Source organism: Aquarana catesbeiana, linkage group LG03, assembly GCF_042186555.1.
Source record: "Aquarana catesbeiana isolate 2022-GZ linkage group LG03, ASM4218655v1, whole genome shotgun sequence".
Lineage (NCBI taxonomy): Eukaryota > Metazoa > Chordata > Amphibia > Anura > Ranidae > Aquarana > Aquarana catesbeiana.
In genome coordinates this window covers 537,337,884-537,759,552 of record NC_133326.1, presented here as the reverse complement: position 1 = coordinate 537,759,552, position 421,669 = coordinate 537,337,884, and the positions used below count along the sequence as shown (strand labels likewise).

The 421,669-nt window shown below is 45.9% G+C and overlaps 1 protein-coding gene across 2 annotated transcripts; it reads right to left on the bottom strand.

Annotated features, from left to right (window-relative positions):
* Positions 1–134,835: 134,835 nt before the first annotated feature.
* On the bottom strand, positions 134,836–377,925 carry LOC141132687 (solute carrier organic anion transporter family member 1C1-like). Of its 2 annotated transcripts, XM_073621402.1 has the most exons (14): positions 377,803–377,925; positions 319,339–319,480; positions 319,124–319,256; positions 318,929–319,029; positions 311,076–311,219; positions 296,260–296,358; positions 294,237–294,446; positions 262,939–263,103; positions 209,684–209,879; positions 157,247–157,412; positions 156,982–157,166; positions 156,709–156,773; positions 156,482–156,599; positions 134,836–135,399 (listed from the first exon to the last, which is right to left on the bottom strand). In XM_073621402.1, exons 1-14 carry the CDS (start codon positions 377,914–377,916, stop codon positions 135,195–135,197), a joined length of 2,043 nt encoding a protein of 680 aa, XP_073477503.1. In that variant the 5' UTR covers positions 377,917–377,925; the 3' UTR covers positions 134,836–135,194. The 2 variants fall into 2 exon arrangements, with proteins under 2 accessions (XP_073477503.1, XP_073477506.1); XM_073621405.1 differs by lacking the exons at positions 294,237–294,446; positions 296,260–296,358.
* Between the last annotated feature and the right edge of the window lie 43,744 nt (positions 377,926–421,669).

Genomic DNA, 421,669 nt, shown 5'->3' with positions numbered 1-421,669 from the left:
TATTCAAATAAATTTTCAGAACTCGGATCGGTTGAAAACTGATCTATCGATTCAAATTCTGTGTAAAGCTGGTTGTTAAGCAGCGACCCGAGAATCCGGCCGTCGCAACCCTAACAACTGATGACCCCTGAGCTGTCAGTGGGTTTCCCCACTGACAGCTGAAATGTAAACAAAACAATGCCGGCAATACAAAGATGTTAAAAACCGGTGTGCCCCCCCAATTCATACTATGCCCTTCGGGCCCCTCGCTCCAGTGCACCCCCCATGTTGAGGGCATGTGGCATGGTATGGTTCAGGAGAGGGGGGCACTCACTCGTCCCCCCCAACTTTCCTGGCCTGCCGAGCTGCATGCTCAGATAAGGGTCTGGTATGGATTCTGGAGGGGACCCCACACCGTCTTTTATTTAAATCTTGGTGTGGGGTTCCCCTTAGAATCCATACCAGACCTGAAGGGCCTGGTATGGATTGTGGGGGACCCCACAATGTTTTTTTTTTTTTTTTTGACAGCTAATAAATCATCGGTTGTTAAGGACGCTGCGGCCAGCTTCCTGGCCTGCTGCTTAACAACCAGCTATTCTTCACACAGAATTCAAATTGGTTGATCATTTTTTGACCGATCCGAATTTGAATTGTTCCGAAAATTTGGAATTCATTAGAAAATTAATAAACGAAACAAAATTTAACAAAAAATTAAACTAAACAAATTTCGAACATAAACAAAATTAGTAACATAACGAATATATCTGAAACTAAACACATTTTTCCATTCTGCGTATGTCTAATTGCAAACTCCACATTGATGATGTCGTGACTGAGATTTGAACCAGGGACCCTGGTGCTACAAGTTTTAACCCTTTAATACCTCTGTGTTCACACAACACACTCAATACTTTTTATATTTTGGACCTGTTGTAAAATAATCTCTTTAGAAGGATGACCTCCATCTCTAAACTATTTCTGGGGAATTTCTTGTCAGTGATCTACCTTCACCATATATTGACAAAAAGGGAAAAATTTGGTTAACTCACCTACATACAGTGGCAAGAAAAAGTATGTGAACCCCAAGGAATGAAAGTTTGTAAAGGATGTTTTTTTTTTTTTAATTAACGAATATCTCTATACTTACCTGCTCTGTGCAATGTAAATGGACAGTGCGGCCCAGAACATCCTCTTCTTGGGTCCCCCGCCGGCACTGCTGAGCCCTCCTCTCTGTCCAGTGCCCCCACGGGAAGAAACTTCCCATGGAGGAATAAGTGTGTGATCGCTTCCGAGCCCTGCTGCTACGTTTATTGACACAGACAGGGGGACTTGACCCCGCCCCCAGCTCCCTTATTACTGGTTTTGATTGGCAGCAAAGCCAGCGAGACACGGAAGTGAGGAGAGTGAAGAGATGCAGATGTGCACATCAAATGAGGCCTCAGGTAAGTATTAGGGGGCTTGGGGGGGGGGGGGGGGGAGTGAGGGGCCAAAATCAATGGCTAAACATTTTTTTTACCTTAATGCAAGGACTGCATTAAGGTAAAAAATGTTTAGGCTTTAGAACCACTTTAACTGATTTTCTGCAGTAATTTGCCATAAAATGTTATCTTATCTCATCGAAAGCCGGGTACACACTATTCGTTTTTTTCATTCAACCCCCAACTGTCAGCTCCAGTTAAACCTGCTGTACTAACCACGCAAGGTTAGTTCAGAGGTCTCCCCTGCTAAGCTATTGTGTTCTGACAGGGGGATGCCCCCCCCGCCAGAACACTCCAATCAGCGCTCCCTGCAATTGGCTGAAGGTGCTGATTGGGAGTTGGTCAGCTGCTGGTTTTCCAGCATGCTCATCCGACAGAAGCCGACAAATGTCGGCCATTGTTTCTTGAACCGGCTGTTGTCGTCCGACATTTGGCCCGTGTGTACCTGGCTTTAGTCACAAGAATAGACAAACACAATGTACTTAAACTGATAACACACAAACAATTCTAATTTCTTGTGTCTTTATTGAACACATCCATTAAACATTCACAGTGCTGGAGGAAAGAGTATGTGAACTTTTTCACATTAGACTAATTACTCCAACGAAAGATAATTTGAGTCAGTAGTTTGCACACCTGGTACCCAATAATGAAATGAGTTTGAAGGTGTGGTTTAGAAAGACTTTGAGTGATAAAAGACACGCAAACATTTTTATAAGCATCAGCTGATGTGAAGCATGCCTCGCAAAAAGGAGCAAACTAAAGACATAGGATCAAGGGTAGTAGATCTGCATAAGTGTTTAGGCATCCATTGCTCAACAGTTAGACAAATTGTCTATAAATGGAGACAGTTTACTGTGGCTACTCTTCTTAGAAGTGGGCACCCAGCCGTGATAACTCCCAAGGCACAACACAGAATCTTCAATGAGGCAAAGAAGAATCCACAAGTAATAGCTAAAGTCTTGAAGACATCACTGGAACTGGAAAACATCCCTGTTCAGGAGACTACCATATGTAAGTCTTTGAACAGGTAGGGCATCTGTAGCAGAACACCACAGGGGAAGTTGCTGCTCTCCAAAAAAAAAAAATGCTTTGCACCTAAAGTTTGCCAAACAGCACCGTGGCAAACCGCAATGCTACTGGGAAAATGTTATGTGGAGTGACATAACAAAAGTCGAATTGTTCAGGAAGAAAACTCAATACTATATACGGCACAGCTTACCAACATCTAAAAATCATCCAACGGTGAAGTATGGTGGAGGGAACATCATAATCTGGGCTTGCCTCACTGCCTCAAGGCCTGGATGACTTGCCGTCATCAAGGGTAAAATTAATTCCTAAGTTTGCCAAAATATCCTACAGGATAATTTTAGGGTGTCTGTCCACCAGCTGAAGCTTAGTGGAAGTCGGGTGATGCAGCAGGACAATGACCCTAAGCATCAAAATAAATCCACCACAGACTGCCTTCAGAAAAAGAAAATGCACCTTTTGGAGTAGCCCAGTCCGAGCCCAGACCTTAAACCCCATAGAGATGATGTGGAATGACCATTAGAAAGCTGTTCACACCAGATATCCTACAAATTTGTCTGAGCTGAAGCAGTTTTGTAAATAGGAATGGTCAAAAATTCCTCCTGAACATTATGCAGGTCTGATCCAGGGCTACCGTAAGTGCTTGCTTGAAGTCATTGCTGCCAAACGAGGTTCGACCAGTGATTAACTCCAAGAGTTCACTTAGTTTTCCTCCAGCACTGTAAAGCCCCATACACACTATCAGATTTTCTGCTGAGTTTTTCCTTCAGATTTACCAAAACCATTTAGTGCAAGGGCCTGCCTGATTGCATACACATTGAAACTCCTAAGGTTTGACCTCATATTACATGGTTTTGGTAAATCTGAAGGAAAATCTCAGCATAAAATCTGATAGTGTGTATGGGGCTTTAGCGTTTAATGGGTGTATTTATTAAAGAGATAAGAACGTTGAATTGTCTGGGTATTATAAACCTAAGCACATTGTGTTCTTTTTTATTATGACTTAGATGAGGATCAGATCACATTTTATGACAAATTACTGCAGAAAACCATTTCTTTCTAAGAGATTCACACACTTTTTCTTGCCACTGTATATAACTAGATCCACCGACATGGGAGTGTGCGGTCCATGTGCTCCAGTATGTAATATAATCCCTATGGGACACAGGCTAAAACTTTATTTTACTGACTCTGTTGAAAGAATGTTACACATTTACAGACAGATAAAATTAGGTGTATAGAAAAAGTAATACATATACAAAATTACTTGGAAATAAAATACGCCAATACTTGGAAGAGTTTGGCTAGATTTTAAGCAAACTCAATTTTATGTATGTCAAGTTTATGAACTACATGGGTGGTAATTAGGAGTTTTGTTGATCCATGTCTCTTCCCCCTCCCTCTCCTTATTTTCCTTTCCTATTCCCCCCCCCCTTTTTAAAAAAAAAAATCTTTATTATTATTTATTTTTTTATTTTTATTTTATCTGAAAGAAATATCAAAAGGTTTGGGGATGATATAGTATCACTTATATATATTAGGGCTATAGTGTGGAATTAAGGATAATTCTGATCAGGAATAGGTAATTTGGGAATTATATTAAAATTAAGGGAAATGGTATGGGGCACATTACACTATTAAGTTTGTAAGCTTGTCACAAGGAAAGAAGAATGGGGGAGGAAGTAACCCCCCCCCCCCTTTTTTTTCTTCACTAAGGAGTAATACCATGTTGTTAGAGAGTTGCAACTCTCTCCTATTCAAAATAAACAATAGGTTTGGGAAGAATATTAGGGATATAGTAAGGGATAAAGGTTAAAAACGATTGGGAATAAGTAACAAGGGGGGGGGGGGTCACTAAAGTTTAGGGGAAAGGGTATAGGGACACAAATATATTATAAAGTATGGAGGTTCCTTTTTTTTTTCTCTCTCCCATAGGGGAGGGGAGAGAGGGAGACTATAGAATATCCTTAACATTTTTTTCTGTTAGAAAGGTATTATGAAATTGATCCATGAACTATGATCCATGATGATCCATGATCCATGAACTATGTTGATTGTGTGATTATGTGTTGTGTTTTATATATATGTATGTTAAAGCATGTTTACCTATAAGGTTTTGTAATGAAATGATACGGAATGTTTTTATGTGAAAAATATCTTAATAAAAATAATTGAAAGAATGCTACACTAGGAAACAACTTATTTAGACTCATTCCAGGTCTTGATTACATGCTCCCTTTAATCTTCAGGCTTCTGCAGTCTATAGATTAACATTCTTGCTCACTGGTCATTATGCTGAGAGAACATTCTCAACGTTCATCTACAATCCTTATTTGGTAGCTGGTAGAGTGCATAGGTGTATGCTATCTCTTTAAAAAATTACTAACACTACTACAATCATATAGTGGAGTAACCCTTTAAAGAAGTTTGTAAAGGGAACTTTAAATTATTATTGTTCCATTATCAAGAAAGTAACTGTTAAAGTGTTTCTGAGATTTTATTGTGTTGTGCTTGATTCTGTTACATATACTGATGTATTAGTAAACCTTCTAGTGGTTATCAATATATCAGACAGTGCAACCAGCATTTGAGGAATTTGCACAAGTTGAATCACTAAAGCCTGTCATACATGGATTGAAATTTGGCGGGTTTAGCACGGACCAGCAGAATTTTGTTCCATGTATGGGCAGGCTGGTTGTACAAAAGACGATCTACAGATTGACTTCTGTACAACCAGCCTGCCTGTTTTTTTTCCGATCGACCAGTGCCGCCTATTATAGCCACCATCACTGATAAGTGTATGCTGAAGTCTCTCTGCCATCAGAATACGATAGCTCAGCAGGAGTGATTCCCCCATCCACATAAAGTAATTTGTTTTTTCATACAACCTGCTGGTTGAACGAAAAAAATTATTAATGTATCTGGTGCTCAACCTGCAACCTGCAAAGACCACAGCACTTTGGTACTTGCTATGAGGTCCTTTGCATCCCCTAATGGTGGGAGTGTAACCTACAATTTGCACAAGGGCTGTAAAGACAATGATCCCCAACAGTCTCCCTCCCTTAAGCTGGTATTAAAGGCAAAATCCAAAATGAAATATATGATGCAGTCTTTGTTATTCATACCCATCTATAAATCCCTGTAAAAACGTCCGACATTTGGTCTGAGTGTATGTCGGTCTGTCCGACAGAAGGCTCCTGTCAGACAAGCATGCTGGAAAACCAACTCTCGGGAGGGAGGGGGGGGGTCTAATTGACAGAACACAACAGCTCAGCAGGTGAGATCGCTATACTAACTTTGCATAGTTAGTACAGCGGCTTAACATAGTTTTTTTTTATCTGTTAATCCTGCTGTTATTTGTCAACTCCCTTTAACAGACCACTATGTGCAGCAGAATTGGAAGTTAGAGGGATAAGACAAACTATTTATCACTGACAGGGGTGCTTACAATGATCAACTTTTATTAATTTAGGTAAAACTTTTATCTCAAGAGGAAAATAAACTGTTTTTGTAACTGCTTTAAAAGTGTTAGCCTGTGGGCAGTGCCCATCGGGGGTGGGGAGAAGTGCACGCTCACACCCTTGCAAGCAGAGGCAAATGCTGAAACACGAGTATAACAGTAAGGCGACGCTCTTCACAATGAGCAACACTTTTACACAAGGAGAGTAGTTTAATGCTTTAGATCAGAGGTCCTCAACCCTCGGGCCACGGACTGATACCGGTCCGTGACCTGTTGGGCACCAGGCCACACAGTAGAAGGCTTGATCTGTGTTCACATGGAAATACAGAGGGGCCGGGGCGATTTACCGCTCCAGAACTGCAGAAGTCCAAGTTCAATTTATATCCCCTCACTGCCCTTCTAAAACCGGCTCTCAGGTCTCCTCATTCCTGACAAAAGACATGTGCATGAATGTGCAGGATATATCTACAGTGTGGACACCGCGTGTATACAGAGGACACAGCTGGCACAAGACACTTCTGCTTTACTGCTCCTGAGGACAGAAGTAGAGGCGCCTAGCTCATGCAAAGTGGCAATGTCTGGGGGGTGCACGGCAGATTCCTACCCTGTATTGACAGTAGTTCCTCACCTATAACAGTGCAGGGACTCCACGCCTCCATGTGTGTCACCCCGGGGTTCCATGCTTTTTACCAAGTTTACCCAGCTGGGTACAAGGCATGGTAAGTACATAGCACTTAACTGGGTGCCAGAAGCAGTGAGTACATAGCACATAGCTGGGTACCTCTGTGCTGTAAGTGAGACTTCCTTGTGTGCTGTCCTTTTATGCCAGGCTGCGGGGGGGAACCAGGTATCCAGGGACATGCGATCTCCCCGTTGACTGTGTATGTCCTGTATAATATATACTGTATCCTGTATAATATATACTGTATATCTATATATCTATTTACCATTCCCTGGTACCACAACCCCTCACCAACCCCCCTCCTACCATCTCACCCATCACCATCCTCTTCCATCCCCCCAGTCCCTTCCATGACACCGGACCCTGGTGCGGAAAAGGTTAGGAGTCGCTGCTTTAGATTCTGTGGAACAGTTCTTTAGCTTTATACACTGTACACTATGGTTAATATTCCTCTTTACACTTCTCTCCCTTCCATGCAGCATTTCTGAGCGGGTACCACATGACATGCATGGGACTCCACCAGACCAGTTACCTGTCACCTCATCCCAGTGACACTGAGTATGTTTAACTCTAGACTCTGCTTGCAATTAAACTTGAACCTCAGAAAGCTTGACCCCATGCATAACCCATGCTTACTCTGCCTTGAGGCCTCACTCCATCTTCTGTGACATACCGGTTGAGTCTCTAGGATGCCCTGTACCACAAGTTGGACCAACACTGGGGTACCAATTGCTAGGGAAGGAACCCTAAGCACACAAGCTCCTTCACAACCTTTGCCTTCCATCACCTATGCCAGGTTACATCAGCTTCCCGTCCGGCTGGGTGCTATAAGCACATAGACACTGATACTGTAGTCAGGAGGCCCGGGAACCCATAGATCGCAGTCTACCTATCGACTGCGGGCATGTGATTGGTAGACCACGAACAGGTCCCTGCCTCGCTGAGCCCCGCCTTCTAGGTGACGGTCCGTCTCCATTCCCCCTGCCTCCTCCAACACTTTCATCAGTGTACAGCGGAGAGTGGGAGGTAGTACAGCTCAGAGCAGGAGGAGAAGCTGGCTAAATTAACTTTTCAAGTTAACACACAGGTGATTGGTTGCTAGGACAGGGCGGTCCTAAGCAACCAATTACCAGCTTGTTAATATGAAAAGTCACTCTGGCAACTTCTGCTCCCGCCCTCTGTCCAGAACTGTGTTGCCTTCTGTAACGATATCAAGTACGGGACATGACAAGCTGTAGCTAGCTGCCATCTTGTGTGGAAGTAGCCATGACAGTTTTGCTAACCATGTAACCTCACAGAGAACTCTGAACTCCGTCTTCCCCACCTTAGGAATTCAAAACTTTTTAAGTTCAACAGAAAAGGTTATCTCAACAGAGAAAACAACCAGGTTAAGTCAGTAGAAAAACATTTGTTGTAAGGGCAGTGTTCAGGCCTGTCGTAAAACTGTCACCCTCCCCATTCAGAGACCAAACAGGCCTAGGTCGTAAAGTCTTCTGAATACACCTCACTAGAATAAGTATGAAAATTCAGCATGTTTCATAACTTCTGACTTAGTAATAGCACAGACATAATCTGGACATATTTAGCTTCCTCAGATAATATGGAACGTTTCAAGTCCAGACACCCCTATGTCAGGTCATATGGGAAACCCCTGGGACCACTTATTCCTCCAAAGCAGGCTATACGTTATAGATATGGCATGTTTAGACTTGTTTTGAAGGAAATCTCAAGTTGAATAATAATATGGATATTTGGAGTCTGTCAACACTACAGATGCAGATATATGAATATGTATTAAAGAAATCTACCTGGGACATGGTCATGAGTGTAGACACCTCCCAGCAACCAACCCCTAAAACCAGCTGGCCAGATGATTGGTTACTGGTCGCTGTCAACACCCCCTTTGATTTGACAGAAAAGAGGAGATGCCAAGACAATGGTCAGTTCTCCTTTTACCATCCAAGAAGAAACATCTGCCAAGTCGAGAACCAATTACCTAGCTCATCGATCGAACTCTGATCAACCCTTGGACATTAATTGCAAGTATTCTTTCTTCCCAATTCTACCTTATTGCTTTGTGGCTGTATATTGTCTTTATCTTTTGAAACATCTTTTTTCTGTAAATATTTTATTTGCATCAACTTTGACCTTTTCATAATAAACCCTTATGTTGAAAAGTGTTAACCTTGTCTCTAAAGCTCTTAATGCAAGCTATAAACGAACCTGCCTCTTGAAGGGCGCTACTGTGGTAGAGTAAGACTCTGAGCAGACCTGTCTGTGGTGACAGTGTGTGTGGCAGACGCTTATTCTAAAATTATAATTGGTATTGCAAAATTACGAGTCTCCCCCGGCTCGGTCTTTTAAACGGGGGTGGTGGCAGTTAAAGGGTTAATTGTGTAATTAGCCCAGTGACAATCACTCTCAGGCTGCTCGCACCTAGATTGTGGTCCTGCAAGCTGGAAAATCTTTGTGCTGGGCGCAGCTGAGAGTGGCATTGTTACGTAAGTGACAGCGTGGTGTGAGGTTGGCCGGTCCTTTGTCGCGGGTTAGCGAGGAGGGCAGGGATCTGACACCCGCGTTCGTCACATATTGGTGGCAGCGGTGGGATAGTTTCACATTAAGAGCATTCAGTGCATTGTTAGGAATTAGCTCTGCACTGAAGGATTGTAACCTTTGTGGAAACAGTCCTTAGAGACAAGCTGGTGCATATTTTTTGATTTTTATTTTTTCAAGAGAGACATACAGCAACAGCTCCTTCCTACACCTTCTTCCTATCTCTTCTTTCTGTTCTATCTTTTCTGCTTGCAAAATGTCTGGGTTATCAGCATATAAAAAGATGAGCAAGAATGAACTGACTGTTGAGTGCGCAGAAAGAGGAATTGATGTCGTTGGGAAAAATCGTGAAGGCTTGATACATGCCTTACAGGAGTTTGATATCCGTGCACACCAGAACCTGGGGGAAACTGGACCAGAAAGGGTTTCCACTACTCCAGAGCCCAGTGGTTCAGAGGCGGCCTCACCAGATGGGCAAGCAGAGACTGACACTGGAATACCACGGATTGTTACCTCCAAGCCACCACAAGAGCAGGCTAGCATCAGATTGCCTGAAACCATCATAGACTCTCTTCAAATGCAAGAAACTCTACAAAACCTCAGGGAGACGGATCCTGTGGTGTACTTGCAGTTTCTGGAACGCCAGGCCGAGCGGGAGGAACGCAGGGCTGAGAGGGAGGCTGATCGTCGGCACGAACTGGAGATGGCTAGGCTCCAGCAGCAGCGACAGGCTCAGAACCTCGGATCCCTAGAGCACAGGGATGCCTCTCTGCCAGTGACCCCGGCAGCCAAGTTTCCAGTTATGGAAAAGGACAGTGACATTGACGTGTATCTACTGTCGTTTGAAAAAACTTGCCGTCAGTACCATCTGCCCCCAGCACAATGGGCCCGGTACCTGACACCAGGGCTACGAGGCAAGGCCCTGGATGCTTATGTCGAACTGTCAGAAGAACAGTGCGACGATTATGCGGCCCTAAAAGCTGCAATCATCCAAAAGTTTCAGCTAACCCCGGAAGTGTACCGGAAGCGTTTTAGGTCCTTGCAAAAGGGGCCTGGGGACTCATACATGGATGTGGTAGGTCGCTTACGTACCACATTCCGGCAGTGGACTAAAGGCTTGGAAGCCGATTCTTTTGAATCCCTGGAAGATCTTATGATTGCAGATCAACTTTTGCACATCTGTCCTACAGACGTCAGACAGTTTGTGCTGGAGCGAAAGCCAGCCTCTGCCAAAGCAGCAGCAGAACTGGCAGATACCTATATCCACTCTCGGGTATCTGACCATCGCAAGGCTCCTCTGAATGGCTGGAAAGGAGGGAAATCGCACACGGCAACCCCTCCTTTGCTTACCAAACAAGTTCCTCAGCATGCTACAACTGTGGGGGAGCCGGACATCTCAGGGCGCAGTGCCCTGAGCAGAAGAAGACGATATCACCTGGCCATCCGGCTAGCAAACCTTCCGCTGTGCTGCTCGTCAGTGGGAAACCTCCCGGAACCAATGCCAACTTGCAGCCAGTCATCGTAGGCCACCGGACGGTAACAGGCTTTCGTGACACCGGAGCCGAAGTCACATTGGTCAGACCAGAGGTTATAGAAGAAACAGACATCATCCCAGAGAAGTTCCTTACCCTCACCGGAGTTGGGGGGACCCGTTCCTGTGTACCCCGTGCCTATGTTTTTATTGATTGGGGTGCCGGGAGTGGGATGAGAGAGGTGGGTGTCTCGGAGGAGATCCCCACTGCGGTGTTGTTGGGTTCTGATTTAGGTACCCTTGTTTCATACTATGCCCCTGCTAAAAGCACCCCAGATGCTCCCACGGATCTCTCTGGACCTCCCAAGGTACTGTTTACCGATGTTGGGGTAATATCTGGGCAACCTGTAGATGGACAGAGGGAGGGGGAGGGTGGAGTGGAAGTGCAAGGTCCTCCTTCTTCAGAGACAGGAGAGGAGGCCCCCTTGCCAGTGAAGGTAACTGATGTATGTTCCAATGATGCTGAACTGATAAAGGTTAAATGTGATGATAATGATGATGAGGATAATGATGATGATGATAATGATGATGATGCATTGCCAGTACTGGTGGTCACTCGCAGTGCTGCAAAGGCAGCCGAGGTGCAGGCCCTGGTCGCAGAACAGCAGGAGGAGGTCTCTGGGCCCTCTCCCTGTTCTGACCCAGTGGACTCCACCTCTGTTGAGCCTCAGCAGCTGTCCATGTTTGCCACAGGACTGCTGGCTGGGACCTGTTGTTCCGCCTTTGAAACAGCACTGCAGACAGACCAAACACTAGCACAGCTCAGGAGTCTAGCTGATCGCCCCCCTGCAGAGAATGACAAACAAAAGGTCTATTGGGACAAAGGTAAACTGTACAGAGAAAATATGCCTGCAGAGGGGAATGAGGCTGACCTAGGTAGCAGGCAGCTGGTTGTACCCAGTCAATTTAGGGGACAGCTGCTAAAAGTGGCTCATGAGATTCCCCTCGCAGGGCACTTGGGGATCACTAAGACCCGAGGGCGGTTGATACATAACTTTTATTGGCCTACAATGCTCGCTGACATAGCTGACTACTGTCGGTCCTGTGTTACCTGCCAGCGAGTTGGCAAGGCAGGGGATGTACACAGGGCTCCGCTAAAACCTTTGCCTGTGATTGACGAACCTTTTAAGAGGGTGGCAGTGGATATCATTGGGCCTTTGGCCATCCCTAGCAGTTCAGGCAAACGTTTTATCCTTACAGTTGTCGACTATGCCACGCGTTATCCAGAGGCGGTGGCTCTCTCCTGCGTCCGGGCAGACAAGGTCGCTGATGCTCTGCTGGGAATCTTCACAAGAGTGGGATTCCCGGCTGAGCTCATTAGCGATCAAGGCCCTCAGTTTGTGTCCGACTTGATGCAAGCTCTCTGTCGGAAAATACAGATGACGCATATCATGGCCAGTCCTTATCACCCACAAACGAACGGTTTGTGCGAGCGTTTCAATGGAACCTTGAAACAAATGTTGTGCACTCCCAGGGTAAGGACTGGGAACGATATCTGCCTCATCTGCTGTTTGCTTACAGAGATGTGCCTCAGGAGTCCACAGGCTTTTCGCCATTTGAACTTTTGTACGGACGGAGGGTAAGAGGACCCCTGGACCTAATCCGTGAGAACTGGGAGGGCAAGATTGCCGACTCAAAGGTCTCTGTTGTGGATTATGTCCTAAAATTCAGAGATAAAATGGAGACGCTGGTGGAAATTGTGCGGGAGAACATGACCCAGGCCCAGACTAGGCAGAAAGAGTGGTATGACCGTAACGCTAGGGAGCGGACCTATGACATTGGTCAGAAGGTGTATGTTCTGCTTCCCCTGCGGCAGAACAAACTCCAAGCAGCATGGGAAGGCCCGTACACCATCACCCAGCGTCTGAATGATGTCACCTACTTGGTCAGGTTGGGAGAAGGGCGTAGACGGCAGAAGGCCATTCATGTTAACATGATCAAAGCCCATCATGAGCGCACGGCCTATGTCATGCCGGTCTGCAGCAGGCCAGAGCCCGAGGAGGCTGATCCACTTCTGGACCTGCTAGCAGACACCAGGGAGGTAGACTCAGAACTCCTGATAAACTCCAATCTTACCCCCACCCAGGTACCTGGACTGAGGCGAGTGCTGGCAGTACATGGTAGCAGGTTTACGGGAAAACCTGGGAGGACACACCTCGCTGTCCACCAGGTGGACACCGGGGCACATCCCCCCATCAAACAGTCGGCCTATCGCGTCTCCCTGGAGGTGCTGGCCGACATGAAAAGGGAAGTGGAGGAAATGCTGCAGCTGGGGGTGATTCAGAAGTCCCACAGTGCCTGGGCGTCCCCAGTAGTCTTGGTCCCCAAAAAGGACCAGACGACCAGGTTCTGTGTGGACTACCGGAAACTGAATGCCATCACTACTGCAGATGCCTACCCTATGCCCCGGATTGATGAGTTGTTAGATAGGCTGGCGGCCGCCCGTTATATAACAATCATGGATCTGAGCAGGGGGTACTGGCAAATTCCTCTGGCCCCTGAGGCTCGGGAAAAGTCGGCCTTCATCACCCCATTCGGATTGTTCGAGTTTACCGTCATGCCGTTTGGGATGAAGAATGCCCCAGCTACCTTCCAGAGAGTCATGAATGACTTACTGGAGGGGCTGGAAACCTTTGCCGTAGCCTACCTGGATGACATCGCCGTGTTCAGCCCTACCTGGGAAGAACACCTGGTGCACCTGTCACAGGTCCTAGACCAACTGACAGCTGCCAATCTGACTGTAAAACCCAGTAAGTGTCAGATTGGCATGACTGATGTGCAGTACTTGGGACACCAGGTAGGAGGAGGTACCCTGAAACCCGAGACAGGGAAGGTTGAGGCCATCCTGGCCTGGCCTACCCCTCAAACCAAAAAGCAGGTTATGTCTTTCTTGGGGACCGCTGGCTACTATAGGAAATTTGTATGTAACTATAGTAGCCTGGCCAAACCTTTGACTGACCTAACCAAAAAGAAACTGCCCAAGGTGGTGTCTTGGACACCAGAATGTAAGCAGGCATTTCAGGCCTTGAAGGAGGCGCTGGCCAGTGCCCCTGTGCTGCAGGCTCCAGACTTCACCCGCCGTTTCCTTGTGCAGACGGATGCCTCTGCCTTTGGATTGGGTGCAGTCCTGAGCCAGGTGGACGAGGCCGGAGAGGAGCATCCCATCCTCTACCTGAGCAGGAAGCTGCTTCCCAGGGAAGTAGCATATGCCACGATCGAAAAGGAGTGTCTTGCGATCGTGTGGGTTCTCCAGAAGTTACAAACGTACCTTTATGGACGGCACTTCACTGTGATCACGGATCACAATCCCTTGAGCTGGCTAAATCGTGTTGCTGGGGAGAATGGCAAACTACTTCGGTGGAGCCTGATTCTTCAGCAATACGATTTCACCATCCAGCATAAGAAAGGCAGCGCCCATGGCAATGCTGATGGGCTGTCACGACAAGCCGAGCCCGCAGGAGTCGGTTGCGTCAGGAGGGAAATTGTAGTTCCCTCCCATGCAACCACCTAAGGGGGGAGGTGTAACGATATCAAGTACGGGACATGACAAGCTGTAGCTAGCTGCCATCTTGTGTGGAAGTAGCCATGACAGTTTTGCTAACCATGTAACCTCACAGAGAACTCTGAACTCCGTCTTCCCCACCTTAGGAATTCAAAACTTTTTAAGTTCAACAGAAAAGGTTATCTCAACAGAGAAAACAACCAGGTTAAGTCAGTAGAAAAACATTTGTTGTAAGGGCAGTGTTCAGGCCTGTCGTAAAACTGTCACCCTCCCCATTCAGAGACCAAACAGGCCTAGGTTGTAAAGTCTTCTGAATACACCTCACTAGAATAAGTATGAAAATTCAGCATGTTTCATAACTTCTGACTTAGTAATAGCACAGACATAATCTGGACATATTTAGCTTCCTCAGATAATATGGAACGTTTCAAGTCCAGACACCCCTATGTCAGGTCATATGGGAAACCCCTGGGACCACTTATTCCTCCAAAGCAGGCTATACGTTATAGATATGGCATGTTTAGACTTGTTTTGAAGGAAATCTCAAGTTGAATAATAATATGGATATTTGGAGTCTGTCAACACTACAGATGCAGATATATGAATATGTATTAAAGAAATCTACCTGGGACATGGTCATGAGTGTAGACACCTCCCAGCAACCAACCCCTAAAACCAGCTGGCCAGATGATTGGTTACTGGTCGCTGTCAACACCCCCTTTGATTTGACAGAAAAGAGGAGATGCCAAGACAATGGTCAGTTCTCCTTTTACCATCCAAGAAGAAACATCTGCCAAGTCGAGAACCAATTACCTAGCTCATCGATCGAACTCTGATCAACCCTTGGACATTAATTGCAAGTATTCTTTCTTCCCAATTCTACCTTATTGCTTTGTGGCTGTATATTGTCTTTATCTTTTGAAACATCTTTTTTCTGTAAATATTTTATTTGCATCAACTTTGACCTTTTCATAATAAACCCTTATGTTGAAAAGTGTTAACCTTGTCTCTAAAGCTCTTAATGCAAGCTATAAACGAACCTGCCTCTTGAAGGGCGCTACTGTGGTAGAGTAAGACTCTGAGCAGACCTGTCTGTGGTGACAGTGTGTGTGGCAGACGCTTATTCTAAAATTATAATTGGTATTGCAAAATTACGAGTCTCCCCCGGCTCGGTCTTTTAAACGGGGGTGGTGGCAGTTAAAGGGTTAATTGTGTAATTAGCCCAGTGACAATCACTCTCAGGCTGCTCGCACCTAGATTGTGGTCCTGCAAGCTGGAAAATCTTTGTGCTGGGCGCAGCTGAGAGTGGCATTGTTACGTAAGTGACAGCGTGGTGTGAGGTTGGCCGGTCCTTTGTCGCGGGTTAGCGAGGAGGGCAGGGATCTGACACCCGCGTTCGTCACACCTTCCACTCTCTCCTCTGTGTACACAGGTAGGACACTGCTTATATGTGGGGGCGAATGTTAAAGAAGCAGAGGAAACCGCAGTTCACATCCCCCCCCCCCACAGTAGTTTCCTCAGCCCCCCCTTTCCCCATATCAGTGACCCCTGACCCCCTTTTGCCCCTAGCAGTGTCCTTAGCCCACCATCTTTCCCCCTATAAACAGGTATCCCCATCCACAGTGGCTGGGGATTCTGATTTTACCACCCCCCTACCCTTGCACATAAAGGCGGCTCCTTAGGCACCAGGGTAGGGAAGTGGTAAAATCCTACTCGGAATTCAGATTTTTAAAATACTTGTCTTCCGACGATCCCTTTTATTTTCTTCCTGCAGCAGCTGAAAGCCAGTTTCACCTCCTCTCCCTCCCACCAATGTACAGCTGCTGCAGTCGGAAAACTCAGGGAATCAGATCCAGTAAATGCCCCCCCTGTCCCTCTTTTTTTCTGCTTCCCAGCCCCCATGTGTACCCCTTTCACCAAAGCCTCCCAACAAAGACTCCTAATTTTTTTTATTTTTAATAATAAAAAATAAAATTGTTAAGATTAAAAAGGATGGACACCATTCACTACACTACTGACACCGCCCACTGCCCTGCTGACACTGTTTTACTGACTGACACCATGCGCTGCCTTACTTACACCATCCACTGCTCTATTGATTGACACCTTCCACTGCCCTACTGACGGACACCATCCATTTTAATGTAGGCTACGTTTGTATTTTTACAGTGACATTCGTTTTATTATATTTTTCTAAGTTGTCCTTACTATTTTGGTAAGAAAAAGGTCTGACTAGTTAATTTCTTTAAAAAAAAAATGGCGCTGAACCCCGGTGATCTTTGATCTCTTTCATGTTGTTAAGGTAGATCTCCACCTCTCAAAGGTTATCTACCCCTGCTGTAGTCCTTAACAATGGCAATGTAGCCTTTTCTAGTTAGCTTGACTGTTAATCATGTCCCTTGGCGTGAACCATATACCTCGCCTCTGAAGACATCCGTTTGCGATGAAACATGTTTTCCTCTGATGCATGCATTAGTGATTTTTAACTGTAAGTTACTACAATAAATCTGTTTAATTGTCATTACGGGCTTCACTATTGGTCGCTTATTTTTCCTTCATTGAGCATTGCTGATCGTTTTACTGAGAGCCTGCATTTTGATGTGAGTCCCTGGAGAAGTTTATTGAGTAAGATTATTATCTGGACACTGCTGTTCCAAGCCTTAAGGGTGTATGGAGGAGGCTGATATGTTGGATGAGCCGTGGATTAAATTACATGCCTAGCTTTTTTTGCCTTCTGGTAAGCAGATTATTTTACCATGTGGTGCTGAGTGCTTTCACATCTATGCACTTTAACTGGTGACTGGAACATTCCTTCCTTTACCTTGGACTCACTAAATTTAACATCATCATTTCTAGTGCTGCTTTCATAGACTTTGGACTTTTGTGTTTGGTTATCAACAAACTATGCTGGCTGCTCTTATTTTTACCGGATAGCGCAGATAATTACATTTTTTTATAAACCATATACAGTATCTCACAAAAGTGAGTACACCCCTCACATTTTTGTAAGTATTTTATTATATATTTTCATGTGACAACACTGAAGAAATTACACTTTGCTACAATGTAAAGTAGTGAGTGTACAGCTTGTATAACAGTGTACATTTGCTGTCCCCTCAAAATAACTCAACACACAGCCATTAATGTCTAAACCGCTGGCAACAAAAGTGAGTACACCCCTAAGTGAAAATGTCCAAATTGGGCCCAAAGTGTCAATATTTTGTGTAGCCACCATTCTTTTCCAAAACTGCCTTAACCCTCTTGGACATAGAGTTCACCAGAGCTTCACAGGTTGCCACTGGAGTCCTTTTCCACTCTTCCATGACGACATCACGGAGCTGGTGGATGTTAGAGACCTTGCGCTCCTCCACCTTTCGCTTGAGGATGCCCCACAGATGCTCAATAGGGTTTAGGTCTGGAAACATGCTTGGCCAGTCCATCACCTTTACCCTCAGCTTCTTTAGCAAGGCGGTGGTCGTCTTGGAGGTGTGCTTGGGGTCATTATCATTTTGGAATACTGCTCTGCGGCCCAGTCTCCGAAGGGAGGGGATCATGCTCTGCTTCAGTATGTCACAGTACATGTTGGCATTCATGGTTCCCTCAATGAACTATAGCTTCCCAGTGCCGGCAGCACTCATGCAGCCCCAGACCATGACACTCCCACCACCATGCTTGACTGTAGTCAAGACGCAATTGTTTTTGTACTCCTCACCTGGTTGCCGCCACACACGCTCGACACCATCTGAACCAAATAAGTTTATCTTGGTCTCATCAGACCACAGGACATGGTTCCAGTAATCCATGTCCTTAGTCTGCTTGTCTTCAGCAAACTGTTTGCGGGCTTTCTTGTGCATTATCTTTAGAAGAGGCTTCCTTCTGGGACGACAGCCATGCAGACCCCTTCAACCTCTGCAGCAATGCTGGCAGCACTCAAACGTCTATTTCCCAAAGACAAGCTTTGAATATGGCGCTGAGCACGTGCACTCAACTTCTTTGGTCGACCATGGTGAGGCCTGTTCTGAGTGGAACCTGTCCTGTTAAATTGGTGTATGGTCTTGGCCACCATGCTTCAGCTCAGTTTCAGGGTCTTGGCAATCTTTTTATAGCCAAGGCCATCTTTATGTAGAGGAACAATTCTTTTTTTCAGATCCTCAGAGAGTTCTTTGCCATGAGGTACCATGTTAAACTTCCAGTGACCAGTATGATAGAGTGAGGGCGATAACACCATATTTAACACACCTGCTCCCCATTCACATCTGAGACCTTGTAACACTAACGAGTCACATGACACCGGGGAGGGAAAATGGCTAATTGAGCCCAATTTGGACATTTTCACTTAGAGGTGTACTCGCTTTTGTTGCCAGCAGTTTAGACATTAATGGCAGTGTGTAGAGTTATTTTGAGAGGACAGCAAATTTACACTGTTATACAAGCTGTACACTCACTACTACTACATTGTAGCAAAGTGTAATTTCTTCAGTGTTGTCACATGAAAAGATTAAATAAAATATCTACACAAATATGAGGGTGTACTCACGTTTGTGAGATACTGTATGTGTTGTTTTGCCTTGCATGCACCCCTTTCATGTATGTACTCAAGTACTTCAGACCAGGCAAGGATATGTAACATCAAAGTTCTTTACTAAAGTTGTTTAAATATTAAAAAAAAATTACAGCTCGCTTGTTCGCAGACATCCATCCAAATTACAAGTGCTTTTTTAGTGCTCCTGGTGCCCACTGTTATTGAGGTAGTTAGGCACCGTTCACATTAGGCAATTTAGAATGGCAGGCAGAATTGCGCCAGTGATTCCAAATCGCAGCAAAACACGTGACCCAAGTATGGGTGTCATTATTCTCCAAACACAGTATGATTCTGTGGCAAAAATGGGCCTTTAAAAATCATGCTAAGTTTGTTGCCAAGGAAAGGAGCAGGAACTTTCTCTGAGTGATGGGAGGCCATTGAAGTGCATGGGCTGCCCAATGAATGACATGCAGAAACATATATAAATCCTGCTTTCAGAATCACAAGCGGGAATGCTTGTTCCCACAACACAATATCTGAATGGGGCCATATACCTTTTGGATAGTAAAAAGTGCCTTTAAAAGCATTAAATCCATAAGTCCATATCCCAGGAATCCATATCCTGGAAACCCGACTGGGTTTCCAACAGAGGTAATCTATCAGCAGAGTAGCATTCACATAATAAGCACAGCTCCTACCCCCTTCCTACACATGGGACGGCCTGGGACCGACCCAATTAGAGGTGGTTGCCTTTGCCACAGCAAAGAGCGATACCACCAAAAAGCCTGGGAAAACCTGACCAGCAATGTTAACCCTTGACTTCCAGGAAGCACTACCTAAGCAGAGCAACATAAACCAAACAGTGTAACAGTCATTACATAATTAAAAACAGAAAACACCCAATACAACAACCTTTTTGGAAGCACCTGCTTACAAGCTGAAGTTTGGCTTTCATTTGTTTAGGCACCTATGTAAAGTCCATCTAAATGTATTAACCCATGTAACACTACCTTCCCCAAACCATACTGCTGTCCAACGGTGTCTCTGTTGCTCCTCCATGGAAAGAAAAGCCAGTCTAATGCCTTGTACACACGATCGGACTTTCCGCCAACAAAACCGTGGAATTTTGTCCGAAGGGCTCAAACTTGTCTTGCATACACACGGTCACGCAAATGTTGGCCAATAATTACGAACGTAGTGTTGTACTTGACGTACTACGTGTTTTTTCAGCTCTTTTGTGCCACCCTTTGGGCTCCTTCTGCTAATTTCGTGTTAGTAGAAGTTTGGTGAGTGTTGATTCGTGCTTTTCTTTTCGCGTTTTTCATTTAGCACTTTTCAGTTCACGCTTTTCATTTTGTGCTTTTCAGTTCATTTCTGAATGGCCGTTCGTCAACCAGCCATGTTGCGGAATCGGAGGAGATAACGTGTTATTTATTATTGGCCTTGCAGTTATTGCTTTGACGTTATTTTTTTGGTTGAATATTGATTTGATTTGGTATATTTTCTATATTTTTGGATGCATAGAATGCACTTTTTGGTTAAGTTCCATTGGCAGATAGCATGTCTAATTTTTTTTTTAATGCACAATAAAAAAATTGTGGAGAATAATACTTGGCTATGTGTTTTTACTTCAAATGACAGTTTGGGAGTAGGCAGTTACATTTAAAAAAATACAATGTAAAACTGACAAGGGACACCAACATAGTTGTATCTTTGTTCTTAAAAACTACAGGATAATGGTGTTGTGGTAACTTGCACAAATAAAAAAAAAAAAAACATAATAATATTATTCTTGATATCACTAGAAAAAAAAAGCCTTTGAAAATTAGTTTGCAATAACTCCATCAGTATCACCAGCAAAGCAGCTTCAAGAGAATGTGCACTGCATTTGGAGATTTCATAATTTGCAGCGTCACAAATGTTAATTCTCCAATACGAGCGCTAGTTTACAAGACTGACCGCTTCTGTTTCCATGCATGGGTGTTTGTACTTTGGACTTTTGTCCGACGGACTTGTGTACGCATGATCGAAAAGTCCGCACACATTTGTTGGCAGAAAATTTGAAAACATGCTAGCCAACATTTGTTGGCGGAAAGTCCGACAACAATTGTCTGATGGAGCATACACGTGGTCGGATTGTCCGCTAACAACCTCACATCCAACATTTCCCGTTGGAAAATCCAATCGTGTGTACGGGCCTTAATGCCCTGTACACACGATCAGAATTTCCGTCGGAAAATCCTTGGATGGTTTTTCCGACGGAATTCCGCCCAAGCTTGCCTTGCATACACACGGTCACACAAAAGTTCTCTGAACTTTCGACCGTCAAGAACGCGGTGACGTACAACACTACGATGAGCCTAAAAAATGAAGTTCAATGCTTCCGAGCATGCGTCGAATTGTTTCTGAGCATGCGTAGGAATTGTGCGCGTCAGAATTGCATCACCCTTACCATGTCTGCAGTCTCTGATCATCTCCTGTAGTATGTCTGCAGTTTCTGACAGTCTTTTATAGCAATTCATACATATACTGAATTATGCGAGAAGCCCTCGTAGCTTTCTGGGGCCACAGCTGCAGCTCCCTATACTCCATACATACACTATAGTTTGCAGTGGAAATCTATTAACAGAACTCAGTCCACATCCTTGCATAGAAGAACAGTAAAGTGCAAACACTGTTCAGCATCAATAATAAAGAAGCAGAGCCTGTCTATGCAATGAACAAATATGTCCTCCCTACCTTGGGTACACTATAGATAGAGACAAGACTGTGATAGCATTAATATGTAGATAATGATTACCCCCCTGACCACTCCACTATTCTCCAGTCAGCATATTTATTATCAGGCTGTGTGAACATACTTTTCTGATGTCGCAGCAGAGCCAACACTAGTAAAAACCTCTTCACAAAAAGCAGCTTCCTCTATTTATCATGAGTGGACTGGGGGATACACAATGATTCAGATCGCACTGTGTGTGATGGCCAATATGTTGTCCAGAATGGTTTATCCGAACAAGAACAAAACTTGGGTTAATTATTTTGTGTTTGTATTAGTGATATTACAGTAAATAGTGATTTTACAGTCTGCTTCACATTAAATAGATGGAACCTAAGTATATTAAAGGCCAGTCTTTTTTTTCATTTTGTGAACATGTAAGACCCCCTATGGGGTTTTCTTATTGTCTGTGCCCTTGTTTGGGAGATTCTCTATTTGTTCTAGTGATCATTGTCCCTAAAACATATAGGGGAGTGATAGGAAAGGAAACATTTTAGAATGATATAAACTTTATTTTCGAGTAAATATAGAGGACTTTTTTAGGCACACAGGAAAGACACAAGAAAAAAAATGATAAAAGATTTTTTACAAACTTTATTGCAAAGACCATAAAATATAAAAAAATATATATTCTTGTGTCTTTCTTGGGTGCAAGTTCCCTATATTTATTCTAAAAAAAAAGTTTATTTGATTCCTCTGGCTATGGCACTCCAAGATGAAGCAGATCATGGATTTCTGTTAAAATTTTAGAGTTGTCACTGGAACAGTGTGATCATCTTTGAATGTGTGGACACCTGTTCTGGTGACAATTGTCTAAGATTAAATATACCCTCCCTTTGAAGAGGCCTGCTCTTACATCCTGTTGTGTCTCTGGGACAGGATGCAAAGGGAAATTCCCCCAACAGGACCCAAAACAAAAGTTTGGTTGCAGTCTTAACCATGTCCTACTTTATTCAAAACTAAAAATACCATTTTGTCTTTACATACACTTTCATTTCTGTGATGGAAGTACAGCTGAATCAGAGAGAACAGAAATAAATTCACCTTTTGCCCTTTATAATGTAGAGGTTCCAGTAATAGTGGCAGCTACAGATGTCATCAAACGGGAACAGAACATTTGGGCAGACGCGGTGTTCCTGGTCTCAGCTGGTTGTGACAAGAAAGCAAACTAATTCCTGAACAATGGGGGGGCAGTCAGGCAGTCCTTCACACTGTTTCCTTGGAGTTTAGAGAGTGCAAGGAGGGGGAATAATCTGAAAAATGAGCTGCACGGAACCCACCTTCCCGTAAACACAGTGGGTCCAGAGATGGCTGCTAATTTGAACCAGAAATGTCCTTGTTATGTAATTTTGACAAAATGCCACAGAACTCTGCCTGTTCAAAACAATTATTATCTTTGTTTTTTTCCACTTAAATTAATATTTATCAGAAGCATGGACTGGAATTACACAGCAGAATATATCTTACAAACTAATTGGGTGAGTGCAGACAAAGAGAGAACAGTACTAGCCCAGTCCAGTAAAGTGTGACTGATGAGACTTAGCAGATCAGTATACTGGAAACTGTTTCAACACATTGCCCACTATCTGGCATAGTTTGAATACTTTCCAATTTTCCACTGAATTGTACTGATGACTAGACATAAGCCCCTAGTTTGGTCCAAACCCACGTTCGGTTCAAATGTGGCTTCTTCAAACGGCCAAATGAAATGGTAGTTTGGCCAAGCTGAACCTCCAGCTGCAGTTGGAAGTGATATTTTAGCAGCAATATTACTACTACCACTGCTACATGCTTCGTTGTTAGGTTGCGATGCCCTCAACACAGGGAACGCCCTGGGACAGCACCTTGTCCCCATGTTGATAAGGACAAGGGCCTCCACCCCACAACATTAGCCCAGTGGTTGTGGCGGGCTGTGTCCAAGGGGGCTAATCTGAGTCTGAAAGCCCCCTTTAAAAATAAGAAGCCCCAAGAAGCCCCCAGATTTTGCCCCCCCCCCCCCCCCCCATGTAAATGAGTATCTATCTGTACTTGTTCACAAAAAAAGTAAACAACAAATAAACACACAGGTGCCTTTTTTGACAAGTCCTTTATTTAAAAAATATCCTTGGTGACAGCATTGACCAAATATGGTCATGACTATGTTTGGTAGATGATGTCACCTGGGATACTCTGTGCCTTTTTTAACATTTTACTGGGGTTACTGGGAGTTGTCATTTGCTGCAAATGAGTGATGGAATCGGACATATTCGTGAGTCAGCGGATGTTGTTCATCATAATTGACAAGGCTCTGCATATTTTTTTTTCAATAAAGGGATGTCTGTGTGTTTATTTACTGTTTACTTGTGCTTATTCAGTACTATGTGCCCATTACTAATTCACAAAGGGGGGCAGTATTTCGGGCTTCACTTTTTTTTGAAAGGTTTTTCCAGATTCACATAAGCCCCCCCATCCTCAGACCCCCACGACCACCAGGCCATGGCTAAGGAAAAGAGCTCCTGAGATACGAAACCCTCATCTAGGATCAGACCCAGCCCCCCATGCCATTTGTTTTACAATCCAATGCCAATTAGTCTAGAAAATGGGCACCACAGATTTTTAAGATTTGGTTCCCATTGACTTCAGTGAGATTCATATTCAGCGTCTGAATTTCAGTAAAGTTTGTTAAACCTGCCCTGAACCAAACCCATGTACGTTCGGCTCATCACTACTGATGACAATATTTATTGTCATTCTATGTATTATCAATTATGTTTGCAACTTCCTTATTTCATTGGAGGGTTCTGCCCTTTGTGAGGCTACATTCTGTTTCCTGTGTGCTCAGTGCATACAACAGATTCCATATCTGAATAATCAGCCCTGAACTACTGCTTACAGCATAAGTAAATCCTAATAAATAGATGGCAGTTTCCAGATTTTGACACTAGGAGTAAAAAAGAGCATGAACCATATCTCAGGTTTGACCCCTTCTATAGTTTTGCAATGAAATGCAAACAGGTTCCCCATTGCACACATTGTTTAATGCCCAAACCCCCAGTAGAAACATACTTTTCTCACCACAACAGTCCATGCTTGCACCATTTGCTGTTCCCTCATTGGTGTCCACATCACTGCACACACTCCAGCCGGCTGTGTCCTACCACATTACTTACTGTTTTCACTATCTTCTGTTGTAGCCAGGCCAAAGGGGTATGCAAAAGAGGTGACCGCCTTAGTCACTTCATCAGAAGAGGGTCAGGACCTGCAACCTATACTTCTGAGACAGTTTACAGCTCATGGGGGAGGGTACACTTTGGCCTTTTCGCCTTGGGTGCTAAAGAACCCTGTCCTGGCATCATCCACTAGCTCTTCCTTCGCTATCCACACTACATTCTTTGACTGCTCTTCGCCACTGCCATTCTGCTACATCTCTGGCAACTGTGCCCCCACCATCCACATTACATTCTCCGGCAGCTCTCCTCTACCATCCACATTTTATTTCTAACAGCTCACCTCCCACTATCCACAACATTCTCTAGTAGCACTTTCTCCACTGCCCACGCTACATTTTTTGGTATTCTTCTGCCCAGTGTCCACACTACATTTTCTGACAGCTATTTCCACACAATCTATAGTTCACATTTGTTGACAGTTCTCACTTCCCTATCCACACTACATTCTCTGGTAGCTCTTCCCCACCAGCATCCACATTACCTTCTCTGGCAGCTCTCACCCCAACAACCACACTACATTCTTTGGCAACTGTCCCCCCATTAGCCACATTACATTGAATTCTCTGGCAGCCTTCCCCTCCCCGTTCCTCGTATGTTCTCTGGCAGCTTTCCCCCCCACTACAATCTTTGGTAGCTCTCCGGCCCAATGTCCACACTACATTCTCTGGCAGCTATTCCCTCACAATCTTCACTACATTCTCTGGCAGCTATTCCCTCACAATCTTCACAACATTCTCTGGCAGCTATTCCCTCACAATCTACACTACATTCTCTGGCAGCTGTTTCCCCATACCACCCAACTTTTTACTAAAGGAATGAGGGACAACTATTAGCAATAGTATGTAAGCATAGGACACATCCCTGCCACGCTCCCTTAAAGGAGAATTATACAAAAAAAAATATTAGTTAAACCCACAGATGCTTTTTTTTTAACCACTACTAATTCTTTATACAGGGCTTTTGTAATTTACCAATGTAGAAACTGGATGAATGATTTAGCACCGTGACACTTTTAGAAAAAGTGGGACAGGGGGACTTTGTTCCAAATCAGGGATGGTCCCTTGAAATCAGGGACATTTGGGAGCTATGGTTTCTCCATTGTCCATGCTGAAGTCTCTAGAAGCTGTTGCTTCACCATCCACACCAAGGGCGTAACTAGAAATAGCAGGGCTCCATAGCAAAATGCTGTATGGGGCCCCCCTGCAAACAGCCCTCCCCCCCCCACAGCTGCCCTAGTGTCAATGCAGTGTGACCTGTGCCACATATAGCGTGACCTGTGCCCAATGCAGCGTGACCTGTGCCCAATACAGCGTGACCTGTGCCCATTACAGCGTGACCTGTGCCCCATACAGCGTGACCTGTGCCCAATACAGCCTGGTCTGCCTGTGCCCCATATAGCCCCACCTATGCAGAGGAAGAGGCAAGCCACCCGGATCAGCAGAGAGCGGGATTGCCCTCTGTAATAGCTTTCATTTGAATTTCCTGTCTTCCCGGGGCTCATCGTCACATAGCCCCACCTCTTGGCCCTGACGCCTTTGATGACGTCACATGTTCCGTATTGGATCGGCGTTCTGTCTATCAAAGGTGCCGGGCCAAGAGGTGGAGCTATGTGACGTGAGCCCCGGGAACACTGGAAGTTCTAATGAAAGCTCTTACATCAGGCAATTCAGCTCTCTGCTGATACAGACAGCTCGCCTCTTCCTTTCCTCTCTCTTCCCCTGGCTGGGAGACTGTGCCGGCGGTGCTCTTATCCTCACTGGGCCCCACTCGGCTGCAGGCCCCATAGCGCCCGCATGGGTCGCTATGGTGGTAGTTACGCCCCTGATCCACACTATACTCTTTGATAGTTTTTCCTCTCAATGCCCACATTACATTCCCTGGCAGCTATTCCTCCACAATAAATACTTCATTCTGTGGCAGCTATCCTTCATCCCCCACCCTTCCCCACTGTCCACACTACATTTTCTGGCAGCTTTCAGCTACCACCCACAATACTTTCTCTGGTAGCTCTCCCCCCACCAGCCACACTACATTCTTTGGCAATTCTCCCCCATACTACATACTCTAGCAGCCTTCCCCCCACTGTTCATACTATGTTGACTGGCAGCTTTCCTCCCACTGCTCACACTACATTCTTTGGTAGCTCTCATACCAAATGTCCACACCACATTCTCTGGCAGCTATTCCCTCAAAATCTACACTACATTCTCTGGCAGCTCTCCCCACACAGTAGAAAAACATGTATGTAAAAACTGAGCTAAAACAACTATCCCTACAAAAATATAATAAGCAGCAATAATATTGTGCAATACAATCACAAACAGTGTATAAGAAATAGGTAAAAATTGCGCTATAAAAATCAAGTTAAATTAATGTCCATGTGTGTACCAAACAAATGATACATATGAAAGGTAGTCCGTATTAAACGTGACAAAGTAAATAGTTCCATACCCATGTTTATCATCAAATATCCCAGTGAATCCCCCACCAGCTATGGAACAGCTTACCAGCTCCAGTAGATCCCTTGTCACAGGGGGTCAATAAACACCTGTGGCTTAAACCCAGCCAGGGCCTTTCTCCACACTTCAGGATCACCAGGGCCATCTTTAATATTGATTGGACCCTGGGCTAACGTTTTCTTGCCCCCCCCCCCCCCCCCAATACAATTTTGCTCTCCACATGCTCTGAGACATATAATAAATAGCAGCTAGACTTAAAATCAGTTTACTGTATCAGATCAGGCAGCGATTGCGATTGGTTGCCAGAGGTTATAGTGTATCATTACCGCTTACTGACTGGTTGCTAGAGGTTACAGCACACATTATGGCTCACTAATTAGTTGCTAGATGTTACAGCACATGATTTCTGCTTGTTGATTGGTTGCTAGAGATTACTGTACAGTAATACTGCTCACTAATTGGTTGGTAGAGGTTACAGCACATCATCTCTTTACTGCAGGGGGCATGATATACGGTACATATGAATTTCGCCTTTATTTACATATCTATGCCGCTGGATGCAGCTATTTGCATATGGATGCCGGTTATTTACATGTAAACACAGGGTCTGCAGGTGAGTCATCTGTACACAACAATAGGGCAGAGCTGGGCAGCATTAGTAGCAGCACTTCACACCGAGATATTGGGACACAGCAAGGGACAAAAACTTCAAGGGACAAGGGAATTTAAACTGGGATAGTTGGTAAGTATGAGACAGCTGCTTTGGGTCCCACAACAATGACAGGGCCCAGGGCAGCTGCCCCTTTTGCCCTGCCTTAAAGACGGCCCTGAGGATCACTCTGCACTCCGGATGGTGCCAATGGAAATGGATAGAGGCTTGAAGAAGAAACCAAAATGGCTCCACATAGTGTGAAATATGCTTTAGGTTTAGAGATCTCACTCACAGCAATACACAATGAGCCAACATCCAAAACAGCCGGTGTCAGCTCTACTGAGTGACACCGGGCTACGGGGACACTGTTACAGACAGTGCTCTCATACAGGAGTGGCATGCTAACGTCTCTATCTCTCTTCTCGTGTCCCGACAATTGGGTTTGTTTAGATGTGTGCTGGCCGACACACTAAACTTAAGGCTATTTTGGATGTCGGCTCATTGTGTATTGCTGTGAGTGAGATCTCTAATAAACCTAAAAGGACATTTTACACTATGTGGAGCCGTTTTGGTTTCTTTTTCGGTGGCAACCCTCTATCCATCCGGAGTGCGGAGTGATCCTGAAGGGTGGAGAAAGGCCCTGGCTGCCTTTAAGCCACAGGCGTTCATTAACCCCCTGTGACAAGGAGTCTACTGGAGCTTGTAAGCCTTTCCATAGCTGGTGGTAGATTCACTGGGATATTTGGTGATGGACACGGATATGGAACTATTTACTCCCCACATAGTTTCCACACTGCATTCACTAGTAGCTCTCCCATCGACACCCACACTACATGTTCTGGCAACTCTCTCTTCATCTACATTACATTATCTGATAGCTGTTGCTTCACCATCCACAATACATTCTCTGGCAGCTTTCCCCTAGCTCTCCGACCCAATGTCCACATTACATTCTCTGACAGCTATTACCTCATAATCTACACTACTTTCCTGGCAGATCTCCCCCACTGTCCACACTATCTTCTCTGGCAGCCCCCCCCCCCCCCCATCTACACCACATTCTATTTCAGCATTACTTCAACTACCACACCACTACACCACACTATGTTCTTTTGCAGCTCCTCCCCCCCCATCATCCACAATACATTCTCGTGCAGCTTCCCCCTCACCATCCACACTACATTCTCTTACAGCTTCCCTCCCCCACCATCCACACTACATTTTCCGGCAGCTCTCAACTACCAGCCACACTACATTCCTTGACTTCTGTCCCCCCACCGTCCACACTACATTCTCTTGCAGCTCCCCCCACCATCCACACTATATCCTCTTGCAGCCCCCTCCCCCACCATCCACTCTACATTCTCCAGCAGCTGTCAACCAGGGCTGGACTGGGACAAATATTTGGCCCTGGACTTCATCCAGACCGGCCCACTCTAATTGCAAACATGCACAAAAACAAGGGAACAAGTGAAGTGGGAGGGCTAACGTCATGCAGGAACATTGCTAAAGTCTCATTGGCTGGAATTTCAGAGACTGGCATGAGCTGCACAGCCATTGGCTGCCTTTAAGCAATGCAGCGGTGCTAAGGCTGGGTTGCACACTATGAAGTGAGGTGATGGGCAGTGCGGATGACAGGTCTCTCCCATACCAGCCAGCCGGACTAACCTGTATTTAGAGCAGCACACTCTCCAGTCTCCTGTGTTTTTTTTCTTGACTCTGAGCCCTGTGTTTTCTGCTTTGTCACTGCTTTCATGTTTCAGTGTCTCTGTCATTTTCCATTCTCTTTAATGCTGTTCGTTCTGCAGTATGTTGTCTCTGATTTCTGTGCTGTGCAATAAATTAGGAAAATTTCCAGGCATATATAAAATGTTGTGTATGAAAATAATAATAATATAATATATATATTATAATATAATAAAGCACCCTCTAGTGTGCTAGAAGAGTAGTACATTTTTGTTTTGTTTGGTTGGCAGCCAAGCCTGGGTGTGGTTTGTGATCTGAGAAGGGAGTGACTCAGAGTAGAGCTGGGTTACTCACAGGTGGTGTCACTGGGACCTCCCACTTCTTTCCAGAATCTTCTAGTGCTTTCTGGAAAGAGAGGTGGAGAGGGGAGGTGGAGCCACCTGGGGTATTCCGAGGAGCCCTGACCAATCCCCAACCTGGATTGGCAGGGGGCAGGCCTCCTTAAATGCCTAGGGTCAGCCCAGCTGGGGAGGAGTTAATCGAGTGGAAGATTGAGTGATAGGCTGTCGGGGCCTTTAAGGGAGCATCTCGGTCTGGGGGGGGGGGAAACCTGGGCTCGGGTGCAGACAGGACCCTCTTACAACCCACGGAGGTGTTCTAAACAGGAGGAGCAAGAGAGGACAGCGGGAGAACACTGCTGAGCAAGTCTCAGTCTCTGAGGCATGCCTAAAAGGACTGAGATGTAGCAGTCTGGCATGGTTGCAGAGCAGGGGGCAGTGAAAAGGGGCAGCTGCAGCCAGGAGGGCTGGCAGTGCCTGAAGAAGTGGTACTGGGAGCAGTAGCCACAAGGACAGCTAGCACTGTAACTTTCTAGTTTTGCTACACCATAGGGACCCGCCTGTTAATGGCATATGCTTTAGGCCTGGCTGAGCCAGTGTCTGAGAAGTGCAGCAAGTGATGTGCTGGAGGAGTGAGGCGTTATAGTCTGCAAGCAAGCAAGTGCAGGAGGAGAAGAGGAGATTGTATATACCGAGGTGTATATAGTTGGTCCCAATATTGACTGTTGATTACCTGGGCATCTCATAAGTTTCCCATCCCTATCCAAGTTAAATTTGGGGACGTCTGTTAACAGGTGACCTGCAAGCCGTTGCCACTAACAACCGAAGTTAAACAAGCTGGGGAACTGCACTTGGGGAAGGGGAAGAATTTACGTGCTCTGCCTATATTCAATACTATAGCATCGAGTGACATTGCCCATTGTAAACCAGTGGGAGCCGCTTGCCAAGTTATTGCTCTGCTTACCCAGTTGTCCAACCACGGCTGGGATGGACACTTGTGCTAAAACGTCAATTCAGTAACTTTCTACCATGTGCTGTAAGTCGTGGCAACCACGGCGGGCGATCGCGCCCATGAATTACAACTTATGCTTCAAACTCCTGCTTCAAACAGTAAAATGTGCCTGGAAGTGTCTACTGTTGCCCGGGGCGATCGGGGTCAGCCTGCAGGTGTCTGCGGACTGTGCTAGAAGTGTTCCCTTCAGTGAGGCATGGGCTACAAACTTTATAGTTGCTACCAGCAACCACCGGAAAAGTCAGCGGTCATTTGCTCTCAGTTGCTTGGGTGCAGGCGACATGCCTGGACAAGTCCATCTAGTTTCAGCATGCCTGTGAACTTCAGTTAGTCTAACAAGGGGTTACAGCAGCATGCCAGGGGAGGGGCCTGATATCAGTTTCACAGACGTCAGCCTGTTGAAGCGAGGGGGCGATGCCACGCCCTAGAGGAGACCCAGCATTTCCTGCTAGCAGACATCACAAGGCAGAGGAGCAAGATGGCGGAGGGTGGTTGTGTATTCCCAGCACTGACCTGGTAGCCTGATTTACAGGAGCAGACACTGGTGGACACCGGTGTCCGGTTGGAGCATCGCAAGGGATTCGCCCTCGAGATGATTGATGGGATGGAGCGACTGTGCCTGCTGTGTCCAGAATGCCGGATACCGACCATGGCGGTCAGTGCCTGGATCCGGGGCGGACATTGTGGTGACCCGCTCACCCAGCTTGCATCCAGCCAGCAAGAGCCACGGTACTACAACGTGGACCTGCACTCAGGACTATGTCTCGTGCAGCCGCGGAAATCCATCGGCTGGCCATCATTGCCGAAAGGCGGGGTGGAGTCTGAGCCTCGTAACTCCCCTGCGAAAACAAGCGGAATATAGAACGGGGAGGCTGTCGTGGCCTGCGGCCTGGTCGGGGGGCTGGTAACTGTGAGTACCCTATACCACCCTATACACCCTATGCACCCTATACAAGAGCCTAGTGGTCCAGTAGATGTCCTGGGGGTCCAGTTACATCTTTATACTCCTTAAGTAAACCAGGAGAATAGCATAATTGAACCCCTTCACTTCCTGTCATAAGCAGCCTCAATGCGGCTTTTATGACCACCTCTTCCTTGTCCAGTTGTTGTCCATGATTAGCTGCTATTCTGCCCCTATAACCCCTCCCTTTGGTCAGTTTACACCAGGGGTCTCAAACTGGTGGCCCTCCAGCTGTTGCAAAACTACAAGTCCCATCATTCCTCTGCCTGAGGGAGTCACGCTTGTAACTGTCAGCCTTGCAATGCCTCATGGGACTTGTAGTTTTGCAACAACTGGAGGGCTGCCACTTTGAGGCCCCTGGTTTACACTCTACACTCCCTCATGTGAGATGACACACCTGATTTAATGATACGCATTCAGCAATATTGTTATCAGACTGGCAGGTAATACTTACCTGTTTTCTGAAAGTTGAAAAGAGGCCAAACACCACTCAGCTTAAATGAACCATTCATGAATGGTGAAGATTTGCTAGTATATCTCAATAGAGATTAATTTTAGGTCTCTAACTAAATTCTCTGCACTGGCTTCCCTTTTTCTCTTTTTTAGAAAAGCAATACAAATATTCTGACATTATATGTCAGCAATTATGGGATAAAAAAATGAAGACTTCACTGAACAAGCACGGGACTCCAAGGTATGCAATGGAAAGGACTCCCTGGTCTGCTAAAACTGTTTCCTGTCATTTTGAATGGGGTCTAGGGTGACCTTGTTTGGAGGGAGGTAAAGCAGGTTATTTTGCCTACCTCCCATTCAATGGCAATTGTAGCACTGCCCCCTTGAGGACTGCTTAAATTTACCTGCTCATCTGCACCACCGTGACCCTGGGAACATTCCAACCCACCTGACACTCTGGGTTCAGACATCTTTGCACCACCTTAAAGTAATAAGTCAAACCACTCTATCAGGCTCCTACTTACCAGACCGGCGAGTCCTGTCGGGCAGAGAGTAGGCTCCCTTACCCTCCGACTATCGGCCCCCTGGTAGAGTAAACAGGGGGTGCGACAGTACGGAGTGGTATGAAGGCCTGTATGGCTGTCCTGGTATAGCAGTCCGGGTGTCACAGGGTTAACAGCTGGAAAGACTGGAGTAGGCTGGAGCACCTTCACTGAGCTGAGCAGGCTGGAGTGGACAACAGGCAGGAAGTCTGCAGACAGGCTGATAGGATCCCAGGGAGCAGGCAGATGGATGGTCAGTAGGCAGGCCGGGTTTGGCAACAAGCAGACGGCAGAGGTACAGTGGAACAGGCAAGCGGAAGGTCAGACAAGCAGAGGTCGGTGCAGGCAGAGTTCAGAGAGAGGTCGGGGGACTAGGCCGGGTCAACAGGTATAGCAGGAACAGACAAGGTACACGGTCAGGTTCTGGAACGACTAGCTGTTGATTAGGCAGCACTGGTCACCAGAACTCACTGGCTTAAATGGGGCTTTTGGCGCCAAACGACGTGCACGCGCGCGCCCCGACACACACAGGCACGCGCGCCCGCCAACGCCCGCGCGCGCGCCCCCGCACACCGGCGTGCACAGTGGAACGATCCTGGACACGCACACCGGCGCCGCGAGGAGCCCGCACAGCGAGGTCCGCAGGAACGCGCGCGCCAACGCGCGCCGACGCACCCTGACGCACACCACCGCGGGCGCCCCGCCCGCCGAGGTAAGGACCCTGACAGTGCCCCCCCCTCAAGGGCAGCCTCCGGATGCCCAGCTGGGCCAGCCTGGGTGCATGGGAGTTCTTGAAGGCTCGTAGCAATTCGTTGGCATGTAGGTTACCTTCGGGTTCCCAAGAATTATCCTCGGGTCCATACCCCTTCCACTTAATGAGGTACTGGAGCTGATTCTGCCTCTTCCTACAATCCAAGATTGCCTCGACTTCGAACTCCTCCTCATTGTTGACCAAAACAGCCTCCGGTGGCTTGGCCTTACGGTCAGGAAAAGGATCGTGGATAACTGGTTTCAGTAACGAAACATGGAAGACCGGGTGGATTCTAAGGGACTCTGGCAGACTAAGTTCAAAGGCAACATCATTCACCTTTCTTTTCACCCGAAACGGGCCCAGGAACTTAGGTCCCAACTTCTTGGAGGGACAAGCCAACTTTAGGTTAGTTGTAGAGAGCCACACTTGGTTGCCAGGCTCAAGGACGAGTTCTCCTTGCCTCTTCTTGTCGAACATCCTCTTGAAGGAAGCCTGGGATTGGGCCATGGTTTCCTGCAAGATCTTACAGTTACTAGAAAAGAACTCCATTGTTTCCGTTACTGCGGGTAGAGAACATTCCGGGATAGAACTGGGAAGGAAAGAAGGGTTGAATCCATAATTCGCAAAGAAAGGAGTCTGGTTGATGGCAGAGTGTAGGGAGTTGTTATACGAGAATTCAGCGACTGGTAACAAGGACACCCAGTCGTCTTGCGTAAATACAGAAAAACAACAGAGGTATTGCTCCAGCGTCTGGTTAGTTCTTTCTGTCTGGCCGTTCGTCTGAGGGCGGTAGGCCGAGGAGAACGCCAATTCAATTTCCAAAGCGGCACACAGTGCTCTCCAAAACCGGGAGGTAAATTGAACACCCCGGTCGGATACAATATTCGCGGGCACCCCATGTAACCTTACTATTTCCTTGACGAATATCTTCGCCGTTTCTACGGCTGTGGGAGTACCCTTCATAGGGATGAAGTGTGCCATCTTGGATAGCCTATCGATCACCACAAAGATGGTTGAGAAACCTTCAGAAGGGGGTAACTCCACAATGAAGTCCATTGATAGCATTCTCCAAGGTCTGTCAGGAATCGGTAAGGGTCTCAATAAACCCCAGGCCTTTGAGCGGTTGCATTTATTCCGGGCACAAGTGTGGCAAGAACCCACATACCTCTTACAGTCCTCCAGGAGACATGGCCACCAAAAGGTGCGTAGCACCAATTCTGAGGTTTTCCGGGCTCCGAAGTGACCCGCCAGCTTGTGGTCATGACATAGTTCCAGTACCAGTACCCTACATCTTTCAGGTACAAAAATCTTGCCTTCATGCCAGAGCAACCCATCGCTTAAACTGGTTCCAGTAGGTAGAGGAATTTCAGAGGAGGCCTGTTTAATCCTGGAAATTAAATCTCCCTGGAGAAGTAAGAAACTACCTGCAGGCAAAATAGTATCAGGAGGAGTACTTTCCTTGGAGTCGTGAAACATTAGTGATAGGGCATCAGGTTTTCCATTCTTGGATCCGGGCCTGTACGTGATATGAAAGGAGAAGCGGGAAAAAAAAAGTGCCCATCTAGCCTGTCGTGGTCTGAGTCGCTTGGCTGCTCTTAGGTATTCCAAGTTCTTGTGGTCGGTAAAGATGAGAACCGGATGTACCGCACCCTCTAGTAGATAGCGCCATTCTTCCAAAGCCGCTTTGATGGCCAACAGTTCCCGGTCTCCGACATCATAATTTTTCTCAGATGACGAGAGTTTACGGGAAAAGAATGCTACAGGAAACAAGAGGGCCTTGGGGCCCTGACGTTGAGAAAGTACTGCCCCCACTGCGATCTCAGAAGCGTCCACTTCCAGCACAAACGGTAACGCAGGGTCCGGGTGCTTGAGAATAGAAGCAGAAGTAAACAGTCCCTTTAATTTCTCGAACGCTGCCTGTGCTTGGGACGACCAACAGAATCGTGCCCCCTGTCTAGTAAGTTCCGTTATTGGTGCAATGATCTTAGAGAAGTCTTTAATAAATTTCCTGTAGAAGTTGGAAAATCCTACAAAACGTTGGACCCCTTTCTTGTCTGTAGGAGCAGGCCAGTCCAGGATGGCCGATACTTTTTGTGGGTCCATCTTGATTCCTTCAACAGAAATAATGAGTCCCAAGAACTGGATACTCTGGCGTTCGAACTCACATTTATCCAGTTTAGCGTATAAGCCATGTTGCCTGAGCCGGACGAGAACATTCCTGACGTGCCTGCGATGATCCGCCAAAGAAGAGGAGAAGATGAGTATGTCGTCCAGATAAACGATGACGTAGAGGTCCAGGATATCTCTAAAGATGTCGTTCACAAAGTGCTGGAACGTAGCTGGGGCATTACAAAGACCGAAGGGCATGACCTGGTACTCGAAATGCCCGAAACGAGTGCGAAACGCAGTTTTCCACTCGTCACCCTCTCGGATGCGGATTAAGTTATAAGCACCCCGGAGATCCAATTTAGTAAAGATTCTGGCAGTGCCCAGCCTTTGGAATAACTCAGGTACCAGAGGGAGCGGGTAGCGATTTTTAATCGTTATCTTATTTAATTCGCGGTAATCGATACATGGCCGCAGGGAATGATCCTTCTTTTCCACAAAAAATAAGCCCGCACCGGCCGGGGAGGTGGACGGGCGGATAAATTTCTTTTTCAGATTTTCATCTAAGTACTGCTTCAGGGTGCCCAGCTCCTGCTCAGTCAGGGGGAAGATCCGGCCAAAAGGTACCTCGGTTCCAGGAAGCAGTTCAATTGGGCAGTCGTAGGGCCTGTGTGGAGGTAGCAATTCTGCCCTCTTTTTGCTAAACACATCCGCAAAGTCTCGGTAAGGCTCAGGGATAGCTTGAAGCAGATCAACATCTGGATGTAGACAGAGGAGTTGGGTAACCTCACGGCCTGTCCCTTGCATGCAGTGTTGAAGACAATATCCAGAGCGGAACTCGACATTACCTGAAGCCCAGTTGATTTGGGGGTTGTGCACCTGTAGCCAAGGTATTCCAAGAATGACTGGAAAGAGGGGGGACGAGATGGCGTCCAGACAGAGATATTCATGGTGTTGCTGGCCCATGATGGCTTCTAAGGGGACGGTCTCCTGAGTGACCGGGCCGGAGCGGAGAGCAGAACCGTCAGCAAGATGGACAGCAAGGCTTTGAGTTTTGGTTTGGAGAGGAATGGCATGTTGAGAGGCAAAGGTCCGGTCGATAAAACAGCTGCAGGCTCCAGAATCAATGATAGCTGGGACTTGGATGGCCTTTCCGGGAAGCTGCAAAGTGACAGAAATGGTTAGGTGCGTGCCCATAGTGGGTACAATAGTAGCACAGGTACGAACATCAGAACGACACTTACGCATCTTGTTGGGGCAACCGCTGGCGTAGTGCCCCGATTCCCCGCAGTAGAGGCAGAGGTTGTGTGCCCGCCTACGTGTCTTCTCCTCTGGGGTCAAAGAAGGACGGAATAGACCAAGCTGCATTGGTTCAGGTGCATCATAGGTCGAGGCAGGTGGTGGAGCGGGAGATCTGCTGGGAGGACAGGGTACTTGTGGAATCATCCAGGTGGGACGAAAGGTACTGGTGGTTCTTTCAGTACGTCGTTCTCGCAGTCTACGGTCTATTTGGATGGACAGATTGATAAGCTCTTCCAGGGTCTGTGGTACCCCTACTCGTGCCAACTCATCTTTGAGGGGTTCTGACAACCCCATCCTGAACTGATGGCGCAACGCAGCGTCATTCCATGCCGTGTCAGAACTCCAGCGTCTGAACTCGACGGCATAGTCTTCAGCTGCTCGACGGCCTTGACGAAGGGCCTGTAAGGCGGCTTCCGCGGTGGCAGTGAGCTGGGGGTCTTCGTATAGCTGGGACATGGCTCCAAAGAAGGCCTCCAGACTATCCAAGGCGACTGATTTTTGCTCCAAGAGTCGGTGGGCCCATGTTTGTGGTTCATCAGAAAGTAAAGAAATAACAAAGCCCACCTTAGTGGCTTCCAGGGAGAACGTGCGTGGCTGTAGGGCGAAGTAAAGGTTGTAAGCATTCCGGAAGGCACGATATCTACTTCGGTCTCCGAGAAATCTTTCGGGTACTGGTACTTTTGGCTCAGGAGGTAACATGACCACAGAAGGTGTTGAGGTGGCTGCTGCGGACCCTGGTGGACCGGAAGGTGCGGACAAGGCCTGTACACGTTCTTCCAAGCTGGAATATCCCTCTTGTAGGCTTTTCACAGCCTGGGTTAGACCCGCCAGATGTCGGCAAAGTTCATCCATGGGGGAGGCCCCCTGCCCGGACTCGGTCATGGCTGCCTAATACTATCAGGCTCCTACTTACCAGACCGGCGAGTCCTGTCGGGCAGAGAGTAGGCTCCCTTACCCTCCGACTATCGGCCCCCTGGTAGAGTAAACTGGGGGTGCGACAGTACGGAGTGGTATGAAGGCCTGTATGGCTGTCCTGGTATAGCAGTCCGGGTGTCACAGGGTTAACAGCTGGAAAGACTGGAGTAGGCTGGAGCACCTTCACTGAGCTGAGCAGGCTGGAGTGGACAACAGGCAGGAAGTCTGCAGACAGGCTGATAGGATCCCAGGGAGCAGGCAGATGGATGGTCAGTAGGCAGGCCGGGTTTGGCAACAAGCAGACGGCAGAGGTACAGTGGAACAGGCAAGCGGAAGGTCAGACAAGCAGAGGTCGGTGCAGGCAGAGTTCAGAGAGAGGTCGGGGGACTAGGCCGGGTCAACAGGTATAGCAGGAACAGACAAGGTACACGGTCAGGTTCTGGAACGACTAGCTGTTGATTAGGCAGCACTGGTCACCAGAACTCACTGGCTTAAATGGGGCTTTTGGCGCCAAACGACGTGCACGCGCGCGCCCGGCACACACAGGCACGCGCGCCCGCCAACGCCCGCGCGCGCGCCCCCGCACACCGGCGCGCACAGTGGAACGATCCTGGACACGCACACCGGCGCCGCGAGGAGCCCGCACAGCGAGGTCCGCAGGAACGCGTGCGCCAACGCGCGCCGACGCACCCTGACGCACACCACCGCGGGCGCCCCGCCCGCCGAGGTAAGGACCCTGACACACTCAATGAGTTTATATTCTATTAACAGTTACTGGATAACTCAAAGAAGATCTTTGTTGCACAAAGGAGGTAATAGATCAACTGAACTTCGGATAACAGTCCTAGTTCAGCAGAAGAATTCCTCCACAATAATACATGTAGCACCCTGATGTTTAGGCAGGGCTGCTATTAAATTTAGTTGCCAGGCGATAGTTGCCCTGGCCAATAGTTAGGAGATCAATTGATTTCCCCCCTAATTCTGGAATTGCTGCACTTCTCTCTTCTGTCACTGGGTGGCCGGGTATCTGGTGACATTGGATAAGACAAGGGCATAGCAAGGACAGATTATGAATGAATGGGGTGTCTCAGTCAATGGGCAGGGATTTTCTTAGGTCCCTTGGCCTGCTGGGAGAGTCTATTTATTTGGGTGAAGTCAGGTGATCGGGGGTTCTGTGCCACCTGGATGGCTGTCTGGGTGGACGTGTGTCGTATTGCCCCGGGCTGCTAGGCCAGAAACCTAAGGCCTATCCCGGGGACATCTGGCTGCTAGGCTGTCTGAGGGCCTATCCAGAAGCAGGAGAGCAGCATAGGGTTGGGACTGTGGGCTTGTAGTCCAACCAGAAGTAATGGTTCCGCCGGCCGGGGAACCAGTTGTGGTCAGAGGTAGAGGGGAAGCTGTCGCCACTAAGGGACCATCCACCTTGTTACCGGAGACCACTATGAGTAAGCTGAGGCCCATACCAGAGCAGACTTCTCGCCAACCGGGGACGGTGAAGAAGTGGGAAAGCTTCAGCAAGTGCCAAGTCAGGGACCCAGCGGGACAGCAGAGGTGACGCTTGTGGAGCATCAGTGAGTGCCAAGCCAGGGAAGTGGGGGTGACGCTTGAGGAAGATACTGAGTGCTAACAGTGGAAGAGTTTAGGGGATCCAGTGGCTATTGGATCTGAAGTCTAGTGAGAGAGACTGGGAGCTCATTGAGTGAAGAACCACAGTGAGTGATTGTGGAGTAATCAGTGCTTTTTTATAGCGCTGATCGCTGTATAAATGACAATGGTCCCAAAATAGTGTCAAAAGTGTCCGATGTGTCTGCCATAATGTCACAGCCACAATAAAAATCGCAGATCGTCGCCATAATAATAAAAATGCCATAAAAATATCCCCTATTTTGTAGACGCTATAAATTTTGCGCAAACCAACCAATATACCAAAAATATGTAGAAGAATACACATCGGCCTAAACTGAGGAAAAAAACATATTTTATATATTTTTGGAGGATAGATATTATAGTAAAAAATATTGCTTTTTTTTTTTCAAAATTGTCGCTCTTTTTTTGTTTATAGCGCAAAAAATAAAAATCGCAGAGGCGATCAAATACCACCAAAAGAAAGCTCTATTTGTGGGGGAAAAAGTACATCAATTTTGTTTGGGTACAATGTCGCACGAAAAAGGGCTCTGGTCAGGAAGGGGGCAAATACTTCCGGGACTGAAGTGGTTAAACTTTTAGGAGGGAAGTTTAAGGAAAAAAAACTTACATTTAAATGCCCATCAATGCAGCCTCATCAGTGTTCATCTGCAGCCTTTCCCCAGTGTCCAGTGCAGCCTTGTCAGTGCAGCTTTGCCCCAGTGCAGCCTTGTCAGTGCAGCTTTGCCCCCAGTGCAGCCTTGGCCCCAGTGCAGCCTTGCCCCAGTGCAGCCTTGTCCCCAGTGCAGCTTTGCCCCAGTGCAGCCTTGTCCCCAGTGCAGCTTTTCCCCAGTGCAGCCTTGTCCCCAGTGCAGCTTTTCCCCAGTGCAGCCTTGTCCCCAGTGCAGCCTTGTCCCCAGTGCAGCTTTGCCCCAGTGCAGCCTTGTCCCCAGTGCAGCTTTTCCCCAGTGCAGCCTTGTCCCCAGTGCAGCTTTTCCCCAGTGCAGCCTTGTCCCCAGTGCAGCTTTGCCGCAGTGCAGCTTTGCCCCAGTGCAGCCTTGTCCCCAGTGCAGCCTTGTCCCCAGTGCAGCTTTGCCCCAGTTCAGCTTTGCCCCAGTGCAGCCTTGTCCCCAGTGGTCCGTGCAGCCTTGTCGCCGCCGACATACAAACGTTTAGTTTGTATTTTTAAACATGGCGCCGCGGAGTTCGGAGGGACTCGGGGGCGCTCGTTCAGCTGAACGAGCGCCGCCGAGGACATAGTGACTGGGCGGAGCCGAGATACACATATCCAAGGGTTCTCGGCTATTCTCGGCGCCGTTCACAGTCACGCCCAGTCCCTATGATTGACATAACACAGGTCCAATGGCGGGACTGGGCGTGACTGTGAACGGCGCCGAGAAAAGCCGAGAACCCTCGGCTATGTGTATCTCGGCTCCGCCCAGTCACTGTGTCCTCGGCGGCGCTCGTTCAGCTGAACGAGCGCCCCCGAGTCCCTCCGAACTCCGCGGCGCCATCTTTAAAAATACAAGCTATGTGAATGTCGGCGGCGATCGCGGCGATCGCTCCGACACATCACAAAATAGCGGGGATCGGCGTATAACACGCACCCACGATTTTCCCCTTATTTTAAGGGGAAAAAAGTGCGTGTTATACGCCGATAAATACAGTATATCCCATAAGGTGCAGCAACAAGACAATGGGATCTCTTGGAAAGGTTGATTCGACAGGTGTATATGTACAGTGTTCAAATAGAGATGCAGTAAAGTGTTTTCCCAGGGTAAAGCTGTGTGTGCACAGTGTCCCAGTGAAGCAACAAAGAAAGGTTTGCAAAGATGGGCAATTGCCCTTTCACCAATGACCAGGCCGATTCATTGCCTTCCGAACAGCGATTCCCGAAGAGGCTTCCTCGGAGCGGTTCCACTCTCGACGATCATCCCATGCAAAGCACAAAGCGTGTGTTTTCGGACTATCAGGGTAGTGCTTATGATCACCAAGCATTGATGAATAAAAAGGGGGGGTTGGTGCTGGGTTGGTCTAAGGGGTAGGGTGAACCCACATCCCAAGTTAAACTAGCTAAATGGAAATTGATCCTCTTACGGGACTTTAAAGTGAACACCTACTCATAGGTCATAAAGAGTATGGAGGATGTAAAGATTGTGTTTTGGAGTTCTATGATTGTGAATTGTTTGCATTTTGTATTGCTATCTTTTTGTATGTATCACGTATGCTGCATATTTACCCCATGTACCACAGATCCATTTAAAGATCTATACTATTAATAAACACTTTATCATACAATCTTTACATCCTCCATACTCTTTATGACCTATGAGTAGGTGTTCCCTTTAAAGTCCCGTAAGAGGATCAATTTCCATTTAACCAAGCATTGATGGGCCTTTCTCGCCCGGTTGGAATGTCATACACCACGTGATAGGCCGCAACCTCACCTTCTCTGAACAGAGAGGTCTGTCACACACCAGGAGCAGGAGGAAGAGAGCACAGGGCGCGTCCCTGGTCTCTCTTATGCTCTTCCCAGCAGGGACAATACAGTACATAGAAATGACTGGGAATCGCCATGCTTTGCAATTGTAGTCCACATTGCTACATCCTCCCCCCACCTGAAAGTCTGTGGTCCCTGAAGACAGAACACAACCTGCGGGATCACCCTACTGTATCATAAGAAAATAAATGGTTGATTACGTGACAAACCAGAAGTTGTAATAACCAACAACTGGCCCAAAGAAGGATCTTCTAACAGTAAATTATATATATTGTCAGGCGAAGTCATATTAATCTTGTGACAGGCCAGTAACAAGTCAGTGGCCCACCCAGTAGTGTCAGGGGGTGGAACAAGGTCAATAAATGAGGCGAGAGCTTGACTAGAGCGTTGAGCGCTAGAGATAAGTTCATCAGAAATCTCCCCAAAGGTGTCATATGTCAGTCTTTTTGGAGGGCATATTTTCTGTCTCAACCTGGAGTAAATATTTTCCGGCTCTGGTCCTCGATCTATTCCCCAGAAACTACATCCAGATTCAGGTTCAGGCTCTGAGTCAGGATCTATCTCAGGCCCTCGTTCAGACTCTGGTTGAGGCTCCGGTTCAGACTCTGGTTCAGAAACGGTCTCTCTTTCTGTTTGATTAGTAGAGGAAGTGTGAGTTCCTATCACATCAGATACTTAATCGGATTCCATTTTGAATTCCTCATCTCCCCTTAGTGGGTGAAGATTTTGTACTTCAACCTACCGCAGTGGGAGACGTGTACTCTTTACAAAAGGGTGTCCCCTGACTGTCTTCCTCACTGGTCCCAGGAATGATGGGATTGTCAAGAGTGGTAACCCACAACCAATCAAGACTTAATTCCTCTTCATTGCTCTCCTATTCAGGTGGTATGGGTAGGCAGGTTTTCCCGGCCCTAGGCCTCAATGTAGGGGACTGATAAGTCTCTGAGCAACAGGATGGGGGTACTCCAACAGCCTCGGCTATAGGCAGCAAATGGTTTAGATGCCAAGTCTTCAAAGGGCCAGTCATCCCTTCAGGCCGAACCTGATACACAGGGAGCCTGGGTATATTCTTACAGAAAATGTAGGGTTGAGAGCACCATCAATGAGCCAGCTTATGTTTCCCAGGCACCCCTAGAATGCGCAACAACACTCAGTCTCCAGGTAGTAGATCCTGAACCCTTACTCTGAGATCAAAGTTTTTCTTCCTCTGTTCCCTGATGGTAGAGGCTTCCTTGGCTTTCTCATAGGCCATTTTTAGATTCTTCCAAAGTCTGTCAACATACCCCCGGTAGGAGGCCTGAGAGGTGTGATCTAATGATGTTCCAAAGGCAAAATCCACTGGTAAACGAGCCTCTCTTCCGAACATTAATCTATAGGTGAAGTATCCAGTAGAATCATTTGAGGTGCTAATATAAGCATAAACCCCTGCAGCTATATGGTCTCCCCAATGCTGTTTTTTTTTCCAAGGGAAGGGTTCCCAACATGTTTAGCAGGGCCTGGTTAAAGCGCTCGGGTTGTGGGTCCCCTTGAGGGTGATAAGGAGTATTCCTGGATTTCTTTATATTTAAGATCTCACACATTCTGATCAGCTTGCTCTCAAAATCCCAACCTTGATCCGAATGTAGGCCCTGAGGCAGCCCGTAGTGAACTAATAACTTTTCCACTAGAATTTTTGCTACAGTACTGGCTTGCTGGTCCCTAGTGGGGGAAGCTTGAGCATAACGGGTAAAATGATCTGTCACAACCAAGACATTACTCTGTCCACTCAGGTCAGGTTCCAAGCGCAATAAATCAATGCACACCAACTCCAATGGCCCCTGGCTTTGAAGATGGCCCATTGGGGCTGCCCTTCCTGGTAAAGTTTTTTTCTGAATGCATCTGCTGCTAGAGCGACAGTAGCTCTCCACCTCAGTTTTCATGGATAGCCAATAAACCCAATCTCTGACTAACTTGCAGGTTCTATCTGGGCCTAGGTGACCATGATCATCATGAAGAGCGGTCAGTGTTTCTCAGGGAGGAACAGTTGACAGACACCCTCTAGTTCCTCACATGGACCTCTCCGGTATATGACTTCATCTTCCAACCGCATTCGTTCCCACTCTCTATGGATGACTTTTGCTCCCTCAATGGGGCTACTCAATAGTATCCGAGGGTTCTGGGTGGCTAACAATTTTCTCACAAGATTCCCCAATGGATCTTCGCATTGGTCCCATCTCATGTCTTCTCTTGTCAACTGAGGCAGTTCTTGGCTGCGCACCTGGGTCAAATCACAGTAATATCTTGGTACTCCCACAGGGGTGACTCCCACAGCTTCAGCCCCTATGGCCCCTCAGTGTTTATGATCTACTCCTTGACACACAGCCCGTACTCCTTCCAAGGGTAAAGGGACCCAACTCTTCTGGCCAGCGTTGGTGAAGTGGGGCCTTCAGGAAAGAGCATCAGCATCTCAATTTCCCACTCCTGGTCAGTATTTCAAACTGAACTGGAATTCAGACAGTGTAGCTAACCACCAATGTCCAGTGGCATCCAGCTTGGCAGTGGACAGTAGATAAGGCAAGGGGTTGTTATCAGTCTTCACCACAAAGGTAGCCCCGTACAGATAATCATGTTTTTTTATGTACCACAGCCCACTTGAGTGCCAAGAACTCCAATTTGTGTACAGGAGAGTTCTTCTCAGGGTGGTGAGTAGGGATGAGCCGAACATCCCCCGGTTCGGTTCGCACCAGAACCTGCGAATGGACCGAAAGTTTGCGCGAACTTTAGAACCCCATTAAAGTCTATGGGACTCGAACGTTCAAAATCAAAAGTTCTAATTTTAAAGGCTAATATGCAAGTCATTGTCCTAAAAAGGGTTTGGGGACCCGGGTCCTGCCCCAGGGGACATGTATCAATGCAAAAAAAAGTTTGAAAACGGCCGTTTTTTCGGGAGCAGTGATTTTAATGATGTTTAAAGTAAAAAAAAAAGTGAAATATTCCTTTAAATATCGTACCTGGGGGGTGTCTATAGTATGCCTGTAAAGTGGTACGTGTTTCCCATGCTTAGAACAGTCCCTGCACAAAATGACATTTTTAAAGGAATAAAAGTCATTTATAACTGCTTGCGGCTTTAATGTAATGTCGGGTCCCGGCAATATGGATGAAAATCAGTGAGACAAATGGCATGGGTACCCCCCCCCCCCCCCGTCCATTACCAGGCCCTTTGGGTCTTGTATGGATATTAGGGGAACCCCGCACCCAAATTGAAAAAAGGAAAGGCGTGGGGCCCCCAGGCCCTATATTCTCTGAACAGCTGTATACAGGCGGTGGAAACAAGACAGGGACTGTAGGTTTGTTGTTAAGTAGAATCTGTTTGTAATTTTGATCTGGTACATTTTTAAAGTGTAGCTCCAGCCAAAAAATCTATTTTTAAGCCTTTTGGAAAACATAGGGAAGGGTTATCACCCTTGTAACATTTGTTTTGCTGTCTGTGCACCTCTTCAGAAGATATCACCTTACTTTCTGTCCCAGTGACAAATGTTTTTTGAAAATTTTGGGTTTTTAGTGAAACAAGGATTGCTGATAAAGCATCAGTGAAGAGGAGACATGTTTTTCCCATATTAACATTTACAGGAGAGAATTTCCATTCCTAAGGGTAGATTTCATCTCACTTCCTGTTGTCTCCTTCAGTTTGCAAGTAGGAGTCGTTTGTAAGTTGGATGTTTGAAAGTAGGGGCCTGCCCTATATACTCTGCAGAAATTGGGGCCTTAGGTGTTGGTGTTGCCACAAAACTGTAAGCTCTCACAGTTACTCTTGGTGGGTGCAGGAACGGGCCGTGCTGTAAAATATTAGATCAAGAATTGTAATTACATGCCATTGTTGAACAGTGGTAGAAAAATTGGGCCTTTGGTGGTGGTGGTGGTGTTGCCACAACACTGTAAGCCCTCACAGTTAGTCTTGGTGGGCGCAAGAATGGGCCCTGCTGTGAAATATTAGATCAAGAATTGTAATTACATGTCCCTGTTCAACAGGGGCAGAAAAATTGGGCCTTAGGCACTGGTGCCACAACACTGCAACCCCTCACAGATGCTATAGTTGGAGCGCAGGAATGAGCCCTGCTGCAAAGTATTGCATCAAAAATTGTAATTACAGGCCCCTGTTAAACGGGGGCTGAAAAATTGGGCCTTGGGCACTGGTGCTAGTGCCACAACACTGCAACCCCTCACAGATACTCTAGTTGGTGAGCAGGAATGAGCCCTGCTGCAAAGTATTGCATCAAAAATTGTAATTATATGCCCCTGTTAAACAGGGGCTGAAAAATTGGGCCTTGGGCACTGGTGACGGTGCCCAGAACCAAAAATGTTCTTACAAGCTATCAGCATGAATATTGAGGAGGAAGAGGATTGTATAACAGAATAGTCACTCAGCATCAGTATAGGCAATCTTGAAGGGATCTCACATCAGTTACATCAGCATCAGGTGCTTGGTAGCTGGTGGTGATCCAAGACTGATTCATTTTTATGAAGGTCAGCTGATCAACCGAATTGGTGCACCCTGTGATCGGTTGCAAAGCCTCCAGCAGCACTGAATGTGCGTTCCAAAAGAACGCTAGATGCAGGACAGGCCAGTAGCTCAATTACATACTGTGCAAGCTCTGGCCAGGGATCCATCCTCAAGACCCAGTAACCCAGAGGATTTTCGGTGGGAAAGGTGTCCAAGTCTGATCTTGCCCCTAGGTAATCCATGCACCATGTGAATCAGAGGCTGGCGATGGTTGCTGGAACTGATCAGACCTTGGGGCTGCGGACTAAGAAATTGTCTGAACGCATCAGTCAGATGGCCACCTTCTCCATTGCTCCTTCTGTGACTGACTGAAGCCTCAGCAACACATTGTCCAAGAGGACCAGGAAATTGTAATCTCCCAGGCTCTGGAAACGCGTTGCACAAACCTTTCTGCAAGGCCTCCCGAAGATGTTTCATCCTCTGCTCCCTCTGTGATGGCAAGATAAGGTCCACAACCTTACCCGTGTAACGTGGATCAAGGAGGGTTGGCAGCCAGTAATCATCCCTCCCCTTGATACCACGAATACGAGGATCCTTCCGCAGGCTTTGCAGGATCAGGGAGGCCATGCAGCGTAGGTTTGCTGAGGCATTCGGTCCAGAGTCCTCTGGGTCACTAAGGACGACATTATTCGCAGCCACCTCCTCCCAGCCACATACAAGTCCATGGGTTTCTTTGGACTGTAAATGATGCCTTGAAGCAGCTGCTGATGCTGAGTGTTGGGCTCCACCTCCATGCTGACACAGTCCTCCTCCTCCTCCTCCTCGTCCACTTCCTGTGTGATCGGTGGGCACGCAGGAACACTGTCTGGATAAAGGGGGCCTTGAGAGGTAAGGGAGTCCTCCTCTTCCTCCCTCTGTTCTGCCTCAAGTGCCCTGTCCATTATTCCATACAGCGTGTGCTCCAACAGGTGGACAAGAGGGACAGTGTCACTGATGCATGCATTGTCACTGCTCACCATCCTCGTGGCCTCTTCAAATGGTGACAGGACAGTGCATGCATCCCTGATCATAGCCCACTGGCGTGGGGAAAAAACCAAGGTCCCCTGACCCTATCCTGGTGCCATAGTCGCACAGGTACTCATTTATGGCCCTTTGCTGCGTGTGCAGCCGTTGCAGCATGGCCAAAGTTGAGTTACACCTGGTGGACATGGCACAGATTAGGCAGTTCTTGGGCAGGTTAAATTCCTTTTGGAGGTCAGCCAGCCAAGCACTGGCATTATATGACCTGCGGAAATGCACACAGACTTTTCTGGCCTGCCTCAGGACATCCTGTAAGTACCTGCCCAAGAATCGCTGCACCACCAAGTTAAGGACGTGAGCCAAACAGGGCACATGGGTCAGTTGTCCCTGTCAGAGGGTGGAGAGGAGGTTGGTGCCATTGTCGCCAACCACCATACCTGCCTTAAGCTGGTGTGGCATCAACCACCTCTGAACCTGCCCCTGCAGAGCTGACAGAATCTCTGCCCCAGTGTAGCTCCTGTCCTCCAAGCACACCAGCTCAAGCACCGCATGGCATCTTTTTGCCTGCGTGCTCGCGTAACCCCTTGAACGCCTATGGAGTACCGCTGGTTCCGGGGACAAATCAGTACAGGAAGAGGCCATGGAGGAAGAAAAAGAGGAGGGGGTGGAGGAGAGAGGTGTGGCAGAATCACCACTAGTAGAATTTTGGAGGCATGGTGGCAGAACAACCTCCAACACTATTGCACCCTGTCCTGCATCCTTCCCAGCTACCAGAAGAGTCACCCAGTGCGCGGTGAAAGATAGGCAACGTCCCTGTCCATGCCTGCTGGACCATGAGTCAGCGGAAATATGCACCTTACCGCTGACCGCCCTGTCCAGCGAGGCCAAGACATTGCCTTCCACATGCCAGTAGAGAGCCGGAAGGGGGCAGAGTCTACCAACTGAAAAGGCAGCAGTTGAAGTGCTAGCAATTTAGCCAAGCTAGCATTCAACCGCTGGGCATGTGGGTGGCTGGGAGCGAACTTCTTTCGGCGGTGCAGCAGCTGGGGCAGGGAAATTCGTCTGGTACAATCTGACGTCGGTGTACCGATAGCAGATTTCCCGCAAGTACTTGGCTGTGACACACCTAATTCTACACCTTCATTCCTCTCAGTGCAGGTTTCAGAGAGGACTGAAGGTATACCGGGGTTGGAGATCCCAGCTGATGAGGAGCAAGGAGAGGTCCGCTTTGTTCTTTGGTGTGGGTCTTTTAGGTACGCTTGCCAACGAACTGCATGGCAGGTCGACATATGTCTGGTCAAGCATGTGGTGCCCAAGCAAGTCATGTTTTGGCCACGCGAGATACGCTTGAGACATATGTTGCAAATAGCAGCGGTAGGATCTAATGCACTTGTCTCAAAAAAGGCCCACATCAAAGAACTTTTGGAATAACGCACAGAAACAGCAGCGCCCTGCACATGCGGAGCTCTGCGGTGTGATGCAGTCGGTGTGCTGCCCTTAAGCTGGCCCCTGGAGGGCATCCTGCCTCGTTGGAGATTTGCCTCCTCCTCTCTCCTATCAGGCACCCACGTGGAGTCAGTGACCTCATCATCCCCTCCCTCCTCATCACTGGAGCAAAGCTGGCAGTATGCTGCAGCTGGGGGAACATGACTGCCAGATTGCTGTCCTTCTTGGGCACCCCCTCTCTCTGGGCTCACGTTACTGCCTTCCTCTAGCTGGGTACCATCATCGGAGCCTTCAAAACACTGGGCATCCTCATGGAGCATGTACCCAACACTGTGGTCAAACAGTTCGGGGGACTCCTCAGGAGGACATGGTGGGGCTAGGGAAGGAGTGACTGATGCCATTGAGCCGAGGGAAGAGGCCGCGTTGGCAGCTGCTTTGTCAGACAAAGTACCCTGAGCCTGGGTGAGAGAGGATGAGGAGGATGAGGATGGCTTGGTCATCCACTCTACCAAGTCTTCCACATGTTGCGGCTCAACATGGCCAGCTGCCGAAAAAAAGGACAAGTGTGTCCAACGGCCACGTGCTGATGAGGATGCACCGTCGCCACGACCAGCACTGTTGCCTCTAGACACAGAGCTTGCTTGCCCTCTTTTATTGGCTTGTGACTGTCTGCCTCTCCTTGTTGGCCTTCCAGACATACTAATGGCCTGCAGTGAGATGTAGCTGCACAAAGCTGGGATGTATATATATACTGATACTGCAGCTAGCAGAATCAACTGCCTGCCTGTAGCATTATTAGTATGAGAACACCACCAATTTTCTTCAGGTAGCTTTAGGTGCACATTGTGCAGAGGACACAGTTTACTAGCTGTAAATACTGCAGCTGCTTGCCTGTGCTATTAATAGGATCAGAACAACAGCAATTGTCTTCAGGTAGCAGAATCAACTGCCTGCCTGTAGCATTATTAGTATGAGAACACCACCAATTTTATTCAGGTAGCTTTAGGTGCACACTGTGCAGAGGACACAGTACACTAGCTGTAAATACTGCAGCTGCCAATTTTAATTTTCAGCGCTGTCGCACTTTAAACGACCTTAAATTGTGCGGCCGTGCGGCCGTGCGGCGTTGTACCCAAACAAAATTGACGTCCTTTTTCCACACAAATAGAGCTTTCTTTTGGTGGTATTTGATCACCTCTGCAGTTTTTATTTTTTGTGCTATAAACAAAAGAAGAGCGACAATTTTGAAAAAAACACAATATTTTTTACTTTTTGCTATAATAAATATCCCAATTTTTTTAAAATAAAACTAATTTTTTCCTCAGTTTCGGCCGATACGTATTCTTCTACATATATTTGGTAAAAAAAATCGCAATAAGCATATATTGATTGGTTTGCGCAAAAGTTATAGCGTCTACAAAATACGGGATAGATTTATGGCATTTTTTAAAAAAATGTATTTATTTTTTTTTTTTACTAGTAATAGCGGATATTATTTGGTCTTTGTGAAAGTTAGAGAGTCTACAAGCTATGGTGCAAATCCTTAAAAATTGATCACACCTGATATACTGGCGGCCTATCTCATTTCTTGTGACCCTAACAGGCCAGGAAAGTACAAATACCCCCCAAATTACCCCTTTTTTGAAAGTAGACATTTCAAGGTATTTAGTAAGATGCATGGTGAGGTTTTTGATGTTGTCATTCTTTTCCCACAATTCTTTGCAAAATGAAGATTTTTTTTCCACAAAATTGTCATTGTAATAGGTTATTTCTCTCACATGGCATGTGTATACCACAAATGATGCCCCAAAATACATTCTGCTACTCCTCCTGAGTATTACGATGCCACATGTGTGGGACTTTTTCACAGCCTAGCCACTTAGAGAGGCCCAACATGCAGGGAGCACCATCACGTGTTCTAGGAGCATAAATGACACATCTAACTTGTTGACTACCTATTACACTTTTGAAGGCCCTGGAACACCAGGACAATGACACGTGACACTGATGTGGCACTGATGACAGATGGCACTGATACGTGGCACTGATACGTGGCACTGATGGCACGTGACACTAATACATGGCACTGATGACAGATGGCAGTAATACGTGGCACTGATGACACATGGCACTGATGATAGATGGCACTAATATGTGGCACTGATGACAGATGGCACTAATACATGGCACTGATGACAGATGGCACTAATACGTGGCACTGATGACAGATGACACTAATACGTGGCACTGATGACAGATGGCACTAATACGTGGCACTGATGACAGATGGCACTGGGGACAGATGGCACTGACAGGTGGCACTGGGGACAGGTGGCACTGACAGGTGACACTGGGGACAGGTGGCACTGGGGACAGATGGCACTGGGGACAGATATCACTGACAGATGGCACTGACAGGTACTGTGGGCACTGTATTTTCTTTTCTTTTTACTCACGCTGCAGCCGTTGGCTCTCCCTCCTCACATGCTGTCTCTGTGTGAAGAGAGAGAGCTGGCAATGAGAGATGAGCTCATATGTTTACATATGAGCTCATCTCTCATTGGACACTCAGATCGAGTGCTAAATGGCCGCTGTGATTGGCCATTTAGCACGATCTGTGATTGGCTGTGTCCAAGGGACATGGCCAACACAGAATTTCCCTGATGCGTTCCCCCGGGCGCCCACATCGTGGAAGTAAACATGAGGACGTCCAGGGACGCCGTCCCGGCAATTGGAGTGCGCGCTGTAGCCATCTTTCGGCTATAGCGCGGATGCCTAGTGATTAAAAAAAGTATCGGTATCGGCAAATACTTGGAAAAAAGTATCGGTACTCGTACTCGGTCTTAAAAAAGTGGTATCGGTGCAACCCCAGTGGTGATTAGAGAGAGGGAATGGATGTTAGAGAGGTTGCATGGAGTGCAAAGGTGAGAAAAAACGAGGTCAAGCGTATTGCCTTCGGAGTGAGTAGGAGCATGTATCCACTGCTTCAGGTCAAAGTTGGAGGTTAGACTGAGAAGTTTGGAAGTGGCAGGAGTGTTAGTATTAATAAGGATGTTGAAGTCCCCGAGAATGATTCTGGGGGTTTCAGAAGAAAGAAAGTAGGGTAGCCAGGCCAGAGAAGTCATCAAGAAAGGTTGATACTGGTCCAGGGGGCCTGTAGATCACAGCTATCCTTAAAGAAAATGGAGTGAAAAGACGAATGCAGTGTGCCTCGAAAGAGGAGAGTGACAGAGAGGGAGGTGGGTAAAGTACCTGAAAGGTGCTATGTGGGGCTAGAAGGATTCTGACACCTCCTCCCTTACGTCCGCTGGATCTGGGGGGAGTGAGTCCAGAGAAGACCACTATGGGATAGGGCAGCAGAAGACACAGTGTCAGATTCCTGGAGCCAGGTTTCGGTAATAGCGAGTAGGTTAAATGAGTTGGCGATTAAGAGATGACGGAGAGAGGTGAGTTTGTTGCAGACAGAGCGGGATTTCCAAAGGGCATAAGAGAAAGGGAGTCTGGTCTTGGGAAGAATAGAAATGGGAACTAAATTGTGTGGATTGTGGCTGCAACCAGAGGGTGCAGGGTGATGAGTGCATTGGGTACAGTTAAATGATGGAGGCCCAGTGTTTGGGGATATATCTCTAGAGGTTAGGAGAAGAAGGAGGTTGAGCGAGGTAATATGGGAGTGGGAATTATATGAAAGGACATGGCCCAGGGTCTTGGAGATTTTTAGGGGGTGATTTACTAAAGACCTGCGCCTATGGTGCAGTGGAAAAATTGGAGCAGCTGCACAAAAAACGGGACTCAAGACATTTATCAAAAATTATGGTGCACTTATATGCACCAAACCATATTTACATAGGAAGCGTTATTGCGCACTTGAGCAATCCTTCTCGCCTACCATTAGCAAGCGCAGCCAATGTAATCTTCTACATTTTTGTCTGAATACTGTGGATAACTTTACTACAGTTTACCATCTTCTGTTTCCAGGCTAAAAAGTGTGTATATAATATTGTTTAAATGCACAAATTCTGTCCAGAACATGTAGATTTGTCTTACAACTAATCAAGCCTTTTTACACCCTTCTTTCCGCTTACTCAACTGCACATGCGCATTGTCAAAGCACACCATTTCATCCTCGCCTGACAGGGCGCACACGCTTTAGCTTGTGAAATATGTGTGTTGCACACAGGCGCATCGGCGTTCTCCAGGGTGCACAACTGCTTATACTTGTACATTGGGCACTTGCTCATTGTAGTTCTAATCATGTTAATGAGCTTTTCCTTATCACATGGAGAATATTGCTTCCAGTTTTATTCCATTCATTCACTTCTTTTTGAAACAACTCAATATTCATTCTAGAGATCTTCCTCCTATCAACAACTGTGCGGATGTTCCCTGGACTTGTAATTGTGCATTTTATGGTGATAGTCATTGGTGGAGCCGAAATTTCCATGAAAACATCTTTTCAATACATGTCTGTGTATTGTGCATTCTGGACAATTCATTTCCCCATGCACTGTGCAATCTGATTGGATAACGTATAAATCTACTCAATTGTCTGAGCAATTCTTTCCCCATACACTGTGCAATCTAATTGGATGACCATTAAATACTTATTTGTATGAGCAATTCATTTCCCCATACACTGTGCAATCTGATTGGATGACGTTTAAATACACTCATTTGTCTGAGCAATTAATTTCCCCATACACGGAGGCTGATTTACGAACCGTTTGCGCCATGAGTTGAGGCGCACACCGAGGCGCAACGTACGTTTAGGTATTTATGAAACGTTTGCGCCGGTAACACAGCGCTATTTCCCATTTACTGTAGTAATCTCAGCGCATGGGAGGAGGCGATCAGTGCGCCACTATGGACATGGCACAGGACATCTTCAACTCAATATTAAAAGAAGCTGGAAGTGCCAATATTATAGGGGTGATGTGGGGTGATGTGAAGAAGTATAGTAATAACTGCCCAAGTAACAAATAAGCCCAAAATAGAATGAGAAAGTAACTTTTTTTGAACAAGTTTGCTGTGCCTGCAAGTACGTTTAGAACTGTGTGAGGTCAATTTAAGCACTGCGCATGCGCAAGCAGTATTTGTGCTCGTTCAAATGCGTTGGTTCAAAAATCTTAGTAAATGTCAAGCAACGTAAATGCATTTGCGTGGGTTGAACGGGCGCACCTCTAAACTTGACATTTTTTTTTTTTACGTTGGTTCACTTTTATGTGTTTTTTGTCGGATATTTGCACACAGGACATGTTAGTGTGTTACGTTGCCAACATGTGACATGTACCTTGTTAAAATTATGTAAAAAGACTCTCACTTCTCTAGCTCCTCGTAAAAGGGCATTTAACCTTCCCCCTTTAATACATATGATTTCCTTGGGCTAGTTTTTGCTTTTAAAGGGGAACTCCACACTCCATTCTCCAATCTCCAAAGGCTGTGAGCTGCCTTCACCAATCCACACCACATCCTTTTTCAGAACAAACAACAGGGCCAGCTAGGAAAGGGGCGAGAAGTGCGATACCCCAACCCCCTCCCGAACCATACAAGGCCACATCCACTCAACATAGATGGCTGCCTTTGGAGCATGTTGGGCTCAGCCCAATACCAACCACAAAGCACCTTGTACCCAATAGTTTAAAGGGGCTTTCCACATTCTGTAAAGCCCCCCTGTCTGCAGCCCCCCACAACCCCAGCCTAGGGTTGCATGGAAGAGGCCCTTGTCCCCCTGAATATGGGGACAAGGTGGTTGATTTTTGGGGTGCCCGGGCCCCTCCTGCCCCTAAGCACCCACCCCCTTTCATGGGCTGGCTTGCTGTGTGTTTGGCTAGGGGTTTGTTAGTGCGTGGGAGGGGCACAGTATTTTTAGATTTTGGGTGGTATTTTTCACGTGGGGGTTCTCATTTTAGGCCTTTACAGCCCCAAATGGCCTTGTATGTATTGGGGGTGCAGGCTATTTTTAGTTTTGTGTTAAAATCTTGCAGCTGCAGTGTCGATTTGGATGTTTTCTCTAAAGCCGTACATCTTTGAAGCAGCATTTTGGATACATGCTACAAATGCACCACTTTACAGGCAGAGTAACCCCCCCAAGTTACTAGTTTATGGCTAGTTCACTCCATAGAAACGCAGTCCAGATGCATGTGCGTTTTTTATGCTATCCAGTGCATTTATGATACGTTTTTGGTGCGTTTTTGATGCAGTCCAGTACTTTTTTCAACCTTCTTTTTTCTTAACCTTAATTAAGGACATGCTGGATGATGTGTTTAATTTTGGACAGGGGGGTAGCTTATTTTGTGCTAGCTGCATTTGGTTTGGTCTGGGCATGCTCAGGGACTTTAGTTTTTTTTGTTGTGTGTGAACAGCACTTGGATGTTTCTGGGCATGCTCAGAGAGTGTGTTTTTTGAGTTAGTAATTTAAGGACATCCTTAACAGGTGTACCCACTTTGAAGTTCTCTCTACATTGGGTGAACTTGCATTTTGTGTGTTGCATGGACTGTGCATGTGTTTTCAATTGCCTCATTAGCACACAAACCTATGTTATAGAAAGCTTGCAGATAGCATTCTTTACCTTGCCCTGAAAAGAGGCAAGATTGTGGGTGTCCTTATCGAGTTTGTAACACATGTATTTTCTCTATGTCTTTGCAAAACAGATGTGTTTTCGAGCAAGTTTTTCATTTTACTTTGGTTTGTAGTATTTTTTGGGAGGGTGATATTTTCCCTTGAAATATATTTAATGTCAATGTGTGTCGTTTGTAGGTTGTTCACTTTGATTTAATTGTCTGTGCTGCATTATTTTGCAAAAACGTTCTCGAGCTGTTGACTAATGTTTAAATCCTTAATAGCTATCCATTTTTGGGCGCACTCCTTTTAACTCATGTTAACCATATTTTAGTGTCTCAAATTAACATACATGTGTTTTTTGCTTTCCTTGCTCTTTTCCAAGTCCTGTTTTGTTGACCAATAAAATTTGTAGCAAATTTTTATGTTTTGTGTTTTTGTTACTTTTCATGCAACACATTTCCCAGCTGCAGCTTAACTAGGCTGATTGGCATGGCAAATCCCAAAAATGTGTGATTTGTCTAAGGGCCCCTTCACACTATGGCGGGGGCAGGGTTGGCGGCAAAGCGCTGCTTTTGTTAGCGGCGCTTTACCGCCGATCTTTGGCTGCTAGTGAGGGGGTGGTTTTACCCCCCTGCTAGTGGCCGAGAAAAGGTTAAAAACCACCGCAAAGCGCCTCTGCAGAGGTGCTTTGCCAGTGGTATAGCCGCGCTGTCCCATTGATTTCAATGGGCAGGAGCGGTGAAGGTGTAGTGTATACACTGCTCCGAAGATGCAGCTAGCAGGACTTTTTTTCCCGTCCTGCTAGCGCACTGCTCCAGTGTGAAAGCCCTCGGGGCTTTCACACTGGAGAGACCGCGGCGGCTGTTTTGGGTCGGTTTGCAGGCGCTATTTTTATCGCAATAGCACCTGCAAACCGCCCCAGTGTGAAAAGGGCCTAAGTTACTTTCCTGGTGCCTCCATGGTAGCATATGCATGGATTGTGTATGCTGCCATGGATAGGCACCAGGAAAGAAATTACAGAGAGGTAAGTATTCAATTTTCCATTTTAGCGCAGTGGTTCTCAGCCTCAGTTCTCAAGTGCCCCCGACAGGACATGTTTAGGGAATTTTATCTTGGCTAAACTAGCTGTCCAAAATACCAAGCCATTGACTGATTTAAAGCGCCTGTGCAAGATGAAGGAAAACCTGCAAACATGGCCTGTTGGGGGTACTTGAGGACAGCTTTGAGAAGCACTGATTTAGAGCACTGAGCTAAAATCGAGCTCCAGACAATCCTATTCTAATTTTGGGCATTTGAGGGAAACCAAGTGAGTGTTAGAACCCCTGCTTGTCTTTTTTAGGTTGGGCTTTTTGTCACTTTTCTTAAAATTGGCTCCACTTCCTGTCAGCAAAACAGGAAGTGAGGGTAAAACCCTACCAATGCCTTTCCTTGGGGAAACACAGGTCAATCTAACTAGTGTCCCCATTAGGCAAATTGCACTCTAGCACTTTGTTATGTACACCCTAAATTCTTAGGTATTTTGGGGTTTATTAACCACTTGCTGCCCGCCCGCCGTCATATGACGGCGGGATGGTGCAGCTGTTGTTCTGGGCCGCCGTCATATGACGGCGCAGCCTTCCAGGCACCCAGGGGGCACGCGCTCCCGCCGGATCGCTCCGGTCGATGTCCGCCGGGCACCCGCGATTGCCCGGTAACCGAGCAGGACCGTGGATCTGTGTGTGTAAACACACAGATTCACGTCCTGTCAGATGGGAGGAGACCGATGGTGTGTTCCTTGTACAGAGGAACACCGATCGGTCTCCTCCCCTTGTGAGTCCCCTCCCCCCACAGTTAGAATCACTCCCTAGCAACACGATTAACCCTATAGCGCTCCCTCCTGGTTAACTCCTTCATTGCCAGTCACATTTATACAGTAATCAATGCATTTTTATAGCACGGATCACTGTGTAAATGTGAATGGTCCCAAAAACATGTCAAAATTGTCCGATGTGTTCGCCACAATATCGCAGTCACGATAAAAATCGCAGATCGCCGCCATTACTAGTAAAAAAAAATAATAAAAATGCTATAAATCTATCCCCTTATTTTGTAGACGCTAAAACTTTTGCGCAAACCAATAAATATATGCTTATTGTGATATTTTTTACCAAAAATATGTAGAAGAATACGTATCGGCCTAAACTGAGGAAAAAATTTGTTTAAAAAAAAAAAACATTTGGATATTTATTATAGCAAAAAGTAAAAAATATTGTGTTTTTTTCAAACTTGTCACTCTTGTTTTGTTTATAGCACAAGAAATAAAAACTGCAGGGGTGATCAAATACCACCAAAAAAAAGCTCTATTTGTGGGGAAAAAATGATAAAAATTTAATTTGGGTACAGTGTTGTATGACCGTGCAATTGTCATTCAAATTGCGACAGCGCTGAAAGCTGAAAATTGACTTGGGCAGGAAGGGGGTGAAAATGCCTTGTATGGAAGTGGTTAAAGGCAAATCCACTCTGCAATACAAGTGTAGTCGCTGAAAATCTGAGGGGAAGCACTGGTGATTTTAACATCCAATTGTGTTGAAGCAAAGATGCTGTTTTTTATTTTCTTTGCATGTCCCCCTCAGATCTCCACTAACTGCACTTGTAGTGCAAAGTAGATTTACCTTTAGTAAATCAACCCCAAAGACTTTCCCTGTTTATTGTTATCTTGGGTTTACATTGAGGGGGAGTTTACATGCCACAGATTGTACATGAAGACCCCTTTCACACTGAGGCGTTTTGCAGGCGCTAAAAATAGTGCTTGCAAAGCGCCCTGAAACAGCCACTGCTGTGTCTCCAGTGTGAAAGCCCTTGGGGCTTTCATATTGGAGTGAATGGAGCCGCTCTTTCAGGGAGCTTTGCAGGCACTATTTTTTAGCGCCTGCAAAACGCCTCAGTGTGAAAAAATTATTGGAAAGATATCCATTGTAGTACTCTGCTAAAAATATATATAACGTTTAAGGGTTCTAATTAATTTTCAAGCAAAAAAATACAGATTTCAACTTGTGGCTAGACACATTACATATTTATGGTCAAAATCTGCCTAAATGTATGCCGTGTGTGTGTGTTTTTTTTTAAATAGATTTATTATAATACATGATCACACAGATAATATACATAGGGGGGGGGGTACTACCCATAGACACACACATGATCACACAGATAATATGCTGGAAATACTCCCCTCTTTGTGAGTAATATATTTTCCTGTCGCATCATGGCAGCATACACTTTGGGTTGTGACTCCCCCCACAACCTGATAGGACCACATAGCTATGAATTGTAGAGAGGGCCCCCGCCCCAGTATTCTCTTATTTTTCCTCACCTGTCAGGACCGAACGGATTAAGAAGCACCCCCTTACCGCATTCGCCCCAGCCAGGTTCTAGCCTCTCCTGGGTGGAAGTCCTTACCTGTACAGCCTCTAAACGAGCTAGATGGAAGGAGCCCCACTCTGGTGATCTCGGGGGTATGTTGCGGCTCCAGTATAAGCCTTAAACAGGCTTAGTTGTTGTGCAGCGATCTCCATGTTCCTCGTTTCACTTCGTGTCACTTTTTTTCTTTTTCCTGGGCTCTGTAGTCCCTCTCTGTCTCCCTATAGGCTTCCCGAGCGTCTCGGCGCTTCCGCGCATGCGCAGTGCGCACCCTCAGGGCGTCCTTTCGGTTTTGCCAATTTCCAAGATGGCGCCGAGCACCGCTACTGCGCATGCGCGAGCGGGTCGTGACCTCGGCGGCCATGGCAACAATTTTAAAAAGCTCTGTTTGTCATTCTGGGCTCTCCTTGCTTCCTGGAAGACTTTTGACTGCTGTTTCTTTCAACTTGCTGCATTCCTGAAGTACCCCCCCTCTGGGTAAGTGTCTGTTACCTATGTACTGTTCGTTTGGGGTCTGTTTGCATGCTCTTACCTTCCTGTATCCCTCTCTGGTGCTCACCTTCCTTTCCTATGGAGGCCGCTGCCCCAGCAGATCACCATCAGCCTAATAGGTAAGGGGGGGGGGATTCCAGTGGTAAGTAGAGAAGATTGAAAAAGAGAGCAGGATCGTACTAACGCTGCCTAATTGGTCAGCCCTGTCAGGTCCGCAAGATCATCCAAGTCAAGGCGAAGAGAGTCGCACAGGAGAAGCCACTCCGGCCATAGACGCAGCCGCTCTCGCGGAAGAAGTCGTTCAGGCCACAGGGGAAGCCGCAGACGGAGTCGATCCTATTTGAGACATAGCCGTTCCTACCACAGAAGATCCCCTGCACGAAGACACCAATCTTCTGCGCACCCTTCCCGCCCAGCCGGGAACGCTTGCTGGGTATGCGGGGCCACAGCCCTCCCAGATAAACTAGCCTGTCGCAGGTGCATGGATGAGGCCACCAGGGAGAAAGAGCTGGATCCCATAGAACCCACTGGAGTCTCTACTCCCCAGGTCTCAACTCCGGATGTAGAGTTTACGGCCCATAGCGCCTCACCTATCAATCCCAGTACATCAAGAGATCAAGAGCTCCCGTCGGATGATGAGGAGCTGGAAGCATCAGCTGGCTTTGATTTTGCGCTCATAGAACCGTTCGTCAGATCGGTTAAGGAAGCGATAAACTGGGAGGAGCCTAAGGAGGCGCAGCAGAAACAGAGGAAGTATTTCCCAAACCTCAAGAAAGTCCCGGAGGCTTTCCCATTCATCGATGAGTTAGATGTGCTGATTAAGGAGGAGTGGCAGAATCCAGAAAAGAAATTTAGTCTGTCCAACAGACTTTCCAAATTGTACCCGCTTAAGGAACCCAAAGTATCCCCTTTGATTTCTCCTCCAGTAGTGGATGCATCTTTGATGCGTCTAGCCAGGCACGTGACGCTCCCCATTGAAGATGCAGTGATGTTCAGAGACGTGCTTGACAGGAAGGTGGATACAGACCTTAAGAGGGCTTACCTGTTCGCAGGAGGTGCCTGCAGACCAGCGGTGGCATTAGCGGCGGTCGGAAAAGCTATCTCCAGCTGGTCTTCAGCTACGGCAAGACTCGTCACTGAGGGCGCGGATCAAGAGCAGATCACTAAGGCCTTACAAGAACTTAGCCTTGCGGGAGATTTCATGGCGGAAGCCTCCGTGGATACTATTAGATCCACATCAAGGTCCATGTTGGCTACTGTAATGGCCAGAAGGGCGCTATGGCTTAAACCCTGGTCAGCTGACCCTGCCTCAAAATCCAACTGGTGCAGGTTTCCGTATGACGGGGTAAACCTCTTCGGGACGAAGCTGGATACCGCAATCTCTAAGGTGACAGGCGGGAAGTCGGGTCTCATATCATCTGACAGAAGGCCGAAACAACAGAGGCCACCTCCCTTTAAACGCAATCTTCCGGAGAGATATAGGGATGCAAAATCCTATAGACCCGGGAGGGAATACAGAAGGAGTTGGAAGAACCCCCAGACGTCCTTCCTCAAATTCCAGAAGCCCAAGACCCCTGCCTCCAATGACCAGAAGTCCTTTTGAAGGTTCGCCCGCCCAACCAGCGGTAGTGGGTACCAGACTCACAAAGTTCAAGCTAGTTTGGGCGGGAATGATAAAAGACCCATGGACGTTGTCCACCATTCATTTCGGGCACAGGTGGGCATTCAGAGGTCGCCCTCCAAGAGACCAGTTCTGCTCAACCAGACTTCCCCCTTCTAAAGAAAAAAGACTATCCTTAGTCCAATATATCCAGGATCTGCTCCAAAAACAAGCAATAGTGGAAGTACCGCTATCTCAAAAAGGCAAGGGTTTCTATTCCCCACTTTTCTTAGTGAAAAAGAAATCGGGGGACTTTCGTCCAGTCTTGGATCTAAAAAACCTCAACCGGTTAATACAAATAGAGACATTCAAGATGGAAAGTCTTCAGTCAATCCTCCAAGCAATAAACCTGGGAGATTGGACGCATATTTACATATCCCTATCCATACCGAATTCCAAAAGTTTCTACCCTAAACCATCGGCACTTCCAATTCCGAAGCCTCCCGTTCGGGATCTCTACTGCACCCAGGATGTTTACGAAGGTCCTATTGTCTGTAATAGCCCACCTGAGAGAAAAGGGGCTGAGGGTCCACCATTACCTGGAGACATCCTACTCCTCTCAGACAGCCAGGACTCTCTCGTCCAACATCGGGAAATTCTGGTCTCCACGTTACAGTCCCTAGGGTGGCTGATAAATTGGAAAAAGAGCAACATCCATCCCACACAGAGAATGGTCTTTCTGGGAGCCGAACTGGACACGAGGGAGAACACAGTGGAACTTCCAGGGGAAAAAATTCCCCTCCTAATACAAAAGGTGAAAAGGGCAATCTCTGCTACAGTGCTTCCGGCCAGGACATGTCTCAGTGTCCTGGGCTCCCTAGCTTCCACCATTCCAATGGTCCAATGGGCACAATGGAACTCGAGGCCTCTCCAGATCTCCTTCCTGCGCCAGTGGAATGGTACATCAATGTCCCAGCCAATCTTCATATCTCAGGAGGTAAAACAATCATTGAGGTGGTGGACACGGCCTCACAACTTGAGAAGATGCAAGCATATAATCACTCCTCATCAAGAGACGGTGACCTCGGATGCCAGTCTGCAGGGATGGGGAGCTCACTATCAGGACTTTGCGGCTCAGGGCCGCTGGCCTTTCAGGGCACAGGATTCAGTGTTGAATGTTCTGGAGATGAGAGCAGCATTTCAGGCTCTCCTGGCCTTCAGTTTTCACTTGAGGGAGAAGCACGTCCTCCTGAGGATGGACAACAAGGTGGCTGTCGCCTATATCAACAGGCAGGGGGGCACCAGAAGCAGGTCCATGTTGCAGGAGGTCCGTCCCGTTCTAGAATGGGCACAGCTGAATCTGTTGAACCTAAGGGCGGTTTATGTTCCGGGAGTCCAGAACACCTTGGCCGACTTGCTGAGCAGGAATTTCTCCTCCAACAACGAGTGGTCTCTGAGTCCCCAAGCCTATGCTCTCATATTCCGGACCTGGGGCTCTCCAGAGATAGACCTAGCTGCAACCCCAGAGAACACAAAATGCCAGAGATTTCTATCAAGGGTACCATTTCCTTCGGCGGAGGGGACAGATTGCCTCCAACACCCCTGGAATTTTCACCTGGGGTACATTTTCCCTCCGACTCCTCTCATAGCGAGATTCCTCCTGAGGCTCAAGAAGTCAACGGCATTGGTGGTGGCAGTAATTCTGGCCGAGGAGGCCATGGTTTACTACCCTCATGCAGCTGAGCATGACGGATCCCCTGCCTCTCCCATTGTCGGCGGACCTGCTCTCCCAGGGGCATCTACTTCACCCGAATCCGGAGAAGCTACACTTGATGGCCTGGAGACTGAAAGGGCTAGGTACCTAGAGCAAGGCTGTTCCCAGAAGGTGGTAGATACCTTACTCCAGGCCAGAAGACCTACCACCAACAACACGTACAGAAGGGTCTGGGAAAAATTTGTCTCCTTCACTCAACAGCAAGGCTGGGACTCGTCCTCCCCGTCGGTGTCGCAGGTCTTGGAATTTCTTCAATCAGGCCTAGAGAAAGGCCTTAGGTCAAGCACCCTGAAGGTCCAGGTATCGGCCCTGTCCGCCTTGACAGGAGTTAAATGGGCACAAGATCCTCTTGTGATTCAGTTCCAAAGGGCCTGTCTAAAACTGAGGCCCCCAGAAAACCGTCATTCCCAGTTTGGGATCTCTCAATCGTTTTGGAGGCACTATCCAAGGAACCCTTTTTTCCAATGGAGAGCATATCCCTCTGGGATCTAACGCTGAAAGTTTCATTCTTAATAGCCATAACATCGGCGAAGAGGGTGTCAGAGATGCAAGCTCTAATGGTTAGTGAACCATATCTGGTCGTTTTTCCGGACAGGCTAGTCCTAAGACCTTCGGATCGTTTCATCCCCAAGGTATCCTCATCTTTTCATTTCAACCAGGAAATTAATCTTCCAGCACTCAGCACGGAGCAGGGAGATCCTCACCCACTAGATGTCAAGGGTACCGTCTTGGAGTATCTCTCAGCAACCGAATCCATCAGAAAGTCGGAGAGCCTACTAATCATTCCACATGGATTCAGGAGAGGTCAAGCGGCATCCTTACGCACCATTGCTTCATGGCTAGTAAAGACCATCAAGAAGTCTTATTCACTGAGTAACGATCAAGTACCTGAGGGCTTAAGGGCACACTCCACCAGGGCAGTGGCAACCTCCTGGGCGGCATATTGTAGAGTCTCGGCGGAGACAATTTGCAGAGCGGCTACCTGGTCCTCCAGGAACACCTTTATGTCCCATTACAAGGTGGATTCCGCCTGCTTATCCACAGTGGATTTCGGAAGATCCGTTATCCAGGCCAATTCTTCTGTTCTTTGTTAATAAACTTAGTTTGAATTCCCACCCAGTCTTTGCGAGTTACTCCCCAAAGTGTATGCTGCCATGATGCGACAGGAAAACGGAAAATTGTATACTCACCTTTCCGTAATTTTCCTTTCCTGTCGTATCTTCATGGCAGCATACAATCTCCCACCCTTCTAAGGTGATATATACGGAGAATACTGGGGCGGGGGCCCTCTCTACAATTTATAGCTATGTGGTCCTATCAGGTTGTGGGGGCGGAGTCACAACCCAAAGTGTATGCTGCCATGAAGATACGACAGGAAAGGAAAATTACGGAAAGGTGAGTATACAATTTTCCGTTTTTCACGCTTGTTCAAAAAAAGGGGTTACAACATTACTACCTTTGGTTTTTTTAAGAACTAAAGTTCTGAGGGCCAGTTCACACCAGATGCAGTTCTGTGCGCTTTTTTTCTGCACCGGAACTGATTAGAAACTGACTGCATGGTGTGAACTTGAGCCATTGGAATACATGGAAAACACTGAATGCATTTTTAGTGCTAGTTCACACCAGACGCAGGTACGTGCACTTTTTTCTGCACTAAAAATGCATGCAGTGTTTTCCATATATTCCAATGGCTCTAGTTCACACCATGCAGTCAGTTTCTGGTGAAGAAACTGACCGGAACTGACTGTATTGGTGCAGAAAAACGGAACTGCATGGAACTGCATCTGGTGTGAACTGGCCCTGAGGCTGAATCACACCTATGCAGTTTTAGTGCTTTTTGCGTTTTGCAGATTTGCAGTACAGTCCATTTAAGATTGTTTCCTATGGAACATGTTCTGTAGTGCAAATCTGCAAAATGCAAAAAGCACTAAAAATGCATAGGTGTGAATCCAGCCTCAGTGCAGAAAAAAACCGCACGGAATTGCATCTGGTTTTGTGCTGACACATTCTGAATAGGAGTTACTAATCAGCTACACCACCAGACACAAGCTGCTTTCTCTTTTTGGGTATTAACCCTGTACACATTGCACAGTGTATGGGGAAAGAATTGCACAGACAAATGAGTGGATTTAAACAGCATCCAATCAGATTGCACAGTGTATGGGGAAAGAATTGCTCAGATGAGTAGATTTATACGTTATCCAATCACATTGCACAGTGTATGGGGAAATGAATTGTCCAGAATGCATAATACACAGACATGTATTAAGAAGATGTTTTCATGGAAGTTTCAGGTCCACCATTGATTGTAGATTATCATCATAAAATGCACACAATTACATTTTTACAATTATGAAATTTCACATCCAAGTCCAGGGAACATCCGCACAGTTGTTGATAGGAGGAAGATCTCTAAAATGATTATTGAGTTGTTTCAAAAAGAAATTAATGAATGGAAAAAAACTGGAAGCAATATTCTCCACGTGATAAGGTAAAGCTCATTAACATGATCAGCATTACAATGAGCAAGTGCCCAATGTCTTTTCTGTATTTAAGAATGTGTCTGAGCCCATGCGCGCAACGATTCCACACATCCGGCGCAAGTCACCAGCTGGTTGCTATTCGTTTAAGCATGCACCATGTCTCAATAACTATTCCTGCACACGCAAATGCGCCAACATGTTCGTAAATCAGACCCTTAGTATCATGTGTGCACCCGGTGGACATCGAGTCCGCGAGACCCGCAATCATGGTCACGAAGAATGCGGCGCGCGCATGCCCGCAGTGCCACTTCTTAAAGGGGACGTACCTGTACGCCCTTTTGCCCACCCGTGCCATTCTGCCGACGTATATAGTCGTGCAGCGGTTGGGAAGCGGTTAAAGCAGGGTTAGGTTATAAAAAATATCCCAAGCTTTGAACATCACATGGAGCACTGTTCAATCCATCATCCAAAAATGGAAAGAGTATGGCACAACTGCAAACCTACTAAGACATGGCCGTCCACCTAACCTGACAGGCCATGTAAGGAGAGCATTAATCAGAGAAGCAGCCAAGAGGCCCATGGTAACTCTGGAGGATGAATGAAAATGGTATCATTAGCAGTAATCAGCATGGATTCATGAAGAATCGTTCTTGCCAAACCAATCTACTAACCTTCTATGAGAAGGTGAGCTGCCATCTAGATAAAGGAAGGTCTGTAGACATGGTGTATCTGGATTTTGCAAAAGCATTTGACACAGTTCTCCATAAACAGTTTCTGTACAAAGTAGGTCCGTTGGCATGGACCATAGGGTGAGTACATGGATTGTAAACTGGCTACAAGGGCGAGTTCAGAGGGTGGTGATAAATGGGGAGTACTCGGAATGGTCAGGGGTGGGTAGTGGGGTTCCCCAGGGTTCTGTGCTGAGACCAATCCTGTTTATTTTGTTCATAAACGACCTGGAGGATGGGGTAAACAGTTCAATCTCTGTATTTGCAGACGATACTAAGCTAAGCAGGGCAATAACTTCTCCGCAGGATGTGGAAACCTTGCAAAAAGATCTGAACAAATTAATGGGGTGGGCGACTACATGGCAAATAAGGTTTAATGTAGAAAAAAGTAAAATAATGCATTTGGGTGGCAAAAATATGAATGCAATCTACTCACTATGGGGTGAACCTCTGGGGGAATCTAGGATGGAAAAGGACATGGGGGTCCTAGTAGATGATAGGCTCAGCAATGGCATGCAATGCCAAGCTGCTGCTAACAAAGCAAATAGAATGTTGGCATGCATTAAGAAGAGGATTAACTCCAGGGATAAAGTGATAATTCTCCCACTCTACAACACTTTGGTCCGGCCTCATCTGGAGTATGCCGTCCAGTTCTGGGCACCAGTCCTCAGGAAGGAGCACTAAACTTACTCTCTCTGCAGATTAGATGCTTGAGAGAGGATATGATTTCAATTTACAAATACCATACTGGTGACCCCAGGGCCGGGTACAAGGCAGGGGTGGAGGGGGCAGATGCCCTTGGTGGTACAATTTGCTGGAGGGAGGGGGGCGCAGGTGAAGTGTGGCAGTGTGCTTCACAACTGTGTGTGTGTGACTGTACACACTAGCCACCAGTGCCGCTAATAGCTATAATCATAGCTGATCCTAGGCAGGTGCCACAAGCAAAGGCAAAGGGGGAGGAGGTGCCCAGTTGCCGTGGACCCTCTTCCCGTCGGCAAATGGTATGAGCGGCGAGTGGCTTCGAGGAAGAGAGACTGTGCTGCCCCCCTCCTCGAGCCGCCGCTGTCAGGAGAGAGCTATGTTTCCAGCCCATTCCCCCTCCCTCCTTCGGCCAGCAGCGGGGAGAGCGGCTGGGTCTCTGTGTAAAGAGAGTAGCTGTGGGATCTTCTTTCCCCCTTCTCATGCTGCTGTACTCGGGAGCGGGGAGTGGGGAGCGGTGCCCTCTCCTTCCTATTGGGCAAAAGAAAAAAAGTTGAAAAAAGGAGCACAAAGGAGGATCATGGGATATGTAGTGCAGAGGACTGGCCCATTGCAATCCTAAAAGGGAAACTGCAGCCCCCAGCATGCCGAACTGAAGGGGAGAGAGAGAGACAGGCTATGGATGGCAAGTGACATGTTGCATCTAGCAGGAGGCGGCAATGGTAAGTGACACGTGGCATCTGGCAGGAGGTGACGGTGGTAAGTGACACGTGGAATCTGACAGGAGGTGTTGATGGTAAGTGACACGTAACATCTGGAAGGAGGTGACAGTGGTAAGTGGCACATGGCATCTGGAAGGAGGTGACTGTAGTAAGTGACATGTGGAATATGGCGGAAGGTGACGGTGGTACGTGACTCGTGGCATCTGGCAGGAGGTGACAGTGGTAAGTGACATGTGGCATCTGGCAGGAGGTAACTGTGGTAAGTGACACGTGGCATCTGGCAGGAGGGGACGTGGTAAGTGACACGTGGCATCTGGCAGAAGGTGACGGTGGTAAGTGACATGTGGCATCTGACAGGAGGTGACGGTGGTGAGTGACATGTGGCATCTGACAGGAGGTGACGGTGGTAAGTGACACGTGGCATCTGACAGGAGGTGATGGTGGTAAGTGACATGTGGCATCTGGCAGGAAGTGACAGTGGTAAGTGACATCTGGCAGGAGGTGACAGTGGTAAGTGACATGTTGCATCTGACAGCAGGTGACCATGGTAAGTCACATGTTGTCCTGAGCCCTGTGCTGATAATCAATGCAGGACTCTTTACAGAGGAAATAGTCGCTTTTTTTCTTACACTCAGGGGGGCGCAGTTTGCCATCTTCACCCTGAGCACCGAATGACCTTGTCCCAGCACTGGGTGACCCCACAATAGGGATAAAACTTTTTCGCAGAAGGGAGTTCAATAAGACATGTGGCCACTCATTAAAGTTAGAAGAAAAGAGGTCTGAACTTAAACTACGTAGAGGGTTCTTTACTGTAAGAGCGGCTAAGGGTGTGGAATTCCCTCCCACAGGTGGTGGTTTTAGCAGGGGGCATCGATAGTTTAAAAAAAATATTAGATAAGCACCTGAACGACCGCAACATACAGGAATATACAATGTAATACTGACATATAATTACACACATAGGTTGGACTTGAGGATCATGGGATATGTAGTGCAGAGGACTGGCCCATTGCAATCCTAAAAGGGAAACTGCAGCCCCCAGCATGCCGAACTGAAGGGGAGAGAGAGAGAGACACGGGCTATGGATGGCAAGTGACATGTTGCATCTAGCAGGAGATGGCAATGGTAAGTGACACGTGGCATCTGGCAGGAGGTGACAGTGGTAAGTCACACATGGCATCTGGCAGGAGGTGATGGTGGTAAATGACACGTGGCATCTGGCAGGAGGAGACAGTGGTAAGTGGCACATGGCATCTGGAAGGAGGTGACAGTGGTAAGTGACATCTGGCAGGAGGTGACAGTGGTAAGTGACATCTGGCAGGAGGTGACAGTGGTAAGTGACACGTGGCATCTGGCAGGAGGTGGTGGTGGTAAGTGACATGTGGCATCTGGCAGGAGGTGATGGTGGTAAGAGACATGTGGCATCTGACAGGAGGTGACGGTGGTAAGTGACACGTGGCATCTGATAGAAGGTGACGGTGGTAAGTGACATGTGGCATCTGGCAGCAGGTGACAGTGGTAAGTGACACGTGGCATCTGGCAGGAGGTGACTGTGGTAAGTGACACGTGGCATCTGACAGGAGGTGATGGTGGTAAGTGACACGTGGCATCTGACAGGAGGTGATGGTGGTAAGTGACACGTGGCATCTGGCAGGAGGTGACAGTGGTAAGTGACACGTGGCATCTGGCAGGAGGTGACTGTCGTACGTGACACGTGGCATCTGGCAGGAGGTGACGTGGTGACACATGGCATCTGGCAGGAGGTGACAGTGGTACGTGACACGTGGCATCTGGCAGGAGGTGACTGTCGTAAGTGACACGTGGCATCTGGCAGGAGGTGATGTGGTGACACGTGGCATCTGGCAGGAGGTGACAGTGGTAAGTGACACGTGGCATCTGGAAGGAGGTGACAGTAGTAAGTGACATCTGGCAGGAGGTGACAGTGGTAAGTGACATCTGGCAGGTGACAGTGGTAAGTGACACATGGCTGACAGGAGGTGACGGTGGTAAGTGACACGTGGCATCTGGCAGGAGGTGACAGTGGTAAGTGACACGTAGCATCTGGCAGGAGGTGACGGTGGTAAGTGACATGTTGCATCTGGCAGCAGGTGACGGTGGCAAATGACACGTGGCATCTGGCAGTAGGTGACCATGGTAAGTCACATGTTGTCCTGAGCCCTGTGCTGATAATCAATGCAGGACTCTTTACAGAGGAAATGGTCGCTTTATTTCTTACACCTGGGGGTGCGCAGTTTGCCATCTTCGCCCTGGGCACTGAATGACCTTGTCCCGACACCGGGTGACCCCAGAATAGGGATAAAACTTTTTCGCAGAAGGGAGTTCAATAAGACACGTGGCCACTCATTAAAATTAGAAGAAAAGAGATCTGAACTTAAACTACGTAGAGGGTTCTTTACTGTAAGAGCGGCAAGGATGTGGAATTCCCTCCCACAGGCGGTGGTCTCGGTGGGGGGCATCGATAGTTTTAAAAAAATATTAGATAAGCACCTGGCAAGTGACATGTTGCATCTAGCAGAAGGTGGCAATGGTAAGTGACACATGGCATCTGGCAGGAGGCGACAGTGGTAAGTGACATCTGGCAGGAGGTGACAGTGGTAAGTGACACGTGGCATCTGGCAGGAGGTGACAGTGGTAAGTGACATCTGGCAAGAGGTGACAGTGGTAAGTGACGCGTGGCATCTGGCAGGAGGTGATGGTGGTAAGTGACATGTGGCATCTGACAGGAGGTGACGGTGGTAAGTGACACGTGGCATCTGGCAGGAGGTGACAGTGGTAAGTGGCACATGGCATCTGGTAGGAGGTGACTGTGGTAAGTGACACGTGGCATCTGGCAGGAGGTGATGGTGATAAGTGACATGTGGCATCTGACAGGAGGTGACGGTGGTAAGTGACACGTGGCATCTGGAAGCAGGTGACAGTGGTAAGTGAGACGTGGCATCAGGCAGGAGGTGACTGTGGTAAGTGACACGTGGCATCTGGCAGGAGGTGGCATGGTAAGTGACACATGGCATCTGGCAGGAGGTGACAGTGGTAAGTGACACATGGCATATGACAGGAGATGATGGTGGTGACACGTGGCATCTGACAGGAGGTGATGGTGGTAAGTGACACGTGGCATCTGGCAGGAGGTGATGGTGGTAAGTGACATGTGGCATCTGACAGGAGGTGACGGTGGTAAGTGACACGTGGCATCTGGCAGCAGGTGACAGTGGTAAGTGAGACGTGGCATCAGGCAGGAGGTGACTGTGGTAAGTGACATGTGGCATCTGGCAGGAGGTGACATGGTAAGTGACACATGGCATCTGGCAGGAGGTGACAGTGGTAAGTGACACATGGCATATGACAGGAGATGATGTGGTGACACGTGGCATCTCACAGGAGGTGATGGTGGTAAGTGACACGTGGCATCTGGCAGGAGGTGACAGTGGTAAGTGACACGTGGCATCTGGCAGGAGGTGACTGTGGTAAGTGACACGTGGCATCTGGCAGGAGGTGACGTGGTAAGTGACACGTGGCTTCTGGCAGGAGGAGACAGTGGTAAGTGACACGTGGCATCTGGAAGGAGGTGACAGTGGTAAGTGACATCTGGCAGGAGGTGACAGTGGTAAGTGACACGTGGCATCTGGCAGGAGGTGGCGGTGGTAAGTGACATGTTGCATCTGGCAGCAGGTGACGTGGCAAATGACACGTTGCATCTGGCAGCAGGTGACCATGGTAAGTTACATGTTGCCCTGAGCCCTGTGCTTATAATCAGTGCAGGACTCTTTACACAGAAGGGAGTTCAATAAGACACGTGGCCACTCATTAAAATTAGACGAAAAGAGGTCTGAACTTAAACTACGTAGAGGGTTCTTTACGGTGGTGACACGTGTCATCTGGCAGCAGGCGACAGTGGTAGGTGACACGTGGCATCTGGCAGGAGGTGACTGTGGTAAGTGACATGTGGCATCTGGCAGGAGGTGACAGTGGTAAGTGACACGTGGCATCTGACAGGAGGTGACGGTGGTAAGTGACACGTGGCATCTGACAGGAGGTGACGGTGGTAAGTGACACGTGGCATTTGGCAGGAGGTGACAGTGGTAAGTGACATGTGGCATCTGGCAGGAGGTGACGTGGTGATACGTGGCATCTGGCAGAAGGTGACAGTGGTAAGTGACACGTGGCATCTGGCAGGAGATGACTGTCGTAAGTGACAAGTGGCATCTGGCAGGAGGTGACGTGGTGACACGTGGCATCTGGCAGGAGGTGACAGTGGTAAGTGACACGTGGTATCTGGAAGGAGGAGACAGTGGTAAGTGACATCTGGCAGGAGGTGACAGTGGTAAGTGACACAGGGCATCTGACAGGAGGTGATGGTGGTAAGTGACACGTGGCATCTGGCAGGAGGTGACAGTGGTAAGTGACATGTGGCATCTGGCAGGAGGTGACGGTGGTAAGTGACATGTTGAATCTGGCAGCAGGTGATGGTGGCAAATGACACGTGGCATCTGGCAGTAGGTGACCGTGGTAAGTCACATGTTGTCCTGAGCCCTGTGCTGATAATCAATGCAGGACTCTTTACAGAGGAAATGGTCGCTTTTTTTCTTACACCTGGGGGTGCGCAGTTTGCCATCTTCACCCTGGGCACTGAATGACCTTGTCTCGGCACTGGGTGACCCCACAATAGGGATAAAACTTTTTCGCAGAAGGGAGTTTAATAATACACGTGGCCACTCATTAAAATTAGAAGAAAAGAGGTTTAAAGTTAAACTACATAGGGCGTTCTTTACTGTAAGAGCGGCAAGGATGTGAAATTCCCTTCCACAGGTGGTGGTTTTAGCGGGGGGCATCGATAGTTTAAAAAAAAAATTAGATAAGCACCTAAACGACCGCAACATACAGGAATATACAATGTAATACTGACATATAATTATACATATAGGTTGGACTTGATGGACTTGTGTATTTTTTCAACCTCACCTACTATGTAACTATATTTAGATCAAAGTATATTCATGTTTTAGAATGGCCCAGTCAAAGCCCAGACCTAAATCCAATTGAGAATCTGTGGCAGAACTTGAAAATTGCTGTTCACAGACGCTCTCCATCCAATCTGACAGAGCTTGAGCTATTTTGAAAAGAAGAATGGGCAAAAATTTCACTCTAGATGTGCAAAGTTGGTAGAGATATAATAAAAAGTAGGGCTGTGGAAATTAAAGATGAATTCCTCGATTAATCAATTAATTTTTTTTTGATCGTTCAAAATTCTTTTGATCGGTACTCGCCTCTCCGCTGGCTTGCGGGTCTTCAGGGAGTTCCGTCGGAGATCCGGTGATGTCACGGACATCGACATCACCAGACTCCTCCCCCCCTCCCCAAGTGCCTCTGTCTGCTAACGAAGGGAAGAGGGGAGGAGTCCGGTGACGTCGAAGTTCTGATTGAACGTAACGCGTACGGGGGAGGAACTACGCATGATGTCACCCGCTGCTGCCCTACGGAACTAACACGATTGTCGGCTTTACATGCTGTGTTTTTATCATTTTTATGTAATTTGTGTTTGAACACAAAAATTCAATCTTATACTTAAGCGGTGAGCACTTGGCGTCCTTGCTGAGATCTAAGGAGACGTGAGGGAAGTTTATGGTCCGTGTTAACCCTTTTGATACCCGCTTGCATGACCACCTGTTTGCACAGGGGTCCATACTATAAGGTGAGAGTGATTAGTTAGACCGGAGGTGGAGGGATTGTCACGCTACTGTGGAAAAAAATTTACTTACGTCAGTACTACAGTTTGAATTTAAAACGTATTTGTGTGAACTGTGAAGTTAAGTTATGGATTGTGGAAACTAACTAGTGTGGGGTGATTGTATATAGTGTATACCACATTTACCACTGGCTAATTCAGAGTTGCAATGCAAGGAGATCAGCTAAAAGTAGTTGGATCTGTATGTGCGTTATAATTAATCGAAATTAGTTGATTACTCGATTTAAAAAAAATCAAATAACCGAACACAAAAATTTTAATCAGTAACAGCCCTACTAAAAAGACTTACAGCTGTACTTGCAGTAAAAGGTGGTTCTACAAAGTATTGACTTAGAGGGGCTGAATACAAATGCACGCCACACTTTTCACATATTAATCTGTAAAGAAAAAAATTGAAAACCATTTATCATTTTCCTTCCACTTTACAATTATGTGCCACTTTGTGTTGGTCTATCACATAAAATACATTTACGTTTTTGGTTGTAACATGAAGGGGTATGAATACTTTTTCAAGGCACTGTAGCAGGGTCTCTTTAGGACAATAATACACAGAAGGCATAATTCACAAATCCTTACCACAAGGATAAGGATCTTTATTGCAGCCACGTCAAATCTTGTTGGACGCATGGAGCTGAGAACAACTGTCACTTTTTTGATAATAAGAATCTTTAACCACTTCCCACCCGCCATATAGCAGAATAACGGCCGGAAAGTGGTTTCATTATCCTGACTGGGCGTCATATCACGTCCAGCAGGATAAGCCTCGATCGCGCGCAGGTGGCGATCGTTGGTGTGGTATGTCAGTCTGACACTCCGTATCACCGATCTCAGTACCCTCCCGTGCCCACCAGGGATGCCCACTCAGGACCACCAGATATGCCCACCCAGGACCACCAGGTATGCCCACCCATGACCACCAGTGTTGCAAATCAGTTCCCAGTAGAGGTACTAATCAGTGCCCATCAGTAATGCCTGCCAGTGCCTCATTAGTGCTGCCTATCAGAGCCATCTATCAGTGCCGCCTATAAGTGCCCATTAGTGCAGCCTTATCAGTGCCTGTCAGTGCAGCCTCATCAGCGCCCATCAGTGAAGGAGAAAACGTACTTATTTACAAAATTTTATAACAGAAACAAAGAAATTTTTTTTTTTAATTTTTTTAAATGTCAGTCTTTTTTTTTCCTTGTCAAAAGAAGTTTATTGAGTATACAATGTTATAAAGATACATAAAGTAAGTTTACAAGGATCTGTAAAGTAAGCTCATTGTTTTACAGTAGGGTTTATATAGGTAAATATCATGAAATTTCAAATATTAAACATTGGGTTCACGTAAACCTAAATTAAAGATATATATAATTTCCTTAGTTACTTTTGTAGGTATTTAAATGATTTATACCTACTATACATATTGTTTACAAGTAGAGTGTATATAGGTCAAATAAATTCTGATAATGAGCTTTAATCGTAAGAAAAGGAAAGAAAAGGAAAGAGAAAGAAGAAAAAGGGTTGAAAGGTAGAGGTATGGTCCACAAGGTTGTCCCGCTCGTCAGTTTATTATTCTTTTTAGTTCTCTTTGAAGCCTTAGAATGGGTGTCTCTGTAAGTCATTTAATCTGTTACCATGGCAACAGGACAGAGTCATTGAAATTTGACAGGAACTGTTGTTTTATCCAAGGATGCCAAAGTTTTTCAAATTTTGGAATTTGATTTTGATCGATGGCTACCATCTTAGCATGGGACATTGTATTATTCATTCTGTGAATTGTTTCTGCTAGTACCAATGTAGGAGATTTCCATGCCTTGGCCACTGTTTGTTTTGCAGCCGTTATTAGTTGGATCATAAGTTTGAATTGAGAGAGTGTTAACCATTCCGGTTTTAGATTAAGTAAAGTTAAATATGGATCTGGTTGTATTATTTTTTTAAATATTTTAGATGCAATCACGAAGACTTCCTTCCAGAAGGTTTGGATTACTGGGCACGTCCACCATATGTGTAAATGTGTGCCTATTTCTGGGCATCCTCGAAAACAAAGAGCTGAGGTATTAGGTGAATATTTTGCCACTCTAGCGGGTACAAGGTACCAGCGAGTTAGGACTTTATAATTTGTCTCCAGTGCTAAGATGTTGGGTGAAGATGACTTAGATGTGAGCCATATGTTAGACCAGTCCGTGTCTTCTAAAGTTCGTCCCAGGTCCTCCTCCCATCTCTGAACGTAAGAGGGTCTATTAAGATTTGCTACTCCATATAATTGATTATAAAGTGATGAAATTGTACCTTTAGCAAATGGATCTTTTGTACAGATTGATTCAAAAATGGATAATTGGGATAATGGTGTATCCCCCTTTAGGAATGGTGTATAGAAATTTTTGATTTGGAGATATCTGAATATCTCAGAGTTTGGTAGATCATATTTTTCTCTAAGCGATGGGAATGAAAGGAATGATTTAGATGCTATGAAGTCATTTAGTGTCTGAATGCCTGATGTTGTCCAAGCTTTAAAAGAATTTGGGTAGATCCATGCCGGATAAAAGGCCGGATTTCTGATAAAAGAAAGGAGAGGATTGTGTGGAGATTGTAACTGATATTTGGTTTTTAGTTTATCCCAGAGAGTCAGTCTTTTTTTTTATTTGTTTAGCAAAAAATAAAAACCCCAGTGGTGATCAAATACCACCAAAACAAAAGCTCTATTTGTGGGAACAAAATGATAAAAATTTTGTTGGGGTACAGCGTTGCCTGACCGCACAATTGTCACTCAAAATGGGACAGCGCTAAAAGCTGAAAATTGGCCTGGGCAGGAAGGGGGGAAAGTGGCCAGTATTGAAGTGGTTAAAGTATAACCAAAGGCAAAACTTGTTTTAGTTTTGGATAGAGTGGAGATGAATTAGAACACCTGTCAGTTTTTATTACTATTTGTGCCCCCATTAGGGACATTCACCCTCTCTATTTGTCCTGTTTACCATTATCATTGAAAGTGAAAGTAAAAGAAAATCCCAAAGTTTGTGTTGTCCCCAGAAAAGTAATAGAGGGGAAATCATCCAATGGGAACACTAGTTCTGGTGACCTGGGGGTCCCCCAAGGAATTCCCTTAATTTGCAGGGATTTCCTCTCACTTGCGGTTTGGCTATGGGACAGGAAGTGAAGGGAAATCTCCGCAATGAGACAGATGACGAAAAAAAATCTTACAGGAGTTAAAACCTTCCCTTACTCTATCCCACGGGTGCTCAACCTGTGGCCCTCCAGATGTTGTCCCATCATGCTTCTGTCTTTAGGAGTCATGCTTGTGTAATTGCCAGCCTTGCAATGCCTCATGGGACTTGTAGTTCCTCAACAGCTGGAGGGCCACAGGTTAAGCACCCATGCTCTGTGCAAAATGAAGAAAAAAGTTTTTCCTATAGTTCTACTTGTAGGGTTAGCTTTGGGAATTGAGCCTTCTATGAAATAAAATAACATGAAATATATAAATATGAAAAGCACAGCAGAGTTGTGCTCTTAGATGATGATGTATATAGGAAAAAACGATAATGAAATAAACATGCATTCTCTGTCTGCAAACTCCTCTCTACTGAAGGAATGCAGTCAATGCACCTGATTTCATACAATTCTTTCTTTGGATCCTTAAAACCTGCATACAATCTGATATCATCTTGTGAAAGTTTTTATCTAAAAAAGGCTTTTGTTTACAGCATTGGTTGTGCCAGGAACTGATTGATCAGAAAACAAGTAGAAGACAAACATTACTCCAGGGGAAGGTTGAAATATGCCAAACTGCATCAAAGTGAGCAAACAAAATAAACTGATGAAATCAGCGATCTGTTTGAAGGTTTAAAAGTGCTGGTCATTTTGCAGTCATTGTCTATGCCTGCCTTTACTCACACATGAACTTGACCATTGTATAACAGATGTCCCTTTAGGCTCGATTCACACCTATGCATGTTGCTTTTGAGCGTTTTTGGAGGTTTTTTTTTCATGCTTGCCACGTTTTTGAGCAGCGTTTTTGTAGCGTTTTTGCGGCGTTTTTGCCGCGTTTTTGCCGCGATTTGCGTTTTGCGTTTTTTTTTTTACAGTTTTTTTTTACAGTCTAAAAAAAAATTAAAAAAAAAAAAAAAAAACGGCAAAAACGCATCAAAAACGCTGCAAAAACGCTGCAAAAACGGTGCACTTGCGTTTTTGATGCTTGTCCATTGAAATCCATTACATGCAAAACGCTGCTTTTTGCATGAAAAAAAGTCCCCGACCCTTTCCAAAAATGCAGAGAAACAAAAAGGCATTGATGTGAACATGTTCCATAGGAACCCATGTTAAAAAATTCCCGTGCATTTCTGCAAAATGCAAAATGCATCAAAAAACGCGCTAATGTGAATGGAGCCTTATACTCCCGACCTTATACTCCCACTTATTTACCAGTACCTAATAGTAGTAGTAGTAATAAAAAAAAAAAACACACCAAATCTGGAGTAACATAGGCCGTAGCAGCCTTATTTTATTAAACAAATATATATATATATATATATATATATATATATATTCCAATCAAAAAACTCAACATGAAAAACATCTGTTATGAACAAAAAAATCAGTCCCTCCTAGCGTTGGTCTTTGCAGGATCCTCCATAACCATTTTCATCAACATACTACACTGCGGTACCTCTCCAGTGTGTTATTAGGCCTCAAGCCGACAGGCTGGCTCAGAGACAACCACTTACCGCAGTGCACCCAATTACCAATTTCCAGCTAACCTTCATTAACTGTAATACCACCATCAGGACCCATTCCATCAACAGGTCCTGAACTCGTCCTTCCGCAATATCTTCCTTCACCCGCAAAGACCAACACCAGCCGCTGCCACGACATCCAACCTGTAATGAAAAGAACACAAGACACACACCACATGCCTGACAAAACAAAAAAAGGAACCAAATTTTTTAGGGAGGGTGGGCGGGAACTTTCCTACAGAACGCTGGTGACCAAGGGGGGAGGGGCCCACTTCCTATATTGACTCTGCCTCCTCCCCTCTCCCCTTGGCCAATCCAACTAGCCCTGTTTCCACTGTCATGCAAGCACTCTGTTTACCTCTCTTTGCTCATTTTACTCCGGGCTTTTCTTTAATGCCATCCAGTGGTGGCTGGTGCTCCCTATTTTGGGGCGAGCAGCACAACCAACACTCCCCCCCCCCCCGCAGGAGACAGACGGCCGAAGAACATTTATGAGGTCAGGCACAGATGTGGATGAGAAGGCCTTGCTCTCAGTCTCGACTCATCCCAAAGGTGTTCTATCGGGTGCAGGTCAGTCAAGTTCCTCCACCCCAAATTCACTCATCCATGTCTTTATGGACCTTGCTTTGTGCACTGGTGTGCAGTCATGTTGGAACAGGATAGGGCCATCCTCAAACTGTTCCCACAAAGTTTGGAGCATGAAATTGTCCAAAATGTCTTGGTATGCTGAGGTATGCTGAACTAAGGGGCCAAGCCCAACCCCTAAAAAAAAAAAAAACCCACACCATAATCCCCCCTCCACCAAATGATTTGGACCAATGCACAAAGCAAGGTCCATAAAGACATGGATGAGGGAGTTTGGAGTGGAGGAACTTGACTGGCCTGAACTGTGTCCTGACCTCAATCCGATAGAACACCTTTGGGATGAATTAGAGTGGAGACTGCGAGCCAGGCCTTCTCGTCCAACATCAGTGCCTGACCTCACAAATGAGCTTCTGGGGGGGCCTGCAGCGCGGCGATCGTGGACGTGGTGTGTCCCTCGGACACAGCCATTCCAGACCCGTGTAAAGAGCCAATAAAAAATGTCTCTTTACCATGTGAACGGCTGTGTCCAAACACAGCCTGTCACATGTACATGCTACGTGCACGGCGCTCGTGCACGCCCCTGAGGCACGTGCAGAGCGGCAATCAGGGATGAGGCTTGTCACCCTGACACAGCCCAACCCCGATCGCAGTAAAGAGCCAATGAAATTGGCTCTTTATCACGTGACCGGCTGTGTCTAATCACAGCCGGTCACAGAATGCCAACAAACCGCAGTAACGAGATGTTACGGAGTTCTCCTCCTCACACACCAATAGTGTGTGAGAAGGAGATTGCGGTAACATCTCGTTACCACTTAGTGTACACCAACCACACTGATTCCCCCCCCCCCCAATAAAGAGGACCTGTCACCAGTCATCAAAGTACCTGTCACCAGCCATCAAAGTACCTGTCATCAACCATCAAAGTACCTGTCATCACCCATCAAAGTACATGTCACCACCCATCAAAGTACCTGTGATCACCCATCAAAGTACCTGTCACAATCCATCTGAGTACCTGAGTACCTGTCACAGCCCATCTGAGTACCCGAGTACCTGAGTACCTGTCACAGCCCATGTGAGTACCCGAGTACCTGTCACAGTCCATCTGAGTACCTGAGTATCTGTCACAGTTCATCTGAGTACCCGATTACCTGAGTATCTGTCACAGTCCATCTGAGTACGCAAATACCTGAGTACCTGTCACAGTTCATCTGAGTACCTGTCACACTCCATCTGTGTACCCGAATACCTGTCACAGTCCATCTGAGTACCCGAGCACCTGAGTACCTGTCACAGGCCATCTGAGTACCCGAGTACCTGTCACAGCCCATCTGAGTACCCGAGTACATGAGTACCTGTCACAGTTCATCTGAGTACCCAAGTACCCAAGTACCTGAGTACCTGCCACAGCCCATCTGAGTACCTGTCACAGTCCATCTGAGTACCTGAGTACCTGTCACAGTTCATCTGAGTGCCTGAGTACCTGAGTACCTGTACACAGTTCATCCGAGTACCCGGGTACCTGTTACAGTTCATATGAGTACCCGAGTACCTGTCACAGTTCATCTGAGTACATGAGTACCTGAGCACCTGTCACAGCCCATTTGAGTATCTGCAAAGTTCATCTGAGTACCTGTCACAGTCCATCTGATTACCTGTCACAGCCCATCTGAGTACCTGTCACAGCCCATCTGAGTACCTGAGTGCCTGTCACAGCCCATCTGAGTACCTGTCACCACCCATCAGAGTACCCGAGTACCAGTCACCAGCCCATCAGAGTACCCAAGTACCTATCTGTAGCCCATCAGAGTACTTGAGTACCTGTCACCAGGCCATCAGAGTACCCGAGTACCTGTCACCAGGCCATCAGAGTACCCAAGTACCTGTCACCAGCCCATCGGAGTACCCGAGTACCTGTCTCCAGCCCATCAGAGTACCCGAGTACCTATCTGCAGCCCATCAGAGTACCCGAGTACCTATCTGCAGCCCGTTCCTTATAGAATATATGTTGGGGTGTTTGCTTTCCAAAATGGGGTCATTTTGTGGGTAATTCCATTGTCCTGGGGCTCCAGGACCTTCAAAAGTGTGCTAGGTAGGAATGAAATGAGATGTGTAATTTATGCTCCTAGAACGCCTGAAGGTACTACTTCAATGTTGGGCCTCTGTATGTGGCCAGGCTGTGTAAAAGTCTCACACGTGGTATCGCCATACTCAGGAGGAGTAGCAGAATGTGTTTTGGAGTGTAATTTTTCTATATACATGCTATGTGTTAGAAATATCTTATAAATTGACAACTTTGTGTAAAAAAAAAGATTTTCATTTTCTTTCCACGTTTTCTGAAGACTTGTGTAAAAAAATTAACCGTTCAAAAGACTCATAATGCTTCATAGAATATACGTTGGGGTGTTTGTTTTCCAAAATGGGGTCATTTTGTGGGTAATTCCACTGTCCTGGTGCTCCAGGGCTTTCAAAAGTGTAATAGGTCGTTAGGAAATTAGAGGTGTAATTAATGCTCCTAGAATGCCTGGCGGTGCTCCCTGCATGTTGGGCCTCTGTATGTGGCCATGCTGTGTAAAAGTCTCACACATGTGGTATCGCCATACTCAGGAGGAGTAGCAGAATGTGTTTTGGGGTGTAATTTTTGCTATATACATGCTTTGAATTAGAAATATCTTATAAACTGACCACTTTGTGTAAAAAAAATACGGTTTAATTTTCTTTCCATGTTTTTCCGAAGACTTGTGGAAAAACATGAACTGTTCAAAAGACTCATTATGCCTCATAGAATAGACGTTGGGGTGTTTGCTTTCCAAAATGGGGTCATTTTGTGGGTAATTCCACTTTCCTGGTGCTCCAAGGCCTTCACAAATGTAATAGGTCGTTAGGAAATTAGAGGTGTAATTTATGCTCTTAGAACCCCTGATGGTGCTCCCTGCATGTTGGACCTCTCTGTGTGGCCAGGCTGTGTAAAAGTCCCACACATGTGGTATCACCATACTCGGGAGGAGTAGCAGAATGTATTTTGGGGTGTAATTGGAAGAATGCTGTGTGTGAGAAATAACTTGTTATTATGACAATTTTGTGAAAAAAAAATTTTTCTTTATTTTTCCAAGAATTGTGGAAAAAAATTACAACTTCAAAAAACTCACCATGCCTCTTACTAAATACCTTTGACTGTCTACTTTCCAAAAAGGGGTCATTTGGGGGGTAATTGTACTTTCCTGACATTTCAGAGCCTCAGGAAATGAGATTGAAACTGAGGCTGTCAGTGCATCAGGTGTGATCAGATGTGATCAATTTTCAATGATTTGCACCATAGCTTGTAGACTCTATAACTTTCACAGAGACTAAATAATATCCACTAATTTGGGTTATTTTTACCAAAGAGATGTAGCAGTATCAATGTTGGCCCAAATTTATGAACAAAAATGATTTATTTGCAAAATTTTATCATAAAAACTAAAAAAAAGTGTTTTTTTTCAAACTTTTCGCTCTTTTCTCACGTATGTCGCAAAAATAAAAAACCTAGTGGTGATTAAATACCACCAAAAGAAAGCTCTATTTGTATGAAAAAATGATAAAAATTTTGTTCGGGTACAGTGCTTCATGACTAATTGGGATTCAAAGTGTGAGAGCGCTAAAAGCTTCAAATTGGTTTGGGAAGGAAGGGTGTATAAATACCCTGTATTTAAGTGGTTAAAGTGTATGTGCGTGTAAAAGCAGGTGCCCCAATACTTTTGACAATATAGTGTATGTGATTATTTTCAGGTATAGGGGGCAGCCATGGGGATCACTTGTGTCCCATTGAATGCCAACCTGTACCCGGAAGGAAGCATTTTTTTGATTTTGTCTATTTAACTTTGTCACATGTGGTCGTGAAACAAGTAGATTGGAGACATTTATAAAACAGCTCATTCACTACACATGTACAAAATAAATCTATTTTTATGGTGGGATTTTTCAGATTTATTTGATAGAAAATAACCTCTGAAACATCAGTCATTTTTAGCTCCATGGAGTGGCCTAATATGGGCCATGTTCAGTATGTTTCCATATCTTTCTGATTTTGTACCACAATAATGAATATTTCTTCATCAATCAGATAGTATCATCTTGTGGAAGTTTTTATATAAAAAAGGCTTTTGTTTTTTTTACAGCATTGGTTGTGCCAGGAACTTATTGATAAGAAAACAAGAAGACAAACATTACTCCAGGGGAAAGTTGAAATATGTCAATCTGCATCAAAGTGAGCAAACAAAACAAACTGATGAAATCAGCGATCTGTTTGAAAGTTTAAAAGTGCTGGTCATTTAATGTTGTTGTGGGGGGATGGGAACGCAGGGATTTTGCAGAGTCATTGTCTATTTCATTACTTTGAAGTATAGGGGGTGGCCACAGGGACCACTTGTGTCCCATTGTATGCCAACCTGTACCTGGAAGGAAGCATTTTGGGAGTTTGTCTATTTAAATTTGTCAGATTTGGACCTGGCACAAGTACATAGGCAAAATTTTGATAGTTTGGGCAGGTACAGTAGAATTTTTAAATGTAGGCAAATTTTGCCCCCTCTTCACATCCATTCCTCCCACCCGTTTACAATCTTTAAATAAGAAAAGAAAATCTTCCAAAGCCTATCTATGTGACTCTGTCCAGAACAGGGATAAATGCTTGGGGCAGACACCTGGATCATCCCAAATCTTAGCCAAGATGGGACTGATTGGCATGCATTAAAATTACTGCACTAGCATGCATTACAATAACTGTTTTAAAAGACATTGGTATCATCTGTGGTACATTGACAGTACCAATAAAAGGTCCACTCTAATGCCATGTACATTTATATTTGCAGTGGGAGTAAAGACTAAGGATCCATTGACACCTAGGCATTTGGAATCCTTGGTGGAATTAACATGATTTTGCCCGCGATTCCAGAATCACGGCAAAACACGGGATTGATGGCATCCCAATTGCAGTGCGATTTTACTGCGTTTGGTGGGCAATAAATTGTGCTGCAATTGTGGCAAAATAGCAACTCACTATGCTGTTGCCCAAAATAAGCTATTGTGCTTTTTAGTGTTGTTGTGGGGGGAGATGGGAATGCAGGCATTTTGCAGAGTCATTGTCTATGTGATTACTTTCAGGTATAGGGGGCGGCCATGGGGACCACTTGTTTCTCATTGTATGCCAACCTGTATCTGGAAGGAAGCATTTTGCGATTTTGTCTTTTTAACTTTGTCTTGGCATGTGGTCTTGTCACAAATACATAGGCAGGACTTTGAACATTTCGTTTTATTGAGAATAAAAGTATAAACATACATAGCAATAAAAGCACATTGCTTAACAATTAAGTTATAATTGTAAATATGCAATTAAAGCAGTAGGTGATATTACAGCGATTGATAGATAATTATTATCAGAGCACATTTACTGAAGGACTAGAATATCAAGAACTAAGTTAGAAGTTAACTGAACATTTTCAATCCTGGCGTTAATCATAAGACAAACATAAGATCCAGTGCTATAGCTTAGGTAACAATAATTACAGTGCTTCAAAAACTAAGCAGCAAACATTGTAACAGTCTTCAATGGGTAACTTATTTTGTCATCTTTTATAAACATCACTTTCATCTTAATGTAAAAAGTAAGAAAAAAAAAGAAAAAAAAAGAGGGAAAAAAGGAAGAAAAAAGAGGAAAAGAGGAAAAGAAAAAAAAAAAAAAAAAAGGAAGAATGAGAGGTAGAAGGAAAAGAAAGAGGGGGGGGGAGATTGAAGAAATATACTTAAGTCCCTTGATCCCAACCGAACTCTGATGGACTTTAGAGCAGGGCCCCTATAGGTAAAGCGACAAAAAGGCGTCAAGCAGTATCCTGTGACATGGCGACATTGAAATCCTGTGAATATTTAAAGGTGAACCATGGTTGCCAGGTCCTATGGAACCTTTCAACATGGCCCCTGTCCTGTGTCAGCGTGTCCTCCATTTCACAAATATCCCCTACTCTATGCAGCCAGTCTGCTGTGGAAGGCACTCTCGTGGAGTTCCAATGTAGTGGGATCAAGGATTTGGCCGCATTAAGAAGATGTTTAGTCAAAGAGTGGTTATACCGTTTGAACGAAAGATTTGTTACATGTAAAAGGCAGCAGGCGGCAGTCAGGCTTATTCTAGTTTCTCTGATTCTTTTAATCAGATCCCTGATTTTAGACCAATAGTTTGCGATGGAGGGACAATGCCACCAGACATGGGCCAAAGTACCTATCTCCCCCTGACATCTCCAACACGACTCTGACTTCTGAGGGTTCCACCTATGTAATTTATCCGGTGTGTTATACCAGTGCATCAACAATTTGTAGCTTGTCTCCTGTGATTTAGTGTTAATGGAACCTTTGTGAGCAAAAATACACGCATACCTCCATTGTTTATCTGAGATTTCCTCTCCCAACTCCTCCGACCACCTCCTCCTGTGACCATCATCCTCTGTGCTCTTGGGGTGTTGTAGCCAGGCGTATGCAAATGAGATGGCTCCATTCAGAGGGGTCCTACTATGGCATACCGACTCCAGGTCCGTAAGAGGCCTAAAGAAATCCCCCCGTTGTCTGTGCTTATTCAGGTAACTTCTTAACTGGAGATAAGACCATTGTCGTAGGTGGGGTAGGTTGTTTTCGGACTTTAATGCTGTCCAATCTTTGAGTCTGCCACCAGTGAAACAGTCACCTGCTAGTAAGGGGGGGGCATTCTGTGTTGTGGGTTGGAACATTTTATTCTGAAACCCTGGCTCAAAGTCTGGATTGTCTTTTAATGGCGTTAATGGGCTTACATCCGTAGTGATAGAGCGGCGATTGGATAGTGAATGTAAGATCTCCAGCGTGATGCCGGTGAGAGGGTGTTTGCGTACGTTCGATGGGCATCTAGTCCAAGGTATCCACGGGGAGTAATGTAGCATTAGGGAATTTAATTCGCCCTCTAAGAAGACCCAATCCTTCATGTGGCCATGACAATGCCAATCTATCACTCTGGCTAAGTGTGAAGCATAATAATAATGTTTAAAGTTAGGTAGGTTAATCCCCCCTGAATCTTTGGGTCTTGTTAGCCATGGTAATCTAATTCTAGGTTTCTTTTGGTTCCAAAGGAATCGCAAAAGTATAGAGTTTAGTGATCTAAAAAAGGCGGGAGGGATTCTAACTGGCAACGTGCGCATTAGGTATAGAAACCTGGGCAATATTACCATTTTAAAAATGAAAACAAAATCAACCAGCGCAAACCAAAAATCCCTAATCAAGCAGCAGCTGTGATACTGAGGGTAAAATTGATCAAATCCCAAAATGTGCATCAAAGAAAAAAGCAGTACAGCGCATAAATTAAACTAAATATATAAACGAAAACTAAAAGTCCAGTGTAAACAAAATGCAGGCAAAATCCAGTGATTCTTCCAGTGATATAAGTGACATGAGGTAAATGTTGCAGGGTGACTGTGTTGACAAACGTGGACCTCCACCTTCAGTGATACTAGCCGCTCACCTCAATAGATGGACCCCTGAGTGAATCAGTCAGGTCAAACACAGCAGTTCCCTCACCAGGGAATTAATCAGGAGGAGATGAGTACACCGTAAAGCATCAGCAGCAGCAGCTTTCAGTAACCAACAGACAGGCAGTAATCACATGTAAAAGATAAGGAAGGAATCTAGTGCTCTCTGAATGATATTCAAATCAATTTAATAAAAAAGCGAAAGAACTCACAATAAAATGCACTGTACCCCAGTGCGGAGGATAAAAGCCTGGAAGGAATGGATGTCCCATAGAGGATGGACGAGCGGAGCGCGGGTGACATCACGATCAGGGCACGTTCTCCTTGCCGTACGCGTTACGTCCCTCAAAGTGGGCGGGACTTCCTCAGCGGCGACGGCTGAGCGCGATGACACCCATTTAAATACTAGTCCACTCCTCCCAAACAACCAATGAGCTGAGTTGTATACTAATCACCATGGTGACCATAAACGAGACTTCAAACCAGGAAGTGACTGTCTCCATAGGATAGCCATGTAGGTGGTGAATAGTGAGGCTATTAATAAATAGCCTCCGTTAAATGTACCAAAACGTCATGTCTCTAAAACTATAAGAAATATATAGAATAGTGAGACCACTATAAAATAAATAAATGATTAAAAAATTAGAAAAAATCAAAAATAAATAAAACAACGACGGCAAAATCCCCACGTATCCGCTCATCCTCCTGGGTCATCCAATACCATATTATAAATACATGTAAAATTAACATATTGAAAAAAAAGTCAAAAATTAGAAAAGTCACTATCGATCAGAAATAAAACAGTTAACGTCAAACTCGACGTTCAAGCCTCTTGGTACAAGAACCTTGGTCTCGTGAATCCAATGGGATTCTCTACGACTGAGTTGGTGCAGGAAGTTGCCCCCCCTCCAATGTTTATTAACTCTCTCTACACCCCAGAAGCTCAAACCCCTGGGGTTCTGATTGTGTACCAACTTAAAGTGCTTAGAAACATTGTGTGTTTTTATACCTTTTTTAATGTTGTTGACATGTTCCCCAAGACGAACATGCAAGGGGCGAGATGTTCTGCCAATGTATTGTAAGCCACACTCACACTGTAACATATATAAAACCCCAATAGTGGTACACGTGATGAGTTGATCTATCTTATATTCTTTACCTGTGGAGGTGGCTTTAAAACTTTTGCGTTTTTTGTTATTGCACTTGGAATGCCTGCAGGCTGTGCACTGCCCACAGGCATAAAATCCTGAGAGAAAGGAAAATAATCTGCTTTCAGATTGTATAGGGGGATCCACCACACCTGGGGCTAGGCGATCTCGTAAAGATGGGGCTTTTTTGTAGATGAACGAGGGGCGGGGTGGCAGCAGGGGACCCAGCACTCGATCCTGTCTGAGAATTGACCAATTCTTCAAAACAAGTTTCTCAAATTGTTTGTGCTGGATGTTATAGTTCAATACCATTTTGAAATTGAAAACCTCTGAACCAATATTTTTAACCTTGTCGGAGATCAGGGAAGTTCTATCCATGGCCAAAACTTTCTCAACCTCACTATTCAGTGTGTGTGTATCATATCCTTTTTCTGCAAACCTAGATGAAAGTAAGGCAGATTGAGAAATGAAATCACTATCTCGCGTGCAATTACGTCTGAGTCTAACAAATTGTCCCCTGGGTATGTTACAGAGCCAAGATTTATGATGGCAGCTTCCCAGGGGAATGTATGAGTTACGGTCTGTTGGTTTAAGGTAATTGCATAATCGAAACCCCTCGTTCTCTTTCCAGATCTCAAGGTCAAAAAATACTATTTTTTCTTTACTAAAATTCCAGGACAGTTGAATATTTTTAGTATTGCTGTCAAGTTTCTGGATAAAGGAGTCCAACCCAAGCTGATCTCCATCCCAGATCATGATAAGGTCGTCTATGTACCGTTTATAGCACACCAGCTCCAGGGGGCAATGCTTGAACACTACGTCTTCCTCCCAGTGGGCCATAAAAAGATTGGCCACACTGGGAGCAAAACGAGCGCCCATCGCAACGCCCCTTTTTTGAAGGAAGAATTGGCGAGTGAACCAAAAATAATTCTTGGCCAAACAAAAGGCAAGGCCTTTTAACAGGAACTGTTTATGTTTATCAGGGAGGTCAGAGAACACAGATAGGGCCCATTGGACAGAGGATAAAGCATCCTCATGACTAATTATAGTGTAAAGGGACCCTACGTCAGCTGTAATCAGTATACTGGAGGGGGAACAACTAACAGATTCGATAATTTGGATAATATGTTTTGTATCCTTAAGGAAGGCTTCCGTCTTGAAAACTAGGGGCTGAAGAAAATGGTCAATATATTGACCTAACCTGGAAGATATGGAGTCAATACTATTTACTATGGGCCTCCCAGGGGGATTGTGAATATCCTTATGGATTTTTGGGAGGCAGTAAATGATAGGGGTTCTACAGAAGAGGGGATCCAAATAGGAAGCCTCCTTTTTATTGAGAACATTTTCCTTTTTTCCTTCCTCTATTAACCAATGGAGCTCATCCTTATAAGTTAACATAGGGTCCTTGTTCAGAATCTGATAGGTATCACGGTCATCCAATAGCCTATTTAGTTCTTCCAAATATTTGCACTTATCCAAAATCACCAGACCCCCCCCTTTATCCGCAGGGCGGATGATAATATCATTCCTTGTTTCTAAGGATTTAATACCTTGCCTAATGGATAATGGGTCAACAGCCTTTCTAACTCTCATTTTGTCCAGATCATTGAATAACATATTCTTGAATACTTCAAGATACTTGTTATCGGCATTGAGAGGATTGAAAGTCGACTTCTTGCGTAAGTTAGAATGGTGCCCTCCTGCAGTAGTGGCTGGTCTGCTAGAGTTGGACAAAAAATACTTCTTCATGTTGAGATGTCTGATGAATTTGTGGATATTGACATAGGTGTCAAATTTGTTCAGGTTCTGAACGGGGGCGAACTTAAGCCCTTTATCAAGGACTTGGACCTCACTCTCACTCAGAACAACACTACTTAAGTTGTATATCCCTGTTCCTAATGGGGTCTTTGTTTTTTGTAGTCGCCTACCCCCTCTAGTTCCTCTCTCTCTTTTCTTATTCGAGGTGGGCCTGTTAATTGAGGAGGAGGAGTTTGTGGTCGATATTTCCACCACTCTCCCGGATTGGGCTGGTAGGACTGCGAGCCTCTCCCCGGTCCACTCTGAGCCCCTTGAAAACCCCCTCCCTCATTGTTAACCTGCTGTAATGGAGCGAACCTATTAGACAGGGGTACTGGTCCCATTACCAGTATTACCATTTTAATAATAGCTGCACGTCCGAACCAAGATAGAAAGTCCAAGTGCCAACCCCTCAGATCCTTTTCACACCTTTTTAGGAGTGGGGGAAAATTCTTTTCGAACGTGTTCTGTAATTGGGGAGTAAGCCAAATACCAAGATATTTAAGCGCATTGGGGACCCATCTAAACTGAGAGTTGGAAGTGGTTAAACGGAGTAGGCTGTCTGGAAGTGTAATGTTAAGTGCCTCTGATTTTGAATAATTTATTTTTAAGTTAGAGATGTACCCATAAATGTTAAATTCTTTCATTAAGTTAGGCAAGGAAACAGTAGGGTTTGTAAGAAAAAATAAAAGGTCGACTGCATAGGCTGCCAGCTTAAACTCCCTGTCCCCGATCCGAAATCCGGATATTGCGGAATTTCGCTTAATTGTTCTAATGAAGGGTTCCAATGTTAGGATGAATAGCAGGGGCGACAGTGGACACCCCTGCCTGATCCCATTCGCTATGAGTACCAGTTTAGATAGCATGCCATTGATTTTTAATTGTGCCTTGGGTTTCTGATATAATGCTGATATCCAGGAAAGCATGTGTGGGCCCAAACCCACATGTCGGCACACTGCCTTCATGAAATCCCACGCCACTCTATCGAAGGCTTTCTCTGCGTCTGTGGACAGGAGAAAGCCCTCGATATCCCGTGTCTTTGCCGCGTGTATTAGAAGGAGCGCTTTAGTGACATTGTGTTTAGCGTCTCTTCCAGGCACGAAGCCCACTTGTTCCAGATCAATCAAATCCGGCAGCAGTGGGCTCAGTCTTGTAGCAAGAATCTTAGGGAATAATTTGACATCCAGGTTTAACAGGGATATGGGCCTGTAACTAGTACATTCCAAAAGGTCTTTTCCTTTCTTCGGTATCACCGTAATGTGGGCCGAAAGAAAGTCTGGAGTCACCTCTCTAGGAGAGGACAGGGAGTTCAAGGCAGCAGCAAGGGGGTTCGTAAGGATATTCAAAAAGGTTTCATAATAGATGGCGGAGTAACCGTCGGGTCCTGGGCTTTTGCCAGCTTTTAAATGTTTGATGGCTTGGCTAATTTCTAGGGGGTGATTGGGTCTTCCAGTAGGGTAGAGTCCGAGTCTTGTAGGGTCGGAAGACCGCTTTTAGCTAAATAATCTTTGATGATTTGGGTTCTGTTGTCAGTCATAGTAGATTATCTATGCTGTGCTGGTAGATTATAAAGTTTTGTGTAATATTCATGGAAATAATCGGCTATTGCTTCTGATGTTACGTCAATTTTACCACTGGCCCCTCTAATACCAGGGATGTTATTGGTAGCTGTGTGTTCCCTTATTGCTCTCGCTAGAAGTTTGCCCGTTTTATTTCCCGACTCATAGTACAGTTTCCGTCTAAAGAATAAAATTCTTTTAGCTCTGGAATCCAGTATTTGTTGGAGATTCTTCCTCGCTTCTAATAGTTGTTTTGCTGTGACTGTAGAGAGGGACTGTTTATGCAAAGACTCTAGGGCATTAATTTGTGTGATCAAATTTTTAATAGCAAGTTCCTTTTCTTTTTTACGTTTGGAGCCCATTTTGATCAACTCTCCTCTAATCGTACACTTGTGGGCCTCCCAGATCATGAGAGGATCTGTGTTTGGTGTGTTGTTCAATTTGAAAAACTCAGTCAGTGTAGTAGTGAGTGAGGGGAGAAGCGACGGGTCTGTTAGGAGCGAGGCATTTAGTCTCCATGTCGGTTGTTTTTGTGGTGGGTTTAGTAAGTCCAACGACAGGGAGATAGGGGAGTGGTCAGAGATCGTCTGGTTACCTATATGAGCTCCTTTTACCAATGGGAGGTCTCTCTGTGAAATGAACAGGTAATCTATTCTCCCATATCTAGTATGTGGAATAGAAAAAAAGGTGAAGTCCCTATCCTCAGGGTGGAGAAAGCGTCAGGTGTCAACCAGCTGGAGGGATTGGAGAAGGGCTTTTAGTTTTTTGAGTATTCTATATGTAATACAGGTTTTCCCGTTAGACGTATCTACTAGGGGGTTAAGCGGGACATTAAAGTCCCCTCCAAAGATCAAGCAACCTGTGGCAAATCCCTGTAGCTCCCGCACAATTCGTTGGCAGAACGTGACATGTGCCTTATTCGAGAAGTACACGTTTGCCAAGGTCACTGGGGTGCCTCCTAAAGATCCCTTTAGGAAAATGAACCTGCCTTCGGGATCAGAAAGTTGGTCAGTCAATTCGAAAGGCGTATGTTTGCTGATTAGTATTGAAACTCCCTTGGACCTGGATTCGTTATTAGTAGCATGGAACGCCCTCATAAAATATGAATTCGTAAGTTTAGGGACATGATTTGTCTTAAAGTGTGTTTCCTGCAAATAAACAATTTGCGGCCTACCTTTTTGGAGTTCCCTCAAGAGGGAGGTGCGTCGTTCAGGAACGTTCAGTCCTCTGATGTTGTGGGAGATTACCAGAGGGTTTTTCCCCAGCGAGGAGTAGGTCATGTTGAGGAGTCAAGAGGAGGCGGTCCCGGGTACACTCCTAGTCTTAGACTCAGTTGGAGTGAGTCTTAGGAGATCTAGGTAAGGGGTTGGGAGAGAGAGAGAAACAAAGAGAAAGAGAGGTAGAGGAAGAAAGAGAAAGAGTTAAATAGATAGGGAAAAGAAAAAAAAAGTAAATTGAGGGAGCAAATAAAATACTGGGGGATCCCTCACCAGGGAGTGTTCCCACTGCCCCAGAGGGGTAACCCACTGGGTATATTAGTGTTCCCCGTGACCTGTGGCCAGGGCACAGGGTCACTCTGTGGGGGAGGAGGGAGTTGTCAACGACCAGGTGGGGACACACTAATTACTTATATAAGTGTGTAGAACTGGGTATTAGAGAGAACTCAGTTGAGTCACACACAGCCTTAATGAGTTTAACTCAATAAAAACAGAAAAAAAAAAAAAAAAAACTGAACCAATGTATACCCGACCCAATTAGGAATCGTAAGTCCAGGTAAAAGTGGTAGGAGGTCATATATAGCAGGAGCAGGGCACAGTTATACATTTCTGTGCTAGGGCCCCCCTTGAACAGACAAACAACTTCAGGTGACGCTCCAAAGGTACTGTCCTCTGTCACGGAGAGTCAGTACCCAAATCTTGTAGGGGCATCAAACCATTACTAAGAACTTAGTGTGAACAGTTAAAGCAGACACATCTGGAGTGCTGTAGATCTGCACAGCGATGCATAAGGCCTCAGATTTTGTGGATGGAGGGGATTGTCCAAAGCCATCGGGTCTGTTCCATGTAGGGACTGTAGAGTGCAGAAGGTCTGCAAAGTGCACGTGAATTAGGTATCAATGAGATCGCTGGCATGAACTAAAAACAAATTGAAGTGCAAGTAGCGAGTTATTCAGTCTCCTGGTTTCTGGCATTGTCTGCCTGTCTTCTCGGGGTTCCCAGTTTGGGGTCTCCATTTCTGCTATATTTGGATTTCTTGGACAGCCTCTTGTCAGGTGTGGAGAGAGGTGAGCTCGGTGGGCTTCTTTCAATTGGTGTCTGTAGAAAATCCGCGTACCACTCTGGTAAGTCAATCTGATCCAAATCCAGTGCATTACAAAATTCAGGGAGATCAGCAGGCTTGCGCAGAGTGTGTTGGTGACCATTATATGAGACCATCAGAGCCAATGGGAATCGCCATGAGTATCTGAGATCTTTTTCCAGTAGTTTCTCCAGCAGGGGGCGCAGAGCGCGTCTATTTTGCAGAGTAATCTGAGATAAGTCTTGAAATAGCATGATCGTTGCTCCATTAAAGACAATTCTCTCATTTCTCCTTGCTTTTCGCATTATCTCTTCTTTTAGTACAAAGCTTTGTAAGAGCAGATAATATCCCTCGGTGGGGCTGCGTCCGGACCTTTTGGTCTAAGGGCTCTATGAGCTCTGACAAAGTCAATTTCCATGTCCTCGGGTCTGTCTAATAGGCTATTGAAAACCCTCTGGAGAGCTGGGGTTATTTGATCATGTTCGACATATTCTGGGATCCCCCTCACCCTAATATTGCACCTTCTGCCCCTGTTATCGAGGTCTTCAATGTGTCTATTCATGGTTATTAGATGCTGGGACTGCGTCTGTGTCTCCCTGCAGCTTCAGCCGCCGTCATCTTCTAATTGATAACCAACATGCTAGTCTTTAAGTCAGTGATAGCGGCTGAAAATGTGGCTTTATTGTCTGCGGCTATCATTGACATATCTGCGTATGTTAAGGGGTGGTCTGGCCTAGACTTACCCCTGCCTGAGTCCTCCGGAGCCGACTGGGAGTCTTCACTATACTCCTCCTCGTTGTGAGCCGGCGCCATCTTGGGTCTCGTCTTGCTGCCGCTGGCAAGCGGTTTAGTTTTAAAGATATCCGCTATGTTAGAGGCCGTATGGGACACCGATCCACGTCTCGGGTGAGATTTGGGTGGGGAATATAGCTTCTTACCCGGCATCTGGTAGCTCTGGGTCAGGTATTAGGTTGTGAGCGGCTGCGTGTGCTAAGGAGCTCTGTTAGTGTGCGGCCATCCTCATCGCGCGCCAAGCCACGCCCCCATAGGCAGAACTTTGATCTTTTGGACAGGTACAGTAGAAATGTTAAAGGTATGAAGTTTTTGCCCCCTTTTCACATCCATCCCTCCCACCCATTTACAATCTTTACATAAAAAAAGTAAATCTTCCAAAGCCTATCTATGTGACTCTGTCCAGAACAGGAATAAATGCTTGGGGCAGACGCCCAATACCAGAGCATCTCAGATCTTTGCCAAGATAGAACTGATTGGCACGCATTAAAATGACTGCATTAGCATGCACTACAATGACTGTTTTAAAAGTTGGGGGGAAGGAAATGCAGGCATTTTGCAGAGTCATTGTCTATTTTATTACTTTCAGGTATAGGGGGTGGCCACAGGGACCACTTGTGTCCCACTGTATGCCAGCCTGTACCTGGAAGGAAGCATTTTGCGATTTTGTCTATTTACCTTTGTTACATGTGGTCCTGGCACAAGTACATAGATGAAATTTTGATGTTTTGAATATGTACAGTAGAATTGCTAAAGGTAGGCAATTTTTGCCCCCTCTTCACACCCATCCCTCCCACCCATTTACAAACTTTAAATAAAAAAAATAATTCTTCCAAAGCCTATCTATGTGACTCTGCCCAGAACAGGAATAAATGCTTGAGGAAGATGCCCAATACCTGGAGCATCTCAAATCTTAGCCAAGATGGAACTGATCGCCATGCATTAAAATGACTGCATTAGCATGCACTACAATGACTGTTTTAAAAGTTGGGGGATGGGAACACAGGCATTTTGCAGAGTCATTGTCTATTTCATTAATTCAGGTATAGGGGGCGGCCACGGGGACCATTTGTGTCCCATTGTATGCTAACCTGTACCTGGAAGGAAGCATTTTGGGAGTTCGTCTATTAAACTTTGACAGATTTGGACCTGGCACAAGTACATACGCAAAATTTTGAAATTTTGGACAGGTACAGTAGAATTTTTAAATGTAGGCAAATTTTGCCCCCTCTTTACATCCATTCCTCCCACCCATTTACAATCTTTAAATAAGAAAAGAAAATCTCCCAAAGCCTATCTATGTGACTCTGTCCAGAACAGGGATAAATGCTTGGGGCAGAAACCCAATACCTGGAGCATCTCAAATCTTAGCCAAGATGGAACTGATTGGCATGCATTAAAATGACTGCATTAGCATGCACTACAATGGCTGTTTTAAAAGTTGGGGGATGGGAACGCAGGCGGCCACAGGGACCACTTGTGTCCCATTGTATGCCAACCTGTACCTGGAAGGAAGCATTTTGGGATTTCGTCTATTTAACTTTGTCAGATTTGGACCTGGCACAAGTACATAGGCAAAATTTTGATATTTTGGACAGGTACAGTAGAATTTTTAAATGTAGGCAAATTTGCCCCCTCTTCACATCCATTCCTCCCACCTGTTTGTAATCTTTAAATGAAAAAAAATCTTCCAAAGATTTGGAATAAAGGGGAACATTTTGTTGGGGACACCTATTCAGGTGGTGTCCCAGGGACAACATGCTGGTTATGCCCTCTGTAACTTGATATGTGATCTGTTATATCTTTTGTGTGTGTGTGTATATACAACACATTATGCAGAAGTGCCACCATTAACTTTCTGTGCCTCTGCATTTTACCACTGATGAACTATAAAAAGTAAGATAGTGTAAAAGAAATAAACCGAACAATTTAACTACTAGATTACTATGTTCAGGAGCCCTAAGGGTCGCACAATAAGTGGAAAAGGGCCTCAGGTTGTGCACCAGGTTAGCCCCGCTATCAGGTGTTTATTGCTGTTTGTGTTAAAACGATAGGGGATTTGACCCTTCCCAACCTCACCCAAAATTCAAAATTTAAAAAAAGCTTGGTTTTCCATACAGTTTAACCACTTATTGTTAGCACAGCGTTTCATATTCTTCTCATGGTCAGGGTGCTATCTGCATAAAAGCTGCTAATGCATTCCACAGATCTTTAGATAAATTTACATCGTTGAATATCTCTGCCATAGTAGGCTACCATTGCAGGGTAATGTGTTATGTGAATCCCAACAGTAAACTGATCTTTAAATATCTGCCACCGTTAGCTATCATTGTGGGTTAAGGTGTATGCAGGGGCGTATCTAGCACGAGGCAAACAAGGTGTTTGCCTTGGGCAGCATTTTTCAGGGGGGGCGGCGTGGCCTCCCAGGCAGAAGGGACACTACGGCCTTCCTACCTCACTGAGCGCACATTGGCGAAGGGGGATTCCCTGTCCTCACCACAACACACTGACATCCTGCATTAGCTACAATCTGAGCTACCCCCTCAGCATTTAGGGAGCTCCATTATTAATGTCTCCGAAGCTATATAAAGCCAGCTGCTGCATCCATCCATCAAGTGATCCCACACATTATTAATAGGCGTAGAGGGGCATTGTGGGGTTACCCCAGGTCGGAATCACCGGGCTCTTCCAGGCTGCCCATGCAGAGGGCAGTGCACATGTGAGGCGCCGCAGTGCATGGCAGCTCTGGAGGGAGGCAGCCGCTACTAATCATCTGTAGACAGGAGGGAGCAATGGAGCGTCTCTGATTATAATGTACCCTGGTGTGGAATTATTTATCTGCAAGCTTTCACTATCCTAGCATCCTCCATACACTGTGCATACCACAGAAGGGGAATTCCCATATGATTGCCTAGTTCTTGTCTTCCTATGCATTAAAGTGGAGTTCCACCCAAAAATGGAACTTCCACTTTTTGGATTCCTCCCCTCCTCCGGTGTCACATTTGGCACCTTGGGGGGAGGTACAGGTATTTGCTTCCACGTCCTGGCATAGATCAACGCGGCACTTGCGGTGACCTATGCCACTTCCAGCGCCTACCCCGTCCTCCCCCGCTGTATTCTGGGAGACACACAGGTCCCAGAACACAGCAGGGACCTGAGAGGACGCGCAGCGCGACTCGCGCATGCACAGTAGGGAACCAGGAAGTGAAGCCGTGCCTCCCTCACCGAGGATGGCGGCGGCGGCAGCCGCCGAGAGCCGAAGGGCGGATCGGCTTCGGCTGCCGACATTGCGGGCTCCCTGGACAGGTAAGTGTCCATATATTAAAAGTCAGCAGCTGCAGTATTTGTAGCTGCTGGCTTTTAATATTTTTTTTTCAGCGGACCTCCGCTTTAAGGGGAATACTAGATGATGAATTAGCAGTGCACTGGAGCAGCTGTATATATGAGGTTGGGTGAGGAGCAGGCTTTTTTTTGCAGAGCTCTACAGTATATAATTTTGCTGAGGCATTTACAAGTCAATTATTAATCTGAGCTGTCTGAGTGACGCACACTATTAATACCAGAGACTGCATGTTACTACCCCACAGTCCACTAGAGACCTCACATAGCCACCAGGGACGTTGCATAGCCACCAGAGACCCCACATAACCACCAGAGACCCAGCATAGCAACCAGAGACCCCTCAGAGCCACCAGAGACCCGGAAAAGCCACTTGAGAAGGAAGGGGTGGCACAAATTTAGATGGAGGGTGCCTGATTTTAGTCTTGCCTAGGGCAGCACAAAACCAAAATACACCACAGGGTGTATGTGTATCCTAAAGGTAAACTCCTCCTCAGCTGGCCATAGATAATACCATTTTCTTTCTTTAGTTCAATTCCCCTATTAACAAAATCAGTGTTGATGGTGGAAACCATCCTGCGGAGCTATTGTGTTCTCCCGGTGGGGGGGCTGAGGGGAACCGTCTCTGCTGGGAGAACACAGTGCTTATTGCTAGTCGCTATAGCCATCTATGGACCGATTTATGTTCTTTCTTTTTGGCCTATTGAAAGGATCTTGTTACATCTTTTCATTAATTACCTATTTGTCCAGCCAGAGATCTTGTGAGCTGATAATTTCACCTCCTGTTCTGACTGTTATAAATTATGTGGTTCTCAATTCTCCTCTGTTGGCTACAGAACAACCCATCCAGACTATATCATAGATCAGTGATGGCGAACCTTGGCACCCAAGATTTTTTGGAACCACATTTCACATGATGCTCATGCACTCTGCAGTGTAATTATGCATCATAGGAAATGTAGTTCCAAAACATCTGGGGTACCAAGGTTCGCCATCACTATCATAGATGCACACTGTCCACAATTTTCCTATGTCCCACCAATCAATGCTGTGTCCTGGGCCATGTCCCGGGACACTGCATGTAGAGGTTGGGTCTGGACAGGATCAGTCCATAAAATGGGGTGTGATGGACAGTTCCCGCATATTTATAAGTAGAGTCTGAGTGGGAGCAATAATGGAGATAAAGAGAAGGAGTGTTGTTTTGTAGTCCTGTCTAGGGATGAGCCGAACACCCCCCCCGGTTCGGTTTGCGGCAGAACATGCGAACAGGCAAAAAATTTGTGCGAACACACGAACACCGTTAAAGTCTATGGGACTCGAACGTGAAAAATCTAAAGTGATAATTTTAAAGGCTAATATGCAAGTTATTGTCATAAAAAGTGTTTGGGGACCCGGGTCCTGCCCCAGGGGACATGTATCAATGCAAAAAAAAGTTTTAAAAACTGATGTTTTTTCGGGAGCAGTGATTTTAATAATGTTTAAAGTGAGACAATAAAAGTGAAATATTCCTTTGAATATCGTGCCTGGGGGGTGACTATAGTATGCCTGTAAAGTGGCGCATTTTTCCCGTGTTTAGAACAGTCCCTGCACAAAATGACATTTCTAAAGGAATAAAAGTCATTTAAAACTGCTTGCGGCTGTAATGTAATGTTGCCCCCCCAGCCCATTACCAGGCCCTTTGGGTCTGGTATGGATATTAAGGGGAACCCCGCACCAAAATTTAAAAAAAGCGTGGGGCTCCCAGGCCCTATATACTCTGAACAGCAGCAGTATACAGGCGGTCCCCTGTTTACTAACAAGATAGGGACTGTAGGTTTGTTCTTAAGTTGAATTTGTAAGTGTAGCTACAGCCCAAAAATCTATTTTTAAGCTTTTTGGATAACATAGGGAAGGGTTATCATCACCCCTGTAACATTTGTTTTGCTGTCTGTGCCCCTGTTCAGAAGATTTCACCTCACTTTCTGTCCCAATGACAATTGGATTTAGAAAATTTTGGGTTATTAGGGAAACAAGGATTGGTGATAAAGCATCAGTGGAGACACCTTTTTCCCATAGTAACTCTTACAGGAGAGAATTTCCCTTCCTAGGGGTAGATTTCCTCTCACTTCCTGTTGTCTCCCTCCGTTTCTAAGTAGGAGTCGTTTGTAAGTCGAATGTTTGAAAATAGGGGACCGCCTGTATATACTATACGGCCTGCCCTATACACTCTGCAGAAAATTGAGCCTTAGGTGTTGGTGGTACCAGAACACTGTAAGCCCTCACAGTTACTCTTGGTGGGCGCTGGAACGGGCCCTGCTGTGAAATATTGTATCAAGAATTGTAATTACGTGCCCCTGTTAAACAGGGGCATAAAAATTGGGCCTTAGGCGGTGGTGGTGGCACAACACTGTAAAACCTCACAGATACTTTTGTTGAGCGCAGGAACAGGCCCTGCTATGAAATATTAGATCAAAAATTGTAATTACGCACCTCTGTTAAACAGGGGCATAAAAATTGGACCTTAGGTGGTGGTGGTGGCACAACACTGTAAAGCCTCACAGATACTTTTGTTGAGCGCAGGAACAGGCTGTGAAATATTAGATCAAAAATTGTAATTACGCGCCCCTGTTAAACAGGGACATAAAAATTGGGCCTTAAGCGGTAGTGGTGGCACAACACTGTAAAGACTCACAGATACTTTTGTTGAGCGCAGGAACAGGACCTGCTGTGAAATATTAGATCAAAAATTGTAATTGCACGCTCCTGTTAAACAGGGGCAGAAAAATTGGGCCTTAGGCAGTGGTGGTGCCCTGAACCGAAAGTATTCGTAGAAGCTATCATGAAGATTGAGGAGGAATAGAATAGTCACTCAGCATATGCAGTCTTCAAGGGATCCCACATCCATAGAAAAATCAATCGGGATAAGACAGCTGACCGCACACGGGAGACACTCTCTGGGGGATGTTTGGCCACAGTGGGAGCTTCCCTCTGCTTCAACCAGCCCTAGACTTACGGAACCACCGTTAGATAACCTTAGCACTCTGCAACTCAGACATTTTCTGCTGACCCTACAGAAAACTCCATATATCCCGCGAGACCTCACCCCTCTTGAGTCACTTTGTAAATCTGGGGAACCAACGCGACATATGCTTTTGTTCTTATACAGCCTTCTAACATGCCGGAAGGAAGAACCGACTCCGGCATTTATACATAAATGGGAAAGGGACTTGGGAATTCAGTTCTCTCCACAACAAATGGAAAAAATCCTACCCCTAGCACATAAATCCTCGATCGCGAACCATTATCAGGAATCGGGTTATAAAATTATGACCCGGTGGTATAGAGTCCCGTATTTGCTTCACAAGATGAACCTTATGTTATCTGATAAATGTTGGAGGTGCAACTCAAAGGTTGGAAACATGGTGCACATCTTCTTGGCATGCCCAGTTTTGCGACCTTTTTGGGAGGAGGTGACATCGACCATTCGTAGTTTGACCTCAGTAGAACTAAGAGACAACCCGGCTGCATGCGTTTTACACCTGACCGTGAGACCCACCCGAAAGTACAAAAAGACCCTGACAATGCAACTCCTCAATGCAGCGAGGGCATGTATCCCCGCATTGTGGCAACAACCCCTTCCACCAACTAAGGTCCTGTGGTATTCTAAAGTCAACTGTATTCTCCGTATGGAGGAATTAACTGCAACTTTACACAATAAGGAGGAACAATTCAGTGACAAGTGGAGGCCCTGGAGATATTTTATGAGTACTAACACATACCTACAAGAGATAGCCCATGCACAAGCCCAAGATACATAAGGTAACAATTTCGTACCTATCACCTTGTTCCGCGCACATGTACATCGTATAGGTGCGGGAATAACAGCCTCTCTGGAGGGGGTGGTGTTGCGGCCATGTTTCCCTCGCCCTCCCCTGCCTTTTCTCCTCTTCCCTTTCCCCTTCTCCCTTTTCTGTTTTTCCACAACTTGACCCTTGCTTCTTCCCCTCTTATTTCTGCATGTTTTCCGTTTACCTTGTTTATCCTCTGTACAATTTTGCTCGCTACCATAGCCGTAGGGACGGCGTTAATTCAATTACAGTGATTATACATTACATGGCGAGCTGGAAATGCATGTCAACAATTCATTCCGCATTTTATTTGTTCAAATTCGTATAATAGTTTGATGCATATCCCTTTTGTTTTATGACCAGATTGATAACTACGCAGGAAGGCCTCTTTCTGGGCCACCTTGGTTTTCATTTAAATATAAATATAAATGATACAACATTGGCAAGAACATATCCACAATGTCCAAAAAGTCTATGTTCGCTTGGTCTTATTTTTCTGTTTCTGTCTCATTGAATATGATAGTCAATATGTAATTGTCAGATAATACGTCGTAACTTGTTCTGTTATTTGTAACTTTGCCATAAAATAACGAAAGGAATTAAAAAAATAAATAAATAAAAATCAATTGGTTACATCAGCATCGGGTGCTCGGTAGCTGGTGATCCAAGACGGATTCATTTTTATGAATGTGAGCCGATCAACAGAATCTGTGGACAGGCGCACTCTGTGATCGGTTACAAAGCCTCCAGCAGCACTGAATGCTCGTTCCGAAAGAACGCTGGATGCAGGACAGGCCAGTAGCTCAATTGCATATTAAACAAGCTCTGGCCAGTGGTCCATCCGCAAGACCCAGTAACCCAGTCGATGTTCTGGTGGAAATGTCTCCATGTCTGATCTTGCCCCTAGATACTCCTGCACCATGTAATTCAGACACTGGTGATGGTTGCTGGAACCGATCAGACCTGGGCGCTAAGGACTGAAGAATTGTCTGAAGGCATTGGTCAGCCGGTCACCTTCTCCACCACTCTTTCTGTGACTGAATGGTGCCTCAGCAACACGTTGTCCAGCACTAGGAAATTGTAACCTCTCAGGCTCTGGAAATGCATTGCACAAACCTTTCTGCAAGGCCTCCCGAAGATGTTTCATCCTCTGCTCCCTTCTGCGAAGGCTGGATAAGTTCTGCAACCTTACGCTTGTAACGTGGATCAAGAAGGGTTGCCAGCCAGTAATGATCCCTCTGCTTGATACCACGAATCCTAGGTTCCTTTCGCAGGCTTTGGAGGATCAGGGAGGCCATGCAGCGTAAGTTTGCAGAGGCATACGATCCTGAGTCCTCTGGGTCACCAAGGATCACATGATCCTCAACCACCTCCTCACAGCCACGTACAACTCCATGGGTTTCTGGGGACTGCAAACGATCCCTTGAAGACTGCTGCTGATGCTGAGTGTTATCCTCCACCTCCATGCTGACACAATCCTCCTCCTCCTCTTCTTCTTCCTGTGTGATTGGCGGGCCTACAGGAATGCTAGTATCTGGATAAAGGGGGCCTTGAGAGGTAAGGAAGTCTTCCTCTTCCTCCCGCTGTTCTGCCTCAAGCGCCCTGTCCATTATTCAACGAAGCGTGTGCTCCAACAGGAAGACAAGAGGGATAGTATCACTGATGTATGCACTGTCACTGCTCACCATCCTCGTGGCCTCCTCAAATGGTGACAGGACAGTGCATGCATCCTTGATCAGTAGCCACTGGCGTGACGAAAAAAAGCCAAGCTCCCCTGACCCTGTCCTGGTGCCATACTCACAAAGGTACTCATTGATGGCCGTCTGCTGCGTGTGTAGCTGCTGCAGCATGGCTAACATTGAGTTCCACCTGGTGGGCATGTCACAAATGAGGCGGTTCTTGGGCAGGTTGCATTCTCTTTGAATGTCAGCCATCCGAGCACTGGCATTATATGACTGGCGGAAATGACCACAAACTTTCCTGGCCTGCCTCAGGAGATCCTGTAAGCCAGGGTACCTGCTCAAGAACAGCTGCACCACCAAATTCAGGATGTGAGCCAAACAGGGAACATGGGTCAAGTGTCCCTGTTGGAGGGCGGAGAGGAGGTTGGTGCCATTGTCGCATACAACCATTCCTGGCTGAATCTGGCATGGCGTCAACCACCTCTGAGCCTGCCCCTGCACAGAATCTCTGCCCCAGTGTAGCTCCTGTCCCCTAAGCAGACCAAATCAAGCACCGCATGGCATCTTTTTGCCTGAGTGCTTGCGTAGCCCCTTGAATGCCTACGGAGTACTGCTGGTTCAGAGGGGAAATATGCAGAGGAAGAGGCCATAGAGGAAGAAGAAGAGTAGGGTGTGGAGGAGAGAGCTGTGGCAGAATCACCACTAGCATTTTGGAGGTGTGGTGGTGGAACAAGCTCCAACATTACTGAACCCTGTCCTGCATCCTTCCCAGCTGCCAGCAGAGTTACCCAGTGCGCCGTGAATAAAAGGTAACGTCCCTTTCCATGCCTGCTGGACCATGAGTCAAAACTAAAACAAAACAAAACTAAGCAGCAAACATTGTAACAGTCTTCAATGGGTAACTTATTTTGTCATCTTTTATAAACATCACTTTCATCTTAATGTAAAAAGTAAGAAAAAAAAAGAAAACAAAAGAGGAAAAAAGGAAGAAAAAAGAGTAAAAGAGGAAAAAAAAAAAAGGAAGAATGAGAGGTAGAAGGAAAAGAAAGAGGGGTGGGGGAGATTGAAGAAATATACTTAAGTCCCTTGATCCCAACCAAACTCTGATGGACTTTAGAGCAGGGCCCCTATAGGTAAAGCGACAAAAAGACATCAAGCAGTATCCTGTGACATGGCGACATTGAAATCCTGTGAATATTTAAAGGTGAACCATGGTTGCCAGGTCCTATGGAACCTTTCAACATGGCCCCTGTCCTGTGCCAGTGTGTCCTCCATTTCACAAATATCCCCTACTCTATACAGCCAGTCCGCTGTGGAAGGCACTCTCGTGGAGTTCGAATGTAGTGGGATCAAGGATTTGGCCGCATTAAGAAGATGTTTAGTCAAAGAGTGGTTATACCATTTGAACGAAAGATTTGTTACATGTAAAAGGCAGCAGGCGGCAGTCAGGCTTATTCTAGTTTCTCTGATTCTTTTAATCAGATCCCTGATTTTAGACCAATAGTTTGCGATGGAGGGACAATGCCACCAGACATGGGCCAAAGTACCTATCTCCCCCTGACATCTCCAACACGACTCTGACTTCTGAGGGTTCCACCTATGTAATTTATCCGGTGTGTTATACCAGTGCATCAACAATTTGTAGCTTGTCTCCTGTGATTTAGTGTTAATGGAACCTTTGTGAGCAAAAATACACGCATCCCTCCATTGTTTATCTGAGATTTCCTCTCCCAACTCCTCCGACCACCTCCTCCTGTGACCACCATCCTCTGTGCTCTTGGGGTGTTGTAGCCAGGCGTATGCGAATGAGATGGCTCAATTCAGAGGGGTCCTACTATGGCATACCGACTCCAGGTCTGTAAGAGGCCTAAAGAAATCCCCCCGTTGTCTGTGCTTATTCAGGTAACTTCTTAACTGGAGATAAGACCATTGTCGTAGGTGGGGTAGGTTGTTTTCGGACTTTAATGCTGTCCAATCTTTGAGTCTGCCACCAGTGAAACAGTCACCTGCTAGTAAGGGGGGGGGGCATTCTGTGTTGTGGGTTGGAACATTTTATTCTGAAACCCTGGCTCAAAGTCTGGATTGTCTTTTAATGGCGTTAATGGGCTTACATCCGTAGTGATAGAGCGGCGATTGGATAGTGAATGTAAGATCTCCAGCGTGATGCCGGTGAGAGGGTGTTTGCGTACGTTCGATGGGCATCTAGTCCAAGGTATCCACGGGGAGTAATGTAGCATTAGGGAATTTAATTCGCCCTCTAAGAAGACCCAATCCTTCATGTGGCCATGACAATGCCAATCTATCACTCTGGCTAAGTGTGAAGCATAATAATAATGTTTAAAGTTAGGTAAGTTAATCCCCCCTGAATCTTTGGGTCTTGTTAGCCATGGTAATCTAATTCTAGGTTTCTTTTGGTTCCAAAGGAATCACAAAAGTATAGAGTTTAGTGATCTAAAAAAGGCGGGAGGGATTCTAACTGGCAACGTGCGCATTAGGTATAGAAACCTGGGCAGTATTACCATTTTAATAATAGCTGCACGTCCGAACCAAGATAGAAAGTCCAAGTGCCAACCCCTCAGATCCTTTTCACAGCTTTTTAGGAGTGGGGGAAAATTCTTTTTGAACGTGTTCTGTAATTGGGGAGTAAGCCAAATACCAAGATATTTAAGCGCATTGGGGACCCATCTAAACTGAGAGTTGGAAGTGGTTAAACGGAGTAGGCTGTCTGGAAGTGTAATGTTAAGTGCCTCTGATTTTGAATAATTTATTTTTAAGTTAGAGATGTACCCATAAATGTTAAATTCTTTTATTAAGTTAGGCAAGGAAACAGTAGGGTTTGTAAGAAAAAATAGAAGGTCGTCTGCATAGGCTGCCAGCTTAAACTCCCTGTCCCCGATCCGAAATCCGGATATTGCGGAATTTCGCTTAATTGTTCTAATGAAGGGTTCCAATGTTAGGATGAATAGCAGGGGCGACAGTGGACACCCCTGCCTGGTCCCATTCGCTATGAGTACCAGTTTAGATAGCATGCCATTGATTTTTAATTGCGCCTTGGGTTTCTGATATAATGCTGATATCCAGGAAAGCATGTGTGGGCCCAAACTCACATGTCGGCACACTGCCTTCATGAAATCCCACGCCACTCTATCGAAGGCTTTCTCCGCGTCTGTGGACAGGAGAAAGCCCTCGATATCCCGTGTCTTTGCCGCGTGTATTAGAAGGAGCGCTTTAGTGACATTGTGTTTAGCGTCTCTTTCAGGCACGAAGCCCACTTGTTCCAGATCAATCAAATCCGGCAGCAGTGGGCTCAGTCTCGTAGCAAGAATCTTAGAGAATAATTTGACATCCAGGTTTAACAGGGATATGGGCCTGTAACTAGTACATTCCAAAAGGTCTTTTCCTTTCTTCGGTATCACCGTAATGTGGGCCGAAAGAAAGTCTGGAGTCACCTCTCTAGGAGAGGACAGGGAGTTCAAGGCAGCAGCAAGGGGGTTCGTAAGGATATTCAAAAAGGTTTTATAATAGATGGCGGAGTAACCGTCGGGTCCTGGGCTTTTGCCAGCTTTTAAATGTTTGATGGCTTGGCTAATTTCTAGGGGGGTGATTGGGTCTTCCAGTAGGGTTTTATTTATCTCATAGTACAGTTTCCGTCTAAAGAATAAAATTCTTTTAGCTCTGGAATCCAGTATTTGTTGGAGATTCTTCCTCGCTTCTAATAGTTGTTTTGCTGTGACTGTAGAGAGGGACTGTTTATGCAAAGACTCTAGGGCATTAATTTGTGTGATCAAATTTTTAATAGCAAGTTCCTTTCTTTTTTACGTTTGGAGCCCATTTTGATCAACTCTCCTCTAATCGTACACTTGTGGGCCTCCCAGATCATGAGAGGATCTGTGCTTGGTGTGTTGTTCAATTTGAAAAACTCAGTCAGTGTAGTAGTGAGTGAGGGGAGAAGCGACGGGTCTGTTAGGAGCGAGGCATTTAGTCTCCATGTCGGTTGTTTTTGTGGTGGGTTTAGTAAGTCCAACGACAGGGAGATAGGGGAGTGGTCAGAGATCGTCTGGTTACCTATATGAGCTCCCTTTACCAATGGGAGGTCTCTCTGGGAAATGAACAGGTAATCTATTCTCGCATATCTAGTATGTGGAATAGAAAAAAAGGTGAAGTCCCTATCCTCAGGGTGGAGAAAGCGTCAGGTGTCAACCAGCTGGAGGGATTGGAGAAGGGCTTTTAGTTTTTTGAGTATTCTATATGTAATACAGGTTTTCCCATTAGACGTATCTACTAGGGGCAGTTAAAGTCCCCTCCAAAGATCAAGCAACCTGTGGCAAATCCCTGTAGCTCCCGCACAATTAGTTGGCAGAACGTGACATGTGCCTTATTCGAGAAGTACACGTTTGCCAAGGTCACTGGGGTGCCTCCTAAAGATCCCTTTAGGAAAATGAACCTGCCTTCGGGATCAGAAAGTTGGTCAGTCAGTTCGAAAGGCGTATGTTTGCTGATTAGTATTGAAACTCCCTTGGACCTGGATTCATTATTAGTAGCATGGAACGCCCTCGTAAAATATGAATTCGTAAGTTTAGGGACATGATTTGTTTTAAAGTGTGTTTCCTGCAAATAAACAATTTGCGGCCTACCTTTTTGGAGTTCCCTCAAGAGGGAGGTGCATCGTTCAGGAACGTTCAGTCCTCTGATGTTGTGGGAGATTACCAGAGGGTTTTTCCCCAGCGAGGAGTAGGTCATGTTAGGAGTCAGGAGGAGACGGTCCCGGGTACACTCTGTAAGGAGGCAGCTACAAAAAGTCGGTTAAACAACTTGCCAATGTCAAGGAGTCCTAGTCTTAGACTAAGTTGGAGTGAGTCTTAGGAGATCTAGGTAAGGGGTTGGGAGAGAGAGAGAGAAACAAAGAGAAAGAGAGGTAGAGGAAGAAAGAGAAAGAGTTAAATAGATAGGGAAAAGAAAAAAAAAAAAAAGTAAATTGAGAGCAAATAAAATACTGGGGGATCCCTCACCAGGGAGTGTTCCCACTGCCCCAGAGGGGTAACCCACTGGGTATATTAGTGTGCCCCGTGACCTGTGGCCAGGGCACAGGGTCACTCTGTGGGAGAGGAGGGAGTCGTCAACGACCAGGTGGGGACACACTAATTACTTATATAAGTGTGTAGAACTGGGTATTATAGAGAACTCAGTTGAGTCACACACAGCCTTAATGAGTTTAACTCAATAAAAACAGAAAAAAAAAAAAACTGAAACAATGTATACCCGACCCAATTAGGAATCGTAAGTCCAGGTAAAAGTGGTAGGAGGTCATATATAGCAGGAGCAGGGCACAGTTATAAATTTCTGTGCTAGGGCCCACCTTGAACAGACAAACAACTTCAGGTGATGCTCCAAAGGTACTGTCCTCTGTCACGGAGAGTCAGTACCCAAATCTTGTAGGGGCATCAAACCATTACTAAGAACTTAGTGTGAACAGTTAAAGCAGACACATCTGGAGTGCTGTAGATCTGCACAGTGATGCATAAGGCCTCAGATTTTGTGGATGGAGGGGATTGTCCAAAGCCATCGGGTCTGTTCCATGTAGGGACTGTAGAGTGCAGAAGGTCTGCAAAGTGCACGTGAATTAGGTATCAATGAGATCGCTGGCATGAACTAAAAACAAATTGAAGTGCAAGTAGCGAGTTATTCAGTCTCCTGGTTTCTGGCATTATCTGCCTGTCTTCTCGGGGTTCCCAGTTTGGGGTCTCCATTTCTGCTATATTTGGATTTCTTGGACAGCCTCTTGTCAGGTGTGGAGAGAGGTGAGCTCGGTGGGCTCCTTTCAATTGGTGTCTGTAGAAAATCCGCGTACCACTCTGGTAAGTCAATCTGATCCAAATCCAGTGCATTACAAAATTCAGGGAGATCAGCAGGCGTGCAGAGAGTGTGTTGGTGACCATTATATGAGACCATCAGAGCAAATGGGAATCGCCATGAGTATCTGAGATCTTTTTCCTGTAGTTTCTCCAACAGGGGGCGCAGAGCGCGTCTATTTTGCAGAGTAATCTGAGATAAGTCTTGAAATAGCATGATCGTTGCTCCATTAAAGACAATTCTCTCCAGAGGGTCTGTCTAATAGGCTATTGAAAACCCTCTGGAGAGCTGGGGTTATTTGATCATGTTTGACATATTCTGGGATCCCCCTCACCCTAATATTGCACCTACTGCCCCTGTTATTGAGGTCTTCAATGTGTCTATTCATGGTTATTAGATGCTGGGACTGCGTCAGTGAGGCCTTCTCTAGTCTGCCTATGGCCTTGTCCCTGTGTCTTCCTGCAGCTTCAGCCGCCGTCATCTTCTCATTGATAACCAACATGCTAGTGTTTAAGTCAGTGATAGCGGCTGAAAATGTGGCTTTAATGTCTGCGGCTATCATTGACATATCTGCGTATGTTAAGGGGTGGTCTGGCCTAGACTTACCCCTGCCTGAGTCCTCCGGAGCCGACTGGGAGTCTTCACTATACTCCTCCTCGTTGTGAGCCGGAACCATCTTGGGTCTCGTCTTGCTACCGCTGGCAAGCGGTTTAGTTTTAAAGATATCCGCTATGTTAGAGGCCGTATGGGACACCGATCCACGTCTCAGGCGAGATTTGGGTGTGGAATATAGCTTCTTACCCCGCATCTGGTAGCTCTGGGTCGGGTATTAGGTTGCGAGCGGCTGCGTGTGCTGAGGAGCTCTTTTAGTGTGCGGCCATCCTCATCGCGCGCCAAGCCACGCCCCCCATAGGCAGAACTTTGATGTTTTGGACAGGTACAGTAGAAATGTTAAAGGTATGAAGTTTTTGCCCCCTTTTCACATCCATCCCTCCCACCCATTTATAATCTTTACATAAAAAAGTAAATCTTCCAAAGCCTATCTATGTGACTCTGTCCAGAACAGGAATAAATGCTTGGAGCAGACGCCCAATACCAGAGCATCTCAGATCTTTGCCAAGATAGGACTGATTGGCACGCATTAAAATGACTGCATTAGCATGCACTACAATGACTGTTTTAAAAGTTGGGGGGAAGGAAATGCAGGCATTTTGCAGAGTCATTGTCTATTTTATTACTTTCAGGTATAGGGGGTGGCCACAGGGACCACTTGTGTCCCATTGTATGCCAGCCTGTACCTGGAAGGAAGCATTTTGCTATTTTGTCTATTTACCTTTGTTACATGTGGTCCTGGCACAAGTACATAGACAAAATTTTGATGTTTTGAATAGGTACAGTAGAATTGCTAAAGGTAGGCAATTTTTGCCCCCTTTTCACACCCATCCCTCCCACCCATTTACAAACTTTAAATAAAAAAAATAATTCTTCCAAAGCCTATCTATGTGACTCTGCCCAGAACAGGAATAAATGCTTGAGGAAGATGCCCAATACCTGGAGCATCTCAAATCTTAGCCAAGATGGAACTGATCGCCATGCATTAAAATGACTGCATTAGCATGCACTACAATGACTGTTTTAAAAGTTGGGGGATGGGAACACAGGCATTTTGCAGAGTCATTGTCTATTTCATTACTTTCAGGTATAGGGGGCGGCCACGGGGACCATTTGTGTCCCATTGTATGCTAACCTGTACCTGGAAGGAAGCATTTTGGGAGTTCGTCTATTAAACTTTGACAGATTTGGACCTGGCACAAGTACATACGCAAAATTTTGAAATTTTGGACAGGTACAGTAGAATTTTTAAATGTAGGCAAATTTTGCCCCCTCTTTACATCCATTCCTCCCACCCATTTACAATCTTTAAATAAGAAAAGAAAATCTTCCAAAGCCTATCTATGTGACTCTGTCCAGAACAGGGATAAATGCTTGGGGCAGAAACCCAATACCTGGAACATCTCAAATCTTAGCCAAGATGGAACTGATTGGCATGCATTAAAATGACTGCATTAGCATGCACTACAATGGCTGTTTTAAAAGTTGGGGGATGGGAACGCAGGCGGCTACAGGGACCACTTGTGTCCCATTGTATGCCAACCTGTACCTGGAAGGAAGCATTTTGGGAGTTCGTCTATTTAACTTTGTCAGATTTGGACCTGGCACAAGTACAAAATTTTGATATTTTGGACAGGTACAGTAGAATTTTTAAATGTAGGCAAATTTGCCCCCTCTTCACATCCATTCCTCCCACTTGTTTGTAATCTTTAAATGAAAAAAAATCTTCCAAAGATTTGGAATAAAGGGGAACATTTTGTTGGGGACACCTATTCAGGTGGTGTCCCAGGGACAACATGCTGGTTATGCCCTCTGTAACTTGATATGTGATCTGTTATATCTTTTGTGTGTGTGTGTGTGTGTGTGTGTATATATACAACACATTATGCAGAAGTGCCACCATTAACTTTCTGTGCCTCTGCATTTTACCACTGATGAACTATAAAAAGTAAGATAGTGTAAAAGAATAAACCAAACAATTTAACTACTAGATTACTATGTTCAGGAGCCCTAAGGGTCGCACAATAAGTGGAAAAGGGCTCAGGTTGTGCACCAGGTTAGCCCTGCTATCAGGTGTTTATTGCTGTTTGTGTTAAAACGATAGGGGATTCGACCCTTCCCAACCTCACCCAAAATTCAAAATTTAAAAAAAGCTTGGTTTTCCATACAGTTTAACCACTTATTGTTAGCACAGTGTTTCATATTCTTCTCATGGTCAGGGTGCTATCTGCATAAAAGCTGCTAATGCATTCCACAGATCTTTAGATAAATTCACATCGTTGAATATCTCTGCCATAGTAGGCTACCATTGCAGGGTAATGTGTTATGTGAATCCCAACAGTAAACTTCTAATATCTGATCTTTAAATATCTGCCACTGTTAGCTATCATTGTGGGTTAAGGTGTATGCAGGGGCGTATCTAGCACGAGGCAAACAAGGTGTTTGCCTTGGGCAGCATTTTTCAGGGGGGGCGGCGTGGCCTCCCAGGCAGAAGGGACACTACGGCCTTCCTACCTCACTGAGCGCACATTGGCGAAGAGGGATTCCCTGTCCTCACCACAACACACTGACATCCCGCATTAGCTACAATCTGAGCTACCCCCTCAGCATTTAGGGAGCTCCATCCATTATTAATGTCTCCGAAGCTATATAAAGCCAGCTGCTGCATCCATCCGTCAAGCGATCCCACACATTATTAATAAGAGTAGAGGGGCATTGTGGGGTTACCCCAGGTCGGAATCACCGGGCTCTTCCAGGCTGCCCATGCAGAGGGCAGTGCACATGTGAGGCACTGCAGTGCATGGCAAGAGCAGCTCTGGAGGGAGGCAGCCGCTACTAATCATCTGTAGACAGGAGGGAGCAATGGAGCGTCTCTGATTATAATGTACCCTGGTGTGGAATTATTTATCTGCAAGCTTTCACTATCCTAGCATCCTCCATACACTGTGCATACCACAGAAGGGGAATTCCCATATGATTGCCTAGTTCTTGTCTTCCTATGCATTAAAGTGGAGTTCCACCCAAAAATGGAACTTCCACTTTTTGGATTCCTCCCCTCCTCCGGTGTCACATTTGGCACCTTTCAGGGGGTAGGTACAGGTATTTGCTTCCACTTCCTGGCATAGATCAACGCGGCATTTATTTGCGTTGACCTATGCCACTTCCAGCGCCTACCCCGTCCTCCCCCGCTGTATTCTGGGAGACACACAGGTCCCAGAACACAGCAGTGACCCGAGGGGACGCGCAGCGCGACTCGCGCATGCACAGTAGGGAACCAGGAAGTGAAGCCGCACGGCTTCGCTTCCTTATTCCCTTACCGAGGATGGCGGCGGCGGCAGCCGCCGAGAGCCGAAGGGCAGATCGGCTTCGGCTGCCGACATCGCGGGATCCCTGGACAGGTAAGTGTCCATATATTAAAAATCAGCAGCTGCAGTATTTGTAGCTGCTGGCTTTTAATATTTTTTTTTCAGTGGACCTCCGCTTTAAGGGGAATACTAGATGATGAATTAGCAGTGCACTGGAGCAGCTGTATATATGAGGTTGGGTGAGGAGCAGGCTTTTTTTTTGCAGAGCTCTACAGTATATAATTTTGCTGAGGCATTTAAAAGTCAATTGTTAATCTGAGCTGTCTGAGTGACGCACACTATTAATACCAGAGACTGCATGTTACTACCCCACAGTCCACTAGGGACCTTACATAGCCACCAGGGACGTTGCATAGCCACCAGAGACCCCACATAACCACCAGAGACCCAGCATAGCAACCAGAGACACCTCAGAGCCACCAGAGACCCGGAAAAGCCACTTGAGAAGGAAGGGGTGGCACAAATTTAGATGGAGGGTGCCTGATTTTAGTCTTGCCTAGGGCAGCACAAAACCAAAATACACCACAGGGTGTATGTGTATCCTAAAGGTAAACTCCTCCTTAGCTGGCCATAGATAATACCATTTTCTTTCTTTTGTTCAATTCCCCTATCAACAAAATCAGTGTTGATGGTGGAAACCATCCTGCGGAGCTATTGTGTTCTCCCGGTGGGGGGGCTGAGGGGAACCGTCTCTGCTGGGAGAACACAGTGCTTATTGCTAGTCGCTATAGCCATCTATGGACCGATTTATGTTCTTTCTTTTTGGCCTATTGAAAGGATCTTTTTACATCTTTTCATTAATTACCTATTTGTCCAGCCAGAGATCTTGTGAGCTGATAATTTCACCTCCTGTTCTGACTGTTATAAATTATGTGGTTCTCAATTCTCCTCTGTTGGCTACAGAACAACCCTTCCAGACTATATCATAGATCAATGATGGCGAACCTTGGCACCCAAGATTTTTTGGAACCACATTTTACATGATGCTCATGCACTCTGCAGTGTAATTATGCATCATAGGAAATGTAGTTCCAAAACATCTGGGGTACCAAAGTTCGCCATCACTATCATAGATGCACACTGTCCACAATTTTCCTATGTCCCACCAATCAATGCTGTGTCCTGGGCCATGTCCCGGGACACTGCATTTAGAGGTTGGGTCTGGACAGGATCAGTCCATAAAATGGGGTGTGATGGACAGTTCCCGCATATTTATAAGTAGAGTCTGAGTGGGAGCAATAATGGAGATAAAGAGAAGGGGTGATGTTTTGTAGTCCTGTCTAGGGATGAGCCGAACACCCCCCCCCGGTTCGGTTTGCGGCAGAACATGCGAACAGGCAAAAAATTTGTGCGAACACACGAACACCGTTAAAGTCTATGGGACTCGAACGTGAAAAATCTAAAGTGATAATTTTAAAGGCTAATATGCAAGTTATTGTCATAAAAAGTGTTTGGGGACCCGGGTCCTGCCCCAGGGGACATGTATCAATGCAAAAAAAAGTTTTAAAAACTGATGTTTTTTCGGGAGCAGTGATTTTAATAATGTTTAAAGTGAGACAATAAAAGTGAAATATTCCTTTGCATATCGTGCCTGGGGGGTGACTATAGTATGCCTGTAAAGTGGCGCATTTTTCCCGTGTTTAGAACAGTCCCTGCACAAAATGACATTTCTAAAGGAATAAAAGTCATTTAAAACTGCTTGCGGCTGTAATGTAATGTTGCCCCCCCGGCCCATTACCAGGCCCTTTGGGTCTGGTATGGATATTAAGGGGAACCCCGCACCCAAATTAAAAAAAAGCGTGGGGCCCCCAGGCCCTATATACTCTGAACAGCAGCAGTATACAGGCGGTCCCCTGTTTACTAACAAGATAGGGACTGTAGGTTTGTTCTTAAGTTGAATTTGTAAGTGTAGCTCCAGCCAAAAAATTTATTTTTAAGCTTTTTGGATAACATAGGGAAGGGTTATCATCACCCCTGTAACATTTGTTTTGCTGTCTGTGCCCCTGTTCAGAAGATTTCACCTCACTTTCTGTCCCAATTACAATTGGATTTAGAAAATTTTGGGTTATTAGGGAAACAAGGATTGGTGATAAAGCATCAGTGGAGACACCTTTTTCCCATAGTAACTCTTACAGGAGAGAATTTCCCTTCCTAGGGGTAGATTTCCTCTCACTTCCTGTTGTCTCCCTCTGTTTCTAAGTAGGAGTCGTTTGTAAGTCGGATGTTTGAAAATAGGGGACCGCCTGTATATACTATACGGCCTGCCCTATACACTCTGCAGAAAATTGGGCCTTAGGTGTTGGTGGTACCAGAACACTGTAAGCCCTCACAGTTACTCTTGGTGGGCGCTGGAAAGGGCCCTGCTGTGAAATATTGTATCAAGAATTGTAATTACGTGCCCCTGTTAAACAGGGGCATAAAAATTGGGCCTTAGGCGGTGGTGGTGGCACAACACTGTAAAACCTCACAGATACTTTTGTTGAGCGCAGGAACAGGCCCTGCTATGAAATATTAGATCAAAAATTGTAATTACGCACCCCTGTTAAACAGGGGCATAAAAATTGGACCTTAGGTGGTGGTGGTGGCACAACACTGTAAAGCCTCACAGATACTTTTGTTGAGCGCAGGAACAGGCTGTGAAATATTAGATCAAAAATTGTAATTACGCGCCCCTGTTAAACAGGGGCATAAAAATTGGGCCTTAAGCGGTAGTGGTGGCACAACACTGTAAAGCCTCACAGATACTTTTGTTGAGCGTAGGAACAGGACCTGCTGTGAAATATTAGATCAAAAATTGTAATTGCACACTCCTGTTAAACAGGGGCAGAAAAATTGGGCCTTAGGCAGTGGTGGTGCCCTGAACCGAAAGTATTCGTAGAAGCTATCATGAAGATTGAGGAGGAATAGAATAGTCACTCAGCATATGCAGTCTTCAAGGGATCCCACATCCATAGAAAAATCAATCGGGATAAGACAGCTGACCGCACACGGGAGACACTCTCTGGGGGATGTTTGGCCACAGGGGGAGCTTCCCTCTGCTTCAACCATCTCTAGACTTACGGAACCACCGTTAGATAACCTTAGCACTCTGCAACTCAGACATTTTCTGCTGACCCTACAGAAAACTCCATATATCCCGCGAGACCTCACCCCTCTTGAGTCACTTTGTAAATCTGGGGAACCAACGCGACATATGCTTTTGTTCTTATACAGCCTTCTAACATGCCGGAAGGAAGAACCGACTCCGGCATTTATACATAAATGGGAAAGGGACTTGGGAATTCAGTTCTCTCCACAACAAACGGAAAAAATCCTACCCCTAGCACATAAATCCTCGATCGTGAACCATTATCAGGAATCGGGTTATAAAATTATGACCCGATGGTATAGAGACCCGTATTTGCTTCACAAGATGAACCCTAGGTTATCTGATAAATGTTGGAGGTGCAACTCAGAGGTTGGAAACATGGTGCACATCTTCTGGGCATGCCCAATTTTGCGACCTTTTTGGGAGGAGGTGACATCGACCATTCGTAGTTTGACCTCAGTAGAACTAAGAGACAACCCGGCTGCATGCGTTTTACACCTGACTGTGAGACAGGGGCGGATACAGACAGACAGTGGCAATGGCGTTGTTAGGTGGGTGCGGGGGTGTGCGGTCCGCACTCGGGTGACACCCGCCAGAGGGGTGACACCCGTAGGTAGCGGCACTCACCGCTAACACCGCCCGCTGACCTGATCTGCTTCTCAGGTCTTGCGCTGTGTGTGTGCCTCAGCGCAGCGGACTGAAGCCGCCTCCCCCTCCTCTCTGTTTACATTCACACAGGAGGAGGAGGAGCCCGAGGGACACACACGGCTGTGTGTATCTTCCGGTCCGCGCTGTTCTGAGGTCTGTATTAATGGGGGCTCTGCACTGAGGGGGATTCTGTACCAATGGGGGGCTCTGCACTGAGGGGGATTCAGTACCAATTAGGGGCTCTGCACTGAGGGGGATTCTGTACCAATGGGGGGCTCTGCACTGAGGGGGATTCTGTACCAATTAGGGGCTCTGCACTGAGGGGGATTCTGTACCAATGGGGGGCTCTGCACTGAGGGGGATTCTGTACCAATGGGGGGCTCTGCACTGAGGGGGATTCTGTACCAATGGGGGGCTCTGCACTGAGGGGGATTCTGTACCAATGGGGGCTCTGCACTGAGGGGGATTCTGTACCAATGGGGGGCTCTGCACTGAGGGGGATTCTATACTAATGGGGGCTCTGCACTGAGGGGGATTCTGTACCAATGGGGGGATCTGCACTGAGGGGGATTCTGTACCAATGGGGGGCTCTGCACTGAGGGGGATTCTGTACCAATGGGGGGCTCTGCACTGAGGGGGATTCTGTACCAATGGGGGGCTCTGCACTGAGGGGGATTCTGTACCAATGGGGGGCTCTGCACTGAGGGGGATTCTGTACCAATGGGGGGCTCTGCACTGAGGGGGGTTCTGTACCAATGGGGGGCTCTGAACTGAGGGGGATTCTGTACCAATGGGGGGCTCTGCACTGAGGGGGATTCTGTACCAATGGGGGGCTCTGCACTGAGGGGGATTCTGTACCAATGGGGGGCTCTGCACTGAGGGGGATTCTATACCAATGGGGGGCTCTGCACTGAGGGGGATTCTATACAAATAGGGGCCCTGCACTGAGGGGGATTCTATATTAATGGGGGTTCTGCACTGAGGGGGATCTATACTAATGGGGGCTCTGCACTGAGGGGGATTCTATACAAATGGGGGCTCTGCACTGAGGGGGAGCTATACTAAAGGGGGCTCTGCACTGAGGGGGATTCTATACAAATGGGGGGCTCTGCACTGAGGGGGATTCTATATTAATGGGGGTTCTGCACTGAGGGGGATCTATACTAATGGGGGCTCTGCACTGAGGGGGGATTCTATACTAATGGGGGGCTCTGCACTGAGGGGGGATTCTATACTAATGGGGATTACAACATCTCTCTGCTGCCTGTCTCTGGGACACACGAGACCACCTTAGCAGGTGGCAAGTGACAATCTTCATCTGGTGACAGGCGACGTGGCAAGAGACAATCCACAACATGTGGCAGGCGACGTGGCAAGTGTCAATCTGCATCTGGTGACAGGTGACGTGGCAAGTGACACACTCGGGGCTCCCACTGATTCTGCATTATGGTGAGTTAAACTATTTAATTTTTTATAACAATGTAATAATAGTAATAATGCGCTTCAATCATCCTGACACCATAACAACCATGGTGCCGTGATGATTGAAGCGCCAACACCAGCCATTTCCCCGATAGATGTACCCCAAAAAAATATATTTTCTGGCAGTGCCCCTCCCGAGACTAGACTCTGGATCCGCCCCTGCTGTGAGACCCACCCGAAAGTACAAAAAGACCCTGACAATGCAACTCCTCAATGCAGCGAGGGCATGTGGGAACAACCCCTTCCACCAACTAAGGTCCTGTGGTATTCTAAAGTCAACTGTATTCTCCGTATGGAGGAATTAACTGCAACTTTACACAATAAGGAGGAACAATTCAGTGACAAGTGGAGGCCCTGGAGATATTTTATGAGTACTAACGCATACCTACAAGAGATAGCCCATGCACAAGCCCAAGATACATAAGGTAACAATTTCGTACCTATCACCTTGTTCCGCGCACATGTACATAGTATAGGTGCGGGAATAACAGCCTCTCTGGAGGGGGTGGTGTTGCGGCCATGTTTCCCTCGCCCTCCCCTGCCTTTTCTCCTCTTCCCTTTCCCCTTCTCCCTTTTCTGTTTTTCCACAACTTGACCCTTGCTTCTTCCCCTCTTATTTCTGCATCTTTTCCGTTTACCTTGTTTATCCTCTGTACAATTTTGCTCGCTACCATAGCCGTAGTGACGGCGTTAATTCAATTACAGTGATTATACATTACATGGCGAGCTGGAAATGCATGTCAACAATTCATTCCGCATTTTATTTGTTCAAATTCGTATAATAGTTTGATGCATATCCCTTTTGTTTTATGACCAGATTGATAACTACGCAGGAAGGCCTCTTTCTGGGTCACCTTGGTTTTCATTTATGTAAATGATACAACATTGGCAAGAACATATCCACAATGTCCAAAAAGTCTATGTTCGCTTGGTCTTATTTTTCTGTTTCTGTCTCATTGAATATGATAGTCAATATGTAATTGTCAGATAATACGTCGTGACTTGTTCTGTTATTTGTAACTTTGCCATAAAATAACGAAATAAAGGAATAAAAAAAAAAAATAAATAAAAATCAATTGGTTACATCAGCATCAGGTGCTCGGTAGCTGGTGATCCAAGACTGATTCATTTTTATGAATGTGAGCCGATCAACAGAGTCTGTGGACAGGCGCACTCTGTGATCGGTTACAAAGCCTCCAGCAGCACTGAATGCTCGTTCCGAAAGAACGCTGGATGCAGGACAGGCCAGTAGCTCAATTGCATATTAAACAAGCTCTGGCCAGTGGTCCATCCGCAAGACCCAGTAACCCAGTCGATGTTCTGGTGGAAATGTCTCCATGTCTGATCTTGCCCCTAGATACTCCTGCACCATGTAATTCAGACACTGGTGATGGTTGCTGGAACCAATCAGACCTGGGCGCTAAGGACTGAAGAATTGTCTGAAGGCATCAGTCAGCCGGCCACCTTCTCCACCACTCTTTCTGTGACTGAATGGTGCCTCAGCAACACGTTGTCCAGCACCAGGAAATTATAACCTCCCAGGCTCTGGAAACGCATTGCACAAACCTTTCTGCAAAGCCTCCTGAAGATGTTTCATCCTCTGCTTCCTCTGCGAAGTTCTGCAACCTTACGCTTGTAACGTGGATCAAGAAGGGTTGCCAGCCAGTAATGATCCCTCTCCTTGATACCACGAATCCTAGGGTCCATTCGCAGGCTTTGGAGGATCAGGGAGGCCATGCAGCGTAAGTTTGCAGAGGCATTTGATCCTGAGTCCTCTGGGTCACCGAGGATCACATGATCCTCAACCACCTCCTCACAGCCACGTACAACTCCATGGGTTTCTGGGGACTGCAAATGATCCCTTGAAGACTGCTGCTGATGCTGAGTGTTATCCTCCACCTCCATGCTGACACAATCCTCCTCCTCCTCCTCTTCCTGTGTGATTGGCGGGCCTACAGGAATGCTAGTATCTGGATAAAGGGGGCCTTGAGAGGTAAGGAAGTCTTCCTCTTCCTCCCGCTGTTCTGCCTCAAGCGCCCTGTCCATTATTCAACGAAGCGTGTGCTCCAACAGGAAGACAAGAGGGATAGTATCACTGATGCATGCACTGTCACTGCTCACCATCCTCGTGGCCTCCTCAAATGGTGACAGGACAGTGCATGCATCCTTGATCAGTAGCCACTGGCGTGACGAAAAAAAGCCAAGCTCCCCTGACCCTGTCCTGGTGCCATACTCACAAAGGTACTCATTGATGGCCCTCTGCTGCGTATGTAGCTGCTGCAGCATGGCTAACATTGAGTTCCACCTGGTGGGCATGTCACAAATGAGGCGGTTCTTGGGCAGGTTGCATTCTCTTTGAATGTCAGCCATCCGAGCACTGGCATTATATGACTGGCGGAAATGACCACAAACTTTCCTGGCCTGCCTCAGGAGATCCTGTAAGCCAGGGTACCTGCTCAAGAACCGCTGCACCACCAAATTCAGGATGTGAGCCAAACAGGGAACATGGGTCAAGTGTCCCTGTTGGAGGGCGGAGAGGAGGTTGGTGCCATTGTCGCATACAACCATTCCTGGCTGAATCTGGCATGGCGTCAACCACCTCTGAGCCTGCCCCTGCACAGAATCTCTGCCCCAGTGTAGCTCCTGTCCCCTAAGTAGACCAAATCAAGCACCGCATGGCATCTTTTTGCCTGAGTGCTTGCGTAGCCCCTTGAATGCCTACGGAGTACTGCTGGTTCAGAGGGGAAATATGCAGAGGAAGAGGCCATAGAGGAAGAAGAAGAGTAGGGTGTGGAGGAGAGAGCTGTGGCAGAATCACCACTAGCATTTTGGAGGTGTGGTGGTGGAACAAGCTCCAACATTACTGAACCCTGTCCTGCATCCTTCCCAGCTGCCAGCAGAGTTACCCAGTGCGCCGTGAATAAAAGGTAACGTCCCTTTCCATGCCTGCTGGACCATGAGTCAGCAGTAATATGAACCTTACTGCTGACCGCTCTGTCCAACGAGGCCAAGGCATTGCCTTCCACATGCTGGTAGAGAGTCGGAATGGCCTTCCGTGAAAAGAAATGGTGTTTGGGAACCTGCCACTGAGGTACTGCACATTCCACAAATTCACGAAAGGGGGCAGAGTCTACCAGCTGAAAAGGCAGCAGCTGCTGTCCTAGCAATTTGGCCAAGCTAGCATTCAAACGCTGAGCAAGTGGATGGCTGGGACCAAATTTCTTTCCACCTTGTTCTTTGATGTGGGTCTTTTAAGTGCTGTTGCCAACAGACTGCATGGGAGGTCGTCATATGTCTAGTCAAGCATGTGGTGCCCAAGCGGCTGCTGTTTTGGCCATGCTTGATACGCTTCAGACATATGTTGCAAACAGCAACGGTGCGATCTGCTGCATACATGTCAAAAAAGGCCCACACCAAAGAACTTTTCAAAATATGCGGGGAGTCAGCAGTGCCCTGCACCTGCTTAGCTCTGCGGTGTGATGCAATAGGGTGGCTGCCCTTAAAGTGGAGTTCCACCCAAAAGTGGAACTTCCACTCATCAGATTCCCCCCCCCCTCCGGTGACACAGTTGGCACCTTTCAGGGGGGAGGGGGGTACAGATACCTGTATATTACAGGTATCTGTACCCACTTCCGGCATAGATAGCCGCAGAATCTGCGGTTATTTACGCCACGTCCTGCTCCCTCCCCACTGCCTGCTGGGAAACACACGGGTCCCAGAGGCAGTAGGGACCATCCGTATTGCGCTGCGCGACTCGCGCATGCGCAGTAGGGAACCGGGAAGTGAAGCCGCACGGCTTCACTTCCTGATTCCCTTACCGAAGATGGAGGCGGCAGCACCCGAGGACGGAGAGAGACGCTTCGGCCTCGGGTGCCGACATCGCGGGCGCCCTGGACAGGTAAGTGTCCATGTTTTAAAAGTCAGCAGCTGCAGTATTTGTAGCTGCTGACTTTTAAAAAAAAAATTTTTGGGCGGCGCTCCGCTTTAAGCTGCCCACTGGAGGGCATCCTGTCTCATTGGAGATGTGCCTCCTCCTCCTTTCTTCTATCAGGCACCCAAGTAGAGTCAGTGACCTCATCATCCCCTCCCTACTCGTCATTGGAGCAAACTTGGCAGTATGCTGCAGCTCGGGGAAAATGACTGACAGTTTCTTGACCTTCTTGGGCACCCCCTCTCTCTCGGCTCACGTTACTCCCTTCCTCAACCTGGGTACCATCATCGGAGCCTTCAAATCGCTGTGCATTCTCCTGCAGCATGTACCCGACACTGTGGTCGAATAGTTCAGGTGATTCAATGACTCCCAACTCAAGCATCTCCTTAATCTCATGACGCATCCCCTCTCTCACTGCGTCAGGTATCCGGTAAGCCTCCTGTCTTTTTTTTTTTTTTATATTTTAATTTTTCATTACAACAAACAAGAATAAAAGGAACAGAGAACACCACCATGAGCAGGGACACATTAATACCATCCTCTTATCCATACATTATTATAATTCCAATGTGTACCAGTTCAAGATACCCGTAAACAGTGAACTTCAAAGAGAGTTTTTGTTTTTTTCCCCCCGTTTACTCCCCCACCCCCCCTCCCAACCCCCCCAACCCCACCCCCAGCGGACCCCCCACCATGCATCTCGCCATACATCTTTTGAACCAATCCCTCCCCGTACCACCCTCATCCCACCCCCCCTTCCATTCCGTCCCTGTCCTGATCCAGCCATGATTTCCATATTTTTTCGAATTTCTTATGGTTACCCCTCTTCTTATATATGTACTTTTCTCTGCTAATCACCTCCCTTACTGCATTCACCCACTCTGAAACTGTCGGTGCCTCCTTTCTCTGCCAGTGCCGTGCGATAAGCTTTTTACCCTGAAACAGGCATCTAACCCTTGCTGTCTGTATGTCCTTTGAAGCCACTTTGTCCTCCGTCAGTCCCAGCAAGCACTCTTTTGCCTCCAACCTCAGTGACGTCCCAAACACCAAGTTTATCTTTTCCACAACCTCTTTCCAATATCTATGTAACTTGGGGCATCGCCAAAACATGTGAATCAAATCTCCATACCCCCCTCCACATCTTTGGCACTTTGAGTCGAGCCTCTTACCCCACTTAAATAGTTTCAATGGTGTATAATATGCCCTATAGGCTAAGTAAAAGTGAGAATTCACCTGTGAAGGAGAAAGAGTGACTCTGGGCCCTAGCGATAGGACATACTCCCATTGATCGTCAGACAGCACTCCCACATCTCTCTCCCATTTAATCCTATTTTTATTTTCCACCATGCCCTCCTGGGCTGATGCCTTCAGGCATCCATATATGTCAGAGATTAGTCCCTTCATAGAGCTCGCATCAATCAGCTTTCTCAAAGAGGCCATTTCGCACCACACTGGCGCTTCCTTCCCAAATTGTGCCTCTAGGGCGTGCCTGATTTGCAAGTATCTGTAGAATGACCTGTTGGAGATCGCATACTCATCCACCAGCTCTTGAAAAGATTTTAACCTCCCTGCCCTGTATACCTGTGCCAAGCAGTGGATACCCTGGCGGTCCCATTCTTCAATGCATCCCATTTTTTTAATCTCGTTGAGGTTATTATTATCTCAGAGTGGGGAAAATTCCGCAAAGCCAGTGTAACCCAGAGTTTTTTTGACCTGTACCCAAGCCTTGACCATCATCCGGGTAGTGGGACATTTGGTACCGAATGAGTCTGCCTCTAACGCCTCTGCAATTGTATCGTGCCTGGTGTCATTCATCAAAACACTGCCACCTACTCCTTCATCCCCTAACCTGTTACTACCTCCCACATGTTGCAGTTGGGATGCTAAAAAATAACCTCGCGGGTCCGGTACCGCCAGGCCGCCCTTCACCTCTGGTTGTCGCAACGTCCGCAAACCGATCCTAGCCACCCCGTTTTTCCAAATTAGCTCTCTGAACACGCTGTCTATTTTTTTAAACCAGTGCATAGAGATCCACATGGGGGAGTTCTGCAAAACATATAAAATTTGGGGTAACCAGACCATCTTGATCAAGTTGCAGCGTCCGGCAACCGAGAGGGGCAGGCGACCCCACACCCGGCATTTCTGCTTCAGCTTTTTTCATGAGTGGAACCAGGTTTCCGGATATGTACTGTCCTGGGTCTCTAGTTATATTAATGTCCAGGTATTTCATTTGGCTGACTATTTTAACTTGGGATGCTTGGTGTGGGAGGGGTTCGTTCAGAGGGTCTATTGGTAAAATCACTGATTTCTCCCAGTTAACCAGTAGCCCGGAGAAGACACCAAATTCCTCAACTATCCCCATAGCTGTTTTCAGAGAGTCCTGCGTGTCTGCCAGGAACAACAGGATATCGTCTGTGTACATAGCCACTTTGTCCACCCCTCTCCTTCTTTTGAACCCCTGCACCCCCTGTGCCATCCTCAAAGCAACAGCCAAGGGCTCAATTGCCAGGGCGAAGAGCAGGGGGGACAAAGGACACCCCTGTCTCGTACCCCTGCTCAGCTGGAACCACTCTGAGCACTGACCATTAATTTTAACCTTGGCCCTCGGGCTATTATATAATAAGCTTAGCCATTGGACAAACCCAGAGCCAAACTGATATTCCGCCAGCACCTTCCACAAATAATGCCATTTGAGGGAATCGAAGGCCTTGGCTGTGTCTAACGAAAGGACCGCTCTCTTGCCGCTATTTTCTATGGGTATTTGCATGTTTAGGTACACCCGTCTTATGTTCGTGCTTGTAGATCTATCCGGGATAAACCCGGTCTGGTCTATATGTATTAGTTTGGAAATGATCTTATTCAGCCTTGCGGCCAATACTTTTGCCAGGATCTTCACGTCCGAACATAATAGCGAGATGGGCCTATATGAGGTCATATCTATTGGGTTCTTCCCTTCTTTCAACAAGATTATTACAATAGCTTCTGACATAGAGGAAGGCAAAATCTTATCCTCCCTGGCTCCATTAAACACCTCCAAGAGTAGGGGTAGTAGTACCTCCCCGTATTTTTTGAATATTTCTATGGGCAGGCCTTTGGGGCCCGATGACTTTTGGCCCGCCATGTCTCCCACTGCCCTTTGCAATTCTTTGAGAGTCAATGGGGCATCCAACATTTCCCGGTCCTCATTTGATAATGGAGTTATCCTCAACCCCTCAAAGAAACCCTGCATTTCCCCCTCCACGTTTGTTTTAGAAGAGCTATATAAATTCTCAAAATATGTCCTAAATTCGCCTAGTATGTCGGGGGTGGTTTTTTTTAATTACTTCTTCCCTACCCTCAATTGCTGGTACGGTACTCGAGGGACCGTTTGCCTTGATAATCAGAGACAGAGCTTTCCCAACTTGCTCTCCATCTCCAAAAAAGCTCCGCCTCTGAAATAATCTGTTCTTTTCCATCCTCTCCCGGAGTACCCTACTGTACTCATCCTGCCTCCCCATCCAGAACTCATAGCTGGCTGGGGATGGTGTCTCCACATACTGCGCCTCCGCCATTCTTACTCTTATTCTTACTCTCGCCCCTAGTTCTTCTGCTTGTGACTGTTTTTTGGTATATGCAATTTTCTGAATTAGGGCTCCCCGGAGATATGCCTTCAGGGAATCCCATACTACCCCCAATGAGGCCGATCCTAGATTTATTTTAATGAACTCCGTCAGCCCCTCCATCATTTTCTCCTCCTCTCCAATGAGCTCGAGCCAGAAGGGGTTAACTTTCCAGCTACCCCTGCTACGGTGCTCTCCCAACTTTACAACAGTGATAACTGGCGTGTGGTCCGAAATTCCTCTTGGCTCATAAACTATTTCCTCCACTGCGTTTAATGCTTCCTCATTTCCCAGGACAAGGTCGATTCTGGATAAGGTGGCATGAGTCCTGGAGTGGCATGAATATTGCCTCTCCCCGGGGTGCCTCCTCCTCCAGATATCCACCAACCCTATTTCGTCGCAGTATTGCAGGAGAGGGCTCTTGGGGGCCCCTCCAGTTCTACTTTTCGGTGGGAACCTATCTATACTATTATTCATCCTCATATTAAAATCACCAACCACTATGACCGGGGTCCCTGGGGAATCCACTATGAAACTAGCTAGGTCATCCAATATTGCCATGCTAAACGGGGGAGGGATATAAACATTGGCCAGAACATATCTCTTATTTTCTATTAGGCAGGAGAGAAAGATATACCGTCCATATTCATCCACCCTACTTTGACTGCAGGAGAAGGCCAGGCCCGAGCTTATCAATACACTCACCCCTCTTGAATAGGATGAGTGAGTGGAGTGAAACTGCATCCGAAATCGCTTGTTATCTAGAGTTTTAATTGTATCTTTTACCAGATGGGTCTCCTGCAGGCAGAGTATTTTGACTTTCCCCTTATTGGCTATTGAAAAGATTGCCTGTTTTTTAAGGCTGTCTTTTATCCCCCTTACGTTCCATGAGCATATGTTAACCCGTTTTTTCAGATCCTAGGTTTTATTACACATTCTTTCAATGCTCATGAACCTTTGGGCCTAATGCCTTTGCAACTCTCTGGCCTCCTATTAATCCAAACCACCTCTTTTTATGAATGCTATATATCACCCTACCTATTTTGGATCCCATTGCTATAGCAAGCTGAACCAACACACTTCCTTCCATATCCACACTCCCTTCCACTCTTCCCTCATTGTGCACTCCCACATCCCAACCCCCTCCCACCGACCCCCCCCCCCTACATCTACTCAGTACCCCTATGCCCAATTTTGGGCCTAACCCTCGAGCTTCTATTGTGACCTTCAAAACCATTTGAGGCTAAAAAAAGCAGTGCCGCCAAACCTTTTAGGAGGGGAACTGTCCCCTAAAGAAGAAAAACAAAAAAAAAGGTAAAGAATTGTGCATGTTAGTGTGCGTGTAATTTGTGCAAATACCTCTATAGGTGTATTTATATATAATCCACCCCCCACCCCCCCGCTCCACTCCACTCCACTCCCAAATTACTTCATCATCAAAATAAGAACAAAACAAAAAAGGAGACCAAGCAAACAAAAGTCCCGAAATGCCTAAATTCCTTCTCCCCGCTTTATTCTTTCTTCATTCTTTTCTAGCCAAGTTGACACTTCATTAGGGGTAGAAAAAAACCTGACCTCCCCCAGAGCTGAGATACGCAACCGTGCCTGATGCAATAGCGCATAGTTAATTCTCAATTGTTGAAGCTTCCGTTTACACTCTCCGAATTTAGCTCTTTGTCTCTGCAGCTCAGGGGAGAAATCTGGATATATTGAGATCCTTGCTCCATTGTGCTGAATATTTCTTAACTCTCTTGCTTTCTGCAGGATGGTGACCTTGTCCCGGAAACATAAAAGCTTAAAAATAAGGGGCCTGGGGTGACCCCCTAGAGCTGGGGTCCTGGGGCTATCCTATGTGCAAGCTCGATAGCGAAGGTGTTTGAAAATTAGTCCTTGCCAAATTTCTCCCTCAGCCAGTCTTCCATAAATTTGATGGGATTATTTCCCTCACATCCCTCTGGGAGCCCCAGTACCCTCAAATTTTCTCTACGCAACCTGTTTTCCATACTGCCCATTTTCTGCAAACAGTCCTTCAATTGGGTTTTCATGAGTGCTACTTCTTGTCTTAGTGGATACACATCATCCTCCATTTGACTAAACCTCCCCTCAAGAGCTGTTGTCCGGGTACAAACTGCGCGCACCTCCCCTTTAACAGCAAGCAATTCATCCCTAATGCCCTTGAATTGCTCAGACAAGTTATTGATTGATTGCTTGCAATTATTGACAGCCAGAAGAATGTCATTCAGGGATGGCTCCTTCTCATTTACCAGACCAAGTTGACCTCCCCCTATTGCCCCCTCCGCACCCGAGACCGGTTGCCTTTCCGGGACCCCACTTGCTGCCGGGCCCGCTGATGGTATAACTGCCAAAGTCCCGTTTTCCTGGGTCTGACTTCTCCTCCCAGGGTGGCCAGCTTGATGCTGACCTCCCCCTGTACTGCTGGCCTTTTTAGGGGTTTGGTTTGGAGTGTGCGCAAAGCGCTCCATCTTGGCAGCCACTTGGTACCCCTTCTCCGTGGTGCTGCGGGGTCCGGGGGCCCCTATCCCTTCCTGAGCTGGCCCATCCTCCATCCCCTTCCTCCTCGTCATATCGACAGGGTCCCGCTGTTCTCAACACGATACTAGTCTCCGCTCTGTCCTGGATCTGTGTGCCTCCTTCCCCCACCGGATTAGCAGCTGTAGATGCTTTTTCCCAATGGACCTTTGCGCTATGGTGTGCTGCGGGTGAGTAAGCAAGAAACAGCCTACTCACCCCTCCAACGCTGCGGACAGGATCTTCTACTGCATGGTTCTGCCAGGGGCTCTCCAGCACCTCTGCTCGATCCCGGGTGTCAGCACCTCCCTCTCTCACTGGGATAGGTGCCGCTGATACCACTCTCGGGAGAGCTCCGTGCGAATAACCCAGCGCAGCTCCCTGTAAGGCGGCGTGCCACAACCGCAGCGGCTTCCGAGCACTCCGGGCGTTCCCCCTCTCCGGCGTCTCCTTCGGGCCACGCTATGTCCTCATGTCAGGAGTAGGAGTAAGAGCGAGCGGCGAGGGCTAGGCCCGGCCGCAGCGCCCTCCCTTACCTCAGCATCCGGTCACGCCCCCGGTAAGCCGCCTGTCTTAGTGGCAGTTGTCCTGGAGTCTCCACATGGTGCACTGCCATAGTAGTGTACCCAGGGACTGTGGAGAACATTTCCCTTCTCTGACTAAGGACCTGCCTAGCTTGTTCTCTCTGCGTCGGCCCTAGCTGGTCGTCAAGCTTTATCGTCTCTATCCCTGCAGTAATTCTATTTAGCTCCGGGAGCACCAGCAAGGGAAGGCTCTCAGAATCTTCCACAGCTGGAGCACATATAGCGGCTACCTCTCCTGATCTTTCCCAGTATGCTTTCAACATGTTCACATGAAAGGTCCGTCGGACTCTTTCATCTGAACATTTAGCTACTAGGTAGGTTGTGTCACAGAGCTTTGCCACAACCCGGTAAGGTCCCTGCCAAGTGGCCTGTAACTTGTCCTGCTTGGTTGGCCTGAGGGCAAGAACCTTCTGCCCAACCTCCAGAGTGCGGTTCCGAGCAGTACGATCGTACCATCGTTTCTGCCGCCTTTGGGCAGCCCGAAGGTTCTCCTGGACAGTGAGCTACTTCAGTCTGTCCCTAAACTCAAGAACGTATGCTACGAAAGAGGACCCTTGGGGGATCATTTCCCCCTTCCCAATGGGCTCTGACTAGATCTAGGGGCCCCCTCACCCGCCTCCCATACAGTAACTCAAATGGGGAGAACCCGGTAGATTCCTGCGGCACCTCCCGATAAGCAAAGAGAAGGTGTGGCAGATATCTCTCCCTGGGAGAGGTTGCAAATGTCCTATGCAGCTGTTTCAGTGTTCCATTGAACCTCTCACAGTCCGTTGGTCTGGGGGTGATAGGGAAAGCTCTGTAGGGGCTTTATCCCACAGAGCCTCCATAACTGCTGAGTGAGCTCAGCAGTGAACTGAGTCCCCTGGTCAGAGATGATTTCCCGAGGGAAACCCACCCTGGCAAAGATCTGGAGCAAAGCATCAGCCACAGTTTCTGCATGGATATTTGCCAGGGGAATTGCCTCCAGGTTCCCGGGTGGCATAATCCACCACAGTAAGGATATATCTCTTCCCAGAAGGACTAGGTCGGGGCAATGGTCCAACCAGGTCTACGGCAACGCGGCTAAAGGGTTCATCAATGATCGGTAAAGGGTGTAGGGGAGCTTTCAGCAAGCCCCCATGCTTACCCACCCGCTGGCATGTGTCACAGGTCCGGCAATACTGTCGCACATCCCCTATAATCCCTGGCCAAAAAAACGACAGAGCAGACGGTGGAGGGTCCGGGACATCCCCAGCTGTCCGGCTAAGAGTATGTCATGCCCAATGAGCAGCAGGTCATGCCGATATTTCTGCTGCCGCTTGGGTGGATGGGAGGCTGTCTTTCCCTCAGTAACCCGATAGAGTAATCCCTGGACCCACTCTATTCGCTCCCTCTCCAACCTCCCAGGGTCCAATCCTGCTCTTTCCCTATAGCTAGCTAAGGAAGGGTCGCTAAGAGTTGCCTGAGCAACCCAAGTCCAAACCCAAGCCCGAGAAGCCCAAGTCGGGGTAGGGATAGCTGGGGTAGTACAGTCTAGGTCAGGGGTGACAGGTCTTACCTGGGTCCCGTCCTCGAGGAAGCGCACCTCCATCCGGGCGAGGTGGTAACAGGATAGGCTTCCGGGGATACATCCAGGGAGAAGGCTGAATTTAAACGTCCCAAATCGTTGCCCAACAAAACCTCTGCATGTAAGTTCTGCATTATTCTGCATTATTCCCACTTCCACTTCTTTGGCCCCCGAACCCCAATCAAGGTGAACCCTGGCAGTGGGGACCCACATAACATTTCCCCGCACAGCCACAGACCGTCCCGTCTGCTCTGCCGGGTTTATCATTCGGGACTGTATCAGGGTAATAGTAGCTCCTGTGTCCCGCAGTCCCTGGGCAGCCCGACCATTAATCCACACGGCTTGACGATGGTGCAAACGATTATCTGTAGTGGCAGCTTGCACAGGGTCTGCCTCATGTAGAATTCCAATATTCTCCTCGCTTGGGTAAGTCACATCATCTCTCTCCAGACAGTGTGCAGCAGCCCGGGCAGGTCCAAGGGGCCTGTTGTTCCGCGCGTCCGGGGAAACATTCTGCAGACAATACCTCCTAACATGCCCTGCTTGGTTGCATCTGTAGCAGAGGTCCCCTTTTCCTCGTGAAGATGGTAGCTGAGTGGGGCTGGGGATCGATGGCTTGTGTGGAGGGGCAACGCTCCATGGAATGTTGGGGACAGGCCGAGCTGGGGTCTAAGGCTCTGGTTGTACAGTCCGCCTTGAATCCACGTATTGGTCAGCTAGGGTGGCAGCTTCATCTACTGTGACTGGCCGCCGATCCTTTACCCAGTCTCTAACTTCATGTGGGGTATGATCGTAGAATTGTTCCAGGAGGATTAGCTGGAGCACATCTGCCATGGTAACAGCTTGGCACCCGGTCTTCCAACTCTCCGCTGCTGGTCATTTGATGAGCCCATTCTGTGTAAGGCTCTCTCTCCTTTCGGCGGAGGTTGCGAAACCTCAAACGGTGTGCCTCTGGAGTAATGCCGAAGCGAGCCAATAGTCTTTCTTTTACCCGGTCATAGTCCTGGCTGATCTCATCAGGGACATTATTGTACGCCTCTGCAGCCCTTCCTGTGAGCCGGCTGACCAGGAGCGTGACCCAATCTGCTTTATTGACACCTTGGAGACCGCATTGCCGCTCAAACATTTGCAGGTAAACATCCCTCTCATCTTCACCATCTTGAAACATGCAAAAGGCAGCATAGGGTAGCTTTTTGCGGGCCGCTGGAGCTTCCCGGTTGAACATAACTGACGCTCCTTGGTCCAGCCATTCGCAGCTGGGACACCTCTCGTAACACTTGACTGATAACCTCCTGCGGGGGGTGAGTACCATACAAGGCCAGTCGCCACTGGACGTCACGCTGGAACTCTGTCGCCTCTGAGGTATCTTGAATGGAGGAGAAGATTTGGATGCCGCACACTGGATGTAGTCAAAAAACTTCACTTTATTGAAAAAAAAGGTATCTGCTGGTGGGTTGCTGGCCTGGTCAATCTCCATTAGTTCGGTGATGAGAGTCGCTTTGGATTTGTTGCTGGAGACTTTTCCACGGGCTTCCAAGAGATCCTTCAAGGTGCTACGCTTGAGTCTGGCGTAGTGATGTTCCATCTGCTGTTAGGAGCAGGGGGTCCCAGTGGTGATTTGGGTGTGCCTAGGCAAGAGGAAGCATCCCACAGCTTGCCACCAATTGTGACGGATCCTATCCCACACTCCACTGAGTGCTTCCGTCAGTAACACCGCTTCCCCCAGTCTGACCATCAGAGAGATATATTATTATAGCTGCATTGAATACAAGTCTAGCCGAAAATAGCTTGTAGAATCTTGAATGCTTTATTGGACAGAATACAGCCTTTTTATACACATTTAACACAAGGGGTTAGATAACGAGGTAGGGCTGACTCATGGATACCCCCCCCTCCCCTCTAGCAAAAACTTAAAAGACAATAATATAATTAACATGTTAATTAACACAACACTTAAGGCAGCCCTGGTGACCAGACAGTTCGTCTCCACAGGTCAATGTGATCAGCTCTTTCAAGAATCATGTATAGTTCAGAATTAACAACCAAGAATAGTCTTTGGGCAAGTCCAAAAAAATAATCTCTCAAAAATGTAACAAAAAAAGATTAATATAGCAATACCAAATAACAGGGTGAATGTGAACAGAAAAAGGTACTTGCAGCCAGTGTCTGCGACAGAGCCGATGGAATAGGCCGCTTTGGCAGCTGCATTGGCAGGCAAACTACTCTGAGCCTGGGTGACAGAGGATGAGTAGGGCTTTGTTATGCATTCCACCAACTCTTCTACATGTTGTGGCTCAATATCACGGCCAGCTGCAGAAAAAAAGGACAAGCGTGCCCCATGGCCACGTGCTGAGGATGCACCGTGTCCACGACCAGCACTGTCGACTGTAGACACAGAGCCTGCTTGCCCTCTTTTAGTGGCCTGTGAGCGTCTGCCTCTCCTTGGTGAACTTCCGGACATGCTGTAAAGTTTGTTTAGCAAAACCACACTACACACTGTATTGTGTAGAAAAGTAGTAGTAAGTGCACTAGGGGTGCACGGTACTGTGTACACCAACAGAAGTGTAATAACAGCTATGGGTGTACTGTATGTATTGTGTACTGTGTACACCACCAGAAAAGTAGTAGCAACTGCACTAGAGGTGCAGGGTACTGTGTACAGTGCACCAACAGAAGTGTAATAACAACTATGAGTGTACTGTATGTATTGTGTACTGTGTACACTACCAGAAAAGTAGTAGCAACTGCACTAGGGGTGCACGGTACTGTGTACCGTGCACCATCAGAAGTGTAATAACTATGGGTGCACTGTATGTATTGTGTACTGTGTACACCACCAGAAAAGTAGTATGGTAGCAAGTGCACTAGGGGTGCACGGTACTGTATACACCAACAGAAGTGTAATAACAACTATGGGTGCACTGTATGTATTGTATACACCACCAGGAAAGTAGTAGGAACTGCACTAGGGGTGCACAGTACTGTGTACACCAACAGAAGTGTAATAACAACTATGGGTGCACTGAATGTATTGTGTACACCACCAGGAATGTAGTAGCAACTGCACTAGGGGTGCACGGTACTGTGTACACCAACAGAAGTTTAATACCAACTATGGGTGCACTGTATGTACTATGTACACCACCAGAAAAGTAGTAGCACTAGCAACTGCACTATGGGTGCACAGTACTGTGTGCACCAACAGAAGTGTAATAACAACTATGGGTGTACTGTATGTATTGTGTACACCACCAGAAAAGTAGTAGCAACTGCACTAGGGGTGCATGGTACTGTGTACACCAACAGAAGTGTAATAACAACTATGGGTGCACTGTATGTATTGTGTACACCACCAGGAAAGTAGTAGCAACTGCACTAGGGGTGCACGGTACTGTGTACACCAACAGAAGTTTAATAACAACTATGGGTGCACTGTATGTATTGTGTACTGTGTACACCAACAGAAAAGTAGTAACACTAGCAACTGCACTAGGGGTGCACGGTACTGTGTACCGTGCACCAACAGAAGTGTAATAACAACTATGGGTGTACTGTATGTATTGTGTACTGTGTACACCACCAGAAAAGTAGTAGCAAGTGCACTAGGGGTGCACGGTACTGTGTACACCAACAGAAGTGTAATAACAACTATGGGTGTACTGTATTTTGTACACCACCAGAAAAGTAGTAGCAAGTGCACTAGGGGTGCACGGTACAGTGTACACTAACAAAAGTGTAATAACAACTATGGGTGTACTGTATTGTGTACACTACCATACAGGAATGGCCTGCAGTCAGTTATAGCTAAACTGGATGCAGTCTATATACAGGTATATATATATATATATATATATATATATATATATAATATACACACGAGACTGTCTGTATATATATATATATATTAAATACACTGCAGCTAACTGAATAACCTGCCTGCCTGAAGTATATTAGAAAAAGTACACCAGGAACGGCCTGCAGTCAGATATAGCTAAACTGAATACAGTGGAGATATATATATATATATATATATATATATATATATATATATATATATATATATATATACACACAAGACTGTCTGTGTATATATATATATATATATATATATATATATATATATAAATATATATATATATATATATATATATATATATATATAAAATACACTGCGGCTAACTGAATAACCTGCCTGCCTGCTCAATCTAAATGACACTCTCCGTCCACGCCAAAAACACACTACATGGGGCCGATGTGCAGGCAGCCTTACATAGTGTGGGGCATGGATTTAGTCCCCCTAAACAATGATTGGCAAAAGGCACCCTGCCTTTGGCCAATTATGGCTCTCTTAGCTGATGGCGCTGGGATTGGCCAAAGCATGCAGGTCATGGTGCATGCTTTGGCCAATCATCATACAGCAATGCACTGCGCTCCCATAGTGCATTATGGGCCGTTACACGCCACTAGAATTTGGAGCGAACGGCCCATAATGTTCTTTTTCGATGAACGGGCAAACAGCCTATGTTCGAGTCGAACTCATGTTCGACCCAAACAGAAAGCTTATCTCTATTTCTGAGTGAGTTCTTTTACAGACTGCTGGTAAAACTTGTAGTTCCAAGGAGGTGAATCTACTTCTTCACAAGCATCATACAGCTGAACTTTGGGGCCTTTTCTTTTTCCCTGCGCTGTAAGGTCAGTACTGTACTACACTCACATACAAGGAGGAATCTACAAGTGCTATATTTCTTCAGTTTAAGCAGTTATCAACATACCATTTATTCTACAGTCAATTCTTCTTCTTTGCTTTGTGGATTACAAATACTGCACTTTAAACATCAGGCTAGCTGAAGATATCCGGAGTTAAAAGGACTTTTATCATCTTCCTCTTTTGTCAAGTATTGTTGCTGTACTTATAGGTTGAACTCTGAATTACAGCCTAGGGGGAGCCATTGAGTACGTTAGACATTACACTGTATTCTTGATTGTAAGGAATATTATATTGCAATTTGTGTGTGTGTTGAGGCCTCAGTGGAAAGGTGTTTATTATATGTTTCAAAGATTTTGAATACTTATCCCACTGTACACCTGTTTACATATACTCTCAGAAGTGACTATAAGGTTAACAGTTTCTTATATTTGAATTAAGAGATACCAACTGTCAATTATTGGTTTGTGTTTATTCATACTGTTTATTGTGTTCCATTATTCACTCTAGTAAACCTTCTGAGTGGTTCAGTGACATTGTGCGAGTTTCTCATTACTAACATCCTATTGCAGAATGGAACCCAAGGTGTCACAGGTAAGAGAGGATCTGCACAGTCGGGGTAGCCAGTGGGGTATAGAGTCAATCAGCAGCCCTCATGGGGGTACTGCTACACATGTGCCATTAATACATGTAGGCAAAGGCAGGGAGATTGTGCCCACTAACTGGGATATCCAAACTGGAAGTTTGAAAAAATTGTATTATGTCTGGGGTAAAGGGAGGGAAGTCAAGTCACAGTGGAAATGCATCACATGTCACATGCATTCCACCTCAAATGCTGCACATTCGTCTTTAGTGGCATCTTCTGTGTGTTCCTCCTTCTTGGTGCTGCCATTTTCCTGCTGTGCCCCATTTTCTGGTGATTTTTTGGAAGTTCTCTTCTTAACCATAAATATATACCAAATCAATAAGATGAGGGATGGGGCTCTGATCCCAGCTCTGAGACCATGAAAGGTATTTCTGTGGAGGGGAATAAACAGGGTTAAATAAGATCTCCAAACAAGTAAAAACAGAATTACAAAACATAAGTATGGGGAATATTTGCTTGCTAGTATAGATTGAACATATATGTGCAGTAGCCAGGCATCATCTGTCAGTGGGCTTCCCCACTGACAGATGAATATAAAGAAAAGAATGCCGGCAATTGAAAAATATTTAAAAAAAAAAAAAAGGTGTGGGGTCTCTCCAGTCCATACCAGGCCCTGCAGCCCGGCAGGTCAGGAAGGGGGGGGGTGGGCGAGCGAGCGTCCCCCCAGGCCAAATGCCCTTAACATGGGGGGTGGGGTGCTTTGGGTCGGGGGGGCTCTGCCCCCCCCCGCCCCAAAGCACCTTGTACCCATGTTGATGGGGACAAGGGCGTCATCCCCACAACTGTGGACGGTGGTTGTGGGGGTCTGCGGGCGGGGCCTTATCAGAATCTGGAAGCCCCTTTAACAAAGAAACAAAGACAACCAGGTGAAAAAAGGGGGAGAAACAATTAAGTAAAAAAATTAGAAAACAATAGTGTAAAGTGAAATTAAAGTGAAAAGTAAACACAGAACATGACTGATAAGGTTGGAAATAATAGGTTGGAGTTCTACTTAAGTTGTTTTTCATTTTATGTATAATATGTGCGTGTCAGTTGTAAGACGTAGCTTAAGTCTTTCCAGATGTGTCCAGCGTCATGTATGTTGAAATATACTGCTTGTTACCTTATATGGAAATTTGCTCAAACTGATGCTTGTGTAACCAAGCCTTATAAAAAGCCCCAATAAAGAGCCGACAGGTTCAGTTGATAGTACGGGACCTTTAAGGCTCGGATCTGATATACAGAAATCTATATTCTGTGTCTTATTTCTTTGATAGCTAAATTTGGCAAAGCAATATAAACTAGAAGCAGTTAAGTTGAAAACTGCACTTAACATTTCTGGCGCCCGGAAGTAGGGACACACCGATGACACTTCAAGAGGTGGATGAATTGGACTGACGGAACAAAAGGTCAGGCATTCCGGGAACCACAGATTGAAAAACCTGCGCAGGTAAGAAAAAGCTTTATTTTTCTTATATTCTGTGCTCCCCTGATTTGTGCCTATCCGTTCTGTCAGTTACGGTTCTCCTGGTTTTAAAACACCAGCCTCTGTAGTGGTGAGTCTAGAATTACTGCATATTGTGGTTTATATTGCTGGAATTATTTGTTGTTTGTTTTCTGTCTGTCTTGTTGAGAAAGTGAATGAGCCTTGCCTAGGTTGGTATGAATTGAAAGAATATCATCCCAATGAGCAGTAGAATGCGTCCTTAACCTCGCAAGAGGACTTTGGGGGTCTGCCGCTTAAGTTTGATATTCAATTTAATTCATAAACCATAGACGGGTTGAAAGTATAAGCCCTGTCTGCTCCATAAAGCAGGGATAAGAGTGTATGAGAGGGATTCCCAGATACAGGGGGAATGAGGTCTCCATAAGCCCGGAGATCTAGTCGGATACCTGGTCACTTAAAGGAATGCTTGTATATGTGTAGCTGCCATTCTGGTCATAATATTTGTGAGTTGGCTAGCATATAAAGTAATTCGATTTCAGAAATCTCATCCTGGAGAGGTTTTTAGTATTCTGGCACCCTAGGAGGAAGGCAACGAGGAACTAGTGTAGCTTTTTTAGTATTTAGTACTGTACACTAAGTGTCCCACACGCTACCTAGGCACGGACTGTCAGAATGGGCCAGCAGAACACGAAACCCCATCAGGGAATTGTGGTGCATTATACGGTGCCACAGATAATTAAGAACATCTATGGGAAAGATGAAGCATAGGACTTAAAGGATGTCCTTCGTAAATTTAAGGTGAAAGGAGCAGCGGGTTTAGACCTGGATGTATGGAGTGAAATAAAAAGGGACAGACAAGGAGAGGTGTTAGAGAAGCAATGGATGCGTCAGGTTCAATGCTTAATTAAGGTCTCAAATAGAGCAAAAGAAGAGGGGTGGAAATATAATTCAGATTGTGATGGTTGGGATATGAAAGACAGAAGAATAAAAAAAAAAAAAAAAAAAATGTTGAAATTTTAAATAATCTTAGTTCAGCCATCCCACCCCCATATACTGACATAGTACGTAAACTACACAAGATATATCCTGAAATTGAGGGTAGAGGATGGGTTTTGTATAGCAAAGCCAGCTGCTTTCTGTAGATTTTTTTTTTGTGACACAGTTAATGAATACACATGAAGCAACCTGGCAGGATGGGGAGGATTTATGCAGACATAAAATGACTCTGACCCTGTTTAACTAGTTTATGACTGACCTGCAGACGAGCTGAGGGGGGATGGCAATTTAGAGACAGGAGGTCAGACACATAGACTCAAGGGCTCCTTTTATTGCTAGATTAGAAGCTTTCTCTCAGGCAAAACAACAGGAGAGAGGGTCAATATCACTCATGAAACAAATGCCAGGACAGACTGTATCAGAATTTTACTTATCTATGGAAAGTATGATGGCAGATGAGGGATTGGACTTGGCTCTGCCAGTCACGATCTGAGCCTTCAATAGACAGTTTATGGAAGGATTAATTCCACAGATAAGTGAAAGACTGAAAGCCTGCATACCACCCTTAATTTGTTGCGATTTTTGGCAGAAAAAGGTTGCAAGGTTAATAAGAAAAAGTTGCAAGTGTGTCAGAAAAAGTTATCTTTTTGGGACATTGTATATCACAGGGTACAAGACATCTCACTGAGGAGAGGGTTCAAGTGATAAAGGGAATGTTACCCCCACGGAATTTCAAACAATTGCGTATGTTTTTAGGTATTGTGTCATATTGTAGACAATGGATACCACATGCTAGCGCTTTGATGCAGCCATTATACGATTGTTTGAAAATTGTACCGTATATGCTTACAGAAGTAGCTTATGAGTCGTTTGTCACTTTGAAAAGGTTGTTGATTTCTGCCCCGGCTATCGATATTCCAGATTACACCAAGATATTTTATTTGTACATTGCTGAAATCACTGGACACGCCACAGGTGTTTTGACACAGGCACATGTAAAACAAAGATCCGTTGCTTAATTTTCAGCAGCATTAGATCCAGTGTCCAGAGGTTCACCGTCCTGTGTACGGGCGATAGCAGCGGTGTCGATAATCCTAGATAAGTCATCAGAAATTGTTCTAGACAATCCAGTTGTAGTGCACACCACACATGACATACATGCAATCTTGTCTCAGGTACAGCCCAAACACATTTCAATGGCTAGGCAACTGAGGTTACAGTGTACTTTACTTTTACCTCCAAATGTTACTTTTCAGCGCTGTACAACTTTAAATTTGGCTACCTTTTTGCCTCTTCAGTCACCAGATTTGGCAAGGGGGAATAATAGTGCTAATAAGGAAGAAGAAGAGGAAGAAAAAAAAAAATTCTCGAGAACCTCTGATAAGAGAGGACATTCTAAAAACAATGGACTTTTTAGTTTTTTTGACTACTGATGAAATAATTTATCCATCAGATATGTTGCAGTTTTTATATATTATTTTTATGTGACAGGACATGTTTATTATATCAAGATGAGATATTTTTTACACATCATTTTTTACATTCATATATAGTGTATTTTCAGAGTTGAAAGGGTTAAACATCCCTACAATAGAGTCATTCTAGTTAGAAGGAACATCTGGTGATAATTAAGACAGAGTACATTTTTCTTAAAGGTACATGTTACAGATACACCAATCTTAAATGCTGAGCACACTTTGTACATAGATGGTAGTAGGTTTGCTGATGACAAGGGTAAATATCACACAGGGTATGCCGTAGTGACTGATACACAGGTGATTGACGCACAGCCCTTACCAGCCCACATGTCAGCACAAGAAGCAGAATTAAAAGCTTTAGAACAAGCCCTAGAATACTTAAAAGGACGAGAAGGGAATATTTACACTGACTCTGCCTACGCTTATGGTGTAGCGCACGATTATGGCCATATATGGAAGGCTAGAGGTTATCTGACAGCAGCAGGTACACCTGTAAAACATGGAGAAGGGATTAAGAGAGTTCTGAACAATCTTTAAAAGGTTAAACGAGTGGCAATCATGAAGATAGTGGCACACACGAGCGCAAAAACAATTGAGGCAAAAGGAAATGCATTTGCAGATTTGACTGCAAAACAGGCAGCTCTAGGGGAAGGAAGCCCTGAAACCTTAGCAGCGGTAGAGGTGAGTATCCCAGAACCAACATGGCAGCAGCTGAGTAAATTACAGGAGCAAGCAGGGGAGAGCGAGAAAGATAAGTGGGTCAGAATGGGAGCAGCACCAGACCTTGACAATGTATGGAGGGAAGGAGGTAAAGTATGCCTGCCTGCCTCTCTGTACCCAGCAATGGCAGCGGCAGTTCACCTACCCACACATGTCAGTTCCAATTCCATGTATAGGATTGTGAACCAAGGATGGCTCGCCCCTGGATTCAGTAGCACTGCAAGAAACTACTGTGCAGCCTGCCAAATCTGTCTCCTGAATAACCCAGGATAGAGAGTAAAAACCCCACGGAAACACCAGGTTCGGGCCCAATACCCCTTCCAGAGACTGCAAATTGACTACATACAAATGCCTAAGAGTGGCCCCTTTGAATTTGTCCTCGTGTGTATCGATTTATTCTCAGGTTGGCCCGAAAGTTATCCAGTAAAATCAGCTACAGCAAAAGTCACAGCCAAGAAACTGATTACTGAGTTAATACCTAGGTTTGGTCTTCCTGAAACTATAGAATCAGATAGGGGGACACACTTTACAGGAGAAATCATGCAGAATGTGATGACCATGTTAGGGGTTCAACAAAGTTTTCACACCCCTTATCATCCACAGAGTTCAGGATCAGTGGAAAAAGTAAATGGGACAATAAAGTTGAAAATACAAAAAGCTATGCAAGAGTTAAACAAACCCATATGAAATACTTTTTGGGAATGCACCTAGATTAGGTCTATACTTTCTACAGAGTATGCAATTGCAATGTGATAGTTTGACTGCATATGTGATACAATTACAACAACGTCTAACTAAGATCCACAAAAGTGTGTATTCTTCTCTTCCAGACCCTAACTCAATAGCAGGTACACATACACTGCTACCAGGAGATTATGTATATGTTAAGAAACACACCAGAAAGACATTGGAACCTAGATTTGAAGGTCCTTATCAAGTGCTTTTGACTACAGCCACGTCAGTGAAATTGGAAGGAAAAGCAGCCTGGATCCACGCATCACACTGCAAAAAGAGTCTTGAACCGAGAGAAACAGAATGAAGATTCTTCTATGATAATAATGCTTGAATGTTTTCAAATGTTTGTTTATACATGGACTCCGGGTATCAATGTAACAGTTCATGAAAATAGTACTGATCTTAGATGGGTAAATCAGGATAAGAGTATAACACAATATCATTACTACGAATGGTATTTTGTACTAGTAAGAAAATGGGAAGCACAACAGGAGGATATATACAATGGCAACATTATGGTTTCAATATAAAAATAGAAGACGCTCTACCCACCATCTTCGAATCCTCTGTATTAACTCCTATTCCTAGATCTTGCATAAATGTTTCGGTATCAACAGAAAACAAAAATCAAATTTAATGTAACTTTTCCCCAGCTACCAGAATAATGGTATCGCCGAGAATGGTATGATACAGTTCTGGGAGCTGCAGGAACTGGAATGGGAATAATGAATGGGATACAGATGGAAATGATACAAAATAAGTGGAAATGTGCAGGAAGTCACATAGCTGATAGTTTAATAATCACAAGCAAATGGTTACCTACAACATTCGAAACACAAATTAGCTAGGTACAATTAACTAAATATCTCAATATTATGGTTAATCACACAGCACTAGCTAGTCTGAAGTTGTGGAAAGAAAATCAGGAGTTTATAAACATTACTCAATGTGCTTTTTCTACACTATCTTATCACATTCAAATCGCACTTGGATGAACTATTTCAAGGGTTTGAATTTAGAAAGTATATGGTTTGAAGTACCAGGAAAAGAAGTTGAATGTGAGGAAAGATGGTGTGCTGGAAGGTTTGATGTATACAAAGTGGAGGAGGTCCAGGTAATGTGTAAGTTAATAGTGATGCCACTCCTGATAGGAAAGGATCTACCTGAATTTTGGTATCCTGAGATTTATGGACACTATGTAGATACACAAAACATGACTCATGATCTAAGTTTATGTGTTAAAACTAATAAGGGAATAGTCTGTGGAAGAAGTTCTCCAGTCTATGAACTTTGCTTATTGAAACATCAATCTAACATATGTAAGTTTCAGAGATTACCAGCAGGTGTAGGAAACAGATTTATGGAGATAGGAACACAACATATTTGTTTAGTCACAAATGATCAGGAAACTATGGAAAGTTTAAATAAAACGGCCCCTTTTTCAGGATGCGTAAAGAATGTTAAAATGCTTAAATGACAAAATGACACTTTCCTTTTTGAACCAGATGCACATAGAATATTTAATCTAGAATGGACGGTAGATAATCTTACTGATACTACTCCTTTTATAATATCATTAGAGCTCTTACAGCAAATCTTAAATGAGTCCGAAATACTTAGAAAACACATAGAGACACAAGAACATACCCTTCAAAATAATCTAATATCTGCGGTTATAGATAAAGGGAAATTAATACATTTATCCTCACAAATAAGAGATGAAACAACACATCATTGGTATGATGTATTTGCTGGATGGTCACCCACTGCTACGGCAATTTTTAATTGGATGCTCAATCCGATACTTATTCTAATTTTAGTTTTTGTACTGCTTACTGTGATAAACTGTTGATTATATAGGAAGATTAAGGTATGAACAGATAGAATGGAAAGAGAAAGGTATTAGGAACTCTAATGACAAAAAGGGTAACTTGACATCACCCCTTTTCTATTCTCTTTGCTTATAAGATGCAGGTATGGATTTGAGGGATGAGGGTAAATAAAGAAGACTTATCCTCCTCTGACAACCCGCGGTCAGGGATAGTACTCTTTGAAGTATCGGCTGTTCACTTGTTTGCAAGGACCCAGAATCGTGGAGGGGATGATGTCAAAGGGGGAAATTGATAAGGTTGGAAATAATAGGTTGGAGTTCTACTTAAGTTGTTTTTCATTTTATGTATAATATGTGCGTGTCAGTTGTAAGACGTAGCTTAAGTCTTTCCAGATGTGTCCAGCGTCATGTATGTTGAAATATACTGCTTGTTACCTTATATGGAAATTTGCTCAAACTGATGCTTGTGTAACCAAGCCTTATAAAAAGCCCCAATAAAGAGCCGACAGGTTCAGTTGATAGTACGGGACCTTTAAGGCTCGGATCTGATATACAGAAATCTATATTCTGTGTCTTATTTCTTTGATAGCTAAATTTGGCAAAGCAATATAAACTAGAAGCAGTTAAGTTGAAAACTGCACTTAACAATGACAATCACCCCACACCAGGGGCAAGTAGCAGTGAAGGGAGGGGTAGTGTATGAAAGGTGTCTGACATGGATGACAATATGTAATGGCAGGGTATTGAGTTAACTAATATGTGATCACAGCCCAGGCCGGCACTTTGCGCGCGCGCGCGCGGGGGGGGGGGGGGCAAAAAAGCACGGAAATAAAACCCCTCCCGATTCCCAGCTCCCGCAAAAATAAAGCCCCGGCCGGCCTGCTGTGTTGTGACACTTGCTAGTACTACAGGCAGTCTTTGGGCGTACTTGGCCAGGGAGGGGAGCGATTGGAGCCCCCATAATACGGCCACTGACTAGACAGACCGGGTACACATGAGCTAACTGGTGGAGCCACCCTCCTCTGCACCTACTCCCCAGCTCGGAGCATGGTTTGTGACGAGAGAGAGAGAGAGAGAGAGAGAGAGAGAGAGAGAATTAATGGATTCCCCAGACAGCAGCCAGGATAACAGGTACATCATGTGTGTGTGCCAAGCATCCAAATATAGTAGTGGCAGTGCTCAATAATATGGATTAAAAGAATATGCAGCAGATCTTATTGTAATAAAGTGATTTGTGCAATAAGCTCATTAACCACTTGCCTACCAGGCAGTGCCATCTTAAGAGCATTATAGGCCCCCTGACAATACAGTACATTGCGGCCCTGTCTACACAATCATGCATGAGAATAAAAATGCAAATTATCAATAAGGCTATATTTATTGGTACTTCCAACACCTGGATTGAGCCAAGATGTTAGTTTTGGAAGTTTGCACATTTTCTCTTTCTCCTCTGCAGCCCTTTTCCTCTTCTGTGCTCCACTCAAAACATTACGTTTCATTTCTGCTCTAAAGGTTATTTTCACCAACACATAATAAAGTTTCTTTTTCCTCACCTTTCTTACACTTCCTCAAACTAGTGGCAACTCTAAGATTGATATATAAGGGGGACACATAAGATATTACAGTCAAAACTTGGGGGGGCCCGGGCACTAATAACTAAAAAAAACTAAATAAATATATAAATGTACACACTCTAGTGCTGCTGGTGCTGCCTGGAGGGTATTAATGCTGGCGTGGGTACTGCTGGTGCTGGTGGGTATTAATGCTGGCATGTGTACTGCTGCCTGGCTCCTCTGAGACGTGGAAGTGTGACAGGAAGCATGGGGCTGCAGTAGAGAGCAGACCCGATGCTTCCTGTATCTGTCACAGGCAGAGTGCATTTCATATCATTCCGCCTGTGAAGAGCTGGAACTACACAGAAAGAAAGCATCGGCTCCGTTTTTAACAGTGACAGCTGACTCACACTGTACACTGCCCGTCGCTAACTGATATCGGGACTGATCGTGCGGCACTCTGTCTCTGTGAGGGAGCCGCACCGCACAGCACTGGCACAATGCGGCAGCGAACTTTGTGACATCTGAATGATGCTTGTCTGGGGTCGCTGGGCAGGTGGGGCCACCTAGGCAAGTGGGGCCCCTGGGCAACTGCCCAGCGTGCCCATGCGAAAAGACGGCCCTGCTACCAGGCACTTACACCATCTTCCTGCCCAAGCCATTTTTCAGCTTTCAGCACTGTCGCACTTTGAATGACAATTGCGCGGTTGTGCTACACTGTACCCAAACAATTTTTTTTATAATTTTCTTCACACAAATAGAGCTTTCTTTTGGTGGTATTTAATCACTGCAAAAAATGTTTTTTACTTTTTTTTTGTCAGTAAATTTTGTAACTAAGTAATTTTTCGCCTTCACTGATGTGCGCGGATGAGGCGGCAGTGATGGGCACTGATAGGCTGAACTGGTGGGCATTGATGAGGTGGCACTTATGGGCATTGATGAGGCGGCACTTATGGGCACTGATTAGGTGGCACTGATGAGGAGGCACAAATATGCTGCACTTACTGTATGGGCACTAATAGGTGGCACTGATGAGTACTGTTAGGTGGCACTGATGGGCACTAATAGGCAGCACTGGTGGGCACTGATAGGAGGCACGGATAGGCAGTACTGATGGGCACTGATGGGCGACACTGATGGGCATTACAGATGGGCATTGATTGACAGCAGTGATGGGCATTGATGGGCCGCACTGATAGGCGGCACTGATTGCCAGCACTGACTGGCATTGCTAATGGGCAATGATTGGTGGCACTGGTGGGCACTGATTGCTGCCACTGGTGGGCACTGATAGCTGCTATTGGTGGGCACTGATTTGTGACACTATATTGCACTATTGTAATCAGGGAACTGATGATCAGTGCCCTGATTACATTCTTGGCTGTCCCCTGTGAGGAGATGCCGCTGATCGGCTCTCCTCTCCTCACACTCTGTCAGTGTGAGGCGAGGAGCGCAGATCACCGGCACTTCCTTGTTTACATGTGACCGGCTGTGATTGGACACAGCCGATCACATGGTTAAGGAGCCGCGGACGTGGCTCTTTACAGAGATCTGGGTCGCGCCGTGTCCTTGCAAACTTTGCAGTACATGAAATTTCACTGAATGTGGACTGTTTAATGAGCAGGAGCGGAGTGACCCATCGGGCACTCGGTCACTGTCCGAGGGCCGGGGGCCATTAGGGGGCCCCATTAGAGGCTCTGCAAGACTGCAACACGGTTTAGCACGGGCAGCGGCTGTAATAAGACCTCTCACGGCACGCTGCTCCCCGCCAACCCCTTCTTCCCTCCCATCCAGCCCAGGTGCTTGTACATGACATCACGAGGAGGAGGGAGTAGTGCGCCATGTAAGGCCTTATTATTACAGGCATCAGGGGAGGCTGTGTACTTTTTATTTTTACAGGACTCTGGAGACACCAGGGCCGCCACCATCTGGGGGGGAGGGGCAGCCAGTACAGATGTAAGGGGCCTGGGCCCTAACAGGATCGCAGGAGGCCACATGATACTCTCCTGGTTCCCCTCCCCCACAGTGTCCCCCTGTGTCCTCATCCCCACACTGTGTCCCCCCCCCCAGCGTCCCCGTGTCCCCTGTCCGCATTGCATCCCTCCCTGTCCTCATCGCACTGCGGCCCTCGCTGTCTGTCCCCAGCATCCCTCATCACACTGCGTCCCTCTGTCTGTCCCCAGTATCCCTCCTGCATCCCTCTCTGTCCTCATCGCCTGCGTCCCACTCTGTTCCCGGCATCCCTCTCTGTCCTCATCGCACTGTGTCCCTCTGTCTGTCCCCAGTGTCGCTCTCTGTCCCTACTGCGTCCCTCTGCGTCCCTCTAGTGTCCCTCTCTGTCCTCATTGCACTGCGTCCATCTCTGTCTGTCCCCAGTGTCCCTCTCTGTCCTCATCGCACTGCGTCTCTCTCTGTCCTCATCGCACTGCGTCCCTCTCTGTCTGTCCCCAGCGTAACTCTCTCTCCCTACTGCATCCCACTCTGTCCCCAGCGTCCCTCTCTGTCCTCATCGCACTGCGTCGCTCTGTCTGTCCCCAGCGTCCCTCTCTGTCCCTACTACGTCCCACTCTGTCCCCGGCATCCCTCTCTATCCTCATCGCACTGCGTCCCTCTGTCTGTCCCTAGTGTCCCTCTCTGTCCCTACTGCTTCCCTCTCTGATCCTAGTGTCCCTCTCTGTCTTTCCCTAGCGTCCCTCTCTGTCCTCATCGCACTGCGTCCTTCTCTGTCTGTCCCCAGCGTCCCTCTCTATCCTCATCGCACTGCGTCCTTCTGTCTGTCCCCAGCGTCCCTCTCTGTCTGTCCCCAGCGTCCCTCTCTGTCCCTACTGCCTCCCTCTCTGTCTCTACTGCGTCCCACTCTGTCCCCGGCGTCCCTCTTTGTCCTCAACGCACTGCGTCCCTCTGTCTGTCCTCAGTGTCCCTCTCTGTCCCTACTGCGTCCCTCTCTGTCTGTCCTCATCACACTGAGTCCCTCTGTCTGTCCCCAGTGTCCCTCTCTGTCCCTACTGCATCCCTCTCTGTTCCTAGTGTCCCTCTCTGTCCTCATCACACTGCGTCCCGCTCCATCTGTCCCCAGCGTCCCTCTCTGTCCTCATCGCACTGCGTCCCTCTGTCTGTCCCCAGCGTCCCTCTCTCTCTCCTCATCGCACTGCGTCCCTCTCTGTCTGTCCCCGGCGTCCCTCTCTGTCCTCATCGCACTGTGTCCCTCTGTCTGTCCCCAGCGTCCCTCTCTGTCCCTACTGCATCCCACTTTGTCCCCGGCGTCCCTCTCCTACCCCGCACAGTGCGGATAGCCGCGTGGATTGGTGCAATGAAGTCACGGTGAAGGACGCCTCTAATGCTGAGTCCCCACATGACGCTAATGCTCTCGCAAGCCTCTCCCGCCCTGGGGGGAGGGAGGGGATCGCGAAGGATGGAGCAGCATCGCAGCTCCCGGGACAGAAATACTAGACATAATCTATATACTTAGGCTATTCTCAGTAATATTAAAATACACTCCTATATCTTGTACAGCACTACATTTGCTGTATTTAGTTGGACCACCCTTATATTGTAGTTATACTGTACACACTGCCCCCTCCTGCGCACATTACACCCTTCTCTGTACACACCGCCCCCTCCTGCACACAGTACGCCCCTCTCTGTACACACTGCCCCCTCCTGCGCACAGTACACCCTTCTCTGTACACACCGCCCCCTCCTGCGCACAGTACACCCTTCTCTGTACACACCGCCCCCTCCTGCACACAGTACGCCCCTCTCTGTACACACTGCCCCCTCCTGCACACAGTACGCCCCTCTCTGTACACACTGCCCCCTCCTGCGCACAGTACACACTTCTCTGCACACTGCCCCCTCCTGCACACAGTACGCCCCTATCTGTACACACCGCCCCCTTCTGCGCACATTATGTGCCTATCTGTACACACCGCCCCCTCCTGCTCACAATACGCCCCTCTCTGTACACACCGCTCCCTCCTGCGCACAGTGCACCCCTCTCTGTACATACCGCACCCTCCTGCGCACAGTACGCCCCTCTCTGTGCACACCACACACTCGTGCGCACAGTACGCCCCTCTCTGTACACACCGCCCCCTCCTGCGCACAGTACGCCCCTCTCTGTACACACCGCCCCCTCCTGCGCACAGTACGCCCCTCTCTGTACACACCGCACCCTCCTGCGCACAGTGCGCCCCATCTGTACACACTGCACCGCCCCCTCCTGCGCACAGTGCGCCCCTATCTGTACACACTGCACTGCCCCCTCCTGCGCACAGTGTGCCCCTCTCTGTACACACCGCCCCCCTCCTGTGCACAGTGTGCCCCTATCTGTACACATCACCCCCTTCTGCACACAGTACGCCCCTCTCTGTACACACCGCCCCCTCCTGTGCACAGTATGCCCCTCTCTGTACACACCGCCCCCTCCTGCGCACAGTACACCCCTCTCTGTACACACCGCCCCCTCCTGCGCACACTATGCCCCTCTCTGTACAAACTGCACCCTCCTGCGCACAGTGCGCCCCTATCTGTACACACCTCACCGCCCCCCTCCTGCGCACAGCTCGCCCCTCTCTGTACACATCGCCCCCTCCTGCGCACAGTACGCCCCTCTCTGTACACACCACCCCCTCCTGCGCACAGTGCACCCCTATCTGTACAAACTGCACTGCCCCCTCCTGCGCACAGCGCGTCCCTATATGCACACACTGCACCGCCCCTCTCTGTACACACCGCCCCCTCCTGCGCACAGTGCGCCCCATCTGTACACCTTGCACCGCCCCCTCCTGCACACAGTATGCCCCTCTCTGTACACACTGCCCCCTCCTGCGCACAGTACACCCTTCTCTGTACACCCCACCCCCTCCTGCGCACAGTGCACCCCTATCTGTACACACTGCACTGCCCCCTCCTGCGCACAGTACGCCCCTCTCTGTACACACCACCCCCTCCTGTGCACAGTGCACCCCTATCTGTACAAACTGCACTGCCCCCTCCTGCGCACAGCGCGTCCCTATATGCACACACTGCACCGCCCCTCTCTGTACACACCGCCCCCTCCTGCGCACAGTGCGCCCCATCTGTACACCTTGCACCGCCCCCTCCTGCACACAGTATGCCCCTCTCTGTACACACTGCCCCCTCCTGTGCACAGTACACCCTTCTCTGTACACACCACCCCCTCCTGCGCACAGTGCACCCCTATCTGTACACACTGCACTGCCCCCTCCTGCGCACAGTACACCCTTCTCTGTACACACCGCTCCCTCCTGCAGACAGTATGCCCCTATCTGTACACACTGCCCCCTCCTGCGCACAGTACACCCTTCTCTGTACACACCACCCCCTCCTGCGCACAGTGCACCCCTATCTGTACACACTGCACTGCCCCCTCCTGCGCACAGTACACCCTTCTCTGTACACACCGCCCCCTCCTGCTGACAGTACGCCCCTATCTGTACACACCGCCCCCTCCTGTGCATAGTATGCTCCTATCAGTACACACCACCCCCTCCTGCGCACAGTGCACCCCTATCTGTACACACCGCCCCCTCCTGCCAACAGTATACCCCTCTCTGTACACCCCGCCCCCTTCTGCGCACAGTACGCCCCTCTCTGTACACACCACACCCTCCTGCGCACAGTACGCCCCTCTCTGTACACACCGCCCCCTCCTGCGCACAGTATGCCCCTCTCTGTACAAACCGTCCCCTCCTGCACACAGTGCACCCCTATCTGTACACACCGCACTGCCCCCTACTGCGCACAGTGTGCCCCTCTCTGTACACACCACCGACTCCTGCGCACAGTACGCCCCTCTCTGTACACACCACCCCCTCCTGCGCACAATGCACCCCTATTTGTACACACTGCACTGCCCCCTCCTGCGCACAGTGTGCCCCTCTGTACACCTTGCACTGACCCTCCTGCGCACAGTACGCCCCTCTCTGTACACACTGCCCCCTCCTGCGCACAGTACGCCCCTCTCTGTACACACCGCCCCCTCCTGTGCACAGTACACCCTTCTCTGTACACACTGCCCCTTCCTGCACACAGTATGCCCCTCTCTGTAAACACCGCCCCCTTCTGCGCCCCTTTCTGTACACACTGCTCCCTCCTGCGCACAGTATGCCTCTCTGCACACATTTCCCCTCCTGCGCACAGTAAGCCCCTCTCTGTACACACTGCCCCTCCTGTGCACAGTATGCCCATCTCTGTTCACACCGCCCCCTCCTGCACACAATACGTTCCTCTCTGTACACACTGTCCCCTCCTGTACACAGTGTGCCCCTATCTGTACACACCTCCATCTTTTGCACACATGACCCCATTCCCTGTACACACCGCCCCCTCCAACCCACATTACGCTTGTCCCTTTACACATTGTGCCATTCTGCACACATTACCCCCTTTGTACACAATGCACCCTCCTGCACAAATTACCCTCTGTACCGATTGGCCCCCATCCCCCTCCACATTACACCCCTTTTGCACACAATGCCCCCAATCCCGCTCCATAATACTCTTCTTTCTTTTGCACACTGTCCCTGGAGTCTCTGCTGACCTGTCCAGCTGCAGCTTGCCGGAGTACACACCAGGGGAATCAAGTCCAGCAAGAAGATCTGTTTGGCTGTAGCACACTAGCCCTGAATGGAGGCTTCCTAACAGTGATCTTTTGCATACCTGGGGCAGTTCACAGTTAAAGAGGGAGTGATCTGGATTCTGGAGCGACTGTGCCGGTCCAGTATAGAGTCACTGTACTGGACTTTCAGCTGCCACCCATGTAACATTCAGGAGTGCAGGAAAACATTGTAATTGCGGGACTGTCCTGCAGAAACCGGGACGGTTGGGCGGTATGCATCAGTCCCAGCTATCCCCTGTGGACAAATGCTCTCCTGGAACCACAGGAACTCTTTTGTTCTTAGTGTCTTCCATCTCTTGTACTTCCTGGCCAGTAAACATGGCATTCCTGGTCCTCCAGGGCCTCCAAAAATGTTACAGGTAGTCAGGAAATTAGATGTGTACTTTATGCACCTGGAACACCTAAAAGTGCTTGTTGGATTTTGGCCACTCTATGCATCCAAGCTGTGAAAAAGGTCTCACTGATGAGGGATCTCCATACTTGGGAGGCATAGCAGAATGTGTTTTGGGGTGTAATTCTAAGTATTAGACATGTGCAATTTATTCCGGTCCGAATACAAATTCAGACAAAATTTTGGTTATTCGGAGATTTGGATGTATCCGAATCTCCGAATGAAATAGTAACGAATAGTAATGAATTTAGTTGAAATCCATTAAAATTCAATTCCAACTTTTGAGAACAATTAGAATTTGGATCGGTCGAAAAACGATCAACCAATTCAAATTCTGTGTGAAGAAATGGCTGTTTGTTATAGATATGTGCATTTCGTTTCATTCCGAATCGAAATTCGGACAAATTTTTCATTATTCGGAAATTCGTATACATCCGAATTTCGAAATTACAAAAGTAACGAATTTAAATGAATTCCGAAATAACAATTCAAATTGAAAAAAAGCGAACGAAATTCTAATCGAATCGAATTTGAAAACAAATTCGAAAAAATAGAAATCGATTTTCTAAAAAATACAATAAAATAGAATATAAAACAAAAAAGCAATAGAATAAAAATAAAAGAATAGTAAAGAATAGAATAGAATGTAATAAAATAGAACATGACCATCTTCCGAAATTTGAAATTTGAATTCCGCATAGTATAAATTCCGATTCGAGAACAGATTGGAATATAATTCAAAACAATGGAAACTAAAATAGAAAAGAATAGAAAAACAATAGAACAGAGTAGAATATATGTTTTTCTAGTTTATTCTTTTCTAATATTTTCTATTCTTTTCTATTTGAATTTGAATTCATTCTATACGAAATTCGAATTTCTTATAGAATGAAATCGAATTTGAATAGAAAAGATTAGAATAGATTAGTTTTGAATTCGAAAAATTTTTGACTGAATTCGAAAAAAGTAGATGAAATTTGATCAAATTTGATCAAATTCGAAAAAAATCTACCGGAATACAAAAAACTATCAAATTCGAAAAAATTCTACCAAATTCGAAAAAGTAAACTATATATAGCCATTTTCCAAAATTCGAATTTCGTATAGAATGCAATCGAATTAGAATAGAAAAGATTAGAATAGAATAGAAAATAATAGAAAAGAATAAACTAGAAAAACAATAGAACAGAATAGAATAAAATATAATATATATTATATTTTATTCTATTTTGTTTTATTGTTTTTCTAGTCTATTCTTTTCTATTATTTTCTATTCAAATCTTTTCTATTCAAATTCAAATTCATTCTATACGAAATTTGAACTTCTAAAGCCATCTTCTGAAATTCGAATTTCGTATAGAATGAATTTGAATTTGAATATAAAAGATTACAATAGAATAGAAAAGAAAATAATAGAAAAGAATAGCATAGAAAAACAATAGAACAGACTAAAAAAAAAAAATTATATATAAATATTTTTTTTATTCTATTTTCTATTCTTTTCTAATCTTTTCTATTCAAATTCATTCTATACGAAATTCGAATTTTGGAAGATGGCTTCCGAAATTCGAATTTCGTATAGAATTATTTCGAATTTGAATAGAAAATATTAGAATAAAAAATAATAGAAAAGAATAGCATAGAAAAAATATTATATACACATATATATATATATATATATATATATATATATATATATATATATATATATATATATATATATATTTATATAAAACATCTTCCGAAATTCGAATTTCGTATAGAGTAAAATCAAATTGGACTAGAAAAGATTAGAATATAATAGAAAATAATAGAAAAGAATAGCATAGAAAAATAATAGAACAGAATATAATAAAATATATTATATATTATATTTTTTCTATTCCGTTCTATTGTTTTTCTATGCTATTCTTTTCTATTCTTTTCTATTCTATTCTAATCTTTTCTATTCAAATTTTAGAAATTTCAGAAATTCTGAAATTCTAATTTCGTATAGAATGAATTCAAATTAGAGTAGAAAAGAATAGAAAAGAATAAAATAGAAAAACAATAGAACAGAATAGAATAAAATATAATATATATATCATATTTTAATCTATTCTGTTCTATTGTTTTTCTAGTCTATTCTGTTCTATTGTTTTTCTAGTCTATTCTTTTCTATTATTTTCTATTCTATTCTAATTCATTCTATATGAAATTCTAATTTGGGAAAATAGTTATATATATATATATATATATATATATGTATATGTATGTATAATATTTTCTTCTGTTCTGTGCTATTGTTTTCTATGCTATTCTTTTCTAGCATTTTCGGTTCTATTCTAATCTTTTCTATTCAATTCGATTTCATTCTATACGAATTTCGGAAAATGCTTATATATAGTTTACTTTTTCAAATTCGGTCGAATTTTTTCGAATGCGGTACAATTATTTTGAATGTGATGGTTTTTTCGAATGCGGTAGATTTTTTTGAATGCGGTCGAATTTTTTTTAATTCGAATACGATACAAAACGAATCCCGAAAACGAATGTAACGAATGCAAGGAATTTAACCAATTCCAGATTCCGATAAGCTCTTCACCCAAAGACCCCGACAACCACAGCCCAGGGTTGTCGGGAAGAGGCCCTTGTCCCCATCAACATGGGGACAAGGTGCTTTTGGGTGGGGGGGCACAGATCCCCCCGCCTCAAAGCACCCAACCCCCACATGTTGAGGGCATGTGGCCTGGTATGGGTCAAGAGGGGGGGGGCGCTCGCTCGCCCCCCCCCTTTCCTGACCTGCCAGGCTGCATGCTCGGATAAGGGTCTGGTATAGATTTTGGGGGGGTCCCCATGCCGTTTTTTAAAAAAAATTGGCGTGGGGTTCCCCTTAAAATCCATACCAGACCCGAGGGGCCTGGTATGGACTGGGGGGACCCTACACCATTTTTAAAAACATTTTTCTATTGCCGGCATTCTTTTTCATTATACTCATCTGTCAGTGGGGAAGCCCCACTTTTCCATTCTGCACATGTCTACTAAGTATGCCTATGTTTAACTTGTTAAAATGACGACTTTGTGAAAAAACACAATTTATTTAATGTCTTAATTTACTACTGTCTACTTTCCAAAAAAGGGTAGTACTGTCCTGGCATTTTAGGGCCTCATGAAATGAGGCAGTCAGTACATCTGGATTGATCAATTTTTTTAAATATGTACAGTGGCTTGCGAAAGTATTCGGCCCCCTTGAACTTTTCAACCTTTTGCCACATTTCAGGCTTCAAACATAAAGATATAAAATTTTAATTTTTTGTGAAGAATCACCAACAAGTGGGACACAATTGTGAAGTGGAACGAAATCTATTGGATATTTTAAACTTTTTTTAGCAATTAAAAAACTGAAAAGTGGTGCGTGCAAAATTATTCGGCCCCTTTACTTTCAGTGCAGCAAACTCACTCCAGAAGTTCAGTGAGGATCTCTGAATGATCCAATGTTGTCCTAAATGACTGATGGTGATAAATAGAATCCACCTGTGTGTAATCAAGTCTCTGTATAAATGCACCTGCTCTGTGATAGTCTCAGGGTTCTGTTGAAAGCGCAGAGAGCATCATGAAGACCAAGGAACACAACAGGCAGGTCCGTAATACTGTTGTGGAGAAGTTTAAAGCCGGATTTGGATACAAAAAGATTTCCCAAGCTTTAAACATCCCAAGGAGCACTGTGCAAGCGAACTTTTTGAAATGGAAGGAGTATCGGACCACTGCAAATCTACCAAGACCTGGCTGTCCCTCTAAACTTTCAGCTCAGACAAGGAGAAGACTGATCAGAGATGCAGCCAAGAGGCCCATGATCACTCTGGATGAACTGCAGAGAACTACAGCTGAGGTGGGAGAGTCTGTCCACAGGACAACAATCAGTCGTACACTGCACAAATCTGGCCTTTATGGAAGAGTGGCAAGAAGAAAGCCATTTCTTAAAGATATCCATAAAAAGTCTCGTCTAAAGTTTGCCACAAGCCACCTGGGAGACACACTAAACATGTGGAAGAAGGTGCTCTGGTCCGATGAAACCAAAATCAAACTTTTTGGCCACAATGCAAAACGATATGTTTGGCGTAAAAGCAACACAGCTCATCACACTTAACACACCATCCCCACTGTCAAACATGGTCGTGGCAGTATCATGGTTTGGGCCTGCTTTTCTTCAGCAGGGACAGGGAAGATGGTTAAAATTGAGGGGAAGATGGATGCAGCCAAATACAGGACCATTTTGGATGAAAACCTGTTGGAGTCTGCAAAAGACCTGAAACTGGGACGGAGATTTATCTTCCAACAAGACAATGATCCCAAACATACAGCAAAATCTACAAAGGAATGGTTCACAAATAAAGGTATCCAGGTGTTAGAATGGGCAAGTCAAAGTCCAGACCTGAATCCAATCGAGAATCTGTGGAAAGAGCTGAAAACTGCTGTTCACAAACGCTCTCCATCCAACCTCACTGAGCTCGAGCTGTTTTGCAAGGAAGAATGGACAAGAATTTCAGTCTCTCGATGTGCAAAACTGATAGAGACCTACCCCAAGCGACTTGCAGCTGTAATCGCAGCAAAAGGTGGCTCTACAAAGTATTAACGCAAGGGGGCCGAATAATTTTGCACGTCCCACTTTTCATTTTTTTATTAGTTAAAAAAGTTTCAAAAATCCAAAAGATTTCGTTCCACTTCACAATTGTGTCCCACTTGTTGGTGATTCTTCACAAAAAATAAAAATTTTATATCTTTATGTTTGAAGCCTGAAATGTGGCAAAAGGTTGAAAAGTTCAAGGGGGCCGAATACTTTCGCAAGCCACTGTATACCATAATTTGTAGACTCTATAACTTTCACACAGACGATGTTTATCAAAGAAATGTAGCAGAATACATTTTCGCCTACATTTATGCAGAAAGATTAATTAACAGAAACGAAGAAAAACATTTTTTTTTCCAAATTTTCAGTCTTCTTTTGTTTATATAGCAAAAATAAAAAACCCAGTGGTGATGAAATATTATCAAAAGAAAGCTCTATCTGTTTTTTTAAAAAATGATAAAAATATCACAGTGCTGCCTTACACTCATCATTGGATCTCACCTTCTTATCCAGGCATGTGCTCAAACTCCGTGCTCCCTCCCACAGTCCCACAGCATTGCCATTGGAAGTCCCCTCCTTTACCCCCTACTCCCTGCATTACTCCCAGCACCTCCCTCTGAGTTTACAGGAGCCGCAACTACAAAGAAGGCATCGGGTATCAATGCGCGTTGACAGTATTGACTGTCAGCACGCATTGAGAACAACACTGGAAACAACATTGGGCGGTATACATGTTGATTTGTGGCAAAAAGCCTGGGATCCAGCAAAATTTTCTCGTGGACTATCAGTGTTTCACGGACCACTGGTTTGTGTCTGCTGTTCTAAACTGGTCTAATCCAAGTGCTACGGATAAATTGCTGGATGCTAACAAAGCTTAACAATTAGTGAATTTTGACTGGCCTGTTTAGCTCTTAAGTGATGGAAATCCTTTACATTGCGCCAGAACATTTACCACACTTAGCAACTGTTGAATAGAATTGCATGTCTTCAGCAAAGTTTCCATCAAGAAGGATGGAGATCATAAAACATTTTTTGGTTTAAAGAAGAGCATGCAGGTTCCATGAAAGAGCTCACCGGAAGGATTCGGTATCATACATCCGACAGGCCCCTTTTCCTCCACAGAACTTTGTCCCCCATTTTAGGCAGGTTTTGTCTAATAGGGCTCCAAAATAAATAGGAGCAGGAATTCCAGCTGTGATAGGGAGACAAAACAATACAGATTACCAAAGCTGACTTCTCAGCCTGATCTAGAAAACAACCAATCATCTCTTCAAGGAATCAACCATGGCATTCATACCCACCCAGTGTTCTCACCAGTAACATATAGACTCCTATCCCCAGTGACTTAAGCTCTGGACTCACTGACCTGTAGCAAAGAAATTGAGATAGGTCAGTGCATTGTATACGCTGTACATAAGGAGGAACGTGTGGGCACAGTTTACAGATGAGCTCTGAACAGAATAGTCCTGTATGACCTGGAGTAGATTTTTTTTCTTCCAAAGATTGAGTTTCTCTGTTAAAATATTAAATTCTAAAGTGCCAATAGGCAGCCACCTAGGGGCATATGGACTTACCAGAGGATAATGACATAGGATGCAGATCCACCGATTGAATATATAAAGGTGGCAAAGATCTGTATGATGATGTAAATTACAAACATACTGGCGCAGTTGTCAGTGGGTGGACACACCCCCAGCCTGACGGATGAATTGGCTGATGGGAAACCCATAGATTCGATACACAAGCAGTTATGGTAAACCTACATGGACACAAAGCAGATAAAATTATAATCGAACCCTCTACACCTCCAGAGCAGAGGATTATGGGAATGAAACTTACAACAGCCTTCCCTGCTCCCGAGGATGATTTGCAACCAACCAAACATGCTGACATGTACGTTATTTTATTCTCCCCACACACTGGATCCCACCGGCTGGACGAACAGTGACACTCCGAGTTACAGGAAGAGAAAAGGCTACTCTCACCAAATGGATCCACTTTACTCCTGGAATGAATTGAGAAAACAATGTATTAAAACTCCAAGCCCTATACACACTTTTGCACTAAATAAGTCTGTGGCATTAAAGAGAACCTGTCACTGGGAGAAGGGGGGAACTGCTGCAGGCATTAAGTGCAGAAACCTAGAGGGCACATATTTGCAGCACCTCTTAAACCTTCCCATCATAGGTGAATTTCAGACTGTTTTAACACACAAAACTAGCTTTCTTGATCATACATCACGGGACACAGAGTATTCATTACATAGTGGGTTAGATAGGCACCATCGGTGATTGGACACTGGTTAACCCCAATTAAGTAGAATTCCTCCCCTATATAACCCCTCTCATACGGGGAGGACCTCAGTTTTTTCACCAGTGTCTAAGGTGGTTGGTCACGTAAAACATGTGCTGTGAAGAAAGCTCCAGTTTGGTCCCTGCGGGGGCTTAAAGGGCTATGCTGACCGGATCCATATCTCGGGCCGATATTTTGACTCCCAAGATGGTATGGTACCCGGGCCTCGTCATCCGAAGAAGCGAGGTTTTGCCTGTAAGTCTCTCTTTGGAGGACTGGGCTCTGAGAAAACCAGGCTTGGTATACTATTAAAACAGTGGCACGAAAGTTTCTGGCAGAGTCTTTTACAGGTCCAGGTAAGAGGTTTCTCTGAGTAGGAACCCAAAAAATCCTGAAGGTTGGCACAACGCTACCCGCCGTGATAGGTGAAGGCTGGAAACTGTCTGTTCTCAGCAGTTCCTGCGGCGGGGACAGGTAAGAGAAGTTAAAGGGGTTGTAAAGTTATTTTTTTTTTTTTTTTAAAATAACAAACATGTTATACTTACCTTCACTGTGCAGCTCGTTCTGCACAGAGTGGCCCCGAACCTGGTCTTCTGGGGTCCCTCGGCGGCTGTTTCAGCTCCTCCCCGCAAGCATTTACCACCTTCATGCGAGCTCCCTCGCACGGTGGTGAGTGCTTGCGGGCGCGCTCCCGTGATACAGCCGGCGGCTATAGCCGCTCGCTGTATCACTCGGCCCCGCCCCCCGGCGCGCCGCGTCATCGGATGTGATTGACAGCAGCGTGAGCCAATGGCTGCGCTGCTTTCAATCCATCCACTGCAGCCAATCAGCGACCAGGCTGAGCTGCAATGAAGCTGACGAGGACGAGGAGCGAAGATTCGAGGCGTCAGGTAAGTAAAACGGGGGGCCTGGGGGCGGCGGTACTGTCAAAAGTTTTTTCACCTTAATGCATAGAATGCATTAAGGTGAAAAAATTTTTACCTTTACAACCCCTTTAATCCTATATATATATATTTATATTACAAATGGATTTTCTTCAATGAGTAGTTGCATGTCTTACCTGATTTCCACCACTAGAGGGAGTAAGGAGCAAACTTACGTGCCTTTCAGATACACACTCAGTGAAGCTGGTGTCCAATCCGCTCACTTCCTCCACTGCAGGTGTGCAGACGCCAGGTGGCTAATTTAAAAGCCCAGAGCGTTCAGAGCTCTGTAAACAGATGGACACAGAGTGTGGGCAGTGAGCATCCTAAAGTGGTCGGATCCAGGCTAAACCTAAGACACCTGCTCGGCATCAGGTTGTGCAGTATTAAGCATATATGTATATTGTGAGACTTTTAGCACAACAGTGATTGCATATGTCAGGGGTGTCCAATCTTTTTTCCAAGAGGGCCAGATTTGATGAATAGAACATGCTTGAGGGCCGACCATTTTGCCTGACATTCTTAAACCATTAAAATTTGGTCTAAGTGTGTCTATCCGAGCACTAATACACGGCCCAACAAGAATTCTCTTGCCTTTGTGCTGTGTGTGGTGAATAGATGAGCTTGGGGGTGTTATTTGGATATACCGGATTTAATCTGCTTATAACACGCACCTTCACTTTAAAAATGAAGTTTCAGGAAAAAAAATCTTAAATTTTAAATAAAGAACTGTGAAGCAAAATAAGGGTCAGTGCCCATCAATGCAGCCTAATCAGTGCCCATCTGCGGCCCCCACTCTATTGCCATGAATGTGGCCCCCACTGTATTGACATGAATGCAGCCCCCACCGTATTCACATGAATGCAGCCCCCACCGTATTGACATGAATGCAGCCCCCACCACATTAACATGAATGCAGCCCCCACCACATTAACATGAATGCAGCCCCCACCGTATTGACATGAATGCAGCCCCCACCACATTCACATGAATGCAGCCCCCACCACATTCACATGAATGCAGCCCCCACCACATTCACATGAATGCAGCCCCCACCACATTCACATGAATGCAGCCCCCACCGTATTGACATGAATGCAGCCCCCACCGTATTGACATGAATGCAGCCCCCACCGTATTGACATGAATGCAGCCCCCACCACATTGACATGAATGCAGCCCCCACCGTATTGACATGAATGCAGCCCCCACCGTATTGACATGAATGCAGCCCCCACCGTATTGACATGAATGCAGCCCCCACCGTATTGACATGAATGCAGCCCCCACCGTATTGACATGAATGCAGCCCCCACCGTATTGACATGAATGCAGCCCCCACCACATTCACATGAATGCAGCCCCCACCGTATTGACATGAATGCAGCCCCCACCGTATTGACATGAATGCAGCCCCCACCACATTCACATGAATGCAGCCCCCACCGTATTGACATGAATGCAGCCCCCACCGTATTGACATGAATGCAGCCCCCACCGTATTGACATGAATGCAGCCCCCACCACATTAACATGAATGCAGCCCCCACCACATTCACATGAATGCAGCCCCCACCACATTCACATAAATGCAGCCCCCACCGTATTGACATGAATGCAGCCCCCACCGTATTGACATGAATGCAGCCCCCACCACATTGACATGAATGCAGCCCCCACCGTATTGACATGAATGCAGCCCCCACCACATTCACATGAATGCAGCCCCCACCGTATTGACATGAATGCAGCCCCCACCGTATTGACATGAATGCAGCCCCCACCGTATTGACATGAATGCAGCCCCCACCGTATTGACATGAATGCAGCCCCCACCGTATTGACATGAATGCAGCCCCCACCGTATTGTCATGAATGCAGCCCCCACCACATTCACATGAATGCAGCCCCCACCGTATTGACATGAATGCAGCCCCCACCGTATTGACATGAATGCAGCCCCCACCACATTCACATGAATGCAGCCCCCACCGTATTGACATGAATGCAGCCCCCACCGTATTGACATGAATGCAGCCCCCACCACATTAACATGAATGCAGCCCCCACCACATTCACATGAATGCAGCCCCCACCACATTCACATGAATGCAGCCCCCACCGTATTGACATGAATGCAGCCCCCACCGTATTGACATGAATGCAGCCCCCACCACATTCACATGAATGCAGCCCCCACCGTATTGACATGAATGCAGCCCCCACCGTATTGACATGAATGCAGCCCCCACCACATTGACATGAATGCAGCCCCCACCGTATTGACATGAATGCAGCCCCCACCGTATTGACATGAATGCAGCCCCCACCACATTCACATGAATGCAGCCCCCACCGTATTGACATGAATGCAGCCCCCACCGTATTGACATGAATGCAGCCCCCACCGTATTGACATGAATGCAGCCCCCACCACATTAACATGAATGCAGCCCCCACCACATTCACATGAATGCAGCCCCCACCACATTCACATGAATGCAGCCCCCACATTGACATGAATGCAGCCCCCACCACATTGACATAAATACGGCAGCCCCCACCACATTGACATGAATGCAGACTCACCATTGCTGTCAGTGCAGCCTGATTCATGTCCATCTGCAGCCTTGGAGGAGACAGGGAGGGGGCGGGACGAGCGCCAACAGATATACAGGAGAAATTCCTGTTTACACGGCGGCCTCTTTAATTGAAAGTCCCGCCTCCTATGATGGACAAAACAATTGTCCAATGGCAGCGCAGGAGACGGGACTTCCTTTTACACAGGACGCCGTGTAAACAGGAAATTCTCCTGTATCCTGTACGGCGCTTGTCCCGCCCCCTCCAAGGCAGCCAGCATATCTATCTTTTATGGCCCCCGGCGCTCGGGGATTCGTTGGGGGCCACAAAAGATATATATGTCAAAATTACCGGGCGGGCCGTCCGAAACCGGACCGCGGGCCGCGATTGGCCCGCGGGCCGGACTTTGGACATGCCTGGCATATGTACTAATACCTCTGCTTTGTAGCTTGGGACTATGTCTCCTCGTAAGAGGGTCTCGGGGGGGGGGTAACAAAGGCACAAGAAAGTCACCGTCTGTGTCTAGGGGTCCTAAAGATGCCTGCAGATTACCATCCCCCCCTGCAAGACTGGAGCCAGCCTCACAGGATGAGTCAGTGCCCCTGTCAGGTTTTGCAGCCTCTCCTAATGTTACAGCCCCAGCGTATGTCACAGAGGATTCCCTTAGGGCTACATTGGAGGGTTTTGAGGGAAGGATTATGAATTTTATTTCAGCTTCCTTAAAAGATAGCAGAAAAAGGGGTAAATCCCCTCCCTCTGCTGCACTTTCACTTTCAGATGATTTTTCTGACAATGAGGAGAGATCCTTATCCAGAGATAGGGATCAAGAGCAGTCTGAGGATTCAGAGGAAGAGGAGAGAGCTGCTTCCTCTCAGGCACTCAAGAAGCAGGTCCAGTATTATACTGAACTAGTGCGTTCCACATTTAAAATGCCCTCTGCTGAGGCCGCTACATCCTCTGTTTCTTCCCTGGGGGTCAGAAGGATCCCACAGACTGCCTTTTTCTTTCCAATTCATCCTTTAATGGATAAATGGTTGTATGAGGACTGGGGACTAGGGATGAGCTTCGAGTTCGAGGCAAACAATTTGGGGTGTTCGTGGCAAATTCCAATGCCGCGGAACACCCTTTAAAAGTCTATGGGAGAAATCAAAAGTGCTAATTTTAAAGGCTTATTTGCAAGTTATTGTCATAAAAAGTGTTTGGGGACCTGGGTCCTGCCCCAGGGGACATGGATCAATGCAAAAAAAAGTTTTAAAAACAGACGTTTTTTCAGGAGCAGTGATTTTAATAATGCTTAAAGTCAAACAATAAAAGTGTAATATCCCTTTAAATTTCATAGCTGGGGGGTGTGTATAGTATGCCTGTAAAGGGGCGCATGTTTCCCGTGTTTAGAACAGTCTGACAGCAAAATGACATTTCAAAGGAAAAAAGGCATTTAAAACTACTCGCGGCTATTAATGAATTGCCGGTCCGACAATACACATAAAAGTTCATTGATAAAAACGGCATGGGAATTCCCCACAGGGGAACCCCGAACCAAAATTAAAAAAAAAAAAATGACGTGGAAGCCCCCTTTAACAAGGGGAACCCCAGATCCCGGCCCCCCCCTGTGTGAAATGGTAAGGGGGTACTTTTGTACCCCTACCATTTCACTAAAAAACTGTCAAAAATTTTAAAAATGACAAGAGACAGTTTTTGACAATTCCTTTATTTAAATGCTTCTTCTTTCTTCTATCTTCCTTCATCTTCTTCTTCTTCTGGCTCTTCCTCCGGTGTTCTCGTCCAGCATCTCCTCCGAGGCGTCTTCTATCTTCTTCTCCTCGGGCCGCTCCACACCCATGGCATGGGGGGAGGCTCCCGCTCTTCTCTTCATCTTCTACTCTTCTTCATCTTCTTCTCTTCTTCATCTTCTTCTCCGGGCCACTCCGCACCCATGCTGGCATGGTGGGAGGCTCCCGCTGTGTGACGCGTCTCCTCTTCTGACGGTTCTTAAATAGGGAAGTCCCGTCAAGTCACCGTGCGTCAGAGGGGGCGGGGTCAGCGGGTGGCCCCGCCCCCCTGTTATTTAAGAACCGTCAGAAGAGGAGACGCGTCACACAGTGGGAGCCTCCCACCATGCCAGCATGGGTGCAGAGCGGCCCAGAGAAGAAGATGAAGAATAAGATGAAGAAGAGAAGAAGATGAAGAGAAGAGCGGGAGCCTCCCCCCATGCCATGGGTGCGGAGCGGCCCGAGGAGAAGAAGATAGAAGACACTGCGGAGGAGATGCTGGAAGAGAACATCGGAGGAAGAACCAGAAGAGCCAGAAGAAGAAGAAGAAGATGAAGGAAGATAAAAGAAAGAAGAAAGAAGAAGCATTTAAATAAAGGAATTGTCAAAAACTGTCTCTTGTCATTTTTAACATTTTTGACAATTTTTTAGTGAAATGGTAGGGGTACAAGTACCCCCTTACCATTTCACACAGGGGGCGGCCGGGATCTGGGGGTCCCTTGTTAAAGGGGGCTTCCAGATTCTGATAAGCCCCCCGCCCGCAGACCCCCACAACCACCGGCCAGGGTTGTGGGGATGAGGCCCTTGTCCTCATCAACATGGGGACAAGGTGTTTTGGGGGGCTACCCCAAAGCACCCTCCCAATGTTGAGGGCATGTGGCCTGGTACAGCTCAGGAGGGGGGGCGCTCTCTCGTCCCCCCTCTTTTCCTGTGGCCTGCCAGGTTGCGTGCTCGGATAAGGGTCTGGTATGGATTTTTGGGATGGACCACATGCCATTTTTTTAAAAATTTTGGCGCGGGGTTCCCCTTAAAATCCATACCAGACCTGAAGGGTCTGGTATGGAATTTAGGAGGACCCCCATGTCATTTTTTTAAAACATTTTGGCCGGGGTTCCCCTTAATATCCATACCAGACCTGAAGGGCCTGGTATGGAATTTAGGGGGACCCCCACGTCATTTTTTTTTTAAATTTTGGTTCGGGGTTCCCCTGTGGGGAATTCCCATGCCGTTTTTTTCAATGAACTTCTATGTGTATTGTCGGACCGGCAATGCAATAGCCGCGAGTAGTTTTAAATGACTTTTTTCCTTTGAAATTTCATTTTGCTGTCAGACTGTTCTAAACACGGGAAACATGCGCCCCTTTACAGGCATACTATAGACACCCCCCAGCTACAAAATTTAAAGGGATATTACACTTTTATTGTTTGACTTTAAGCATTATTAAAATCACTGCTCCCAAAAAAACGTCCGTTTTTAAAACTTTTTTTTGCATTGATCCATGTCCCCTGGGGCAGGACCCAGGTCCCCAAACACTTTTTATGACAATAACTTGCATATAAGCCTTTAAAATTTAAACTTATAAACTTTTGATTATTCATGTTCGAGTCCCATAGACTTTAACGGTGTTCGCAAGTTCAAACAAACTTTTTTCCTGTTCGCATGTTCTGGTGCGAACCGAACAGGGGGGTGTTCGGCTCATACCTACTGGGGACATCCAGATAAACTGTTTACTCCTCCTAAAAGGTTTTCTATGCTTTATCCTCTGGAGGAAAGCTTCACCAAGAAGTGGGAGGTCCCATCCATGGATGCGGCTGTCTCTTGTGTGAATAAAAACCTGACCTGTCCCTTGGACAATGCTCAGGTGTTTAAAGATCCATCTGATAAAAAGCTGGAAACTTTATTAAAAGCCTCCTTCTCCATGGCTGGCGCTGTAGTCCAACCTACCTCCAATTCCTCAAGGAACAGGTTAAGCAGATGCTTGGCCTCCTTCCCAGTGAGGAAGTGGAGAACTATGCAGACCTTCCACAGGTGCTGTGTTTTATGATTGATGCCATTCTGGATTCTGCCCAGCAAGCATCTCGTTTGTCTCTCCTGTTGGTACACATGCGCAGGTCCCTTTGGCTTAAAAGTTGGGCAGCAGAGCTTTCATGCAAAAGATATGTAGCTGGCTTCCCATTCAAAGGGGAATGCCTATTTGGGGATGACCTAGATAATTTTATCCAAAAAATTACAGGTGGTAAATCTACACTCCTACCAGTTAAGAGGAATAAACGTCCACCATTCAAACGGTCTCTTTCCCCTTCCCCTGGAACATCAGGCTCTAAGCAGTGGCGACGGCCTTCCCAACCTACTTTCAGAGGAAGGGCCCAGGGTCACACCCAAGGGCAGAAAAAGGCTTGGGGACGAAAGCCTGCCAAGCAGAGCCCCAAAACATCCCTGTGAAGGGGCGCCCCCACTCGGCCGAGTGGGGGGAAGGCTCCTACAGTTTTCAGGAGCCTGGCGGGAAGAGGTTCAAGACAAGTGGGTGGTCTCTTCAGTATCTCTAGGTTACAAAATAGAGTTCCTAGAGCTTCCACCAGCTCGTTTCCTAAGGTCAAGAGTTCCCAAAGATCCAGTAAAGTGAGAACCGCTACTACTGGCCTTAGATCGCTTACTATCCCAGGGAGTGATAGTAGAAATGAACCCAAAAGATCAGGGTTCAGGGTTCTACTCGAATCTCTTCACCGTTCCAAAGCCAAATGGAAATGTCAGACCCATCCTAGATCTAAACGATCTGAATCAGTTTCTACACATTCGATCCTTCCGAATGCAGTCAATTCGTTCGGTGGTCTCCACCCTGCAGGGGGGAGAATTTATGGCATCAATAGATATCAAGGATGCATATCTTCATGTGCCGATTTTTCCCGCTCACCAAAGATATCTAAGGTTCGCGGTAGACCAGCGCCATTTCCAGTTTGTGGCCCTTCCTTTCGGTCTCGCTACAGCTCCTCGAATTAGAATAGCAAATCTAAGAGCTCAGGGCATAACTGTGGTAGCTTATCTAGACGATTTGCTACTCATAGAGCAATCGGTGGCACACCTGAACCGCGCTGTCTTCAAGACGGTAAGACATTTGGAAAGACTAGGCTGGATAATCAACCTAGAAAAGTCTTCTTTGCAACCTTCAACAAGGTTGGAGTATCTAAGCATGATCATAGACACCGCTCAAGGCAGGGTGTTTCTACCAGAGCCAAAGATCAAGGCCGTAAGAGCTCTAGTCCGCTTAGTATTAAGCAAAAAGAGTCTATCCATTCGGCTATGTATGAGACTGTTAGGAAAGATGGTTGCCACTTTCGAGGCTGTTCCATTTGCCCAGTTTCACTCAAGGCCCCTGCAGAGAAGCATTCTCGCAGCTTGGAACAAAAAGACTCATGCCTTGGATCTTCCGATGTGCCTATCCCCAAGGATACGCAAAAGCCTCAATTGGTGGTTACGAACCAAAAATCTTTTGAAAGGCAAAGCCTTTCTTCCACTACAATGGAAGTTCGTAACCACAGATGCCAGTCTGACAGGCTGGGGAGCAGTTCTGGAAGAAACATGCACGCAGGGAAGATGGTCTGCAACCGAGAGACGCTTGCCCATCAATATTCTAGAAATTCGGGCAATTTACTTGGCCCTCATGGACTGGTCTTACAGGCTACAGGGTCATCCTATTCGGATACAATCCGACAATGCCATGGCTGTGGCTTACATAAATCACCAAGGAGGCACCAGAAGTCTGGATGCCCAAAGGGAGGTGAATCGCATTCCTGCATGGGCAGAAAGCCATGTTCCCTGCCTGTCTGCGGTTTTCATCCCAGGAGTGGAAAATTGGCAAGCGGATTTCTTAAGCCACCGGCAATTATGCCCAGGAGAATGGTCCCTACACCCCGACATATTCCAAACCATATGTCAAAGGTGGGGAACACCAGATGTGGATCTATTCGCATCCAGATTCAACAAGAAGCTGGACAAGTTTGTGTCCAGAACAAGGGATGTACTCAGTGGCGGCCCGTCCATAGGGGGCGCCTGGGCGCCACCCCCCTCCCTCCAGGCAGCAAAAAAAAAAAAAAAAGTAAAAAAAAAAAAAAATAAATGTTTTCATTACTGGCCCTTTAAAAAAAAAAAGGAAAAAAAAGGTCCTTAAGTGCACTGTGTTCGGACGCCGGACACAGTGTGACGCCGGACACAGTGCACTTATAGGAAGCGCCACGTCTATGCAATCACGAGATTGCAGACGTGGCGCTGCATTTGCAGGCGTTTGGCCCGCCTTGTGGCGTTTTCTGATGCGCCGAGTAGCTTCCGCTCGGCCATAGTAATACATACTACAGGCGCCGGGCGGAAGCTACTTGGCACTTCAGATTTGATTGACATCTGCCCTGAGTCAGATGTCACTTCCTGCCTCTCTCTCTCATTGCGCCCGAGAGAGGAAACAGTAAAAATGCTGGTGCCAGTGAGGAGGAGAACACCGCAGGAGACCCAAGGTAAGTACCGCTGTGTGGAAAATGGGGGGACACCTGCTGTGGGGGGGCTCTGATGGGGGACACATGCTTTGGGGGTTCTGATGGGAGACACCTGCTGTGGGGGGACTCTGATGGGGACACCTGCTGTGGGGGGGCTCTGATGGGGACACCTGCTGTGGGGGGACTCTGATGGGGACACCTGCTGTGGGGGGATTCTGATGGGGACACCTGCTGTGGGGGGACTCTGATGGGGGACACCTGCTGTGGGGGGGGGCTCTGATGGGGGACACCTGCTGTGGGGGGGCTCTGATGGGGGACACCTGCTGTGGGGGGCTCTGATGGGGACACCTGCTGTGGGGGGACTCTGATGGGGACACCTGCTGTGGGGGGACTCTGATGGGGACACCTGCTGTGGGGGGACTCTGATGGGGACACCTGCTGTGGGGGGACTCTGATGGGGGACACCTGCTGTAGGGGGTTCTGATGGGGGACACCTGCTGTGGGGGGTTCTGATGGGGGACACCTGCTGTGGGGGGACTCTTATGGGGACACCTGCTGTGGGGGGACTCTGATGGGGACACCTGCTGTGGGGGGACTCTGATGGTGACACCTGCTGTGGGGGGACTCTGATGGGGGACACCTGCTGTGGGGGGTTCTGATGGGGGACACCTGCTGTGGGGGGTTCTGATGGGGGACACCTGCTGTAGGGGGTTCTGATGGGGGACACCTGCTGTGGGGGGACTCTGATGGGGACACCTGCTGTGGGGGGACTCTGATGGGGACACCTGCTGTGGGGGGACTCTGATGGGGACACCTGCTGTGGTGGGACTCTGATGGGGGACACCTGCTGTGGGGGGTTCTGATGGGGGACACCTGCTGTGGGGGGACTCTGATGGGGACACCTGCTGTGGGGGGACTCTGATGGGGACACCTGCTGTGGGGGGACTCTGATGGGGACACCTGCTGTGGGGGGACTCTGATGGGGACACCTGCTGTGGGGGGGCTCTGATAGGGACACCTGCTGTGGGGGGGCTCTGATGGGGGACACCTGCTGTGGGGGGCTCTGATGGGTGACTCCTGTTTTGGGGGGACTCTGATGGGGACACCTGCTGTGGGGGGACTCTGATTGAGACACCTGCTTTGGGGGACACCTGCTGTGGGGGGCTCTGATGGGGGACACCTGCTGTGGGGGGACTCTGATGGGGGACACCTGCTGTGGGGGACTCTGATGGGGGACACCTACTGTGGGGGGCTTTGATGGGGGACACCTGCTGTGGGGGGACTCTGATGGGGACACCTGCTGTGGGGGGACTCTGATGGGGACACCTGCTGTGGGGGGACTCTGATGGGGACACCTGCTGTGGGGGGACTCTGATGGGGACACCTGCTGTGGGGGGACTCTGATGGGTACACCTGCTGTGGGGGAGCTCTGATGGGGGACACATGCTGTGGGGGGACCCTGATGGGGACACCTGCTGTGGGGGGACTCTGATGGGGACACCTGCTGTGGGGGGGCTCTGATGGGGGACACATGCTGTGGGGGGACCCTGATGGGGACACCTGCTGTGGGGGGACCCTGATGGGGACACCTGCTGTGGGGGGACTCTGATGGGGACACCTGCTGTGGGGGGACTCTGATGGGGACACCTGCTGTGGGAGAGCTCTGATGGGGGACACATGCTGTGGGGGGGCTCTGATGGGGGACACATGCTGTGGGGGGGCTCTGATGGGGGACACATGCTGTGGGGGGTTCTGATGGGGGACACCTGCTGTGGGGGGACTCTGATGGGGACACCTGCTGTGGGGGGACTCTGATGGGGACACCTGCTGTGGGGGGACTCTGATGGGTACACCTGCTGTGGGGGAGCTCTGATGGGGGACACATGCTGTGGGGGGACCCTGATGGGGACACCTGCTGTGGGGGGACTCTGATGGGGACACCTGCTGTGGGGGGGCTCTGATGGGGGACACATGCTGTGGGGGGACCCTGATGGGGACACCTGCTGTGGGGGGACCCTGATGGGGACACCTGCTGTGGGGGGACTCTGATGGGGACACCTGCTGTGGGGGGACTCTGATGGGGACACCTGCTGTGGAAGAGCTCTGATGGGGGACACATGCTGTGGGGGGGCTCTGATGGGGGACACATGCTGTGGGGGGGCTCTGATGGGGGACACATGCTGTGGGGGGTTCTGATGGGGGACACCTGCTGTGGGGGGACTCTGATGGGGACACCTGCTGTGGGGGGACTCTGATGGGGACACCTGCTGTGGGGGGACTCTGATGGGGACACCTGCTGTGGGGGGACTCTGATGGGGACATCTGCTGTGGGGGGCTCTGATAGGGACACCTGCTGTGGGGGGCTCTGATAGGGACACCTGCTGTAGGGGGGCTCTGATGGGGACACCTGCTGTGGGGGGCTCTGATGGGGGACACCTGCTGTGGGGGGCTCTGATGGGGGACACCTGCTGTGGGGGGCTCTGATGAGGGACACCTGCTGTGGGGGGCTCTGATGGGGGACACCTGTGGGAGGCTCTGATGGGGGACACCTGCTGTGGGGGGACTCTGATGGGGACACCTGCTGTGGGGGGACTCTGATGGAGACAACTGCTGTAGGGGGCACCTGCTGTGAGGGGGCTCTGATGGGGACACCTGCTGTGGGGGGACTCTGATGGGGGACACCTGCTGTGGGGGGCTCTGATGGGGACACCTGCTGTGGGGGGACTCTGATGGGGGACACCTGCTGTTGGGGGGGCTCTGATGGGGACACCTGCTGTTGGGGGGCTCTGATGGGGACACCTGCTGTTGGGGGCTCTGATGGGGACACCTGCTGTGGGGGGCTCTGATGGGGGACACATGCTGTGGGGGGTTCTGATGGGGGACACCTGCTGTGGGGGGACTCTGATAGGGACACCTGCTGTGGGGGGACCCTGATGGGGACACCTGCAGTGGGGGGGCTCTGATGGGGACACCTGCTGTGGGGGGGCTCTGATGGGGACACCTGCTGTGGGGGACTCTGATGGGGACACCTGCTGTGGGGGAGATCTGATGGGGGACACATGCTGTGGGTGGGCTCTGATGGGGGGACACATGCTGTGGGTGGGCTCTGATGGGGGACACCTGCTGTGGGGGGACCCTGATTGGGACACCTGCTGTGGGGGGACCCTGATTGGGACACCTGCTGTGGGGGGGACCCTGATGGGGACACCTGCTGTGGGGGGACTCTGATGGGGACACCTGCTGTGGGGGGACTCTGATGGGGACACCTGCTGTGGGAGAGCTCTGATGGGGGACACATGCTGTGGGGGGGCTCTGATGGGGGACACATGCTGTGGGGGGCTCTGATGGGGGACACATGCTGTGGGGGGTTCTGATGGGGGACACCTGCTGTGGGGGGACTCTGATGGGGACACCTGCTGTGGGGGGACTCTGATAGGGACACCTGCTGTGGGGGGGCTCTGATGGGGACACCTGCTGTGGGGGGGCTCTGATAGGGACACCTGCTGTGGGGGGGCTCTGATGGGGACACCTGCTGTGGGGGGTTCTGATGGGGACACCTGCTGTGGGGGGCTCTGATGGGGGACACCTGCTGTGGGGGGCTCTGATGAGGGACACCTGCTGTGGGGGGCTCTGATGGGGGACACCTGTGGGGGGCTCTGATGGGGGACACCTGCTGTTGGGGGGCTCTGATGGGGACACCTGCTGTTGGGGTGCTCTGATGGGGACACCTGCTGTGGGGGACTCTGATGGGCGACTCCTGTTTTGGGGGGACTCTGATGGGGACACCTGCTGTGGGGGGGACTCTGATTGAGACACCTGCTGTGGGGGACACCTGCTGCGGGGGGCTCTGATGGGGGACCCCTGCTGTAGGGGGCTCTGATGGGGGACACCTGCTGTGGGGGGACTTTGATGGGGGACACCTGCTGTGGGGGGCTTTGATGGGGGACACCTGCTGTGGGGGGCTCTGGTGGGGGGCTCTGATGGGGGACTCTGATGGGGGACACCTGCTGTGGGGGGACTTTGATGGGGGCACCTGCTGTGGGGGTACTCTGATGGGGACACCTGCTGTGGGGGGACTCTGATGGGGACACCCTGCTGTGGGGAGACACTGATGGAAACTCTGATGTAAGGGGACAGAGGCTGTATTTGGGAGGGGGCAGAGGCTGCATTTTGGGGGGGGCAGAGGCTGCATTTTGGGGGGGACAGAGGCTGCATTTTGGGGGGGACAGAGGCTGCATTTTGGGGGGGGGGACAGAGGCTGCATTTGGGGGGGGGGGACAGAGGCTGCATTTGGGGGGGGACAGAGGCTGCATTTTGGGGGGGGACAGAGGCTGCATTTTGGGGGGGGACACAGGCATGCTGCATTTGGGGGGGACAGAGGCTGCATTTAATGGGACACAGGCATGCTGCATTTGGGGGGGGACAGAGGCTGCATTTGGGGGGACAGAGGCTGCATTTGGGGGAACAGAGGCTGCATTTAATGGGACACAGGCATGCTGCATTTGGGGGGGACAGAGGCTGCATTTAATGGGAACAGAGGCTGCATTTAATGGGAACAGAGGCTGCATGTAATGGGACACAGGCATGCTGCATTTGGGGGGGGAACAGAGGCTGCATTTGGGGGGGCGGAGGCTGCATTGGGGGGGGACAGAGGCTGCATTTGGGGAGACAGAGGCTGCATTTGGGGGGACAGAGGCTGCATTTTATGTGACACAGGCTACATTTGATGTGACACAGGCTGCATTTGATGTGACACAGGCTGCATGTAAGGAGGGATCTGGTTGTAGGCGACGTGGCAGGTGACACACTCGGGGCTTCCTCTGATTCTGCATTATGGTGAGTTGAATGATTTCACTTTATATTACAATGTAATAATAGTAATAATGCGCTTCAATCATCCTGACACCATAACAACCATGGTGCCGGGATGATTGAAGCGCTAACACCAGGTGTTTGGAGTATCTTTATCTGCTGATTGTTAAACTTTGTAGAATAGACATTTCTATTGTTGTGTAGGATCTAGGCCTGCTGTCCCTCTCTCCCTCTCCCTCCATCCCTCGTTCATCTCAGACGCTAACCACACCACCTTAGAGCCACGCCCACTATTTCGCTGAAACCATGCCCATTTTCACCAAGTGGGAGGGGTCAAAAAGGAAGGGCGGGGTCTGGCGCCCCCCCATCCTAAAACTTCATGTAAACTTAATGTATGCCTTCCCTCCGAACCCACTTCTTCCGTGGTTCCTGGGAAGGGTCAAAAGGGAAGCAAAGTCGGTCCTTTTAGTAGCCCCGGCTTGGCCCAGACGACCTTGGTATGCAGAGATCGTAAAGATGGCAGTGGGCAGACCTTGGGTCCTCCCATTCCGGCCAGATCTGCTCACACAGGGTCCGATTTGCCACCCTGCTTTACGAAGTCTAAATTTGATGGCTTGGCTGCTGAAACCCACATTTTAAAAGACCGTGGGCTCTCGAAGTCAGTCCTTTCCACTCTGGTCAATGGCAGAAAGCCGGCCTCCAGGCTTATTTACTACAAAATCTGGAAGGCATATGTTTCCTGGTGTGAACCCAGGGGATGGCATCCTAGAAGGTATATGATTAGCAGAATCTTGACCTTTCTTCAGTCAGGCCTAGAAATGAGATTGACTTTGAGCACTCTGAAAGTCCAAATTTTGGCTTTGTCTGTATTTTTTCAGAAGCCAATTGCTTCACATTCCCTGGTTCGGGCCTTTATTTAGGGACGCACTGCGGTTGAATCGGCCAGTCAAACCTCCAGTATACCCATGGGATTTGAATTTGGTGTTGTCGGCTTTACAGGGACAACACTTTGAGCCACTGCACCTGGCTCCTTTAGTGATTTGACTAAAAAATTAGTCTTCTTGATAGCCATATCCTCTTCTAGGAGAGTATCAGAATTAGCAGCTTTTTCTTGTAAAGAGCCATATTTAATTATTCACAAGGACAGGATTGTTATGCGTCCTAATCGTTCCTTCTTACCTAAGGTGGTTTCAGGATTCCATTTGAATCAAGATGTAATCCTACCATCCTTTTTTCCAGATCCGCAGTCCGCGGAGGAAGAATCTTTGCACACTCTTGATGTGGTTAGAGCAGTCAGTGTCTATCTGCAGGCAACCGCTCAGATACGGAAAACTGATTGTTTGTTTATTCTGCCAGATGGCCATAAGGAAGGCCAAGCAGTGTCGAAATCCACTCTTTCTAGATGGATTAGACAGGTTATTTTTCAGGCTTATGATATAAAGAGGAAGACTCCTCCTTTTCATGTGAAAGCACACTCAACTAGGGCTGTTAGTGCTTCTTGGGCAGTGCATCACCAGGCCTCCATGGCTCAGATCTGTAAGGCTGCGACTTGGTCTTCAGTCCATACATTCACCAGATTCTATCAGATAGATGTAAGAGGGCAAGAGGATACCACCTTCGGGCGCAGTGTACTGCAGGCTGCAGTTTAGTTCCTCTGGTCCGCTTGTGGTCTATATTTTCTGATCTGTGTCTCCCTCCCCTCAAATGAGCATTGCTTTGGGACATCCCACTATGTAATGAATACTCTGTGTCCCGTGATGTATGATCAAGAAAATAGGATTTTTAAATACAGCTTACCTGTAAAATCCTTTTCTTGAGAGTACATCACGGGACACAGAGCTCCCGCCCTTCTATGGGTTTTACGTTACCTATTGCTTTGCTACAAAACTGAGGTCCTCCCCGTATGGGAGGGGTTATATAGGGGAGGAATTCTCCTTAATTGGGGTTAACCAGTGTCCAATCACCGATGGTGCCTATCTAACCCACTATGTAATGAATACTCTGTGTCCCGTGATGTACTCTCAAGAAAAGGATTTTACAGGTAAGCTGTGTTTAAAAATCCTTTTTTGTGTGTGAGGTTTGCACACCTTTTCTTAAAAAACTTCATCAGGTGTGCTACGCTTCATACCTGAAGCAGTTTACCTCCACACTCCCAGTAACAGGGTCTCTTTAATATAGGTTTTCCTCTGTATTTTTGCATGTGGATTAACATGCACTTTTCAGGGGAACCTAGTGTATTTATTGCTTATGCAATAAGATACATGCAAGACTGTACAGTACTGTTTACCTTATGGAGTAAGGTAAATAAAGCTAAACTGCACAAAGTAGCAGTTTTAATTATGGCGAGACTGATCCTAGAGCTAAACCAAAGCAGGGATAGAAGAGGCTGGGATGCTGCTGGCATGGCTACAGTTGGAGAGGGAGCCTTTCCTACCTCTGCACTAGGGATGAGCTTCGTGTTCGAGTCAAACCCATGTTCGACTCGAATATCGTGTGTTCGGTTATTTGCCGAATTACGAACGATATGGCCCGTTCGCGCCAAATTCGAGTGGCTGATGATTGGCCAAGCATGCACTATGACCCGCATGCTTGGCCAATCACAGCGCCATCTGAACAGAGAGCCGTAATTGCCCAAAGCAAACGAGGCTTTGGCCAATTATGGCTCAGGGGGTTTAGTACACGCCCCACACTATATAAGGCCGCCTGCACAGCAGCCCTGTGTAGTGTGTTCCGGTGTTCAGATAGAGATAGAGAGAGAGAGACAGACAATGTCATTTGATTTAAGTTAGATAGAGTATGCAGGTTGAGTCAGCTGCAGTTACAGTGTATTGTGTATATATATGCATTCCAGGTGTTGTGTGTGTGTGTATATATATATATATATATATATATATATATATATATATATACTGTATCCAGTTTAGCTAGATCCTGTTCTTCTCTTCCTAATATACTGAGAGGCAGGCAGGTGTTTTTACAGTATTTCCAACTATTGTACTGTGTACCCTGCACAGTCTCACCTACAGTATAGCAACCTGCAGCCAGGTGCTTGTGTAGGCTCATTGAAGTATTTCCAGCTACTGTACTGTGTACCCTGCACAGTCTCGTCTACAGTATAGCAACCTGCAGCCAGGTGCTTGTGTAGGCTCATTGAAGTATTTCCAGCTACTGTACTGTGTATCCTGCACAGTCTCACCTACAGTAAAGCTACCTGCAGCCAGGTGCTTGTGTAGGCTCATTGAAGTATTTCCAGTTACTGTACTGTGTACCCTGCACAGTCTCACCTACAGTATAGCTACCTGCAGCCAGGTACTTGTGTAGGCTCTTGACGTATTTCCAGTTACTGTACTGTGTACCCTGCACAGTTGCACCTACAGTATAGCTACCTGAAGACAAGTGCAGGTGTTATCATACTAATAATATAACAGGCAGGCAGTTGATTCTGCTAGCTGCAGTATAATCGGTATATATATATATATATATATATATATATATATATATATATATATATATATATATCCCAGTTTTGTGCAGCTCACTGCAGGCCAATAGTATGTCTGGAAGGCAAACAAAGAGAGGCAGACAGTCACAAGCCAATTAAAGGGGACAAGCAGGCTCTGTGTCTAGAGGCAACAGTGCTGGTCGTGGACACAGTGCATCCTCATCAGCACGTGGGCATGGGACACGCTTGGCCTTTTTTCGGCAGCTGGCCGTGTTGAGCCGCAACATGCGGAAGACTTGGTCGAGTGGATGACCAAGCCGTCCTCATCCTCCTCATCCTCTCTCACCCAGGCTCAGGGTACTTTGTCTAGCAAAGCAGCTGCCAATGTGGCCTCTTCCCTCGGCTCAATGGCATCAGTGACTCCTTCCCTAGCCCCACCATGTCCTCCTGAGGAGTCCCTCGAACTGTTTGACCACAGTGTTGGGTACATGCTCCAGGAGGATGCCCAGCGTTTTGAAGGCTCTGATGATGATACTGAGCTAGATAACGGCAGTAACGTGAGCACGGACAGAGGGGGTACCCAAGAAGGACAGCAATCTGGCAGTCATGTTCCCCCTGCTGCAGCATACTGCCAGGTTTGCTCCAGTGATGAGGAGGGAGGGGATGATGAGGTCACTGACTCAACGTGGGTGCCTGATAGGAGAGAGGAGGAGGAGGAGGCACATCACCAACGAGGCAGGATGCCCTCCAGGGGCCAGCCTAAGGGCAGCACACTGACTGCATCACACCACAGAGCTCCGCATGTGCAGGGCGCTGCTGTCTCTGCGCGTTATTCCAAAAGTTCTTTGGTGTGGGCCTTTTTTGAGACGAGTGCATCAGATCGCACCGCTGCTATTTGCAACATATGTCTCAAGCGTATCTCGCGTGGCCAAAACATCTCCCGCTTGGGCACCACATGCTTGACCAGACATATGTCGACCTGCCATGCAGTTCGCTGGCAAGCGTACCTAAAAGACCCACACCAAAGAACAAAGAGGACCTCCTTGCTCCTCATTAGCTGGGATCTCCAACCCCACTATACCTTCAGTCTTCTCTGAGACCTGCACTGAGAGGAATGAAGGTGTAGAATTAGGTGTGTCACAGCCAAGTACTTGCGGGCAATCTACTATCGGTACACTGACGTCAGATTGCACCAGGCAAATTTCCCTGCCGCAGCTGCTGCACCGCGGAAAGAAGTTCGCTCCCAGCCATCCACATGCCCAGCGGTTGAATGCTAGCTTGGCAAAATTGCTAGCGCTTCAACTGCTACCTTTTCAGTTGGTAGACACTGCCCCCTTCCGTGAGTTTGTGGAATGTGCTGTTCCTCAGTGGCAGGTTCCCAAACGCTACTTTTTCTCACGGAAGGCGATTCCAGCTCTCTACCGGCATGTGGAAGGCAATGTCTTGGCCTCGCTGGACAGGGCGGTCAGCGGTAAGGTGCATATTACCGCTGACTCATGGTCCAGCAGGCATGGACAGGGACGTTACCTAAGTTTCACGGCGCATTGAGTGACTCTGCTGGCAGCTGGGAAGGATGCAGGACAAGGTGCAGTAGTGTTGGAGGTTGTTCCGCCACGACGCCTCCAAAATGCCACTACTGGTGATTCTGACACACCTCTCTCCTCCACCCCCTCCTCTTCTTCTTCCACCATGGCCTCTTCCTGTGCTTTGTCCTCGGAACCAGCGGTGCTCCGTAGGCGTTCAAAGGGCTACACAAGTACGCAGGCCAAAAGATGCCATGCGGTGCTTGAGCTGGTGTGCTTGGGGGACAGGAGCCACACTGGGGCAGAGGTTCTGTCAGCTCTGCAGGGGCAGGTTCAGAGGTGATTGACGCCACGCCAACATAAGGCAGGAATGGTGGTTTGCGACAATGGCACCAACCTCCTCTCCGCCCTCCGACAGGGACAAATGACCCATGTTCCCTGTTTGGCTCACGTCCTTAACTTGGTGGTGCAGCGGTTCTTGGGCAGGTACCCGGGCTTACAAGATGTCCTGAGGCAGGCCAGGAAAGTCTGTGTGCATTTCTGCCGGTCATATAATGCCAGTGCTCGGCTGGCAGACCTCCAAAAAGAATTTTTTTTTTATATAATCTTTATTTTAAGCAAATTTTCATTTAACAACATACAGATAGAAAAGGAATAAAGTAAGTTACATAGATTGCCTTTTGGGGTACATTTTCACAGAAAGAAAACATAACTCAGGGATACACACATTGAGGGATCATTTCAGAGAGATGTATGATCGTCATCTCACTATAGCATAATATGAATTCACACATCTATGAATCTCCCCTGCAGTCCCCTCCGGGACATCCCTGAGGCAGATTAGAACCTTCAATCGGGAGCAAGGATCACAGAGCGATCCGGAGTACCAAGGCCCAGCACAGAAATCAGAAACATAAATCAGAATGAAAATGAACACAAAATAAACTGTAAACAAAAATTAAAAACAAAAGGGGGTGTTACACCTTTTTAGCATGGTAAACCAACTTAAGCTCTATTAGGTTTGTCAAGACTCTTCTGCACTTTTAGTCTTCAATGAGTACCGCACCGGAATCCCCACACCCCGACCCCATCAATCAGGTGGGGCCGTCGTATGCGAGGGTCCCGGGACGGATGACACTACCGGACTGGTATATTGTATCCAGGTAGCCCAGATTGAATAAAACTTCTCGTATCTGTCCTTACACTTCGCCATCCATTCCTCCGCAGCCATGATATTATTGACTAAAATTATCCATTCAGCGCGGCTAGGCACCTTGGGCTTCTTCCAATATATTGGGATTAGCCTTGGGGCCACATTAAGCAAATGTGGTAATATCGACTTACGGTATTGGCCGAGAGGAATGGTGGGGAAATGCAAAAGAGACTCCATAGGGGAGTCCGGGAGATCTAGGTCTAAGATGATTTTGATCTGAGCGTGCATATCCAGCCAATAAGGTCTTAATTTGGGACACTACCACCAGATGTGGAGAAATGAGCCTCTAAGGCCGCATTCTCTCCAGCATGTGTCTGAAAGAGATGGGTATATATTAGCAAGTTTGGAAGGGGCCCTATACCATCTGGTTAGGACTTTGTAGCTGTTCTCTTGCATTTTTTTGTCTACTGTGCTGGAGTGTGTGAGGCTATACAGATGGTCCAGCTGAGGCTTAGTAAAAACGTGCTGAAGGTCCTTCTCCCAATCCCTAATGAATCCCGGCTTTCCCTCATTATGCATGGATTGCAGTAAGTCATATAATATCGATATTGAGTGAGGGATAGCGGAGGTTGACATACATAGGCGCTCGAAGGGTGATGCCTGAGTGGGAGAACGAACTCCATGGGGTAGACTCCTAATGAAATGCTGGAGCTGTCTATAAAGCCACTCGTTCATTGGGAAGGTGCCATATTGTTCCCGTAGGGTCGCTAACGGCAGCAAGCCTTGGTCTTGGATAAATCTACCACATCCGTACTCTCCATCAGCCGCCCACGCCCGAAAGAAGGACAGATGCTCCCCTGGATTAAACCAGGGGAAGCCACCCAATGGTGCCAGAGGGGAAGTCGGCGGAGCAAGCCTTCCCCTCTTATTCAAGGCATCCCAAATTGTCAGGGCATGGAAGGCCATGGGAGAAACCAGCGTTGAAAAACCCCCTGCACTCCCGTGGAACCCAGGGGGCATGCGACAGGTTCCGGCCCGCCAAAAATTTATCGAGTGGCACCCAAAGTTTCAAGGTGACACCGTGATACGCGCTGCAAAGCTATGGCTTCGTAATATCTGCGGACCACAGGGACCCCCAAACCCCCTCCTAACTTAGGGCGTTGTATCGTGCGAAGGGCCAGCCTAGGGCATTTCCCACTCCAAATATATTGTATAAACAGGCTGTTGAGGGTTGAGAAGAAAGTCCTAGGCAGGGTGATAGGCACCATTTGCAGGAAAAACAGGACATGGGGCAGCACATTCATTTTGAGGACACTGACTCGGCCCATCCAAGAAAAAGCAGAACGGTCCCATCTTTTAAGGTCTGCTCTGATTGTGGAGAGCAATGGCCCGTAATTATACCCGTAAAGCTGGGAGCAGCTGGCAGGCAGGTATATCCCCAGATACTTCAAGGAGGTCTGACACCATGTAAAGGAGAAGGCAGCCTGCAGCTGTGTAAGTAGACCCAAGGAAATATTCAGGGATAGAATCTCTGACTTGTTATAATTTATCTTGAAATTGGACAAAAGGTTGAATTCTCTTAGTTCTGCCAAGATGTTAGGCAGCGATATCAAAGGCTCAGAGACATAAAATAGTACATCATCCGCATAAGCGGACAGCTTATGTTCGGTCGGCCCTACAGTGAAGCCTTTATCTTTATTAAGGCGGATCTTATTAAGCAGTAGCTCAAGGGTTAATGCAAAAATAAGGGGGGACAAAGGGCATCCCTGGCGCGTCCCATTGCCAATCAGGAATGTATCTGACAGTAGTCCATTTACTTTTACCCTAGCGGTCGGGGAACTATAAAGGGAGGATATCCAGGCTAACATATTAGGGCCCAGGCCAAGCCTGACCAACACCGCCCTCATATATGTCTAGTCAACCCTGTCAAATGCCTTTTCGGCATCGGTGGAGAGCAAAAGACAGGGGTGAGTCTTAGCCTGAGACTCCAACCAATGGATCAGTTGGAGTGCTCTGTTTGAGTTGTCCTTTGCCTCCCTTCCCATTATGAAGCCCGTTTGGTCAGGGTGTACAACTGTTGGGAGGAGTGGCTTAAGTCTATTGGCCAAGATTTTCGCCAAAATCTTCACATCAGTGTTCAAAAGTGATATAGGCCTATAGTTCCCGGGTATAGTGTGATCTTTCCCGTCCTTCGGGAGGACTGTAATATGTGCCATCAGCGCCTCAATAGGCATTGCCGAACCAGAGGCCAGCGATGTAAAGTAAGCACACAAGGGCTTAGACAGCACCTCAAAGTATTTTTTGTAATAGGCATTTGTGTAGCCATCAGGGTCCGGACTCTTCCCATTAGGAAGGTCTTTGATCACCGCTTCAATTTCCGATATAGAGATAGGTGCATCCAGCTGTTCGCCAACAGATGCCGCAAGCTGTTCGGAATGGGCCTCTGCGAGGTATTGTAGGATGCGGTCGGTCCCTTGGGGCTCCGCAGATCCCGGTAAAATACCTGAGAGTTGATACAGTTGGGCGTAATAATCCCTAAAAGTGTTAGCAATTTTCGAGGAGTGAATGACAGATGTTCCCGTCAGTGAGGTGAGTTTATGAACATGTCCCGAATCGCGTTGGTGTTTGAGGGCTCTAGCCAGTAACCCCCCACATTTGTTATCAAATTCATAGAATTTGTGTGCCACATGGCGCATTCGAGCCCTGATTTTAGCGTCCAGCAGTACAGCCAAATCCTGTCTGAGGGATTGTAGCTCTTACGCCATTGCGGGAGTAACGTGCCCTTTGTGGACTAGTTCAGCCGCGCGTATTTTGGCTAGTAAGGTCAGCAGTTCCCCCTCCCGAGCCTTTTTCAATCACGCACCTTGGGATATCAACTTCCCGTGGACCACCGCTTTATGTCCCTCCCACGCCGAACCCATGCCTACCTCGCCTGGTATATTCTCTGCAAAATACAGGGAAATGGTATCCGATACCTGTTTTTGAGCAACCGCATCATCCAGGATGCCTTCATTCAAGCGCCAGCTCCATGTCCGTGCCTCCGTGAACAGGGGATGCAGGGAAATGGAGACCGGCGCATGATCTGAAATTGTGATGGAGCCAATGAAGGCGCCAGCCAGAAAATCAAGGGAGTATTGATCCATCAGCATGAAGTCTATCCGAGTATAGACATTGTGTGTGGCAGAGAAATAGCTATAGTCTCTATCTGTTGGGTGTAATAGTCTCCAACAATCTACCAAATGGTGCGCCTGCAAAGATTTCCGAAAATGTTTCAGAAAGGCAAACAAATGGGTAGAGCGGCCAGAGGATGTGTCTAGTATTGGGTCTGGGCTGATATTGAAATCACCTCCCAGAATGAGCTGACCCTCCCTGAAGGATGACAAAGACTCCAGGACAGAATCAAGGAAAGTAAGTTGTTTACAATTTGGGGTGTACACAACTGCAAATGTGAACCTACGGTTTAAACACAAACCGGCATCAGGGTCAATTAATTGGTCCGTTAGGACAAAGGGACAATGCTTGTGGACCGCTATGGCCACCCCTCCGATTTAGGGCGAGGGGAGTTGCTAAAGTACCAGGAGTTGAATAAATGTGTGGTAAGGAGGGGGACCGAGTCAGTGCCAAAATGCGTTTCCTGCAAAAAAATGACATGTGCCCCATTGCGTTTCATCTCAAGCCACAACTTACTGCGTTTTGATGGAGATCCCAGACCACGCACGTTGTAGGATACGACTTTTAAAGCTGCCATAATGGAGGGTCACAGGGTGGAGCCACCGGGTTGTCAGCAAGGGGATGAGGGACCCAGAGCACGTCCAGAACGGCAGAAGGAAGCAGACAAAGTATGTCACACATGAGCAAGGGCCTAAAAAACAAATCACAGTTATTGCAGATGCAAACACCTTAAAACAGAGGAAAAAAAAAGGTTAAACTGTAGAACAGAAATACAACAAGAGCCCAAAGGGCATAACAAGGCACAACCTTGCCGCTGTTCGGGAGTCCCCCCCTCCCCCCAAATCGGGGAGACGGTGAGGACCAGCGAGCAGCGCCATGTCCCAAAAGGGGAACAAAACTTCAAAGAGTTGACCTATTGGGTGTAAAGTGATACAGCACAGGGAGTAGATCCGCATGGGGACCCGCTATCAGTGTAAGGGGCATACTCTGCACCCTAGTCTTAGGTAGAAAAGTGGAACGGCAACTGGGGGGAATCAAATAACGTCCAGGAACTTCTCAGGTGCCAATTTTAGATACCACCCCCGTTCAATCTTCTCCCTGTGGGGAGCGAGGGCGCAATGCTTGGTTAGATGGGCCTCTCCGAGATCCACGTCTGCGTCTGCGACGGCTTGCCTGCCACGGTTCAGGGCAAGCTGGGAGAGGTATCTCTGGTGAAGCCCTCCAATCCGGAATGTCCACCTGAGGCAGTCCAAGAGATTCCGGAAAACGAGGCAGATCAGCCTTGCTCCGCAGGGTAAACTGCTTACCATCCTTAGTAGCAGATAAGCTAAACAGAAAGCCCCATCTGTAAGGCAATTGCGCATCCTGTAGAGCCGCCAACAACGGCTTGAGGGCGCGGCGCTGCATAAGCGTGCGTCTCAATAGGTCCGGAAAGAAGGATAATTGGGCTTCATCGAAATCCACATGTCAGACTCCACGGACTTGGGTCATAATGCGCTCCTTAAGAGAATATTTGTGCAATTTACAAATAATGTCCCTGGGTTTACAAGGATCTTCAGAGGGAGGTCGCAGAGCTCTGTGATCCCTGTCTATCCCAATGTGCTCAGGCGCATGGCGACCTAGTATTTGTTTAAAGACCCCCTGCAAGGTGGGTTTAATGTCTCTCGGGCCCGTGGCCTCAGGCAGACCCCTGATGCGTATGTTGACCCTGCGGCTCCTGTTTTCATAATCGTCCATTTGATCCAACAGGGCCTCAAGCCTGCGGTCATGCATTTTGCTGTGGTCAGAAAGAGCCTGCAGGGTGGGGGTCATCTCTTCCCACTGGGTTTCCAAGGACTCCACTCTACCCCCCAGGTGCGCTGTATCGGCTTGCAAGGCCTCAATATCCTGCCTCATGGCCTTCTCCACCCTGTGGACAAACCCCTCCAGATCAGCCTTAGTGGGGAGGGAAAGGATGTGTGCACGGATGTCTCTATCTCCCCAGGCATTGCCTCTGATAGTGGGTCTTTCTGAGCTGTCCAATCCGGGAGAGGAAGGGGGAGGCAGGGACGGCAGAGGTATGTGTGGGGAACTGATAGGAGAGGCAGCTCCAGCAGTGTGTCCGCCGGGCGCCATCTTGGCTGTACCTGACGTTCCTCTGAGGGTCCCGGAAAAGAAGTTGTCCAAGGATTCCGACCGGCTCCGAGGGGTCCACTGCGACTGCGGTGACGTCTTGCGCTTCGGGAGCATCGTTTATATGCCCGTCCCCCCGGTAATGCTGCCGTTCAGGCTGTATAGAGAGCGGGTCTCAAGGAGATCCAGAGAAGCACGTCTTCACTCGTGCATGCCGTAGCCACGCCCCCCCCAAAAGGAATTTAACCTGCCCAAGAACCGCCTAATCTGTGACATGCCCACCAGGTGGAACTCAACGTTGGTCATGCTGCATCGGCTGCACACGCAGCAGAGGGCCATCAATGAGTAGCTGTGCGACTATGGCACCAGGACAGGGTCAGGGGAGCTTGTTTTTTTTCCCCACGCCAGTGGACCATGATCAGGGATGCATGCACTGTCCTGTCACCATTTGAGGCCACGAGGATGGTGAGCAGTGACAGTGCATGCTTCAATGACACTGTCCCCCTTGTCCACCTGTTGGAGCACACGCTGCTTGGAATAATGGACAGGGCACTTGAGGCAGAACAGATGCAGGAAGAGGAGGACTTCCTTAGCTCTCTAAGCCCCCTTTATCCAGACAATGTTCCTGCGTGCCCGCCGATCACACAGGAAGAGGATGAGGAGGAGGATTGTTTTAGCATGAAGGTGGAGCCTGGCACTCAGCATCAGCAGCAGTCTTTAAGGGATCATTTACAGTCCCAAGAAACCCATGGACTTGTACGTGGCTGGGAGGAGGTAGCTGTGGATCATGTCGTCCTTAGTGACCCATAGGACTCCAGACCGAATGCCTCAGCAAACCTACGCTGCATGGCCTCCCTGATCCTGCAAAGCCTGCGGAAGGATCCTCGTATTCGTGGTATCAAGGAGAGGGATCAATACTGGCTGGCAACCCTCCTTGATCCACGTTACAAGGGTAAGGTTGTGGACCTTATCTTGCCATCGCAGAGGGAGCAGAGGATGAAATATCTTCGGGAGGCCTTGCAGAAAGGTCTGTGCAACGCGTTCCCAGAGACTGGGAGGTTACAAACTCCTGTTCCTGGACAACATGTTGCTGAGGCTTTGGTCAGTCAAAGAAGGAGCGGTGGAGAAGGTGGCCGTCTGACCGATGCGTTCAGACAATTTTTTAGTCCGCAGCCCCAAGGTATGATCGGTTCCAGCAACCATCGCCAGCGTCTGTTTTACATGGTGCAGGAATACCTAGGGGCAAGATCTGACTTGGACACCTTTCCCACCGAAAATCATCTGGGTTACTGGGTCTTGAGGATGGATCACTGACCAGAGCTTGCACAGTATGCAATTGAGCTACTGGCCTGTCCTGCATCCAGCGTTCTTTCGGAACGCACATTCAGTGCTGCTGGAGGCTTTGTAACCGATCACAGGGTGTGTCTGTCCACCGACTAGGTCGATCGACTGACCTTCATAAAAATGAATCAGTCTTGGATCACCACCAGCTACCAAGCACCTAATGCTGATGTAACCGGATAATTTTTTTTGAAATGTCAGATCCCTTCAAAGACTGCCTATGCTGATGCTGAGTGACTATCCTGTTATGCTGAGTAATTATCCTCTTCCTCCTCAATGATCATGCTGATAGCTTGTAAGAACATTTTTGGTTCTGGGCGCCGCCACCAGTGCCTAATGCCCAATTTTTCAGCCCCTGTTTAACAGGGGCGTGTAATTACAATTTTTGATGCAATTCTTTGCAGCAGGGCTCGTTCCTGCGCTCCAACTAGAGTATCTGTGAAGGGTTGCAGTGTTGTGGCACCAGCACCAGTGCCTAAGGCCCAATTTTTCTGCCCCTGTTCAACAGGGACATGTAATTAGAATTCTTGATCTAATATTTCACAGCAGGGCCCCTTTCTGCGCCCACCAAGAGTAACTGTGAGGACTTGCAGTGTTGTGGCACCACCACCACCACTACCAAAGGCCCAGTTTTTCTGCCCCTGTTCAACAGGGGCATGTAATTACAATTCTTGATATTATATTTCACAGCAGGGCCCATTCCAGCACCCACCAAGAGTAACTGTGAGGAATTACAGTGTTGTGGCACCAGCACCACCACCACCATCACCAAAGGCCCAATTTTTCTGCCCCTGTTCAAAAGGGGCATGTAATTACAATTCTTGATCTAATATTTCACAGCAGGGCCCTGTGAGGGCTTACAGTGTTGTGGCAACACCAACACCTAAGGCCCAAATTTCTGCTGAGTATATAGGGCAGGCCCCTACTTTCAAACATCCAACTTACAGACTCCTACTTGCAAACGGAAGGAGACAACAGGAAGTGAGATGAACCTACCCCTAGGAAGGGAAATTTTCTCCTGTAAGAGTCAATATGGGAAAAACGTTTCTCCTTTCCACTGATGCTTTCCAATCCTTGTTCCACAAAAAAACCCAAATTTTCAAAAAACATTTGTCATTGGGACAAAAAGTGAGGTGAAATCTTCTAAAGAAAACAAATGTCACAGGAGTGATAACCCTTCCCTATGTTTTCCAAAAAGCTTAAAATAGATTTTTTTGCTGGAGCTAAACACGTTAAAAATGTACCAGTTCAAAATTACAAACAGATTCTACTTAACAAACCTACAGTCCCTGTCTTGTTTGCACCGCCTGTATACTGCTGTTCAGAGTATATAGGGCCTGGTGGTCCCACACCTTTCCTTTTTTTTAATTTGGGTGCGGGGTTCCCCTTAATAGCCATACAAGACCCAAAGGGCCTGGTAATGGACTGGGGGGTACCCATGCCGTTTGTCTCACAGATTTTCATCCATATTGCCATATTTCATCCATATTGCCAGGGCCCGACATTACATTAAAGCCGCAAGCAGTTTTAAATGACTTTTATTCCTTTAAAAATGTCATTTTGTGCAGGGACTGTTCTAAGCACGGGAAACACGTGCCACTTTACAGGCATACTATAGACACCCCCCAGATACAATATTTAACCACTTCAATACCAGGCACTTAGACACCTTCCTGCCCAAGCCAATTTTCAGCTTTCAGCGCTGTCGCAATTTGAATGACAATTGCGCGGTCATGCTACACTGTACTCAAACAATTTTTTGATCATTTTGTTCCCACAAATCTTTTGGTGGTATTTGATCACCTCTGTGGTTTTTATTTTTTGCGCAACAAATAAAAAAAGACCTAAAATTTTGAAAAAAAAAAAGTTTTTCTTTGTTTCTGTTAAAAATTTTTGTAAATAAGTACGTTTTCTTCTTCAATGATGGGCAATGATATGGCTGCACTGATGGGCACTGATACGGTGGCACTGATGGGCACCGATGAGGTGGCACCAATGAGGTGGCACTGATGAGGTGGCACTGATGGGCACTGATAGGTGGCACTGATGGGCACTGATAGGTGGCACTGGTATGCAGCACTGATGGACACTCATAGGTGGCACCGATGGGCACTCATAGGCAGCACTGATGGGCATTCGTAGGTGGCATTGATGGGTACTTATGGGTGGCACTGATGGGTGGCATGGATGGGCACTGATAGGTGGGCACTGATGGGCACGGATGGGCACTGACAGGTGGCACCGATGGATACTGATGGGTGGCACTGATGGCACTGATTGATGGCACTGATGCCCCTAAGGGTGGCATTGCTGGGCATCACTGCTATATAATGGTGCCAATCAGTGCCCATTTGTGGGCACTGATTTGCACAGATTGGGCACTGACTGGGCACATGTGGATGGCCATGGGGTACATACCTGGCCATCCACATGTTGCCCCCTTCCCTGGTGGTCCTAGTGGCGATCCCTGGTGGTCCAGTGTGATGATCTAAGGGGGGGCTGCGCTGATAAACAATCAGCGCAGACCCCCCTGTCAGGAGAGCCGCCAATCGGCTCTTCCTATTGACATCGTGATTGGACACGGCTGATCACGTGGTAAAGAGCCTCTGCCGGAGGCTCTTTACCAAGATCGGTGGAGTGGTGTGTCAGACTGACACCACCGATCGCAGCGATGCGTGCCCCCGCGGGCGCGCGGCGGCATGTTATCCTGCTGGACGTCATATGACGCCCAGTCAGGATAACTGAACCACCGCCCGGCCGTCATCTGCTATGGGCCGGACGGGAAGTGGTTAAAGGAATATTTCACTTTTTTTTTTACTTTAAGCATCATTAAAATCACTGCTCCCGAAAAAAGGCCATTTTTTAAAACTTTTTTTTGCATTGATATATGTCCCCTGGGGCAGGACCCGGGTCCCCAAACCCTTTTTAGGACAATACCATGCAAATTAGCCTTTAAAGTTAGCACTTTTGATTTCGAACGTTCGAGTTCTATAGACGTCAATGGGGTTCTAACGTTCGTGCAAATTTTCGGTTCGTTGGCAGGTTCTGGTGCGAACCGAACCGGGGGGTGTTCGGCTCATCCCTACTCTGCACCAGCCCACTGTCTCTAGCACTCTACAGGACCTGGCTGTCACACTGACAGCACAGCCTTGCAGAGTGGTTCCACTGATGAAATCAGCAGGGTCCCTCTGTCAATGTTACATGTGCCCCGCTTGTATCAACAATGCTGGCAACAGCTACAAATATACAGAGGACAGCGGACCGGTGAACACAGTGAAAGCATTCTGTTCTTCATTAATTTATGAATGTGGCTGGGCAGCTGCATCCTTCATTCATAAAGTAGTGTTTTGTGTAAATTGTAAATAAAAAAGAGGAAGTCGGGTTAGTTAATTGTGAATCAATTTTTACTACATTTTTTGCAATTTTTTTTACCATCTCTTCGTAAATGTTTAAAGGAAGGATTCATTGTTTTTTGTACAACTGCTTTAAAAAAAAATCTTTGTAGCAAAAACATTATTTTGATACCCTTAATAAACGGTTGTCATCAGTAGGTGTGGGGCAGAGGTCATGGACCCTCTTTACCTTTCCAGGTATGCTGCTGGGGAGAGGGGCTAACTGCCCTGACTCCCTGGAGCCGTGGAGACATGGTAGGTGCTAAGCAGAGGCCAGCGGCACTCTATCCTGTTGCCAGTGCTTTAGCTGGGGACCCCACCTCCGCCACTCTGGCTGACTGTTGGGGAGTGAGGATGGCTTCCTCCGCTCCCAGACTGTGGATCTGCCGCTGGGGAGGGAGGACGACCACCTCTTCTCCCAGACTGTGGATCTGCCACTGGGGAGTGAGAATGGCTTCCTCCTCTCCCAGGTCCTTGAACTGCTGCTGTGGAGATGAGACGGCTGCTCCATCTTCCGTATGCTCATCCAGCTGCTGGGAAGACATTTCTCTGGTATTGTCTCCTAGGTGCACAGATTCTTGCAGAGAAGGGAAGATTGTTTCCTCCGCTCTGGCTGACTGTTGGGGAGGGAGGATGGCTCCCTCTGCTCTCAGACTGTGGATCTGCCGCTGGGTAGGGAGGACAACCACCTCCTCTCCCTGACTGTCAGGAAAGGCTTGCTGGGAGCAGTAGTTCTACACAAGCTGGTGCGCGATTGCAGGTGCCTATGTGCAGGCAGCAGGCAGGCTATTTAAACTCACCTGCTACACTGAAGCTCTGCTGTCTGATCTACAGCGTTCCCTGTGAGTTACTTGCTTATCTGATCTGTTCCTCTGATTACCCGGCTTGCCCTGTGGCTACCTCTGCTATCCGCTTGCATCTGACCCCGGCCTATCCACAACCTTGCACCTGCCTTATCCTCTGGTCCATCCGTGCCTGCCTGTTACCGACCCAACTTGTCCAGTGACTCCGCTCCTGTCTCCTGCATCTGTTCCAGTACTGTCTGTCTGTGTATGACTCGGCCTGCTCGACCTTCCTGTGTTCCAGTCCCTGGAACCTCCTCTCTGTATCCTGTGACTGTCTTCCTGATACAAGCCTGTTCCAGTCTTCAGCCAAGTCTGCTGTCTCCAGTCTGCTGACCCCCAGCTACAGCATCATCCGGAACTCCAGACCTATGTACTGTGGGGAACCTGGGCACTATGTGAGATCCTGTCCGGCCAAGATCCGTAAGTGCCTCTCAATTTCTGCTGACCACACTCTTGCTGTAACCAACACTTCTTCTCACTTTGCTCTCCCAGTTCTGTTGCAGCTCCCCAGAAGGAACATCCAGATTCGGGAGCATGTAGCTGCTTCATGGACTCTACCTTTGCAGCTAAACATTTGATCCCTTTATTACCCAAGGCTCAAGGACTTTTAGTACATCTAGCCGATGGGTCTGCCATCAAGTCGGGTCCTGTCACACAGGAGACTACCCCTCTACCAGCCACCATTGCCAATCTCCACCAAGAACTGTTATGCCTGGATAGCATCATATCACCACTGTTCCCAGTCATTCTTGGCATGCCCTGAGTACAGGCCCACAACCCTCACATCAATTAAGCCACCAGAGAATTCACCTTCCCTTCTCCTTACTGCCATCAACAATGCCTTCAAGAAGTTGCCAATAACTCTTCCTCTTTGATGTGTCTGGACTCTGAAGTTCACCAATCAGTCCCAGTGGCGTACCATGACTTCTTGGACGTCTTCAGTAAAAAGGGTTCAGAGACTCTTCCTCCCCACCGAGTCTATGACTGTCCTATTGAACTCCTTCCAGAGGCCGAGGTGCCTTTTGGAAGAATTTTCCCTCTAACAGAACTAGAGCTGGGTACACTCAAACAGTACATTGATGACAATCTGAAGAAGGGGTTTATCTGCCCGTCCACATCTCCGGCAGGAGCTGGCATCTTCTTTGTGGAAAAGAAGGATCACACTCTACGGCCTTGTATTGATTATCGCAAACTTAATAAAATCACCATTAGGAATTGCTATTCTCTCCCTTTAGTACCTGAATTATTCCAGATACTTGGGGCTGCAGTCAGCTTCACCAAACTTGACCTTCGGGGGGGCCTATAACTTGGTCCGCATCAGGGAAGGTGACGAATGGAAGACAGCTTTCCGCACCCGATTCGGACATTTCGAATACCTGGTGATGCCATTCGGACTATGCAATGCTCCTGCCACCTTCCAACACTTTATCAATGATATTTTTCGAGACTACCTAGACCTGTTTGTCATTGTCTACATGGATGACATTCTGATCCTCTCTTCCTCCATTGACAGTCATCGCAAACATGTCAAGTATGCGTTGGGTCGGCTCTGGCAGCACGGCCTATACGCCAAACCCGAAAAATGTGAATTTGAACAGCAAAGTATACAATTTCTTTGACTGATTATCTCAATCGAGGGCATTAAGATGGATCCCCAAAAGATTTCCGCTATCTTAGAATGGCTAGTCCCTGCAGACAAGAAGGGGATTCAACGGTTCGTGGGATTTGCAAACTTTTTACCGCAAGTTCATTAAAGGCTTCTCAGCCATCATCTCCCCCATTACGCAGTTGACCAAGCAGGGAGCCTGATTCCACTGGACTCCTGAGGCTCAAGTTGCCTTTGATGCCCTCAAAAACTGTTCATCTCTGCTTCCGTGTTAAAACACCCTGACTCTACCTTACCATTTGGTTCTGGAAGTTGATGCTTCTGAAGTTGCTGTCGGTGCTGTGCTCTCACAACGACAGGGATCCAAGGCTCTTCTGTTCCCCATTGCCTTCTTCTCCCATAAGCTATCTGCAGCAGAAAGAAACTATGACGTGGGGGACCGAGAACTGTTGGCGATAAAAGCCGCATTGGAGGAGTGGCGATATCTGTTGGAAGGGGCAGCTCACCCGATTCTGATTTATACTGACCATAAAAATCTGGAATACCTGAGAACTGCAAAAAGATTAAGGCTACGTCAAGCCAGGTGGGCATTATTCTTTTCCAGATTCTCCTTCCATGTCACCTACCCTGTTCGAAGAACACAAAACCAGACGCCTTGTCTCGCATGTTCAATGACTCTAAAACAACTGTATCCTCAGATACCATTCTGCCCACGGAAAATTTTCTTTTAATACAGGAAGATCTACTATCCTTTGTCAAACAGGCTTCCATTGAAATTCCCCTCCCCCTGAAGCAAAGTTGCTAGCAAAAGATGGCCTGTTTTGGCACGATGACAAAATCTTCATACCTTATGCCCTGTACACACGATCGGACATTGATCGGACATTCCGACAACAAAATCCATCGGATTTTTTTCGACGGATTTTCAAACTTGTCTTGCATACACACAGTCGCGCAAAGTTGTCAGAAAATCCGATTGTTCTGAACGCGGTGACATAAAACATGTACGACGGGACTATAAACGGGGCAGTAGCCAATAGCTTTCGTCTCTTAATTTATTCTGAGCATGCGTGGCACTTTGTGCGTCGGATTTGTGTACACACGATTGGAATTTAAACGATCGGATTTTGTTGTCGGAAAATTTTATATCCTGCTCTCAAACTTTGTGTGTCGGAAATTCCGACGGAAAAAGTCCAATGGAGCCCACACACGATCAGATTTTCCGACAACACAATCCGATCGCACTTTTTCCATCGGAAAATCCGACCGTGTGTACAAGAGTCTCCAGGTCACTATACTTGAACTCTGTTAGCCGGACACTTTGGCGCACCTAAGACATCTGATCTGGTACAATGTACATTCTGGTGGCCTCAAGTAGCAAAAGACTGTAAGAAATATATGGAATCTTGCACCACCTGTATCCGAAGCAAGAGTAATAGAACCAAGGCCTGGGCTTGCTTAAACCATTACCTGTTCCAGATAGGCCTTGGAAACTGATTTCCATGGACTTCAATGTAGAACTTCCTCCCGCAGAGGGTCATACCACCATCTTCGTGGTGGTGGACCGGCTGTTCAAAATGGCACACTTATTGTAATGAAAGGAACACCTGCAGCCCCGAAACAGCGCAAGTCTTAATCAGGGAAATTGTTAAACTTCACGGAGTGCCGGCTATCATCATCTCAGACAGGGGAGTACAGTTCACCTCCAGGTTCCGGAAAGCATTATGTGAGTCCATTAGCATCGAATTATAATTTTCCTCAGCCTACCACCCACAGACAAACGGGCAGATGGAGAGGACCAACCAGACCCTCGAACAGTACCTATGTTGTTTTTCTTCTTTTTCTCAAGGCGACTGGATCTCCCTGCTGCCGTTAGCTGAGTTAGCTTACAACAACTCTACCCACTCCATCATAAAACAAACCCCTTTCTTTGCCAACTATGGGTACCATCCATCATTCCTGCCTAATTCCATTCCGGAATGTTCTATGCCAGCTGTTCTCAAGACTGTAAACTTCTTCAGCACCAATAACAAGTTACTACAAGAAACAATGAAATAAAGCACATGAACACCACAAAGAGACCTTTGACAAGAAAAGACGGGGAGAATTGATTCTGGAACCCGGAGACCAGGTATGGCTGTCCATGGTAAACCTAAGGCTGGCGTGCCCTTCAAGAAAGTTGGGTCCTAGGTTTGTGGGTCCTTTTCCAGTAAAAAAAAGGATCAATGAGGTGGCCTACGAGCTGGAACTGCCGGATCCATTTCGGATACACCCCGTTTTTCATGTCTCTTTATTAAAACCTGCTCTTTCCAACTCTTTCCCAGGATGAGATATGGGTCCTCCTGAACCCGTAGTGATCAGTGGGGAAGAAGAATTCGAAGTGGAAGCAATCATGGATTGTAGAAGGAGAAACAACCAAGGGGTATGGGACTGAAGAGAATTTGTGGGAGCCTGAAGGTAATATCCACGCCAAGAGACTGATCCAATCCTTCAAAAAGTCCCACCCTGAGAAATTGTCCCGGTTGGGCAACCGGAGACTGCCCCTGGGGGGGGGATGTCAGGAAAGGCTTGCAGGGAGCAGTAGTTCTACACAAGCTGGTGCCTGATTGCGGATGCCTATGCGCATGCACGCGATCCCCGGCTCCAGGCAGGCTATTTAAACTCAGCTGTTACACTGAAGCTCTGCTGTCTGATCTACAGCATTCCCTGTGAGTTACTTGCTTATCTGATCTGTTCCTGTGATTACCCAGCTTGCCCTGTGACTACCTCTGCTATCCGCCTTCATCTGACCCCGGCATGTCCATTAACTTGCACCTGCCTTATCCTCTGGTCCATCCGTGTCTGCCTGTTACCGACCTGGCTTGTCCAGTGACTCTGCTCCTGTCTCCTGCATCTGTTCCAGTACTGTCTGTGTATCCTGTGAGTGTCTTCCTGATACAAGCCTGCCTGTTTGTCAGGGCTGGGCTCAACACTTTCTTCTCAAAGCTGGTCGTCCAGCCCAGATGATCTCTGCCTTCGCCTTGGTCACATCTCTAGAGACGCTCTCCTGTGTTCCTGTTAAAGACTTGCTTGACTGACATTCCTTCTGGCTCCAGATTCTGCTTGCTGTTCTAATACGCTCATCGCTGGATCTGTAACATTTTGGCTTGTCTGACTATCCGTTCCAGTTCCTGAACTCTGGCTATGTTTTGACTACGTTTACTCTGTTTACCTTTTTATTATTATTATTATTATTAAACAAGTGTGATTTAAATGTACTTCTGTCTCAGTCTGATTCATGGTTTCTGACAGTAGGCGAAGGCTATGAATTCAGAAGATGCAGTCAATCCACTTGTTGGTAATATTTTTTCCAGATTGGATGAGCAGGATCACCGCATGGATCAGTTTGCCATGGCATTACAAACGCTCCTGAGTTGCACGGCTCACCTGCAATCTCCCACTGTGGCTGCTCCGGCACAACCTGTGTTGCAGGCCATCCCTGCTGCTGCTCCAGTCTCTGTGCAGGCACCCGCCTTGAGTATTACCTCTATAAGAGGTATGTCTGGTTCCGCTCTGTTTCCCCAGCGATTTGGGGGCAATCCAGTCCAATGCAGAGGGTTTCTCAACCAGGTTGAGCTATACTTTGAGATGCTGCCCCAGGCGTTTCCAACGGACAGAAGCAAAGTAGGTTTTGTGATATCTTTGCTTTCTGAGAGAGCCTTGGCCTGGGCAAAGCCTCTATAGGAGACGCAAAACCTGTTGTCTTGAGTTACCCAGAGTTTGTGGCTTCTTTTAAGAGGGTATTTTTACGTTTCCGCTCCGCTTCTGCTGCCAACTGCCTCATGTCCATCAAACAGTACGAGAACTGTTGCCGATTACGCCTTTGAATTCTGTACTCTGGCAGCAGAGGTTGATTGAAACAATGAGGCCCTCGTGGCTGCTTTTTCTCGTGGTCTCTCGGATTCTCGCATACAGTACCTGGTGCATTGGAAAGGGTACGGTCCGGAGGAGCGTCTTGGGTCTCCTCCTCGGACGTACATGCCCCTGTCCTCCACAGTGATTTCCATAGACATTTCCCCCTCAAGACTGGTGGTCCTCCGAGGGGAAGGGGTCATTGAGGAGGGGGTACTGTCAGGGCTGGGCTCAGCACCTTCTTCTCAAAGCTGGCCGTCCAGCCCAGATGATCTCTGCCTTCACCTTGGTCACATCTCTAGAGACGCTCTCCTGTCTTCCTGTTAAAGACTTGCTTGGCTGACATTCCTTCTGGCTCCAGATCCTGCTTGCTGTTCTACTATGCTCATCTCTGGCTCCCTGACATTTTGGCTTGTCTGACTATCTGTTCCGGTTCCTGAACTCTGGCTATGCTTTGACTACATTTACTCTGTTTACCTTTTTATTATTCAACAAGTGTGACTTAACTGTACTTCTGTCTCAGTCTGATTCATGGTTTCTGACACTGTTCCAGTCTTCAGCCAAGTCTGCTGTCTCCAGTCTGCTGACCCCCAGCTACAGCATCATCCAGAACTCCAGACCTACCTTCCAGCTGCTGATCCTGCCAGGCACTCGTTCTACCTTGTACTCCCGCGCCTCCAGCCTCCTCTATCAGGGGCTGTGAGTCGGGGGCATAAGAGAGGCTTTCCTCTGCATATCGGGCTCATCTACTAGGTACATGACACTGACTGTGGAACTGCCGCTGGGGAGATGAGCCAGCTGCTCCATCTACCGCACCCTTAGCCGGCTGCTGGACAGATACATTCCTCCATCCAAGCTCATCCTGTGCAAAAACAGGTTCGTCAAGGTGAGTCAACATTTGCTGCATTCACCATAAGAGCTCCACTTCCATAATTGTGGATAGAGGCGGGCAAAGCACACCGTTACTCTCATTGCTGACACTTCAGCCGGGATTTTAAAGCTGTTGGCTGGTACTTCCCAACAGTCCCATGCAAAGGGAGCCCTGCTCAAGTGCTGAGCAGAGTCTAGCAGCTGTTTGTAGGCGATCTCCAGCTCCCATTCCTGAACGACTAGTACCTTCAACTCTTCCTGTGCCCAGAGTGTGTTCAGCATTCGATCTCTATAATTCATGATTTCCTCCAAACTCCACTCCAGATAGCTCTCAAAGTCAGGGTCCAGTACAACAGCCCCAAGCTGCCATAGCCAAAGCCTTCCATCGGGCTGTCGTCCGCTGTCCAATGGCACACATGGACTACATGCCAGCGAAGGGCTCTGTAGCTCTCAACTAGCCGCATCTCTGCAGGAACCAGCCTGCTTAACTTAGCTGTCCACTCCTTGTGCAGTTCCACCAATAACAGCACCCGCACTTCGTACTTCGACCAATACCTTTCCTGGATGGGGGGATCATTTTTCCCTGGTGGCGCTGCTCGCAGTCTAGCACTTCCTTCCAGAGTTGCAGGCAGACAGAATGATACCATCCCAGCAAGACCTACGACACTGGTCCCCTATGCTGCATCTCTCGCAGCCACTTTCCGAATTCCTCGTCCATGATGGCTGGTATCTGTACCGCTCCTCTTCTGCTAACCAGACCTCAGATCCTGGTGGTGGTTTGGATGTCCCAGATTGTAGGAAGCATCCTGCTGCTGCCAACTGTGAAAAACTGCTTTGGAACCATGCTTGGGTGCTAACTTCCACCAAACAGTGCCTCCTGCCCCCAAACCATTCCACGCAGACCGAGAGCTAATACCAGCCCTTTTTACCCCAAGCATTGTACACAGACAAGATTTTGGGATAGAACCAAAGGAATGACTGTTTATTGAAACTCACACACATACTTTATACCCCACAGGAGGACATTCCCATCTTGAGGATATTAGCATGACAATGCATACGTTAAACACCAATCGGTCTGTCACATTTCTTTGCCATCAAAAGTAGACTAACAAGGTCCCAGACCTCCACCTGGTCTGGACCTGCGTTAGCCGGGCATAGTGAACCCACATAGGTGGTCAACCTGATTTCCAATCTTGGCCATAGGGAAGGGTTGTCGCTGCTTCTTCTCTCAGGAAGGCTGAGGCTGCTGTTGGTGCTGGGCAGAGATCAGTGATGTTTGGCCCCGATGCCAGCTCTTCTGCTGGAGGCTTACCAATCCAATTAACAGTTAACTACTAACAGTGATCTTAATTAACCAGTAATCTACTTTGTTAATCAACAAACATAGAACATCCCACAATTAGTTGGTTACAAGGTGAAGTGGACACAATACTAGCAGACAGACAGAAACAATAGGTGACCCAATTAACAATGGGAAGGCAAACAATTGGAGAGACACATGACACTTTAATAAACAGACTATAGCAGGAGACCCCCAGCACCAGATTGCTTGAGCTGATTATATTAACATCTGCTCTGAGTCTTACAGTCTGAAGCAGTCATTGCTGGTGTGGGCCTAGAGACCCCAAATATGTATATGGGTCCTCCAGTTCCCAGAGTCTGTTTTGGGGGGAAACATAGACTTGAATCGGAAGCAAGACCACTCCAAGGGTCCCCCAGGCACACCCCCTCCCAAAGAGAAGTGTTCCATTAAAATCCAGGTCCCATAGTCAGTGGGTAGGAGGCTTGCCCCTAGTCCCCTCCAAAAGCCCCACTCCTGGTTGGGTCTGTCACACCAACCAAATGTGACAGACTGCCTGGCACCCTTCCTGGGTGCCTCCGCTAAGATACAGCTTCCTCAAATGACAAGGCCCATAGTCAGTAGAAGTGGCGTCACTAGGGTGTGGCTAATGAGGCTAGAGCCCCCCGAATCTGGGGCCCATTACCCCAAGTCCAGCCTCTCTGTACACCCCAGTCTGTCTTCTGTATACCCTAGCCTCTCTGTATACCCCAGCCTGTCTTCTGTATACCCTAACCTCTCTGTACACCCCAGCCCATCTTCTTTTTACCCTAGCCTCTCTGTATATCCCAGCCTGTCTTCTGTATACACTAGCCTGTCTCCTGTATACCCTAGCATCTCTGTATACCCTAGCCTGTCTTCTGTATACACTAGCCTCTCTGTATACCCCAGCCTGTCTTCTGTATACCCTAGCCTGTCTTCTGTATACCCCAGCCTGTCTTCTATATACATTAGCCTCTCTGTATACCCCAGCCTGCCTTCTGTATACCCTAGCCTCTCTGCACACCCTAGCCTGTCTTCTGTATACTCTAGCCTGTCTTCTGTATACCCAATCCTCTCTGTATACCCCAGCATGTCTTCTGTATACACTAGGCTCTCTGTATACACTAGTCTGTCTTCTGTATACCCTAATCTCTCTATATACCCTAGCCTGTCTATATATCATAGCCTGTCTTCTGTATACCCCAGCATGTCTTCTGTATACCCTAGCCTGTCTTCTGTATAACCTATCCTGTCTGTATACCGCAGGCTCTCTGTATACCCCAGCCTGTCTTCTATATACACTAGCCTCTCTGTATACCCCAGCCTGTCTTCTGTATACCCTAGTCTCTCTGAATAACCCAGCCTGTCTTCTGTATCCCTTATCCTCTCTGTATACACTAGCCTCTCTGTATACACTAGCCTCTCTGTATACCCCAGCATGTCTTCTGTATACACTAGGCTCTCTGTATACACTAGCCTGTCTTCTGTATACCCTAACCTCTCTATATACCCTAGCCTGTCTATATACCATAGCCTGTCTTCTGTATACCCCAGTCTGTCTTCTGTATACCCCAGCCTCTCTGTATACCCCAGCCTGTCTTCTATTTAGACTAGCCTCTCTGTATACCCCAGCCTGCCTTCTGTATACCCTAGCCTTTCTGCACACCCTAGCCTGTCCTCTGTATACCCTAGCCTGTCTTGTGTATACCCTAGCCTCTCTAAATATCCTAGCCTGTCTTCTGTATACATTAGCCTGTCTTCTGTATCCCCAATCCTCTCTGTATACCCCGGCATGTCTTCTGTATACACTAGGCTCTCTGTATACACTAGCCTGTCTTCTGTATACCCTAACCTCTCTATATACCCTAGCCTGTCTATATACCCTAGCCTGTCTTCTGTATACCCCAGCCTCTCTGTACACCTCTGCCTATCTGCATACCCCAGCCTGTCTTCTATATGCACTAGCCTATCTGTATACCCCAGCCTGCCTTCTGTATACCCTAGCCTCTCTGCACACCCTAGCCTGTCTTCTGTATACTCTAGCCTGTCTTCTGTATACCCTAACCTCTCTATATATCCTAACCTGTCTATATACATAGCCTATCTTTTGTATACCCCAGCCTGTCTTCTGTATACCCTAGCCTGTCTTCTATATACACTAGCCTCTCTGTATACCCCAGCCTGCCTTCTGTATACCCTAGCCTCTCTGCACACCCTAGCCTGTCTTCTGTAAACATTAGCCTGTCTTCTGTATCCCTAATCCTCTCTGTATACCCCAGCATGTCTTCTGTATACACTAGGCTCTCTGTATACACTAGCCTGTCTTCTGTATACCCTAGCCTCTCTGCACACCCTAGCCTGTCTTCTGTATACTCTAGCCTGTCTTCTGTATACCCTAGCCACTCTAAATACCCTAGCCTGTCTTCTGTATACATTAGCCTGTCTTCTGTATCCCTAATCCTCTCTGTATACCCCAGCATGTCTTCTGTATACACTAGGCTCTCTGTATACACTAGCCTGTCTTCTGTATACGCTAACCTGTCTGTATACCCCAGCCTCTCTGTATACCCCAGCCTGTCTTCTATATACACTAGCCTCTCTGTATACCCCAGCCTGTCTTCTGTATACCCTAGCCTCTCTGAATAACCCAGCCTGTCTTCTGTATACATTAGCCTGTCTTCTGTATCCCTTATCCTCTCTGTATACACTAGCCTCTCTGTATACACTAGCCTATCTGTATACCCCAGCATGTCTTCTGTATACACTAGCCTCTCTGTACACTAGCCAGTCTTCTGTATACCCTAACCTCTCTATATACCCTAGCCTGTCTTCTATATACACTAGCCTCTCTGTATACCCCAGCCTGTCTTCTGTATACCCTAGCCTCTCTGAATAACCCAGCCTATCTTCTGTATACCCTAGCCTGTCTTCTGTATACCCCAGCCTCTCTGTACACCCCAGCCTCTCTGTACACCCCAGCCTGTCTTCTATATACACTAGCCTATCTGTATACCCCAGCCTGCCTTCTGTATACCCTAGCCTCTCTGCACACCCTAGCCTGTTTTCTGTATACCCTAGCCTGTCTTCTGTATACCCTAACCTCTCTATATATCCTAGCCTATCTATATACATAGCCTGTCTTCTGTATACCCTAGCCTGTCTTCTGTATACCCTAGCCTGTCTTCTGTATACCCCAGCCTGCCTTCTGTATACCCTAGCCTCTATGCACACCCTAGCCTGTCTTCTGTATACCCTAGCCTGTCTTCTGTATACCCTAGCCTCTCTAAATACCCTAGCCTGTCTTCTGTATACATTAGCCTGTCTTATGTATCCCCAATCCTCTCTGTATACCCCAGCATGTCTTCTGTATACACTAGGCTCTCTGTATACACTAGCCTGTCTTCTGTATACCCTAACCTCTCTATATACCCTAGCCCAGTGGTGTCCAAACTATGGCCCTCCAGTTGTTAAGGAACTACAACTCCCATCATGCCTAGTCATGTCTGTGAATGTCAGAGTTTTACAATGCCTCATGGGAAGTGTAGTTCCGCAACAGCTGGAGGGCCGTAGTTTGGACACCCCTGCCCTAGCCTGTCTTCTGTATACCCCAGCCTGTCTTCTGTATACCCCAGCCTGTCTTCTGTATACCCTAGCCTGTCTTCTGTATACCCCAGCCTCTCTGTATACCCCAGCCTGTCTTCCATATACACTAGCCTCTCTGTATACCCCAGCCTGCCTTCTGTATACCCTGTTCTCTCTGCACACCCTAGCCTGTCTTCTGTATACCCTAGCTTGTCTTCTGAATACCCTAGCCTGTCTTCTGTATACCTTAGCCTGTCTTCTGTATCCCCAATCCTCTCTGTATACCCCAGCATGTCTTCTGTATACACTGGGCTCTCTGTATACACTAGCCTGTCTTCTGTATACCCTAACCTCTCTATATACCCTAGCCTGTCTATATACCCTAGCCTGTTTTCTATATACCCCAGCCTCTCTGTACACCCCAGCCCGTCTGTATACCCCAGCCTGTCTTCTACATACACTAGCCTATCTGTATACCCCAGCCTGCCTTCTGTATACCCTAGCCTCTCTGCACACTTTAGCCTATCTTCTGTATACCCCAGCCTGTCTTCTGTATACCCTAGCCTGTCTTCTGTATACCCCAGCCTGTCTTCTATATACACTAGCCTCTCTGTATACCCCAGCCTGCCTTCTGTATACCCTAGCCTCTCCCGGCATGTCTTCTGTATACACTAGGCTCTCTGTATACACTAGCCTGTCTTCTGTATACCCTAACCTCTCTATATACCCTAGCCTGTCTATATACCCTAGCCTGTCTTCTGTATACCCTAGCCTCTCCCGGCATGTCTTCTGTATACACTAGGCTCTCTGTATACACTAGCCTGTCTTCTGTATACCCTAACCTCTCTATATACCCTAGCCTGTCTTCTGTATACCCCAGCCTCTCTGTACACCTCTGCCTATCTGTATACCCCAGCCTGTCTTCTATATGCACTAGCCTATCTGTATACCCCAGCCTGCCTTCTGTATACCCTAGCCTCTCTGCACACCCTAGCCTGTCTTCTGTATACCCTAACCTCTCTATATATCCTAACCTGTCTATATACATAGCCTATCTTTTGTATACCCCAGCCTGTCTTCTGTATACCCTAGCCTGTCTTCTATATACACTAGCCTCTCTGTATACCCCAGCCTGCCTTCTGTATACCCTAGCCTCTCTGCACACCCTAGCCTGTCTTCTGTATACCCTAGCCACTCTAAATACCCTAGCCTGTCTTCTGTATACATTAGCCTGTCTTCTGTATCCCTAATCCTCTCTGTATACCCCAGCATGTCTTCTGTATACACTAGGCTCTCTGTATACACTAGCCTGTCTTCTGTATACGCTAACCTGTCTGTATATGGCAGCCTCTCTGTATACCCCAGCCTGTCTTCTATATACACTAGCCTCTCTGTATACCCCAGCCTGTCTTCTGTATACCCTAGCCTCTCTGAATAACCCAGCCTGTCTTCTGTATCCCTTATCCTCTCTGTATACACTAGCCTCTCTGTATACACTAGCCTATCTGTATACCTCAGCATGTCTTCTGTATACACTAGCCTCTCTGTACACTAGCCAGTCTTCTGTATACCCTAACCTCTCTATATACCCTAGCCTGTCTATATACCCTAGCCTGTCTTCTGTATACCCCAGCCTCTCTGTACACCCCAGCCTCTCTGTACACCCCAGCCTGTCTCCTATATACACTACCCTATCTGTATACCCCAGCCTGCCTTCTGTATACCCTAGCCTCTCTGCACACCCTAGCCTGTTTTCTGTATACCCTAGCCTGTCTTCTGTATACCCTAACCTCTCTATATATCCTAGCCTGTCTATATACATAGCCTGTCTTCTGTATACCCCAGCCTGTATTCTGTATACCCTAGCCTGTCTTCTGTATACCCCAGCCTGCCTTATGTATACCCTAGCCTCTATGCACACCCTAGCCTGTCTTCTGTATACCCTAGCCTGTCTTCTGTATACCCTAGCCTCTCTAAATACCCTAGCCTGCCTTCTGTATACATTAGCCTGTCTTCTGTATCCCCAATCCTCTCTGTATACCCCAGCATGTCTTCTGTATACACTAGGCTCTCTGTATACACTAGCCTGTCTTCTGTATACCCTAACCTCTCTATATACCCTAGCCTGTCTTCTGTATACCCTAGCCTGTCTTCTGTATACCCTAGCCTGTCTTCTGTATACCCCAGCCTCTCTGTATACCCCAGCCTGTCTTCTATATACACAAGCCTCTCTGTATACCCCAGCCTGCCTTCTGTATACCCTGTTCTCTCTGCACACCCTAGCCTGTCTTCTGTATACCCTAGCTTGTCTTCTGAATACCCTAGCCTGTCTTCTGTATACCTTAGCCTGTCTTCTGTATCCCCAATCCTCTCTGTATACCCCAGCATGTCTTCTGTATACACTGGGCTCTCTGTATACACTAGCCTGTCTTCTGTATACCCTAACCTCTCTATATACCCTAGCCTGTCTATATACCCTAGCCTGTCTTCTATATACCCCAGCCTCTCTGTCCACCCCAGCCTGTCTGTATACCCCAGCCTGCCTTCTGTATACCCTAGCCTCTCTGCACACCTTAGCCTGTCTTCTGTATACCCTAGCCTGTCTTCTGTATACCCTAACCTCGCTATATATCCTAGCCTGTCTATATACATAGCCTATCTTCTGTATACCCCAGCCTGTCTTCTGTATACCCTAGCCTGTCTTCTGTATACCCCAGCCTGTCTTCTATATACACCAGCCTCTCTGTATACCCCAGCCTGCCTTCTGTATACCCTAGCCTCTCTGCACACCCTAGCCTGTCTTCTGTATACTCCAGCCTGTCTTCTGTATACCCTAGCCTCTCTAAATACCCTAGCCTGTCTTCTGTATACATTAGCCTGTCTTCTGTATCCCTAATCCTCTCTGTATACCCCAGCATGTCTTCTGTATACACTAGGCTCTCTGTATACACTAGCCTGTCTTCTGTATACCCTAACCTCTCTATATACCCTAGCCTGTCTATATACCATAGCCTGTCTTCTGTATACTCCAGCCTGTCTTCTGTATACCCTATCCTGTCTGTATACCCCAGCCTGTCTTCTATATACACTAGCCTCTCTGTATACCACAGCCTGCCTTCTGTATACTCTAGCCTCTCTGAATAACCCAGCCTGTCTTCTGTATACATTAGCCTGTCTTCTGTATCCCTTATCCTCTCTGTATACACTAGCCTCTCTGTATACACTAGCCTCTCTGTATACCCCAGCATGTCTTCTGTATACATTAGCCTCTCTGTACACTAGCCAGTCTTCTGTATACCCTAACCTCTCTATATACCCTAGCCTGTCTATATACCATAGCCTGTCTTCTGTATACCCCAGCCTGTCTTCTGTATACCTCAGCCTGTCTTCTGTATACCCTAGCCTGTCTTCTGTATACCCCAGCCTCTCTGTACACCCCAGCCTATCTGTATACCCCAGCCTGTCTTCTATATACACTAGCCTATCTGTATACCTCAGCCTGCCTTCTGTATACCCTAGCCTCTCTGCACACCCTAGCCTGTCTTCTGTATACCCTAACCTCTCTATATATCCTAGCCTGTCTATATACATAGCCTATATTCTGTATACCCCAGCCTGTCTTCTGTATACCCTAGCCTGTCTTCTGTATATCCCAGCCTCTCTGTATACCCCAGCCTGTCTTCTATATACACTAGCCTCTCTGTATACCCCAGCCTGCCTTCTGTATACCCTAGCCTCTCTGCACACCCTAGCCTGTCTTCTGTATACCCTAGCCTGTCTTCTGTATACCCTAGCCTCTCTAAATACCCTAGCCTGTCTTCTGTATCCCCAATCCTCTCTGTATACCCCAGCATGTCTTCTGTATCCACTAGGCTCTCTGGATACACTAGCCTGTCTTCTGTATACCCTAACCTCTCTATATACCCTAGCCTGTCTTCTATATACACTAGCCTCTCTAAATACCCTAGCCTGTCTTCTGTATACATTAGCCTGTCTTCTGTATCCCCAATCCTCTGTATACCCCAGCATGTCTTCTGTATACACTAGGCTCTCTGTATACACTAGCCTATCTTCTGTATACCCTAACCTCTCTATATACCCTAGCCTGTCTATATACCATAGCCTATCTTCTGTACACACCAGCTTGTCTTCTGTATACCCCAGCCTGTCTTCTGTATACCCTATCCTGTCTGTATACCCCAGCCTCTCTGTATACCCCAGCCTGTCTTCTATATACACTAGCCTCTCTGTATACCCCAGCCTGTCTTCTGTATACCCTAGCCTCTCTGAATAACCCAGCCTGTCTTCTGTATACATTAGCCTGTCTTCTGTATCCCCAATCTTCTCTGTATACCCCAGCATGTTTTCTGTATACACTAGGCTCTCTGTATACACTAGCCTGTCTTCTGTATATGCTAACCTCTCTATATACCCTAGCCTGTCTATACACCATAGCCTGTCTATATACCATAGCCTGCCTTCTGTATACCCCAGCCTGTCTTCTGTATACCCTAGCCTGTCTTCTGTATACCCTAGCCTGTCTTCTGTATACCCCAGCCTCTCTGTATACCCCAGCCTGTCTTCTGTATACCCTAGCCTCTTTGAATACCCTAGCCTGCCTTCTGTATACCCTAGCCTGTCTTCTGTATACCCTAGCCTCTCTAAATACCCTAGCCTGTCTTCTGTATATATTAGCCTGTCTTCTGTATCCCCAATCCTCTCTGTATACCCCAGCATGTCTTCTGTATACACTAGGCTCTCTGTATACACTAGCCTGTCTTCTGTATACGCTAACCTCTCTATATACCCTAGCCTGTCTATATACCATAGCCTGTCTTCTGTATACCCCAGCCTGTCTTCTATATACCCTAGCCTCTCGGATTAACCCAGCCTGTCTTCTGTATACATTAGCCTGTCTTCTGTATCCTCTCTGTATACACTAGTCTATCTATATACCCCAGTCTGTCTATATACATAGCCTGTCTTCTGTATACCCTAGCCTGTCTTCTGTATACCCTAGCCTGTCTTCTGTATACCCCAGCCTCTCTGTACACCCCAGCCTGTCTTCTATATACACTAACCTATCTGTATACCCCAGCCTGCCTTCTGTATATCCCAGCCTCTCTGCACACCCTAGCCTGTCTTCTGTATACCCTAGCCTGTCTTCTGTATACCCTAACCTCTCTATATATTCTAGCCTGTCTATATACCCTAGCCTGTCTTCTGTATACCCTAGCCTGTCTTCTGTATACCCCAGCCTGTCCTCTGTATACCCTCTCTGTATACCCCAGCATGTCTTCTGTATACACTAGGCTCTCTGTATACACTAGCCTGTCTTCTGTATACCCTAACCTCTCTATATACCCTAGCCTGTCTATATACTATAGCCTGTCTTCTATATACCCCAGCCTGTCTTCTGTATACCCTAGCCTGTCTTCTGTATACCCTATCCTGTCTGTATACCCCAGCCTCTCTGTATACCCCAGCCTGTCTTCTATATACACTAGCCTCTCTGTATACCCCAGCCTGTCTTCTGTATACATTAGCCTGTCTTCTGTATCCCTTATCCTCTCTGTATACACTAGCCTCTCTGTATACCCCAGCATGTCTTCTGTATACACTAGCCTCTCTGTACACTAGCCTGTCTTCTGTATACCCTAACCTCTCTATATACCCTAGCCTGTCTATATACCATAGCCTGTCTTCTGTACACCCCAGCCTGCCTTCTGTATACCCTAGCCTCTATGCACACCCTAGCCTGTCTTCTGTATACCCTAGCCTGTCTTCTGTATACCCTAACCTCTCTATATATCCTAGCCTGTCTATATACATAGCCTGTCTTCTGTATACCCTAGCCTGTCTTCTGTATACCCTAGCCTGTCTTCTGTATATCCTAGCCTGTCTTCTGTATATCCTAGCCTGTCTTCTGTATACCCCAGCCTGTCTTCTATATACACTAGCCTCTCTGTATACTCCAGCCTGCCTTCTGTATACCCTAGCCTCTCTGCACACCCTAACCTGTCTTCTGTATACCCTAGCCTCTCTAAATACCCTAGCCTGTCTTCTGTATACATTAGACTGTCTTCTGTATACCCTAGCCTCTCTGAATAACCCAGCGTGTCTTCTTTATACATTAGCCTGTCTTCTGTATCCCGTATCCTCTCTGTATACACTAGCCTCTCTGTATACCCCAGCATGTCTTCTGTATACACTAACCTCTCTGTACACTAGCCTGTCTTCTGTATATACCCTAACCTCTCTATATACCCTAGCCTGTCTATATACCCCAGCCTGTCTTCTGTATACCCTAGCCTGTCTTCTGTATACCCCAGCCTCTCTGTACACCCCAACCTATCTGTATATCCCAGCCTGTCTTCTATATACACTAGCCTATCTGTATACCCCAGCCTGCCTTCTGTATACCCTAGCCTCTCTGCACACCCTAGCCTGTCTTCTGTATACCCCAGCCTGTCTTCTGTATACCCCAGCCTCTCTGTATACCCCAGCCTGTCTTCTGTATACCCTGGCCTCTATGAATACCCCAGCCTGCCTTCTGTATACCCTAGCCTCTCTGCATACCCTAGCCTGTCTTCTGTATATCCTAGCCTCTCTGCATACCCTAGCCTGTCTTCTGTATACCCTAGCCTCTCTGAATACACCGTTACAGTTCATATATAAATATATAAATGTAAATATACGTAAATATATGTACATATATTTGGACACAGGCACAATTTTCGTTTTTCTCGGGTATTTACCAAAACATATTCAAACTATAGCTATATAGTGGATATGGGCTGAAAGATCACACTCTCAGGTTTAATTTGAGGGTATGTACATCCGAATCGGAGGAAGGGTTTAGGAATTACAGCTCTTAAGAATAGCCATTCCACCTTTTTCAAGGGTTCAAAAGTAATTGGATAATTGAATTAAAAGCTTTTTCATGTCCAGATGTGGGCTTCTCCTTTGTTATTTTTTCATCAATTAAGTGGGTAAAAGGTCTGGAGTTGATTCTAAGTGTGGTTTTTGCATTTGGTATCTATTGCTGTGAACCTACATCATGCATTCAAGGGAGCTGTCCATGCAAGTGAAACAGGCCATTGTAAGGTTTAAAAAAATGAAACAAATCCATCAGAGAGATAGCAGCAACATTAGGAGTGACCAAATCAACAGTTTGGTACTGTCTGAGGAAAGAAGAATGCACTGGTGAGCTCAGCAACATAAAAAGGCCTTGACATCCACGGAGGACAACAGTGGTGAATGATCGCAGGATCCTCTCTATGGTAAAGTAAAACCCATTCACAACATCCAGACAAGTGAAGGACACTCTCCAGGAGGTGGGCGTATCATTGTCAAAGTCTACAACCAAGAGAAGACTTCACAAGAGCAAATACAGAGGGTTCACCATAAGGTGCAAACTATTCATAAGCCTGAAGAATAGAAAAGCCAGATCAGACTTTGCCAAAATACATCTAAAAAAGCCAGACCAGTTCTGGAAAAGCATTCTTTAGACGGATGAAACTAAGATTAACCTGTACCAGAATGACGGGGAAAGAAAGCGTGGAGAAGGCTTGGAACAGTTCATGATCCAAAGCACACAATGTCATCTGTAAAACATGGTGGAGGCAGTGTGATGGCATGGGCATGCATGGCTTCCAGTGGCACTGGGTCATTGGTGTTTATTGATGATGTGACAGAAGACAGAAGCAGCCGGATAAAATCTGTAGTGTTTGGAGATATACTGTCAGCCCAGCTTCAGCCAAATGCAGCAAAATTGATTGGACGGCGCTTCACAGTACAGATGGACAATGATCCAAAACACACTGCAAAAGCAACCCAGGAGCTTTTGAAGGAAAAGAAGTGGAATATTCTGCAATCTCAGAGTCAATCACCTGATCTCAACCCAATTGAGCATGCATTTCACTTGCTGAAGGAAAAACTAAAGGCAGAAAGACCCACAAACAACAACTGAAGGCCGCTACACTTAGAGCCTGGCAAAGCATCAGAAAGGAGGAAACCCAGTCTTTGGTAATGTCCACTTTAGGCAGTCATTGCCAGTAAAGGATTCTCAACAAAATATTAAAAATTAACATTTCATTTATGATTTTATTCATTTGTCCCATTTGTCCAATTACATTTGAGTCATTGAAAATGGGTTGACTGTGTATAAAAATGGTTGCAGTTCCTAAAATTTGTACTTGACATTTATGTTCAACCCTTTGAATTAAAGCTGAAAGTCTGCACTTCAAATTCAATTGCATGGTTTCTTTTTAATTTTATTTTGGTGGCATACAGAGCCAAAAGCATGAAAATTGTGCCTGTGTCCCAATATATATGGACCTAACTGTACACACACACATCCATATACACACACACACACATATATATTATATACATGTGTATCTACGCCCAAACGTATGACTTTCTTTACTTCGCTGCTATGGGCTCTAGTCCCACATCTTTTGTAGACCCAGCAACGCCCCTTGCCAGTAGGCAAGAGGCTACCCTGCAGTCCCCTCCAAAAGCCCCAGTCCCGGTTGGGTCTGTCACACCCCACACAAATTTTGTTCTATTGGTAATAAAGTCCTGGCTATGTCCACCCATGCTAAGTAAAACTAAAGTTTAAAGGTTTAACCATATTTTATTACCACTGGTTCCCATCCTAGTCAGTTTTCTATTGACCAGTTAGTGGTAACCCCATGTCATTTCTAAATACTGTGTCAGCCCAGCCACTGTACATGCAGAAATGTAAAGAGCATCCCTACAACATCTGTGAAAGCACAGGAAAGTGTGCCGGGCATAGTTTGTATTTTTCTGCAAGGACCATCCTCGCAACTCATGAGGAAGGAGATACATTTTGGTACATTTGCCTTGGGTGCGGGAGAACCTTGTTCAAGCACTGGTGAACCCTCAGAGCAATGCTATGCTTCTCCCTGTGTAGAGATAGCTTGGAATTTAGCCTGCCTAGACCCACAAACACGAATGAACCCATCCAAGGTCTGGAATCCCAAAGATTGGGAAAATATGTTTTTGCAGAAAAAGTCACAAAGAGCTTTGAAGCCTGGAAAAAGTATATTCTTGAGGATTATATGGAGATTGAAACATGATGCATTTTAAACCAAAATAACCACGCATTATCTTCCAAAAGAAATTATTAATCAACTTGCCCATTATAAGTCACAGTGATCCCAGCAACATCATGGTTCTCACAGCCAATGATAAAAATAGAGAGAGACGTGATAAAGGCAACAAATGATGTGATAAGCACCATTTTAGATGCTGACAGTAAACCGAATTTGTACTTCTTCATGATCAGCCCTCCGAAGAAAATGCCAGTAGCGGCTGCTGGTAAAACAGATACTCCTGGAAGTGAGAAAGTCCAGTTGTTAGAAGCTCATCAATTCAGACGAAATAAATTATCAGCACCTAAGTGCAGGCAAAATAGTCTTCTACTAGTAATTATATTTTATTACCTACCAATTCACCATCCATCCATCTCCCTGGTGTGCCATCAGGTGAGCTGCCCAGCAGTACTGTAATTTGCCTATGTATACAGTGTACCTCTCTCTGCTGACTCCTGTCCCTGCAGCCATGTAAACAGTGAGAGGGGAAAGCTGTGCTCCTCCCCTCTCAGCTGTGACAGGAAATCTAGCACAGTGCTAGGATTCCTGTTTTGGTGGTGACAGGGTCAATAAAGAGAACCTGTCACCTCCAATTGCTATCACACAGGGAATTGTTTTCTAATGTGTGATAGCAATAAAGTTAAGTGAAAAAAAATTGATTAAAAAAAAAATAAAAATAAAAAAATAATAGAAATACAGTAATAATTCAATTAATACAATAAAAAGTAATTAAAAAAGTAAAGAATAAGAAAAAAAATATTAAAAATAAGAGAATTATACAAAAATAAAAAAAAGACTGGATTTGCACTTAAAAAAAGGTACTGTTCCGACTTACAAACAAATTCGACTTAAGAACAAACCTACAGTCCCTATCTTGTTCGTAACCCGGGGACCCCCTGTATCGGTCTGGCTTGCACTCAGGTCTCCTCAGACTCCTGGCCATCCAGCTCAGCAGCACTGTCCTGGTCCAGATAGAAAGTCTCCTCAGACCCCCGGCCCTTCCGTTTTCAGTGGGAAGTAGGTGGAGCACTATAGCACTTTTTTGGCACAAAGAAAAGGACTATTTGCACTATAGCACCATATGCACTTTAAATAAGTTGCACTATTGTCAGTTTATTATTAATACATTTTTAACATTTGTTTATCAATTTATACACTAATATATGATGTAATATTGTCACTTTATTATCCAATTTAATATATTGGTACACAACTATTTGGTTGGTATAAGGATCCACTTCTTTAATATTTAGTATCAAGTCATACCCTTATTTCCCAGATTATTAATTATTAGAACATTAACAACTAGGAGGGGCAAGCGCTGTTTAATTTACTTTCAACTATTGATTGCTTTATGCTGTTCAGGAATTCATTGGCTGCAGGCAGTGGCGGCTGGTGAAGTTTTCGGATGGGGGGGCGCCAGACCCCCGCCCTTCCTCTGCACTGTGTATACAGCATACTCTTGAACTCTTCACTATGTACGTAGCGTACTCCTTAAAGAGGAGGTAAAGGCAGGAAAAAAAAACACACCCTGTAAGGCAAAGGCATAATGAGCTAGTATGCATAGCATACTAGCTTATTATGAATAACTTACCTGAGATGGAAGCCTCCGAAGCGACCCTCGTTCTTCTCCTTCATCGCCGCCATCTATCCCGGAGTGACTTCCGGGTATCGCGGCTCCGGCGCTGTGACTGGCCGGAGCCGCGATGACGTCCCTATGGCGCATGCGCTGCAGAGATCGGTGCCAGTCTTTTGCAAATATCTCCTAAACCATGTAGGTTTAGGAGATATTTGTTGCACCTACAGGTACGCCTTAATCTAGGCTTACCTGTAGGTAAAAGTAGTCCCAGGGTTTACAACTACTTTAACTCTGTACGTTACATAATCCTGAACTCTTCATTCTGTACGCAACGCACCTCTAAACCCTGCACTCTGTACATAGTGCACTCCTAGAACACAACCAGCCCTTTGACATGCATGGCATGCCGTCCATAGAGAGAGCCATGAGTCCATAGAGAGAGCCATTATGCATACGCATAATAAATGAGTGGACTACTTCTAATAAAGGAGATGACTACTTCCAATAAATGAGAGGACTACTTCTAATGCAGGGGACTACATCTGATAAACAAGGGAACAACATCTAATAAAGGAGAAGATTCATTCTGATAAAAAAGAGGATCACTTCTACTAAGAAGATTTCATCTAATAAAGGAGAGGACTAATTCTAATAAAGGAGATGACCACTTCTAATAAATGAGAGAACTACTTCTAATAAAGGTGGGAACTGCTTCTGATAAAAGAATGGATTGTAGTGGAGTCCCGTTTTAACCACCCTTTTCAGCAAGTTCCTTTAATTCCCAGCCCACAGACCATGTCCAATTCCACAATACCCAGGATTCCTTGACAAACCTAAGGGCCATACACAGGGGCGAATATTGGGCGGCATCGACCAGTTCAATAGAAACTGGCTGACATTCGGCCCGTGTGTATGGCACACCGTTCGTCCGGCTTCTGTCAAAGAGGTATGACCGGAAAAGGTCTGGCATCCAATCAGCACTCTCAGTCAATGGCTGAGACCACTGACTAATGGGGGGGGGCTGTCAGAGCACAATAGCTAAGCAGGGGAGATCACTGTACTAGCATTGGATCATTAGTACAGCGGGTCCTTCTGAGCTCTTCAGGTTTATTTTCAGTCAGCCCACTGTGTTGAACCAAAAAAAAACGACTACTGTGTACCAGACTTTAGGTGATATAAATTCCACTGTTTTCCACACTCAGCTCCTGCACACACTGGTAAATGAATGATCTGTGAAAGAAGAAGGTTAGGTAAAAAACAATTGACCAGGCATGTCCTGGCCATCGGTGCTACTGGGAATTTTCCCGGTGGGCCGATGGCTCAGTGGGCCGGTCAGGCACAGTCCTGGACCTGCTCCTCCCTGACAGTGAGTGATCGTGATTTCACTCCTGTCACCAAGGAGCAGCTGCCGACAATTTCTGGAAAGAGGATTAGGCTTTTTGCTCCCTCCAGCCTGCAGGGGGAGATAGACAGCACTGTCAATCACAATATTGGCGGGAGACGGGACATCGGCAATCGGTGTTCTCATATACAATAGCTGACACAGCGGGAGATCCCCGCTGTGTCTTACAAGTAATTTCTGATAATAATCCTGCTCTACACTGGTGGGAGAGACATGGTGGTCCCATCGTGGACATGGTGGTCCCTGACATGATGGTCCTATGGTGGAAATGGTGGTCCCCGACATGGTGGTCCCATGGTGAACATGGTGATCCCTGACATGTGGCACTGGTGGTCCCTGACATGATGGTCCCATGGTGGACATGGTGGTCCCTGACATGCAGCATTGGTGGTCCCCGACATGCAGCACTGGTGGTCTCTGACATGGTGGTCTCTGACATACGGCACTGGTGGTCCCTGACATGGTCGTCCCTGACATGTGGCACTGGTGGTCCCTGACGTGGTGGTCCCTGACCGGTGGTCCCTGACATTCGGCACTGGTGGTCCCTGACATGCTGCACTGGTGGCCCCTGACATGTGGCACTGGTGGTCCCTGACATGGTGGTCCCTGACATGTGGCACTGGTGGTCTCTGACAGGGTGGTCCCTGACATTCGGCACTGGTGGTCTCTGACATTCGGCACTGGTGGTCCCTGACGTGCAGCAATGGTGGTCCCTGACGTGCGGCACTGGTGGTCCCTGACATGCGGCACTGGTGGTCCCTGACATGTGGCACTGGTGGTCCCTGACTGGTGGTTCCTGACATGGTGGTCCCTGACATTCGGCACTGGTGGTCCCTGACATTCGGCACTGGTGATCCCTGACATGCTGCACTGGTGGTCCCTGACATTCGGCACTGGTGGTCCCTGACATTCGGGACTGGTGGTCCCTGACATGCGGCACTGGTGGTCCCTGACATGGTGGTCCCTGATATTGTGGTCCCTGACATGCAGCACTGGTGGTCCCTGGCATGCTGCACTGGTGGTCCCTGACATGGTGGTCCCTGACATTCAACACTGGTGGTTCCTGACAAGGGGTTCCCTGACATGCGGCACTGGTGGTCCCTGACTTGGTGATCCCTGACATTCGGCACTGGTGGTCCCTGACATGTGGCACTGGTGGTCCCTGACATGATGGTCCCTGACATTTGGCACTGATGGTCTCTGACATGGTGGTCCCTGACATTCGGCACTGGTGGTCCCTGACATTCGGCACTGGTGGTCCCTGACATTCGGCACTGGTGGTCCCTGACATGCGGCACTGGTGGTCCCTGACATGTGGCACTGGTGGTCCCTGACTGGTGGTTCCTGACATGGTGGTCCCTGACATTCGGCACTGGTGGTCCCTGACATTCGGCACTGGTGATCCCTGACATGCTGCACTGGTGGTCCCTGACATTCGGCACTGGTGGTCCCTGACATTCGGGACTGGTGGTCCCTGACATGCGGCACTGGTGGTCCCTGACATGGTGGTCCCTGATATTGTGGTCCCTGACATGCAGCACTGGTGGTCCCTGGCATGCTGCACTGGTGGTCCCTGACATGGTGGTCCCTGACATTCAACACTGGTGGTTCCTGACAAGGGGTTCCCTGACATGCGGCACTGGTGGTCCCTGACTTGGTGATCCCTGACATTCGGCACTGGTGGTCCCTGACATGTGGCACTGGTGGTCCCTGACATGATGGTCCCTGACATTTGGCACTGATGGTCTCTGACATGGTGGTCCCTGACATTCGGCACTGGTGGTTCCTGACATTCAGTACTGGTGGTCCCTGACGAGCGGCACTGGTGGTCTCTGACATGCAGCACTGGTGGTCCCTGACATGCGGCACTGGTGGTCCCTGACTGGTGGTTCCTGATTTGGTGGTCCCTGACATTTGGCACTGGTGGTCCCTGACATGCGGCACTGGTGGTCCCTGACATGCGGCACTGGTGGTCCCTGACCTGCGGCACTGGTGGTCCATGACAAGCGGGACTGGTGGTCCCTGACATGCGGCACTGGTGGTCCCTGACTGGTGGTCCCTGACATGGTGGTCCCTGACATTGTGGTCCCTGACATGCGGCATGGTTGGTCCCTGATATTCAGCACTGGTGGTACCTGACAGGGTGGTCCCTGACATTCGGCACATTCGGCACTGGTAGTCCCTGACATGCGGCACTGGCGGTCCCTGACATTCAGCACTGGTAGTCCCTAACATGCTGCACTGGTGGTCCCTGACATCGTGGTCCCTGACATGTGGCACTGATGGTCTCTGACATGGTGGTCCCTGACATTCGGCACTGGTGGTCCCTGACATTCGGCACTGGTGGTCCCTGACATTCGGCACTGGTGGTCCCTGACTGGTGGTTCCTGAATTGGTGGTTCCTGACATTCGGCACTGGTGGTCCCTGACATGCTGCACTGGTGGTCCCTGACAGGGTGGTCCCTGACATTCGGCACTGGTGGTCCCTGACATGCGGCACTGGTGGTCCCTGACATTCAGCACTGGTAGTCCCTAACATGCTGCACTGGTGGTCCCTGACATCGTGGTCTCTGACATTCGGCACTGGTGCTTCCTGACATGGTGGTCCCTGATATTCGGGACTGGTGGTCCTTGACATGAGACACTGGTGGTCTCTGACATTCAGCACTGGTGGTCCCTGACATGTGGCACTGGTGGTCCAAGAATAAATGAATTTGCAGTACAAATCTATGTAATATTGTTTGGAATATGGAATAGATGTTTCTAGAACATAGTGGGCTGGAAAGTCAAATGAGCAGCCTGAATATTTTTTGTGTTTCAGCCAATACCTGGGGAGGTGTGCAGAGCAGGTGGCTGGAGAGGCATATAAATAGTCTGAGCTTTACAACAGCAGGGTCTTCCCATTGAAGGGATTCCACCTGTCTGGGTGGGGGTGGCAATCCCCCTTCCTTCAGCAGTTCTACTTATTCAAGCTGATGTTCACTGAGGACCCAGCCTATCTCTAAATCCCTCTGGAGTTAAAGATCTGGTCTGGAGAACTCATTGAAGAGTGCCCGGTGGAAGCTGAAGGGTGCATGGCTGTCCTGTGGCATTACCTCTTCCTTACTGAAGAATGTCTGACTCTCACCCTCTGCTTCCCACTCCCTCTGCCACTACAGTAGTCTTCTGTGCTTTTCAATGACAGCTGGTATGGAGTGGATGTATAGAGGGAGATGTATGCAGAGGTCCAGCGGTGGAATTGAGATGTTGCACCCTGTATATAAGGCACCCCTGATCCCTGCACTCTGTATACAACCCATCCCTGAACCTTGCACTCTGTATGAAACGCACCCCTGAACTCCGAACTCTGTATGCAGCACACACCTAAACTCCGCACCCTGTATGCAGCGCACCCCTGAGCTCTGCACTGTGTATACAGCATACTCTTGAACTCTGCACTATGTACGTAGCGTACTCCTTAAAGAGGAAGTAAGGGCAGGAAAAAAATAAAAAACACACCCTATAAGGCAAAGGCATAATGAGCTAGTATGCATAGCATACTAGCTCATTATGAATAACTTACCTGAGATGGAAGCAACCAAAGCGACCCTCGTTCTTCTCCTTCATCGCCGCCATCTATCCTGGAGTGACTTCCGGGTATCGCGGCTCTGGCCAGATGACGTCACTCCTGCTCATGCACGAGGGAGCCGCCACTAACGGCATGATCGCCGTTAGCAGCGGCATGCTCAGTGCGCCTGCGCGCTGCTGTCTACGGCGCATGCGCCGTAGACATCGGTACCAGTCTTTTGCAAATATCTCCTAAACCGTGTAGGTTACAGGTAAGACTTAATCTAGGGTTACCTGTAGGTAAAAGTGGTCCCAGAGGGTTTACAACTACTTTAACTCTGTCAGGTACATAATCCTGAACTCTTCATTCTGTATGCAATGCACCTCTAAACCCTGCACTCTGTACATAGTGCACTCCTAGCACACAACCAGCCCTTTGACATGCATGGCATGCCGTCCATAGAGAGAGCCATGACTCCCGCGTACATGCATACGCATAATAAATGAGTGGACTACTTCTAATAAAAGAGATGACTACTTCCAATAAATGAGAGGACTACTTCTAATAATGCAGGGGACTACATCTGATAAATGTGGGAACAACATCTAATAAAGGAGAAGATTCATTCTGATAAAGAAGAGGATCACTTCTGCTAAGAAGATTTCTTCTAATAAAGGAGAGGACTAATTCTAATAAAGAAGATGACCACTTCTAATAAATGAGAGAACTACTTCTAATAAATACAGGGGACTACATCTGATAAACGAGGGAACAACATCTAATAAAAGGAGAAGATTCATTCTGATAAAGAAGAGGATCACTTCTACTAAGAAGATCTCATCTAATAAAGGAGAGGACTAATTTTTAAAAAAGGAGATGAGGAGATTTTCAGCAAGTCCCTTTAATTCCCAGCCCACAAAGTCCAATTCCACAATCCCCAGGATTCCTTGACAAACCTAAGGGCCGTACACAGGGGTGAATATTGTGTGGCATGGACCGGTTCAATAGAAACCAGCTGAAATTCGGCCCGTGTGTAAGGCACACCGTTCGCCCGGCTTCTGTCAAAGAGGTATGACCGGAAAAGGTCTGGCATCCAATCAGCACTCTCATTCAATGGCTGAGACCACTGACTAATGGGGGGGGGGCTGTCAGAGCACAATAGCTAAGCAGGGGAGATCACTGTACTAGCATTGGATCATTAGTACAGCGGGTCCTCCTGAGCTCTTTAGGTTTATTTTCAGTCAGCCCACTGTGTTGAACCAAAAAAAAACGACTACTGTGTACCAGACTTTAGGTGATATAAATTCCACTGTTTTCCACACTCAGCTCCTGCACACACTGGTAAATGAATGATCTGTGAAAGAAGAAGGTTAGGTAAAAAACAATTGACCAGGCATGTCCTGGCCATCGGCGCTACTGGGAATTTTCCCGGTGGGCCGATGGCTCAGTGGGCTGGTCAGGCGCAGTCCTGGACCTGCTCCTCCCTGACAGTGAGTGATCGTGATTTCACTCCTGTCACCAAGGAGCAGCTGCCGACAATTTCTGGAAAGAGGATTAGGCTTTTTGCTCCCTCCAGCCTGCAGGGGGAGATAGACAGCACTGTCAATCACAATATTGGCGGGAGACGGGACATCGGCAATCGGTGTTCTCATATACAATAGCTGACACAGCGGGAGATCCCCGCTGTGTCTTACAAGTAATTTCTGATAATAATCCTGCTCTACACTGGTGGGAGATACATGGTGGTCCCATCGTGGACATGGTGGTCCCTGACATGATGGTCCTATGGTGGAAATGGTGGTCCCCGACATGGTGGTCCCATGGTGAACCCTGACATGTGGCACTGGTGGTCCCTGACATGATGGTCCCATGGTGGACATGGTGGTCCCTGACATGCAGCATTGGTGGTCCCCGACATGCAGCACTGGTGGTCTCTGACATGGTGGTCTCTGACATACGGCACTGGTGGTCCCTGACATGGTCGTCCCTGACATGTGGCACTGGTGGTCCCTGACGTGGTGGTCCCTGACCGGTGGTCCCTGACATTCGGCACTGGTGGTCCCTGACATGCTGCACTGGTGGCCCCTGACATGTGGCACTGGTGGTCCCTGACATGGTGGTCCCTGACATGTGGCACTGGTGGTCTCTGACAGGGTGGTCCCTGACATTCGGCACTGGTGGTCTCTGACATTTGGCACTGGTGGTCCCTGACGTGCAGCAATGGTGGTCCCTGACGTGCGGCACTGGTGGTCCCTGACATGCAGCACTGGTGGTCCCTGACATGTGGCACTGGTGGTCCCTGACTGGTGGTTCCTGACATGGTGGTCCCTGACATTCGGCACTGGTAGTCCCTGACATTCGGCACTGGTGATCCCTGACATGCTGCACTGGTGGTCCCTGACATTCGGCACTGGTGGTCCCTGACATGCGGCACTGGTGGTCCCTGACTGGTGGTCCCTGACATGGTGGTCCCTGATATTGTGGTCCCTGACATGCAGCACTGGTGGTCCCTGGCATGCTGCACTGGTGGTCCCTGACATGGTGGTCCCTGACATTCAACACTGGTGGTTCCTGACAAGGGGTTCCCTGACATGCGGCACTGGTGGTCCCTGACTTGGTGATCCCTGACATTCGGCACTGGTGGTCCCTGACATGTGGCACTGGTGGTCCCTGACATGATGGTCCCTGACATTTGGCACTGATGGTCTCTGACATGGTGGTCCCTGACATTCGGCACTGGTGGTTCCTGACATTCAGTACTGGTGGTCCCTGACGAGCGGCACTGGTGGTCCCTGACATGCAGCACTGGTGGTCCCTGACATGCGGCACTGGTGGTCCCTGACTGGTGGTTCCTGATTTGGTGGTCCCTGACATGCGGCACTGGTGGTCCCTGACATGCGGCACTGGTGGTCCCTGACCTGCGGCACTGGTGGTCCATGACAAGCGGGACTGGTGGTCCCTGACATGCGGCACTGGTGGTCCCTGACTGGTGGTCCCTGACATGGTGGTCCCTGACATTGTGGTCCCTGACATGCGGCATGGTTGGTCCCTGATATTCAGCACTGGTGGTACCTGACAGGGTGGTCCCTGACATTCGGCACATTCGGCACTGGTAGTCCCTGAAATGCGGCACTGGTGGTCCCTGACATTCAGCACTGGTAGTCCCTAACATGCTGCACTGGTGGTCCCTGACATCGTGGTCCCTGACATTCGGCACTGGTGGTCCCTGACATTCGGCACTGGTGGTCCCTGACATTCGGCACTGGTGGTCCCTGACTGGTGGTTCCTGAATTGGTGGTTCCTGACATTCGGCACTGGTGGTCCCTGACATGCTGCACTGGTGGTCCCTGACATGCGGCACTGGTGGTCCCTGACATGCGGCACTGGTGGTCCCTGACATGGTGGTCCCTGACATGCGGCATGGGTGGTCCCTAATATTCAGCACTGGTGGTCCCTGACAGGGTGGTCCCTGACATTCGGCACTGGTGGTCCCTGACATGCGGCACTGGTGGTCCCTGACATTCAGCACTGGTAGTCCCTAACATGCTGCACTGGTGGTCCCTGACATCGTGGTCCCTGACATTCGGCACTGGTGCTTCCTGACATGGTGGTCCCTGATATTCGGGACTGGTGGTCCTTGACATGCGACACTGGTGGTCTCTGACATTCAGCACTGGTGGTCCCTGACATTCGGCACTGGTGGTCCCTGACATGTGGCACTGGTGGTCCGAAAATAAATGAATTTGCAGTACAAATCTATGTAATATTGTTTGGAATATGGAATAGATGTTTCTAGAACATAGTGGGCTGGAAAGTCAAATGAGCAGCCTGAATATTTTTTGTGTTTCAGCCAATACCTGGGGAGGTGTGCAGAGCAGGTGGCTGGAGAGGCATATAAATAGTCTGAGCTTTACAACAGCAGGGTCTTCCCATTGAAGGGATTCCACCTGTCTGGGTGGGGGTGGCAATCCCCCTTCCTTCAGCAGTTCTACTTATTCAAGCTGATGTTCACTGAGAACCCAGCCTATCTCTAAATCCCTCTGGAGTTAAAGATCTGGTCTGGAGAACTCATTGAAGAGTGCCCGGTGGAAGCTGAAGGGTGCATGGCTGTCCTGTGGCATTACCTCTTCCTTACTGAAGAATGTCCGACTCTCACCCTCTGCTTCCCACTCCCTCTGCCACTACAGTAGTCTTCTGTGCTTTTCAATGACAGCTGGTATGGAGTGGATGTATAGAGGGAGATGTATGCAGAGGTCCAGCGGTGGAATTGAGATGTTGCACCCTGTATATAAGGCACCCCTGATCCCTGCACTCTGTATACAACCCATCCCTGAACCTTGCACTCTGTATAAAACGCACCCCTGAACTCCGAACTCTGTATGCAGCACACACCTAAACTCCACACCCTGTATGCAGCGCACCCCTGAGCTCTGCACTGTGTATACAGCATACTCTTGAACTCTGCACTATGTACGTAGCGTACTCCTTAAAGAGGAAGTAAGGGCAGGAAAAAAATAAAAAAACACACCCTATAAGGCAAAGGCATAATGAGCTAGTATGCATAGCATACTAGCTCATTATGAATAACTTACCTGAGATGGAAGCAACCAAAGCGACCCTCGTTCTTCTCCTTCATCGCCGCCATCTATCCTGGAGTGACTTCCGGGTATCGCGGCTCTGGCCAGATGACGTCACTCCTGCGCATGCACGAGGGAGCCGCCACTAACGGCATGATCGCCGTTAGCAGCGGCATGCTCAGTGCGCCTGCGCGCTGCTGTCTACGGCGCATGCGCCGTAGACATCGGTACCAGTCTTTTGCAAATATCTCCTAAACCGTGTAGGTTACAGGTAAGACTTAATCTAGGGTTACCTGTAGGTAAAAGTGGTCCCAGAGGGTTTACAACTACTTTAACTCTGTCAGGTACATAATCCTGAACTCTTCATTCTGTATGCAACGCACCTCTAAACCCTGCACTCTGTACATAGTGCACTCCTAGCACACAACCAGCCCTTTGACATGCATGGCATGCCGTCCATAGAGAGAGCCATGACTCCCGCGTACATGCATACGCATAATAAATGAGTGGACTACTTCTAATAAAGGAGATGACTACTTCCAATAAATGAGAGGACTACTTCTAATAATGCAGGGGGCTACATCTGATAAATGTGGGAACAACATCTAATAAAGGAGAAGATTAATTCTGATAAAGAAGAGGATCACTTCTGCTAAGAAGATTTCTTCTAATAAAGGAGAGGACTAATTCTAATAAAGAAGATGACCACTTCTAATAAATGAGAGAACTACTTCTAATAAATACAGGGGACTACATCTGATAAACGAGGGAACAACATCTAATAAAAGGAGAAGATTCATTCTGATAAAGAAGAGGATCACTTCTACTAAGAAGATCTCATCTAATAAAGGAGAGGACTAATTTTTAAAAAAGGAGATGAGGAGATTTTCAGCAAGTCCCTTTAATTCCCAGCCCACAAAGTCCAATTCCACAATCCCCAGGATTCCTTGACAAACCTAAGGGCCGTACACAGGGGTGAATATTGTGTGGCATGGACCGGTTCAATAGAAACCAGCTGAAATTCGGCCCGTGTGTAAGGCACACCGTTCGCCCGGCTTCTGTCAAAGAGGTATGACCGGAAAAGGTCTGGCATCCAATCAGCACTCTCAGTCAATGGCTGAGACCACTGACTAATGGGGGGGGGGGCTGTCAGAGCACAATAGCTAAGCAGGGGAGATCACTGTACTAGCATTGGATCATTAGTACAGCGGGTCCTCCTGAGCTCTTCAGGTTTATTTTCAGTCAGCCCACTGTGTTGAACCAAAAAAAAACGACTACTGTGTACCAGACTTTAGGTGATATAAATTCCACTGTTTTCCACACTCAGCTCCTGCACACACTGGTAAATGAATGATCTGTGAAAGAAGAAGGTTAGGTAAAAAACAATTGACCAGGCATGTCCTGGCCATCGGTGCTACTGGGAATTTTCCCGGTGGGCCGATGGCTCAGTGGGCTGGTCAGGCGCAGTCCTGGACCTGCTCCTCCCTGACAGTGAGTGATCGTGATTTCACTCCTGTCACCAAGGAGCAGCTGCCGACAATTTCTGGAAAGAGGATTAGGCTTTTTGCTCCCTCCAGCCTGCAGGGGGAGATAGACAGCACTGTAAATCACAATATTGGCGGGAGACGGGACATCGGCAATCGGTGTTCTCATATACAATAACTGACACAGCGGGAGATCCCCGCTGTGTCTTACAAGTAATTTCTGATAATAATCCTGCTCTACACTGGTGGGGGATACATGGTGGTCCCATCGTGGACATGGTGGTCCCTGACATGATGGTCCTATGGTGGAAATGGTGGTCCCCGACATGGTGGTCCCATGGTGAACATGGTGAACCCTGACATGTGGCACTGGTGGTCCCTGACATGATGGTCCTATGGTGGACATGGTGGTCCCTGACATGCAGCATTGGTGGTCCCCGACATGCAGCACTGGTGGTCTCTGACATGGTGGTCTCTGACATACGGCACTGGTGGTCCCTGACATGGTCGTCCCTGACATGTGGCACTGGTGGTCCCTGACGTGGTGGTCCCTGACCGGTGGTCCCTGACATTCGGCACTGGTGGTCCCTGACATGCTGCACTGGTGGCCCCTGACATGTGGCACTGGTGGTCCCTGACATGGTGGTCCCTGACATGTGGCACTGGTGGTCTCTGACAGGGTGGTCCCTGACATTCGGCACTGGTGGTCTCTGACATTCGGCACTGGTGGTCCCTGACGTGCGGCAATGGTGGTCCCTGACGTGCGGCACTGGTGGTCCCTGACATGCGGCACTGGTGGTCCCTGACATGTGGCACTGGTGGTCCCTGACTGGTGGTTCCTGACATGGTGGTCCCTGACATTCGGCACTGGTAGTCCCTGACATTCGGCACTGGTGATCCCTGACATGCTGCACTGGTGGTCCCTGACATTCGGCACTGGTGGTCCCTGACATTCGGGACTGGTGGTCCCTGACATGCGGCACTGGTGGTCCCTGACTGGTGGTCCCTGACATGGTGGTCCCTGATATTGTGGTCCCTGACATGCAGCACTGGTGGTCCCTGGCATGCTGCACTGGTGGTCCCTGACATGGTGGTCCCTGACATTCAACACTGGTGGTTCCTGACAAGGGGTTCCCTGACATGCGGCACTGGTGGTCCCTGACTTGGTGATCCCTGACATTCGGCACTGGTGGTCCCTGACATGTGGCACTGGTGGTCCCTGACATGATGGTCCCTGACATTTGGCACTGATGGTCTCTGACATGGTGGTCCCTGACATTCGGCACTGGTGGTTCCTGACATTCAGTACTGGTGGTCCCTGACGAGCGGCACTGGTGGTCCCTGACATGCAGCACTGGTGGTCCCTGACATGCGGCACTGGTGGTCCCTGACTGGTGGTTCCTGATTTGGTGGTCCCTGACATGCGGCACTGGTGGTCCCTGACATGCGGCACTGGTGGTCCCTGACCTGCGGCACTGGTGGTCCATGACAAGCGGGACTGGTGGTCCCTGACATGCGGCACTGATGGTCCCTGACTGGTGGTCCCTGACATGGTGGTCCCTGACATTGTGGTCCCTGACATGCGGCATGGTTGGTCCCTGATATTCAGCACTGGTGGTACCTGACAGGGTGGTCCCTGACATTCGGCACATTCGGCACTGGTAGTCCCTGAAATGCGGCACTGGTGGTCCCTGACATTCAGCACTGGTAGTCCCTAACATGCTGCACTGGTGGTCCCTGACATCGTGGTCCCTGACATGTGGCACTGATGGTCTCTGACATGGTGGTCCCTGACATTCGGCACTGGTGGTCCCTGACATTCGGCACTGGTGGTCCCTGACATTCGGCACTGGTGGTCCCTGACTGGTGGTTCCTGAATTGGTGGTTCCTGACATTCGGCACTGGTGGTCCCTGACATGCTGCACTGGTGGTCCCTGACATTTGGCACTGGTGGTCCCTGACATGCGGCACTGGTGGTCCCTGACATGGTGGTCCCTGACATGCGGCATGGGTGGTCCCTAATATTCAGCACTGGTGGTCCCTGACAGGGTGGTCCCTGACATTCGGCACTGGTGGTCCCTGACATGCGGCACTGGTGGTCCCTGACATTCAGCACTGGTAGTCCCTAACATGCTGCACTGGTGGTCCCTGACATCGTGGTCCCTGACATTCGGCACTGGTGCTTCCTGACATGGTGGTCCCTGATATTCGGGACTGGTGGTCCTTGACATGCGACACTGGTGGTCCCTGACATGTGGCACTGGTGGTCCAAGAATAAATGAATTTGCAGTACAAATCTATGTAATATTGTTTGGAATATGGAATAGATGTTTCTAGAACATAGTGGGCTGGAAAGTCAAATGAGCAGCCTGAATATTTTTTGTGTTTCAGCCAATACCTGGGGAGGTGTGCAGAGCAGGTGGCTGGAGAGGCATATAAATAGTCTGAGCTTTACAACAGCAGGGTCTTCCCATTGAAGGGATTCCACCTGTCTGGGTGGGGGTGGCAATCCCCCTTCCTTCAGCAGTTCTACTTATTCAAGCTGATGTTCACTGAGGACCCAGCCTATCTCTAAATCCCTCTGGAGTTAAAGATCTGGTCTGGAGAACTCATTGAAGAGTGCCCGGTGGAAGCTGAAGGGTGCATGGCTGTCCTGTGGCATTACCTCTTCCTTACTGAAGAATGTCTGACTCTCACCCTCTGCTTCCCACTCCCTCTGCCACTACAGTAGTCTTCTGTGCTTTTCAATGACAGCTGGTATGGAGTGGATGTATAGAGGGAGATGTATGCAGAGGTCCAGCGGTGGAATTGAGATGTTGCACCCTGTATATAAGGCACCCCTGATCCCTGCACTCTGTATACAACCCATCCCTGAACCTTGCACTCTGTATGAAACGCACCCCTGAACTCCGAACTCTGTATGCAGCACACACCTAAACTCCGCACCCTGTATGCAGCGCACCCCTGAGCTCTGCACTGTGTATACAGCATACTCTTGAACTCTGCACTATGTACGTAGCGTACTCCTTAAAGAGGAAGTAAGGGCAGGAAAAAAATAAAAAACACACCCTATAAGGCAAAGGCATAATGAGCTAGTATGCATAGCATACTAGCTCATTATGAATAACTTACCTGAGATGGAAGCAACTAAAGCGACCCTCGTTCTTCTCCTTCATCGCCGCCATCTATCTTGGAGTGACTTCCGGGTATCGCGGCTCTGGCCAGATGACGTCACTCCTGCGCATGCACGAGGGAGCCGCCACTAACGGCATGATCGCCGTTAGCAGCGGCATGCTCAGTGCGCCTGCGCGCTGCTGTCTACGGCGCATGCGCCGTAGACATCGGTACCAGTCTTTTGCAAATATCTCCTAAACCGTGTAGGTTACAGGTAAGACTTAATCTAGGGTTACCTGTAGGTAAAAGTGGTCCCAGAGGGTTTACAACTACTTTAACTCTGTCAGGTACATAATCCTGAACTCTTCATTCTGTATGCAACGCACCTCTAAACCCTGCACTCTGTACATAGTGCACTCCTAGCACACAACCAGCCCTTTGACATGCATGGCATGCCGTCCATAGAGAGAGCCATGACTCCCGCGTACATGCATACGCATAATAAATGAGTGGACTACTTCTAATAAAGGAAATGACTACTTCCAATAAATGAGAGGACTACTTCTAATAATGCAGGGGACTACATCTGATAAATGTGGGAACAACATCTAATAAAGGAGAAGATTCATTCTGATAAAGAAGAGGATCACTTCTGCTAAGAAGATTTCTTCTAATAAAGGAGAGGACTAATTCTAATAAAGAAGATGACCACTTTTAATAAATGAGAGAACTACTTCTAATAAATACAGGGGACTACATCTGATAAACGAGGGAACAACATCTAATAAAAGGAGAAGATTCATTCTGATAAAGAAGAGGATCACTTCTACTAAGAAGATCTCATCTAATAAAGGAGAGGACTAATTTTTAAAAAAGGAGATGAGGAGATTTTCAGCAAGTCCCTTTAATTCCCAGCCCACAAAGTCCAATTCCACAATCCCCAGGATTCCTTGACAAACCTAAGGGCCGTACACAGGGGTGAATATTGTGTGGCATGGACCGGTTCAATAGAAACCAGCTGAAATTCGGCCCGTGTGTAAGGCACACCGTTCGGCCAGCTTCTGTCAAAGAGGTATGACCGGAAAAGGTCTGGCATCCAATCGGCACTCTCAGTCAATGGCTGAGACCGCTGACCGATGAGGTGGGGGGCCTGTCAGAGCACAATGGGTCAACCTCCTAGTACAACGGGTCCTCCTGAGCTCTTCAGTTTTTTTTCGGTCAGCCCACTGAAAGCCCACTGGAAAGAGGATTAGGCTTTCTGCTCCCTCCAACCTGCAGGGGGAGATAGACAGCCGGCAGACTTTTCTTCCTCTCTCCCCTTACCACTTATCACATGACTGGAGATAGGAACGAGAAGCTGCCTTCAGAACTGAGTACACGTGGAAGGGGGAGGAGAGGCGGGACACTCTGATGTGAAGGGGACTGCTGATGGGGACACTCTGATGTGAAGGGGGCTGCTGATGGGGACACTCTGATGTGAAGGGGGGCTGCTGATGGGGACACTCTGATATGAAGGGGGCTGCTGATGGGGACACGCTGATGTGAAGGGGGCTGCTGATGGGGACACTCTGATGTGAAGGGGGCTGCTGATGGGGACACTCTGATGTGAAGGGGCTGCTGATGGGGACACTCTGATGTAAGGGGGCTGCTGATGGGGACACTCTGGTGTAAGGGGGCTGCTGATGGAGACACTCTGATGTAAGGGGGCTGCTGTTGGGGACACTCTGATGTAAGGGGGGTGCTGATGGGGACACTCAAAATTAAAGTGGGCCGGTCTGGATGAAGTCCAGGGCCAAATTTTTGTCCCAGTCCAGCCCTGCAATTGATTGCAGCAGGTTGTGTGTTAAAGAGGTCAGCTACTGAACTACTTCCTTAGTTCACTAACAGTTTTCACATCCCAGATACCAAGACGAATATTAGGAAGTAATGGAGGCATTTTCTATAGGACACCAAAGGCCGAGGTTGTCCTGATTTACCACCAAGATTAAGCAGACAGCAACAGCTTGAACATGAGCCTAGTCTTTATTCAGCAGCATCCATCTTACAGAACTAACCACAGCTCCCCGCCCCCAGATCACATGACTAAAACTATTAACTGTTTCCTAACATGCATAAGGAACTAGGCATAACAAATGAACTTGAATTATAACATAAAGCATACACATCATTACATCTTCCCTCTCAAGTATGAAATATTTAATATGAGACAAAGTCCCTCAATATCTTTGGTTTAATAGCTCGACCAGAGCAAGAGAAAGTAATTGCTGGCTCATCATCCGTAGGATTGGTGTCCAGTTGAGAGTCACTCCCAGCATTATCACATGCTGATACGTTTATGCTGTCCTCGGTATCCTCAGTAGACTCAATATCCGTGTTTAGGACTTCTGTGCCATCATGGGCTTGTTCTTTATCTCCATTGTCATCCGGTTCCTCTGATGATGTATCTGCAGCAGTGTCTGGACAAAGATGACGCCTTTTTCGTCTCAGTTTCTGTCCACACTTGGTCTCGATTATATATGATTTTAGTGAATTGGCTTCTTTGACAATTTGAGCAGGTTCCCATGTATTCCCAGTGACTCTGTGTCGCACAGCTTGCCCGGCAGAGAGTGGACGAAGGGATTTTGTAGATTTATCAAAATACAGTTTTTGCCTTTTCGTGATTATGATCCTCTGAGCTGTTACTCGATCCTGTGGAATAGACTGAGGCTGCAATTTCTGTGGTGCAATAGGCACTGTGGTCCTTCGTGTTCTACCCATTAGCAGCTGTGCAGGTGAGCATAAACCCTCAATAGGTGTTGCACGATAGTTTAACAGTCCTAGGTACACATCCTGCCCTGATGATTGCGCTTTCAGTATAATGGATTTGGCTATGCCAACATACTTCTCTGCTAGAAAACAAGGAAAAAACTATGCTATTAGCGCAGTTTTTTTCCTTGTTTTCTGTATTATTGTGTATATCTCACAGTTGAACTGCTGCTTTTTAGATAATACTTCTCTGCTAGACCATTGGCCTGTGGGTGATAGGGGCTTGTGGGTTTGTGCCTGATTCCCCATTCACACAGGAAGCACTGGAACTCAGAACATGAGAATTGTGGCCCATTATTAGACACAAGTTCTTCAAACACTCCATGTCTTGAAAGTATTGTTTTGAAAGCCCATATGACTGTCGATGCTTTTAAATTTCTCAGCTGCACTAGCTCAAAGTATTTGCTGTTGTAATCTACTACTATCAGGTAATGGTTGTCCTCAAAATGAAAAATATCTGTAGCCAGTCTCTGCCATGCCCGTGAAGGAGCATTCCACGGTGTAAGAGGTTCCTTTGCATTGTGTTTTTGAAATGTCCGGCAGGTTTCACACTTCTTCACAAGTGTCTCAATATCAAAGTCCAAATTAGGCCAGTAGACCAACTCCCGCGCTCTGTGCTTACACAGAGTAATGCCCAAATGCCCCTGGTGGATTTGTTTCAGTACTTCTGCCTGCTGTGACTTAGGAATTAGAATACGGTCACCCATAAATATGATATCAGAATGAATGTATAGCTCATCTTTCATAGGCCAGAATCCCTGTAGTTCAGGACACAGCTTCTTTCCTTTTCTGGCCAGCCATTGCACATGACACGAGTTAGTTTTTCTAGGACTTTATCCTGTTTGGTGTCTTGTCTTACCTTCTCCAGCCGTACATCCGATATTGGAATGTTCGCTAGTACTGTATGTACCTGTTCTTCCAACTCAGGTTCATCCCGTGCTTCATGTCCTTCTAGAAACAACCTAGACAGGGTATCTGCCATTGGAATTTCCTTTCCAGGCTTATACTTTACTGTGAGATCATACTGCTGTAATTTCAGAAGCATCCGCTGCAGACGTGGAGGTGTAGAAGCTAGTGATTTCTGTAGGATGTACTCCAATGGCTTGTGGTCTGTTTCCACAACTACCTGGCGACGATATATGTACAGGGGTGAAATTTCTCACATCCATTCACAATAGCCAGCATCTCTTTCTCAATTTGGGCATAACTGGCTTGCGTTGTGGTCAGTGCTCGTGAAGCATATGCCACAGGATGTCCTTGTTGAGTCAGTACAGCACCTAACCCAAACTGGGATGCATCCACTTGAAGTACAGTGTCACAGTTTACATCAAAATATTTCAGTATTGGCCCTGGATGTTTAGTGATCAGTTTTTTCACTTTGTCGAAAGTCTTTTCCATATTTGCATTCCAACACTAAACAGCATCCTTCTGTAGCAGTGTATGTAGCGGTGCTATCTGTTGAGCAAGGCCCTGAGAGAATTTGGAGAGATAGTTGAAAATACCTAGTGATGTCTCCAGCTCCTTTCTGGAGGTTGGGGCCTTCTTGTTAAGAACTGCTGTAATCGTCTTTGGATCAGGCCTCAAGCCCTCTTTGGTTAGTAGGTGTCCAAAATATGTAACTTCTTCTACCCCAATTTGCATTTTGTTTGGATTGAGTGTAAGATTCTTCTCACGACACTGATTGAGCAAAGCAGTAAGGTTTTTGTCATGTTCCATTTGATCCTTTCCATAGACCAGCAAATCATCAACTATTACTTCAACACCCTGTAGAACAGCAATCAATTCGTGTGATTTCTTTTGAAATATTTCCTGTGCAGATGCTATGCCGAAGGGTACCCTTGTGAAGCGCCATCGACCCAAAAGGGAGTTAAAAGTGGTCAAGTAACTGCTGGCTTCATCAAGACGCAATTGCCAGTAACAAGAATGAGCGTCTAGTACACTAAATACTGTTGCTCCTACTAGCTTGTGCGCTATATCCTCTATGGTGTGGAGTTTGTAGTGTTTTCTCATTATGACTTTATTCAAATCACGTGGGTCAATGCATATACGAATTGCACCTGTGTTCTTCTTCTCCACCACAACCATAGAACTGACCCATTCCGATGGTTCTGTGACCTTTTTTTCTACTCCTAGCTTCTCCATCCTAGTGAGTTCTTGTCTGACTTTATCCACAAGAGTTAAAGGTATTCTCCTTGGGGCATGAATGACAGGCTGTGCACCCTCTTTTATACGTATGTGGCTCCCCAGGCCCTTGAATAGATCATGTTTAATGTCAGCCTCTGTCAGACCTCTGTGCCCACCATCCACAGTCATTATGATCTTCACAAGTCCAATCTCTTTACTTGTTCTGAGACCTAGCACGGCTGGGGATTGTGTTTCTATCACAAACAATTGTAAAACTTTTTCAGATCCCTTGTATGAACATTTTGCATGACAGTGACCCATTACTTTCAGCTTTTCACCACCATATCCCATTAGTTTCGGTAGGTCCTGAGTCTCTAAGGGGAATTCGTTACTGAGGTGTTCCAGGTATATGTGGCTAGGCACACAATTAACTTGTGCTCCTGTATCTATTTTAAATGTGATTGGAGTTTTGTTAGCCCCTATCTGTAATGTTACAGTTGCGTCATCTGCAGACTGATGTGCTTTTTGTACTACTGCAAGATATATTGGGGTGCAATCTGAATCTGACCCTGCATTGTCATCATTGTCCTCTATGGCATGTACAGAACGTGTTTTTGACCTTCCGGTTTGTGAAGACAGTTTACACACCCTGGCAAAATGTCCTCTTTTCTTGCATTTATTGCATATCTGCCCCCTTGCCGGACAGACACTATATTTATGGTGCATGTTTCCACAACATCCACACACTTCTTGTGTGTTACTTGTCCCAGTGCCATATGTGTTCTTTATTCCTTTGTGTGTTCTTTCTTGCCCATATCTGCTGCTGTGATTTTCTATAGCATTAATCTGGAGCTGTGTTCCTTCCAGTACCTGCATGTCCTTTCTTGACATTTCATATGCTCTGGCAATCCTTATGGCTTTCTCAAGATTTAAGTCTTCTTCCTGCAGCAGCTTTTCCTGAACTTCCTTAAACTTACTGCCCATCAGAATGTGGTCTTTTATCATATCTCCAGCATCATAGAAAGCACAGTCTTTGGCAAGCAAGCGCAGCTGTGTCACCCATTCATCCACAGACTCACCTCCACACTGGTTCCTCTCATAAAACAGTTTCCTTTGCACTGTGGAGTTTCTCCTTGGGTTGCAGTATGCCTCAAACTTTGCAAACAGTACCTCTGTTTTCTTTTTGTCCTCTGCTGTGATCTCCCCACTCGCTTGCCAGGCTCAACATACATAACGTCCTTTTTGTCCCAAACATATCAGAAAGCGAGCTGCTTTCTGCTGATCAGACCATTTGTCTGCATCTGGTCCTGCAAACACAAGCTCTATCAGCTCCCTCCATTGTGACCAGTTTTCAGATGCATTTCCTGATTCCAAATCCAGGGATGGAATGTTCTTTGTGTTGCTGTCATGACTCTTCTGACCCCACTTCTGGTACCATGTGATGATTTAACACCAAGATTAAGCAGACAGCAAGAGCTTGAACATGAGCCTGGTCTTTATTCAGCAGCATCCATCTGTTTCCTAACATGCATAAGGAACTAGGCATAACAATTGAACTTGAATTATAACATAAAGCATACACATCATTACAGAGGTAATGACTGTCCTAGAATATAAAGAAAGCTTTTTCTTTTCTGCAGCAGAGGAACATTAAAGCAGAACTCGGGGAAAAAAATTTTTTCCATGTCCTTGTTGCTGATCTCCTACCTTCACCAAGTATGTCACCCATGTTCTTCTGAGCTCTGTAGTTCCTCTGCAATAGGCTGCTGAACTTGCCGAAAAAACGTTATTGCCTGGCGACTTCCTGTTTGTAAGACTGCTGGCTGCTAGCCCTCCCGTGACCTCAGCCAGCGGTCTGACACGCCCCCTTGTAGTTCTAGCAGGGAGGAAGCAGACATGTAGGGGGCGGAGGGGGTCTCACAGGCCCCGGTCTGCGCCGCCCATGGAGGAGGTGTCCTCCTCCTCCTCTCTCCTCCCTCCTTCTCTGCTCCTTCCAGTAATCCGCCCCAACTCTACTTCCACTCTGTCCCTGCCGCACCGCTCCCCCGTCTGCTATCTCCATGCAGAGCGGGTATTATCAGAAATTACTTGTATAACACAGCGGGTCATACAAGTGATGTGTCAGGTATTGTATATGAGAACACCGATCACTGATGTCCCGCCTCCTGCCGGTATAGGAACAGTGCGCTGTCAATCACAATACCAGCGGGAGGCGGGACATCAGCAATTGGTGTTCTTATATACAAAATCTGACACAGCGGGAGATCCCCACTGTGTCATACAAGTAATTTCTGATAATAATCCCCACTCTACACTGGTGGGACAGACATGGTGGTCCCATGGTGGACATGGTGGTCCCTGACATGATGGTCCTATGGTGGTCCCTGACACGTGGCACTGGTGGCCCCCGACATGGTGGTCCCATGGTGGACCCTGACATGGTGGTCCCTGACATGCAGCACTTGTGGTCCCTGACATGCGGCACTGGTGGTCCCTGACATGCAGCACTGGTGGTCCCTGACATGCGGCACTGGTGGTCCCTGACATGCAGCACTGGTGGTCCCTGACATGCAGCACTGGTGGTCCCCGACATGATGGTCGCTGACATGCGGCACTGGTGATCCCTGACTGGTGGTTCCTGCGTAGATTGATGGCGCTACATGGGTACCTTAAATATATAAAAAAGAATAATATAGTGGATGGGCATCTTGATGGGACGCAATGTGCGGGGATGGGGAGAACCTTACTAACCATGTAACTATGTAACCACTCTAGAAGTCTGGAGATTATGGCCGCTGAGTGATATAATTGAAAGTCCGGAAGACCGATGCCTCCTCGAATTTTGGGGGCACACAGTATTTTGTGTTTAAGTCTGGGGGGTGGTGTTGCCAAATGAACTTAACCGCCAGGGAGCGAAGCGTGAGGAAGAAAGCTTTGGGGAGAAGGATGGGCATAGTTTGAAATAAGTAGAGTAGTTTGGGGAGGATGTCTATTTTAAGAACATTCATTCGTCCCCACCATGAGAGCTTGAGATGATGCCAGGATTCTAGGGATTGTCGGATTTTAGTTAACAAGGGACTGTAGTTTAGGTTGTAAATGTTCTGTACATCTCTAAGGATCTCTGTCCCTAAGTATTTAATGGAGTGTGGTTGCCAATGGAATGGAAATTGTTTCCGTATCAGGGATGCCGTGGTGGGTGAGGGGATATTTAGCTTAACCACATTTATTTTATAACTTAGTTTCCATTTTGTGTTTTTCCCTGTGCTCTATTTCACATATTACTAGGAGTGTAATGTAATCTAGTTTCGTTTCTCACATCCCTGTTATCTTTTGTGTTTCGTTTCCTGTAAAGCACGTGATATCTTAAAAATAATTAGTTTCACTTTTGTCATAAATTGTTTCTGTATTTTATTGGATAATTTGTATGACGCGGTCAAGGGGCGGTAGTTTCTGAAAGCCCCCTTTAAATATTCACACCAAAGAATAAAGATTAGATTTGCTCGTCGAGACTTTTGCAGTTTTTATCATTGTCTCAATGGGCTAATCTCACAGGCCTGTGGGGATTGTAAGGTACATCTTATGCAGACTTATCGAGGGTCTAATAAATACCCCTAGACAACCTACATTTGCCAACAGTTTTGGCGGCTCGTCCGAAATTGATCATAATACGTCCGGTGATTTTGATTTATATTTATTTTTCTCTTGCCGTGATTTATTTAGAGATCGATTACTTTTAAGGGACCTGTAATTCGTTTTTTTAGACCTCGATAGATAAGCCCTGGGTGGGCTTCAAGAAACTGTTCTGAGAAACAGTAAGATAAGCCCTGGGTGGGCAGAAAATTGCTCTGAGAAGCAATAAAAAACCCTGGGTGGGTTTTAAGGACTTTAAGGAGAAGTCCATAGAATAAGACTGCAGCGGACTGTTTTGGGTAAACAGTAGAAAAAAAGCCTTCGGGAAAGGTATACAGTACTGTAATTATAAGAAAAAGTCTGATAAGGTGTGCTGGACAAAACCCAATCTCTTTGCTTATCTTCCTGTTGCTAGCTAGCTGTCATAAGATAATTTGTAATCTGTGTAATGTTTGTCTGTGTGGAATTTGTCGGGTGTCATAAGGTAAGATGACACCTTTTCCACTGCACTGTTTATTTTTGAATGATTTATATATGCATGCTTTGACTTTAAAGTTTAAGATATAACTTGTATCGTATTGTAATCAGCAGAATGATTCTGGTATTGTTTCAGTGAGTAAAAATATTTTCATTTCCTTGCAGTAATCAGATGTTCAGTGTCATTTTAGAGAAAAAACTAAAAAGAGAACTAAAATATTGGGTGGTCTGACAGAACTAAGTCTTATACCAGAATTATTGTTTTAAGGTTTATTGGTGTTTAGTTTCTGCTGATTTGTCTGTATAGAGTTGAATAAGAATTTTAGAGTTTATAAGAAACCCTGGATTGGTGAGTATCCAGGTTAATTTCTTCTTATGTACTAACAAATGTTTCTAAAGTGTTTTGATTGTATTATTGGTTTGTTATTCTGTTATACTGGTCCTCGGACATATCTTGTAGCCAGTGTCCCAGGAGGTTATTCTAAACTAGGTAAGGGACCCTTATTTATAGAAGGTAAACCAAGGGTTCAAGTTTTAATGTTTAATTTACATAACAAATTTGTGTTTTAAGAAGGGTTGACAGTGAAGGGAGTAATGTCACTTATTCGAAGAGCAGGGGAGACTTATCAAGTCTGTCCCAGGTCTTTGAAGTATTGTGACATTAGGGACGTTTTTACCAATTAAAATATGGGTAGAGGGTTAATAACACTTTATTAAGGTAATACATAAATTGGTGAGGCTAACTTTTAATTAAAACATGCTATTTGAATAATTCTTTTTGCTACTGACATTTTTTGAGAAGGGAAAGTCAGGTTTGGACATTTGGCTTTTTGCCAACAGGGTTCAAGTGCTAATATCTCACTGACTGTAATAGATAGTGGGGAATTGTTTGCGGCATTAGTGCTACCGCAATTGAAGGCACTGTTTGAACCTGTTGGCACTCTGCCAAAAATGTGAAATGTAAATAAAAATTGCTTGGTTATAAACATAGGAAAAGTAATAACATACAGAGATTTTGTATCTACAAGAATTTAGAATGTTTAGAAAGAAAAATAAAGATGAAAATAAAAATGTATGCTGTGGAGATCCCCCGGCTGGACCGAGGCTCCCTATAGCATCCTAGCCCAAACATTGTTCACGATGGGTTTAGCAGAGTCATAGGATGGTCAATTTAAGGGTTAAATCAACCTTCTTTATGCTTGTACTGTGTTCCCCGCCTCCTCCCCCTTACATTCCAGAACCAGATAAAGACCTCATCACATAAAGACACACAGCAAGAATTTTTTTTTTTTTTTTAACAGCTTGCAAGCAAAAGTTAGCAGAATCCATGTTAGAATGCTGGAAAAAAATGTATAGACGTTTGGACACAAGAGGCAGGATTTGTTCAGTATAACATGCACAGTCTTTTAATACAGACATACCTCAGCAACCTTGGCCTTAAATATACACTTACAGTAAGACAGCAAATATCAGATTGGGCTACATGCACTGTAACTGATTTTTGCTGACAGAGAAGGATGCTGCAGGATGTTTTGACATTCCTAAACAAACACCAGTGCAGACACATTATCAAAATGATTTCTCAGGAAATCAAAAGGGGAAACTTTTATACAAAGAGGGAGGGGGCAAGGGCAAAGAGGGAGTTACATACAGAGAAAAAGAGGAGAAAGGAATCTTAAGGAAAATTGTCTCGCCCTACAATACTCCCATTAACCTGGTAAAGAAGGCAAATGGTGACTATAGGTTTGTACAAGACCTAAGGGCCATCAATAGCCTAGTGGTACCGATTGCCCCAATGGTGCCTGATGTGCCATCAATACTTACCGCCATACCATACGATGCAGAGTATTTTGCTGTGATTGATTTAAAGAATTTTCTTTTTCTCCATTCCTGTAGACGAGGAGACATGGCCACTCTTTGTTTTTACTGTGTCGATTGACCAACACAGTCGTCAGTTTATCTGGTGTAGAATTCCGCAGAGTTATATAGACCTGTGGTCTATTCTATAGTACTCCAAGCCACCCTCGGGCCTTGGACTGCCCCTCATGGTTCTGTACTGTTGCAGTATGTTAATGATCTTTTGATTTGTAGTTCTTCAGAGGAGGACTGCCGAGCTGATAGCCTATCCTTATTGAAATGGTTACATGTATGTGGTCACAAAGTGTCTAAGAAAAAGTTACAATGGTGTAAACAGGAGGTTGAGTACCTAGGGTTTGTGCTGTCTCCGGGAGTTAGAAAAGTCAGTCAAAAAAAAAAGAGCTGTCGCTCTTGTGGGTTTGCCCCGCCCACTTACCAAGAAAGACATGCTTACCTTTCTTGGAATGATTGGTTGCTGCCGCCAATGAATACCTGACTGTTCTTTCTATGACAATATATTGAGACAATCAACCCTCTCTGAAATGTCTGATACTGTAAAATGGTCTGATGAAATGTTAAATGTTTTTGCCATGTTGAAATGTGCAATGGTTACCAGCCCGAGCCTCGGCCTCCCTGAAATATGGCAAAATGTATAACTTGTTTGCCAGGGAAAATTGCAGAACCATGGTGGGAGTACTGGCCCAGGAACATGGTGGGAGACTGCGCCCTGTAGTTTTTTTCTCAAAGATGGTCCCGGTGCAGGTTCAGGGCATGCCCGTGTGTCTCAGAACTCTAGCGTCCTGTACAATGGTGGTTGAGATGGCCATTTCTTTCACTCTGGGACAGGACACCACACTTCACACCACCCACAATGTGTCAATCCTGTTGAAAAATGTACATACACAGCACATGTCTGCTCAGAGGTTGAGCGGATATGAGGTGATTTTGCTGTCCAATCCAAAATTGCACATAAAATATGCTTCTCCCACTGCAGGCCCAGCGCCAATTTTAAACGCCCTTTTAGGATTAAAAGGAGAACAGGATGAAGTCATGCCACAACATGACTGCATAAACCTCATTCACCAAGACACATCACCCAGGTCTGATTTATCTTCCACAGCACTACCAGATACACAGAATGTTTTTGTGGATGGTTCTTGCTCTAGGCCAAATGATCACACATACCATGCAGGGTATGCAGTTGTGCAGTTTCCAGATGTTATATTTGAGGCCAAGCCTATCTCATGTCAATCAGCACAGGCTGCTGAATTGCACTCACTAGAGCATGCCAGCTCTTTGAAGGTCAGGATGTAAACATTTACACTGACTCGAAGTATGGGTACGGCGTGGTACACGACTTCAGTGTGATATGAAGTAGGCGTGGCTTTGTGGCAGCAGATGGAAAGAACATTTCACATTCTTCTTTGGTATTGTCACTGCTGAAAGCTATCCAGCTACCTAAAACACTGGCTATAGTACATTGCAGAGCACATACAGGCCAACAGACAGAGATAGCCAGGGGAAATGCCCTGGCTGACCTTGCTGCCAAGCAAGCTGCTATCTCACAGACAGCAGACATCCAAATGGCTATGCTGATACCTGACCTTACCCCATTTGAACAGTCACTTGCAGATCTCCAGGATTATGCCTCAAATTATGAGTTAGGGGACTGGGATAAAAAGGGTGTGCAGAAAGATCCAAAAACTGGACTTCTCTGCAAAGAGGGGAAACCATGTATACCAGCGGCAAGTGCATCACTCTTCATCTCACAGTACCACAGAATAGGCCACGCAGGTCACGGCGGATCTGCTGATCTTCTGAGTAGAGATTTTTATATTCTCAAGATGGGTCGAACTTTTCGTGACCACAAAAGAAGATGCACAAACAGTAGTGAGGATCCTCACTCAGGAAATCATTCCTCGATGGGGATGCCCACTTCAAATAAACTCAGACAATGGCCCAGCTTTCATGGCCAGGGTCTGCCAGGACTTGGTAAAAACTCTCAAGATAGAATGGAAGTTCCACATTCCCTACCAACCTCAAAGCTCAGGGATAGTAGAAAGAATGAACAGAACAATAAAAGACAAGAAAGGCCACAGGAGGAACCTTTGCCAACTGGAAAAAAGGTCCTCCCAGCAGTCCTGGCAGAAATAAGAATGACCCCTTCCAAAACAACAGGGTATTCACCTTTTAAATTTTTGATGGGTAGACCTTTCCCCACCCCATGGGCCAGATCACCTTTAATGGTAGAAAAGGGAGATTTAGACCTAATACAGGAAGAATATGTAAGAAAACTGGTTGAAACATTGGATACAGTCGAAAGAAATGTTGCTTGCACCTCTCCTTTTTCTTCACAGGAAGCTACTCACCCCTTCAAGGTGGGAGACACCGTGGTGGTCCAACAGCTGAACAGAAATAAGAAGCAAGAGTATCCCTTTGGCCCTCCTACCGCAGTGGTTGCAGTGACCAGAACAGCCATCCTAGTGGAAAACTGCCAGTCCGGGATCCATGCCAGCCGAGTAAAAAAGGTTGCCCAAAGCCCCAGGAGCAGGAAGGAGACCTTGGATAAAGGAGGCCTCCAAGCAGACGAAAGAGGAGTTCCTGGGAAAGCAGGTCCGGCCAAAGAAGATGACCTCACTTATTTCACCACAGACTTCTGGCAAGGCATTTTGCCTCCTGATCTCTCTGATAGTGTTCCTGCCCACCTGGATCATCACTAACTGTATCTACCACCCTGAAGATTTTGGTGCAATTAAAAGTATCCGTGGGAACACACACAAGAACATTACAGTGACACAAGCTAGAACAAAGAGAGATTGGAGATAGTTTTACTGATAAGATGCTTTTGCTAAAATTTAAGTATGCTTATCCTCAAAAAAATCAGGGTATGAAGAATGTTGGATATGTAGCAAATTACATACTAGTACTGCCCGAATTCCCTTTTGGCTGTACTTTTAAATATCTCCTCCTTCCTCAACGAGACTCCTCCTGTCTTCTTAACTAACATATCCACACTGTTACATTTCCAATAGCAGGTAAAAGTCATTCCCCGATTGGTGTTTTAATTTAGGGAATGAGACACAGACTAACTCGTCCATTTGTAGTAGGTCAATATTTAACAATTCCATGTGCGAATCTAGAGGCCAGTATACACCCCAGATACCCCCTCAAACACCACAACAAAAGGGAATTGTTCTATAAACAAGATATTGCCTGGGCATGGTTTCCTTCTTGGACAGGATGGGGTATAAACATGATGAAAAGGTTGAACAATTATTCAAGTATATTGGATGAGATAATGGAGAGGAATTCAGATGACATTGCTATGTTAAATATAGAAACTAGAGCAATTAGAAAACAGATAGAACTACATGAGTTAGCTATAGAAAGCATGAGTGCAGCTCTCACAGGTTTATGTGAAATGACTGAGGACTACGAATGCTGTACTTGGATCTCTAACACAAGTGCTAAGGTGCCTGACTACTATGATATTATTGCACAACACCAAAAAGAAGTAGGCCAGCTCCAGCAGGAAGCTAGGAACATTGCTAAAACATGGAGTCCATTTGACAATGCAGGATTTGGGCTTGGAGGTATATTTTCATGGTTAAAAGACATTGTCCTTGTCATTGTTATGGTATTTATCCTTGCTCTGATTCTTTACCTCTGCTTTAAGTGTTGTATTTGCATAATTGCACGCATTCAATCTCCTGATAATAAGGTTCTATCCTACATGACATACATGAAGAATCATCAGGCAATCTATGCCACAATCCCAAAGAAGTACTAGAACACTAGATAGAATGTAGAGATCATCTTATATGATCTAAGAGGGGATTGAAGGGATATTTAGCTTAATCACATCCATTTTATAACTTAGTTTCCATTTTGTGTTTTTCCCTGTGCTCTATTTCACATATTACTAGGAGTGTAATGTAATCTAGTTTCGTTTCTCACATCCCTGTTATCTTTTGTGTTTCGTTTCCTGTAAAGCACGTGATATCTTAAAAATAATTAGTTTCACTTTTGTCATAAATTGTTTCTGTATTTTATTGGATAATTTGTATGACGCGGTCAAGGGGCGGTAGTTTCTGAAAGCCCCCTTTAAATAATCACACCAAAGAATAAAGATTAGATTTGCTCGGCGAGACTTTTGCAGTTTTTATCATTGTCTCAATGGGCTAATCTCACAGGCCTGTGGGGATTGTAAGGTATATCTTATGCAGACTTATCGAGGGTCTAATAAATATCCCTAGACAACCTACATTTGTCAACAGCGGGACTAAGGGAAATGTTCAGAGCTTTGGTTTTAGTAATATTTAATTTAAAATTGCTATGCGCTCTGAAGCAGTCAAGCTCCTGGAGTAAAGCGGGGATGGTCATCTGCGGTTGAGTGACATATAGAAGTAGGTCATCTACATAAAGTGATAGCTTTCGGTGGGCTGAGGGGGTGGGGATACCGTGTATGGAGTCATTACCTCGACTGGCCTGAGCCAGATATTCTACAGTAAGTACAAACAATAACGGCGATAACGGGCACCCTTGTCTGGTACCGTTTCTAATCTCAAAAGGTTCAGAGGATTCCCCGTTGGCAGTAACCTTAGCCAAGGGTTTGGAGTAGACTGACATAATTTTGTGTAATAGTCTCGGGCCCAGACCTATCTGAAGTAGTGAAGCTTGTAAAAAAGGCCAGCTTACCCTATCGAAAGCCTTCTCAGCATTGCAAGCTAATAAGCATGTGGGGATGTTGTGGTGTCAAGCGTAAGTTATAAGATAAAGGGTTTTTGTGGTGTTATCCCTAGCTTCACGGCCAGGTATGAATCTTACTTGATCACTATGAACTAGGGTTGGGAGTATTGGGACTAGTCGAGTGGCTATTATGTTGGAGAATAGTTTAAGGTCGAAGTTTAAGAGGGATATGGGGGGGGCGTGGCCATGACAGGCATGTGAGAAGACCTGTGTCTCACAGCTCCTCCACAACACAATATACCGATCCTCTCCCAGCAGTGATCCGAAGGTGAGAAAAGGCTCTCCAGCTGGCTACCGATCGGGGCAACATCCCGGACCACCCGCCGGCCCTCTGTACCCGGAGAAAAAACAAAGAAAAAGGAGGATTTCATGCATTCGGAAATCCAAGATGGAGCCGCCGCGGCCCTGTCACAGCGCACGCTGAGAGGAGCAGATGCATCTAAGGGGGATCCCAACAAGAAAGTACAAAAGATACAGGGTAAGGAGTACCCAAGAGACATGCTTTATTATACCCAAAAACTGGGGGGTGGTCCCCTGGATCAGAATCCGAGAGGAGGTCCCGCTCAGCCCCTCGTGGCACCACAGGACTCAGCAGTACAGGGCTCACAGTGTCACACTGCAGGAGAGAAGGAGGGACAGGGAGAGCAGTATTATGCAGCCGAGCACTCTCTTCCCCTGCCCACAGACACTGAGCAGCCAACTTTGGCTGAGATTCTGAGAGCAGTGCATGTCTGCACAGCCTCAGTAAATACTCTCAAGGAGCAGTTTGGGGATTGAGAGAAGACGTTTCCCTGCTGAGACAGGATTTGCAAAAAATCCAGGAACACACAACCGCAGTGGAAAGCAGGGTGAGCAAGGTTGAAGATAAATTGCCCCCAGTTGCTTGGGAGGCCCATGAAGCACATCAGCTGGCTAAAGATACCAACAACAGAGCAGATTACATCGAAAACCATCTGAGACGGAATAATGTGCGCATTGTGGGGTTACCGGAGAAAACAGAGGGGAGAGATCCTACCACCTTTATTGAGGGGTGGCTGTAGGAGGTATTTGGAAAGCAGGCCTTTTCCCTGTTCTTCACTGTCGAGAGGGCTCACTGCACACCGGGCCGCCCGCCACAACCGGGTGCCCCCCCAGGCCAATCCTCGCTCGTCTTCTACATTACAGAGACAGGGAGGCAGTACTGAGACAAGCCAGGGAGAAAGCTAATGTGCAGGTGAACGAAGTCCAAGTGTCCTTCTATCCGGACTTTTCTGCGGAGGTGCAGCGGTGCCAGGCCAAGTTTTCAGATGTGAAAAGGCGTCTACGATCATTGCAGCTTCCTTACGCCATGTTGTACCCCACCAAGTTGAGGGTTACTGCTAACCGTCAAACCCATTTTTTTGAATCAGCTCAGGATGCTGCTCTCTGGCTGGATCGTAATGAGCAGGCTTTATGCCACAGAAGTGGAGAGGAGGATGGTGATTGATTTGTTCGTTGCTGCAGCTAGTCACCACGATGAACAATGGATATATTGGATATACCGGCAAGTTTTATATGGAAAGCTCACCTTATGTTCACTTTTTGCCCCTTTGTTTTACCCCCCCTTTTTTCTTTTTTTCTATGCCTTATCTGCCCCTTTTCTATTTTTGGCACAAAGAGCTACCGTCTGTTTTGATCCTGGTGGATAAATATTGGACAGGAGGGGAAACCTATGCCTTGTTCTGCTGGGAGACATAATACTACCATGTGAACCCTGAGCTATCTTGTAAAGTTGCAAGAAAAATGCAATCTTTCTACGTGAGATGTGGAAAAAAAGTGCTTAAACAGTTTTTGATCCACGTTGGATCATTCTGGCCTGTCCTGTTGACGGCCTGGACGCATGTTTGGTTTCTATGTTTAACCCTTTACACCCACAGGCTTCGATTGGAGGACATTAAGTTCTGGACTTGTTACTATGCAAAATATGGCATATTTGTTGCGCCTAGATTATGGCTCACAGCAAATATTCTATGCAGGGGGTTAACCTGGCTGTTATTGGACTGGCCCAATGTCCCCACAGGGGGTTATCTAAACATGGTCTACTTATTGCTTATTCTTTTTATGTTTTGCTGTTCTATATGCACCCTGTTGTTCCTAGATATCATGGTTCCCAATGGCTAAGGTGTATGTAGTGTCTTGAAACGTTAGGGGGCTAGGTTCCCCACTTAAACGCATGACGATCTCCAACTGCCTGAAAAAGTTGCACCCAGCCATACTGTGTTTCCAGGAAACACACTTGACTCCGGAAACTCAAAGCTGTTTAAAGTATTCCTGGGCAGGGAAGGTGTATCACTCCACACACACCTCCTTCTCTAGGGGGGTGAGTGTGTTGGTGCACAGTGCCATAGATTTCCAGGAGTTTGACACATGTATAGACTCAGAGGGGCGATATATTTTTTTGCATTGTCGCATAGGATCGCTACACTGTATTTTGGCATGTATATATATTCCTCCTCCGTTCGCAGTGGGGGTGCTCCGGACGCTGCTGACATATATGGTGGGCAGGCTGGATCTGCCGCTACTGATAGTCGGAGATTTCAATTGCTGGCTGAGTCCCCCCATGGACAGGCACCCGAGTGTACGGGGGTCTGCCTCATCGAGGGAATCACCATTGCTGAGGTTACTTAATGAGGTGGGCTGGGTGGATGTTTGGAGACACAGGAATCCATCGGAGAGGCAGTTTTCCTGTTTTTCCAAAACACATGGGACGCTTTCCAGGATTGATCTAGCAGTTTGTGACCCTGTCATGCTCCCATCCGTCTCGGAGGTGATGTACAAACCTTGCAGTGTGTCTGACCACTCCCATATGGTGATTGGTTTGATAATGGCTCCACTGTCAGGGTTGCCCAGGGCACCCTGGAAATTTAATGCCTTCTGGCTAAAGCTATTTTTATCCCCCGTGGAGCTGGAGAGGAGCATGCGGAAATTCCTAGCTAGGCAGGAATTTTCTGATTCCCCTTTGACTCAATGGGAGGCTTTTAAGGCTTACTTGGGGGGCCTATTAATTGCAGAAATTACAAAAGTTAAGAGGCGCTCATCTGGGCAGAGGGAGGAACTTGAAAAGCTGGTGCAGGATTTGGAGGAACAATTTGTTAAGGATCCCACAGACTGCCAGGGAGTCTTGGAGGTCTGCTCAATCGGTTTATGAGCGGCTTCTGTCCTCCACGGCAGAGAAGAAAAGATTCTTCTCCAAGGCAGCTTTCTTTGAGGAGGGTGAAACCACGGGTCACCTTTTAGCAAGATAGCAAACTCACAACAGCGGTACCCGGTAATAGGGGCAATCAAAACTTCGGAAGGGAAACTAGTGAGCTCCCCTGATCTGATTCTGCAGGAACTGGCAGGATTTTATGAGAACCTGTATCTTCCTACTGGACAGCATACTGTGGAGGAACTTATGAGGTATCTACAGGGCATTAGTTTCCCACAGATCACCAATGAGCATAGGAGGGCCCTAGACGCTCCACTTACAGTGGAGGAGTTACAAATGGCGCTGGCAGAATTCCCAAACTGTAAGGCCCATGGGTCCGATGGGCTCCCCATGGAAATCTATAAGCAGTACGCGGCAGTTCTTCTTCCTAAGCTTCTGGCGGTGTTTAATGCAGCCAGGGAAAATATGAACCCTGCCCTCCTCTATGTCCACAGCCAATATTGTTCTAATACTAAAGCCTGGGAAAGACCCTGTCGACCCTGGATCACATAGACTCATTTCCCTGTTGCAGAGCGACATTAAGTTACTGGCAAAAGTCCTAGCAATTAGGTTAAATAAGGTCATTACGTCAATAGTGCATCCGGATCAAGCAGGGTTTATGCCGAATAATTCAACGGCAGTGAATCTCAGGAGACTTTATTTGAACATTCAGTCCCAGGCAGATAACAGGGGACAGAGGGCTCTGCTCTCGTTGGATGCTATTAAGGCCTTCGATAGCATCGAATGGGAGTATTTATGGGGCGTTCTCCAGAGGTTTGGATTTGGGGAAACATACATCTCCTGGGTTCGATTGCTTTACTGCTGTCCGCAGGCAGCCATTAGAGCGTCGGGCAGAATGTCTCCTACCTTCGCGCTGGGTAGGGGTACAAGACAGGGGTGCCCTTTGTCTCCCCTGCTCTTCGCGCTAGCCACTGAACCCCTGGCTATCACAATCAGAGATCACCCAGGTATCACTGGCTTTCGATATGGTGACAGGCATGAGAAATTGATGCTCTATGCGGATGATACAATGATTCTGCTGGGTGACGTTGAAGGTTCCCTTCGGGAAATCATGTCAACCATAACAGAATTTGGCACTTACTCGGGACTCCAAGCCTCCCTAATGCTAATAGATGAAGGGGGTAGGCCTCCCAACAACAACTCCATACCCCTGTCTACATCCTTTAGGTATCTGGGAGTCCAAGTAACGCCTACGGTGAGGGATTACGGGAGATTGAATATCTCCCGACTACTGCAGAAATTCCGAGATCGGATTAAGACATGGAACTCATTATGTTTAGCGATAGCTGGTAGGGTGAATCTGATCAAGATGATCCTCATGCCCCAGTTATTGTATGTACTCCACAATTCTCCAGTAGTGGTCCCTTTGAAAACATTCAGAATTGTGAACTCCCTCTTCCGCTTGTTAATTTGGAAGAATCGCCCTCCCAGGATCAAACTTGAACACCTACAGCGCCCTAAAGATGAGGGGGGCCTGGCCCTACCGAACTCATGGTTATACTATTTAGCAGCGCAGCTCCAGCACTTAATAGGAATCATGGGTGGGGAGGCAGATAGGTCAAGTATCACCCGCAGCTCTTCGGAGACTGTGATGTTGCATACGGTAAAACTAAATTCAGTGCCGGCGGCACTTGAATCTCTAGCTTTTGGAAAACCAAATAAGAAATATCCGACCTATAATCTTCTTCAGAAAATCTGGAACAAAATTAGATACCTACAGGGAGTGACGGGATATGCTGAGTTTAGCCCAATATGGTCCAATGGGACCTACCCTGAAATAGCACAGTTACAGCATGGGGCATTATGGAAGAGATTTGGGGTGATATACATTAGAGATATTTTTCAGAACGGAATTTTACTATCTTTTGAGGCTCTGCAGGAAAGACATGGCTTGCCGTCCAATATGAGGTTCCACTATATGCAATTGAAACATGCGGTGAAGGCTCAGAGCATTGCTTCCGAGTGGTCTCCTTCACCTACACCATTATTTAACTTAGTCCTGAGAGCTGCCAACACTAAAGGTTTCATCTCTCAATGTTATAATATGCTCCTGAAGGGCTTCATGAATAAACATCCCTTGAGAATGATGGAGAAGTGGGAGAGAGATGCGGGACAAATAGATAGAGACCAGTGGGAGGAGATTCTACAAGCGGTGCCCACGAGTTCACTTAATGTATCGCAGAGGCTAACATAACTGTATCTTATTTTTAGAGTGTATTATACTCCACACAGACTGCACCAAATGGGTCTCAGATTTACCCCGACGTGTACTAGATGCAAAAGAGATCATGGAGATCTGATCCATCTTCTGTGGCGGTGCCCGAAGCTTTACCCCTATTGGGGCGGAGTGTTGGGTACCATTAATAGGGTATTTCAGATCTCTATGCCTACTGACCCAAAACACTGCTTATTAAATGTGCTGGAAGTATTTGAATGGGAAGAGAGCATCAGAATAGCAGTTACTAGGACCCTATTGTTAGCATAAAAGATGATAATGCTTCACTGGATATCAGAGGATCCTCCCACTGTTAAGGAATGGATCGCTGCAGTTGGGAACATGATCAGAATGGAGAAAATGGTATATCAGCACAGGGGGTGCACCCGAAAGTTTGAAAAACTCTGGGGACCGTGGCTGGATGTACCGGGACTAGTCCCGGTGGATCTGGTGATGGAGAGATTATTGGGTCTAAATGCTGACTAAATACACTTGAACAGACTATTGATCAGAAAGATGGGCCGTGGTATTGCCAAAATGTAATGAGAATTCACAAAATATGCAATGTAACTGAGTACTGTTGAAGCCTGGTTATGTTTGTTTATGTTGAACTAAATAAACTTTTCTTTGGATAAAAAAAAAAAAAAAGGAGGGATATGGGCCTATAATAGCTGCATTGGGAGTGGTCCTTACCAGGTTTGGGTATTACTACTATTTGAGCCTGTAGGAGTTGTGGTGGCAATGGGTGCGTTTCATCTATTTCCTCAAATGCTCGGGCCATAATAGGGGCTAATTGTTGTGCAAATGTTTTATAAAACTGAGGAGTGTAACCGTCTGGGCCTGGCTCTTTCCAGTTTTGAGAGCAGTGTCTTGAATGTATTGATGTAAGTCCGAATTGGTAGGGGAGGATATTGTGATTTGCTTCACTGGTTGCGGAAGATTGTATAAGGAGGAGTAGTAGTCTCTGAATTTGGAGACTATCTCAGAGTTTTTATGCTTTATTCATTTGGACGGTGTAGTAATGTGGGGTATGTGTTGTCTATGTTGTCTTGGATGTATAACTCTGGCTAAATGTCTTCCACATGTATTTTCTTGGAAGTAATGTATATGACACCCTTTGTGACTAGCAGTTAATGATCTATCTGTGAAAATTTTTAACAAATCTCATCGTGCGTTTGATAGTTCTACTAATGTCTTGGGGTGCGTTTATGTGTAGATTCAAGGGAGGTGATCAGGGCAAAAAGGCGTTTTATGTCATCTGTACAAGCTTTTTTTAATCTGGAGCTGTGTTGGATGAAAATCCCTCTAAGTACACATTTCAGAGTCTCCCATTTGTTCATAACAGAAGTTACATTTTTTGCGTGGAGTTGGACAAAGTCCGTGATAGCTTTAGACACCGCTGCAGTGCATGCTATGTCGTTTAAAAGGTTGTCATTTAATCTCCAGGTGGCCCGGCGTGTACGCTGTGGCAGTTTGCCTAGTGTTACATGAATTGGTGGATGGTCTGACCATAATTTGAGACCGATCTTGCTGGTGGGATCAAGGTCTAGTAATGCTTGAGAGAGAAAGATGTAATCTATGCTTCTATAGGACTTATGAGCAGGGGAGTAATATGTGTAGTCTCTCTCAGTGGGATGCAAGAGTAGCCAGGTATCAACCAGGGAGAGTTCCGCCAAAATATAGGACTTGTGAGCAGGGGAGTAATATGTGTAGTCTCTCTCAGTGGGATGCAAGAGTCACCAGGTATCAACCAGGGAGAGTTCCGCCAAAATGGCCCGTATTTTGGTCAGTGAGGAGGGGGAAACGTGTGACTTATCCGTGGAGGTATCCAGTCTCGGGATAATGGGGATGTTGAAGTCTCCTGCAAGGATCAAGATGGGAGTACCAAAGGTCCTCAGGCGGGCTGTCACGGAGGAAAGGAAGTGGAGCTGCTCCTGGTTCGGGAGATGAACATTAGCAATTGTAAAAACAGTTTGTTGATATTTTAATCTGTGTAAATACAGAGGCAGTAAAGACTCTGCCAACCCTATTGGGGGGAATGTGGCTAATCTGAAGCGGGGCACTCCGCCCCCGTCCGAGTAATAGTAGGAATTAAAACAATATGAAATTATGTAATTAAACAATTTAGCACACTGTGCGGTCTAAGGTGTAAGTAAAGTATTCTGAGTAACTTTTAGGGACAACCAATAACATATCTTATAATACTGTATGTAACATTCGGGTTGAAAAGCAATTAAGCTATGTACTTGTCTCTGAAGACAGCTGTGTGAGCTGTCAAGTCTCTCTTCTCCCTCTCCTGTGGGGAGACCGACCAACACAGGGGGTCGCTCGCCACTCACGGAGATCCGGGATAGGAGAAAAGAAAAAAAAAACAAGAAAACAAGAAAAAGTTCTCAAAAACTCAAAAACTTAGGTGTATGGTAAAAAAACTGAATCCCCACCGACCCACGGATACCAATCTGGTATCTGAATTTGAGGAAGTTCAAAAGTCCCCAGAAAGTTAGCCAGGTCCCCGAGCGTGCAGAAGATTGCTGATTTGCCATTCAGAGATGCAGAAATGTGGAAGGGGAATCACCAGCGGTACTTGATGTGTTTTGCTTGCAAGGCATCAGTAACTGGTTTCAGGGCTTTCCTCATGAGTAGGGTCTGCCTCGATAGGTCAGTTAACAACATGATGGGGGAATCATTGAACATCATGGACTCCTGGGTAGGGGCTACTTGCATGATGTCATTCTTCACATTGAAGAAATGTATGCAGCAGATGACATCTCTGGGGTAGGCAGGATTCGGATTGCGGGGCCCCAGTGATCTGTGAATTCTATGCGTATGCGGATATTGTTGCGACGGTTTCTGTTCTCCTGGTTGTCTAAACCATAGAACAATTGCTGGATCTGAATTGTGTGCTCCTGCAGTATGGTGTCATTCTCAGTTATTCTGGCGACATATTCCTCCACAGTGGCCTCAATGTCCTCAAATCTGCGGCCTATGTCTTTGCACAAGTCACTGATCTCTCTTCTATAGGATCTTTTAAGCCTGCTAATGTAGGATTCGATGTCCTGCTTAGTGGGGAGGGCCTAATGTAGGCCTCCATGTCCCAGTTCCCCCTCTGACTGTGGGGTATAGGAAAGGGGCTTCTGGAGTGAGGAGGGCTTCTGAGGTGATCGGGCTCCGGGTCTGAGGACCGAGGGGAGTGAGGGGAGTGCACGGCCTGTACCTTGTTGGCTGCCTGAGCCACCACCGAGTGGGTCTCCGCCATCTTGGAGGCTGGCGTGGTCTTGGTGTCCGGTCCTTTTGCGGGGAAATAACTCCTATTTGGGTCCCCAAGGTGTGGGGGGTATTACTGCAGCCTCTCCGGTTCATGTGGTAAGCCAGCGGGGATCCTGTCTGTGACGGTGTGCTGTGTGAGGCAGACGGGTGCGGGAGCTGGTCACTTAGACGTCTTTCCTCTCCATGCGTTGGGCCACGCCCCCGTGTACCTTATCTTAAACTGTGCAAACACATGTGTGCCATGAGTATATGTGAAGCCCTAAGGTCCCCTAATGCAACCGTTGGAGTGTACACTGCTTCCAAGCGGCTGATTATCTTGAAAAGGGAATCCTGGTCCTCTGCTGGAAGGTGCAGAATTAACTTCCCTGCTTCCCCGTCATGGGTGTTAATGGCCAGATCTTCCTGCTGTGTGGGTAGAACCTCATATGACCGTATCAAGCCCCGAAATCTCCTAATCCAGTCATCTAAATCCTGATCTGGTCCTGTGTACGTAGGCAGCTGTTGCGGTAACAATCCTGCCAGCAATAGAGAAGCATTAGCAGACTGTTTAACTCCCTCAGCTCTGCTGACTCTGCCGTCGTGCTGCTCCCCTCACCACAGACTGACATGGCTGATCATGTTTGTGACGCCGAAGTGTTGTATAGCGGTATCAGGCAAATGATCAGACCAGCGGTGATATGCAAATTCTAAATTACTAAACAATGGTAATCAACATAACATTGCATAGGGGATATCTTATGAGCAGGGGAGTATAGTGTAGAACAGTAGGGAACACAGTAATGGAACATATGAGAACAATTCTCCAAATGGCCACTAGATGGCAATAGAGTTTCCAAGTTCAGCACAGCTTCTGAGAGAGAGAGAAGACAATGTCCACCTTATGAAGGAAGGTCCTGGGAAGCTCATGGCTGCGCGCATCTGGGTTGGCAAAGGCTTCACACTGGCACTGCTGTTGGCTTCACCCAAGAGGTTCTGGTGGCTGAAGATAGGGCCACCGCACTGCATGGGCATTCTCTCCAAACGGACTGTAGCAAAGTCCTCTCCAGTGACTGGGGCTTAGATAGATGCTGCATGCTCTTGTGCTCACTGCTGGTGGCCCGCACACCAGACTTAACGGGAGAGAACCCAGCACCTGGTGACAGCTCACTTGCCCAGTTGCAGCTGCCCCATCAAGCAGGGTTTCTCTGAGCACAGGGAGGAGCCAGAATTTATATCCCCTGGGCGTGTCCAAGAGCTCAGGGGATGCTGGGAACCCAGAGGATTGTGGGAGTTTGATATAAAGGGACTTGCACCTCACTGTGGATAAAGGGGCACTCCGCCGCACTGTCCCCATTAGTCTACTGTTTTGCAGGTCAGAAACGCACGTGATTTTGTGAGCATTTCTGACCCATGGGAGTGTGAACTCAGTCTTATACTTTGTTATCTGTGTACCTGTGGTCTGTACTGTGCTGCCACCTAGTGTCCTCTGAAGGTAAACTACCCCTAAGTGGTAATTATTAGTTATTAGACTTATTCTATGGTTATTGCTTACCCTTTTATCTATTCTATTGCTTTTTTCATTTAACCTACATTTATCCATGTAACATCAAGCTGGACACTGCAATTTAGGTTATCATTTGGCCAACACCTCTGCATAACAGGACTATTTCTAATAAAGGAGAGGGTTACTTCAGATCAGCAAGAGGACTACTTTTAATGAAAGAAAGAACTACTTCTGATAAAAGACTACTTCTGATAAATGCAAGGACTACATCTGATAAAGGAGTGGACTACTTCTGATAAAGGAAAGGACTACTTCTAAGATGGGAGAGGACTATTTTTATTAAAGAAGTGGACTACTGCCAATAAAGAGAGGATTATTTCTGATAAAAGAGAGGACTATTTCTAATAAGGGAGAGGATTATTTCTGATAAAAGAGAGGACTATTTCTAATAAGGGAGAGGATTATTTCTGATAAAAGAAAGGACTATTTCTAATAAGGGAGGGGACTACCTCTAACAAAGGAGATGCCTACTTCTGATTAGGGAAGAACCAAACAGCCCAGTCCCCCCCCCCCCCCCCCCCCCCCCGGTTCGGTTCGCATCAGAACATGCAAACAGGCAAAAAATTTGTGCGAACATGCAAACCCTATTAAAGTCAATGGGACACGAACATGAAAAAATCAAAAGTGCTTAAAGACTTATATGCAAGTTATTGCCATAAAAAGGGTATGGGGACATGGGTACTGCCCCAGGGGACATGTATCAATGCAAAAAAAAAGTTTTTCAAACAACCGTTTTTTTCAGGAGCAATGATTTTAATAATGCTTAAAGTGAAACAATAAAAATGAAATGTTTCTTTAACTATCGTGCCTGGGGGTCCCCTTAGTCTGCCTGTAAAGTGGCGCATCTGTGTGATGTGTATTACAGTGCCGCAGCAAAATTACATTTCTAAAGGAAAAAATAGGATTTTTATAACAGCTTACCTGTCAAATCCTTTTTTTCCAGTACATCACAGAACACAGAGCCACAGTATTTACTGAATGGGTTATATAGGCACCTCTAGGTAATGGAAACTGGCACACCCTAGGCAGGAAGTTTAGCTCCCTATATAACCCCTCCCCTTACTTCAGTTTTGTAGGAAAGCAATATACATGTATTAGAAGAGGGGAGGGACCTCTGTGTCCCGTGATGTACTCGAAGAAAAGGATTTTACAGGTAAGCTGTTAGAAAAATCCTATTTTCTTTTTCGTACATCACGGGACACAGAGCCACAGTATTTACTGAATGGGATGTCCCAGAGCAATGCTATCTGAGGGGAGGGAGACACAATCAAAAAGTAGGGTGCAATCAGACCTGAGGACCTTATACTGCTGCCTGAAGCACACTGCGCCCAAAGGCGATATCCTCATGCCTTCTCACATCCACCCGAAAGAATCTGGTAAATGTATGGGATGAAGACCAAGTTGCGGCCTTGCAGATTTGAGCCATGGAGGCCTGGTGATGCACAGCCCATGAAGCACTAACAGCCCTGGTGGAGTGCGCTTTGATTTGAAAAGGTGGAACTTTCCTCTTCAAACCATAAGCTTGAATAATTATTTGCCGAATCCACCTAGCAATAGTAGATTTCGACGCTGCCTGTATAACTAAAGTGAAAAATAAATCAAATATCTCAAAGATAATGTGACTGAAATGTGTAGCTAATGACAATTCTTCAATGTGGCATCAAAATGCTAACAAGCTACATGGAAATTGATCCTCTAGCGGGACTTTTAAAGGGAACACCTACTCATGGGTCATAAAGAGTATGGAAGATGTAGAATTAGTATGATAAAGTGTTTATTGTTAATATATATAATTAAAGGGATCTGTGGTACATAGGGGTACATATGCAGCATACGTAATACATACAAAAAAATAGCAATACAAATGCCAGTGCAAACAATTCACAAACATGGAACTCCAATACACATGGAACACATATGCGGGGAGTACCCGACGCGTTTCGAGATATATACTCTTCCTCAGGGGTATCAGATTGGAATCGGCAAGCAAAGGATATGTCTATAAATTAAGAAAAACAGTGATAAACCAATTGTAAGGGTGTTATAAACAACATATATATATAAACATGAGAGAGGTAATGGTTGAAATACAAGTATACAATATGTATATATATATATATATATATATATATATATATATATATATATATATGAAGGGAACCAGTAAAATACTGACCATAAAGTATTGCTTGGAGGGCATGTGTCTAATGCTGCATCCATATTTAAAACAAAAGGGAAAGATCAGGGGTCTGAAGGGGACGTAACACTGCTGAACATAAAGGTGTATCCTGGTCCTGGTCCACAACCCGCAAGGCTTGTATGCCCCCCACGGCGCGGTTGCCAGGAAAAACTTCCCCAACAGAGGGCGTCAGAGAAGACCACCAATAGTAAGGAATGATCCTAGGGGGCTCCAATCTGTGGGGAGCAAAAGATAGGAGAGAGGAGGGGGTGATGAGGGGGCAAGGAGGTGTATATAGTAGTTGTTAATAGTGCAAAAAGGACCCCAAAGAGTATGGTAACCCAATAAAAGGTAATGACCAACAAGAAGTACCTGAATGAGCCCGTAAGTGGTATGTAGGCGGGAGGCTGGGAGAGTAAAATAATGGTGCGTCTAAGGCCAGGGTCCAGGGTGGCCGGGTGTACTACCCCCGCTGGATGATCCCCAGAATTAGGGGGTCCCCGATGCTATAAGCAGGGGGGGAGGGAGTAGTGCCGGTCAGAGGATGGTCCAGACAATGCAGTGATGAGGGATGGACAGGAGGTTCCAGACCCGGGGACACTTGCAGGGTCCTGTCTGCAACGATTGAAAGAAAAAAGTAAGCTATATGGATCCCTGGGGGGGGGCGGACGCCAAAAGTTGTGGTCTTACCTAGAGGGGTCCTGAGTGTAGACTGGATGTAGTATGTCAGCGTGCTACAGCCGAGGACGCCGTGGGATTGTGAAGGAAAGGAAGCCCGTTCATATGGCGCGGCCGCGCCCGTGATTGGTCACAGGCGCGGCCAATGGGTGGAAAGGTAGACGCCCCCCGAGCCTGGGGCGCACGCGCCGGCCCCATTTGACACCGCGTCCCGGAGTGTGTACAAGCCTCCGGGCGCGGTGACGTGTGACCCCCGGCGTAATGACGTACGCCGCACGGGGTGGGGTGGGACCGAGACCTGCGCTGAAAGGCCCGCGGCGCGGGAGTCAGGAGAGGCCGGACCGGGTTGCGATCCAGCATCTCCTAGTTACAAAAACGCCGCCCGAAGCAACATGGTTGCGTCAGGTGGCCCCCCCGCGCCAAGTGGGGAAAGAGATCCGGCGACACGCGCCGGAGAGGGACAGCCCCGTGGCGTGGAGAGGAGGGGCAGGACAGACCAAGCAGTGGGTGGAATGTCAGGAGGTGCACACAGGGATGCACACAGAAAGGAAAGATCAGAGTAAAAAGGAGACTAGCCACGATATGAAAAAAAATAAAAAATAAGTAAAAATTAATGAAAGTGAAAACAGAGAGAGATGATTGTAGCCAGGAAAAATGAAGATGGTAAATACTGAGAAAACAATAAATACTTTTTATTTATAGACATATCCTTTGCTTGCCGATTCCAATCTGATACCCCTGAGGAAGAGTATATAATCTCGAAACGCGTCGGGTACTCCCCGCATATGTGTTCCATGTGTATTGGAGTTCCATGTTTGTGAATTGTTTGCACTGGCATTTGTATTGCTATTTTTTTGTATGTATTACGTATGCTGCATATGTACCCCTATGTACCACAGATCCCTTTAATTATATATATTAACAATAAACACTTTATCATACTAATTCTACATCTTCCATACTCTTTATGACCCATGAGTAGGTGTTCCCTTTAAAAGTCCCGCTAGAGGATCAATTTCCATGTAGCCAGTTTAACTTGGGATGTGGGTTCATCCTACCTTTTAGACCAACCTTGCACCAAACCCCTCCTCGCATTCAAAATGCTAACAGGATAATAAGTATAACCAATAGGCTAACAGGATAATACGTATAACCAATAGTAAAAAATAGATCCAATAAAACTCATAAAGTGCATAAAAGTGAAAAAAATCACAAGAATAGAAGAAAAAACGCATAAAATGAAAAAAGTCCCATGAATAAAAAAAATCGCATAAATAAGTCCAAAAGTGTAAAAATACAGTCAGTGGATCCAATAAAACTCATAAAGCACATAAAAATGAAGAAAATCACGTAAAATGAAAAAAAAAACGCATAAAGTGAAAAAAATTGCATAAAGTGCAAAAAAGTGCAAGAAAGCCGCTAATTAAATGAATTAAAGTGCATAGTCCAACAAGTGCAATCTTCATATAACAGTTCATGCAGAAAAAAACAAAAGAGCATGTGCAGAAAATGATCGGTTTTAAATTCCTCCAATCATCGACAATCCGTGGTGCACCACACGATTCCCCCAGCCTCTCACCTCTATTAAAGACCCCTACGGGGCAAATCAACCCTGCAGTCTGGAAGCAGATGTGATCCAACAATCAATCGATCTCCTCCGATCGTCACAGTACTGGCGGGCTTCAGGCTTGGCAAGTAAGGTGGGGGCATTCAATATAAAGGAATAACCCCATCGTGTAGTAATCCAACACAGTTTTATTAAAACACAACGTAGTAACTTACATTAAAAAACTGGATAAACAGAATAGGACAGAGTACTTCCGGTCTCGGTTGCGACCGGAAGTGACGACACCTGACTCCTCCCTACCAGAAAAACTAGATTCCTTGTCAAAAGGACCAAGGGAATATGTCGTATCGTCTCAAAAGGCTGTTTCTGTAATGCCGACAGAACTAAATTCAAGTCCCAAGGGTTCAGGGGTGCTCTAACCGGAGGATTAAGCCGCGTTACCCCCTGTATAAAGCTTTGGACCAAAGAATGCGAAGCAAGCGGACGTTAATACAATACCGATAAGGCCAAGACCTGGCCCTTGATAGTACTCAAGGCCAGCTTCATCTCTAATCCCGTTTGCAGAAAAGCAAGGATTCTACCTATGACATACTTTCTGGGATGCCAACCCCTGGATTCACCCCAGGAAACATATGCCTTTCAGACTCTATAATAAATGACTCTGGAAGCTGGCATCCTTGCATTAATTAAGGTAGATATCTCTGAGCCTGAAAGCCCGCGATTCTTCAGAATGTGGGTTTCAATAGCCACACCATTAAATTTAGCGTTTGTAAGGTAGGATGGAACACTGGTCCCTGCGATAGCAGGTCTGGATGTGTCCAAGGGGACCTATCGCCATCTTTACTATTTCTGCATACCAAGATCTTCTGGGCCACGCTGGGACCACCAGAAGCACATAATTATTTTCCTGCTTGATCCTGCGAAGAAGTCGTGGTAGCAGCAGAATAGGAGGGAATGCATAAATCAGTGAGAACTGATCCCACTGGGTCACCAACGCATCTGTCCCGTATGCAAGTGGATCCCTTGTTCTTGACACAAAGTTGTTGATCTTGTTGTTGAACCTGGAACAGATCTACGTCCGGGATCCCCTATCTTTGGCATATAGCCAGGAAGATGTCGGGGTGAAGAGACCATTCCCCCAGGAACAACTGCTGGCGACTTAAGTAGTCCGTCTGCCAGTTCTGTACCCCTGGAATGAAGATTGCCGATATGCACGGCACATGTTTTTCTGCCCAGGTTAGGATATGGTTTACTTCTCCCTGGGTTGCACGATTTCTGGTGCCCCCTTGTTGATTGATATAAGCCACTGCTGTGGCATTGTCGGATTGGATTCTGACAGGACAACCCTGCAACCTGAATGTCCAGGCCTTTAGGGCTAGGTACGCTGCCCGAATCTCTAGAATGTTGATGGGTAAGGTCCTCTCGATTTTGGACCATTTCCCTTGGACAGTCGTCTCTTCCAAAACTGCTCCCCAACCCGAAAGGCTGGCATCTGTTACCACCTTCCAGGTAACTGGTAAGAAGGATTTCTCTTTCCGCAGATTCTCGGGTACCAACCACCAACTGAGGCTCTGACGCACTATTGGCGACAAACGCATCAGAAAATCTAGCGCCTGGACTTTCTTGTTCCAGGCAGACAGGATACTGTTTTGCAGCAGTCTCAAATGAAACTGAGCATAGGGAACCGCTTCAAATGAAGCTACCATCTTATCCAACAACCTCATACAAAGGCGAATAGAAGGACCCTTCTTCACCCTGGCTACCTGAACCAGCTCCTTTATGGCGCTGATTTATGCCTGGGGTAAAAACACCCTCTTCTGGGTTGTATCTATAACCAGACCCAAGTACTCTAGTCTTCTTACTGGTTTTAAAGAAGACTTCTCTAGGTTAAGGACCCAACCTAGATATTCCAGGTAGTTGACTGTGGTGACCAAGCTTTGGTCTAAGCGGGCTACCGACCGGTATATTAAGAGCAGGTCGTCTAGGTAAGCTATAATCATTATACCCTTGGCCCTTAATCTGGCCAGAGGAGGGGCCAGGACCTTTGTAAACACCCGAGGTGCAGTAGCTAGACCGAAAGGTGGAGCTACAAACTGAAAATGAAGTTTTTCCACTTTGAAACACAGATATTTCAGTTGAGTGGGGAAAATAGGTACATGCAGGTATGCATCCTTGATATCGATTGATGTCAGAAGTTCTCCTCCTTGTAGGATCTAGACTACCGATCGGATTGATTCCATGCGAAAAGATCACATTTTTGTGATCTTTGAGATCTAAAATGGGTCTGACATCTCCATTTGGTTTTGGCACTGTGAAAAGGTTTGAATAAAACCCCAACCCCTGCTCTTCCATGGGAACCACCATGATCACTTTTTGCGACAAAAGTCAGTCTAACACTTGAAGGAGAGACTTCTTTTTCTCTGGGTCTTTAAGGAAATTTGATCTGAGGAAACAAGGAGATGGGAATTCTCGGAACTCTAGTTTGTAACCTAGAGTTATTGTGGAGACCAACCATCTGTCCTGAAAATCCTCCTGCCAGACCTTTGAGAACTGTAGCAGTCTTCCCCCCACTTGAACGTGCGGGGGCGCCCCTTCATAAAGAGGCTTTAGCGTTCTGTCTTGTAGGTTTCCTCCCCCAGGACTTCTTTTGTCCCTGGGGTGGACTCTGAGTTTTACCTCTTGAACCTGACAGTGGAGGCCGTCGCGACTGGAGGCAGATGCCCCTGGCACTGGAGAACGAGCCTGTTTAAATGAGGGACGTTTACTCCTTTTCTTAACTGGCAAAAGGGTACTTTTCCCACTTGAAATCTTTTGGATATAATTGTCCAAATCATCCCCAAACAGCCTTACACCACAAAAGGGAAACCCAGCCAGGAGCTTTTTATATGGCATTTCAGCTGACCAATTTTTCAACCATAACATTCTACACATATGCACCAACCCAAGCGTAAAGGCAGAGGTCTGAAGGATAGAATCTCTGATTGCGTCAACTGCAAAACACAAAGCCGCTGGCAGCTCGGCTAACTCCTGGGCCTGCTGTTCAGGGAAAACCTTGAGCACCTGTTTCAAGTGGTCTCTCAAGGATTGACATACCCCAATTGCCGCCACTGCAGGTTGAGCTACTGAACCTGCCAAGGAAAAAATGTTTTTTAACAGGTATTCCAACTTTTTATCGGTTGGATCCCTAAGCATTTGAGCGTTGTCAACAGGACAAGTCAAACTTTAACTTACAGGGCATATAGCAGCATCAATTGCTGGCATACCCCACATCTTTGTAAATTTTTCCTCCATAGGATAAAGCGTTGAAAACTTTTTAGGAGGGAAAAAATGTTTAACTGGGTGATCCCACTCACAATAAATAAGCTTTTCCAGCAATGAATGAACAGGAAAAGCATGCACAGCGTGAGGAGGACTCAGTGAACCCAAAGAATAAGTGGGCTTTTCAACTGACTCAGTTATCCAGCCAGGATAATTTTTTTTTTAAAGTCAGCAGCTACAAACACTGTAGCTGCTGACTTTAAATAAGTAGACTTACCTGTCCTGGGTGCCCGCGATGTCGGCCGCCCAAGGCCGACCCATCCCTCGGCTCTCGGGTCCTTGCACCGGCATCCTAAGTAAGGGAAACAGGCAGTGGAGCCTTGCGGCTTCACTGCCAGTTTCCTACTGCGCACGCGCGAGCAGAGCGACGCTCTGTGAATGGTTTTCTGGGAACACACACAGTTCCCAGAAGGCAACGGGGCCGCTCACCGAGAAGCAGGACACGCCGCGGAATAGGAAGAGGCAGATTAGGAAGACTGCCTAGCAACAAGGGTTTCAGGTAAGTAAATTTTTTTTTTTTTTCACGTTTTTTTTTTTTTTTTTAAGATTATTGGTGCAATTTTTTTTTTTTAGGGTGGCCCTCCACTTTAAATGTGGTGCGGACCATTTCAGTAAGAGAATGCACCAGCAATTTCTCAGCCTGTGAAGCTGAAGAGGGTCCTTCCCCACTTGATTCCTCAGAAGCGGAGTCATCAGTCTCTTCCCGGTCCCCTGAGGGGGATTCCTCTCCCTTTTCCCAGAGTTCCTCTGTTTGAGGGCCCTGGGTGGTAGAAGGGGACCTAATGCGTTTTCTTCCATTTTGTGAAGATGCAATTAAGGCCACTAATCTTTTCCTCTAATCCACTTATGGCTGAGGAAAAAAAAAACCTCCTGAGTAATATATACAGGGGCTGAAATGCCAGAAGCAGTTGCAGCCCCTACCCCGACGGCTCACTCTGACCAGCCTCCCTAGGTCTTTCAGGGGGAGATGGCGTTGCAGAGAGGGGGTCCTCAAACCCCGAGGGAGATCCCTTTGAGCCCTTATTTTTCGGGGTATTTGTACCTCCCCTTCTGCCCATAGTGCTAAGCACAAATGCAGAGGTACTACCAAAAATGCACCCACTGCTGAGCAAAATAGTTCAGCAACTGCCACTGCAATCAAGGCTCAGTCTGATGTTAAGTAAATGTGCCTGGGAATGCCTGTGTCACCCACACTCACATGCCATCCATCTGCTCTGTGTCCCTCCTTTAGCTGTGTGCACCTGCAAAAAGTGAACCTTTATAGCTATGCATGGTCCGCTTTGTGGACGTTGAACCACGCCGATGCTCCGCCCCCTCCTCCGACCACTCCTTCCGCCCCCCCTCATCTTTTTTAAAAAAAGACTGCTTTCCCACACAAGCAGGGGCTCTGATCCGACCGGATCTCACGTGGAGGGGGGGCTGGGTCGGAGGAGAGAGGAGGGCAGGTGGATGGAGAGTCGCCGACCAACCTATGGCCTCTAGCCTGGAAGGAAAGCTGTGGGGAGGCATTCCTGAAAAGAAAAAAAACCCCTTCCCACAACCTACCTGGAGCTTTGGCTCGGAGGAAGCGTGCATCTTGTGACACAGAGCAAGACTGACAAGTATGGAACAGGTACGTGCTCTTGAAAGCCCCTGGGGGCGACTTTAGGCATAGCAACATTTACTTAAAGGAGAAAACCCACAAGAATTAGAAAAATTCCTTAGGAATCTCCCTTTCCTTATCCGGCTGCAGGGTTCTGTGGTAAACCATACAGACCCAATCTTCACCACTCATGGTTGGCTCCTTTAAAAAACCTTCAGGAACGGGGGCCCCTTGTTATTGGGGGATCCACACTCCTGGGCCTGTAAAGCACCCTGCCAGGAAAATATGGCTGAAAAAAACCATACACTGGATCCCAGGGTCCAGCTCTCTAAAAAGAGAAGCGTTACAGGCAAAACCTCGTTTCTTCGGACACGAGGCCCGGGTACAATTCAATTCGGCCTAGAAAAAACATTTTGAATGGATCCAATTGCATGGCTTGCCCCAGCAAAGATTTCTTCAGCGGAGCTCAGCACAGCACATCTTTACTCGTGACCAACACCTTAGACACTGGTGAAAAAGCTGAGGTAATCCCAGTAAGGGTAGGGTTATATAGGGAGCTAAACTTCCTGTCTAGGGTGTGCCAGTTTCTATCACCTAGAGGTGCCTATATAACCCATTCAGTAAATACTGTGGCTCTGTGTCCCGTGATGTACGAAAAAGAACATTTTATTTAAAATTGCTCGCATGGGGCCCCCCAAAATCCATACTAGACCCTTATCCGAGCATGCAGCCAGGAGGACAGAATGGGGGGGGGGGGGGGCGAGTGAGCCTCCTGAACCATACCAGGCCACATGGGAAGGGTGCTTTGGGGTCCCCTGATTTCGAAAGTGCATTATGGGGTGCTCCACGGCACTCAAATTTGCCCCGAACGCCCCATATGTTTGTTTGTTCTGCAATAAACAAACACCCAATGTTCGAGTTGAAGTTACGTTCGACTTGAACATCGGGCCCATCCCTACTTCTGATATAGGAGAGGAGTACTTCTTATAGGAGAGGGCAACTGCCAGTAAAGGAGAGGACTAGCTCTAATACGTGAGAGGACTACTTCTAATGAAGGTGATGACTACTTATAAAAAAGGAGAAGACCACTTCTGATAAAGGTGAGGACTACTTCTGAGATAGGAGAGGACTACTGCCAGAGAGGATTATTTCTAATAAGGGAGAGGACTACTAATAAAGGAGATGCCTACTTCTGATATAGGAGGAGTAGTATTTCTTAATATAGGAGAGGACTACTTCTGCTAAAATATATGACTGCATTTGGTAATGGAAAGGACTACTGCCGATAAAGGAGATGATTACTTCTGATGAAGATTTTTCCAAGACTCAAGAAGTTCCAGCTGATGAACCGATATACAAGATTGAGAGATAAGGCAACACACACATCTAAATGAAAGTGCTACAAGACACCAAGGTAAAGGAGAGACAAAAACAATATTCAAACCAAGTCTAAACACAAGAACAGAATTATATTGATGTAGATGTTTACCAGTCCATGGATGTTGGGGCTGCAATAGTTTTCTTTTTTAGACATTTTCCTTCATCTTCCCTTGGTTATCCTGCCAGTAACACACTTCCTGTCTTATGCCGCGAACACACGACCAGACTTTCTGGCAGAAAAGGTCAGACGGAATCATTTTATCGGATATTTCGATCGTGTGTGGGCTTCATCTGACTTTTTCTTTCGAAAATTCTGATGGACCTAGAAACAGAACATGTTCTAAATCTTTCCAACGGAATCAATTCCTATCGGGAAAACCATTCGTCTGTATGCTATTCCGACGGATCAAAAACTACGCAAGCCAGCTATTGGCTATTTAACCTCCTTTTTCTAGTCCCGTTGTACATGTTGTACGTCACCCCGTTCTAAATGATCGGACTTTGGTGTGATCGTGTGTACGCAAGTCTGTTTCAGCGAAACTCCATCGGAACTCTGACAGAAAAACCGTCAGAGTTTATTCTGATGGAAAAACCGGTCGTGTGTACGCGGCATTAGGGTGACAGCGCTCACTAGCTGTACTGTATCGATGGAGGAGCAATGTTGTCACCCTAGGAGAGGACTACAGAACACCTCCCCTTTCCTCATTTTCATAACATAGAACGGAGATGTGTTAGAGTCCACAGAGAAAGCTGTGAACAATGTAATTAAACAGTCAGCACGGGTAGAAAAAAACAAAGTTTCAGCTAATAAGATTTTCAGCAGGTCAACAGGTATTTTTTTGCACTTAGCGAACAGATATAGCTAAACACTTTCAATGTGATTTTTAACATCATTATTCACATTCAATCAATATTATACCATGTGACTTAACTTAGTTCCATATCCTTCATGTATTAGTGCCATATTATGGGGCATGCAACTGCATGATTTGGGACTCACCGGTGATGAAATTAGATCTGGAGATGGACTGTCCATACTGCTGCTCCATGTATTTTGGGTTGTACGTTATAAAGCCGATGAAGCTGTTTACTTGCAGCAATGTAAAGCCCATCAGCAATATATACAGACGGTTACATGCCAGCTCTTTCAGTGCCAGGAGGAATCCTGGAAGGAAGACACACAAAGGGTTAAAGTGATTGTAAAGTCTTGTTTTTTTCATATAAAAATAAAAAACATGTCATACTTGCCTACTTTATTGCAGTGGATTTGCACAGAGCAACCCGGATCCTCCTCTTCTCGGGTCCCTCTTCTGTGACCCTGGCCCCTCCCTCCTGTTGCATGCCTCCACAGCAAGCAGCTTGCTATGGGGGCACCCGAGCTAGTCACAGCTCAGTATGTCCATTCAGACATGAAGCCCTGTCCCGGCCCCATCCCCTCTCTCCCCCGATTGGCTAGCTGACTTTGATTGACAGCAGTGGCAGCCAATGGCGCCGCAGCTGTGTCTCAGCCAATCAGGTGGGAGAATCTCGGACGGCTGAGACAATCATGGACATCGCTGGACAGAGAGGGACCTTGGGTAAGTGTTTGGGGGTCTGAGAGGGGGCTGCTGCACACAGATGGCTTTTTATCTTAATGCATAGAATGCACCTTCTGCCTTTACAACCCCTTTAATGCCCAACACCAAGCTACTGTTCTATGTCCCCTAGCAAGTAGTTTGAAGGTTAACTAAAGGCAAAACTTTTTGTTTAATTCTGGATAAAGTGGAGAGGGATAAGAACCCTATTAGGTTTTGATTGCTGTCTGTGCCCCAGTTAGGGAGATTTACTCTCTCTGTCTAGTTTTCCATTTTCATTAACCACTTCAATACCAGGCACTTTCACCTCCTTCCTGCCCAGGCCAATTTTCAGCTATCAGCGCCGCCGCACTTTAAATGACAATTGCGCGGTCATGCAACGCATTTTCTTAGGTGGGTGAGGGCTGCCTTTTTAGGTGTGGTAAATGCCTAACGTAGAACCTGTACGAAAGGAAGAAGAAAGACCACACATTTCCTATCTAGGACCACAGGACAAATGTATGAAATATCCAGGTTCATTACATGTGGGACCACACATTTCACATACCTTTTGGAGTGTGAATGTGGCCTGCAGTAGGTAGGTAGAACCACTAGGGAACTAAAATCTAAAAAGATTACGAGAACATGTCAATACTATTAAAAAAAGGCTTCCGTAAGCATAGCCTTTGAGTAGAATCATAGGGGTCTGATAATGTTGAATTATATATATGTACTTTAAGAATTGTTACTTTAAGAATTTATAATATGCTTGATTTGTTTTTTTTCTCCTTAGATGGCTTGTTTCCCAAGAAATGAAACTAAGGAACGTCTGTGATGACACGGACTACTGATAAGGACTCAAAGGCCGCTCAAAATAGGCTTTCATACCAAAAAATCTGAACTGACCAGATACTGCTGAAATCTCTTTTTTTGCCAGTCACATAATGTAACCACCTACTTAACTGTTCCCTTGCTGTTAAGAAGATATGAATGCTGATTGGACTAAACTATACGGTCACACCTATAACATGCCTGATAACCCGATTCAACAGAATAGTGCCTGCGACTCGGATCCAGTGGGCTCCCGGCCAGAGAGACACGAAACTCAAGTTGGGCAGACAAGTGGCCACGGTAAGAAACTGTTATTCTTACTTATTCTGCTCCCGTGGCGTGTAATTAGTCAGTGTCTGGGGTTCATTGGCTGAAGGAGTCTTATGCTGTTGATGAGATGGTAAGATTAAAGGTAAAATTGGAGTGTAAACTAGAGTAATGTTGATGCTACACAGTTTGACCCAAATAACTGCTTGTAACAAGGGGTTAAATTCTGTGCTACATTTATTCATAGGCTCATTCATATATTTACCCTTTCAGATATGTGGTCAGTAAATGCAAGAATTAAAACACACAACACAAAGAATGTAATAAAAAGTTTAACTTTGCTTTGATTAAAGATGTATTACAGATGATACGATGCAAGATACATACAGCATATTCAATCCAGGGGACCCTTTAACTTCTGAAATCTTCAGAAAGTTCTGGAAGCCGATGGTCCAATGTGACCATCTGTGAGCTCAGAAACATACATTTATATATATAATCACCCTAAAACTATTACTAAGTTTCTTGAAATTCAATAACTAAAGTTATATATGAATATAGACCCATACTACACTGCTTTACTTTACCTGTTGCAGAAATAGAGCGGATCAGGATGGGGCGGGGAGTTAACACGTAGGCGCGCTCCGGATACCCGGGTCCCGTCTGCAGCCTTGCTCCGCTCGTGGCTGGCATGCTGAGACGCCGCGAGCATGGAGTTGACCGGCAGCCGCTGTCCAGTGCCTGATCTGGTGCCAGGCCTCTCACCCCCCGCCGTTTTAGCAATGAGGGGGAATTCAACAAAGTCAAATAAAGGTGCCCCGGCTGCCTTAAGCCCTGGAGGCATCCAGCGCTATATGTCCACGAATTCCAGCATGGTGGAGGAAGCGCAGGGGGCTCCAATGCGCTCAGGGTTAAACAAACAGAAAACGGCAGTGGAGGAGAATAAAACTGGAAAGGGGCAAGAGGGGAAGACTGTAAGGCCAAGAAGTAATGGAAGTAACCCTCAAGAAAGTAGTAAGGCTCAGGGGGGGACTCAAAGGAAAAGTGGAGGTGAGGAGGAACTAACAGGAGAAAGACATCTGCAGCCATCAACTCAAGAGACTGTCCCTCAGATTAAAGAGATCCTTGCAGAAATGTTAGCAAAAATGGAGGCCTCACTGAAAGTAGATATAGCTGCAGTAAGAACGGATATTGGCCAAGTACTTGGAAGGGTGGAGGAGGCTGAGAGCAGATTGGATGATCATGATCGAAGATTTGAGGATATCAGCAACCAAATTAAAAATCTACAAAGTACAAATAGACACCTCCTTTATAAAATAGAAGATCAAGAGAATCGCAGCCGACGTAACAACTTGAAAATTAAAGGGCTCCCGGAGAAATATAAAAATGAGGATTTGACAACAATAATACAGCAATTATTTAACCCCTTACTGGAGAGAGAAATGTTAGAGCCCTGAAACTCGATAGAGTTCACAGGATTGCACACTATTCTGTCCATAGGTCTGAAAGTCCCAGAGATGTGATAGTGAGATTCCATTATGCAGAAGAAAAATCCAGAATCATGGAAAAAACACGGAATTTGCCAGGTCTAAGTTATGAAAGGGCAGAGCTGCAGGTTTACACAGATCTGTCAGCTGAGACTTTAACTAGAAGGAGACTTTTAAGACCCCTTACAGAGTTGCTGAGGTCATCCGGGATACCTTGTCAATGGGGGTTTCCCGCCTGTTTGGTGGGGAAATAAAATGGCCGGACTGTGGTTCTGTGGTTTCCGGAGAATTTGGGGGATTTCTGTGGCAGGCTGGACATTCGGCGGCTGGAGGAGGCGGAGGGTCCGGTAGCCCCTCAGGAGAGGATGCGTTGGAGAAAAAGAGGTGATGGGGGAGAGGCACTAATTAGTGACATTCTCTCGAGGCAATGAGTTGGGGTGAGCGGAGTTGGAGGGGGGGGCCGGGAGGGCTGGGGCGCGTTTGGAGGGGCCGGGAACTTGAGCCCACTGGGCAAATGGCAATGGGGTGACATCGGGAGAATGCCGACCGTGACCATATATTGGAACAAAAGGGGGGGTCTGCCCAGCCTTTTTGTAGGCACTCTGTTCCAGACATGGGGGGAGGTGGGGAGGTGGAGGGCAGGGGGGAGGTTCAAGGGTTGGGGGATTTTGGAGGGTATGGGGGTTGGGTTTTTTTTTTCTCTCTCTCTCTCTCCTACCCCTGTAGTTGTCTTGGTGTCTCCTCGAGGGTGGTGGCTTCTTGGATCGGTCGGATGCTCTTACCAGGGTGAGGTATGGGGGTTGTGAATTTGGTCACGTATAATGTAAGGGGATTAAATACAGCGAAAAAAAGGTATAAATTAAATAAGGAATTGCAGTTCTTGGGAGCAAATGTGGCATGCCTCCAGGAGACTTATGTTTTGCATATGTCGGGGGGGGTTAGAGTCATACCAGTTTCCAAAGTGGTTCTACGGGGAAACAGGATCAACACACTCTAGGGGGGTGGCTACTGGATTTGGCAAAACAATGATGTTTGTAGAAGTTGGGCGTCTGGATGATCCGGAGGGAAGGTATCTCTTTATAAAGGGGAAATTGTTTAATATGATGTGTACAATAGCAAATATCTATGCCCCAAATAGAGACCCCGATAATTTTTTGAAGAAAGTATTGAAAAAACTTGAAGCCTTCAAAGAAGGCAAACTGATGATCGCAGGGGATCTAAATTGGAGCATAGATCCACGTATTGAATCCTCAGGAGGTACCCCTAGATTTACGGCTCATAGGTATGAGGCATTTAAAAATAGCTTATGAATTTTCAGCTACTGGATGCATGGAGGATCAGCCACCCAAAGAAGCGGAATTATACTTATTATTCTCCTGCTCATAAGTCATATTCAAGGATTGATTAAATTCTGATAGAACACCAGTTAGCCCCAGGTTTGCAGGCTGCTGAAATGAAAGCCATCACCTTGTCCGACCACGCCCTGGTTAAAATCAGACTTGAGATAGCTGGGACAGTTCCAATGGGGAGGAATTGGAAACTGAATGATTCTCTCATTTAGGATCCGGATACAGTTAGTAAAATAGAACAAGAATTGAAAGTGTATTTTGAGATCAATGACACAATGGAAATTTCTAGGGCTACCCTTCGGGAATCACACAAGGCTTATATAAGGGGGATTTTGATTGGGATTGGAGCGGGGAAAAAGAGAGAGAGGGGGAAAAGGATGACATCGCTCTATGGGGAAATCCAGGAACTCAAGCAAGGTAAGCGACCTAGAGGGATCCCTGAGAGGCAAGAACTGATAGCAAAAAGAAGAGAATTTGATGAGTTGTTGGATTAAGAAAGGAAATGTGCTTTCCATTCCATAAATAGGGAAAAGTATATGGGTGGCAATAAATCAGGGAAATGGATGGCGAGAAGAGTAAAGGAAAAAAAAAATAGAGCTTTTATACCCAAGATTCGAAATGAAGGGGGTGGATTCGAATTTTTCTCCCCCAACATTGCCAAAATATTCCATTTGTACTATAGTTCTCTATTTAAGGTGGATCATAAAGAGGGGGAGAGGAGGAGGGAACGGATGAAGGAATATCTGCGGGGCCTAGACCTTCCCAGGGCAGAGAAGGAGGAGGTAGAGTGCTTGGAGGCTCCGAACTCGCAGGAGGAAGTGGAAAGAGCGATAAGTAATACTGCCCTGGGAAAGAGCCCGGGCCCCGATGGATACTCTATATTATATTTTTAAAAATTCTCCAAATTTTTAGTACCTAAATTGTGTAACTATTTTAATGCCTTAGGAGTAGAAGAGATGCCCTGAGAGGAGTCATTGTTGGCCCACATCACTCTTATATTGAAAGAAGGGAAAGATCCAGCAGAGCCTGGAAGCTATAGGCCAATCTCGTTATTAAACACAGATATAAAAATGTTTGCCAAAATATTAGCTGATAGGTTGAAAGCTTGTTTACCTGGGTGGGTACATAATGATCAGGTGGGGTTGGTGCCTGGGAGGGAGGGGAGAGATAATTCCCTGAAGTCCATCTTTTTGATCCAGGAAGTAATTAGGAAGGGCACCCTGGAGGTCCTTATGTCAATTGATGCTGAAAAGGCTTTTGATAAAGTTGACTGTGGGTTCATGTTTGAAACACTGAGGTACCTGGGGGTCGGGGAGAGGATAATGGGGTGGATCTCCTCCCTATATTACCATGCTAAGGCTAAAATAAGAGTCAATGGAACCCTGTCTTCTCCCCTTGAATTATTCAACGGGACAAGACAGGGTTGCCCCTTATCCCCAATCCTGTTTATTCTGATACTAGAGCCTTTATTGACAGCAATTCGAAAGAACCCAGATATTGGGGGAATCCGGGTTGGAGAAAGGGAGTATAAAGTAGTGGCATTTGCGGATGATCTGCTCTGCTATATTTCCAATCCCAGATTAACAATTCCTATGGTACTGAAGAAATTCAAACGCTATGGTGAATTATCAAATTTTAAAATAAATGAGGCTAAATCAGAGCTTTTTTAATATAACACTCTCTATGAAAGAGCAGAAGGCAATCCAACCCAGATTCCCCTTTATGTGATGTAGGGGGGAGTTGGGGTATTTGGGCATAAAGTTGACATCAGCCCCAAGCGATTTGTTTAAAGCTAATTATATCCCCCTACATAATAAGATCAAGGACCAGCTTGGGACGATGAGATATAAGGCTTTATCATGGGTTGGCAGGATAAACGCTGTTAAAATGTTTATCCTGCCAAAGTTAATTTACACTGTTCAGATGATTCCAATTGTACTCCCCCCTGACTTCTTTAGAAAATTGCAATCTATGGTTGTAAAGTATATTTGGGCACATAAACGCCCTAGGATTGCGTACGATATTCTGACTAAGGGAAAAAAGCAAGGGGGGTTGGCAGCACCAGATTTCATAATGTATTATCAAACGATCTCCATATCCAGAATCGCAGATTGGCTGTATAATAAAGAAGGGAAAAGTTGGGTTAATATAGAACAAAGTAATGTTGATATTGAAAAGATGATATGGATTCTGTCACAATTTCGTGAGCGAGGATATAATATTAATCCTTTAACAAGGAACACATTTAAGATTTGGGATAGACTAAGTAGGAAGTTTCACTGGGACTATAATTCACCATTAATTTCACTAATAGGCACTAATTATTTCAAACCAGGGAAAGAAGAGCACTTATATTTTAAAAGGTGGGCTAAAAAAGAAGTGATACAATTACAAGACATAATGAGGGAAGTAGGTGTTGCACGTACACAGAAATCATGCAGGAATGGGGTAATAAATCTTGGGATAAATGGAGGTATGCCCAGCTACAACACTTCGTTCAATCACTACCACAGCCATTGAAAGGTAAAGGCCAATTGAGAGCGATTGAAAAATTATTAAGTTCCCTAATCTGAAGCAAGACAACCTCAATTTTATGAGTTAACATATCTAAACAGTTACATATGAATAAAATATGTAATTGTTTACTCTAAAAGGGTTAAAATCCCAAAATAATTCAAACTATCTTCATCAATACCAAAGTTATTAACAGTACCTTTCTAACTGAATTATTTAGTCTAGGGCAAGACTAACCATATACAACCACCCTGGAATAAATAATTTCAACAAAAACTATATTCTGCACTCCAATTAATGAAACATCATTTTGATGTCTTGACATAGCACTTCTCTCCTGTAAGCGGAAGATCCGTGCACCCCCATTCGCCCTCCTCATTCTCCCAACCATATTATGTGGGAGTGTGACGAAGGCACTTATTCCCCTGAGAGAGATATTTATTCTCTTTCACGGGTAAATTGTGATTACTTGCAAAAAATAATTTATACAATGTATCATCTAATCTCATATGTTTTTTGTTTACTCTTTACTCCAGAATTCACTGGTTTCTTTTCTATCTATTCATCTCTTCAGTCCACACAGGTTGATCTGCGCAGTCAGCTCTGCATAACAAAAAGTAAGTCAAAACTATTTGATCTATTGCCATGGCACCACTGAATATACTTTCCCTGAATGTTCAGGGAATAAATGTCCCTCAAAAAAGGACCAAAGCCTTCCGTACTTTCCATAACAAGAAGGCTCACATAGTATGCCTCCAAGAAACACACTTCACCAAAGATTCTACTCCAAAATATATTTCTCCTTTTTATCAACAAATTTACACGGCTTCTGCCTGTACCAAGCAAAGGGGAACTCTAATTGCATTTCACCGATCCACACCATTCACCTTATCATCAGAAATTAAAGACCCAGAAGGTAGATACCTGATACTCATGGGTTATATAATGGATACAGCAATCACGGTGATTTCCTACTACGCTCCTAACAAACAACCTACACCATTCCTCTCACATATATTACAAGTGATTAATACACACAAAATAGGAACAGTGATAATGTGTGGGGATTCGAACCAGGTCCTCCTCCCATTTCTAGATAAATCACCTTTTACACCATCCAAAATAACCTCTAGATTACCTTTTTCTCAACTTCTTTCCAAATACAATCTGGTAGATTCATGGAGAGAAAGTAACCCAATGAAAAAGAAATTCACTTATTTCTCTCACCCTCATCAAACCTTCACCAGAATAGATCATATTTTTCTAACAATAGGAATGATACCAGAAATTATTGCATCAGATATAATTCCGATTCCATGGTCTGACCATAATGCAGTATACACTACTATAGCCTCAGCCATACCAAAAGCGCATGACCCAAGGTGGTACTTACCGGACATAATGCTCAAACACCCACTACATCAGATGGCCATTGAACAAGCTTTAAAGGAATACATATCAATTAATAATACAACAGACATCTCCCCAATAACACTGTGGGAAGCTCATAAGCCTGTCTTGCGTGGTACAATACAAAGACAAATGGCACTATTTAAACGGGAACGCAAAAATCTAGCAAAAAAACTAGAACTCAATTTTAATGCAGCCTACATATCATTTCAAGATAATCCATCTCAGAGTACAAAATCTCATCTGGAAAAATCTAGATTGGAATACGATCTATTTCTCACTGAGTCAGTTGATAAATCCCTCAAACGCTTCAAACACAATTTCTACATGAATACAAACAAACCAGGTACATATTTGGCTCGGGCATTAAATTCAACTAACAAATCTTTCAAACCAATACGTTTGAAATTATCAAAAAATGTTTACACTTGTAATCCAGTTAAAATAGTCCATAAATTTCACTCACATCTCGCAACTTTATACAAGACAAACAATGAATTTAATCCTACAGGGGCTGAATCCTTCTTCTCAAAAATAACCTTACCTGAGTTATCTCAGAATCAAAAAAGCAGTTTGGATGAGCCTATAACTATAGATGAAGTTGCTAACGCCATAAAAGACCTAAAACTTAACAAAAGACCAGGCCCAGACGGCTACTCGGCTTTATACTATAAAACATTCTCAGAAATACTCTCTCCCATTCTCACTGAAACTTTTAACAAACTTCTAGATGGACATTCTTTTCGGCAAGAAACACTAATGGCAATTGTTTGTATGATCCCAAAAACCCTTTCTGATGATACTTCCTGTGTGAATTATCGGCCTATCTCTCTGGTAAACCTCGATATTAAATTATTAGCAAAAATAATAGCAAAACGCCTCAATAGCATTATAGGAAAATTAATACATAGAGATCAAGTAGGCTTCATGCCAAATAGACAGGCAGGCGATAATATACGCAGGGCAGTGTTATTGGCACATATTGCTAAAAAACGGAAAATCCCTTTATGTTTTCTATCTCTCGATATTAAGAGGGCATTTGACACAGTATCCTGGCAATATATGCAATATTCATTACAAAAATGGGGTTTTGGACCCCACTTTTTAACATGGATCAAAGCATTATATAATAAACCCAAAGCCTATATAAAATATGCTGGATACAAATCTGAAGCCTTTAATATCGAAAGAGGTACCCGACAGGGTTGCCCATTATCTCCCTTATTATTTGCCCTTATACTCGAACCCATGGCCCAATACATCAGAACAAACCAAACTATAACTGGCATTGAAGTAGGAGGTATTACACACAAATTATGTATATTTGCAGACGATATATTACTTTTTCTATCATCACCACAGGTCTCTGGTCCTAACTTAATACCAGCTCTTGATGGATTTGCAGCCCTATCCGGCCTTATGATTAATCCTAAGAAATGCCTAGTGCTTAATATTTCACTCACAAACATGGAATTGATCCCGGCTAGGGCTGCACTCCCATTCACATGGGCAGAAAAATCAATCCCATATCTTGGAATTCATTTAACAGCATCTCATTCTGACTTATTCTCAACCAATTATCCTCCTGTATTAAGACAGATCACAAATCTAATAAAACAATGGTCGCAACTTCCTTTATCCTGGATGGGGAAGATTAATGCAATCAAAATGACTATTCTACCCAAATTGCTTTATCTATTCAGAGTCCTCCCTATTCCAATTCCTTCCTATTTTTTGAGAATAGTACAAAAAAGAGCAACTTCGTTTATATGGGGCTCTTCTAAACCACGTATACCTATACACACACTACATCTTCCCAAAAATAAAGGAGGCCTGGGATACCCTAATTTTACTAACTACTACAGAGCAGCACATTTGGCCAGTCTGTCCAAATACCATGCAAAACAGGAAATCCCATTATGGGTATTTATAGAGGCTTCAGAAAATGACCCTCTATTAATATCAAATTTATTATGGCTTGATCCTAAAGACCGCTTTAAAATTCATAATCCCATAACTAAACACTTCTTATCTCTCTGGGATAAACTAAAAACCAAATATCAGTTACAATCTCCACACAATCCTCTCCTTTCTTTTATCAGAAATCCGGCCTTTTATCCGGCATGGATCTACCCAAATTCTTTTAAAGCTTGGACAACATCAGGCATTCAGACACTAAATGACTTCATAGCATCTAAATCATTGCTTTCATTCCCATCGCTTAGAGAAAAATATGATCTACCAAACTCTTAGATATTTAGATATCTCCAAATCAAAAATTTCTATACACCATTCCTAAAGGGGGATACACCATTATCCCAATTATCCATTTTTGAATCAATCTGTACAAAAGATCCATTTGCTAAAGGTACAATTTCATCACTTTATAATCAATTATATGGAGTAGCAAATCTTAATAGACCCTCTTACGTTCAGAGGTGGGAGGAGGACCTGGGACGAACTTTAGAAGACACGGACTGGTCTAACATATGGCTCACATCTAAGTCATCTTCACCCAACATCTTAGCACTGGAGACAAATTATAAAGTCCTAACTCGCTGGTACCTTGTACCCGCTAGAGTGGCAAAATATTCACCTAATAACTCAGCTCTTTGTTTTCGAGGATGCCCAGAAATAGGCACATATTTACACATATGGTGGACGTGCCCAGTAATCCAAACCTTCTGGAAGGAAGTCTTCATGATTGCATCTAAAATATTTAAAAAAATAATACAACTAGATCCATATTTAACTTTACTTAATCTAAAACCGGAATGGTTAACACTCTCTCAATTCAAACTAATGATCCAACTAATAACGGCTGCAAAACAAACAGTGGCCAAGGCATGGAAATCTCCTACATTGGTACTAGCAGAAACAATTCACAGAATGAATAATACAATGTCCCATGCTAAGATGGTAGCCATCGATCAAAATCTAATTCCAAAATTTGAAAAACTTTGGCATCCTTGGATAAAACAACAGTTCCTGTCAAACTTCAATGACTCTGTCCTGTTGCCATGGTAACAGATTAAATGACTTACAGAGACACCCATTCTAAGGCTTCAAAGAGAACTAAAAAGAATAATAAACTGACGAGCGGGACAACCTTGTGGACCATACCTCTACCTTTCAACCCTTTTTCTTCTTTCTCTTTCCTTTTCTCCACCTTACAATTAAAGCTCATTATCAGAATTTATTTGACCTATATACACTCTACTTGTAAACAATATGTATAGTAGGTATAAATCATTTAAATACCTACAAAAGTAACTAAGGAAATTATATATATCTTTAATTTAGGTTTACGTGAACCCAATGTTTAATATTTGAAATTTCATGATATTTACCTATATAAACCCTACTGTAAAACAATGAGCTTACTTTATAGATCCTTGTAAACTTACTTTATGTATCTTTATAACATTGTATACTCAATAAACTTCTTTTGACAAGGAAAAATTATTAAGTTCCCCAGTTTGTATAGTCAGGAGTATCTCGAAAATATATAAAATACTCAGGGGAGAATCGGGAAATGGGTTTGCCCTATTTTGATAGGGCAAAACTATCAGGCCCTTCTGGAGAAGAATTAAAGATCATGTATACTATGCTACAAATGGTCTTTTAACCACTTCAATACCAGGCACTTAGACACCTTCCCGTCCAGACCAATTTTCACCTTTCAGCGCTGTCGCAATTTGAATGACAATTGCGCGGTCATGCTACACTGTACCCAAACAAATTTTTTATCATTTTGTTCCCACAAATAGAGCTTTCTTTTGGTGGTATTTGATCACCTCTGCGGTTTTTATTTTTTGCGCAACAAATAAAAAAAGACCGAAAATTTTGAAAAAAAACACATTTTTCTTTGTTTCTGTTAAAACTTTTTGTAAATAAATACGTTTTCTTCTTCAATGACGGGCACTGATATGGCTGCACTGACGGGCACTGATACGGCGGCACTGATGGGCACAGATGAGGTGGCACCGATGAGGTGGCACTGATGAGGTGGCACTGACGGGCACTGATGATGGGCACTGATAGGCGGCACTGATGGGGCACTGATAGGTGGCACTGATGGGCACTGATAGGTGGCACTGGTATGCGGCACTGATGGGCACTCATAGGTTGCATGGATGGGCACTTATAGGCGGCACCGATGGACACTCATAGGTGGCATTGATGGGCACTCGTAGGTGGCATTGATGGTTACTTATGGGTGGCACTGATAGTTGGCACAGATGGGCACAGATGGGCACTGATAGATGGGCACTGATGGGCACGGATGGGCACTGACAGGTGGCATAAATGGACACTGATGGGTGGCACTGATGGCATTGCTTATTTGCAGTGATGCCCCTAAGGGTGGCATTGCTGGGCATCACTGCAACATAATTGTGCCAATCAGTGCCCATTTGTGGGCACTGATTGGCACAGATTTGGCACACTGGGCACATGTGGATGGCCATGGGGTACATACCTGGCCATCCACATGTTGCCCCTTCCCTGGTGGTCCTAGTGGCGATCCCTGGTGGTCCAGTGTGGTGATCTGCGGGGGGGCTGCGCTGATAAACAATCAGCACAGCCCCCCCTGCCAGGAGAGCCGCCGATCGGCTCTCCTCTACTTGCGTCTCTCAGACGCGAGTGAGGAAGAGCCGATCAATGGCTCTTCCTATTGACAGCGTGATCAGCCGTGATTGGACACGGCTGATCACGTGGTAAAGAGCCTCCGCCGGAGGCTTTTTACCAAGATCAGTGTAGCGGTGTGTCAGACTGACACACCGCTCCACCGATCGCCGCGATGCGCGCCCCCGGGGGCGTGTTGCGGCATGTTATCCTGCTGGACGTCATATGACGTCCAGTCAGGATAACAGAACCACTTCCCGGACGTCAATCCGCTATAGGGCAGGCGGGAAGAGGTTAAACACCACAATGTGTTATCACATAGCCTTCAAGCATATGTATGACCCTGTGATGTTTAAATTTGCAGCCCTCGACATTGTCCATGCCGACCCTCGTGGGGGTGATTTTGATAAAAAAGTACTCCAGCGTGAAACGCAATGGATACATAAGTTACGAGCCACGGTATATCCAGGCATGAACGATATGATCAGTTTCAAACCCTTTTTCTAAGACGGTTATCCTTCGGTGTACCATGCGAGGTGCTTGACTTGCACCTTTTTAAATCTCTCCTCAATCGTCTCCCTTGTCCCCCTTTTCCCCTTTCTGTTCCTTTAGATAAGGATACATATGTAAACATACTTAGTATGTATTTGTATTATATGTAAGATTTGATATTTGATCTGAATGGAGATATTGATACATATACCTTGATAATAGCTTGTATGCAGAATGAGTATCAATCATAAATTGAACGTGACTTGGAGAAATCTAGCAGGACTTATAAACTGATTTAATATATGTATGTATCATATTGCTCATATATTGTTATATGCATCTTTGTTCTGTTTTTATGATGCATCATGCGCTATCCACCTGTGAGTGATATCGACGGAATATCGGAAGCTGAATACCTGCTATTCATTTACCTTCTATGCAGCTCCTCAGATATGTATGTTTGGGGTAGCAGACTTATCACGGTATCTTTAAAGCAATTTTTCTGTTTAGCAATTGCTGACCTCTGCTAACTGTAGCAGGAGATAAAAGTGATTGCGCTGAGTTCTGTTGAATCATACGTTCTCTATACAGCGGCGTCACGTTAACACTGGCACTCTGTCTGCTACTGGATAGACCTTGATTCTAGTAATGGACAGAGACACGAGTTCCTACAATACCCATAATGCACTATGCGAGCCGGCGCATGCACAAGGTCTTCTCGCTTGGACGCTGTACTCGCTCGGCTCCCCTCACAGAGAGGATGTTTCCTCTTTGGCATACCTTCTGCATATGCGCAGAAAGCTCTGGTACCCTGGCCTACAATTCCCATAATCCAACATGCTTACCTGGTATCACATGATGCTGTGTCCTACGATCAGCTGTGACTGATCAAGGGTATAAATATCTGTCAGCTCTTGCTCGTCTTGTGTGCAGTGTAATACTGTCTCCCAGGGGCACGCTGGATGATTTGTATCCTCAACGTAAGTACTAAGCTATATGCTTTCATTTGGCCTTTGCTGCACTAAACCTCCTATAGGCGCTTACCATTACTGCATTAAAATTTCTACATGCTATCACTGTTTCTATATTTAGCTGAATCTGTTATTGTATGCTTATATATGCATTGATGGGATTGTATTGAGCCTTCAGCAATGCTAACATTAAATTCAGGATCGAATTGGTACATCCGGTGTTGGTCCTCTTCCCTCTAACGGCTGCTCCCATAATTAGGAACACTGTTTACATGCCCCTGCCGAGATACCTGGCTATATTGAATATAGTAAGTCTCATTCCCTAACAAACCTATCAAGTTCTCTCTGCTTAAACACATAGTTCTGATGCTGACGCTGGTTGTATTTGCTTTAATTTTCAGCTGTCTAACTTCTGATTGAACTTTCTCATCCTACCGTGACTTGCATGAATTTGCATTTCAATTTAAGGTACCGGTTTGGTGTTTCTTCCCTATGCTCGCAGTTGCTTAGAGCATGTTTTTTATTGTTAACAGGTTTGTTTATGTGTTAGTTGTGTGTGTCTAACGACATTATATCTCATTCTAGATAGAGAGTTTTATTTCCTTCCAAGTTTTTAACAACATTGTAACTCTTTCGTCTTAGATCAAAGGGATAAAACTTGTGTGTGTAACTGCAGGAAGTTGACCACTTAAAGTCTAAATCTTTTTCTGACACTTGTTTCTTACAGTTAAAATCAGATTTTTTTGCTAGAAAATTACTTGGAACTGCCAAACATTATAGATATTTTTTAGCAGAGACTCTAGGTAATAAAATGGCGATTGTTGCAACATTTTATGTCACACTGTATTTGCACAGTGGTCTTTCAAACGCAATTTTTTGGGAAAAATACACTTCAATGAATAAAAAACAAAACAGTAAAGTTAGCCCAATTTTTTTGTTTAATGTGAAAGATGATGTTATGCCATGAGAATCCTGAGAGAATCGTGATCTATCTTCTAAGCAAAAAAATTGCGATTCTCTTTTAGCCAGAATCATGCAGCTCTAGCAGATACCAAAGAACATTGTGAACAAGATAATGGACTAACAGATTGCAGTTGAGGAATCAGAGCTACGATAGCTTTTGTTTGGCTGGTGATTTTATGGTTGCATCCATTTCTGACCCTGCTGAGATAAGTCACATTATTAGGTTTAGTGGAAAAGATGAGGAGCAAACGTTTATGCTCATCTGATGCCAGAGATCAGCAACATTAAGAAAAAAAATGGTGACAAAGGCAAATATGGGACTGATGCCAATACTTTAGCATTAAGTTTAACTGAGAGGTGTCCAATTTGTCTGAACAGCCTTTCCCTGGAGGTTGGCTTTCGAGAAGATTGTTGTCACGTTTTCTGTATATCCTGCATTCCTAAATGGTGTGAAACCTCCTCATCCTGCCCTCTTGACCACAAACCCTTTTAAACCATGTATAAAATAGATCCGGTTGGTGGATGCACCAAGATCCATGTCGTGGCAAGAACACAAAAAGAAAACTGCAGCTGCAACCTGTACCAGTGGTGCTGCACAAAAGGGAATATATGCTTTAGAATGGATGTTATGAAGAAATATACAAATAAAAACTTAAAAAGAGCAAGGACAAAACATTTGTCATCAGCAAGGCTAAGCAAGTATGAAGCAATCCTGCTTGAATTAGGAGAAGTGAAAAGATGTACTACAAATCAATCCTGCCAGCGTTTTTCTAGAGAGAGAAGAAGACCGCAAAGAGAAGGGTAACCACATCTGCTTAAACTTATGGAAGAAGAAATGCAGCAAATCTCCCCAATAAAGGACTATCCTCTTGAAAATTCTAATCTGATCCTGTTTGCAGAGGGTTCACGCCTGTAAAAAGATGGAGTACCCAAGAATGGCATATGCGGTGACATGAGACCCAACTACTCCCTTCATCACTTTCAGCGCAGGTTGCCAAAGTGGTAGCACTAAGAAGAGCCTGTGAGACCGCAAAGAATCAAACAGCCAACATCTACACTGATAGCAAGTATGCTCTCAAAGTAGTCCATAATTATGGACCCATAAGGAAGAACAGAAGATTCACAACTGCTGCAGGAGAACCAATTCAAAACTGGAAATATGTTCAAGAACTTCTTGATGCAGTCACCCTCCCAAAGAAAGTAGCCATCCTGAAGGTCAAGGCACATGCTGCAGGACAACCCATGAAAGAAAAAGGAAACCAGTTGGCTGATCATACTTCCACGAAGACTGCTGAAACATCAATGGAAGCTATCATGACCCTAATCACTGCTTTTGCAAAGGAATAAGAAGAAGCTCGTAACAGATTGAAGAAAAGGAAGAGAACAAATACAGAAAGCGAAGGAACCGATTAAGGTATTGCAAGAATCTGTACCTGATGATTGGAATAAAATCATGTAAAGGAACAGAGCAAAGAAGGACCAAGATGGACTCTTGTGCAAGGAATATGGAATATGTGTCCCACCTCAAACAAAGAAGATGACCATGCAACTAGCCCATGACCCAGGTCATGTAGGCCCTAAGGCTGGAGAGAAACATAAACAAGGCTGGTTGGTTTATTCAATACTCCAGAAATGCAAGTCAAGACTTTGTTGAGGGATGCATAATTTATGCTAAAAATAACCCAGGAAAACCGACCAGAGTAACACAAAGACATTTGGCCAAGCCACTTTTCTGTTTCCAAAGACTTCAGATTGATTACATCCAATTGCCCAAATCAGGCCAATATCAATATGTTTTGGTGTGCATAGACATGTTTTCAAGCTGAATAGAAGTCTGCCCGGTAGCTAAAGCAAATGCCAATACAACAGCAAAGAAGCTCCTTTCCAAAATAATATGCCACTTTGGAGTCTCTGAAACCATAGAGAGTGACAGAGGAACACATTTCACTGCACAGATCATACAAATTATATGCAAGGACTTGGGCATTGAGCAGGCCTTCCATGCCCCTATTATCATCAGAGTTCAGAGAAGGTAGAAAAATATAATGGAATCATTAAAGACAGGCTAGCTAAATTAATGCAGGAAAGGGAAGATGGGTCAGTAAAGAAACAATGGCCAGAACTGTTGCCTCTGGTTCTTTACAGCATCAGGACTACCCCTACTTATAGGTCAGAGAACTTGAGCCCTTATGAGATTTTGTTTGAGGGTCCACCTAAGACAGGGTTGTATTTTCCACATCAGACTGCTGTAATGTATAATGATTTTATTTTTTATGCAATTGTCTAATACAAGCAACTAACTGTGATGCACAAGCTTGTTTTTGATTCACTTTCAGATCAAGTAACTTGATGATGGTGGAGTGTTAAGAGGAGTCATGAAGGTGGATGCATGGGGGGTGGGGGGGAGGGAGAGAGAGAGAGAGAAGGGGGGAGGGAGGGTGGTTATGGGATTTATTTAATTATCTACTAAACTTTGAATTTTTCTTTTCAGGTTTTGTGATGAGGGATAGTATGTCTAATATAGATTAATGTATTGAAAATGTAAGGCGGAGATACCAACTTTTGTAAAAATGTAATAATTAACAAGGCTGTTTAACCTGAATAACCTATACCAATAAAAAGAGAATATACAAAAAAAGATCAAGTAACTGGAACACATGATTTACAAGCAGGTGATTGGGTCCTAGTAAAAGAACACATGAAAGTACCTTTGGGACCAAAGTTTGAAGGACCCTTCCAAGTGCCCCTGACAACTGCTACAGCTGTAAAGTGACGTGCATACATGCCAGCCATTGCAAGAAAGTACTGCTAATTTCAAAAGATGAGTAACTACTGTTATGCCTTAGCTTGATCTTAGCAGTCAAGGCTATAGAGGTAAATCACCTGTACAAATCACACATGCTAACAGGCATAAGGAGTAATTTGAGTAATTGCTAGATCTGTTCACATAGGCCAGACAGTTCAAAAAAAAGGCACACACCTAGTACTCATTTACTTTCATTTAGATTTTAAGCAATGCAAAGCTGTACAAATACCAGTATGTCTAGAAATACCACAAATGTTCTATTATTGTGAAAATACATTTTATGCTAAATATAAGTTAAGACCTCTGGGAATATCCTCTTTTTAGGATATTACTGTTTAGTAAGGGAAAGAGGTATACAATGTGGAATTATGATAGGAAATATGACAAACTCAGACACTTTGTTTAGAAATGGTAAATCTTCATGGATTCAACAGATATTTTTTTGTCCTCATAGGAATCATCGTTATAGGATTGCTTGTTTATTAGTTTTTTTCAGGTGTGCTAAATGTGAAATACAAGGATTACTACAATGGCAGTTAGAACTGAGGAAGATGAACCCAAGGAAGAAATACAGTGTTATCAGATAGTCAAATTAGCAGATTCAGAAGGTGCCGAGATGCGTGATACGAATGAGTAAAGATATGTATCCACATGCACCATAAGAAGAACTTTACTCCACTTTGATGTGAAGTAGTACTGTGGACCCTCTGGTATCATACTAGGTAGGGAAGATATGGTAGCGACTTCTCCATAGGCGTCAAGAGGAGGGATATGAGTAGAATCATAGGGGTCTGATAATGTTGAGATATATATAGAGAGAGAGAGAGAGAGAGAGAGAGAGAGAGAGAGAGACTGCCACTTAAAGAATTTATAAGATGCTTGATTTGTTTTTTCCTTCTTCCTTCTTAGATGGCTTGTTTCCAGAGAAACGAAACTAAGGAACACCTGTGATGACACTGACTACTGATAAGGACTCAAAGACCGCTCAAAATAGGCTTTCGTACCAAAACCAGTCTGAACTGACCAGATACTGCTGAAATCTCTTTTTTGCCAGTCACATGATGTAACCACCTACTTAACTGTTAACATCATGTTTCTGGATGTTCACTTTGATATGTGCTACTTCTGCTTAGAATCTCAAACGTCTGCACGAAGCTCCATTACCAGGCCCTCGGTTCTTCTCAGTCGGCGCTCCTCCCGCAGGCTGCGCTCTTCTCACCGTCCACACATTAATCCAGCACGCTCCTCGCCCCACCATCCACCCCGCACCCTCCCTTCCGCGAACCAGAGCACGGATCCTAGCGGCGGCCTCTCCCCATCCGTTCTCAACTTGTAGGAGAGGAGAGCGGAGTGTGGACGGACGGGGAGAGGCCGCCACTGCGGGAGGAGCGCCGACTGAGAAGAACCGAGGGCCTGGTAATGGGGCTTCGTGCAGACGTTTGAGATTCTAAGCAGAAGTAGCACATATCAAAGTGAACATCCAGAAACATGATGTTATAGCAGCTCTACTCACCTATGAATGCTGAGGATTATCCCTGGAACTCCAACGACCACGCCGACAAGGAGATCATGGAGGCCATATTCACATGCGTAGTGCTACTTTTGGGGTGAATGGATCTGGTGAGTGGGGACCCTTGAGGGGGAGCACTCAGTCACTAAGGATATTTAGAGCACTCAAGTCATGGTTTTTGACAACTCTTATCACCGTTTTTGAAGATATTTATATACACTAATTATGGACTAATAATTTCTTGAACACAGTTCACCCAATATGCTCATGGACTTTTAACCTGGTAGTTGCATACCATTTATTGTATTGATCAATTGTATGGTGGTTTATGGGCATTTCGTTATTATCTATGATGGTATTAATGTTTAAATTCACGTATGGAAATTATCAATTTATCACTGCATATTGCACTGTACACTGATTAGTTTACACATATATGAGTTATTGGTTTGGTATTCATAGAGACTTTATTTATGTTATATTTTTACACCTGATGAGTGAATTCACAAAATACCATTACCACTAGTAATATAATTATACACCTTGTAAGGGGATCATATATGTACTAGCACCCCTGGTTATACACATAACCTCAAAAAGGTGGAGCATCTCCGCTGTGGAGCCAGCACATTGGTCTTTATTATTTTTATTACTTCCAATTTAATTCGTTTATTTCTTTTTTTATTCACCCGCCCAATCAAGTATAGGGAGCGCCATCACCCCATTTTATATATCTACTCATTTCTAAAGCACCTTTTAGGGAGCTTCTTTAGGGGGGCTGCATACCTACATATTGTCTTAAGCGCAGTCATCACATTCTATATAATAGTCTCTGTGATGTTGAATAAGGCGAAGGCAGAGATCCTCTGAGCTGGATGGCTTAAGTAGGCAGGACTGACGAGCAGGATATCATCAACAGCTGAGTAACCGTGGAGAGATAGGAGCTCGCAATTAGCTGACAGCTGAACGGCCAGCTCAGAGAAGGAAGGGCTGAGCCAAGCCCTGACACCGCTGCAGTGTATGAATAAAGCACCTAATATTCTTTTACAAAGATTTGGATCCAATATCTCATCTGAATGTCTTGTTTGGAGACTCCCTAACCTTCTTTAACACCTTTCTACACACTTCAGGAGATATCACAACAGAGATCCATCAAAATTAAGTTTTTGTGGAATAGACAGAGTAGAAAGACATTCGAGGGGTACAAATATGAAAAGCCATTTCGCAAAATGAAATGAAATGGATATACCAATTACATTTGATGACACCTTCAGGATTGAATGTGGATCTAGATGTGAATTGTTTCATTACCAATTATTGATTATGTAAAAATATGGAATGTATATGGTTAATAATATTTTTATATATGAAGAGTTTTATATTTAAAATATGTATGAATGAATTAATCCATGTATTATGTACAGTGATGAATTAATTATACTGATTTAATGCTTATGTTAGGTATTTAGTTAGTATATGGTATTGTAATGTTAAAATATTATATATAAGAAGGATGTAGTTTGGAAAAACATGACCCATAACATAATATATGCATTGCATATTCAGTACGGAGTACAAATATGGCGGCCGGGCAACTTCCTGTGTAAACAGGAAGTAAAAACATTAAAGGTGAGTACCAATGTGGCGGCCGCAACATTCATCGGAAGCAGGTAGTGACAAATCAATCATCACACTCCGTGAGAGAAGTAGGCGGTTTGGGTGTAGTGTGTGGGTCTAAGTACAAAAGACAGCCAGTCATGGCGCCCCCATCTTCTGAAAATGCCCAGAGGGAGGGGCGAAACGTGTCAAGCGGGGACGAGATACGCGAGACCTAGTGACGACTGAAAGCATGCCAAGGCAGCGATTTTTACTTATATGCCCTTTACAGTGTACAGTGGGAACGGAAAGTATTCAGACCCCCTTAAATGTTTCACTCTTTGTTATATTTGCAGCCATTTTTTTTCTCATTAATGTACACACAGCACCCCATATTCACAGAAAAACACAGAATTATTGACATTTTTGCAGATGTATTAAAAAAGAAAAACTGAAATATCACATGGTCCTTAGTATTCAGACCCTTTGCTGTGACACTCACATATTTAACTCAGGTGAGGTCCATTTCTTCTGATCATCATTGAGATGGTTCTACACCTTCATTTGAGTCCAGCTGTGTTTGATTATACTGATTGGACTTGATTAGGAAAGCCACACACCTGTCTATATAAGACCTTACAGCTCACAGTGCATGTCAGAGCAAATGAGAATCATGAGGTCAAAGGAACTACCTGAAGAGCTCAGAGACAGAATTGTGGCAAGGCACAGATCTGGCCAAGGTTACAAAAAAAATTTCTGCTGCACTTAAGGTTCCTAAGAGCACAGTGGCCTCCATAATCCTTATATGGAAGATGTTTGGGATGACCAGAACCTTTCCTAGAGCTGCCCGTCCGGCCAAACTGAGCTATCGGGGGAGAAGAGCCTTGGTGAGAGAGGTAAAGAAGAACCCAAAGATCACTGTGGCTGAGCTCCAGAGATGCAGTCGGGAGATGAGAGAAAGTTGTAGAAAGTCAACTATCACTGCAGCCCTCCACCAGTCGGGGCTTTATGGCAGAGTGGCCTGACGTAAGCCTCTCCTCAGTGCAAGACACATGAAAGCCCACATGGAGTTTGCTAGAGAACACCTGAAGGACTCCAAGATGGTGAGAAATAAGATTCTCCGGTATGATGAGACCAAGATAGAACTTTTTGGCCTAATTCTAAGCGGTATGTGTGGAAAAAACCAGGCACTGCACATCACCAGTCCAATACAATCACAACAGTGAAGCATAGTGGTGGCAGCATCATGCTGTGGGGGTGTTTTTCAGCTGCAGGGACAGGACGACTGGTTGCAATTGAAGGAAAGGTGAATGCGGCCAAGTACAGGGATATCCTGGACGAAAACCTTCTCCAGAGTGCTCAGGACCTCAGACTGGGCCGAAGGTTTACCTTCCAACAAGACAATGACCCTAAGCACACAGCTAAAATAACGAAGGAGTGGCTTCACAACAACTCCGTGACTGTTCTTGAATGGCCCAGACAGAGCCCTGACTTAAACCCAATTGAGCATCTCTGGAGAGACCTAAAAATGGCTGTCAACCAACGTTTACCATCCAACCTGACAGAACTGGAGAGAATCTGCAAGGAGGAATGGCAGAGGATCCCCAAATCCAGGTGTGAAAAACTTGTCGCATCTCTCCAAAAAGACTCACGGCTGTATTAGATCAAAAGGGTGCTTCTACTAAATACTGAGCAAAGGGTCTGAATACTTAGGACCATGTGATATTTCAGTTTTTCTTTCTTAATAAATCTGAAAGAAATTCAACAATTCTGTGTTTTTCTGTCAATATGGGGTGCTGTGTGTACATTAATGAGGAAAAAAATTAACTTAAATGACTTTAACAAACGGCTGCAATATAACAAAGAGTGAAAAATGTAAGGGGGTCTGAATACTTTCCGTCCCCACTGTAAGTGCAATTGTTTTTGATTTGACAATAAACCTAAGCAATATTACGCTATACATCTCTCTCTTCATTGGTATATCACATACCTCTACCATTACAATGGAAACCTGACTACCGGAGGAGCAGGAAGGAGATATCCAAGCCATTGATGTAGGATAAAGACCTTGCGTTTTTAAAGCTTACTGCTGGTGAGTGGGGACCCAGGAGGGGAGCACAGAGTGGCACTGGAATCCTCACAAACAGAAATTGAACACGTTTGACACTTTATTTGCATGGATGGACTTTCACTTGTAGCACCCTGGAGTTTAGGCAGGGTTGCTCCTCACAAATTTACTTGCCAGGAGGAGTTATGCTGGTTGATTGTTAGAGATCTATTGATTTCTCCCTAAGTTTGGCCTTGTTGCACTTTTCTCTTCTAGCACTAGGTTGCCGGGAACTTGGTGGTACTAGATATGAGAAGGGCAACCCAAGGTCAGGTTATGGATATGTAAGGTGTCTCAGCCAATGGGCAGGGGTTTTCTTGGTTCCCTTGGCCTGCTGAGAGAGCCTATATATTAGGATGGAGTCAGGTGATCTATGTTCTGTGCCACCTGGACGGCTGTCTGGGTAAATGTGTGTCGTATTGGCCGGGCTGCTAGGCCGGAGATTGGGCTTATCCCGGGCACATCTGGCTGCTAGGCTGTCTGAGAGCTTATCCAGAAGCAAAAGAGCAGTGCAGGGTTGGGACTGCGGCTTGCAGTCCAACCAAAAGTGACAGTTCTGTCGGCCGGAGAACCTGTCGTGGTCGGAGGTAGAGGGGAAGCTGTCGGCAGTAAGGGGCTATCAGCCTTATTTGAAAACAAGAAAAAGAAAAATTGTACAGATATAGTAATAAACAAATATAAAACCAATAAGTGAAATAATGGGTATTAGTCAAGGATTATAAGTCCAAAAAAAAAAAAGTAATAAAAAAATTCAAAAACAAAATGTGGAAAAAACGTGACAAATGCAGTATAATCCTCCACCACCATTGAGTGCTGATCACCATAAGTAATGCATGTTTACCTGAGGAAAGCAAAGAAACAGCTTGCGGCTATAAGCCAGCCAAGGCCTTTATGTGGATAGCAGAGATGGATCACACAAACTTTGACCAGAGACTCCGTGCGGCTGTCACCCACTAGGATGCATGGGAGTGGGTACCGAGTGTAAGCCAGGAAGACAAAAAGGAAGCTCCCATAGTGTATTATCGTAATAAATTTATTAATAAGGAATAAGAGATGCACTTACAGAAAAACGAAGATTAAAAGCATGTAAGCCGGCCAGCTTGCGAGCGCCTGACCGCTCGGTAGGTCTACCACGATGACATCAGAGCATCCTGTCCGCCCGACGTACGTTTCGTCATAAATTGACGTCGTCTGGGAAACAGCCGCAAGCTGACTGTATCTGCTGACTTTAAAACATAAGGACACTTATCTGTGCAGCCATCCAGGGATGTCCTCAACCAAGCCAATTCTTCAGTCATCTTTGGGTGCAGGCACCGGCATCTCAAGTAAGGGAAACAGGCAGTGAAGCCTTATAGCTTCACAGTAGGTTTCCTACTGCACATGTGCACACTGTGCTGTGCCTTGTGCCATCAGCGCGTCCTGTCCGCCCGACATACGTTTCGTCATAAATTGACGTCGTCTGGGAAACAGCCGCAAGCTGTTTCTGCCCCAGACAACGTCAATTTATGATGAAACGTACGTCGGGCGGACAGGACGCGCTGACGTCATCGCGGTAGACCTCCCGAGCGAACGGGCGCTCGCAAGCCGGCCGGCTTACATGCTTTTAACCTTCGTTTTTCTGTACATGCATCCTTCCTTTTTGTCTTCCCGACTAACACTCGGTATCCACTCCCATGCATCCTAGTGGGTGTCTCTGGTCAAAGTTTGTGTGATCCATCTCTGCTATCCACATAAAGGCCTTGGCTGGGTTATAGCCGCAAGCTGTTTCTTTGCTTGCCTCTGGTAAGCATGCATTCCTTATGGTGATCAGCACTCAATGGTGGTGGAGGATTATACTGCATTTGTCACGTTTTTTCCACATTTTGTTTTTGAATTTTTTTATTACTTTTTTTTTTTTGGACTTATAATCATTGACTAAAACCCATTAATTCACTTATTGGTTTTATATTTGTTTATCACTATATCTGTACAATTTTGAGCACAGCTATCTTTTTCTTGTTTTCACATAGGTGTATGTATTCCACTTATTATTTGCTGCTATGTCTGTTTTTTAGGCTTAACGCGGTATTCAGCCTTTTTCTTGATATCAGCCTTATTACCAGGGACCACAGTGAGTAACTGCAGCAACTACCGGAGTAGTATTCTCACCAAGCCAGGATGGTGAAAAATCGGGAAACTTCAGTGGGAATCAAGCCAGGGACCCAGCCAGCGGAGGTGACACTTGCAGAGCAGCATTGTGTGTCAAGCTAGGGACCAAGCAGAGAAGCGGGGGTGATGCTTGAGGATGATACCACCACGAAGATTAGAGGAGCTTGAGGGATTCAGTGACAGTGAATCAGTGGGTCTAGTGAGAGACCGGGAGCTCAGTGGGCTGCAGAACCTCAAGAAGAGATTGTAGTGGAAGACAAAGGAACTGTTAAAGATGGTTGCCATAGGAGACAGCATTCCTGCACTTGCAGATGTGGTATCTTGCTGGATGCCTTTCCCTGCATGGCTGTCCTCCTGTTGAAGTCTCAGAGTCTGCCAATTGAACTTGCAAATAACTAAGGGTGTCCTGGCCCCAACCCTCTTTCCCCCAGAAAAGTTTGTTAACCTCCCTGGCGGTTTTCCCGAGTGTGGCTCGGGGTTAAAATTCAGTACCATTAGCGGTAACCCCGAGCCACATTCGGGATCGCATTGCAGGATCTTGGGGCGGCGTTACTTACCTTGTCCCCGGGATCCTGCGATGTCACCCGCTGTGTCCGAGGGCTCCATCCTCCTCCGAAGCCTCTCCGTGCCAGGCTCCGTTCCCTGCGAGCGGCGCGACGCACGGGGGCGGAGCCTGGCGGCAAATTAAAAAAAAAGTAAAAATCATAACACATACAGTACTGTAATCTTACAGATTACAGTACTGTATGAAATGATTTCACATCCCTTTTGTCCCCAGTGCTTTGGCCCATGCCCTGCATGCAGTTTTACATGATATATACTGTTCTTTCTGCCTGGAAACTGGAGATTGTCCATAGCAACCAAAAAGTGTCCCTTTACGTCAAAAGTGGCTTTAGACCAGCTAGAAAACAGCGATAGTAAATTAGAACACTTGCAGAATTGAGCGATAGTGAATTGTGGGGAAATTTATTTTATTACTATTTTTTTTTTTTTTTTTAAATTATTTATTTTTATTTATTATATTATAATTTATGTTTTTGTGTTTCAAACTTTATCATACCCGGGATATCTACTAGACTCTGGTTTGGACAGATTTAAGTGTGTTATTGTTAAGATTTACAGACCTACAATATAAAACGCCAAATTTCCATGCAAAATAATGGTACCGCTTTCAGCACCTAAAATCCGAAATAATCATACCGCTAGGGAGGTTAGAAATAAACTCTCTTTTGCATTCAAGAAGTGTCTGGCACCCAATGACTTTCACCATCTTTGCACCCACTATGCCTTACAACCCACTACATACAGAAGGATGTCAGCCATCTCTGGCCCTGGAGGTTCTCATTAGACTGAAGGAGGCCTGGGACCTTGCTACACACTCATGATTGGGCTATTATGAACTTTATGATTCCACTAGCACTTTCATTATAGCTTATTTATTTTGATGTATAGGGATTCTTTTTAGTTTGCAATAAAAGCTTTTAGAGACAAGGTTAACACTTTTCAAAATAGGGTTTAATAATAAAAAGGTCAAAATGGTGCAAATAAAATATTTTGAGAAAAAGGGTGTTACAGAGAAATAACGAGACAATAAAACAGAGAAATAAAAAAAAGTTGAAGGAAGAATAGTTACAAATCCTGCTTTAGGCAAAAACAATACTGTGGCTCTCACAAGTCCTTTTAGGTGTTCCTTGGTTTGATGTTAACAAGACCTGCCAAACTGTCCTGGCATTCTTTTTTTATATGGGATCAAAGGGGTGTTGAGAGAAGCCATCTGACCAATTAAGCATCTAAAGAGTGTTTTCTGGGATGTCACTATGGTTAGGACTATGTCCAAGAAACAGTTTTCTCTAGGTACTTATATCTCTGAGTACCTACTGGGTACAGCCTGCTAACATGCAGATTATTGTCCAGCTTGAATATAGCTTCAAAATGAATATAGATATGACAGGTTTCGGATGCCCAGGTGATGAATTGGGCTGGTTCCCAGTACTCCTAGGGTGGCGGTATTAGGACTCAAAACACTATAACATTGTCTAAAAGAAAAAATATGTCCATATTCTGGCTCTGCTATTATTATTTCAGGAGTTATGAAATGTGCTGAAGTTAAAGAGTTGTAACTGCTACCCTGTCTGCAGACGTGTATTGGCCATCACCTCCAACTGAGCTATTTACAACCGGTATCTGTTAGTTCTCTGGATTGCTCAGCTTAAAAAGGGTGACAGTTTTTATTAGGGTTTCTAGACTTATATTGTGGATTGGGTAATGGAAAGGTCTGTGTGTCTGATCAATGAATTGATAAGGTCCTGGCATCAGTTAACAGTTTGTGTTTTGTATAAAGTGAAGGAAGAAGAGGGGAAAGGAATCAGAGCTGTTGGATCTCTGGTTTTAAAACAGAGAAGCTAATGACAAATAAAATGTAATGGCTGAACGTGAACAAAATGGGTGCTACACACACAGCTATTCGTAAACCCAGTACCGGTATGTATGACCATTAAAATGGGCACTGATGAGACGGCACTGATGGGCACTGATGAGGCAGCACTGATGGGCACTGATAAGCTGCATGGGTGGAAGTACACTATTTATTTTCATGTTGTCACACTGAAGCTGTTATCACTGAAGAAGGAGAACTGGGCACTTTATTTACTGTTGAAGACGGACTATTATGCACTTACAGCACATGTGCACTTTATTTTAAACAAATTACTGTTATGCACTTCTTTGTGTATTTATTCTTCTGATGATTTGATATACGTCTATATTACACACCAAAATGAGCATCTGCACCCTGACTCCATAGACTCTGTGTTATCAGGAAATTTTTAGGGGACAGTGAAAGAAAGGGAGGATCATAGAAGACTGGATCAAACAGCCTTTTAACACAATGCAGAGGATTAACCCCTTATGTTCTACAGTGAGTTTAACAAACAAGTTTTACTGCATATACAGACTGTTTTCACTGTTGTGGGTTTAGTAACTTAACTTTAAAGAGAAGCTCCAGGCTCCCCCCAAAAAATAGAAGTCAGAAGTTACAAATACTGTATCTGCTGACTTTAAAACATAAGGACACTTACCTGTGCAGCCATCCAGCGATGTCCTCAACCAAGCCAATTCTTCAGTCAGCTTTGGGTGCAGGCACCAGCATCTCAAGTAAGGGAAACAGGCAGTGAAGCCTTATAGCTTCACAGTAGGTTTCCTACTGCACATGTGCACACTGTGCTGTGCCTTGTGAATGGTCCCGTAGACTTATGGGACCTGTGATGTGTCCCAGAAGACTGCGGGGAATAGGGGGGGCCTGCAGCAATCTGAGCCCTGAACTTCTGGCTCAGATTGCTGCAGCATAAACCAGGTACCCACTCCATCCTTCCCCTAAAAAGTGGCAAGTGTATATACACACACATACATACACACACACACACACACATAGACTACTGTACAATTTGTTACTCACTATACGGTTTTGCTCCAATAAAAATGTATGGTTAAAAAAAAAAAGATTGATACACAGCATCACTCAGTCAGGAAGACTGAGGAAAGGCTGTAGATGCAGGGTGTCACAGTGTGTTCATGTAATGGATGATGCAATGGTGCTCTCTGCTCATAGTTGTGCGCAGCCTGTTGCATTAGGGTGTGCACCCCAAAGCTCAAACACACATGTGAGTGCAGAGTTCAGATGTACGCTGCATATAGAGTGCCGCATTCTGGTGTACGCTGCATATAAAGTACAGGGTTTAGATGTGTGCTGCGAGAGTGCAGAGAGCAGGTGTGCACTGTGCATAGAGTGCAGAGTTCAGGTGTGTGCTGCCTATAGAGTGCAGAGTTCAGGTGTGTGCTGCCTATAGAATGCAGAGTTCAGGTGTGCGCTGTGCATAGAGAGCAGAGTTCCTATAGAGTGCAGAGTTCAGGTGTGTGCTGCTTATAGAGTGCAGGTGTGCGCTGTGCATAGAGAGCAGAGTTCCTATAGAGTGCAGAGTTCAGGTGTGTGCTGCTTATAGAGTGCAGAGTTCAGGTGTGCGCTGCTTATAGAGTTCAGGGGTGTGTTGCCTGTAGAGTGCAGAGTGCAGGTGTGCGCTGCCTGTAGAGTGCAGAGTTCAGGTGTGCGCTGCCTGTAGAGTGCAGAGTTCAGGTGTGCTCTGCCTGTAGAGTGCAGAGTTCAGGTGTGCTCTGCCTATAGAGTGCAGAATTCTGGTGTGCGCTGCCCATAGAATGCAGAATTCTGGTGTACGCTGCCTATAGAGTGCAGAATTCTGGTGTGCGCTGCCTATAGAGTGCAGAGTTTAGGTGTGCGCTGCCTAGAGTGTGCAGAGTTCAGGTGTGTGCTGCCTATAGAGAGCAGAGTTCAGGTAAAAGGGGGAGGAGGGGGGAGATAGATGGGGGAGAAATGGGGGGCATGTGGGGGAGAAGATGGGGGAGAAAGGGGGGAGACAGATGGGGGAAAGGGGGGGTGAGGCAGATTGGGGAGAAGATGGGAGACAGATGGGGGAGGAGGGTGGAAACAGATGGGGGGAGACAGATGGGGGGGAGACAGATGGGGAGAGACAGATGGGGGAAGATAAATGGGGAGAGACAGATGGGGGAGGGGGGGAAGACAGATGGGGAGGGGGGGAGACAGATGGGGAGAAGGGAGAGAAAGGGAGACAGTTATGGGGAGAAGGGGAGACAGATGGGGGAAAAGGGGAGACAGATGGGGGAGAAGGGAGACAGATGGGGGAGAAGGGAGACAGATGGGGGAGAAGGGAGACAGATAGGGGAGACAGATGGGGGAGGGGGAGGGGGGAGACAGATGGGGGAGGGGGGATGTGGAGAGTTCAGTGAAATACTCACTCATCATAGGCTGGTCTCTGCAGGCTCAGGCATCATTCATGCAGCCACGATCTAGCTGAAGCTGCTGTAGTTCCAATCTCACACACATCCCTTTCTCAGGCACACAGCACTGGCTGCACACACGGGGATTGCGATGTGGGCGGGTAGACAAAGAGATAGGAGCAGGAGGAGCAGAATAAACCCTCTCTTCTCTTTCGTTCATGGAGCGGAGGCGGCAGGGGGAGTGTGCTGGCTGAAAGCTGATATTGACGATGTGCAACCCTGCCTGGGCAGCATCCGCGAGAGAGTGGAATTACCTGAGGGGCACAACTGAAATCTGGGGGTGCCTAGCCCACCCCAGCACCCCCTAGATCCGGCCATGTTCCATAGGAGAGTTCAGGCTGCAGGGAGGACACAGGCTTCACAAGGTGCTGCTGCTGCCGGCAGTGTGCTAGCCACGGCTAGCGTGGCTGTGCACAACCCCAGCCCAATCTTCTGCTAGCGCTGGCATGGGACAGGGAACGTAGAGGGTTCAGTGCAGGCAGCCACCGGGAGAGGAGCGCTGTCATTTGTTGACACAGAAACCTTGCTTCTGTGTTTACAGATGACAGGAGAATGCGGCAGTACCTGAGGTAGTTTCGGCTGAAAAAAAAGCCAGGCACCACCACACAGAGCGATATGCGTGCGTGGAGATTAGGGTATGCCTGGGCACACCCGGCACACGCCGCGCGCACGCCTATGTCTCTGCATAATGCAGGACCTCACGCTGCTGGGAGAAGACCAAGGAAGAAGTTAACAAAGAGTCACATGCCCACCCAGATGATATCAGAAAAGGGTAAATATAAAAGAGTTTTTTGCTCACCTTTTATTGTCGCCTTTTTCTGAGGCTCTAGCTTTTCCTTCTCTTTAAATGTCAGTAAGTCAGCAGATTTCTGTACCTCTGGCCTTTTCATATGCCTTGGCAGGAAGCAGAAAGGAATGGCTGACAGCAGATTGATCATCCCTGCAACCAGGAATCCCAACCACCAGGCACCCACCCAGCGTGTGTCCTGTGGGGAGATGGTGACCTCATCTGCAAATAGAACATTGACTAATAGATGTGTTTGTATTATTATTAATGTAATTGCACTTTAAGACTGGCATTTTATTTCCGCGAACTATTTCTGAATAGGAGCTACGCACGTAATACTTTTATTAACATTGTAGCACCCTCCTAGGTACAGTAGGTGCTAAAAGAGTATAGTTTTTGGTCTTTCTGCTTACCAGGAAGATGGTCAGGTAGAACTTAATGTGATCTCTGCCTACCAGGGAGCAGGATCTATTGGTTAGGTCTGCTCATTGTACCCAGGTGCAGCTCAGCTTGTTCTGACTGTCCCCCACTGGTCCAATAGGGAGGCATATTGGATAGTGGGGGTGGACCTGGCAAGTGGGTGCACAGGCTTTGTTACAGCCCTGGCAATTGGCAGAGGGAAAGTGCTGCATTGCAGTGTGGGATACTATATATAAGGCCAGAGTAAATGTGCTCAGAGTGAGTTGAGCTGGTGAACAGAGCCCAGGAGGGAGAGGGGTGGCTGCCCACTCCTCTGTGGAGGCGGTTGTATGGCCCTTGGTGGTCGACCCAGGGGCCTGGAGAGAAAGAAGCTGAACCCAGAGGTCCTACAGAGCTGACTGGAAGGTAGACACCAGAACGGATCTGATTCGGCCTACTGCGAGTACAGATCTGTGTCTTTGGAGCCTGTTGAGTAAGGGCTGCCCCCTTCAGCTAGAAGAGTCAGTGGAGGGGTGTCAGTAAAGGGGATGCTAGAGAGTGTCCTGAAGATAATTTAGTGCATCAAGTGAGCTGCTAGTGAGAGTAAGACAACTTAACCCTTCCATACATGTGGCTGTATGGTTTAAGCAGTTTGTCTGCTTTCACAGATAATCCGGAGAGGCCAATTCAGAGTTGTCCTCTTCTATTGTGAATAATTCAAGTTGGAGTATCCCACTCATCCTTTCTCCCATCCAAGTTCCAAATAACATACAAAAACCCAAATACCCTGGACTGGTCTTTAAGTAACAAGCAAATGGGAGTAAGGGTGGATTAAGTGAGAGCTCCTAAGCAACCAAGCGAGAACCCCTAACAACATAGTAGGTAATTCTCAGCAACCAAGCGGGAACCCCTAGCAACATGATGGGTATTGCTCAGCAACCAAGCAGGAGCCGTTTGCAACATAGAGGGAAATCCTCTGCAACCAAGCAATGTAGCGGGAGCCCTCTGCACTCAAGTAGGAACCTTCTGCACCCAAGTGGCAACCATTGGCAACCAGCTGCAGGTAACCAGGGAGAGACCTATGAAGTCAACATTCAGCAAGCCCTACAGGGACAGTGTTACAACATTAATTCATGTATGTAAATAATAAATTAAATATACTTACCTGATACAAAAACACATTTGTTGAAAGTGATTTTTTTTTTCAATTCTGACCCCACTAAAGCTCTATACATAGGTGTGCACACAGGGGATGCCAGATGTGCCTGGACACACCCTAATCCCTTCCTGTGCATTAGCATTATCCAGGGGCAACACCAGGTGGGTGGTTGGGGGTGCTAGTGGCCAGTGTAAATGCCCCATTATATTAAAGGCCATATTCAATTCTAGGAACACGTTCCATCTGTATTTAGGATTAAACCCAATATGCTCCCAATCAACTGTTTCTCACCACCAGAGCCTTCCTCCTGTAACAGCAGGTGGTGTTCATATGTGTTTGAACTTTGGGATGCACCCCTCAATGCAGTAGGCTGCTCACACCTATGGTTCTATATAAGGTTTAAATTATATTACATTTGTTCTAAAGTAGAAATAAAAAATGTGTTACCATTCCGTGATTTTGGTGCTTTAAACTCACCCATATCAACAAAGCCAACATCAACATAGAGTTTGGCAAAGAAGGAACCCAATGTGAACCCGACTATCGGCCCAAGCAAACCCGCGACATGAAGAAAAGCTACAGGGTAGAAATGGAAAATTTGTAAACACTGTCTGCACCATAAGATAGAATATAACTATTAAAAAATCATAATAAGCAGGCAAATAAAAGAACAACACATACTTTACTTTTTTTTTTTTTTTTTTTTTACAACCTTGGAGGAGATTAAAAGGGATCTAAAATCTCCAATAGTTACTGCTATTTAAATGGTGCGCTGGCATCTTCTTTCCGGCTTCTTCTGGGCACTGGTCTTGTGCATGTGCCGGAGTGTGCAGTCATCCCAGTACACATGCACAATGCTGGAATGTAAACTAAGCTGCACTTGCGCAGCCCAGTGTACATTCTACAGAAGATAGGCAGGTAGGTTTATTGTGCGCATCTCTTCTACAATAAGACCCCTTTCACACAGAGGCATTTTTCAGGCGCTTTTGGACTAAAAATAGCGCCTGTAAAGCACCTGAAAAACACCTCCTCCTGCAGTTCCAGTGTGAAAGCCCGAGTGGCACACACTGGGGCGCTGTGCTGGCAAGACGTTAAAAAAAGTCCTGCAAGCAGCATCTTTGGGGCGGTGGAGGAGCGGTGTATACACCACTCCTCCACCGCTCCTGCCCATTGAAACGAATTGGTGCATTTAACCCTTAGCAGAATAAGGATTCACGAACAAACAATAAGAACGGGATTCTTTGAATCGTTGTGGTCGGGAGAAGTGTCCATGATCTCAGGCTTCCTGTGAGACAGAGGGCTGGAGATTATACACGCTGCTCCCGCCTACACATGCCCATAAGACTCCCCTAGTCATTGTTGTATTGGTTGTTATAAAAATTCATTTCTCCTGTGTTGACATTCATATCCTGTGTTGGTACATCCTGTGCTGTCATATCCTTATTTGGTCTTATCCTGTGAGGTCACATCCTGTGTAGGAGGCGATTGGCTGTTGGAGTCAGGGCTTCCTGTTTGTGTGTGAATAAAAGAACCAGTGAACTGCTCGGTAAGGGGTCGTGCTGAGATGAGGACGTAAGAATGTGGTAATGTCTGTTTACTGGGGAAAGGGGGAGACATGGGTTACTTAAGGATGCAATATACCAAAAGGCTGTATTAGCGCAAGAGTATAGGGGAATATCCACGACAGTTTTTTTTGGCGGGCCATGGTAAAAGTGAACAGAACCTCCTTCACAATCGGATAATTAGGCTGTGTGATGTGTTAGGTAGGTTCTGCTTTCCAAAATAACAATTTTTCAACTTTTGTTATAATGCTGGGATTTTTAGTGTATGTTTGTTATGTGTAAGTAATCGTATATTGTGTATGATTTGTCAGTATGAATTGGGATTATTTGCCTCTACTATAGGACCCATTTGGTGCGGCCTGGAATGTGTGTGTGGCTGACGATTGAATTTGTTTTAGGGCTGCCATGCGGCTTGGGGGAGGGGCAACCAGTATGGTTGATGGTCCTGGGTATCTGTTGACTCTCCAACTTTCAGAACAAAGTTATGTGTAATAAGTCTGTGATGTATATGAGAAATAGAAATGTATGAATTGTGATTATTATGTATGGGTTGTGTCGATTGTTTACCTGACTCAAGACACAGGTGGTTTGTATTGAAGTCGTTTTGAAAGCTTGGTTTGAAAATGGTTGCTGCATATTCAAGTAACCCATGTGGAGGAAGGGGGAAGGGCGGCCATGCATTGTTAGGACATGTCTTGCAGGATTCTAGACAATAGTATGGAGGAGTTCTTTTGTTTTGAGATGAAAAGATCAAGCATGCAAACAACATTGTCTTGGTCCTGTGTATCTGTTGACCTTCCAACTTTCAGAGCCAAGTATTGAACTTTGTTTGACAAAAGAATGTATGTTTGAGCCATGTTATTTTGTGGCGTTGTTGTTTCATTGGATAGCATGTGTTCCTATGGGCCCTGGTTGATGTAGCCTAAAGTGTGTGTCTATGGTTAAGTGTGCATTCTCAATTGTGTAGTCAGTCCTTGTGGAGAAAGATTTCGGTTTTCTAGTGAAGAAATCTTGGTTTTGGCGGGATTACATACTTTTCAGTGGAACTGTTCCTAAAATGTTTGTAAGTGTTCATGTGGTGTCTCAGGTGTGTGGCTTTATGGAGAAAGATTCTAGTGAAGAAGTCTGATTTTGGCGGGATCAACAATTGCATTTCATGTGTTGATGTTTTAATATGATCCTTTTGTAGCCGGCCATTTTGCCGTCTACCATGCGGCCCAGCTCTTATTCTCACCATGCGGCCATTTGCGTCACCTACTATTTTGTGTCCGCTGTGTTTGGTTGAAATTGCTATTTTGGTTTGTGGAGGTGCAGTTTAAGGCACTGTTTCCTTTTAAGTGGATTCAATCTTTTCTGTTTTTGTACTTTTTACGAAGTCTCTACTTTGCACTGAAGTTACTAGCTTTAACTGAGTTTTTGTACTTTTAGCGGTGTGTGCTATTTTTATTTTTAAATGTTTGGGAGTTTTTCAGAGAGCAATTCATGCCCCCGCCCACCTATTGTTTTGGGTTTTTAGAACTGAGGTTTGTATTGTAAAGCCTGCAGTTTTTAATGTCTTGATAGACATAATATGAAGCTATTCAAGGCTTCCCCCCCTCTTCCCCTTCAGGTGTGCAACAGGAAGTTGGTGGGAGGAGCTTGGGGTCTTTTGACTTGTGTTTGGAAGGCCAAAATCATTTTGATTTTTAAATGTATTTAAGGTTTATACTGTAATACAGTTTTGGGTAGAGAGCAAACAGGAGGCATTCATGTTATTGTTGTAATATCTAGGTACAGAGAGAAGCCACATTGTTCTGTAGAGAAAGCAGTGTACGGCCGTACAGCGCAATGCGCTTATGTATGCATACACTGAGGGGTAGATCCTAATTCGGGGGGGTGATCTATGGTTGTTGACGAATCATTTGGCATAGTTAATAGTTGGTTGTTAAAAGAGTGGTACTCTGTAGTTCTGTGCCAAAAGTGTTGGGACAACAAGCCATAGAGTTGACGCCTCGGTTAGGGTTTCTAGTTGGGGGACTGGACCAGATATAGTGGTTGAAGTCCGTCGATCCACCGTAAAAGAAGGCACCGGGCGGTGCTCTCCTAAATGAGTGCAATTGTTTCCCAGGACGCAGGGGTGAGACGATAAGCCGATTCGAATCGCCATGGGTAATGGCAGTCCGTGCAAGAGAAGGAATGCGAGTCTTCCCACAGTCAGACGGTTGCACAGTACGTGAAGTCTAGTTTTGGGGAAAAGGCTATTAAACCCTTTAAAGATTGGCATATATGGTCAGAGGGTACGGTAAGGTGTATTCCTTTGGAAGGTACTTTTGATGTCTGTAGGTACGAGACCCCAGAATAAAAAGACCTTGGAAGTAGATCGGCTGTGGCTTCAGAAATCTGTAATGATGAGTGAGTTGATGGATGTGTAGTACACGTTTGTGTGTTTAAAAATTCTAATGCCTGTTTTTGGACTTTGTGTGGCTGGTCCATGCAAAGATGTCGAGTTGCTCTCATGTTTTTCCCATTGTATTTTTTTCTATCGCTAAAAGAGTGAAGGTAGCATTCCATCTATTTGTTTTGTTTTTTCATTTTTGTTTTGGGAGCTATGAAATATCTCCCCCACATTTGTATCTAAATGTTTGTTTAAATGTTTTTCTCATGTTTGTATGTGGTAACAAGAATATGTTTGAACCTAACGCGACAGCCCTCTAACGTGTCGCGGGTGTTGTATTTTAGTAAGTACGTGAAAGTAAGGGTTATAGAGGTTTTAGTTATTGTGGGTCTTGAGGAATGTCAGTGACAATTTACCAATGTACACGAATGTTGTATTGTTCACCATTCTTTGCAGGTTAAATATGAAGGATAGAGTAATAACTTTTGTTTATAAATATCTTTTCAGGTTCAAGGAGTTTCTGAAAGTGTATGTACATAGAAAGCAGGTGTATAAGAAGGTAAACGTATCATAGGCTATTTCACTGTTTTCATTGTTTTTTCTGCACCATTCTAAACCCTGCGTATCTTCCTCCAGTTTGTAATGAGGAGGAAAAGGGGGGGATGATAGTGGTGAGAATGACAAATTTTCAAACCAATAATACTAACCGCTCTAATTCTAGCCAAGTTTGTGACCTAGTAGGAACGACAGGTTCCACGACTTTCTTCCTTTGATGGAATTTGAATCAGCAGTCTGGTGAAGGACGCTCCCATAAGAACCTTTTTGTCAGTGGTTCCAGGTATTACACCCCAGATAGTAAGATGCAGTGACCACAGTCATTTATTTCCCACATGTCTGGGTTATCGCCATATGAGGTTTGTTCGGAGGTCAACCAAAACCAGAGTTGTACTTTCCTCAGCAGTTGTCACCTACATTCTCAGCTGATGGGGTGGGTGCAGTCACTGTAACATGGACTTCAAAAGGTCCACCACAGGGTTCAGGAGTCCCTCCTGGACCCTGACACAATAACCAGTTCACATTCTTTCTAACCAGGTGACTGGGTCGTTGTAAAGAAGCTTGTGGGACGAGACCAGGCCAGCCACTGCAAGAAGCTGCTCAACTACACCAAAGGATGAGGAGTATCTTTGATTATTAATATTTGTAAAGTGCATTTTCCAACTAGCTAAGAAATCGAACAGGACACATGGTTGGGTCTACTCTGAGTCTCCAACGAGCTTTAGTGCCCCAGCGATGACAATGGTACATGATATCTAGGATGTTCATATTGGTATGAGAAGTTTTGACAAACTAGTAAAATCCAAACAGACACTTGTCAATAGAATTTAACGATACATTTCTAGAGGGTAAAATTAGTTATAATTTTAACAATGGCTCTGGTTCTTGCCAGCTTTGGTATCACGATAACTAGGTAGCCCACAAGTGTGTTTCAACTTTAGTCTGCTATTAATGTGGATCTACAGCTTATAAGGTAATTCCCCTAATGCAAGAGGTTCATGTGTGCTGGTGAAACTCGTCCAAGCGTCTTATGTCGTGGCCGATCGTGAGGATCTGATGGCGTGAGAGAAGGTAAGAATGACAGGGACAGCTGGAAGGGAATTGCTCACCAACATCGACCAGGTCTGGGCATGGTTTCCTGCTTGTACACGGTGGGGGCTTGAGCTTATGAAAGGATTTCTCATCCATTGAGGATGGAATGTTTCATGTAACTGTTGAAGCTACAAGGAAGTCCAAGGTGGGTTTCTGTGAATTCATACGAAAAAATTGTTATACCTGGATCGGGGATACTAGTGACAAAGTTCAGTCCCATATGGATAATGTTTAGATCCCTGCAAGGCAAAGCCAGAGCTATAGCTAGTGAAGGTTGAAGCCCTTTTAAGGGTCCGGGAATCTTTGGGTTTTTTTTTTTATTTTGCAGCGGATCATAGTTGAAGGAAGTATATATAATCGGTATTTTTGTCTAATCCTTCTATATGCCGTGATGAGGTGCCACTGTTGCCTGATTGGACGAGTTAACAGAGCCTGAGCAGATGACGACGCCCTGAAGCCCAACCCAAGTACAGGACACAGAGGATCCCAGACCGACCGGCCTTCATGTCCTACTCTAGGTCATTCCTCCTGAAGAACAGAGTCTACATGTCAGGCCGTGTTTTCCTTTTTATGGACTCATATGGACTGTAAGGACTGATTCATTTCCAGGTGTAAGAAGAAGATCAAGACTTCCGGCCGGATGTGATCTCGGCAGCAAGCCTCCCTCCACAGCTCCGTCTCTCCTGTATGAAATCCGCGACAGTGGTGTGTTCATAGCAGCTTGCCGAGCTTACCACTAGATAGAGGAGAGAACGCTGAATCTAGCGATGCCATCCTCTACCGCAAAGAAGTCTGCTAAGGCACTGTCGGATCAGAGACAGTCTCGCTCCATAAAGGAAACGGCGCCTAGCCCCGCCCCCGCCATCTTGTCTTCTCCGCCGAAGGAACAGCGCGCCAAATCGGCTGCTGGTAAGATGGCACAGGCTAAAGACACAGGGGGAGAAGCATCAGAGAATGCACTGGCAAAATCAGTGGACATAGAAGCGATCACCAGGCCAATACTGGAGGCGATAGGTGCTAGCAAAGCAGAACTCATGGGGCGCATAGATCACCTCTCCTCTGAATGTAACTTAATAAGACATGACCTGGATAAGTTCAGAGGCAGGATGACCACAGTGGAGACACGTGTCTCTGAGATAGAAGATACCTCTCATGATCATGGTGCTCAAATAGCTGAGCTGAGAGACCAAGTTAGGTCACTGCAAAACAAAGCCATTGACGCAGAAGATCGCCAGAGGAGAAACAACATCCGCGTGGTGGGACTTCCAGAGGGAGCCGAAGGAGACAAACCTGCCCAATTTGCGGAACGTCTTTTCAAGCAGCTTCTGTCCCTGCAGGATATGCCTCCTACCTACGTAGTCGAGCGAGCTCACAGAGTTCCAGCAGGCCGCAGACCCCCGGGAGCATACCCTAGACCTTTTTTGGTTCGCTTCTTGAATTACCGAGATCGTGACATGATTCTGTCCCAAGCCAGGAAACTACAAGAGCTCCGACATGAAAATGAAAGAGTGATGCTGTTCCCAGATTTCTCAGCAGCGACACAACAGAAGCGACGATCGTTTACTGAGGTTCGTAGACGCCTGAGAGAGAAGGAAGTCAAATACAGCATGATGTATCCCAGCAAGCTCAGAATACAACATAAAGGGTCGGTGAAATTTTTTGAACACCCAGAGGAAGCCTATGAATGGATGGACAAAGAACTCTAAAGTCCTATGAACGACATGCTGGCAGGCAGTGAAGAGGAAATGCCTTACGGTAGATTTTGTTTTTGTTTTTTCTTGCTTTTTGGCTGCTTGTTTTTTTGTTTTTTGTTTTTTTTGAGGGGAAATTTTCCTCCTTCCTTGAAGGGGCAAGAGAATCCCAGTTTTCATTGTATAAGAGCCCTGCAGCACAGGTACAATACATGAGGAAAGTCTCAATATCCAGGATACAACTCTGGTGGTATGACCGACACCCTCTCCTCATACAACGCAGACCGTGGCAATGGCTGATGAGGGTTTTTGTGTTATCACGGGGGTCACAATCCTGTTTTTTTTTTTTTTTTCTTTTGGTTTTTTATGCTCTTCTTGATTTATTTATGATTTTTCTCTTCTCTATCTACATATTACCTGAGAATTTCACTTACTCAGTGTCTTTATGCAATACCATAAGCATATCCACTTCTTCTGGCAGGAGTTAGTGGAGGGGACATGGACTACAAAAGGAACTGCCGAACTTTCGATTACTGCGGCGGGAATTCACCGCAATTTTTTTGTTGCTATTGTTTTGTTCAGGGATCAAGCTATATACCGGTATGGTTTGGTTGGTTGCTGGTATAAAAGCAAGGGTGGGATGTTCTAGGGCCACAGCTCGACTTAGGGGTTATTATTGTAAGTTTGTTTTCCTCACAGATATGCTGGATATTGCAATTGGGGCTAGTCCCCCTTGGCGGACGTTGCTCTGGCTAACAATTGACGGTAAAAGTTGTAATGGTGGATGATATTAGGATTGTGTCTTGGAATGTTCGGGGCCTTAACCACAAACTTAAGAGGGCCTCAGTATTCCAATACCTCAAACAGATCCGGCCACATATCATGCTTCTACAGGAAACACACCTGGATGGCAGTAGAATACTTTCACTACGTAAACCATGGGTTCAAAAAGCCCTACATTCAACGTACTCCACATTTGCTAGAGGTGTTTCTATTCTAATTTCCAAATCTCTACCGTGCACGATCCATCATGTGTTTACTGATCCAGAGGGCAGATATGTGGCGATAGTTATAGAAATCTGTCACAAAACTATCATACTAGTGAACGTATATATGCCTCCGCCCTTTCGGGTCAAGCTGCTATATGACCTCTTGACGAAACTGGCGCCATATGCTCACCTCCCTGTGGCTGTGTTGGGGGATTTCAATGCCATTCTGGATGCAGTGTTGGACGCCTCCAACCCGGCTAGGGGGGGTTCGGCTGACTTAAATGGCTGGAGGACTGTGGCGGAGCTTACGGAGCTGTGGCGATGGAAGCACCCAGATGATAAATGTTTTTCACATGTGTCAACGGCTCATAGGTCTTCTGCAAGGATAGATTTAGCATTTGGAAATAATCTATTACTACCTTATATAAAAGATATAGTATATATGGCTGGTGGTCTGACGGATCACAACCCTCTTGCAGTTACCCTATCATTCACTGCGGAAGCAAAGGGAAGATGCTGGCGTCTCGCCCCTGGATGGATACAGGACGAGCAGGTTTCCGTCCAGGTGACGGAGGCCATCCAGTCCTATTGGTCATCCAATGTCGACACAGCAAATCCTCACATTGTATGGGATGCTTTTAAGGCAGTGACAAGGGGGGAATACATATCTGCTATAAAAACAGCACGAAAGCAGGATAGGGAAGAAACGGAGTTCCTTCAACAGAGGGAAAGGGAATGTGCCAGGGCCCATGCGGAGTCTTCCACGAGGGCCTCGTATGACGCCTTATTGGAGGCGAGACGCTCCTTATCCATACACTTTACGAGCCAAGCCCGTGCCGACATGACAAAGAGGAACCACACAGTCTTTGCGGAGGGGGATAAGAACGGGAAACTGTTAGCAATGTTGGTTGCTGATTATCACCCGCTGACCAACATCCCAGTCATAAAAGACCAGAGGGGAAACTTGCTTAACGAACCAGAACGTATCATGCAGGAATTTATTAAGTTCTATTCTTCCCTATACTCACCTATTCCTTCCTATGACCCAACTGAATTGGACTCCCTTTTAGGTGACCTAACACTACCAAAATTATCAGAGACCGACATGGACAATTTAGAGGCTAAAATTACAGTGAAAGAAATTCAGAAAGCAATTTTCACTTTCCCTCAGAACAAGGCCCCTGGGCCAGATGGGTTCCCAATTGATTTTTATAAGGCTAATGTGGAAGTCCTGGCCCCTAGACTTAATTTACTTTTAGAATACTGCCACAAACATGATGCCTTGCCGGACTCTATGTTAGAGGCTTACATGGTTCTTCTACTAAAACCAGGGAAAGACCCAAAGGAATGCGCATCGTACCGGCCGATAGCTCTGTTAAATACAGACTTAAAAATCTTAACAAAGATTTTGGCCATTAGACTGGCGGAAGTACTCCCCTCTATTATTAACATAGATCAAACAGGGTTTATGCCGGGGAAGTCAACAGACACTAACCTAAGGAGACTGTTCACTCACTTACAAATACAGTCAGGGGCTTCCAACACTAGAGTAGTGGTCTCTATTGATTTTGAAAAGGCCTTCGACTCTGTAGATTGGTCATTCATGTTTAAGGTCTTAGAGTTTATGGGTTTCGGCCCAAGTTTTAGGAAATGGGTGGCCATGCTTTATAGACGTCCGAGAGTGGCGATCCGACTGGGGTCGTCCACCTCGGACTTCTTTGAAGTGGGTAGGGGAACCAGGCAAGGTTGCCCGCTATCCCCTTTCCTGTTCGCCCTTGCCCTGGAGCCACTGGCGGTAGCACTTAGATCCTCTCCAAAAATAAGATCCATACGAGTGGGTGCAATAGAAGAGACTCTGGCACTATACGCAGATGATTTGTTATTATTTCTTGATGATCCGGGGGATTCCTTGAGAGCGGCACTAGAAATCATAAATCATTTTTGCAACCTTCTCGGGTCTAAAAGTAAATTGGGGAAAATCGTCCATCCTACCAATAGATTCAGGGGCCAAGGAAAGAGCAGATCCCCACCTACCACTACAATGGGTCACATCCCTTAAATACCTGGGGGTACAGATCACTCCAAACGTTCAAGACTATATGCTACTTAATTTACTGCCCCTGATAACGGTATTGAAGCAAAAAGTACAAACTTGGACAAAACTTCCGTTATCCTTAATAGGTCGCATCAGTTTATTAAAAATGAAATTTCTCCCGGTTATACTATATTTCTTGAGACATGCACCTGTCTGGATACCACGGTCATTTTTCCGGAAGCTAGACAGTATTGTCTCATCTTTCATTTGGGCTCCTAAAGCTCCCAGAATAGGACTCAAAGTACTGCAAGAACCGGGGGAGCAAGGGGGATTGGCACTGCCTGATTGGCATAAGTACTACATAGCGGGGCAGATGGTGTTCGCACACAGGTGGTTGGTAACAGAAGATGGAGATGTGGCTACAGTCTTGGAGGCGGCTCACCTGGGGTCCTATGACAGTCTGTGTTTTGCTTTGTTTAGGGGTACCAGGTCAGAATTGCCCCTAACGTTAACAATGAAAGCCACTATTAAGGCCTGGGAGACAGCAGTAAAACTGGCGTGCCCTAGTTATGGGGGGGTGTCACCTTCAACCCCCATTTGGATGAACCCGACTTTACCCCAATTTTACAACTTGCCAGATCCTATGATCTGGGCTAGTAGAGGAATCAAGACATTAAAAGACATAACAACCTTTGGTGAAATACTGACCTTTTCCCAACTGCAGTCGAGGCACGATCTCCCCAACTCATACTTGTTTCGTTTTTTACAAGTTAGACACGCTTTTCAGGCGCAGTTTGGGGAGAGGAGGGTGGAATCTCTGCCCTCGTCTCTTGAAACGTTGCTAGCGGATGAGAACCTGACCAAACCCCTTTCAAACACATATAAAGAATTATTCAAGGTAACCCCACTGGCAATTACCAGATGCAGGGAAAAGTGGGAGGTGGAGGTCCCAGATATACAGGGTGAGGACTGGGATGATCTATGGACTCAACCATTCAAACATCTGGTGTCTGCAAGGGACAGGTTAATTCAGTTCAAGTTTTTGCACAGAAGCTATTACACACCAGCTAGATTAAAAAAGATTTTTCCCACAGCCTCGGCAGAGTGCTGGAGATGCTCTCACTCACCTGCAGATGCTAACCACATCTTCTGGCAATGCCCCCAGATTCAAAGATTTTGGACTGATATCACAACCTGCATAGCTGAATTAATATCAGTACCGATCCCATTGACAGTCAGGGTTTGTATGCTTGGACTGGTAGATGAGGTAGTACCCACACGGGCCATGCGCACAATGCTAAATGTTCTGCTTTTTTATGGTAGAAAGGCTATTTTGTTGGCATGGAAAAGACCAGAGGCACCGAGTATCTCCTCCTGGAAAAGCCAAGTGAACTCCATGCTACCCTACTATAAAGCAACATATGAGTCCAGGGGGTGTATGAAAAAATTTGATAGGGTATGGCAATCGTGGTTTAATTCCAACAACACGGTGGGGTAGTGGATGAGAGTACTGAATAAATATGGAAGCACTAGACATAATATGTCCCCTGGTGGAAATACGCAATACGAGGGTTTTGACTAGGGGAACGTCTGCTGAAATTATTACTGGTATACGTATAAAAATGTATGCACAAATCCTTGATCTAGATGAGGTGGAAAACTGAAGATCCGTTTTTATGTTGAGCTGTGGTTCGGGGGGGGGGGGGGAGGGGGAGTTGGGGGAAGGGATTGAGATATGTTTTAGCTAGTAGGCCTCTGTTAGATAGGGCTATGGTCATGTTGACCAAGTATGGATAGTGTCCTAATGACACGTCCAAACGTTGTATGTATATGTCTTTTAAAAAAGAAATAAACAGAATTTTTCAAAAAAAAAAAAAGAAGAAGATCAAGACTTATCGAGGGACACATGGGAGCATATGACAAGAGGAGGGACTGTTGTGGAAATTTTATGAAGATGTATTTTAATATATATTGTCATAAGTGTCTCCCAGTGTTAGCACTCCCGCAACCCGCTCTAAAGTGCTGACTGGGGCAGACTGAAGCTGGTTGAGATTCGTTTGGTAGTGGAAAGCTCCTTGGGGATGTAGGAAAGTGTTTGTGGAGTGGGGACATGTCCACCAGCAAAGGACCCCTGTGCGATGCACATAACGATCATCTGGGGGGGATGTGTTCGCTCTGCAAGACATTATCGATTTAGCGGATGTGCGCTCGTGTCACCCCTGTGTGCCTGATCAACATATTTGTGGTGCCATGAGCATACACCTGCAGATAATCTCTCGTCCACAAAGACAGTAGTATAGTCCAGGTATGCTTGTTCTCTGAACAATGCAGAATAAGGATTCACGAACAAACAATAAGAACGGGATTCTTTAAATCATTGTGGTCGGGAGAAGTGTTCATGATCTCAGGCTTCCTGTGATACAGAGACAGGGGGCTGGAGATTGTACATGCTGCCCCCGCCCAGACATGCCCATAAGACTCCCCTAGTCATTGTTGTATTGGTTGTTGTATAAATTCATTTCTCCTGTGTTGACATTCACATCCTGTGTTGTTACATCCTTATTTGGTCACATCCTGTGTAGGAGGCGATTGGCTGTTGGAGGCAGGGCTTCCAGTTTGTGTGTGAATAAAAGAACCAGTGAACTGCTCGGTAAGGGGTCGTGCTGAGATGAGGACGTAAGAATGTGGTAATGTCTGTTTACTGGGGAAAGGGGGAGACATGGGTTACTTAAGGATGCATTATACCAAAAGGCTGGATGGGCGCTTAATAGCGCAAGAGTATAGTGGAATATCCACGACAAACCCACAAGTGATTTTTTTTTTACCACTACTATTCCCTTATACTGGCTTCTGAAATTTACAAAAGCAGCAATTTAGAAATTGGATGAAAGGTTTAACACTGTGAAACACTTTTCGAAAGATAAATAGTGCATTTTATATACAAAGATATAGATCAGATCAAAATGAGGGACAAATGAGGAGGAAAGAGGGGCAGGGGGACTTTGTTCTGAATGAGGGACAGTCCTTCGAAATCTGGGACAGTTGGGAGCTATGTAAATAGTAAACAACAACTCTAAAATGGATCAAAATTAACAAACAGATTAAGGGTACATTCACACCAGATGCGGTGGTACTGCAATGGGCAGTCTTGCCGCATGATAAGGCAAAATGCCTTGTCTCCTCATCTGCCCTGTTCACACCACAAAAGCTGGTGTGAACATACCTTAAGATCATATTGAGGCCAAAACCGTTATAGCACCCTCGACCTAGAATAGGGGTACAGGTAAATTTAGTTAAGCTGGGTGGTAGCCAGCCTGGCTAATTTGTAGTGTTTATGGTCAAATGACTTCTGTTCTAATTCTATTCAGTTGTGGCTTCTCCCTTTTGTCAGTAGGTGGCACTGTTGCCTTTGACATTCATTTGATTAGTTACAGTACATTCAAGTTATGGATAAACATACTTTTCTCAGCCAATCAGATTCGCTGCTATGAATGCTGAGAGAAGCTATTTATTGGAAAGAAGACAGGTGATTGAAATCTTCCCACCGAGGGCTGCGGCCTGGGTGGATGTGTGTAAAACAGTTCCTGGCTGCTAGGCCTGAAGCCTATCCAGGTGGTCGCCGGATGCTAGGCCTGTTCGGGGCCTATCCAGGTGTTTAACCCCTTCCCGGCGACCGTACGCAGATATGCGTACTCGACTTTCCGGGGTTATACCGGGATGATGCCCGCAGCTGCAGGCATCATCCCGGTACCGTTGTTTACAGCGGGCAATCGGCTACCCGTGTATAACAACCGATGCGGCTAAAAGCCGCTCGGTTGTTATACCGGAGGAGCGGGAGGGGACATCCCCCCCCTCCCGCCGCTGTTACCGGGCCTCCCGTGCGATCGGCGGCTGGGGGCGGGCTGGAACAAAGCTGTGAGCGGCTTCGTTCCAGCCTTCTTGTTGTAAACGCGGAAGCGACGTCATGACGTCACTTCCCGTTTACTCGGCTGCCAATGGCGCCGAATTTAAAAAAGTACACAGTATTCAGAATCGCCGTTTTCGGCGATCTGAATACTTTGAAGTGTAAAGGAGGGATGGGGGGTCTTTTAGACCCCCATCCCTCCATAAAGAGTACCTGTCACCACCTATTACTGTCACAAGGGATGTTTACATTCCTTGTGACAGCAATAAAAGTAAAAAAAAAAAATTTTTTTTAAAACACAATTTATAAAGTAAAAAAATAAATAAAATAAAAAAAAATTGCCCCTGTCCCCGCGAGCTCGCGCAGCGAAGAAAACGCATACGGAAGTCGCGCCCGCATATGTAAACGGTGTTCAAACCACACATGTGAGGTATCGCCGCGATCGTCAGAGCGAGAGCAATAATTCTAGCCCTAGACCTCCTCTGTAACTCAAACCTGGTAACCGTAAAAAGATGGAGTTCTAAAGAAGCACCAGAGGTGACTCTTCACGGACCGGGGATCCATGAGGTAGCTGGTAGAGCTTCAGGGGAGAACTCATCCAAAGAATTCCATATGATGCAGTGAGTAAAGTTCAGTTACTATGGGAGACAGCCTATCTTACAAAGTACAGATGTGCTGATTGAGCTTAAAGGCTCTTTTTCCTGTACTGCTGTCTACCTTACACCACCTATTTTTGTCTAAGGAGTCTGCCAATCTGCCTATTTGCTGGTCGTTACTAAGGGTGTCCTGAGCCCTATCCCCTCTCTCCCACATTTTTCCTGTTCTGAGAAATAAACTTCTTGTTTAAGCATAAAAGTGGCAGGCACCCAATTTATTTCTTGTTCATTATCCACCATGCCCACAAATCTGCACCCTGAGGATGTATGTCAGCTGTCCCTACTCCCAGTAGTCATCCTCAGACTCCTGGAAAATCGTGGTAGCCACTACATAGTTTTCTCATAAGGTGGAGGATTATTTATCTAGTGTGCTGTTGGGTTATGTATGTACTGTATTTACAGCATGTCATGTATAGAGGCAACAAAGGATTTTACCCAAATAAAGAGCTGTGTTTTCTGTTCTGGCAAAATCATCAATATATGAAATACCCAGAGGGTTGATGGGAGTCTCTCCAATTCCACGCAGCATGTTCCCAATTAGGATGTACACCCACATGTAGTTGGTTTCCTTGCCACAATCTGAAATACAATGGAACCACAAGATTGAATGGGCCATGAACCCCTGTCAAAATAACTCTGGAAGCATAGTAAAGGGTTATTGGATGCATAATGTGCCATGCCATCTAAATATGCAATCAAGTAGATATTATGAGTGGTAGAGGGGCCATTTCAGTAAATGGGGGTGCAGGGGGCAAGGGGCAGTTTGTTCCATGTTCCCATTCTCCCACTCTACTTTCTTGTCATAAAAATGACGGGGTTTACTTGCTATTGATCAAATTAGTTCATATTGATCCCATCAGCAGGATTTGGGCAGTCAGATGTCTGACAACTTTTGGATAGGATAACCTCTGGGAACTTGCAGCTCAGCTGTGACTGGTACAGGTTCAGTTATCAGCTGGAAATTCCTTGTTTGTTATTATGCTTGATATATGCATGATGTGTAAAATCAACAAAGCCATGGCCTTGACCTCCCAACATAAACAGTTTCAGTATTTATTGGGATGGGGAAGGTACTTTCATTCTTGGTTATCAATCATAAAAAAAAAAAAAATGTGCTGTAAATACCTCCCAAACAAACTCCCAATTACTTTACCTTAGCCAGCTGCTATTACAATACCCCCCCATGCTTTAAAATAACCATACATATATCAGCGCTAGCTTATATATTCAATCATATGTAAAAGTAATTATAGCAAATGCCTATCAAGTATATGCGAAAGTTCCTGATATAGTGCTCTAATAAATAAAAGAACAAATAAAAATATATAAATACATAGCAATAGAGAAGTATGTGGTGCATCAATAGTCCATTATTGTAGCCACTACAATAAAAACATCTCAGTTATATTGGAGAGCACAACCAATGTGACAGTTACATTCCCTGCATGCGCCAGGAATTTAACCATTTTTTAAACTGTCAAACCGATGGGTTTAGTTGTACTTTAATATCTAGTACAGTCCTCTTTGTCTCAACTATCCTGACAGCTTTAGGAATTGAAAAATAATCATATAAAATGACTGTGTATATAGTCCAGGATCTTAGTAGTCCAGGCTCTGCAGTGAGGCCTGGTTCACAACTATGCAGTTTGCTTCTGATCCATTTCTGCGGTGCTTATTGTGGTGCGCTTTGCATTTTTGCATACATGTTTTTGATGCGTTTTGCTTTTTCTGGGGACAATTTGCTGTTGGGCAGATTAAAAAACGCGTCAAAAAGGCCTCCCAAAAAATCTCCATTGATGTCCAAAAAATGCACCGTTTTTTTCTGGATTCAGACCAGGAAATGCCTTCCAGACTCTATAATATATATTTCTAGAGGCCGGCTTCCTTGCATTAATCAAGGTAGATACCACTGAACCTGACAGTCCACGCTTCTTCAGAATGTGGGTCTCAATAGCCACACTGTTAAATTTAGCTTTTTTAAGGTAGGATAGAATACTGGTCCCTGCGAGAGCAGGTCTGGACTTGGTGGTAGGGTCCATGGGTCCCCTACCACCATCTTTATGATCTCTGCATACCAAGATCTTCTGGGCCACAAGAATCACTGACTTCCTTTCCTGCAAAGAAGTCGTGGAAGCAGCAGAATAGGAGGGAATGCATAAATCAGTGAAAACTGATTCCACGAGACCACCAAGGCACCCGTTTCACATGCTAGCGGATCCTTTGTTCTTGACACAAACAGGTCTATGTCAGGGATCCCCCATCTACGGCATATTGCCAGGAAGATATCAGGGTGAAGGAACCATTCTCCCGGGAACAACTGTTGGCGACTCAAGTAGTCCGCCTGCCAATTTTCTATTCCTGGAATGAAGACTGCTGATAGGCAAGGTACATTGTTTTCTGCCCAAGTTAGGATATGATTCACCTCTCTCTGGGCCGCATGACTTCTTGTGCCCCCTTGGTGATTGATATAGGCCACTGCTGTGGCATTGTCGGATTGGATCCTGACAGGACAATTCCGCAACATGAATGTCTAGGCCCTCAGGGCTAAGCACGCTGCCCAAATCTCTAGAATGTTGATGGGCAAAGTCATTTCTGATCTGGACCATTTCCCTTGGACAGTTGCATCTTGTAGGACTGCTCCCCAACCCGAAAGGCTGGCATCTGTTATTACCACCTTCCAGGTAACTGCAGATTTTTGGCTATTAACCACCAACTGAGACTCCGGCGCACCTTTGGAGACAGACTCATTGGGAAATCTAGAGCTTGAACCTTCTTGTTCCAAGCCGATAGGATACTGTTTTGCAGCAGTCTCAAATTAAACTGAGCATAAGGAACGGCCTCGTATGAAGCCACCATCTTTCCCAACAACCTCATGCAAAGCCGAATAGAAGGATTCTTCTTTGCTTTGACCACCTGAATCAGTTCCTTTATGGCGCTGATCTTTGCCTGGGACAAGAATACCCTTTTCTGGGCTGTATCTATGATCCGACCCAAGTATTCTAGTCTCTTGATGGTTTTAAAGAAGATTTCTCTAGGTTGAGAATCCAACCTAGGTATTCCAGGTAGTTGACTGTGTCACGTACCTGGTGGTGAGCCTGGCGTGTAGAGGAAGGCCTCTCGTACAGCTCCGGCTTGTAAGCCACTGATAGTGGGACAGCAGACTCAAGATCACGGCGAAGTAAAAGTGCCTATGATCAGTCCAGAAATCTGTACAAGTAGATGCCAGGTACCCATGAACAGGAAGCCGGAACCAGCAGGTAGCAGGCAAGCGAGATGGTAGATAGGCTGGCAGACTTGGCAAGAGGCAAGCGGAGGTGCACCACAGGAAGCAGGAGCTGTAGCAGGCTGGACGGCTAGAAGCAGGGTCAGAGGAGCTGGGTTGACAACAAACAGGCAGATCAGGCATAGGCAGCAGGCAGAGGCGTAGTCGGGTCACAGGCAGGTTTTGGCAACAGACGGGCAGATCAGGCATAAACAGCAGGCAGAAGCTTAGTCAAGTCACAGGCAGGTTTTGGCAACAGGTGCTAGGTAACAGGAACTGGGGGCAGAAGTTAGTCCGTAAGAAGCCAGGAGGTCAGGGCAGGAAGCAGGCAGAGGTAGTCGGGAGCAAGCCGGATCGGTAGCAGAAGTCAACACACACAGAAATCAGGATTCAGGTAAACGCTGTAGACCAAGCAGCAAGCAGCCAGCATTGAAGCTCCATTTAAATAAGCTGACTGGCACCAGTAATGGTGACAGGTGCGCGTTCGCGCATGCACATTTGCAGAAGTGCCTGTGGCCGTTCTGGATATTCTTGGTTGGCGCCTGCGCACAGGTATGCACCTGGAGATGGCAGCTGCACTCTGCAGACGTCTTTCCTGACACTGTGGTGACCATACTTTGGTCTAAGCGGACTACCGACTGGTCTATCAAGAGCAGATCGTCTAGGTAAGTTCTAATCGTTATACCTTGGGCCCTTTATCTGGACAGAGGAGGGGCCAGGACCTTTGTAAACACTTGAGGTGCAGTAGCTAGACCGAAAGGCAGAGCTACAAACTGAAAATTAAGATTTTCTATCTTGAAACTTAGATATTTCTGGGAAAATAGGCACATGGAGGTATGCATCCTTGATGTCGATTGATGCCAGAAGTTCTCCCCCTTGTAGGATGGAGACAACTGATCAGATTGACTCCACTCCGTGAAAAGGTTTGAATAAAACCCCAACCCCTGCTCTTCCATGGGGACCACCATGATCACTTTTTGAGACAAAAGATGGTCCAATGCTTGAAAGAGAGACTTCTTTTTCTCTGGATCCTTGGGAATGTTTGATCTGAGAAAACAAGGTGACGGGAACTCTCGGAACTCTAGTTTGTATCCTAGAGTGAATTTTGTTGTGTAGGTTTCCTCCCCCAGGACTTCTTTTGTCCCTGGGGTTGACCCTGAGGTTTACCTCTTGAACCTGACGGCGGAGGGCGTCGTGACTGCCTGGAGACTGATGCCCCTGGCACTGGAGAAGGAGCTCATTTAAATAAAATATGTTTACTCCTTTTCTTAACTGGCAAAAGGGTACTTCTTCCACTAGAAATTTTTTGGATGTATTTACCTAAATCATCCCCAAACAGCCATTCACCACGGAAAGGAAAACTAGCCAGGAGTGTTTTGCATGGCGCTTCGGCTGACCAATTTTTCAACCATAGGATTCTAAGCAAATGCACAAGCCCAAGCGTAAGGCGCGAGGCCTGAAGAATAGAATCTCTCATAGAGTCTATTGCGAAACATAAAGCACCTGGTAGCTCGGCTAAATCCTGGGCCTGCTGTTCAGGAATAACCTTGAGCACCTGTTTAAACTGGTCTTTCAAGGATTGATATACACCAATTGCTGCCACCGCAGGTTGAGTCACTGAACCTGCCAAAGAAAATGCGTTTAACAGGAATTCCGATTTCTTATCAGTTGGATCCCTAAGCATTTGAGCATTGTCTACCGGACAAGTCAAACTTTTATTCACAGAGGATGTAGCAGCGTCAATTGCTGGTATCTCTCATTTTTTTGTGAATTTTTCCTCCATGGGATAAAGTGCTGAGAACTTTTTAGGAGGAAAAAAATGCCTATCTGGGTGATCCCACTCAGAATACATTAGCTATTCCAGCAAGGAATGGACAGGAAAGGCATGCACAGCTTGAGGAGGCTTTAGTGAATCCAAACAAAACGTGAGCTTACCAATCGACTCGGTTAAGGGTAACATAAATGTGGAGCGGACCATTTCAGTAAGAGATTGCACCAGCAATCTTTCAGATTGTGAAGCTGAAGGAGGTCCCTCCGCAATTGACCCCTGAGAACAGTGGCGGCCCGTCCATAGGGGGCACCCGGGCGCTGCCCCCCCTCCTGTAGTCAAAAAATAATAATTTAAAACGGCTCCTTTAAGAAAAAAAAAAAAAGTCCTTTAACAAAGTGCACTGTGGCGCCGGACGCAGTGCACTATGGGAAGCGCCACGTCAATGCAATCACGAGATTGCAGACATGGCGCTTCATTTGCGTGCTATTAACCCGCCTTACGGCGCAATACAAAGCGCAGAGTAGCTTCCGCCCGTAAAATCAGTGTGATTCTATGGGCGGGGTCACTTCCGGATTTCGTGAAACAGACGAAAGCCGAAAGTGACGTTGGCAGCTCCGTTCTTCGGCCCCGGCGGAGCTGCAGGAGGAAGGTAAGAAAGCACATCGCTACTCAGCATGAGGGACGGGTTACGGTCTGGTTTATGTAGCGGCCGCAAGGAGGGTGAGCTCCAGCACAGCTGCATCTTTCACTCTCTTCCCCATTCCCCCCCTCCTGTCTCACACTAACACACGGACTGAAGCCACCTCCGAGTGCCTTCCTATACACAGACAGAGACAGAAGGGGAGGAGAATGGACACCGCATCAACAGGATGTGCTGATCTGAGGTGAGGTCTGAATGCAATATGACAATTGCAGGGGAAGGGGGCAAGTTATCAAAGAAAGATACTCACAGTGATTTGGGGGCTGGTAGAGGATGCTGTATGTGCTAGGGGCCACTTTGGGAGCAGAAAGGATTTGTGCTAGAAGGGGGGTTGAATACAAAATTAGACCCCCCTTCTAGCACAAATCCTCTCTGCTCCCAAAGTGGCCCCTAACACATACAGCATCCTCTTCCAGCTCCCCAAATCACTGTGAGTATCTGTCTTTGATAACTTGCCCCCCTTCCTCCCTTGTTCAAAGAGATGCTGGCTGCTATTAAGGAGACAATCATGGTGTCTGGGATCAGTGGACACAGTGGCTGAGTTTTAATGACACCGTGGCTGCGATTGATGACACAGTGGCTGAGTTTTGATGACACAGTGGCTGCGATTGAAGACACAGTGGCTGCGTTTTTATGATGCAGTGACTGCGTTTTGATGGCACGGTGGCTGCGTTTTGATGGCACAGTGGCTGCATTTTGATAGCACAGTGGCTGCGATTGATGTTTTTTTTTCAGAATTTTTCAGTTTGCTTGCGCCCCCCCAAAAATTTTGAGCACCAGCCGCCACTGCCTGAGAAGGGGAGTCATCAGCCTCTTCACAGTCCCCTGAGGGGAATTCATCTTCTCCCGCCCACAGTTCCTCTGTTTTGAGGGTCCAGGGTAATGGAAGGGGACCTGTCGCGTTTTCTACCACTCTGGGAAGATGCGATTAAAGCCGCTAAACTTTCTTCCAATCCCACCAAAGCTGAGGAAAAAAACTCCTCAGTAATATAGACAGGGGCTGCAGTGTTGGAAACAGTTGCAACATTTGACGGCCCTGTAGGCTCACTCTGACCAGGCACCCCAGATCTCTCAGGGGAGGATGACATTGTAGAAATGAGACTAGGGACTTTAGAGCCTCTTTTAGGCCCTTTTTTGGGGTGTTTCTACCTCCCCTTCTGACCATAGCCTGATGCACAAACACAGAGGTACTGCCAGAAGAAAATGCACCCACTGCTTGAACAAATAGTCTAGCAACTGCCGCTGCTATTAATGCTCAGCCTGCTGCTCAGTAAATGTGCCTAGGGAATGCCTGTGTCACCACTTACATGCCCCCCTTCTGCTCTAGTGTCCCTCCGTCAGCTGCAGTCTGCAAAATGGAGCTTTTTATTATGCAGTTCCATGCTGGATCTTGCCGCACACCAATGCCGCGCCAAGCCAGGCCCCCTTCTTCTTCCTACCTCGACACCTTTTTTTTTAAAGACTGTTTTGTGCACGAGAGTGGGCTTCCGATCCGACTGGATCAGCGTGTGTGTGTGGGAGGGGGGGTGGAGGAGAGGAGGAGAGCAGATGACAAACCTCCGCGCTGAGGCGGTGGATGAACATAGCGGCATCCGCTGATCGTTCTGGGCTTCCCCCTACCTATCCAGGAGAAGGGGAAGAGCTTCTGCCCAGGTGGGGGGTGTTTTTAGGGAAAAAATCCCCCCTGCAACATCTTACCGGAGGCCTGGGACTGCTTAGCCTGAGGAAGCCTGCAGCTTCTGCTGACACAGAGCGGTCTATGGAAAGCATGAACAAGGTACGTGCTCTATACAACCCCCAGTGGTGACTTTAGGCATGACAACATTTACTTTTAAAGGAGACAATCCAGAAGAAAATTTAAAATTCCTTCGGAATCTCCACTTACCTTATCCCGCCACAGGGATTCTGTGGTAAAACCAACAGACCCAATCTTCACCCCTCATGGCGGGCTCCGTTAAAAAACCTTTAAGGACCGGGGCCCCTTTTTATCGGGGGTTCCACTCCCCTGGACCCGTTTAGCACCCCGCCAGGAAGCTTTCTGGCTGAAAAAACCAAAGCACTGGATCCTGGGGTCCAGCTCTCAAAAAAGAGAAGCGTTACGGGCTAAACCTCATTTCTTCCACCACGAGGCCCAGGTACCATTCAATTCAGCCTGAAAAGACACTTTGAATGGATCCGGTTGCATAGCTTGCCCCAGAAAGGATTATTCCAGTGGAGCTCAGCATAGCACATATTTACTTGTGACCAACACCTAAGACTCTGGCGAAAAAACTGAGCTACTCCCAGTAATAGGAGGGGTTATATAGGGAGTGAACTTCCTGTCTTAGGGTGTGCCAGTGTCCATCACCTAAAGGTGGCCTATATAACCCATATAGTAACTACTATAGCTCTGTGTCCCCTGATGTATGATAAAGAAAGTCCCTGACCCTTTCCAAAAATGCAGCAGCTGAAAAAAAGCATAGATGTGAACGTGTCCCATAGGAAACCATGTTAAATGGACTGTAGTGCGTTTCTGCAAGAAGCACCGAAAAACGCACAGGCCTTAGATTTCTTACCCATATTCGGAGGCATATGATTGGCCATACATGGTGAAACGCTCCCAGTGATATTGCTGAGTGACGAAGCGGGATGAGCCCTTGTCGATTCATATTTATACCTGTGAAATCACAGAGATATCTGTTACCCCCTTCCAGATGAAAATAAATGACCCCTATCGCACACTACATAGACTTATGCTGGTTATCACATACAGTCCCATGAAGAAGTGTGGCATGGCAATAACGAAACTCCCCAGTGACATCACAAGACAGCCTGCTGCGATGATCCGCGGTCGGTGAAGCTTAGCCCCGAAATAGCTGACAACGGCGATCACCAGTACATTTCCTGATGGCAGAAGATGGGAGGGATTAGCACAGCGGTAAAGCGCAAGTCATTAAAAAGAATCCCACCACAATCTGATATTTACCCATTTCAAAACTTCCATCCACTATTCCAACCGTGGAGGAGGAAAGGTCAAAGCGGCGCTCAATCTGCGTAATTGAACTTTTCATGTAAATCCCCGAAAATGCTTTTGCAAAGTATGTGAAGGAAAGGGCAGCCAGGAACATCTGAAATATGAAGAAGATGATGAAACATTGAATAAACGGTCATTAAGTTGGTAAGTATTATTATCACTGCCAAAAATTTGGAAGGAGCCGAGTGACTACAACCAAACTTATTTCACAGAAAAATTCTGGATTTTCAGATTTGCAGCAATTTTAACAAGTATAGCCTCTAATTTTCCCATATTTTCTGCTTAGGCAAAATTTACCTGAAAAAAAAAAAGATTTTTCCAATTTCCTTTGTGATGGAATTTTTCTTTCTTATTTTTCTGTGTATTTTATGTAGCGCCCTGCACTAGGCTGGATGAATGTAGTTTTTGCCTCTGCAATTTGTTTTCTAGGTCTGGTCAGGTTTATCACTGAAGACTTTAACAGGGATCCTGTGTGTTTAGAGTTAAATGCCAGAGAAGAGAACAGGCACAAAAATGTAAAAGTACGGTAGCACATATCCAATGATTCCAAATAGCACATTAGAATCATGAGAAGGAGAAGGATATTGAAAATCATACATGTAAGAAAACACAAAGTTTTATACACCAATTAGCCATAACTTTATAGACCACCCACTTAATTTGGCTGCCAAAACAGCCCTGACCTGTTGAGGCATGGACTCCACTAGATCTCTGAAGTCTCAATCAATGTTTCCTGACACAAAGCATGACAGCATACATGTATGGGAAAGGCTCCGCCTCTCACCCAATCAGGACTGGTTCACTATATTTAAATAAGTAGCCTCCCCCTAAGCGGCATTAATCTCTTTTTATCCTCAAATGCTCAGACAGTTATAACTACAGAAGTTTTTTAAATTTTTCCCTCACCTTGCCAGGTTCATCTGGCCAGCCGCACAGGTTCAGCCTCTTTCCTGTAGCAAAGCCCCTCTGTTCGGTTGTAAATCATCCATACGAGGGAGCCCCCCCTCCAGACCCAGGTGCTGGAGGGGCCGGGATACTGGTCTCTGGGACAGGTAAGACGTGACCCCCCCCCATATGCTTGGGCAGCATGGTTCCCCAGTTGCTGGCACTTCACTCCATAGACAGGACATCCTTCTGGTAAAAACACTGAATGGCCAGAAAGCAAACTACAGCAGAGACATAAAAACGAGGGCAGTACCCTCTTCCAAAATGGCGGTTAACAGACTTCCGGTCGGCGGAGGTGTACCAAGATGGCGTCGGGCCAACTTCCGGTTCGCTAGGAGAGAAGCTGTAAGTAATCAGGGAAAACCTGAGAGAGGTACAAACCCTCCCCCCATGCACTTATAAGTAGAGATATTTGTAGTGATTTAATAATAATACGTAGTAGTAGTATAGTGGTTATGATAATTAATTAGTAAGTACTCTTCCGCAGCAACCCAATTCTTCCAGAGAGATGCACTTTATTGACTTCCAACACAGAACAAAGTCCAAAGTCCACAGATGACAAAAATATCCAGCAGAGTATATCATTCAGAGTCTCATGTTCCTAGGTCTGTGTCTTCATACACAGACAAGCCTAAACAAAACTATAGACTGAATGCCGTGTTATATTCACTAGACACTAAATGGCTGAGCAATTTGATTGGCCGTTTCAATTTAGGACTTTTATTTGCTTCAGTCTTTCAGACAGACAACAACTCCCAGCCGTGAACAGCTGCAGTCATAAACCGCCCCAATTTGCACTCCCGCATATCAACATCAACAAGTCCCCTTAGATAAGTGTAATTAGATTAGATTAACAGATACCACCTGAACACCCTTTGAAATGTTCAAATAGACTTGCATAAGATTAACACATCAAAGGGTCTTCAGCTGTCCCCTTGCTATGTTAAAATTCAGTTGGACAAATCAACCATTGTCAATTGAATTCTGGCCTGGTCAATATTGACTGTATGTGTACATACATATAATAATATAATGCCCCACATAAATCAGTGAACATATTACAACATATACAACATATACCCCCACTTGGGTCGGTTCTAACTACTAGAACTGACCCATAAATCAAACAACAAAAAATATCATTACGATTTGAGGTACTGGATGCTTTACAATGGCTCATATAAAATATAAAGTTGAAACTGGTTACATCTCTCTTCACCAGCCTCTAAAATATCCCCATGAAACAGTTATTAGATAATATAACTTTTAGACCATGACTGGAAAAGGATTTGGTAAACGTCAGTGGCCCATATAGCTGTTAGGCCTTATTATATCACATCAAGATCTTGAATATTGCACAAAGACAAGCTGATGTCACAGTCCATTCTTCGGTCTGACTTCATCACATCTCTCACCATCTCACTGAAAGTAAACTTGGTATGCTCTGGGAGCTCCAATCCACATAAGTCCAGGATTCTCATCTCCAGGCTCAAGCTTTTCATTTTTAAAGATGCTTTTACACAAACATTCTACTTTCATCTTCATAGTAAGAAGAACCATCAATGTACCAGCACTCACTGGTCAAAAGGTTTGGATACGGTAGTAAAAACTGTGCTGCAAACTATTTCCTTGCACTTGACATTCATGAGTCCATCTGACAAGCATTTTACAATTCACATCTGCTTCTTTCCATTTCCTATTTGAACAATGATGACTGGGTTGTGTACCTGTCAAGTACCAGAATTTGTTGATTGACAGCCACAATTTGCTTTTGTAATTTGCTGTAGGTCGACCCCTCATTGCCTTCAATAGAGCAGTTACTTGGATCATTCAGTCCATAATTCCACCTGAATGGTATACCAACATATACATATACCCCCACACGATGGTTCAGATAGAATCAGCTTGACATCAGTGTTTATCAGATCTTCTATCCAAACAAAGCGTCAGTGGATATTCTTGCCAGTATCTTCACCATGAAAGGTAGAAAGGTCTTTTTCATCCATATATGTCATAGCCTTTAGCATATTATAAACAACTGAATCAACGAAGTTTCAAAATCATGACTGGAGTGATGAATTTCACTCGCCCCCTTATAAATTTAGGAAAACCACGCGACATACTATAATTTATGCTATGCCAAGCCATTGTGCAGCATCTCACCTTAGATTGATCAATACGCATTATGTAATATGTACAGATGTTATGAAAATTATTTTAGGTTTAAATGCTTCTCTTTGGTTTTAAGATAAAGTTCAAGAAATAAAACAAAAAGAAAATAAAAAATGAAAAGCAAAATATATCAGGAAAAGGGAGAAAAATGTAAAATTAGGGCGTTGAAGAAAAAAGAAAAAAAAAGGTCCATTGCTTGATGAATTCTTTATAATTCTTTGTTGTCTATTCAGCATTTCTCCCATAATTCTCCCCCACTAGCCAGCAATTTCAGACTGTGCTTCTGCTATTCACATGCAAGCATCTTCGGCGGTACCTGAAAGACAAAACTCTCCAACAAAAAATCATTAGCAAGGTCCTTAAACGTTGTTTGAAGTTAAAACAAAGCACTATTTACACATATACAGTTTGGAGCTAATTCACCCCCACTGCTAGACAAGTGTCATCTGCATTCAAAAACAGATCTGGAGAACGTACATCTTGTACCCCCTTCAAGTGTTCTAATAATTTATCACGTTCCCCTCTCATCTTGTCATACTCAATCTTCAGGTGTTCATATTTCTGTTTTAACTGAGAAAATGGTATCCAGTTCTTTGACCTTTTCTTATTATTATTTTGGTCAGCTCTGTTTTTCATATTAATATCACCTATATTTGACCCGGTGTCTCCTCTCTGGGTGTTATCGTAGGATATTATCATCTTCTGATCTTTAGGTTCAGTATTTGTCCTAAACAATGTGGCTAAATCAATTTTGACAGCTTGCTCATTTGACTTTCTCCATAAATGGTCTGCTCTCAACAATACATCTTTTAAATCATGAGGATTTGGGGTAACTAATAAAATATTTTGTTTGATATCTTCATGCAACGCATCTAGAAACATACTCACATGTATCAAGCTACCACGCTCAAATGCAAGATTATTACCGACCAATAATTCCATAATAGTTGCTATCCTGTGTGACAATTCATAGGGAGATTCATTTTGCATTTGTTGGATCTTCCCATGAATAGTAACATCAGAACGTACACCATACAAAACACATAATAATTCCAGTAATATGTCCCTTGTCCTCAGAGGCTGAATACAGATCTGTTTAATTCTGATCCAAAGACCACTTCCTAAAGAATGTTGCAAAACTCTTTCTAAGTCAGATGGGTTGAGATTGTACATATCTCTGACCTGCTGCACGTCACAAAACCATTTTAAAAATCTGTTTAAATCATGGTAGGGAACCATTCCTATTTCTTTAAGAATTGCGTCTAATTCTTTTGGTTTCAAAGCCTTCATTACAAGCTGAACTTCACCTGTATTATTATTGTTATAAACTGTGGTGGTCACAGTGGGGGCGGCTGGTAATGAAATATCAGATTTAATATGAGGTTCTGTTTCATTTGATAGAAAGATTGTGTCTGTAGATTGCGGAAGATTTTGCTGCAGATTGCAGAATCCAAGATTTGGTGCATATCTGCATTCTTGAGATCTCTTCTCCAATTCCATAATTCTTCATTTTAATCTGTCATTTTCCTCTGATAATTCATCACAACGTTTAGATTTCTCAAGCAAAGCTCCCCCAATGGTAACTGCATGCAATTTTAAATTTACTGTCTCGGTGTCTGATTGGTTTTGTAACCTCTCACAAACATTGTTGCTATTATCAACTGCCTTCTGTAACTGCGCAATTTCCTCAACCTTACCCTTCAAAGAACTTTCCATTGTTAAATATCAAGATAATAAGCCCTGTATAATACAACCTTTTCTTTTACTTTCTGAAATTTTGCTATCAAAAATATTTTTCTCTAAAAATTCCTTCATCATTGTCCACGTCTGCTTACATTTTTCTGGAATTTCATAAGGACCGCCATGGCGTTTAATACATTTTAATACCCATCTGTTAACTTTATCAGAACTGGCACTAGCTTCACGCTGAGTAAGCATTTTGACTATATTACTAATAATTTAAAAAAAAAGAAAATATTTTACTCACCGCATTAGTTACTCCTTCAGCTTCTGGTTCAGGTCTTCTGGTACACGACACAGTCCTTTTTTGTTGTTTCCAGTCTCCAGAGAATAATTCTGGGGTTCCCAACTTGTTTAATTTTGTAGATCAGACTCTCTTTTGTCACAACCAGACATTAGAGTCACAGCACAGCTCTTGGTTCTTCATCAGACTTCTGTCCACCTCACAGGATTGTTGTCACCACCGACTTCTGTTACTAAGTCCGAAAATGCTCTTCTGGTCACTTGAACGGCACCAATGTAGTGATATAATATGTTCAAAGAACGGGTCACGGCCCCAATGTAGTATAGTAGTATCGTGGGTATGATAATTAATTAGTAAGTACTCTTCCGCAGCAACCCAATTCTTCCAGAGAGATGCACTTTATTGACTTCCAACAAAGAACAAAGTCCACAGATGACAAAAATATCCAGCAGAGTATATAATTCAGAGTCCCATTTCTTAGGTCTGTGTCTTAATACACAGACAAGCCTAACTAAAACTATAGACTGAACACCGTGTTATATTCACTAGATATTGAATGGCTGAGCAATTTGATTGGCCGTCTCCATTCAGGCCTTTTATATACTTTAGTCTTTCAGACAGACAACAACTCCCAGCCGTGAACAGCTGCAGTCATAAACCACCCCAATTTGCACTCCCGCATATCAACATCAACAAGTCCCCTTAGATATGTGTAATTAGATTAGATTAACAGATACTACCTGAACACCCTTTGAAATGTTCAAATAGACTTGCATAAGATTAACACATCAAAGGGACTTCAGCTGTCCCCTTGCTATGTTAAAATTCAGTTGGCTCGGACAAATCAACCATCGTCAATCATCCTGTATGTGTACATACATATAATAATATAATGTCCCACATAAATCGGTGAACATATTACAACATATACCCCCACTTGGGTCAGTTCTAACTACTAGAACTGACCCATAAATCAAACAACAAAAAATATCATTACGAGTTAAGGTACTGAATGCTTTACAATGGCTCATATAAAATATGAAGTTGAAACTGGTTACATCTCTCTTCACCAGTCTCTAAAATATCCCCATGAAACAGTTATTAGATAATATAAAACTTTAGACCATGACTGGATAAGGATTTGGTAAACGTCCATGGCCCATATAGCTGTTAGGCCTTATTATATCACATCAAGATCTTGAAAATTGCGCAAAGATGAGCTGATGTCACAGTCCATTCTTCGGTCTGACTTCCTCACATCTCTCACCATCTCACTGAAAGTAAACTTGGTATGCTCTGGGAGCTCCAATCCACATAAGTCCAGGATTCTCTCATCTCCAGGTTCAAGCTTTCCATTTTTAAAGATGCTTTTAGACAAACATTCTACTTTCATCTTTATGGTAAGAAGAACCATCAATGTACCAGCACTCACTTTCAAGGTCAAAAGGTTTGGATACGGCAGTAAAAACTGTGCTGCAAACTATTTCCTTGCACTTGACATTCATGAGTCCATCTTGCAAGCATTTTACAGTTCACATCTGCTTATTTCCTATTTGAGCAATGATGTCCTGTTGTGTACCTGTCAAGTACCTGAATTTGTTGATTGCCAGCCACAATTTTCTTTTGTAAATTGCTGTAGGCCGACTCCTCATTGCCTTCAATAGAGCAGTTACTTGGATCATTCAGTCCTTAATTCAACCTGAACGGTATAGCAAGATATACATATACCCCCACACAATGGTTCAGATAGCATCAGCTTGACATCAGTGTTTATCAGATCTTCTATCCAGACAAAGCGGCAGTGGAAATTCTTGCCAGTATCCTCACCATGAAAGGTAGAAAGGTCTTTTTTCAACCATATATGTCATAGCCTTTAGTATATTATAAACAACTGATTCAACAAAGTTTCAAATCATGACTGGAGTGATGAATTTCACTCACCCCTCATAAATTTAGGAAAACCACCCAACATACTATCATTTATGCTATGCCAAGCCATTGTGCAGCATCTCACCTTAGATGTCAAATATATTGATCAATACGCATTATGTAATATGTACAGATGTTATGAAAATTATTTTAGGTTTAAATGCTTCTCTTTGGTTATAAGATAAAGTTCAAGAAATAAAACAAATAAAATAAAAAATGAAAAGCAAAAAAGGGAGAAAAATTAAAAGTTAGGGTGTTGAAGAAAAAAGAAAAAAAGATCCATTGTTTGATGAATTTCGAGAGAGTCCATGAATGCTTTATAATTCCTTGTTGTCTATTCAGCATTTCTCCCATAATTCTCCCCCACTAGCCAGCAATTTCAGACTGTGCTTCTGCTATTCACCGTCATTTAATTGTCAATATCTGAAAGACAAAAAACTCTCCAACAAAACTAATTAGCAAGGTCCTTAAACGTTGTTTGAAGTTAAAACAAAACACTATTTACACGTTTACAGTTTGAAGCTAATTCACCCCCACTGCTAGAGAAGTGTCATTTGCATTCAAAAACAGATCTGGAGAATGTACATCTTGTACCCATTTCAACTGCTCTAATAATTTATCACGTTCCCCTCTCATCTTGTCATACTCAATCTTCAGGTGGTCATATTTCTGTTTTAACTGAGAAAACGGTATCCAAGTCTTGGACATTTTCCTATTATTATTATTTTGGTCAGCTCTGTTTTTCATATTAATATAACCTATATTTGACCCGGTGTCTCCTCTCTGGGTGTTATAGGATATTATCTTCTGATCTTTATGTTCAATATTTGTCCTAAACAATGTGGCTAAATCAATTTTGACAGCCTGCTCATTTGACTTTCTCCATAAATGGTCTGCTCTCAACAATATGTCTTTTAAATCATGAGGATTTGGGGTAACTAATAAAATATTTTGTTTGATATCTTCATGCAACGCATCTAGAAACATACTCATATGCATCAAGCCACCACGCTCAAATGCAAGATTATTACTGACGAATAATTCCATAATAGTTGCTATCCTGTGTGACAATTCATATGGAGATTCATTTTGCATTTGTTGGATCTTCCCATGAAGAGTAACATCAGAACGTACACCATACAAAACACATAATAATTCCAGTAATATGTCCCTTGTCCTCAGAGTCTGAATACAGATCTGTTTAATTCTCATCCAAAGACCATTTCCTACAGAATGTTGCAAAACTCTTTCTAAGTCAGATGGGTTGAGATTGTACATATCTCTGACCTGCTGCACGTCACAAAACCATTTTAAAAATCTGTTTAAATCATGGTATGGAACCATTCCTATTTCTTTAAGAATTGCGTCTAATTCTTTTGGTTTCAAAGGCTTCATTACAAGCTGAACTTCACCTGTATTATTATAATTGTTGTTGTAAACTGTGGTAGTCACAGTGGGGGCAACTGGTAATGAATTACCAGATTTAATATGAGGTTCTGTTTCATTTGAAAGAAAGTCTGTGTCTGTATTTTGCTGCAGACTGCGGAATCCAAGATTTGATGCATATCTGCATTCTTGAGATCTCTTCTCTAATTCCATAATTCTTAATTTTAATCTCTCATTTTCCTCTGATAATTCATCACAACATTTAGATTTCTCAAGCAAAGCTCCCCCAATGGTAAATGCATGCAATTTTAAATTTACTGTCTCGGTGTCTGATTGGTTTTGTACCCTCTCACAAACATTGTTGCTATTATCAACTGCCTTCTGTAACTGGGTAATTTTCTCAACCTTACCCTTCAAAGAACTTTCCATTGTTAAACAGCAAGATAATAAGCCCTGTATATTACAACCTTTTCTTTTACTTTCTGAAATTTTGTTATCAAAAACATTTTTCTCTAAAAATTCCTTCATCATCGTCCATGTCTGCTTACATTTTTCTGGAATTTCATAAGGACTGCCATGGCGCTTAATACATTTTAATACCCATCTGTTAACTTTATCAGAACCGACACTAGCTTCACACTGAGTAAACATTTTGACTACATTACTAATATTTTTTTTAAAAAAGGAAAAATTTTACTCACCGCATTAGTTACTCCTTCAACTTCCAGTTCAGGTCTTCTGGTACACGACACAGTCCTTTTTTGTTGTTTCCAGTCTCCAGAGAATAATTCTGGGGTTCCCAACTTGTTTAATTTCGTAGATCAGACTCTCTTATGTCACAACCAGACATTAGAGTCACAGCACAGCTCTTGGTTCTTCATCAGACTTCTGTCCACCTCACAGGATTGTTGTCACCACCGACTTCTGTTACTAAGTCCGAAAATGCTCTTCTGGTCACTTGAACGGCACCAATGTAGTGATATAAAATATATAGTGTGGATAGTAGTATATTAGTAAGTACTCTTCCGCAGCAACCCAATTCTTCCAGAGAGATGCACTTTATTGACTTCCAACACAGAACAAAGCCTAAAGTCCACAGATGACAAAAATATCCAGCAGAGTATATCATTCAGAGTCTCATGTTCCTAGGTCTGTGTCTTCATACACAGACAAGCCTAAACAAAACTATAGACTGAATGCCATGTTATATTCACTAGACACTGAATGGCTGAGCAATTTGATTGGCCGTTTCAATTTAGGACTTTTATTTGCTTCAGTCTTTCAGACAGACCACAACTCCCAGCCGTGAACAGCTGCAGTCATAAACCGCCCCAATTTGCACTCCCGCATATCAACATCAACAAGTCCCCTTAGATAAGTGTAATTAGATTAGATTAACAGATACCACCTGAACACCCTTTGAAATGTTCAAATAGACTTGCATAAGATTAACACATCAAAGGGTCTTCAGCTGTCCCCTTGCTATGTTAAAATTCAGTTGGACAAATCAACCATTGTCAATTGAATTCTGGCCTGGTCAATATTGACTGTATGTGTACATACATATAATAATATAATGTCCCACATAAATCGGTGAACATATTACAATATATACAACAATATTGAACTATAACACTGCATAGCAAAGCACTGAAATGTCATTATCTAACAGGTTGCCTGTTTGTGCTGTGTATGGGTCATTACATCTACAGAGGTAAGACACACTCCTAAAACTTACTAATGTTGCAGCAGTATTAGAAGCTATAGCACAAATGTCTATGTATTGCAGTTTCTCAGAAACAACATGAGTTCTCCCAGAGACCAGCCACACAATATAAGGTGAGGGTTAGGTAAGTAATAAATACATTAACTGCTTGCTGTCCACCCACCGTCAAATGACAGCGGAGTGGTGCAGCTCTTGTTCTGGGACGCCGTCATATGGCGGTGTCCCAAAACGGGCGCGCAGTGTGGCGATCGTGGCCGCGCCGTGTTGCTAGGACATGGCGCGACCCCGATCTGTGTAAAGAGCTGCGTCCACAGCCAGTCACATGTAAACACGAAGATGTCGGTAATCGGCTCTCCTCGCCTCACACTGACAGAGTGTGTGGCGGGGAGAGCCGATCAGCAGCATCTCCTCACAGGCGGACATGTAGGAATGTAATCAGGGCACTGATCATCAGTGCCCTGATTACAATAGTGAAATACAGTGTCACAATACAGCGCCCACCAATACCAGCATACAGTGCCCACCAGTGGCAGCAATCAGTGCCCACAAGTGCCACCAATCAGTGCCCATAGCCATGCCAGTTAGTGCTGGCAATCAGTGCCGCCTATCAGTGCTACCCATCAATGCCCGCCAGTGCCGCCTATCAGTGCCCACCAGTGCCACCTATCAGTGCTACCTATCAATGCCCATAAATGCGGCATATTAGTGCCTCCTCATCAGCGCCACCTAACCAGTGCCCATAAGTGCCGCCTCATTAGTGCCCATAAGTGCCACCTCATCAATGCCCACCAGTTCAGTCTATCAGTGTCGCCTCATCAGCACACATCAGTGAAGGCGAAAAATTACTGACAGAAAAAAAAAAAGTAAAAACCATTTTTTTTTCAAAATTTTTGGTCTTTTTTTTTTTTTTGTAAAAAAATAAACCCAGCAGTGATTAAATACCACCAAAAGAAAGCTCTATTTGTGTTGAGAAAATGATAAAAAATTTGTTTGGGTACAGTGTAGCATGACAGCGCAATTGTCATTCAAAGTGTGACAGCGCTGAAAGCTGAAAAATGGCTTAGGCAGGAAGGGGTGTTAGTGCCTGGTAGGCAAGTGGTTAAAAGAGAGCACTTGGGCTAATCAAATTTAAATCTTTGCAGCCCTCACAGCCAATACCGTTTCTCAAAGAGGACAGACAGAAGCCCAAGCTCAGCAACAACCCATTCAAAGACCCGCCAAGAGAGCCGGCATAGAATGGAGGATGCGCAGGCTGAGGAAGATACAAAGGGCCAATGTCTAGGATGCGGTTTTAAGGCGTTACCCCAAAAGTTTTTATGCCGGGCATGCCTGCTGGAAGCCACAAGAGATAAGGAGACAGAAAAGGCTGACATGATTGTAATAAACAGACAGTACGAGACTCCCTGCAGGAAGTGTAAAGCAAGCTTACACAGCCGGGGACAGTGTCCAGCCCATCATTAGCACAGAGAAATACCACAAGAGAACCTTCACTAGCGTCAGGCTCAGAGGATGAATCTCTGGCAGGAGAAGAGTCATTTGCTGGCTTTGCTCTAGTACAACCACTGGTAAGGGCAATAAGAGAGGAGGAAATCGCACAACCTGCGAAATCCAGGAAATATTATCCTCAATTAAAAAAGACAATACTCTCATTTCCCTTGATCAAGGAAGTAAGGGAGGTTGTCTATGACGAGTGGAAGAAAGTTGACAGAAAGCCATCTCTATCAAACAGGTTTGAGAAAATGTACCCCTTCAAGGAGGAGGAAATCCAAGCATGGGAAGAACCACCATTAGTGGACGCAGCTGTCATCAGACTAGCTAGGCACGTTACACTGCCGATGGATGATGCAGTCTCCTTTAAGGACGTGTCAGAAAGGAAGATAGACAGAACTAAAGAAAGTCTATACGGTCGCAGGGAGTGCCTGTAAGCCAGCACTGGCATTAACATAAGTGGCCAAAGCCATAACAGCATGGGCAGAGAATGCGGAGGCAGAACTGACGACAGACACAGGAAACACGTTAGTATCAAAGGTACTAGGCGAAATTAAGATGGCAGGCGACTTCCTTGGCGAAGCTGCAATTGATATGCTGCGGAGTGTGGCCAGAATAATGTTGTCATTAGGGATGAGCTTCGTGTTCGAGTCAAACCCATGTTCGACTCGAACATCGGCTGTTCGATCATTTGTCGAATTGCAAACGATATGGGCCGTTCGCGCCAAATTCGTGTGGCGCATCACGGCCCATAATTCACTGCGGCATCGCAGTGCATTGCTTGCTGATGATTGGCCAAGCATGCATTATGACCCGCATGCTTGGCCAATCACAGCGCCGCCTTAACAGAGAGCCGTAATTGGCCAAAGCCAAGGAGGCTTTGGCCAATTATGGCTCAGGGGATTTAGTACACGCCCCACACTATATAAGGCCGCCTGCACGGCGGCCCTGTGTAGTGTGTGTTCCGGCGTTGAAAGAGATAGACAGAGAGACAGTGTCATTTGATTTGAGTTAGATAGATTAGGCAGAACAGTCAGTCAGTTAGCTGCACTTACAGTGTATTGTGTATATATATGCATCCCAGGTGTTGCATATATATATATATATATATATATATATACACTGTATTCAGTTTAGCTAGATCCGTTCCTGTTATCTTCTAGACTATTTACATTTAGTGCAGTGCGTCCTGCTCACAGTGTTCAGCTAGATCCGTTCCTGTTATCTTCTAGACTATTTACATTTAGTGCAGTGCGTCCTGCTCACAGTGTTCAGCTAGATCCGTTCCTGTTAAATTCTAGACTATTTACATTTAGTGCAGTGTGTCCTGCTCACAGTGTTCAGCTAAATCCGTTCCTGTTATCTTCTAGACTATTTACATTTAGTGCAGTGCGTCCTGCTCACAGTGTTCAGCTAGATCCGTTCCTGTTATCTTCTAGACTATTTACATTTAGTGCAGTGCGTCCTGCTCACAGTGTTCAGCTAGATCCGTTCCTGTTAAATTCTAGACTATTTACATTTAGTGCAGTGTGTCCTGCTCACAGTGTTCAGCTAGATCCGTTCCTGTTATCTTCTAGACTATTTACATTTAGTGCAGTGCGTCCTGCTCACAGTGTTCAGCTAGATCCGTTCCTGTTATCTTCTAGACTATTTATATTTAGTGCAGTGCGTCCTGCTCACAGTGTTCAGCTAGATCCGTTCCTGTTAAATTCTAGACTATTTACATTTAGTGCAGTGTGTCCTGCTCACAGTGTTCAGCTAGATCCGTTTCTGTTATCTTCTAGACTATTTACATTTAGTGCAGTGCGTCCTGCTCACAGTGTTCAGCTAGATCCATTCCTGTTATCTTCTTACTGACAGGCAGGCTTGTCTTGTTACAGTATTTTGAAGAAAATTACTGGTGTTCTTTTGATCCTATTAGTACCACAGTCAGGCAGCTAGACTATTTACATTTAGTGCAGTGCGTCATGCTCACAGTGTTCAGCTAGATCCGTTCCTGTTATCTTCTTACTGACAGGCAGGCTTGTCTTGTTACAGTATTTTGAAGAAAATTACTGGTGTTCTTTTGATCCTATTAGTACCACAGTCAGGCAGCTAGACTATTTACATTTAGTGCAGTGCGTCCTGCTCACAGTGTTCAGCTAGATCCGTTCCTGTTATCTTCTAGACTATTTACATTTAGTAAAATGTATCGCAGTGCATTGCTTGCTGATGATTGGCCAAGCATGCATTATGACCCGCATGCTTGGCCAATCACAGCGCCGCCTTAACAGAGAGCCGTAATTGGCCAAAGCCAAGGAGGCTTTGGCCAATTATGGCTCAGGGGATTTAGTACACGCCCCACACTATATAAGGCCGCCTGCACGGCGGCCCTGTGTAGTGTGTGTTCCGGCGTTGAAAGAGATAGACAGAGAGACAGTGTCATTTGATTTGAGTTAGATAGATTAGGCAGAACAGTCAGTCAGTTAGCTGCACTTACAGTGTATTGTGTATATATATGCATCCCAGGTGTTGCATATATATATATATATATATATATATATATATATATACACACTGTATTCAGTTTAGCTAGATCCGTTCCTGTTATCTTCTAGACTATTTACATTTAGTGCAGTGCGTCCTGCTCACAGTGTTCAGCTAGATCCGTTCCTGTTATCTTCTAGACTATTTACATTTAGTGCAGTGCGTCCTGCTCACAGTGTTCAGCTAGATCCGTTCCTGTTAAATTCTAGACTATTTACATTTAGTGCAGTGCGTCCTGCTCACAGTGTTCAGCTAGATCCGTTCCTGTTAAATTCTAGACTATTTACATTTAGTGCAGTGTGTCCTGCTCACAGTGTTCAGCTAGATCCGTTCCTGTTATCTTCTAGACTATTTACATTTAGTGCAGTGTGTCCTGCTCACAGTGTTCAGCTAAATCCGTTCCTGTTATCTTCTAGACTAATTACATTTAGTGCAGTGCGTCCTGCTCACAGTGTTCAGCTAGATCCGTTCCTGTTAAATTCTAGACTATTTACATTTAGTGCAGTGCATCCTGCTCACAGTGTTCAGCTAGATCCGTTCCTGTTAAATTCTAGACTATTTACATTTAGTGCCGTGTGTCCTGCTCACAGTGTTCAGCTAGATCCGTTCCTGTTATCTTCTAGACTATTTACATTTAGTGCAGTGCGTCCTGCTCACAGTGTTCAGCTAGATCCGTTCCTGTTATCTTCTAGACTATTTACATTTAGTGCAGTGCGTCCTGCTCACAGTGTTCAGCTAGATCCGTTCCTGTTATCTTCTAGACTAGATCCGTTCCTGTTATCTTCTTACTGACAGGCAGGCTTGTCTTGTTACAGTATTTTGAAGAAAATTACTGGTGTTCTTTTGATCCTATTAGTACCACAGTCAGGCAGCTAGACTATTTACATTTAGTGCAGTGCGTCCTGCTCACAGTGTTCAGCTAGATCCGTTCCTGTTCTCTTCTTACTGACAGGCAGGCTTGTCTTGTTACAGTATATAAAGCTACCTGAAGAAAATTACTGGTGTTCTTTTGATCCTATTAGTACCACAGTCAGGCAGCTAGACTATTTACATTTAGTGCAGAGCGTCCTGCTCACAGTGTTCTGCTAAACCTACAAGTTAGTGGGGTGCGTCCTGCTCACAGTGTTCAGCTAAGCCTACAAGTTAGTGGGGTGCGTCCACCTCACAGTGTTCAGCTAAACCTACAAGCTAGTGGGGTGCGTCCTGCTCACAGTGTTCAGCTAGATCCGTTTCTGTTATCTTCTTACTGACAGGCAGGCTTGTCTTGTTACAGTAAATACAGCTACCTGAAGAAAATTGCTGGTGTTCTTTTGATCCTATTAGTACCACAGTCAGGCAGCTAGACTATTTACAGTTAGTGCAGTGCGTCCTGCTCACAGTGTTCTGCTAAACCTACAAGTTAGTGGGGTGTGTCCTGCTCACAGTGTTCAGCTAAACCTACAAGTTAGTGGGGTGCGTCCACCTCACAGTGTTCAGCTAAACCTACAAGCTAGTGGGGTGCGTCCTGCTCACAGTGTTCAGCTAGATCCGTTTCTGTTATCTTCTTACTGACAGGCAGGCTTGTCTTGTTACAGTAAATACAGCTACCTGAAGAAAATTGCTGGTGTTCTTTTGATCCTATTAGTACCACAGTCAGGCAGCTAGACTATTTACAGTTAGTGCAGTGCGTCCTGCTCACAGTGTTCAGCTAAACCTACAAGTTAGTGGGGTGCGTCCACCTCACAGTGTTCAGCTAAAGCTACCTGTAGAAGGTTGGTGGTGTTCTCATACTACAGGCAGGCAGTTGATTTTGCTAGCTGCAGTATCAGTACATATATATATATATATATATATATATATCCCAGCTTAGTGCAGCTACAGGCCATTAGTATGTCTGGAAGGCCAAGAAGGAGAGGCAGACAGTCACAAGCCAATAAGAGAGGGCAAGAAGGCTCTGTGTCTAGTGCTGGTCGTGGAGACGGTGCATCCTCATCAGCACGTGGCCATGGGACACGCTTGGCCTTTTTTTCGGCAGCTGGCCATGTTGAGCCGCAACATGCGGAAGACTTGGTCGAGTGGATGACCAAGCCGTCCTCATCCTCCTCATCCTCTCTCACCCATGCCCAGGGTACTTTGTCTGGCAAAGCAGCGGCCTCTTCCGTCGGCTCAATGTCATCAGTGACTCCTTCCCTAGCCCCACCATGTCCTCCTGAGGAGTCCCTCGAACTGTTTGACCACAGTGTTGGGTACATGCTCCAGGAGGATGCCCAGCGTTTGGAAGGCTCTGATGATGATACTGAGCTCGATGAAGGCAGTAACATGAGCACGGACAGAGGGGGTGCCCAAGAAGGACAGCAATCTGGCAGTCATGCTCCCCCTGCTGCAGCATACTGCCAGGTTTGCTCCAGTGATGAGGAGGGAGGGGATGATGAGGTCACTGACTCAAAGTGGGTGCCTGATAGGAGAGAGGAGGAGGAGGCGGCACATCACCAACGAGGCAGGATGCCCTCCAGGGGCCAGCCTAAGGGCAGCACATTGACTGCATCACACCCCAAAGCTCCACATGTGCAGGGCGCTGCAGTCTCTGCGCGTTATTCAAAAAGTTCTTTGGTGTGGGCCTTTTTTGAGACGAGTGCATCAGATCGCACCGCTGCTATTTGCAACATATGTCTCAAGCGTATCTCGCGTGGCCAAAACATCTCCCGCTTGGGTACCACATGCTTGACCAGACATATGTTGACCTGCCATGCAGTTCGTTGGCAAGCGTATCTAAAAGACCCACACCAAAGAACACAGAGGACCTCTCCTTGCTCCTCATCAGCTGAGATTTCCAACCCCACTAGACCTTCAGTCCTCTCTGAGACCTGCACTGAGAGGAATGAAGGTGTAGAATTAGGTGTGTCACAGCCAAGTACTTGTGGGCAATCTGATTTTGGTACACCGACGTCAGATTGTACCAGGCAAATTTCCCTGCCCCAGCTGCTGCACCGCCGAAAGAAGTTTGCTCCCAGCCATCCACATGCCCAGCGGTTGAATGCTAGCTTGGCAAAATTGCTAGCACTTCAACTGCTGCCTTTTCAGTTGGTAGACTCTGCCCCCTTCCGTGAGTTTGTGGAATGTGCGGTTCCTCAGTGGCAGGTACCCAAACGCCACTTTTTCTCACGGAAGGCGATTCCGGCTCTCTACCAGCATGTGGAAGGCAATGTCCATGCCTCGCTGGACAGGGCGGTCAGTGGTAAGGTGCATATTACCGCTGACTCATGGTCCAGCAGGCATGGACAGGGACGTTACCTAAGTTTCACGGCGCATTGGGTGACTCTGCTGGCAGCTGGGAAGGATGCAGGACAAGGTGCAGTAGTGTTGGAGGTTGTTCCGCCACCACGCCTCCAAAATGCTAATGATTGTGACACACCTCTCTCCTCCACCCCCTCCTCTTCTTCTTCCTCCATGGCCTCTTCCTCGGAACCAGCGGTGCTCCGTAGTCGTTCAAGGGGCTACGCAAGTACGCAGGCCAAAAGATGCCATGCGGTGCTTGAGCTGGTGTGCTTGGGGGACAGGAGCCACACTGGGGCAGAGGTTCTGTCAGCTCTGCAGGGGCAGGTTCAGAGGTGGTTGACGCCACGCCAACTTAAGGCAGGAATGGTGGTTTGCGACAATGGCACCAACCTCCTCTCTGCCCTCCGACAGGGACAAATGACCCATGTGCCCTGTTTGGCTCACGTCCTTAACTTGGTGGTGCAGCGGTTCTTGGGCAGGTACCCGGGCTTACAGGATGTCCTGAGGCAGGCCAGGAAAGTCTGTGTGCATTTCCGCCGGTCATATAATGCCAGTGCTCGGCTGACGGACCTCCAAAAAGGAGTTTAACCTGCCCAAGAACCGCCTAATCTGTGACATGCCCACCAGGTGGAACTCAACGTTGGCCATGCTGCAGCGGCTGCACACGCAGCAGAGGGCCATCAATGAGTACCTGTGCGACTATGGCACCAGGACAGGGTCAGGGGAGCTTGGTTTTTTTTCCCCACGCCAGTGGGCCATGATCAGGGATGCATGCACTGTCCTGTCACCATTTGAGGAGGCCACGAGGATGGTGAGCAGTGACAGTGCATGCATCAGTGACACTGTCCCCCTTGTCCACCTGTTGGAGCACACGCTGCGTGGAATAATGGACAGGGCACTTGAGGCAGAACAGAGGCAGGAAGAGGAGGACTTCCTTAGCTCTCAAGGCCCCCTTTATCCAGACAGTGTTCCTGCGTGCCCGCCGATCACACAGGAAGAGGAGGAGGAGGAGGAGGAGGAAGATTGTGTCAGTATGGAGGTGGAGCCTGGCACTCAGCATCAGCAGCAGTCTTTAAGGGATCAGTCCCAAGAAACACATGGACTTGTACGTGGCTGGGAGGAGGTGGCTGCGGAACATGTCGTCCTTAGTGACCCAGAGGACTCCGGACCGAATGCCTCAGCAAACCTACGCTGCATGGCCTCCCTGATCCTGCAAAGCCTGCGTAAGGATCCTCGTATTCGTGGTATCAAGGAGAAGGACCAATACTGGCTGGCAACCCTCCTTGATCCACGTTACAAGGGTAAGGTTGCGGACCTTATCTTGCCATCGCAGAGGGAGCAGAGGATGAAACATCTTCGGGAGGCCTTGCAGAAAGGTCTGTGCAACGCGTTCCCAGAGACTGGGAGGTTACAAACTCCTGTTTCTGGACAACGTGTTGCTGAGGCTTCGGTCAGTCAAAGAAGGAGCGGTGGAGAAGGTGGCCGTCTGACCGATGCGTTCAGACAATTTTTTGGTCCGCAGCCCCAAGGTATGATCGGTTCCAGCAACCATCGCCAGCGTCTGTTTTACATGGTGCAGGAATACCTAGGGGCAAGGTCAGACTTGGACACCTTTCCCACCGAAAATCCTCTGGGTTACTGGGTCTTGAGGATGGATCACTGGCCAGAGCTTGCACAGTATGCAATTGAGCTACTGGCCTGTCCTGCATCCAGCGTTCTTTCGGAACGCACATTCAGTGCTGCTGGAGGCGTGGTAACCGATCACAGGGTGCGTCTGTCCACTGACTCGGTCGATCGACTGACCTTCATAAAAATGAATCAGTCTTGGATCACCACCAGCTACCAAGCACCTGATGCTGATGTAACCGAATAATTTTTTTTGAAATCTCAGATCCCTTCAAAGACTGCCTATGCTGATGCTGAGTGACTATCCCTGAGTAATTATCCTCTTCCTCCTCAATCATCACGCTGATAGCTTGTAAGAACATTTTTGGTTCTGGGCGCCACCACCAGTGCCTAAGGCACAATTTTTCAGCCCCTGTTTAACAGGGGCGTGTAATTACAATTTTTGATGTAATACTTTGCAGCAGGGCTCGTTCCTGCATTCCAACTAGAGTGTCTGTGAGGGGTTGCAGTGTTGTGGCACCAGCACCAGTGCCTAAGGCCTAATTTTTCAGCTCCTGTTCAACAGGGGCATGTAATTACAATTCTTGATCTAATATTTCACAGCAGGGCCCTGTGAGGGCTTACAGTGTTGTGGCCACAGCAACACCTAAGGCCCAAATTTATGCTGAGTATATAGGGCAGGACCCTACTTTCAAACAACTAACTTACAAATGACTCCTACTTGCAAACGGAAGGAGACAACAGGAAGTGAGATGAAATCTACCCCTAGGAAGGGAAATTCTCTCCTGTAAGAGTTAATATGGGAAAAACATTTCTCCTTTCCACTGATGCTTTCCAATCCATTGGGACCAAAAGTGAGGTGAAATCTTCTGAAGAGGAGGAAAGACAGCAAAACAAATGTCACAGGGGTGATAACCCTTCCCTATGTTTTCCAAAAAGCTTAAAAAAGATTTTTTGGCTGGAGCTAAACACGTTAAAAATGTACCCATTCAAAATTACAAAGAGATTCTACTTAACAACAAACCTACAGTCCCTGTCTTGTTTGCACCGCCTGTATACTGCTGTTCAGAGTATATAGGGCCTGGTGACCCCACACCTTTCCTTATTTTAATTTGGGTGTGGGGTTCCCCTTAATATCCATACAAGACCCAAAGGGCCTGGTAATGGACTGGGGGGTACCCATGCCGTTTGTCTCACTGATTTTCATCCATATTGCCAGGACCCGACATTACATTAAACCTGCAAGCAGTTTTAAATGAGATTTTTTCCTTTAAAAATGACATTTGGTGCAGGGACTGTTCTAAACACGGGAAACACGCGTCACTTTACAGGCATACTATAGACACCCCTCAGGTACGATATTTAAAGGAATATTTCACTTTTTTTTTTTTACTTTAAGCATCATTAAAATCACTGCTCCCGAAAAAACGGCCGTTTTTAAAAGTTTTTTTTGCATTGATACATGTCCCCTGGGGTAGGACCCGGGTCCCCAAACCCTTTTTAGGACAATACCATGCAAATTAGTTTTTAAAATGAGCACTTTTGATTTCGAACGTTCGAGTCCCATAGACATCAATGGGGTTCTAACGTTCGTGCGAACTTTCGGTCCGTTCGCAGGTTCTGGTGCGAACCGAACCGGGGGGTGTTCGGGTCATCCCTAGTTGTCATCAGTAATGGCGAGGAGAGCGTTATGGCTCAAGCCTTGGATGGCAGACAGATCATCGAAAACCAATTGGTGCCGTATTCCCTTTGGATGGAAAAGCCTTTTTAGGTAACAAACTAGAAGCTGCTATCTTGAAAGTAACAGGGGGTAAGTTAGGGTTGATTCCGCAAGACCTGAAAACCAGACGTCAGCGACAACCAGAAAGAAGACAATTTATAAATAAACCAAGAGACAGAAGGTCATTTGGAGCAAACAGAAACGTCAGAAGAAGTTGGAGAAACCCTCAAACATCAGTAACACGGGTGAACAAAGCTAAACAAAGCACAACGCAGAAACCTTTTTGAGGATCCCTCCACCCAAACTGGCCTGGTTGGTACCCGACTGCTCCACTATGCGCAAGTTTGGACGGAGCAGATCCAGGACACTTGGGTCATGGAAATAATTCAGGAGGGCCATCCTTGGGAATTTCTGAATCCTTCAGATCTACCCCGGTTTACCCGCACAAAACTTCCCCGATGCCAACACAAAACACAAATAGTTCTCGAATATGTTCAAATACTATTACAGAAAAGAGCCATAGAACCAGTACCGGACCGAGAAGGATACCAGGGATTCTAGTCTCCTCCTTTCTTAATCAAGAAAAAAACAGGCGATCTAAGGCCGGTATTAGATCTCCTTGAGAATTGAACCAGTACATAGGGGTGCAGAAATTCCGAATGGAATCTCTATGATCAATCATACAAGCCATCAGCCAAGGGGAGGGGATGTTGTCCTTGGACTTGAAGGACACTTATCTACATGTTCCGATCCATCAACAATGGCACAAATATTTGCGCTTTGCGATAATGGACTACCACTTTCAGTTTGTGTGCTTACCATTTGGCCTATCCACCTCTCCAAGAACATTTTCCAAGGTGCTACTCCCGACCATAGCCAAATTACACAAGCAAGGCCTGCGTGTGTTCCATTACTTGGACGACGTCCTACTAGTAGCGTGAACACCTCAAGTCTTAAAGGAACATCGGGAGGTCCTAGTCAGAACCTTGTTAAGTCTAGGTTGGATTATCAATTGGCAGAAGAGTCAACCAATACCCACACGAAGAATGTTATTTTTGGGGGCCATTCTGGACACCAAGAGAAACACGGTGGAACTCCCTCCAGAGAAGGCTACAACGTTAATCTCCCGACTAGAGGGAAGAGCAGCTCAATCATACATCTTGGCATTTCACTGCCTCAGACTACTAGGATAGTTAGCAGCCACAATCCCAATGATAAAGTGAGGATATTGGCGGATGAGGACATTTCAAGTTGGATTCTTGAAACAGTGGAGGTGCCGATCCACTAATCAGCAGATCAGGTTGTCCCTCAATTGCGGGCGGAAGCCGACCAATTTAGCGAACTGTCACCAACTCAATCCACCAGCGCCAATAATAGTCACGTCGGATGCATCGGCGATGGGCTGTGGAGCACACTGCAGCGGGCACCTAGCCCAAGGCCGATGGGAAAACAAGAAGAAAGAGGTCTCCAACATAATAGAGTTAAGGGCAGCCTTCCAAGCACTGAAGGCATTCCAGGATCAGATAAGAGGGGCCAGTGTCACACTTAAAATGGACAACAAGGCAGCGGTAGCGTATATACACATCAGGGAGGAATGCAGAGTCAAGCAATCCTAACGGAAGTCGCACCAATCATGAATTGGGCACTACAGAACTTAACAAATCTAACATTTGTATACATTCTGGCCCTACAGAACTATCTAGCAGATACACTGAGCTGGAAAAAATTGGACAACAACGAGTGGGCACTAGACCAGACAGTCTTAATGGATTTGTGATCAGTGGGGTCAACCAGACCTCGACTTAATGGCATCTCAGACCAACAGCAAATGCAGATGATTCCTGGCAAGGGTGAAGTTTCCGCAGGTGGAAGCAGTGCATGCACTCGGCTTCAAATGGATCTGCACACTGGCATACGCATTTCCACCAATAGCGATAATTCCCAGACTACTGAACAGAATACGCAACCATCCAGGAACGGTGATAGCAGTCATACCTATGTGGCCATGCAGACCATGGTTCCCATTACTCCAAGCCTTGGCAATGGAACCCCGATCCCATTACCAGAAATACCAAGCCTCCTCCAACAAGGTCAAGTGTGGCACAGGAACCCTGCCAAGCTTCATCTGGCAGCTTGGAGTCTGAAAGGCAGAGACTAGGAAACGCAGGCTGTTCGGCCTCGGTCATCAAAACCTTGTTAAAAGCAAGGGTAGCAACAACTAACAAAACTTATTCTAGAACATGGGATAGATTTGACGCCTTTTCAAAACCCAAAGGATTCAATCCTCTGGCGCCTCGGGAAGCGCAGGTGTTGGAGTTTTTACAGGCAGGCCTGGAAATGGGCCTACAAACCAATACATTGAGGGTGCAGATACAACCCCTGGCAAAAATTATGGAATCACCAGTCCCTGAGGATGTTCCTTCAGTTGTTTATTGTTGTAGAAAAAAGCAGATCACAGACATGGCCAAAAACTAAAGGCATTTCAAATGGCAACTTTCTGGCTTTAAGAAACACTAAAAGAAATCAAGAAAAATAATTGTGGTGGCCAGTAACAGTTAGATTTATAGAACAAGCACAGGGAAAAAATTATGGAATCACCCTGTAAATTTTCATTACAAACACTAACACCTGCATCAGATTAAATCTGCTTGTTAGTATGTAGGTAAAGAGGGTAAATCATCACGCAGTGTTGCACAAGATGTTGGTTGTTCACAGTCGGCTGTGTCTAAAACATGGAACAAATACAAACAACATGGGAAGGTGGTTAAAGGCAAGCATACTGGTAGACCAAGGAAGACATCAAAGCGTCAAGACAGAAAAGTTAAAGCAATATGCCTTGAAAACAGAAAATTTACAACAAAACAAATGAGGAACAAATGGGAGGAAACTGGAGTCAACATCTGTGACCGAACTGTAAGAAACCGCCTAAAGGAAATGGGATTTACATACAGAAAAGCTAAAAGAAAGCCATCTCTAACACCTAAACACAAAAAAACAAGGTTACAATGGGCTAAGGAAAGGCAATCGTGGACTGTGGATGATTGGATGAAAGTCATATTCAGTGATGAATCTCGAATCTGCATTGGGCAAGGTGATGATGCTGGAACTTTTGTTTGGTGCCGTTCCAATGAGATTTATGCAGACGACTGTCTGAAGAAAACATGCAAATTTCCACAGTCAATTATGAAATGGGGCTGCATGTCAGGTAAAGGCACTGGGGAGATGGCTGTCATTAAATCTTCAATAAATGCACAGGTTTACATTGAAATTTTGGACACTTTTCTTATCCCATCTATTGAAAAGATGTTTGGGGATGATGAAATAATTTATCAAGATGATAATGCATCTTGCCATAGAGCAAAAACTGTGGAAAAATTCCTTGAAGAAAGACTCATAAGGTCAATGTCATGGCCTGCAAACAGTCCGGATCTCAATCCAATTGAAAATCTGTGGTGGAAGTTAAAGAAAATGGTCCATGACAAGGCTCCAACCTGCAAAGATGATTTGGCAACAGCAATCAGAGAAGGCTGGAGCCAGATTGATGAAGAGTACTGTTTATCATTCATTAAGTCAATGCCTCAGAGACTGCAAGCAGTTATAAAAGCCAGAGGTGGTGCAACAAAGTATTAGTGATGTGTTGGAGTGTTATTTTGTTTGTTTGTTTTTCATGATTCCATCATTTTTTCCTCAGAGTTGAGCGATTCCATAATTTATTCCCTGTGCTTGTTCTAATAATCTAACTGTTACTGGCCACCACAATTATTTTTCTTGATTTCTTTTAGTGTTTCTTAAAGCCAGAAAGTTGCCATTTGAAGTGCCTTTAGTTTTTGGCCATGTCTGTGATCTGCTTTTTTTCTACAACAATAAAAAACTGAAGGAACATCCTCAGGGACTGGTGATTCCATAATTTTTGCCAGGGGTTGTATCAGCCCTGTTGGCACTGACAGGAGTGAGATGGGCTACCCACCAGTTAGTACAACAATTTTTGAAGGCCTGTGACAGACTCCAACCTCAGGCAAGATCGTTTGTGCCCCCATGGGACCTACAAGTAGTGCTGTAGATGTTGTCCCAGTCATCATCTTTAGAGACTCGAACAACTTCACTATGGGATATTACAATGAAGGCAGTCTTCCTCACTGCCATCACATCGGGCAGAAGGGTGTCAGACATTCAAGCTTTAGGGTACAAACTCCTTTACTGTTGTCACCTACCTGACAGAGTGGTATTAAGGACATTACCACAACACCGACCGAAGGTAAATAAATAATTTCACAGAAAACAGGACATTGTCCTCCCAACAATGCAGAAAGAAGCATCCAATCAAACACACGAGTTAGATGTCGGGGTCACTCTAAAAACATACATACAGAAAACGGCCTCTTTCAGACGGGCTGAAAACCTGTTCATTATTCCAAATGGGGAAAAAAAAAGGGCTAGCAGCGTCCACAAGGACTCTGGCAGTGTGGCTGGTCAGGACCATCAAGAGAGCTTATGAAACAAGAGGCCTGGAGCCTCCAACAAATGTAAGAGCACATGCGACAAGAAGCCTGGCGGCATCATGGGCAGAAGGGGGTATCCCCAAAAATTATATGCAGAGCCGCGACAGCGTCAACATATGGTACATTCCTGACTCACTATAAAGTTGATTCAGCAGCGTTAACGACCATAGAGTTTGGTCGTTCTGTACTAAGCAGAGTGGATAACTAATACATTTTCTTTTGCTTCAGCATACCCTCCCTTGTGGTTCTTTTAGGGCGTGCTACATCCCATACGTGTATGCGGTCATGCTTTGTGTCAGGAAAACAAAAGATTTTATACTTACCTGACTGTGACTTTCCTTTCCTGATGCAAAGCATGACAGCATACAGGGTCCCTCCCTTGTGGGCCTCACATTTGAGTATAGTTACGAGAATGCCGCCTAGGGGGAGGCAATTTATTTAAATATAATATAACCAGTCCTGATTGGGCGAGAGGCGGAGCCTATCCCATACGTGTATGCTGTCATGCTTTGCATCAGGAAAGGAAAATTACCATCAGGTAAGTATAAAATCTTCAGTTTTTTAGCTTTTATTGTTCTCTCTGTGAACAACATGACTCAGGGACCGGCAGAGTGCAGAGGCTCAGATTATCTATAAAACATTAAATACTTGACCAATCCCTCCTTCCAAAATGACCAGATGACACATTTTATTTGGACTTGAATGGCCATAGCAGCCTTTTATTACAAACCATTAAATACAACATTCACAAGAAAACACGTTTAATGCATATTAGAGCTGGGCGATTTTCTCAAAAAAAAAGAAAACTCGATTCACGATTCGAAACAAGCCTTGCGGACTAGGCCAAAGCCGCGGCCTCACCTAAAAACTCCTGCCCACAGCTTCTCAGGACCAGTGCAGTGTCAGCGCCGGTGCTGGGGAGATGCAGGCAGAAGTTTTTAGGCAAGGCCACGGCTTCAGCCTAGTCTGCGGCATCCGGCCTCACGGACTAGGCCGAAGCTGTGGCGTGGCCTAAAAACTCTTGCCCGCAGCGGTGTCAGCGCCAGTCCTGGTGAAAAAAAAAATCGATTTGCTGAAATTTTGAATCGATTTGACCTCTCAACTCGATTCAAATCTATTTTTTTCCCCCAGCCCTAATGCATATAATACAGTCAATGCATAACAAATAAACCAACCTCAGCTTATGCCCGGTCTAAGGTCTTTGAAGGCCTATATACTCACGATTAACCAGTTGTACCTGTCACCCAAAGGCCCCCAGCCGCAACTACACCAGCTCAGGGACAATTAACCACTTAAGTACTACCAGATACAATCTAATTAATACCCTGATGTTACCACCGTATTGTTAGGAAGGGACACCCATACCTCAGATGGGCCCAACCCACAATTATTTAACGAGCACCGCCTTCAAAGATCCAATAGACCCCCTGCCACAGCACACGAGTGTGACACCTTACTCATGTGTTGCCCCCCCGAAACCAGAAAGGCACGCTGAATACCATCCTGCAAAAAAAACTTGCTACTTCCTAGTTCACCTTTATCCTGGCTTTGTTGATCTTTTCAACAGAGTGAGCCATACGCCAGACAGACCTGGCAACTATATCGGACCACACAACTTAGCCCGACCCAACGGATAAAGTAATAAGAAAAGTTGTCTGCACTCCAACCAGCGGACAACAGGAATTTCCAGAACCCCCGCCCTAAACTGGAATCGAGACTGTGACAGACCTAGCCGGGAGAGCGAGTTTTGGAGGGGACTGAATGCTAGCCTCTTGCCGATCAATCGTGGGCCCTGGCATTTGGGGGAACAGTGCTCTTTGTGAGTTGTATGCCTGGGGACCCTTGAGGTGGTATTAAAGTGGATTCGGGTCCTGGTCCCCCAGGACACACAGACTCTGGGGACCCTGGATTTGCCATATTAGAAATAGTGGCCGATTCATAATGCTGGGACAAATACTGTTAGGAGATGCTGATGTCAATTCCAGCCACCTGTCTGTCTGTTGCCTGCTAGAATGTGTAATGTAAATAAGTCTCTAGTATGGGATCTAAGTCATTAGATCCCCCATTGTTGTTTGTGTTAATTAACTCTGCTATTGTGATAATGTTGATTGGGTTTTCTGAGCTACAAGACAGCCAGTCTGGCCTAAAGGTCATGTCTGAGTCATCTAGGCTGTCTAAAGGGATTAGTTAATTAGCTCATGTTAATTAGGTTAATTAGGTTACAGCTGTATTGTTAGAGTAATACGAGCAGGAGGTCTGCACCTCCTCTTTTACTGTATAAAAGAGACTGTATTCCTGTCAATAAGAGAGATTCCTGGTTGAACTTACATACAGCCTGCCTGGTGTTTGTTCTGAGCTACACAACTGGATTAGAACGGCACATAGCTGTAGTTCTAGTCCCGGAGCATCGGATGACCGAACCATCAGATGTTGCGATCTGCAATCTGATTCTATAGCCGCAGAGGAGGAGTGTCGGGAGAGTGGAATCGAGCAAGCAGGGGCTCGTTACAGAGACACTGCTGTCCCTTCCGCATGCATAAAGAAAACTCCCGGAAGATTTGCCCAAAAACGTGAAAAAAACCCCACAACCCGGACAGGGCAAACTGGAGAAGAAGGAACCCCACAACTCAATCCAAGAACCCCTCCCTGACTGATCAGTGTTAGACTTTAACAGAATACCCAAGTAGTGTCCTGTAACCGCACATACTGTACCTCAAACCACCCTCACCACGCTTGTTATGGCTCACCAATTCCCCCACTCGAAAAGCCCCCAAAAAAATTAAAAATGGCCAGCACAAAGACAGCCCAGAACAAGGTAACCTCATAGGCAGAAAAAACATGTGTACATCATCATCCTTACAAGAACACCACCCATCCTCATTCACCAGATTCCTGACACACTCTGCAGTATGAGGACCAAGTTGACGCACATATTGAATGATGAATTGAGAACTTGGAAGAGGCAATGCAATGCTCCACAGCTGCTTGGGGCATGGAATTCAGTGCTGCTCCGCTTCCAGTGCCAACTGATGGAATCTGTCCCACTGGAAACGAGACAAAGCATCAGCCGGGAGTTATCAACTCCTGGAATGTGCACAATTCCATGGAGAGTACAATGGGAAAACAGTTCCTGAACAGCCAAATTACGCACTAAACCAACCCTCCCTCCATTCCATTGGCCAACCAGCTCTCAGCACTTCAACGACCCTGACAGTAGGTTCCATAACCAGCAGTGCCCGCGGCGTCAGTGAACAGGTCTAGATCAAAATTGTAAGAAACCAGAAATGAATCCCACACTTGCCAGTCCTCACGCTAATCCCACCCCGGCCCAGTATAAGGATGTGGTGCCCAAGGCTCTGTTTCCACTACTGTGATTTGTTTTGCGACTTGACACATGTCAAGTCGCATGACAAGTCAAAACCCATGTATTTCAATGGTCCCCGTTCTAATAAGTGCCACTCAAGTCGCAGCGTCTCCAAAAAAGGTTCTTGCACTACTTTGTTCCATCTTCGGTGTGACTTGTTCTCCATAGAAAGGTATTAAGTCGCATTTACATGTCTGACACCGCGACTTTGTTGCGACTTCCACGGAAGTCTACGGAAGCACATGATCTCTGCCTTTCCCAAATACATCACTTCCTATATTGATGTACGTGAGTGTGGAAGACAGGAAGGGGAAGTAACTAAGCAGGATAAGGAATTACATCACTCTGGCTAAATCGCAGAACATCAAAGTCGTTTTTAAAGTTGCATCAAATCGCAACATAAATCGCATTGTAAATTCGCAGTGTAAATCGCGCGACTTTGGGGACGCAATAGTGGAAACATAGCCTTAATGCGGGCTGTAGCATCTGCCAGTCGTCTACAAAAAAAAAAAAAGTGGCCCATGGGCATACTGCAACAAGCAAAATTCAACTTGCCCAAGAGAGATTGCACAGCATGAAGTTGAAATTTATTTATTTTTTGCCTCCCTCAGATCTTCAAGTTTGTCCAAAGGCAAACGACATTCCATCACCACGGTGTCGATGGCAATGGCCAGAAACCACAACTCAGTGGCCGGGCCCTCCATCTCGTTAGAGGCCAATGACACACCAAAAACCTTAAAAACATGATGGACCGTGGGCAAAAGTGAGGCATACATAGTACTTCCAGCAGGCCCTATGCACAAGAAATCATCTAAGTCAGGGATATGCAATTAGTGGACCTCCAGCTGTTGCAAAACTACAAGTCCCATCATGTCTCTGCCTCTGGGTGTCATGCTTGTGGCTGTCAGAGTCTTGCTATGCCTCATGGGACTTGTGGTTCTGCAACAGCTGGAGGTCCGCTAATTGCATATCATTGATATAAGTCATGAATGACTGAATTAGGCTGGAAGCACTCCAAACCGCTCATTCCTAAAAAGGAACTAAACATTTCAAACAACAAATGACACAGACCATTGGTAAACATCTATCAACAAAATTCTGCCCTTGCCATTTGCACCCCAGCAGATGGCAACAACTAGCATGTACCGTCAACCAACGAAAGACTGCTGCAATATCAGTTTTGGCCAACAACGTACCTTTACCCTACCTAGGAACCCACGACACTGCCATATCAAAAGAACTATAGGACACCCTGCAAAGCTTCGGATCAATGGCATCATTCACTGAACCCCCTTTAGGATGCGACAAGTGATGAATGAGGCGTAACTTATTTGCTTCTTTTTTGGGGATAATACCCAAAGGGGAAATACTGGCAATGAATCAAAAGAGGGCCAGCCATGCGACCCAAAGCAACTACTTTGAAAAGTTTACCTGAATACGACCACTGTAAGTAAACAAGATGACTGCAAGCTATCAGCCATAGGAGGAACAACCAGCAACTGGCAGGGTATTAGAAAAACCCTACGAGGAACCCAGCTGCAACACATGAGCTGCCTTCCTGTTAGAATAACGCTTTAGGAAAGGCGCCATCTTTTCTACATACACTTCCCTCTTTCCAGCGTCACCTCCTTTTCCTATTCCATGCTTGAAGCATCTGGACAGCGAATGAGACCCTCCACACCCTGAATAGTCATTACAAAAACAGCACGCGGTGCCAAACTTGCAAAATCCAGCATTGAATTGCCAACATAACCCCCTGCGATTTGTGGCCGGTTGTGAAGAGGCTGCTGCACCCTCGGCCCCACCCTGAAAGGGAGGAACCAAACTCTGTGGAAACGACATCAGTTTCATCCAGAGAATAACGTTTTTGTGGTCCCACTGTAAAGAGGGCCAGAGACTGCCTTGCGCTGACAAAATTGCTTGTCATAGCGAAACCAAGCAACCCCATCATAGACTCACTGGGCTTCGCTGATAGAGTCCAAATAACAAAATAAAAAGGGGGGAGCAATTCTCAGGGGCCTTTTTCCCCCTTGAAAAGAGATTGAATAAGAACAAGAAAAAGGACATGAAACAAATGGCTCACCTGGCTGCTTCTGTCCCTCAGGACATCCAGCCACAAATCCAGATCCCCGTGCAGCGCACAGGAGTTCAACATCTTCACAGCCACTGAGCACCCCTCCAGACCGGTTCTGTTCACCAAGCCGCGCTGTCGCTCTCTCCCCTCAGCATGCTCCAGGGTGCAGTTGCCGTCCAATGGGCGCCCGCTAATGATGTCAGCAGCCACCGCTGCAACACCAGAACCCTGGGCGCTCCCTCTCCTACTCCCATGCTGGGCTCTGTGAGGGGTGGAGAAAGCCTCACCAGCCGACGCCGGCTCCTTCCATCCGCGGCGCATGCTCTGCGATGCCTGGACACAGGGAAAAGCTGCCACCTGCATCTTCTGTCACTAGGGGCCCTGGCCGGCACCCGCCACTCCCACGCCGGGCAACACTAGACATGGGCAGAGAGCCTCTATAGCCAGCCGCATCATCCATACTGTGAAGGTGTGAGGACAGGGGAGTGGGTGCCAGATGAAAACACTCAAGCCCTGGGTTCGCCGTAGATGGGGATTCCTCCCAACTCACACACCAGGTGAAGCAGGCATGTGCTTGGCTGGTGGGGGTCAGAGAGTCCCTTGAGGGGCTCCCAGACTCAGGAATGAAGCGCTCAGAAGGCCTAAACCTCCTAGCACGTGGGCGACTAAAAGAGGGCCCAGGAAAGACCTGCCTGGGCTCCTGCAATAAGTCTGGATAGTTTGTCTTGTAGCCACTCAGGGCCTCTGGCCACAGCTGCATCTCTAAGCTGGGACAGCATGTTGTCCAAGTCACCAACCTTTGTTCTGCCTACAGGTCCAGGAACAAAGGAAAAAAACTGTCTGATGCTGTGATGAGCTCTGACTGAGCTGTGACACGATCCCCTTGTTATCAGAGTATTGAAATCATGCTGGAAGTTTGTTGTATGCAGTAATATTGCTTATCAATGCATGTCTTTACAGAATGGAGAAACATGAACACAGGAACAAGGAGCATCCAAGTACATAGAGAGAGGATAGACAAACATCCTGTTATATCATAGATAACATAACTATACACTATAATACTACAGCGCCACCTGCTGCTTAGGCATAATGCATATGCAGTATATAGTCAGTTTATAAACAGCTTTTCTGTTATACTTTTCCAACTCTCCTCTCCTCTACCCACTACAGGACACACCCTCTGCCTTGAACTCTTCAATCTGCTAAGCAGACTGCAGCATATCAATATCACCCACTAACACCCCGCCTCTTTTGTAGCGCCAGTCATGCTGGCCCTCCTCCTAGTTTCACTTAGCTCCAGGCCATGTACTGAACCTCTTCCCTCTATTCTATTCAAATAAGGAGAGGTGGAGTTGTTTTGTAGTCACATCCTAAGGTGAAAACACTGCTTCTCAAAAGAAACGTGTTACTGGTGACTATAAAAGGAGAGAAAATTATGAAAAAACAAGAAAACAAAATGCAGGCTGTGGGGGTGATTTACTAAGACGAAAGCACTGCACCACTTCATACATTAATTGGTGCGCTGGAAAAGTCATTAATTGAACGTGCAAAGCGGCGCACATTGAAGCGCAAATATCGATAATAAATACCTGCATATCTAAACTGCAACTGGCGCTAGGGTAACTGCGGTTTTCTCATTGATAATAGCGCATGCCCAAATTGGTTAATTAGTAGGTGTTCTCAGTTAATTAACCCTTTTGATGCTAATCTCATTCCTATCACTTCTAATATATCTTTGAAATGTGTTTTTTTTTTCTTTTTTTACCCAAATCTTTCAATACATTACAAAGAACAGAGAAGAGTTTCTAAACCCAATAAATTATTATTTTCAGATCTTGATCTTTAAAGGTGACCATACACTGTAATCAGTTAGATCTTAACCGCTTGTGGACCAGCAGCTGCAGTTTTACTACGGCAGGTTGGCTCCGCTGCACGAAATCACGTTATAGTACGTGATCTCGTGAGGCCTGGATAGCAGGCGCGCACGTGTGCCCGCCGCGAGCACCGTGAGTCCGACCGTGGGGATACCCTCAATCATCTCACACATCTCACAGAGAGGAAGAATGGGGAGATGCTAATGTAAACAAGCATTTCCCCGTTCTGCCTAGTGACACTGTAATCGGGAGCAGTGATCAGTGTCGTGTCACACATAGCCTCACCCCCCCAGGTTAGAATCACTCCCTAGGACACACTTTACCCCTGCAGTGCCCCCTCCTGGTTAACCCCTTCACTGCCAGTCACATTTACACAGTAATCAGTGCATTTTTAATCGCACTGATTGCTGTATAAATGTGAATGGTCCCAAAATAGCGCCAAGCCGATGTGTCCTCCATAATGTCGCAGTCATGATGAAAATTGCTGATCAGCGCCATTACTAGTAAAAAAAAATATATTAATAAAAATGCCATAAATCTATCCCCTCTTTTGTTGACGCTATAACTTTGCACAAACCAATCAATATATGCTTATTGTGATTCTTTTTTTACCAACAATATGTAGAAGAATACATATCGATCTAAACTGAGGAGAAAAAATGTTTTTTTTATATATTTTTGGGGGATATTTATTATAGTAACAAGTAAAAAATAATGCATTTTTTTCAAAATTGTCATTCTTTTTTTGTTTATAGCACAAAAAATAAAAACTGCAGAGGTGATCAAATACCACCAAAAGAGGTCCTGTCATGTTTTTTTCTATTACAAGGGATGTTTACATTCCTTGTAATAGGAATAAAAGTGAATTTTTTTTTTAAACAGTGTAAAAATAAAAGGTAAAATAAATAATAATAAAAATTTTTTTTTTAAACACGTCCCGTCCCGACGAGCTTGCGTGCAGAAGCAAACGCATACGTGAGTAGTGCCCGTATATGAAAACAGTGTTCAAACCACACATATGGGTATCGCCGCGATCGGTAGAGGGAGAGCAATAATTCTAGCCCTAGACCTTCTCTGTAACTTAAAACATGCAGCCTGTAGAATTTTTTAAACGTCGCCTATGGAGATTTTTAAAGGTTAAAAGTTTGTCGCCATTCCACCAGCGGGCACAATTTTGAAGCGTGACATGTTGGGTATCAATTTACTCGGCATAACATTATCTTTCACAATGTAAAAAAAAATTGGGCTAATTTTACTGTTTTCTTTTTTTATTCAAAAAAGTGAATTTTTTCCAAAAAAAGTGCGCTTGTAAGACCGCTGCGCAAATACGGTGTGAAAAAAAGTATTGCAATGACCGCCATTTTATTCTCTATGGTGTTAGAAAAAACATGTAAACACCAAAATCTCAAAACGAGGCTGGTCCTTAAGTGGTTAAATTACTAACCCAAAAAACACAGTCTGAGCATGTCCAGAAAAATCCAAGTGCTGTTCACACACAAAAAAAACCCAGTGTCCCTGAGCATGCCCAGAACAACCCAAATGCAGTTAGCACAAAATAAGCCACCCCCCTGTCCAAAATTAAACACATCATCCAGCATGCTCCAAAATTACAGATGGGACAAACACCCCCTAGTCCAGGGGGGGCAAACAAAGATAACATGGGCAAAAGTTATACAACAAATACCATTGCAGTCTATGGGAACTGACTTGTTAATTTTACTAGTCCCCACTTGGCTGACTTATATTATAGTTATTGGCCTTAAAATGGCCATGGGGGCCCAGGTCCCACCCCAAGGGACATATTATCAATGTCACCAAGTTGGACAACCCCAAAAACGAAACAAGGAGAAGTGCCTTTAAAAAATTCAAAATTGCTCAAAAGTTAGTGACTCGGGGGGGGGGGGGGTTACTCTGCCTGTAAAATGGTGCATCTGTAGTAGCATGTATCCAAAATCCTGCTTCAAAGATGTACGGTTTTACAGAAAACTTACAAATCTACATTGCAGCTGCAAGATTTTAACCCACAACAAAAAATAGCCCCCCAATACAAACAAGGCCATTTGGGTCTGTCAAGGCTTAAAATGAGAACCCCCACATGAAAAATACCACCCCAAACAAAAAAAATATTGTGCCCCTCCCACACGCTAACAAACCCCTAGCCAAACACACAGCCAGCCAGCCCATGAAAGGGGGGTGGATGCTTGGGGGCAGGAGGGGCTTGGGCACCCCAAAAGTCAACCAACTTGTTCCCATATTCAGTAGGACAAGGGTCTCTTCCACGCAACCCTAGGCTGGGGTTGTGGGGGGCTGCAGACAGGGGGCTTTACAGAATGTGGAAAACCCCTTTAAACTAGTGGGTACAAGGTGCTTTGTGGTTGGTATTGGGCTGAACCCAACATGCCCCAAAGGCAGCCAGCTATGTTGAGTGCATGTGGCCTTGTATGGATCAGGAGGGGGTTGGGCGATCGCTCTTCTCGCCCCTTTCCTAGCTGGCCCTGTTGTATGCTTCGAAAAAAGGATGTGGTTTGGATTGGTGAAGGCAACTCACAGCCTTTTGAGAATAGAGTGGAGTGCCCCTTTAACCAGTTGCCGACCACCGCACGACGATGTACGTCGGCACAATGGCACAGGCAGGCATAAGGACTAAGGACTTACTCCCCCCCCGGTACCTGCGGCGGTCGGATTCAGGTCAAGGGCGATCAGAGGTGAGGGGGAGGCCACTCACTCGTGGCCAACCCCTCGCGATCGCTCCTGGCGAATGACAAGCATCCTCGGCTTCTGTAATGTAAACAGAAGCAGAGGAAGTGATGTCATCTCTCCTCGAGCCGGTCTTTTCGTTCCGGCGCCGAGGAGAGAAGACATCAATGTGAGTTTGCACAACACTACACTTACAGTAGAACATGCAGGCACACTTTTCACCCCCCCAGTCACCCCCCAATCACCCCCCGATCATCCCCCTGTACCCCCTGTCAAAGTGACACCAATAGCAGTTTTTTTTTTGCATTGGTGTCAGTTTGTGACAGTTATAAGTGTTAGGGCAGTTAGGGTTAGCCCCCTTTAGGTCTAGGGTACCCCCCTTTAGGTCTAGGGTACCCCCCTAAAACCCCTAATAAAGGTTAACCCCTTGATGACCCCCCGTCGCCAGTGTCACTAAGCAATCATTTTTCTGATTGCTGTATTAGTGTCACAGGTGACGCTAGTTAGGGAGGTAAGTATATAGGTTCGCCGCCAGTGTTTTATAGCGACAGGGACCCCCATATACTACCTACTAAAGGTTTTAACCCCCTGATTGCCCCCTAGTTAACCCTTTCACCAGTGATCACCGTATAAGTGTTACGGGTGATGCTGGTTAGTTTGTTTATTATAGTTTATTACCTAATAAAGGTTTAACCCCCTAATTGCCCGATGGTAATATAAGTTAAGTTTTTAGGGTCAGATAAGGTCTGCGTCGCCCCAGGCAGCGTTAGGCTAGTGCCAGTATCGCTAACACCCACGCACGCAGCATACACCTCCCTTAGTGGTATAGTATCTGAACGGATCAATATCTGATCAGATCTATACTAGCGTCCCCAGCAGTTTAGGGTCCCCAAAAACGCAGTGTTAGCGGGATCAGCCCAGATACCTGCTAGCACCTGCGTTTTGCCCATCGGCCCAGCCCTGCCCAGCCCACCCAAGTGCAGTATCGGTCGATCACTGTCACTTACAAAACACTAAACACATAACTGCAGCGTTCGCAGAGTCAGGCCTGATCCCTGCAATCGCTAACAGTTTTTTGGTAGCGTTTTGAATCGGTCGCTAACAGTCGGGAGCTTTTTTGCCTGTGAGTCTCACTAGTGTACCACTAAATTTAGAGCCCAAAATGGCAAATCGAAGGTACACTAGTGAAGAGGAAGTCACTCATCTGTCAGATTCAGGCTCAGAATATAAACCTGTAGAAAGCAGCGGCTCCATGACAGATAGCTCTGACTACGGAGTTGTGGTCCCTGCCAAGGTCAGGCGTACCAGACCCCAAACTTCTTCTGTCCTTGATGTGCAAGAACCGCAGGTCCCTCGTATGGAGCAGAGAAGTACTAGCCCCGCTATTCCTTCTGGTGTACTGGCAAGCACCAGCGGCCTAGTACACCCTGATCGTACATCCAGCACTGCAGTAACACTTGGTGAAGTGGTGAGTCCCATAAGTGCAGTTCAAGCTGGTGAAGTGGCAAGCACAAGTAGTGTCCCGCTGCCACCAAGAAGACGAACATAGGCCCGTCGTGCCCACAGTGCCCTTCCTGCTGCATTCGCCAATTGGGAACCCACCACTTCTGCAGCACCCGTACTTCCCCCATTAACTGGCCAACCCGGCATTCATGTGGAAACAGTTGATTTTACGCCACTTGATTTTTATTCGCTGTTTTTCACCGAAGATCTCTATAGATCTATTGTGGACCAAAGCAATTTGTACGCTGGTCAACACATCGCCACTATTCCCCAGTCCTCCCTTGCCAGAGATTGGAAACCAATTACGGTTTCTGAATTTAAGATCTTTCTGGGCTCCCTCAACATGGGCATAACTAAAAAGAGTGAGTTGTGGTCATATTGGTCCACTGACCCAATTTACCATGCGCCCGTGTTCTCTGCCTCCATGGCCAGGGCACGATACGAGCAGATTTTGCGGTTCATGCACTTCAACAACAATGAACTCTGTCGTCCTACCATACACTAGTTGAGTTTTAGCGTAGGGTACAGCACTGTACAGACTAGGACACACTTTCACAGGGTCTCCCAAGATGCCATCGCATTTTGAGAGACCCGAACCTGGAAACAGTTACAGTTATAAAAGTTACACAAAAAAGTGTAAAAAAAAAAAAAAAAAACACAAAAAAAAATAGTTGCCATTTTATTGTTCTCTCTCTATTCTCTCTACTGTTCTGCTCTTTTTTACTTATTCTAGTCTGCAATGTGTTATTGTTATTATGTTTTTATCATGTTTGCTTTACAGGTATGCAATTTTTTTTATACTTTACGGTTTACTGTGTTTTATTGTTAACCTTTTTTTTTTTCAGGTACGCCATTCAGCTGCAGAGCGGATTTATTTATCTTGACAGCAACAGCGTTTGCTCCCACGATACATAAAGCCGTGACTCCAGCGCTGTCGGAGGTGATTTCACCACCACAGTTACATACTTCAGCATATATGCCGAAGCGTGGGGGCAGCAGTGGGCGGAGGAGCGATTTTCTCCTACCTTTTGCGGGAGGATACCCCCATGCTTCGGCATATATAAACGGTGCATGTATGCCCATCATTAGAAGTGGGTGGATGAAGGGAGGTATTCTAATGGTGGGCATACCCACCGATCAATCTTTTTTTCGTTCAGCCCACAGGCTGCATGAAAAAAAAGTTTACAATATATGCCCAACAAGACCAGCAACGTACTGGTATGTTGCTGGACTTTGAGTGGTTATACCAGAATGATGCCTGCAAGTTTAGGTATCATCTTGGTATCATTCTTTTCAGCCAGTGGTCAGCTTTCATGTAAAAGCAATCCTAGCGGCTAATTAGCCTCTAGACTGCTTTTACAAGTAGTGGGAGGGAATGCCCCCCCCCACCGTCTTCCATGTTTTTCTCTGGCTCTCCTGTCCCAACAGGGAACCTAAGAATGCAGCCGGTGATTCAGCCAGCTGACCATAGAGCTGATTAGAGACCAGAATGGCTCCAAATATCTCTATGGCCTAAGAAACCGGAAGCTACGAGCATTTCATGACTTAGATTTCGCCGGATGTAAACAGTGCCATTGGGAAATTGGGAAAGCATTTTATCACACCGATCTTGGTGTGGTCAGATGCTTTGAGGGCAGAGGAGAGATCTAGGGTCTAATAGACCCCAATTTAAAAAAAAAAAAAAAAAGTGTACCTGTCACTACCTATTGCTATTATAGGGGATATTTACATTCCCTGAGATAACAATAAAAATGATTAAAAAAAAAAAAAAATGAAAGGAACAGTTTAAAAATAAGATAAAAAGCAAAAAAAAAAAAAAAAGCACCCCTGTCCCCCCCTGCTCTCACGCAAAGGCGAACGCAAGCATCGGTCTGGCGTCAAATGTAAACAGCAATTGCACCATGCATGTAAGGTATCACTGCGAAGGTCAGATCGAGGGCAGTAATTTTAGACCTCCTCTGTAAATCTAAAGTGGTAACCTGTAAAGGCTTTTAAAGGCTTTTAAAAATGTATTTAGTTTGTCGCCACTGCACGTTTGTGCGCAATTTTAAAACATGTCATGTTTGGTATCCATGTACTCCGTCTAAGATCATCTTTTTTATTTCATCAAACATTTGGGCAATATAGTGTTTTTTAGTGCATTAAAATTTAAAAAAGTGTGTTTTTCCCCAAAAAAATGCGTTTGAAAAATCGCTGCGCAAATACTGTGTGAAAAAAAATAAAACACCCACCATTTTAATCAGTAGGGCATTTGCTTTAAAAAATATATAATGTTTGGGGTTTCAAAGTAATTTTCTTGCAAAAAAAAATAATTTTTTCATGTAAACAAAAAGTGTCAGAAAGGGCTTTGTCTTGGTTAGAAGAGTGGGTGATGTGTGACATAAGCTTCTAAATGTTGTGCATAAAATGCCAGGACAGTTCAAACCCCCCCCAAATGACCCCATTTTGGAAAGTAGACACCCCAAGCTATTTGCTGAGAGGCATGTTGAGTCCATGGAATATTTTATATTGTGACACAAGTTGCGGGAAAGAGACAAATTTTTTTTTTTTTTTGCACAAAGTTGTCACTAAATGATATATTGCTCAAACATGCCATGGGAATATGTGAAATTACACCCCAAAATACATTCTGTTGCTTCTCCTGAGTACGGGGATACCACATGTGTGAGACTTTTTGGGAGCCTAGCCGCGTACGGGACCCCGAAAACCAATCACCGCCTTCAGGCTTTCTAAGGGCGTAAATTTACGATTTCACTCCTCACTGCCTATCACAGTTTCGGAGGCCATGGAATGCCCAGGTGGCACAAAACCCCCCCAAATGACCCTATTTTGGAAAGTAGACACCCCAAGCTATTTGCTGAGAGGTATAGTGAGTATTTTGCAGACCTCACTTTTTGTCACAAAGTTTTGAAAATTGAAAAAAGAAAAAAAAATTTTCTCTTGTCTTTCTTCATTTTCAAAACCAAATTAGAGCTGCAAAATAGTCACCATGCCTCTCAGCAAATAGCTTGGGGTGTCTACTTTCCAAAATGGGGTCATTTGGGGGGGGGGGGTGTGCTATCTTGGCATTTTATGGCCTTCGAAACTGTGATAGGTAGTGAGGAGTGAATCAAAAATTTACGCCCTTAGAAATCCTGAAGGTGGTGATTGGTTTTTGGGGCCCCGTATGCAGCTAGGCTCCCAAAAAGTCCCACACATGTGGTATCCTCGTACTCAGGAGAAGCAGCAGAATGTATTTTGGGGTGTAATTCCACATATGCCCATGGAATGTTTGAGCAATATATCATTTAGTGACAACTTTGTGCAAAAAAAAAAAAAAAAGGTTTGTAATTTTCCCGCAACTGGTGTCAAAATATAAAATGTTCCATGGACTCAACATGCCTCTCAGCAAATAGCTTGGTGTGTCTACTTTCTAAAATGGGGTCATTTGGGGGGGTTTTGTGCCATCTTGGCATTTTATGGCCTTCAAAACTGTGATAGGTAGTGAGGAGTGAAATCAAAAATGTACGCCCTTAGGAATCCTAAAGGCGGTGCTTGGTTTTCGGGGCCCCGTACGCGGCTAGGCTCCCAAAAAGTCCCACACATGTGGTATCCCCATACTCAGGAGAAACAGCTAAATGTATTTTGGGGTGCAATTCCACATATGCCCATGGCCTGTGTGAGCAATATATCATTTAGTGACAACTTTTTGTAAATTTTTTTTTTTTGTCACTATTCAATCACTTGGGACAAAAAAAAATTAATATTCAATGGGCTCAACATGCCTCTCAACAATTTCCTTGGGGTGTCTACTTTCCAAAAATGGGGTCATTTGGGGGGGGGGGTTGTACTGCCCTGCCATTTTAGCACCTCAAGAAATGAGATAGGCACTCATAAACTAAAAGCTGTGAAAATGTACCCTAGTTTGTAGACGCTATAACTTTTGCACAAACCAATAAATATACGCTTATTGACATTTTTTTTTACCAAAGATATGTGGCCAAATACATTTTGGCCTAAATGTATGATTAAAATTGAGTTTATTGGATTTTTTTTAAAACAAAAAGTAGAAAATATCATTTTCTTTTTAAATTTTCCGTCTTTTTCCGTTTATAGCGCAAAAAATAAAAACCGCAGAGGTGATCAAATACCATCAAAAGAAAGCTCTATTTGTGGGAAGAAAAGGACACAAATTTCTTTTGGGTACAGCATTGCATGACCGCGCAATTAGCAGTTAAAGCGACGCAGTGCCAAATTGTAAAAAGTGCTCTGGTCAGGAAGAGGGGAAATCCTTCCGGGGCTGAAGTGGTTAAAAGCAAAAGTTAGCCCATGGAAATGCAAGGGGTTAGAGAGAGGAGACAAGAGCATTGGAGAATGTAGTGTGGAGTTCCCCTTTAAAAGCAAAAGTTAGCCCAAGGAAATCATATGCATTAGAGGGAAAGGTTAAATGCCATTTTAGGAGGAGCTAGAGAAACAAGAGTCTTTTTACATAATTTTAAGAAGGTGCATGTCTCATGCTAACATGACCTGTATGCAAATCTCCTTAAAAAAATACATACAGGTGAACCAGCGTAAAAAAAAAATGTTAAGTTCAGAGGTGCGCCCGTTCAACCCGTGCAATTACATGTACGTTGCTTAACATTTAACATTTGGCCGCGCAGTGAACAAATGCAACAGCCGCTTGCACATGCGCACTGTTTACATCGATCTCACGCAGTTCTAAACGTACTTGCAGGCACAGCAGGCTTTCTCTGAAAAAGTTACTTTCTCCTTCTATTTTGGGCATATTTGTTACTTGGGCAGTTGTTACCAAACTTCCTCACATCGCCCCATAATATTGGCACATCCATCTTCTGTCAATATTCATTTGGAGATGCCGTGCGCCATGTTCAAAGGTGGCACACAGATTGCATTCTCCCGTGCGCCGAGATCGCTATAGTAAATGGTTTTGCGCTCTGTTACCGGCGCACCATTTTGTAAATATGGAAATGTGCGTTGCGCCTCTACTGATGGCACACGGCTTTCGTAAATCAACCCCACTGCTTTTAAGAACTGTAAACTGCAATATATTAGGGTCCATTCAGACCCTGGCATCCTGGTTTGTTGCATTCTTTTTTGCACGTTAACATGCGATGCATTTAAGGCAACTCATACAAATGAATGAGTAACCCACCAAAGCATCAAAAAATAAAAAAACTGATATGCACCATTTTTGGCAATGCAGTGCACCACATTGCATTGTAGTGTGATGCCCTGCATTGTGGTGCCTTGTGTGTTGGAGCATCGTCATCTTAGCGTGTTGGGGGGGCATTTAAAATGAATGGCACCACAACACGTGTTAACGCCCAATGCCTTAATGCGCCAAAGTGAAAGTGTGTTTTGACCCTCACATTTTTGTTCTTTGGGTTACATTTTAACATTTAATGTTCAGGGTTATTTTTAAGCAAAGATTGAGATAAGGTTACTGTTACATTTTAGGGTTTAGGTTGGGCAAAGGATTAGAATTGGGGTCATTTTAGGGGTCAGGTTAAGTTCAGGGGTCAGGGAGTGTAGGGGGACATTTTTTGAATTTGATGACATTTGTTTATAGTGACAAACTCCAACCATTTCGGAACTGGGGTGCTAAACTGCCTGACTCTAAATTTTTTTTCTTTGTTTCTTGTGTTTGCTTCATCCACATTAGCATATTAAAATATATATTTTTCTATTAATATTTTTCTTCATAGGGGTCATCCAGGTTCCCCCACATCCAAATTGCAATAGGAGATTTTGACTGGCTCTCTATGGAGCCAGTTCACATATCTCCGCTGCAGCTCCGATGAGAATTTGCACAGGAGTCCTGTGGGTCTTTTGGTCAGTTTCAGGTCGTAATTCAGCCGAAAATTTGGGCTGAAATTGGACCTGAAACGGTGAACAGGGACACTCACTGGACCCCTGCTGTGAGCCGCATGCGGCGATAGTGTTAACCCAGTCTTATGCCCTGTACACACGATAGGATTTTCTGACGGAAAATGTTCTGTAGGATCTTGTTTTCGGAAATTCCGACTGTGTGTAGCCTCCATCGGACATTTTCCATCGGAATTTCGGTCACACAAAATTTGAGAGCTGGTTCTCAAATTTTCTGACAACAAAATCCGTTGTCGTAAATTATGATCGTGTGTACACAATTCCGACGCACAAAGTTCCACGCATGCTCGGAATCAAGCAGAAGAGCCGCACTGGCTATTGAATTCAATTTTTCTCGGCTCGTCGTACATTTTGTACGTCACCATGTTCTTGACGTTCGGAATTTCCGACAAGATTTGTGTGACCATGTGTATGCAAGACAAGTTTGAGCCAACATCCGACGGAAAAAAAACATGGATTTTGTTGTCGGAAAATCCCATCGTGTGTACAGGGCATAAGTCTTGTATTGGCTGATATCATTAATATCAGTGATATCACTGATATCATCAGTAAGAACCATCAGGCTGACATGGCATACAAGGTGGAGCATTCCCACTCTAACTACTTAAAAAGCTACACATGTGTAGTCTCACTTCTCTTCCTGCAGTCACGCTGGGCTCTCCTGAGCCCCTGGACAGTTGCACCCTGTAGTTACGCCATGATACATCAAGTGGTAGAGTCGATCCTTTACTTCCTCTGTTGGCAGCGTTATGGCAGAAGGCAGATTATTGAAGTAATCAATTGCCTTTATTTAGTTGGAAACTACACATTATCTGCCCCCTGACAGATTAATTATTATCCTTATCTACATCCTACCTCTTCATCCTATCTAAGTCAAATAAACTCCTGAACCTCCGACCTCTGAGCTCTATTCCAATACACGTGTAGGTCTGATGTGTAAAGAACATAGAACTATGTACAAAGATGGATGAGACAGGAAACAGGAAAATTTATATATATATACACACACACACACACACACACACACACACACACATATGTACATATACAAAATGAAGCAGAAGATCCTTGTATGGATTAGAAAACAGTTGTCCCCATTGGATGATTTCCTCTCTATTCCTGCTGTAGTAAAAACTCAAGATTTTTGAATTTTCCATTGTTCTATCTCAGTGACACCACCAGGACAAATGAGCTGAATTACCCCAGCGGGAACAAAAACATTAATAAAAACCTGACAGGGCTTCTTATCCTTCCCCATTCCATAAAAAACTAAAGCAAACAAATAATTCTTTCATGGAGATCGAGTTGAAATAAGATGATTGGCTAAACATCTGAAATACTACTAAACCATTATCGCATAACACATTGACTGTAGAGACCAACTACAAAGTATTACTCAAATGGTATATGGTGCTTCATTGATTAGCCAATTCAATACCAAGTTGGCCACCCATGCTTTTGTGGCTGTTCAGAACTGGGCACATTCTATCTCACGTGGTATATAATAAAAATGGTGTTTCCTGCACTTCGGCAATTAATCTCACACTTACAGCAGGATTCCGGCCGTAAAAAGAAAATAAAAAAAATTAAAGTCAGCAGCTACAGACACTGTAGCTGCTGACTTTAAATAAGTAACTACCTGTCCTGGGTGCCCGCGATGTCGGCCTCCTGAGGCCGACCGGTCCCTCGGCTCACGGGTCCCGGCACCGCCATCCTAGGTAAGGGAAACAGGCAGTGGAGCCTTGTGGCTTCACTGCCAGTTTACTACTGCGCACGCGCGAGCGGCTCGCCGCTCTGTGAATGGCCCCGTGGTGTTCTGGGAACACACACAGTTCCCAGAAGACAACGGGGCCGCTCACCGAGGAGCAGAACACGCCGCGGAAATGGAAGAGGCAGATTAGGAAGACTGCCTAGCAACAAGGGTTTAGGTAAGTTTAATTTTTTTTTTTTTCAAATTTTTAAAAAAATTTTTTTAGGATTTTTGGTGAATTTTTTTTTTTTAAGGGTGGCCCTCCACTGTAACCACTTAAGGACAGAGCCTCATTTTGAGATGCAGTGTTTACAAGTTAAAATAATTTTTTTTGCTAGAAAATTACTTAGAACCCCCAAACATTAAATATTTTTTTCTAACACCCTAGAGCATAAAATGGCAGTTGTTGCAATACTTTCTGTCACACTGTATTTGCGCAGCAGTCTTACAAGCGCACTTTTTTGGGAAAAAGTACACTTTCTTGAATTAAAAAAATAAGACAACAGTAAGGTTAGCCCAATTTTTATATTGTGAAAGATGATGTTACGCCAAGTAAATTGACACCCAACATATCACGCTTCAAAATTGCACCCGCTTGTGGAATGGCGACAAACTATTACCCTTAAAAATCTCCATAGGCGACGTTTAAAAAATTCTACATGTTGCATGTTTTGAGTTACAGAGAAGGTCTAGGGCTAGAATTATTGCTCTCGCTCTAAAGATAGCAGTGATACCTCACATGTGTGGTTTGAACACCATTTTCATATGCGGGTGCTACTCATGTATGCGTTCGCTTCTGCATGCGAGCTCGGCGGGACAGGGCACGTAAAAAAAATTCTCTTTTTTTTTCTTATTTATATTTCTGTGTCATTTTTTTTCCTATTACAAGGAATATAAACATCCCTTGTAATAGAAAAAAAGCATGACAGGACCTCTTAAATATGAGATCTGGGGTCAAAGAGACCTCAGATCTCATATTTACACTAAAATGCAATGAAAAAAAGTCCCTTTAAGAGCATTGGGCAGAAGTGAAGTTTTGACGTCGCTTCTGCCCTGCAATGGTATGGAGCTGGGTGGGGGCCATCTTCCCCACACTCAGCTCCATACCACAGAAGGGACAGGACTCGATCGCCTCCACTGCTGCCGGCGGCTCCGGTAAGCAGCGCTAGTTGCTGCCATAACAACAATATTCCACTTCAAACAGCCGAAGTATAACGACGGCAGGCGATAAGCAAGTGGTTAAGAAAAGCAGTCAACACAACATTTAGCTGATAGCATATTTCAAAGTGCAGTAATTAGAAAACTGTGCAGTTCTGATAATTAGAGGATACAAACTAACATACAAGTGAAAATTCATATAAAAGAAGATATGCAATCACTTTAAAATCAGGTGCCATTAACCACGATTTTTTAGTGCAGAAACATCATTACAGAGTTTTGAACAACTCGACCTGGGACAAGAAAAGCAACATGTACTGTTTACCACATAAAATGACCCTCAAAAATTTAGTGGTCAGTTTCATTTGTGGGAACAGTCCCAAACAGTCCAGGCAAATATCACTTCTCCCTTTACAAATGCCAAACTCAATGGGAAATAGAGAATAAAGTATAGCCTCATGGTGTAGTAATTTAACCACTTGACCACTGGGCACTTAAACCCCCTTCCTAACCAGACCAATTGTCAGCTTTCAGTGCTCTCACATTTTGAATGACAATTACTCAGTCATACAACACTGTACCCTTTTTTTCACACAAATAGAGCTTTCTTTTGGTGGTATTTAATCACCATTGGGCTTTTTTATTTTTTGCGCTATAAAAAAAAAAAGACTGAAAATTTGGTAAAAAAATGAATTTTTCTTTGTTTCTGTTATAAAATTTAGCAAATTAGTCATTTTTCTTCATAAATTTTGGCCAAAATTTATACTGCTACATATCTTTGGTAAAATTAAGTACAACTTGGTGTATATTATTTGGTCTTTGTGAATGTTAGAGAGTCCAAAAGCTATGGTGCCAATATCTGAAAATTGATCACACCTGAAGTACTGACGACCTATCTAATTTCTTGAGACCCTAAGACCCCATTCACACAGGGGCAACACGACTTGCAGGTCGCCTCAGCGAGGCGACCTGCAAACGACTGCCCGGGCGACTTGCAAAACGACTTCTGTATAGAAGTCTATGCAAGTCGCCCCAAGTCGCCCCCGAAGTCGTACAGGAACCTTTTTCTAAGTCGGAGCTACTTGCGTCGCTCCCCTTAGAACGGTTCCATAGCACAGAACAGGAGGCGACTTGTCAGGCGACTAGGTCGCCTGACAAGTCGTCCCTGTGTGAATGGGCTCTGACATGCCAGAAAAGTACAAATACCCCCCAAATGATCCCTATTTGGAAAGAAGACATTCCAAGGTATTTGAAAAGATGCATGGTGAGTTTTTTTGAAATTGTCATCTTTTCCCACAATTCTTTGCAAAATCAAGATTTTTTTTTTCTTTTTTTTTTTTTTCACAAAATTGTCATATTAGAAGGTTATTTCTCACACACAGCATATGCATACAACAAATTACACCCCAAAACACATTCTGCTATTACTCCCAAGTATGGCGATACCACATGTATCGCCAAACATGTCACCCTTCAAAATTGCACACGCTCGTGGAATGGTGCCAAACTTCGCTACTTAAAAATCTCCATAGGTGACGCTTTAAAATTTTTTACTGGTTACATGTTTTGAGTTACAGAGGAGGTCTAGGGCCAAAATTATTGCTCTCGCTCCAACGTTCGCAGTGATACCTCACGTGTGTGGTTTGAACACCATTTTCATATGTGGGCGGGACTTACGTGTGTTCGCTTCTGCATGCGAGCACACAGACAGGGGCGCTTTAAAATTTTTTTTTTTATTGTTCATTTTACTTTATTTTAGTTTGGCACTTTTTTCCCCCCAAAAAAATTTTTGATCACTTTTATTTCTATTGCAAGGAATGTAAACATCCTTGTAATAGGAATATGGCATGACAGGTCCTCTTTACAGTGAGATATGGGGGTCAATAAGACCCCACATCTCACCTCTAGGCTGGGAAGCCTGAAATAAAAAAAAAAAAAAAGATCCTGGCTTCAATCGTAGTAGAGTCGGTAGAAGCACCGGAGGGTGGTGGAAAGGGGGGGGGCGTCCCCTCTCGCCTCCCATAAGAGTGATCAAGCAGTGGAACAGCCGCTATGATCATTCTTATGGTGTAGGAAATCGCCGGCTAAAAAAGCTGATATCTGAATGATACCTGTAGCTGTACCCATCATTCAGATATCCCCGCTCAAAGTCAAGGATGTCGGGTGGGAACTGGTTAAAAATTGCGGAGTATTGCAGAGTATTGCAGGGTATATTGCAGAGTATTGCAGAGTATTGCAGGGTATATTGCAGAGTATTGCAGGGTATATTGCAGGGTATATTGCAGAGTATTGCTGGGTATATTGCAGAGTATTGCCGGGTATATTGCAGAGTATTGCCGGGTATATTGCAGAGTATTGCCGGGTATATTGCAGAGTATTGCCGGGTATATTGCAGAGTATTGCCGGGTATATTGCAGAGTATTGCCGGGTATATTGCAGAGTATTGCATGGCATATTGCAGAGTATTGCCGGGCATATTGCAGAGTATTGCAGGGCATATTGCAGAGTATTGCAGGGCATATTGCAGAGTATTGCCGGGTATATTGCAGAGTATTGCAGGGCATATTGCAGAGTATTGCAGGGCATATTGCAGAGTATTGCAGGGCATATTGCAGGGATGGCTGAGCATGGAGGGATGGATGGATGTGACTGCAATTGTCACTGAGCACCGCTGTGGGCACTACACATGCAGCCCACAGCGGTGCTGCCATCCGATCCCTTCCACTCTCCCCTCGCACTGTACTGATCGGTACAGCGAGGGGAGGGAGGAACCGGCGTCATGACATGACACCGGTTTGTTTACATGTGATCGCTCCGTCATTTGACGGAGCGATCACATGGTAAACGGCCGCGATCAGCGGCCGTTTACCATGATCCGTGATGCGCCGGGTCCTCTGGACCTGGCGGTCACGGAAGTTCTCGGGTGCGCGCCCCAGGAGGCGCGCGAGAGCAGGATTGCAGGATTCTGCAGCCGTCTTTCGGCTATGGCCCGGTCGGCAAGTGGTTAAAAGACTCCTTTAACCGTTTCAGCCCCGGAAGATTTTACCCCCCTTCCTGACCAGAGCACTTTTTGCGATTCGGCACTGTGTCGTTTAACTGACAATTGCGCTGTCTTGCGATGTTGCACCCAAACAAAATTGACGTCTTTTCTTTCCCACAAATAGAGCTTTCTTTTGGCGGTATTTGATTACCTCTGCGTTTTTTATTTTTTGCACTATAAACAAAAAAAAGAGTGACAATTTTGAAAAAAAAACGCAATATTTTTTACTTTTTGCTATAATAAATATCCCCCAAAAATATATAAATTTGTTTTTCCCTCAATTTAGGCCGATATGTACTCTTCTACATAATTTTGGTAAAAAAAAAAAAAAAAATCGTAATAAGCGTATATTGATTGATTTGCGCAAAAGTTATAGCGTCTACAAACTGGGGATGGTTTTATGGCATTTTTATTATTATTTTTTTATTAGTAATGGTGATCTGTCATTTTTATACTGACTGCGACATTATGGCGGGCACATCGGACACTTTTGACACTATTTTGGGACCATTGTCATTTATACAGCGATCAGGGCTATAAAAATGCACTGATTACTGTGCCAGAATGGGGAAATGCCTTATTTACATGAGCACTTTCCCGTTCTGTGGCTCCGTGACACGATCGCCGGGAGACCAGGAGACATCGAGTCCGCCAGTCCTGCGGTCATGGTCACGCTGTACGTGGCGGGCGCACCTGCTATTCCCGCCTCTTAAAGGGGATGTACAGGTACGCCCATTTGCCCACCGCTGCCATTGTGCTGATGCATATCAGCATGCAGCGGTCGGCAAGTGGTTAATAAAAACATTAAACTGTGTCCTCACAAAATATATAAAGGTATCGTATATCATAAGTAGTAGGATAAAAAACAAGATCCAGTAATCAGGCCTCAACTGCTGTGCGTGATTGCAGCAGATGTCACATCAGGCTCCGTCCTACATGTTTCGTAACACAATGTCATTGTATTTTATTTTGTATCATCTAATGTCTAATTATTAGTGCTGCACAGTTTCCTATTTACTACCATACAGGGTGGTCATGTCCTATTTTACAGGGATTATGGATTCAGGTCTACAGGATTCTTTGCATTCTTTTCCGAAGGCCGCTTCCTATGAAACCAAGTGAAGCACTCTTAAATTCAAAACCATGTGGGAGGCTCAAGCAGCAATTTTCACTCATCATTTACACACCAATTATAAAGGCGCAGGTCATCAGACTTGGGGGTAAGTCACACATGTGCAAGTCACAAGCAAGTCTCAAGTCTTAACCTTCAAGTCATAAGCAAGTCCCAAGTCACTGTGGCGAAAAGCAAGCAAGTCAAGTCGAGTCCCTGCTAGAAGTCAAGCAAGTCAAGTCAAGTCATTTATTTTGGTCAAGTCACAAATTAAGTCAAAATACTGATCTACCCCATTTCCATCCTTTAAATGAGTTAAAAGTCAGTTTTCAGGAAAGGTTTTGTTTTATTTTCAACATTAACAAAACTGCTTAGTGCTTTATTCTTGGCATATTAAAGAAACACTTTGAATGCCCAAACAGCAGACAAGGAGCAGAACACTCAGCAATTAAATGGCCAACAAGCCTGAAAAAAATGTAGTCCTTGCTGAGGGGGAAAATAACTAAGCTCAAAGTTTGAACTTGACACAATGCCAATATCTGGACACTTGAATGGTGATGAGAATAATAGTATTCTCATCACCATTCTTCAAGTGTCCAGATATTGGCAATTTGGCATTGTGTCAAGTTCAAACTTTGAGCTTAGTTATTAGAATAGAAAAAAGAGGGAGAAACACCCGCGCAATGGGATGCATTCAATGGAATAAAAATTTAAAAATTAAAGAATGTTGTTGGAACTGCTGCCACTACCGATTACTTCCACTAGGTGGAGTAAGATATAAGAAAAAAGGAATAGAAGTAGATATCGCTGTTTCCAAGCCGGGTGAATTCAAATGTGTTATAAAGGTCCTGGATGTGCATAAGTCAAGTTGGTTGTCTGACTTAATAAAGTGCAGTGTGTGCTCTAAAAAAAGATATAACTTAATCCGTATAAATATAATATATCCATATATAAAAGAACCCTATTTTTAAATTAAAAATATTTGTGCAAAATTATGTGATCCATAACGTAAATCGATAATGTACATATGAAGTGAACAAACAAATATATATAATCAAGTGCTTTCAGTGCTGCTAGGATATGGTGAGTGCAATCAATCACTATTAGAACACGGATTAAGGCACGCACTGAAAGGTTTACTCGTTGGAATATCCATCAGAATCCAGGGGTTTTTTTTGTAGCAGCACTGAAAGCACTTGATTATATATATTTGTTTGTTCACTACATATGTACATTATCGATTACGTTATGGATCACATAATTTTGCACAAATATTTTTAATTTAAAAATAGGGTTCATTTATATATGGATATATTATATTTATACGGATTAAGTTATATCTTTTTTAGAGCACACACTGCACTTTATTAAGTCAGACAACCAACTTGACTTATGCACATCCAGGACCTTTATAGTAATTCCACGGGATAAACATTCACTAAATACTATAGCCAACATCTCTACAATCTTTCCCACTCCATACTGCCCTCCCACTAAGGGAATAACACATTTGAATTCACCAGGCTTGGAAACAGCGCCTATCTACTTCTATTCCTTTTTTCTTAGTTATTAGAATAGCCACTTAAAATGCATTGCATTTGCAAAAAATAGTATTCTCACTTCTCAGAATACTATTTTTTGCAAATGCAATGCATGTTAAGTGGCTATTCTCAGAATAGCCACCTAAAATGCATTGCATTTGCAAAAAATTAAATTTGAAAGTACTTTCTCGCTCAGTTGTGAGCGATGGGGTCGCATTATCACCCCACCATGGCTAAACACACGTTCAACAGGTGCGCTTGATGCAGGGACTGACATTACTCTTACCGCTACCCTGAACAAAGAGGGGAGCATGTGCCTGTTCATGGCCCAAAACTGAAGGCAGCTCTGTCCATCACAAATGTCTAAATACTTATTCAGCTGAATTTGGGGACTGGAACATGAATCTCTCTTCTGTTTTTTGCGGTATGCTGTGAACAGCCCAGATTGACTCTCTGACTCTGCCACTGGCATTTGCTCGTCTTCATCGGTGGTTGTTGGGGTGGGCTTGCAGTCCTCTTTGAGAATCAAGTCTGAAAAACACAAGCATAAAACAGTGACTCAATGCACTCAGGTGTTATTACTGCAAACGGGTTATTACCAAAAACATAACATACTTTTTATCATCGCAGACACAGCCTCCTTGACATTTTCGGTAGCCAAAACATCATGGGTCAACCACATGGTGCCAAATGAAGGATCCAGCAGAGCAGCTTTTAGGTATAGAGGGTCAGAGAAGGGTAAGGCTGCTACATCATTCTGTTCATCTGCCATCCTCACATTGACAAAGATCCCTTCGAATCGTCTTTGGAGTGATTCTTGCAGGCTACGGATCAAGCCACCAAGGTAGCGCACGCTCTCTTTATGATTTTCCAAGTGGTGATTCAGAGAAAGGATACAGGGTACAACAGCACTTATTGTCACAAGTTTTTCTCCCTGTGAGAGGTCTGTGGCTTCTCCAAAAGGTTGAAGGACATCCACGAGTTCCTTAATCTGATTCCACTCTCTAGCTGTGAATACAGTCTCTTTGTGTTCCCCATCTTCAAGCATTCTAGTCAGTTTCAGCTGGTCACAGCTGACCACTGATTTCAATTGCCTCAGTGTGGAATTCCAGCGTGTGGTAACAGACGCAGGGATTCCACGCTGTCCAAACTCCTCCTCAAATTTTTCCTTGAAAGAGGTGCTTGTGTGTAACAAGGAGCTCAACCTGAAAGCTTTGGCGAGAGCTGCATTGACTAATTTAGTCTCTTTAAGTCCATCACCTATTACCAATTGAAGCGTGTGTGCAAAACATTGAAGTCTAGTCTGGGTTTTTGCACTCAAATAATTGTCAAACATCTCCTGTTCTTCCACTGACAGGTCATTCCAAATGTCTGAATCATCAAGGTCATCGTCTTCATCTAGCTGTCCTGGAAAACATGTAGTGAATGCTTTTTTCATGTTTGCGGCGTTGTCACAGATGATGTGGTCTACCTTTTTTTTAATCTTGTACTCTTCACATATATGCTCAAATTCCTCACAAATTCTTTCCCCTGTATGGGGACCTTTGAAGCGGTTGCACGCAAGCAACTGTGATTTTAACTGAAGAAGGTCATCCTCAATGTTGATCCAGTGCACTGTGACTCCAAGAAAGCCTCTCATCCTGCGGTCTGACCATATATCTACAGTCACTGACAGATGATCTACCACTTCGAGTTCATTTTTCAGCTTCATTTTCCTATCTGCCACCAGCAGGGCTGGACTGGGACAAAAATGTGGCCCTGGACTTCATCCAGACCGGCCCAGGGCACAACACATCAGGGCAGGGTACATCAGGCCACATCAGGGTACAGAGCCAGGCACATCAGGGCACAAGGCACATCAGGGCACAGCACATCAGGGCACAGCACATCAGGGTACAGAGCCCAGTACATCAGCGTACAGGGCACAACATATCAGGGTACAGTGCCCAGCACATCAGTGTACAGGGCACAACATATCAGGGTACAGTGCCCAGTACATCAGCGTACAGGGCACAACATATCAGGGTACAGTGCCCAATACATCAGCGTACAGGGCACAACATATCAGGGTACAGTGCCCAGCACATCAGTGTACAGGGCACAACATATCAGGGTACAGTGCCCAGTACATCAGCATACAGGGCACAACATATCAGGGTACAGTGCCCAATACATCAGCGTACAGGGCACAACATATCAGGGTACAGTGCCCAGCACATCAGCGTACAGGGCACAACATATCAGGGTACAGTGCCCAGCACATCAGCGTACAGGGCACAACATATCAGGGTACAGTGCCCAGCACATCAGCGTACAGGGCACAACATATCAGGGTACAGTGCACAGCACATCAGGGTACAGAGTCCAGCACATCAGCTAATAGGGCACAACACATCAGGGCACAGTACATCAGGGTATAGTACATCAGGACACAGAACATCAGAGCACATGACATTGAGGCACAGCACACCGGGGCACAGGATATCAGGGCACATCAGGGCACAGGACATCGGGGCAAAGCACATCGGGGCACAAGGCACATCAGGGCGCATCAGGGCACATAGCACATCAGGGCACGTGGCACATCAGGGCCAGGGGCACATCGGGGCACATCGGGCACATTGCACATCAGGGCACAGGCACATCAGGGCACGGGGCACGTCAGGGTACGGGGCACGTCAGGGCACGGGGCACGTCAGGGCACATCAGGGCACATTATGGCACATCAGGGCACATGGCACATCAGGGCACATCAGGGCACATTATGGCACATCAGGGCACATGATGGCACATCAGGGCACATGATGGGGCACATGGCACATTATGGTGCACATCAGGGCATGGGGCACATCAGGCCACATGGTACATCAGAGCACAGGGCACATCAGGGCACGGGGCACATGGCACATCAGGGCACATGATGGGGCACATGGCACATTATGGTGCACATCGGGGCATGGGGCACATCAGGACATGGGGCACATTAGGGCATGGGGCACATGGCACATCAGGGCACATTATGGCACATCAGGGCACATGATGGGGCACATCAGGGCACATTATGGCACATCAGGCTACATGGCACATTAGGGCACGTGGCACATCGGGGCACATCAGGGCACATAGCACATTAGGGCACATCAGGCTACATGGCACATTAGGGCACGTGGCACATGGCACATCAGGGCACGGGGCACATGATGGGGCACATAGCACATCAGGGCACATGATGGGGCACATAGCACATCGGAGGAAACATGATGGGGCACGTAGCACATCGGGGGAAACCTGATGGGGCACATAGCACATCGGGGGAAACATGATGGGGCACATAGCACATCGGGGGAAACATGATGGGGCACATAGCACATCGGGGGAAACATGATGGGGCACATAGCACATCGGGGCACATGATGGGGCACATAGCACATGATGGGGCACATAGCACATCGGGGCACATGATGGGGCACATAGCACATCGGGGCACATGATGGGGCACATAGCACATCGGGGGAAACATGATGGGGCACATAGTGCATCGGGGCACATGATGGGGCACATAGCACATCGGGGGAAACATGATGGGGCACATAGCACATCGGGGGAAACATGATGGGGCACATAGCACATCGGGGGAAACATGATGGGGCACATAGCACATCGGGGCACATGATGGGGCACATAGCACATCGGGGCACATGATGGGGCACATAGCACATCGGGGCACATGATGGGGCACATAGCACATCGGGGCACATGATGGGGCACATAGCACATCGGGGCACATGATGGGGCACATAGCACATCGGGGCACATGATGGGGCACATAGCACATCGGGGCACATGATGGGTCACATAGCACATTGGGGGAAACATGATGGGGCACATAGCACATGATGGGGCACATAGCACATCGGGGGAAACATGATGGGGCACATAGCACATGATGGGGCACATAGCACATCGGGGCACATGATGGGGCACATAGCACATCAGGGGAAACATCATCAGGGCACATTGTGAGATCTTACTAGCCAGCATGCAGAGTAGCGCAGGGAGCTTCTGTAGTAATAAGTTCTCTCTCGTGTCATCACGCTGTTCCCCGGCGGCCCCTCCTCTCTTCTTGTCTATACCAGATGATCGTACAAGCCAATTGGTATAGACGAGAAGAGAGGAGGGGCCGCCGGGGAACAGCGTGATGGCACGAGAGAGAAAACTTACTACTACAGAAGCTCCCTGCGCTACTCTGCATCCTGGCTAATCTCGATCTACCCGTCAGGCGCCAGCTGTCGGCGGTTGACGGGTAGATCGATGCGCGGCTGAAAGTGAAACTGGCCCAGACTGAGCCATCGGCCCACCGGGAATCTCCCGGTAGTCCCGATGGCCAGTCCAGCCCTGGCCACCAGATTGTCAAGCTTGCCAGTAATTGTTCTTCTACTTACTGGAGAGTACTTGTTGTCTACTATTGACAAAAAGCGACGAAAGCTTTGATGTTCAATGATGGACAGTGGCATGTTGCAGTTTATAATGAGGTCTGACAGGATTGAGTTTGTAATTGCCTTTTGCTGCTGGTGGTTGCAGTGGTATAGCTGCACAGTCTCCTGTGCGATGAATTGTGAGATTTGAGGCTGGGTATCATCAAAAGTCCCTTTGGTATGGATGTACTCTTCATATCTATAGAGTAAACAGAAGAGAGATAGAAAAAAAAGTTAGCTATGTGATTTATTGATTTGAACAACAATACACTCTGCTCCCACCTAAAGTGGGATGTAGGCCTAATTTGCATATATATATATATATATATATATATATATATATATATATACACACATACACGTGACGTTACTGTACCTACTTTTCTTTGTGGGTTTTGTAGTGACGGATGTTGTGGTGGACGTGTCTCTTATTTTTGAGTTGCAGACCTTGCATATCGCCTTTCTCTTCTTTTCACCAACATCTAAAACATAATCCTTAAATCCAAATTTAATTATTTTTGGAATCGCTCCCTTCATTATAGCTGCCTTGTGCATTGATCTGTCAGGGGTGGATCCAGAGTTTGCTGTCGGGATGGCCTGGGCACTGCCAGAAAATAAGGTGTTGCTGCTTAGTACACTAGTACTTACAGAACTATTTTTAATGTATTATATATATACGGTCCTAACCTAACCTTGTTTAAAACAGTGACACGTTTATCATTCCAGATTAGAATATTACATTAGTGACTCATAGTGACACTTTTTGGGCACCAGTGACACCAATACAGTGACCAGTGCTAAAGTTTGCATTGATTTCAGCATGCATGGAGCACTGCAGTACATGAACTTTCACTGGATGTGGACTGTTTAATGAGTTTGTAGTAGGCATGAAGAACTTAATTCAGCAATATGATTTTTATGTAATATTCACGTTGAGCACTTTGTACTTCGCACAAGTAATAGTTAATTAGTGAAGGACTCAGGGAGGAACTGGTCTGGGACCGAGGGTCAGTGCAGTGGCCGTCGCAGCGCAGGAGAAAAAAAGCACAGAGCCGAGGAGGAAGAGAAAACAAGGAAAGAAGGTTTGTACCTACCTAGGTTTCATAGTTTTAGCATGTGCAATGATATTGATGATTGATTGCATCTGCAATCATATCTGCATCCTGCAATCATCAGTACAGGCCACTGGCCAGGGCCCTGCGCCCAGGGCCCTGCTAGCTGCTACATCACTAGTGCAGATTTGCAGAAGCTGCAGGTCTGTTTGATGCAGTGCCAAGCAAGCTAATGCTTCCCTGCAAAGTTTGCAGGGAAGTTTTCAGGGAAGCATTTGCTTGGCACTGCATCAAACAAACCTGCAGCTTCTGCAAATCTGTTTCCTCCTCCTCGGCTCCGGGCTCTGTGCTTTTTCTTCTGTGCTGCGACGACCACTGCACTGACCCCCATTCTCAGACCAGTTCCTCCCTGAGTCGTGTGACTGTCCCTGCTCCAGTGCCCCCTCAGTAGAAGAATAATAGTCTGCCATGACTTACTCTATGGCTGCTGGACTGGACTCCACTCAGATTCAGTCAGTCGGCTAGGCTTGGCTGGCTCCTTGGGCAACTTCCAGTTCCTTCTTCCTCCCCCACCGTGAGGCCCGCGACTCACGCTGCTGGCTCTGCACACTTGCACAGAAGCCCAGCCCCTCCCTCAGAGATCACTCCGCAGCAGGAGGGGGGCGGCGCCGCGGCCTGGCCGGACGGAATACAGAGACCTGTACAGCCTAGGAGGAGAGACTGCAGCGCAGTCATCTGCGGCGGCCGCGAACACTGCAAGCGCAGCTCGCGGACACCTATGCGATTCCCCGCCCACAACGTTAGCAAGCTGTATTTGTGCGGGCAGAAGCCGGAACTCGGGGGAGCTTTCTTTTGTGGGGGGGCGGATTTGCCTAGGCCAAGACACAGCACTGGTGGTGCCAAGTCATTGCAAGTCAAATAGCCCAAGTCAAAGTCAAGTCGCAAGTCATTAGTGGCAAGTCAAAGTCAAGTCGAGTCATTTATTTAATTTTGTCAAGCAAGTCGCAAGTCCTCAAACAGGTGACTCGAGTCCGACTCGAGTCAAGTCATGTGACTCGAGTCCCCCACCTCTGCAGGTCATAATGTCCATACGGACACTCCAGATTCAGTGCAACTGTGTTTCCTCTATGCCGCTGCACCTGTCATACTGCACAGTGGCAGAGACTTTTGTGCCTGGGGAGCAGAGCCTGATGGGGATTCAGAGACATTAGTTCCCCATCAGGTCCACTCCCCTTGTGGTTGACAGCAGGAAGTGAGCAGATCCTTCGCCAATAAAGAACCTGCTATTGACTATAGAATCCACCCACTGTCTGCTATCAATTACAAGGTGGGAACCAATTTGATTTGGAACTAATGTCTGTGAAAGACCATCAGGCTCTGCCCAACACAGTGTCACTGGTTCAAGAGACAAAAGGGTGGCCCCTGGAAGTCGCAAATCTAAGATATCCTAGAGAAGTGAATAGAGTGACAACCTCAGCCTGGATTCCATCCAGGCCATGCTCCAACGCATTTCACTCTGACAGTGTCACTGGTTACTAGTTGGCTGTGAAGCTCTGCTGAATTTTCTGAGGACAAACAATGCTGGTTTTACTGCGGTGTGATTTAAATGTGTTTCTGTAGATACAGCTTTACCTTCAGTGTGCTACAACACAAGCTTTTCTGATTGTTTAGTAGTACATTTTGCTCCGTGGAGGCGGGGTTGGTGTTCAGTTTATTTTGTTCATTGTTGTCTTTCTCTGCTGCCATCTTGTCTGACTCAGCTGCAAGTGACAAATTATAAAAATTAGTGAAAGACATCCCAGACAAATCAGTTACTGGAAATTTACAGCCAAATATTCTGTGTTAAAAAAACAAAATGGAAGAAAAGATTGTTCGAGTTCTGAGCACAGATAAATCTTTCACCTTCTCAAGTAGATTAGTGAAACGATAAAGACAATTATTTTTATTACTATTTTTATTATCATCATCATTACCCTAAATCATCAGTCTGCAGAAGTTTAACATCTACAGTAGAATGAAATGGGTCGTTTGATATAGAATCAACAGCTTCTTATTCATAATAATGGCAGCACTTGTTTTTGCCAGCTGAAGGCTGAGCATTGTCAACAAAGTTGCAAGAGGACCTCTGGCACATCTGGTGACCGCATAGCTGTTATGGACATATAATTTACCAGCCACAGCCTATGAGTATGAAGGGACTTTGTGATTTCTATATGTTCTCAGTGTGTTGAGTGTCAACAATGAGAATAATTATGGATATTTCTGTAGGCAATTGGTTCAAGATGGCACACATTTACATTTATTTCCTACAATGGTGATTTCCAGACTTTGGTCACCTGTATATGTTCTTTCTTGTTTACCCCCTAACCTTACTCTATGGGTCACCCCCATACACCCCAAGAAAGATCTTCAACTGGTAAAATGTATTCGGAACAATAAGAATACGTTTTTACCTTATACTTCTTCCTTAAGGATGAGCCAAACACCCCGCGATTCGGTTCACACCAGAACTTGCGAACAGACCAAAACTTCGCAAGAACTTTAGAACCCCATTGAAGTCTATGGGACACGAACGTTCAAAATCAAAAGTGCTAATTTTAAAGGCTAATATGCATGGTATTGTCCTAAAAAGTGTTTGGGGACCCGGGTCCTGCCCCAGGGGACATGGATCAATGCAAAAAAAAGTTTTAAAAACGGCCGTTTTTTCGGGAGCAGTGATTTTAATAATGCTTAAAGTCAAACAATAAAAGTGTAATATTCCTTTAAATTTCGTACCTGGGGGGTGTCTATAGTGTGCCTGTAAAGGGGCACATGTTTCCCGTGCTTAGAACATTCTGACAGAAAGCTGACATTTCAAAGGAAAAAAGTCATTTAAAACTACTCGCGCCTATTAATGAATTGCCGGTCCCGAGTCTCCCAACAATACACATAAAAGTTAATTGATAGAAACGGCATGGGAATTCCCTACAGGGAAACCCCGAACCAAAATTTTAAAAAAAAATGACGTAGGGGTCCCCCTCAAAATTCATACCAGACCTGATTTTAAGGGGAACCCCGCAGCAAAATTTTTTTAAAAATTGGCGTGGGGTCCCCCCAAAAATCCATACCAGACCCTTATCCGAGCACGCAACCTGGCAGGCCGCAGGAAAAGAGGGGGGGACGAGAGAGCGCCCCCCCCCTCCTGAACTGTACCAGGCCACATGCCCTCAACATTGGGAGGGTGCTTTGGGGTCCCCCCTAAAGCACCTTGTCCCCATGTTGATGAGGACAAGGGCCTCATCCCCACAACCCTTGGCCGGTGGTTGTGTGGGTCTGCGGGCGGGGGGCTTATCGGAATCTGGAAGCCCCCTTTAACAAGGGGACCCTCAGATCCTGGCCCTCCCCCCTGTGTGAAATGGTAAGGGGGTACAAAAGTACCCCTACCATTTCACAAAAAAACTGTCAAAAATGTTAAAAATGACAAGAGACAGTTTTTGACAATTCATTTATTTCTTCTATCTTCTAACTTCTTTCTTCCTTCATGCTTCGGTTTCTTCCTCCCTCTTCTGGTTCTTCTGGTGTTCTCGTCCAGCATCTTCCTCCACGGCGCCTCCTTGTCTTCATCTTCTTTTCTTCATCTTCTTCTCAGGCCGCTACACATCCACGATTGGATGGAAGGCTCCCGCTGTGTGACGCTTCTCCTCTTCTGACGGTTCTTATATAACGGAGGGCGGGGCCACCCGGTGACCCCGCCCCCTCTGACGTATGGGAACTTCCCTATGGCATTCCCCGTGACGTCAGAGGGGGTCACCCGTGCGTCAGAGGGGGGCGGGGTCACTGGGTGGCCCCGCCCTCCGTTATATAAGAAACGTCAGAAGAGGAGAAGCGCCACACAGCAGGAGCCTTCCATCCAATCGTGGATGCGTAGCGGCCCGAGAAGAAGATGAAGATGAAGACAAGGAGGCGCCGCGGAGGAAGATTCTGGACGAGAACACCAGAAGAACCATAACAACCAGAAGAACCAGAAGAGGAAGAAGATGGAGGAAGAAACCGAAGCATGAAGGAAGAAAGAAGTTAGAAGAAAGAAGATAGAAGAAATAAAGGAATTGTCAAAAACTGTCTCTTGTCATTTTTAACATTTACTTGTGAAATGGTAGGGGTACTTTTGTACCCCCTTACCATTTCACACAGGGGGGAGGGCCGGGATCTGGGGGTCCCCTTGTTAAAGGGGGCTTCCAGATTCCGATAAGCCCCCTGCCCGCAGACCCCCACAACCACCGGCCAAGGGTTGTGGGGATGAGGCCCTTGTCCTCATCAACATGGAGACAAGGTGCTTTAGGGGGGACCCCAAAGCACCCTCCCAATGTTGAGGGCATGTGGCCTGGTATGGTTTGGGGGGGGTGCTCTCTCGTCCCCCCCCTCTTTTCCTGCGGCCTGCCAGGTTGCATGTTTGGATAAGGGTCTGGTATGGATTTTTGGGGGGACCCCACGCCAATTTTTTAAAAAATTTTGGCGCGGGGTTCCCCTTAAAATCCATACCAGACCTGAATTTTGAGGGGGACCCCTATGTAATTTTTTTTTAAAAATTTGGCACGGGGTTCCCCTTAATATCCATACCAGACCTGAAGGGCCTGGTATTGAATTTAGGGGGACCCCCCACTTCATTTGTTTTTAAATTTTGGTTTGGGGTTCCCCTGTGGGGAATTCCCATGCCATTTTTATCAATGAACTTTTATGTGTATTGTCGGGACCGGCAATTCATTAATAGCCGCGAGTAATTTTAAATGACTTTTTTCCTTTGAAATGTCATTTTGCTGTCAGACTGTTCTAAACACGGGAAACATGCGCCCCTTTACAGGCATACTATAGACACCCCCCAGGTACGAAATTTAAAAGGAATATTACACTTTTATTTTTTCACTTTAAGCATTATTAAAATCACTGACGTTTTTAAAGCTTTTTTTTGCATTGACCCATGTCCCCTGGGGCAGGACCCGGGTCCCCAAACACTTTTTATGACAATACCATGCAAATTAGCCTTTAAAATTAGCACTTTTGATTTATCCCATAGACTTTTAAAGGGTGTTCCACGGCTTTCGAATTAGCCGCGAACACCCCAAATTGTTCGCTGTTCGGCAAACTGGCGAACAGCCGATGTTCGAGTCGAACATGAGTTAGACTCAAACTCGAAGCTCATCCCTATTCTTCATGATGACATGTGTTATTATTACCCTTTGTCGGTTTGTAAACATTTCTTATTGAACAAAAATAATTAAAAAAAGGTGCACTTGTCGATTTAGCCAATCAATTTTGCATTATAATTCTACACATTCTGCATAACTGCTGTTGTGTCATACTTTGTACTAAAAAGTGTCCCACTTTCCCATCCCACAAAGTTGGGAAGTATACAATATCTAATGTCATGTTCCCAGATAATTAAGGGCCGTTGTTTGGAAAAAGAACAGGTCCAAGGTACAGTAGGTGAAAGGGGCTTCCTCAACCCTTTAGGAGGTATTTAAAGCCCATGCAACCCATTTCCTTAACCACTTGCCGACCGCCTCATGCATATATACGTGAACAGAGCGGCATGGGCAGGCAAAATCACGTACCTGGTACGTGATTGCCTTCCCGCGGGCGGGGGGTCCAAACGGACCCCCCCCTGTGCCAGCGGCGGTCGGCATTTGTCTAGGAGCGATCAGAGATGAGGGGGAGGCCATCCGATCGTGGCCCCCCCCCTCGCGATCGCTCCCAGCCAATGAGAAACATCCCCTGCCTGTGTATAGTACACACAGGCAGAGGATGGGATGTCATCTCTCCTCGGCTTGGCAGTTTCCGTTCCGGCGCCGAGGAGAGAAGACATCCGAGTAAGTGTAAAACACAAACACACACAGTAGAACATGCCAGGCACACTAAACACCCCCGATCCCCCCCCGATCGCCCCCCGATCCCCCCCCAATCACCCCCCCCCCCTGTCACAAACTGATACCAAGCTGTTTTTTTTTTTTTTCCTGATTACTGATTGGTGTCAGTTTGTGACAGTTAGAAGTGGTAGGGCAGTGAGTATTAGCCCCCTGTAGGTCTAGGGTACCCCCCTAACCAAGTTTTAACCCCTTGATCACCCCCCGTCACCAGTGTCGCTAAGCGATCATTTTTCTGATCGCTGTATTAGTGTCGCTGGTGACGCTAGTTAGTGAGGTAAATATTGAGGTTCACCGTCAGCGTTTTATAGCGTCAGGGACCCCCATATACTACCTAATAAATGTTTTAACCCCTTGATTGCCACCTAGTTAACCCTTTCACCACTGATCACCGTATAACTGTTACGGGTGACGCTGGTTAGTTTGTTTAATTTTATAGTGTCAGGGCACCCGCCGTTTATTACCGAATAAAGTTTTAGCCCCCTGATCGCCCGGCGGTGATATGCGTCGCCCCAGGCAGCGTCAGATTAGTGCCAGTACCGCTAACACCCACGCACGCAGCATACCCCTCCCTTAGTGGTATAGTATCTGAACGGATCAATATCTGATCAGATCTATACTAGCATCCCCAGCAGTTTAGAGTTCCCAAAAACGCAGTGTTAGCGGGATCAGCCCAGATACCTGCTAGCACCTGCATTTTGCCCCTCCGCCCGGCTCGGCCCAGCCCACCCAAGTGCAGTATCGATCGATCACTGTCACTTACAAAACACTAAACGCATAACTGCAGCGTTCGCAGAGTCAGGCCTGATCCCTGCGATCGCTAACAGTTTTTTTGGTAGCGTTTTGGTGAAATGGCAAGCACCAGCCCCAGGCAGCGTCAGGTTAGTACCAGTAGCGCTAACACCCACGCACGGTACACCTCCCTTAGTGGTATAGTATCTGAACGCATCAATATCTGATCCGATCAGATCTATACTAGCTTCCCCAGCAGTTTAGGATTCCCAAAAACGCAGTGTTAGCGGGATCAGCCCAGATACCTGCTAGCACCTGCGTTTTGCCCCTCCGCCCAGCCCACCCAAGTGCAGTATCGATCGATCACTGTCACTTACAAAACACTAAACGCATAACTGCAGCGTTCGCAGAGTCAGGCCTGATCCCTGCGATCGCTAACAGTTTTTTTTTGTAGCGTTTTGGTGAACTGGCAAGCGCCAGCGGCCTAGTACACCCCGGTCGTAGTCAAACCAGCACTGCAGTAACACTTGGTGACGTGGCGAGTCCCATAAGTGCAGTTCAAGCTGGTGAGGTGGCAAGCACAAGTAGTGTCCCGCTGCCACCAAGAAGACAAACACAGGCCCGTCGTGCCCATAGTGCCCTTCCTGCTGCATTCGCCAATCCTAATTGGGAACCCACCGCTTCTGCAGCGCCCGTACTTCCCCCATTCACATCCCCAACCAAATGCAGTCGGCTGCATGAGAGGCATTTTCTTTATGTCCTCCCGAGTACCCCTACCCAGAGAACCCCCCCAAAAAAGATGTCATGTCTACAGCAAGCACGGATATAGGCGTGACACCCGCTATTATTGTCCCTCCTATCCTGACAATCCTGGTCTTTGCATTGGTGAATGTTTTGAATGCTACCATTCACTAGTTGAGTATTAGCGTAGGGTACAGCATTGCACAGACTAGGCACACTTTCACAGGGTCTCCCAAGATGCCATCGCATTTTGAGAGACCCGAACCTGGAACCGGTTACAGTTATAAAAGTTACAGTTACAAAAAAAAGTGTAAAAAAAAAACACAAACAAAAATAAAAAAAAATAAATAGTTGTCGTTTTATTGTTCTCTCTCTCTCTATTCTCTCTCTCTATTGTTCTGCTCTTTTTTACTGTATTCTATTCTGCAATGTTTTATTGTTATTATGTTTTATCATGTTTGCTTTTCAGGTATGCAATTTTTTATACTTTACTGTTCACTGTGCTTTATTGTTAACCATTTTTTTGTCTTCAGGTACGCCATTCACGACTTTGAGTGGTTATACCAGAATGATGCCTGCAGGTTTAGGTATCATCTTGGTATCATTCTTTTCAGCCAGCGGTCGGCTTTCATGAAAAAGCAATCCTAGCGGCTAATTAGCCTCTAGACTGCTTTTAAAAGCCGTGGGAGGGAATGCCCCCCCACCGTCTTCCGTGTTTTTCTCTGGCTCTCCTGTCTCAACAGGGAACCTGAGAATGCAGCCGGTGATTCAGCCAGCTGACCATAGAGCTGATCAGAGACCAGAGTGGCTCCAAACATCTCTATGGCCTAAGAAACCGGAAGCTACGAGCATTTTATGACTTAGATTTCGCCGGATGTAAACAGCGCCATTGGGAAATTGGGGAAGCATTTTTTCACACCGATCTTGGTGTGGTCAGATGCTTTGAGGGCAGAGGAGAGATCTAGGGTCTAATAGACCCCAATTTTTTCAAAAAAGAGTACCTGTCACTACCTATTGCTATCATAGGGGATATTTACATTCCCTGAGATAACAATAAAAATGATTAAAAAAAAAAAAATGAAAGGAACAGTTTAAAAATAAGATAAAAAAGCAAAAAAATAATAAAGGAAAAAAAAAAAAGCACCCCTGTCCCCCCTGCTCTCGCGCTAAGGCGAACGCAAGCGTCGGTCTGGCGTCAAATGTAAACAGCAATTGCACCATGCATGTGAGGTGTCACCGCGAACGTCAGATCAAGGGCAGTAATTCTAGTAGTAGACCTCCTCTGTAAATCTAAAGTGGTAACCTGTAAAGGCTTTTAAAGGCTTTTAAAAATGTATTAATTTTGTTGTCACTGCACGTTTGTGCGCAATTTTAAAGCATGTCATGTTTGGTATCCATGTACTCGGCCTAAGATCATCTTTTTTATTTCATCAAACATTTGGGCAATATAGTGTGTTTTAGTGCATTAAAATTTAAAAAAGTGTGTTTTTTCCACAAAAAATGCGTTTGAAAAATCGCTGCGCAAATACTGTGTGAAAAAAAAAAATGAAATACCCACCATTTTAATCTGTAGGGCATTTGCTTTAAAAAAATATATAATGTTTGGGGGTTCAAAGTAATTTTCTTGCAAAAAAAAATAATTTTTTCATGTAATCAAAAAATGTCAGAAAGGGCTTTGTCTTCAAGTGGTTAGAAGAGTGGGTGATGTGTGACATAAGCTTCTAAATGTTGTGCATAAAATGCCAAGACAGTTCAAAACCCCCCCAAATGACCCCATTTTGGAAAGTAGACGCCCCAAGCTATTTTCTGAGAGGCATGTCGCGTCCATGGAATATTTTATATTGTGACACAAGTTGCAGGAAAGAGACACATTTTTTTTTTTTTTTTTGCACAAAGTTGTCACTAAATGATATATTGCTCAAACATGCCATGGGAATATGTTAAATAACACCCCAAAATAAATTCTGTTGCTTCTCCTGAGTATGGGGATACCACATGTGTGGGACTTTTTGGGAGCCTAGCCGCGCACGGGACCCCGAAAACCAAGCACCGCCTTCAGGCTTTCTAAGGGCGTAAATTTTTGAATTCACTCTTCACTGCCTATCACAGTTTCGGAGGCCATGGAATGCCCAGGTGGCACAAAACCCCCCCAAATGACCCCATTTTGGAAAGTAGACACCCCAAGCTATTTGCTGAGAGGTATAGTGAGTATTTTGCAGACCTCACTTTTTGTCACAAAGTTTTGAAATTTGAAAAAAGAAAAAAAAAAAAAAATTTTTTTCTGGTCTTTCTTCATTTTCAAAAACAAATGAGAGCTGCAAAATACTCACCATGCCTCTTAGCAAATAGCTTGGGGTGTCTACTTTCCAAAATGGGGTCATTTGGGGGGGGTTTGTGCCATCATGGCATTTTATGGCCTTCAAAACTGTGATAGGCAGCGAGGAGTGAAATAAAAAATTTATGCCCTTAGAAATCCTGAAGGCAGTGATTGGTTTTTGGGGCCCCGTACGCGGCTAGGCTCCCAAAAAGTCCCACACATGTGGTATCCCCGTACTCAGGAGAAGCAGCTGAATGTATTTTGGGGTGCAATTCCACATATGCCCATGGCCTGTGTGAGCAATATATCATTTAGTGACAACTTTTTGTAAATTTTTTTTTTTTTTTTTGTCATTATTCAATCACTTGGGACAAAAAAAAAAAATATTCAATGGGCTCAACATGCCTCTCAGCAATTTCCTTGGGGAGTCTACTTTCCAAAATGGGGTCATTTGGGGGGGTTTTGTACTGTCCTGCCATTTTAGCACCTCAAGAAATGACATAGGCAGTCATAAACTAAAAGCTGTGCAAATTCCAGAAAATGTACCCTAGTTTGTAGACGCTATAACTTTTGCGCAAACCAATAAATATACGCTTATTGACATTTTTTTTACCAAAGACATGTGGCCGAATACATTTTGGCCTAAATGTATGACTAAAATTGAGTTTATTGGATTTTTTTTATAACAAAAAGTAGAAAATATCATTTTTTTTCAAAATTTTCAGTCTTTTTCCGTTTATAGCGCAAAAAATAAAAATGGCAGAGGTGATCAAATACCATCAAAAGAAAGCTCTATTTGTGGGAAGAAAAGGACGCAAATTTCGTTTGGGTACAGCATTGCATGACCGCGCAATTAGCAGTTAAAGCGACGCAGTGCCGAATTGTAAAAAGTGCTCTGGTCAGGAAGGGGGTAAAACCTTCCGGGGCTGAAGTGGTTAATTTTTCCTTGATCCCAGGGCATTTCATCAATATGGCACTTTGTCAACTTTTTTGATGAAATTGAAACTCCCCTTTTCTCTCATCTATACTCTTCATATTGTGCGTCAGCCGGAAACATTGTATCAGAGATCACATTAAAGGACAATATTGGTGTACTGTAGAGCCAAGTGACTCTTACAATTATAAAATGTTATTTTTTACTTTAAGACTTTTATGGCTTTCACACTGGAGCGGTGCGCTTGCAGGACAAGAAAAAAAGTCCTGCAAGCAGCATCTTTGGGGTGGTGTAGAAGCGCTGTATACAGCGCTCCTACACCGCCCCTGCCCATTGGAATGAATGAAAAGCGATTTGGAAGCGCCGCAACAAAGGCCTTTTAACCCTTTCTTTGGCCACTAGCGGGGGTTAAAACCACTCTGCTAGCAGCCAAAAAAGAGCCACTAAAACGACGGTAAGGCCCCTTTTACACTGAGGCGCTTCTAAACAGCCAGTAAAACACTGAGCACTTTTGAAAAGCTTTCCATTAATTTCAATGATGGAGAGGGGTGTTTTTTCACCACCCTGCCAGCGAACTGCCCCAGTGTGAAAGCATTCATTGATTTTAATGGAAATAGGTTTTCGTGAGCTTTTCAGGCGCTTTTTTTTAGCTTGAAAGCACCTAAAAAACACCACAGTGTGAAAGGGATCTAAGGCCCCTTTCACGCTGGGGCGGGGGTGGCATTGGCGGTAAAGCGCCGCTATTGTAAGCGGCGCTTTACCGTCGGTGTTCGGACGCTAGCGGGGCAGTTTTACCCTCCGCTAGCAGCCGAGAAAGGGTTAAAAACCACCGCAAAGCACCTCTGCAGAGGCGCTTTGCCTGCGGTATAGCCGCGCTGTCCCATCGATTTCAATTGATATGTGACTGTGAATATAGCGATCTGCAGCAGTGATTACACTCAGGTGCTCCCCACCCCAAGGTAATGGCCGCTAACCTCAGAGCGTGTGACCTCGCAATTAAGTTTGGTCAATACGCGCTTTTGAATCATAAAAACGGATTCCAGGTCAGGTTGCAAGGTCAAACACTGCTCAAAGATAAAGCTTCCTCATATATAGATATCAAAAAGAAACTTCCATAGTGTGATACCGTTTTAAAAGATTTTATTTACTACAAACAAAGCCCTTTACCGCTCCGAAGATGCTGCTAGCAGGACTTTTTTTCCCGTCCTGCTAGCGCACCGCTCCAGTGTGAAAGCCCTCGGGGCTTTCACACTGGAGAGACAGCAGCGGCTGTTTCAGGTTGGTTTGCAGGCGCTATTAGCGAAATAGCGCCTGCAAACCGCCCCAGTGTGAAAGGGCCCTAAAGCTTTACAGGTAAGGGACCCATCGCCCCAGTGTGAAAGGGGTTTAAATAGCCAAAGAATATAAATCCACTTTTGTGCAAACGTGCTTGAAAAATTCCTCAGTGTGAAAGGGGTCCCTTTCACACTGAGGAGTTTTTCAAGCGCTTTTGCGTTAACAAAAACCTGAAAAACTCACGAAAACTGCTTCCCATTAAAATCAATGGATGCTTTCACACTGGGGCAGTGCGCTGGCAGGGAGGTGAAAACTCCTGCAAGCAACATTGTTGGAGCTAAAAAAAGCGCCTCCAAAATGCCCCTTTCCATTGAAAAAAAATAGAAAGCACCTGAAAAACTCTTCAAAAGCGCCTGAAAAGCGCCCAAAAAAAAAACCACAGCTAAAGCGCTCAGGCCCCTTTCACACTGAGACGCTTGTAAACTGCCAATAAAACACTGAGCGCTTTTGGAGAGCTTTTCAGGCGCTTTTGAAGACCTTTTCAGGCGCTTTTGAAGTGCTTTCCATTCATTTCAATGGACAGGGGCGTTTTTCACCAACTTGCCAGCGCACTGCCTCAGTGTGAAAGCATTCATTGATTTTAATGAAAATAGGTTTTAATGAACTTTTCAGGCGCTTTTTTTAGTGTGAAAATGCCTGAAAAGTGCCTCAGTGTGAAAGAGGTCTTAGTGTTTTACTGGCAGTTTAGAAGCGCCTCAATGTGAAAGGGGTCTTAACCTTGTAAGGCTACTTTCACACTGAGCCGCGGCTACATTAGCGCTAGACCCCTTTCACACTGGAGGCATTTTTCAGGTGCTACAGCGCTAAAAATAGTGCCTGCATAGCGCCTGAAAAAAGCCTCAGCTGCAAACCCAGTGTGAAAGCCTGAGTGCTTTCACACTGGGGCGCTGCGCTGGCAGGGCGTCACAAAAAAGTCCTGCCAGCAGCTTCTTTGCAGCTGTGTAGGAGCGGTGAATACACTGCTCCTCCACCACTCCTGCCCATTGAAAACAATGGGGCAGTGCCGCAATACCACTGGCAAAGCACCGCTGGAGCAGCGTTTTGTGGGCGGATTTAACCCCTTTTCGGCTGCTAGCCGGGGTGTTAAAACTGCCCCCTGCTAGCGGACGAATAGCGCCACTAAAACGACGGTAAAGCGGCACTAAAAATAGCGCTGCTTTACCGCTGATGCCCGGGGCGAGTTTGAAAGGGGTCTTAAAGTGCCGCTCATCTTAGCGGGGCTTTAGCTCTGTTTAAGTTGGGCTTTTTTGGCTAAATGCGCCCCGCTAGCGGCCAAAGAAGGGGTTTAAAGCATCCATGTTGCGCCGATTCTGAAATGCTTTTCAGGCACTTTGGAAGCGCTGCCCATTCATACATGTATACAGCGCTCCCAAACTGCCCCAAAGATACTGCTTGCAGGACTTTTCCTATAATGGGACAAATAGACTTCTTACACTACAGAGCCTAATATGTACTGTGCATTAGGAGGACAGGAGAGATCATTTTTACTAAACGGCCCAGGGAAAATTCTTCCAATTGGCACCGAGCAAGTGAGAGAGAAAGCACCTCTATATGGATATTCGTCTGCCAGTGGGAGACTTTACCAGCAGAGACCTGAGCCTGAGACTGGGAGTGAGGAAACGTGGAGGCAGCGTAACACCACCCACATCACAGCACCCACACTGCTACCACAGGGAGACTGGGACGTCCACTCACCCTCTGCTTCCCCCAGCTGACCACCAGAGGGTTTTGGGGAGAGACTGGGGTGGTTCCCCCTTCTAGGGTGAGAGGTCATTGCAGCATCCCAGGGGACTAGTGAAAGGACTATACAAAACAGATTACAGTGCACACACAAAAATAGCATTTATCCTGCAAGGCTAGTTAAAAACACCTGAACATATTAAAAAAATATGGGGGTTTGGTCACACTACATGGTCATATAGTGCTAAGCCCCCTTACTGCGACAAAGTACCCCGAATTAGTGGGGCCTACCGTAGTAATAGAATGAAAGAACCTGTGTCTCAACCACGGGAGACAAACTCCTCTATGTGGGAGAACTGAAGAAATTCCTCCTATGCACAGGTGGCCACTAATAAGAGGTAAGGATGTTCACACACCCCACGTGCAGAGCCCACCAGGAAGTCTGCCCTGCGCTGCACTAATCACAGTCAGTGAGACATTTCCCGATCTCTGCATCGGAACAATGTCTCACTGCCTGTGATTAGCGCAGAGCAGTGCTGACTTCCTGGCGGGCTCTGCACGTGGGCTGTGCAAACACGCCAGAGCTCATCCTTAATAAGAGGTAATGAGGAGAGGGAGGGGTGCTCCAGTCCAAGAGACGTGGTCAGGGTCCATACATTATACAAAAACATACTTGGGGGGCACACCCTAAAATGCTTTACATTCAAGATGGTGCTGCTGTAAGACCAAAAACAGTACAAAACAGATTACAGCGCACACATACAAAAATTACATTTATCTTGCAAGGCTAGTTAAAAACACCTGAACATATTAAAAAAATATGAGGGTTTGGTCAGACTATATGGTCATATAGTGCTTCTATATATATTTTTTCCTTGGCAGGTTCAGTAGCTCAACCTGCAGTGGTGGCAATTGGGGTATGTCAATCCATGAGAGACCACTTGAAGCAGGTGCTCAAGGTTTTCCCTGAACATTAGGCCCGGGAGTTAGCCAACCTGCCGGCGGCTTTGTGTTTTGCAGTTGACGCAATCAGAGATTCTATCCTTCAGACCTCTCGCCTTACGCTTGGGTTGATGCATATGCGTAGAATCTTATGTTTGAAAAACTGGTCAGCCGAAATGCCATGTAAAAAGCTCCTGGCTAGTTTCCCTTCCATGGTGCAAGGCTGTTTGGGGAGGATTTGGACAATTATATCCAAAAAATCTCAAGTGGGAAAAGTACCCTTTTGTCAGTTAAGAAAAGGAGTAAACGGGCTCTTTCTCCAGTGCCAGGGGCATCAGCCTCCAGGCAGTCGTGACGGCCTCCACCGTCAGGTTCAAGAGGTAAAACTCAGAGTCAACCCCAGGGACAAAAGAAGTCCTGGGGGAGGAAATCTTTAAGACAGAACGCTAAAGCCTTTTTATGAAGGTGTGCCCCCGCTTGTTCGAGTGGGGGGAAGACTACTACAGTTCTCAGGGTCTGGCAGGAGGATTTTCAGGACAGATGGGTGGTCTCCACAATAACTCTAGGCTACAAACTAGAGTTCCGAGAATTCCCGTCTCCTCGTTTCCTCAGATCAAATGTTCCCAAAGACCCAGAGAAATAGAAGTCTCTCTTTCAAGAGCTGGAGCGACATTTGTCGCAAAACGTAATCATGGTGGTTCCCATGCAAGAGCAGGGATTGGGGTTTTATTCAAACATTTTCACGGTGCCAAAACCAAATGGAGATGTCAGACCCATCCTAGATCTCAAAGATCTAAACCGGTTCCTAAAAATGTTATCTTTTCACATGGAATCAATCCGATCAGTAGTCTCCATCCTACAAGGAGGAGAACTTCTGGCATCAATAGACATCAAGGATGCATACCTGCATGTACCTATTTTCCCCGCTCATCAGAAATATCTGCGTTTCATAGTGGAAAAACGTCATTTTCAGTTTGTAGCTCTGCCTTTCGGTCTAGCTACTGCACCTCGGGTGTTCACAAAGGTCCTGGCTCCTCATCTGGCCAGATTAAGGGCCCAAGGTATAACAGTTATAGCGTACCTAGATGACCTGCTCTTAATAGACCGGTCAGTAGCCCGCTTAGACCAAAGCTTGGTCACCACAGTCAACTAACTGGAATACCTAGATTGGGTCCTCAACCTAGAGAAGTCTTTTTTAAAACCAGTAAGAAGACTAGAGTACTTGGGTCTGGTCATAGATACAACCCAGAAGAGGGTGTTTTTACCCCAGGCAAAAATCAGTGCCATAAAGGAGCTGGTTCAGGTAGTCAGGGCAAAGAAGGGTCCTTCTATTCGCCTTTGTATGAGGTTGTTGGGAAAGACGGTGGCTTCATTCGAAGTGGTTCCCTATTCTCAGTTTCATTCGAGACTGCTGCAAAACAGTATCCTGTCTGCCTGGAACAAGAAAGTCCAGTCGCTAGGATTTTTCTATGCGCTTGTCACCAATAGTGCATCAGAGCCTCAGTTGGTGGTTGGTACCTGAGAATCTGCGGAAAGGGAAATCCTTTTTACCAGTTACCTGGAAGGTGGTAACAACAGATGACAGCCTTTCGGGTTGGGGAGCAGTTCTGAAAGAGACGACTGTCCAAGGGAAATGGTCTAAAACCGAGAGGACCTTACCCATCAACATTCTAGAGATTTGTGGGGCGTACCTAGCCCTAAAGGCCTGGACTTTCAGGTTGCAGGGTTGTCTTGTCATGATACAATCCGACAATGCCCCAGCAGTATCTTTTTCAATCACCAAGGGGGCACCAGGAGTCTTGCAGCCCAGGAAGAGGTAAACCAGATCCTAATCTGGGCAGAAAAGCATGTGCCATGCATATTGACAATCTTAATTCCAGGGGTAGAGAACTAGCAAGCGGACTACTTAAGTCACCAGCAGTTGTTCCCAGGGGAATGGTCTCTTCACCCCGTCACCTTCCGGGCTACATGCCAAAGATGGGGGATTCCGGATGTAGATCTGTTTGCGTCCAGGTTCAGCAACAAGATCGACAACTTTGTGTCAAGAACAAGGGATCCACTTGCATGCGGGACAGATGTGTTGGTGACCCCATGGCATCAGTTCTCACTGATTTATGCATTCCCTCCTATTCTGCTGCTACCACGACTTCTTCGCAGAATCAAACAGGAAAAGAAGTCGGTGCTTCTAGTGGCCCCAGCGTGGCCCAGAAGATTTTGGTATGCAGAAATAGTGAAGATGGAGGTAGGGTCCCCATGGACCCTACCACCACGTCCAGACCTGCTATCGCAGGGACCAGTGTTCCATCCTACCTTACAAACGCTACATTTAATGGTTTGGCTATTGAAACCCACATTCTGAAGAGTCATGCGCTTTCAGGTCCAATAATTTCTACTTTGATTAATGCAAGGAAGCCAGCTTCCAGAGTCATTTATTATAGAGTCTGGAAGGCATATGTCTTCTGGTGTGAATCCAGGGGTTGGCATCCCAGAAAGTATGTCATAGGGAGAATCCTTGCTTTTCTGCAAATGGGGTTAGAGATGAAGCTGGCCTTGAGTACTATCAAGGGCTAGGTCTCGGCCTTGTCAATACTGTTTCAACGTCCGCTTGCTTCACATTCTTTGGTCTGAAGCTTTATATAGGGGGTAACACGGCTTAATCCACTGGTTAGAGCTCCCCTGAACCCCTGGGACTTGAATTTAGTTCTGTCGGCATTACAGAAACAGCCTTTTGAGCCGATATGACATATTCCCTTGATCCTTTTGACAAGGAAGCAAATTTTTCTGGTAGCCATTTCTTCTGCAAGAAGGGTATCAGAATTGGCGGCTCTTTCTTGTAAAGAGCCATATTTTATTAATCATAAGGATAGAGTAGTACTGCGTCCTCATCCTAGCTTTCTACCGAAGGTGGTTTCAGGTTTTCATCTAAACCAGGATATTGTTCTGCCTTCATTTTTTCAGATCCCTGTTCTATGGAAGAAAAGTCACTACATTCTCTGGATGTAGTGAGAGCGGTCAAAACCTATTTGGAAGTGACTACTCAGATTCGCAAAACGGATGTTTTGTTTGTGTTGCCTGAAGGTCCTAAAAAAAAGGACAGGCAGCATTGAAATCTACCATTGCTAAGTGGATTCGACAGGTTAATTGTTCAAGCTTATGGTTTGAAGAGGAAAGTTCCACCTTTTCAAATCAAAGCACACTCTACTAGGGCTGTTAGTGCTTCATGGGCAGTGCATCACCAGGCCTCCATGGCTCAAATCTGCAAGACCGCAACTTGGTCTTCCATCCATACATTCACCAGACTCTATCAGGTGGATGTGAGAAGACATGAGGATATCGCTTTTGGGTGCAGTGTGCTGCAGGCAGCGGTACAAGGTCCTCAGATCTGATTGCACCCTACTTTTGTTGTATCTCCCTTCCCTCAGATAGCATTGCTCTGGGACATCCCATCAGTAAATACTGTGGCTCTGTGTCCCGTGATGTACGAAAAAGAAAATAGGATTTTTATAACAGCTTACCTGTAAAATCCTTTTCTTTGAGTACATCACGGGACACAGAGGTCCCTCCCCTCATCTAATACACATATAATGCTTTCCTACAAAACTGAGGTACTCCCAGTAAGGGGAGGGGTTTTATAGGGGACTAAACTTCCTGTCTAGGGTGTGCCAGTGTCCATCACCTAGTGGTGCCTATATAACCCATCAGTAAATACTGTGGCTCCGTGTCCCGTAATGTACTCGAAGAAAAGGATTTTACAGGTAAGCTGTTATAAAAATCCTATTTTCAGCTGTAAAAATGCTCTAACACTGATAAACATAGATAAACGCTCAAAAACGTCGCTCACCAGCGTTTAACGTTTTTGATCCATTGAAAAAAACAAAAATTTTTCTTAAAAAAAAAAAAAAAAAAAAAACGCTAACGTGGAAAAACACTCAAAACCACTAAAACGCTATTGCAAAAAAGTTGAAAACTCACTGCAAAGCTACTGACGTTTTTATATAACGTTATTTTAACGTCCAGTGTGCATGAGGCCTTATAGTCCAATTCAAGTTTTAGCCATTGATTCTGATGGAACAATTGTAACTTTCACAAAAATCATTTTAATGTTGAGATGAAGTGTATCTTTCTCTGAAATAAATTTTCCTTTGCAACATTGTTGCTTCTACATCAAATATTTAATGCTAGAATGTAGAATGTTTTGATGTTTTGGTAAAATATATTTTTCTCTGTCACTTTCACTTGTTACTCTCCATCTCACAACAATCTTTACCCAAACTGACATAGGTTTCTTTACAAACCACAAACAATACCATTGCTGATGCAAATTTAAAAAAGGTCACAATTTTTTGTGCTTTATATTATTTCCAAATAATCATAATTTGAGCCCAAAAATGTGATATGTGTACCAACATCAGAAATCGAAATGCAATTCCCAAAAATTTGAGGGTAATATAACTATAACTATTCTACACTCACCCACAAAAAAAAAAACACCAAATATCACAAAATAAATTAAGAAGAATAATGCTTAAGTAATGTAATTCCATCACCTGTCCAAAGAAATGCAGTATCTATGTGTAGGAGGTTTTCAAATGTGTCAGCTCTGTGGCTTAAAGGTTAGAACTTCTGCTTAGCATCCCTGAGCGTCTGGGTTCAATTCCCAAACATGCTGCTTCATGTAGAGAAGTTGTCTCATCCCCGAGGTCCTAATACTATGTCTAAATGTAGTATGTGTAGGAGGGCCCCACCACCATTGTAAATCTTGCTAGATACACTAGTCAAAAATATTGGGACGTCTGCCTTTACACACACAAACTTTAATGGCCTTCCCAGTCTTATAGGGCGTACACACGGTCGGACTTTGTTCGGACATTCCGACAACAAAATCCTACATCATAATCCCCCCTCCACCAAATGATTTGGACCAGCGCACAAAGCAAGGTCCATAAAGACATGGATGAGTGAGTTTGGGGTGGAGGAACTTGACTGGCCTGGACAGAGTCCTGACCTCAACACAATAGAACACCTTGGGGATGAATTAGAGCGGAGACTGTAAGCCAGGCCTTCTCATCCAACATCAGTGCCTGACCTCACAAATGCACTTGGAAGAATCGTCAAACATTACCATAGACATACTCCTAAACCTTGTCGACAGCCTTCCCAGAAGAGTTGAAGCTGTTAGAGATGCAAAGGGTGGGCCAAATGAATTTTGAACCCTACGGTCTAAGACTGGGATGCCATTACAGTTCATCTGTGTTTAAAGGCAGGCGTCCCAATACTTAGGCCAATATATTGTATATTGCTTGTAACACTGAGCATGGCTATGGACTTAGGACTGGTTCACACCACAGAGATGCAGAAAGCATGTGTGAGGCTGCCTGCTGTCTAAGTGGGTAGCACTTCTGCCTAGCAGCACAGGGGTTGCTGGTTAAATTCCCCAACATGATAATGCTTGTGTTGAAGTTTATATGTGCTCCCTATGTGGGTTTATCACTACAAACCAAAGACATGCTAGCATTTTGTCTCCTGTCGAAATAGTCTCTAATGTAAGAAAGTTAGTTTTGGACTTTAGATTGGAAGCTCATTGCAGTCAGGGACTGATGTTAATGTTTATTAGCACTAATCATGCCCAGGGACTTGGACATTTAAAATTGTAGGGTTTACACTGCACAGGTACATATGCTTATAAAACTGTTGCTTTGTTTATGTGCATGCAAATGGGCTTCAATCTTTGGCCTGTAGCTGGAGATTTGATGCACATAGCCAAGGGCTAACACAGTTGCAACATAGTATCATGGTGGGCGTGTACTTCTATTGGGTGTGTGTCAGTGTGCTAACAATACAACCTCTCTTATATAAAGGGCTGCAGTAGGGGGATTTGTTTGGCCTGAGAAGGTCAGGTTTTTTGCTGTGATTTGTGGAGGAGAAGGAATGATAGTGTGCCTTTTGATAAACGCCCAACTAGGGCTGTTTGCTGAAATTCTTGTGCATTTTTTCAATCAAAAGTGGGTTTATGTGGCCATGCTGTCAGTGTTGTGTGTGTATTGTTCCTGCCTGACCATGCAAACATGGTTTGGGAGCATGTGCTGACCTTCTACTCTTTGATCTCTTTGCTTAATTATGTACACATAAATGCAGCTTCCAGCAGAACACGGTCACCAATGTATGTATAAGTATGGATTTGTGGAGTGGTGGTGGGTGTTATATTTTGAACATGTGGCTTTTTAAATATTATGTTGGAATGCTTTGTAAGAATAATGATTGTTAAGTATGTTTCTATAATCTTGCAGATAAAAATGTGATGTATTGCCAGTTATACACTGAAAGTAAAGCTGTGTCCACTCTAAGGTTTAGACAGATTTTAGTTTGTAAGCATCTATGAGCAAGGCCCTTAAAACCAATTGCTAACTGTTTTGCTAAATGTAGCACCATCAGACCTGGACTGGCCATAGGGCAGACCGGGCATTTGCCCGGTGGGCTGGGGCCGCTCGTTCTCTGGACTGTTGGTGATCAGGCTACATATCGGGAGGTAAGTGGCGGCCGTGGCCTGGACAAGGTTAACACAAACCACAGCCACCACTTGCCTACCGCTATGCGGCCGTACCTGTGTCTTCGGCGGAACTAGCGGCTGCATGGGCTAAGCTGTGTGTCTCTCACACACAGCTCAGCCTCAGAGCTGCGCTGACAGTTCCGCTCTAGGCCCCTACGGACTGCTCCTCCTCCAGCCATAGGTGTCCGCACAGTGGGGTAAGGGGGGGGGGAGCTGCGGGCCGCTGTCAGGATTTTTCTTTGATTTTAACTCTATATTGCTGGGAACCGGCAATTCATTACAGCCGCGAGCAATTTTGGATGAAATGTTTTCCTTTAGAAATGTCATTTTGCTGTGGTACAGTAATAAACACGGGAAAGGTGCGATACTTTACAGGCATACTATAGACACCCCCCCCCAGGCACAATATTTAAAGGAATTTTTAATTTTTATTATTTCACCTTAAAGTGGTTGTAAACCCTCTGGGATAACTTTCACCTACAGGTAAGCCTAGATTAAGGCCTACCTGTAGGTGCTTGCAATATCTCCTTAACCTACACGGTTTAGGAGATATTTGCAAAAAAGACTGTACCGATGTCTATGGCGCATGCGTGCTGTAGACAACAGCGCAGGCGCACTGAGCATGCCGTTAGTGAAGGCGAGCATGCCGTCACTGACGGCTCCCGCGCGCATCCACCAGAATGACATCAATGCTGCTCCGGCCACTCACAGCGCCGGAGCAGCGATACCCGGAAGTCACTCTGGGTATCATGGCGCCGACAAAGGACGTGAATGAGGGTCGCTTCGGGGGCTTCAATCTCAGGTAAGCAATTCATAATGAGCTAGTATGCTATGCATACTAGCTCATTATGCCTTTGTCTTGCAGGGTGCATGTTTTTTTTTTTTTTTCTTCAGAGGCTTTACTTCCTCTTTAAGCATTATTACAATTAGGGTTGTCCCGATACCACTTTTTTAGGACCGAGTACAAGTACCGATACTTTTTTTCAAGTACTCGCCGATACCGATTACCGATACTTTTTTTTTTATGTCACGTGACAGTTTTTTTTTTTGCTATTTTTTTGGGGGGGGGGGGGTGAACGTTGTATGTGTGTGTGTGTGGTTTTTTTTTTTTTTTTTTTTTTTACAATTTTTATTTTTTACAATAATATTTTTTTATTCTTTTATTTTTTTTATTTTTTTTTTTTACTCAGCCCTTTTGGGGGGCTTTGGTGAGATATCAGGGGTCTTAACAGACCTCTGATATCTCCCCCTTGAGACAGAGAAAGAGACAGAGGATAGAGATTCCACAGTCCCTTTCTCTGCAGCCTCAGCTGCACTGAGAATGAATGGAGAGAAGACAGCGGCTCCTCTCCATTCATAAACTGACACATCGTAATCACAGGAGATTACAATGTTTCAGTTATGTGAATGGACAGAGTCAGCTGACTCTGTCCATACACAAAGGGAGGAGGACGGAGGAACGGAGGGGGGGAACGGAGGGGACAGATAAGTAGAGAGGAACGGAGGGGGACAGATAAGGAGAGAGGAACTGAGGGGGAGAACGGAGGGGACAGATAAGGAGAGAGGAATGCAGGGGACAGCGGAGAGGCACAGAGGAACGGAGGGGGCACGGAGGAGGATGCAGTGACAGTCAGCTGTGAGCGATCACCGCTGTATGTCACTAAAGCTGGTGAAAGCCGCTGGGGGAGAATCTTGTAACTCCCCCACGCGCCGATCACAGCTGTCCTCTAGGTATCGGGGGAAGCATCAGGAGCATTTGCCCGAGTACAAGTACTTGGGCAAATGCTCGGTATCGGTGCCGATACCGATACTAGTATCAGTATCGGGACAACCCTGATTACAATCACTGCTCCTGAAAAAAACAGTCCTTCAAGAACATTTTTTCCAATTGATACATGTCCCCTGGGGCAGGACCCAGGTCCCCATACACATTTTATGGCAAAGAACTTGCATATAAGCCTTCAGTGAGAACTTTGGATTTTGCAGGTTCGAACCCCATTGACTTCCACTATTCCCGCATATGTGATCTGACAGGCAATTTTGCCTGCAATAGCGCTGCTTTCCATTTGCATTAGCGCTCAGTTTCTGAGATCTGAAGCCTTAATTGGCTTTATTTGGGCACTATTTTCTGGGACTGCAGGATCATTTTTTTGTCGCTATAGTAAATGACTCCCTAAGTGTACCGATTCCATACTGCACCAATACTGCACTTGTTCCAAACCTAGATTGCACCTATACCAACCCTATACAGCATTATACCAAACCTTTACCGCATCTGAATCACATCTACCTTGCACATGTCCTGAGACTATACCGTACCTATTTTATACCTATACTGCATGCAGGTCAACTGGGACTGTTAAGTGTACCAACACTCTTAAAGGGCCCAATACCTGGCAGAAGAACATCTCAAAGGCCTGCCCCTCCTGTAATGATTATTATGCAGGCCCCCTTTGTTCCCTTACCCCTTCTGCTACCAACCTGCTTTTCTTTTTGACATCACATACACAGTCAGTCTAGGATTAGCATTGTCATCATAATTACGCTCTGGCAGTATAGTTCCAGCACTCGGTAGATTAAACTTTACTACTCATGAATGAGTGAATGTCCATAAAATGGTGAATAGGAAGAGCCGCTGCTGGCGTGCGTTCCACCGACAACCGGAAGTTGTCCTTCCGGTTGTCAGTGGAATGCACGCCAGCAGCGATGCTTCCTATTGCAATTCCTTGCTATACATGTCTAGTGGGTGTCTCACTCTATAACCTGCAATCCCGCCAAGCTGGCTGCAACAATGTACACAGGCTTTCCAGTATTCAGTTAGGGAGAGCTGCCTATTAGCAGCTTTAAGGGAATTTTTCACCCCCCTCCCCTCCTTCTTCCTGTTTTCACTGACTGAGTTGATGTAATATGAGCTGACACACACAGAGCTCTGCAATCAGTGTCCTCTCTTGTGCTCCTATTGGCCAGAAGAGGAAAACCAATTAGAAGCACAATTACAACAGCCAATGGAGGAGACTGTACTGAACCGCAGGAAGAGCAGCAATGGGTTCTGGGACATGCCGTTCCCTCACAAAACAACCCCATAGACTGGTATACAGGGAGAACCGCAAACCCTATGATGCTTGGCTGACAGGAAAGTAAAAGACTCCATTTTGTGTCCTGAGGTAAAGGTTCAGTCAGCCATGAGGGAGTGAAGAGACCAGACCTTAAGGAGAGGTGCTGTCTCTCAGATGATCTCCCCGCGCAATTCAGGCCTCCCCGCAAGTTGGGAAGTCCAGCCTGAGAGAGTGGGATTCCAGGTGAATATCGAGGCGCATCTCCACCAACGGTGAACCGTTCCAGCGTGAGGGGACCGGTCGGGTTGCCATAAAGCCTGCCTGTTCCAGGACACTTGCTTGGGCCCTGATCGCAGGATTTGGTGAGAGGGCATTTCTGCCCATCTACAGGGAACAGAGACACTGCACTACAGAAAAAGTTATTTGAACACTGTATACAAACATCATAGCCGGTAGTCATCTTGCTGATACTTGTAGTACTACAGAGATAAAGAATAAGGCTATCCATTCCTGGGACACTGTATACAGACATCATTGTCCTCTCACCTTGTTGAACAAAATCCTGTCTGTTTCACTTGATAATTTGGGCCAGTTATATTGTTTTCCATGCTACCCAGGAGTTAAAGTGCACCAACGAAAGTGGCTAGCTGAAGACGTGAAAGCAACCTTTTCTTCAAAAAGGACTAAAGCTGTCAGGGCCATACGGATCCACACACACATATTCAGGGCTCTGCCTATGTATTGGGTGTGTGGGACAGTTTATCTATAAAGTTAAGCCATTACTTGCTGACTTGAATAAGTGTGTAAAGTTGGGCCTGTGGTGTTGGGACAGTAGAGAGAGGCCTGACACAAAGGGGGTCATTCCTCTGCTCTCTTCCTGCCTGGACTCATAGAGCCAATCTGAGTAGAGGTAACCAATCTAATTTAAAGTGCCATATTGTGCTTTATTTACCATTAAAGTGTGCCTCTGCTCTTGGGGACATTCTCAGGTTTGGAATCCCCTGAAAGCAGCTTGAATATAGGATTGAGAGCTATATTGCTCTTAAATCTCAGTTATTCATCTCTAGTTTATTACTTGACTGTATACTATGACTGTTTGTTATTCTTCCACAGAAATATTGCAGTAAAGACATTTTCTGTGTTTTATCATAACGTGTGTGTTTCTCATTGGTCATTGCACTTACACTATTGCCAGATGTGCCAGAGGGGGCTGAAGCGGTTATTAGGGTTGAGAGGCAGAGTAACGGACTGAACAACTTTGGGGGTATCGCTACACATGCTTGAGTCTAACCTGCATTTTGTAAGTACCCATTTTTTGTTTGTGCAATAAAATCTTGCCAAGCAGTACTTCACCATCAGTCCCCTTCTTTTATCTCATTTTGGGCAACAATATCTACACATGACTGTTATGATTACAGGAGATCTTCTTTGTATCCTGATGTGAATTTGCCAATCTAAGCCTGAAAGACCCCTAGCTTGAAAAGCTAGGGGTCCATTCCATCCGGTGAGTGGGGACACAGGTGGGGGTGTGGCGCACCTCAATTTTTTTGAGCACTGTTGCACTTTGGAGCACATCGTTCACCATTTTATGGACATTCACTCATTCATCAATTGCTAAATTACACTTATCCATTTGATACTTTTCCACTATTGTGAGCGCTGTAATTTTGTGAGTGCTGTAACCCATTTTCCATTTTGTCAAGTGAATAGCACCTTGTGTACATCAGCTGCAATTTATATATTATTATTTAATATTTCATTGCATATTTTTTTTACTTCTAGCGCAAGTATATATATATATATATTTTGTGAAACTTTTGTGGCTTACTTTTTCCAATAATAATTAATTTTTTATTTTTATTTTTTTAAATTTATTTATTTTTTCTTCTTTTTTGTGGGTTTTTCCCCCACCTCACATCATATTAATTTACTATTTTTTTGGCCAGCACTGATACCATAGGATCAGTTATGATCTATGCTGGCCATTTTTGTAGTTTATTGGATATTGAGGTTATATTAACATATTTCCTTTGAATGTTGGTATTTTGGCAATCACTGTGATTTACATTTTTGTATATCCCATTAGTGCTCGCCTTAAAATTAAATTTTTAATTTATTTTTATATTTTTTATTTTCAATTTTTATACTTATATATCCTTATTCTATTTATATTTTCTTTGTTTGTTTTTTCTTTTTTATTAATGGCGCAATTTGATTAATATTCATTTGTTCACCCTATTGTGGTTGCTATACATGGATCGGGATTTCTATCTTTGTATATATTTATTCTTATGTCTATTTTTATTTTCCCACTAGATGGCGTATTATGATCCATATCCATCTGGTTGTTTTCTCATGGTCGCCACATATAGATTGTGAATTCTTTTGATATATTGTCTAATTTAGTCCCATGTTAGTATTGTTCTATATGGGCTTTTCTAATTATCCATTTTTATTTTTATGGATATATTTTCACTTTTTTGTTTAGCATATTAGTTCATATATTACATTTCTGAGCACTTCCTATTTCGGGTTAGGAGACTTGGTATTGCCACTCATGTTTCACAACGAGGTGTGGTTTTCTATGTCTATTAAAGCGATGAGTCAGTGCGCCGCCGATTCCCTAGACGATGTCTTTCTAAGTCGAAACGTACGTCAGATGGTTGACACGCTGACGTCATCGCTGAGTACCTCGTCCTGAACGGGTGTTCGCAGGCCGGCCATCTGCTGTGTTTTATCCTTACTTCCAATTTTGTTTACTGATTTGTGCTATGGAGAGCCGTCTTTTTATGTTTTTGAGTTCTCCCTGCTGATTGCCCATTGATCTACTGGACGGAGGTATCCTGTTCTGCCTTTCTCCACACTGTGAAGTCGTATTAGGACACTATCCCTGACCAGACACCTGGTCTATTTAGAAGCTGATTTACAGCTCGCCTTTGGTAAGCGTTCAATTTACCTGGTGGTGGATTTTTTTCACATGGTGTCATCTGAAGAATTCGTTAGCTTTATTGCACTCCTCTTGGACGTTATTGGGATTTTACACTTGGACTTCATTTCATTGCTGGGACTTTTTTGTTTTATCTCTTTTCTTTATCACCTAAGTTGCTTTAGTGTTTATTTCTGACACTTATGGGGGTCCTTTAGGGATCTATCTATATAATATTACACCTATCTGTAGCGCAGTTCATGTTTATTTACTGTTTATCTAATTGTGCATATCTCACCATTTTGGAGTTGCAGCTTTTTTCTTGTGGTACCTATTTTTGTGTTAGCGCGGTAATTCTTTTCTCTTGAGAGAAAAAAAAAAAATATATATATACACACACACACACACACACACACACACACACACACACACACACACACACACACACACACACACACACTGGGGACAGAAAGTATTCAGACCCCCTTACATTTTTAACTCTTTGTTATATTGCAGCCATTTGCTCAAATCATTTAAGTTCATTTTTTTACCTTATTAATGAACACACAGCACCCCATATTGACAGAAAAACACAGAATTGTTGACATTTTCGCAGATTTATTAAAAAAGAAAAACTGAAATATCACATGGTCCTAAGTATTCAGACCCTTTGCTGTGACACTCATATTTAATATGAACAACAAGGGGGAGGGAAATTGGGACTTTATATGAAACTGCGCCGGTAAAGGCCGCAAGTTTCCATCCCTATGACACAATATCTAAAAACTCACAAGCAAAAGCCAGTGGGTGAAGGAAGAGGAGGTGGGACTTTAAATGAAGCCAATGGTTTGCAAGCCGACACATAACGGTGGGTCAATAAAATTCTTTTATTACATAATGTAATAAAAGAATTTTATTGACCCACCGTTATGTGTCGGCTTGCAAACCATTGGCTTCATTTAAAGTCCCACCTCCTCTTCCTTCACCCACTGGCTTTTGCTTGTGAGTTTTTAGATACACTCATATTTAACTCAGGTGCTGTCCATTTCTTCTGATCATCCTTGAGATGGTTCTACACTTTCATTTGAGTCCAGCTGTGTTTGGTTATACTGATTGGACTTGATTAGGAAAGCCACACACCTGTCTATATAAGACCTTACAGCTCACAGTGCATGGCAGAGCAAATGAGAATCATGAGGTCAAAGGAACTGCCTGAAGAGCTCAGAGGCAGAATTGTGGCAAAGCAAAGATCTGGCCAAGGTTACAAAAGAAAAATTCTGCTGCACTTAAGGTTCCTAAGAGCACAGTGGCCTCCATAATCCTTAAATGGAAGACATTTGGGACGACCAGAACCCTTCCTAGAGCTGGCCGTCAGGCCAAACTGAGCTATCGGGAAGAAGAGCCTTGGTGAGAGGTAAAGTGGAACCCAAAGATCACTGTGGTTGAGCTCCAGAGATGCAGTCGAGAGATGGGAGAAAGTTGTAGAATGTCAACCATCACTGCAGCCTTCCACCAGTCAGGGCTTTATGGCAGAGTGGCCCGACGGAAGCCTCTCCTCAGTGCAAGACACATGAAAGCCCGCATGGAGTTTGCTAAAAACCACCTGAAGGACTCCAAGATGGTGAGAAATAAGATTCTCTGGTCTGATGAAACTAAGATAGAATTTTTTGGCCTTAATTCTAAGCGGTATGTGTGGAGAAAACCAGGCACTGCTCATAACCTGTCCAATACAGTCCCAACAGTGAAGCATGGTGTTGCCAGCATCATGCTGTGGGGGTGTTTTTCAGCTGCAGGGACAGGATGACTGGTTGCAATCGAGGGAAAGATGAATGCGGCCAAGTACAGGGATATCCTGGACGAAAACCTTCTCCAGAGTGCTCAGAACCTCAGACTGGGCCGAAGGTTTACCTTCCAACAAGACAATGACCCTAAGCACACAGCTAAAATAACGAAGGAGTGGCTTCACAACAACTCCGTGACTGTTCTTGAATAGCCAAGCCAGAGCCCTGACTTAAACCCAATTGAGCATCTCTGGAGAGACCTAAAAATGGCTGTCCACCAACGTTTACCATCCAACCTGACAGAACTGGAGAGGATCTGCAAGGAGGAATGGCAAAAGATCCCCAAATCCAGGTGTGAAAAACTTGTTGCATCTTTCCCAAAAAGACTCATGGCTGTATTAGATCAAAAGGGTACTTCTACTAAATACCGAGCAAAGGGTCTGAATACTTAGGACCATGTGATATTTCAGTTTTTCTTTTTTAATAAATCTGTAAAAATGTCACCAATTCTATGTTTTTCTGTCAATATGGGGTGCTGTGTGTACATTAATGAGGGAAAAAAATGAACCTAAATTATTTTAGCAAATGGCTGCAATATAACAAAGAGTGAAAAATTTAAGGGGGTCTGAATACTTTCCGTCCCCACTATATATATTTATTACACATACATATACACATACACACACACACATTTTATCTCACAAAAGTGAGTACACCCCTCACATTTTTGTAAATAGTTTAGTACACCCCTAAGTGAAAATGTCCACTTTGGGCCCAAAGTTTCAATATTTTGTGTGGCCACCATTATTTTCCAGCACTGCCTTAACCCTCTTGGACATGGACTTCACTAGAGCTTCACAGGTTGCCACTGGAGTCCTCTTCCACTCCTCCATGATGACATAACGGAGCTGGTGGATGTTAGAGACCTTGCGCTCCTCCACCTTCCGTTTGAGGATGCCCCACACATGCTTAATAGGGTTTAGGTCTGGAGACATGCTTGGCCAGTCCATCACCTTTACCCTCAGCTTCTTTAGCAAGGCAGTGCTCATCTTGGAGGTGTGTTTTCGGGTCGTTATGTTGGAATACTGCCCTGTGGCCTAGTCTTTGAAGGGAGGGGATCATGCTCTGCTTCAGTGCGTCTCAGTACATGTAGGCATTCATGGTTCCCTCAATGAGCTGTAGCTCCCCAGTGCCGGCAGCACTCATGCAGCCCCAGACCATGACACTCCCACCACCATGCTTGACTGTAGGCAAGACACACTTGTCTTTGTACTCCTCACCTGGTTGCTGCCACACACTCTTGACACCATCTGAACCAAATAAGTTTATCTTGGTCTCATCAGACCACATCAGACCACAGGAGATATGGTTCCAGTAATCCATGTCCTTAGTCTGCTTGTCTTCAGCAAACTGTTTGTGGGCTTTCTTTTGCATCACCTTTAGAAGCGGCTTCCTTCTGGGATGACAGCCATGCAGACCAATTTGATGCAGTGTGCGGCGTATGGTCTGAGCACTGACAGGCTGACCCCCCACCCCTTTAACCTCTGCAGCAATGCTGGCAACACTCATACATCTATTATCCAAAGACAACCTGTGGATATGATGCTGAGTACGTGCACTCAACCTCTTTGGTCGACCATGGCGAGGCCTGTTCTGAGTGGAACCTGTCCTGTTAAACTTTTGTATGGTCTTGGCCACCGTGCTGCAGCTCAGTTTCAGGGTCTTATAGCCTAGGCCATCTTTATGTAGAACAATTCGTTTTTTCAGATGTTGAACTTCCAGTGATCAGTATGAGTGAGTGAGAGGGATAACACCAAATTTAACACACCTGCTCCCAGGGCCGGATTAGCCACAAGGCCACTGAGGCCAGGCCTCGGGGCGGCAGTGGTGTAGGGGCGGCGCCGCTCCTGCAGCGACTTCGCGGCCGCCCCCCCTTTCGTGCTGCCCATTACAGTCTATTATGGGCACCAGTGCCCATAGAAAAGATGGGCGCGAGCCGACCACGCAACGGCGCATGCGCCGTTCCGAAGCCGGCCGGGCTCGGGAAAGCTCGTAAGCACTCGGCCGGGCGGCGCATGCGCAGTAGCGTGATTGCGCCGTCCGGCGCCATTTTTGAAAAAAGTAGAGAGTAGCTAGTAATGTCAGCGGTGCGGCGGTGGGGGAGAAAGATGACATCTCTCATTGCCCGCACCGCTGTTCCGCCCTCCTCCTTCTGATGGCAGGCAGCATGGCAAGGGACATCCCAATCTGGTGGCAAGGGACATCCCAATCTGGTGGCAAGTGACATCCCCATCTGGTGGCAGGTGACATCCCCATCTGGTGGCAAGTGACATCCCCATCTGGTGGCAGGCAGCGTGGCAAGTGATATCCCCATCTGGTGGCAGGCATGGTGGCAAGTGACATCCCCATCTGGTGGCAGGCAGCGTGGCAAGTGATATCCCCATCTGGTGGCAGGCATGGTGGCAAGTGACATCCCCATCTGGTGGCAGGCATGGTGGCAAGTGACATCCCCATCTGGTGGCAGGCAGCGTGGCAAGTGATATCCCCATCTGGTGGCAGGCATGGTGGCAAGTGACATCCCCATCTGGTGGCAGGCAGCGTGGCAAGTGACATCCCCATCTGGTGGCAGGCATGGTGGCAAGTGACATCCCCATCTGGTGGCAGGCAGCGTGGCAAGTGACATCCCCATCTGGTGGCAGGCAGCGTGGCAAGTGACATCCCCATCTGGTGGCAGGCATGGTGGCAAGTGTCATCCCCATCTGGTGGCAGGCAGCGTGGCAAGTGATATCCCCATCTGGTGGCAGGCAGCGTGGCAAGTGTCATCCCCATCTGGTGGCAGGCATAGTGGCAAGTGACATCTCCATCTGGTGGCAGGCATAGTGGCAAGTGACATCCCCATCTGGTGGCAGGCATAGTGGCAAGTGACAAGAGATGGTGGCAAGTGACACGCTCAGGGCTCCCAATGATTCTGCATTATGGTGAGTTGAACTATTTCAGTTTATATTACAATGTAATGATAGAAATAATGTGTTTCAATCATCCTGACACCATAACAATCATGGTGCCGGGGATGATTGAAGCACCAACACCAGCCATTGCCTTGAAAATTTGCCTGCGAAAAATCCTTACCCCTCGCGCGCTTACCCTGAAGTATTTTTAGTCTGTACAATTAAAGCCAGTTATTTTCAGTGTTCTCGTGTATGGAGATATGTTTTTAATTGATCTATTGTAGAAGTCATCGATAAAGGACGTGGTTTGTGTGTGTGTGGGGGGGGCGGCATTGAAGGACCCGGCCTTGGGGCGGCAAAGGGAGTAAATCCGGGCCTGCCTGCTCCCCATTCACACCTGAGACCTTGGTAACACTAACGAGTCACATGACATCGGGGAGGGAAAATGGCTAACTGGGCCCCATTTGGACATTTTCACTTAGGGGTGTACTCACTTTTGTTGCCATTGGTTTAGACATTAATGGCTGTGTGTTGAGTTATTTTGAGGGGACAGCAAATTTACACTATTATACAAGCTGTACACTCACTACTTTACATTGTTGCAAAGTGTCATTTCTTCAGTGTTGTCACATGAAAAGATAGAATAAACTATTTACAAAAATGTGAGGGTGTACTCACTTTTGTGAGATACTGTATATAAATATATTCTTTTCACTAAACTTTACTACTGCTCACCGCTGCACTTGCGTTGCTACTGTTTATGCTGAGCTGGACACCAAATGTTATCTTATGCCTAAAGCCTACTGTTGTGCTACTGTTATGCCTAGAGCCTACTGTGTATGCTAAATTGTGTTATTAGCATTGTTAATCTATTTTATGCTTGCCCAGCTACAAACCTTATTGGGTGATAATATATTAATGTTTGCCTTTACTAACTAGTTTGGTGCATGTTCCCTTGGATATAGCACCACTATTGGGTAGTAAGTATTACTTTCAGTGAATTCCTGTTATATTGTATGTTTGTGCACTCAACTTTGTGTGTCAGAGGAGCTGAGGTTCTTGAGAAGGTCCCATTCTATCCAGTGGCTCCTACGGGGGTAGTGCTACACAAGTAAGAATACACATAACTCCTCCATTTAGACAAGATTTGTTTATCCCAGAATTCAGCTTTAAACAATGAAGCTGTCTGAGTCAATAAACCAGCAAAGTGCTCTCCTCTGCATTGAATGGAGACTAAAAAAGTCTAAAACTACACAACCTCTTAGGACAAATATAGACTCAGGAGGAGTGGTGACACCTGAAGGATGGAAATACTGGCAACAGTGAAATTATTCCGCTATTTCTAAACCTGACAACAGCCCCGGGACTGCCGTATAATGGGTACTAAAAGCAGAATAAAGCCTGCCATACATGAATCATAATTTAGCTTGTTCAGCAGGGATAGGTCCATTTTCAACTCATGTATGGGTAGACTGGTTGTACAGAAGTTGATCTACCAATCAGATTTTCCTGTTAGCCTATCATATTTTCCCCATTCAATCAGCACCGCCGGCTATACCCTCTTTAATGCCGGTTCACACATATGCAATGCTGGAACCAGCGCTATTCCAGTGCCAGTTCCCACATTGCATAGAACTCGCAGGCAGTTCACATTGCCCTATGCAAACTGCTGCAGGTGTCAATAGAAAGTTAATGACACCCCTAGATCGGTTCGCAGTGCAAACTGTGAATTCGGACACCCATGCGACCCAATTCGGGAGCCCACAAAAAAAAAAAAAAAAGGGTCCTGCGCGATTTTGGTCTGAATGCAATGTGAATTCAGCCATACAATCTGTATGGCTGAATTTGCATGGCACAGACATCGCATGTGATCTGCACAGCAGTGTGGTGCGAATCACATGGGATGTCTGACATCGTCGCACTGGTGAGAACTGGCACTAGAGTCCCTTTTTTTTCTGCACTTTTGTTAAACATCATATTAACCTCCCTGGTGGTATTCCCGAGTGTGGCTTGGGGGTTTCATTTTAGTACCATTAGCAGTAACCCAGAGCCACACTCGTTATTGCATTTCAGGATCCTGGAAGAGGTAGTTTACTTACCTTGTCTCTAGGATAATGCAATGTTCTCCCGCTGTGTCCAGCAGCCGGATTCTCCACCCGACGCTCTGTGTGTTCCGGCTTCTGTTCCCTGCAAACGTTGCAAAGCATGGGGGCAGAACCGGCTGCAATTTCGAAAAGTATAAAACACACCATATACACAATACATTGTAATCTTATTGGATTACATTACTGTATCAAATCATTTGACCTCAGTTTCTCCCCAGTGTTTTGTCCAGTGCTCTGCCTGCAGTTTTACTGTTCTTTCTGCTTGGAAACTGGAGAACATCCAAAAAGTGTGCCTCTATATCAAAAGCAGTTTATGACCTGCTTGAAAACAGCGGTAGCAATTCAGAATCACTTGCAGAATTGAGCGATAGTGATTCATGGGGAAATTCGTCATCAGACACAGAAAGTGATTTCAGCGATGATTCTGCTCTATTGACTGTGGTATGGATCACACAGCGCCCCCAAGACTCCCATTTACTGGAGCACCTGGTATGAAAGTGGACGTTGAAGACGACAACCCCTTGGTACACCTACAACTATTTCTGACCGATGAGGTTGTTGAAACAAGTTATGATGACAAACCGGTACCAAGAGCAACAAGCTATTACGCATCGGAAGTTTTCAAGAGGTAGAAAGTGGGAACCAGTGACCAAAGATGACATTTGAAAATTTCTGGGCTTAATAATACTTCAGGGGAGTGGTGGGGAAACCCCTGCAGAAGTTGTATTGGACAACTAACAAATTACTTTCCACTCCATTCTTTGGCACGGTCATGTCAGAGTACAAATTTTCCCTGATAATTAAATATTTGCAGTTCGGAAACAACAAAGAATTTGATGAAACTTCTCATCCAGCACCAAAACTCAAGAAAGTTTGGGAAGTATATCAAATGGTTCTGAAGAAATTCCAAGGGAGCTATATGTCAGATAGAGATATTAGGATAGATGAAAGTCTAATGGTCTACAAGGGAAGGCTCAGCTGGAGACAATACATGGCATCAAAGAGAGCACGATTTGGCGTAAAATCTTTCATGCTATGCGAATCGACAACTGGCTACATTTGGAATTCAGTACTATAGACTGGGAAAGGAACAAAGTTCAACCCAAAATACAGCAACTATGGAATGGCAACATTTTCTGTTTTTTCACTGATTGAGCAATTGCTAAATCAGGGCTATTGCATAACTACCGACAACTTTTACACATCTCCTGAACTTTATGAGTTTCTTCTGCAGAACAAAAGGGATGCCTATGGAACCATTAGGGCTAACAGGCGCAACATGCCGCCAGTGTTTGTCAATAAGAAGCTCAAGACTGGAGAAATGGTTGCCTGGCAAAATGATGGCACTGCGATGGCGTGACAAAGATGTGTGCCTAATGAGTACAGTCCATAATACCTCCACTGTTATGGGTCACACAAAAGGTGGAAAAGACATCATGAAGACAGAAGTAGTGATAGACTACAATAACACCATGGGAGGTGTTGACAGAGCCGACCAAGCAATGACCTTCTATCCAGCAATGAGGAAACAGCAAAAAAGTATTACAAGAGGATCTTCAAGGATCTTCTTGAGCAATGCTTGTGGAATGGCTACATTCTGCTTAAAAAAAAAAAAGTGACAAGCCTGTGATTCATTCTGACTTTATTTGGAAAGTTGCCGAACTGATCTTTCTGAACCACCAAACACCAATGGCTGTGAATAGAGCTGGACGTCGTGCTGCTGGCATTGTCAACCCGGAACGCCTGACTGGTCGTCACTTCATGGACAACATCCCACCAATTGAGAAAAAGTCAGCACCTACAAGGATGTGCGTGGTTTGTTGCTCGAAGCGAGATGACATTGGAAAGAAAATTTGAAAGGAAACAATGTTCCATTGTCCTGATTGTGACGTCGGACTTTGTGCAGCCCCATGTTTCAAAATTTTTCATACTCGGGATGTTTACTGAACCAATATGCAGTGACTAGTAATATTGCACCCTTGTTTGGACAAATGTCAGTGTTTTTGATTTGATTATGTAATTGAATAAAATGTATTGAATACATTGTATTATTATTATATTTGTTATAATATAATAACTATAAATAATTTATGATTTTGTGTTTCAAACGTTATCATACCTGGGATTAGGGATGAGCTTCGTGTTCGAGTCGAACCCATGTTCGACTCGATCATTGGCTGTTCGGTCGTTCGCCGAATTCCGAACTTTATGGGCCGTTCGCGCCAAATTCGTGTGGCGCGTCACGGCCCATAATTCACTGCGGCATCGCAGTGCATTGCTGGCTGATGATTGGCCAAGCATGCACTATGACTGGCATGCTTGGCCAATCACAGCGCCGTCGGTAGAGAGAGCTGTAGTTGGCCAAAGCCAGGTTGGCTTTGGCCAATTATGGCTCAGGGGGTTTAGAACACGCCCCACACTATATAAGGCCGCCTGCACGGCGGCTCTGTGTAGTGTGTGTTCCGGCGTTGAAAGAGAGATAGATAGAGAGACAGTGTCATTTCATTTGAGTTAGATAGATTAGGCAGGACAATCAGTGAGTATATATATATATATATATATATATATATATACACATATACATATACATTTACATACACACACACACACACACACACACACACACACACACACACACTATTCAGTTTAGCTAGATCCGTTCCGGTTATCTTCTTACTGACAGGCAGGTTTGTCTTGTTACAGTATTTACAGCTACCTGAAGAAAATTGCTGGTGTTCTTTTGATCCTATTAGTACCACAGTCAGGCAGCTAGACTATTTACAGTTAGTGCAGTGTGTCCTGCTCACAGTGTTCATCTAAAGCTACAAGTTAGTGTAGTGCATCCTGCTCACAGTGTTCAGCTAAAACTACAAGTTAGTGTAGTGAGACCTCTGCATAGTGTTCATCTAAAGCTACAAGTTAGTGCAGTGCGTCCTGCTCACAGTGTTCAGCTAAAACTACATGTTAGTGTGGTGCGTCCTCCTCACAGTGTTCAGCTAAACCTACAAGCTATTTTTTTGCAAGCTCTGCACAGTGTTCATCTAAAGCTACAAGTTAGTGTAGTGCGTCCTGCTCACAGTGTTCAGCTAAAACTACAAGTTAGTGTAGTGAGACCTCTGCACAGTGTTCATCTAAAGCTACAAGTTAGTGCAGTGCGTCCTGCTCACAGTGTTCAGCTAAAACTACATGTTAGTGTGGTGCATCCTCCTCACAGTGTTCATCTAAACCTACAAGTTATTTTTTTGCGAGCTCTACACAGTGTTCATCTAAAGCTACAAGTTAGTGTAGTGCGTCCTGCTCAAAGTGTTCAGCTAAAACTACAAGTTAGTGTAGTGAGACCTCTGCACAGTGTTCAGCTAAAACTACAAGTTAGTGTAGTGCGTCCTCACAGTGTTCAGCTATAACTACAAGTTAGTGTGGTGCGTCCTCCTCACAGTGTTCAGCTAAACCTACAAGTTATTTTTTTGCGAGCTCTGCACAGTGTTCATCTAAAGCTACAAGTTAGTGCAGTGCGTCCTGCTCACAGTGTTCAGCTAAAACTACAAGTTAGTGTGGTGCGTCCTCCTCACAGTGTTCAGCTAAAACTACAAGTTAGTGTAGTGCGTCCTCCTCACAGTGTTCAGCTAAACCTACAAGTTATTTTTTTGCGAGCTCTGCCCAGTGTTCAGCTAAAGCTACCTGTAGAAGGTTGGTGGTGTTTTCCTGATCCTATCACTACCGAAGGCAGCTAAAAAAGCTACAAGTTAGTTTTTTGCGAGCTCTGCACAGTGTTCATCTAAAGCTACCTGTAGAAGGTTGGTGGTGTTCTACATACTACAGGCAGGCAGTTGATTTTGCTAGCTGCAGTATCAGTACACACACATTATATTTTATATATACACACACACATATATATATATATATATATATATATATATATATATATATATATATATATATATATATATATATCCCAGCTTAGTGCAGCTACAGGCCATTAGTATGTCTGGAAGGCCAAGAAGGAGAGGCAGACAGTCACAAGACAATAAGAGAGGGCCTGCGTCTAGTGCTGGTCGTGGAGACGGTGCATCCTCATCAGCACGTGGCCGTGGGACACGCTTGGCCTTTTTTTCGGCAGCTGGCTGTGTTGAGCCGCAACATGCCGAAGACTTGGTCGAGTGGATGACCAAGCCGTCCTCATCCTCTCTCATTCATGCTCAGGGTACTTTGTCTGGCAAAGCAGCGGCCTCTTCCCTCGGCTCAATGTCATCAGTGACTCCTTCCCTAGCCCCACCATGTCCTCCTGAGGAGTCCCTCGAACTGTTTGACCACAGTGTTGGGTACATGCTCCAGGAGGATGCCCAGCGTTTGGAAGGCTCCGATGATGATACTGAGCTCGATGAAGGCAGTAACATGAGCACGGACAGAGGGGGTGCCCAAGAAGGACAGCAATTTGGCAGTCATGCTCCCCCTGCTGCAGCATACTGCCAGGTTTGCTCCAGTGATGAGGAGGGAGGGGATGATGAGGTCACTGACTCAACGTGGGTGCCTGATAGGAGAGAGGAGGAGGAGGAGGAGGCAGCACATCACCAACGAGGCAGGATGCCCTCCAGGGGCCAGCCTAAGGGCAGCACATTGACTGCATCACACCCCAAAGCTCCACATGTGCAGGGCGCTGCAGTCTCTGTGCGTTATTCAAAAAGTTCTTTGGTGTGGGCCTTTTTTGAGACGAGTGCATCAGATCGCACCGCTGCTATTTGCGACATATGTCTCAAGCGTATCTCGCGTGCCCAAAACATCTCCCGCTTGGGTACCACATGCTTGACCAGACATATGTTGACCTGCCATGCAGTTCGTTGGCAAGCATATCTAAAAGACCCACATCAAAGAACAAAGAGGACCTCTCCTTGCTCCTCATCAGCTGAGATCTCCAACCCCACTATACCTTCAGTCCTCTCTGAGACCTGCACTGAGAGGAATGAAGGTGTAGAATTAGGTGTGTCACAGCCAAGTACTTGTGGGCAATCTGCTTTTGGTACACGTCAGATTGTACCAGGCAAATTTCCCTGCCCCAGCTGCTGCACCGCCGAAAGAAGTTTGCTCCCAGCCATCCACATGCCCAGCGGTTGAATGCTAGCTTGGCAAAATTGCTTGCACTTCAACTGCTGCCTTTTCAGTTGGTAGACTCTGCCCCCTTCCGTGAGTTTGTGGAATGTGCGGTTCCTCAGTGGCAGGTACCCAAACTCCACTTTTTCTCACAGAAGGCGATTCCGGCTCTCTACCGGCATGTGGAAGGCAATGTCCATGCCTCGCTGGACAGGGCGATCAGCGGTAAGGTGCATATTACCGCTGACTCATGGTCCAGCAGGCATGGACAGGGACGTTACCTAAGTTTCACGGCGCATTGGGTGACTCTGCTGGCAGCTGGGAAGGATGCAGGACAAGGTGCAGTAGTGTTGGAGGTTGTTCCGCCACCACGCCTCCAAAATGCCACTACTAATGATTGTGACACATCTCTCTCCTCCACCCCCTCCTCTTCTTCTTCCTCCATGGCCTCTTCCTGTGTTTTTTCCTCGGAACCAGCGGTGCTCCGTAGGGGGGCTACGCAAGTACCCAAAAGATGCCATGCGGTGCTTGAGCTGGTGTGCTTGGGGGACAGGAGCCACACTGGGGCAGAGGTTCTGTCAGCTCTGCAGGGGCAGGTTCAGAGGTGGTTGATGCCACGCCAACTTAAGGCAGGAATGGTGGTTTGCGACAATGGCACCAATCTCCTCTCTGCCCTCCGACAGGGACAAATGACCCATGTGCCCTGTTTGGCTCACGTCCTTAACTTGGTGGTGCAGCGGTTCTTGGGCAGGTACCCGGGCTTACAGGATATCCTGAGGCAGGCCAGGAAAGTCTGTGTGCATTTCCGCCGGTCTTATAATGCCAGTGCTCGGCTGGCGGACCTCCAAAAGGAGTTTAACCTGCCCAAGAACCGCCTAATCTGTGACATGCCCACCAGGTGGAACTCAACGTTGGCCATGCTGCAGCGGCTGCACACGCAGCAGAGGGCCATCAATGAGTACCTGTGCGACTATGGCACCAGGACAGGGTCAGGGGAGCTTGGTTTTTTCCCCCACGCCAGTGGGCCATGATCAGGGATGCATGCACTGTCCTGTCACCATTTGAGGAGGCCACGAGGATGGTGAGCAGTGACAGTGCATGCATCAGTGACACTGTCCCCCTTGTCCACCTGTTGGAGCACACGCTGCGTGGAATAATGGACAGGGCACTTGAGGCAGAACAGAGGCAGGAAGAGGAGGACTTCCTTAGCTCTCAAGGCCCACTTTATCCAAACAGTGTTCCTGCGTGCCCGCCGATCACACAGGAAGAGGACGAGGAGGAGGAGGAGGAGGAAGAGGAAGATTATGTCAGTATGGAGGTGGAGCCTGGCACTCAGCATCAGCAGCAGTCTTTAAGGGATCAGTCCCAAGAAACACATGGACTTGTACGTGGCTGGGAGGAGGTGGCTGCGGACCATGTCGTCCTTAGTGACCCAGAGGACTCCGGACCGAATGCTTCAGCAAACCTACGCTGCATGGCCTCCCTGATCCTGCAAAGCCTGTGTAAGGATCCTCGTATTCATGGTATCAAGGAGAAGGACCAATACTGGCTGGCAACCCTCCTTGATCCACGTTACAAGGGTAAGGTTGTGGACCTTATCTTGCCATCGCAGAGGGAGCAGAGGATGAAACATCTTCGGGAGGCCTTGCAGAAAGGTCTGTGCAACGCGTTCCCAGAGACTGGGAGGTTACAAACTCCTGTTTCTGGACAACGTGTTGCTGAGGCTTCGGTCAGTCAAAGAAGGAGCGGTGGAGAAGGTGGTCGTCTGACCGATGCGTTCAGACAATTTTTTGGTCCGCAGCCCCAAGGTATGACCGGTTCCAGCAACCATCGCCAGCGTCTGTTTTACATGGTGTAGGAATACCTAGATCTGACTTGGACACCTTTCCCACCGAAAATCCTCCGGGTTACTGGGTCTTTAAGATGGATCACTGGCCAGAGCTTGCACAGTATGCAATTGAGCTACTGGCCTGTCCTGCATCCAGCATTCTTTCGGAACGCACATTCAGTGCTGCTGGAGGCTTTGTAACCGATCACAGGGTGCGTCTGTCCACCGACTCGGTCGATCGACTGACCTTCATAAAAATGAATGAGTCTTGGATCACCACCAGCTACCAAGCACCTGATGCTGATGTAACCGAATAATTTTTTTTTAAATCTCAGATCCCTTCAAAGACTGCCTATGCTGATGCTGAGTGACTATCCCTGAGTAATTATCCTCTTCCTCCTCAATGATCACGCTGATAGCTTGTAAGAATATTTTTGGTTCTGGGCGCCACCACCAGTGCCTAAGGCCCAATTTTTCAGCCCCTGTTTAACAGGAGCGTGTAATTACAATTTTTGATGCAATACTTTGCAGCAGGGCTCGTTTCTGCGTTACAACTAGAGTATCTGTGAGGGGTTGCAGTGTTGTGGCACCAGCACCAGTGCCTAAGGCCCAATTTTTCAGCCCCTGTTTAAGAGGGGCGTGTAATTACAATTCTTGATCTAATATTTCACAGCAGGGCCCATTTCTGCGCACACCAAGAGCGAGTGAGGACTTACAGTGTTGTGGCACCAGCACCACCACCAGCACCAAAGGCCCAATTTTTCTGCCCCTGGTCAACAGGGGCATGTAATTACAATTCTTGATCTAATATTTCACAGCAGGGCCCTGTGAGGGCTTACAGTGTTGTGGCCACAACAACACCTAAGGCCCAAATTTCTGCTGAGTATATAGGGCAGGCCCCTACTTTCAAACATCTAACTTACAAACGACTCCTACCTGCAACCGGAAGGAGACAACAGGAAGTGAGATGAAATCTACCCCTGGGAAGGGAAATTCTCTCCTGTAAGAGTTAATATGGGAAAAACATTTCTCCTTTCCACTGATGCTTTCCAATCCTTGTTTCACAAAAAAACCCAAATTTTCAAAAAACATTTGTCATTGGGACAAAAAGTGAGGTGAAATCTTCTGAAGAGGAGGACAGACAGCAAAACAAATGTCACAGGGGTGATAACCCTTCCCTATGTTTTCCAAAATGCTTAAAAAAGAGTTTTTGGCTGGAGCTAAACACGTTAAAAATGTACCCGTTCAAAATTACAAACAGATTCTACTTAACAACAAACCTACAGTCCCTGTCTTGTTTGCACCGCCTGTATACTGCTGTTCAGAGTATATAGGGCCTGGTGGCCCCACACCTTGACTTATTTTAATTTGGGTGCGGGGTTCCCCTTAATATCCATACAAGACCCAAAGGGCCTGGTAATGGACTGGGGGGTACCCATGCCGTTTGTCTCACTGATTTTCATCCATATTGCCAGAACCCGACATTACATTAAACCCGCAAGCAGTTTTAAATGAGATTTTTTCCTTTAAAAATTACATTTTGAGCAGGGACTGTTCTAAACACGGGAAACACGCGCCACTTTACAGGCATACTATAGACACCCCCCAGGTACGATATTTAAAGGAATATTTCGCTTTTTGCTTTTTTTTACTTTAAGCATCATTAAAATCACTGCTCCCGAAAAAACAGGCGTTTTTAAAAGTTTTTTTTGCATTGATATATGTCCCCTGGGGCAGGACCCGGGTCCCCAAACCCTTTTTAGGACAATACCATGCAAATTAGCCTTTAAAATGAGCACTTTTGATTTAGAACGTTCGAGTCCCATAGACGTCAATGGGGTTCTAACGTTCGTGCGAATTTTCAGTCCGTTCGCAGGTTCTGGTGCGAACCGAACCGGGGGGTGTTCGGCTCATCCCTACCTGGGATGTCTACTAGAATTACAGTCCTACAACATACCTGAGGTGATTGAAGCCATATTAGTGCAATTGTGACAGAGAAAATTGAGTACTGTTCGTGATACTTTTTTTATTTGCGCTAACATATCATTTTTCACGGACAAGCTTTTGGGGAATGTCCATTCATATTTTATTCATATTATTCATTTTTGTTAAACACCCTAGTGATGAACATTATGTCAATTGGTCAGCCTTGAAGCAAATGGAACACAAGAAATGGAAAAACAAAATGTATGGACTGAAATGTGATGGTCAAATGGGAGAGATTGGGGAGCAGTGTTAATTTTGATGTGAAATTTCAGTTTAGTTTTAGTCGTATTTTAGTCAATCTGAATTTTTTTCAGTTTTGGTCATATTTTAGTCAACTAAAATCTCCAATACATTTAGTTGACTAAAATGTAATGCAGGGGTAGGCAACCCCTGCAACCCCTGCATTGAGTTCCACCAGTGGCACTCAAAGCCTCTTTTGCCCGGCACTCGACTCCCTCCCCATCAGCAGAGCAGCAAAGGGAAGTGTCAATGAGATGCTAATGCATTCCAATTTTAAAATTCCCCACGCCGCACCTTCACTGAGGGGGAGGTACTGTGCCCCCACACATTGTAAAAGATGGGAAACATTTTTTGGATCTCTAACTTTGCTTTAGCTGTGATCGTTAGATTTTGTGATGGGGAAGAGATTGGGTGAAGTTCTGCTTTGGGGGGGGGTCCCTGTATCCAGGAGGAGGAGGACTGTCATTGGCCACTGCTAAAGCCAATGCTAGCCCTATCCACCATCTGGGGGAAGAGGACTCGCTTGGTTGCCACTACCAATCTCAGAAAGAAGGGATTTCACTGTGATTGAGAAAACCACAATCGGGTGACAGTTTGTGGAATTACTGTTGAGCTTCTGGGAATTTTGTTGAAATTATTCCTGAACCTTTGGGTCACTTATTACTGAACCCCTGCACTCTGTGTCCCTTTAGGCCACAGCTAGTTCTCAGAGTACTGAAAATCACACCCAACTTTTGCTGCGGCCCTTCGCGCCACACTTTTCCTTAGCTGCAGGAGCCCAACTTATGATCTTGCACACAGGCCCACTGCTTTCAGAAAATGCCCCTGACCTGAGCTCATCATTGCGCATCTGTGACAGACCTAGCCGGGAGAGAGACTTTTGGAGGGGACTGTATGCTAGCCTCTTGCCGATCGATCGGGGGCCCTTGCATTTGGGGGAACGGTGCTCTTTGTGAGCTGTATGCCTGGGGACCCTTGAGGTGGTATTACTGTGGATTCGGGTCCTGGTCCCCCAGGACACACAGACTCTGGGGACCCTGGATTTGCCATGTTGGAATAGTAGCTGATTCATAATGCTGGGACAGATACTGTTAGGAGATGCTGATGTAAATTCCAACACCTGTCTGTCTATTGTCTGCTAAAATGTGTATTGTAAATAAGTCTACTATGGGATCTAAGAGTCATTAGATCCCCATTGTTATTTGTGTTAATTAACTCTGCTATTGTGTGTAGAAGAGTCTATGTTGATTGTGATAATGTTGATTGGATTTTCTGAACTACAAGACGGCCAGTCTGGCCTAACGGTCATGTCTGAGTCATCTAGGCTGTCTAAAGGGATTAGTTAATTAGCTCATGTTAATTAGGTTAATTAGGTTACAGCTGTATTGTTAGAGTAATATGAGCAGGTGGTCTGCACCTCCACTTTGAGTGTATAAAAGCCTGTATTTTGCAATAAAGTGAGATTCCTGTTTGAACTTACATACAGCCTGTCTGGTGTTTGTTCTGAGCTATCACAACTGGACTAGAATGGCACAGAGCTGTAGTTCTAGTCCCGGAGCATCGGATGACCGAACCATCAGACGTCATCAGACCATCTGATTCTATAGCAGCAGAGGAGTGTCGGGAGAGTGGAACTGAGCGAGCAAGGGGCTCGTTACATTGGTTGGCAGCCGTGGGATTTGCTCTCCAGTACTGGGGCACTCTAAACCAGCCTGCAGGAGAGCCACGCTGAAAGACTTACTTGAGAGCCGTGGAGGGAATGGTGGGATCGTGCTTCCTTGCCGTGAACACATCCAAACCATCACCTGGATCCAAGGTAGCAGGATAGCAGAAGAGGAGAGATACCAGCCACCATGGATGAGGAATTCAGAAGGAGGTTGGGAGAGAAGGAGATACAGCACAGAGGACCAGTATCAGAGCAGGTCCTGCTAGGATGGTTTGATTCTATCCACTGTAAACTCTGGAAGGAAGCGCTAGCCCATGAGCAGCAACACCAGGGAAAAGTTCTCCCCTCCATCCATGTGAGGTACTGGTCGCAGTATGAAGTGCGAATGCTGTTTTTGGGGGAACAGCCGAACCAGGAGTGGACAGCCAAGTTAAGCAGGCTGATCCGGACAGAAATGCGGTTGGACGAGAGCTACAGAGCCCTCCAGTGGTATGTAGCCCAAGTGTGCCCATGGACAGCGGATGACAGCCCCACGGAAGGCTTTGACTACGATGGCCTGGGATTGTTATACTGGAGGCTGTCCAGGGACCCTGACTTTGGAAGTGATCTGGAGTGGCGTTTGGAGGAAATAATGGAGCACAGAGAGCGGAGACTGAATGTCTCAGAAGTGCACTGGGCACTGGAAGATTTGGAGTTTCTGGCCGTTCAGAAATGGGAGTTGGAGATCGCCTACAAACAGCTGTTAGACTCTGC

Excerpts from the sequence above, each read along its gene's own strand:
- LOC141132687 (XM_073621402.1), bottom strand. The coding sequence starts at position 377,916 with ATGGCAGCAGAGAAAGACAACAATGAACAAAATAAACTGAACACCAAC. Across the intron at positions 319,257-319,338 it reads GGATGGAAGTTTTGAAATGG|GAAATGTACTGGTGATCGCC; the intron begins GTAAATATCAGA and ends TTCTGCCATCAG. Across the intron at positions 311,220-318,928 it reads TCATATGCCTCCGAATATGG|ATTGTGGCAAGGAAACCAAC; the intron begins GTAAGAAATCTA and ends ATTGTATTTCAG.